Here is a 576,716-nt window from a genome sequence, read left to right as displayed (position 1 = left end):
GATTTTAAGGAGCTGGGATCCTTTGGTCAAGCGGGATGTGTGAAGATAGAGGAACCTTCCCATAACCTGCTTAGGTGGTTGGAGATCTTCATCTTTTTTTGATCAAAGACCTGTATTTCTAGGTGAAGAGGAAATAATTCACCCCCTACATTTAATCGATGCTCAGCAACTTTCTGTGCTACCAGACTATTGAGAAATTTACTTTTTTCTCTTAAGTATGTGTCTCTCCATGACCATAAAGGGACACAGTGAGAAAGAGAGGGGGGCGCACAGCCCTGGAGTCAGCATGTCAGGTGCTAGCCTCCACTCTGTTGTTAAGTTAATCGGATGATTTTTCTGAGCAGTTTAACTTCCAGCATATTTTTATTGAATGAACAGCAATTTCTCTGGATTTCAGCTTCTTTATCTGTAGAAGAAGGGAATGAATAAGTGAGGTTCATCTCTGTGTACAGGAGATGTGGATAGCTTGGAGGTACCTAGGACTGGGGTAAGTGAAAAAAAAATTTTGTGTCTGTGAGTTCATGGAAGGGACACCGTACTGATTTCTGATATTACAGCAACTCTACTCAGAACAGGTGTGAATATTGGACTTCTAAATAAGATTTTCTTTGATTAAGGATTTGGCTGATGAAATAAAGAATCTGGAGACCACTGTACTCTGTGAATTTTAGGTGTTTTCCCAGTTCTAAGATTCTGTGGTTCTGGTTATTATGATGGCAATCAAAGCTAACAATTGTTACATACAGGAATGTTCTTATTTAAATATATAATTCAAAATGTATTCTGTAGGCCACTGTGATGGTGTTTAACTTCTTCAAAGAGGAATTATACTCATCTTCTCATTTTTTAAAAATATCTCCAGTCTATAGGTGACTCTGACAAAAAAAAAAAAAAAAAAAAAAAAAAAAAAGACAGAATGTAAAGTGGTTGCCCAAGAGAGTAAGTTAGATCAGTGGCAACATTAGGAACTACCTATAACAATCTCTGGTCAAGTTTTGATTCTGCTAACTTAAATGGAAATTTAAAAATGAGCATGAGTCCAATCTGTCATTGCCCTAAGGGTTGAAGAAGTTTTCTAACACTTCTAGAACTCGGAGAAAGAAAAACTGTTAGGTCTTCTAGTCCAGCTCTACCACCAAAGCAGGAAGCCCAGTAGACATAATAGTTGCTCGCATGCATGCTACTTTAAGGTCAACCACAAAACCTTCTGGCTTAACAATGTAAGGATAGCCAAATGATTCGAGGGAAGACTTTATTATAACTATTCTATTTACAAGGAAGAAAACTCAATAAAACCTGGCTACCTGGAACCAAAGTAACAGCTCCATTTTGTCAAATCTCTCAAGGATTTATCAGTGAAGTTACTTGACACATTGTAGTTGGTGACTGGTCACACTCAAATTTTCAACAAGTCTTTCATAGACAAGTTAAGAGGCATGCTCATACAGTCACATATTTCATCTGTTTCTAAAGACCACAGCAAGGGATGGAAAGGGATGCAAAGGTAGGGTATGTTGAATAGTGTCAAAGAAGTACTTACCTAGATCTCTTCCTAAGTGTTCCCTCTGATGGTTTTAGGACATTCTCAGAGGTATCTCAGGTGTGCCAGCCATAAATTTTCCTCACTACTTGTTGTAGTGATATTTTATTGTGCTTATTTTCCTCTCTGGTTCTTTCAGTGATGTGCATTGTTACTTTCCACCCTAATGTCTGGTGATTCTGCCTCCCCGTGCCAGGCAACTATAACATCCTTTTTTGCTTCTTTAGTTCAAACATTGTTAGTACAGCTCTCTACTTTGGCTACCATGAATATTCTGTAGTCTAAAAGAGGGTTCATTCATCTAGCCATTAGTTAATCTCTATTCTGTGTTAAAGCTACACCCCAGTGATGTTCTGGCCTCTCAATATCTTCCAGAGAATCTAAAATATTAGTATTTTTTTTACTACCACTGTATTCAAAATTACCGTAGATATGAATCCATGGAGTCAAGACCATCTGTGAAATTACCTCTTTGACTCTAAAATTTACCTTAAACCATTCTTAATGGGCTTCGACTTTCTTTTCCTTTTCTTTTTTTAAGGCTCTTCAGTTTCTCTTGAGATTAAGCCTGTTCAAGCTGCCCTACAGAAGTGGCCTAAGTGCAAGGCAAATATCCCATTTAGCTTCTCAAGCTGAGACTCCCCGCTTCATATAGAGTGTCTGCGTAGTCTCACAAGATTTTCACTGTAAATTTCCACATAACCCCACAAAATAGTTTGTTCCCATCTGTAATAACTCCGGGTTGTTTATAGAGGCAGAATAGTCTGCAGAGTTACTCATATTTAGAAGTACTGAAAGAATAGTTGTAGAAATAGGTACATGGCTGATGTTCCCCAAGGAAAGAACTTAAGATACAACTCTTGCCCAGTTTAATCTTGGTGCCAACATACCCAGAGACTGTGTCTTTGAAATATCCCTGCCCAAGTAGTTAAAATAAATTAAGAGGTCTGCCTATTCCAGGAATGGCCCCTGAAATGACAATTTTTTCTTCATGTCCAGTGATTATGTTTTCAAAAAGGTGCTTTTAAAAACCACCTTTTTGCTAACGAAATGCATAATCTGTCCAAAAACAAGGCTGTGGCTTTAGCAGGTTGTTCTACTCGGCTTTCCAGCTGAAGGTAAACAGGATGCTTTGCTTCATTTTCCCTATTTTTCTTCATTTACAGTCATGCCATACTGTCTCCTCCCTCATAGCCCAAGGCAAATTCAGATGGAGCCACATCAATGTGGTAACACCAAGAAAAAACCATTTCTCCTCCTTGAGTTCAGCACACAGAAATCCAAAAGGAGAAAGAGTTAAAAAAAAAAAAAAAAGAAGCATACTTTCATGTGCTGGACCTTTACTTGTGGAATAATATAGAGGCAATGCTGAGAGCCGATTCTAGGGAAGTTAAACATAGAACTTAGGTTACAGAAAAATTCCAGTGTGGAAAATCCAGAACAAAGCATAGATGAAGTCTGAGTGCCGTTGGAATGTTGGTAGTTAATACTCATAAGAAAGAACAATTAGCACAATCAGGAGATTTCTGTTATAAAATTAAGTAATTTCTGACTTGATTATGAGCATTGTGTCCTAATACCTTCACTGTGCCTATTTCTTTGGTATTGTATGCTTCTGGAAATGCATACTGATGGGATCCCAATGCTTTGCTAAGGCAAGATCTATGATTATTATCTTGTCTTTAACATCTTAAAAATAAGTGCATCAGCAGAAGCTTAATTTAATATTTTCCTTAGTTACCTACATCCCTTAGTCAAATAATATTTTGCTTTGTTTTTAAGCTTTTCACATACATATACACTGGTAGGAGAATGGGTCATTGCTTCATTGATGTTTTCATACCCTAAAAATATTTTTAAAGTATCATTTGTTATTTACTCTAATATTTAATATAAATCATGGAATTAACAAGGTAATAGGCCAATGCATGCAATTGTCTCTAGTTCTCATACTGTAATGGCTTTGTTATTTTATTATGCTCTCCAGCTGTAACTCATATTATGCAACTTCAGTTTTCCATAGGCAGGAATTAAGCCATCCAAGTAGATGTCATCTTGGAGTTATACATTCTTGGGGCTGACCACTGTTGGGATATGACCAGTATAATGGCCATCAATAAAGGCCATCAATCAACTTGCCTGCCTTTTTCACTCGAACAAATGTCTACAGACTTGTCTGTAATATCTTAAGAGAAAAAAAATGATTTTTGAATGAAGCTGCTCACAAAAATTCAAGAGGATTTAAAAGTTTTAAATCCCTGTTTGTTTCCTTGGGGAGAATATTCAATGAAACATCATAGAGAAGTTGCATAGATAACGGAGCTGTGGACAAATACAACCATATCCAAAAGCATGTGGAGGCACAGACCTTATACAATGGCCACATTTCAGATGTCATTAAGAACATTTGTCATCAGCAGTAATCATTTCACTTGCAAAGTTTATTGCCTTGGGGGTTGCTCAGTGTGCATTAAGCTCTGGGTGAAAATTGAGTAAGCAAGTGATTTGAACCCATTCAAATGAAAAAGAAAAAGAAAAAAAGCAAAGCACCTTGCTTATTTCAATGAGGGATCAAACTCTAGGCTTTAAGACCAAGTTCTTATCTTAACCTTTCTACACAATGCTCCTATGTGGTCTACTAAATCCAAAAAAAGTGTCCAATTTCTCACAGTGCTTTAGGCATCCAGGTCTGGGTAGATTAACTTTCCATTCATGAAATGTTTCATTCAGGTGTTCAGGAATAGTGCAGGAAAAAGAAATGAAAACTTAATATGTATTTGCATCGAGTCCTTTTACCATCAATAACCTGGACTTCCTGGAAAATTAGAAAGGCAAACTATAATATTGTTTATATTCTTTACAAAAATATGTTCTCCTTAATATTTAGCAGCCCTGTTCACGTAGGTATGAATGTATACCTTCTGTCCCCTCTACCAAAACCAGACTGAAACCTACCTATCATGTTCAGGTACACAACAGTAGGTTTAACTTAAATATTATCTCCGTTTTAGTTGTATCTTTTTAGTTGTGAGTAAAAAGAGCTGGCCCTTCAGTTACCACCTGCAGGGGCCCACTTTCTCTTGCAGTATTTTACGTTATTTCTTAGTCAGGTGACCTTCTTGTGATGTATGTTTTCTGGTACACTTTCTTTCACGTTTAATATTATGATCCATCCCCAAATTCATGTTGCCTGAATAAGTGAATATTTTAAATATTTTTGCTCTTGCTATTGATATTTTTTACACTAGGGGAAAACCAAAACTCTCAGTGTTGAGAAAAAGGATGACTTCATTACTGTTATTTGCATTGCTAGTTATTATAATTAGTATTAGTATTATTTTTCATATTGGGGCCAACAAGTTCTATTGAAACTTTACTGTGTGTAAGATTTGAGGGGAGACTTCTACATGCATATGAAAAAAATAGAAAATACAAGGATACCCTTGGAGAAAGGTGAAGTTTTAAAAATCTGATGGTATTTGAATAGATGTCATATAAAATGGCTCTATCCACAATGCATGTAGGCTGAACTACACCCCTCATTACATCATTCCAGTTACATCAATTTAGTTGATCCCACCAGTGCTTGGTTAGGTTTTTGCAAAACTTTGTTTCAGAGTGCTAATGTATTATTTAATTGCACATCCGCCCGTGAAAGTGCCCGGGAAAACGGGTTTGCTATCAGGACATCTTGGAGCTGCAGAGGAGTGCCATCCCAAGAGTGCTGATTACCCACTCTTGAGGCAGTAACCTAATCCTAATCTCAATACCAGTATCATGCTGTCTAGAGTAGGATGTCAAATCTGTGTACACAGATTTCACGTCACCGGTACATGCCCAGCCCCTAGAATAGAGCTTAGTATATACAGTCAAAATAGTTACAGGCTCTTTTAAGATGAAAACGAGAGCTCTTACTAATTGGGAACTATTACATCAGAAGAAAAAACAATGGACCATTTATTTATTTTAATGTTTATTTGTTTTTGAGAGAGAGAGAGAGAAGGTGGGGGAGGGGCAGAGAGAGAGAGAGAGGGAGACACAGAATCCAAAGCAGGCTCCAGGCTCTGAGCTTTCAGCACAGAGCCCAATGGGGGGCTCGAACTCACGAACTGTGAGTGAGATCATGACCTGAGCCAAAGTTGGACGCTTACCCGACTTAGCCACCCAGGTGCCCCTGGGCCATTTATTTACAAGAAAAGAGCTTATTTTACACTGAAGATATTTCATATCCACCTGAGGGAATGTGGGAGCTGGAAGCATGAAACAGTTCCCACCCCTCTGCCTATAAGGATGGCTGTAATTAGTTCTTTCACATTCTGTTGCTTCGGTTAGAAAACAACCTTTGGCTAAATTATCATTCATTTCTTCATAATCCCCTATTTAATTTTGTTCGCTAAAAACAAAACAAAACCATTGAGCGTTACACTCATAAAAAGACTTTTAAAAGTGTTCAGTTAAAAGGATTCAGTCCAAAAACGGGATAGAAGCATGGTCATAATCTCTCACTTTGAATTAAATTCCACTGAAATATTGACAGTCACTTTCTCTGAGAGTCAGATACGGGATTATCCTGTAAGTAACTCTTCTGTTGCTTACAGCCCTCTGGCCTCCAGCTTTTCCTGTCTCAGCCTGAATGTAAGAGGTACATTGTTGCTGCATCGGATCCCCGAGATCAATCTGGATAGGGCAGCTGACCTCCCCAGCTCCATCACAAAGCCCTGGCAAACGACCTTGTATTTCTGGAGTGGTGGTGGCATAGTCCGTGCCCTTTATCTCTGTTAAGAGCAGTGTAAGCTTTAGGCTTGAGGTTTTGAATTGCCTGTGAAAAGGGCACTGAAAATGTAAACAGAAGCAGCTGCTGCAGGAGCCTCGTTTGTCCAGGAAGCATTTAATTTGCTTACACTGGCCTATTGGCGGCCCAACCTGCGGAAAGTGGATATTCTCCTTTAGAATGTCACGGTGCAGACTGGCTGACAGTTTTTTGTCAGTCAATCCAGTCATCTAAATCACTTCTTTGTATCTGAACCTGGGAAAAAATAGCAGTAAGGGAACTACCGAGGATGTGGTTATCATGAGATAATCAACCCCCTGGGGAGATCAGACACACCTGTGCTATTCTGTCTTAGGCCCCGGAGAGTGATTAAGGCAGAAAAACTGCTCCCTGTTTCCTTCACCCCTATCACACTTTGATACAGCATGAACCACCAGCCTATAAATACATCCCCTGATAAAATCGGCTCACCTTGCACCCATGACTGTCGTCCACAAGGAGAAGTGGCAAAATAGCACAGGAAGCTATAGACTGTTGCTGTTTTATTTCCCTGGCAAGGAGTCACAGATAAAAATCGATTGCAAGAGCGTTGTCTGGCGAGAATGCAGGCCGTGCCCAGGTCCGCTGGGATTTACCCTGTAAACCATACCTGCTCCACCTGGGGCAGGCCACCTTGGGGAGAGCTGTTGGAGACCAAATCCTCTCCATCAGTGGGTTAGTGCAAGTGAAATCACTCTGTGTAACAGGAAAGACAAGAGCGCTCTTTATTTCCTTTGGGTCCAAACCTGTTTTGCCTATGAGCCTTCGGTCACGAACAACTTTTTTGCCAGGTGAAATGGAGTGTTTACAGGCATGGAAAAAAAATTTAAAAAGAAGACGAAATTTTTTATTTCCCTTCTCCACACTAAATGCGTTTCATTACAGCAGACTTCTCAGGCTATATGCCAGAAATCTCACGTATGAGGGAAAACTAGTTAAAATAAAACAAAACCAATCCCACCCATTTTGATTTCAATGTGGAAAAAACTCTTTCCATGTGGGTCAGTTATAAAATAAAAGTTCAGAGCCTCACCAACGGAACCTGATGTGTGCAGAGCATTTGGGGATCCACACTCATTCCCTTCTTCCTATGGAGAAGGTGGCTAGCATTCTATACCGCTGCTCTGTCACCAGCCAGAGTGATTTTGCCACCGCCGGGGGCTATACATTATGTGCAGTGACTGTTCTAAGGAGTGATGCTTAAATCTGAAATACGTTTCCACAAATTCACAAACCAGCCAATGCAATAGAAGAGTACAGGGAAATATGTACCCTTTCACGAATTGTGGGATTCCTTGATTTTGTTTTTAATCGTTTTGATGCCCAGTCTGGCTGGAGATGGGGGTCTGAAATGCAAATAAGTTGCAGGTGGATTTCTTAAAATGCAAACATCATCTGGGACGGGTGAGATGGTCTTAGAAAGTGGTTCCTGAGTTAAATCTGGGGATAGGTGTTAAATCAAAGGACATAGGGGGCAGAGGGTTAAGAGTGGGATAAAACAAATTGGTCTTTTGGTGAATGAGTGTTTTCCCCTCACAATGGTATGTGAGTGCTGTCATTTCTCCATATCACCTCCAGCAATTGGTATTACCATCTTTTCTTTATTTTTGCCAGTCTGACAAGTGTGAAAAGATAGCCTGCTGTTTTTCATTTTTCTAGTTACTGGTGTATGTAAGCCTTCTCTTGTGTATGTTGGTCATTCAGATATCTCCTTTTGTGACTTACTTATTACAATAATTTGCTCATTTTCTATTGAGATTTTTTACTTAAAATTTTTCAATATGTATGTGTGAATTGTTCTAGTAACCTTCATCAATGACTGCCTCATCCTCACTAATTTATAATCGTTAATTTGTGATACAAGTTTTATCACGTACACAGATCAATCCTGAGCTCCGCACACAGTTCCTTTGATTGGTTTGTCCATTTCTGTGTAAGTTCTTTTATTTGTAAAGTCCTCACATAGTATGCAATTTTTGTTGTTGTTGTTATAGCACATCTAAGAGAGCCTGTGAGTGTCTAATGGTGAAAAATCTCCTTCCAGCATGTTTTTACATATTTTTCTCCAGGAGCTTTAAGGATTTCTAAAGTGCTCAGTTTTGCTTGTTTACCTGATTACTTGTGTGTTTTTGGAGACGTCTTCCCACACATTTAGGGAGGGTGCAGTTGAATATCACACATGTAAGATTTTAGGTTCTTGGGCACAAATTACTTTTCCCTGTCAAGGGTCCCTTGCTGCTTCTCAGGGCCACGTAGGAGTTTGAACTTTCAGCGTTTCATTGATAGGTGGCTTTCTGAGGAGGAGAATTCTAGCTTCATCCACTCTAGCTTGATCTTGAGCAGATCAAGATCACTTTTCTTGCTTCTTCTGGGGCTTTGGAATTCTAGCTCCTAGTATTTAGGCTACTTCATCAGTTTGGACATAATGTTCTGCCTTCCTGTCTTATTTTTTTTAATTTATATTTGTTGTGCCAGAGTATTACCACTCCACTCACAAATCTTATTCTTTAAAGTACAGCTATATAGTGTATGTTAGTATTGAATGTTTCATCTGTAGTTCTGTGTGTTCACCTCAAAAGAACTCCTCTTGAGTTTTGTGATTTTTGATAACCAGTTCAGTTTTATGGGTAAATTTTGGTATTTTCATGTGTTCCACTTTTTCTTGAGTCAATTTTGATAATCTATGCTTTTTTCTTTAAAAGTGTCCATTTAATCTAAAATTTTCAATATTCCCAGAAAATGGCCTTGGTATGCTTTCAAATGTTTTTTTTTTTTATTCTCAATTTGTAGTTTTATTCATATTTTCATAGCTGATTGTATGTATTTTTGCTTTCTCTCCATTTCTCCCTAAACAATCTAGTTTCTAATGATTTGTTCAAAAAATAAATTTTCTTGTTTCCTATTATGTAGGACTTTAAATTCAAACTGAAACGTTGAGGCCATTTAAAATAATACCCTGCAGGGGCGCCTGGGTGGCTCAGCCGGTTAAGTGTCTTAACCAACTTAGCTCAGGTCATGATCTCACAGTCCATGAGTTCGAGCCCCACGTTGGGCTCTGTGCTGACAGCTCAGAGCCTGGAGCCTGCTACAGACTCTTGTTTCTCCCTCTCTCTCTGCCCCTCCCCTGCTTGCTGTCTCTCTCTCTCTCTCTCAACAATAAACATTAAAAAAATTAAAAAATAAATTAAAAAATAAAAAAAATAAAATAAAATAATACCCTGCAGAGGTTAAGTATTACAAGCTATTTTTATTATTATAGTCATTTCTCTTTTATATTTCTAAATTTGCTCATGACTGTTTTTATTTTTGGAGTTTCTTCTTTTTGATTTCATTCATATTTCTTTTGTTATCTATTTTCTTCTTGAGTTGAATGCTAGTTTTCATTTTATCAGTTTTACTATTTATGTATGTAAATTTTTTCCTTAATATTTAATTGGATCTCACAAAGGCTAACGTATGGTATTCATTTCATTACTACATAGATTTTCTACAGTCTTGGATTTTATTTTCAATTTTAGTTAACAAGTTTTTTTTTATAAATTTTTATTTCCTTACTTGGTTTTTTTCTGCTTTAATTTTGTTACCCCATCTTTTATTTTGATGAGGAAATGATTTCTGTCCCACTGTCCTGGTTCTGCCTCCTTGGAATTTACTAAGGTTTTATGGCAGCTTCTTTGGCTGTCAGTTGTGAATATCATGTGGACCCTTGTAATGGCTTCTTCTCTCTTTCCTGAATCTAGCATTAAACACACACACACACACACACACACACACACACACACTCACTCTATTAGATCACCTTATTTATATTTTTCTAGAGTTTTAAATCTTCATATTTATTTTTTTATCCATGTACTTGTCATGAGTAAGAGAGATAAGTTGCAATCTACTACTATCAGGATTCTGTGTACTTTTAGTATTTCCGGTAGCTTTTGTCTTAAGAAATTTGTCAGTATGTTGTTTGGGGGCACAGTGACGCATACCTATTAGATGTTCTTTGTGGATTGAGAGTTTTCATGTCACCATGTAGTCATTTCAATGCCTTTCTTCTGAATCCACCCGTGTTTATATTAAGATTAGAATCTTTATTTCCTTTGATCACTCATTTGCTTATTATTCCTCGCTCCACATTTGTATTTTTAGCCCCCTCCCTCCAGCCATCCCCATCCTCCCTCTGTCAAATCCCTTTGTTTTGGTGTCACCTTTAGGTGATTAGACTTAGAGTCTGCACTGAGCTCTACAGTATAGAGTTGTAATCTTATCTGGGAGGGGCTTTTATTTTCTTTTCGGCCTTCACATTTTTATAGAATTTACATCTGCTGATAAAGTCTAAGAGTATAAGCCATGATCTAAGTTATGCTTTCCATATGTATCGCTGCTGCTGGGTTTTGTCCCACTTTTAAAATATGATTTGGCTTTTCCTAACTCTGTTGTGTGTTGTGAGGCTCCTTCTCATTATTCCAAAGTCTCACTAGCTACTTTTTCATTCCAGTGGACTCTGCCATCAGAACTTACATACTCCTTTCAACTCCCTCTTCTAGACAATATTGATGGAGCAACCGAAATTCTGTGTTTGCCCTTCTTTCACTTTACCTACTTGTGCATCCTCTGTGTTGTTATCAGAATTGAGCCAATTAAATTATTATTTGGGGAGGGGGAGAGAAAGAGAGAGAGAGAGAGAGCGGGCTCCATGCCCAGTGTGGAGCCCGACCCAGGGCTCGATCCCACGACTATGAGATCATGACCTGAGCCAAAATGGAGTCGGACGCTTAACCGACACAGCCACCCAGGTGTCCCCTTGATTAAATTATTTTTTGTAGTTCCTTTGGTGCTTCCATTCATCCTTGTAAATATAATTTGACATTATTATTTGTTTTATATGCTTTATATTATATCTTTTAAACTCCAGGTATAAAAAAAATCAGCATATGAAAGTATCTCATAACTTCTCTCTGTTCCTCTTCCAAATTTTGATTTTACTTAACATGTTGTCTTGATCATACACACACACACACACACACACACACACACACATCATTATAACACATATGTCATACTATGTATATACACTACGCAGGCAAACCTTGTTTTCTTACACTTGGTTTTATTGTGCTTCACAGATATTGCCTCTTTTACAAACTGAAGGTTTGTGGCAACCCTGTGTTGAGCAGCATTTGCTCACTTTGTGCCTCTGTGTCACATTTTTGTAATTCTTGCAATATTTCAAACTTTTTCATTATTATTATATTTGTTATGGTGATCTGTGATCAGTGATTATGACTTGCTGAAAACTCAGATCATGGTTAGCATTTTTTCACAGTAAAATATTTTTGAATTAAGGTATACACAGTTTTCTTAGACATAATGCTATTGTACACTTAGGAGACTAACAGCATAAACATAACTTTAATTTGCACTGGGAAACCAAAAGTTTCATTTGGTTCACTTAATTGAGATATTTGCTTTATTGCAGTGGTCTGGAACTCAAACTGCAATATCTCCAAGGTATGTTTATACACACACACACACACACACAATATATACGTATATACACACACACATATATATAATACCATGTAATACTCTGTGTATGATACCATATCTATCTATCTAGATATAGATAGATATAGATTGATCAGTAAGTAGATATGTATAACATTTATATTATGTATTATACTACATTCTGTTCTTTAACTCTACCCCCATTCTATACCTTAAAAATATTTATTTATTTATTTTGAGGGAGAGAGAGAGAGTGCTTATGTATGTGTGAGCAGGGAGGGGCAGAGAGAGAGGGAGAGAGAGAATTCCAAGCAGGCTCCACACTGTCAGTGCAGAGCCTGACACGGGGCTTGAACTCATGCACCATAAGATCATGACCTGAGCTGAAATCAAGTCACCTAACCAATTGAACCACCCAGGTACCCCATCTACACCCATTCTAAACTCATTGTTGTTGCAGCCTTAGACCTATGGTTACATGGCTAACACTTTTCCAGAATTTTTCCCCATTGTTGAGTCTTCATCCAGCCATTTCTTCAAAGAAGGATTCTAAGGAAACACTTTCCCTGAGTTCTTTCACATACAACAGCATTTGCCCATTTCTTTTATATCAAGCAGCAGTTTTCACATAGATACATGCCTGTCTTTACACAGAGAGACAATCCTGGTTACTCTTTTATTATAATATATTATTTTTGTATGTTGTGAATTGTCCATGGCTCACTTACTGCTGGACGCATATTGGAGGTGATGGGAAAGAGAGAGGGCAGTGTTACCTTGTAGATGTAATCCTCACTCATGGACAATAACGTTCCTAATGACCCTGTGCACTCATGTGTGTGTGCGTGTGTGTGTGTGGGGGGGGAGACAGAGAGAGAGAGGGAGAAGGCCATCTTCAGGGCTGCTCACAACTTCAAGTCTCTCTCCCATATCCTGCCTTGTTTAGTGACTGTTTCCTGCATTTATGGGTATAGATCCGGATGTTTCCCTGTTCATTCTAACCTTCCCCCTCCACCCCATTATTCTGTTTTGCTAAACAGAGCCAAGAAGTTCGCATTGCCAATCCAACTACTCAGTTTTAATTGTTCTGAACAACAGATAAGGGTTATTCCTTCCAGGGTGCCCACCTACTTTGGAGAACCGTGTCCTCCTGCCTTTGTCAGAGATAACGTAGGTGCAGGTGCGCTCTGAGCCTTCCCAGCTCCCTATTTGATGATCAGCGCACTTGGCAGCACTTGAACTTTTATTGTGGCTCCAGGTTACAGATGCCTCTTTGTTTGCTTGAGGAGGATGTCTGCATTCATTTCTTTCTCCCTTGTTTTGGGGTGATTTCCAAGAAGTAAAAAAAAGCATACTTGTCTCCACCCTGAGATCTTAAAACTGGAATTTCATTCCACTGGTTTTGATTTGTATTATTTTAATTATTCAGGTTCAAGTATTTTGCAATTTGTGTTGTATTTTTCTTTCATGTATTCATGATTTATATAAAACTTTAATTTTTAGGTTCTAAACAAGTAGGTTTGGGGACTCCTTTTAAAATCATTTCTACTTTTACTTCTGCATAGTTAAAGGAAATGATTTTAAGTAATGTTTTACATTTGTTGATAATCTTTTTGGCCCAGAGACATTTTTCTTTTTCTTTGTTTTCTGTAAATGTGGGCTTGAAAGTGACAAATCTTTTTAAAACTTGGGTTTGGAGAATCATATCTGTCAGGCTTGTTAAGTATACCTTTTCAAATCTTGTGATTATTACTAATTTTTGACAATCAGTCCTTCTTTTTAGAAAAATGTTTTAAAATGTTTTGAATATAATGATAGATTTGTCATTTTCTTTTTGTTAGTTTGTCCATTATTGCTTTATATATTTCAAGGCTTATTGTTAGGTTTATACTAATTCCTATTATTGTAGCTTTTTGTAATAGTTATTATTACAGTTATTAATGATTAAAAACAGTTTTCTTATCCTATGCACGCTGCCCATGTTAAAATCTATTATTCTAAATTCATGTTGCTGTACAAGCTTTCCATTGCCTACTATATAATTTCCATCTATTGTTTTATTTTTATTTTTTTAATTTTTATTTACTTATTTATTAACATTTTTCATTGATTTTTGAGAGTGAGAGAGACAGAGCACGAGCAGGGGAGTGGCAGAGAGAGAGGCACAGAATCCAAAGCAGGCTCCAGGCTCCGAGCTGTCATCATGGAGCCCAATGCAGGGCTGGAATCCACAAATTGCAAGATGGTGACCTGAGCCGAAGTCGGACGCCTAACGGACTGAGCCACTCAGGCGCCCCATATTGTTTTATTTTTAATATTTATTTTGAGAGACAGAGGGGGGGGGGGAGAATGTGCACATGTGAGTGGGGGAGGGGCAGAGACAGAGAGGGACAGAGAGAATCTCAAGCAGGCTCCACGCTGTCAGCACAGAGCCTGGCACGGGGCTCGATCTCATGAACTGTGAGATCATGACCTGAGCCGAAAATCAGAGTTGGATGCTTAACCAACTGAGCCACCCTTGCACCCCTACTTTCCATCTGTTGTTTAAAACATTTTTGTATCATTGTGTGAATTTTTTCCCTACGTGACATATTTAGAAGATTTATAAATGTCCAATCTGAAATTTTTATATTTTTAATGGGCAAACTTAATCTATTCAGATTTATTGTGATTACTGATGTTATAGATTGTTTTCTAGTCTCTTATTTTGTATTTCTATTTATTTTTTTTATTCCTTTCCTGGTTTTGTAGACTACATGTTTACAAACTATTTTTGCTCCATTACTGTTTTAAAAGTTATGTGTTGTCTTCTCTTTATTCTTTGAAGAGTGCCCTTGAATTTTAGCATGCATATGTAACTTTGTTTATTTTTGGGGGGGAGAGAGATAGGGTGGGGGGGCAGAGAGAGAAGGGGACAGAGGATCTGAAGTGAGCTCTGTGTTGACAGCAGAGATCCCTGTGAGGGGCTTGAGTCCATAAACCACAATATAATGACCTGAGCCAAAGTCAGACGCTTAACCAACTGAGCCATCCAGGTGCCTTTATTCATATGTAATTTTATATTTTTCCAACAAAGCTTATAGTTATTAATTCTATATCCTTATCACTAACAAGGACATTAGATAACTCTTCTAGGACTCCAGGCTTTATGCAGCAAACCCAGTTCCTAATTTGTTGGGATTATATTTATATTATATAATGCTGGAATCAATTCTATTTCTCTTGGTACTAAAATTTGAGTTCCTAAGTTCTTTAACTCCAGTGCATATTATTGTTTTAAACTTCTCATTTCTGAAACTTAAGGATTTACCCTTCTGTTATTTTGTTTTGCTTTTGCTATATTTTATAAAGCATTTCTGCATGTATAATGTGTATCTTTAGGCTGTTTTCTTCATATTCTTCTCCTCATTCCCTTTCCTTGCATGTCCTGAAAATAATTAACAGCCTACTCTGTGGGCATGAAAAATCCCTGATTTGTAGTACTTGCCCATTTCCATGGTGTAAATATTCCTACTGCAGTCAATGTCAAGGTACCAATGCCACATCAGCGTACTCTCAAAATTCCTCAACAGTTTAACTATCAACTCTGGCAAGGGCAAGTAACAGTGAGCTAGCTCCAGTACACCATTGTTAAATTACTATGCCATGAAAGTTTGAAAAATTCTGCCTTTTTCTTCAGTGGAACTATCATCCGACTCATCAGTGTGCATTTGTATATGCATCCTCATGGTTCAGAGCCAGTGGACCACACGCTGGAAATCATATTCTTTGATGTTAGTAAGAAGGAAGGTTGGAAGAGGTCATAGTTATCTCTAATGAGTAGCAGTATTTTGGTGGTTATGGCCTGGCATTTTGATTACTCTTTTAAACCTCTTTCACACAAAAACCCAGTTTTACTATGCCACAAAACCCCAATTTTTATTAACCCCAATTAATAAAACCAACCTCTCCTGAGTTGTTTGTTGGAGACTGAATATTTGTATCTCCCCCCCGCCAAATTCATATGTTGAAAACCAATCCCCAGTGCGATGGTATTTGAAGTGGGGACTTGGGGAGATGACTAGGTCATCAGGGCGGATCCCCATGAATAGGAGTAGTGCCTTTATAAAAGAAACCACAAAGAGCCCCACACTCCTTCTGCCATGCAAGGACACAGCATGCAGAAGGATGTCTGTAAACCAGAAAGTCGGCTCGCACCAAACATCAACTCTGTAGGGACCTTGTCCTAGGACTTGTCAGCCTCAAAAACCATGAGAAACAAATTTTGATTGTTTATAGGCTACCTAGTCTGGGAAGTTTGTGATAGCAGCTCAAACACACAAAGACATAGCTTAAGCCAAAAACATTAAACATCATCCTTGAGTCCTCTGCAGCTCTTATTAACAATAATCCTAAAACTTATTATCCAAGTATTCTGCTTCTTTCCATTTCCATTAAAATCACTCTAACCAAAGCCACCATTAATGTTTATCTGTATCTGTACCATCCTGTATTGTGACTGCTTGCCATCTGAAACAATTGAGCATTGGAATATGGCTGGTCTAAGCTGGATGTTGTAAGTATAAAACGCACATTGGCTTTTAAAGGCTTAGTACCCAAGGAAGAATGTAAAATATCCCATTAATACTTTCACATACCGATTACATGTTGAAATGATAAAATTTTGGAAAGTTTGAGTTAAATTAAATATGTGAATAAAATATTTCCTTTTTTTTTCCTTTAATGTGGCAATAAGTACATTATATATGTGGCTTGCATCACATTTCTATTGACCTAAAAGAACTGGCCTAAGCCTTTGCAATAGCTTCCTAAATAGTTCCTTGGTATCCACTTTTGCCCCCTCCCACCACCACACTTATCTAGTCCCTAGGCTATATGTGGTCTTATAAAATTGTGAATCAGATTGTTTCACTCCCTGACCCACTATCTTCCCGTTTCAGCTGAAATAAAATTGAATCCCCCCTCATGGCCTGCCGGTTCATATAAGATCTAACCTCAGACTAGGCTTCCAAACATGACTAGCCTTGTGGTAAGTTGCTCCTTCTGGTCTGTTCTCAGTTCTTATCAGTATCATCTCTGCCTCAAGCCTTTGCATTTACAGATCTCTCTACCAAGAAATAGCCTTCCCGCAGAGCTTTGAATGACTCATTCTTCCTTATCACCCAACTCAAATGCTTTCTCTTTGCTTTTTTCTATAAAGGTCTTCCATAACCACCAAATATAGAGCGGCCTATATTTAAGTTAGTGATATGGAGTTATATGACTTTAACTTGCCTTGTCACCTTCAAGGGAGGTTTAATTAGGTAAAAAATTATTTTTATATATTATTTTCTAGTAGAAATTAAGTCCCATGAGAATAAGGATCACGTAACTCACTTCTCGTACATATATGCCCTCAACAAAGATTCGTTGAATGGATGATAGAATGGAAGTAGACAGTCTTGGGTTCAAATGTGAACTCTACCATTTATTCAATAAAATTGAGAAACATTCTTTATTCTATTTGAGCCTTTTTCTATTTCTCATTAATATGAGGTAAATGTCAAGCAAGGTGCTAGGCCCCTAGTTTGTGCATATGATGTTGTAGGTATAACTAGAATTATTATTTCTATTACTATTATTAATGTTATGCCAATTCAAGGGTGGAAGAACTGTCACAGAGACAAATGCATGCAACTTATGTGTTGTCATCTTTCAGGAAAAGTTACTTAGCACGTACTTCAAGAGAAGCGATTTGTGTTTTTCTCTTTTCGTGGAAATTTCATTTGCTGAGTTTACTGAAATTGTGTCACTATTATTTGGAGATACAGTCAAAGACTCTTAAAGTATTCTTGACCTAAAAATTTACGTTAGATTTTTACTAAAAATATGAATACCTAAGGTATCAGTCTTATAAAACACAGACACACACACACACACACACACACACACACACACACACCCTTCAAAGCTTCAGTTAGGAAAACTATAAACAAGATTGACCTAATGTGGCTAATCAAAGCACAAAGCATATTATCTGTTCTGAAAAATTCAGCAGTAAAGAAGCTCTTAAACAATATTTAATCCAAAATCATTTCAATGTTATTTGATCTGTAGATTCTTTTCTGTACTTTTTACCGATCTTCTTACCTTGGGTCTAAGTTGTCAGGGATATCTTTTGGGAAGTGAAGATTTGAAGTAGTTCCCAAGATTCTGTGAATTGCAAATAAAAAAAAAAGTGAAAAAGAAGTAGGCTGAACTTTGTGCAGTCCAACTTGGACTTGGCTGATCATAACCCATATTCAGTGCTACCTAAGACTAAAATAAAACCAAAACAAACAACAATTAAAATCCCTGACTTGTGGAATGCACCAAAACTTTAGCTTATCAAGTGTTTGAGGGAAGGATTTTTGCTGAAGAGCAAATCCCAAGTGATGGCCTGAATCTAAAACATAAGAGTAAGGTTGGATATAAGATCAGAACCAGAGTATCAGATCCAAGACCACGTAGTGCTGGAGATGAAAGCAAAAGGTAGCAGCCAAGGCTTTTGCTTCCAATAGCGCTGGAATATCAGACTTCCGTTTGCTGGTGGCAGAGTAAATCAGCCTGAATTTAACATACAGGCTCAGGGCGAACTCATCATTGCAGACACGTATTTCTCCCTAACATCCAGATGAAATCAATCTTGACTTCATTGAAACCTGTTCTTATTCACAACACCTCCACAGATTACAAAATGCACATTTAAAAAAAAATCTGTTATGATGCCTGTATAATGTCATCTCTTAGTTTTTGCTTCTCTCAACTGAAATGAAGACAACACTTTAAATTTTACTCCAAAGAAGTAATACACTTGGATGGTTCAAACTACCATCCAAGGAACATGTTCTTGTATATTTGAAATTTTTCAAGCATGAAAATTTGGTATTTCCCAGCTGCTCATCTCTAATTTGTGATTGTTAATTATCTTCTAACTTGCTTGGGAATTTTTAAATATTAACTTTCTATTCATGAAAGAACTGAAAGCATCTTATTCTTTCCAAATTTTCTGTCTTGTGCTGCTTGCCTGGACTGAAAAATACAAATACTTCAAGAAAAAAATTTATTTTGAAATCATTAAATTTCTGACCCAATTTTACAGAAATTATGGGCTCAGTAATGTAAGTGCAACACTAAGGAATCTCCCAGATTCGATGTGCTGTGTGTCTTGCTCATCAATTACAATTGAAGAGAAATTTACCTAGAGTATTCCTGCTGAAAAGATGGCCCCAACCCAGTTTTCAAGGTGGACTCTGATGTTAGATTTTTTTTAACTGATTGTTTTTACTGTGATATCCCTTTCTTTCTTTTTCTTTTTCTTTCTTTCTTTCCCTTTCTTTCTTTCTTTCTTTCTTTCTTTCTTTCTTTCTTTCTTTCTTTCTTTCTTCCAGTTTACTTCATTTATTTTGACAGAGCGTGAGCATGAGCACGGCAGAGAGAGAGGGAAAGAGAATCTCAAGCAGGCAGATCCTGAAATGGGGCTCGATCTCACAGACCATGAGATCATTACCTGAGCTAAAATCGAGAGTTGTCGGACACCTAACCAACTGAGCCACCCAGGCAATCTCCCACCATCCACTGTTTCTACATTCTTTAAGCCTGAAGGTTTCCCAGCGTTCCTGGAGGACTGAATGGCTTGGATGAAGGAAAAGAAAAGTTGATACCTGAAAATTTGAAGACAGTGGTCAAGAAAATACTATTGTCTCATAGAGTGAGAAATGATGCCTATACCCTGTAACTAAATATTCCTTAGACCCACATACTTGGCTCTTTGTAAAAAGTCTGTTGGAGTCTGGAAACATACAGGAAAAGGAAGAGAATATAGAATAATTTGGGATGTTGGCTTTTTAAATGAACCCCTAGAATGTCTTTTCCAAGACAGAACAAAATAAACCCAAATTGTCATTTTGATGACATACCCCAAATGACCATTCAAAAGAGCTTTTAGTGCTTCTGTTCAACTACCTTCCAAAAGACAGATGCAAGATAGCTACCCTTGCCGACAGCCTCAAATCCAAAGGAAATTGAAAGCACAAAAAAAAATCTGCATCATCTATTTTACTATTGTAGACCTGTGACGTAAGAATCCTCCTAGATTAAATTTGCTAAGTGAACATTCTAAGCTAACCTTGTACATATATAACGTGTACAGCTCACTTTTATGAAACAGATGACATATAAAGAAAATACACACACACACACACACACACACACACACACAGAGACAGAGAGAGAGAGAGAGGGAGAGAAGGGGAGAGAGAAAGGAGAGAGGGAGAGAGACACCTGGGTGGCTCAGTTGGTTGAGCATCCAACTTCAGCTCAGGTCATGATCCTGCAGTTCTTGAGTTTGAGCCCCACATCGGGTTTGCTGCTGTCAGCATAGACCCTGTTTTGGATCCTCTGTCCCTCACTTTCTCTGCCCCTCCCCTGCCTATGTGTGCTCTCTCTCTTTCAAAAAGTAAGTAAAACATTAAAAAAAAAGAGAAGTAAGTAAAACATTTATGTATCGTTTATAGGTAAAGACAAAATGAGTACTTATTACCCATCATGCAATTTAATAAATAAAACATTACCTTAAAAGACCCAGAAGCCCCATGTGTGACCTTACCAGATTGTATCCTTTTCTATGAGAGACAGAATAACGACCCCACAAAGACATCCATGTTCTTAATTTCTGCAGCCTATGAATATGTTACCTTACATGGCAAAATGGACTTTGCAGATGTGATTAAGTTAAGGACTTGGAGATGGGGAGATTATGGATTCTCCAACTGGGCTCAATGTCATTACAGGGTCCTTGTAAGAGGTAGATAAGAAGGCTAGGAATTAGAGTCAGAAAAAGGATGTGATAATGGCACCAAAGGTTTGAAGGATCCAAGGGATGCAGGTGGCCTCTAGAAGTTAGAAGAGGAAGAGGCAGAGCACACGGATGACACATTCATTTAGCTGAAGTGTCTGACTTCAGCTCAAGTCATGATCTCGTGGATTATGAGTTTGAGCCCCCCATCGGGCTCTGCACTGACAGTGTGAAGCCTGCTTGGGATTCTCTCTCTCTCCCTGTCACACTGTGCCCTCCCCCACATGTGTGTATGTGCACACAAAAACATTCTGTCTCTCTCTCTCTCCCTCCCTCTCTCTAAAATAAATAAACTTTAAAAAGAAAAGAAGAGGGGTGCCTGGGTGGCTCAGTTGGTTAAGTGTCCAACTTTGGCTCAGGTCATGATCTTGCAGTCCGTAGGTTCAAGCCCTGCATTGGGCTATGTGTTGACAGCTCAGAGCCTAGAGCCTGCTTTGGATTCTGTGTCTCCCTCCCTCTCTGTCTGCCCCTCCCCTGCTCATGCACTGTCTCTCTCAAAAATAAATAAAGATTAAAAAAAATTTTTTTTAAAGAAAAGAAGAGGAAGAGGCTTCTCCCCTGAAGCCTCCAGAAAGAACACGGCTCTCCAACATCTTGATTTTATTCTTTTGACTTCTACAACTGTGCAAGAACAAAGTTTTCTTGTGTTAAGTTACTATGTTTATGGTAATTTGTTATAGCAGCTATCAAAAACTAATACACCCTCCCTCCCCTGGAAGTCACCACTGTCCTGACTTTTGTGATAATCACTCATTTGCTTGCTTATTTATGTAATTTTACAGCTGTACCTTCTGCATGTGTCTTAAAAAAATTGTTTTAATGTTTATTCAGTTTTGAGCATCAGATGGAGACATAGCATGAGTAGGGGAGGGGCAGAGAGAGAGGGAGACACAGAATCTGAAGCAGGCTCCAGGCTCTGAGCTGTCAGCACAGAGATCGATGTGGGTCTTGAACCCACAAACCATGAGATCATGACCTGAGCTGAAGTCGGATGTTTAACTGACTGAGCCACCCAGGTGCCTCTGCGTGTGTCTTTAAACAATATGCTGATAAACTTGTAAACCTGAGTAGCAAGCACAATCTTAGCTATGTAAGGACAGGGCATGATTTCTCTAAGCTATATGAGAAGTCCGCAGAGAAAATAAACTGAGCAGTAGCTCTGGTTTCATTTCCCTGAGAGTTTACAAAGTCTCCTTCTGGGGAAATCAGCAGGCAAGTTCATGAGTAAGACTCGAGTAACCCAAGACTCACCAATCTGGTGCACCTGGTGTGGCTATGGTACCAAGTATCTAAATATCTAAATACGAAGATAAGAATGTCAGTCCCTCTCTGAAGGTTTGTTTTTTCCTGTATAACCTCTCACCTTATCTTGCTTTGTTTATACTTTGGGTCTTCTGTCCTGTATTAGAGGTTTTTTCCCAGGCATCTGTTGATTCTTGGCTGTCTGCTTTGTGAAGGGTAGTGGAGACTAAAACCTCAGTAGAATCACACTGATGAGATTACTGGTAGTGTTGCTGAGAAATGATCTAGGTGGGCACTGGTTTAGGATCCCTTGATGTCTGTATCCTAAGAGAACACTGGCTAGATCCCCAAGAGAACATTCTTCCCATTTCCTATCTGAGCGTTAAAGGTCAGGCTGCTGGTATGTTTAGAGCTGAACAGGAGAAGAAGGCTGGAAAGGTACCTCCTTTCAAAACTCAGCATGTAGGCTATATAATTCCCCTGTTTGCATTCATTACAGCAAACAAGGATCCACATTCTCATCCTTGCCTGGCATTCCCCAATACACAAACCCTCTCGTTCATACCAGCCACAGGATAAATCTATAAATTCTTGAAAGTGGAGGGGAAAAACAGTTGCCCACAATGTTAGAATGAGCATTAAGGATCTGAGTGCTTCTCAGGCCTTCTGATGTTAGCCATCCTCCTTCTCCCCCAGTTTGCAGAGGCACCAAGTACCACTTTCAGAGCTTTTCAAAAATTCTGATAAAATGTATCTTTCCTATTCCAAATTTGGGATTTAACTTTCTTGGGTCAGTTAAGTCAGTCACCACTGGCCCATCCCCTTACCAGCTTTCAATATTGTGTTGAATCATTGTCCCCCTTCAATTTTCTTTGTCTTTGAGGTGTACATCTTATTTTTTTAAATTGCTTTATTGTAATTTTTAGTGAGATATTTGAGAGAAAAGAAAATCAATGGGTCTGTTGACTCTACCATGTACGTATATATGTATGTATGGGCAGGTGTGTGTGTGTGTGTGTGTGTGTGATGGAATTGATTGTCGATATTTGGTTTCTCTTGACAAATAGAAAAAACTGAAAAATAGGCTCATGACAACAGTTAGTTGTATCTGGTTGGCAACTGCCTTTTTAAAAGAGAGCTTGTACTCTTCAGCTGAACACTACCTCCACCATTTCTTATTGTCTGACACTTGTTTCATTCATTTCTAGTACTTGATTGGCCTCTGTAGCCCTGGTAGTCAAAGAAAATAAATTATAGCAGCTGATGGCAGGGACAATAACTGTCTTGGTGTTGGTGAGAAAAGTGGTCTTGGTGACTGTGAATAAAGCAAACTGTTATATGTCTAGATAGAAAATATTTGAGGGGCCATTGGAGATGATTCATTAAAAATTTATGAAATCGAAGCAGCCTTACTGTTTCTCTTTACTCTCTCCAGGAGTATCAGGCCTTCTACATAAATCCTATAGATTAAAAGCGAAGTGTCAGCAATAATCATAATGAATTACACAAACAAGCAGCGGTACTTAACTCTTGTGTCATGAGGCTATCTGAGTGTAATTAATTTTTTTTAATTTCTCACTTTGTAGTCTTACAATTTATACCCCTCATGATACCACATGCTGCCTTATATTAAAACATACGTGTCAGGGCGCCTAGGTGGCTCAGTTGCTTGTACATCCGACTCTTGGTTTAGGCTCAGGTCATGACCCCAAGGTTGTGGGATCGAACCCCACGTTGGGCTCTGTGCTAAGTGAGGACCCTGCTTGGGATTGTCTGTCTGTCTGTCTCTCCCTTTCCCTCTCCCTCTCCCTCTCCCTCTCCCTCTGCCTGTCTCCCCACTCATGTGTGCTCTCTCACTCTCTGAAATAAATTAAAAAACAAAAACAAAACAAAAAAACAACAAAGAAACCACATATATGTGTCGTATTTCCCCTAGGAGGGTATCAGTTCAACATTTTTTTGTTGGTTGATATGCCCCCAGGGCATAGAACATAGGAGGTACCAAAATGTTTGTTGAATGAATGAATGCATATATAATTCTTTTTTTTTTTTTTTAATGAATGTGATTAATACTCTAGGCTGGAGTTTCCTAAAATACTTCTTTGGAAGATTAGTTCTATGAAATGTTAATATTTTTTACCCGAGAATGGTTCTGAAGATCATTACAAATTTGAAAAATGTTGGGTTGAGCAAAGCTAATTGGGTTACTTTACTAGAGGACTTTTCAAGCCTTCCTTAATTTCTTCATTTACCAACAATATTATTTTTTATTTTATTTTATTTTTTTTTTAATTTTTTTTCAACGTTTTTTATTTATTTTTGGGACAGAGAGAGACAGAGCATGAACGGGGGAGGGGCAGAGAGAGAGGGAGACACAGAATCGGAAACAGGCTCCAGGCTCCGAGCCGTCAGCCCAGAGCCCGACGCGGGGCTCGAGCTCACGGACCGCGAGATCGTGACCTGGCTGAAGTCGGACGCTTAACCGACTGCGCCACCCAGGCGCCCCTACCAACAATATTTTTATATGTCCATCATTTGCTTTTTCCTATGCTCTGTGCTTTCATGATTCACAGTATCCATACTGATACTGCTATTGAGGACCTTAAAATCTAGCGATATGCAAACAGGAGGGAGAATCAATGAACTGTTTCCCTTCTAATTTATTTGAATAATAAATCCCTTTCTGAGGAGCATCTTGTGGTACTAGTGTTTCAAGGAACACCCTTTTGGAAACCCAGCTTTTGCCATAAAAATAACTATTTTAATTCAGAAACTAGTTGGGAATTTTTATGTGCAATTAGTTCCAGGCCCCGTAGTAAATGGGGACTAATAGATTATAAATAGTTCCAGCTAGGGTACTCCAAACCCAATCAAACTTTCCCAATTCCATTTAAGAACAAGTGGTGGAAAAACCAGCTCCCACTGGAGATATAAATCAAATCCGAGGGGAACTAATGATTTCACTCACCATTCAACTTTTCAAGCCAGTCTCAGAAGGTGAAAAGCATTGTAATCAATACAGAATATTGCACAATCAGCAACTAGATGCTTCATGGTGTCAAACAGGAAGTGGACATTTTTGAAAGTCATTCGTGATGCTGTTGAAGATGTTGCTGTGCCTTCCCAGTGAGTGGTGTTTTATGGCAAGACCCATCATGACAGATGTTTTTCACATACCAACCCATTTGAATTGCCCAATCTCAAATACCTCAAACTCACAGAGTATATTTTGGAGAAAGGCCAAATTCTATTAATTAACTTTTATCTCTCTCTTGCTCGTTTTCTCTCTCACACACACACTGCCCTTTAAGGAAAAAAAAAAGCAATAAAGTTTCAGTAAACCTCAGGAATCTAATGTTTATTTTAATTAGCAATAAGCTTTTGAACACATGCGGTATACTGTATTGCCATACTGGACTCCATCCCTGCAAGATAAATGCTAAAATTGTCATCTCTGATTTTTATTATTCTTATAATCTATTTGTATTTTTATTTTTTTCAAATTGCAGTCTCCATTTGAGGTTACACTATAGATATAAGGACACTTTAGGGGTTATGGGCCCTATTTGTAGTGGGACATAAAGATTCCTAATTAAATGGAGTTATATTACTACATTTGTTTTTGATTATGACCTCAAAATATATCAGTAAAGCTTTAGAGAGCTCTACTAAGACTTTAATGATTCCTAATATAGTGAAGGAGTGAGGGAATGCACAAAGTAGGAAACACGTAGCCCTTGCCCTAGAAGGATTTACATTTTAATTTAAATAAGACAGAGCAAACAAGCAGATGAATAATTAACCACAGTAAGTCACATTTGTAATTTAGCATGGAGGGGGGAAGGGAAATACAGAACTGGGTTGATTTGTTTTAATTACTTATGTTTGTATATTCAGTGTTAGAAGTAGAAATGAATCATTATTTTAAACGGCAACCATAGAGTTAAGAATTAAAGCAACCCAATAGTTTTTGCAGGACTTATGAAGAATAATAGTAATGGCGTTAAGAAATAATGAGCATTTGCTAAGTGCCTACTGTGTGTCAAAGTTATATTCACCTTCCACTAATGGTCCAAAAGGTAGCTGTCTTTACTGCCACTTTATTAACGGGCAAAATAAGACTCTATGGTATTTAGGCGAGTTGCTCAATATTGAATTCAGTATAGAACGTGGATTGAAGCTCAGTCTAACCTCAGAGGCTTGGCTCTTTCTACCATGCCAGTTCCCTCCTAGGATGAGGCTGTGTTCAAATCTTTGCCTGTCCAGTTTAATGGCAGGTTACTGAAACCCCAGACCCCAGCTGCAGGGTTTTATGCTGGTAGAACAAGGATGGCCTGGTTGCTGTCTCTAAGTTAGAAACTATATCTGAAAATCGTTAGCGAGGTGCTAACCCTGGCGTGGAGACCAAACCTTCTTTGGCATGAAGAGGAAGCCTTAGAAAAAAATCTAAACATTCGATCGTAGTTAGAAATAACACCCCATCTCTAAGGAGACTGCTGCCAGCCTCTACCCCAGAGCCAGGGTCCAGGTGCCAAGAAGCCAGCGCCTGATCATGACAATGTTATTTTCCTGCATAGCTGCGCGGGCCTGACAGTATCATCCTGTCACGTGAGCAGTCACCGGCGCTGACTTGTCTGAGAATCAGTTGCTGAGGCTGCTAACCGGCCTGGGCAGGTTGATCCAGGGAGGTGGATGCAGAAGCAATTAAAACACACATACACTCACGTGCATGTGCCCCATTGCACACACAAGCACACACACCACACCACTACCACCAGCCCACTCAAACACCTGTAACTTCATTTGCAATTAATAAATTAATTAAAATGTTCTCATGGGAAAATGCCTTAGTGAAACCATGGGTTTACTGTAATGAAACCCAGCATCAAGAGCTGTACTATAATAATACTGATCATACCAGGAAGTGAGGTTATTGGTTGGTCTTTGACTTACAGAGAGGGGAATGATACGTTTAACTGCTCTATTTTCCCCCTCCCTCTTTGCGCTATTTGGTTGACTAATGTCTGCTGAGGATATGGCCTAAACTTAATTAAAGGAAAGGGAAGGAGAAAGAGTCCAATAGCAAAAGCTATATTAATTACAACAGACCCTGTGTTATGGCTATTTTCCCCTTACAATTAAAGTTGAAGCCAATGTGCACGGTAAAAGGCACAGGATTGAAGGAATTTAAAAAAAAGAAGAAAGTGATAAGTATTGGGAATGTTAAATGATGTACATAATTATGTATTTTTAACTTAAAAATTATCTGCACAAACCGTCATGATGGGGTCGGAGAGTAGAAAGTGGGTATGTATTTCTCTTCGCCTTTCATTGGATTAACTGATAATGTTGTTACGTGCATATGATTGTGTTCATTGTGATGTACACGATTATCAGTCTTGACACAATTTAAGTCCACTTTTTCCTGTCTCCCTGTTGCTACCAGATATAGTTATTTTATAACTACATCATTAGTTCATGTCTTATTGGTTTGTTCATTCACTCATAAATAGTCAAGTTCCTCTCATTCGCCCATAGTCTTTCTCCTCAAGGAGTTACAACCTCAGGCAGGGCTTCTCTGCGCTATTGACAGCTTAAGCTGGATCGGTTTTTGTTTCGGAGGGTGGGGGCTGCCCTGTGCTTTGCAGAATGTGTCATAGCCTCCCTGGCTTCTCCCCACTAAATGTCAGTAGCTCCTCCCCCACATTGACATATTCAGCAATATGGCTCGAGAGGTCAAATGTCCCGTGAGGAGGCAGGATCACCCCTAGTTAGAACTACTCGTCTTAGGGGCTTGCTATCTCTTTATAAATCCTTGAAGGTTCACATCTGTTCCTAGCCTACTGTTCTCTAGACATAAAACCCTGCCTCTATCCATAGGAAAGCAGATGAGCCCTCTAAGCCTTTGCTCCATCATTTCATGTATCATTAGTCCCTTACTGAGATGATTGGCCATTGTTCCTTACAGTGGCTGAGGCACAAATTTGAGACCTGTGATACCGGGCTACATTTAGGAAATCTTAAGCTTCTCATGTCAAGATGACAGTTTGGAGATAGATAATGAAAGAAGTTAAGGGTCCAAAGGCAGGATGGGAGAGTAGAAAGACCATAAAACTTAAGCTTCAATTGTAACCTGTCCACTTAGCTAGTGGTATATAGGTAAGCCCTGTAAGTTTTCGTTTTCTGTGGTACAGAATGAGGACAATCTTGCCAGTGATGTAGGACAGTTGTGAGTGAGAATTATCGAACACAATGGCATGATAGGAAAAGGAGTGCTCAACTAAAGCACTCCCATCTCAATTAATGTGAGATTAAGCAAAGACCCCGAATTTTGTTGGTTTGAAAATTATGTGGATGTTTTTTGAGTGTTCTCACCTAGATGTTTTTGCCATTTATAAAATGTGGGATGCACCTTCCTCATGTAGGTTTTCATTGGAGACTCAAGTTCTATCTCTGGAAAAGGTGAATGATAGTATCTTGTTGATCAGGGGCAGTGAATCAGAGCTGACTTGCCCAGCATTTCTCAATCGAGCAGGTGCCTGGTGGAGCCATGGCGTCAGGAAGCAGTTCCCTAGGCTGTCTGTGGCCTCAGGTCTCCTGACTGTGCCGTCTAACTAGAATGAAACCTTCACAAGATTCAGAGTCTGAGTATTTGGTGCTTTTACTCTGCTGGAAATAGATTCAGCTGCAACTCTTTTGTGACCCAACACTTCTCTTCCTCTTAAGGAGTCCAAAATGCCTCAAGTCAGACTTGAGACATTATCAACCAAAATATCCTCCATGTATCTCTGAAATACGGTCTTTCTGAAATCATAAATGACTTTTGTGGAAGTGTTGAAATTATGTGAGCAAATAACTGAAAAGTTGGAATCTCACAGCATGCAAAGATACTTATAATGAAGAATAAAAGAACTGTCCTTGGGTCTCAAACTACAATTCTGCCCTCTTACAGAAACAACAATGAATGCTTCGTTGGAAAATAGGGGATTTGCCCCCCATGATAAGAACCTCTAAATTTAATAGTTGCCCCCTGAACATAGTTAACATTTTGTGTTGTAGTATTTTTAGGTTTAGAAATAGTTTGTCTCCATGCACTTAATTTCTTGTACACATTTCCCATTGATTCCCTTTCTTCCTTACTTCAATGCAACTTATTTTTACTCTTTCTTCCTTACTTCAATGTAACTCATTTTTACTGTAGTCTCTGCACCACGAAATGAAGATGAGAGTATAGGAGCCAGAAGTGTACAAATAAAAAAGTGAACAGTATTTCTCACCAGCTCCTGGGAACAAGAATTTAAATGCTTTGGAAACATTATCTCATTTACAGTTGATCCTTGAACAACACGGGTTTAAACTGTGCACGTCCACTTTATATGCAGACTTTTTTTTTTCCTAAATACAGTATAGCACTGCAAGTGTATGTGCTCTTCCTTATGATTTTCTTAATAACATATTTTTCTCTAGTTATCTTTATTGTAAGAACACAACATGTAATACATACGACACGAAACGTGTTAACTGTTGATGTCATCGGTAAGGCTTCTGGTCAACAGTAGGCTGTTAGTAGTTAAGTTTTTGGGGAGTCAAAATTCATATGGGGATTTTCGCTCATGCCAAGGATTGGTGCCCCTGGCCCCCTGCATTGTTCAAGGGTCAACTGCAAAAATTTTAATAATAACCTGAGAAGGGAAAATTATTATCCCTATTTTTTTAAGAGGAAACTGAGGTTCAAGGAAATGAACTTACCAAAAGGAGCAGACACTTGAATGATAGAGCTGGCATTCGAAGGTAAAAGATATAACTCATACACTTTGTATTCTACCATATTACCTACTAGATGTGTCTCCAATACATCCTGTCTGTCTCTTTTTCAAGTAGGTCCCCATCAGACTAGAAACTGAGCCACCCATGTGGGGTTTCCAGCTCACCTCCTGGCCTTGTGTCAGTGAACCCTCTCAGATTTCGGAGACCAGGCATTCAGAATCAGGGCTGCTTTCCACGCTCACTTCAAGTTTTATTCTTAATGTAGACAGGACTTGGGAATAATTTGACTTTTCCCTTTATTTCTCCAGCAAGCTGGGCAACATCTATACTGGAAGCAGCAGCCAATGAGAATTTACATTGCTCAGGGCTTACTGAAGAGCAGACCTGTGTAGACTGTCTCTTTTCCAAACTCACAGAAAACCTAGGAGATTGGGGTATCCTCATTATGCAAAGGAGGAAGCTGAAGACTAGACAGGAGACCAGAAGATTTAAGTCACTTGCCCAAGGTCCTACAGCAGAGCTGAGAGTCCAATCCAAACTGATCCCTGACAGCTCGCGTGCACCAGGTGGCTATAAACTACCCAGAGAATTGACTCGAGAGGTGCTGACCAGGATGGGCTGCAGATGTATTATTTCCTTCAGTCTGCCCAGCTCTGGATTTAATTTGCAGTAAGATGGAGCGCTGGGGCCAAGAAAACACCTGAGCTCAGCACCCTTGTTGTTTACTCAAGTACGTGTGCTCAGGGCAGTCTTTTGCTGGAGGCAGGTCTCTTCTGCCCAGATAAGAGAATGGTTACAGGAAAAAAAAAAAAAAAAAGAAAAAGAAAAAAAGAGCTGCCAGTTCTCAAGGAGAGCCCAAACTTTGGCTGTTGCGTCCCTTGATGTTTATGTGAATTTCGAGCACCAGGTTTTAATTTGACACTATCTTTGGGAAATCTAATTAGCAAGTCATAGGGTTTCCGTCTGCTGATCCTCTCAGATAGCAGTTGTGTATACCGTAAACACAACAAGAAGACAGCAGCAAAAGGAGCCTCAGGAGGGTACAGGCAAGTCCTGGGGCAAGTGTGCTGACTCAATCCGGATGAGTCAGGGATGCTGGTAGAGGACTCACAGGCCCGAGCTCCCTTCCGCTCTCTGGTCGGGAGGCCCAAGGCGCTGGAGAACCCGTGCAAGGGAGAAAACAATCCATGTTTGCAGATGATTAGTATAGCTGAGCTGGATTGTCCTGTTTATTAAAGATCTTGAGGGGCTGACGTAGAAGTAAGCGAGTATTCTGTCTGTAGTGAGTGTGAACTTAAGTGTTCATACTCAGCAGTTAGCTTGTGATTGTTTTGAATATGGCGTCAACAAGAAATACATTTCTTTAAATGCATCACTTTAGGATAACATTGCAGGCTTGGAGTCAGATAAGCCCAGGTATGGAACATAGCTGCACCACCTAGATATGTAAATGACTTAACATCCATGAATTGCAAAGTTTCCTCAAAGAAGTGGGGTTGAGAAGGATCTTCCTCCCTGAAGGATTCCAACTGTAAGCACATCATTTAGCACATAGGATTCACCGACTGTCACTACTGTCATTTCTTTTTTTTTTCTTTTTTTTTTTTTCAACGTTTATTTATTTTTGGGACAGAGAGAGACAGAGCATGAATGGGGGAGAGGCAGAGAGAGAGGGAGACACAGAATCGGAAACAGGCTCCAGGCTCTGAGCCATCAGCCCAGAGCCCGACGCGGGGCTCGAACTCACGGACCGGGAGATCGTGACCTGGCTGAAGTCAGACGCTTAACCGACTGCGCCACCCAGGCGCCCCACTACTGTCATTTCTTAAATGGACAGCTGAGCCACTGCTAATTGTAAAATTGGCAGCTATTGTTTGTTTTATGTCTATTCTGTATCAGACAAGTGATACACATTAGTTTTATTTTTCACAAAAATCCTGTGGATGTGGTTGAAGAAATGGTCATATTTGTGTCTTCTTTTTTTCTTTCCAGCAAGCTCTCTGGGAACATTTTAAATTCTAAGGTCCTAAGGGGAAATGCAGGATATAAGAGGGAATCTCATAAATATGCCTTGAATGTCAGACAGTTTTATTGAAAAAAACATCAGTCAAAAAAACAACAAAAACAAAAACAAAAAAACAGCAGACTTACCTTAAATTTCAATCTTAATTTTTTTTTAACGTTTATTTATTTTTGAGAGACAGAGGGGGGCAGAATGCTAGCAAGGGAGGGGCAGAGGAGGAGGGGCAGAGAGAGAGGGAGACAAGAATCCAAAGCAGACTCCAGGCTCTGAGCTGTCAGCACAGAGCCCGACGTGGGGCTTGAACCCACGAATCCCGAGATCATGACCTGGGCCAAAGTCGGATGCTTAACCGACTGAGCCACCCCAGTGCTCCACCTTAAGTTTCAGTCTTTACAAAGCCTCTCCTTTTATGGGATACTCTATTAGTTATTTATATTAAAATGCAGTTAGTACTTTGTAAAGACATATTAACTTGTAAGTAAATCAATCAATATTTGTTTTAATGCCTACAGGATTACTTGAGAGAATAAGGGGAAAAAATTTAAAATTATGTCCATGTAAATTAGGCCTTTCTGGATCACTTTAAAAACTGAGGCTGATATGATACTCACAAACATATACCAACAGTCCAAACTGAACCAAAACATATTCATGTGTGATCCAAATGGGGACATATGGCTTGTGCTATAACTTCCAGTAACAACATTATTCACGAATGCATAAAGGATGGGGTCACAAATACTTAGAGGTAAAAATCCTGTGCTTTGCCAAAAAAAAAAAATGTGATGTCTGAAAAAGTTTTTTTTAAAGAAAAATCGTATTGTTGAAGGTTTTGAAAGAAAATGATTTTGTGAAATGAGTGGAAAGTGAATTATTTCCAAATTAATCTCATTTAATATAATATGGGGTTATAAATGTTACTAATTAATAACTTAAAAGAAGTAATTTTTCAGGGCACCTGGGTGGCTCCATCGGTAAAGTGTCCACCTTTGGTTCAGGGCATGATCTTGCAGTAGGTGAGTGAGAGCCCTGCGTCGGGCTCTGTGCTGACAGCTCAGAGCCTGGAGCCTGCTTCAGATTTTGTGTCTCCCTCTGTCTCTGCCCCTCCCCTGTTCATGCTCTGTCTCTCTCTCTCTCTCTCCCTCTCTTAAGTTTTAAAAAAAAAAAAAAATTTTAAGAAAAGAAGTTATCTTTCTCCTTAGAAGTAGATTTTTTTCAGTAGACCAAAAAAAAAAAAAAAAAAAAGAAAAAGAAAACCCCTTTCTTTTTAAGACTATTAACATATTTTGGAAGATGCATGGTATCGAATAGTATTTGCTGAAAGCAGGCTACTATGCTCGCTGTACTTATGAATATAAACATTAATCAGATACCAATGCTAACTTCAAGGAACCTACAGAAGGGTAGGAAAGATACGGCATATTTTAAAAATAGCTATTATATCTGATAGGAAGTGACAAAGCCAAAGGAGAAGTTATAAGTGAACTATTTTAGGAATTCCCTGAGATTTCAAAATAAACCACAAGTATGAGGTCTAATAGGTTTCTTTCTGTGTGTTTATTTTTTGTCTTTTGTCTGTTTCTTTGGCTGTTTGAGGTTTGAGGTTTAGTGAAGAGAGTAAGTAGGGGGGACTTGAAACCTACCCATGTCACATTGACTATGTCAAATGTCCATTGAAGTGGATTCAGGTTTAAAATGCACAGCTGTAACCATCCCAAATCCCCAAATCAAGTTATGATGGCCAATTTTATATCTGTTATCATTTCAAGGGTGTCAAATTCTTCTGACATACCTTCTTCATTATTTTCAAATAATGCTTAAAAAATTATTATGTAAAAGAAATGTGGATGTCAATCTTTAAACCTGGAGAGAGAGGTGATTCTGGAAGGGTAGAATATTGAGGTCAATAAGAAAGTTATTCTACATCTTTTTGCATTCAGAAATATACTCAGGTCATCTCCATACATCTATTTCATATTTTAGCATCATAAGGAGTAGTGGACAAGTAATAGATTCTAGCCCCGGCCTCAGAATAAGTCTCTCCTCCTCTGCAGCTTTGTAAAGGCCACTGGCCCATCTCAACATCCTCAGAGAATCGGAAATTTCCATTTAATAATGCTTCTACTTCCTCTTTTGGTCCATTATGGTGATAAACTTTTGTTTCCCTGAAACTGAGTTAGGTGTTATCATTATTTATTTATTTTTTTAGTAAATCTTGCATGTTCATTTAAACCTTCAGAAACATGACAGAATATGCATATGGACAGCCATGTTTGAAGCATATTATCTAAGGAACCACCAGAAAGGGGAGGGGGCAACTGAGTTAGAATTAAGCGTCTAAAGCTTTATGAAAGATCATAAAAACTATCACCTGTGGCTCTAGGTAAGGGAATTAATAATGAAATAATTAAATCTTACTTGGAAAACAACACAGAGGCAATTAACACCAGTAGGTAAGTCCTTTATACTTTTTATTGTAGTAATGAGGACTCTGCATAAGGGAAAAAAAAAAATCCAATGAATACATGAGCTGGTACATTGGAGGTTCAAGTCTATGCAATGCAGGAAAAAGTCAGTTTATTACTTAATGTCCAGATCCAAATAACTGGTTTGAATTTTTTCACTACCAGCCTACTAGTTGTCGTCACAGAGGCACTGTCTGGACTTCTAATGGCTACATCAAACTTCTTTGCTCTTCCACCTACAGCTAACCTCAGATAGAATTTCATTCCTCCCTTGGCTGTGAACTCTCATGATGAATCAGGCTATAATGTATCTGCGATTGTCTTTTGTTGTTGTTGTTTAAGCATTATAATTTTCATTGGATGCAGAGATGTATTTTCTTTTCTCCCAAGCAAATGTATGACATCTGGCCATTTTCCCCCTGTTGAAAAGGCATTCTGCCATGGCTGGGCCATGATCGCACAGTTGTTAAACAGCAGGGATTATCAGGCAGGACAGTATTAAGTGGTATTTAACAGCAAGACCAAAGTTCTCTGTCAAATGCCTGACTTAGGACTCCTTGACTGTTAGCATCGAAGCCCCGAGACCTTTTGCACGGAACCATTTTTCATTCTGACAACAAACTACTGCGGCTATCCAGGGTTGCTTTGCTGGAGCTGACAGCCAAGTATTTCTGTGGCAGAAATATTGCCACAGAGTAGGGGATCAGGGGTAGAGGGGAGACATTTTTATCTCTTTTCACTCCAAGTGCAATGGCATTCCAAGCAGTAGGTGTCCCAAGTCAATGACTGGTTAATCTATTCAGTATGATCCCTTGTCTAGTCATAACAATAGGGGGGTAGAGGGCAGGGGAGTGTGGGATATTGGCCTCACAATGTGATTGTCTAAAGTGCACATTACCTTCTCCATCTTTTCCAGGCACATTCTCATTGACGTCGGCCAGGGAGGGTGACCACTGAGACTGTCAATTTAAGTGCCATTCTCTAAAAGGTTTTTTATTGGGGGGGAAGGGGGAGAGGGAGAGGTGTTTGACAGGTCCCTAAAGTTCAAGCCCAGCCATTTTATGACCACAGTAAGACATCAGTTATGGAGCTTATGATATGATGGGTGCAAAGGCAGGAAATAAAAGAAAGAACTTAATGAAAGTTTAATCTTCTGGGGAATTTGTGCCCCTCAGAGGCATAAATTGAGTGACCTGAAACTAAATTTCCCTGTCAAAGGCTGGCATCGAGTTCACGCACATTTTACAGCTATTCTAGAAAGGAATATATATTTTTTAAAATAACTATTTCTATTCTTAAGTGAGTACCTGCCATTGCTGATGGAGGCTGGGAAGTGCTCACAGTAGATTTATTAGAGAGGTTATTGCTTCTCTGTACAGCGTGCATTATAGAAGAGTTATATGGGTGTAGTTCCCTGAACAGTTGTCTGATCCCAATTTTAGCTCTACATGGCAGGTATTTGATTGGCTGAGAAGTTGGAACAAAAAATTCTTTGGGAACTGCAGTCACATCGGGCTGCCCCTCTCTGGGTCTGGGACGCCAGTCCATATCAAAACTATGTGTAACACTGGTTCCTAGATGAGATGTGGCTCACGATCCCTGTTACATATGAGGCATTATACAGGCTGGAGTTCGTGTGGCCAATCCTAGACTGACTTTCCAGGTCTCCAGGAATGAAAAGGGGAATTTTGGTCAGAGGAGTAAGCAGAGAAAGTGCCAATGAGGTGAAGAAGCGTTATGTTGGACCAAAAGATGCCCCTTAAAAGAGGCCACGGTTACCATCTCATTTTCCTGGTGGTAGCCGCACTTGATGGGTGAAACCTATGCTCATGTAAGTCAGGAAGTCCTGGTAGGTTCAGTCTTTATAGCGTGTGTCCCACCCAGCCCAACACATTGGGTCCTTGATCAGAAAGGACATTAGGAAACCATACACTTTGTGGGGAGACCTCTTCCAATTGATTAGTTCACTTGAGTAACAAGTCATGAGAAAACTTTCTTCATGCTCACGCTCTGTCTTGGTCGGCATAGTAAGCATTCTGTCTGTCTGGAATATACTACCTATTTGTAGGAAGGATATTAATATTCTATGATACAGTTGAACACAATCTGATGTATACATTAAAAATAAAAACATCAACTTTTAATTGTTGGAAGAGTGGCAGTAATAGTTGCTTTCAGACTGAGTACAAATGATTCAATCTCCAAAGGAGAGGACATTGTGTATTCAGGTCTTTTTTCATCTGTGAGGGATTAGTTATATTGTAATGAAAGAGAAAGTAAAGGAAACATCTAACAGTATCGTTTTTTAAAAGCTCAATTTGGAACCCAGTATAAAGGTAATAACACACATACACACACACACACACACACGCACACACACACACACACGTGTGGCATCAGTGTAATTATTTATGATTACAAAATAGTCTGATTGGAGCTTTTAAGTCTTTCTATGAGTCAGTTTATCAGTAGAAGGAAGAGTGTAGACTCTGGAGTCAGGTCTTTGTTTTACTGTTTATAAGCAACTTTATTAAATTATTAATTATTAAATGAGATCATGCCTTTCAGGGGTAGTGGCATCTAGTAACTATTAAATAAATGTAAGCTCTTATCATCATCAATAGTGATAGCAAAGGTAGCAACAGTTATTTGAACATGAAAATTGAAGGAGTTGCAAACAGAAAAAAATGACAGTAACGAATATCTACAATTAATTTTGTTTCTACAGCACACTAAATGTTTTCTTAAATTGCAAAACTTCTAGCCTATTGTGAAATTGAGCAAGTATCTTCAGTTATTTTCATTTGCTAATTTAATTAAAAATGATTTCATCTTCCAAGTATTTGAAAGCCTGTGATTTATAGCTTCCAAACTGGATTTTCAGCCTTCCTAACACTCCAGTGTGTTTGTAGAGATGCACTGAATGCTCATTTTGGCCACGTGTCACATGGTCTAGCACCATAACCAACATTTGGTCAAAATCAATATAGAGGCTAACGATCACTGCCACAAAAAGTGACTTCTGGGATATGAACATACATATGACATTTTATTAAAAATTCCCATTAATTTCCTATTTTATTATTAAAAATTATAATTGTCAAATGTATGTGTATGATACTTAGGGACAATGATATCTTGGGATTGTCAGTTCCTAGGTCTTTCAAAAATATTTTTACACACATTTGCAATTACAAGTGCATTCTGATTTTCAACTGATACATTTAAAATGTTGGTAATAACTTTTTTTTAATAACCCAGAAGATAATACAAGTCTTCAGTATCATGTTTTCTTGAAGGAGCTTTGTTCTTAGGATTTATGACTTCTATAAATATCAATAATTCTTTCTCTTCAACTACTGAAAATAGTTGGTAGTCTATAAATTATGTCAACATTTTTTGTTTACTTAACAAGTTAACCACTAAGGATTCAAAACTATACAGAATTGTGTCCTTAAATTATTCTTGTGAATTCTGTGATTTTAAAGTTTGAGTAAGTAATTAAAGCAAAATGTGTTGGATACCTCTTTTCTCTCTAAAATTTTCTTCCTTTTTCATGTTCTTTGTATTCTTAACTGTATCTGGATGAAGAAGATTTATTATCAATATTGAATGTGCCTTGTTATTTGTTTTGCTTTCTTTATTTTTGTTTTTGTTTTGGATTTTAGTTTCTCCTTGCATTAAATTTTTAAGGGGAAAAGTTGACTTTTTAAAGTTTTTTTCTCACAAGATTTCAAGAAATTCCAACTGGTGACTTTTCTACAAAAAAGTTTATGGACTAAACTTAGTTAATTCACTGTAGGTTAATTGCGTATTAAAGGATATTTTGTTAGGAATGCTAACATAAGATAGAATTCCTTCACCTTGTATTATTATTTAATTTTGATAACATTTGATAACACCGTAAGAAAATAATGTTGCTTTATTACATTTTCTAGTTAATGCTTCTACTTAATATTTGTATTTAATAACAATTTATTATTTATATATTTGTAAATTATTTTCTCAACTAGTAAAAAGTGTTAATTGCTTTTGGGCATTATATTAATAACTATCACAGTCATTAATCAATATATCACTTTATCATAATAATAAATACACATTATACTTAAGGTGGCTAATTGAGGGGTGTCTGCATGGCTAGGTCGGTTAAGTGTCCGACTTTGGCCCAAGTCATGATCTCATGATTCGTGAGTTTGAGCCCCAAGTCGGGCTCTGTGCTGACAGCTCGGAGCCTGGAGCCTGCTTCAGATTCTGTCTCTCTCTCTCTGCCCCTCACCTGCTTGTGCTGTCTCTGTCTCTCAAAAATAAATAAACGTTGAAAAAAATTTTAAAAATGAAGGTGACTAATTGATTTCCCACCTATAGAATACTTAAAGAGATTTTACTTCAATTGAAATCTAGGATGTATTCTCCAGTTTAGTGATTCTCAAACTGAAGTGATTCCCTCCCACTACCCGCCCCCCCCCCCCCCCCCCCCGAAACGAGGCAATGTTTGGAGACATTTTTTATTGTTCCTACCAGGGAGGGGCCTGGAAACCGAATTCTCCAGTCTCCAGTTAACCTTACTGTAACAGGATACTTCATCAGTTAGCCCAGTACTTCTCAACTGGTGGTGGTACCTCCTCCCACCCCAATCTCCAGAAATGTTTTAAAATGTGTAAATAACCTTGGTTGTTGAGATAACAAGAGAAGGGGAATATGGCCTAAGGTGGAAAGGGGTCAGGGATGTCATTTGTCTTGTAACCTATGACATAGTCACACATAGTGAAGTGTGGTCCTCGCCAGAACAGCAATAATCTGTTAATAGAGAAACACTAGTCTCATCACCAGATCAAGAGATCTGAGACTGCCACTTACACATCCCTGGTCCAGTCAGCTGTGGATCTATACAGGATGATGCTAGTCTTTCGTTTGCATTTGTGCTTAGGGCTCCCTTGTGCTCAGGGACAATGGTTGGAGCAATTCTCCATGGAAGGATCTGTGGATATGTAAGACATCTTAGCATAACATAGCATACTGACAGAGATAGTATTTAAGTCCAGACTTCATGAATGAAGCTTTCACAAAATTTTAGGCACCTGCCGTATTAGACGTCATATCAAGGTTTATATATATATATCTGTTTTCTTGTTTGTAGTTTACTATATAGAACTACAGTATCAACAATGCATCATTTAAACCAGTACTTGAAGGGTGCTTAACTAACAAGTGAATCACTTATTTTGCAACACAGACCTTAAGAGCTGTTAGTGTGTGAAAGGCACTAATTATGACTGTTCCTTCCCCAAGTAGCTTTTAAAAAGCTTCAACTGTTTAACCCATATCAACATTAGGGTAGCTTATGTTACAAACAACTTTTCCTGGGTGACATTAATCCTAATTTCCAAGGGTATACATCAGTACTGCCTTTACTTGAAGAGAGAATAAGAATCTGTTGAATCTAGGGGGTCCTGTGACCCATCACTTAACGGAGAATTGTCCAACCAGACTAAAGATGAGGTGAACCTTGGTACTAAACTATTGTCTCATCTCTCTTGAGAGAATCTTCATGCAAAATAGTTCACATGTGAGTACCTAAAGGAAAGAGGTGCCGTACCACAGAACTTATGCGAGCAGATTGGATGGAAATGCATAAGTCTGCTTGCTAACATTCAAAGGTTTGGATGTCTAGAAGAATTTAGTCTGATTATTTGCCAAGTAACATACCACCTGATCATGGGACTGTGGAGGAAGTGACGTGGAAGCCCCTCCAGCTCTCTTAGATATCAACCGATTCCTGGGACGCCTGGGTGGCTCAGTCAGTTGAATGTCAGACTTGGGTTCAGGTCATGATCTTGCCGTTCTCAAGTTCGGGCCCCACATTGAGCTTGCTGCTGTCAGCACAAAGCCCACTTTGGATCCTCTGTCCCCCTCTCTCTGCCCCTGCCCCGCTTGTGTGCGTGCACGCGCGCTCTCTCTCTTTCAAAAATAAACATTAAAAAAAAAAAAATCAACTGATTCGTACCACAAAGACCCTATCTAAAGTGCTTTACATTGGTATGAGTTTCTAGTACTCAGTAGAGGCAAGCTTTGGCAGTCATAGTTTTCTATATATTTCATTTATTTGGTAACGTTCTTTACGGCGCCTACAAACGTGCCAGGCATTGTGCTTGCTCTTCTCCGTCTACTATCTAATTCAGTCCTACAAACAATAGAGAGACCTGAACAGCATTTACACTTTGTACAGATGAGAAAACACATTAAGAAAGTAGAAGTAGTTTGTCTAAGTCACAGGCTGACTGACAGAGGTATCATTTAAGTGTAGATTTCATGAATTAAAAAAACAAAAAACAAAAAACAAAACCCACCTTTAATTTCTCAAAAGAAAAAAAGTGCTTACAAACTAATAGAACTCAAAGTCCAACACAATGCCTTATATGTGATTTGCATGTAATAGTTGGCTAATACATGCTTTAATACAATTTATCTTCTAAACTTATGTACAGAAGGACTTGAGCACCTAGGTGGCTGTCGTGAATCAGGGCAGTTTTGCTGTATAGGTAATTTTGTGGTTGGAAATCTTCATCATGGGGATAATCCTCAGAACTAGGGGTTTATAAACTGAAATTTGAGGCACCAGTGTCCTAAGAGCACCTAGAGAAGGGCAAAGAGAGGCCATCAGGGCAAGATTTTGTGACCACTGGCCACCTCACTATAGCTTCAACGTGAGTATTTTTCTTTAGCTTCTGAAAAATACCAATGTATAAAACTACTCTATTTGGGAAAGGAAATTCCCAGCTTTAAAACAAATCGGAAGACATTCAGTTAGATGACTGATAATTTTACTTTAGGTGTATACAGTTTGGTGCTGCATAAAAATTAACTGTCACAGGGGCACCTGGGTGGCTCAGTTGGTTAAGCTGAGGTTACTATCTCAGCTCAGGTTACGATCTCACGGTTTGTGAGTTCGAGTTCTGCGCTGGTGGTCCGGAGCCTGCTTGGAATTCCCTCTCCCTCCCTCTCTGCCCCTACCCCCCCACTCATGCTCTCTCTCTCTCTCTCTCTCAAAATAAATAAATAAACTTAAAAAAATGAAAAATAACTTACTGTCACAAAGAAATTCATCTATTTTGAGTGAGTTCAAGATAGAACTATCATAGAACAGTAACCTTAATTTATTTCACAGATAAAATTAATTTATTACATGCACACACACACTCACATCTTCACTCAAGATGTCTTCAGAGCACCTGTTGGAATAAAAATGTATACAAGCTTGACAGGCCTCAGAGGGAGAGAGAAAAGATGATGAAATAAAACTCTCAGGAGCCGAAGGAGAGACTTAAAAGTAGTGCTAGAGATTGGCCAGAATGTCAACTTATCCAGGAAGTGATTAGCACAGATATTATCATTTTCTTGGGGAAAGCTATACATCTGGCCAGCCCAAACTCCATAAATCACCAATGTAACCGGAGTTGGGGATTCCATTAGCGCTTGATTTCAAGGAGGTTAGCATTTTAAAAAAACGTCGCTAAAATACTTCTTGAAAAACAATCCTCTCTGAAGTGCATGTGTGTGTGTGTGTGTGTGTGTGTGTGTGTGTGTGTGTGCGCACATGGAGTCAAGCATTAAGAAAATGAACGCTGCCGCAATCCTGTGACAGCACATGTGGCAGAAAGATCACCAGAGTTAGTGGCTTTTGTTGCTAATGGCAGAGCACTTGGTTTTACCTGCGACAAGACTCTTTGACAGTTCTTTTGAACTAACTTCCACTGTTCCTCCCTCTGTCAGAAAAAGTCAGACTTGAAACCTTGCATACCATGCGGTGTGGAGGGAATCCCTAAATTAGAGAAATATGGGTGTTTTTTCCACCTCCCTTCCCCCAGGCAAGGTGCTTTATCCAGTACACAAAAAGACTTGACATTTCCTGTCTGTTCCACCCTTGTTGATATGTGTGCCCAAAATCTGCAGAGGTTTTCAGACTTTTAATTTGTTTAACAGCCTGATGCTAAAATTAAAAAAAGTATTTGGATATATTCTAACTGGCTAAAATGGAATCTATCTCTTATTTCCTCTTTCAGAAGAAGCTTAATATATTGCAGGAGGCAATTTATAATATGGGCTATTTTTAGTAATTTGTCAGCTATTGAAATGAGTTCCGTTTGGCTTGGTTTGACTCTATAAAAATAAGTTGTAATAGTGTCTGTAGAATCAAAATGGGGCCCTGTTCTTAAAATGCCCTTGGCATATACAGGTTTTTTTCGGGTCCCCAGGTTCTGTATGAAGCCGACAGAGAGTGAAGGATAGCAGGAAGCAGCAAAGAAAGGAGTTTGAACAGGGGATAGAGAAAGGGAGAGGCATCAAAAATCAAATAAGGAATGCGTAGAACCTCCTTAGGATTTTCTAATATATTAAAAATTGTTATTCTGTTGTGAAAATTCTTTGCATTAATGTTTGCTAATTGGCCTTTTGAAGAGGTTCATTCTCTGATTTTGGGAAGTCCAATGGTAATTTTAGAAGTGTTATGTGTTGAAATTCAGAGAAGTAGACTTAGTGAAGAGAGAGAAAGCAAGAGGCTGGTATGTGAATTTGGATGGAAGTTATTTTGAATTTCCAGAATATGTTTTTTTGGGTTATACCTGGTTTGTTTCTGTTAATTCATAAATAGTTCATAAGATTGAGAATGGTGTTCCATTTGTTTGTGATTTCAAAGCTTCAGAACCCACACTTGAAAATGAGAGAATTGTGACTCTATGGTTTACACTAAATAATTCCAATTCTTTAGCTACTTACGAGGTTGCATTTGATACTTTGATTTCATGTGTAGTAGTAATTTGTCAGCTATTGAAATTCATATGTATACCAACATAAAAATGTCAAATGGAATCTTGGGATATTTACATACACAGATATGAACCACAGATGAGAAGGATTTCCAAGGGTGTGGATCTCTTGTAGAACTGGTTTTAATGAGGTGCAGATAGAATTCTTGAGATTATATTTCATTCTGTTGCATTACTGTTAAGGAAATTTGCTATTATTACCATTTTTATAGTCTCCAAACACCAAATTTTTGAATAAAAATGCAGTGATCACGGCTCATTATTGTATTTAGTTTACCTGAGTACCTCATCTTGCACACTCATATTAAGGGCCTTGTATACAATTATAAGGCATGTGGACATGATTTCTCCACACTTATTAGTACCCATTACAGAAACTGAGAACTCTATTGGGCGTGTAGTTTTCTCTTTCTAAAAAAGAAAAGCACTACATAGGATCTGGGTGAACTTAAATTCACTGCGGGTTTGCTTTGACCTCTGGTTTATCTAGAGCTATAACTCTGTACCCTTCTGTATGCAGCCCAAATATTAGAGTGGCCCAATTTGGGATTTTGTTCAAAATGTAGCCTAGCAGTTAAGAGCACATGTGCCAAAGCCCAAAGATACGAACTTCAAACTTGGTTCTACATGTTAGAGCTGTGGACTTGCCAAGATCTTTGAGTGAATGGACATTTTTAGAGATTATTATTTTTCATATTATACTTTATATTGTATAACTTGTATAAGTTAAAAGTTTTATTTTAGTAGTGTTTCTATTTTTAAAAGACCCTAAAATAGTTAGATACCAAAATCTTAATTTTAGGATGTGTCTATGTGGAAAAAGTGAATAAATGAATACGTACCTACTTAATCAATCTCCATTACTGATCTAGAAAATTCAGATTTAAACTCTCAAATAGCCATTTTTCCTTAGCTTTTGGAATTTGAGAGGAGGTGAATTATCAGTCAATGAAAACAGTTACTTATTGAGTATCCATTACAATTACCATGGTCTTTTACATACTGTGAGAGATAAATATGATAATCAAAGCATAGTAAACGCTTCACTCTGTCAAGAGGAATCACTTAGTGAATATAATGGAAGCAAACAAGAGTGCTTCCACAACTTACTCACCAAGTAAGAGTGGCCACAACTTACTCACCAAGATCTTTCCTCAAACTGGGTGAAGAGAGATGCTTTTTAGATCAGAAGCCTTGTGCACCACCACCAGACCTACATACTTGGTGTCCTAGGTTGGTTCAATCCAGAAGTAGAGGCCACCCTGTTAGCTCAAGAATGGAGTTTTCAAGCTCTCAGCACAAAGAAAATCAAGAATAAACTGTGACTGACTAGTTGGATCAGTACGAACACAGCTGCATCGTGATCTCCATGATCATCTGTTTGGGAGAAAACAGTCAGCATCAGGGCTTTTCCCCATTCATGCTACATCAAAACCCATTCATAAAACTGTCACTGTGAGATAGCAAATGCTCTGTAAGTGGCCTGATGATCCAGATATTGGGCATCTGAAGACAAGTAAGACCACTTGTTTCCTGAACCCTGAATATACTCGCATTTTGCATGCATTATTCTACAAATGGTCAAAATGTGCACGGATTCATCCATACCTCCAGGCAGGTAATACATACCTACAAAATATATTACTTTCCAACTCCCTTAAGAACCGTTCATCATTGATACTTAGTGAGCACCTTCCTTAAGGAAAACCTCAATGTGTCATGGGGACATTTATAGCTTGGCCAGTGTTTGATTGAAAAAATCTGCTTTTTGTCTGTTTCTTGAGTGATCCAGAATCATTTTCAGATAAGACTATCCATATCCAGGCTATAAACCATCTGTAGCACAGCTAGCTTTTAAAAATGACATGCAGTCATACTCCCCAGCTATTACCAAAGCGTCCTAAACATTTTCTCAACATCTCAGACTTTTTTCCCTCTACTAGGCAGCTGCGTGTTTGGAAAGTTCCCAGCATCAGTTGTGCCAGAGTTAAAAATCACCTAACACCCACATAAGGATTTTTTTTTCCTTCTTTATGAATTTGGCTTTAAATCTTTACCTTGATTTAGTGAGAAAATAAAATTGGGGCAATAGTCAATGTCTCATTTGTATATATTTGTATGAATTCCGTAACCTGGAGGATATCTCCAATCCAAGGAAATGTAACCATTAACCCACAGCTAAACAGTTTCCAAAGAAGTCTTTTCAAGGAATAGCTTTTAAATGCCCAAGGAGCTCAATCTAACGGCAGAGATATTTGAAATATACACAAACATACAAGGCTTTTAGATAAACACATTTTCAGGGAGCTTTTGATGAAAGTGATAAGTTACATTCTCTACAACTACACACACTGTATTTTATTACCCTTCAGTAGACACTTTATCAGCTATAAATGTTGGGTGGTTTAGGCTAGGAATCAACCCTGAGGGAAACAGTGGGAGGACTCTGGGACTCACAGTTCTATAGATCAACATAAACCTGAGACTCAATTTTATTTTCATTTATTAAAAAGGTCTGTGGTCCGCTTCTGCAATTTCAAATCCATTAGCTTCCTGCCCCCTTTAAGAAAAAAAAGAAGGTAACTGCAGATTTTATGGACTGATTGCTGATGGCTATGCTACTGCTCTATTGGTTTTGAGTGGAGAGTCCATTATAGATACATTATCCATAAACCATGTTTCCAGTGGAACCTGTAGCTTCCAATCTGACCGGGGAATGAGTGGAGTTGGCTTGGTCAAAGAGAGGCTGGGGAAAGGGTCAGGCCTCTTGGAAGCTAACACAGGGTAGGCACCGGTGTAAGTTACAAACGTTCTTCCTACTTCCACATAATTATGTCTCAAATGTGCAGTGGTTGGATTTCGTTAACCAGCCACCAGATGAACTTGGAAATCATATCGACAGTAGATTAGAGTGGGAGTTTTCAACCTTTTTCCCTGCCATGTATGTTCAAACAATATATTTGTCTGTCTTTGAAACTCCCTGCTTCTTGGTGCTCGTATTCAGCAGCTGACTATGCCCATATGGTTTTTCCTAGTCTCAGGTATACTGTGTTTAAACCTTTTTCAACAAAGATGCAAAAACATTTTTAATGGCAATAAAACAAATGAAAATATGGTTTTCTATTTCCCTCCGTAACCCTAAATCTTTGATTTCCAAAAAGAAAACAAAAGTTAAATATGTCTTCTATGTGTTTGATTTTCCTTATTCCAATAACTTTTCTATCTATGAAAGGAACAGAAGAATAATTAGAACAATACAATTGGCATTCATATAACACGAGACTTCTTTGGCAACAAGTCTCATTGATCTTTGAATTCTATACCCTGCAGACTTTATGCTTGGCACACAGTAAATGACCAATGAATTTGTCAAACTGAGGTCATTTTTTTTAAGTGTAATTAATTGCATGAAACTAATATATTCATTCTTAAAATGGAAGGATATTTCTTTTCCATGATTAATGTAAAGGCAGTGTTGCTTAGGCAAAGACAATGAAGAATTTAATTCCTTTTTTCTGGGGACTTTAATTTCTGTGGTCCTTTTCAGTCCACTACCTACAGGTATTTCCCGCAATAGCCTGAAGTTTCTAATTGGATTTCCCAGTGTGCATCCAAGATGTAGAGGGGTCTTATATACCTCTTCCAAAATATTTGGGTTTTATCTAAATGGTGCAGTCAGAAGGCCTGCTCTGATTTTTTTGCTGTTCCTTCTTTCTTTCTTTTTTCTTTCTTTCTTTCTTTCTTTCTTTCTTTCTTTCTTTCTTTCTTTCTTTCTTTCTTTCTTTCTTTCTTTCTTTCCTTCCTTCCTTCCTTCCTTCCTTCCTTCCTTCCTTCCTTCCTTCCTTCCTTCCTTCCTTCCTTCTTTCTATGTTTATTCATTTTTGAGAAACAGAGCACGAGCAGGGGAGGGACAGAGAAAGAGGGAGACACAGAATCCAAAGCAGGCTTCAGGCTCTGAGCTGTCAGCACAGAGCCCAGTGCAGGGCTCAAACTCATGAACTGTGAGATTAGGACCTGAGCCGAAGTCGGACGCCTAACCAACTGAGCCACCCAGGTGCTCCTACTCTATTTCTTGGAGCCTTTTGATTCACAGAAAAATTGAGAATAAGGTACAGAGATTTCTCACATGGTATCTGTCCCTACATATGAATGGCCTCCCCCATTATCAACCTCTCAGAGTGTCCCAAAGTGGTATATCTGTTACATTGATGAACCTATCTTGACCCATCATAATCATCCAAAGTCATAGTTCACCTAGGATTCACTCTTAGTGTTGTACTTTCCATAGGTTTGGGCAAGTGTGTAAATAACATGTATCCATCATTATAGTATCATAGAGTATTTTACTACACTAAAAATCCTCTATGCCCTGTTTATTCCTACCCTGACTTAATAGCACATTGCATCCATTCATCCATTAATCCTGCCCACCAATCTGTCATTTCTGACATTTATTTTAATGTTTTTGCTTTCTTGCAAATACAATCTAGGCTAAAGTCTCTTCGTCTGTTAATTGAGCTTCTGTGACAAACATTTAACTTTCCTCCCCTGCTTTCCTAATCTTTCTTTTGCTTTTGAGGTTTTACTAGGTATATGACAAATTGTATAAAATGTTTAAATCAGACATTAACTTTAAAACTCTATGGTGTCAGCATTAGAATCATAATCATCAGCTAGGAGTCACGGCTGTTCATTTGTTTAGAGCTTAAAAGACTGTGAATATGGAGCTCATCCCCCTCCGCACCTCGTTCCATCCTTTTGGAAGTCCTGCCTTGGTGGGACATTTTACTGTTTAGGACCTGTCTTCACAGAACTGTCCATCATCAGCCACAGTTGCCCCACCAGGAGCACAGGGTGCCAGTTGGCAGGTCCGCTAACAGAAGCTGTTAACAAAGATCTGCTGACCCTGTGCTCTTTGAAGATGGTTAAATTCCATCCTTTGATGCCCTTTGCCCTTTGACAGGAAGATCTCAGCCCCTCGTCTCAAACCACTGGGCTGGAACAGACAACCCAATGACAGTGGAACCACTGCGTCTTGGCAGGAAATATGTTCTGAACTCACAATTTAAAAATTCTAAGAATTCATAAAAGCATCATTCTCTCCACCCATGCCACATTCCCAGAATGCACTCTGCTCCCTGCTCCTCTTTCGACTTGTCTAAAGAAGTTCCAGATATGGCTTTTCCAGCCATGGACTAGAACAAACTGGGAAAGGTTCAAACAGGTGAGAGTAGCTGTGAGGAGTACTTTTTATTCAGCACCCACAACTCTAATGTAGTAAGTAGGATTAAGAAAAACTGTAGAGAATTTTCAAAATGGGAGGCCCCAGAACCATTATTGTCTGTCGTCACGTTAGCCCTCAATAAGACCACAAAACCAGACAGTAAAAACTGGGAGCCTGTGGTTCTCTCCTAACCAAGGGAGACGAGAAAACAGAGAGGGAGCGGCTATGTTTTCTTTTTACTTTTTTAGGGAACTCCTCATGAAGTCAGCCTTTCCCTGCTCAGCCCTGGTCTGACCACTGCACAGCGGTTGTTCTGTCTTTTCTAGGTACTGTGTGCTTTGTCACGGACACCATATGCTTACTGTGGTTAAACCTTCTTTGCCAGTCCCCTCCCACCCTCCTAGAAGAAGAGTCATTTCTGGGAGGAGAGAGAGAGAGAGAGAGAGTCCTTTCTGTTGCCAGTGCCTATGCTGACCCCATTTAAGCACACATTGTGTGTGACTCCTACATATAAAGTCTCAGTTTCCAAGACTGTGATTAGCATCACCCATCCTCATTATACTTTTATTTTAAGGGAGCACTTCTTGTGAAAATAAAATGGCAAAGAAGATTCTTACGTTATCACCATCGTTGGAAATAGCTTTTGCACAAACGCAGAATCTGAAGTTTAAAGCAGCAGTGCCTTAAAGCAGTGGTGGAGTGTCTTTAGCCCAGAGGCCAGGCTGCACTGAGTGAACGGAAGCAAAGCAGATCCAAACAGGCAAAGAATTACAGAGGTAGGCATGGCCTTAGACACTCTCTTCTAGCCACGTCACTTACACATAAAGGAACTGTGTCTCAGTGAGGTGCACTGACTTGCTGATGAATAGCAGCACAGCAGGCACAACTGGGCCTCTTGATTCCCGTCTGTCAAGAGCTTCTTCTAATACACAACCTCAGTAATTCTCAGCAAATTGTCTTGAAGGGGGATGAGCGACGCCCTGGATCGTTGACATAGACGTTACCGATTTTCTCAGTAGCATCAAATTCCCAGTGATGTTTTCCTTAACTTACTATAAAAATTAGTCTGATTACGCACAGATCAGTCTCACTCAAGTGAGAGAGAGCCCAGATGCATGTCCAGCGGTAGCAGAACAGCAATTTGGAGATGGGGATATCGCTGTATACGATCCACAGGGTGGATAATCTCTCTGCTTTCATTTGGAGTATGGTTTTATCAATTTTTCAGTTCCCTCCTCTTGTGGGTTGATTGGTTTTCACTGAGGAAACACGAACATTTTTTAGAAACGAAAAAAAAAAAAAAAAACCACCCCACAAAGTGTAGATTAAAAGGCAGATGAGGAGCAAATGAGAGGAATAGATCTAGGCACCCCAGCTCAGCCTCCTTCGTGGTTCCCTGGCAATGCTGCTGCCATCCTCATTGCTTAGCACATAATTAGCCTTGATATTGGAAGCCCACGTTTGTAGATCTCACTTACCACATTTCCTGTATATTACTAAACATTTCAAACCGAGACAGAGAGAAAGCAGGAGAAAGTGATTTCCACTGGCAAAAAAGGCTCACATTTCTTCTGTCTTGTAAAACAAAAGAGGAAAAATAATGGTAAATTACTCACATGGTGACTTCTTTTCTTAAACCTTCCCCCACTCCTTCCTCATCCTATTTTAAATAAAACCTGATGATGCAAAAGACCATTTGCCTTCTGACTGTGCAGTCCATCAGCTTGCAATGGAAATGTTTTCTTATTTTTATTTTATTTTTTTTTAAATGACTACATATTAAAAGTGAGCCAGTCTTTGCCAGCTTTGGATAAAAGGCTATTTATTTTCAACCAATTTGATAGCTGCAGTTTTCAGTAATTGAATTTTCTGTGGTCAGAAAAGCAGTAATCTTAGAAACCAAATAAATATTTTTTAATAAAATGGAACACTGAGAAACCCTATAATAATGTCAAAAATGTAGCCACTTATGGATGGATAAATATTTTAAGAAATTTACATTTCACCCAAAGCTTTATGCAGCTAGCTTCCCTGGAGATTTTGAAGAGCGTAACATTTTGCTCTGGGAACGGAACAATGTGGTGCTCAGATGAAATATACATGCCCGATAGAAACCTTGTTGGTTGTTAATGTCCCAAAAGCTGGTAGCTTTGTCAGTGCCTCTAGCAAACAGTCTACACCAGGGTTTCTCTGTCTTGGTACTGCAGATATTTGGGACCAGATGATTCTTTGTTGTGAGGGGCTACTCTGTTCGCTGTAGGATGCTTAGCAGCTTCTCTGACCGTTACCCACTAGTTATTAGCACCCATCCACCCTGTGGTGACAGCTAAAAATGGGTCCAGACATTGCCAGCTATCTCCTGGTCTGAGGTGCAAAATCAGCAGCAGGTTGTAAATACGATACATATTTTGGTGGATCTCATGTGTGTGGAATGTTGGTTCCTTTCACTAGTTTATCATTTAATGACTTGTATTATTCCAAGTGTGAACAAAAGTCCTTCACAAGATCTCTGGAGACCTATGCAGTAGAAAGCATTTAAATAGATGACAAGCTTGAGTTGAGAGAGGAAGTATAGTTCAGAGAGTTTTATGTTTTGATGTAATATTACTTTTCTTGGAAGCATTCAGGTTCTTATCTTGGCTCCACCATCACTCTGTGACAGACTTTAGGCAGTTACTGATTAGACAATTACCTTTATTGTGTTTCTTTTTTTTCCACAATACTATAGAGACGGTATACTAGGTAATGTTCAAATTTCTCACTACCTGTATTATATTGTGTTGAATGACTAGTGAGATTCAATGTTTATGTATAAACTGAATTATTTCTTAGAATTTTTGTTTCAAAAATATAAAACTTAGGATATTTTGGCGTCAATTTTTTTTAATGTTTATTTATTCTGAGAGAGACAGAGAACGTGGGGGGAGGGGAGGGGCAGAGAGCAAGGGTGAGAGAATCCCAAGCAGGCTCCGTGCTGTCAGTGCAGAGCCTGATGCAAGGTTTGATCTCACAAAGTGTGAGATCATGACCTGAGATGAAATCAAGAGTCAGATGCTTGGGGCGCCTGGGTGGCTCAGTCGGTTATTAAGTCTGACTTCGGCTCAGGTCATGATCTCGTGGTTCGTGAGTTCAAGCCTGGCATCGGGCTTTGAGCTGACAACTCGGAGCCTGGAGCCTGCTTTGGATTCTGTCTCCCACTCTCTCTGCCCCTCCCCTGCTCATGCTCTGTCTCTCTCTGTCTCAAAAATAAATAAATATTAAAAAAAAAAAAAGACAAAAAGAGTCAGATGCTTAACCAACTGAACCACCCAGGCGCCCCAGCATCAAATTTTTTATCTCCCGGTTTCTACTCAGGATTTTTCCTAACTCACTAAAAGTAGACTTTGTGTCATATGTCCTTTTAAAAATTGGACTAGAAGAAGAAAAGCAGATCGTTAAGTTGAGATTGGAATGGAAGGTCAAAGAGAAGTTGGTGACACACAATTTTTTTCTCTTGTCTGCTAAATAAGAATGGGCAGAATGTAGTAAATGTTGTAAGAATACATTCATTGGGCTTCGTGTTGTGATTGAAATTTCACATGAACACAAGTCAAAGACCAAGATATTAAATTAGTAGCCTTGGTTCACGAAGAAAGCAAAAAATTCCTCCAGAAATACATCACAAGACTAAGAGGCACCATAAAAACCACTAGATAGACCCCTTTCTGATGATGTGAAGGCAGCCCATAGCAATTCTCAACTACTTTCTGAGGCAGTAGGAATGATGCTAATAAGATGATAATATCAGGATTAAAAGCAAATGAAAAAGCCTAGCACAAGCCAATGAGTGGATTATATTGCAGTTACCGATATTTCCAATTACATTTAGCCATGTTCTTGTCCATTACTACACATTTGGCTAGATCCGTAAGCCAACAGTGGCAATGGCTCACCTTGGTGAGTGTGTTTTTAATCTTTAATGGAATATAACATGCAGTATTAATTTAAAATTCAGTGAACACATAAGCACGGCATAGACTTAATTTCAAGGTCAGAATTTTAAATGTATAGATTTTTCCCTAACCGTTGCTTCCTTGGTGTTTTTTGGAACTTTCCTGGGGGCAGTGGGCACAGTTTTGAAATAATTCCTAATGTATACATTTGTTGAGAGGAAGGGAAAGGAACAGTCACATTTCGATGAGTGGATCCAGATCCGTCTGTTGGCCTGGAAATTTTTTTTTTTTTTATCCTTCTGCATATGCATATGTTTTCCCTGATTTGATCCATTATTCAGTTAGATTAGTCCCGGTTTAATAATAACGGCCTCCCTCTAGCCTATCCCTTTAATGTTAGTGAAAACGAAAACCCAGGTGGTTTTCAACATGACACTAGGTGGAAATCAGTTATGAAATTACCTGTTTATTAATGATGTGTCAGGAGACTGACATGCTAACGGCGGGCACCGGCTGGAGTCGTGCTAATGTAGAAATAACAAGACCATATTATGTGCAATATGTATTCTATAGAACTATAACTTTCATTCCCTGGGGACACCGCTGAAATCCAGATGTTTTATCTCAAGATTTTAATCCCAGAGAGTGAAGATTTTAAAGTGAAATCAAGCACCCTCGAAGTCACTGTTTGGCCACACTTCCTCGCTGGGGGACCCATGCGAGCAAACATTTAGTACCAGATGTGCAAAGGATTAGTGTCATATCAGTTAATTAGCCAGACAGGGGAAAAAGTCATTTTGCAATTGCAAAAGTGGGTTTAGAGCATAGCTTTAAAATGCATGTTGAAGACTGGTCTATTGATTAGTGTCAATGACATTTTCAAGGTTTGGTAGGTATGGAGCAAAATAAGAGCTGATCTAAATTGGGGAGAAACAAGTAATTTTATTTAAAATAAGGAATTTTTACAGGAAGGTTTTACATTTTTATCATAAAGAGATCTGGCCACAACACTATAAAAGAGTATACTGTATAGATTCATACAGGCTCCTTTTTTTTTTTTTTTTAAAGCAGGCAAAAATGTGCTATAAAGTTGATATTAGTACCAGGTAAAATAAACCAACGACCCTCACTACTTGGGTGGGGAGAGGATTTTCTTTTTCTTTTTCCCTTAGAGTGTTTTAGAAAGTAACTCACACAACAGATGGAGTGGAGAAATAGCAATGATCTGACGATTCTGTATTACCCACTATGTATCAAGCAAGTGAATAATTTGTACAAAAATACACCCTTGAACACGATATATCCCGGTAGCTGCATTTGTACCTTCGAGCACGTTACACTGCATTTTTCTAACACCCTGTTTTAATACGAGTCTGTTATCTCCCAGAGTCCTCTCTCATCCTAGAGGCCAGTCCAAGTGGAGTATATGTAACAGCCAGCAACTTTGGGTCTGAATGTGGAAAGTAACCTGAAGCCACAAATGTCTTTAAGTCAAATAACTTCTGGATGCTAAGTGTCCACGCTCTAATACAAAATGGCAAGAGAATTAAGAACACATCAGTGTGCTTTTACAAAAGAGAGGAAAAATATTACCTTTTTTACTCCTTTGGACTTCAAATTGCATTTTGGCAATTTCCCTGCACTTAGGAAACCTTCCTCATTGCACAAAATAGTGGCGCTGAATGCTTAACTGGTGGGAGGGTCTGACGGGATGGAGGAGATTTGGCCAGGGTAGATAATCTGTCTGTGTAATTAGTGAAGCACATTGGCTTTTGTGCTAGGAAAATCAGGCAGTGGAATCACCCATTGCTGATCCCCTGGAATTTAATTTCTAAAGAGGTAATGAGGTGGTGAAGGAAGCTTCAGATTTCAGCACGGGTATCACCTTCTCTGTCTTTCCCTACCTCTTTATGTGCTGATATCCTACTTCTGTGCTTTCCTGAGATTTTTTTTTACCCCTCCATCCTTATCATATTATACTATTTAGCTATTCGCCCCTCTAGACGGCTCTTTGGATCTTGATTTCTTATGGTTCTACCGTTGAGCCAAGTTCCAGGCCCTTAAATCAATGTTGAGTATGTATTAAACACTGAGCAGTTTACAGTCGTTTGTCATTTGCATTTCATTTTCTTGTGCGTTTTCTTATTTGATGTTTTCAGCAACTTTGGAGGTAGGCATAATGAATGTCAATAACCCCTACTTTACAGAGAGTCAAATAATGAAACTTGCTTAATACCACAAATAAATAGGAAGAACAGGAGGATTGGAACTAAAACCCTTCAGTTCAGCCCTGTGTTCTTTCCACTGTACTAAACTGATACACTGCTTTGTGAGCAGGAAACACAATACCTCAGCTACCAGAGACAGTAGGAAATGTCAACTGGTTAGGTGCCACAATGAAAACAAAACCATAATCTTGGAATTTAAAAGCCTAGTTTTTGAAAAGAAAGGGCATCTCTTTGTAAACAAATGTTTTGATTATTAAAGCCAGCTTCTCATCTCAGAAATACTTTTTCAATTTAGGCCCAATTTAATGAGAACCCCAGGATTGATAAGCCTTCAAAAAAGAAAAAAAAAATCAAGTTTCAAAGGAGCAGTAGGGATTTGGAATATTTGTTGGAGCCTAAGGGATGTATAAAATCTACATGGTTATTTACATAAATTTCTTATAATTTCTATCACAAATATACTCTTGCTGTTTTCCCAAATCTTTATTTAATAATGATTATAATAAAATTAAGTTTATCTTCGCTGCCTTGCTCTTTGGTGCCAAGTAGCCAAAGTCAGCAATCCCCCCCCCCTTTTTTTCCTTTTCAATAAAAGTCCCAGAATAGAAATAACATGTGACTGTGTGAGCTTATATTCAGGGTGGTTCAAAAGCACCAAGTCCCAAATGGAAATAAAACGTGGATAATTATGAGCAGACTTGAGTTATTCTTTTAGTTAAGGTAAGCAATGGCGTCTTCTGGTGTCCCCTAATTTACAGGGATTTGAAATCCCACAAGAGTTAGGGATTATCCCAGGGTGCTATCTTCTTTCATAGTTCGTTTCAAGGAGAGATTTGTTCCCCCTAGAAATGCCAGATTTAGAAATTCAAAGGCTAGAAGAGCTTATAGGAGTAATTTTGTCCAAGGAGTGCTTTGTGACAGTTTCATGCCTGGGATCGGTGAGAGGAGGGCCCTAGGCAAACACCATAAAATGAGGGAATTTAGCATCCAGTGTCCTATAATGAAATAAAACTTCCTGGATATAGTACCTGCTTTTATTAGCTAAAGAATTTGCTGTATTCGTGGAATGCATGTTCACTTGTATTTTCTCTATCATAGATGCCCAGGTAGAACATGATTCAATTAACCTGATAAAACTAAAAACAAAACTGAAAACAACAGCAGCAGAAGTTCCTAATTTTTCCACTCTATTCTCCCCAATGCAATCCATCTCTAAGTTCTTTTGGCTATATGTATATGAATATACACACACACACACACACACACACGAATATATTCAGTTGTGTGTGTGTGTGTGTGTGTGTGTGTGTGTGTGTGTGTGTGTACACATAAACGAAGTCCAGGCCTCTTCCTCTTGGATTTGAACTTGAGTCCATGTGCACACTGTGTACTGTCAGTAGTGAGAAAGAGGTCTCAACTCCGTTTCTGATCTAGTCACTAAATGCTAGAGGATGAGATTCATTAATTAGCTTAGACAAATCAGGGCCTATCCCTGAAATGAGACTAAGACTGAGTCCATCCAAATCAGATGGACTGAGTGTTCGAGGATGTAATGGGACTGTTTTTCTCAAGAAATAGTGGGATAAGGTAAGTGGATGCTGAACTTCGACAGGAAACCTGTCTGCTCTTATCATTTGCCCTAGTCTATTTTGGATTACCACTGGTGGTTTATATTCTTTCCTCTCTTTTGAGACCATAAGCTTTCTCTGGTTAGGATCCAGCCTATTCGTATTTGGATCCTATAACAGCTGTCCCAGAAGCTCTAGCATTTTCGTGAAGTATGTGTCCAGTTGAGTCATAAATGCTGGGAAGGGATGGTCCAAGCACGTGAGCCCTAGCTCATCTGGGCTTCTGTCTAAAGTACCTGTGCATCTGGGCTTTTTGACTTGAGCTTGGGAAGGAGTATCTTACTGTGTTTTTCTAGTATGATTCTCGGTATGTCTTTGCACCTTGCATTTCTCAGAGCCAAGACTGCCTGAGCAAGAAACTTTTAAGCGTGGCTACATCAGCAAAAGTCACATCGAGGCGGCAGCTTCCTGCTGAGTAAGGTGGGGGAGAAATGGCAGAGTAGGAATCCCTGCTAACCAGCCCTTCGGTGTCCAGGGAAGACGGTGTTGACACCATGACAGCCTATCAAAAACATCCAGAGTCCAGCCAGAAGCTCTTTGATTTGGGTTCGGAAGACTCAAACACAGCTGGTTGGGATTTCCTTGTCGGTGTTTTATCCATCCCAGTTGCTATTAGAAACAGTTTGCAATTCATTTGAGGATTCTTTACATATGCCCTGAAGTATATGCGGCATTTAATTGAAAAACCACCAAATAAAGACTTCCGGGCCATGTAAAGGGGCCGCCTTTGGTGCCAACACTGAACCGTATGCCTCCGTGGCTTTGCCGCAAGTGGATTTGGAGACACGGACATTCCCGTTAGTGAAAAGTTCTCTTTGCCACCATTTCAGAAGACGTGCTTTGGGCCTCTGCTGGCCCCACTTGGAGTTGTAGGGGCAGAGAGCTTCCACTCCAGTATTGTCTCCAATAAGCCACCAGTTTAGGAGACAAACTCACTTCTAGCATCAGGAAGAGCAGGAGTTGAGGGCAGAAGAGTCTCTTCCCCCTGTTTAAAAGAAATAGCTGAAGAACGAAAGGAAGAATGGAAAGAAGGAGAAAGGGTGTGAGGGAGGAAGGAAGCAAGAAAATGTCTTTGATTCCTGAAAATGTGTTCACATTTATCAAGTCACATGATGGGAAGGGGTGTCCCCAAATGTATTTAAAAGGTGATTTCAATGTTTGACTCTTTATTTCAACACTTGTCTTAGAAGCCTCTCTAACTCCCCTTCCATGTACACTTCCACAAAAAATTTTTAGAAAGAAAAATCTTCCTTTCAAAAGCAGATGTCTTCACCGCTCCTGGATGGATGATCCCAAAGGGCACTCTTGACCGTGTTGGTCTGTGGGAACACTTCTGTAAGCTGGGACAGATTATAAACAGAGGTAGTGAATACATGTAAGATGACAAAGGACAGTCCCCTGTCTCTCCCCAAATGTAGGTAGGGCTTGCTTTTATGGACAAAAACTGTCTGTATCATGGTAAGGAGAGGGGGTGGGGGTGGGGGAAGAGGCTGGAAAAAAACTAGCAAAGGGAAAAAAAAATTGGAGAGCCAGCCTGGCACCAAAAATATAATTTAGTGTGCAGGTATTTGATTTGATAGAAAACCTGCATTGATTTTAAAAAAATAGGTTCTTGACAAGGTCGTAATTCATTGAGAGAGGCCAAGCCCGCGGCTTAAGTTTGACATCCCCCTCCAACCTAAACCATAACTGGTTTTAGGTGATCCCCTGTGAGGGTAGCGTGTTGCAGCTGGCAAAAAAATAAACACTCCTGAGCCCTGTGCTAACAGATTTTTTTTTCTTTTTTTCTTTTTTCTGTTCTTTTCTTTTTTTTCCTTTTTTTTTTTTTTTTTTTTTTTTTTTTTGATTTATGCCATGAGCTAAGGAAAACAGTTACATATTTTTGAGTCCTGGTTTTATTTGGCCTTTGCAAGCCTGCAGGATTGGTGTCCTGCTGAGGGAGAGGGACCCTGCAGAAACTGTAGCAGGCAGGAACAGAGCAGGCTGCTGGAAAAGGTGGGAAAGGCAAGGGACAAGGACAGGCAGGAGGGTGGGGTATGAAGGGAGGGACGCAGTCGCTACAACTTTTGATTCTCCAGGCATCTCCTCCAGCAGGATCCCCTCCCTTTTCTTTCTCCTTCAAGGCCATTCAAATCTCAGCTCAGAAGGCAGATTCTTTCAGGGTTTAATACTTGCAAAGGATTAGCTGTCCGTATTTTCCCAAGCAGCATCAATATTTTTGTAGAGTCTGACAAACAAACAAACAAACAAACAAATAAAACTGGGCCCTAGTGGAGAGCTTCCCTAGTTACTTTTCTTGGGGAGTGTCTTGGTAGCCCAGACGCGTCTAGACGAACTGTGCCAAGGAAAGGCAATGTCTTGCTGTCTTCTGGCTGATACATGACATGCTTGGCCCTCATTTTGCAGAGAATGAGCTTGTAGGGAGTTTAGAAGCTCAGCAATGTTATGTTGCTCAAGGTCACCCAACTCCTGGGTGACAGTCAGGTCCAGGGCTTGGATCCTGGTTGTCTAATCCAGTGGGCTTCATACTCTACCACATGCCCCGCCCTCATTTAAAGAATTAAATGCAATTAATTAAATGCAATGAGGCATTTGGGGTTGGAGCCTTGGATTGGATCCTGGGACAGCAAGAGGACATGAATGGAAGAACTGGTGAAATCCAAATAAAGACTTAAGATTAATTAATAGTACTGTACCAATGTTAGTTTCTTGGTTTGGGCAAATTTCATAGCAATGTAATATAATAATAACTAAGGAATCTGGGTAAAATCGCTTGGCACTGTATCTTCAGCTTTTCTATAAATCTAGAATTACTCCAGTGTAAAACCTGTCTGAAAGAAACAATTACAGAAAAACAAAGGTGTTCTGCTACTTTAATTCGAGTTTGTGAGTAGAATGCCTCCCCAAGATGCATTCCACTCAGGTCACCCAGCATGCCACTTATTCCAGCAGCTGAAATGGTCTTGCTTCTCCCAGGTATAAACTGGGAGGTAAAACTGGGGATTTTGACGGCGCTGCAGGGTTTTTCAGTGGGCTGATGGGTAGATGTGCTGCTTGCTTTATGAGCTCCAGCAGGGTCATCTTTAGAGAAGAAGATTTGTGTTGTAACTAAGTTCACATTTACAGATGGGGAAGTTGGGGACTTGCGTGCATCTCTTTATTTCTTGCAGACGTAGAGGATTAGCAGTTATTAGCCTTGAGTGAATCCTATCTTAACCCCGATGTTTGTGGAAAAAAACATAAATAAGTTATTTCCCCAGGAGCGGACAGCCCAGCTTTTGAGAGTCGGCCATAGTCATGGCTTACCACTCAGGCACTTGCCAGAACCTCTAAATTACTTACGTTATTACATCACCCCACTTTGTGTAGGTACTTGTCGCGTGGCATAAATACACCCTCTCTAGCCCGCTTCTTTAATCTGTTCTATCCACAGTATCTATCACTAAAAAAAAAAAAAAAAAAATGGCTTCATGATGACAAATTATTCCATATTAACGTGCAGAATTATTTGAATCACATTCAGTCTCCATGACAATATGAAAATATAAATGTCTGGTGCACAGAAACAAACAAAAACGTGTCACAGTGGTATAAAAAAATGAAATTAATTCACTACTTAAACCAGTTTTTTTTTTTTACCGCTTTGTTATCGTAAGTGCATGATGCAACTGTACTGCCTTTTAAAATACACACACAGACAGAAAAATGGGTATTTTTTTCCATCCTATTTGTCTCCTTCTCAGACACAACCACTGATTCACCAGTCGCTGGACAGGCAGCAGCAGCAGCGGCAGCAAAGCGAACTTGAGTATAATAAAATTCTGGTGTAACAGTGTGTTGAATGTTTACTTTGGCTCCGCTGCCCTCTCAAATCCCCCTTTTCAACTAATATTTTAAAATGTGGAAAGACATTAAAATGGAGATAAATTCAAGGCTCTCTCTGAAAGCGAGCGTCTCTTGTGCCGAGTATTCCGAGTTTTGCCCTCTTTGCTGCATTCAAATTCCCTTCATTCTGATAATTATTATGACATGAAAATTCAAGTCACTGCCTGTCTTTTGGCAACTAGCAATTTTACTCCAAAATAAAGGAGAAAATGGGGTCAGCTAGGTTTTTACAACTACTCCTGTTTCATCACTGACATTTATAAGTGGTCCTAAGGAAAACATGGAGTTCATTGGACTTTACCATTGCTGCTTCACAGGAGTGGAATAATGAAGAGGTCTGGAGTCCAGCAATGATGTGAATGAAGTCCCAGACTGCTTGTTACTACTTGTATTACTGGAGCAAATCACACAGCCTTCCTCATTCTCCGTTTCTTGATGCGTAAAATGGGGATAGTAGGGGCACTGATTCAGTAGTAGAAATGAATTGGATAATGCATAAAAGCACCCAGCTTAGAGGCCAACAGACAGCATGAGCTCAAGTGAGTTCATCATGATGGTTGTTAATATCATTATGATTGGTGACTCCTTATTTTTTTAAAAGCCATATGGACTGCATGCCAGTTGAAGTTGCTGTCCAGTAGATAATAAAATCAAGTGCCTACTCTCATGGAGTTTATATTCTAGAGGTGAAGGTGGACCAGTAAGCAAACAAGTAAATATATAATTTTTCAGGTAGTAGGCACGATAAAGAAAATAAGCAAGGGCAAGGGACTCCAGGGTAAAGTGTGCTATTTTGGGTAGGGTGGCCAGGGAAGACCTCTCTGAGGAGGTGACCGTTGAGTAGAAACCTGACTGAAGGGATGGACATTGAGCAAGGTGGACTCTAGAGTGGATTAGACCAAGCAGAGGGAGCAGTGTATATCAAAGCCCTCTGGGGAGTGCTGTTGGCACGTTTGTGGAATATCAGAGGATGCCCTCTCCCCGAAACACCCCTCCACACCTGGGGCTGGGAAAGCAGAAAGAGAAAAAGTCAAAGAGGGAGGAGCAAGCTGACCTGGTGAGGTCTAGCAAAGACTTTGACCATATTGTGAGTTGGATGGAAAGAAGTCATCTGAGGGTTTGAGCACTGCAGTGATACATCCTGTTGCATTTTCAAAGTTTAAATCTGTGCAGAGGATAGACGAGTGGGGAGAAAGAGGGAGAAGAATCTTTGACATTAGTCTAGGAGACATGATCTTGACTCTGTCTAGGGGTCGGTGGAGGAGTTGGTGAGAAGTGATTTTTTTTTTTTTAATGTAGACACAACAGGTTTTGTTTGTGAACTGGGTGCTGAGACTTCTGCCTATCTGCATTATTTCTATTCCCATATCCAACTTCAGTCAAGGAAGATTTTCAGATGTCACAAGATAATCTTACATTTTCCTATAACTCCCGACAGTAAAAAGCACAGGTTATGTCCCTTCTGGAGTGTGGGCCTTATGAATAGTGGGGAGAAAGATGTTACACATCCGTGAATGCCAAGTTTGGGTGCCTCCTTTGCCTTGTAGTAACACAGTGACCTTGGTGAATTAGATGAGGGTAGTAGTGGATGCCATCTAAACAAATAGCACTTTGTCTTCACCAGGCACTCTTCCAAGTCTTTTTTCTTGTATTAACTTTTACTAGATTTCATTTTGAGTCTCACAACACGAGGTAAGTCCTAAATAAGTTATCCCCATATTACAGATATAGAAACGGAGGTACAGGGAGGTTACATGATGGGCCCAGTGTCTCACAGTTAAACAGCCGAAGAGCTGTGATTTGTATGTGACTGTCTCTAGCCTTCACAGTCATAGTGATTTGCTTTACTGCCCCTCACCCCACATAATTCCCTTCAAAGAGTATAATGAACACTCATGCACACAAATGAAAAATTGCACAGTATGCTAAATACCAGGAAGCAAAGAGTGTGGAGGCCTAGGAAATGCAAGGGCAGGGAAGAGCATGAAGAACGTACATAACCAGACCAGATAGTGCCGTTCCAGGGAGCTGAACTCAGATCTGATACATCAGGAGATTCCAGCTACTCCCAGAGTGGAGGAATGAATGCATATGACAGGCGTTGACTCACAAAGAATGTGTGGCGTGTTTGGAAAACCAGAAAGACAACAGTGTGGCTGGGCCAAGTGAGCCATGAGAGATGTGCAGGTAAAGAGTCAGAAAATAAGTGGGGAAGATTAGGCAAGAGGCTGTGTGTGGGATAATAGACATCTTTATTGTCCAGAGGGGGGCACTTTCAAGAGTGAGGACACCTGTCAGGACACTCCTTCACCAGCTGGCACTGCCTCAGGGGAACTAGGACGTGTGCCCACTTTACTTGAACTGTAGTGGAAAGTCACGACTGGGTTTCCTATTTTCAAGAAGTTATCCTGTATATACCCAACAGGAATTCATGTATTTGTACACCAAAAGATGTGTACCAGAACGTACACAGCAGCACTATTCATAATAGTCCCAATCTGAAGGCTCCCAAAATGCTTTGGAGAGTAGAGTGGTTGCACACTTTCTTGCGCATTCTTGCAATGGATTACTCTACAGCAGTGAGAGCAAACAAATGATACCTGTCATAATATGGATGAATCTCAAAACTACAATATGCAAGCAAAAAAAGTCAGTCACAAAAGATACTTTCTGTATAATACCATGTTTGCAATATATAAATGCACAAAATCTTCCATGGTAATTCATGTCAGAAAAATGAGTATTTTTAGGGAAGGCCATCACTGGAGTCATGTTACTATACTAACATTTTTTTTAATGTTTATTTATTTTTGAGAGAGAGACAGAGGGAAAGGGAGAGACAGAGAGAGAGGGAGACAGAGGATCTAAAGCAGGCTCCGTGTTGATAGCAGAGAGCCTGATGTGGGGCTCAAACTCACTAACTTTTGATCTGGATGTTAGTTACATGGGAGGGTTTAGTTTGTGAAAATTCTGAGTTGTTCACTTATGATATATGCACTGTTTTCTATTTTACTTAAAATAGGCAAGCTTCCTACTATGCAGAGAATAAGGTGAAAGAGATCAAGGTCCCAGGGTTTACTAATTTATTGTGACTTCTTTCCAAGATGTATACTTGATATCCAGTAACCTTGCTTTGCAAACACAATTCGTTCTGGAAACACGCTTGTAATCCAAAGCGCTTGTATAGCAAGGCAAATTTCCCATGAGACATAATGGAACCTCAGATGATTTGTTCCACAACCCAAAAATATTCACATAAAAAATGATTACAATACTGTAATATAATACAAAATAATAAAGAAAATACAAAATATAAACAAAAGTAAATTAACCTGCACTTACCTTTGAAAACCTTCCTGGCTGGTGTGAAGGAGACCAGAGAGAGGAGGGTTATTGTGTAGGACAATTTTCACTAACACTGACAGAATCACTGCTGTCTATCGGCTCAGTGGAATCTTTTTCTTTTCGTGCATCTTTAAAAAGGAGCCTATCCAATGACCTAGAATGAAGCAAAGCCTTCCTAAGCTCACTCTTGTATGGAAAAACAAAGGACTGTCCATAGGCGCTTTGAAGTGACAAAAATACACTAGTGCCAGCTGTGGGCATGCGTCCAGCATTCTGAAAAATCACGGATTTCTGCCAAACACCGAGGCCTGAGACCGAGCATTTGAGCATGGGAGACAATCCCCCACAATCCGCCAGAGAGAGAGACAGAGGGAGGGAATGAAAGAGAAGAACCATTGGCTCATTTGTGATCATGTGACATTTAGCATCATGTACCACTCATATGATAAGACAATGTTCCTTTATCAAGTTAAAATTTATTAGAAATGTTTGCTAGCCTTGGGGCACCTGGGTGGGTCAGTCAGTTGAGCATCCAACTTCGGCTCAGGTCATGATCTCACAGTCGGTGAGTTCGAGCCCCGCGTTGGGCTCTGTGCTGACAGCTCGGAGCCTGGAGCCTGCTTCGGATTCCGTGTCTCCCTCTCTCTCTGCCCCACCGCTGCTTGTGCTCTCTCTCCCTTAAAAGGTAAACATTAAAAAAAAATTTTTTTTAAAGAAAAAAAGAAATGTTTGCCTGTCTTGCAGAATACTCACGGAACAAGTTACTCCCAATCCAAGGTTTTACTGTGTAACAAACATTGTTGTGCTATGGCCTGGCATCACAACCTTGCGTACTATCGATATTTGTTCCAGATAATTCTTTGTTTGTGATAGTGATGGGGGAGGAGGGCTGTCCTGGCATGGTAGGGTGTTTCGTAGGATGGCTGGCCTCGCACTAGATGCCAGTAGCAGCTGCCACGTCTGGTCCTGACAATCAAGCATGTTTCCTAACATTGCCAGATGTCCCCTGGGCATAAAAATCTCCCTCAGTTGAGAACCTCTGGACCATGGTGATAATAAACTCTGGCATTTATTGAGTGCTTTCTCTTCGTTTATTCTACCAATATCCCTAAGGAAGGTACTATCATTTTTTTTTCCTGTTTTCCAGGAGAGGAAACTGAGATACAGTTATTTCAGGCATATTTAGCAAAACACTGCAAGTAGGTAATAGGTGACAGAGCCATGATTTACACCCAGATGCTCCAGATTCATAGTGCATGTTCTTAGCCACCATTTTCATCTGCTTCTTGACTCTTTGTCTAACACATGATCAATGCTGCATAGGTTGTGCTCAGATCGAGAGGGATATGGCAGGACCTTATGATTTCCGTAGTGATAATGTCTTCAAAACTTTCCATTCTTCAAAGTTACAAAAGTAAGGATTCATATTTTTAAAAAGTACTATGAGACTCAAGCTTAATAACCAAGTAATAGTGTGACTCACGAGTTACACCTTAATAAAACTTCAAGAGCTCACAGAGACCAATGTGATTATGGGACAAATTATTCCATTTATTTAAACACAGGGGAAATATACTTATATTTTACAATTGCCTTGAGTTATATATAAAACTAGCTTCTGGCCCTTTAATTACAGACAAAGGTAGAACCACTATGAGACGCTCATGAATGAAGAAGTGCCATCCACATCTGAAAAGGCATTTCTTCAGGCTCCAGATTCAATGGAAAGCTCTCTCTTTGAAGCCCGTTCCCTCCCCACTTTGAGGTTCGTTCGGAAGTAGTTTCCTCTGTTGCCAAATCAGTATGATTGGGAGTGCAAGAGAACCAAATATCAAAAAGCTTGATTTAAATGAAGAGTATAAATAGAATGACCAAGAACTAATATTGCTGGATTCTAACATTATTTGCCAACTCACATCCCCTAGGGAAATTTGGTTATATATTCCATGTGCCATGCCTCAGTGGTCCTCCTGGTGACCCCCAACTAAAGCAGGCTGCCACTCTGCCTGTTCTGAAGCTCCCTTCCTGTGAGTTGGTCTTCTCTACAGATGGATTGTGTTTTAAAGTTGAAAAGTTGGTTGATCAGAATTGCAATGCATCCTCCAATGGAAATGTTACTACACATGCCATCTGGATTCCCAGGCTAGGCATCCAAAGCCTCCAAAAAAGAAAAAGACAGAGAAGGAGAGAAGTAAACATGCCATGAACTATTTTCATAACTTGTTCTAGTAAGCATGCACGTGTGCTTGCTTGTATATATACACGTATATAGGCGTGCATAGGTATATGTGCATACACACACATATAACTTCTCATTGAGACTAGATCCAACACTTCAAGATTTTTGAAAGCTGGTAAGTACAGAAAAATTACATTTTAAAGGTTTTTTTTTTTAAATTGTTTATTTTGAGCGAGCGTGAGAGTGCGAGTGGGAGAAGGGCTGAGAGAGGGAAGGAGAGAATCCCAAGCAGGCCCTGAACTGCCAGGATGGAGCCTGATGTGGGGCTTGGTCCCACGAACTGTGGACACATGACCTGAGCTGAAATCAAGAGCTGGATGCTTAATCGACCGAGCCACCCAGGCACTCCATTAAAGGGTTTATGTAGTTTTTAATGGTAGTAGCATTTTTGTTCTTTAATGTTTTTTCTAGCTTTAGAAGTCTAAATTCATCACTGAGGAAATACACACCTTTGTTTTTAGGAAAGATGCCTTAAGGACTCCTTTGAATATGCCAGGGTAAAACAATAGTTTCACTCTGAAGGAAAGATTGGAAACAGCATTGAGTTAAACTCTTCTCATACTCACATAAAGTTTATCTTTCTTGGAGTTGAACTTGAAATTCTGCCAAGCGTTTCATTTTAGGAACTTGTGTATCTTTCCATGAGATTCAAGGAAATTGGAAGAGGTGATCAGGGTCAGCACTTTGGTTGTGGACCAAGACACAGGGAGAGAAGCTGTCCAAGTGTGGACCTCAGACAAGCATCTTCAACATCACCTGAGAACTTGTTAGAGTGCAGAATCTCCGGTCTCACTCCAGAATCAGCATTTTATAAGATGGCCACAGATATGTATATACAGTAGAGTTCAGGAAGAACTGGCACAAAGGATACTTGATAGGGTATGGACTCACCTATGAAGTCCAGCAACAGCAACATGTCTAGAATTAATTTTTAAGATTTTTTGGTTTTACTTGATTTGTAAATTTTCTGTGTCCTGTTACTTTTTTAGTCTTCAGCTCCATGGGGGGCTAAGGGGAGGGCCTTGTCTTTGCTTGGAAAAATGTGCCTCTGGTGAACATTGCTCGTTCCTATATTGAATCCATTTTCACTTCCTAACAATTCCCGGATTTATCTTTGTTCACTCCTCCTCAACCTAGCACATTTTGGGTGAAACTAAGCCTACCCTCGCCCAAGAGGTGGGACCTAGTTGGTTCAGCCTATCAGACTATATTATTCCTTGGCCCTAGCCATTGGTTCAGGGTTGGGCATTGTCTTAGTCCAGGCTTTTATAACAGAATTTGGGTGGCTTATGAACAACAGAAATTTGTTTCTCACAGGTCTGGAGCCTGGAAGTCCAGGGTCAGGGCTTTGGCACATTCATTGTCTGGTGAGAGCCTGCTTCCTGGTTCACTAGTGGTTGTCTTCTTGCTGTGTTTTCACATGGTAGCTGCAGAGGGAGGGAACTTTCCAGGGTCTCTTTCATAAGGGCACTAACCCCATTCATGAAGGCTCCACCCTCATGAACTAATCCCCTCACAAATGTCCAACCTCCAAAGACCATCCCAGTGGGGATTAGGTTTCAACATTAGAATTTTGGGGGGGTTCAAAAATGTTCATTCTAGAGCAGACATGTAACTTAAGCCAACCAGTCAGGATGAGTCTCGGTACTGTTCTTTGGAATGCTGGGTCAGGCACACTTTTTCTTTTTAACAGGAATGAGGAAACATGTGGCATTATTGCCACTGGCAGAATTCCATGATCATGGGGTCATAGGGAGTGGGAATGGAAGAGAGAGTTAGAGATAGGATGAAGCTAACACCCTGGAGACAGAGGCAGACAGTAGAAGAAAATATGTACTTGATGACATTTTCAAACTGAGCGTTCATTAATCCTGAAGCCCTCCCTAAAGATGGACTTCCTGTATGGAAGCCGATAAATCCCCCTTATTGTGGATGCCAGGTTGAGAAGAGATTTCTCTGACCTGCGGCATGTGGAGCCTTCAGAGATACAATTTTGCAGAGGGAGTGGCATTAACGTGATTGAAGCTGGGCTTGAAATGCTAAACAGTGACCTAAAAAGTGCAAACTAGCTGCCTGACTCCAGGGGGGTGACTGACTGATTTGTGCAACGTGTAAGCATTTCTTAAAGAGAGTATCACGAACATTTGAGAGGGAAATTTAGTAAAAGACAACTTCCTGTGTTTCAGCAGAAAGAAACTCCAGAATTTTTTTTTTTTTTTTTTTTTTAAATCACTAAAAGGATGTGCGATCCTTGAAACATGGAGATATCTGGAAGTTAGGTCACATAATATGTGTGTTACCTTGATTATGGAGTACTTGGCACATGTAGGGGAATGACTCAGACTTAAATTCATCTCATCCCCCAAATCCCCATACCCCATTACAGCCTTAGCAGTGCTGGAAAGAGAAGTGTTAGTGAGATTAGCTACAGTCCCTGCTGTACAGTTGATCCCAAGGCAGTAACTGATACTCGTCATCTCTTTTCCTCCATTACCTCTTCTAGGCTTCTTTCCGTGCCTTCAGCATTTCTGCCAGCCTGGGTGGCTTGCCTAGGGGGGGTGACACAGATTCAACATACTTTTGTTGTCGTTGTTGTTTTTGATACTTAACCATGTGTAGTTAAAACTGGACATGAGAGTAGTAAGACATGTCCCAGTGGCCAGCCTCTTCCTCCCCGACCCTATTTTGTAGTAATGGTTTTACCTCGTCATGATAATGACTCTCTGTGCTTGCACTTACTGTCATGAAGATTCCAAAATTATATGTGGCGGCTTTAGCTTTAATTCTAGTGGAATTTCCCCTGCTGACAGCATACCTTGTGAAACCAAGGATATCTAGATCGTAGAGCCTAAATTTGTAGGGACAGGAAGCACACATTTCTCCACATGGGTCACCAAATGTGTGAATGGGACCATTCCTACTTCTTCCTTTGACTGCCAAGCTCACGTGTTCTACCTACTGGGAGCACAGCACCATATGTGAGACATTGGTTTGAGATGTATACTGCATCATGAAAGATGGTACTCCATCTTCATAGGGTGTCAACTTAAAGCTGGTGCCTGGGCTGAGTCTTTAAGAGGCCATACTCTTTCAATCCAGTACATTCTGGATGGTGTGGTGTGTAGTAGGACCAGAGGATCTGTGGCCACTGCCGCACCTTATGTGCTGTAAAGCATGTTCCTGTGTCCAATATAATGTCATGTGGGATCCCATGCTAATAGGTGAGACACTCTTATGAGACCTGGACAGTGATGATGGCTAAGCTACTATGTGCAAAAAAAAAAAAAAATGCAAACTCATATCCAGAGTATGAGTCAAGCCAAGCCATGATGAAATATTGCCATTTCTAACTTGCAGCCAAATGACTGGCTGATATACTGGAGGAACTGGACTCTAGAAGGAAGAATGGGCCACAGCCTTGGTTCCTATTGCTAGCCGGTCAACCACCCACCAGCTCCCTTGATGGGAGGCCACCCTTGCTTTGAGTCTGTGCATTAGCTCCATCTCAGCCATTATACTCTGTACACAAGCCCATTGCTCAAGCACTGAGATGTCCAAGGATGTCAGAGTCTGGCTGACGTCAACTGGCCTATATCATTCTATCAACTTAGTTGTCCCTTCTGCAGTGGGCATTGGTCTTTGCTAAACATAAATGTGAGATACAGAGATGTTCACTCTGCGTTCATTCCCGTTGGGTCATGTACATGCCTCTTCCCCAGCACTCTTGTCCCCAGTCTTCCAGTATTCCCAGGTCCCTAGCCAATTAGCCAAGCCATGTACCACTGCACAAGAGACCATGTGTATTCTTATTCCAGACCATTTTTTCTCTTCACACAAAGTGGATAACCAGGTGTACCGTCCAAAATTTTGCCCACTAGAAGGTCTTTCTCTTGACTGCTTCCCTTTGGGGCCACGTGTGAGTGGGGCTGTAGTCCATTTTTTTATTGACCCCTACTTACTTAGCTAATCCTTCTGTTGTTGTTTGTGTCTGTTATTTCATTCACAGAGATTTGACTTTTTGTGAGCTTGGTGATAGTGAATGTGAGTGAGCTCATTGGTAGATCTTAACCTGTGTGGTATCTAAAGACCTAAATTGGATATTTTTCCTCCAAGGAAGACTTGCTTTGCTGTTATCCAGGAGTCTTTGCTAAATTGCAGTGTCTCAGCTGATCACCAGAGTTCTAGATTCATCTTTCTTCCTTCTGTAGCTGGCTCCAGCTCCATGTTTCAAGGGCAGCGCTACCCTTAGCATTTGCCCTCAGAGTTACTTCCCTCTCTCTTTCTATTCTAGATCTAGTCCATACTTTTGGTGTGGCCACCAATGTCTCTAGAGTGAGCCTTCTCTAAAGTCTAGTTATTTTGCAGTGGGGCAATCCCTTAAAGAACCCCACTTGGCATAGTGGCAGAAGAAAGAGTTAATTTCAACTTCCAGAGCATAATTTTTAAAAATTTAATATTTATGTATTTTTGAGAGAGAGTGAGATACAGTGCAAGCAGGGGAGGGGCAGAGAGAGAGGAGAGGGAGACACAGAATTTGAAGCAGTCTCCAGGCTCTCAGCTGTTAGCACGGAGCCTGATGTGAGGCTCAAACTCACGAGCCATGAGATCATGACATGAGCTGAAGTCAGACGCTTAACCAACTGAGCCACCCAGGTGCCTCCAAAGAATCATTTTGATTGCCATTGAAATAAGGGAGATTTCTTAATGAACAGAAATTCCGGGAAGTTTAACATTGAAGGCATTGACTGATTTCTCTACTGTGATGTAATAATAGTTCACACTGTATGGGTTGTATACGTTTTCTCATTGAATCCTCACCAGACTCTTACAAGGTAGTTCCATGAAGGCCCCTGATTCTAGATGATGAAGTGAAGACACAGAGAAGTTATATAGCTGGCTGAACTAGAAAATGGTGAACCTGGGAATACTCAGCTATTCTTACTTCAAAGCCCAGGCTAACCCACCATGCTCCATTAGCTTCTGCAGTGTTAAGGTATGAAAAAAATGCATTGCAACAGACAACAAAGCCCAATAGTCTTGACTGAAGTTGATATTATTATATGCTATGAATTTAAGCAGCCTGATGTTTGAACTGCTCTAGAAAGTTCCCTCTGACCATTCCTTCATTGCTCCTAACACTTCCCCAAGAGCCTATTTTAGTATTTGAATTCTGAGTTCATTGTCAACAACAGACATACTATTAATGTTAAGGGCACTTAACTCTGTCCACTTTCTTTTATCTTGTATTTTTACTACAACCTATTTTAGAAACAGTACGACTTTCCTTTTAATCTGCATTTCAAATTTTAAAGATAGCTACAAGGAAAGAAACAATAAAAAGCATGAGATGAAGAAAACAATCCATTTCACCAGGAAATATGTTAAATGTGGGTAGTGAAAAACTCAGATAATGATGATGTGAGTGCCTGTTCAAAAGAATAATTTTGAACATGACATTCAATCCAGAGAAATGGCACATACAACTCTGTTGCTTTGTTCTGAAATAATCCAGAAAACAGTGCTGGGAAATGCTCTAATCTCTCCTTACTGGGTCGGTATATCAGTTTTAATTGACGCCTTGTGCCAAAAAACGTCTTTGGCAATGTTTTACTCTAACTCTATGCCAAGAAACCGCTCCTTGATGGATAACAATAAAAGGAGGTCGTTTACAATATAAAGTTCAATATGAAAGGAAAGTTAATAGGAAATAAAATACATGTAGTATATTTGGCTGAAGGTGCAGAGTGTCAAGCTACAGGAAATCTTCTGTAGTGATTTTATAATGTCTGTGGTCTGAAGTACAATTGCTCATGGAGTGTCTACTCAAGGCACAGCCTTCCACCTTCAGTCACAAGCGGACACATGTGTTTGCCTTTCTTCTGTAGGATGCTTTTGATTCCTTGACTGGTATTTATATTCTACACTGTGAGCTTTCAACATGGTTTCATAAAACCAGTGGACAGCTGGGGGCCAGGTGGTTAGAACGACACAAATAGTTGTGTGACGACCGCGAATTAGCGACAGGAAGAAAACGAAACATCGACACAAGTCACCAGACTTAGACGGATGGCAAATAGAGCAGTTTATACCAAGAACAAACAAACAAAAAAACCTTCCCTAGAAACCTTTGTAATTTAAAGTGCCACTGCTGGCTTCATTAAGGTCAGTTTATATTTGAGTTAGAAACCTGTTGCAATGTCCAAAATGATACCAAAAAAAAACAATACTTAAACAAAATAAAACAAAAGAACAATACAACTGAGAAATCACAGGAGGAATAATTTTAAACATTCCCTTTAAATTTTATGAACTTAGAGGACCCAAAAGACATAGACCTAAAAAATGAAATGATGGTAGTTACGGAACAGTGCTCACGTTTTCCATGCTGAATAGTACCAATATGTGCACGTACTTTCACACACTCTGTCTCACACTTAGTCACATGAGAATGGAATAAGGTACATATACGGAGGAGAACTCTATCTCAGCTACTTACCTTTATGTTCTAGCAATCAAAGGTGGGGTACAAACAACTTGGAAGGAGGATTTCATACTTGGCTTGTGGTCCTTAAAGCAAAAGTGTTCTTAAATTTTTGTACAGACAATTGGCCGTAGAGGTAGTAGGGCTTCTTTTTTTTTTTTTTTTCCTTCCCCATCTTCTTCTCTTTCTTCTTCAAGAAACCGTAACAAGCATGACTGAACAAAGAATCAACTTCAAAGTCTTGCTGTTTGGTAGGAAGTGCTTTCGAACAAAAATCATAAGCTTTTGTCAATGAGACCTTTGTGAGGAATGATGAACGCCTCTCCCCCACCTCTTGTCAAAGTCATTAAAACGAAAGGTTTGTCTACCATACAAAAGAATACCTCAGTCAGAGGAAGAGTCCTGCCCTAACAGACCTTCCCTTTGCCCCAAGCATGGTCCTGGCACTGAGTTGAGTAGTGATTTTGTAATATATCACAAATAAGGAAACATGGGGCTGTACTTTTTTCCCCCTCTTCTTCCTTTCTCTCTTTTATTTATTTATTCACTTTAATCTGTACCATCCTGCCCTATCTTTGGGGGAATTTCTAAGGCAAGATATTGTTAAGGCACACATGACAGTTGGAAAATCAAAATAGGTTTACATAAGGCAGCTGCATTTGTCCAGGCTAGTCCACTGTTTCTTTAGCTATATTTCATGGGAGTGGAGAAGAAATCTGTTTTCTGGAATTGGGAAAAAGCGTCTCTCATCCCTCTTCCCACCTTTCAGATCCCAGTTTGAATACTCCCCTGCACAAATCAGATTGGTCAGAAGAGGACCAGACTAGTAGCAGAAACATTCTATTTTGTGGTAGACGGTAATGCTATTTTTGTTACTTCCAAAGTCAGCCACTTTAGAGCTATATTTGAAGGTTCGAAGAAATAGTCCAGACCAGAAAGGTTTGGCATCAATCTCTTCACGAAAAGTATAGAAGGATAAGTGTAAGGAATTTTGGTTAAGTAGCTGTCATTTTAACTAAAATCGTAACTTGATAAACATCTGTAGTGAGGACAATGAATTAATTTGAACCTGCAGCCCACCTAATTATCATTTCTGTTTTACTTGTCCTCATGATATTTCATCCCCAATCCATTTTCCTTCCATTAAGGGTCATTTTGAATCCACTGATGGAAACGAGGTTCTGCATTTCACCCTTGACTTGTCAAAACAAAGGAAATGATGTTTGGCAATTATTAGTCATTTTTTTAAACCTAGATTTTCAGCAATATATTTTGCAAACAGTGAGCATAGAGCACAATTCCTATTGTGTGTGTGTGTGTGTGTGTGTGTGTGTGTGTGTGTGTGTGTGTGCGCTGTGGGATAAAGACAGTTTCTAAATGTAGGAAGTGGGGAAGGGTGATCTATGCTGAAGTGGGTGCAGCCACTTATGTTTGGAGTAACTGAAAGGTGAGAAGGAAACTTACAAGGTGTGATTTGACAATTGGCCCACCTTGGTGGGCTGAACTCTTATGAATGAGAGACCATCCCTTCCCCCCTCACACCCACTCGGCTTTAGGCAAGCATGGAGATAGGAATTAGACACCTGTAATAATAGAGGACCACAGTGAACCCTTTATGGAAGAATCAGTCCCAGCACAGACAATTCCGTCTAAGTTACAGGCTTTTAATTTTCCAAATTATAATGATGTTGCCATCAAAAGAGACTTTCTTAAAGAACAAGTCATTACTTTGTTTTCTGTCATTTCACATCGGGCTTGTTGCTATCAGGCTCTACTGAGAACATTTCATCAAATGGGAATTAAAAAAAGGAAATTGTAGAAATTAAGAAACTGAGCAGTAGCACTTTGATTCACCATGTAATACTAACACCTAACTACCATCTTGTATACAAATGGAATCCAAAACCTATGCATTTACTTTGCTTTGAAAGAGAAGCAACAACACAGGAGCTCTTAACAAAAGTCTTCCGTCTCGTTGATACTCCCAGAGACAGTCTTGTAAAATATCTAGTGCTGCTTAGAGCGGCCTCGAAATGTCTTCATTTTAGGAAGTGAAAGGTGTACTACCATATACCATTGACTGGAAGAGGATGTCGTCCAGTGATATGAGTTCATCTTCCGCCAGTTGAAAGGATTAAAATGTTTCAGATTCTTAATTCTATTATTAGACCACATGTAGCCCAAGGACTAGGAGATTTATGATGCCTGGTTTTCTTAATCTCCTATGTTTAGTAAAATACTTAAAAATGCCAAGGCATTTAATCATTGTATATTGACTTAAGCCTCAGAGTGTTCTTCTAAGAGGGCTTTGGTTCAAAAAGTCTACCTTAAGCACAAGTCTAGACTGAGTAACGTGTTTGGCTGAGAAAATCAAGTTCACGGTGTCAATCCTTACCTCTGACATTCAAAAGCTTCCTTCTTATCTCCACCTAAAACTTTTCCAAATTTTACTGAGCAAGCAGTACATGCATGCAGGAAGCATGTTTAATCTATCTTTCTGTATTTATCTCTCTTTGAAATATATCTCAACCCCACCAGAGTCTCTTAATCTGGTATTTTATTGTTAAATGTCATTTAATAATGCAGCATGAATGCTTCGAAAATGTTTTAAAAAAATAAAGCGAACTGTTGCCTGCTGCAAGAGACTGTCATTAGTTTTTGTAGATTACTTGTTCACAGGGATTTTTTTTTTTAACAGGAGTGGAAATATTGATGTTTGCACATTCTGGCAATATGTTCAGCATCAATGACAACACAGCAAAATGGCAATGATATGTGGCATTGAAAATGTATGCTATAAAAAGTGTAGCTTTTAGAGTTTGCCTTCCCAGGGTTTGAAGGTTGCTAAGATCTGTAAGCCCTCTGCGAAGTTCCTCAACCTGAGTCTCAGTTACTCTTTCCTAAACCCTTTGTTGCTGTAAAAATCAGATGGTGCAGTAGATGTGAATCCCTCAGCTCAACTTTTGACTCAAAGTAGGCACTTAATACCTCTAAATCATTCTTTCTCTAAATTACTAGAGACATTGCATTGCCCTTTTGTTGGCTAACAAGGCTAACAAGGCTTTTGTTGGCTAAAGGCTAACCTCATGATTCTTGATACCTATGATTTCATGTTAGTAATAAAGCACCAAGCAAATACTTCACTTTCTCCTGAATCTACCCAAAAGAATTGAAATCAGGATCTTGTAAAGATATCCACACTCCCATATTCATTGCAGTACTGTTCACAGTAGCCAAAATGTAGAAACAACTTAAATGCCCATCAGTAGAAGAATGGATAAAGAAATGTAGTATATACATGCAATGGAATATTATTCAGTCTTTAAAAAAAAAAAGAAGGAAAGCCTATAATATGTGACAACATAGATGAAACCTGGACATTATACTCAGTGAAATCAGCCAGTCACAGAGAGGCAAACCCTGCATGATTCCACTTACAGCAAACAATAGGTGGTGGTCGCCAGGGGGAGAGGAAATGACTTGCTAATCTGCAGGTGTAAAAAAATTCAGTTATGCAAGATAAGTAAATTCTAGAGGTCGGCTGTGCCACGCTGTGCCTGTAGATAGTGATACTGTGCTTTACACTTACAGTCTGTTAAAAGGTGGATCTCGTGGTAGGTATTCTTACCACAATTTAAAAACAGAAAGGGAAATTTAGTATGTGCTCTGATAGGGAAAAATAACAATTATTTTTTTAAAACAAATAAAAGCTGTGTACTTAGCCCTAAGTGCAAACTTAAAAAAAATAAAAGTTTAAAAGTCTTTATTTCTTTAGTTTCATATTCATAAGAGATTAGGCGTTCCTTAATAAAATTCTCTTATTTTATACATGAAGAAATAGATGTCCAGAGATGCTGGAGGTAAGTGATTTAATAATAAGAAGAGGGTCTTTCCTCTCTGCCACCCAGCCAGAAAGATCAGCAGGAAAAGGAAAGACATTTGCATAGCAGGAGATCAAATTCAACCTTCCCTACATAGGAAGGGCAGTTGGACTGACCAAAGATCAGATATGTTTTCAGTCTGTTTTGGCACCTGTCCATTCTGAAATCTGTACAACTGAACACATAATGGGCTTTGCATAGCTGGCCCCTGTTCTTGTTAATTTTTTCATCTGTAAGCAAACAAAGTATATGAGACCTGGTATAAACCAAAAAGACTTTTAAGCAGGGTCCTAGATTCAAACCTGAGTTCCAATCCAGCCTATTATTTTCAGAGGTAGACAGAGTAATGTTTCCTTTGCTCCATTTCCATGTTTACTAGGATACAACATTGTTACACTTGATTGCATCAGAAAATATGGGAAGAGTGCTAGAAATTGACCTTACCACATGATCTCAGAAGGCTCTGCTCTGTCGCCAGGGAGTTGACCAGCACAAACAAGCTCCAGTAAAGAATGGGCTGCCACTAACAACTGCAGAAAACTGAACCCGTTTCCAAATTGAGATGGGAAGGTTTTGATTATGTTTCAATGAATGTATACATGAATATATATGAGTACATCAACTGCAACATCATATCCCCCCCCTTTTTTTGTATTCCCCTGGAAAGTATTGGTTTCATAAATGCTTGGTAGAAGCAGAAGCATCTCTCACTTCACTCAGTACCTTTGAGACATTTGGCAGGGAAGTGGGATTTGTCTTGGCACCCTCCTTCCTCTCTTGGTGCCTCTCCTTCCCTTTTCCCGTTTCATTCCTCACCCCATCAGGTTTTAATCTTGCTCTCATTTTTCAAGTACTTCCCTTTAGGTGTTTGTGATAATGGCTTAAAGCATTCTGACTCCCAGAAGCTTAAGTAAAGGAGTTTTAACATTTTACTCTGGAGCTTAGAAACCTGGAAAGCCTTCAGAAAGATTATTTGATGACCCTGGGACCGAGACGTGGGGAGGAGATCTTTGAATAGGCATCCCAGGAAGGTTCTGGATGTCCACAGATGGTCCAGAGGTGTGGTCTGCCCATTCATAAGTGTGATCTCGGGTTCATATGATGGCATCTAAAATATCTGGGGGCACCGTGAATGAGAGCTCCCCCTAAAGGAAAGGAGAAGACACTAAGAAGGCAGAAAAGAGCTGAAAGAGGAGAGTAGAAGGTTGAGGTAGCCTTGTTTAGAAAACAAAACTAAACTCCATGCTGTCTTTTCACTGTTCTTCCTCCCTTAACCTACCTACCTTCCTTCCTTCCTTCCTTCCTTCCTTCCTTCCTTCCCTTCCTTCCCTCCCTTCCATTCCCTTCCCTTCCCCTCTTCCCTTCCTTTCTTCCTTCCCCTCCCCTTCCCTCCCCTTCCTTTCCTTTCCCTTCCCCTCTTCCCTCCCCTTCCTTTCCTTTCCCTTCCATGCTCTTCCTCCTACACACCATAAACTTGACCCCTTTTCTCTATTGTAAGCACTTGGTGCAATTTTGAAGGAAACTTTCCCAGTTACAAATGAGGCCCACTTGAAGTAGATCACGATGCAAATGAAGTAAGTAAATGCTGACTGACCCTTTGTGTCTGTGCTTTAATGGCTTGTAATTAGATACAAGCTTGTTACCAGTTGACAAGCAGACCTCTGTGGAAGTTGCCATTCATCCTGTCTTGTCAGTTAAAATTTAATCTTACTTAGTCAAAATTATTATCTGACCACCTACTAAATGCCAGGCCCTATTCCAGGTGCTGGAGATAGAGCAGCACAGTTGCTGGAGAAGTTCTTCGTCCCCATGAGAATGGCAGTCATAAGCAATAGTGACAGTGATGAGAGACGTGCTGGTAGTTTACTAGAGAGAGACTGGGTAGCTACTAAAATTCTGAGTGTTCAGGGGAAGTCTACTTGAGATGATGTTTTAGCAGTGACATGAATGTCCAGAAGAAGTCACCAATGTAAAAGATTATAGGAAGAGCTGGTTCAGTCCTCCTAAAAGAGCAAATCGCTTGATGTGTTTGAGACACAGCCTGAAGGCCAATGTGTTGCAGTTTAGTGGGCTAAGGAGAGATTGTTGCAAAATGAGAGGTGGATGCAGCTCTGCAAGGCTTTGCAAGAGAAGAAGTACCTTTGATTTTAATTCTTGAAGGAAGTGCTTGTAGAGCTTTGGGAAGAGGAGTAATCCAATCTGGTTTATGTCTTGAATGCCACTCTGACTGTGTTGAGTACAAGTTCACTTGCAGGAGAGCAAGAGAGAAGGAAAGATTGCATTTCAGAGACTATTTCAGAATTCCAGATAAGAGCTGATGGAGGCTTTGGCTGAGGGTATGGTAGTGAAGATGGAGAGAAAATGAATAGATTTTTGTCTTTTGAAGGTAGAAGCTGAATTGCATGGGGAGTATGGAAAAGACGTAAATCGATAATTCCTGTATATTTGCTTTCAGCAATAGGGTGGGTGGTGGTGTAGTTTATTCTAATAGGGAAAAAAGTCTGTAAGAGGATAGAGTTTAAGGGAAAATACCAATAGTTTGATTGATACACATTAAACTTTAGATACCTGTTGGGCATCAGTGGAGAAATCAAGAAGGCAGCTGGAATCCTGAATAGAAGTTAGGACTGGAGCTACTGTGGGAATCAATGTCACTTACACTAGATTTAAACTCAAAGAAGCAGATGATTCAACTCCCTGGAAAGTGTAGAGATAGAATGGAGAATTATTCTCAGAGTTAGGGGTCTGCCAGAAGAGAAAGAAGCAATGCAGGAGACTCTAAGGTGGTCTGTAGGGTGAGATTAAAACAGAGAATGTGATGGGGCGCCTGGGTGGCTCAGTCGGTTGAGCGTCCGACTTCGGCTCAGGTCACGATCTCACGGTCCGTGAGTTCGAGCCCCGCGTCGGGCTCTGGGCTGTTGGCTCAGAGCCTGGTGCCTGCTTCCGATTCTGTGTCTCCCTCTCTCTCTGCCCCTCCCCCGTTCATGCTCTGTCTCTCTCTGTCTCAAAAATAAATAAAAAATGTTAAAAAACAAAAACAAAAAAACAGAGAATGTGATATTCAGGAAGCCAAGCAAAAAAAGCATTTCAAACAGAAGAGTAGTCCTTGAATGCAACCGAGGTATTCAGTGAAATAAGAAAAAATAGAAATGATCATTAGATTTGGTCACATGAAAGTCATTCAGGATCTTGAAGAGAGTAGTTTCAGTGGAATAATGGGAAGTGAGTGGAGGTAAAGAGAAGAAGGATCCTAAGTCAGTTCGTAATCATAGTTTGAAATAATAATTACATAATCAAGAATTTAGTTTTTATGACCATTGGCCTTAAGGTCACTTTCTTGTTGGCAATCCGTGATCTTTGGGATCCATAGCAAATGAAGCTTGTAGTCTGAAGTGATGCAGAATCAAAGTAGTATTTCCATCCTTGAAAATTGTGGATGTTAAGAGCTACTGTGAACTCTGCAAATATAATTTCCCACCTGAAGTAATAGAGCATTTTCCTTCCCTTTCTCTACCCATCCCTCCTTCAAATTAAATCTCAGGCACACTTCATCCTCCTGGCTTCCCAGATCTTGCCTTTTCTGCAAATTGGTTTGTGGCAACCCTGCAGGGAACAACCCTGCAGGTTTGTTCCAACCCTGTTGGAAAATGCATTTTTCCAACAGCATTTGCCCACTTTGTGTCTCTGTGTCACACTTTGGTAAAATATTTCAAACTTCTTTTTATTGTTGTATTTGTTATGGTGATCTGGGATCAGTGATTACAACTCGCTAAAAACTCAGATGATGGCTAGCATTTTTTAGCAACAATGTATTTTTTAGTTAAGGTACATATATTTTTTTTAGATATAATTCTGCTGCACAATTGCTAGGCTGCAGTATAGTGTAAACATAACATTAATATGCACCAGGAAGCCAAAAAAATTCACTTGACTCGCTTTATCATGATACTCACTTTATTGCAGTGGTCTGGAACCCAACCTGCAATACCTTGAGTTATGCCTATAATGATCTTTAGAAAAAAATTCAGTCTGTTTAGGAACAAAATTCACTCTGCAGTCACTCTGCAGAACTTTAAGTTCTGACGAAATATAGAAAAGAAAGGACAGGACTCTAGATAGAATATCTTGTATTTTAATAAGCTACATGTGTAAGTGGAAACATTTTATGACTTGGCAGTCAGAGGGACAAATATGTTAAAGGGATAGATGTATGAATGCTGGCAATCAGGATCTCAAAGAAATAAAACAAAAGGCAATGATAGAGAGGAGAGAGAAATTTGGGTTTGTTTTAATCCAGTTTTCCTCTTAAAAACGATTAGCCATAAACAGCAATGGAAGTGGTTTTCATGTTCCTTGAATCCTGAAATTTCTAAACCTTCTGAGGGAGACACCAGAGACCACAAGAATACCTCCATCTCTGGTGTTAGTTGTATTATGGAACAGGATGGTTGGATTTCAATTGATAATTACATGCCTCTTGTATTAACTGTCCATTCTAATTGTTGTTTTAAACTTGAGTTTCTTGCTACAAAAACATGGGAACATGTAACATTATGGCTTCAATCAGGAATGATGGTTCTTAAATAATTTTTATTATATATTTTTAAATATTTTGTAACTATTTGGGAGTATAATTTTCCTTAAAATTCCCAAAGCTATGTAACCCAGTAGTTTGCCGATGAAACATTTTGTGAAATAATTTGTTTCCACCCTCATCCTTTTTTAACCATCCATCCGGTCTGGAAAATGGAGCATTTTAATGATAGAGTTAATGGTACAGTGATGCCCATTGGTTTCTTCCAATATCAGATAGAAAGCCCTAGAAATCTATGGAGCTTTGTTATATCTTGCACTTAAACATTGCTTTTCATAGAAAGTGCTAATGAGAAATAGAAGTCACTTTAAGAATGGAACATGACCTGAATCATCAAAAGGAACTCTTTGGGTGTCCCTAGTTCTCCAGAAACGAGATTATCTTCTTTACCTTTTAATTATCTCAATTTTTCTTTCTTTTTTATTGCTACAAGTCACTTGATTCATTAACAATTCATGAAGGCTTTTACATTTTCTGTAAATAGTAGTTTCAGAAAAGTACTTTCTAACAGAGGAGACATTACTCATTTTCTCAGGGGAAAAATAACCACTCATTAAACCATGACATCAAATCTAGACTATCAGTGGGATTATTAAAAGCCATATGATGCTTCTTGATGACTCTTATTTCTATTATTACTGCAATTATTTTTTATTCACAACTGAACTATAATAGCAAAATATGTTTGGAATTCTCCATGACAGAAAAAAAAAAAAAAAGATAAAATAACATCTTGGTAACAACAGTTTTAATAGTTTGGGCAGTGTAGGGGCGCCTGGGTGGCTCAGTCAGTTGGGCGTCTGACTTCGGCTCAGGTCATGATCTCACGATTCGTGAGTTTGAGCCCCACGTTGGGCTCTGTGCTGACGGCTCAAAGCCTGGAGCCTGCTTCCGATTCTTTGTCTCCCTCTCTGTCTGCCCCTCCCCTGCTCACACTCTGTCTCTCTCGCTCTCAAAAATAAATAAACATTAAAAAAAAAAAAGTAGTTTGGGAAGTATATTAGAGCTTACTTTCATGAGTTAAACAGGCAGGACATACTAACAAGCCTATGTTAACCTGAAAAATAAAATGGCCAGTTACTTTATTAGCAAAATGGATTGGACTTTGGGACAAGCGAACTATGGCAAAACCATAGGCAAGTCTAACAAAGGAGAGGAACATTATTTTACAGAGAAGAAGAGGAAGTTGGGAGGGGTTGTTTTGAAGAAAAGTCCATTAAAGGAAAGCAAGAGTTCAGAGTGATGACGGTTTCTCATTGGCTGAGATTGCCGGGATGATCCATTTCTTGTACAAAATGCGAGATACACCTTTTCCTGTTGAGGATTCTTCTGTTGGGCTCTGTATTTGACCATTTTTCCTGTGTTTGATGTCACATGGTAGGCTCCCCTGTCTAGCCTTCGGACTCCACTTTGGTGAGGTTTTTTCATTTATTAATTTTCACACCTAATGACTCCTGTCAGACGAGGGCCGTATTCCCAAATGTACGTTGTATTGAGATGCCAAAAAGAGGCTTTTGTTATCTTTCTGAATTTGGATTATTAGGAAGGTCCTGGTAAAATGTGGGACAATGTCCTTATAAGTAAGTGTTTCATCCTAAGGACATCAGTGATCCAAAGGAAAGATAGAGCTTTTTAAGACCACTATGGTGGAAGTCTCCTAAATACTTCCGTTTGTAACATTTAATGTTGGCCTCATCAAAGGATTATCTGAATTTCCTTCTGCTAGGAGCATTCACCTTCTTTTTATACTGAAATTAGTGCTTGAAGTTTCGTATGTGTTTGGTAGTAGGATATATTCACAACAAAGGAAAAACGAAATCTTACACTTACGGAATGTGAGAAAACAGTCATCCTTGTGAGGCTTGTACTGTCACGTCATTTATCTGACAGGATATTAGACAGCTACATGTCCTCAAATGCTTCCCCGACTCCTTGCGCCTACGCTCAGCCTTTAAACACCATTGGGCTTGTGGGGTTACAGCTTACCTCCAAACACCCCCCATCTGCGTTCAGTTGATACCGTTCAAAATATCCTTTTCCTCCCTGCTCTAAGCCCTGCGGGATAGAGCTCTGTCCTGAATGGCTGCCTCGCGCTGACTCCTCATTTCTCCCAGATGCTATTTTCGGTATACATACTTCCAGAAAGTGCCTCAGGGTTCTTGGTTCTGTCCAGAAAGCTACTTCCTAGAACCAAGATCCTCCCTATCACAAAACTAAATATAAGTAATGCTGTTAGTTAGAGGGCAGATATACATGCAGACAATCACTAATCAAGTACAGAGCTCCTGGTCACAGGACTAGGGTGCAGCTTGGGGAGCTTTCTTTAACACTACCCTCTGGCAGCTACCATGTATCAATTAGACTTGGTATGTGGGAGGAAACACCGTTTCCATCCAGGTTTAAAGACCATTACTACTCTGCCCCACCCCCAGATGGCAAGACCTAAAGGACACCTAAGATTGCAGCTTCCATGATTTTCAACTGCAAGCAACTCCTGTAGGGAACAAGCCATCAATAGCCTGCCATTCCTGGACCTTCGGATGCCAAAGTTACTTTGCTTTCCATACTGTCATACCCCTGAGGGCTTTTGTAGAAGTTATGCAGAAGTCCCTTCTGGCACATATTACTTTGGTGGCTAATTGGTCACCACTTAAATATTTCCAGAAATCTAATTCAATTTCCTTTTTGGGTACTCGGATTCCTAGCCGGGTACCTAATTGTATCATGAGGGTCAGGCAGAGGTATGGCTTGGTCATCACTCCGGTCCCCAGAGACCACCTGGACCTGGGAATGGGATAAAATGTTACTCCCAAGCTCTACTCTGCTGTTGGGCACCGTTGCTAAATGTAAGAGCTAAACTCTTCTGCATTGGCTCCTACCCTCCCGCACCAGCTGAGCAAGCTGGAGATAGCAGAAACCGATATTCTTATGCACGGAATATTGCTGTATCAATCCTATGAGGTGCCAGCATCCAGGCTACAACTGAAATAAGTAATATTTTGGAGTCTGATGTGAGGACATGCTACATGTGTCCCTTACAAGCTTTTCAATGATACTGTAGCCTGTTGGAATAGTTTTGAACCTTGATGTCATTATTTATTATTTATGAATTCTTTATACACTAGAGGAAGGTGAAGTATCATGATTGACGACGTAACCTCTGGAGCCAAAGATCCCGAGCTCTTAGCCCAGATCCGCGTTTACTAGCTGTGTTACTTTGGGCAAGTTACTTAACCTCTCTATGCCTTAGTTTCCTCTTCAATTATTATCGCAATAGGGTTTTGTGACTAGTAAATGCAGTATCAATGCAAACTAATTAGTAAATGCAAATATTGATGCAAAAAAAGTGCAAAGAGCATAGGTAAGTGCTAAATGCATGGAAGAATTGATTGCACTAATTAGCTATGTATCCCACAATTTAACTCATTTAAAATTTAATAAATGTGCCTTCTCTGAAAGTTGTTTATTATTTTTGTCAAGAGAAAAAAAAAGGATGACAGATGTCCCATGGGACAGAATTTGCAGGATTCTGTTTTGGTAGACGCTCCTTAGGTATTGCAAGTCATTCCAGATATAAATTTACCTGATAACATTATTCCGTACAAAGGTCTCCACCTTATTAACTCTTATGACAGGAACAACTACCAAATATTTTGTTGGCTGAAATGACTATGTCTATTTCACTTGATCTACCTTTTTATTTCATAAAAACGTAAATGAAATTTCTTCATGCAGTTTATTTTTTAGGACTCCTGTGAACTTCCAGTGCTGACCACACGTTTTCTGTCTCTAAACCATTTCACAGTGTATTCTAGAACTTTTCAAAGGGGAGGCATTCTGATTCTACTAGTATACCTTTATTCAAAATTGTCCGTTGTCTCTCTTTGAAGTCAAGGCAAATTTTGTTTATGTCTCTTGTTTTTCATTATTCCAAAGATTTCTGACAGTTGCCTTAAGATCATTTCTTTATATATTATAGTTTATCTTGTTCCAGATACTCTAGAAATCATTTATGCAAAGGGTTATTTAACTTCTGTTTTCTAACTTGAATATAGCTTCCAATAGGGGGCAAAATTGCCTCCATTTGAGAACCACTGGTATACGTTATTTTTGTATGCATATAGAAAATTTCTGGAAAAATACAGAAGACACTAAATGAGTGCTTCTCTGGATAAAGAATAACTTTCATACTACCTGAAGATTTTACTCCATTTATGTATAATTTTAATGCAACCGTAACCGTATGTGTAATATACATTCTCAGGTCATTCTGGTCTTTAAATACCTTTCACAGTGTTGTAAATTTTTCTAGTTGTCCTTGATTATATATCTCACTTCTCCTACTTTTTAATAATCCCTTTTTCTTTTTAACCTTGCAAGAGGACACTCAAGTCTGCCGCATTGATTTCTTTGGTTTTCACGTCACCCACCATTATCCGGATTAGTGACTTCATGATAAGGGTTTCTTTCTTTGTCTGGAACTCTCTGAGACTCTCTTTCTCTGTGCGTGTGTGTGTCTTTCCAGTTATTCCTCATTACTAGGTCTTAAATCTGGGATTATACCTATATATTCGCAAAGCTTTTGAAACGGACTTTTCTGAAGTTTGCATTACTTATTCAGGCAGGCACTGCTTCTAGCAGCTCTAGACCCTGTGAGGCTTAACCAAAATGCCATTTCACTGGCACAGGGGAGCTTCCAGCTGGCGACAGTCAGAAAATAGCAGTTTCTACTTAGAACAGAGCCTGGCAGCTGGGGAATCCCAGAGTAGCAATCCTCATTTCTAAAAATGGTTCTGATATTCCATTTAAAACATACAGTATATTTTTTTTATTTAGAAAATATTTATTTAGCTGTCAGAAACACTTCAGCTAATCACTACTCTTTGAAAAGGCTGGAATCTGGTTACGCCCTCAGACATCATCAGAGCTCTGGGCTTTCATAAGAGGAGTATAAGGAACTATAGTCGAAGAACCCTTGATAGTTTCCCCATGTGGAATTTTCTTGTCACCTACTGTATACACAACACAAATATCTCAATCCTTTGCATCTTCTAAGATTCTATTCCTGCCTTGTCTGTACTCCCTTATCTTGCATGGTAAACAGAGACACGCCTTCAATAAGGGGAAGTAGAGAAGATCAAGGGGAGTCAGTGACTCAGTTTAATCTCCTTATGTACCCAGACTGTGAGATTTCAGCACTACAGAGTCAGACATCTCTTAATGGAGGAAATTAGAAAGCCCTGATAAGATAAGTAGGGGGAGGTGGTAACTGATTAGCTGTAAGGGCCTTAGGAACAGACTGACCATGAGAAAAATCAATGGACTTTTTTAAATTTTTTTCTGTTTCTAACGCAAGTGGCATCCAAGAGGGTTCAGAATCAAAGCTAAATCAATAGTCTAGGAAGAGAAATCTAGGTTAAGGGGTCCATAATTGACTAAGCGGGGTCAAACCTATGACCTAGCTAATCTTTCTTTCTGTTCCTCTCTGCTTTCCTATTTCCTCTCCCAGGTATTGACTTCATTTTAGAAATTACATCTTCCAGAATATCTGTATTGAGCGGTTCTACCTGGAATTAGTATGCATACACACACATATGGTAACATACAGAAATAGACATTGCTCTTTATATTATCATATGCACATACGCATACACATCTGTTTTCTCATCACTTTGGCTCTTGTGTCCTTAGAGTTTCTCATTCACATGTATGTTCTGAGCATCGAATCCTGTTTCTTTTCTGCTCTTCCTCATTCAGTGTTCCTTAACCTGTTCTCTTCACTCTCCCCTACAAGTTTCTGTTCTGCCACTTTGTGTGGCCACATATGCTTACTTCTCATGCCACAGTCACTGCAGGATTCTGCAAACGTGACATATGCTTCCAACATGTGATGACCTCCTGAACTTTCTGAATAACCTTTGGCAAATAATAATAAAGATGAAAATCTTAGCGATGTGCAGTCACTAAATCCTACGGGACAAATCAGTCAGTGCCCCTGTCCATGAGCCTCTTCAATGTATCCCCTCAAAGTCATCACCTACCTCACATAGGAAGATTTCTGCAAACCTTATACCTAGATTGGAATAAAAAGGAGCAGTTTGCTCATTTTTATGTGATAGCATGGACATAGAATGTAAATTTGGCTTTCATGGACATGAAGAATTCTAAGATTTAGGTCTATGAAGGACTTACTTTATAGCTCATCTAATCTAATAAATCTAATCCTGTCATTTAAGGTCAGTTGGATTATCACTTTGCACGTGGGCATGAATTTTCTGAATAATGTTGTCATTATTATTTTGTAATTCCCGGGGGGTAGGGGGTGGGGAGTGAATTTGCCTATCTCAGCAGAGAAATTTATATTATTTTCATTTGTCATTGCTGAGGATTTGTGAACATATCATAGGCCAGCCTAGGTAAAAGCTTCTGAAGAAAGGGCTCTTTGACAGTTGCAAAAGTTGTTTTCTGTGAGACTCCATTATGCTCAGGCTGAGCTGGTTTTAAACTGGTTGATATGAAGAGTTGCCATCTAGATCCCTGCTGAATTCAGTATTCTCAGAGTAAGACTGGTCTGCATGGAAAATGGTTTTTTACTTCTTTTAGGTTTCAGAGAAATACTAAGTGAGTTGACGGAGGCTGTTGGTAATGAAATGAGTAACCCACATAGTTTATCTAGTTTATTTTGCCTGTATTGGCTACTTTGAAGTATTATATAACTTTTTGGTAATCTGGAAAAGTGATACAAAGAGAAAAGTTGGCTCGCCAACGTTAATATTTGTTCAAAACAGTGAGTCATATAAACTGGGATTTCCTCTTTGGGCCGCTTATTACTGGCATATTGTCTGAGTCTCAGTATAACTTGATGCAATAATCCTGGTTTAGAATGTGGAAGAATGCTTTGTCCAGGTTAATAGGAGATGATCTCTATTTGTCCCATATACCTATTGGAGAGTTAGTTTATTTTGGTTGCATTTAGAGAAATAGGTAATCTCATCAGTGATTACCTGGTCAGGGTAGTTGTTTGGCTTTTTCATCCCTCTTCATGACATGTGTCCACATCCTGGCACACCCGCGGTTCTTCTAAGAAACAGTTATTTGTCTGCCTTTCCCATGACCATCTAAATCAGGAGGAAGTTCAGAAGGTGACCTTCAATTAGAAAAGTCTTAGGTGCTAACAGATTTGAACCTAGAATAATCTACCATGTAAGAAAGCAAAAACTTAATAATTTTCTTTCCTATAGGCAAAACATGTATCTGTTTCTTTGGGCTTAATCTTTCATGATTTCTAAGGGTTTCTTCAGGTTCTAGAGATTACAATGTGCTATGTTATAATGCTACCTACTTAAACTACTTATAACTCTTCATAACTGACCTCAACTCAGGTCCAGGCTTTGCAACTTACTGATGTATCCATTTGGGCAACTCTCTTCATTTGCAAATTGAGGCATTAAAAAAAATATAAAAAACTGTATCATATGAGAATCGCATGTGACCTTACAGGTAAGGCACCTAAAGTAGAGGATCTGACACAGAGAAGATAAGCCACACCCATTTGTAATTACTACTGTGTAGTTAAAAGTCAGTGTGCCACTGTGGAAAACAGTATGGCAGCTCCTCAAAAAGAAATTACCATATGATCTGGCAATTCCTAGATAAATACCAAATAGAATTGGTAACAGAGACTCAGACAGATATTTGTACACCCACATTCATGGTCGCTTTGCTCACAAGAGCCAAAAAGTGGAAATGACCCAAATGTCCATCAGCAGATGAGTAGATAAACAAAATGTGGTATATACATACAGTGTAGCATTATTCAGCCTTACAGCGGAATGCAATTCTGACCTGTGCTACAGCATGAATGAACCTTGAAGACATTATGCTAAGCGAAATAAGCCAGGCATAAAAGGACAAATATGTGATTCCACTTACACGAGGTACCCAGGGTCAAATTCATAGAAACAGAAATTAGAATGGTGGTTAGCAGGAGCTGGAGGGAAGGAAAACGGGGAGTTAGTGGTTAATGTACACAGACTTTCTGTTGGGGAAGATGAAAAAGTCCCGGAGATGAATGGTGGACATGATGGCACAACAGTGTGAATGTGCTGAATGCCACGGACCCGTCCACTTAAAACCGGATACGTAGTACATTTTATGTGATATATATCTTCTCACAATGAAAATAAAATTTTCTAAATTGTCAAAGTGTTAATCATTTGTAACTAAAAAAGCTTACTCTTCTAACGTAAGGGAGGTCCTTATCTATCTCATGCTCTTCATCGTGATTTTGATGATGACATTTGTGACTATCCGTTCCTTTTGATTTCTTCTTTGTAGAACTGTAGAAATGAAATGTTGGTGCAGGGAGCGGGGAGAGACAGTGTATGAAGAAAACCGATGAAAGGTCATTCACTAATGGGAGAATGGTGGAGAAGTCATAATCAGATAATGTAATTTAGGGAGAAGTCTTTGAAAGAGTGATATTTTAGCAGACCTAAAAGAAATGAAGGTTCCTATTTGCAAACATCTAAAGGAAGGAAATTCCAGAGTCAAGCAAGGAACAGCAAAGGGAAAAGTCCTTGAGAAAAGAGTAAGCTTTATATGTTCTAACAACAGAGAAAAAGACCAGTGTGTCTGGAATAGTTAGCAAGGAGGAAATGGGTGGGGAGGAGTTGCCAGTGTATAACAGAGGCCAGACTGGGTAGAACCTTGAAGGCTACGAGATAGATCTTACTTGGATTTTATTCTAAATGCAATGGAAGGAATTTAGATCTTATTCTAAATACAGTGGAGGACATCAGAGGGAATTACAGAAGAGAGATAGTATCTGATTTATATATTTAGTAGACCACATCACTGTTTTTTTGGACTAGTGTGACTGGTAACGAAGTCAAATGCCTTTATATGTTATTCCCACTGTCTCTTAAAATGCATTCAGTAAGAATTACCTTGCCGTGGTCCTGGATGAAAATTCTGGTAGACTTGCAACATTTCTGTTCACTCTTTCATTATACACTATTCTGTAATGGCGTGAAATTGCAAACAGAGTTTCAACTTCAGGAGAATGTCCAGCCTTGTGTAACAATCCAAATCCTGAATTTGATTTAGTGTTTATCTCTTTCTTCTCTCCCAGTCAGGCTGCCACTCTATGGGAAACGTACCTGCATTGGCAAAAGGGTATGACTGACTTCTCTCCTAGCCCACCACAGGCTTCCACTCAGCTGTTGCAGGTGAATGAGACTGGGCTGGGTGGCTTGGTGTTCCCTGGGCTCAAAACATTAAAATAGAAACGTCCTCTCATGTGCTACTGTGGTGGGCCCATGTTTCCTTATTTCCTTTGACCCAGTATTTAAATCTCTCTTCCTCTTGACCACTAAATGTTCTTGCTAGGCCCCTGAACATCCACAAGTACATATCCAAGCCCTTCCTGATGAAAGATTCTTGTTCTCCAGCTCTCCAGGCAGCTCTATTGGACGGGAGGCCAAGACATCCCTCTACCCAGCGTCTTCCTAAATCTCCTTTCTGTTTGATTCTTTCTTGTTCAGAAGGGCTGAGAGAGCTTCAAGGTCATTAGAAAAAGTTATTGAGGATTTATTTTGAAGCACCACATGTGAGGATTTGCCTGAGACTTACTTTGGTATCTGACATTGGTGTTTCAGGAAAACTGGGGCAAAGAAAGTCCATTTCTTATATCCTATCACATGACTGCAGCCGCTGTGTGAAGAATGCTCGGCATTGGAATAAGAGAGGAAGGAATGAGAATAGTAGCAGTCCAGGTGAGACACAGTGGCCGCTTGGAAGAAAGTTGTTGATGAGCAAAGGGTTTAGGATGTTTGGAGCTGCAAGAACTTATGATTGATTTGGCTGTTGGGGGGTAGTGAGAAATGAAGGTAGACTTTGAACTTTAGGCCCAAGCCAGTGAACAGAAAGAACTGCTATTCTCTGAGAAGCATGAAACTGCAGAATATTGCATCCAGGGGGGAGGGGGGGGGCGGGGGAGGGGGTGAAAAAGGAGTATTTATGAATGAATTATTCTGTTCTGTGTATTTTCAGCTTTAGAGTTGGATTTATGAGTCTGGAGTTCAAGGAGGGTTCAGGACTGGAGCTATATATTTTGAACTCACCAACAGATAGAAGACTTTAAATCCGTGGGATTGGATGAGATTACTTAGGAAAAAAAGCATATGCAGTGAAGAGTAGCTTTTCTATAGCTGAGCCCTTGGACACAGAATGAGAAGGTGTGTTGGGTGGAATGAATGGAGTTGTAGCAAAGTGTGGTTTGTGGAAGCTGCCCAGAGTCTAGTAAGAAGGAGCCAGATGATTGGTTTCTGAATTTGGCAAGAAATTATTGGTGATCTTGAAAAGAGTAGTTAGTTTCATTGGAGTAGTAGAAGCAAAAATATGATGGGGGTGGCCTGAAGAGGTTAAGAAAAAGGGAGGGAGAGAGGGAAGGGGGTGAAGGTAGGGGGAGGAAGATGAGGGACTGGGGAGGAGGAGGGACCAGGAGAGATCACAGTGTGCCCTGAGTACGTTGTAAGTTTTATATGTTCTTTATCCCTATTTTTATCAATAGTTCTGATAAAAATATTAGATAAAAAAAAGTAAAAAAGAAGTAACTCTGTGATCTGATAGAGTCTTTGCTTCTGGGTGATAAAAATGGAGTCCCACTGCATCATTAATACTTTTGGCATTCTTAGTGAAAACCAACAAACATTATGGAGAAGGAAACTTGGCAAAATGATAACAAGTCTTTGCTGAAGCAGGACTTCTTTTGTTTGTTTTAATTTTTTTTTAATGTTTATTCTTGAGACAAAGAGAGAGACAGAGACAGCATGAGTGGGGGAGGGGCAGAGAGAGAAAGAGAAAGAGAGAGAGAGGGAGACACAGAATCTGAGGCAGGCTCCAAGCTCTGAACTGTCAGCACAGAGCCTGACGCAGGGCTCAAAGTCACGAATTACAAGATCATGACCTGAGCTGAAGTTGGACGGTTAACCCACTGAACCACCCAGGCGCCCCTGTTTGTTTGATTTTAAATAATAATCAGTAGTGCTACACACCTTAAATTAAAATAGTGAAAATCCAAAACACTTACAGCACCCAATGCTGATGAGGATGTGGAAAAATGACAGCTCTCATTCACTGCTGGTGGGAATGCAAAATGGTACAGCTACTTGGGAAGACAGTTGGTGGTTTCTTACAAAACTAAACATAGTCTTACCATATGGCCCAGCAATTGTACTGTGATATTTACCCAAATGAGTTGAAAACATATGTGCATACAAAAACCTGCACATGGATACTTATAGCAGCCTTATGTGTAATTTCCAAAACTGGGAAGCAAGCAAGATATCCTTCAGTAGACGAATGCATAAGTAAGCTGTGGAACATCCAGACAATGGAATATTATTCAGTGTTAAAAATAAATGAGCTATCAAGTCATGAAAAGACATTGTGGAAATATAAGTACATATCACCAAGTGAAAGAAGCCAGCCTGAAAAGACTACATACTCTATAATTCTAACTATATAGCTTTTTGGAAAAGGTGAAACTATGGAGACAGTAAGACAGTAAGATTGATGGTTGCCAGGGGTTAGTGGGAGGGAGGGATGAGTAGTCAGGGCACAGAGGATCTTCAGTGCAGTGAGACTATTCTATACGATATTATAATGGTGGACACATATCATGAAACATGTGTCAAAACCCATAGAATGTACAAGACCAAGAGCGAACCCTAATGTAAACTATGGGGTTTGGGTGACAGTGATGTGTCAGTGTAGGTTTACTGATCATAACAAATGTATCAGTGTCATATGGGATGTTTATAGTGAAGGAGGGTATATGTTAGAGGCAGAGGGAGTATATGGAAACTTTATACTTTCCTTTCAATTTTGTTATGGACCTAAAACTGATTTAAAAAAAAAAAAAACAACATTCTTAGGGCGCCTGGGTGTCTTAGTTGATCAAGGGTCTGGGTCTTGGTTTCAGTTCAGGTCATCTCATGGCTTCGTAGGTTTGAGCCCTGCATCAGGCTCTGCACTGAGAACCTGCTTGGGATTCTCTTTCTCTCTCTCTCTCTCTCTCTCTCTCTCTCTCTCTCTCTCTCTCTCTCTTTCTGTCTCTGCCCCTTCCCCACTTGTGCTGTCTCTGTCTCTCTCAAAATAAATAAACTTAAAAAAAAATTATTTCTATTAAAAATACTTAGTAGTATTTAAATAACAAGTGGTTTTAGCAGAGATTCAGATTCCTGAAATTTATTCCATTCATGTTGGTATTGCCAACTTTTACAGGTGAAAGGGCCATGCACAGTTCCAACAATTTCATTAGAATGATTCATTTCTTTTTACTTAAATTTAGTGATTTGAACATACATCAAACCCTAGTGCGGAAAACCTTTTCCTTTTTAACCAACTTTCTCAATCATACAACACTGACACATAATCAGAATTGTCACAATTGATTACTTAGAGATGTAGTATTTGCAGTCATTAGAAATGATGATGTAGAATCTTTTGAAATATGGAAAGTAACATTAAATGAAAACATACAGAAAATAAAGGAATGATTGTTACCATAAAGATGCACAAAACGGGACAATAGTTTGCAAGAAAAAAAAAATAGAAATCAACATTAGTCATTTTTTTCCCTGTGTTCCAAAACAATTAACCGTGTTATATAGACATTTTTTATAGCAGATTTTTTTTTCCTCCAATAGAGTGACCTATTCTGTTGCACTTAGTTGATTTTGTTTTCATTGGAAAGTATTTATAGTTCTTCTCGGGTTAAAAAGGAGCCCATTGCTCTGAAAAACTTGAAAAATCTGTAAGTTTCCTCTGTGCACTTGACACTTATTCCTCTCTTGGCATAGTTGCTGTTTCTCCTAGCATCTACTCTAACACAACTGGTTCCCAATTGATGCTGCTTATTTCTACAGAACAGAAAAACCGCGATGTAAATTTTGTAAGCATTGCATCCAAGTGTTAGAACCCACTGCCTGGTGCGTTTCTCTCTGGAAACGAGTTTATATCCACATTGCTTTGGGGAAAACCATTTCTGAAGGGAGAAAGAAAAGGATAATGCAGATGAAATTTTAAGTCCGTATTGTGTCATTCACACCTCTCTAGTACCTGTCCTATCCTCCTCTCAGAATTATGTGTTTTGTTTCCTTCATCTTCCCTGCTCCAGCTTTGCTGATATGCATTGCTGTCCTCAAACAGGTCTTATTTCTTCTCCTCATTTCTTCCAGCCGCCTAGAAGACAACCCCGCCAGCCATTGTGTTGACTAACACTTATTCAGTCTTCAGGCAAAAACCAAACTCTTAAATAAGCTTTCCCAGACTCCACGGCAGTCAATGAATTAATCACGTTTAATGTCTGTTTTAAGATTGAAGCTCTTAAGTCTGCTGGCTGGCATTGTGCTATTTTGTGTAGCACCACATTCCAAGTGCCCTGCGTGATGCCTGGTCCATAGTAGGTGCTCAAAAATGTATAGGGTCTGTTCATTATCACTTCCCATTACTTATGCACAGGATTTTTGTAGCTGCAGTCCATCACACATGCATGAAAATGAGTTTTCTTAACATTTGCTGTTTGAAATCAAGATGTAAGCTTACACTTTACCGAAGTTCCTCTTTTGAAAAGTTGTTTTCCAGCTAGAATTTTCTTCATGAATTGTCCATGGCTGAATCTAATAAAAGTAATTTATCTATTTTGGAGTTCCAGCTTATAAAAGTTTCTGGAGTCCGACAGATTTTAGCTATTTCTTGAATAGTACAGATGTCTTGCTTAAAAAAAAAAAATTACAACACCATATGTTCTCTGTTCCCATGAGTAGGTTTCAGGGAAGTTTTAATAGTTAAAGTAGGTTTTTTCTTTCTTTTGAAACCTAGCATGTGGATTTAGTGCTTATTAAAGTGAGAGACTGAGTGTAGTGGTTTGATTTAGGATTAGAAACGGGAGCTGGACTAAAAGCTTAGTTCTATCGCTGTGCCAAGAACCCTCCCCCGAACAACTCTCGCCCTCACTGCACGTTGTGGACAGACCTTTGCATGCATCGTTTCCATCTTTTACTATTTGCTCACTTAGGCACAGAGAAGCTCGCATCATCAGCTCTGTTCAAGAAGGCCATGTTCAAATGCTGTGCCAAGAAGGGCCTATTTAACAGATGGAGATGTTTACTATTTGAGTCTTTCATTCCCTCTTTCCATGACACAAACCTTCTGAAACTACCAAGTGCAAGCCTTTAATTTTTAAAAATTCACACCGTGTGGCAGAGTATACCCACCCATTAAACACATAAACCAAGTAGCCACAGTCTTGTTGTGCAAACAAACCTATGTGTGAAGTCTGACACTGCCTGGCCACTCCGTGTAGTTAAGACAACACCCCCCTCCCCCGCCCTCAGCCTCCACCCCCCCCAAAATGACCAAAATCAGTCTCTGTTAAGGAAAATATTGCACTCGTTGTTTTTCATGACATCAGCAGTTATTAGCTGGGGATAATACGGTTTTCCACAATTTAAAAAAATATATTCCGAGGGAATACAAAAAATAGTATTGACATCTGATCTCCTAGTACTGTTGGGCAAAACTACCCAAGGATGCAGTACTCAAACAAGATGTAGGTTAGGCCAGCTCTGCAGCTACAGTGAGGACCTGGTCTGTGGGATCCTCATTCTCCATTCCCTGGCTTGATAAATTAAGGAGGGGTAAAGGTTCCAGAAAGAACTCAGCACCAGAATCGTGTGGTACTTCATTGCAAACCAGGGGATGGCAAACTTTGTGCTCGAGGGCCAAATCTGGCCCACCACCTGTATTTTACTTACTTCTTACTTCTTTTATTATTTTTTTTCTTTGGTGGGGGGAGGAGAGAGAGAGAGAGAATGAGAATGAGATTGGGAATCTTAAGCAGGCTCCGTGCCCAGTGCGGAGCCCCATCTGGGACTCTATCCCAGGACTGTGAGATCATGACCTGAACCGAAATCAAGAGTTAGATGCTCAGCTGACTAAGCCACCCAGGTGCGCCCAAAACCTGTATTTATAAATAAAGTTTTATTAGAACATTACCACACTCATTTATTTATGAATTTTCTATGGCTGGTTTTGCACAATGATGGCAGAGATGAGTAGTTGTGACAAAGACTATATGGCCCTCAGAGCTGAAAACATTTTTTATCTGGACCTTTATAGAGAAAGTTTATTGACCCCTATTCTAAACCAAGAATGGCAGTCTTTCAAACTGTGGTCTCAAGTTGTTAAATTCTAGTTTCCTTGTTACAAGGGTAAAAACAAAAACCCAAACACCAAACCAAACAAACCAACTAAAAAAAAAAAGTGGTATGAGGTAAAGTGGGGTTGGGGAAGGCTTTCAAAGTGTTTTATGTATGTATGTATGTGTGTATGTATTTATTTATTTATTTTTAAGGAATTTAATTTATTTGAGAGAGAGAGCAGGGGTAAGGAAGAGAGAGAATGAGAGAGAAAATCCTAAGCTGGCTTTGCACTGTCAACACGAACCTGATGTGGGGCTTGAACCCACAAACTGTGAGATCATGACCTGAGCTGAAATCAAGAGTCAGATGCTCAACCGACTGAGCCACCCAGGCATCCCTCAAAATGCTTTAAAGTAAGAAGCATAGGTATGGAGATAGTGGTAATCAATCCAGGTGATACCAAAAATTGTCCCACAGATCATTCCTGGATTTTTGGGATCAACAAAGAGGCTAGGGTAGTTAGTATATAGGGTATGAATTACGAGAAAAGTAAATAAATAGGTCAGTGGGCCAAGACAGCTTCTGCCCACCCATCCTCTTGACCCCTCGTTTAGTCTTGGACTATGCCTGTTCACCAACCAATTGGGTTCATTCAGGATTCATTTCTATTACCTGGTAACAAGTTGGGGCCAGTTCTCTTCAAAGTTATTTTAGTTGCCTGCTAGAAGTTTCATAGGCATTTTAACTTTAGAACTTCACCACTTAGGGATTTCCTAGGATTTTACATAAGAGTCTAGGAGTCCTTTCTGGCTATGTATGTATGTATGTATCCATGAAATATTTTTTAGTAGTCTATTTTTGCTATTTTAATATATTTAAATATCTAACACCTTTCAAATTCCCCTGTGTAATTTGTGTTTCTTAAAAAATCTATATGGTTTCATAGGAAAATCTTCCTAGATACTAGAGACACTTGCTTTTTTTAGTAACCCAAAAAGATACTGAACAATGTTTTCAATATTTTTAAATGGATGGGTCAAGGTCTTATTGTTCAGTATGAACAACGAATGATAAAAGATAGTGAAAATGAGTCTGCCACTTGGTGATTATAGGCAAATTGTTTAGCCTTCATTAGTCTCAGTTTTCCCATAAGTAAAATGGCTATACCAATAGTACCTAACTTGGCATTGGTATAGCAAATAAGCGAATAATGCAAGTAACTTGTGCTTGAAGCAGAGTAAGCTAGCTACTTTTATTATAATTATCAGGTGGCTTTGACAACTCTGTACAGTTCAGCCATATGACAAGAAAAGAACGTCAGGATATTTGCCACGTAATTGTGCGTCAGTCTAAATGGAACATTTCCCACCAAAAGTGAAAATAGCCCAGTCTGGCATTTCTCTGGGTTGAGAAGGAAAAAAACAATCATTTGTCAAAGACGCTGTTTTATGAGGATTTAACTGAGCACAAATTGAATTTGTGGCTTGGTCAAGGAGAGAAATATTTGCAAAACATCTCAAAGATGACAGTGATATATCCACATTGCCATTGGTTGCAGTTTAAAATTGATAACATTATGCTTCCACATATTTCTGAGAAAATGGTAATATTTAAGAGACAATAAGCCCAATTTTCCTAATACATTCATTTCTCTTTCTGAATGTTCAGAGCATTTTAACTCCTTTACGCTCTTTTACGGTGCCATGTGGGGAATTCTTTCTCTACAAAATTATAAGGCACACATCAGCAAAACTCTGTTGTTTTTTTTTTTGTTGTCATTGTTATTTTGTTTTTTTCCTGCTTCAGGTTTGAAGCCTAAGCGACCCTCTCAAATGCTTTATTCCAATGTTATATCAAGTTCGGTTTTAAGTAAAGGGGTTTTCCTTGTCAAAAGCAACATATCCAGTAAGTTGCAAAAATTAAAATGGACATATTCTTTCTTTGGTTTATTTAATAAATTATGTTGATATGAGAAAAATATGTACTTTTTAAAAAATAAAATTTGTTGCTTCATTATTAGTGAAATGCATACGACTTGGGCCTAAATTGAACAAAGTTTCATAATCATCTTAGTCAAGTTCAAATGAAGGTTGCTCATAGGAATGACACCTAAGGTGGATCTTAATTTACTGGAACTGGTTTCCGCAGTCCTTTTATTCTCATGATATTTAATGTATGGTTACTTCAGTGATTGGACAACATAATATTTTGAAATAATCCATCAGTGCACCAGGATATAATTGAAATGCATAAGGTGCTTCCTAGAAAAAAACAAAAGATGTTTTGTGTGGACCACATCTGAATACATTTCAATTTTGATATTAATCCAACTAGATGCAACAGCAGTGCTAATAGCTATGAAACACTTGAAGACTATTATGTTTTTTTGCTTTTTTTTAAAGCATAAAATAAATCTTTAACATTTAAATATACAATTGATGTTGGCTGTGATTGTGATCATTCTGTCTCATCTTAAAGGAGAAAGCAAACTAACAATGAACTCTAACAAAAAAAAAAGGAAAGAATCCCACTTATAATAGCATCAAAAAGAATGAAATAATTAGGAATAAATTTAATGTAGGAGATGAAAGGTCTATACACTGAAAATTATAACACATTGATGAAAGAAATTGAAGAAGATACAAATAAATAGGAAGATAGCACATGTTCATGGATTGGAAAAATTAATATGTTAAAATACCCTTACTATTTTAAATGACCTATAGATTGAATGACCTATAGATTGTAATCCCTGTCACAATTCCAATGGCACTATCACAGAACTAGAAAAAAAAATCCTAAAATTTAGATGGAACCATGAGAGACCCCAGATAACTAAAGCAGTCTTGAGTATGAAATGCAAAGCTAGACAGATCATAGTTTCTGATTTCACACTATATTACAAAGCTATAGTAAAACAGATTGGTATTGGCATGAACATAGAACAGACACATAGATCACTGATACAGAATAGTGAGTCCAGAAATAAACTCACACATACAGGGTCAACTAATTTTTTTTTTTTTTTTTTGGTCAACTAATTTATGACAGAGGTGTCAAGAATACATTATAGGAATGGATGTTCTATTCAATAAATGGTATTGGTAAAACTAGATATCTACATGCAAAAGAATGAAATCGGATGCCTATCTTATACCACACACAAAAATCAACTCAGAATGGATTGAAGACTTCAGTTTAAGACCTGAAACCCTACAATTCCTATAAGAAAACATGGAGGGTAAGCTCCTTTGGTCTTGGCAATGAGTTTGGATCTGTCAGCAAAAACAAAGGCAACAAAAGTGAAAATAACCAGATAGGACTACATCATACTAAAAAGTTTCCACACAGCAAATAAAATACTCAACAAAATGATGAAAGACAATCTATGAAATGAGAGAAAATATTTGCAAACCATATAGCCAATAAGGAGTAAATACCCAAAATATATAAGGTAGACTTAGAACTCAACAGTGAAAAACACAAATAACCATATTTAAAAATGGAAAAGAACCTAAACAGAAATTTTTCCAAAGAATACAAACAAGTTGGGGCACCCGGGTGGCTCAGTCGGTGAAGCATCCGACTCTTGGTTTTGGCTCAGGTCATGATCTCACGGTTTGTGGGATCAAGCCCTCTGTTGGGCTCTATGCTGGCAGCACAGAGCCTGCTTGGGATTCTCTCTCTTTCCCACTCTTTCTGCTCACCCTCCACTCACACTGTTTCTGTCTCTCTCAAAATAAATAAATAAATAAACTTTAAAAAAAAAGAATACAAACAAATTGCCAGTAAGTATATTGAAAGGTTCCAATATTACTAATCGTCAGGGAAATGCAAATCAAAACCATAATGAGATATTACCTCATACTTGTTAGGATGTCTATTATCGAAAAGACAAGAGATAACATATGTTGGTGAGGATGTGGAGAAAAGGGAAGTATGACTTATGCCCTAAAAGGACACCTTATTTGGAAAAATGGGAAATCGTTAAGAAGTACCACAAAGATTTTTTGGAACTGTAAAAGGAATATAGACAAGTAAGTCTCTCAAGAGTCCGGGGGATGAAAGTCATTGCAAATGGCAGGAAAAATTCATAAAGAAGCAATATTTATTAAAAATAAGATACCCGATTTGTGGCAAAGAAATACAAGCTAAGCGCCACCCCATGGAGAGGAAGAACCAAGGCAAAGCCAAATCGAAGGTGGGAGTAAAGTATGTGTTGGCACAAGTGAAACCCAGTCCACAATGAAGGAGGAGAAAATTAACAGAGCTCCTTCAAGTTTCATGGGAAACAGGAAGTCAAGTTAAGATTCAAGAGTCATAAGACAAATAAGATTTATTAGATAGAATATGTGGTGGTGACCACAGTCAGTTTGTGGATGGGCAACTGGAAAAAGAAAGATCAAGTAGGAATGTATTGCAAAAACAAAAAAAGTAACAGTGTTTTTGACTCAATGGGAACAAAAAGGAATGGCAGTCATAAACATTTTTGAAATACAGAAAAGACAGGCTAGATAGTCATTATTTCATATCGATTTATGATTGATAGATTTCTTCCTCATTTTGTGAGATAGGAACCTGATAGATGAGGAAAGTTGAATCTCAGAAAGTCATGTGTTTGCCCAACAATACACATAGCTGAAGCTGAGGAATATGCCTCATGACTCCAAATCTGGGAGACTGGTTTTTTTTGTACCCAGAGTTGTAAAAACAAAGAGCTCTAGGATTCAGCCTGACAGTATAAATGGCTGAGGTAGATAAAGTAAAAGGGGGGAAAAATGATGTGAACATTATGACGAATGACAACTGACTTTGACCTTACTTAGATTAAAATAGAGAGTAGTGGAGACTGTGAGCAATGCTTTTTCTCATTTTTTTCAATGTTTATTCATTTAAGAGAGAGACAGACACAGAGACAGAGCATGAGCAAGGGGAGGAGCAGAGAGAGAAGGAGACACAATCTGAAGCAGGCTCCAGGTTCCGTGCTGTCAGCACAGAGCCTGACTTGGGGCTTGAACTCATGGGAGAAATGCTTTTTCTTAAAGGGAAGTCACCAGCGTGGTTCAAAAGGAGAAAATGTGAACCTTCAGTTACCAAAACCAAAATGTAGGAGCCAATCTTACCCTACAGCCAAATCCTGAACAATTTACCTTCAACCTATCTGAAGAATTTGGTTGCTTCTTCACAATGCCTGCATTGCCTCCAAGTCACCATCGTCTCTCATTTAAAATATGCCTTCCCAGCTGTTCTCTAAAAGCTCACTCTTGATTATTTACATTTTCCAGACTTTATTTTGCATTTTTCCAAAAGACACTTTTACAAAAGTAAAAATGCCAGCCATAGTTTGAAGGAAACGCTTTCATGATATGAATTTGAAAAAGAACTTATAATCAGAATTTTTAAAAATTCCTACAATAACTCAATGATAATAAAAGATAAACAAACCAGTTTAAAATATGGCCAAAAGATTTGAATAGACACTTCACACTGAGGCTACCCAATGACCAAAAGGCTCATTAGGGAAATGCGAATTAAAACCACACTGAGATACCACCATCAAAATGGTGATTCATAGCTTGGGGAAAACATTTGTGATTCATGTATATCATCTACTTGTGTGTAATAAATTGTGATAAATTCAGCAGCTTAAAACAAAATAATCTCATGATTTCTGTGCATCAGGAGTTTGGGCTTGGCTCAGCTGAGTGTTTTAGAATCTCTCACGATGCAGCAATCAAGATTTCAGCCACAGCAGAATGTCATCTGAAGGCTGGACATGAAAGGGATTTTCTTCCAAACTCACATGGTGATTGGCAGAATTGAGTTCTTCCAGGGAAGTTGGATTAAGGGCCCTGACCTCCCTTAGTTCCTTGAGTGTGGACCTCTCCAGCGTGGCAGCTCGCTTCATCAAAAGTATGCAAGCCAACAAGACAATAAAGAGTCTACTAGCAAGATGTAAAATACCGTCTTATGTAACCTAAACTCAGTAGTGACATATCATTTTTGCCTCCTACTAATTAGACACAAGCCACAAGTCCTACCTACCAGCACCCAAGAGAAGGGGATTACATAAAAGTGTGAATGCAGAGAAATGGAGATCATTGGCAACTGCCTTAGGTGCTACCTATCGTGTGTGACAAAGAACGTGTAGCATATTAATGAACTTCTATAAGTCAGTAATAAATATATGTATGACTTAGTTAAAATAGGGGGAAAAGACCTAAGTAGGCACTTCTCAAAAGAAGATATCTGATAGCCAACATGTATATGAAAAGGTGCATTACATCATTAGTCATCTGAAAATTCAAACTAAAACCACAGATTCTGCTGCACACCCACCAGAATGGCTAAATTTAAGCAGCTGACAGTACTCACTATTGTCAAGGAGGGAGAGTGACCGAGATTCTCCTTGTTACTCGTGGGAGTGTAAACCACATTGAAAAACACATTGGTAATATCTAATAAAGTTAAACATATACCTACCCATGACACCACAGTTTCACTCCTAGATATTTCTTCTCTCAGAGAAATTAATACATGTGTCCACACACACACACACACACACACCCACAAAGTACTTTCTTCATAATAGCTCCAAACTAGAAAATACCAAAGTCTATCAACAGAATAATTCAATAAGAAGAGTAGTATATTTATATGAATCACTACACAGCAGATTTTAAGGACAAGCTAATGACATGAATGAATTTCATGAATTCATGAAATAACATGAATGAATAACACATTAACATGAATGAATTTCAAAAACACTTATCAAAGGAAGTCAGAAATAAACAAAAATTCATAGTGAAGTATTCTATTTTTATGAAATTCAAAAAGAGGCTAAATTAGTCTATGATGATAGAAGTTAGCAAAATTGTCATTTCTAGGAGGGGTGGAGAGAGATGTTTTTGATTCAGAAGGAGCATGTGGAAATGTTCTGGGTATGATGGACATGTTTTATATATTCATCTGGGGGGCGGATGTACAGATGTACATTTGTGGAAATAGTCACTTAAAATGTGTGCATCTTCCTGCATGCTCATTTTAGCTTAATGAATTCGAGTGAGGAAGACATAAAAACACTTTGATGTGCATTCAGATCACTTGGAAATCTTGTTAAAATTCAAAGCCTGACATAGGCTTGAGATTCTACGTTACCAGCCAACTCCAGGTACCCTTGCTGCAGAAGCAGCCAACGCAGGCTTCTCTTGAGACTCCTTCTTTACTATGTCCAGACTCTTAAGAGTCTAGAGACTCACTAATTCAATTTTCCTGCAGAGTGAATGTCTTATCTCCTACTGGGCATTTGCCTATATTTGGTGGTTTGAATCAGAATTCAGTAGGCCAATAACCTAGTGTTTCTGAGGAACTGAGAGAACAGCCCCCCCACCCCACTACCACCACCACTCCCAGCCAAACCAGAGGATATTGAGGGGATCAGAATAAAACCTGGTCTTGGCGAAAGCCCTCGGGTAGATGATCTTTGACTATCCCATAGGGCCAAAGGCACACTGCTTAAGTGAAACAGACTTAACAGAGACTGGGTCTGGTAAGTGAGGAAATCATAATCTGTGGCTCATACCGTTCTGTGTCATGAACCCGGACCTGAACTTTTCCAGACAGTCACACCTATATATTTTTTAAACCTAGGAATCTATTTCAGGGCCACAGAAGATCAGCTTGGGTGCCGGTAGCATTTACAGCTTATACTGTGGACTATGATGAAGAGTACGTTAGACACCTGATAAATGATAGCTGTATTGTTAGTTTGGCCGTATTAAACATCGAAAATGCGACTAGTCCATACTCGGAAAGTCGATTACTCAGATCTTTCTTTGAACAGCGAAAACTCTGATCTTTGATGGCTTTTTTCTTACCTTAATACTTTTGGCCTCCTTTATGAATAAGCCACTTTTCCCATATCTGAAGATTCTCCTGGGTAATGTTACTGCTCCTTAATATAAACTAACAAAATGTGTTCATTTAACAAAATAATCTATTGTGCTTAAATTTAAACAAAATATATTTACTAAGCAAGTTGAGAGATAATAAAATCTGAGCAAAGGATGTTCACTAGATAATTTAAGATTATTAATTGAAGCAGTTTGCTGCAATAAAATGTATGAAGACTTGGATCAGACTTGCCAGCTATAAAATTTAGGCAAATCACCTGTCTATAAAATGGAGATGATACCTATCTCACAATATTTTTAAGGAAGGTGATATTTGTAAAGGATGAATTGTAATGCAAAGCATGATGTAGATGTTTAATAAGTTTTAATTCCCTTCTCCCCACCCATCCCAGATTTGATCCAGAACACTAATCTCTAGCCATCTCCAGTCCCTGGTATAAGTCCCCTATGAAAAGTACTACACAAAGCATTTAATCAACTTACAATTCTATGAGAAACTAGGTATCACTAAATATTATATATTTGCAAGCTGTCTTTTCCCACTGATAATCTCAGGAATTGGTTTAAGCATAAAGCAGTCAGTGAACACCGAGTGTGTCTAACTATGATCTTCATTATTTTTGTGTCTTCACTTCTTTTACAAATAATTATTAAAAGTAAGATAAATTTTCTTTTAGAAAACTAAACAAACCACACTTAGTAATGAGAAGATGACAGTCTTACTCTTGGGGGAATTTGTTTAAAAAGAAATGATTAAATTGCCCCTTTCTGGTCATATTTGCTTCTTTCCAGTGTCCTGTCCTCCACTCCGCCATTCTGCACGGGGAATGTTAAAACCAGACTGGAGGGAGGATAGAATCAACCTGCCCCACCCCCCCCCCCCCCCGAAACCACCCTCAATGTATACGGGGACTAAAAGTAAGATAAAACAAAAACTCCAGGATTAAACTGCAAGTAGTCACTCAGCAATTATAAGAGATTTTCACAGCCTGAAGAGAGAAGATATAGTGGCCGGAGCAACCAATGGGTGATGGAGAGGGACCAAGGGAGAGGAGAATTATCATCCTTAGAGAGGCGGTCAAATGAAGAGGGGGCTAAACTTAGGGACTAAGATGTCTGACAGTGCAATTGCTACTTGTTCAGATGTGTCATTACTTTTTCAAAATAGTATGTTTTTTCTTGACTACAAGTGTATTACAGGTTTTGTTGCAAAATTTAAGACAATGCAATTCCAAAAATTTTACATACTTTGTGTTCTTATATTTTGTATCAGTCAGGGTCCTGCCAGAAACAGAAGACACACCCAAATTAGAAAAAGAAAATTGGGGATTACTTACAAAGGAACTAATTACAGTTGACCCCATATAGTCAAAAATCCACATATAACTTTTGAGTCCCCCCAAATTTAACTGCTAATAGCCTAGCATTGATTGGAAGCCTTACCGATAACATAAACAGTCAATTAACACATATTTTATATGGTATATATATTATACACTGTATTACTTCAATAAAGTAAGCTAGAAAAAAGAAAATCTTACTAAGGGAATCATAAGAAAGAGAAAATACATTTACAAAACTGTACTGTATTTGCTGGAAAAAATTCTCATATAAATGGACCAGCGCGGTTCAAACCCATGTTGTTTAAGGGTCAGCTATACAAAAGTGTGGCTGAATGTAAGAGACCCACAAGACAAGAATCCAGAGCTAGCAGTGGAAGGGCTGTTACTAGAAAAGATTAAGGAAATATTCCCAGAAGTCAGGAGGAGAGGGAGTGATACAGAAAAAGATGCTTTGTGAGGAGCATTAAGCCCTGTGACTTTCAGGAACACAGCCAGCTTAATATGCTCTCTCACAGGGAGAGAATCAGGATTATGAATTCCTTGGGCTTCTTCCTGTTTGTTGTTGTTGTTGTTGTCCAGTCTTTTGTGTGGCTTCTCCGTTAACTAAACCTACTAGTAAGTCAGAGAAAATGGGAACCCTTTAATATCACCTCGTGAGTTTGGGAAGTCCCCAGTAACTGAGGGTAGTCTCAGATTCAGTAATCGGTAGAATGGCGCGTTGAACTCAACAAAGCTAGTATATTCATTTTGGTTTATTACAGTGAAAGGAAAGATCAAAATCTGTAAAGGGAAGAGCTGCATAAGGCAGGATCCAGGAGGAACCAGGCATAAGCTTCCTGTTGTCCTCATCCAGTGGAGTCATTTGGACAATATTTATTTCTCCCAGCAACAATGTGTGACAATACACACAGAATGTTGCCAACCGTGGAAGCTCACCCAAGCTTGGTGTCCAGAGTTTTATTGAGGGTTGGTCACTTCGACAAAGTATGACTGACCTTAGTCTCCAGCCCCTGCTGAGGGTGAGCTGACACCATGTGGCCCAAGGTGCAAACCATAAATCACATGGTTACCAGAGACTACCAGAATGGCCCAACACCCCCAGGTAAACAAAGTCACCCTTTTTTAGACAAGGGCTTAGAGTTTATCTCCCAAGATCTGGAGGCAAAGGGATAACCATGTGTGTATGTATGAGTGTGTGTGTGTGTGTGTGTGTGTGTGTGTGTGTGTGTGTGTACGTGCAAAGTATATTATTTACTACATAGACCCATGTAGCTTAGTGGGACTGGCTATATAATTTGTGGGACCCAGTGCCAGATGAGAACGGGGGAGGTGCACCTGTTCAAAAATTATTACACATTTCAAATTGGTGACTGAGGAGCATTAAACCAAACATGGGGCACTTCTGGACATGAGAATGTGGACAACTGTGTAGGCCATATGCTAATGAAGTTAGCCTTGCAGGTCAGCTCAGTTTATTTGCTAATTGGGCAAACTTGCCCTCATTCATATGGCACCAGGTGCTGAGGGGATTCCAGAGATTGAAAAAACCAACCCCTGCTCCTGAGGCATTTACAGCCTATTAGGGTAGATAGCTACATCCACAAATAAGTGTAATACAAGCTAATAGTCTATGTACCTTCAGGAAGAAATAGGAAAATGCTATTGAATTTAGAAAGATTTAACAATCTTCCAGCTGGGATTATTAACATGGTTAATAATGGATCTTGCAAGGATCCAAGAGATAATGTTTATGAAAGCAGGTGGAAATATATATATTTTCACTTGGCAATATATATATCCGTTTGGTAAACAGCCACCTGAGTCTATAGAATCCTTTTGGCTGCCATCTGTCCTATTATTAGAAACAAAGTAAGACACTAAAAGGAATGTGCTGTTTTGCTTCCAGAGGGCAAATCAGCTAATCAAATGGGAAACATACCCGTTCCAGGAACAAGAGGAATATGGCATGAGACTGTGTCTATCTGATGGCTCTTACCTATAAATTCAGTCCCAGGATTAAACAAACATAAGCAAGAAAACGAACAAACAAAATGAGGGGTGTTTTCTGCTACAATGACTGTGTGTGTATGTATTTGACTGAATGTATTACTTCAAAGAGTTGTTTGGGCCTTTCTGCCACCTTTGTCATTGCGTACAACCAGAACCTACGGGATAACACAGAATGACAGGTTGAAAAGAAACAAAAGATTTCAACAGGTAAAATCCATTGGCGCATTTCTGTTCATGTAGGGAAAATGAAAAGCTCCAGTGTATGTGAACATTGGTTGTAATGGAGCCGGTCTCATTTCAGATGGCATGTCCTCAAGAAAGTTTGATTCCCCAGGAATCTCTTAAGAGTAACTCAGTCATATATACCTTTCCTGACAAATTCTTGGAAGATAATAGTCAAATATAAAGATGTTGGAGGAGGCCTTTGAGATAACATATCCCCATCCCCACCCCCTACCAGAGACATGACCTTAGGCGATGGGGGGCCCCAAACTCCCCAGGACCCCCCATCCTTGAAATAATGTAGGAGAATAGACCCCCACAACACCCACAGCTGGGGCCGTTTCCTAGGATGCAGCCCTGAGACAGACTCTGGAGTGACTGAACCCTGTCAGGCCTCTATATAAACATTTAAGATTCTTGCAGTGGGTGCAGGGCTCTTCTTATCTTGTGGCACCCAGGATGAGCCTTGGAAGTAAGTTCCCTTGCTTCTTAAACCTGTCACCTGCCCATCTGGAATGGTCTGCCTCTGTCTTCTGTATCTTTGCCTTTCGTGTAAGGGGCAGATTCAGATTTCACCCAGGGAAGTCACGAGGCTGAAAGCCAATAAAGGAAAACCCACAGCTAGAGAGAACAGATATATGTCTCAAGACATCGCCAAGTTGAATGGTTGTTGATAAATAGTGACTGGAGATTAATAATTAAACTTTTTAATAGCAAATAGATGGGTCCCACAAGAAGGCTGAATTACTCCTTAGGAGGCAATTCTACATGCCACTGAACGTGGGAAAGAAAACCCCACAACTAATCCAATCTGTCAACCTCTGGGTTGTCCTTTCATTTAATCCATATTACTTTTATAACGCTTGCTTTTCTCCACCTACAGGTTAATGAAGTTACTGTTGTCTCCAGGATTAAGAAAACATGCTTCCTCTAATAAATCAAAGATCATCAGGTAAAACAACATTTAGGATTTCCTTAAAGTATGAAAAAAAAGGCACTTACCTGGAGAGTGGGGCATTTCGACAAAGACAATTTGGAATTCTTGAATTTAGATGTTGTTGCGTTGTACTTGAGAAGATAAGGAAACAAATCACAAGAGACTCTTAACAAAGAGAACCAACTGAGGATTGATGGAGGGAGGTGGTGGGAGATGGGCTACATGGATGGTGGGTGCTAAGGAGGGCACTTGTGATGAGCACTGGGTGTTGTATATAAGTCATGAATCATCGAATTCTACTCCTGAAACCAATATTGCACTGTACATTAACCAACTCAAATTTAAATTTAAAATTTTAGTATCAAATTTTAAACAGTTAACCCCTTATAGTGGCCTGGCAAGGGACCCGTGATAGCAGTACAATATTAACCTGTTTACAACAATTTTATTTAGAAAGGAAGAAAAAAAAAAAAAAGGACATCAAAAGCTCCATAATCTCAGTTTTTTTTTGAGAGGCAACAACTATAATGGAGCCATTTGATATTTATGTTTATATTTTATTTTGTGACTGGACTGGAATGCAGTATGTGAGATACTTTATATTAATAGGTTTTGCAAGGATTTATGTTAGTAGGATTGTGTGTTTGTTGTTTTGCTTGTGCTTTTTTTTTTCTTTTCTTGCTTTTATGGATGTTAGCATGCTTATGGGGCTCTGTGGGTACATGTGTGCTTTTAAAATACTCTTTTCAGGGTGCCTGGGTGGCTCAGTTAGTTAAGTATCTGACTTCGGCTTGGGTCATGATCTCTCAGTTCATTGAGTTCAAGCCCCACGTTGGGCTCTATGCAGACAGTTCAGAGCCTGGAGCCTGCTTTGGATTCTGTGTCTCCCTCTTTCTCTGCCCTCCCCGACTTGTGCTCAGTCTCTGTCTCTGTCTCTGTCTCTCTCTCAAAAATAAATAAACATTAAATTTTTTTTTAAATTATTGAAAAATAAAAAAATAAAAAGGTCTTTTAAAGAGATTTGGAAAATGATAGAAAATGGCAGGGAGAAAAGGTGAAAATAGTTTTGGTCTTTACCAGGAATAACAGCTACAATTAAAAAAAAAAGTGACATTTGAATTTTACCTACCTGAAGAAGATATTTTAATCCTTAAACAACATTTACCCCACACACTCATACATATTAAAAATAAAGATTAAAAAATAGATCTCCATCTAAAAAAAACAGGCCTCTAATTTAACCAATGCAAAGCATTTTAATGTTTCATTATGTGTATCCAAATTAGTGGTAGATGAATTCTGGAAAAGCTGCAAACATATTAAACTTTTATAAATTGCTAATACATTATAGTTTTATAAATTAAACCATATTTATTTTGCCAAAGCAAACTCAGTTTTTAGCATGACATATATGCATATATATATATAATTTATACTTTAAACATACATATTTATAAAACAATTTTAATTTCTTTTTCAGAATTCAATTTCAGTTGAATAAACACTCAATTTTGTTTTCTCAGATACTTCTTAAAAAAGGATCTACCTGCATTTTTCTATGAATAAGTTACAAATTCCCAAATTCAGTATGATGCTTGCTGGCATGGTGTACCTAATTTTATAAAATGATACACACTTCTTAAATTGGGTACTTCCCTGATTTTAACCAAATGATGGATTTCTCTCCATTTATTAAATGTAGCTAGTGTTCCCCAAAATGGAAAGTGTGACCTCAGAGTTTAGAGGTTAAAACAAACATGGCATAATTTGGCTTATTTGATTTCTTTTCTCTTCCTTGAAGTTCTTACTATGCAATGCTGTGCCTCCTCCTTACAGTGGTAGATCAGTTGCATTAATGGTTGAACTGCAGTGTCCTTAATTCTGATCTGGGGCTGGCCACGGGAGTTGCTTTGGCCAAAGAAATTATTGGAGTCATGACAAGGCAAGCAGGGACTTGAAATGATGCTTGCATATCTCCACTTGTGTTCTTGCACATCCTGCATTGACATGAGAATTTTTCCAAGTGAGAGGAGGAGAGACATATGGAACATAGCCAACTTGCCCCAGCTGTGGCCATCCTAGATCAGCCAACAGTCAGCTCAGCCCAAAACTATGAAAGCCCAGTCAGGATCAGCAGAGGCACCTAGCCAACCACACCAGACTAGTGAGCAATAAACACTTATTATTGCATCCCACTGAGGTTTTGTGATTGTTTATGATGGAGCATTATTATGGCAATAGACCCATCCGTTGCTGATACGCTCACCCAAGGCACTGTTTCAAGAAACTGATTGTATTTGCAACCTAGGCAGCTTGCTCAATACCTGCTATCTTTGAGTGATCTGAGACTTTGGAGAAGATAGCTTTACCTCTCAGAGCCCTGATTTCTTCATCTATGAAATAAAATGACCAAACAACATCAGCTTCATGGTCACTTCTGCGTCTCTGTTCTTTGATTGATAATCTGATTTTCAAGGTGATGGATTCTTTTAAATGTACCTTTAGAAGCCTTTTGCAAAACTAAGTTTATAGTTCTATGTGGCTGAAACAGTCCTGAGCTACTGGGGGGTGATTTTGTTTCTTTCCACTAACACTTACCTACAGAGAACTCTTCCCCCCACCCAATACCCAGTATCTCCCCCCCGCCTCATAGCAGAGGCAGCATTAGTGGTGGTTAACCTTGCTACCCCCAAAGCCAAAAAAGCCTTCTTCACAGCCCAGCCCTACAATTTAGGGTTGTGCAAATGTGGGGAGTCATGTTGGGTCTCACTGTCTTCATTAGGTAATGCTAGTACTTACCTCGGTGGTTTGCTTTAAAAAAGTGAATGAGCTCATCCGTTTAATTTAATGCAAATATTAAGAATCCAGAATGGTGCCTGGCACACCTAATATTATTACACTTTGGCTATTGGAATAATGATCCTTCCATTTCTTGTGCCTCAAAGATTTTGGTTAAAAACTAAAATAGTGTCTGAGTAGAAGCAAGTGGGTATTTTTCATAGGACAGCATTTAGAAGAGCATGACCATGCTCAGTGGCCTGTTTCATCAGGAATGGTGCTGTGAGGCACACACAAATGTGCATACTAGCATTACCCATGTTGGGAGCAACCATGACAGAACCAGTGTCCGAAAGAACCAAATCAGGTCCGAAAGAACCAAATCAAGTGTCAAATCTTGCCCGCGTCAAGGAGGCAGTCTGATGTAAACCGAAAGAACAGGGGAAATCAGAAGTCGGGAAAAATCTAGATTTCATTTCTATTGTTCCTAGTTACATATTTATTTCTAGTTTGTTATATGTTTCTGGTTACATCTCTTACCGATTTGCCGTGGACTCTGATGTGACTTTGGATAAGGCATTTCACCTCTTTGAGCCTCGATGGCGTCTTCTGTAGAAATAGAAATTGCTGAGCTTTGGGAAAACATCCCGTGGAGATACTGATCATATACTCCAAACTGCTAGCCCTGTGCCTCTCAGATTCGTGTCCTGGGAATCATTAGGGTGCAGGTAAAGATACAGCCTCCGTCAGGGAGTCCTCATGGCGTGTCTGCAGATTAGAGGTGGAGAATCTGCGTGTTCACCGAGGTTCCTGGGACGCATTTTGTTGCTTCCTTTCTCTGCTAATTGGGAATCTGAATGACATCTGCCATTCTTTGTATGCCAGGGCCTCACGTGTATCCAGAGGGGCTGACGTGTGAGGAGGTACTTTGTGTGTAGTCAAACTCCAGAAACTTTCATTCTCCTTCTTGTTAAGGAAACAATGCTTCCAAACTCCCTGATCCTACTGCACTTTGGTCCTGTTGAATCTTGATTCTCTACATCTCAGCAAGAGGACTTTGAGATGTTTCTAAGGGAGGAGTTATCAACTGAGGGATGTGTGCTCATGTTGCTGGGGGGCGGGGAGGTTTGAGGGGGGCTCAAATGAAAACGAGACAAAAGGCGGCAGGCACCCCGAAAGAGCCTTTTTTTGCCCCTGGGGCTGTGCTTGGCCTCCTCCACAGACACCATCTCTTTGGATGCTCACAGCCCACGTGTTCTCTAAGAACAGCCTCGTGTTGGTGTTTGCCTCTAATCCACTTCCCGAGACCTCGGCGCATTGTAGTTCCCGCTGGGAAATGGGGAAAGTGGACCGAACAACAAATTACTGCTTTCGGGCCTGCGACCCTTCATCTAAGATTGCCAGCAGCCAGTGTTCACCCCGGTGAAAACCAGGCCTTTTCGACTGAGGGATGAAACAATGAAAATAACTCCATAAAAATGGCAGCTCAGGCCCTTCGTGGCTTAATTGCCATTGACAAGGCAGATCTGGAATTGGAGGGACTTGGGTGAGGATGCTTCCTTTGCTTCTCTCTCTCTCCCTCTCTCTCTCTCTCTCTCTCTCTCTGATGCTTCCTTTGCTCCTCTCTCTCTGTCTCTCTCTGTCTCTCTCTCTTTCTGGCCTTTCCCCATCAGCTTTCTTGTTCTCTTGGAGTCTGATCTTCATCTTCAACTTGACTGCTCTCATGGCATCACGCTCTCTGTTTTGGGCTCTCCTCTTCCCTTTCCTTTTTAGCATCTGGCCTGAGAGTCCCTGGGCCTGCCTCACGCTCCGCTCGGTCTCCCGGACCCCCTCCCTTTCACTCCACATCCCCCCTCACTCTCGGAGCTCCCCACCGATTTTACGAGTCCCCTGGAAGGTCTGCAGTTTATTGAAAGGTGAGGGAGGGCAAGTCTACCCTTGGGTTGGGGAGGGGGTGGCGGTTTCCTCCGTGGGGTTCCCCAGGCATGGTAGAAGGGGCAGACAGCTTTCTGGCTCCCTTCTGTCGAATCCCAATCAGAAAGCCCTATGCTGCTGTGGGTGTCTAAAAGCCACCTTTGGGCAAAAAGGATAATAAAAACGTTCAGTCAGACGCTCAAGGCAGCGTTCCAAACAGCTAGCTGCCAATTCTCCAGTTAAGAGAGGCCTGGCTCCCGGCCGCTCAGATTAACCCCTTTCCCTCCAGCTCTCCATAGAGATATTGCTGCTATGATGCTTAGGACAGAGAAGAAGAGACACAGAGAGACAGAGGGGGAGACACACGCACAGAGAGAGAGACAGAGAGAGAGAGAGAGAGAGAGAGGATATTGCAATGAAAGAGAACTTCGGGAAGAATCCGGATTTCAGTGTTGCAAAGTTTTATTCCATTTGGACAGCCTGCGCTTCAATAAATAAGATGTTGTGAAGAGAGGGTGGTCAATGTGTTTGAAAGAAAAACACTGAAGGGTGCGACTCAGCTTTCCCTGGCTTTTTAACAGCCATGAACGGCTTGATATTTTTGGCTTGGATATGTATGTGAATGTGTGTGTGTGAGAGAGTATTTTTTTCTTTTTAAAAATATGAGGTATTAGGCTCTCTCCCAAAGCACATTCAAGGGAGGCTGCCTGTAAGCCACACTCCTCTATTAGGGCAATGTGTCTTGCAAAAAAGGAAAGTAAAAAAAAAAAAAAAAAAAAAAAAAAAGAGGAAGGAAGGAGACTCCCTCCCTTATGACACACTCACCTACATCCTGATGGCATTAGCTCCTTATTGTTCCCTGTCTAGCTCACTTTCTAGGTCTCTCTATATAGGGTGCTTATGTTCAGAATGCTCACGTCTCGGCCAGTAGCTTCATTCCATTGCAAAAACCTCAAACATGGTACAGTTAATGGACCCAGGTCAAAAGAGAAGGAACATGAGGCTGGAAGACAGACTCAGAACCCACATCATGCTCAATTTGCTTTGTCATCTGCCTAATGGCCCGAGTTTGAATCTTCGCTGTGCCTGACACTGGCTCAACTCTTCGTTTTACATTTCCTCACTGGTTAAATGAGAATTCCAATAGAATCTGTTCAATAGAGTCGTGGCAAAGACTAAATGAAATAATAACTTGCTAAACTCTTCAAAAGTACTCGATGCAAATTCGTGCTGAAAAATATCTGCTCTCGTTGGTAAATATTACTTGTTACTAATCATTATTATCATCACAATTACTACCGTCAGTGTTTCTGAGGCTCTTCAGGGGCTGGTTGCTAGAGAACGGAGTAACGATTTCACACCAAGACCATATCGCATTGTTGTTTTCCATCTTGGAAAGGCCACATCTAAGCCCAATCACCCAGAATCCCTATAGTATTTTGCCAGATTCCCTAGATGTCAGTGTTCAGAGAAGGAACTGGGCAGCCTTTAACACATTTTCTGCTTTCAGTGAATTAATATTCAGTCTGGTTATGGAGGAAGCCCTCAACTGAGATTTTGACGCAATTTTAATGAAATCTGTGCTTAAGATAAACTTAGCTAATTAGTACCCGTCTTGGCTGCAGTAGCTAAATTTTGGCTGTCGAAGGAACTGTATATTTGCACAAATAGGAGTCTTGATGAGCCTCCCACAGAAGAACACAAGAAAATTAATAATTTGAGTTGAAGATATGGTAGTAATAAGAGGGATCTGTCTTTATTAAATTCAGTTATTCTAACATATTAACGGAAAGTCAGCAGAACGACCTAGGCAGCAATATCTTAACCAGGTTTGTCTAAAGAATACAAATATTAAAGATTTGCCTCCTATCTCATCCTTCGGTAATATGAATTTTAATGGAAATCTAATATATGATAATTCTTCTCTTATCCTTCACTGGCCCAGGACCCTCAGGCCATAATTGAACTAACCAAGACCAGCATTTTGTTTCTCTGCTTGCTTCCAAGGCAGTGTCCTTGGTTTCTCTTAACTCTACGCTGTCTTCTCAGTTCAGCTGTTTTACAAGCAAAATCGTGATTCGATACAGACATCTCCACTCAGAAGTTGCTCTTCCTGAGTTTCCATGTGTACACGCACAGGACTTTGTAGTACCCATAGCGCCTTATCTGAGCAAATGATCGATTGTAAGAGTGGGAGTACCTAACACCAATTTGAAAATAAAAAAAGATGTTTGCTGCAGAGGCTTCCAGTTTCATATTCTTGCCAGCCTCTCTGGGAGCAGAATATTTTACTGAAAATGCAGTTGTTTCTCCTAAAGACTGCATTCTCTGGCTGGAAGCTAGGGTATTCTATATGATGAGGGCTCCACCAATGAGATGTAAGCATTTTTTCCCCCTTCAAATGCAATGAGTGTATCCTGCTTCTCTGTGTTCTCCTTGATGTCTGGAATATGGGTACAATGGCTGGGTCTCCAACACACATCTTTTTTTTTTTAACTTTTTTTTTTTTAACATTTATTTATTTTTGAGACAGAGAGAAACAGAGCATGAACAGGGGAGGAGCAGAGAAAGAGGGAGACACAGAATCTGAAACAGGCTCCAGGCTCTGAGCTGTCAGCACAGAGCCCAACACGGGGCTCGAACTCACGGACCGTGAGATCATGACCTGAGCCGAAGTCAGACGCTTAACCGACCAAGCCACCCAGGCGCCCCTCAACACACATCTTAAGAGTTCAGTGCATTCTGAGCACGTGTGTTCCTGTGATCTATGACTGTATAATAAACTTGTTCAAACTTAGTAATGTGAAATGACAGCTATTTTATAATGCTTGAGGATTTTGGGGCTCAGGAATTTAGACAGAGCACAATGGGGATGGCTTGTTTCAGCTCTGTGAGACCTCACGGTGTCTGGGAGCTCAGCTGTGAAGGCTCAAATGACCGAGCACTGGGGTGATCTGCAGGCTTCTTTAATCAAGTGTCCAGTGCACCGGGGTGATTTCAAGGTGAGGCTCATGTGGGACAGTCAACCAGAACGCGCACTCACAGCCATTCTGAGTGCTCAAGCTTCTCACAGTGTGGGAGTTGGATTCCGAGAGCAGATGTTCCAAAACAAAATCAAACAAACAAAGAAACGCACAGGCAAAGGTGCATGGTCTTTGCTGACCTAACTTTAGAAGTTTTGCAGCATCCGGTCTGCTCCATTTTCCTGCTTACAAGATGCCTCTGATTAAAGGAGGGAGGAAACTTTTCCCTACTTCTTTATCAGAGATTAATTAGCAAGGTCATATTGCGTAAGCATGTGTGGTAATTGGATCACCACATTGTGACTGTCGTTGGAAATTTCAATCTGCCACCAGGATTGAACAAAATGATAGGAATGTGGCTCTCCAATAGCTTTATGGTCACCACAACTGCTAATTCCCATTTATTTCTTGTTTTTTGTTTTTGTTTTTGTTTTTGTTTTGGTGTGTGTGTGTGAGAGAGAGATATTTACCTTGCTTCAAATATTGCTATTTTGATTTTACGTATCATGTAGTCAAATCAAATATTAACTGATCCAGCGATCTGTGACCTCAGATTTTACCACATCAGTAGCTCAGCCAGGTACAAGATTGGTTTAAACATCTACTGCTGCTAAGTCAGCAGGAAAAACTCAACATCAAATCCATTGCAGTCATTAGACTGATAGCATTCTCTTTTGCTTCATTTATTCAACTTCTTTTTTATTTCTGCTATTTATCTTAGTGGAGAGCAGTTACCTCTGTGCTGAAATGGCCTGGTGGTATTTCCCATCCAGTGGTGTTGCTGATGGTGTACCAGCACGTTCTGATCCCATTTTTGGAGCTGGAACAATCTAAACTTGTATAGAAAAAGCCTTCATGGGTTTTTGTTGGCATAGGAGAAGTCTAATTACACACATTCGAATACACAAGAGAGAAATGGAAGGTTTTTCCCCATTGACTTGGAAAAGTTGGTGGTTTTGACCTGCAGTACTTGAATGAGAGATCCAGGCTAATTATGGGATTGCATGTTTAAAACAGTTATTTCTTTACAGGATACTCACAGCACATTTGTATGTTTAATTTTCTTTTGGATCTGTGATTTTCGATGACTTTCTACACAGAACTCTTTCAATTCAAGAAGGCACATTAGATTTATTTACCAGGAATAGCCTCATTAATTTTTTGCCTATGTTCTGGACCCATATTTTATTGCTTACTTTGTTTTATCTGTTTTATTCCCTGCTCATAAAGATATTCCAGGTCTATATTTGAATCACTTCTACTGCTTTATCTTCCTTATGGATTCCATGAGGTCTGGCATCTGCTTTGTTTCATTAACTGAGGTTTTTCTAGTATTTTGCATAGTAAGGGTGGATAAAAGACACTTGCTACAAAAGAATGAGCAACTAGGTCTTGTTATTATTTTTATATCTCTTCTTCTTTAAACGTACTGTTGTGGTAGATATCTAGTCCACTCTTGCTAAAGCACGATTACGTAAATTATCTCATTGTTTCCACAAAGGGGCAAATATCATTGACATACTCTACCTATGGAGATCCAGGCTGATTCTGGTATCTTTGTCATTGATTATGAGAGCTAAGTAGGAAACTCCTTCTAACTGTAATTATGTGCCTGGTGCAGCTCTAGGACAAAAAGTAACCAGTTCACAGGAGTGGCAGAGGTAGGGCAAGGCATCATAATTGGAGCTTTGGAACATCAAAAGCTGTAGGCTTATAGGGTATCAGCAAAAGTGAGGCACATATCTCTGTTTGGCAAGGCCTAGCCCTAAGTATGTGATGGTTCAAAGACACCAGCTGAATACAGCAGGTTTTTCCAATGAGGAAATAAATAGAAAGTATGGAAGAAAGATCACCAAGAAAACTAACATGCAACTCAGTGTAACTCCTGTGCAATTTGGGTTCTCTTCATTACTGCTGTATCAGACGCTTCTCATACACCCCTGAGCAGCTTAAAATGAATATTCGTGGAAACCTCAAGAGGTCAAAAGCAGGAGGTGATTGCTAGTGCTGTAAGATTGCCTTTGTTCATGGCGACAGTTTTCAAATCAAAAATTCTCTTTAGAAGCCATCCCCATATCCAAATCCAAGACTGGATACCCCAGGAATTTAAATGGTTTAAAAATATAATTGCACATATATTTGGCAATTTATGTTTAAAAAAAAAAACAGCTACTATGAGCAAGGAAATCTCATTCTACTGAAAACTTACTAATTGCTCGATGGTGTAATAATATGATTACATTTTTATTTACAGATCCAGGCTTATGCAGATAGATTACAGATAGCCCCAACCATAATGTCTTTGTGTTAATTAGGTAACATGTATTTTTTAATATACAACAAACATGAACCTAATTTCAAGTGAAGATATCTATCTATATCTACCCATATTTATATAGACAGGTATGTATAATATATATATATATATATATATATATATATATATATATATATTAAAGTTTATTCATTTATTTTGAGAGAGAGAAAGAGGAGGGAAGGGATAGAGAGAGAGAATCCCAAGCAGGCTCTACACTGCCAGTGCAGAGCCCGATGCGGGGCTTGAACTCACAAACTGCAAGATCATGACTTGAGCTGAAATAAAGAGTTGACAGCCTAACCAACTGAGCCACCCAAGCATCCCATCTATATAGACAGGTAAATGTATTTATATAGATAGATGTGGAGATATACACACACACACACACACACACACACACACACACATATACATATATATATCTAGATATCTAAATATATCTATATCTATCTATATATAGATAGAGAGGTAGACAGACAGACAGACAGATAGTTCAGCACAAAGTGCAGTCAGTGCCCGCGTCTATGGAGAATTGTCTCCCAACACATGCCAGTAACATTCTTGTTAATAAGTAGATAGTTTATCATTCTGCAAAGTGATTCGTTCAGCATGCAGATAAGCATCCAAAAGAGTGCCCTAAGAAATGCTATAGTTCTTTGAAGCTCTTGTATACATTTTAGCAAAAAAAGTTGCTCTACTTCCAAAGATAGCACTTTTCTGGGAGAAGAGGCAGGTTTTATTATTTCCATTGATTATTTAGTTAAGAATTTACTTCTCCCATTTCTTTCTCTCTATAAAATAATGGAGCGAGAGCTGCAACTCTAACACATTGGACCATAAAAAACTTGGCAGACAAAAGCGTAGGATAACGAGGAGCTGGGTTTCGGAATAAGACAAAACTGGGTTTAAATTAAAACTCAGATTCTTACTGGATGCCGGTTAACGAAAGCTTGCTAAACCTCAAGTTCGCCATCCTTAATATAAAGGTGACATAGCCTAGTTAAAGGATTATGTGAATAGGGTATGGAAAATGTTTATCCCTGGGGCGCCTGGGTGGCTCAGTCGGTTAGGCGTCCGACTTCAGCTCAGGTCATGATCTCACGGTCCGTGAGTTTGAGCCCCAAGTCGGGCCCTGTGCTGACAGCTCAGAGCCTGGAGCCTGTTTCGGATTCTGTGTCTCCCTCTCTCTCTGCCCCTCCCCCACTCATGCTCTGTCTCTCTCACTCTCAAAAATGAATAAATGTTAAAAAAAAATTTTAAAAAAGAAAAAAAAAATGAAAGTGTTTACTGGGGAGCCTGGGTGGCTCAGTGCATCAAGTGTCTGACTTCGACTCCGGTCATGATCTCACAGTTCGTGAGTTCGAGCCCCACATCAGGCTCTTTGCTGTCCGTAGAGAGCCCATTTCGGATCCTCTGTCCCCCTCTCTTTCTGCCCCTCCCCTATTCGCACTTTCTCGCTCTCTCTCTGTCTCTCTCTCCCTCTCAAAAATAAACATTACAAAAAAAACATGTTTATCAAAATGTGTAACATCTAGTGCTCAGCAGATGATGGAATAAAGGAAACTGCACAAAAAATTTAATTTCTTCACAGAGCCGATGGGAGGTGCTCTCATGAACCTCATCAAAGGTTGCATAATGTGGACAAGGAAACAGAGTCATGAAGAGGTTAAAAGGATTGTCTGATGTTGAGTTGGAGTACAACTTTTTGCCAGTGCCTGGGTCTGCTTAGACCACACATACACCTTATTTGGTTTGTCCCTGATAAATGATTTTTATAACAAGGGCTGTTGTGTGGCTCCAAGTCCATACCCAGTAGTATCCACACCAATGTGGGGGAGCAGCTCAGAAAAACCAGTGGGGAACCTGTGAGCACGAGCCAGCACAACAGGATGCTAAATCAATCAAAGAGTTAATGGTAGTCAGTTCTAATTAACCAGATTTTAAAGACTTTTTCTTCAAAAAAAAAATGTTCAAAGTGTGACAGCTTCAAGTTGGCAATTAAAAGCTGTTGAGTTGTAGGTACCTGAAGGTAAGCTCTATTTTCACTTGTCTCAAAAACTACAAAAAAAAAAAAAAAAAAAGAATCCATTTTTTTCCCAAACAGTTCCTATTTTCTTTTCTCTGCTTTTACTCTGAGCTGCCAGTGTATATGCTTTTGAATGGAACGTGTTTGTTTTATTTCAAGTAATGCCGCAGTTGATTGAGACTGTGGGCAGCCACACTCCATCCCTAGCAAGTTTTATCCTATTCCCTACATTAATATTTTTGTAGTTATGGGTGTGTATTTTTTTCCTTACGTGCATATCATGGTGTTAGTGACGGAAGAGGGGGAGGAGTGTGTGTGTGTGTGTGTGCGCGCGCGTGCGTGCGCGTGCGGGTACACTGTAACTGTCCACTTTCTGCTAGTTGAGACTTTAGCTATGTAGGGCAGGAGGATTTTGGCACACTTTCTTTTAAAGAAAACACAGCGTGATCTAAGGAGTGCCTACCTCTTACAAGGCCTCGATTGTGTGAAAATGCCAAAAGAGAAACAAATACAGGTTAATTGCGTCGGATGCTTGGTGACTAGTTCACAAATCTTTTATTTGTTTGAAGAAGTCCTGCCATAGCACTAAATTTTGTGTGCGTTCAGGGAGATTCAGACGCAACTTACAGTAGGACCTAGAAGCCAGTGTAATTACCCGGGCTCCTGTCACACTAACAAACTAATAGAGGCTTTAAATAAAATCAGGGAAGACCAGAGATTTGGGAAACTTGAAGAATGAGACTAAATGTTGACTCCTGTTAAGTTTTCTTTCTCCATGTGTTCGAGAGGGCAGAGGCCCCATGGAAAATGGATTATATATTTCAAATTAAAAAAAAAAACCCACATCTTTTAAATCTCTGGTTAGGAGAATCCTGGTGTTCTGGAATCAGTGTGCTACTCTTCTATTTTATTCCAGTTATGTGGGAGTTGCAAAGATATCTTTCCTGATAAGAGAAATCTCCTAGTGTCATGGCCCTGTCCACCTCCAGATAACCATAGGCATTTTGTGATATTGTCTGTAATCCAAGAAACCACATAAAAATCTAAGAAAAGTTAAAAGCTCTGAATAGCTATTGAAAAGAGTCTTTTGATGATGGAAAGAATTGACTTGGTGGGCATATTCCTTTAGGAAGGACAAGGTACATTCTCATCTGATAAAATTGGCCTCTTGTCTTTGGGATATCCTTAAAAGTTTTAGGGTGCCACATACAGGACTATGTAGTGGTCTACCCATGGTTCTTGATCTGTATGTAGACTGTAAGGAAGGCCTTCACGAAATTGTGGTGCAGCACAGGTCAAGGCTGGGTAAAAGATTGACTCTGTGAATGGGTGCATTTCTTGCAGTCGATCCAAACACTAACTTTGGATTGCTCTTCAGACTTGTGCTGTCCGTGTCACTAGTAACCAAATTTAGTTGCTAATCCCAAATATGAGTAATTTGTTCTGCATAGAATATAACGAGTCTATTTAGAATGAGATGCATTAAACCACTCGTGGTAACATAACTGAGATTGTGACTATACTTCTGTCTTTCTGCAATTTCCTTTTTATTTTTTTTAAATGTTTGTTTTTGAGAGAGAGAGTGTGAGCAGAGGAGGGGTGAGGGTGGGGGGTGTGCAGGGAAGAAGACAGAGGATCCGAAGTGGACTCTGCACTGCAGCAGCGAGCCCCACATGGAGCTTGAACTCACGAACTGTGAGATCATGACCTGAGCTGAAGTTGGATGCTCCACCAACTAAGCCCCCCAGGCTCCCCTCAATTTCCAGTTTAGTAATAGAGTAATTTATCCAGTCACCTATTCATTCAATAATGTGCAAGCATTCTGTGTGTTCCACGCAATATGCTGTGTATTGGGAATAAAATTAAGGCTAGGTTAGAGTCCTTTTTCCTGAAAAAGTCGGTGGTTAATAGGAGACTCTCAGATATAAATAAATAGCACAATGCAAAAAATGATATAAATGAGTCCATGTTCAATATATGGTATAAATCCAGAGAACTATTTCACTCAACCATGGTGGAGATGGGAAATCTCACAATGGGTATGGCACTGGGTTGGATTTTGAGTTACAAGTAAGAGTTTGCCAGAGGAAGAATGCAGGGAAATATATGGAAAAGACGTACAAAGTAGGCACACTTCAGTGAAATAGGCGCTCTCTTCATTGTAAAATGCTCTGAACAGAATCACACAGATTAGATTTAAATAACTACTATTGTGTAGCTATAATTTGAGGCAGCTATTTCCTTTTTGGCGGCCCCTTCTTCTGGAACAGCGTATTCTTGAAGATTACATATTTCTGGGTCTTTTTTTTTTTTTTTTTTTTTTTTTGCCCTGAAGAATTGTGTGGCTGTGCTTTATTTGATTTTGTGTCCCTCATACCCACCATTGTGTACATAGTTATAGTAGCTGCTAAGAAAAAATCGGTTCAATGAAGACATAAAAGAATAAAGATTATGGACCTCAAAGATTCTAGGTAGTAGGAGGGGCTTAGGAACAGCAAACTGGTTGGAGCTATGGCTGAGAAGTTGTCTTCAAGCTTTTTGCTTAGCGAGTGTGCTAGTTACATAGATTGTGGCTTTGGGGAATTGGAAGCCGTAGGGAGCTAAGGCCCTTTTCCAGCCACACTTTGGCCTTGCCCCTAGAATGAGCAAAAGACTGAGTTAATAAATAGACGCACGTTAGTTCGTATCTTTGAAATACAGCGTCTAGAACCAGCCTTTCTCAAAGTGTAAGAGAACTGCAAACTACTGGAACGATTTTCATCAATGCCCCATAAATAAGTGGAAATCTAATTGTAAAATGGCGGATTGTAAATGCTGTCCTTAACCGTTCGTTGTAAAAGTATCTGAAGTTCTTTGCTTAATCCCTCACTCAGTGACTGTGCGTGAGACAAATCAAATGTTCTTGTCACTGAACAGGGCAGAGAGAGGCTGAGCCATCTAGCCAAATTAACCAATCTGCAGTGTACTTGGAGTCTCAATTTTTGCCAAAGTTGTAAGTGAAAATATCCAGGATAAAAGCCATATATAGAAAAGAAGTTTTTCCTCCACATTTCGTGTAATACCGTAGATCACCAAAGCAAAAAGAATTTTAAAATCTAATTTGCTTTACACAAGGGATTGGGAAGCCTGGCAGGATTTTGGGTTCTTCGAGTATCTTGAGTTATTTCTCAAATATTTTGGGTTCAATAAAATCCGAAATGCATTTTGCCCTGAGCACTTTCCCCCTTAATTTTGAAACCCATGTGTAATCTAAAGGAAATGTAATCCATATGTTTCTGATTCATTTACACTTAACTCATCAAAATATTTTTCTAGGAGCTATTTGATGTTGAAGAAGCATTTCGAGACTTTTTAATAAGCTTTTTAAAACCTCCCCCTCCCCACTCCCTTAAAACAGAAGGCCATGTTTTGCCAAGGAGAAATAAGCCCCAATACCAAAATATTTGGGTTCAGTTCCAAACTCTGAACCACAGAATTTAAGATACGTTCTCAACTTATCCAGTTTGTTCTTGTATCCCATTTTCTGGGGCCAGTTCAGCATGTAAAATTCAGTAGAGTTGCCTAAGATGAAACGGTACTCCTCTGACTTTACCACAGGATCAAGAGGAAGGATTAAAACTGTGAGCTCACAAGGTTGTGATGTTAATACAAAAAAATTAAAGATGACCTCATATGGACCACGGCTTCAGTTCCAGGGAGGGATGAAGAGTTGAGGGAAGTAAACGGTTTCAGTTAGAATCACAGTCAAGATCACCTGACTGCCATATTTTGTCTTGCTTTGGAAGCTTGGCCCCGAGAAGTGAAAGTACTCAGTGACTTTTTCCAACTTTCTCCAGTATAAACTAAAATTTCCAAATGAACTTATCTTTGCCACAAATTGGCTCATCCCCCAAATCCCCCACCGCCATTCTTAGTTGCGATGCTTGGATGGTCAGAGCTTCCTGTTCCATGCCCACCACAGTTCTGGCCCAAGATGCTCTCTGCCTTACTGCCTTATTGACACTTGCTGGTCTCAACACAAACTATGACCTCAAGATAATCAACGCTTTGTACCGTTCCTTAAGCAGACGTTGACTTTGCTGTATTTGTCCATACCATACTGGTTGTCTTTAATGCCACTGTGTTCATTTATGGAAGCTTTCTCTGGTCACTGGGCAGAAGTGTTGCTTCCTCTAACCATATCCTTTTATATCACAGTTTCTCAACTGTGGCAATATCTTAACTACTGACATTTATGATGAGATCATTCTTTTTTTTTTGTTTGTTTTTTAATCTGGGCACCTTAGCTATTACTGTGCATTTTTCAGTTTAGCATCCCTGCCCTCCACCCACTAGATGTCAACAGCACCCCCTTGGTCATGGCATTGGAAGATGTCTCCCGATTTGCCAAGCGTCCCAGGGACAATGAACATGGTTGATGATTGTTGGTACCACTCCCATGGGCAATCATAGATTACTTTACTCATATACGTATAGATTGCTATATATCCTAAGCTTCCTAAAGGCAGAGGATCCTGCTCCACTTTGTACCCAGAATAGTGCATTCTTTGGTGATTTGTATACTTTTGATTCTGTATATTCACTAAGTATCTGTTGAATTAAAGTGCCAGGGGAAAAATAACATAACTTAATTGCATTTTCTAACACTTCCAGACCCAATAGTAACGAAATGCTGCTGGAAATATCTAGGGTGTGCCCTTTCTGCTCTCTAATCCCGGTCTTTGCAGACTCATTATCTTAAACCATTTCAGGCCTTGTAATAACCACTATCTGGCCTTCTTTTGTTCCCTGTCTCTTCTGCTCTAAGGGAAAGAAAAATATAAAATATATTTCCCTGTCCTCTGGGAAGTTAAAATCTAAATTTGGAAAGAGCTATGCCCATGTGTAACTGAAAGTGTAAGAGTAAGATAGATGATATCAGCAGAGTTGATGGATTTATCAAAATAAAATGCAAGTTGGCTGGTTAAATTTTAATTTCAGGTTAAAAAACCCCTGTTTTTATTGATATAAGTATGTGCCATGCAATAATGTAGGACAAATTTATGCTAAAATTATTCGTTATTTATCTGAAATTCAAATTTAACTGAGTATTGGGGTGCCTAGGTGGCCTCAGAGAATTTTGATTTCAGCTCAGGTTATGATCTCACAGTTGTGAGTTAGAGCCCCACATTGGGCTCTGCACTGGGTGTAGAGCCTGCTTAAGATTCTCTCCATCGCTCTCTGCCCCTCCCCTAGCACATGCACACATGCTTTCATGCTTTCTCTCTCTCTCAAAATAAATAAATAGATATTTTTCTTTTAAATTAGCTACCTTGGTTTTTTTTGGGGAGAGAGAGAACAGGGGAGGGGCAGAAGTGGGGAGAGAGAGAGAGAGAGAGAGAGAGAGAGAGAGAGAGAGAGAGAGAATCCCAAGTAGGCTCCACGCTTAGGATGCAGCCCAGTGCAGGGCTTGATCTCATGACACTGAGATCGTGACCTGAGCCTAAATCAAGAGTCAGACACTTAACCGACTGAACTACCCAGGCACCCCAACTGAGTATTGAGCCCTAACTATCAGTGTGGAAATTCCAAGAAGGACAGAAATAAGGACATTATAATAGAGGGACAGGAAAAGCTATGGTTTGCTTGTAGAAATTAGAGATAGGTCAGATTTTAGAGAAGGGTGTCTATTAGGAAATAACATAAATATGATGGTGAAAGAAGGGAATAAAGGTGCTTGAAAGCCATGTGGATAAACTTATATTTGAAGGAGAAAAACTTAGGTGTCCACTGAAAAGTGCCTTTTCTCACCTCTTTATTCGCCCATTGTTTCTCTTGTGCTCTTTTCTCCATATGAACTGCTTTCCCACAGCCCCTAGACACCTTGTCCACATCTGTATGTAATATATTAGCAGCTGTTCATTACCTGTCTGTTTTCCTCTTTTGATGATTAGCTCTCTGTCATTGCTGTTACTACCTTCTACCTTGTCCACTATTAAATTTCCTGACCTTAGAAACTGAAAGGAATAATCTGTTTACCCGCTTCAAAGTTCGTTTCCAGTGTATAATCCATCGGTAAAGCCTGAACTTCTAAGCCTGATCCTGAAGATGCTGATCAGTCAATTTCCTCTGGTTTAACCAACTTATTCTGCGAATGACCTCCAACATACCTTTTCTTCAATAATCAAGCATGTCTTCATACTCTCTGCCCACTCTCCTATTTCCTTGCTCCACATTTTCTCCACATTAGAAATTGCTTTCTTTCCCTCTCCATTAGGCCCTGATCCATACTTCCTTCAGAAATCAGTTCCAGCTTCACAAACCAAGAACTCTGGTGACGATCAAGGCTGCACCAGTGCTCTGAATTCTCATAGCAACTCTATTCAGTTTGAAGTAATACACCAACCATTTGCTTATATTCTGTCTTAACATTTCTTCCTTGCTTCATGGGCATAATTTTTATCTTTCTAACTAAACTATAATATTCTCAACCGCAAAGAGAACTCACAAAAATATTTTCATATCTCCCATGGTGCCTTCCATGCTTCTGGGCATACAGCAAATGATCATGAAGTACTTTTTTGGGCTTAATTGAATTAACATTCAGAGAAAACAATTTTACAAAATAGTATATAATTCGTATCAAATGTTTGAAAGTTTCTTACGGAAATTTGGAGGAAAACCTGTTTCAAAGATTAACCCTTCTTACTTAGAGAGTTCCTAAAAGTCAAAGCATGAAAAATTTCTGAATATTTTTATAGGATATGGTATTTAAAGGTCATGGTTTGATTACCTTTAGCCTAAGCAACTAAAATGATAATCACAATTAATTACTGTCCTGAGCACCAACTAAAATTTTGGACATTGTGTTCAAGCAGTTTAAAATGTATAGTCTCATTTAATCTATACGTATGATACATATTATAAATCCCCCTTTTTATTCTAAATACGAGAAGTTAGGATAAAGACGGTTGAATAAGTTAGACAAAGGCACACAGGAGAGAAGTGACTGCACGGAGATTAAAACTTAGGCTGGTCTGATTCCAAAACCTGCACTCTTTACCGCCATGCCCGTTTCTCTTTCCTAGCGCAGAGGAACAGGGGAAGGCAGACAGCACCTCCAACTCCCATGTATAATTTTCTGGAAGGCCAGTGGGGGAATCATGAAGACATGCCTAGCTCCAGAGTTTTCCCATAAGAACTTCTCATCAGTACCTTTCTATAAATCCAGCCTTGACATCTTTCATCTCCTACTGTTTTTCAAAAACGTTTTGATGTGAGACAAATTGATTCCCTTTATTTTCTCCTTGTCCTCACTGCTTGTGTTGTTTTTCCAGCTTTCTTTTCTCTTGCCTACACTATCACAATACCTTACTAACTGTTCTGGTCACCCTCAATCTCTCCCTATTCAGTACATCAGTATATTCTATTCAAGAATTATCACAGAGGTGCCTGGGTGGCTCAGTCGGTTAAGCATCCGACTCTTGATTTTGGCTCAGGTCATGATCTCATGGTTCCTGGGATTGAGTCCCATGTCAGGCTCTGTGCTGACAGTGTGGAACATGCTTGAGATTCTTTCTCTCTCTCCCTCTCTCTCTCTCTGCCTCTCCCCCATTCATTCTCTAAATAAATAAATAAATAAATAAACTGAAAAAAAAAGAATGATCACATAAACAATAATTTTCAGCATGGCATTCTATTGTTAAACAGACAAAAAACAAACTTAATGACATCCAATGAAAACTGGCCCAAAACCGAGATCTAATATCAGATTTCTCTGGGGTTTTGCGTATGCCATCTGTTGTTGGGGTGTGTTTTGGGGGCACATGGCTCTTGTTTGATTATGTTCTTATTTAGTTTCCCAGGGAATTAAGTACATTGCCTGCACATAGTAGATACTCAATAATCGTGTGCCAAGTAGACAAGAACCAGGTTGAAAATCTAGGATTTTGAGATTGGTGACTAACCTGCAGCTCTTCAGATTACTGAAGATAAAAATCCATGGTCCAATTAGGAAAGAAATTATTCATCAAGATCATTCTTAATTTTCTGATTGTTTTGAAAGGAATCTATTTGAGAATCTGGATGATTCTTAGAGCGTTAAGACAATTTGATGATTCTTCAGAAAACCTGGTAAAAATGACAAATCAGTCCTTAACTATCACATAACTGTCTTCATCTGCCCTCACTGTCTACTTATGATCTCCCCTCAGTTATAATAACCATCTCTGAATGATGGGGAAAAAATAACCCTGAAAAAGAAAATCACTGAACTTTTGGAAATACCCAGTTTTTAATGAAATTTGAAGGAGAAAATGTCGATTAAGGGCTTGGTGATTTCACAAAAGAAAGATAATTGTACTGACATGTTTACTCGTGCAGGAAATAAGGATATTCGATGGTAGAATACAATGCTCCCGTGATTGTAAGCATCAGCATTTGGTATTCCATTTAGCCCTAAAATAAAATTCAAATTTCACAACACTTCATTTGAGCAGAATATTAATCCCCTGAGACTAGAAAGGAGAGCCAGTGTGAGCAAAGCTTTACAGGGTGGATCAAGTTAAAAACACACATACACCTATGCTTGCACATGTGGATGGAAACAGCTTTGAATGGTTACAGAAGTCCCCAACTCTGTGCCTGAAAGTTTATCTGTATTTTGGCCACTGATCCACCTGCTCAGAATGGAGCAGGGCACATTGTGATGAATAATTATTTAATCAAATACTTGCTCCATGCCTCCGACACCACTCCTTTAAGAATTGAGCTGGAAAAAAGACCAGCAAATATGTAAATTGGAACTGATTAGGGGATTAAGTTTCACTAAAAAAAAAAAAAAAAAAAAAAAAAAAAAAATTAAAAATTGGAATAAAAACAGCCTGCAAATCCCTCTAAGCCAAGCCCTGTCTCTGAATTACAACACCAGCGCCTGTCGGCTGTGATAATTTCACTTCATTAAGTTCCAGATATAAATAGAGAGCCTTTTTTTCCATTCACCACTTTAAATAAGCATGGGACTGAAAACACAGGGGTTATTGATCCACTCAGCTGTTTGTTATTGGGGCTTTGGTCTTGCTTCATTGTTGCATTAGAAACTTTCAAACACCTATATCGTGGAGCCAGGGACAATTCACCTCTGTAGAAACCATTTTAAAGCTATTGTTTCCACTGCCAAAAAATATTAAAAGAATAAAATTAATCAAGCATGCTACATACTGAAATGCAAAACAGACGTATATGTACATTATATGTAAAGAATGCAGAGAAATTAATAAGCAAAACTTCATTAAATACCAGTGCTTTGGGCACTAATACCAGATTGCTTTATACAGTAAGGTAATATAAAACACGATATTTTTACTGGATGTTTAAAGGTTCATATTTTTCCCAAGTCAGAGGCTTCCATATATAGATTTTTCAGATAATGTATAATCCAGTTCCTTCAAATTAACTATATTTTTTGTCACTCAAAACTTTTGAAAAATAAGACATATTACATAAAATTCTACTAATTCTAATCTTAGAAATAAAGTCCATGACAAAAAGAAAACTGTTGAATTAAGAGAACAATAAAAAGCTTACTTTTTATAGTTTAAGGCCAGGATCAGCAAATTTTTTCTGTAAAACAGGCAAAATCTGAGATATTATGTTAATACTTCTATAACCATTTAAAGTGTAACCCTTTAAGAATGTAAAAGCTATTCTTAGCTTGTAGGCCCTCCAAAAACAGGTGTTGCACTGGATTCCTCCAGAGGGCCACAGTTTGCCCACCCTTGGCTTAAGATCTACAAAATAGTGATGCTTTACCATTTCATATACTGTTTGTCATTTTTATTTTGGTTCATATCTGGCCACTGACAAATACAGACATTTAATGGATTTTAGTTTTTATAATTAAAAAACTTTTTTTTAATGTTTATTTTTGAGAGACAGAGACAGAGAGAGAGAGAGAGAGAGAGAGAGACAGACTGTGAATGGGGGAGGGAAAAAAAGAGAGGGAGACCCAGAATCCGAAGCAGGTTCCAGGTTGTCAGCACAGAGCCTGACGTGGGGCTCGAACCCATGAGCTGTGGGATCATGACCTGAGCCGAAGTCAGATGCTTAACCGACTGAGCCACCCAGGTGCCCTAATGGGTTTTACTTTTAAGCTTTTATCTCCAAAAACTCACATTCAAAAATATTTTAAGTCTGGGGGGAAATGACTTTACAAGGTCTTTACTTAATTTCAATGAGCATTTGCCCATATAATAAAACACCTTGGCACCTCTTGGTACCAACCAACATGATGGGCTGGGGGCACTGGCACCAACCTAAGAGTGAATAGCTGAACAGGCTGTGGGTCAGCACCAAAGAGGAGAGTCTGAGCTGTGGGTGGGGGGGGGGGGGATGTATGGAGAATGCTCAGGGTCTGGTAGGGCTTGGGCTTCACATAGATCATTTAGTTCTATAAGTTTTCTTTCTTTCTTTCTTTCTTTCTTTCTTTCTTTCTTTCTTTCTTTCTTTCTTTCTTTCTTTCTTCCTTCCTTCCTTCCTTCCTTCCTTCCTTCCTTCCTTCCTTCCTTCCTTCCTTCCTTTCTTTCTTTCTTTCTTTCTTTCTTCCTTTTTTTTTTACTTCATTAGCATTGGTTTAGAAACCAGTTTCAAGAGGCCAACACCCAAGGGCAAGGTGATTCAGGAAACTGTTTGGGAGATCTGTGACTTATTTGGTTTTGGTTTATATTGGTCCAGTGGTTTTTATTTCTCAACAACTGTGTGAGCTTAATAGAAACCAATCATTACTCTGACTTTAGGTCATATTCCTATTATGGATGCCTGACTAGTTGAGAGGGGGAGACAACTCTTGAGCAGACTTTTATCCTTGTTAGGTCTCAACTTCCTTAGATGAAAGACAGTGTCAGCTTTGTTCGAAATTACCCGCGTTCAAGGGATCAAGGAAAAAAGGTCCCATCAAGATCTGAAAACATATATCACATAAGGCAACTGTGGAATATGTACTTTAAAAGTCTAAAAGAAGAATGGTCCTACCAAAGGAAGCTGGGAAGTTTGGAGCAAAACTTCCCACTTCTGAACCGGGGACTCCCAGAGAGCTATCACATTAATGGCAGGGCCTTTGAGAATTTGTATGTGTTCAACGCACTGTTTGTAAATTGGGTGAATTATACACATATGCCTTGTCTTTTTTAAGGTATGTGTATGCTTGTTGTTGTGATTGTTAGGATACAATCTATGTCAAAATCATTATCTAATTATGAGAATAATAGCTAATATGTGATGAGTGTTTACTCTCCACCGGACACTGTTGAAAATATTTTATAGATACTCTGCCATTTAATCACAGTATCCCCAGGAGATCAATACCATTATCATCATTCCCAGTGAAAAGAGAAGAAATTGAGATATAGAAAAGTTACATCATCTGAACATCACACTGTCAGTAAGTGATGGTGGCAAGATTGGAACCCTGACGCTGTAGCTCCTTCTCTTAACCCCTAGTCCTCAAATCCGTGTGCCATCTCTCCAACTAGGAGAGAATCTATACCTATTGTCATGTGGAGATCTGGGGAAGTTTTGCTGTTACAATGAGGCCCCCAAATATCCATGGTTTAGGGATAAAGCTCAGTAAAGGAGAACAGGGAATGGGATATACATCAATGTTTGCATCGAATTTTTCCGAAAGGAGAGTGCTGTTCATGGACGGGAGAATGCTGGTCTTTTCGATACGGTTAGGTACATTGCAGAAGGAGAGCACAAAAGCTTTGGCTTACTTGGCTGTAAGAAATTCCATCCAGATATTTAAATGGTCTGTAAATAGGTTGCCATATGCCTTGCCTGTGGCACCAGAACCTGTTGAGGTCTCTTCTCAGTGAATACTTACTTCCACACTATAATGATATAGTACTCATATACACATAAAGGATCACACACAATTTTCTTATTGCTCTATGTATATCTCTTATGTTTTTGAACCTACTTTCCGGAGTGGTTTCAGCTCAGGTCATGATCTCACGGTTCGTGAGTTCAAGTCCTGCCTCGGCCTCTGAGCTGACAGTGCAGAGCCAGCTTTGAATTCTCTCTCTCTCTGTCACTGTCTCTCTCTGTCTCTGTCTCTCTCTGCCCCTCCCACACACACTCTGTCTCAAAATAAATAAATAAACTTTAAAAAAAGTGAAATTAATTTTAGTAATATATTTTATTTTGTTCAATATATCTGAAACATCATTTCAACATGTAATTAATATAAAAATTAATGAGATTTTTCTTTTTTGTGTGCTAAGTCTTCAAAATATAGTGTGAATTTTACTCTTGAATCTCAATTTAGATGCTAAATTTCTGTGGGAACATTTGATCTGTATTTATGTTCCATAAAGCATGCTGTTGAAAAACCTATCCACATACCCCAGCTGTTGTAAACATAACTGCTTTCCAATAACTGAATCAAGTATTAGACATTAAATAAAAAATAATTTGAATTGTATAAGTTTTAAAATTCAGTTCATTCATCACAGTGGATATATTTGAATTTTAACCTCTCACTACGCATCTGATCATTTATAAAGCTTATTGAGCATAATTTAGGTTAGTAAGTAGTAAGGAAGAAAACAGCTGACGTGTGTTAAGCCCTTCCTCTACCAGATACTATTCAAAATGTTTTCACTTTAATGACTGTTAGTATTATCATTTTACAGATAAGAAGAATGAGGCACAAGAGGGGTTAGATAGTTTCCCATGGCTGTGTAACTAAGATGTAAGAGAGTCCTTCTGGAGCTTGTCCTCTTAGAAACTCTATGTATAGTACAATATCACACCATATACAGTAACCCCGGAACTGCTAATTTACTGTGTCTCGAGTCAGGCTCTGAGGTCTACATTTTCTAAAAGATCCATTGTAATTGTGATGTGCACTGATGATCTGTGTGACATCATTGTTGGCTTTCTTCAAAAGCCAGCAGTGGAGGGGCACCTGGTTGGCTCAGTCAGTTGAGCGTCAGACTCTTGATTTCAGCTCAGGCAGGATCCTAGAGTCGTGGATTTGAGCCCTGCATTGGGCTTAGTGCTGGGCATGGAACCTGCTTAAGATTCACTGTCTCTCCTTCTGCCCTTCTAACTCGCTCATATTCTCTCTCTCTAAAATTAAGTTAAATTAAAAATGAAAAAAACAACAACTAGAGAATAAATATTGATTTAATTTAAATAAGCCATCCTTCCAAAACCTTTGTTGAGAATTCAAACATGATCATTGAAACAGAAGTCCTTTGTACCTCCCTGTATCTTTGGTGAAGTAATACTCCATACTCCATGTCTGGTCCTCATTGTTGCATTTGATGCAGTTTTCTAATAATTCTTAAAGGGACTAACTAAATCTTGAAGCAGCTATAATCAGTAATTTCATACTTTTAAAAGTAGAGTGCTTCCTGGATATTTTGCAAATACCATCTAGAGGGCAATTGAGTTATGTGATTAACGGGTGGGATAGAGAAAAAAACAACAACAAGAAATACAATGTTAAATACCACTCCCTTTAACCTCTCTAGGGCTACAATAATGCATTGCAAAGTCTTCTGTTTTAAGAATTTCTCAATGTGCTGGCCTTGAGAAATTCTGCTAGGTTTACTTGAAACTGAGATCTGTGAATTAGGAACACAACTTTCATTTATTCGGCAACAATTGGAAAGTGTGCACGTTTCCATGGAGACAAGTAAGCCATTTCCTTTCCCACATTATGAGCACAGGCCCTTCTACCAAGCCTGATTTCCGTCCTGTCACCCAAAGGTTTGGTGAGATTGGGGAGTTTGATCCTAGGGTCTGGCATGGCTCCAGGCAGAACAATAAAAAAAGACATAAATCATGGGGAAAACAAGTTGACACGGTGGGAGGTGTGAAGGTGGAGAGTTGAAATATGGCTGCCACCGCACATCTGTGGAATACAGAACATTGAAAGAGCGCATCTTAATGAAAATGTGTGTATAACCTCTGGTATCCACAGTGCGGATGTTAACGTGTGTAATGCTACTAAAGAATCATAGCCCAGTGACATTCCTCCAGTTTCGTAGATAACTCCTGATCCTTAGTTTTACTATTTCAAGATGTTATTTTACTTAGTTACTCATTGACTGCTTAATCCACTCTTTTCACAACCATTTATAGAGCACATGCTAAGTATAGGCAATCATTTTAGCTTATGGGGAAGGGTAGGGAGTATGAGGGAGATCCAGAATTGTTTCAGACGTGAACCCTGCTGTGAAAGAGAGGTCCAGAAAGAATCACATCATGAGATAGATACTCAGAAATGCCAGAAGACTTCCAAAGAAGTACTCTAAAAATGGATATCTGCTCATACTTTGTTTTGACACTGAATACAAGTAAAGGACAAAGTTAGGAACATTTGACCTGTATTTACTCCATCCACAAAAAAAAAAAAAAAAGATTGCATTGTAAAACTAATTGATGTCTAAAGTAGAATTTCCAGGAATAGGACTCTAGAATGTCAAAAAGGTTTATTGGACCAGTGAATTAACTGGCATTGAGATCATTGACACTCATTGGCATCAACACAGAATCTGGAATGCCAAGTCTGTATTCTGCATACAATGTATGGACAAATTGTCAAGCACCTGCTCAAAGTTAACATAAGGAGACTGTGCCAACTCAAGGGGAGGAAAGTGGAAAATGGCCTAGGTTTCGCAGGTAAAGATACATACTTTCAAGATAAACATGGCGTATTCCTTTTGAATTATTTAGACTTTAAATAATCAACTACTAATTTTTAGGTGACCATCTCATTTCATACAGAACCTCCTTCCAGTTTTCCAGTTAAGACCTAGGCTTGGATTCCACCAAAAACATTAAAATCCAAGAAGAAATATAAAGCAGAAGCAAAGTGTCCTGGGGCGCCTGGGAGGCTCAGTTGGTTAAACGTCTGACTTTGGTATTGGTCATGATCTCATGGCTCGTGAGTTTAAGCCCCATGTCAGGTTCTCTGCTGTCAGCACAAAGCCCACTTCATATCTTCTGTCCCCCTCTCTCTCTGCCCTTCCCCCATTTGCACGCTCTTTCTCAAAATAAATAAATAAACAAACTTAAAAGATATTTTTTTTAAAAAGTGTCCTTTTTCTTTCCCCTTTCTTTCTTTCCCTTCCTTTAAATAAATGATAGATGTGAATTAACCTGCAAATGATAAAAAAAAAATCCCATTATGTTCCTAAGCGACTCATTAGATATTCTAAATTTCTGTTAACACAACTTCAAAGTTATTGAGAAAAGACAGATTTTTATCTTCACCATCTCTCATAATCTCACCTAAATCAGGCTCACTTCCCAGGGTTAGTACAGAAAAACGTACAGGCCACTGAGATTGCGGGCAGGGACCATGAGATTTTCAGAGCTGCTTCGGGAACCTTTGGAAAGAGTTTCCAACTGCAGTATGATTCCTTTATTGAGAGCTCTTTGCTTATCTTTATAGCCCACTCATTTTATAATTAGTCATTTATAATGTGTCAGAGATTGAGACTGAGACTAGGGCTTATGTGCAGGTACTTCACTTTGGGAAGTGATCCAAAGAAACCCAAGCGGGAGACAGGAAGAGTGAAAAGGGAAGGAGAGAGAGCTGATCTCCGGTGTGTACAACTGGAACTTGATCTCTTGGGGGAACCTCTGAGCCGCTGTGCAGAACGGCATTGGAACTAGAGAGGCAGAAGGGGGCGTATCTATTGGCTGTATCTCCCATTTGTTAAGAGGAGACATATGGTGTGTTTACTTGTACATTTTGGTTTGCACATGAGTCACACTGACTGAGCAATTTGCTCAGGCACCCCGCAGTGCACAGAAGAGAAGCCCGAGGAAGAAACGGAGACTGTCCTATGTGGCTACCACGACACCTGAGAATAGCTGAGGGGACTAAGGCTGAGTGAACGAGGTAGTTCGCAACCAATATCTCTCCCTGTCAACGTAGGTTTATCCAGGGCAGGGACCAAGTCTCACTCGCCTGTGTATATCTCTCATGATCTTTGTCCAATGCCTTGCACTCAGGAAGTGTTGAAAGTGCATTTGTTCCACTGAGTGGAGTGGAGACTCTCAGAAGCTGCCGTGTTTGTTCCTCAGTGCCTTTAGTTATGCATGCATATTATTTGAATACACTTGACCTCATTTATTCATTTATTCATCCGTTTGAAATGTACTGAATCGATGAGAAGAGAACTGTTCTACTAAACATGTAGAGCATGAAACAAAAAAAAATCAGTAAAGGTCCCTGTTGTCACAATTACATTAGAGAGAAATATATATACTTTAGAAAAAGTCTTAGTAGAACTAATTAGATAAACTGGTATGTGCTAATGAGAAGAAGATGTCTGACAGGGCATTAACGGGAGATTTTGCCCGTCAAGTACTATTAAAGCTGAACCCTGGGAGCTCATTAGGTATTGACTGGGTAGTGATTCGGTCTCAGCTTCTTATTCTATATAAAATCATAGACAGCTTCCTCCTGCCCGTTTTATGGGACAAAATTTAAGCTTGGTTTCTAGAAAAGAAACACAAGTCCTCAGAAGCTTACATGAATACATTTTGCTGCCACTGGATATGTTTCGGTAGATTTTCCAGAGTGTGACAGGATTTACTGGTGAAATATTAAATTAGGTTTCTCTTTTTTTGTTGCAGCCGACTTGAAAGAATAAGAAAGTAATATTTTTTCTTTTTTTTCTCTCGAAAGAGCTGAATACTTAGCCTTTGTGTTCCTGTTCGAATATCCTGACTTGCTTGTGGAGATTTTAACAGCTTTTTTGTTTGCAAAAAGAGAAGTTAGCAGGCATCTAAAGCAATCTTTAGACCTAGGATTCTGTTTGGAGTCTAGGACTTCTGAGCTTGACCGACTGGTTTCATGACTGAGAAGGCATGAGGTCAGTGTTGGAGGTGACTTGGCCCAAGTAGTTGACCCCAAGTGGGAAAAGGGACAGATGGCAGATTTTGCAAGTGGCGAAAACATATATATTCTATTCCTGCGTTCTTTCTGGGGGAGCGTGTTGGGAGTGGTGATCGTTCTGATGGAATTGTCCATGAATGCTGGAGTCATTGAAGACCAAGAACCATGGACTTGGGATTTTCCTTCTCCAAGATTCCCATGATGGACCCCAAACTATTGGTTCTTTCCCATAGTTTTCTGTTCTGCATATGACTCCGAGGCCCTTGAAAGGTCCTTCTGTGGTGATTGGTACCATTTACTTTTCATCCATTCAAGAAGAACATAAAAGAGATATAATTTGTTGTGGAAAATCAATCACAAAAGTTATCTCTGGTACTTGAGGGCTCTAGAGAAAATCCAGTTTCTATATTAGATTTGAGCCATGGGGTCCATTTTCATTCTGGCTCTGTTTATCAAAGTGGTATTTTTCTTCATCATTTTATCAAGGTGCTGATTATGAACCATTTGTCCTCCTAAAGTGACAGAGACCACACGTACCTGATCACCCTGATTGCTCCAAGAATCAGAGCATAGCTGCTACCTCCTCTGAACATCTGTGTGTTACTTCTTTGTAGTATCGTCCCTTCTGAACTTTTTCTTAGGATCATTGTCACTATTTTATTGTCATTGACTCTAGTATGGTGCCGTGCCTGTGGCACCATTCACCTAGCTGTTTATCAAGTGTACAATAAATCAATTGATGGAACTGATTGACATTCGTAAATGGAAACAGGTTTAAATATCTTTTGGCAAAAAAAAAAAAAAAAGAAAGAAAAAGGAAAAAGGAAAAAACCCACTTCTCCTAAGCAACAACTCAGCTTACTTATTTTCCTTCTCCCCTCCTCCTACAGAATAGATCCACAGAAAATTAAAGTGTGTTTAATCCTTAAAAGTGGATATATATCATTTATTTCTAGAAAGAAACAGAAGAAAAGATGAAAGGAGAAGAAAGAAAAAAAATGAAGGAAATGGTAGTCTGAATAGGGCGAGGGAAGGAAGCATCTGGGAGCCAGCTCTTTCTCTCCCAAATGGAGTAATGACAACAGCAGCAATTATAATGTGTTACCTTTATTGAGTGCTTTTTGTGCCAGGAATTTGTACTATTAACTCACTCAGTCATAACAGCAACTCTTGGAGGTATGTAATATTATTACCCCCGTTTGACAGATGAAGAAACTGAGCCACGTAGAGTTGGGTAGCTTGTCCATGGCTGTGCCGCTAGGAAGATTTAATACCGGGGTATGTGAACCAGGCAGTAAGGCACTATATACAACCCAAGCTGGCAGGCCGCACTGTGCTGCCTCTCTGTGAGGCTGTCTCTCACCAGATGCTTAGTTTGTACCCATGCCATTTTACTTAATCATCGTAACAATGTCGTGAGGTGGTTTTGTGAATTACCATTCCAGTGACAAGGACAGTGAGTCTCAGAAAAAGCATGCCAATTACCTGTGATTCTCTAGCTTCTAAAAAGCAGGTTAGAATTCAAACTCAGATGGTCTTAAGTCCAAAGCCCCTGTTCTTTCCCTGTGCCAAATGCCTCCTTTTGGAAAGTGTAACAGAAGGCTTTCCACTGTCTCTAACTTCATGGGAACAGCTGAAGATCCCCATTGCACCACCTAAACTCACAGCCTTTTACCTCAAAATGAGGTAGTCATTTTAATTTGGGGGAATTTTACTATTGGTTGCCTTCCGGTTCCAGATATCTGAGAAGCACCCTATTTACCTCTGTCTCATTGTCTGGAACCCCACATCTCCATCTGCAAGTACCTGAAGTCCCTGCCGTCTTTCAGTTTATTTCCGTTATGAGGGGTTAAAATGAATCACTGTTAACTTTTATATGTAATCATTCATATTATGGTTATGCACTAAAAAAATTAAAATCTTCCTTTAGATTAATATTGATTCAGAAGATAAGACTCATGAAGAAGATACTAAGTTTAGACAAAATATTTTTTTAATGTAAACTATTACACACATAAGTATACATCCACACATTTACATATTACCATTGTACTTTAAAAGTTCTCCTTAAAAACAAATGTGATAAATGGTTTAGTTATTATTTCAGTTTGGAAATAGGCAGCTACAGAAATAACATTTTAATATATTCCAGATTAGACTGCATGCTATATTTGTAATAAAGACTTGTTTCCAACATTACTTGGCAGATCACTCATATGAACAATTATCCAAATAGCTATTAGGATATGATTGCGCTCATTTCCAGGCAAAGCAGGGTTGCCAGAACTAAGCCTGGCTGCTGGTTAGATTTTGGTTTGACTTTTGGAGAAAGCCACAAGAATTTGTCAGTCATCTTGGCTGTAAGGGAGTCTCCCTGTCTTGAGGCTAGTCTCCTTCCTACTTGAAAATAAGGGCAAATGTGTTCCTCTTTTGTTTTATTTTTACAGTTTTACATGATCTAGAAAAAAAAAAAGAAGGAAAGGAGAGAGAGGTAGGGAGGAAAAGAGTGAAGGGGTGATGTTGCACAGGAAAGTAAAATGAAACACTAAGAACATGAAGGAGTCTGTGGTGTAAAATCCTGGAGAAGCATGGGTATAATGGTCATACATCCATAACCATGCATACATCATTTTGTGGATATGCTCCATGGTTATATCTCTGCAGAGAGATTCATACTTAGTGTAATTTCAAGAAGTGGATGCCAAAAAAAATGGTGTTTATAGAAATAGAAAATCAAGCTTTTTCCTGTTGCACATTCATTATGCTTCTGCATAGTTTGGCACCTGGGGATCCTGCTGGTTAATCTGGTCCAACATTCTAACCTAAGAACAGTGACTCCCTTAGACTAGGTGAAGAAAAGCTCCCTTTGTGCTCAGTCTATGGCTGGTGGAAAGATTATTTAGAAAGCCCGTGTGCTTCATGGGAGTGGGGTGATCCCTCCCACAGCTCATGATGATGGAGGTTTACGACAGGTCTCAGATTCCACTCATCAACCACCAAAACCACTGTCCCTTCCACAGCTGGAAAGGTCTCTATTCTTCTTCAGATTGTGGGGTGGGGAAGGGCTGAAAGGGCAAAGCCAATTCCTTTTTTTTTCAACCTAAAGTTATGGAATGGAGTCCATCTTGTTGAAGACTTCTCCAGTGTACTTTGCCAGTTTCGGGCTGGAAAGACAAGTTATCTGAGATAATTATCTTTAATGGAAAGAAAATACCATGAACTCAGAAAGATATTTTTTTCTTATCTACTGTAATGGAATGAGACCATTTTACTTTGCATAGAATCTAAGGGTCTCCAATAGTCATCTAGTTGAGATCTTTGTCTAGTGATTTTTATCACAACTAAACTATGTAAAATGGTTGATGATCAACAGTGGATTTTGAGTTCTATTAGGAGTGATTTCTACTAAGGTGTACCTGTCCTAACACTGGAATTCAGAGCGTTAGCAGAAGCAAGTCAAAGGGTCATTTTTATAGCTATCCTACACCATTCTTGGTGCAACTTTACAATTATTTTCATCAAATATTGATTGTACTTTTACAATGTGGAAGAGCATTAAGTTCTTATAATGATCTCTTTTAATGTTTGCAATGACACTTTTGGGGAAGTTTGATTATTAATGTCCATCTTATAGATGTGGAAACAAGGTATCAGAGAAGTTCAGTAGCTCATTCAAGTGTGAAAGGAACTCATGAATGATCTGGAATGCAGACTCAGGTATTCTGACACTTAGTTCATGGCTATGTGGGTCCCCTGTCCTAAGGAGGTATATGATAACCTATATTTTGAAGAAAAAATTAGTATACATTATCTCACAAAAACATCAAAATAGTTCTTCTTAGCATATGTAAGGAAGCAAAACCATCACCGAAAGGATACTCTGCCTATAAAACTCAAGGACGAATTCCTTTTTTCTACCTTGGCAGCTATAGACTTCTTCCCTTATGACCAGCCTAAAGGACCAAATGAGAAGATTCTAGATTGGTTTAAAAAATAATAAGAGTTGCAACAGACATTGGCTCTTTTCTGTAGAGACAGTTAAGGGCAGAGGTTTTCTGTATTGATTCTCTGACAGAAGGGGATGAGAGAAAGAAAGGATGAGGTGAAAGATTAACTTCAAGGACAAAACATACATGATATGTGTACCCTGGTGGAGAGAAAGGGAGAGTCTTTCTCTGTTTCCTCCTTGTCCGTGCTTCCCAAACACTATTATATTTTCAACATTTCTATTTACTTAGAAAAAAAAATTACTAAAATATGTGTAAATAAAAAATATTGGATCAACAGTAATATAAATATTAACACAGATTGTTCCTTTTTTTAATGTTTATTTTTTAGAGAGAGAGAGCGCGCGCGCACACACACACACACACACACACACACACACACGCACAAGTGGGGGAGGGGCAGAGAGAGAGGGAGACACAGAATCTGAAGCAGACTCCAGGCTCTGAGCTGTCAGCACAGAGCCCAACCCAGGGCTTGAACTCATGAACTGTGAGATCATAACTTGAGCTGAAGTCAGATGCCCAAACGACTGAGCCACCCAGACACCCAACACAGATTGTTCTTGAAAGATTATCTTAAAGAGAAAGAAAGAAAGAAAGAAAGAAAGAAAGAAAGAAAGAAAGAAAGAAAGAAAGAAAGAAAAAGAAACGAGGGGAGGAAGGAAGGAAGGAAGAAGGAAAAAAACATTAGCAACTACTGAGCAGTAGTTGCAATAAAGTGTTCTTAAAATAGAAGTCACCTTCTGGGCTGGTAGGACTCTATTGGAAAGTATTGGGCATTTCTGTTTAAATTCATAAGAAATCTTGATTCTCTGTTTTGGCCAAGAGTGATACATGATATTAAGGATGAAAAGAGGTTGAAGGATAAGGCATGATTGATTCCTAAATCCTAACTGTTTTATGAGATCACCCTAAATGTACCCCAAAATAGGACATCACATTTTCTGGAATCTTTTTTTTTTTTCCTGCCAGTAATTCCAACTTTGTCCTGGCATTATCTAAATTTGTATTGTCAGTTAGAGGGAAGGCATGGGGTTCTGCCTGCCACAGGCTTTATTCCTGATTGACTTTTAAAACATATCACAATCATAGGAAGCTCATGTGACCCCCAAGGTCAAGGATATATTTAACTATAAAGAGAACTCACCCTCCTGTTTTATATAAATGCTTATTAAAATCTGCAATCACCTGGGATATAATGATACTCTGCATGCACTTTCTTTTTCATAACTACTGCTGAAATTAAACTTGGAAAAGAGGAGGAAAAGATTGATATTGTTGGTCGTTGGGGTTTGCATTTGACATTCCTCAAATAATGGGATGTAATATGGTTATGCAGAAAACAGATTGATTTTTCACAATTTTCCCACAGAGGTAATGGAGAACAGACTGGAGGAAATTCCAAGGTTTCATTGGGGGAACTATTTGCAACACAACTGAAGAAGAAAACAAACTCAAACCATCCTTTTATGCAATTTTGCCTTCAATATTTTTAAGTAGGAAATTTGCTAACCAATTTGTTTTCATTCCTGTGAGTTTCAGGAATTTGGGAATATTTTCAGTTTTGCAGAAAGATTTCAGAAAGTCTACCAATTGGGTGAATCACAGGTGATATCAGTTAAAATAATGGTGATAGTAATGGAATTGCATAGTATTTTCTTTTAAGGATTTAAGTCATATGTTTTAGAATCTCCTTCTTTTTTTGCCCCCAACTCCTTTCTTCTCTGTCTCCCTACATCCCAGCAGAAGCTAAAAGATAATATCAATGCATTACTGATATTGAAACAAAGCCAGAGATGTTGGGGCACATGCCCAACGTCACATAGTTGGTAGTGGCAATGCTGGAATCTCTCCCATTCCAACTTACACAGACTTTTATTAATGCTACAGAAAGGAATGCGCCCATGAATTTCATTTCCTATTTCTTTGCAGGAAGCCAGTCAACTCAGTTGGTTAGTGCACGGTGCTAATGAGGCCAAGGTCACTGGCTTGGCCCCCTGAACAGTATCTTGAGCTTTGCATTTACAGAATTTCCTTCTCTTTCTAACCCTGGACCATAGACCTGTATAGAACAAAACTTTTCCTCAATTTCCTGTGTGATCCAAATATAGATGCTTCATAGAAAACTTGTCTTCATCGCCGAGAAAGCAATTCAGAAGTGTTTATTCTAAATTCCATGTATCCAGAGAACAATGTCATTAGAACGATCAGCCAAAATTAATGAGACTGCATCTTTGGTTTTATTAATAAACCTCTCCCTCTCTCCCTCTCTCTCTTTCTCTCTCTCCCTCCCACCCTCTTTCACACTGGGCATGTCTTATTCCGAGTACAGGGAGACAGTTGTTTCTTGTTGCCTCAATCTCTAGGTTCCAGAAGAACAACTCAAGGATGCCTCAACAAGAAGGTAGCTGTGAACATAAGTGTGTTCAAGAGTAGTGATGGACTGTGCACAATTTCCAGTCTTAGACCTGGTGTTCCTCACTGGAGGCCCTGTGAAGACTGAATACCTAGGCTTCATAAAAAAAAAAAAAAAACAGACAACATAAGTCCCTGGGGTATGGGGGCATGTTGCCCGGCGCTCTTTTTCAAACTATGAGTTTCATCTTTGATATACTTATCCCGTCTCAACACTCTTTACTTCCAGTCACTTCCTCTTTTCCCAGAGCATGGAAAGTTGTCACATTGTTTATGGCCTGAAGAGAATTCCAGACATTTTCCTCATGTCCAGTGTTTCCAGTCTGTTGCCCTGTGCTCTGGCCTGGAAATATAGCTGGGAGAGGATGGGGCAGCAAAATGACACTTAAAATTTTTATTTATTTTTGAGAGAGAGAGAGACAGAGACAGAGACAGAGACAGAGCATGAGTGGGGGAGGGCAGAGAGAAAGGGAGACACAGAATCTGAAGCAGGCTCCAGGCTCTGAGCTGTCAGCACAGAGCCCGACGCGGGGCTCGAACTCACGAACCGTGAGATCATGACCTGAGCCGAAGTTGGCTGCTTAACCAACTGAGCCACCCAGGCGCCCCAAAATGACACTTTTATAACAAGTCTGCGATGAACTGTCAGTAGAGAAAGTAGTATAAATATAGGCCATGAAGCATCAAGGAAGGAAGTGAGAGCGTGATGCTTTAGGTCATGCAGACAAGTTAGAAGGTGACCTCTTCTTTTACCTGCTCACTCTTACATCCACTAATGATGTAGATCCCACTTCAGACTTCTCTGGTTATAATCTTCAGCTTCTAGTTTGGACATGGCCTTCTCCTTCTTGGCAAAACCTTTTTGGATCACATTCTCACAAAGCTGCACACAGCCAGATTTCATGTTAGAGGACAGTCTTGTCAACTGATTAAAGTATAGGCCTAGTCACTGTGTTTCCTTTCCAGGCCTTGCTGTTTTATGTTGAGACTTCTAGAGAAAACAAAGGACTTCTCTTAAAGAGACAAGTCATGAAGGGATGGAAATTCAGTCCTTGAAAGAGCATGGCTTCGAGAAAATACATGGGGCAGGGGGGCGGGGTGGGGGAGTCCCTCCTTTTTGGCCTTTAAAATCACACCATGTAGAGTTGAGATCTATCTCCCACTATTATTCATAAAGTGAATTCTGTCCACAAACACGTTTGATCTTTTAATGTGGACTTCAACACATTGTTTGAGGGCTTTGAGGGAAAAGTAACTGTTGGCTCTGAGCTCGCAAGATGAAACCTCCTTATACCACTGGAAGATGATGTCTGAGGGGGCACTAGACCCAGATCCCCTTTTCTGCTTGGAAAACTTACCCAATATCTTATTCCCAGAGCAAACACAATTTCTATGGTTTTTCTATTGCTTTGCTGGCAAGTCAGCCGAGTGGAGTACATTATTTCATAGTAAAATAAACCTTCAGGGTTTTTTCTGTTCCACGGGAAATTACTCAGTGTGTACTACAGACGTGTAACCCTCACATTTCCACAAGATTTGCTTCCCTTTATAATTGTGGATCCTGCTGTGTTTAAGAATGATCAAAAGTTACAGAAGCCTGGTTTTCATTTCTCTTTTTTCGTTACTTCCTAATCTCCAATTTCATTTACTTCCCTTCTCCCTTTCCCGTCCGACCAACGTCCACTAACAGCAGTGACTTAAAATTTTATCCGCGTAGACGCACCATGAGTGGGTTCAGTGGATGAGATCTTCACTCTATTTTATCGGGATTGTCTTTTCCGTAAGAAATATGACTGAGAGCTCATTCAGCTGTGGAAATGCACATGGTTTTTTGTTGTTGTTGTTGTTGTTGTTTTTATCCATCAGGCACACCATCTGCCTTTTTTGGCATTTTCTCATTTTGAGAGCCATGTTGCCATTGTAAGTGACCAGCACCGTAAAGAATCAACTATAGCAAATCTCTGCTTTTGTGCTTCACGGTCCCATAGAAAGAGGAGGAAAAAAAAAAGACATGAGAGTTCCTTAAACACTATCTTGGGTATTTCTTATAGGTGCTCCATAAATATTAGTTGTTTTTCTATTATTATGGTGATTGAGAGAACATGGTTCTGTTTTAGATGCTTGATCAGGATTTCTCCGTTAGCAAAACGGCTTTATGTTTAAGAACCTAGATATGTAATGTAATTGAATTCCCATTTTAAAAGTATGTGATAGTGACAAAAAGAGCGGGTTGATGAGTTGTTAAAAAAATTCAAACAAGGAAAAGCAAGAGTGATGAGTTACTAATACCCAGGTGTCCACTTAGCTTAGGCAATGAGAGCCACACACTAATGGAAGCAAGTCCTTGGGTCAGCCTTCCCATGGTGGAATTAAATTTAATCTATTCCACTGTCACAGTAAATGAACATTGCCCTGAGAGCCCATGTCGCTAATGCCTGTTATTAATCACAAGTAGTGAGCAAGAAAGTTTAGTTAAATGCTACCAACCATTCCCTACTATGCAAAACAAAACAAAACAAAATTCCAAGTACATAGCCTAACAATGACTGTAGAGCATCACCATTATATACAACATATAGCATGTTGTCAAACAGATTTCAGAATTTAAATATGTAGTATGTGCAATTTCAGATTTCATTAATATTTCATTAGAAACCTGAGGAAGAGTGGTTCAAAAGCAGTATCTTCCATTTATGACTTAAGAACTTAATTCCATTGATTCAAGGGTATGAAATCTCCTTCCTGTATGCCAAGCATAGGTGCTTAATTAACAGTAGAGAGAGATACATATACCAGCATGGCATTTACAGAGCATGTCGCACTTTGTAATAACTTTACTAGGACATTCGAGGAAGTTTAACTATATCAATTGTCTACCATGGTAGGTGAACTTTTTCTTTCTTATAAATAAAAGAACCATTCCCCCACTTCCCCCACCAAATGCTATCTTATTTGGACTTGTAATACATAAAAGAGATAAAAATAGAATCTCTCAGGTTAAAGTGAATGGCAGGTCTAGGGCAACCTAAAGCCTCCTAACCTCCCATCCACTAATGATTCCTTGATGGGAATGGCAAGGGCAGAAATGTATTGATGCCAGTTACCATTATTGTGGAATCAGGAAGAGCCCATTACCTCTGGGTCTGTCCTGCACTGGCTCTCTGTATTGTACTTACAGCTACTAGTTCTTATGCTTAAGGACAGAAAAATAAAATCACCTAATATATGCACCCAAATATGCTTAGAGTAGCTAAGAAACGTAGATCTTCAGATCCACATGAGGGCCAGGAAAGCAAACTCAGCTGAAGGTCCCATCCCAGCCCTTTTTGTTCACTGCATGTATCCTCCTAAATGACTAAATCTTCCTTGTTGCCCTCTGTCGGAGAGGATGATATTAATACCTATAGGGATTTGGTGAAGTCGAAAGAGGTAACATATATGAAGAGAACTTAGCATAGTATCAAGCATAAATTAAGTACTCCATAAAAGTAGTGTTCTAATAAATAAGGAATTTGAATGGAGGCGCTCCCGGGTGGCTCAGTTGGTTAAGCGTCTGACTTTAGATTTTGGCTCAGGTCATGACCTCACAGTTCATGAGACTGAGCCCCGTGTCAGGCTCTGTGCTGACAGCGTGGAACCTGCTTGGGATTCTCTCTCTCCTCTCTATCTTCCCCTCCCCCTTCCCTCTCTCAAAATAAATAAGTAAACATTTAAAAAAAAAAAGAATTTGGAATAGTATGAATACGATAATCATGATCTGAGAGTATAACAACAACTCTACACAACTAAGCTAGGACTTATTCACTGATGGTATAGTCTGTCTCTTAACTTAAGGCAATATTATTCCCTTGGACAAGGAATCAAAAATATTAAATGCCAAAATAAAAGACTGTGAAGCTTATCACTGTCTGGCAAGTTTCCATAGAGCAGCTAAAGAAGACATGAGTGGGTAATGCATTATCTGGCTTGTTAAGTGTGAAATATTTACTATTTTAATGTATTTAGTTCTTCCATTGGTCTGGTGATTGTGCAAATTAAATAGCATTGCCACTATTTGTAACTTGTGTCCACCAGTTGAATATAGGTAAGTCTTTCATTAAAATGTGAGAGAGAACAGATGAAGAGCTGATAACAGTATCTCTTATTGGCTTCAGAAGCTGAGTTTTGGCAGTGAATAGAGGAAAGAAAGAATTATATAAGATCAGCTTTCAGAACGTTCAATTAAATTTAAATAATATATTGTAAAGCTCAACATGGTTCTTGGCACAGACTAAACACTTGACAAATAGACATCATCATCTTTACTATCAATAAAATCTCTACTACCATCATCATTCAGATGCTCTCCTCCTGACTTAAATGAAGGTTTCATCCCAACAATTCAGGGATTTCAACCTTTGTCTATTAAAAAAAATGGAATCTACTTACATGGTGTATATACACATAGACCATTTTAATGACTAATGTGATTGAAGTCTTTTTTTTTAAATAAAATAAACATTGTATGAGACAGGTGACAATTTTATGTTTTATGTTTTATGGACTTCATTGGATTATAGTATCTTCCTGAATTTCTGCACTATATACTTTAGTCATGAATAGACAGGCTGGGGTGGCTTGCCTAAGACGGGATTGGAGAGATGTGAGAAAATTAGGAATGGAATCTAGGGTTGTCAGGCTGAGGTATAGTTTACCTTCTGGCCCTACCTGTCTCTGATACTTGGGGGAGATTTCTGAAGTCAAGATAATGGCTTAGTGATGATCTGAAGAGATGGATGGATAGATGGATGGATGGACAGATGGATGGATGGATAGATGGGTGGATGGATAGAAAGATAGATAGATAGATAGATAGATAGATAGATAGATAGATAGATAGATAGATAGATAATATATAGATATACCTTTAATAGCCATTTTATCTTTGTAGCAACAGCTAATGCATGATACTAGTAATTGACAAGACCAGCAGGCTAATGAAGCAGTGCTCTCTTAGCATACCACACCTCAAAATGCTGTCGCTACATTTTGCAATCTAATTGACAAGCAAAATAGCTCAGAGACTGAAGATCGAGAGAAGAGCATGCCATTTTCCTTATTATGGCACTCTATATAAAACTTAGTGTGATAAGCTTTTAAACGAAAAGAGGAGTGATGTTAATGGTTATCTGTATTCACTGTGCACTGAAGCTTTTTAAAAGACTGGGTGAGATTTCTTGGCTTGAGGTTACTGTCATTTCTCCAAGTCCAAGCTTTATTTCCAGAGGCTCGTGGTTTGGAATCCCAGTCTGGAGTTGGCATTCCAATTCGCCCTCGGCCTGCCACAGCTAGATTGAATTTGCTGTTTCTGGACTCAAGTGCTGAACAAGATCCTGGTGCCTCAGGTAGGGGATGTTTGACCATAGAGGAAGAAATCTCTGTCTGCAGTCTCCTCTGCTCATAGAATGGAATCACCCATTAGTATGTGGTGGAACCACAACGCGGGCATTGAACTCCTGTATGTAATATATTAATGCACCAGTGTTTAATTTCTTCTGTGGAAAAATAAAGGATATTTTCTCCCATAGGTTTGTCCAAATATAGTATAAAAAGTATTAGCAGTAAGGTCATAGAATCAGCCCTCCCACAGCCCTGGCACCTTGGGAGTTTATATTGTTCATGGTTTCTGGTAGATTTTTGAAATATCCTCTTAGCTTTTGTCAATTTTACATAAATTAGTATATTATAATCATAAATATAAATCAAGAACAGCATCATAATCTTTAAAAGGGTAACCATTCAAAATGTGACTCTTGTGGGACAGCCATTTTTAAAAAATCTGATCTAGGTGGATTATAAAATAAGCCAAGGAAGAAATACTAACATATCACTTTAACTTCCATGAATGATGAATTCTTCCCAAAACTATTCGCAAAATTACAATTTGAAGTCTCGAGTTTTCTCCTCTCCCTACTCTCTGCCACAACAGTGACCTTTCCTCCCTTTTGCCCAATCGAAATCAATGAAACTCTAAAATGTTTCCCGTCTCAAACCTTCCTAACGTGTAGTTGCTGGAAATTGCCCCACTAGCATTTTACAATGTTCAATCTCTTAAAAATTTTTTAAAAAAATATTTATTTGTTTTTGAGAAAGAGAGAGAGAGAGAGAGAGAGAGAGAGAGAATGAGTGGGGGAGGGGCAGGTAGAGGGGAGGGAACAGAGGATCTAAAGAGGGCTGTATGCTGACAGGAGCGAGCCCGACACCAGGTTCGAACCCATGAACTGTGGGATCATGACCTGAGCCAAAGTCAGAAACTCAACTGACGGAGCCACTCAGGAGCCCAATGTTCAATCTTTTTAGTTTGACTTGATCCAAGATAAAAATTCAGTTCTGCTTCTCCCCATGGCCTTTGCTTCCCCAAAGAAACTACATATAAAGCTGCTGTGTTTATTCTGGAGTGTGTATTTCAGACACAGGATCAGGTTTTTGAGGGTGTAGAGGTGAGGAGAAGAAGGGGCATGATGGAGTGAGGGAATCTAGAAGAGAGAACAAAGAGACACACATCCTGCTTTTGCTTATGTGGTCATTTTGGGCTCAGGGAATTAAAAGGGTTGAGGTTTTTCTCTCTAATTGATGATCACTTCCTATGTATGTCCCCAGACAATCCTAAAAATTATTGATCCCTTCGATCTTATCCTTAACTAAATAAGGATAATGCTATATATGAAGACAGTTCATTTGTTCAACATGCTAAACCTTTGTTTTTACTACAACTGTCTAGGAATGATTAGATAGTGGCCACTTAATTAGGCACAATTATGGAAGTCATTCTCTAAAGTAAAAAGTAAAATAATCTTTATTTTCTCTTAAAAAGGATTTGGCCATTGATTGAGAAGGAAGAGGAGAAATTATTCATTTGGAAAAAAGGGTTTAATAGTTGATCCAAATAAACACATTATAATTAGTTTCCCCTTCAGTGTTCAATGAGTACTAGGGAAGTAAGTGGGATCCTTTGTCGTATACTCATGTAACATGAATATAGTGCTGGAAAAATTTTCTATTAACTCATTACTGAAGGCAATTACAATAGAGTTGGCTTCACTCTACAGAAGTTTAAGCCATATACATTGTAGGGGAATAATCTATCCCAAGTTTCATTTACTTCTGTGGTGCACATGACTCTCCATTCTCTCTCTACATCAGAGATTCTACCCCGCCCAAAGTTGTCGTTTAGGATCATGTGCCATCACTGCATGGAAGAATCCTCAATTACAGACTCTTGCTCTGACTTCTCTTGAATTGCAAGCCCACATTTGCAACTGCACTGTAGACTTTCCTGTTGGAATGTCCTTCTTTCAGTTCAAACTAATCCTCAAACACTATTGGTAATCCATTCTCTAAAATAGGTCCCCCACTGCAGATTTTTGGTGCCAGCATTCTGCCAACATGGACTCATCTATCATTTTCAATTCGATCACCACATTTATTCACTTTAAAACGTCTATTATTACCTTCTTCCAAATAAGTGCTGTACTTGAATTTGTCTCTGCAGTATAGCATCAAAACAAAGTTTACTTTTTATTAGTTCTTGCCTTGAATGATTTCCCATGCTAACTGCTTTTCTGTCTACTGTTTGGGCTGTTTGGTTAGCAATTTGTCACATATCACCTTTTATAACGTCATCTGAACGTGAAAAGATAGAATTATGCCATCTTAAAATATGATTTTATTTCTTCGATTTAATTTATTGGCTTCAAGAAATCCCATAAAGCTGAAGCCCCAATGTAATTCAAAATGCACCCTTCCATGTTGATTTCTGTTGCTAACTTTCAGTGTTGATGATTGAACTAAATGAGGTTCTATGTTTCTGTGTTGATCCTCATGCTCATTGACATCTTCAGATGAAACTTAAGAACAAATGGACTGCTGAGAAAAAATCATATTGAGCAATCTAACAAACAGGGGAGAGGGATTCCACAAAGTCTAATAAAATATGGGGGGTGGGGGAAGATATGCTTAGTATTGACGCATGAATTCCTCTTTTTTCTTCAAGTGTTTTTTTTTTAGAAAAAAGGAGACACCTGGTATCTTTTTTTAAAAAATATAATTTATTGTCAAATTGGTTTCCATACTATCTACCCAAGGCTCATCCCAACAAGTGCCCTCCTTCAGTGCTCATCACCCACTTTCCCCTCTCCCCCATCCCCCATCAACCCTCAGTTTGTTCTCAGTCTTTAAGAGTCTCTTGTGGTCTGCCTCCCTCCCTCTCTGTAACTTTTTTCCCCCTTCCCGTTCCCCATGGTCTTTTGTCAAGTTTCTCAAGATCCCCATATGAGTGAAAACATATGATATCTGTCTTTCTCTGACTGACTTATTTCACTTAGCATAATACCCTCCAGTGCCATCCACATTGCTGCAAATGGCCAGATTTCATTTTTTCTCATTGCCAGGTAGTGTTCCATTGCATATATAAATCACGTCTTCTTTATCCATTCGAGGAGACACCTGGTATCTAATCGTATGTTGATGTGTCTTTTATTTTTTCACTAAAGTACTAGACACAAATATTGTTTTAATAGCATCTTTAACAAAGGTAGAAATATTGAATGTCCCAGCAGAAGGCATAGTTAAATACTGCAAGATTTTCTCCAGAAAGTAAGACTTCTAGCACTGGGAATCATCGCTACGTGAGGCTTATCTACAGAAAAACAGAGCCAGTGGTTTTGGTTATTTTGATACACATGTTCTCCCCCACCTACAGGACTTGTTGAAGACTCATAATTCCCACCTTACTCTACAATTATGTTGTGCAGACTTTTCTAAAACAGGCAGTACTGTCATTAACATGTGCTCTGTGCTTTGGTCCTGCTGAAAATAGCAAAATGGCTGTGGGCAATCTTAGTGACCACGTGCCGAGGCCACTTGCAGAAAATTCCCGTTCTAGGTGGTCTTGCTGGCAAACACACTCTCATGAAACGCAAGTATAGTTTTGAGTTCCGTGTGTTATTCAGGCAAGGGACACCTGTCTCCTATAGGCTCTTTAATGAGTAACCTAAAAGTGTGAGATGCCATGTGCTGGAAACTGATAATATGGGCTGTGATATTCTGCAGTGACGCTTGGGCTGTCAGCAGAACTATAAAACTGATGTTCTTTCCACTTCCTTCCCCCCTGTCTCTACTTTATATGGATGATGCATGCGTGGAGTTATTGAACTCGTTAGCCAAATGCCTGCCTTGCTGTATTCTAAACAACCTTTCCTTTTAAGATGTGCATTTAATGATCATTTCTTTAGGGTTGGGAGTCTAATGGAGAGCGAAAAAGCCCAAACCCAGAACATGCCCAATTGTATGACACATCTCAATTTCAGAAATGTTAAAATAGAAAAACAATGTACCAAAGCATTTAAGAAAATTAGATAATGTGATAGCAACCTTCATTTTAAATTGTTCATGGACAAAAGAATTCTGTTGCAGGTCAACAGGATGTTTGCAGTTTTGTTAATTAAAAAGGAATAAGGTATGATGGCGTTTGAGAATGTTTTGCCTTATGCAGTGCTTGGCACTGTAATGTAGAAATTTGCAGAATTTGAACGTGATCGGACATTATAGTCAACATAGGTCTTGGAATGAGTTAGCCATTCCAAGAGCATTCTGTAGCACCAGGATATAGACTGACAAATTCCACATGTGCTTGACACATAGTAGGTAGTTAATAAATACTGCCTGACACGTGGGCTCAAATTTGGTTTTGGGCTTATGGGTCTATATGGATTATTGTCATTGACCCTTTGGGAGCCTTATACATGTATTGTTTTAGTTGGTTTTATTTGAACTAATTTGTGCTTTGGAATGTATTTTGGAATGATGATTTGTCTGATTCTGCTCTTCAGCTAATTAAAACTACTAGAAATCATTCTGATTCTTATAGTGCACAAAATGAAAGACAATATACTGTGTAGGTTATTTTATTAATGAGAACACACGTAAGGCATGACAGCCCAATTGTTTGTAAGATGTCAAAGTTTACCTACAAATTACAAAGTTACGTAGAGTCTGATATAATAATTCTATTCGGATTAATAACAGAGCTCAGTGCAGTAACTTTAGGATTGTTTTTCACCTGGAAATGATCTATACTGATACCTGGGCCCCGTCCAGGATTTTAATTTTGTCTGTGTTGGGGCCAGGCATCAAAACATTTTCTAGAATATATTTCTATTGACTGTATTGGCAAACAAGAGTGAGAACAATTACTCAAAACAGTCGGCTTAAAAAGAACTTCAAAACTAGATTGCTTTCCTTTTTTCACCTGACAGGATTTTTTCAGCACTCTTGACAGGACTGTCTGTTTTTCCAGTGAGCCCATCTCTTGGGACAACAGAAGACACTGGTAAAAGTTGACTTGTGCACATCTCATAGATACTTCTGTGAAGACTGAATGGGATCTGCTTTACTCCAGGCTAATGAATTTCTTAGAAGAAAACTTGAGTTAAATGTTTACAAGTCATTTCAATTTATCCCTTCTTTTCCATAAAACATCAAAGTTCCCCAAAAGTTGTTTGATGCTGAGGATGAAGTGTATCTTATGCTAACATGCATCTCGTGTGTGTATATATATATACATGATACATATGAATGTGTGATATATATGTGAGAATATGAGATACACACATACCTGTTTTCCCATGTAGCTATATTTATGTTTTTTTTTTTAAACCTAATTCCCTGGGCTTATTTTCTAGTTGTATTTGATTTCAGTTTCCTGTATTTCATAATAATAAATTTACCGCTTTTCACTTGAGACCTAAAACTGTTCCTACTCATGCTAATGAAACATTTGTGGCACTACCTGATTTCTCTTGTCTCTCTTGTAGAGCTGTTAGAGCCTATGATTTAATTTTCAAATCAGCAATAACAGAATCCTTGAAAATTTAGCATTAATTGTGATAAATATTCACATCAATTTTTTTGTTGTTGCTGTTCTTTTTTCCCTTCACCAAACTGATGGGCACGCTGACAGCTTAAAATAAATCCCTATGAGATAAAGAAACTCTTTAACAGAAGGCCAGGAAGAAGCAGAACACATCTCTACTATCTCTTCCAGTTGCTTGATAACTTAAAATCAAACCTTACTCTGTTTTTCAGAATCTCACCTCATAATCCAAGTGGCCTGGTTAAGGCATGCCGATGCCTGTGTTCACTGAGGAACCCACACTTCTATGTAGTTATGTGATTCTCTCACCTTTGTGCTATAAAATAGCACTTAATATTCCTTCATACCATCCCCACAATGCTTTTGGAGTTTGATAAATGGTACCACTTAGAGATTTGTCTTTCTTGTTTTTCTGGTCTCGTAACCTTAACCGTCTTGGGTCTCTAAACTAATTCTTCTAGGATGTTTCTCTTCAGGTTTATGATAGCCGTAAGAAGATGTCAGATTTTTATATCCCTTTGCCTCCTTGAGTTGTTTCTGTTCCTCTGAAAGGCTCCAATTTGCTGCCTTCACCATGCGTGGATGCCCATGGGGAAAAATCGTGTGTCTTCATTATGCCCCACTGGATTCTGTCTTGGATCCCGTCTCTTATCCTTTGCACCACACTGACTCGCCTGTCCTGCACAAGCTCTCAGGTCTCCGTATTAAGACAGTACCATTGGTGGCACCGACAGTTTTCTCTTCCCTGTGAGCATGGGTGAAATCAAGCTTTGAGACCGACAGCTCTTCTCACTGCTTGTGGTTCAACTTGAAACCACAAGGTCCAGAGGCACATGGTTTAGATTGAGTGTCTTTCTCCAGCTAACACGAACCATTTGTTCAAGCAACTCTGGTATCTCTTTGAGAATAAGAGACCTGCCTCAGTGCTCCCCAGACAGTCAAATAAATTCTCTTGGCTTCAAGACAAATTCAGAAAATTCTGCCCAACAATGGCATGCAGTTCAGTTTTTTCGTTTATTTTTGCAACTTGTGAAGGAATGGCCAATAGACTCCTTGAAAAAAAAATTAAAAAATGCCAATCAAAGAAGTGGCAAATTAAAGAAGTGTTTATTATGGAAAGTTCCCATATTACATTTAGGGAAAATGGAAATAAAATGATATGTCAAACAGGAAATAGAATTAGACGCCTGCCGGGAGGCAGAATACCTGCCACTGATATTTTCCCCCTGCTTTTAATTCTCCAATTTAGCCGCATTAGGAATAAATGCTGCTCATGGATCTTGGGGAGCAAAGGGGGACTTGTCTGAGAAAAGATTATGCTGTGTTCGTTCTGGGATGTGCTACATCAATCCCGAGTAAATCTTGTCTGCATTGTCCAAGCCTGAGCTCTCATAAGTCTAAGGTCAACGATTACTGCAATTTTTCCGTGAAATTTGGAGTAGCAGAAAAAGAGGTCGTGTAATTGTCATAATGAAATGCACAAATTTATTTCTAAGATACTTTATATCTTTTTTTCCCTATTACAGTTTTAAAGGTTAAAATTTTGGTTTATTACCTTTTAGTTAAACCTTTCTCTGGTCATTTGATGCTGTTTCACTCTTAGTATAAAATAAACAATAAATAAAAATAGCATAGGAAAGGGCGCCTGGGTGGCTCTGTCGGTTGAGCGTCTGTCTTCAGCTCAGGTTGTGATCTCATGGTTCGTGGGGTCAAGCCCTGCACAGGGCTCTGTGCTGACAGCTCAGAGCCGGGAGCCTGCTTCGGATTCTGTGTTTCTCTCTCTGTCTGCCCCTCCCCCTCTCGTGCTGTCTCTGTCTCTCAAAAATAAACATTAAAAAAAATTTTTTTAATCACATAGGAAATTCCTGGGGAAAGAATCAATAATGGTGACCAAATGTTTGTATCCAGATGGAGGAATTTGGCATCCTTAGTGAAAGGAACACTTGCTCCACTGAAATACCAATCCAACCACCTAGGTTTCCACCTCAACCATCCTTCCATGTAGTTATAGTACACTATTTTCTCATTTGTTGTTTAATTCAATGCAGTGAGAATCTCCAGAACCTTCTCCCCGCTGTCTCTGTGAGAGGCCCCAGTGGGGGACACAGAGACAGACTCGATTCTTCAGTTGCTTACTGGTGTGCATACAAAAGCAATGAATCTTGTTGGAAGATTCCAGTTAACCCTTTCAATTAGAAGCATGACAGAAAACCTGAAACACTTTGCCTTCCTGGAAGAGGGGCATTGGAGCTGGGACCACAGTGTAAAATATCTGGTGAGAGAGTACAGGCGGATTTAAAAGAAAACACTGGCGTGCCTGGGTGGCTCAGTTGGTTAAGCATCTGACTCTTAACTTCAGCTCTGGTTGGTGGGACTGGGCCCCGTATCAGGCTCTGCACTGACATTGTGGAGCCTGCTTGGGATTCTCTCTCGCGCCCGCTCACTCTGCCTCTCCCTCCCCCCCCCCACAAACAAATAAACATTCTTAAAAAAGAAAACATATTAAAAATGAAGGGTTTGTGACTTTTCTAAGAATAAAAGGGGGCGGGCCTCAAATCCATGAGCAGTGAGATCATGACCTGAGCTAAAGTCGGACGTTTAACCGACTGAGCCACCCATGCGCCCCCAGCTATAAGGATATCTTAATAACAATTTTATATCTATCTACCTACGTATTATCTCTATCTCTGTATGTCTCTTCCTATCGATCTCTCTCTACGTTTACTAACAGGAAGTATTGTAATGACTTCACATGCAGCATACCGTTGAATCTAATCTTCCACCGCAGCCCTACGTTCGTCCTTTTCCCATTTCACTGAGAGGAATTTAAGACCTTGCACTGTTAAATACAACGTTCAAAGTCGTGCATTAAGTCGTGGGAAAGCCAGGAGTTGCCTCCAGGCAGACTGACGTCCTGATAACACTGCCCGTGCTGTTTTCATTATGTCTCTGTGAACCAACATGTAGCACTATGACTGCAAGCTCTGGAACTCCAAAGGAGGAGATGTGGAGAGAGAGCGAGGGAGGTATCTGAATCCCAGAAGAAAAGCTCCTTGGCCTTTTGAGACGAGCTACGTTTTGTGAGGTGTAACTGCTGTTGGACAAATTTTCATTACTTCTGTGGGAACAGTAGTGCATCCATTTTCCATTTTCTTCATGATGTACATTCTGTGTGATGTGGATCCATGGTGGCAAGTTGGAGCTTCCAGTTTAGTGAGTCAAACCGGTTTTGTGACTAGGCTGGTAAATCCATCCAATGGTAAGCCTTGAAGATATATAGAGGCTTGCCATGAAGAAAACATTCTTCTATTGGTTGATCTTTGAATAGTGGTATTTCTTAAATATATCCTTTTGACAAAGGGCACAATATGCTAAACTGGTTTATGTGTAAAAAACAAAACTAAACAAACAAAAGGAAAGAAATCTTTCTGCTCTACGTCTCTATCTCCTAGTTAGGCATAAGTGACCGTAAAAATCCCTGAAGGTGTGAAACCACAATATATTTCCCTGTTCTATCATTAAAAGCTATTCGCAACATAAATGGGAATCAGAAGGAGAGGGCTGTGTGGAGGGAGAACAGCTTTAAGATTATATATAAGGAACTATTTCCCAGCAAGGATTGGTTCTGGGAATTTTGGTTCCTTGTTCTTTAACTGTTATGGGAATCTTGAAGAGACTTCTAATGTTACAACCTCTTAAATTTCTGTATAGTACTGTATCATTTATATTAGCAAAATTGAGTTCATAACATAAGAGACTGATGTCACAAAGTTAATGAAGTGAGTCTGAGACATTGGGAGATGAATATACTGTAGGTACAGTATCAGGAAAACTAACTTGGCAACCTCAGAACTGAATGGAAGTACAGATTTAGCTTTTATGTCTGTTGTTTGAGCCCGTTGGCCAGGCATCAAGACCAGAGTTGGGCTGAGCTGTTCACCAGAGTTTCCAAAGTGTACTTACCGAGTCAGTCTGCTGTTAACGTAAAATCTTCAAGAGTACAGGCTTGGGCTCACAGAAGACTTTTAGACAATGCAGTGAGTGGAGATGGTAAGGCTCTGGGGATGATTTTGATGAGAAAAAAAAGAAGAGGCAGATGGAGACACATCTAATTGGGAATAATTTTATGTGTATGGAGTGTGGATAGGACACGGGACATGGGGTGTGTTTATGTACACAGCAAAGTTTGGAAAAAGCAAAGCTTGTTGAGTTCAAAGCTCTGTTTATTTTTGACACAGCTGCTTTGCAGTCAGTCATCAATCTACTGTTTTGCTTAATTTTGGTGGAATTTTTAAAAAAGGGATTTAAAACACGAGCAGAGTCATTAAAGTGTTGGAATAGTAATGAATCTGAATTAACGGAAACATGTTTACTCCTTTCAGCAATAACATATAAAATCTGTGATACAGACAGATACTGATAAATAGGTCACAAGACGGGAAAACAGTCATTTCACTAGCTGATACACCTAGGTTATAAATATGAGGGCACTTTAGAATATAATTTAAGCCTGCGTAAAACAAGAATTTGAAGACCCAATAAGGAATACTTAAAGAATTAAGCATTTATTTTATTAGTTACTGATTTGACACTAGATTTCTCTTGCATAGGTGCATTTAGATAATAAAATAAACTTGATATTTTAGCTCATGGGATTATATATAGCCTCACAGATGCCACGAGACTCAGCGGGTTGGGATTTATGTTTAGAATAGAATGGTGTACGTAGTCCACATTGAAACAAACTACTGGAGGGGCGCCTGGGTGGCTCAGTCGGTTGGGCGTCTGACTTCAGCTCAGGTCATGCTCTCTCGGTCTGTGAGATCGAGCGTCGCATCGGGCTCTGTGCTGACAGCTCAGAGCCTGGAGCCTGCTTCAGATTCTGTGCCTCCTTCTCCCTCTGCTCCTCTCCTGCTCACGCTCTGTCTCTATCTCTGTCTCTCTGAAAAATAAATAAACATTTAAAAATACATAAATAAACCACTGGAGACGAAAGCGGAAACATTGCTGGGTGAGATGTGCGAAGCTCTCCGGAAATCCATAGGGTGGGGATGCTTGCAGAACACTCGAAGGAGGTCGAGAGCAAGGAAAGCGCACTTGTGGTCAATGCGAGAGGGGAATCCGAGGGGTAATTTCTAACAGCTAACGTGATACCTCACACTGCATGCGTGCTCCTGTGTGTCAGCATCGCTCTAGTTAATTCATTTAAGCCTCTCCAGTACCATAGGGGCAAGTACGATTTCTATCTCTGTTTGAGAGATGAGCTGGCTAAGGCACAGAGAGGTTAAGTACTCAGCAAAGGAGCAGACGTCAGATCTGAAATCAAGACACACTGTGTTACAGATGGAAGATTTCAAGTGCCCAACATCTGGAAAATGTCTAGTTTTGCTGAAACCAGAACATCTGATATCGTCTCGATTTGCCTTGTAGATTATATTTTGCTTAAAGTGAAGGAATCGTGGGTAGGGGCTGTTGTACTTGATTTGTATCAATAAAAGACAGAAAAGCTCATGGGTGATGGGAGCATCATGGGAACCTGAGGGAGAAAAAAGGAAACAAAAACGTGTCACCCGGAGCCTAGATAGATGATGGAGAGAGGTAAAACTGGGCCTAATCAGAGAAGACCCTTAGATTTGAAGAATATGGATTACATACAAATATTAAAGTACATGGACATTCCCATGAACATTTCTTCAAAGCGCTTCAGCTCAGAACGGAATCTGGCAAGTTCTTACAGAAGAATATGCACCCTTCAGAAGAAAAGCAAAGAGTAAGAATAAGCATAAGAAATTCCCTCTTACAGCTGGAGTCTCTAATAATGGCAAACATGGAATACTATGGCCAGGGAAGTAAACATAATTTGTAGGACATATAAACAAAAATGCAACAACATTTCTTAGGAGATGTTTATCGGTTTTACCTAAAAGTGTAAAATCTACACTGTGTTAGTAGGATGCATTCCCACTAACCCAGGTAGATAAAGGTACTTTAAAGGGATTTATTAACTGGGAACTTGGCCAATGAACATTTTAGAATGGCAACTCTGTAAGTTTAACTATACACTTATTTAGTTCTCTCCGTGAAGGTGACCATGCTATTTAAACTGCATGGCAGAGCAAACAATGGTCTCTCTTCTGGTTTAGCTCTGGACTTTTCTTCTCTGTTTCTTTTTCTCATATCCTTTCCTTCTTTTCTCCTTTACCATTACCACTGGAACATCTTCTTGATTCAAGGCCTGTGTTACAATTGTAAAATGTTCCTAATTCTTTGCTTTTACACTTTCTCACATTTTCCTTTTTAAATATTCTGTATTTATCAATAGTTTCCCAAGGCCAGCTGCTTGATGCATTACCTGGGAAACGTCTGCATGACGTTGTAAGTCTTTATTTCTCTATCTGGAGCATTCTATCTTATGTTCTCTGTGTTCAGTATTTCATTTACTATGGTGATGCCCCAGAATTAAATTCCCTTTTGTTTAGAAGAATTATTTGCTTGGAGAACATACAGAAAACACACCACCCAGGAAGTAGCTCCATGACTGTTTCCATGTTAACACCACTGAGCCCCTACCTAGCTCTACCAATACATACATTTTTGGAACAAGACAACTTTTCACTTCTCTATTAGCATATTTGCTTTGTTTAGAAGAATACTTACTATTGCCTGTTGCTGATGATGAGGGAATGAAATGATACCGTCTCAAGCTTTACTGATGGGCTGCCAGTCGAGGGGAAAAAATGTTTGGAAAGCCATGTGGCAACTTTTGCCAAGACTCTAAAAGTATCCATCTCCCTTGACCCTTCCATTTCGCTTCTGGGAACCTATCCTGAGGAAATAATACTAAATACAGAAAAGCTTTATGTAAATACTACCACTATTTAACAAAGCACACTCTTGGAGAGGGAAAACATGAGAAGCACTCAATAATGAGAGAATGGTTAAATAAAAAACAAAATATTATTGTGCCATTACTATTGTCCATAAATAATTTGTATTCACACAAAATAAAATTCTGTATAAAATTTTGGAGAATATGTAGTTGACTCTTGAACAACGCAGGGGTGGGGATGCCAACTACTGGCACAATTGAAAATCCACGTGTAACTTTTGACTCCCCCAAAGCTTAACTACTAGTTGCTTATTGTTGACTGGAAGCCTTAGCAATAACGGAAACAATTGACACATATTTTATATTTATATGTATTATATATGTCTTATAATAAAGTAAGCTAGAGAAAAATGTTACTGAAAATCATAAGAAGAGAATACATTTACATATAAGTGGACCCACACAGTTCAAATCTGTGTTGTTCAAGGGCCAGCTGTATGGATACAGTATGATCAGTAAATATGTAAAATGCCCGCTTAGAGAAGGACTATAGTGTAATACTCCATTAATTTATTTGGTTACCTTAGAGTGATGGGATCAGCGGCAATTTCTTTTTCTGTTTTTCAAGTTCATTGACATGTGAACAGCAAGCATGTTCTATTTAAATGGGGACAAACGAAAAGCAAGTTCAATGTTTTAAAAAGTTTCTCTAAGTCAGTCTTTTAAGGTTAACTCTCAAAATGATTTTGTTTGTTTGTTTGTTTTTGTTATTGTTGCAGGAGATGGTGTCCAGGGGAAGTGAACGGACTAAAATATTTTTGAACTGGGGTGATTGGGGAGCAGTAGCTCAGTGAGGCAGCTTTATAAAGACTGAGTTGACCTCCAGGACATTGGGGAGAGATGACCTTGAACACCTCAGACAACATTAAACTCCAGGTTACAGCTGACTGGAATCCTGAGGTTTTATTGGCCATGAGCCAGTCTGCAGCTCACTGTAGCCACCCTAGTATTTTATAACATTGTAAAGACTGTATTGTTTCAAACATTTCAAAATTTTACACACAACCTGGCAGTCATCCAAAGCCATTTCCAATGGGCCAAAACTATCAGCAGCCACCCACCTCCTTGGCCATGGCTGCCTGATTAATGATGTTCCACCAATGGGGTCCTCCATTAGGATCATCTAGGCTGGGAGACCCCGGGACAAATATGATCTTTGAGAACTGTAAATTGTCTATACACTTTGCAGCTGATTTTTTTTTTTTTAAATGGAGATGGAACATTAGAAAGCAGAGGTCTGGTGTGGTGTAGCTTGGATTGGCTAAATGCAGCAGGCTTTAATTCAATAAGAAAGCGAAGGATGCTCTTTGTCACAGACACTGTTCTTACTTCAGGATATTTGTTATGGCTTGTAACTTCTCTAAACTACTCAAGTTTCCCCTGCTCAGCCCTCCCCTTTTTTTCCATTGCTCCCTTATTCTGACTTAAAGTTTATTTACCCCATGGGCTTAGAAATGAAGTTTTAAAAAAGCAAATGTAATATTAAATATTCTCCATTGATGCTTTTCCTTTTGAAATGAATAATTTACACATGATTAAGTGTATTCACGTCCTTCACATCATGGCCTAAATCGCTTACGATGTGCCGGTCCTGAGTATTTTATGTATGAGAACTCACTTAATCTTTGCAACCACCCTATGAAGTAGTTAGTGTTGTCTCCATCTTACAGATGAAAACATGAATGCATAGAAAAGCGAAGAATCTTACCCAAAGTCATTCATATGGTTTATTTTTTTTCTTAATTTTGTCCTTACCGTTTATTTATTTTTGAGAGAAAGAGACAGAGTGTGAGCAGGAGAGGGAGACAGAAACTGAAGCAGGCTCCAGGCTCTGAGCTGTTAGCACAGAGCCCAACGTGGGGCTTGAACTTACGAGCGGTGAGATCATGACCTGAGCTGAAGACGCTTAACCAACTGAACCTCCCAGGTGCCCCCATTCATATGGTTTATAATCAGTGGAGCTAGAAAATGAGCCAGACCGAGTATCTCTGATTAACTACCTTTTCACTTAAGATGGTTTTCAGTCTCACATTTTCTAACAACCATCATCACGATATTACAAGTGTTATGTTGAATATGTGCGAAATATTTCTTTACTGTTTCACTAAAATGGGAGGTAGAAATTGTTCTGAGAGAGAGAGAGAGGGAGAGAGAGATTTTCCCAAGCTTGTAGTTCCGATAGATACTGTCTTTAGATACGGAGAGCAGTTTTCTATTCTCTAGCAGAACAATAATTTTGTTCCCCGGTTTGTTCTTCTAACCCCGGAAAATATTATATCTTCTTTGTTTCTCAAATTGTTTTTGGTCTAAGTGATACAGTAACTATCAGAAACACATTTATCACTATCATTAATTCCAGGCAACTTTGTTTCACTTCTAAGGATGTTATTTATTAGGCCGACCTTGTAAAAGCGAAGAGACAGTACAGTCAGAAAAGAGGCTGACTCATTCCCATCCTATAATTGCGCACTGTCTATCTGGAAAGCGGGAAATGGAAATCAGTAAGATTTTACTAATGGCCACTGAGACATTCCAATCATTTCAGTCAACAGCTCTCATTCAATTATATAAACCTCGACTGTGCATTTTTTAGAACCAAATTACAGTATATGAGAAAACAAGAGCCGCAGCCTTCACAAAGTAGTCTATCAAACACCATAAAAGGCCCCCTATGAGCCCTTGAGTCCATCTTGCTTCCCTGGTTGACAAGATTCATCAGAAAATTCATCTTTTGGTTTGGCTTTGCTTTGGTTTCCCTGAAACAGTGTATTTAAAAGGATTGTTCCAACAGAGGGTTGCTAGCCGGGTGTTGGGTGGGGGATGGGCTAAATGAGCGATGGGCATTAAGGAGGGCACTTGGTGAGATGAGCCCTGTGTGTTTTATGTAAGAGATGAATCACCGGATTCTGTTCTTAAAATCATTATCACACTACACGTTAACTAACTTGGATGTAAATATTTAAAAATAAAAATAAAAATAAAAGGATTGTTCATTTAGTACATTCTGCTGAATGATGATGTTGATAGGATTGGGCATTCATGGTCTTGTTAATAAGAACCTGGAGGACATTGCATTGAGATAAGCCAGTCAGAGATAAATGCTGTATGATTATATGAGGTCTCTACGATAGCAAAACTCATAGAAGCAGCAAATAAAATGGGGATTGGGAAGGAGTGGGAAATGGGGAGTTGCTATTCAAAGGATATAAAATTTCTTTTTTTTTTAAATATGAAATTTATTGTCAAATTGGTTTCCATACAACACCCAGTGCTCATCCCAACAGGTGCCCTCCTCAATACCCATCACCCACCCTCCCCTCCCTCCCACCCCCCATCAACCCTCAGTTTGTTCTCAGTTTTTAAGAGTCTCTTATGTTTTTGGCTCTCTCCCTCTCTAACTTTTTTTTTTTTCCTTCCCCTCCCTCCTGGTTTTCTGTTAAGTGTCTCAGGATCCACATAAGAGAAGATATGGTATCCACATATGGTATTTGTCTGTCTCTGACTTATTTCAGTCAGCATAATACCCTCCAGTTCCATCCACGTTGCTGCAAATGGCCATACTTCATTCTTTTTCATTGCCAGGTAGTATTCCATTGTGTATATAAACCACAACTTCTTTATCCATTCATCAGTTGATGGACGTTTAGGCTCTTTCCATAATTTGGCTATTGTTGAAAAGTACTGCTATAAACATTGGGGTACAAGTGCCCCTATGCATCAGCACTCCTGCATCCCTTGGGTAAATTCCTAGCAGTGCTACTACTGGGTCATAGGGTAGATCTATTTTTAATTTCAATTACACAAGATGAGTTGATTCTAGAAATCTGATGTGCAACGTGCCTACACTTAGCAATATTGTATCGTACACTTAAAAATGTGTTAAAGATGTAGATCTTATCACAGTTAGGAAGAAGAAGAAAGGCAACATGTGGACTTGCCTCTACATAATATCATGGAGGACAGGACCTTGTCCTAAGGGTGTTACGTTATCTACCTTCTCTGAATGCACAGCTTCCACACACGAAAGAAGTGGGCCACACAACGGAAAGAATGAATGTTTAGATAGCATTGAGGTATGGCTTTACTCTGTCCACCACTTACCAGTCGTTTGGGGTCAGAAGGGTTAAGTGATACGCAAAACCTCACTTTCCTCACTTGTAAAATGGTTACAATAAATGTGTGCATTGTAAGATTTTCATGAGGGTTAGAAATAATATTTCAGATCGTGCGATAGATTGTCTAGAAAATAGCAGACCTTCAGTGAAGTGTAGTGAGTACTATTTTATGTGTGTTAATTTCCTTTGTCATCAGCCCCATGATGATGAGGAAAGAGTAGCGTCTCAGCAGGCACCAGGTGTCATAAATAAATGCAGCATGAGTATGACATTTTAGTAGTGAGAATGCTGTGTTAATAGGAAAATTAATAAAAGTAGGCATAGGAATATCATACATTATCTAGCACCATTCCTGGGAAAAGATCAGGTTTCACACGGATGAAGGAAACCGTGGTATAGTTTATGAAAAAATGCTTGTATTATTGAAGTCCTTTTAGGAAGTATTTTCTCTTCTCTGTGTTTTCCCAGTATACTCTTATCCAAGTAAACCGTGTCTCTGGTGGAGCTGAAACGTAGATTAAAGCTAAGACCTCATTACTGAAGAGTCAAAGGCTTATACTTACTGAAATATGATATTGTCTTTAAGACACCTGAGTGTGGACGGGATTAATCCCAACATCCTTCAAATGTTGGTATGGTGTGTGCTTTATAGCAATTGGCCAGAATTAATGTTTAAGGCACCGACGTAAGATAGTAACTCTAAACCTCTATGACAACCCCTCATATTGTTTCAGGGCCTTCCATTACAAGCTAGTTAGGAAAGCAAGCTTCTATTTAGGTGGCTAGTGTGATTTGTAACTTGTTTTTCCATGGTGATTGTTGTGTCAGGTTTAAACCTTACTGCTCTGAGATTTCTGTGCTGTAAGCCTACATGCATCTTGATGGGTTTGCCTGTGCTAAATCAGGGGTCACCACTCACCACACGAAAATCTTTTTGTTATCGATGGAGCTTGAACAAGAAACTTACCCACTTGGTTGGATAAAGAACACTTGGAACCTTTGCTTATTACAGCAGTCTCAAAAACATCAGGGTAGGAGTTAAGCCCACAATTTTGTTTTAAACTAAGTGCTCCTAAAAAGCGTGAGACTAATAGCACCGACTAAAGCCAGTTAATTTTCTGGCAAGCAATATGTGAGTTTCCCCTCATTGCTAAGCCAGTAAAATTCAGCATTACTGTGGCAATTTTCCTACTGTTCCAGTTCTTGGCCTGTGTCTACACAGCACCGAAATAGCTAGATGAAAAGTGAAAACTTCACTTGGTCGTTAGGATGCTGCCAAATATTAGAACATGGTGTATTATAAGTCATCAAGACGTTTCATTAGATTTTTCCCTCTTCACCACATATTTTGGCAGTGTCGATGCCAGTGTAAACTTTATCCACAGGGACATTTCATGGATTCATGATACTCAGCATGGAACAAAGGAAGGGACACTAGGTATCTTTTCAAAGAGACAGCTCCACCCAAATCTGTGCTTTTTCTATTTCTCTTATTTTGTTTTTCTAAATTAAAATCATCTTTTTTTCAGTATCTGCCAAAATCACATATCCTGGGTTTTTAAATACTGTCTCACCCTTTCCCTAAGCATCCTCCGAGATGATTATAATTCCATTTAAGATAGTCAGCTTTCCTGCTTTGGATTCTGTGTCTCCCTCTCTCTCTGCCCCTCCCCCGCTCACGCTCTGTCTCTCTCTGCCTCTCAAAAATAAAGAAATGTAATGAAAAAAATTTTAAAAAAGAGATAGCTTTCAAAAGACAGAGTATATCCCTCTACAAGAACAAACAGCTATTGAATATTTACTACATTTGAAGCACTGTGCTAGATGGTTTGGCATATAAAGAAATGAGGTATAGTTCCTGCTTTCTAGAGATAAATTCCATTGGATAAAATGTTTGTTTGCTATCTATTTATTTATTTATTTATTTTTAATTTTTTTTTCTTTTAACATTCATTTATTTTCAAGAGACAGAGGCAGACAGAGCATGAGCAGGGGAGGGTCAGAGAGAGAGGGAGACACAGAATCCGAAGCAGGCTCTAGGCTCCGAGCTGTCAGCACACAGCCCTACACGGGGCTCGAACCCACTGACTGTGAGATCATGACCCGAGCCGAAGTCAGACGCTCAACCGACTGAGCCACCCAGGTGCCCCAAGAATATGTTTATTTAGATGAATGACAGATACAGTTTGAAATATAATAATATTTGATAAAATAATAAACAAGAATTGCAACTGATAGCCAAGCAGACATCACGGGGTGTGGCAGAGATTGCAAAGGCTTTGCTAAGGATGTGAAGATTGGGTTGGATATTATAAAAAGCAGGGGACTTTGGCAAGTAGACAACAGGGACCTTGCAGCCAAGGGGAAGAGTAAGGTGTCAAGGTAGTGGAGGGACCACTTCATCCCAGTTTGCTTGGGACGTTCTCAGTTTTAGAGCTGAAAGTTCTGTGTTCCAGAAAACTCTTCGGTCGTGGACAGACAAGGATAGCTAGTCACCCTACTGGGCAACGATGAACATGATAAGGCCAGGAAACAATGAACAAGTAATTGGAGGATTCATTTAAGGTGGAAATGGAAGAAGAAAAGGGGTTTGTACCACATGGCAAGGACCTTGCGTCACCTATTGGGGCATTGGAAATGTAATCTGTGTTCAGTATGGGAAATCATGAATCCTTTCTTTAAATGGTCTGATGTCAACAAAGAATTATTTTTGAGAGATCAGTCAGACCATAGTATGTAGATGTACTTAATGAATTCATTTACTATCTGTATTTGTCGAGCAAATACAGTGTGCTACTGTGTGCTGTGTGTTGTTCTAGACATGAGGGATGCCACAGCTTTTGTTCTCGTGGTGCTTACATTTTGGCGGTGAGAACAAGACAAAATCATACTTATATAATGATATGTCAGTGTTCTTAATAAATGAAATAGGACAAATGGACAGAGAGTGATAGGAAGCAGGGTGCTACTTTAGTCTGAGTACTCAGAAATGATCTCTTTGATCAGATTGCATTTGAGCAGGGGCCTAAAGGAAATGAAGGAAAAGGTCATGGGGATAATCAGGAGAAAAGAATCCCAGATAGAAGGAAAGTACATGCAAAGGTCCTGAGGTAGGAATGTGCTAATATGTTTGAAGGGCACAAAGGAGAGCCCTGTGTCAGGAGCAGAACAGGTGGGATAAGAGGGGTAGGGGGTTAGTACACTGGGTACCTGTGGTGACCAGCTCTTGCAGGGCCTATAGGCTTTGAGGAGTTAGTTGCTTTTCATTGAGTCTGGGGCACAGAGAGCAGATTGGAGGCTGTCTCAATATTTTGCACATGGTAGAGGAGAACTGGAAAATAGGACAGGATGGATACCTAAGAATGTCAGTACTATAATTTTGCAAGAAGGAATTAATTTATCAACAGTGAAAAAACACTGTGCTTCAAATTAGAACACGTATTACCCACTCTTCTGGTTCATCCTACTCCACCGTAAAAGGCCATTCATATCCATATGTGGGGGGAAATCATATTTTTTACAATGAGGAAGCCAATAATTGTTGCCTATTTTATTAATATCTAAGGAAAACCCTTCCATTTTTGTACCAGATATCGTACAAAAATCCAAGAACAATTAAATTCTTACGTTTAAAAGAATAAACTGAAAATCCTGAATTTACTTCGAATTATTAAGCACCTTTTGTTTAATATTTCAGAGGGAAAGAAAGCCACGTTATCAGGCACATTTTGTGTATTTGATTTTTATCTGGAAAGATTTTTAATTAGAGCATTAAAATTGGGGGAAGGAAAGAGGAAACTCCTGTCCCGTGTTGCTTGGGTATGTTAAAATTTAAAGACCACATAATATTTACTACTCATTTTCATATTGTGAGTTTCCTAGTTCACTTAAAAAAATACACCAGATGTTATATTGCTTAATCCTCCCAAATACATTTTTATGTATGACAGTAATTCTGCTTGATTGGTGCTTTTTCATTATTATCCTTCTCTCCCTCATTTTTGGAACAAGTTTATTTATTCAACTGCAGAATCACATGCTAATACAATTTTAGGATTGCCAGTTTAAATCTCCGCAACTCAAGAAAGTGAAACACAGGGTTTTCATAACAGCATTGATTTCCCAACATTTTTTATGCCTTCTAATAAAGTGTACGTTAGAATGCGAGCCAGCAGTCCAAGAAATGTATATAATCAATGTTGGACAAGTTAATGTTATGAAAAAGGTCTTAACCTTCATATTTTCTGATTTGTTTTCTGTTTGTCTGCTTTTAATTAAATTTTTATTTTGCAATAATTACAGATTCATATACAGTTGTAAGAAATAATAAAGGGAGAGCCTGTGTACCTTTCCCCAGTTTCCCACAAAGGTAACAGCTTGTAAACTATAGAGCAATGGCTCAATGAGAATATTGACATTGATATAGTCAAGATACAGAACACTTCTGTAAACCCAAGGATCCCTCGTGTTGCCCTTTATAGCCGGACCCGTTTCCTTCCATTCCCACACCCTCCTTAACTTCTGGCAACCGCTAATCTGTTCTCCGTTTCTGTAATTTCATTTCAACAATGTTACAGAAATGTTATAAAAATACGGTATATAGCCTTTGGGATTGTTGGTTCGGTTTTGTTTTGTTTTTCATCCAGCATAATTCTTTGGAGATTCATCCAAAGTGTTGCATGTCTACATAGTTGGTTCGTCTTTACTGTTGGAGTAGCAATCCATGTTACAGATGCATAAATTTGTTTAACCATTCATCTGTTGAGGGACATCTGGGTTGTTTCCAGTTTGAGGCTATTATGAAAAATTCACTTATGGATATTTGTGTAAAATGGGTTCTCATTTATCTAGGACAAATGCCCAGGAGCACAATAGTGGGGTCGTGTGGTCGTTACAAGTTTAGTTCTGTAAGAAACTGGCAAACTCTCTTCCAGGGCGGCCGTCCCATTCATTTTGTGTTCTTCGTGGCTGAGGATTGCTGTTGTTCCACGTCCTCACCAGCATTTGGTGTTGTCCAAGTTTTACTATTATTATTATCATAGCCACTTTAATAGGTGTAGGGTGGCATTTTATTATTGTTTCAATTTGCAAAGCCCAAATGACATAGGACGTTCAATGTTTTCATGTGCTCGCTTTCCATCTGTATGTCTTCTTCCGCTAAGTGTCTCTCTTTCTCTCCCAGAGGATCTGTGCCATGAATGTTACATCTTTTTCTGCAGTCCTGCAGCTTCCCAAAACTCTTTCCCATTTTTCTTTTTTTTTTTTTTGGTCTATTTTATCCTTGTTTTTAGGGCTGGGTCATCTCTATTGTTTTATCTTCAAGTTTGCTAATTCTTTCCTCTGCCTCCTCCATGCTGCTCTTGGGCCAATCCACTGAGTTTCAAAATTTGGGTTATTAAATTTTCATTATAAAATTTTTATTTCGCTTTTTGTTGTATCTTCTATCTCTTGGCTGAGACTTTCATTTTTCTTCTATTTATTTTAGGCGTCTTATTATTGCTCATGGAAGCATTGATGATGATGATAGCTGCTTTAACATTTTGTCAGATAATTCTGGCACCTGTGTCATTCCAGTGTTGTTGTCTATTGGCCTTTTCTCCCCATCACTTTGAAATCCTCTTGATTCTTCCTATGATGAATGACTTTTTTATTGAAATTTGAACATTTTAGAAACGATGTTATGAGAATCTGGATCTTATTTCTATCTTCTGTTTTAGATGACTTGTTTTTTGACACTGTGTAGTAGGGGAAGCGGGGGTCATCCACTTTGCTCCTGCCATGTGAGGGGAGGGGTCTAAGCTTCCTGATCAGCCTTTGCTTGTGGGGCTGGAGTTAGGGTCACAATATTTTCGGTGTTTTTTGGCTAGAGTAGTGTAGTTATTGCCTAAGAGTGTTCTTTCTTGCTAGGTCGTCCCTTTCTTGGTCCTTTGGCTGCAGAGAGTGGGCTTTAATTGGGATTTCTTGTGTCTGTATTCACTGGTGTTTCTAGATTTCTGGGTTCTTCAGCCCCAAATCTGGGATATGTGAGGTACGCCATCACCACCGCCCCTTGCAAGGAAGCTCACTTTTTTGATGTTGCTTGGTTTCCAAGGCCCAGGGCCAGTTAGCCTTTTCTTTCGACCTTTCAGGGTCTGTTATGTTTGTCCGATGTGTAACATCCAGGGGATTTTCACTTGTCCGTAGCAGGAAGACTAGGAAGAGTACATTTATGCCATCTCTGGAGGGAAACCTCTTGTATCCCTTTTGATTCGATGCCAAATGAGCAAAAATATTGAGCCCTATTTGAGATCAAAACAACCATTTCTCGCTCCACGGTTTCAAATGGTGCTTTGTGAAACTCTACAGTTCTGACGCTTGCCCCAGATTTAGGTCCCACAGGTACACATGTGTGGTGGACCTCTCTCCCTGGATGATCCACTGCCACCAGAAAGCTAGCGCACTTCGATATAATGCAAACATTCTAAAGCAGACTTGTTTCCCTTCTATCCTCGGGTTCCTCAATTTCCCCTCCTGGCGCTGCAGTTTCTGTTCTCAGAACCCTCCTCCTGCCACACACAGCCACGTTCACAATCTCAGCGCCGTTCTCGCTGGTGCCTCACCCTCATTGTCCCAGTCCGCGCTGTCACCAAATCTGCTGTTCCTCGTTTACATTTTTCTTCATGCTTATGTGTCGCTTTTGGTGTCTAATTCCATCACATCAGCCCAGATCCTTAACTTAACTGTGGGAATATTTTCCTCCCTGCTCCCTCCACGTTTCTTCCATGCGCCATCACAGTCCTGCTCCGATTCATCCTATAACATGTCCCATCCTTCCTGACCCAAATGATCATTTAGTTCCCCACCTCTGCGCCTTGGCTTATGCAGTGTAAACCCTACCCCTCTGAGCTACAAATATCCAAGAGTTCTGCTGTTTTGGGAAACAGACCAAGGAATCTCTTTTATTTTATTTTTGTTTTTTATTTTTTTTAATTTTATGTTTATTCATTTTTGAAAGACGGAGAGAGACAGAGAACAAGCAGGGGTGGGGCGGAGGGAGAGGGGGACACAGAATCGGAAGCAGGCCCCAGGCGCTGAGCTGTCCGCACAGAGCCCGAGGCGGGGCTCGAACTCACGGACCGCGAGATCATGACCTGAGCCGAAGTCGGACGCTCAACCGACTGAGCCACCCAGGCGCCCCAAGAAAAGTCTTTTAAAAAGTCCTGGCTGATCCTACCAGCCATGGGTAACCACTCTACCTCGGACCACACATCCACTTTGTCAGTAACTTCCTATTGTTTTGTATTATATATGGCATCTCCTCGAGGACAGAAACATCTTATTTATCCTCATTTTCTTCCTATAATTCCTCCCCAAGCATCTTATATAGTAGTTATTAAAGTTGTTGAATGAATAAAGAAAGAAAAAAAAATAATTCACAAAGCTTGTCTTGACATTTTCTTCTTGTCTTCCTTTCCTGTCACTTTGTCTTTTTAGTCTCCTCAAAGTGACAATATTCAGTCCAAATGACTTACAAACCTATTAAACTTCATAAGAGGACACTGCCAAATGAATAAAGGGCCCTTGAGTTTAAATATCTTCTAATAGTAATGAGAAAGCCAATAGATAAAATGCCTCTTCTTTCACAGGTGAGAAGGGGCAACTCTGTTTCTGTTTGTGAAAGGTATAAATGAAGTGCAGGGCCTAAGATGCTATAATTGATGACAAAGAACATCATCATCCAACTCGGTGGCTTCCAAGTTGTCTCTAGGCAACCACAATACAGCCACGTTAATAGATAAATCCAAATATGTAATTTTAGAAGAGCACATAACCTCTAAAGAGAGTTGCAGACAAGGTTTTTGCTCAATAGTGACTCATCTCAGTAGTTGACTTTTTTTTCCTGGATTCAGCCAAGGAACTCTGAGTAAGTTGGCTTTGCCACGTCCCAAAGAAGCCCAGGGTGACTCTCACTCAGCCTTTGCTGTGAACAGAGACTATCAGGTCACCTAAGAAACAGCAACTTGTGGGCTCCTGCTTTATGCAATGATGACCTTGGCTTGCACAACCCAAATAGAATGTGCCCCAACTCATGAAGTCAAGGCAATGTGGTAAACAGAGCCTGTGCCAGCAGGACATCATTTCAACATCCCCTGGCATATAAAACATGTTTGGGCAGGGGCACACACATCATAAGCTGTATTTTGGTGCGGACAATCTGGGAAGTCAGTGGCGACTATGTAATAAATCCATTAGCTTCATAGAGACAGCCTCTGATGTTACGTCAAGTCAGCCACTTGTTAAACTTTTGAAAAGTCGCTGAAAATGAGTGTCTTTGAAATGTGAACGATGGTCAAAACGGTATGGAAGCAGAACAGATAGCCAGTTGTTGGATGAAAGTGTTAAATAACGCATTTTTACGATGTTATTATGGTAACGATGGTTGGTTTCAAATACAGACTATTGTTTTGTACCAGTTGACATCAGTCGGGTACAGCCTGAGTATCTTGGGGTTTTAAGAGGAAAGGTGAGTTTCTTCTCTTAAACATCTCCACAGAATTTATTTGTATCGAACACGCTCCAGGGCAGCCTGCAGTAATAAAGTAAATGGACATAACCTAAAGTGGGGTCCACGTATAAAGCCTCGACACTTCAATAAAATGAGCATAGAGCCTACCGTTTTACAAAAGTTGTTTGCCGTTGTAATAATTCAGTACCCGCTTTTTGTTGAAAGCCGTTTAGTTACTATTGAATGCTTCAAGTCTAGGTACAAATGAAGGATCGCTGAGGCCTTTGGGCTTAGTACTTTACAAGGCAGAGCAAAACAAAAGCAAACAAAACAAAACAACTTAATAAATGCTTGTTTAGATGGATTTACTTTGACATCGTGCTAGGCTCCCAGGGAAACCAGGTGTTTGCACATTGTACTTTCTTAGTTTGCAAAGCTGAGTTGTACCTGGGTCTTTCTGATGCTTGAAAAGATTAGATGTAAGCTCGAGGTACCTACTCCGAATATTTCATTGAAGAACATTATATTTAGGGGACAGTTACAGTTAAAAAAATCAACCAATAAAATATTGCAGACTTCAAATATCATTGTTTTGAAAAAGGTTGAGAGATGGGAAATTAAGGGCAGGTAAAGATAGAGTAATAGCTTTACAGAATCGCTGATCATTTTTTCCCCTGGCTCTGGCAGGAGACATCTCTAGACGGTCATCACTGTGGTTTGTACATTCTCCTGCACCTAATAGCTATTTTGACCAAAAAAATAAAATAAATAAAATAAAATAAAAATTAAATGTGGATTATGGATTCTAAGCTGTTCATATAGTTACATGCAAGAAATATGAACTTGGAAGCTTAGTCTGTGCACATTGGTTCTTATTCTACTTCTGATTCTCAGCTTTCTGTCTTTGGGGCAGCTTTTTAAAGATGATATTACATCTCTAGGGCCTAATTCATGCAAACATTAGCTTGTGATGGATAAAACAAATGTGAGATCTTGTAATAAATAAATAGCACCATTTCATATGAACCAGAACACTGAGAGACTTGAATATAAAATACAATATGCTCAGAAATATGGGGACCATAACTGCGGAAAGGAAAGATGTGCCACAGTGAGTTCAGAAATGTGATTTAGCAAATGATCCAGACCAAAAAACATTTTAAAAAGAGGGCTCTACTGGCTGAAGCAATTTCTAATAGGTGATTTGCATTTCCAAAGAGCTCACATGAATTTGAGGGGCCCCACACTGGACCATACAAAGTAAATCTCCTGATTTGAGTGAGAATATTTTTATTATATTTGACAAACAGATACATTCACATTTTAATATACAGAGGTAGTCATTGGTATCTATATACTATTGTAGTCTTTAATGGTATTCCATTTCAGAATAAGTAGAAATGTTGAGATTATGAGATTTTGAAACACTAACACTAATGTTCACTAAATGAAATTGAAACTTCATTTATCCACAGTATTAAGAGAGAATGAAAAGAAAATTATAAGCTTTCTAAATAGCTGAAGTGTATCTCTTGTTGAATTTTATGTTGAATTTGAATTATATTTGATTGAAACCTGAAAATATATCAAATCCTTTCCTATCTTCTTTTTAAAACAATTTTTAATGTTTATTTTTGAGAGAGAGAGAGACAGAGTGTGAGTGGGGGAGGGGCAGAGAGAGAGAGAGAGAGAGAGAGAGAGAGAGAGAGGGAGACACAGAATCTGAAGCAGGCTCTAGGCTCTGAGCTGTCAGCACAGAGCCTGATGCGGGGCTTAAACCCTCGAACAATGAGATCATGACTTGAGCCGAAGTCGGACGCTTAACCAACTGAGCCACCCAGGAGCCCCAATCCTTTTCCATCTTTTTAAGGAGGATGCTTTGGATTACACATGTGTGCCTTTATGAAGTTAAGCATCTTTATGATATTCAGGCCAGTGAGGAAAGGAAGAACATGGACTTATATGATATCACAGTACAGCATATTAGTTTCATGTGGGCTTATTCTTGTTAGTTTAGCCATTAAAAAAAAAAAAAACTACATTGTGTATAATTGATGTTAATACCATCACAAAAATTCTGTGTCACTTATAGTGCCTATCTTACTGATGAGGTGAAATACAAATACATAGAAGCATGCATTGGACTTGGTATATGCTCAATAAATATTAGCCAATATATGTTGATACTTTTTATAGATAGGGTTCTCTCAGAAACATCCTCAAAGGGAGGTTAGCGTGCAGCATGTTTTTATGAAGCGCCCTTGAGGTCAACACCTGTGCATTAGAGGGTAAGAAAGTAGGGATGGGCAGAGGGAAAAATCCAGTGACAACCCAACCCCCAGATCAGCTCTGGCTAAGTTTACAGGGAGCTCTGGAACTGGAATAACCCTTCAGAACTTGCTCCAGTTGGGCCTGGGTGGCCAGGCTCCTTACACATTCATCAGTCACTGGTAGTGGGTCACTTGGGAAGAGCATGAGGCAGTCTCTACAGGGGATCAGTGTTAGGGCCAAGACTAGGATGAGGTGGGTAAAGCAGTCTCTTCAGTGTAAAATTTAAGGGGCATCCAAAACCCAGTGACCAGAGCAACCAATATTCTAATGCAATATTTTTTCAAATCCGATTTCATGCAGAAAATCCACGGTGAACAAAATATCAAAATTTAAATAAAGACAAGCTGTTATTTGTTTGTTTGTTTGATGGCCCTGTGATGGAAATAGTTGTTTTCAATCAGACAGTGGTGCTCAGGCCAGCAAAGGTATTAAGTCTTCACTGGCTGGGCAGATTTATGACAATTGACAGTGTGGTGTGATAGGGCAGTACAAGTTCCTATTTATAGTCATGCTTTTTTTGTTTTTGTTTTTGTTTGGTTTTGATTAGAAGGCTTCTGTTAGATTTTCCATTTGCTTCAAAATGTGGGGGATATTTTGATACATGTATATAGGGGCATACATTTTGCCTTTTCTTCAGCATCCAATATGGCTGCCAAGCCTTGCTGAGCCTCCAAGGCTATCTGCCAGAGCATTCCCATATTCTGAGACAACAAGTTCTCCATTGAAATGGGATCTGGAAAGCCTATCAAAGTATCCTCCACAACTATCCATATTGTTGAACGATCAAAAATGTCATCCAATGATGAAGTTTTGATTAATAGTAAATAATGAATATACTCAACTCCAGATTTTAACCTTCACCTCAGGTTTAAAAAAAAGCCTCATTTCTCACTTGTCAGTATTCCTTGCTAATATGTAATACATTAGGTATGGCTGGACGTTAGCTTTAAGTTACAAATGATTTGGGTTCTATCCTCTTTTTTTTTAAATAAAAAAAAACATCTGACTGCATACTAACCACTCAATGTTTTCCCAGAATTTTAATTTCCTTCTCTGTGAAAATGGGGATGCCAGATTAGGTAATTTTTCACGTTTACCCAACTTTCGATTTTAAATATCTGTTTATTTACCTTTGTGAGGATGCTCAAAAGTCATCCCTGAAGAACAGAAATTAGTTCATGTTGCCGTGAACCTAGCAAATTCTCCAGTGCTGCACCTCATAAAACTGTTTGCCCCTCCCCCCAAATGTCTCCAGCTCATCAGGAAGTGTGAATTACTGCTGTTTCCTTTAGTGTTCTCGCTATGTGGTCATCAGGGTATCAGCCACTATTAATTGGTAGTTAATTGTGCTGCATCCTAATGCTCTTCCCCACCCAGTCTTCCTTATTTTCTTCCAAACCGTTTGAGATCAGATAATCAGCTTGGTATAATTGCCTCTTTAGTGTTTACTGAAGAGGTGAGAGATTGAGGTGGGGGTGAGGGAGTGGTCAATGAATTCTGATACAGCAGTTTATGATACCCTGCCCCAAATTGAGAGCGGAGCTGCAGATTAAAGCTTCGGAGAAGGGAAATTAGGTGGTAAACAAAACCTGCTAATACTTTGTGAATGTTTTATTTTGTCTGCGTATTTTCCCCCAAAGGGCTCTTTGTCAAGGAACATCTATTATCATACATTTGGAGAAAAACTGGTGTAATGTGAAAATAAGTAACGTGTGAGGGAAGGACTTGGCTCTGTATATAAGTAGGCATGGAATTCATCTTTGCTCTCTACTTATTGGATTTGCTTAGGATCGTGATGGCCAGAGCCATAGGATTCAGCCATTGATTTTATTTATAGGAAGCTAAAAAGTGAAAACCAAGTAAGTAACAACTAGTGATTCAGGACTCTTGTATCACTGTGTTACCTATGCTTCACAGAATTGAATGATTATCAGCAAGAATTGCTGCTTTTCATTTCATCTGTCTCACAATGTCAATATATAACCATGAGTATGTTGATTCCCTCTGTTCCAATTCCCTAATCTAAAAAGGAAAAAGGGTTCATTTCATAAGTGGTTTTCAGGAGGAAGTAAATTTTCAAAGCGCAAAGAGTGATTGATTAACAGTGTTGAGTTTGTTTGTGGGAGAGCTTGTCTGACTTGTTACCCTGGCTGTCTGAGTAGAATGCTTCCTAGAGAAAAGGACAAGAAACACACACACACACACACACACACACACACACACACACACACACACCAGGCACCACAGAAATGTCAACCAACCAAACGCCATTTGGGAGCCTGCTGTTGTGACTTCATAGCCACTGTATTCTGTTATGTGACTGTTCAGAGCTTGATGTACACAATGTGGTTTGTAATCTTTGACAGTTTCACCTTTTCTTTGAATACACGTGTCGCATTTGTGCTTCAGAAAAGCACCTTATAGAAGAGGTAAGGCAGTAAGTCTAATTGATAAAAATTTTTCTGCTTTATAAAATTCATTTTTTAGTGGAGAACCTTGCCAAAATTAAATATATATTTATCTTTATATAAGTTGAGTACTTGTTTCATAAGCTAAAGGACCTGAGTAGACATATACAGATGGGGTTATGCTTCAATATGAATTTTTTTCTGTGAATGGATACTTTTAAGCTGTGTGGTTTTATAAAGCTGAAGCCTACACTAAAAATACCCTACTATATTAATAAGAGCCTATTGACTATACTTAGGAATGCCCTAATGTCAAAATAGTTCACCAAAATGCCACAGTGTGTTGCAAGAGAAAATAATAATTAGCACTCAATGAACCACATAACTTCTACATTTAACTGCTACAACCTATATATACACACACACACACACACACACACACACACACACACACAAATATATATGTTATTTAACATCAGGCTGTCTTTTAAAAACTTATTTATTAATTTATTTGTTTGTTTTATTGTTTATTGGGAGCATAAAATCAGAATTTGAAGTGAGATACATTATTTGCATTGGTAAGCTGTACAGTAGAAATAATTAAGTGAGCAGTAAGATTTGTGTATGTAAATTACTTTACCTTAAGGGCTTTCAATAAAAATTAACATAAGATCATGTAACTCAATTTATTAAAAATGGCATGATAATTAATTCGGGTTCCTGTCACATTAAGTGAAAATAAACAAATTTACCTAATTAATACAGGCTAACCACTACTCATTCTATTTTTTCTTATTATTCCTTGGAGTACTCTATTAATTGAAGTAAATGTTAGTAATTTGAAAGCATCATTCAAATCTTGTTCTATACATTTATTTATTTATTTATTTATTTATTTATTTATTTTTAAATGCAATATAATTTATTTGACAATTTTTAAAGTAATTTGTATTTTAATTTTCCTCAGATTATTAATTAAATTTATATTTTCTTCTTTTTAATTGTTCTTTCATTTTTGTAATTATGTATCAGAAAATTTTTTCTTTTTTTAATGAAATTTTTTATATTAAATATAATTTATTGTCAAATTGGTTTCCATACAACACCCAGTGCTCATCCCAACAGGTGCCCTCCTCAATGCCCATCACTCACTTTCCCCTCTCCCCGCCCCAATCAACCCTCAGTTTGTTCTCAGTATTTAGGAGTCTCTTATGGTTGCCATAAGAGTTAATGTTAATGTCCATCAACTGACGAATGGATAAAGAAGATGTGGTTTATATATACGATGGAATACTACTTGGCAATGAGAAAGAATGAAGTCTGGCCATTTACTGCAACGTGGATGGAACTGGAGGGTATTATAAGTCATGCAGAGAAAGACAGATACCATATGTTTTCAGTCATATGTGGATCCTGAGAAACTTAACAGAGAACCATGGGGGAGAGGAAGGGGGAACAATGTATTTATTTTATACTTAATTTTGAATTGGTCTAGCCTCCCCACCTCCCAGAATAAATCTCTTGAACAGAATTGCTTTGCTTACTTGCTTCTTTATCATTTGGGCAATGATCCCAACACAACACTTGTCCTTGTAACAACTAAATCCCATCTCATTCCGTTAGCATCCCAGACATGTGTAGAGTCCTGCGTGCATGGTTTTAAGATCCATGAAAAGGATGGAAACCTAGTCTGAGTGTGCCTGCCTTTTCCTGGCAGGGCCCTGGCTGAATCTCATCCAATCTGAGTGATTTGAGGAAAGTTTTGCCACAGAACTGATTACGCTGATGTGGGAAGAGTTTAGGGAAACCCTCAAGGAAAAGTGCCGTTCTCTGGAGCTAAATGGAACAAGAGTAAGAAGTCATTTCTGGAACCAGGGGAGAGACCAGTGTTCTGGAGCGATTCTGGGGATAAAAGCAATGACTATCTGAGATTCCCAGCAAGGAGGGAACCAGGGGGATAAATATTTTCACCTCACATTCTTCTTTCTTTCCAGTCTCTTTCCAGGGCCTCCATTGGTTGAACCCAAATGGAAGTCAAAGGGCAAAAGGGATCCTTGTTGTAATCCTTGTGGGTTGGCCTCTCAAGACACTAAGCAGGGTGGGGCCAGATGCAGAATGTTAAGTGAAGAGGCAAACACAGTTATCCAGCACACAAGAATATACTTCTCTGGGGTGACCTATTAATTGAAGTAAATTTGACTCATTGGGAAGCATTGTTCAAATCTTGTTCATCTGCATGTAATTTATACATAATTTTGAATCATCCCCGCCCCTCCAAAAACACTGAAGTGTGCTAGTGTCATCCAGAGATGGGCTAAAACTCTTAGGAGAATACAGAATTTAATCCCTTTGAACCCAGTGTTCACGGAATCACTTAGTATAGCTAGTACAAATGTTGGTAACAACTTACATGGGAGGAAAAATACTCTGGTGGAGGCTTGGTAACCCTGTGAAGAATTTTTAAGGTTTTCAGTAAATGTCCTTAATATCAAATTTGATTCTACCACCTAAGAAACACATCCTCTTTATGAAGTACTTCTACATGGTAGAAAATAGGTTCTGCACTACAACTTAGCAAAAGTCCTGCCTCCACCTTCTCTTACCCAGATGTCCGTAAGTCACTTTACCTCTGAGACCGAAGTTCCTTTTTCTGAAAGAATTATCCCAGACATTGCCTTTTTCCTTAGGGACTTTGCAGGGAGCAGATGAGACAGTACATAAGATAGCAAACTATATGCTAGATAGTCTATAAACCTTCATCAAAGTTGGTAGATCAGTCATTCTTCCCTGCAAAGTACAAAGAAAAAAAATACCTTTCTTCTTCAAACCGTGAGGGGAAGGATTGCTGTCCTCAGTCTTTTTCTTTGACTTTTTTTTTTCTTTAGTGAAAGACCCATATATAAGTTAAAAATGAGTGAGGTGAAGACAGGCCTCCTGCGGTTACACATTTTCCAAAGTCTCAATTGTAAAATATGATAATAAGTTATTAATCAATCTTTGTTTGTTTTAGTAGGGTAGCTATTCTCTGTGGAATTTGTTCAGATCGTATAGGGAAAACCCTTCAGAATCTCCCATATGAAGGTTGCACATTCAAATAATAGCCAGCGCTTGTGGAGTTTCCTTCTTGGCCAGCTAAAAATTCCCCCTGGCTTGGGAGAGCATGAAGTCTTTAGTGAGGATGTCAACAGTGATTTATTATAAGCTGAGTTAATTCTCCCTCAATTTAAAGGCCTCACATGCGACATAATCACTTTTTTCCCCCCCACAGAGGGAGCTGCTTATTCCACGATTCCCAAGACAGCTTCATCCAGACACTGGCCATGGTGAGATTTCAACTGTTTTCTTTGGACATTTTTGTTGTGGGGGATGGGGCATGGAGTATAATTAGTCAAGTATGGTTCTCACCCAAGAAAGCTTCCATGTGAAAAAAGCAAGACACGTGTGTGTGTGTGTGTGTGTGTGTGTGTGTGTGTGAGCGCGCACACATGTGTGTGCCTGTGTGTTCTGTGAATATATTAATATAACTCCATGTGTGTCTTTATGAAGCTTAGGAGAGCTTCTTGGTAGCAGAGCAAGGAGAAGTCATAAACCCAGCCTTGGGTAATGTACTAGTTAGACTTTTACTGTATTGGGTTGGTTGTGCTTTTTTTCTTTCTGGGCTCAAAAACTGAAGGGAGGTAAAGGGAGCCTGGAGAAGGTTAAGAGATGAGCCCAGATAACTTCAAAGTTGAAAAATAAGACCTAATAGCAATATTTAGGTAGTAGCAATCATGGAGAGAAGTGAGCTAATTGGACATTGTGACTCTATCTTTAATGACATGCACTTCTTATATGCCAGTAATCTAGCCTTCTCCAGTTTTTCTGGAGACACTAAGTAAAAGTGGAAAGTTTAAGCCATGGTTTAATTGTTGGTAGTGGGGTAATGAGTGTTCATAAACTGCTGTTAATAATGTGATCCTTACACTCTGAATGCTCTGGACTACTAAAATCCATAATAAGGCAGAAGTGGTGATACTCCTTCTCCTCTGATTTTATGCTCATAGACTTTCTATTCATATTTTGTAGTCACCAGAACTTTTCTGCTTAGAGCAAAGTTGGTTTTGTTACAAATATTAGAAAATTGCTCATTATACTTAGTCTAAAAAGGAAATGTATTGGAAAAACCCAAAGACAGGATATATCAGAACTGGAAGAGGCCTTGCACAGAGTAGACGTTGCCTCTCTGTGCCCAGATGCTTTCTGTGCAGGACATCCTCTGTGTAGGCCCTCCAGATCTACTCTTTACCCTTCTCCACTCAGCAACCTGCTCTGGCAGGATGGCCTGTACGGATGCTATCACTGGTTTTCTTGCCCTCGGGTTCTGGTTGGATGCAGTCAGTGGGGAACCTTGGTATAAGATTAGAGATGAGAAGAGTGAAATTGAAGTGTTTGGCACCCTCCGGGAGGTTTACCTCAATTGATTACATCTATTAATCAAAGGACGTATCTTCTTGGAATGAGCAGATCCAATATGAGGAGCTACTAAAATCTCTCATTTCCAGTTCTGTGACTTCTCTCCCTCCCCGACTCTTTAGGTCAGGGTATTATTAAACCACGTTAATCAAATCTCCTCAAATTATCTATAATTGAGTGTGGCATCTGTTTCCTTCCTAGACCCTGACTAATATAATCTCTTCATCTTTGTATGTATCTCCTTAAGTCTCTTCTACCTCTGTGCTCACTCCTCGTTCTCTTTCTCTCTCCACACACGGGAAAGAGTATCTTCCTAACTCCTTTATATCTTCTCAGTTCGTATGCCAACAAAACTCAACCCAAATAGCAGTAATTAGTGGGTTTTAGTATATCCCATTCTCTTTTCTAAACTCTTTCAATATATTTTTACATTTAATCCCGACAACAGCCCATAGGTTCTAATATCATGCAGTTTTATAGATGAGGACATTGAGGCACAGAGAAATTGAATAACTTCCTGAAGTCACATAATTCAAGATAGAAGCTGAATCTAACCTAGGCAGACACATTTCAGAATATATGTTTTAACATACATTTTTGGTAGTTTGGTGCTTGGTCTGGACTACCTTGGGTTGCATGTCCAATACTCACTCACTATAATGAGGTGGAGGTGAGGGGACAAGATACCATAATGTGCTTCTAATGAGTTGGACCTTTGGGAGAAAACTCTCTGAATATGGTACAAGGTAGGGCAGTTTTTGTAATCCTTTGAAAAAGTTGCCAGAGTTGTTTACAAAATACTGAAACTATTTTAAATATTTTTGCCAGTTGTATGCTACTGTTCTTGCATTCCCTGACTCCCCTAGACTTCACTTAGAACAGACTCAAATAAGAGCCTACTTTATTTAGAATAAAACAAAAATAATAAAACATTATCTGCCTTCTCTTTAGTAGAGATTTGGTTAATTTCTTCAAACTATATACTATATTCCCCCCAATGACATTAGCACTGGGGATTTTTATCAGATTCTTCATGAGAAACATGCGGGCTACTGGTGCAACTGTTCTACCATTGACTGATGCTTTCTGTTACGTGGAACAGAAAAATAAGAACAACATTAAAATTGTTTGCCACCTTTCACCCTTCTATGGCCAGTTTACACTTTTATACCCAGATTTTCTATATTGGCCAAGGTATAAGATGTTATTTTTGATCCAAGCTTTTAAAATCTCAAAGAGATTATTGTCATTCCACTGTGAGAAACAGAATGCAATAAAGGGCTCTGAGTCCCCAAAAAGTATAATCTGAAATAACCTACTAGAGAGTATATCCTAAGCTTGTTTGTAAATTTGTACCTTTGTAGTTTTAGGTAGCTTTAAGATACTACTGTAGAAGAGATAAAGAAAGGCATGCTAATCTGAAAAGATGCCATCATCTTACAGTTTATTCCAAGAGCTGCTTTAGGCAGCAATGGAAGCTAAAAAAATTGCTATAAGGAAGACAAACTCAAAACCATGCCTTTTTTGAAACAAAATACATATGCACCAAAAATAAATGATCCATTTTTAACTTGATTACCATTTTTATATATAATTAACCTGATTATATATATAATTAACTACTTTTATATTTCTCTCCTGAGGTGCTAGCACCATGAATTTTAGAGAACGTGTTTTATTTATCATTATGTTTTCAGCACCTAGTATGGTGCCTCACACATAGTAGATGACAATACTGTTTGCTGAATGGATAAATGAAGTGTAAATGCCAATACAGATATAATGCTAATTCTCATATGTGCGTGTTTTTAACCATTTCCTGCCTCAGTGATGATGTAATATACTATGAAAGTTATATATAAGAATGTGAGGATAGTTTATTAATTTACCCAGGTTAAGTAAAATCTGGGGTCTTGTAAAGACTGGCGTGATATTTGGTTAGGGATTTTTGGCATTGGAAATATAAAATTCTTGTTTGGGATCAGACCTAGAAGACATGGGTGATGCATGATTACACCATTATCAACAAAGTGAAATTTTCTAAAGATTATGAAACTATGCAGACTTATTCTCTCATCTCCTATGAGAAGATGCTTATACGAACTTATAACCAGATGAAACTGACTTATAACCAGATGAAACTGACAGGTACTACAATAGTTGTACCTAGTGAGGCTTATATTAAGCTTTTAGCCACCAGCAATTAACTGAAGATACAAGAAGACATGAGAGAAAAAACTGGTGGTGTGAGGGGTTACTGTGCATATAAAATGCAGATCTTCTGTACTCTGGGACCTTGTCTGGATAGTGGCCCATGCCAAGTTCTTTTAGTAAGAGGGCCACATGGTAGTTGAGTGAAATTTGATGTTTTGCTTAGTTGTCTCAGACATGTTTACTTTAGTATAGGGTTATGAAAAGGTTGAATCAATAAACACTTTCTTTTCAGTCAGCAGACTTGCCATGGACATCAGTAGTCATGCTTAAAATGAAACCGGTTTTTCCTCCATGAATGGAGGGATTCCTTGTTTTGTTTTTTGTTTTGTGTGTGTGTGTGTGTGTGTGTGTGTGTGTGTGTGTGTGTGTGTGTGCGTTTGGAGAAAATGAGATCCTGTAGATACTGAGCACTAATAATTAGGTGTCTGACCAGAGACTTCAATACTTTTCATTTTATTCTGAGCAGGAATTTGAGTAATGGTAAATGACAACTCAAACGGTAAGATTGTGTTTGAATCTTTGTGGGCATTTTGAATAAGAAATAGTAAGTAAATCATGTAATTATTTTATGACTGCCATCCTATACTATTTGGATTAAAATACATCTTGATGACCTTTACAATCTTGTCACAAACCAGGTCACAAGTGGATTTCAGATCTTTCTTTCTAGTTTTGTCTTAATCTTTCCATACAGTATTCCTTTATAAAAGAGTAAATTTAATTATCCAATATAGCATTGTCTTGTCATATGTCTCTAGTAAAGTTAATGTGGAAAAAAAATACACAAACTAGTTATTAGGAAACAGAAGATGAAAAGAATGGAATTTTGGGGGGAGGACTTCAACTATCACACAATGAAGAAAAACAGCCAAATGAAGTATAATTTCAAGCCCTTCACTTTTCAGTTTTCCAAAATTTACCTTATTGATTATACTGGAAGACTAAAAAATTCATGCGTGCAACCTTAATTCCGGAAGTCATAACACATGACAAGCTTAGAATATTCTTGTCTTCCGTTGGCGTGGATGTCTGCTGTAATGCATATGCACAACAAAGACACTCAATAGGGAAGTTGAAAACAATACAATTTTTTGGTGTTTGCAGTTTGTTTTTAAAAGTACTTTATTTCCTATTATACCTTTGACATCCAGTCACCATTATCAGCACTGAGAGTTCAGTTTTCTGCAGACAAAAGCTTTTAGACATCTCCTTGGACCTGGTCCAGCTTGACTATAATAGGGTGTTTATCTTATTTCTTCTCCTGTTTTGCTTGTTGAGTACCCACAACATACAGGTGCACATTAAGTGCTAGAGATTTTGCCTTGTTCTTGAAATGGAAAGAACTAATGAGGAAGTACTTAATGAATTGGAAAAGGCCCAAAGGCAGGTGGGGAAGCTGAGCCATGACACTGAGATTATCATTGCCAGTGAGACCAAACTAGGTAAATTGATCTCTTCTAGGCTCTAGAGTCAGATAAGAAAGGCAGTGAAGGTACATGAGCCCAGGTATCCAGACCAGGTAAGACCTGGAGACAGCTGATTCTGGATGTGTTGAGGAACAGGCCAACAAAATGCTCTAGCAACCTGGGATGATATCATCAAAATAAGTAGAAAACGGTCCCATAATTTCATGTTTGAAGCAGTATATTAAATGCGGTAGAAGTGGTTAAAAATATACATACTTGCAAATTATTCTTTGTAAACAAATGGGATTGCATGATGATTTTATTGTTATCTTTATATTTATTTTTACTTTTTCCTTTTAATTTTTTTAGTATTGGTGACAGATTTGTAATGAACAGTCAGGGTTTTAGCCTGGCCTTTATTTCCATCCTTCCGGCTCTGTTTTCCCCACATCTCCTAATGAATAAAGGCTGCATTTTTTGAGGGCCTTGGAAGATGAAGATAAGCTGCCTGAGGAGCTATGTGAGAAAATAATCATGGGTAGATGGAAAGATGAATGCAGAAAGATGATTCTGACAGCTTGACGGAGAAAATTGGAAATGCTCTATCTAGAGTTGAATTTTATCATAGAGGTCAAATACATTATGGTACAGCTAAGTGGGGCAACATTCTGAAGCTGAGATACCCGGGGGGGGCACCCAGCAGGCTCAATAGGGAGAATATGTAATTCATGATCTCACAGTCATGAGTTCAAGCCCCACATCGGGCGTAGAGCTTACTTTAAAAAATAGATGAAAACAGAAAATAAAATTCCTCACTATAAAACAATAAAAATAAAACAATGAGGTGGAGCAACATATATTGATACGGGGATCACTCACAACATATTTTAATTTCGTGTGGGTTTGTGTGTTTTTGAAAAAATGTAAACCAAAATGTTGGTAGTACCTAATGCTCTGGGTGGCAGGATTGGGAATGACTGCAGATATAGCCATCCATTCTCCCAATCCAAACCCTCCTATCAGATAATGGAGTCTGTGTCTCCACCCACAGACTCTGGATTGGCCATGTGAATTGCTTTGCCAACAGACCTCTGGTGTACGAGATAAAATTAAAGGCCTAGAAAGGGCTTGTATGTTGGACTTGCCTTCTTGCTTCTCCTGGGAGCCCCACTCCTGCCACCATGAGAACAAGGCCAGACAAACTGGTTGGATAATGAAGCCCTGAAGAGGGCCTCCTGGAGAGTCCCCAGAAGAGGAGACCCTTAGCTTGCTGGCAATGGAAGAGCCTCCCAGGTGAGTCCAGCCCAAGTTGTTGACCCAAAGCAAAATAAGCTAAATAAGTGATTGTTACTTTAAGTCATAAAGTTTTGGGATGGTCTGTTATGCAGCAAGAACTAATGGATACCCTGTGTGCTTGTGTGTGTGCGTGTGCGTGTGCACGCACGCACGCACATGGATGTACAAAGTTGTGTTTCTGGAAGGACATAAACCAAATTGTTAGTAGTGTTTTTCTTTTATTTCTGGAGGTGGAGTTATGGATGAATTTTCCTCTTGTTTGCCTTTCTTTTCTAAAAGAATCATGTTTATCCATGTGATTAAAAACAGACAACTGAAGAAAAAAAGGAAAGGAAAAGCCTAAAATTAACACAATACAGTCTCTTTGTCTAAAGAAAGGACTGACTGCTGGGCATGGTGGTTTTCTGTGTCTATTTTTCTAAATCAGTTTTTCTTGATAGTCCTATTAACCCATCAGCTATACGTGCCCCTGGATGTCATTGTTAAAAGCATAGGGACGCTGACGCTACAAATGCTGGCGGGAGTGGGAAATACAGGAACTTCCACTCATTGTTGGCGGGAGTGGGAAATGGCACATCCATGTTGGAAGATAGTTTGGTGGTTTCTTTTTTTTTTTTTTTTTAAATGTTTTTATTTATTTTTGAGACAGAAACAGAGCATGAGCAGGGGAGGGGCAGAGAGAGAGGGAGACACAGAATCTGAAACGGGCTCCAGGCTCTGAGCTGTCAGCACAGAGCCCGACGTGGGGCTCAAACTCACGAACCGTGAGATCATGACCTGAGCCGAAGTCAGATGCTCAACTGACTGAGCCACCCAGGTGCCCCTAGTTTGGTGGTTTCTTGTAAAACTGAACATACCGTTACCATACGATCCTGCAAATTGTGCTCTTTGGTAATTACTCAGAGAGGATCAAAACCTATGTCCGCACAAAAAAACCTGTGCACAGATGTCTAAGGCAGTTTTACTCATAATTTCCAGCATTTGAAAGCAACCACGATGTCCTTCAGTATGTAAGTGGATAAACTGTGGTCTATCCAGACAATGGAATATTAGTTATATTGCTAAAAAGAAATGAGCTAGGAAGTCATGAAGAGACATGATTTAAACGCATGTTGCTAAGTGAAAAAAAAAAAGTCAATCTGAAAAGCCTGCAGACCGTCTGAGTCCAACTATATGACATTCTGGAAAAGGCAAAACTATGGAGATGGTAAAAATATCAGTTGCTGTGAAGGCTTGTGGACAGGGGTGGGAATAAATAGGCAGAGCACAGAGGATTTTTAGGGCAGTGAAAATACTCTGTATGGTACCATATGATGGGTACCTGTCACTAAACTTTTGTCCAAACCCATAGAATGTACAAGACTAAGTATGGATTTTGAGTGACAATGACATGTCAATGCAGGCTCATCATTTGTAACGTGTGCCACTCTGGTGGGGAATGTTGACAGTGAGGCTGTGTATATGTGGACACAGGGAGCATATGTGAAATCTCTGTGCCCTCCCCACAGTTTTGCAGTGAGCCTTCAATAGCTCTAAAAGATAAAATCTGGGGGCACCTGGGTGGCTCAGTTGGTTAAGCATCCAACAGTTGGTTTCAGCTCAGGTCGTGATCTCGCGGTTTTGTGGGTTCAAGCCCTGCATCTGCCAGTGCAGAGCCTGCTTGGGATTCTCTGTCTCCCTCTCTCTCTACACCACCTCCACTCACACTGTCTCCTCCAGATAAATACCTAAACTTAAAAAAAAAAATGAAAGACAAAATCTTAAAAATAAAAAAATGTACCCTCCCCCCAAAAGCATAGGAAAAGTAAATACAGAGTATAAATCCATACCATTTAACTTTGTCCCTATGTCTGGGTTTCTTTGCCTTCTTTACGTTGCTGAAACTATTGGAAAAGTAAAGGGCCTAACACACATGACATTTTCAAAGTGTCTGTGTTCTTCTTTCTCATACTTTAGTCTTATCAAACATTTATATAGATTCAAAACAAAATGGAGAAGATGTGAAAATGGAAAACACTTTGAAGCTTGATAGACTTGTTAGCAGAACGGTAACACAGGTGACCGAGGAAGATGATGGCACGCCAGGCGTAGGGTGAGTGATGAAGGAAATTTTCAGAAGCAGGAAGACGTTTGCCAGATAGAAGCCGGGTAGACTTCATATGCACCGAGCCTTGAAAAGGGATGTAAAGCTTATTACGTTTGTCACATTTTTTAAGGATGAGTGAGAATAAAGAAACCACAGTTCAAACTCCAAGCAGCCTATCAGTGAACCACAAAGATCTTCTGAGAGAATAAGTTCACTTTTATACTTTGTACAATTGGATTGCATTTTAGAAATTCCCAGAAGTTTTACCATCTCCTACTTCCCACCAACTTTCTTTTTATTTCGAATGTCCATTGCCTGCTTTACAGGCTCGATTATCGATGATCGGCTCGTTGACGGAATATTCCATTCACAGGTAATTTTGAACAAATTTCTTTCCTTTTGTCTGAGTCTCATCTTTGTAATATCTGCAAGGCCTAATCTTTCAATACGTATAAAATATCTGGACTGTTTTCTTTTAGGGTTTAGAAATGCACACTTACCACATGTAAGAGGCTGCGACATTTGTAAAGAAGTTAAAAGGTTGAATCTAACAGAGACCATCCAGTTATTATTGTATGAATGGAAAAGCAGGGAAAGTCTAGCCGGTGGAATTGGTTTTTCAACAACTGTATGTCTTACAGTTCCCTCTTCTTCTTTTGGTTGTTGGGACAGCGTTTGGGGCTTGGGGAGTAGGTGCATTGTGCCAGCTGCCGCATGCCGTTCTGTTGGGAACATCTTGAAAACTTCATTGCATGGATCTGTTATGTCAGAGTGTTTGTTTTTTCAAACAATTTGACATTTTGAGCCGTCAGCAGCCTGGAAAGTTCGCCTTCCAGATGGAGTTCCTCTGAGCGCCAATTTCCATGTGGTCCATTTCTGACCCCTTCTCAAACTGTGGGCCAAATCAGAATACCTCTCTGACCACAGTGGCTGTCTTTGCAATGCAGTCTCCTATCAGGCTTTCTCCTGGAGAATGCCAAATCTGGTTTTCCGCAGACTCACCTAGCCAGGCTAGTGATGTCCGAAAACTCAGCCCAGAGTAACGTGTAACTTATTTTCTTCCTGGTACCGGATCTCTTTCTTTCTTGCTCTCTTTCTCTTGTTCTCTTTCTTCTTCTCTCCCACCTTCCTTTCCTCCCTCCCTCTCTTCCTTCCTTCCTTCTGAAGATTAATTAACATATAATACTGTGTCAGTTTGATGTGTATAGCATAGTCATTTGATATTTATATACATTATAAAATGGTCACCACTATAAGTCTAGTTACCATCCGTCACCATACAAAGTTGTTACAGTATTACCGACTATATTCTCTGTGCTCTAAGTTAGATCCCCATGTATTATTGATTTTTCAGCTGGAAGATTATACCTCTTAATCCCCTTTTTCCTAATTTGTACCTCCTCCCATCCCTCTTCCTTTTGGCAACCATCGGTTTGTTCTCTGTATCTGTGAGACTGTTTCTGTTGTGTTTTGTTTGTTCATCGACTTTGTTTTTAGCTTGTGAACCAGGTTTCTTGCAGGATCTTGCTTCTTAGACTGATGCATCACCTTTAGTTCCTTGTTTACTTTTTGGAACACAGAAAACACTAACTTAGGATAAGAACCATCTTCCATTGTGTACATATGATGTTTCTAGCGTCAGCTACTTTGGTTGCTGTTTTGTGATGATTTTGAAAGGCATTATGTTATGCCTTTCAAATATGTGATGATTATGAAAGGCATTCTTATACTGATTGGAACAATTTTATTTAGAACTAGGGAAAAGATAACGTAGTTTTTCTCAGATGAAGATGGGGACAGAATGGTACGTGCAGAAAATGTAGAGAGAAGAAAAGTAGATGATTGTATGCTTAGAGCCGGGGTGAGAACAGTCATTTACTGTAAGTAAGCATGACTGCTTACTGGAGTGAGAGAGTTTCTAAAACAGGGTTATGGTGATGGTTTCACAGCATAGTAAATTTGGTAAAAATCATTGAATTTTATACTTTAAATGGATAGATTTTAAGGTATATGCAATATACCTCAATACAATTGTTTAATAAAGGAAAGGGTGACATCAGCATAATAAGATCATTTTAGTGATTCTCTCTATAAAGTCTTTCTTGGACTTTAATATGTACTTGATACTAATATGTACTTGATACTAACCAAAATGGTTACTGTTAACTTCCATGGAAGTCAACTCATTTCCATGAGAAATAAAGAAAATTATTCATTCACACAGACATCAAACCCTCCACTCCCCCCCGCCCCACCCACCCATACACCTAACTTCTCTATCTGATTCCTGGCCCTAGGGTCACAGAATACCCATTAAGACATTTTCCCCTTAGCCCTTCAAGTTTTTCTCAGCTGTCATTTTTACTATCTGCTTTCCTATCATACAGGATAGCTCTATAAGGTCTATCATTGACATCAAAAGCCTAACATTCCTTTATTTGGGGATAAATCATATCTCTGAGTATTACATGCTAATTTTGCTAGGCTCACTCTCCATTTTACCAACGCACCTCCAAAAGATTCCCATGCCTTCAAATTCCACAGATACAAAACTGAATTCTCTCCAGTTTCCTTACACCAACTTTTATTAATATATTTTTTCTCCAGTCTTGGAACCTCAGAATTATCTTTGACCTCTTCCTTGATCTCGGCACATAGGAAGTTCCACAAACCATTAGGCTTGCTCTTATATTTATGCCTGTCTTTTCACTGCCTCTTCAACAGTCTTTAAACATCGAATACATACCAGTGAGAGACAAACCCAACACTTAGCTCATCTCTTTGCTTTATCACCTTGTTCCGTGAGATCCCGATTCCCTTGTCAGATTAATGCTCCCAAATGTTAGATTTGTCATTTTTCTTCTTCCTGGAAATTTTAACTATTTAGTATTGCACTCAGTCTACATCTACAGAAATTTTTTAAATCTAAAAATTTAAAGGCTGAAAAACACACTTGATAGGGTATATCTGTGTGCACACACATATACATGTGTGTTGGAAGTAGGGCAATATACAATATCTCATCTTTTCCCACAAATTGATGATACACTATAGTGAGATAAAAGGGGCTGAGAAGTATCATAGCAGAAACGTTTTTTTAAGTTTATTTATTTTAGGAGAGAGAGAGAGAGAGAGAGAGCAGGGGAGAGACAGAGAGAAAGGGAGAGAGAGAGAATCCCAAGCAGGCTCTGCTCTGAGCCTGACGTGGGACTTCATCTCACCACCTTGAGATCGTGACCTGAGCTGAAATCAAGAGTCAGACGCTTTACCAACTGAGCCACCCAGGCGCCCCAGGAAAAAAAAAAAAACATTTTTAATTTGGAATAGTGCAGAGTTTGTTAAAGTGCTTTGAACATGGACTGTTTTAATAACATCTGTAGTATCATCCTGTGAGGACTATTGGGCAAAATAGTAGACTGAGGAATACTATCTAAATATGAAACTCAGTAGAAGAGATCAAGGATTGATTTGACTTCTCTGTATCTCAAAGTAGAAGAATTTGGATACACCTTATTCTCACTTGTCCATGTGCCTGGTAAGTTTAAATCTTTTCCTCTTGTTTAGTCTGGTTATATCTTTTTGAGAGTTTTACTTTTCTTCTTATCTTTTGTGTTCTTGAACTGATACAAGACTCATCCCATAGGAGGTGGCTATGGTGATGGAGTTCACTGGGATCCAGTGCACATCCAATAAGGATCTATTACTTAAATCACTGAAATCCAAATCTGCAGTGACTACAAGAGTGTGGTAATACACATTGGAGGAAGTGATTCTTCACCAGAGATCCACTCGCTTTTTCCGGACTGGCCACAGATGCTTAAATTTTCTTGGTGACCGCTCTGTGCCCAGGATATATTATGAAGTTAGCATCAGTAGGGCACATAGGTACAGCCAAGGGCAGGCATTGGCCAGATCTTTGATGGAATAAAATGGTGTCTAACACTAAAAGCAAGTCGTCATTCCTACTTAATCTTTCTAGGAAAACAGTGTCACACAAAAACATTTGAATCTATAATTGGCATCTTTAAAGATGCTTGCCATCTGGACCTCACTCAGTTTAATTAGTCATTGCAGGGTGGTGGTTCTCTTGTAAAAATCTTGCACTCCATTAACCTTGACTTTTCACACATTGACATTTCAAGCCCCTTCTTTGCTTTCATATGGTGGAGTGGACACGTTTCCATTTAATAGGAGTCCACCTCGGGGTTCATGAGCCAGACGCTTGTTATTTGGCAAGGCCACTGAGCCCAAGTCTATAAATTGTGGCAGCCAGGAAAGGTTGCAGGCAGCTAAAAATGGCAAGAGAGCAGGAGTCATGGGGCTCACTCCACCCTTCCTCTAGAGATTTCCAAACAGCATGGTGAGCAAGGATTGCGAAGGGTAGCTGAGGGAAATAACACGTAGAGATGAACCTGAGCAAAACTTAAGAATGGGTTCATGCACTAAGGCGGCTTTATTCAGCCATGGACAGCTACACAGACTGATTATTTAGCAATTTCTGCCACAAAACATTTTAGACAACTCGCCATTTATTTCTTTACCATTTAAGTGAAATATTGTCAAACTTGGGCATCAGAAAACAAGGTCTCTTGTATTTCAGGGCAGTCCATGACATTCAATACTGTCCTTTCTTACCACTTTTTCCTTTCTTACCACTTTCAATTCCCTTTCATTACTGTTTATTTTCTGAGGGTAGGTTTCAAGAATGGGAGTGCCCATGTTTGGTCAACAGAATATCTGTTTTACATAATTTTTTTTTAAGTTTGAAGCTGTGCAGCAGAAATGGCCATTAGACACGGTAGGAACGAAGTCAAAGTAGTTAGAGAAAGCTACAAAGTCTTGCCTCTTGTGGCCCAAGAAGTGTCCATTTTCTGTAGGCTGTCAGGGTTCTCTTGGGTCTTATTTGAAACAGGAAATGTTTTACCTTGCTCCTGAGCTATATTTCTAACATTATTCTGTGTTTTGAATTTTACATTTATCATTATGCCTAACTATTAAAGTAAGTTGTATCTTCACCTAGGGCATTTAATCATCTCTTTCAGTTGTTCCATAATTATTGTATCCATTTAACAAACATTTACCATGTGCCAAACTTCTGATAATACCAAAGATCAGGAAATTTAAGTTCTAAATATCTATTCACTAGATACTATATACAGAACACAGTCAAAATAGAGAATTGGGGATTAGCAATAACAGCTTAGAAATTAAGTCCACTAAAATATGGAAATGATACCCTTAAGCAGCACTCCAGTGTGCATGCCAAAATAAATCAGTATCTCTAGAAGCGCAGATGTTATGCTGGGCATGGATGGAGCTCTAGCAATAGTGTATTGATTAACTAGTTGATTAATTAGCTCTGGCTGTGGTAGTCAATTGCCATAGCCTAAAATTAAAAAAAAAAAAGCCAGTTGCCTTTTCCAGTAGTCTCCCTGTATTCTTGTAATCTAGAGGCTCATTACTGTATCATGCTAATACAATATGATCTATAAGTATATGCTGGTGAAATAGAAATTTCTTGGAGGGTATTCAGTCTTTATTTGTGTGTGTGTGTGTGTGTGTGTGTGTGTGTGTGTGTGTGTGTGTGATTTTTGAAATCACATTTTCTTTTTCTAGAGTAACATGCCAGATAAGGATACTTTGTGGAAATGATGGCCAAGCCTGAGTACATTTTTTAAGTTTACCTATTTATTCTTGAGAGGGAGACAGAAGTGGGGGGGGAGCAAGGAGCAGAGAGAGGAAGAGAGAGAATTCCAAGCAGGCTCTGCACTGTCAGCATGGAACCGAATGCGAGGGTCGAACTCACACACCGTGAGATCGTGACCTGAGCTGAAACCTAGAGTCGGACACTTAACTGACTGAGCCACCCAGGCACCCCAAAGCCCGAGTGTCTTTTGAGGTACAGTCATCAAGGGAGGATCATCAAGCAGCCAAGGGAGAGCATGTGAGCATTGACTGGCTCGGAGTATGGACTATAGTAAGGTTGCAGTCAAACCCCAAGATGGTATTAGGAGGTATTGACACCAAAACTCCTTCGTAATTTTATACAGAGTCTGTGTGTTTTGATGGGGGTGGTATATGGAGGCCCTTTACTTTCTACTAGTTATCTATTATCATAATAATACTATATCGCAAACCACATTAAAAATAGATGGCTTATGACAATAAGCTTCTTAGAAGTCATGAGACCAGGAGTTAGTTGCTCATTGAGGCTGGGTTCAGCTGGCTGGTTTTTTTGGTCTCCAGTGGGGATGTGGCATTTTGATAGCTGTTAGCTGGGAATAGGATAGCAAGGGGGCCTGTGTATCTCATTCTGTAGCAGGCTAGCCCAGGCATGTTGTTATGGCAGAGGTCAAGAGAAAGAAAGTAGAAATGCATGTGATCTTTGTGCCGGGGCTTGGAACTGGTGCATCATCACTCTGTGGCATCCTGCTGACTGAAACACATCACAGATTCAAAGGATGAGGAAAGAGACCCATCTATGTAGAAAACGGAACTTCAAAGTCATATGGCAAAGAGTGTGGGGACAGCAAGGCATGAAGAATCTGGGCTATTTTTTTAATGTTTATTTATTTTTGAGAGAGAGAGAGAGAGAGACAGAGAGCGAGTGGGGGAGGGGCAGAGAGAGAGGGAGACACAGAATCTGAAGCAGGCTCCAGGCTCTGAGCTGTCGGCACAGAGCCCAAAGCAGGGGCCTGAACCCACGAACAGCGAGATCCTGACCTGAGCCGAAGTCGGACACCCAACCGACTGAGCCACCCAGGTGCCCTGAATCTGGGCTATTAATACAGTTATTCTAGATACATTTATTCCTTAGAAGAAACATTTTTAATCAGAGAATTTTAACCTTTTCAGGCTTTATTAGATGTCAAGCTGCATATACGTGACAAAAATACAGAATTAGAACATGGAAGTTATGAGAGCGATATCTGTAGAGTTGACTTCTAATTCTGCCCACAGGAAAGAGGAACAATGCCTTTTCTCCAGTCAAAATGACAAATTTTGTGCAATGTATATTAAAATATCCATCAGTTTTGGAGATTTCAAAGCATTCCATGGTATCATTTCTAAGAAGCATTGGGAATTTATGATATATTGTAACCAGGTTCTATCAGGGGTCCCTGTAACCTGGCTGTTCTTACTCTGTCTCCAGTTTCCCTTAATGTTCATGTTGTTTTCCTTAAAACTAAGTCCTCGTGGTGCAAGTGGAGAAATGAGAAACCAATCAATGGGAAACTGGGCTAGTTTCTTCCAAACTGTTAGCAGTGAAATGTTTCTGGTGATACAGCTACAATTTAGAAACCTGAAATGATGCATAGGCTAACTATATTCTGAGTCTGTCTTACTAAACCCACTGCTCCAGCTGTAGAAATAGACTTGAGGGGCACCTGGGTGGCTCAGTCAGTTAAGTGTCCGCCAGTTGATCTTGGCTCAGGTCATGATCTTGTGGTTTGTGAGTTCAAGCCCCACATCGGGCTCCATGCTGACAGTGCACAGCCTGCCCGAGATTCCGTCTCTCTCCCTTTCTCTGCCCCTCCCAACTCTCTCTCTCTCTCTCTCTCTCTCTCTCTCTCAAAATAAATAAATAAACACTAAAAAAGAAATTGACTTGAAATATGGATTCTGTTGATCATAAACAAATGAACCATCATCAGAGAACTTGCCTCACTTTTAATGTTTTTAGGAAAGGGTGAAATTTTCCTCAGAGTAACTTACAAACCAGTTTTTATTAAATGTATTGAAAAACAGTGAGAAAAAGATACATTACCTGCACAAGTAGGTAACCAAGTATACCTGTCTGCTGAGACCTGAGGGGTTTTCTGAAGCATGGGCTGTCAGCGCTCAAATGTGGAATGTCTCAGGCAAACTGTGACAAGTTGGTCACCCTATTCACAAACATGCCTTTTGGATGGATAGTTGATAATCTGGCAATATTTCCTATGGGTCAAACAAATTTGGTTAAACTGAATTTTAAAGTATTCTATGTCTGTAAGACAGACATAGTTTTATCTCATTTTTGTATGGAGAATTCTAAGTCACTCTACTTTACTTTGCTGTTCAAAGCTGAAACTGAAAGAAGTGAGGTAGAACTTATCTCACTTATGTGAATATTGGCTAAAGGAATAAAAATAAATACTTTTGTATAATATAAATACCAGAAATGAGATGTCATTATTTTTAATGGTTATTAAAAAAACCCTAATTTATCTATTGCTTTTTGACTCTGCCAAACAAAGGAGCAATTTGATGATTTCTAAGATCCTTCCAGCTAGAATGTTCTAGAACTCTGTAATAAAATGTATTATTCTCCATTAGGAGAGAAATTACTTCAGGATGCAGACCGACTTGTAAAGAGTTAAATAGTACTGCGAAATGCTGCCATTTTAACAGAACATTTTAAACCAACGAAGTATAGTAACTACTGTTATTGTTTATTTTCTTTCTAGTCTAGAGAAATTTTTTTTTTCTTTTTAATCTGCCAGAAGGGACCTTTAGGATTTGAGCCTTAACATTGTTCTTAAGACTTGAATTTATTTTTTAATTAGAGTTAAAATAAAAATAAATGTTCACTTTCTAGAGCTATGCAAGTTTGCAAAGGAAAAAAAAAAAAAGAAACTTCCTCATCTGAAAAGATTTAATGGTAATCTATGCTGTAAAAGAGCATTTTGAAAAATATAAAACAAAGAGCTTTCAAAGTGGTCAAAGACTAATGTAAAGTGATATATTTCAGACCGGAGAGATGGTGTAACTTACTCCTGTCACTGCTGCCTGTTTATTGTGTTTGTCTGGTTGGCCCGGCAACCAGCTCATGCCATTTCACTCATTTTATAACGTTCCTGTAAATGTTAGGTAGGTCTGGATTTATTATACACTGTCAACACCTAAAATGGAACCCACTGCTTAACGTAGTTTATTTGGCTGGATGCCTCTGCCTCCTTAAAAAAAAAAAAAAAAAAAATTGTGTGTGTGTGTGTGTGTGTGTGTGTGTGTGTGTGTGTGGTGTGTCAAAGGAAAAAAAAAAATCCTGTAGTGCTTCCAAAAGAAATGTAGCCCAGGCATAATTGAAGTTGGGTGGCATGGGCTATGTCAAAGGAGCATTTGAGCTCAGGAGCTGTCGTGTTGTTGGGTGGGGACATCTGACTCACAATATTTGTGACTTGGGTTTAGAAGGACATAGGACCAAGAGTCATGTTTATTGCTGAATTTATCATCCCCAATGAAACCAGATGGCCAATCACTGTCGTCCAGAAAGGTCTGTGAGCCGTCAAAGGATGAATCATAAGCCTATTAGAAGTTGGACAGATTTCTTTCCTTCTTAGTAACATGCTCGTTTCACCCGTCTGCTCTATGACAAAGCAGATTTGATGGAGGCCCAAAAGATACAATCCTGGAGAGGTTACGTGTTCGGATAATCTTAATCAAGCTTATATGTACTTTTGAGATAGTGGAGCATGAAGGTGAAACATTCGAGGAGCCAAAGTGGTTTAGAAATATGAAAGGGAAATGTGATAGTCTGGCCACAACCAATGGCGGCAGGCTCAGCCCAACAGTAATGAAAATCACAGACAGGTACCTCTGCTGCCTTGCTCTGGGTCCGCCACGCATTGAATCTGTGTCCTATTCGTTCAGTTCCTTCAGGAAGGGGGGTTGGCTATGAGTGGGAGTAGACTTTTGTTAACAGCTCTGTGCAAAATCAGTGAACAGATCTTGAAATCCTAGATTCTTTTGTCTACCGGGGATCAATGAGTTCATCCGGTTCATTCCTCTATCAGGGTGCATTTTTCAAACAGGATGATTGGGTGCTGAATGCAAAAGTTTTAATAGAAAACTTTTATTTGTGGCTTTGCTTGAAGTCACATTCTTCCAGTCTCCCTCCTAGGTGTGCATCTAATCATTATTTTAAAAATGTGCAAATAGGGAAAAGATTCATGAGAAAAGTTACCAGAAGCAGCCTGGCAATTTGAGAACTAAAGTTATTCTAGGTAATTGTGTCTTTTTGTTAGTTAGATCATTGTTATAACCATAGCTCAATGTACTGTGTGCTTAAATTTTAAAGGAAAATTTTAAAACAGATAAAATCTATTGGTTAAATTGTATTTTACTTCCATCTCTCCATCCAACCTGAGTATTTTATGAGTTAACTCAGGAAGGAAAATTTTTCCTAGAAAAGGACATTTCTCCTTCTAATCTCCAGCCTCCAAACCTAATAAACATGTGGCATAAACTTTCTGAGGGAAAATGGGAACATTTGTTTTTAAAGCTCTAAACAGTATGTGTGCCCTTTGATGTAAAACAAATAGACTTCAGGGAATTATCTTAAAAGAAAAACTGTATATATATAATGTGTGTTTGTCATACTGGTGTGTGATATATACACATACATATGTATTTGTTATTACAGTGTGCCTGTAATGTACATGTTATATTACATGCATTATGCTTAGTCCATGTTATGGATATGTTCTCAAGTGTTAGGAAAAGTTTTATTTAGGTGATACAAATGGACAAAATTTGCATGCGCACACATGCATATGGCGTGCTTGTTTTTTTGTACTGAGTAGGTATTCTAAATTTAAGTAAGACAAAACATTTTAACTTTGGTATTTCTCTGTAGACAAAACCAAAATCATGCAGTGTCACCATTATGTAGCCACTGTGGCAGGGTAACTGATTACAGAGTTTACTTGATGCCTCAAAGCAGACTTGGCCAGTGTCATTGCAACTGCAGTAATTGGTCTGTGGATGCCTCAGACTGATATGACTAATTTATAACTCCATGTAACCCATCTCACTAGCATTCTGAATATGGACTTCCTAGGTCCATCTGTGACAAAGAGGCCATTGGTGGTGGTGGAGGAGGTCTTCTGGCTAATCTACAGGATTATATGGCATTTGTAAAGGGAAAACCTTTATTAGTTAAATAGCACTTTTCATGACAAAATCTCAAAATAAAAACTAATTTGGGGGGGTTGGTCATTGTGTGTGTGTGTGTGTGTGTGTGTGTGTGTGTGTTGTGTTTTACTTTTATTTTTGCCATGAAATAACTCATTGTTTGAATTTATCCTTGCTGGCTCCAGAGGAAAGATGAGATTTGAATTTTGATCCCACCAGTGAGCTGGAGGCACAACGGAATGGCAGCCTAGAACAAGCAGTATAAGAAAAGCACCATTTATGGGGTGAGTCCATTCTTCACGAATCTAACGTTTCAACTTTATTATTCAATGAAATACACATACATGTCTACTGGGTTTTCTGTTAGTCCAGTTTTTCTATTCTTTGGCTTATATGCTGTATTTTAATTTTTTTATGTGTCATTGTTCTTCACCCCTGCCCTATTTTCATCATTTTTCTTGTCTAGGCTCAAATTATTATTATTTAGATGACTCCAAAACCACTTCACCAGTTAAAACAATGCCACACTAGATTTTAATTGTAACCAACAAATCCTTGCAAATTAACTTTAGAGACTATATTATTGAATGTTCTCAATTAAGGATATGGCTTTATTTGAATCCTTGCTTAATTTTCCATAATTTTTCATAGTTCTTAGTATATAGATATATTTTCAAGCTGGCTATTTCTAGTATATATAGAAAAATTATTGGTATCTGTGTATTTTGGGGGAAAAAACTTCCTGTACTTCTATTATGATTTCTAATATTTATTCACTTCATTCTCATGCTTTCCAGGGATAGAATACTTCATCTACAAAGAGTGGCATGTAGTCTCATTTTTTGTTTGGTTGTCAGTTTATTGCATTGAGTAGAACTTCTAGAATAATTGATGTAATGATGGCTGTCCCTGTCTCTTTTCTGACTATAATAGGAATTATTCCATTTATGTTTTAAGTATTTTGTCGCCCATTGATTTCTATCATTTCCCATTTTATTATTACATGTCAGTTTTTAAATGATTCATTATCTTAGACATGTATGGGGAGATTTCTCTTTTGACATATTCATGTGATGTTTTATATAAATAGAATTTCTAGTATTCGTCTATATTAAATTTGGGATATACCCTGATTGGTCATGGTCATTGGTCCATTACATGAAAATGTTAGTCTTTGGCTGTTGTTTGCACAACATCTCAGTGCCCCAGAACATTAGCTCATAGTAGGCACTCAATCAGCATTTGTTGAACGAATGGATACAAATAAATTTCCAGGAAATATAAGTTCTTGGGTGGATAAAATAGCATCTCTTATAAAAAGATAAATCTTCTTAATAATTCCCACATAAGTTATATTTCAGTCACATAAATTTCCATTATAAAATTCAAATGCTTTATTTTGCTCTAGCCATTTTGAAGTCCTGTTTGTTTCTCTTAAATGTCTGGCCCACTCTTACCTGTGGTTTCTGTACCACTGTTCCATTTTCCTGGAATGCTCCACTTGTAGGCACCCACACGGTTAACCCACTTCCTTCATAGCTGTATACACATTATCTTTTCAAGGAAGTCAACCCTGATTTTTCCTCAACCCTAAATAATCCTATCACTTTGAAAATGTTCTCCATGTGATTTGCCTTTTATTCACCGCTCTGGCCATCCTGTTTACAGCATATACTAGGTGTTTTGTATCCTTCTAAAAACTATGGGCAACAGACTTCATTGAATTATCTAGAAAGTGCAAAAATCTAAAATCGAGCAACTTACAACTCCCTCCCCTCAGAGGTACAGATGGATTTTTTTAAATAAGTTCTTGTAAGGACAGTATTACAAATCTTGGTCCAAGCCATGTCAGCTGGTAAAACCTGATTGCTATCTGCTCAGAAGGCTCATTGAAAATGCCACTTTATCCACTTTAAGAAAGAAATCTTGTCACATCCTGTCTTCTTGTCCATTCCATTTTGGCTCTTGGTAGCTTCTTCTGTAAACATGATAAAGAAATGTTGGCAATTCTGCATTAATGACCACCTACATAATGAGATCAAATCTTAATTCTTGGTGACAAACAGAGTAAATATATGGGTAGTTTGTTTAGGCTCTATTTTGAAATGACTTAGTAGCCTGTGAAAACAAAGTTTAACAGGCTCATAAAAGTATGCTGTCTACATAACTAATGTGGACTTTGTTTTTATGTTGCCTATTACAGACTATAAACAGTAACAGTGGAGTCTATCTTTTATTCCATAGAGCTGTAAAATGTCCTGGCTGTGACAACATATATACTAAACACACTTTGTAAAGATGGTTGCATTTATTTTATATGTAAATGAAAACAATAAACTGTTAAAAACACAAAATGCAGATAAACACATTACACTTGAAATGTACTTAAAATTACATAAAATACAAAGGAGTTGTATTTTAATGTCTACATTGTCATTAGAGAGGAAAACTTTCCTGCAGCAAACTTTGCATGTTTAAAATTGTTCCTTAATCAGCCTCTTATGGAATTTCTGACAGCAGAGGCAGGACCCTGTCAGTGGACTCATGACTGCCCCTTTTAATTATCTCACAATTTGCTCACTGGTTTTGGGTAATTGCAACAATTTGCTTGCAGAAACCTGTGAGGAATCAGATGTTAATTGACTTTGTCTTGCTTAATCAGCCCCTCAAGAAACAGGCTTCATTTTCCTGACTGTTTCTTAAGCTGTGTGCTGGCATCCTGTGATAGAGTGGAAAGAAAACATACAGACAGTTGCCTTGGTATTGGCTGGCCAAATCTGATTATGAGTCCAACTCTGAATGGAGAGTTTCCAGGAATTAGCAGAGGGGCCTAGAGAAAATACTCAGAAATGTGAAGTGACACTAAAAAGTGTTTCTATAACTTATATACAGCATAGTAAAAAGGTAATACACATTTAAAATCAGGGTTCAAAACTTTGATTCCACTGCTATGATCTGGAACAATTTAGATATAATATACAGCTCAATTTATTAGAGTGACCCATTTGTTTGGCTGTTTGGGATCTTTCCCGGTGTCACAATGCAGCATCTTTGATTTACCTTCTCACCTGACAATAACTTCCCAATTTCTACTTATCTTTTTGCCCTGCTCTTCTCAAAGCCTTATAATAACGATAACTGAAGAGCGTCTACATTATCTAGAATCTAGTAGATACCCCCCAAAAATATATAGCCCTACAATTAATACCCTATTTTTTCTGTACCCTTGATTTTATGAACCCAGGAAGTTAGTGAGCAACAGGGAGGGGTGAAGAGTTGGGAAAAATATCAAGTAGTGAAAAGAATACTATTTTTTTCCCATCCATAGATCATTTTCCATGTCAGCCACTTTCCTTTGTATCATTTACTTCATATAATTTTTAGGTCTTTAGGTGTTTCTCGTATGAAATAGTTACTATTTAATCTTTCCCATGTAAGTCCTAGTTTGGCCACTTAATGATGCACATCTCTGGGAAGCTGCCTTAGTCTGTGCCTCAAGTCTTTTTAATCAGTGTTGTGTGATGAAGTAAGTTTATAGATTTCAAAATGTTGAGCCACCTTTGCATTCCTGATTTGAATCTAGTTTGATCATCATGGAATCTCTCTTATTACAATGTAGAATTTAGTTTGATGATATTTTCTTTGGAATTTTTATCTCCAAATTTATGAATAAATGATCATTTCCTTTTTTTTCCTCTCCTTCTACCCCCCCCCCCCACTGCCTTTTTTTTGCATGGTTTTAATACCAAAATTATACTGGCCTCAAAGAATGAGTTGAGACATAGGCTTTCCATTCTCTAGAGATTTAAATATGATTGGAACAATCTTATCCTTACAATTTTGGAAAAACTCTCATAAAAGGCTGCTGCCCTGGTGTGTGTGTGTGCGTGTGTGTGTGTGTGTGTGTGTGTGTGTGAGAGAGAGAGAGAGAGAGAGACAGAGAGAGAGAGAGACAGAGAGAGAGAATATTTTAAATGTACGCATTATATTTTTTAGAGCTTTCAGGATATTCTCTTTGTGTACTAAAATCTACAAAATTATCTGCTTATCTAAATCTCAAATTTATTGGTAGAAAGTAGTTCATTATGTCCTTTCTTTAAAGTCTCTTATGTGTTTATTTCTGCACCTAATTATTATTACTTTTGATCGTCAAAGTTTATTTAACACTCTTTCAAAAAAATAAATTTAGTTTTGTTGATACCTTTATTGAATCTTTATTTTTTATTATGCTGATTTATGCTCATAACTTTACTATCTCTTTCCTTCTACATTTTAAGAATTACTCTATAATTCATTTTCCAACTTGTAAGGATGGATGATGCTTAATTCATTAATTTTCAGCCTTTCTTTTTTCTAAAACTGTAAATCTTCCATGTAGCTCCATTTTTCTACATGCCACAATCGTTGATATGTAGTGTCTTCATTTCCATTCAATAATTATATTTCAATTCTCCATTATGTTTTCCTAGAATTACATTTTTTATTACCAAATGTAAATAGATTTGTACTGTTTTTCTTGACTTTTAACATAATTGTGTTATTTACTAAAAACATGTTCTATATGTTACCTGAAATTTATTGAGTCCTGAATTATGGCCTCGTAGCACACATTCAGTTTTCCTAAAGTTTTATTTTATATTCAAGAGGAAGTTGTATTCTCCACCAGTAGATGCATAATTTCATGTATGCCCATTAAATGAAGTTTGTTAGTTCTGTTGGTAAATTTTACATAGGTTTATCGTTTTTTTTGTTTACAACTTATCATTGAGATAGGTATGTTGAAACCTCACACTATGATTATGAATTTGCTAATTTCTTTTTGCAGTTCTATCCATTTTTGGTTTATGTATTCTGGAGCTAAGTTAGTAGATGAATACAAGATTAATCTTTTTATCTTATTGATGAACTCAGCTCTTTATTACTTATCATATAATTAACCTATTCCTGATAATGCTTTTGTCTTAATGTATTCTTTGTATGATATTGAGATTCAGCTACCTTTTGTTGATTATACCCTGAGTATATCTTTTACAGTCCCTTTATTTAAATTTTTAAAAATGTGTGTTTTTATGTTATAGAAGAATGTCTTACGAGCTGTTGAGGGATCAAGGTTGGCATATTCTGAATAAATATTTATAAGCTGGGACTTTTTAGATATAATTTGATTATCTCTGTCTTTTAAATAGCAAGTTTAGGGGCTCCTGGGTGGCGCAGTTGGTTAAGCGTCTGACTTCAGCCAGGTCACGATCTCGCGGTCCGTGAGTTCGAGCCCCGCATCAGGCTCTGGGCTGATGGCTCAGGGCCTGGAGCCTGTTTCCGATTCTGTGTCTCCCTCTCTCTCTGCCCCTCCCCCGTTCATGCTCTGTCTCTCTCTGTCCCAAAAATAAATAAAAAAACGTTGAAAAAAAAATTTTAAAAAAATAAATAGCAAGTTTAGTTCAAGTTTATAATTTCCACTTATCCCTCTCCCTTTCTTCTTTTAATCTCCTTCCTTGTATTCTTCAGGATTGGTGGTGGTTTTCGAATTGCTGTATTTTATTTTTCTTATTTTTCCAACATTAAAAAAAAGTTCACTTGGATTTGAATTTATCCATCTCTACTCTTTTAGAGATTAGTCTGAAAATTATATCATGAATATTGAATGAAGCCCAAAGTTTAACATATTAAATTTTCAAACTAGATTTAGAATTAATCTTAGGGGCACCTGGGTGGCTCAGTCGGTTGAGTGTCCAACTTCAGTTCAGGTCATGATCTTGCAGTTCATGGGTTCGAGCCCCACGTTGGGCTGTGTGCTGACAGCTTGGAGCCTGGAGCCTGCTTCTGATTCTGTGTCTCCCTCTCTCTCTTCCCCTCCCCTGCTCACGCTCTGTCTCTCTCTCTCTCTCTCTCTCTCTCTTAAAAATAAACTTTTAAATAAAAGTTTTTTAAAAGACTTAATATTACTACTATTTTAGTGATCACTCCTGAAATTTTATCATGCATATTTGGTTATTCAAGTACAAAGCTTAGCAATATCTTAAACCCTATTTTTAGTTCTTTTGCTCCCCCCAAAATATACGATCCTCTTAAAGACCTGATATCCTCTAATTTATATGCTATTAATTTCCTGTAGGTTATTAGTGTTCTTTAAAAATAACTTATTGTTTTAAGTAGGAACATTAATATTATTGCTTTAAACCAGATAATATTTGTCTAGATTTAATAAATTTTCACCACTTTTTCTTACTGTTTGCTTTTATATCTTGAATTTTCTCCATATTTTCTTCTTCCTTGAAGTATATTTTTTAGTTCAGTCTATTAGTGGGAATTTTGGTTTTTTTACCTGCCAGTGTTGTGATTTTATTTTGTTTTTTAAAACTGGATTAGCTTAGTGTACTATTTTTGTTTGATAGTTATTTTTCTCAAGCACTCTGAAGATTCCCTTGATCTCTCATTTCTATAGTTACTTTTAAGAAATCTGTTATCAATGTAATTCTTATTCTTTTATTAGTGAGACGTCTTTTCCCTCTGCCTTTTGTGACATAGATTTATAAATTAAAATTTGATTAACTTAGGAATCTCATTTATAATTAAGTGTATATTGTAGTTTTCTTCTTCATTTGGTACTTTTCTTTTTCATTATGCCACTATGTGTGAACACATACGCACAAAGTCTCAAAACTTAAATCATGTGACAAAAACCTCTATTACATGCCTTATTTGATTTTATGTAACTAGATATTTAATATATATTTAGTATAGTATATATGTATTATACATAGGGACACATACTTATATGTATCTTAAATACGGCATACTTATTTAAACTAGTAAATAGTGGAAATCATAAATAGCTCTTAAATATCTGGTGCTATGTGGGTGTACTTATTCGGGAATTTCTGTAGTTTAATATTATGCCCAGAAGAATTTTTAAAAAATCATCACCCTCATGTAATGCTGTATGAACAGGCCATTAAAACACTCTTGATCTACAGCCAAGTTTTGCACTACAGAATTGAGATATTCTGAATAAGTATTTGTGAGTTGGGTTCTTAACTAAATCAAACCTTACCGTGTTGTCTGGGTTTGCACGACATTGTCTGCTGTTTACATAGTATAGTAACCAGTTGTGGAGTCGACAAGCGAAAGGGAGCATGGATGCTTTGGAGGGAGTTCAGAGAAACAGAATGATGATTAAAGACTAGAGAATCAAACCTTTGAGAAAAGATAAAAGGGACTGGGTTTCTATAGTCTGAAGAGTAAGTAACTGAAGAGTTATTTAAGAATAGTTTTCAACTTGAATGAGGAACTTTTAATAGGTAATGGTGGCTGAGGGTCCTCTGTCTCATGAAGCACGGCCAGATGTTACAGGTTTTGAGTCCAGTATGAGGATATAGGTCACCTAGAGTTCATTATTGAATGATAATTATTTAATGTTTTGGTTAAATCAGAGCTGGCTCAGAGACCATCTTTCTGTAGCTTTACATGAGCACTACCCATGATTTCCAAACAGAATGAACTAGGTTTCCACAGTACTTATAATTATATATATAATAGTATATTATCCCTATTATAGCAATATCTCCAATTCTGCGAATACTCCATTGAGCATCTTAGTGGGGTACTTACATAACCTACTTCCTATCATCAGTGCCTGGCAACTAGAAAGGACTAAATGGATTTCTGCTACATTGAGTTGAATGGATTGGGAATTATTCTATAACATTTATAATTACTGTGTCCCACCTATCGCAGGAGACCTATCTAACCTTTGGAGCCAGAACATACAAAATCTTCATAAAAGAGGTGGCCATTGAATTGGTTCTTGAAGGATAAAAATGATTTTTTTTTTAACTTGACCAGTAAAAGTTAACGAAGATGGGATAAGTCTGATCAGAGAGTATAGACTGAGATATCATGTTGGTGTGCATTGATGGTCAGTGCAATAAAAGCCTAGACCAAATGGAGCATGATTATGAAGAAACATGTCAATTTTTAGGAGTTGGAATATTATGATACTCACTAATGTTTCCCAAGGTGTGTGATTTAAAATATTCAGTCTGAGAGAGCTTCATGCTTTTTATATGAAAAAAAAAGTTTCCATTTTTCTCAACTAAACTTGAGAAATGGGAATGTTAAATAGAATGAACCAGGTTTTTCCATTGGTAGATTTCTTCAAGTCACTGCGATGCAGAGAAGCACTGTGAATTTCCTAAAGAGGTTACCGTAGGCAGTCTTTCCCAAATGTAATTAATCACATGCCCCTTTTGTTGCTGAACAGGTCAGCAGCTTGTGCAACACAGATAAACACAAGGCAGAGACACTGAAGATGAATAACATGATCAAAGTGATATTTAAAGAAGATTAATCTAGTGGTGGCACACAGGGCCAGTTGGATGGAAAAAGGGTCCAATTACAAGAGTACTGTAATTGAACAGGCATGAAATAATAGGGGTTTGAATTAAGGTCTTGCAATGGGACAAGCAACATAGGCTTGGATGGGAAAGAGACATGAAAGAATTGAATAAATTTGGTAAGTGACTGGGGTAAGGGGTAAGAAGCCAAAAGAATGAAAACTAACTCCAAAATTTCAAGCCTGGGTGGCTGGAAGAATGGTGGCACCATTGACAGAAAGAGGGAAGCCAGCCAGCAAATACATTTAGTTCTGTGTGTGAGGTGATAGCAGGGAATTAACTACAACATTTCACAGACTCTCATGGCCATAAAAGATCTCACAGGGCTTCGGGCTCATGTTCCTGTAGGCTTGTAAGCCTACAGCTTACCTATCTCAAACCATCATGGACCTTTTCACAATATTCTGGGAAGAAAGGAATCACAAATCTTGCCCTGGGTAAGATTTTGCCATGTCCTCCAAACTAACATTGTTTTCTTTAATTAGTCAAGGACTTCTGTTTGCTACCTACAGTAATCTCTATCTTATTCAGAATGGGGAATCAGTTGTTGCTTTTCACATACAAACTTGTAATTGAAATTGAAGGAACTTATGACTTTTTAGTCTTCTCCCTTTTTCTGGAGTCATGGAATTTCTCAAACCTTTTATAAGTTGGCATTTATAGTTACAGTGATTTAAAACTTAGTCACATGTAGATCACAAGCGTTGTATAATACATAAATACATTAATAAATGGAAATCTGTTGGAAAAGAACGCTGTTAAAATGAGCTTTCTTGGCTTGGGAAACTCATGCTCTTTATAGTTTTACAAAAATATCATCTCATTTCTTTGTCAATGGTGATCTAGAGTCTAAAGATTCCTGGATTATGCTCTTCATAAGGTATAGTAATCACACACATTTAATATACCTTATAATGCAATCTTCCGGCTCACATGCAATAAGAATGCCTGCAAAAATGATTATACAGTCGATTCATTTTAAAAAATAGTCTACGTGCTATTGAGCATTAGCCACGTAAAATAATAATATTAAGAATAAATAAATAGTTGAGTAAAGGTTTTATGTGTACCTGTAAGATTTACTGTTTTATGGGATGACCTTGAATAATACGTGTACCAGATTGACTGGAACGTTTATGAAACTAAGTTGATATTGACCACTTCTTCTGTATCACCAAAGATACCATGTAAAGGAAACACAAAAGATAGAACATAGTTTTCAGACTACTTAGTCACATATAAGACTTTCAAATAAATCATCATTATAATGGGCACATATAATTGGGAGCAATCTGAAGAAATCGCCATGGTCTTTTTATGAATAAGGGAAGAGGCTTCTTAATAGTTGGCATAATTTTAGGAATAGGATTTTTATATCCATACTGCATTAATAAATAAACAAAACAAGTAATGACTATGTTCTTCCAAACATTCTTTCCTACCCTGCCGTCTCGTCACCCCCATCCACATAGTCTGGCCTCCACACTTCATCACAGCCACCTCAGACCTATACTTTAGGGCACATCTTGTACTTCAATTCTCTCCTGATTCTCCCTTCCTCTGTACTGAGGATTAAAGAGAGTCTTGTCAGATGCAGTTGGAATATTGGCATCGCCAATTGTGATATTGTATATTGTATGATATTGTATGAGCCTTAGGAGCCCAACCAAGCATCATACTTCAACTCTCTACCTTTTCTCTACAATGAGTAGCCTACTTGTTCAACTAGACTTTTAACCTGGTGTATCTGATTTTTACTACGTTCCACTTTTGGCGTGAGGCCAAAGTCTGAAACCCCATCGAGTCATGTGAGGCTCTGAACCCTTGCCTGATGCCCACCAGCCTCTTCTTCCTCCAGGTGAATTTGTCTCCTCTGTCCCTTTCAGGAACTCATATGGATTGTCTTGGTTTAACATTTGCATATACCTGATTCAAAATAGTCCTTTCAAGCTCTTGCTTTGGTGAAGCTTACTGTACTCACTCAGACGGACCACGTTCTTTAATTCAACTAACCTCTGTTATTGAGGATCGCTGTGAGCCCAGTTCAGAAAGTTGCCAAGTTCAGAATCAAGTTCATTGGGCCTGAGTGTGTATTTCATGGCTCTTTCTCGATCCAAAGAAGAGGGACTATGTGAGGGCCAGTTTACATTGTAATCCTCGAAAGTCGTACTTCCGTAAAAGAAGTGATGAACACTGGTGGCAAAGAAGATACTAGGGGTGGGGAATCCTTAAACTCTCGCTCTCTTCCACGTTAAGATTTAAGATTCTGGTCCCAGGAACTTGATTTTCCAAATGGACATTCTTTTACTTTCCCAATATCATGCAAATGCACTCTGAAGAGTGGCAGGGGAGTGAGCAAAACCAGAATAAGGACACTTCAAAGGTCTGTGGAGGTGAATGATAGAGAAACTGAAAGCTGCAGAGTGCACATGATTACCAAGGGAGTGTTTGGCATTTTGCCATTCTGGAGGCAGAGTGAGAAATGGACCCAGCAGATCAGCCCTTCGAAGTCTAGGTGGGCCACCTTAGCTCCGGGTTCAGATGACAGAGCAGCCCCTTTGAAAGTTGACTAGAAGAAAACCATGCCCTCTTTTCATTGTGGAAAGATTTTTAGCTAATAGTTCTCAACAGTATAAAAATCACCATGCTCATGGACACACACACACACACACACACACACACACACACACGGAAATATTTTGTGAATCAAGGCATGATGTTGCCCCTAAATCCTTTCTGATTAAACCAATCCAGTAACACAGAAAATGCTACTAAATTAAACTCAACTGAAGAGCAAAACCCAGTAAAAACTCTGGTGCATCAGCTTGTTCCCTGTCACTGCCCTCTCTCATCATTGTTCTCCCTATGTCTGTATCTTCAATAAGAGTCTTTCATTCTTTACATAAAAAGGGGGTGGGGAGAGGGGTGTTAGGACAAAGTCAGTTTGTTGGCAGGAACCATCAAGACTTCTGCAGTCTCAAGGCCAGTCTTTGCATAATCTCGTTCCTGGCCTCAGAAGCATGTAAAAGCACAGAAACTTCCAATAGGGTCAGTCCAGGTGGATAAAGAAGTCCCACTCCCAAGGATTAACAGAGAGGGTGGCAGAAAGGGCAGAGGCGAGATGAGGAATGCCAGGCGTGGATGGGGTTATGTTTTAAGATTTGGGGATGTGTAAACAAAGACTCTGCTGCTCCTGGTTCCTCTTCCTCTTTTCCTCCTTCTTTCCATTGCTTTGGGTTTGGAGGAGCAATAGAACAGTTTAGTGATGCTGATGCTGTAGTCCTGCAAGGTAATGCTCAGAAAATATTATCTTCTTACAAAGTTTTCCAGGAGGAAAAAAATAAAGATCACCTTACAGGCAAAGATAAACCTGAAATCTGTGGTTAATTTTTTTCACTGAAGATTCAGCTTAATTAATCTTGTAAAACTTTATTTAAATTTTCCAGTGGCAAGGGTGATTTTCAGTTTTAACTTTGATGCATGGGTAAACTGTAGATGGTAATATATTACAGGAAGCTAGTATAGAGAACTTTTTTTTTTTCAAATTAAATTCTGTGTCTCCATTAGTTCACATTATTATTTATGACATGGCTTATCTTTAATGTATTTTATCACTATTTATCGCTGTTCAGCCTTGGCTACTAACAATTTCACGGTAAATTGTCTGTCTCCCTCTACTTACTGTATCTCAAGACAATCCGTAAGTCAACCCTGACCTCAACTAAACAAAATAAAACAAAGACCATTAGGGATTCAGAAAAAATTTTGGCAACAACAACAACAACACTGAGGTGAAAAACTTCTTGCATGAACAGGCCTGCAGTTGAGACTTTCATATACTCTTAGTAAACATTTGAGTGTTTCCTCTAAATTATCTTCCTGAAAGATTCATAATGAAATCTGATGGGCCTATATTGAACCTCAGTCTATATGTTTTAACTCCAGGATTGAAGCAATAGGAAGGAAGGGGTTTCTAAATCACATAAAGGATTTTTTTGTGTGTGTGCAAAATTTAAAACACTTTTTCTTTTTCTTTTTCTTTTTCTTTTTTATCTGTTCTTCCAATTGGAACCTCTCTGTTGTAGTTTTAGTGATTTTTATATTATTATTATTATTATTATTATTATTATTTTATTAATGTCTGAGAAACTGCTTGGTAGACCTGTGACAGAGACTTGCTTTTAGTACATATGTGCCCTGGTGGTCTTGTTTTGGTATTCATAAATATTACAGCCAGACTTTTAATAGACATTCTAAACGAAAATAGAACTCAACTGGCTAACATTTAATTTTCTGTGTAAAATAAAAGAAGTAGCAAGAGACTAAAACATTGGCTGGGGCTGGCGTTCATTTGGGGAGCTCCCATAGGCTATATATCACCCTGTGTGGCTTTCATTTTCTTGGTGCAAATTGATTTAATGTGCAACATTATTAGATTAATGATGTCCCCTTGGAAGAAATGATCTTGCCAAAGAGATTTTGCTTAACTCTGCTCCTCTGCTCCACTCTGACCTCTGTGGTGCTTTGTGATCATGCAGAGAGAATGGGGTAAGATTTGGGGCTATCACCAGCTCTGTTCTTAGTAAGGAAGCATATCTTTATCTACTTTTGCCCACAGAGATGAAAATTTTCAAGGGCCATGCCTCATGAGTACAAGTGAGGATTCATCTCTCTAGACTGGGTTTTATTTCTATATATTCTATAATAATACAGTTGAAAGTCTTGCCCACTTTTGCATTAGATAACCTGCACAATCAATTCCTCTTAAAATGTAGGCCTAGGAAACCATATGTTCAGTTAAATGCTTATTTGTGATTTGATAACAGGTACCTCCATATAACCTACTACTCTCCATTTTCTTTGAGAGAAAGTAACCCAGAGGCAAACTCCATTTTTGTTTCTTGGAACCATTTTACAGTGTGGTGCCTAAAGTGCAGTCTCAGGGGCCAGGCTGCGTGGATTAAGTCTAGCTTCTCCACTAACTAGCTGAGTGACCTTAGACAAGTTTCAGCCTCTCTGTGCTTCAGCTTCCTTGTGTGTAAAAAAGAAGTAATATGATTACCTACTTTCTTGGGTGTTATGAGGATAGTATTAAATAAGTTAACAACATATGCACAATACTTAAAAAGATCACCCAACATGTTGTAAGGTTAGTATTATTATAGAATTTATTGCATTAATTTTCATGATCTCTCCTGTTTTTGAATGCACTATTTAAATGTATGTTTTTAAATGTTCATTCTTATTTTTGAGAGACAGAGAGAGAGAGAGAGAGAGAGAGAGAGAGAGAGAGAGAAAATGAGCAGGGGAGGGGCAGAGAGAGAGGGAGACACAGAATCCAAAGCAGGCTCCCGGCTCTGAGCTATCCGCACAGAGCTGGACACAGACTTTGAACCATGAACTGCCAGATCATGACCTGAGCCCAAGTCAGACGCTTAACCAATGGAGCCACCCAGGTGCCCCTAAATGAATATATTTTTAATAAGGAATTTCTTTTTTTTTTTAAGTTTATGTATTTTTGAGATGGGGGAGGGTCAGAGAGAGAGGAAGAGATTTGATCCCAAGCAGGCTCTGTGCTGTCAGCGGAGACCCTAACCTGGGGCTCAAACTCAGGAACCAAACTGTGAGATCATGACCTGAGCCAATATCAGGAGTTGGATGCTTAGCTGCTGAGCCACCCAGGCACCCCTATTTAAATATATTTTGATTTTGTAGGCTGCTTTAACCTCATCTTAAATGCAGACTGTCTGAATTATTTTAACAAATAATACATATTAATCTATTCTAACCATAAAATGACAATGCATAATTACTAGGTAACATTTGGAATTACGGAAAATTGTAAAGAGGAAATTAAATAAAAATCAACTATAATTCTACTGAATGAAATAGCTTTTGAATTTTTATATATTTATTTCAGCCTCTTAAATATTTTACCATGGGGTTTAAATTATATATTCTGATTTTTTTAATTTGAAATATATGTGAACTTTTTTAAAAGTTTATTTATTTATTTTGAGAGAGAGAGCTTGTAGGAGGGGCAGAGAAAGAAGGAGAGAAAGAGAATCCCAAGCAGGCTCTGCACTGTCAGCACGGAGCCCAATATGGGGCACAAACCCATGAACTGTGAGATCATCAAAGAGCCAAAATCAAGAGCCGGGTGCTCAACCGATTGAGCCACGCAGGCACCCCCTAAAGTCATTAAATATTCTTAGAAACATGATTTTTAAGGACTGCATGAACTACACCATTAATATATCCAACAAGTGAGTATTCAGTATAAGTGAATTAAAAAAAAAAAAAACAAAGTTGCCACTTCCAGGAAGAGAATGATGAGGCGTTGTCTACTTGTGAGCTGAGTCAAATGAACACTTTTTAATATTGGACTTCGCTTCTCCTATTGCCCTTAGAAGTTATGAAAGCAAAAAGATGTATTCTCAACTTCACCAAACTCTCCAGATCATTAGATTCTCACACTTACGGTCACATAAAATTTTCTCCACTCCCGATAGAGTTTTATATTGGGCAAACCTTGCTCATAATGACAGATACTTGAATGTCAAAATACAGCACAATGCCAAGTAGCTTAAGACTCTGGCTTTCTCTCTGCCAGTTATGGTTTCTAGGAAGAAGGTGTTTGCTCATCACTATGGCTGACCATTCCTCTATTCTTTTAAAACAAAATTTTTTTAATGTTTATTTAGTTTTGAGAGAGAGAGAGAGAGAGAGAGAGAGTGGGGGGGAGGGGCAGAGAGAGAGAGGGAGACACAGAATCTGAAACAGTCTCCAAGCTCTGTGCTGTCAGCACAGATCCCAACATGGGGCTTGAACTCTGGAACAGCGCGATCATGACCTAGGCTGAAGTCGGACGCTTAACCAACTGAGCCACCCAGGTGCCCCATCCTTTATTCTTCAAAACATAGACAGGATTTTGAATTGTACCTTGGTTGTCCAGGTTACCCAGTCGTCTTTTTAAAGCCCTTTTGGCAGGAGGGACAAGAAAATACCCTTTTTAGATACTTCTGGCTTTTTAGTTCTCATCCTTACTAGATACATACAGATTGATGAATACATTTTCTAGACTCCAAATGTCAACGTGTATTTTTAGTATTGTGCTATACGTGGAAGATACTGATAAAAAGTGTAGCCCTGGCATGCTTACTAAAGTAACAGTGATAGAAAAATCCCATGTGATTAGGGCTCTGATAGGGCTGGATGCAATAGGGAAAGGATACATTTCTTAAGGAAGATGCCGTAACGTTTCAAGAGTTGTCAGACAGCTTCAAAGACACTGGTAATGCTTAGGTTGTTTTTTGAAGGGTGTTGTATCAGGTAGAGTATGCAATGTGGTAACCAAAGCCTTCAACCTTTGTGGCTCAACATAGTAAAAGGTTATTTATCACTCCTACTAAGTCTAACATGAATGTTCTTCATCAGGTGCCCTCCAAACTCTTCTCCAAGTGATAAGCCAGGAAGCCCCAATCCCTCCATTATGTGATATGCTATTTCCTAGGAAGGTGAAAGTTTCCAGGGGCCTTCTGTATCTAACTGGCAAATGGGCTAGTAGAGAGAGTATGGAGGGTCATAAGAGGGCCAGTCTTGAAAGTGGCATTCTTACTGATGCATGCACCGTATTGGCTAGCACTCAGTCACAAGGAGGTGTGTCTTAGCTGTGGGCCCAGGCGACGAAGGGAGTGTTGTGTTGTACGTTTAGCAGAGTCTCTGCCAGACAGGTGGAGTTTTCTACACAAACAATAGACAATGCGGGTTATTGTAAATGGAATTGTACATTTAAAATTTCTCAATTTGGGGCGCCTGGGTGGCTCAGTCGGTTAAGTGTCCAACTTCGGCTCTGGTCATGATCTCACGGTGCGTGAGTTCGAGCCCCACGTCAGGCTCTGTGCTGACAGCTCAGGGCCTGGAGCCTGCTTCGGATTCTGTGTCTCCCTCCCCTCAGCTCCTCCCCTGCTCACACTCTGTCTCTCTCTCAAAAGAAATAAAGATTTAAAAAAAAATTTTTTTTTAATTTCTCAATTTGAAGAGCAAGACCTTAGGATCAAGAAATAAAGGAGATGGGGGTATTTCTATAGTGAACTGATCTATATGTGACATTTCTATGTGTTGCGTTTGGTTTCTTTCTTTACATATTTATCTGTTAGGAATTCAAATATATGTATGTATTTGTTTGTTTTGTTTTGTTTTTTATTCTTCTTCCTGGAAAAGTTTAAATCACTTCTTCAGTACCACACATGCTGGTACATTTTCTATCTGACCTCAAATTTGGGAGTTCTCCAAAATTTATACCGAAAGTCTTCTAGGCCTAGGGCTCAATGGAATACAAAATCGGTCTTACTTAAGAAAATAATTAATCAGCTTATTGATGAAGTTAGTCTAGGAGAGCGTTTAGTCTCTAAAGAAAATGAAGGAGGGGTGCCTGGGTGGTTCAGTAGGTTGAGTGTCCAGCTCTTGGTTTTGGCTCAGGTCATGATCTCATGGTTCGTGAGTTCAAGCCCCTGCTTGGGATTCTCTCTCTCTCTCCCTCTCTCTCCCTCTCTCTCTGCCCTTCCCGTTCTCACGCTCTCTCTCAAAATAAATAAATAAACCTAAAAAAAATGAAGGAAAAAACACAAAAATAATGTTGCATATGTAAATAATTTCTGGTAGTATAAGGATGAATTAAAATCTGTCTGCCCATCAGAGAGCTTTTATTTTAGATGATTCTTCTTTATTCCAAACTTAAGTATGTTAAATGAAGAGTCCAGAATAACATTAAGTTTTACAATTATTAACAGCTTGCACATGAAGCCTATATCTTACTTTAGAATGTAATTGCTCCTCGCAGATAATTGCAGAAGGGATAAAGTGTAGACACACACACACACACACACACACACACACACACACACACACACATTTCTCTTTGCCCTGGATGGTAGAGCATATGATTCATGATCTAAGAAACAAGCAAAAAAAATCTAGCTGTCTGTTTTCTGGCCTCTTGGGTTAAAATCAAGGTCTCTAGCATTGCTTTCATGAAGGGTGGTGTTATGTTTTTTGAGGGGAGGCATGGGAAGAGGTGGTGGATGGTTAATATTTCAAAAAGGTAGCAATTACCTGATAACAGAAAGCAGCGTGGACTGTGTCTTGTTACCGCTCATTTCGGAGGTGCCAAACCTGCACGGACATCATCGCCATTACGGCTTCAGTTGGCTGAGGTCACCTTGGTTCACGTGTTTTATACATTGGTACCCTTCTCCTTATTACTTGCCAAACAAACCTTTTTATTTTTGCACACGTTTATGTTGATCTTGTGGTTTCTGAAATTGGATTCTGGCTCCTGGAGGCCTGAGTTTCCACAGCAACTGGAGGCCTTATCTGCTACTGGTTCTTGGCAGGCAGACAACCAGGTCTTTGAGTTTACTTTGGGTTTTTTTGCTTTTTTTTTTTTAACTTTTTCTTCTTCTCTCCTATTTTTCCTACACCCTGTCATTTAAGCATTACATAATTAATTGCGTACATCCTGTGCCACATGCAATCGCCATGGCTTTGAAGTCCCAGTAGATCATTTTATAGAGCAGTGGGTGCCATTTTAAAAGAGAAAAAATAATGAAGACCTGGCGCCAGGGTATGGCTGTGTAGATTTTAGCGTGTCCTTCTCCAGGTATGATAAAGAAACCTGGGCACCTTCTGTTTGTTTTTCCGCATTTCCTTTCCAAACTGGCCTTTTCGATATATAGGAAAGACCTCAGAACGGAGTTTGTTATTTTTCTCTCTGAAGCTAATTCCTTTTCCAAAACCAGCATGAACTGCCTCATTTGGTGCTGAAGCGAGGTCTGCTTTTTTTTTTTTTTCCTTGCAAATTGGAAAGAAAAGAATTCTGATTTAGCATCATGTCATTTGGAGGCTGCTACTGGTCCAGCCAGAGCGGAAAAAACAACAGACAAACAAGAAAAAAAAATACCGACCCCCTTATTTAGACGCTATTAAAGTTTAGCAACAATAAATGATCTCATCACCTTCTTAATGTTTTTTTAAAAAATACATGTAATCATTTGCTTCAGTGAAAAGAACAAATTTATTGGGATAAGCTTTCAGAATCTCTATGAAAAGGATACACTCACTTTGGAAAGCAGAAATGTGTGGGTTTAGAGAAAAAAGAATAGATTCAAGTGTTTTAGAAGTTTAATTAGCGTTCGTTTTTGTTGATAGAGAGCAAATAAATATACGACTATATAGATATATGTATGCATGTATACATATACTATATCTATGTATGTATATATATAGTTTATATAGTTGGCAATTTTGTTCTCTTCTTAGGGAAAACACACCCAAATAACAATCGCTAGAAAAATAAATGGAATCCCATTAGTTGGCAAAGTAAAATGTTGGTGGATTTTTTGGTAGCAGTGGTATGAATTTCAATATAGCCAGAATCTAATCTTTGGTACCTCTGTCTACATCTTTCTTTTACATCTTCTTTTTCCCTTTTTCATGTTTGAACGTTTTCACTCTCTTGTGTGGTGTGCCCTGTATGCTCACATCCCCCGATGAGGGCAATTCCATAGGTAAAATCACTCCATTTCCTGAAGTTTTCCAAACATTTACCTCATCCAAACTTATGTACCTCGTGTCCCATTGCCTCAGGGAATTTTTTCTTCCCGCTGGAGCAAATGTAAGGAGCAAATTTTCACTTATTAGTGTTTAGCCTTGCATCTTAGGATTTAAGCTGCAGCTCAAACCTTTTTAGAAAAGACCTTTATGGTCAACTTACCTAAGCATCACACCCTCCATCCGCCCCTCCAACCCCATCTATTCTTGTAATCTCTTTTATTGTATCATTTCATGTATTCATTTATATAATTATGTAATGATAATTGTTTAATTGGGTAGCTGGTGTATTCTCCATTATTTAGTCTAAAAAATGGAGAATAATTCATTGATTAATTTGTTCCAGAAATGTTCACTGAGCCTCAACACTGTATCAGGCAATGTGAATGGTCCTGGGGAATATGATGATAACTGAAATGGCCATAACCTCTTGCCATCAAACTGTATGTTGTCTAGAGACAGAAAAGTATGCAAGAGTAAAAGTGAGTCAAAGAATTATAGAGGCAATGTGACATGGTTTAGTAACTGCTAGGGCATGATGTTTGCAAGATGTTGTGGGCCACTGGAGTCTTTGAGGACCACAAAAAATGTAAAGGAGAATATGATATTTAAGCAGAAACAGGAAATACAAATAATAGTTACCCAGGTAAAATTTGAGGAATGAGTTTTAGGTAAAGGCAAGAGCGTTCCTAAAGCCCCTAAACCCAAATGTAAGGGAGAGTAGGATATCCTGGCAACACTTCAATTGGTTCTTAATGGGTTCTGAATGGCCAGAAAACAATGTGCAGGTAAGAGTGGCAATACCTGAGGCCATGAGCCAGGTAATGAAGGTCCTTTTAGCTATGCTACAGTAACCCACTGAAATTGATTAAGAAAGGGAAAGCATGATTGGATTTTTATCTTAGAGACTAATCCACAAAGGATCACTTAAAAGAAGAGAATGCTAACAGCATGGAAAGTAGTAAGGGGTATAGGAAAATAATCCAAGAGAGCCAAAAATGAGAGTTAGAATCAACTAGCAAAGTGGCTATGGGGAAGGGAAGTGTATAAATGTAAGAACGACTTAGGAGGTATCATGGTTCTCATTAGATGAGAGAACAGGGAATATTATGGTTTAGAGTTCTAGATGGATGGTGTCTACTCTATTTACATTAAGGGATTCTTTCAAGAATCATATTAGATAATGCATACTAAAACTATTATTTTTAGTTGAATACAACACTAAAATGTAAGAAAAAAAACACTAAAATGTAAGAAAAAAAGGTGTAGAACTGTTTATACAGCGAGAGTGCCATTTTGTTATTGAGAGAGAATATCCTGACAGTTAAGAGCAAATGTGATGTTTGAATAGGCCTTTTTTGAGTTTTATTTATTTATTTTTATCTATTATTGAAGTACAGTTGACATACAATGTTATATTAGCTTCAAATGTAGAACATATTGATTTGACAATGCTCCACATTACTCAGTGATTACCATGATAAATGTAACCATTCTCTGTAACCATACAACATTATTATCGTATTAATGACTGTATCTTCTATGCTGTACTTTTCATCCCCTTGACTTGTTATAACCAGAAGTTTGCACATCCTAATCCCCTTCACCTATTTCGGCTTTTGCCCCACCTACCTCCCCTCCGGCAACCACCAGTTTGTTCTCTGTATTTAAGAGTATGTTTGCTGTTTTGTTTGTTTGTTTGTTCATTTGTTTTGACTTTTAGATTCCACATATAAGAGAAGTCACATGGTATATTTCTTTTTCTGTCTGACTTCACTTAACATAATACCTTTTAGGTCCATCCATATTGTCACAAATGGCAAGATCTCATTCTTTTTTATGACTGAGAAATATTCCATTGAATAAGTGTACCACATCTTCTTTATCTGTTCATCTATAGGCAAACATTTGCGTTGCTTCCATATCTTGGCTATTGTAAATAATGCTACGAGAAACGAGTGGTGCATATATATCTTTTCAAATTAGTGTTTTTATTTTCTTTAGGTAAGTACCCAGTAGTGGAATTACTGGATCATATGGTATTTCTATTTTTAATTTTTTGAGGAAACGCCATACTGTTTTCCACAGTGGACATTCCCACCAACAGTGCACAAATGTTTCCTTTTCTCCACATCCTCACCAACATTTGTTATTTCTTGTTTTTTTCATAGTAGCCATTCTGACTGGTGTGAGGTAATATCTCTCCTTGTAGTCTTGATTTGCATTTCCCTGATGATTAGTGATATTGAGCGTCTTTTCATGTGTCTATTGGCTCCTTTGGAAACATGTTGAATAGGGCATTTTGATAAGAAGACATGTACACATGCTCTTTCTCAATCAACTATAGATATTTGTTTCCTGTGTAATGTGCAAAACAGTTAACTGCATTTTAATCATGAGCCTTATTTTGTCTGCAGAAAAGCGATCAAGGACGGTATAAAGTTTTAGCATCAGATTATACCATAACTGATAACAGGCTCATAAGAAGGAAGACATGGCTTTAAATTTTGGCAACCAAATAATTTACTAGCCAAAGTGGACGCTTTGAAAGTGAGAAGGCATGCTATTAGTAGTAATACCAGGACAATAAGCACAGACCCATTGGGATATATGATCATCTCAGTGAGGATTCTTCATGGTGTATAAAATGAGTTGGGTCACATTACATGTGTAATGATTAATTTTATGTACCCAGATATTTGGTTAAACATTATTTCTAGGTGTGTCTGTAAGGGTGTTTCTGGATGAGATTGACATTTGAATCTATAAACTGAGTAGAGCAGACTGTTCTCCCCATTGTGGGTGGACCTCATCCAATCCATTAAGGCTTGAATAGAATAAAAATTCTCTCTCTCTGCTTGGCTGACTTTAAGCTGGCACATTAATCTTCATCTGCCTTTGGACTTGACTGGAACTGGAACTTAGACCATCAACACACCTACTTCCCAGTTCTTTGGTCTCAAACAGGAACCACTGACTGTCTGAATTTCTGAATTTCTCAGCCTCTGTATTCATGTGAGCCAATTCCTTATAGTAAATCTCTTTCTATCCATGTTATTGGTTCTGTTTCTGTGAAGAACCTTAATACACATCCTACCTGGTACATAGTAAGTATCCAACAAATGTTAGGTGAATCAAAATAGCTGTCACAAAATATCTGCCACTCTCGTGGATACAATCCTAAGAGTGGAATTACTGGGCCACAGAGTAGGTGTATATTGAATTTCTTAGAACTGATAAGTTTTCTAAAATAATTGTGCCATTTTAAATCCCCAACAGCACTACATGAGAGTTTCAATTTCCCCGTATTCTTGCCACACTTGGTTTTGTCAGTCTTTAAATTTAGCGATTCTGATGGATGTATAGCAATACTTTATACTGTTTTAACTTGTATTTCTCTGGTGTTGATCAGTCTTAGACAGCCACTGGTTCTTGCAGTAGCTTCTGTGTTAAAAATCACTGGCTTTGGACTTAGATTGGGATAGACTCTCTGCCCTTCACTTTCTCATCCCTAGGTCAGAAACAGTGTCTATCTCATAACTTTTGTGTTAGACTTAAATTAATCTAGTGAATGTAAAATGGGAAAGATCCAACAAATACTAGCTTTCATTGTTACTAAGCCAGGAACCAAGGATAAAACATATTTAAGCAGTAGGAATACCAACATACAGGAACACTGTGTAGACCATTTCTGGGGAAGATGTTCATGACTTGCACTTGCTCTTTATTTCCAGAAATAGCAAATAAGAGCATGAGCCCTGAAGAAGTCAGCCAGTCTACCCTGGATTGCTTTACAAGATCACTACTTCCCACTTGTTTAAACTTGACTTAACTTCCGTTTCTTTCTATATAAAACTTGGGACATGGTAGAATCTAGTCCATGGGGTTGTGAGAATTAAATGGGGTAATCCATATAAAGCACGTAGAAAAGAGCTCATCTTTCCATAATTGTAGTGAACTTTTATTGCATGCCAAGAGTTAGGGATCCATTGTTGGAACAAGATGGACTTTATACAGCTGAGTAATTCTTGATCCTCTCTGCCTCTCACTCCCCCATCCAAACCCAGGAACTTGCCCATCTCCACTGCTTCCTCCTTGATTCCAACTACCGTTTTATCTCACTGGATGAGCAGAATAGCCTGAAACTTTGGCTTCTTCCACTCTTGGACCCCTACAGCTCAGCGCCCTACTTGGATCTTTCCAATGGCTTTCTGTTACACTTGGTCAAAAACCCAAATCCCTTTCTTTGGTCCAAAAGGACCTCCAGGACATGAACCTTGATTCTCTTTTCAATTCCATCTTACTTTACTCTCCCTTTTTAACTACGTTCTACCCACATTGGCCTTCTTTTTGTTTCTTAAGCACGTTAAACTCATTCTAGACTCAGGGCCCCACACGCTTTCTATTTCCTCCGTCTGGAACTTCCTTTTCTGAAATCCTCACTGGGCTGACCCTTTTGCATCAATCATATCTTAGAAGAAATCTCACTTTCTCAGGGAGACCTTCCCCAAATACCTGATAGAAGGTAGTTCTTCTCAGTCGTTTCCTTCTCCTTTATACATACCTCATCCTCAATCTCTCTAAATCCCATTACCCTATTTTACTTTCCTCAATACTTGTCATTATCTGAAATGATCATGTTTGTTTGTTTACTAGTTTGTTGCCTTTCTCCACTTATTAGAAGGCAAATCCCTTAGGGTATATGACCTTTTCTCATATACTCACTGCTGTAACTTCAGCAATTAACATAGTGTCTAACTCAGACACACTAGATAAATAAAACATTTATTTGTTCATGTATTATATACATTAAATAATAAATAAATATATATAAAATAAAATATATAATACCTCTGATGCAGAACTATCTAAAAGCCTTAGCTACTTAACAAGGCACAGTCAATCATTTTAGCTGAATGAATCAGCTAATGGAAATCAAGGGCTAGGAAATTACGGTCCCAGTTTTGAGGTGTTTAGTGCAAAGATTCCCTAAGAATGATGACAGTGGGTTGATCTCGTACTTATGAGTAAGAAGCATCAATGCCGACCATCTCTATCTTGTATAACAGATGTTCTTGTTAGGTGTTCCTCAGAATTAAATTCTGTCTTGTTTGTTCATCCTAAACTTGAGAAGAATGAGCAAAGTTCCAATTGATGGCACATTTCTTACCTAGGAAATATTTCCAGTCTGTGCACTTTTATTAAAGACTGGCTACTGGCAGAAAGACGAGCCAAGTTTTGGAGCCTGGATGTGGGCACAGAACCACAGATAGCTTCTCTGTATTGGAACTCTACATTTGTTTGCTCTGTTCAGTGGCAACCAATGTATAATGAGAGAGAGGAAAAAATCCTGTATTATTTATTAAGCATGCACCTAAGACCATGCTACTTTTTTATCTTAATTTTTCTTTTCCTTCTGATAACCCTAAATGGTAGACTGTATTAGCCTCTTTACATTGATGCTGAGAGATTCAATTATTTACCCAAGATGACAACTACAAGGCAGAAGAGATTTTTTTTCCTAAAAAAATTATTGACTAGAGTATATAACCTCAGGTTTCAAAATTCAAAAACATACAATATCTATATAGTGTTAAATCCTCTGTTCTTGCCACCATACTGACTACCTTTTCATCAAAGGCCCAAATGACACAGAAAGAAGAGAACAGATCATGGCCCAAGATAGGTTAGTTATGCTGCTTCCTTAATGTTGATAAAAGCCATCCATATCAAGCCCTAAGTACATGTAAATCACTTACATCTACCAGATGCATCAGGGTGTGTGTGTGTGTGTGTGTGTGTGTGTGTGTGTGTGTGTAAATACTTGTACATTTATGGACCTCCAACCACTAAGTAAGATCAGTAGTACAAGATATATCAGTAGAATTCAGTTTTATTAACTATGGCATATGGATGTTTAGCACGTGGCCATATGTTTCTCACAAAATGTAACTTCTAATCTGAGCACATCACTGCAATTATTTCTTCCCAGCAACAGTCCATATCCTATTTCTTTCTCTGAGGGTCTGCTTTTAGTTCTATTTCCACCTAAGTTTCACTTGTCTCTAGCAACACCTCTTTTTTTTTTTAACAAAACTTGGAAATATGGGGTGTTATGCTGAGGCTGAAATATTCCATATTTTTCTTCCATGAAACCCTGATTGGCAACAGTCAGCGATTGTCTCTCTTTTCCAGAACTAGGCTTGAGCCAGGATCAAAATATTCATGAATAATTCACAAATAATTAAATTCTTCAGGTTTTGTTCTTGTTCACAGGAGCAAAGTAATTTTGGTCTCCTTATGGATTAGATTATCTGTAAAGGTCATGATTTAAGCAGTTTCTTTTTCAGATGTGATTCCTTTGAATGTGTGGCCCGATAGGACTCGAAGCAGCACAGGGTCTGTGTTTTCTCTGTAAATAAAAGCCTACAAAATTTCAACAAGTCAGCCCTTGTATGCCACATGGAGAGATTGATGACAAACCACATTATTTTCCCCCTTAATACAACAGCTCACGATCACAAATGCACTTTCTCAGAACACTGATTTACTTTACATACACAGTGTACGAGATGTCAGATAAGTCAGTTACCTCTAAAGATCCCAACCTTCACACAGGAAAGCTATCAGTGTAAATTAGTACTGTTTTTTTTTTAATATCCAAAATAAGGATTACATTTTCAAAATAGAAAATTCACTGTTTTACCATTTTGCTTTAGTAAAAGCAAAAATAACACGTGGCCAACTGTCTACCGAAATATATGCCATCACACACGCAAACATTTGTATTGTTCCTCTTCAAAATCACACAGTGAGAAAAAGGCGAGGACAGAGTTTAAAAGATAGGTGTCGCTATACAGATAGTTACATTCAAAAGAATACTTCAAAAATTCAGAAATCTCAAATCTTTCAGATTTTAATGGGATTTTAATTTGTGTTGTCAGACAGAAACAGCGGCCAGTGATGTGCTCTGTCCTGGTGACCACCACTGTGTTTATAAAAATGGCATATTTTCTTATCAGGTCATTAGACCTTTACCCAGCCTGCATATTCACAGACTCAACCAATACTTTTACTGACTGACAAACGTTTACACTGCTGTCTCGAATTTCTTTATCTTTTATGTTCTACATTTCTAAAAGTAAACAAATGATTAGTCTTGGAAAGTTAGTGAGCCAGGGTTCTGATGCTATATCTCTAAGAGTTACCTTTGGAGTAAATTTTGGCTTCAGGGTACTTCCTGCCCAAAACGTATTCCTCACCGTCCTGCCAAGTTTCCAAAATTTCCACCCTTTCGCATTGTCCTTTTTTAGTTAAGGCAGTGTCACCAAAAGTTGATGAGGCAACAGAGCCACTCTGCTAATGTGCTAGCTTGGATTCTTTTGTCTGATTAGTTAAGTCAGAGGAAAGAAGAACCTGCATTAATGTAAAAAAATAATGTAGGAGAAGGACATTCTGATCGGGGAAAACCAGTTCTGCAATTGGAAAAAGTCTGAAGAACCCAATTAATGGGACCAGGAGATAGATAGATAGATAGATAGATAGATAGATAGATAGATAGAGATAGAGATAGATACAGGTGATGTAGATGTATTCGTAGATGTAGATTTGTAGCTGAGGATGTGTGTGTTGGGAGCAGGGGTGGTGCTGAGAAGTTGGCAGATATTAACAACTTTAGCAGTTTCCTCCCAGGAAAGACTCTGAAAGGGATATAGAAAAATTTTAAATACATTTACATACTTGGCCCTTCTGCCTAATCTATTAGGTAGACAGAGTTAGACCTCTGTTATAAACAAACAGATCACAAAATTTTTGTTATTCCAGGTTATAACCATTGCGATTGGGTTAGAAATATATTTATAAGAATTTAATTCTTTTTTTTATTTATTTATTTTTTATTTTACTTATTTTGAGAGAGAGACAGCATGAGCAGGGGAGGGGCAGACAGAGGGAGAGAGAAAGAATCTCAAGCAGGCTCTGCACTCTGAGTGCAGAGCCTGATGTGGGGCTCAAACTCACGAACTGTGAGATCATGACCTGAGCCTAAACCAAGAGTTGGACGCTTAACTGACTGAGCCACTCAGGCATCCCTATAAAAGTTTAATTCTAAGTGGGTATTTTACAGAACGCCTTCTCCTATGATATATTTTTTTAATTAATTTCAAACTTATAGAATTTCTTGCTTCATATTTTCTTAAAATGTACCTACTCTTTGAATGTGTTGAGGAAAATGCTAACTATTCCACAGAAAACTAAAAACAAAATTAATGTCCAAGAAAATATGTTTTCCACAAATCCAATCTTTTCCTATAGGCCTGTGGGTTACTAGTGGTAAAAAGGTTGTACATTTTGGACCTCTATGCCTGATTTGAATCTTAAATTCACCATTTACTAGCAGTGTTATATTGGGCAAGTGATGTTAGCTCCACGTGCCTCGGGGTTTTTTTTACATGTAAGAGGGAATAATGATAATTCCTGTTTCATAGGAACCACTTACAAATAACTCAGTAAACATTTGAAAATTGCTCACCATGGTTCCTGCCACATAGCGAGTGCTATTTAGGTGTTTCTTAAATAAGTTACATCATCTTCTAGGTCCCAAGTACTAGAAACTGAAAACCTGATAATTATTTCTAGACTCTTCTTTCTAAATTATCTTCCATGTCGCTCTCATAGTTACCTTCTCCTTCCCAGTCACTTCTGTTGCCTTAGTTCAGACCCCGTCATTTCTTAAAACCATCTTCTAATAGATCTCTCTGTCTCAAATCTTCAATAATCACATATACCAACCTTTAATAATCCTTTCTGTAGTGTCATCTTTATACAAGACATATTTAACTAACTCTCTTCCAATCATGAATACTTTTTCATTGATTGACTTCCCCTTACCTTCCCCATTTGTCACTCCTTCTGTTCCTTCAAATAAGACTTCGGGGCTGAAGGAGATCCTCTCTCCCTGTGGTCACGACCCTTACAACAAAAACTTCTGCCATCTTAAATGTACTGGACTTGTTGGGGCGCCTGGGTGGCGCAGTCGGTTAAGCGTCCGACTTCAGCCAGGTCACGATCTTGCGGTCCGTGGGTTCGAGCCCCACGTCAGGCTCTGGGCTGATGGCTCGGAGCCTGGAGCCTGTTTCCGATTCTGTGTCTCCCTCTCTCTCTGCCCCTCCCCCGTTCATGCTCTGTCTCTCTCTGTCCCAAAAATGAATAAAAAACGTTGAAAAAAAAATAAAAAAAAAATGTACTGGACTTGCGTTCCTGTTTTCTCACTCTTGGGATGAGTGGGGGCTGCACTGATCCGCCAGCTGATGATAAGGATCACTACATGTACAGAGGCACTCTCAACCTGCAGGCCACATTCATTCTCATTCACTCCATGTACTAAACATCCTAGGGTCTTATATTAGGGTGCTCCAGAGAAGCAAAACTGAAAGATACAGAAAAGAGATTTATTATGAATGTTTGTCTCATGTGATTAGGGAGGCCATGATTTGCTGTCTGCAAACTCAACACTCAGAAAAACCAATGGTGTAATTCCTGTCCCAGTGGGAAGACCTGAGAACGAAGAGAGCTGATGATGTAAGTCCCAGTCCAAGGAAAATCAATGTCCCAGCTCAAGCAGGCAGACAAGTAGGAAATGAATCCTCCCTTCCTCTGCGTTTTGTTCTATTTAGGCCCAGATGGATTGGATGACGTCCACTGATGCTGGGAAGGGCCATCCACACTAGTGATCCCACCGATTCAGTTGCCAGTCTCATCCAGAAACACCCTCACAGGCACACCGGAAATAATGTTAAATCTGGGCACCTGGTGGTGCGGGCAAGTTGACACATAAAATTAGCTACCCCAGGTCTTTGGAGGGAGTTTCACTCTTCTCTAATTGCTCTACTCGTGCATAAATGAGGTTAATTCATGGGGAAACATGTAGACAACTTATGTTGGCTTCCGGTTTAGGCTCATTTCTGCAATCCAACATTGGTGGTGATATAGTTGATATTTGGACTTCTATTTGACCTCTCAATCTATTTGTCAGTCTGTTTAGAATCCATGAGGAAGTGGTGAGTGGTATGAATAATTGGCCTTCCTCGGAAAACCAATATTAATGATATATCCCAACTAATTTATGAGGATATTTGTTTCCCAAAGAAGTTACAGCAGGAGATCTTGCTTACTATGTAGGGCCGATTACATTCCTTTGGTCCAAAATTTCTCATTCAACCTTAGCACTGTTGACATTTTGGGCTGGGTGACTTTTGTAGTGTAAGGCTGTCGTGTATATTGTAAGATGTTCAGAACAATCCTTGGCATCTACTCACTAGATGCTGGTAGCACTCCTCTAGATGATGATCAAAAATGTCTCTAGACATTGCCAAATGCCCCCTTTGGGGGGCGGGCAGTATTGCACTGGTAAAGTACCCTTGCTTTAGTCTAAGTACCTATGGAGGTTCAAGAGAAAATGAAAATTAGCAGAGAATATGTGGTAAAGGCAGAAACGTGGTAACATTCGGGATCTCTTAGGTGACATTCAGAGATCTCTCAGGATCTCTTCAAAATGTAGAATCATTTTGATGTCTGCAGGCTGCAAGAGAGTAGCTGGGATTTTACCTGAAGTAACTGGGAACATTTTCCCTTTCCGGGTTAGAAAAAGAACAACACGTGGCCCATCATTCCTGGAGATTGTCTCATAATTTAAAAAGGAACTATGGAAATGTGTGCATTCATGGCCTTTAACTCAGTCTCTTAATAATGCCTTCTATAAACTGGATGATCCCACATTCATCCATCACTGAGTGACTTGGCAAATTTATATAAATCTCATCTATGAAATGGGTTTGGTAATAGTCACAGACATCAAATGACTTTCGTGAGATTACAAACCATAACGTAGGCAGAGACCTCAGCTAAATACTTGGCACATCTGAAGTGTTCAATAGCTATTACTCTCGTTACTATTGTGTGAACAGCTACCCAAAATACGTGGGTCCAGAAGAGCTAACAATGATGAATGGATGGCAAGCCCTGATAAGTATAATTGTAACATCTAACATCTAGTAGCTGCATGAAATTTGACTAAAAGAAATATATAGCCTTTATTCCTAAAACAAGTAATTTCCACAGAAAGGCATTACACACTGCCAGTATCTTCATCTTGCTTTTACTGGGAAGGCTCGCGCACGCACACACACACACACACACACACACACACACACGCTTTGTTGAAACTTGAGTGTATAACTGTTCTGTCTAAATCAGTGATTCTCAACCAGGCCTGATTTTGCTCCCCCTGCTCATGGGACATCTGCCAGTGTGTGACAACATTTCTGGTTTGGGGAGAATGCTACTATATCTAGTGGGTGGAGACCAGGGATTACACTAGGCATTTTTGAACTAGCAGGCTATCCCCCATAGCAAAGAATGATCAGACCCAAAATGTAGAGTAAGAAATCCTGCTCTGTTAATGTGAGTTTCCCAGACACCAATAAATAGTCTCTAGGAAGTTGTATTATGACCTCATCACCTGCCATCCCAATGCTTTTCACTGTCACTTAGGTTTTATTCAGGATGTACTGTGGCTGTCAAGTTAGCAGCTAGATGTGCATCGTGTGCAGCTGTTTATGACCTTCAGGAGCAGTTTTTTTTAATACTTTCTCAAGATTATTTTGTCTTCTTTTTTTGATAATTTAAGGACCGGGTTAACATTGTGTAAGCCTCAAGTCTGTTCCAGTCCAAAAATTGATATTTGGGTTTTTTCCCCCTGAAATTGTTCTGTGACATATTCTCAAACACTTAAGCCCATTATTGTAAACTAGTATTGCAAGCTTTTATTTTTATTTTTTAAAATTTATTTATTTATTTTGAGAGAGAGAGAGAGAGAGAAAGAAAGTGGGGGAGGCAGAGAGAGAAGGAGATAGAATCCCAAGCAGGCTCCGCCCTGAGCAGATACCGACAGATGGCGGGGCTCAAACTCACAAATGGTGGGATCATGACCTGAGCTGAAATCAAGGGTCAGACATTTAACGGACCTGAGCCACCCAAGCACCCCAAGTATTATAGCAAACTTCTGAAAGAAAAATAATTGAACATCTTTCAAAAGCCAAACCCCTCTATCACTTGCTATGCTTTAAGCTGGGATCCCTCCTGTGGACTGTCTCGACACTGTGGAAGAACCCTAGAGGAACCGTGATGAGACAGTTGCCACTAAGACGTCCTGGGGATTCCTGACAGGAGTCAAAGGAAGGGAAGGCCTGTGTTGTGTTTCTTCATCCCCCCCACCGCACCCCCCCTGAAAAGCAGGGAGACTAAAAAGCAATAAAGCAAATGGCGTTTCCTACAGGTAGCCTTAAATCATTCAACACAGAAGTCTTCAGGGAGCTACCCGGTTCCTCTTTCCTTCCCAGAATGAGCTTTCTGGCTAAATGCTCCTTATCCAGCCCTGAGTGTCTTCACCTGGCCCTCCAAGGGCTTTTATCCAGACGGGTCCTAGTATAACAGCATCCTTGCTTCTTCAGAAATGGGTCTTGACCCATGCATCACATTCAAAGACTTTTTCAATTGCTCCCCAGCGGGAAGAACGGAGCGCTCTGTTTTGCTTGTGATAATGTGCTAATCTCCAAGACCCAACATAAATTCTCTTGCATTGTCATTTGTCAACGTAGCAATATGGAGCCAGGGGGAAAAAAAAAGAAGGGGAAGGCAGTTGGGGGGAGTAGAGTAATGACAGAAAGAAAACTTGGCCTTCATTTTTTGTTCCTTCGTGCAGAACTTTCCCTTCCCTTCTTAATCTGTAAAACATCTGACAGAAAGGGCACTGCAAGCACAAATAAATAAATAATTCTCCGTGATGCTCCCCTCTGGTTTTTTGTTGGGTCAACATTTTAGACAGACAGCTAAATATAAGCAGGAATGAAGATAATTTACACAGAAGTCCCCAGTTTGATGCTGGAAGCTTTGTGGACCTGTCTTCTGCACATTTTCACAACCTGCTCCAACAATATCAGGTGGAGAGTTTGGTGATTGTGGGAGTAAAGCCTTTTAAGGTTGTCCTGGCTTTGCTGCAGGAAAAAAAAATGAGACAATAGCAGTAAACAAGGTGCTGTTTTCTCCCATTGGTGATAACTTGGAGAAAATGAATAAACATGACATTTTTGTTAATTGCTGTTTTAGGAGCTTTACGGAGGCCTAATTTACATACCACAAAATTCACTCATTTTAAGTGTACAATTCAGTGATATTTAGTAAATTCACCAAGTTGTGGAAGCATCACTACCATCTAAGGTTAGAACATTTCCACCATCTGCATGCGATTCCTGGTGCCCGTTGACAGTCACCACCCTTTCCTAAGACAAATCCCAGGACACCTCTGATCTTTTTTCTGTGTCTATAGATTTGCATGTTTGGCATATTTCATAGAAATGGAATTATACACTGTGTAGTCTTTTGTGTCTGACTGCTTTCACTGAGCCCAATGATTTTGAGGCTCATCTATGTTGTACAGGTCAGTATTCTATGCCTTTTTTTTTCTAACGAATAGTATTGCACTAAAATACCACATTGTGCTTATCCATTCACCAATGTATGGGCATTTGGGATAAAATTGATTTCGAAAATATCAGCAATGACGCTGTGCCAACATGGTATTAAATTAGAGAGCTTGTGCAAAGAACATGTTTCACAGCTGAGGCAAAAAGTATTCACTGTAGAGGCCAGAAAACTCTCAACCCGGTTCTTTGTCTATGGGTGGAGGCTTCTCTGAATATGCACTTCCAAGATACTGAAAGTACGTGTTATAGTCCAGTGCACAGTAAAAAAGTAAGGAAGTCGCTGGACTTAGCTCGAAACAAACTTTTACTGAAATGACTGTCTGTTCGGTAAATTTCACATGCCCCGTTTTTCTCACTGCCTGCTCAACACTATTCTGAGAGTCCTAGGAGTGCTAAATGAATAGAAGAGATGGAGTTTGAAGCTCCTAATCAAGTTGGAAACCAACCAAATAGAATTTAGGAAGTTCTGTGCTTAAGGCGTCATCCTTAGCATACTGAAGCCAAGTTCGTTCAGTACGTGAGGGATAAAACTAGACGGAAAGTTTGTCGTTATTCCGGCAACAAATATTGTGATAAAAACCACTTACCTAGGTTCCCAAGACAGAACTCCCAATAGGATAAAAGCGATTAATGTAAGTATGGACATTTGTATTATTAATTTTGTTTTTGATCGTAAAAATAAATTGTTTTTGTTATTGTGGCCAACCTGTGCCAAGTTTTCTGCTTGGTGATTTATATGCATTTTTGTATTTCTCATCAAATTATCCTGATTTTATTGATGAGAAGACTAAGTAAGGTTCAGAAGGGAGGTATAAAGTCATTTGCCTAATGTGATATGATTAGTAAGAGTTGGACTAAAAACTCAAAAGACTAAAACTGGCTGCCCAAGACATACCCACATATGTGTGTGCATGCACACACACACACACACACACACACACATTTAGTTTACAGCAAAAAAAAAAAAAAATTAGAATGGATCAAAGGGAAACATTTTCTTTTTTTTAACGTTTATTCATTTTTGAGAGAGGACCAGCAAGGTAGGGGCAAAAAGGGGGACAGAGGATCTGAAGAGGGCTTCTTGCTGACGGCAGTGAGCCTGATGCGGGGCTTGAACTCACAAACCACGAGGTCATGACCTGAGCTGAAGTAGGAAGCACAAACAGCTGAACTATGCAGGCACCCCCAAAGGGAGACGTTTCTAACATTGAGAAACATGCAGCACTGAAACATAGTTTGCCTTCGAAACTTGTGGAACCCACGAATTAATTAATGGACCATATTGGTATGGTATCTTTTAATTGGATTGGTGAGTATGTGACTACAGAAAGCTGCTTCTGGAAAGATGATTCTGTGTTTCTCTTCTTACATTCATAGAACCAAGGGGACAGCTATTGACTTGTTTTTTTGTTTTTTGTTTTTGTTTTTCTTTTTAAAAACAGAGAGAGAGAGAGAGTGAGCAAGTTGGGGAGAGGAAGCAGAGGGAGAGAGAGAATCCCAAGCCGGCTGCATGCTCAGTTCAGAACCCAACATAGGGCTCGATCCCATGACCCTGGGATCATGACTTGAGCCAAAATTAAGAGTCAGGTGCTCGACCTACTGAGTCACCCAGGCACCCCAAATCCTTTTCCATTCTTACTTAATGGAAGTCCTTGAATGTCAAAGTGGCATCAGGTGTTTGATTCCAAAGGCAAGGAATCAAACCCAATTGGATTGTAGTCTGAAGAGGCAAGGATAGAAGTTTCCCTGCTATCATCAGCCTTCCAGTCAGTTCTGATTCAGGTCTCTCATGCTCCTCTTAGCACATCCATCAATTACCTTTTGAGGAAACAGTGAGAACTCGAGCCTTGATATCCAGGAGTTGTGAGTGCAAAGACAGATTTGCCAGGATTCTCTGTTACTGCCTGATGCGGAGTTTTCTAAAGGGTGGAAAAGTGAAAAGAAATCTCTTCTATCTCCCACTCTCTACCATTTATCAGGTTCTAGTCATAACTTCTCTCTCTCTCTCTCTCTCTCTCTCTCTCTTCCTCTTCCCTTCCCTCTCCCAATCTTTGTTTCTGTGTCTTAGTTTTAAAAGAAATGTTGTTTTTTTTAAATGACCGCTAAAATAAAATTACAGACCTGAACACTGGTGTTCTGTCTCTATCTTCAGGCTCCTTGCCACAGAGTAAATGATTTATTTATTAGGACAGAAAAAAAATGGGAAGTGACATTTTTTACAGACATTGTCAACAAGATTACTTGACCTTTGAGATAAGCCAAGGTATAAAAAGGAAGGATTCTTTCTAAGGCTTTTCTTCTCAAGTGCCTGACACTAGGTGTAGCTAATTGTCAGCAGCATTTTGAAACTCTAAACCCATTCCGTGAACCTTTAGTTAGAAGCAGACCTTGGCCGAAAATGACTCAAGCAAACTTTCCTTCTTCCCTCCCCCTTCTTCCCTCCCCTGTTTTTGGTTGTAAAACATCCATCCATTGTATGACATCCAAGATTTCACATGGAAACACCCCATGGCTTGTTTTTCATTGCAGGTTAAAATCAACTTTAATTTTGTTATTTTTTCCCCCTAAGATGTCGCCCATCCTATTAAAATGATTAGGCTTTTCTTTTGAAGAGTTACCTGAGGTAAAAACCTAATTGGCACGTTGGCCACTGAAAAATGATGCCAAAGGCAGGAGTGGTACCAGCCGATACATAGCAAGCCGTCTTAGCAGGGGCTCGATTTCACGCCACGATTTCAGATACCATGTGCTCAGCTCTGATGATAAAGCATCTGTGGTTGTTAAGCATTGGAAAATAGAACTGTGTTTCCTCAATGGAGAGGAACTGACCAACGTTAAATATCACACAGCAGCCATAGAACGAATGACAAAATGTAACAAAGGTTCCTCCTCGGGAGACGTTTAATACTGGGTTTGGCTCAGTTCAAAGTTTTCTACAGCCTTCTGTTCATTATTGGAAGCTCCGGTTTTGCCAACATGAGCGGCAAAACCTTCCATTTAATGGCTTAAATGAAATTATGTTTTACAAACTGGGTTTTCGTTGTGATAATATGATGCATTCAACAGAGCTTAACGAGAAGACAGAGGAACATGTTTAAATATTCAAGTTTCCTTAGCAAAACAAAATGGTACTTTATATTCGGTGGTATAACATAACTGAATCGACCAGTGACAAAAAGATTGTCTTTTAACCAGACTGGGCATAAATTTCTGTGGTATTAAAAATACCTTTTTTCCCCCTTTTTTTAAGAAAAAAAAACCTTCAATACTGGTGAGAATGGAAAGAGTTAATAGAAACCAAATTAATAGAAGGTATGTCTTTTTACTCATCCACCCTACAGAAAGCTCCACATCAGGCAGTAACAGAGAGAATCCTGGCAAATCTCTCTTTGCGCTTGCAACTTCTGTGTATAAAGGCTCGAGTTCTTAATGTTTCTTCAAGAGGTAACTGACATACGTACTAGCAGAAGCATGAGGCACCTGAATCAGAAGTGACTCCAAGACTCATGATAGCGAGGTAGTTTCTAGCCTTGCCTCTTCAGCCTACAATCCAATCGGCTTTGATTCCTTGCCTTGAGACTCAAACACCTGATGCCACTTTGACATTCAAGGACTTCCATTACATGAGAATGGAAAAGGATTCAGTGGCTCATACATTGGCTCTATGAATTCAAGAAAGAAAGAGGGAGAGACAGAGGGAAAAAGTAGACAGAGGAAAGGAGGAAGGAAGAGAATGAATGAAATAGGGGAAAAGAAAGCAACACCAATACTGTTTCCAGATGCACATATTTTTCCCCCCTCTTTTATGTTGCTTGTTAAGTGAGCTAGGAGGAAAAACCTGAGAAATTATTATCTTTTCCTTCATGTAGAATATAGAATACAGTATCTTTTGTCAAATGACCAGTTTGTAAAATGCAGAAGAAAAGAATGCAGAGTCAAAATAGAGCATTTGTTGAAATTGTTTCACAACCAGTAAGTGAAGATTTGAGCTCCTTTAACATCCAGACAACCCAACTTCTGGAAGATGAAAGACTGTAGGTTTTGATCCACTTACACTACAAGGGGAATTACTCTTTGTGATTTCTTTCTTACCTTTTATTTGTTCATTCATGATAGAATTAACATGTCTGAACAGTTCTCACTAAGAATAATACTTGGTGGGAGCGCCTTCGGTGGCTCAGTGGTCAAGCATCCGATTTCGGCTCAGGTCATGATCTCATGGTTCGTGGGTTCAAGCCCCGCATAGGGCTTTGTTCTGACAGCTCAGAGCCTGGAGCCTCCGTCGGATTCTGTGTCTCCCTCTGTCTCTGCCCCTCCCCTGCTCATGCTCTCTCTCAGTCTCTCAAAAATAGAAATAAAACGTTAAAAAAAAGAATAATATTTGGTGGAAAGGAAAAAAGATTTGCCTGTTCTCATTATGTCTCCCATAAACTACTCATGGAGGGAAGCTTCTGCTACATTTGTTTCATGGCTCATAAACTTGGCAATAGAGCTGATAGTCTATGCTTGCACACAGGCCTTCACATTTTATCACCCAGAATCTTACACATGTGCTTTTTGGGAATCTTTCCTCTGGTTCTCATTTTGACTCTTTTCCTAAGTGAGCTTGAACTTTAACGTCCTTAACCTCTGTCCCCGTGGTATAAAAACCACATTCCTAATAGGGATTCTCCAGATTGACCCTCTACATTTGCATCATTGCTGTAGAGCATGTGCTTTGCTCTTCACCTACGAATTGTATTCACTTTGTTGTGAAGTATGGAAAAAATTCTGTTTTTTTAAAAATATTAGTTGATATCTGCAGTAAACCCTAGAGAAGCCTTCTAATTCAGAGTGCTGAAACAATTGTGAATCCTCTATGGATATCCTTTCCTTGGTTTGGTCTTTCTTGCTATGATTAGCATGGAGACCTTTGCTTTAGGGGTCCATCTGTTCTTGCTGCTTATTCCCCATGAAGTCAAGCCTAATGAAGGATGGCTCTCCGAAGGTTCATAAGTTTGATGTGCATGGCCATTCAGAGTCTGAATATCCATCAGAATTTCTCTGGCTTGGAAATCAGGTCAGAAATGCCATGAGACCATGTTCTCATGGGAGATTTCTCTGAATCAGGTGCTCGCTCTCTCTCTCTCTCTCTCTCCCCCTCCCTCCCTCCCCCCCAGACCAGCTTTAAATAAATTGCCAAAGGAGCTCCCTTATTTCCCTTTTCATCATTTGACTGGAGCTATCATTCTACGATGACCACTGTTTAAAAATTTAACTTGATAATTAAATGTGTTGGAAGTCACTGAATACTGTCAGATACTGACCTTGAATATCATTTCATGTCAGTTTTTTTTCTTTTCTTTCCTTTTTACTCAATTGTTAATTACACAAGTCGTACGAAAAAAGATAATGGAAATAGGGACACATCACCTCCAAGCTGAGCATACTGGGACTCTGACTTATGTATATCGTAAATTCAAGACAACCAGCCAACATTTACATTTACAGGAAAACTCAAATTACCATATTTCCAAAATAAATTATGTCCCTAAGCTTCATCTATGCTTGAATTGCAATTACTGGCATGTTTATATGGGTTATGCACTAAGGTGGTTCTTGCTGTCAAATGGCCAAATCTAAATAATCTGCAAAAATCCTCTGCCAAAATTTAGAAATCTCCTTTGGGCCTTCTCTTTACTATTGCAGTTTCAAGAAATATATTATGATCCTTAAATGTATACAAATTTACATATATCACTTGATAAGTATAGTTGGTATGCCTTTTATGCTGCTTTGCTAGATATAAAAGTTGATATTATAAATAAAAATTAAACAATTTTTAAAACATATACACTATGAATAATATGGAAAAGGCAGATTTGAAGTAAAATATTTTATCATGCTACTTTATTTAATTTTACTTAGTCTAGGAGCAGTAGAAATCTACACTTTACTATTGACTATAGTAGAAAAATGACATAACTTGGGGGAAAATTATTGAGAAATCATACATGCTATTATGTTGATATCAGTAAAATTTAAAATTAAAACTGTGATAGAAAAAGTATTGGTTTTACTGTTTTTCGGAGATAGAAATACAATAAATTAAGATGCTTATTTAGAAATCATATACACTATTAAATTATGCTGATGTAAGTAAAATTTAAATTTAAAAATGTGATATGTGATGGGGCGCCTGGGTGGCTCAGTCAGTCAAGCATTCGACTTCAGCTCAGGTCATGATGTCACGGTTTGTGAGTTCAAGCCCCGTGTCGGGCTCTGTGTTGACAGCTCAGAGCCTGGAGCCTGCTTTGGATTCTGTATCTCTTTCTCTCTCTCTCCCTCTCTCTCTCTTTCTGTCTCAAAAATAAATATTAAATAAAAAATTTAACAAAAAATCCCTTCTCTTGACTGCCCCCTTTGTCTTGCTACTCACACCAAATATTACCACGGCAGCACGATTTTCAGGTTAGCTCATCTTCACGTATTAAGATAAAGATCTGTCCTTTTGCCCTGGAATTATGCTTTGTTTGGAAGGGTGAGTGCACTAAGTCTTAGGATAGCCTCTTTCTTCGAGCCTGAGTTAAAGAAGGGACGTAAGTATTTGGGAAATTGCCCTTAGGATGTCCTCGTCTGGTTCCAGACAAAAGCACATATTCTGTTTATTTTCTTAAGAGTCATTTGCTTCAACAAATTATATAAATGTACTGAATTACATGTTTGCAGAGTAAATTAAATAATAATAATACTCAAATTCCAAGATAAGATGCTAATTGCAGCTTCCAAAATAGACTTTAAAATAATTATTTTCCCTATGTAATAATTGTTATCAAATTATCTGATGTGGACTCTACCTCACGTAAAAGGAAAAGTAAAACTTAGGTATGTCTAAGCAAATTAAAAAAAAAAAAAGATCACATCCAAATAGCCCCTTTAAGTTTATAACACAGGAGTATTTTCATTCTGATGGTTGAACGAATGGAAACTCAAATGATGTTTTTGTGAACTCTGGTTTTATTTTTACATCATCTCTAAGAAAACTCTTAACTCTCTTTAAAGTCTTTTATGTAATATTTTGCACTTACAACATTAAAATTTAGTGAACACTAATGGTACAAAATAAGAAAACCATAAGGATCTGAATTTCAGATAAAAACACTGAATTGAAATAAGATATTTCTATAAAAGATAGGTACAGGGACTTAATATATGCATTTTGGTTTTGAAATAATATATCTTAAGCAAGTTATTGGTTCAAGACCATCGGTATTCCTTTAAATACAATGGTATTCCTTCTATTTGCCTTAAAAGATGCAGCTCAGAGTTCCAACGTTGTAATCTCTCGTCAATTAAATGGCTTAATTTAAGGAAAAGTTTCCTTCAAAATTAGTAAATTTATAAAATGTATTCGTCTATGTGCTATTTACTTATAACCATTTAGAGTTACAACTGAAATCTAAAAGATCATTTTTTTTTTATAATTCACTGCTTGATCAACTCATTTCATTCTACGTTGTAAGTAAAGATATATTTTGTTGACTATGAAATAATTCTCTACTATGCCATCTCGCATATTTTTTTTTCCATTTTATAGACAGGTTTCATTTTTAATACTGCCAGCATTTGGTTGTCTGGCAATCCACAGACAAAATGACTAAGTATCAAATTACCTTTTGTCCTGCATTAAACCAACAAGCTCATTACATGTGAGAGATAAGTGAGCAGCTATACCGTCTATAGGAAGGAAGAAGCATGGACATACTTTCAACATCTTGACAGTATCCTGATGAACTGGGAATGGGCCCTAGGAAAAGAGTGAAGACAGAAAAATGGTTCCCCTTGGAAGAGGTTAAGAATTTCTCTAAAAACAAAATGAGTGAGCAAATCAAGAGAACCACAGCTCTGCTACTGTTTAAAAGACTTTTTAGATAACAATGTAAACATGTCAGGGAAAGAACCATTTATTTCCTCTATTATCCTACTGGGTAAAAGTTGCAGCTTGGTGCAGTGAACAGAAGTCTTTTCAGAGATCTTGGTTTTTCCTTGCATTTAATGTCTCTCAATCTATTAAAGACATTTAGTATATTTCTTTCAGAGAATAAGGTGAATCAAGAAGTACTTTGTGAAATGCTTCCCACTAATGACTTAGAAAATTACAACTCAAAAAATGGGCTGTCTTCTTCCCTAGGAGTAATGTTTTTGAAATGATACAAACAAGAGGATGGGAGAAGGTGTTCATGTTACCTGTTGGAAAGAAGGAGGAAGGGGTCTTTGGCTACCAGGTTCAGCTTATGATTTTATTGGAACTGAGAAGGGATGGTGTATCTAAAGCAAGGATGTTATGTTAGTTAATGAATACTCCCTGAATCTGGGAACTAGGGGACATTAACTAGAGTATACTTGAACCACTAACAAGTTGAAGGACTTCAGATAAGTTATAACCTGTTTAAGCATTATTAACAACATATTAAAAATGATCTTTTCCCGAGATAAGTAATATAAAATAACAAAGGGAGCCATATTTTGAAGAGTTAAAATATCTATAAGCCATTGAATATCTATGTGAAGAACAGTACACATTTCTAGAATTCTAAAATACTAATCCATATATATGGAGATATGTATATGTGTGTGTGTGTGTGTGTGTGTGTGTGTGTGTGTGTGTGTGTATATATATATATATATATTTACTTCTCTCATCTTTATAATGTAGAGACAAAGCTTTTTCCAAGTTGGGTTAATTTCACTACCGTGTAATGCAAGACACTGAAAGTCATACTATAAATACATGGCATATTGCACAGTAAACTTTACTTTCATTTTAAACTGCAGAATATTAAAATAAAATCCATATATTTATCAGATTCATAAGCCCCAGGATTTCAATATATTTATTGGCATAATGATCAAAATGAGAAAAAAAATGTTGTAATCCATTTATCCCTCTGGTCCTATCTAGCCCACCCAATGATTATAGCAGATGTGAATTAAATATAGATACATTTGCAATCAGACAGAAAGACAACATTGACCATATCTGAACATGGAGCTGCCAGCTTCGTAAATGTTAATGCCATAATAGTCTGGATTATGCAGTCACCGTTGCTATAATAACATTCGTCTGCTGTCAGCGCTCCTATGTTAAAACAAATTAGCCAGATGATTAATGAATATCAAAAACAGCATGTGGATTCTCTGTGCTGAAGGCTTACCCAGTGTGAAATCCACTGGCCTCCAAGTTAGTGAGATAGTTTCTGGATCAAATAATGTTCCTATGGACTTCACAAGCCTATAGAAAAATGTTTCTGACCCCTGGATTGCGTTTGGTTGCCAGGTAGAGTACGCCCTTCACTACATAACAGAGAGAAAACAGAGGTGAGGGTATGTTTATGTTCCTGTTATTTGTTTTTAGGACAAAACAGAGGAGGCTACTTCGTCAAAACATGCGCAGATTCAATCCAGAGTAATAAGTTTGAGGAGCAAATAACTGTAATCATATAGGCAAATTCTCAAATAAAGTATATTATATGCTTTCGTAAGAGCTAAAGATTACAGATGTTTCCTTCCCTCACTTCCACTTGCCAAAAGGCAAAGCTGCTTTAGTTTTCTTCTTTGCATTCAATACACATTCAGAGGTGTAATATAAAAATGCAAATAAATTTAGCCTTTAAATAGGCACCATAAGACTGTAAGATTTACATTTATTAAAATAAAAAAATGTACACACATATATATAACATATATTGATTCCATGTAACAATATGTGTAATTTTGTTTTATATTTATAAAACTTTGTATATATAAACGTATATAACTGCTTATAGTTACATGAGTTTTCATACGTGCATGCAAAATGTTATTTTATACATTTGTATATGGACATATACACACACAATTTGGAAGGTGTTATCTATTATCACAGGATATAAAAGAATGTGTAAAGATATTCTCGCTCAATAATTCTACTCCTTTAATCTGATTCTCAAGGAAGTATTTAACAGGTAATAAAATGCCACATTAAGATTTTCTTAATTGAAATTCTGTGTTAGTCAAGAGCTTTTTCTCTCCCCTCATTTATTTATATATTCAATTACTTATATTAGTCTGGACTCATTGACATCTATTGCATGGGTTATAATGGGCTATTTCTATTTATTTTATTGCTCGAATTATTCCAGTTGCCTCCTGTGTTCTTTGACATGCTGGCAGTGTTCTCTTAACATTCCCCTGCTTTCTGGCACAACAGTCTTGTTTGAGACTCAACCTATACGTCCCCTGCCCCAGCATCATCCCGCAGGCATCTTGGTTCATTTTACTTGGAAATGATACTTTAAAATCATGATCAGGACCTTAGTGTGCCCATTCCTACTGAGCATAATTGCTTTGAGGCCGTCTCAGTGGACAGAGCTAGGAAATATGTGTGTGTGCATGCATAGTTGTCTAGTGTCTGTATTTTTTAACTGTATTTTAAAAGTGAGTTCATGGACCTGTGATTCCAGTCCAACACCACAAAGCTCATTCTAGCCTTTACAGCTTCCTTTGCTTGCAACTCCCGTCTTCAGCAGTGGGAAGGCTGGCTCGTTTCCACGGTGTATTTACTTACTTTTTCAATCCTAGAGTACACACAAGGTGGCTTTAGTGTTGCTAGCCTATTTCCTACCTGGAGGACACTATTTGTCTAGACTTCTTTTGTCTCTAAGTTTACAGGACAAGAGTATTTGGTCAGATACTTTTTCCCCAAGTTAGTTCTTTTCTTCCTCCCATCTCCTTCAGTTTGGTTATGTTTTTCACTAGCAATACAGTTAGGTTCATTTGTTGCTGTTTATATTCCGTTTGGGGGTCTTTCCCAAAAATCTGGTTGATTTGATTTGTTGATTTGTGGTGTGTGTATATCCAAAAAAAAAAAAAAAAAGGATGTTCAGAGAAACATCACTCCTTCATCGTCTCCAGTACCTTCTTCCCCGTCCCCAGTCATTCCACCCTGATTGCACCCACCTTTTTTATGTGACCAGTATCATTAGTCTCTGGCTTATTCTTCTTGTATTTCTTTTTGTCAGATGAGAAGATACATATTCATATACTTATATCCCCTTCTTCCTTTTATGAAAATACTATAGAAAATTTTATTCGTTTTATTTTCCACTTAACAACATATCCTACAAATCATTATGTCTTAGTTCATCAAGATCTCTCTTACTCTTTTTTTATAGTTGCATGGTATTCCACTGTGGGAATGTTCCATGACTGATTTAATCACTTTTTAAAATATAATCATTTAGTTTGTTTCCAATGTTTTGCAGTTATAAGCAGTGATGCATGAATGATTTTATGCATGTGTATTTATTTTTGTATTATTGAATTTATATGTTCAAGACAAATTCCTAGAGGTGGGATTCCTGCATCATAAAACCAGTGTATGGGTCATATTGCCTGGCATTGCTGAATTTCCCCCTGGAAAGTTTGGGTAAAATTCCATAATTGCTATCAGTGTCTGAGGGTGCTTATTTTTCTTCATCTTTACTAACAGAATTTGTGTCATTTTTCACAAATCTGATGGTAAGAAATGATATCTCAGTGGGTTTTATCCAAAGTGCATTTCACAAATAATTGAAGATTTTAAGCAACTTTTCACATGTTCTGAGCCACTTTAAAAACTTCTGTGTGTGTGTGTGTGTGTGCGCGCGTGTGTGTGCACGCACGTGTGCACACCACAGATTTTAATAATAGTAGTAATATTGGTCTCCAAATTTACTGGTTGATTTTCATATAAATGTCTCTATTGTTCTTGACCTCTTAGTTTTGACAAGGATGTTCTTTATCATGTATAAGAAACATCTTATATTTCTGATTCTATACATTTTCTTTAAAAATAAGGAATAGGGGGGTGCCTGGGTGGCTCAGTTGGTTAAGTGTCTGACTTCGACTAAGGTCATGATCTCATGGTTTGTGAGTTCGAGCCCCGTGTTGGGCTCTGTGCTGACAGCTCAGAGCCTGGAACCCACTTTGGATTCTGTGTCTCCTTTTCTCTGTGCTCTTCCCCTGCTCCCTCTCTGTCTCTCTCTCTCCTTCAAAAATAAATAAACATTCAAAACAATTAAAAAAAAAATAAGGATGATATGTATCATCTTATAAATTTACTTTTGGACATAATGAAATGTATTATAGCCATAATTTCCTTTTAAATATCTGTAATTTTAATTGTGTTATATTCATTATCAGTTAAAAGTAGCAACTAACTTAGATTTGTTTTTTGTTTTCTTTTGTTTTGTTTTAATTAGACTTTTCATGGGAGAACTTGGCTGCGAGTTTACTATGATCAAAATAGTAACAATAAACATTCAATTTCCTTATTTTTAATTCCTTTTTCTAAGTTATAAAAAATAACTATACATTTGTGTTTGTGTGTAGATCAATACACATACACACATATTAGCCATATTTATACTCACTAACACTGCACGCTGTATTAAATCCATAATTCAGATATGTCAGTAACTGTACTATGTTAAGCCTTTCACATTGCTTGTTCCAAAGAATTATTTTATACTCAGTATTTTCACTCAACCAAACAGGAGTAGGTGATGAATAATTTCACTTTATTCTTAGGCTTTTGTAGATCTATTATAGAAACCTGGGAAATTTATAGATTAGGGAAACACATAGCTATTCTAATTCCTGCATTGGCTTTATTTTCAATTTTTCTTTGTTCTTTTTAAATCAGTGCATAATCATTGCAGGAAATGCAACCATTCACATGCCATCATAACAGTGCCTTCCTAGCTATTGTTCCTGGTAACAACTACCCACCCCCCACCCCGCCCAGTACAATTTGCTGGCAGTGACGTTTGGGCTGAAGTCTCAATGGTGTCACTAGTGAAAGCAAAGCAAAGACGTGTGTATTTTCTCTGCTAATGAAATACCCTAAATACTTAGACCCTTTTCATCACAATATGTCACCACTAAGAGACAGAAAATATGCGTATGTCCGGCTATTACTTTACATTTTTGATTTTATTGTATTTTACTTTTTGAACATCTACCTTTTACTGCTTCCTGGATCACATACCTGAACGGAATCAGAGTGAGATCCAACCACAAGTAACTGGCTTCTGTAATCAAAATACGTCTCTAGAGGTTTCATGTTTGTTTTTCTATCTGTACACATGTAGTCTATAGACTTGTGGTATTTTAAAAACGTATATGGGTGAAATACCCACCTCAAAAAATTTTTACAAAAATATCCCTTTATTCTACAGAATGTGTTGAGTTGTATACATAAGTCACTCTATTAACATAAATATTTTTGCCCTGTCCATGTGCACATATTGCAAATAAAGTGAAATGTATTTAAAGCAAATAAAAAATCATCAACAGTAGGCAACACCGTAGATCAGATGTGATGCTAGGATTCAGGTCTCATTGACTGAATGGCAGAAAGGAAGTTCCTCACTCTGAACTCTCTGACGGTCAGACCTTTACAGAGTGTTGGGCAATAAGAAAAATGCATTTTTAATGAAGACCAGCACATTTCCCCAGAGTATACTATGATGGTTTGAATGATAACGCCAACATGAGACAAAAGTCTGAAAATAGGATTTTTTTACTGTTACCTGAGGTTGCTACCTTGGGCACAGCACCTTATCTCTGTGTTTAAGATTTCTATCTTGCCAAAATAGAGAGTAGGATGAGACAAACTACATGGACTTTTCCAACATTAAAATTCTGTGATGCCGTAATTCACTTCCAGCCTAGACATACAGAATACTATACAAACTGCTTATCCAAGTGACTAATGACATAGTAAATGCTGATATAAATTGATTTATTGCCCTGGCTTTAGAAATACAATTAGTCCATCACAACATATTATATAATTAGATTTTTATAATTTAGCCTCCCTCCTTCCATTCTTTCTTCTTTTTTCTTTCTCTCTTTCTCTTGCTCCTTCTTTTTCTCTCTCTTTCTTTCATTCAGTCATACTATTTATTTATTATTTTTATTTGTACTATTCCCACATGGCACTCATTTTTCATCTCCCTTCTGTTTCTTTGCACCTAACTAGTCTCTACTAAATTCATAAAAATTTGTAACTGTTTGCTGCCTTTTGAGTGGTGAGTTCTTTTTGAGTAGAAACGATTTGCTCTTCATTATATACCCCTCAGTGACTTGTACATAGTCTATACTCATTCATTGTGTCAAAACACAATGGAAAATTCTCATATAATATCTATCTTGTGTTAAAATCTCATTAAATTATATCATTATCCCAATACTGAGTTGAGGAATCCATGTCTTGGAAAGATTAAGACACTTGATCTCAAGGTCATGCAGCCACAGAATGGTAGAGCCAGAATTTGACCCTTAAGCTTGGGTCCCCTACACCTCTGTGTAACCTTTAAAGATGCAGGATCCAACAGTCTTCTTTGTTTCATAACACACAGACTAAAAGTTACATTCTTTGGTGAAATTATCAGAATAATTCCAATTTAGGGACTCTCTCAACACACATACAAAACGGAAACAAATTCATTCAACAACTAGTCTTTCAGTCCATCCAGAAACACCATGTTATAGGTACAAGTTATCAAAAATTGCCTATGAAATGTGTTTTTATTGAATTTATTTTTTGTGTGTCCATCAAGTGCCAGCCAGTAAAACTATTTTCCAATGTAGCTTGCTTTTTGGTGTCGGGACAGTATGTTTTAATGAAGGGCGATTTGGAAACTTTTATTAAAACCAAGTGGTATGTATGAGACTGGAGATTGAAGAGAAGCAGGTTACAACATAAAGGTAGAAAGGGATCCCCATGCTCCGTCATTTATTTTCGTTTGTTTTAATCTTTGTTTATCATCACAAAGCCTAGAATAATAGTGCTCTGAGGGCCGGTGCTAGGGAAATAGAAGGAAATTGAAGTTCATTGTGTCAGTGGCACACATTGCCACCCTCGCCAGGAAAGGGAAGGGAATCTGAGAAACCCCAAGACAATTAAAATTTGATTTCCATATCCTAACTGACAATGTGCTACTCACCTGCTGTGGGATTTGAGCCCCTTACCGTATCACTGTTCCTACAGGAAGGGACTGGGCCAGATGTAAGCAATTTAATAATAAGTTTACATGAGTAACTACTTGGCAATCGATGGCCCTTGCCGTGTCATTTTGAATAATGGAAAAGCTTGCAGTGTAAAGTAAGGTAAATAGGAGAAATTGGATGCTCTAGACAGTAAAAAGGAGATTGGACTTTTCTTGGCATTTATTGGGTTAATTGTTGTTTTTTTTTTTTCCTCCTCCCTTAACTTACGCTGAGTAGTTATACAATATAAAAAGCTCTTTTTCATATCCCCTCAGTGTGTACCGGGACTCCACATATAGAACCCCCCTTCCCCCCCAAAAAAAATTCAGACAGTGCCAAAATCTACATTTTCATTTGGCGAACTAGTTAAATCTATTCATAATCTGGTGCCTGAATCAAATTTCAGAGCCGACTAGACTGCCTTGGCTCCTGGTTTTTGTTGCTCGACCTGTCTCCGACTGAATTTAGCTATGATGTTACATCTTTAGCTGTAGAAAATTTCTAATAAGGGTGGCCTGTTTTCCTTTGCCATTGAAGGGTTCATACACAAGATTCAGCATTTCCGAGCGGGGGCCCATTTGGAGCCACCATGGTGCATTTTTTGGAAAGAAACTCCTTGTTTTTTTTAAGCTATTTTTTATTTTCCTTCTTTCTCTAAATGTTCGCTTTCATGGCTCTAGCACTACATAAAACTCACGTATTCTCTAGTGAACAAATTGTGCAGAGAATGTTGTCAGGAGTCAAGAGAGAAGCCATGAAGATCTAAGGGATTAGTTGCAAAAACAGATGAGATTTTTCTATTTGCAATACAGAAAGAGCATTTATAGGGAGGTCAGGAGCAGTTTGGGGTGCCTAGATATCTGGTAGAAGGGTTATTTACTTCTTGAAGAATATCCTCCCTTTAGCTGAGAGAAGTAGAGAGAAAGGGAGAAGATTGGAAGGTCTATTGCCAGATCACAATGCAGCTGGAGACTTAGTGGAAGTGAGAAAACAATGATTAGATTGTTAAACATGAGGAAGTGACTGTGGATTTCAGTTTGCTATATGGACAGTCCGTGTATATTTTTGTTATCCTATCGGACTTATAAATCGAGTGGTAAATCATATGGTCACTCTGTACATTGTTCTTTTAAGGAGATCCATATGAGGTAACTATTGTAAAGCATTTTTATTGGGTCATAAGAAATATGGCCCTTCCCCCTTTTTTTTCGAAAAGCATTGGGAACTTTTGTTATTCCGTGAAAATATCACACAGCATGCCATACCATTATCTACTTAAATACTACCGTGGAATTTTGTTAACACCACGTTACGATAGTAATTAGAAATCAAGATGTGGACCAAGAGTTGGTAAGGTAGTAAATGTTTTGTGGTCTGTGGGCCACAGAATGTCTGTTGTAATTATGAACTCTGTCAAGATAGCTCTCGAAGCAGCCACAGACAATATGTAAACAGCTGTGGCCGTGTCACAAGAAAACTTTATTTACAAAAAAGACAACAAGCCACACAATTTGGTGGCCACACATAGATTGCTGAACTCGATTAAGAAGACTATTTAGTCATGAGAACATGTTGAAGACATAATAATCAATGAAAAAGAACGCCACAGTGGAATATGACAATATAGTTAATTTATTTATATGGAGAAAAGAACTAAACAACATACAGCAGTCTAATATGTTAAGAGGATGATGTCTGGGTTGTGAAATCAGTGATTTAGATAGTACTTATGTGTACTCCTATGATTTTCTTAAGTTTCTTGGGTGTTTTGCACTGAGCATATTTTACTCCAGTACTAAAGGAAAAGGAAAAAAAGAAAGGAAAGGAAAGTACCCCAGGTCATGATTTTAAGTGTGTGTTGACTTGTTTCTACACTATGTTGTTGTATGTCAATGCACAAGAGTCAAGCTGCCTGCGTTGGGTTCCAGGCTCCAGCATTGAGCAGCTGGGCATTTGGCCCAAGTTATTTAACTGCTTCTTGTCTTAGTTTCTTCTTCTCTCTATAGGAATAATCAGAAAACATTACCCCCATGAGGTGTTCGTGAAGATCAGGCTTTAGTTACAGGGGAAGGTTTGAGAACAAAATGTTGCACATATCCAATAAATAAAATTCTTTTTATGAGCTCTACAGGATAAAACTAATTCAACATCCCTTTCACGAAGGTTCTAGGGGTTCCCTGAGAAAATTTGGTAGACTTTGATTTTTCCCAATTCTTAACTTTTAAAGAAAGGCAAAATAAATATCGTTATTTGTTGATATTATTATTTCCAATTACCATAGTTTGCCTGCTGATAACATTAAAGGAAAAACAACCAACAAAAAAGCCACCTTTCTGTATTTTTTATATAATAACATAAGTCTTAAATGGCTAAAACTTGAAGATGTCCACAGTGTCTAAATATTACAGCTTCACCAAAATTTTAGGATTAGTACACTTTTTTCAGAATGCTTCCTACATGCTATTTCATAGCAAACTTCTAACCTTCTCAAGGCTCAGAGCCTATGTGAGACTTTCCAACTCTACCTCCGTGTATAAAGTGCCCTAGTATCTCACACTGTGCCCACGGAAGTTGGAAAAAGGCACAGTTTTCCCATGAAGTAGCCACAGGTACACATTAGAAAGGCTACTAAGAATTAAATCCAGCAGATTTTTTTCCTTGAAATTTCTCTACAAAAAACATCAGAGAAAATGCACCTCCACCTCCAAAAGTGGAAGTAATTGACATTTTCTGCTGTTATCCAGCCAATGAGAGTCTGACACAGAGCTCTGGGGGGAGGGAGATGTGAGGGAAGAGGGAACAGAGTGGAGGAGGGGGGAGAAATAGGCCCCCATTAACTGAGGTTGGTATCTCTGCCGTTGGGGGAAACCCCTTATAAAACAGTTTTTTTTTAACTTTTCTCTTTTATTTTTTAAAAAAGAAACAAATCATCCCCATTTTTTTTAATGTTTCCTTCCAATTTTTTTTTAATCATTGAGCTCTTTTTAGCCTTGTCTCCCCATTTCCCACATTTACTCTATTTGTTATGTTTTTCCTCTTCAAATGTAAGCGCATGGGTGTGTCTCTTTCAGTTAAGCCAAACCCTGAGGGCTACACTAAAGTCATAAAAAATTCTCCTGCCAATAAAATTTCAGCCAGTTCTCTATTAATTAAGTACCCTTTCTGCCCTTTCCCTGCTCAGCCACATTCTCGCTTTCCTTGCAATTGTCATTGTCTTCCTCTTTCACATTCTAGCTGAGTATCTTTTTTCCTTTTTTCAAAAAAATAATCATCACTATGATGAGCAAATGTCTGTTTCTTTCATCAGATGAGGAGGTAAGGGTTTATCTCTCTCTGGCTCATATTTGTTTCTCTTGTGCTCATTACCTGACACGTTGCACATTATAGGTGCTCAGTAAATGTTTATTAAATGGATTGTCTAAAAAATAACCTTCAAAAGCTCCTTTGTTCCGGCTTACTAGTGGTTAGAAAATATTAGTTAGGCCAGCTGTGTTGTGCAAGACATCACGAAATGACCATCAGTTACTATAGATATCTCAGTTAATTTGACTGTAAAGATTTTATGATGAAAAACAAATGAGCAAACAACAAGAAACACATCTTTAAAAAAAAAATGAAGCCCAATTGTGCTTTTTTTTTCTTAGCCACGTAGGGTGGCATCTTTCTAAATTTTTTTAAGTTTAATAAAAAGGATGTCAGGTCTGCTCGCCCCACAATGGAACCGTACAGATGGCTGATATCAGGGGGTTACATCATGTTCCCAGTTGTCCATTTACGACCCACAGACAGAAGTTTCAAAGAAACAATCTATATGTCATGAAAAGCAGGTACATTGTTTCCCAAGAATGTTCTTTTCCAAACTTCTGATTTCATCTGGATTTGAAGCAAATTCGACAGTGCTAATACAACACGCTACTAGGAAAGGGTAAGAAGAATGTACATCTATAGCCATCATTATTTGTCAGCAAATCGTCAGTTTTCTTCTTAGAAAATAAAACGGAGGGCAGTGGGCCAAGGAGTAACACCACATGTTACCATTGTCATGTCCTTTATGGCCTGGGTCCCACATCACCACTTGGTGAAGGATTACTTCATTTCCTTGACTCTTTTCTCTGTTGACCTAGCACCCTGCTCTCACCTTAGAGTTACCATCGTTCAAATGATTTGTAGCTATTTGTGTTGAAGCCTATCTGAGATGAAGTTCCATGTGGGCAGGGCACTCACTTTCATTTTCCAGCCAGCGTACTTAGAAAAAAGCACTAAATGGATCTTTTGTGAATAAGTTCAGCTGTGTAAATCATGTGCAAAATAAGATGTAGGCATATCGATCTCAGACAGCATCCGTTGAAACAGGTGCTACTTTCGCTTCCATTACAAGGAAGGCAGCAACACATACTGTGTTCAGCATGGTTCCCCATGCCCACGTGAACCTCGCTTAGATTTTAAGGTCTAGATGTGAGAGTGTGGGCCCCTCTGTCACATCCTCCCTACGACCCACGGACTCTGGGCCATGGCCAATGTGGTTACAGTGATGTCAAGAGCAGTCCTACCTGGCACTCGGGTCTTTTTCCCCAAAGGCCTGCTTACTTTTCTATCAAGAGGCAGGGGTCTAAATGCAGTCTTGGAAACGTGTGTCTACAGAGCCTCAACCCAACTTCTCCTTGTTGTTGATTCAGCTCCCAAAGACCCCGTGACTTTAGACATGATTTTTCCCACCTGATCCGTCTACCTCACTACTCCACCAACAGAGTTGTCTTTGCTTTTTGTCCTTGAGGTGTTGACACAACACAGCCGCAATCTAGAAGACAAGAAAGGTCCACAGTATGAACCCAGGTTTTACTAACTTAAGCACATTTAACCTGGAGAGAAAGCCAAGAGGCCGGGTTGGTTGGGGTCACTTATTCTGCCAAGTCTGGGTGGGTTTGCACTGGTTGAGCACTTAGTGCCAGCACTGATCATTATGTACTGGCACAGTAAATTAAGCTACCACACCTCTAATGAACGTAATTCCCTCGTGCTGACAGAGTTCCCATTTCCAGTGATTCACACTTTACATTTAGACACTTCTCCTATAGGTGTTTGCCAAAGGCCTCTACTGGCAACTAAGCACTGGATCAGTTAGAAATTAGATTGAGAACCATCAAAATTATCTTTACATGTCTCATGAGTCAGATTTGGACCTTAGCTATCCAGGATCAGAAGCACTTAGGGTGCCCTCCAAATCCTCTCCACCCTTCATGCTTCCGTCCCATTTTTTGAGATTCGGGACCCAGGCTTTTGGTCAGGGTATCAGATCTGGACAGCCCCAAGCAAGGTGGGGTATTTATTAACTGCCAAATACCATCATCAGAAGTGTAACTCTGCAGAAAGAATAAGAAACAGAGGGTGGTTACTTGAAAAAAGCAGCCTCACTACGGTCAAAAGGAGGTGCATTTGTTCTCAGTCCTTGTCCTAGAAAGGACAAAGGATTTTGGTTCTGGTGTTTGAGGGCTGGTGAGCATGGAGGAAATTATCTCAGCTTCTCATTTAGTTTAGGAAAGAAAGCTAGTGATGGGTAACATGACTCTATGTACACTAAGGGTTTTGAAAGCGGGACTTGATTTACTCCTTAAAATTTACCGAGAGTCAAACATCTATTAAATAATCAAACCGAGAGGCGCCTGGGTGGCTTGGTCAGTTAAGCCGCCGACTTCAGCTCAGGTCTCGATCTCACGGTTCATGAGTTTGAGCCCTACATCAGGCTCTCTGCCCTTCCCCCACTCATACTTTTTCAAAAATAAACTTTGAAAAAATTTTTAATTATTGAACAAAAAAACATAATAGAACTGGGAGTGAGGTCCACATTTGTCTGGTTCCGAACCCCAGGCCTTTACACACTACTGCAGGGATAGGTATACTTTACCGAAAAGTGCCAGATAGTAAGTATTTTAGGGTTTGCCGATAATAGTCTGTATTGCAAATAGAATCTCTATTGCAAATACGCAGTTCCGCTCTTACAGCTCATGGAAGTGCCATAGACAATATGTAAATAAATGAGTGTGGCTGTTCTAACAAAACTTGATTTGCAGATACAGATGGTAGGCTGGATATAGGTCATGGACCGTAGTTGGCTGAACCCTGTCCTACTCTATACTCTAAAACACATATTTTCAAAGAAGTTTCCTTTCAGGCTTTCAACAACTTCTGGAGGATGGATCCTAACTACATTTTATAAGGCTCTCGTTTTTCTCTCCTTTTCATCCATTCAACAAATATGTATTGATTACTAATTCAGGAATATTTATGAATTTCTGAATTTCTCCCTTACTCCTTCATTTGGGGCTCTTTCCTAATTATTTCACTCATCCTTTCTTTCTTTAGAATATCTCAGGAGTTTCTATTATTTGCCCAATACTCCCCAAATTTCATATTGTGAGAACACCTTTTTTTCCCCCCTTCTTTCTAGAAAACTCACTTTTAGGTCAAGACATTGGGTGACATTTTTTGATATAAAGTGCTCTCTCACCCTCTCTTAGGTTTCTGTTTGGGTTGCGTATAATCAGGACTTTGGGAAGCTGTAATGGATTTTCCAGGAGGCAACTCTGATGAAAATGTCAACTTTCTAAACAAAGACAGTTGTCAGAATGTTCTTTCAGAAATCCAGATTATTCACTATTTTCATCAGGTTGTTTCAGTTCTTCAATAGTAAGGGGGCATTGCCACCTGGTGGAAAAAATATTGAGGGGGTTAGATGATCACCTGGGGAAAACACGGATAAGCACATTGACGTAGACTGGAGAATTTTACCTTGGTAATGTCATTTCAGTGACTCGTGGTATGAACACTGACCTCCTTCCATGTTCCGAATTTAAAACAAATAAATGCAAGCAAAAACTGTTAACAATTGCATTTTAAGAGATCCAGGAGATCTTATTTCTTAAAAATAAATGACTTGAAATACCATATTATACCTAATTGTTAAAACTCCTCTGGACCCATTTCTTCACCATTTATAGAATTTTTCACTCTTTTTCTATAATTTTCAATTACTTCTTCTGCATGGGCTTTTTTGTTCCTATTTTCAATAAGCAGTGAGATATATATTTCCGTGTGTGTGTGTGTGTGTGTGTGTGTGTGTGTGAAGTCTCTTCTTAACTAATATGTCTTTGATCAGCTTTTTAGTTTATATCCTTCACCAGCCAGCCTCTACCAGCTGCGCCTGCCTTTTACCTACCTACCTATACATAGTCACGCACCCTGAAATCATCTTTCTACTTGCCATCATCTTCCTGAGTCTGCTCTCAGGAATGCTTAGCTTGACTTGCTCAGATGGCCATCCCCAGTCCTTATGCTCACCGACCTCTCTGTGACCTGAACTTTGTCCTTGAAATTCTTCCTTGGCTTCCAGCTGCGTGGTTTCCTAATTCCGCTGTTTCTGCCCTCCCTGTTGCTTCTGTCTTTGCATCCCATCACCAGTTTTCTTTGCCCCACTTCTCTGTGCGTCTGAAAGCCAAACATTTTATCTTCAGTCCTCTCCTCTTGATGGTCTCACTTTCTAGATTCATTCATTCATCCACAGGGCTTCAGCTGTCCTTCAGACCGCATGCATATCTGCTTGCGTGGGCCTGGACCCAAGCTGCACTCTCGTCTTCACTTCCTACTTTTTCAGAGAGGATCCTAAATTCAGCATCTCCTTACATCAGCTGAAATCCACTCTTGACAAAATTAAAAGGAACACATTTCCTATAATCATAAACACATTGCCCAATACCTCCATTTAAACGTAAGCACACTTTCCCTAATAGTCAGTACTGGAAATGTGAGAGCAATTCAGAAACATTCCCTTTCTCTTTTTGTTTTTATCCAGTCTCATCATGTGCCGATTTTGCTTCTTTTAAAATGTTTATCTTGAATGTAAACTTCATGGGAGAAAAGCCTTGCTCACCATTGTCTCCTAGCACCTAACACGGGACTTGGCATATCATACATACATGCTTAATAAGTATTTGTTGATAAATAAATGAAGAAAAAAACCTTCACAGACCTTTTTCTTTTCCATGTCTAGTGCCAGGATCTGTGTCATATCCTTTTTATTTATCCCAGGACAGCAGATGCTCTTTTATATTGCAGCTCTTTAATTTAACTATTGATCAGAGTATCCTCAGCGGCTCATTGAGTGGCAGTTTGCTCGGCCCTATTTCTAGCTGTTTGCATTCACTAGAACTGGACATCCAGAAGTTGGACGAGTGCAGTGCTTCACTCATGGCCCTGGGTTTTCTTTCTCTTCTGTCCTGTTTTATTATTGTAGAACTTCTATCTGAATGGTAACACATTCTACTGTAGCCGGAAACTCAAAATTCCTACAGAGTTGCCATCTTAGGATTTCATTCACAAATAAGATGCACTGCGGAGGAGAACTGGGAGATCAGGTCTCAGAGCCCCAGCTTTATTTCCTATATCCTTAGTCTATTAAATCATATCTGTATCATGTGCTTTCTGTAAGGTTCAAACGAGACAAATTTTAGAAGATTGACGTGTAAATGAAAATGCTCAGTTTCAATTAGATGGTTATTTTGACATTTTGTTTCTGCTGTAATTATAACAGTATTAACTACAAAATATTCCGTGGCCAAACGCTTACAAAATTATAAACTCAGTGAAATGCTTCTCTGAAACAGTATAGACTATAACCTGTTACCAAAACATTAATTAGTTTATGCATTCTTTATAAGTAATCACATATAGACCAATTATCTGTATTTGGAATTTTATTTGAAATTTGAAATTTTCTTTGAAAGAATAAATGTGCAGTTGAGCTTACAAAAAAGGAAGCTGATGGAGCAAATATAAGTTTGTCTATAAAACTCGTTTCTTACTTAAGAAGCAACTCATTGCTGACTTAGGAAAGGGACAGTGTGAAGTATCTTAGCAACAATATGGATGTCACATGTGAATTTCTCAGACTGTTAAGGAAGATTGCTGTATTTCCCTCCTTTTTTAATGTTTATTTATTTTGAGGGAGAGAGCGTGTGACCAGAGGAGGGGCAGAGAGAAAATCCTAAGCAGGCTCTGTGCCATCAGCGCAGCACCCTACACGGGACTCGATCCCACAGTGAGATCCTGACCTGAGCTGAAACCAAGAGTCCGCTGCTCAACCGACTGAGCCACCCAGGTGCCCCAAGATTGCTGTATTTCAACATTCATGGAGATCACATGGCTTTTTCACCTCTGTATTCCCAAAGTCTGGCAAATAGCAGAAGCTTGAAAACATTTATTAGTTAAAAAACCCAATCTTCCATTATGGGATCTTAATCGTATGAAAATGTTATTTTTGCTGTCTTGCTTTCTATCTGAGTCTTCTCCAGCGCTATTTATTCCTTATTCTTTCCATGATCAGGTGATCCCATTGCCAGGTAACACTTTATAGTTGCAAAGTGGAAAGTTAGCAATAATGAGCCTAAACTGGTCACACAGCCTTGCCTAGAGGCAATATATGTGTGTGTGTGTATGTGTATGTATATATACACACACACACATATGTATATATTTTATTATATAAATATATCATATATTATATATTACATAAATATATTTATATTTATTATACATTATTATATATTGTATAAATGTATATTATTATATACTATATAAATATATTTATATAAATATAAATTTATATATATATAAATATATTGTATAAATATATTTTGGGGGCGCCTGGGTGGCTCAGTCGGTTGGGCGTCCAACTTCGGCTCAGGTCATGATCTCGCGGTCCGTGAGTTCGAGCCCCGCGTCGGGCTCTGTGCTGACAGCTCGGAGCCTGGAGCCTGTTTCGGATTCTGTGTCTCCCTCTTTCTGACCCTCCCCCATTCAATCTCTGTCTCTCCCTGTCTCAAAAATAAATAAAACGTTAAAAAAAATGTAAATACATTTTTTTCCTGAAACTTCTAAGTGGATGGCTATTGCCATGTGGCCAAATTTTCCCCGAAGGGATATGTTGCAAGTAGCTAGAGTTGCAGCTAGAGAACAAAGTGGTGATCAAATATCTGTTGAGTGAGTAAAGAGGGAATGAATTGGTGAGGGAGGAGGAGTCATCTGTGTAAGTTCTGCCTTTCCTTTAAAAACTCGTGTCCCTCCCTGGCACATGGTTGAGCCTCTGATCCAGCTTTGAGCGTACAGATGACCACAGTGCTCCGGGGCAGGGGTTTGCCAACTTCTTCTTGAAAGGGTCACAGAGTAAATATTTCAGATTTGGTAGCCATGAGGTCACTGAAATACTCAACTCTGCTCTCACAGCATCAAAACAGACTTAGATAGCACGTACACAAACGGGTGTGGTCGTGTTCCAGTACAACTTCCTATACAAAAGCAGCAGGCTGGATTTGAGCTTGGAGTTGTGGTTTGTTGTGCCTGCACTAGAGGGTAGACAGGGTACAAGATGGGAAAAAGTGGAGAACTTCAAGGCTCTCTTGCAACTGAGCCACCCCATTAACCTGAACCACTCAACTCTGGGTGGTAATATGGCAGAGAAATAAATACCTATTCTTTCTTTATGTTTTTTAAGTGTTTATTTTATTTTTGAAAGTTATTGAGAGAGAGAGAGAGAGAGAGAGAGAGCAAGCAGGGGAGAGGCAAAGAGAGAGGGAGAGAGAATCCCAAGCAGGCTCCGTGCTTCCAGCACAGAGCCCGATGCAGGGCTCATTCTCTCAGACCGCGAGATCACGACCTGAACCAAAATCAAGAGTCTGATGCTTAACTGACTGAGCCACCCAGACACCTCTGTACCTTATTCTTTAAACCATTATACTTTGAGGTTTCTGTGATACGGCTATGGTAGTTAGCTAGTGTATACAGGCTATGATAAAAACAAAGTGCTAGTGGAATTTATTATTGTTGCTGCTGCTCTGTTGTTACAATTATCATCATCATCATTGTTTTAAGTGTATAATTATCCTGGGATAAATTGCCTATGTTTAAACACCAGAAGTAGCCAGTGGGGGATCAAAAAACAAAAACAAAAACACCACAGAACGTTTATAGTGTTTGGTAAACTCTCTTGACTCTATCATCGTAACATTCAAACGGATGGGGCATTTTAATTCCATGTTGTCAAATGAGGAAACAAAGTATGATATAGATTCAGTGTCTTGCCCTAGGTCACAAAACCAGAATGGAGTGAGATTAGGGTGTAAGGTCAGTTTTATCTGATTCCAAAGCCTCTGCTCACTGTGCCATGTATTGGGGTAGTTGCCATTTTGTTTGGATACATATATTTATTAATATATCCAGCCCTACGAAGATTAAAAGGAAAATGCGTATCCCAGATGTTCTTTATGTTAGCCAAACACAAAGTATCCATAATAATACATAAAACAGTCCTTTATTTGGGATCCTATCTTGCTATCATCTTGCTAAAGGATTCACACAAAGAGCTGAGGATCGGTGAGCGGCTGCTCTGTCCCTGCACTGTCCAATATGGTGGTCACTAGCCACATGTGGCCATTCAAATTACATGAAATTAACATAATAAAAAACTCCACTGCACCCCAAAATTGGCACTTCCTTAGTGGCGCTAGCCACATTGAAATAAGTTCGCTTGCTACATGAGTTTGGTTGCCGCTAATATGTGCAGTGCGGATTAGGGGATATTGACTCACCGCAGAAAGTTCTGCTGGATAGCGCTGCTCTCATCTCTTACACTAGATTTGACTTTTGTAGCTTCTATGCAAATTCAGGCTCTCACTGCTTACCTTTGGGGGTACCCAGATGGCTATTCCATTAGCAGCATCCAGAGGAAGCCGCCCTCACTTCCAGTTTCCTTTATGTAGTTCCCCCAAGGCCCCTTCCTTCTTTTTTGTCTTTTTTTTCTCTTTTTGCTCCCCACCCTCATGACCCTGCCACTTGCATGTTGGTTGTCATTCCTTCAGCACTGATTACTTCCCAGCAGGATGGAGCCAGGGTCTCGAATGGTGTAAAAGCCAAAAGAAGGAGAAGGGAGCCACGGCAGTGTGTGGAATCTGTCCTCAAAGTGTGGAATCTGCAGACAAACCACATTTTCACACTGTCCATATGAACAATCCCCTGAGTCATTGTGCTAAAAGAATGTTTGCATCTCTTTACTGTCCCTGCTAGAACCCAGAAGGAAGGGGGAGGGGCATGTGGAAACCCACCAGCTGCGTCCATTTTAAATAGTGTACGTTTGTGTATATGCTTTTCCTTGCGCATGGGTTTTCCTGCCCTGTAGACAGTGTGAAAGCCCCACCTAACAGCAAACACCATCCACCACGCTGGCCATCCTTCTGTTGTCTAAGAAGCTACAGTAGGGGAAGCCAAAAGTATGTCTTTGTGCAGTGCTTTTGCTGAGGTTGGGGTCACTTTTCTTAAGAGAACACAATTGCCAGGGTTTACAAAAGCGGAACCTCATGGGAAAATGGTTCAAACAGTCTGAGTAAGTGTGAAAGCCCTGGTGGGAACCATAATGATGGACTAAACTCAAGTGTGCATTTCTGTCTGCATCAGAATGATCAGAATGGTGTGAAGGACCAAAAGGCAACAGCATTTGCTTGGCTCACGTGGAAGATGTGGATCGCTGGGCTGTTCTCTTCAGTGATGTTTCATTAGGAAACTATGATGGGCCAACCTGGGATCAACCCCTACGTCCCTAGTACCTGCCTGTCGTCTTCAGGAATAGCCACTCCAAAGACAGAGCCCCATACAGAGATCAGCTTGTACTTAGTGGTCCTTGTCAATGAGTTTGTTAGCAGAACAATACATTGTTTTGAAAGTTAGTCCCATAATAGAAAACTTAGGAGTTTTTGAGTGTTCATCACAAAGAGAGGGATTTGGGGGAAACTGCTGCCTTTCGTGTATATCTAGTACTTGTCCAAGGGGTACTTGGTGATTTGGGTGTTAAATGAAATAATTGTTATTTGCCTTCCGGAGTGAGAATTTACTTTCTTTGACCCTCCTTTGGAGTTCTTCGTTTTAAGATAAGCTCAAATATTGACAGAACTGGGACTGAGATTAAAGAGCATATAAAATGCATTAGCGTTCTACCAAAGGAAGAAGAAAGAAAAACCAAGGGGCCTCTCCCACAGTAAATAAAAGCGACAGAGGTTCTTAAGAAAACACTGCTGAATTTCATTCGTGTGTATAATGAAACGGATTAAGTTTACAGTGGTCTGAAGAACAGGATGGATTCTTCACCTTGACACCCCCAGGAACAAACCACAGTATTACCAGAACTCCCTTTTTATTCATTTTGACCATTTTCTTTTCGGTGTGTATCATAATCTGATGCGTAATGAAAACCAGCTGTTGCCCCTCAGAGGAAAAGGCGAAAGAGTCCGCCAAGTCGTCTAAAACCTGGATAGGCAGGGAATCAGCAGCCCAGGATCTCACTTATTAAGTCCTTAAAGAAAGATGGAGTTTGATGGGAAGGAGGAGGGGGGAAAAGATTACTCCGTTGGTCATTCTACTTTTTATCAGATAATAAGTTATCCACGTACACTATATATTATCTAAGGCTCCTGATCTTTCTCAGTTGAGTACTGTATGCTCCATTAGCATTTTGAGATTTATCCCAGTCTGCCCAAAAGGAAAAAAAAAAAGTGCATCCTATTTATGATAGAAGCAGGATTCAGGATTCAAAATGATGACTAATTATTGACAGGGGTAAATAGAGAATTATCTGGTTCCCAGTTAATATAAATTAATATGTTTAATGTAAGGGTAGGACAGAGCAAAGGGGAGTTCCCATTTCCCCTCGTAAAATATTTACTATTCAGGTCCTCACCAGCTCTACCAGTCAAATATTTACTGTCAAAGTTCAGGAGCAAGGTGAGACATGTGGCCATTCACAGTGTAATGATCTGAGCTGGCCGGAGTGGAGTCGGATCCCCCCCCACACCCCCCACATTTTAGTCTTCATTTAACACTCTGGCTCTCTGTGTTCATGGAAACAAATCATTGAAGAGTTTTCTGCCAACCAAGTTACAAAACAGAAATTATATGTTTTATAAAGGCTCTTGACAGACCTAGGCATGTATTTTTGAGGTCTTTGAGATTCTCTGGTAAAAGTAATAACTAAATTGTCCATTTGGAAGTCTTCTTTTATTTGTTCACTTGATCACAGATTTTCCATCCGTTATCTTTCAAATCAATTTGGAATATAGCAGAGAAATTTATCTGTAAACATTGTTCATTTTTAGAATATCTTGACCATTCTCAGTATAAAGGTAACATTTACTGTAGAGTTGAAAGTACACCGTTCTCCATAGAGCACATGATATAATTTACTGTATGGACTCACATATGATTTTGAGGTTCCTTGTCGATTCCCTCTGATGGATGAGAGTAAGGAGAGGGAGGGAGAGGAGGGAATATTTAAGGTAGAGCAGGGGGACAGAAGAGCAGAAAGAGATCCTTCCCTGCCCCCATGTCTTTTCATCCATTTCATTTGGCCTCCATTTTGATATTAAATTCACATCTAATTTTTTCTTTCTATATCTGTCCAAAATAAGCAAATATGTGCTGTTTGTTGCAACAGTATTTACACGTCTGAAATGACTCAGCTTTCAACACTTCCTAAAGATTTGTGAGTAGGACTCCTGCCCTCTGTCTGGCTTCTAAGAGCAATACAGACCTGAGTCAACTTCCTAATAAAACTGACCAAAACACCTAACTAGAATTCATCTATTCCTCTGAGGAGTATAAACAAAGGCTGTTGGAAAGAATATATCAGTTCTGCTACTTCGGCTGGCTAAATGGGAGCTTTTCTCCTGGACATTTCTCTTCTGTTTTAATGTCTTCAACTGCAGCAATGTGCTAAACAGAGAAAATCCATTCTCAGGACTTTCTGGGATTTGGGTCAAATGTCCCTTGGTTGTCATTCTAATCTTAAAGTCCTTTAAACAAAAGAGCTTTGTCTCAAAACATGGATCAGTTATTTCCTAAATTAGGTGAATAGCTTACCTAAGCTAAGACAGGAAGCCACTTTATTAATGGAGTTCAGAACAAACCCACAACATTAAAACACTTGATATTGCACATAAATACAAAAGGGAAATAAATCTGGCTGAGAACAAGAAAAATGCCTAAGTCCAATCTCTCTTAAATTCCTTGAAGTTAGAGGAAAAAAGCACTTATGATGCCCCAAATTTTCATTCCATTTTCAACTTTTCTTTATTCGTTACATTATTTTCATTAAAAGCTGGTGTCTTAAACACTCTGTGCTGTATTTATTGTTTATTTCACGATAGCTCTTTGGAAGAACTGCTTTCAAAAACTCATCAGAAGACATGAATAAAATGCCATTATTGACATGAAAATAAGCCTTGCCAGGATTTTGTTTTTAGTTGCCTACATTTCTAACCCTTCCTTGTTTCAGGAACGTTGGAAAGGGTTGAAAAAAGTCAGTATTCTCTCGTCATTACCAGAGCAATTCTACACATTTCTCTCCATGTGTTTTCCCAGATTCACAGCTGCTTCAGACAGCATGGCCCCCAAAATAAAAAAATAATTAATTAATTAATTAATTAAAAAGAAAGAAAATGATTCAGTGGAGGGCAGTCTTGTGACCAATGGTAATTTCAACATGGTGCACACCAGTATCTTCCAAAGTGCGTTTATAGATCACCTCGCACCAGAATCTTTTTTCTTTTTTTTAAGAACTTACTTGTACACGCTTTACCTTATAATTCCTGAATCTTCCAGAGAATGAGACCAGGCATTCTGTACTTTGAACTAGCTCTCCAAATGACTGCTATGGATGCTAAATTTTGACAACCATTGGAATTGCATAAACGTACCAAAACACCATTTCAAGCAAAGGCTTAAGGCATAAAATGAGAGATGAATATATATGGCTGTTGCAAAACAAAGAAGAAACCATTGAACAACAGATACCATAATCAAAGTTAATGTGATCCATAGCCAATAAGAAATTAATATTCAGTATAGAGACCTACAAATCAATAAGTTAATGGCATATAATTCAGGAGAAAATTTAGGCAAAGTATTTGGAAAAAAAACTTCAAAACTGATAAGCTCAAATATTCAACAGATATGAAACGATATTCAGTTTAGCTGGCAATCAGGGAAGTGCAAATCAAAACAAAATTAAAATGCTATTTTACAAAACTGCAAGAATTCGGAAGTGTGATATTATCACTCATGATCAGAAAGCAGGAACTTTCAGAAACTACTGAAGCATAAATCGGTACTACCACTTCGGAAAGAATGTGGAAATGTCTAGCAGACCTAAAAATGTGCATGCCTATAACTCAGCAAGCCCATTTCTAGATATATAGTTTATAAAAACAATAAACACTCAGCCACATGCAAAAGGATATGTGCATGAGAATATTCATGATAATTCTGCTTATAATTGCTCAATCAGAAATGACCTAAAAGTCCATTAAAAGGTACAAGGCAAATGAAATATGGGATTTTTATATGACAGAATAATGTATGACACTTAAATGAGCAAGAGACATATATATCAGAATGAATAATTTTAAAAAACTAAATTGAGTGAAAAATTAAGTTACAGAAGGAAATGAACATTACTGTTTATATAAAACTGAAAGACAATAAATATGTGTGTGTACATGCACATACAGAGACATGATAAAAATGAGTGTATGTCCATAACTTTGCCAAGGATTATAAGATTATAAACCAAAATCAGTATAGCAGTTGCTTCTGGGGCATGAAAGACAATTGGGACACAGGAGGGAAAATTCAATTTTTAAATATCATCAATAATAAACTAGTACTAATGTTTTTTATTTGCTAAGTGCTTTATGTATATCACATTTAATCTCATAACAATCCCATAGGATAATGGTGCTAATATCCTCTTTTTTCAAATAAGGATTTTCAAATGTTTTATTTCTTGTATTTATACACACACACTTTTAGGGCAGTGAGACTGCTCTGTGTGATGTTATAATGGTGGCTACATGTCATTATGTTTTTGTGCATACCCATAGAATGTATAACATCAAGAACTATAATATAAGCTATGGACTTTGGGTGATTATGCTGTGTCAGTATAGGCTCATCCTTGTTTAAAAAAATAAAGTACCATTCTGGTGAGTGATGTTGATAATAGGCAAAGCATGGGTGGTAGTGAGGACCTATTTCTGTACCTCCCTCTCAATTTTGTCATAAACCTAAAATTGCTCTAAAAATGGCCTTAAGTTAACAAAACAAAACAAAACCTGAGGATCAGAAGTATAAGTGACTGAACAAAGATCAATGGATGAAGAATGAAACTGGCTTGTCTGAATCCGCAGCCTGTTTTTAGCCTCAACACGGGGAGCACTAACTAAAATGTAAAAATACAACCAGAAATTCAGTCAAGAGGACAAGCAGTGAGTCTCAGATGGACAAAGATGGATGTTAGGAAGAAAGAAAGAGAGGGAGAGAGGAAGAGAGATTAGATTGATTTTTCAATCCAAACCCCTTGTTTTTTCCATGAAAGAAGTAAGCTAATCCCTTTTTCAAAAAATACTGTAAACATGACTCTACACGTTACTGATTCATTAAAAGTCAAGCTCAGGAATAAATGTAGCCTTAGGTTCTCTCTTCCTGCATACTCTCAGAGCTCCATTTGCTTTTCCAGAAATTTGTTCCAACAGCTGAATGCTGAATTTTTTTCCAATTCCATTTTTCTCCTTTTAAAAATGTCATTCCTGTTCTTTCAATTTTGTAGCCCATTATTGGAATAGAAATTATTCCATAAATACATTAAGATTTCCTCCTTTAAATAATGTCTACTATTTGTGTATGCCTTGAGAACAAACAAAATGCTGTCTTCAAAATTCCTGTTTCCCAGCTCCCAGAGCTTACTTTAGACAGTCACTCATTCAACCCTCTTATCCTTTCCTCTTAGTTGTTCTCTGCTTTTGAATCTGATCACGGAATCCTATTATGGAAATTACTGACCACTTTGAATGTCTTAATCCCTAGGGGCTGGTCAACCCCTCCCCACATCCAACAGGAAGGAGAAATGAACAAAGAAAGAAATCTGAGAGCCCCTACTTTTCTTCGCCTCTCTTTGGAATACTACAGATGTATCACTTTGCAAGCAAAAACCCAGTGCTGCAGGCCCCTGTTAGCTTTGCCAGGGGAGTTAATTCAGGTGATCATGTACACCCACCACATAGTTTAGCCAGCAACAAGCCCAATCTGTATGATGCCGAAGGAATGGTGGGCTTTTTAGAGGCGTTGTTTTCTAAACACCTTTTGTTTTCAGTGTGAAGGAAAATAATTCAGATAAGTAAGTGCTCATTAGCTTTGCTAATTACCCTCCAAAGAATGGAAGAGGTTATTATAAGGAGACACGGCCGTACTGTTGCGCGTTCAAAACTCGGGTCGGTTGTGTGAAGTTTAACATATGGTCTAGAAGTAGCAGCAGATCACTGCTGAGGTGATGAGAGATGGTCCAGGTTCCCGTAGGAGACGAACACACATGCAGAATGAGGTTCACTGTGCAGCTTAAGCAGTGTCCATTCATGGAACTCATCAAGTCTGTGCGGTCCCTTGCTCTGCATGTATTTATATTAACCAGTATGCAGGATTGGCTACTCAATTAGGCTCCCTAGAAGATTGGATTTTTAAAAATGTTTGTATATTTTAGAGAGAAAGAGAGAGAGAGCAGGAGAAGGGCAAAGAGAGAAGGAGAGAGAGAATCCCAAGCAGGCTCCACACTCAGTGCAGAGCCTGATGCGAGGCTCGATCTTACCGTGAGATCTTGACTTGAGCTGAAATCAAGAGTCGGAGGCTTCGCCGACTGAGCCACCCTGGCACCCCAAGATTGGATCTATTTTAAGGATACACGTGAATCAGAACTGCACAGAGCCAGCTTGCATCTCTTCTGATGGTGTGGATGATCTCTCTTTATGCTGTCTCAATTCCTCTAGGTGTGGTCAGTTCTTGTGCTGGAGTTGTCTGCTGGACTTTCCTGAGGCCAGCTGCCTATTTCCCCTGGTGTGGGTGGTCTGGTACAAATTTAAAAAATAAAAGTCTCAACGCCACTTATATAAAACATAAAAATATAGAAAATAGTCGCCTGCTGATCTAAATGCTATGTGTGTCTGATCCTATTCTGTTTATTCACCTCTCCCAATTTTCCACTTCCACTGAACCTATTCATAATCATGATGGAAACTTCTAGTCATTTACCTTACCCTCCTCTCCCCAGTCCTTCTGACCCCCCTGAGCTTCATTTGGCTGTGTTCCCAGTTGTGAGCCAGTGACAGGCATTTTAAGCGTGCTATCACCAGAAGCCACTTTTATTCCATCCCTCACTTCCTTGATTCTCCTATTTCAACTTACTGACAAAAGAAAATCCATCCATTTACAACATCTTGCTGTATTTCACCTCTCCATCACAGAATCTCTTTCTTAAATCAGCTAGGCTTTTCTAGTTCTTTCTCTTGTTTGTTTGTTGGTGTTGCTCTTATTTTAAATATATATAGCCTTATTGTCTTTCAAAACTACATTTTTACCTGAGCTCATTCCTTCTTTTCCTATTGCCTCCAAATTACTTTCCATTCTATTACCTCCTGTTAGTTTCCATCTAACCTGTCTCTTCTGTTTTCTAGTTGGTCTCCAGACTTCTCCTACTCAATATACACACATGTTCTAATCTGACCAAATCCTGGAGGAAAAGCAACTAACTCCTTCTTCAATCTTGCTTCCTTCTCAGACTGTCATCTCTTGCATTTTTAATGTGTTTTATGATGTTCTACATTCAAATAAACCATTGCACGTCAGTCTTGCCAGTCGCGTCAGTGCTGCTCATTGATGAGTGAGGAAACTGTTGCTCCAAAATGTAAAATCATTTGCACAGGCACCAAAAGATAAGTGACAAAGCTCAGCTCCGGCTCCGTTCTTTTGACCCCACTGGCATTTGAGACCACTGGAAGTCCTCCTGCATTCTCTATGACATGATACTTTGGGGTTCATCTTCTATATTTCACTGCTGTAACCATTTCATTCCGCTAACTGCCTCCACCTGTGATTTACCTTTCTAAGTAGGTTTTTGCCGAGAGTTCGGTACCGGGATGTCCCTTGTCTTGCCTTCACACCCTCTTCCTGAGAAACATATCTATTCATGAGGCGAAAACTTTCCCGTGGCTCTCTACCAAATTACATTTGAACCGAGGCATTTCTACCAAGGTCCAGATTTCATATTTTAGCTTCCACCTAAACATCTCTATATGGATGGTTTCCAGACACCATAAACTCAATAGATAAATTAATGGTCTTTCCTACATGCAAACAAAGAAAATCAACAAAACCATACTACTCCCCTAGGTTTCTTTTTCTTGATTATCTGTGCTATTATTTACCATTTCTCTATCCAACTGGAAGTCCAAGTGGTTTATTAAACTTTTCTCTCAATGCCTTATCATCAAGGCTTATGATTTCTACTTCTGAAGTTTCCTTATAGCGTCTTATTTCCCGCTCACATGACCAGTGTCCCAGTGCAAATACACAGCCCTTCGCCCATGGATTATTCAGATCTTTACTGAAAGATGACTTCACCTCATCCTTTTCCTTCCCAGATGCATTCATTACATGACCTGGTCACGCCACCCCCTTGATTAAGGATCTTGGATGCAATCTATTATTTATATAAAAGATACCAAATTCCTTTCTTAACCTGTTATTCCAAGCCACTCACTATCCGACACCAACATAACTTTTCAACATCATGTCCCATTAGATCTGACTGTTGAGTGCAGTTTTGCCAAACTGGACAATTTGTAATGCTGAACAAGACATTCACTCTCTCACTTCTGTAACTATGGTGCTCCTACAGCTGGGGAAGCCTTCATCTCCACTTGCAAAATCCTCTCCACCCTGTAATACCCAGCTCAATAGGACATTCCCACGTTTGTTTTGTTCTGTCTTAAGTGTTGCTAAAAATTATCACAAAACTGAATACTGTTCAACCCTTCTCTCAACAGATGAAATACACACATACACACACACACACGCACATATGTATGCTGGGAATATCAGTGATCTCTCACAATAGATGAAATACACACACACACACACACACACACACACACAGTAAAACCTTGGATTGTCAGCAACTTGTTCTGCGAGCGTTCCACAAGACAAGCAAATATTTCTAATAAAATTTAGCTTGATAAACGAGCGATGTCTTGCAATATGAGCGGTACGTGATGACGAATGTCACATGATCACAACTGAGCCAATGGTTCTTGAAATTCACCTTGATATACAAGTGCTTGGATTACAAGCATGTTTCTGGAACACATTATGCTCACAAACCAAGGTTTTACCGTATGTATGTATGTATGTGGATAGAAATGACCAGAATTTCTATGTAGAGGATTAGGGCAGTTACTTACCCAAAAAAAATGTCTCCCCTTTGCCAGGCCTTATGAAACATGATTCCTCCACCTTCCTGCGGTGGGCTCATCATTGACCGATAGACTTCCTGATTCCACAGACCCCCTGATCAGGGCTTTCCTCTCTTTTATTCCAATCATCTTTCATTTCTAAGATGCTGATCTCACCTTTGTTCTCCTCTGCTGAGGTTTTACAGAACTGTAGAAATTATCAAAAACAGCAATGTCTTTATACAGCACTATCAAAAACTTGGCCCAGTGGACTGGGTTAAATAGTGTTTTCTCCTGAGATTCATGTCCCCTGGAACTTTAAAATGCGGCCTTACTTAAAAATAAGTTTTACAGATATAATTAGCTAAGATGAAGCCATCCTGGATTGGAGTAAGTCCTAAGTCCAGTTGCTGGTGTCTTTATAAGAAGGCCACGTGAAGACACAGAGACACACAGGGAAGTGTGCCATGTGAGGATATGGAGGCAGAAATGTGAGTGATTTGTCCATAAGCCAAGGGACACTAAGGATTGACACAGCACCAGGAGCTAGGAGAGAGGCATAGCATAGACTCTTCCTGCTGGCATGTCGACTGAGGATTTCTAGCCTCAAGGCTGTGAGGGAATCAGTTTTTGTTGTTATAAATCACCAGTTTGTGGTATTTTGTTACAACAGTTCTAGGAAACTAATGCATTCAGTCAACCCATGGGATCAGAAAACTGACATCGAGTTTAATCAGAACACATCTTCTGCACCTTCCTTTGGGTTCCTTTCTCTCCGCTGATATATCCCAGAAGGTCACAACCATACCCTTCTTTGTGACAGACTTGTTAAGGTTTTCCTCAGAGCCTGCCCCCCCACCCTGCCCTCTCCCTCCCCCACGATCTTTCTAGAGGACGCTTCTCTCCTCTATCGGCATGCCCCTTGAACTACTCCAGGAGGATATGTCTGTGAAGCTTCGGTGAGAGCCAATTCGGACATAAAAAGCCAACTCCTTTATCGTCTACTTTCTCCGGCCAATACAAATTTCTCTGCCTATTGTAACTTTACAGAGCCTTCTGTCTTTATTACATTTGTCACATTCTGCCTCAAGCGGAAGCTATGTGCACCAAAATTTTGCATTCCTCCCATAGCTGATTAAAACCCGTAAAGGCACCAGCTTTCATTCTGTTTGTATACAGCACAATGCCTTCAGTAATAAAGTCATTCAATACCATTTATTTCCAGCCCACAATATAGCAAGAACATTTCAAAGTACTTAGTTGGTGTTTGGTCAACATGCCTTGGGTGAAAAAGAATGATATCTGAAGCTTTCCTTTTTTTTTTTTTTTTTTTTAATTTTAACCTGTTGAAAAATGAGCCTAGACCTTTCTTTCCTTTAGCTTACCTACCCTTCTGGTTAAATTATTTGATATCAGACACCGTTGACATCCCTTCTTTTTCTTTGAAACAGGAAACAACTCCAAGAATACATTAATCTAAACCCACTACACTTCTAAATCTCAAAGAACAGAGAGCAAAGGAAGCTGGAGAGAGGCCAGAAGTGACCAACTTTATTCCCCCACTCTGTATTGTACACCCCCCCCCCCCCCACACACACACCCGGTCTAATCTTCCCTACCCTACTAGGTGGTTTAAGAATTTTATCCTTTCTTCAGACTGGGAAAGGAAGTAGGGGCTGGAACTAGGTGTATACAAGTTGTTGAAAAGGCTTTCCGTGGATTTTGAGGACTGAGCTAAGAGTATGATTTTTATAGAACAACCAGAGCCTCTAATTTGAGAATGAAGGTCCACACTCATTCTCTGGCCTAAGTCCTATCAGCAGAATCACTGAGGCCAAGACTAAGAAATAGATAACTAATCTCTTCACATGGGGAGGCTAGTAAGTAAATAATGCAAGCACCGAGTTCTGCCAAGAGGAAGAAACCTATAAGCCAGGCAACTGCTGAACACATTGCCAAAAAGGAGAGGCTTCCACATTAATCACTACAGCTTTCAAAAAAATAAATCAGGTTCAAGAGCAGTCATCCTCCTGCAGAATGTCAGTGGCAGGCAAATTGGCCTCCAAGCGCTGTGAAATTAGATCAGCCGTTCTGACGTTCTCATTTCCATCAGATTGCTTTGAGGACCTTGCACATTTATCAGATAACCGGACCAATCTCGGACACTCCTTCAGAACCCACAGATCTGTGATTTACTGCGTTCTCCCAGTGATTCTGACACACGCCCAAGGTGGAACCCCTTCTTTCTGGCTCACATACCTACTCCGGTTCCTAAATGTTGACCTTAGTCCAGTTTCTTAAATTGTGAATCCAAATCTCTCATCTCTAAAATGGAGATAATAAATAGTACCTTATCCTGGGTCTACTGTTAGTATTGGATAAAATAGTACAGGTGAAGAGCAAAGCAGCATGAGTGTCACACAGTAAGCACTTAGGAAATGTCTGTACTTATTATTACTCCTACGAAAGAGGCTCGCTGCCCCATGGATAGCTGCAGATACGAAATGCCCTTCAACACTTTAACCGGAAATTCTATATGATTCATGCTCATTGTAAATCTGGATTGCTGTATCAGCCATTTCCTGAAAGAGATAATTATGACGTGCTTGTTAATATTACTTTTATTTGTTGAAATACTCTTAGAGTGTTTGATCCTCAGGAAGTTATCATCACCAATGATTTTATGAGTGTACTGAGAGTAATTTTTAGGTTCCAAGCAAGAGAAAAGCAAATATGAATGCTTCTCTGCTGTTCTGAGATCAAAGAGCCTGAGTGACGTGATCACGTCCCTACAAAAAATGTCAAACGCCAACCTGCTGATAAGGCTGCTGCGGGTGCCTTACATCTGTGTGCCTCCCTCAATGCCTACCCTGGCTGTCTGTTGACAAGGAATATTTTGAAGTGTCTAAGAATTATTTTATGACTCTAATAATCATTGTTTCTTTAGTGACTCAGGTCTACACCTGTAACACTCAGGTTTTGGGGGGGGGGATTTTTTGGTTTGTTGTTTTTGTTTTTGTTTTTTAAATCAAGGAACCTTATTTTCCTTGGAGGATCCTAAATAAGAGAGTGAAATAATAAAAATGGAGAAACTTTGTAAAGAAGGCTGCTATTTGCACTATTGAGCTCCAAGCCCCCTCAGCTATTAAAGTAGATATACTCTGTCGAGTTCCCGGGAATGGGAAATCCCAGACTACGATAGGCACTTACTCAATGATCGAAGGGGATTCCGCACCGTCGTGCGTGCATACACACGCAGTGAACCCATACCCACCCACCCCTTTCTCTTCTGTGGTCTTCTATCAGTCTGTTGACTAGGATTTGCAAATGTGACCATGGAAAGCTCCAACATTTAGAAATAATTACTACATTTACTCGTAATTTCTAAATCACACCAGCTGCCATGGAGCATTCTGCTTCCTGTAAGGGCTTTAACAAAGCAACTTACTGCCATCCTTTGATAAGAGTCTGTTTTACAGGGCTTAGAATTTTGTCAGGCCTGAATATCTAAGATGGTTTTAAAAAATAGTTGAACTATGCTGTCTTCTTCCCTAAAAAAGTGTGCTGTGTTTTCTCGTGACTATGAATGTTTTATTTTTTTTTCTGTTTTATTTTTCTCTGCTATCACTTTGATTAAAATTAAAGTCCGAGGTAAACATATAGGAATCCAAAGTAAGAAGAGGCTTATTAAATGTGTTTTTGAATATCATGATGCCTGCCTCAAAAAACAATATTAAAATTTCACTGGCACACTTATGTTCAAGTGACTCACATAACTTTCCTTTTATTATTAATTACTTATTAGGAAAAAAATCATTGTCTCATCATGGGTAGGGGCATACGTTAACGTTTATTAATTTAAACAACTAATATATATTTAGATATATAATTTTGTTGGGAAAAATTCTAAAAGACTATATTAAAACATGAGATTTTCTCAAGGGAAAATTTAATAAAAAGTATTCATCACCCTATGCCTCTAGAAATCATCTAAAGTGATACTACCCAATAGATATATAATGCAACCCATATATGCAATTTTAAATATTCTGGTAGCCAAATTTTTTAAAGGTAAAAAGGAATAGACAAAATTAATTTAAATGCTTTATTTACCCAATATAATCAAAATACCATCATTAAAACATGTAATCAGTATTAAAAAATCACTAATGAACTACCTTACATTCTTATTTTTTTATTAGGTCTTTGAAATCTGGGGTGTGTTTTATACATACAGATTGTCTCACTTTTACTAGCCACATTTCAAGTGCTCAGTAGCCACACTTGGGTTAGTGGTTACTGTGCTGAGCAGTGGAGATCTAAAGAATTGTTTTTAAAAAGGAAGGAAAAATAAAGAAGCTAGAGAAAATCAGAATGATGGCAAAACTTAAATTACAGACAGAGAGGACATTTATCATTTAAGGCTTTATTTTTTATTAAATTTTTTATTGTTTATTTATTGTTGAGAAAGAGACAGAGTGTGTGTGGGGGAGGGGCAGAGAGAGAGGGAGACACAGAATGGGAAGCAGGCTCCAGGCTCTGAGCAGTCAGCACAGAGCCCGACGTGGGGCTCGAACTCACAGGCTTGAGATCATGACCTGAGCTGAAGTCAGATGCTTCACCAACTGAGCCATCCAGGCACCCCTTTTATGGCTTTATTTTTAAGTCTCAAAGAATAAGACACAGAAATGTATTCATTTGTGATTATTACGACACCAATCTATGAAATACAAATATGTTTAAATCAGGTAAAAGGCACATTTTCTGTAATTTAATATTAAAAAAAAAACTATTTCCCTTGTGACTACTAGCATGAGTTTGTAGATCTGAATGGAAAAACAATTAGGACAAAACAGCAAGTATTTCTTAAGTATGTACTTTAGGCTCCATACTTTGCTTATAGCCGTGAGACATGCAAGAATCTTAAATGTGTTTCCTATGCAGTAGGTGTGGTATAGCGGAAGGAGCCAGATAGGTCTGGATTTGAATTTTGGTCAAATACTATGCTGTCTGAACTTAATTGACTTGTGTAAAATAGATGTAATAATACCAGCCTCACAGACTATGGTGCTGTAGATGAGGCCAAGTACCCAGCGTGGTACTTGTCTCACAGTGATTCTTCCATGAGGCAGACTCCATTTTACCTCCTTGACTCTGTTTGATGATGAGTTATAGTCTACTTTGTGAAGGAAAGATGATGTGTCCAAAATAATCTTCAAGCAAGGCAACATAGCCTTTAATTTAAGGTCTACCTGTGTGAAGCACGATTTAAGAACGGTAGAAAGTTAGAGAACAAGAATTGGAGACTGCCTGAAGGAAATACGGTTTGAGCTTTCTTTGATCATTGTAAAGATTTGGAAATGGGGGAAGAAAATGACAGACAAGAAGATTCAGACAGTGTTACCCAAGTAATGTGTGTGGTGGAGTGACCAACTAAGCCAGTTTGCTTGGAACTTCAAGCATCTGTGGGATGCAGGATTTTCAAGGCTAAAACTGAGGCAGTCCTGGCCAAACTGGGATAGTTGGTTACTCTAGCACAGGATAAAGAGAAGTAACAAGTTCAGCTTGATGGTGATAAATGTTCATGTTGTGAGACTTCTAGAAAATGGAATTAAGTGGTTGGAGGGGGCAAGGTTTTGACAGGTCTTGAAAGACAAATGGGGGGTGTGAAAAACAACACTAGAGACTATTTGTGAACAGAACTAACAAATGTGAAAGAACACTGGCTGTTGAGTCAAGAGAATTGAATCTTAGTTCTGGTCTACCACCAACTCTGATCCTCCCACAACCTTCACCTCCCAGGGGCTCAGTTGTCTCACTTACAAATGAGAAGGCTGTAACAAATAACCTCTAGAGCCTTGTGTGGCTGGACTCTGTTGTGATTCTGTTAGAAATAAGAAATCATAGAAGGCTTTTGACCATACTGGTGGTCCAAGATGAGTCTGAAAGGTAGATATGCAGGTTAGCAGTTTTCTTTATCATCTTGGAAACATTTTCATACTCAAGTCTTCTAGAGACACAAATGGATAATGTGTATGTCCATTTCTTCTATTAAGAATGGGGTAAATCTGTAGAAAGTGAGTTTCTGAGTTATCTGGGGATAATGTCCAAAATCCCATTGAGTTGAGGTTACTTTTTCATCACTTTCAAAACATTAAAGTTGTGGGGCGCCTGGGTGGCGCAGTCGGTTAAGCGTCCGACTTCAGCTCAGGTCACGATCTCGCGGTCCGTGAGTTCGAGCCCCGCGTCGGGCTCTGGGCTGATGGCTCAGAGCCTGGAGCCTGTTTCTGACTCTGTGTCTCCCTCTCTCTCTGCCCCTCCCCCGTTCATGCTCTGTCTCTCTCTGTCTCAAAAATAAATAAACGTTAAAAAAAAATTAAAAAAAAAAACATTAAAGTTGTTAAGATACAATTGTTTCCAAGAATTCAGAAGGAAGATGACAGACTAGACTATACCCATGAACACCTTCCTGAGTACATACTTTCATGAGTTAACTATCTCACTAACAGAACCCCCAAGATAGAATTTTCAGTGTTGTTTTCAAAAGGTAGTTTTGACATCAGAAGCTAGGAAGAGAAAAGGAACGACCAAGGAAGGCAAAATGAGTATGAAAGCTAAAGGTACACTCTCTAAGACAAATAACTCTGGCTTTATCTTGTCTGAATTCATTTCCTTTTTTCTTTAAAGTCTATTTATTTATTTTGAGACAGAGAGGGACAGGCAGAGAGAGAGGTGGAGAGAGAATCCCAAGCAGGCTCCACACTGTCAGCAAAGAGCCCAACTTGGGGCTCGATCTCATGAACCATGAGATTATGACCTGAGCCCGAAATCAAGATTTGGACACTCAACCAACTGTGCCACCCAGGTGCCCCTATATTCACATCCTTTCTATTTATGGCTTAACTATGAGAGTGGTAGCTAGTATCTCCCAAGTACGAAGCTTATCTATTGGCTTCCTAGATCCTATTGGCAGAAACACGGCTCTAAATTTAGTGTTTATAACCAATAAACATTGAATGCTAGACATTAGCTTCTTGCCAGAATAAAAATATCACTATACATCTTCATGGAAGGAAGAAAAAAAAAGTCGTGTTTTGGAAATTCAGTCAGTGAGAGTGTCCATGCAAAAGAATGATGGATCATATTCTACCTGTTTAAGGGAAAAGGAGAAACACCTTAATTACACTAATGGCTTAAATTTTTTTTCGTGTAATTACAAGTCTAAAGTTTTTCTTTGCTGCTAATTTTGTATGAAACATATTCGTGCTAAATATTCCCTTACCATACACCTAGAGATGTTTATTGACACAAATGCAGGGTATTTGAATTTAGGGGGAGAGGGTCATTGAAGCCAGAACTCAAGGCCAACCCCTTCCAACAGTAATTTGTGGGTTTTCCTACATTTAGTGGTTACAAAGAAGCCTTAGACTCTGTTGGTCACGACCAATACTGCGCCATTATTTTATATGAAATTTCAGAAAAAAGAATCCTTACTCTCATAACCCAATAAATATTTTAACTCACTTTAGCTGAGTATAGGGCTGGTGGTACGGAAGGGGTGAGGAAATGTGGGTGGCGTCACATAAATGAGACCAAATTCCCACAGAAGGGACCTGCATGTCCAGTTTATCTGAGCCGTGAAAACAAACTTGTGTCTGGGTGTAAAATAAAGTAGTAATAAAATAAATTAGGCAGTGAGCCACATTTAGAATTGATGTCCTTTTTTAAAAAAAATCTCTTTTGTTAAAGTTTATTTTTTATTTTTGACAGAGAGAGAGAGAGAGAGAGAGAGAGAATGTGAGCGTGAGCTAGGGAGGGGCAGAGAGAGGGGGAGACAGAATCCGAAGCAGGCTCCAGGCTCCGAGCTGTCAGCACAGAGCCGGACGCGGGGCTCAAGCTCCCGAGCAGTCAGATCATGACCTGGGCCGATGTCGGACACTTAACCGACTGGGCCACCCGGGCGCCCCTCCTTTTTTGTTCTGTTACATGGAAACTTCTATGTAAAAATAAGTGTTTTTAAACAAAAACAAAATATCCACTTGTATGCACAATGTATAATTTATATAATGAAATTTACGTGAGTTTCCGCAAACAGAAACGTTTGTGCAGATGCTGTTCGTATTAAGAATCATAAAAAACACAAGGTAATACTGATCAAGAATAACAAAGATGGTAATAAGGATCAAGAATAAGAGGATGAGCTGGGAAATGTGGATTTCCAGGATTCTGAAAGTATAATTTGAAAGATAGCCTGGCAATTAGCTCTCTGACACATTATTTCCACTCTGACCACTAGCTGAATATGCTAAAATAAGGGAAGGTGTAAAAAAACAAATCTTAAAATGATGTTAGTGTTCTGATTAAAAAGAAACAAGGGGGGAAAGACCAAGAACATAAATCTGACTAGGCAAACAAACAACTCTTGCACATATGGGGGGAAGGAAAATACCATTTCATTGGGATGGTAGTTTGATGAAGGGCTTGATCTGATCATTACATTTAATATTCTCCTCCTAAAAATTCAGCCCTAGAGCAGTTAACAATGAATATGTGGGTGGAAAAGCAATAACACGTTTCATTTCAGATACAAGTTAAAATATCCATGATTTTAGGTGCTTTCTGTAGAATCCCAATGGAGAAAAAAGCTTTGGGAGTCTACAGCATGAAGATGACAGTGATTTATCAGAATTTTGTTTTGAGGTTGATATGATGAGTGTAACATTTTAGCCTCTTTTCAAGAAATTGGGTGTTTCATTCCATGACTCAGGCATCCAGAAGCTGCATGGCTAATTTTATGGATGAAATAAGCATATTTAGTTTCACTTATTTGCCTTCAATGTACAGAAATAATTTTATTTCCAAGGTTCTGTCAGTAACTCTTTCCCCTTAGCTAAGAAGTAAAAATAATATATTGTTGTAATTGGCATTCAGCTGTAGCTTTTTTTAGAGCTCATAATATTAATTTGATTTGACTAAAACACAAGACCTTCTTAACTGGAGATTCTGTTGGAATTGGGATAACAGAAAGATTAAAGAGTTAATAAACATTGGTATCTAAGATATACCAGGATGACAAATTCTAAAATGTTTTAAAATATTTACAAGTAGAAATATTAAAAACCTACTCCTTACCCTCAGCTGAATTTCTTACACATAACTGCAGAATGGAGAGAAATCATGCTGGAAAGAAAAAAGGAGGAAACAAGATGATGTATGTGGACAAGTGTAAAAGTCTTTATCAAACAGAAAAAGTATACCCTGACTATACATTAATAGTGTTTAGCAACATGCAAATGAGCCTGTAATTATGTATCTGTTTCTACATCTTCCTACTCCCTACCAATGTCACCATGTTAGAGCCTTTGTAGTCTTATACTGATGTGGGAAGTTCCATTTGACTTTCTAACGTTGAAAAGCCTTTGGGATGCCACTTCTGACCCAGTTAATACCCTTCCCTGCCCCCTTGTGGTTGCCAGTGTTAGAGACCAGGTTTGCCAGTATAGGTAAATGCCATTAGCACTTTATCATGGTGCTTTCTTTGTAGCTATCTTGGTTGCAGCCTTCCCCAAAATTTTGGCACAGTCACTCCTTAATATCTCGTCAGTGTTGCTAAGTAAGTGCTGACATATGTTTTAGCAACAGAGCAAGAAGAGTACAGAAACCCACTCGTGTCTGGAGTCTTGGTAAATGACAGGACCACCTGACCAATTACTTGGAAGAGAGAAAGTAGCGAAGCATGGCACTAAGCAACTGGTCTGCCATTAGTAAATAATGAAATTCTCTCTCTATTTTACACCATACATCAAAAGTAATGGCAGAAAGATTCACGATTCAAATGGAGATTTCTGTTTCTAGGATAAGCTAAGTTGTTGAGACCAAGTCTCTTGCTGAAAGCAGATATCAACTCAGTAGATCTTACTTTTTTAGCGTTTATTTATTTGTTTTGAAAGGTGGGGGAGGGGCATAGAGAGAGGGAGAGAGAAAATCCCAAGCAGTCTCCACACTCTGCCCACAGCCTGACGTAGGTCTCCATCTTGCGTTCCATGAGATCATGACCTGAACTGAAATCAAGAGTCGGACACTTGACTGACTGAGCTACCCAGTTGCCCCTCAACTCAATAGATTTTATACTAGTAATACTTGAAAGATGAGCAAATTCACAATTAAAGTGGGAGGTTATTGCTTATCTCTTCAGGTAATTGCCTTAATATTGGAAAGATTTCAATTCTTCAAAACTGATCTTTAGATTTAGTGCAATCCCAATAAAAATTCCATTTTCTTCCTTTGCTACACCTTCACAAGCACATTTTTAAATTTTTTTTAAGTTTATGTGTTTTGAGAGAGAGAGAGAGAGAGAGAGAGAGTCCGAGTGGGGGAGAGGCAGAGAGAGAGGGAGAGAGAGAGAGGGAGAATCTCAAGCAGGCTCACACTGTCAACACTGTCAACACAGAGCCCGACGTGGGGCTTGAACTCACGAAACTGTAAGATCATAACCTGAGCTGAAATCAAGAGTCAGACGCTAAACAGACTGAGCCACTCAGGTGCCTGGCAAGCACATTTTAGAATTTACATGAAATTGCAACAAATCATTAATAGTTAAGAACTCTTAATGAGGGACAGGTGGGCGAACTTTCTCCTCCTAATTTCAAACCTTATTTGAAAGCAATAGTAATTGAAGCGATGTGGAATTTGCACCGAGATAAACATAGATAAATGCAAAAGTATTTGAGAGCTCAGCACAGACGGTGGATACGCACACTTAACGTGTGACAGAAATGGCAGTGCACAACCAGACTGGAAAACACAGATTTAAAGACCCTTTGCATTTTAATGTATTAACATACATTATTCGTATTTGTTTTTTTATTTTTAATTCTAGACTTCCAGAAATGTTGAAATATCAGTACTTTCCCAAATAGCTTAGCCTTTACCCAGATCCTCCAAGTATTAACATTTGCACGCGCACACTCTCTGAGTAAATTATACATGAAGGGATAAGTACAGCATGACTCCATTCACAGAAAGTTCAAAGACAGATGAAAGTGAACTCTATCACTTAAAGGTACATACATAGGTAATAAACCATGAAGAAAATGGAAGTGATTTTAATATAAGTCTGGATGGCAGTTACCTCGGCAAGATAGTCAGAGAAGTGAACTGAGGCTCCTGAGATAAGGATGATGTCCTTTCTTTTTCTTTTTTTAATGTTTTCGAAATTTGTATTTTTAGAAAGAGAGAGAGCATGAGTGGGAGGGGTCAGAGGGAGAGAGAGGGTTTTAAGCAGGCTCCACATTGAGCGCAGAGCCTAATGCAGGGCCCAATCCCACGACCCTGGGATCATAACCTGATCTGAAATCAAGAGTCGGACACACCCAACTAAGCCACTCAGGTGCCCCATCCTTCCTTTCTTTATTTGAGGGAAGTCAATGTTATATTTATTTAAGTAGATGTAGTTCACATTATGACACATATGTTTTATTCATGTTTCCGTGTATAGTACATTTGACGATAAAATGAAAAAAAAAACATTTAGAACTTTAAACACTGTAACTGGTTTTCTCAATCCTTTAGTAACCTATGGTAAAATTGACTTTATCAATGATATCTTTTGTCAGTAAATATCACAGGTTTGATATTTTATCAAATATCAAATCACAGGTTGAGATCTTATCAAGGGAACCCTTCGGTCTCAAGTTTTTTTAGAGAATTATTTGCTGATAGTAGTGGAGAACCCATTTGCCATGCTATTTATCAAAGTTAAATAAACAGTTACTCATAGCTTGGCTAGACAGGTGTTTAAAAAATACAGAAGACAGGTTTTGGCCTGGAGAAATAATCTTAACAGATGAACATAATATCAGTGACTTAATGAGAAGCTAATTACAGGTTAAGACATAAGGAACACCTACTAAATCTTGACCAGGCCACTCACCAACCTACCAGTTCTGGACCCAAATCCTCTGCCCTCATGTGACTGTACGTGAATTACTTATGCTCCCATCCAGCTAGTCCAACAAGATAACTGTGCTGGCAGTTATCCCACGTGCTCTTGTATCATCCATTTTCTCTCTCAATGATATCATTTTTGTCATAATTCAAACATGCTGTTATTGCTTGTGTCTTAGCAAAGCAAACTCTTCCCCTCTATAGCAAAATTTCAGAAAACTGTTCATCGTGTTCAATTCGTATCTTTCTGTATTATTTTAAACTCGCTCCAACCAGGTTTTTGCCCCCACTCCTCCACTGAAACTTCTCTTGTTAAGATCTCTGGAGACTCCGTATTGCTAACATCCATGATCAATGATTAGTCCTCATTTCATGGGACCTGTCACCATGCATTTGACACGGTTGGTCACTCCCTCATCCTGGAAACACTTTCATTGCTTGGCTTCCATGACATCACTCTATGATGTTTTTGTTTTGTTTTGTTTTGTTTTTTTAACTTTCTTCACTGACTGTTCATTGTCAGCCTCCTTTGGTGCTTCTTCATTATTCCCGTCAACCTGGAAACACTGAATATGCCTCCCAGCCTCCACCCCCAAACCATGGGTTTCCTTCCCTTCCCTTCCCTTCCCTTCCCTTCCCTTCCCTTCCCTTCCCTTCCCTTCCCTTCCCTCCCCTCCCCTCCCCTCCCCTCCCCTCCCCTCCGCTCCCCTCCCCTCCCCTCCCCTCCCCCCTCCGCTCCCCTCCCCTCCCCTCCCCTCCCCCCCTCCCCTCCCCTCCCCTCCCCTTCCCTTCCCTTCCCTCTACCCGTACTCAATCCCCTGATGATTTCAGCTGGTAGTATGGTATAAATACCACCCGTGTACTAAGGATCCCCACATTTACATTTCTAGCCCAGGCTGTTGCACTTAACCCCAGACAACTACTCAACACCTCCATTTGGATGTCTAACAGACTGAACTACTGGAATTTTCCCAGAAGCTTCTTACCATCTTACTATCTCAGCCAAATCACAACTCCATCTTTCAAATGTCTTTATGTCATTCTAGATTCCTCCTTTTCTTTCACACCCCATGTCTAATCTGTCAGTTTGTATGGTTGGCATTATCTACTCTCTCTAATGTCTATGTAATATTTTCTTAAACTATTGCAGTAGATTCCAGATTGCTCTTCTAACTTCTGCTCATATTTCTCTAAAGTCTGGTCTTAATCCTGCAACCTGGAGGATGTTTCTAAAACTTAAAACAGATCATGCTCCTCCTCTGCTCAAAAACTTTTCAATGGCTTTTCAATTCAGAGTAAAAGATAAAGTCTTAAATAGCCTACCAAGCACTCTGTGATGGAGTCTCTGACCTCATCTCCCGAGTGCTCGCTCCAGGAGGGCCAGACATAGACCCCATTACTATTCCTGAGATGGGCATGCTTCCACATGAGGACATTTGAACTTCTGTCTCCCTGGCCTGGAATATTCTTCCCCCAGGTTTCCGGGTGGTTTGCTCTCTTGCCTCCTTTGCTTAAATGCTAACTTCTCAGTGAGGTAGTTTATGTAAAAATTGCAAGTCCCCAGGGCACCTGGGTGGTTCAGTTGGTTAAGCATCTCACTTCGGCTCAGGTCATGATCTCATGGCTCGGGAGTTTGAGCCCCACGTTGGGCTCTGTGCTGACAGCTCAGAACCTGGAGCCTGCTTAGGATTCTGTGTCTCCCTCTCTCCCTGCCCCTCCCCCACTTGCACTCTGTCTCTTTCTGTCCCTTGAAAATTAATAAACATAATTTTTTTTTCATTTCAAGTCCCCACTCCCAGAACCCCTCATCTCCCATACCTTACTCTATTTTGCCAGTGTATAATACACACTAGCATTTACTTAATTCATTTTTAGTTTTTCTACACTTAAAAAATGTATTTTTTTTGTTCCTTAAATTTTCCCTAGCTCCTAGAAGAACATTCTACATATAGCATATGCTCAATATATATTTGTTCAATAAATTAATTGTATTGCTTCATATAAGCTGTAAGTGTTTTAAGAGTTTAGAGAAGAAGGAGACAAGTATTAGCCAGAAAAGTTAGAGTTTTGAACATACACAGTTTCTGCTTGTATTTCATGTACCATATGTGGTTGAGATCAAGCAGAAAGAAAAACACCTATATTGGATGGAGGTATGGAAAATAGAGTGTAGAAAAGAGACCTTCTCCCTTCAGAATAAAAGTCATGGTTTCTAGATGGTCCCTCATCACCAGTTTGATATATAAAATAGGGTCTTTTATTCTTTTTCTCTCTCCCCTTTACTCTCTTGTTCTCACTCTCTCTCTCTTCCTTCCTTCCTTCCTTCCTTCCTTCCTTCCTTCCTTCTTCTAAGGTTCTAATCTCCCATCAAACATTTCTTGAAGAATTATTTTCCTTCCTTTGATCTATTTCCCATGACAAGTTGAAGACTATGAAACAGTTAGCTGTGACTGGGCCTTTCAATTGTCAACTCATACCTGGATTTTTTTCTACAATAATAGCATCTCACCATTTGGTTAAACACATGGTTCCCTGGAATAATAACATGCACTTTCTTTTTTGAAACTACATGCGGTGATTAAGTTTTGACCAATGGGATACAAGGGAAATTGTATGTGTAACTTCTAGGAGACATAATGATGTCTGGGAAATATCATTAAAGGATGGGAGCATGGCCTTCTTCCTTTTCCATCTCCATGCTATATGGAATTCAAACTGATGGCTGGGGCTTGAGAAGCATCTTGTATCACAAGCTGGTAGTCAGTTATGAAAGATGGCAGAACAACACAATAGAAAAGCCCAGAGTCCCCATAACTAAGAAGCTGCCAAACCAGCCCAGGCCTGTCCACCTGTACTTTAACGTGAGCCAGAAAGAACCTTCCATGTTGCTTAAGCCACTAATAATTTGTTTTTATGCCATTTACTGTCGAGTTTAATCCTAAAACACTATCAGTAGAAGTTCTCATCCTAAAGATGAAACTTCTTTTCTCAGATATCATATAAAAATATAAAACAACTGATAAGACATAACTATGTCAAGCAAGCCAAATGAGCACTGACCGTGGAGTCCGAGAAGAGTCCTAGAAGGTCTCTGCTGTGCCAGTCATTAACCCTTTAATTCGTAGATCTTGGAGAAGTGAGAGTGATGTGGCCAGTCTGTCTAGAACAGACGTGAGGATTTCAGGGAGCTTAGAGAAGGGACTCTATCAACGAATATGTGACTGGTTCAATACTATAGCAGCACAGTTGTAAAAAGTAAGGATTGTCTCAATGTCAACTCCTTCTGATGCAAGAGTGAAATGGGGATGCATCCCCTTTGATTTTTATCTAGATATAATTCTACTCCATGTAGAAGTAATTCTACTCCAGATTCAAGATTATAGGCAAAATTAATGAAAAAAACCCATTGCTGCAATAATCTCAGGTCAGTAAACATTATACAACCTAAGGCGTTTATTATCACTATTAAAGAAGCAAGCTCTATGGCCATCTGGATCTGGTTTTGTAGTGATGTGAGCTGCTGGGGTCCCAAGTATAGCTTGAGAGTGAAGCTAACACAATAGAAAGGAAGCCACTCAGTGCTGAAATTCTGGGTGCCAGTAACTTTCTGTGTCCTGAATTCAACCACCCCTGAAATCAGGAGCTAGCTATAAACTTTTTATTATTTCAAAATAATAATTTTCCTCTTTCCTCTTGAACTAATTTAGGTCAGTGTTCTGCCATCTTGTAACTAAGACTCCTGTCCGATCTAATGATCAGAAATGGCAATCTGCAGAAGCATCACAAAAGAGTATTCTCCATAAAGAACAGAATGAGCACAGACACACAAACATAGACATTTATTTTTGAAAAAGGAACTAATTTTGTATACAAGTGGTAGGGGTTTGAAGAGCAAATTGAATTAGAGAAAATTAAAGACAATTGGATAAATAAAAAGACCACGGGAATATTTCAATCAAGAATTGATGAGGAGGGTATGTATTAAATAAATGGAAAGAAGCAGATAACAGAGCCACCGTGGAGTCAAATGGATAATCGGGGAACAGGATGAATAATTCATCAAAGGTCATGGATTTTTTTTTTTTTTTATTTTAATTGGAGTTGGTGCTAACCCTGGTGATTCCAGGTCTCCGGGTCTCTGCTTTGCCATTCAACTACACCTTCCTATGAGGTGAAGGGATATCTGGCCAGAAAACAGGACAAGCTACCTAAATTTTAGGGCCCAGTGCAAAATGAAAATGTGAGCCTCTTGTTTAACAATTCTTATGAATTTCAAGACAGCAACAGCAGAACTGTAAGCCCTGTGGATGGCGTACGTTGCCCAGCCGTGAAGCCTGCCTTGTCCACAAATGGAATTTACAGTTTTCTTCAGTGAGTCTTCTACACACAGGTAAAGCTGTGATTTGGAAAGAAGCCTAAGGCTTTTTCACCGATGTGCTTTTTTTTTCCCCCCACTGGCTTCAGTGATAAAACCGTTCACATGCAGCTTCTTGAATGGCCCAAATCTTCCATTTTTATGTTGCCCTGGCATGTTCAAGATTTGAAATGTGGGTCTTTGTGAAGGTGATTTTTAAATAGATTTGAAATACGTATTCTTCTTATCTATGTGAGAAAGACAAAACTAATTTGATATTGTCATTTTTTTTAATGTAAAGCTTTTATTTAGCTAAACTTTTGAAATATTTTGGGAAGTTCTTTCTAGAGATTAAAACTATTTTGGGGGCACCTGGGTGGCTCAACTGATTGAGCGTCTGACTCTTGATTTTGGCTCAGGTCATGATCTCATGGTCGTGGGATCGAGCCCCACATCAGGCTCTGTGCTGATAGCATGGAGCCTGCTTGGGATTCTCTCTCTCCCTCGCTGTCTGCCTCCCCCCAACCCCTGCTGCCCATGCACTCTTGCTCAGAATAAATAAATAAATAAACATTAAAAAAATAAAACAAAAATATTTTCATTCGCATCAGACTTTTATACCTAGAATGAAAAAGGACCTTAGACACATTTTACAAAAATGTACCAAAGCCAGCTATCTTTCTATGTAATTCCATTTCTATGGAAATAATTTGAGAATTATTTGCCCTTTGTGAAAGGTTAAATTCCTGTTTTTCTGCTTATGCCCATTCAAAGTATTTATTGTGAGGGGTTGCAAATGGACAGTCTGGAACCAGAATGTCTAGGTTTAGATCAATAACTGTCACTTATATGTGACCTGTGTATTCTCCTTAACCTCAGTGATCCTGTCTTTGAAAAAGGAATGATAGCAGGAGCAACCTCATTAAGGCTTTGTGATGGTAATGTGAAGGAGTACATGTAGGACAGTTAAAATAGTGCATGAAACATTGTAAGCACTTAAAACATGCAACAGTTACTATCCCTTTATCCATTCAGCAAATACTGAGTCCAGACGATAACCTGCAAACTTGGTAAGTGATAGTGTTAACAGTTTGCAGGTGTAAACCAGACTGACATGGGCGCTACCCAAGTACAACGCGCAACAGATCGCGCAGGGAGAAAAAAATTAACAACCATGACACTGATGACTGGTTGGAAGTGAGGAGTACAACATGCCATGGAGCACTTAGCAGGGACACCAGAACTACTTGGGAAGGGTGAATTGCCTAAAAGAAGTGGGTTAGGAAACAGTTTCTAGAAAAATATGCTTCTAAATCAAAACCAGTAAGTACTCGTTGGCCAGATAAAAGACAGAGATAAAAATATTAAGGCAAAAAAGAGAAACGAGTGAGATAAAAGAGAGCATAGTGTCCTCAAAGTACTGAGAGTTGTTCGATAGTATATTGATAATCGTATGCAGTGGTAATATGATGAAATGCAGAGGGAATCAGGAGCCAAATCATTAAAGCATGCAAAGGGGTTTTGTTTTTATCCTAAAGACAATCTGCAGATGTACCTTGAGCCAGGAGTAGGCCACTAAATCAGTCTTTTGTAAGAGCATATTATACTTCCACATGGATAAGAAGGGGAAATGGAAAAGGAGAAATGAAAAATTTGATAGAATAATAGAAAATCCACTGAATAAGTAGAATACAGATAAAGACAAGGAAATGAGGAGGAAAAAGAAAGATGGCAGGTTGACCAGGGAGACCCAACATTGAAGAGGAGTTAGAGAATAGGGAATAAGAGACAAAAGTCATTAGCGCACCTAAGTTAGGCTCAGTTGGTTAAGCATCCAACTTTGGCTCAGGTCATGATCTCATGGTTCATGAGTTTGAGCCCCATGTAGAGCTGTCAGCACAGAGCCTGGAATCTGCTTCAGATTCTGTATCTTCCTCTCTCTTTGCCTCTCTCTCTCTGTCTCTCTGTCTCTCTCTCTCAAAAAAAGACAAAAGTCATCAAAAATGTGTAAAAGAACTTTATGCAGAATTAAAAAGCATGAGTTTCTAAATTAAAAGACATCACCTTGGGCTCAGTATTCTAATCAAGGTGCATTGTAAGAAAATTTTAGGTCACCAATAATAAAGAAAATATCCCAAAAGCTTTTAGGAAACAAACAAACAAACATAAAGCACAAGCAAAGAAAAATCATGAATGAAATTACTGGGAGGTAGAATACAGAAGAAATAGGTCTTTAGGATTCTGGGAAAAAATTCCAAAACTCTAATTATAATCCTGGCCAAACCATCAGGAGGTGTAATAGTAGAATCGAGATATTTTCAGGCCTGCCAACGCTCAAAAAAATTACCTGCCATACATCTTTTTCCAGGAAGCTCCTGGCGTCACACTCCAAGGCAGTAATCCATAAAAGAGGAATATGTAGGATTTATGAAATAGGGAAGAAACAAAGACAACTCCCAAGATGATGTGAAGAGAAGTCTTAGGAAGACAGCTGATATAGCAGACCTGAACAATATCTTTTGCAGTTTGAGGTAGCAGAAAGGAGATACCAAGAAATACACACACACACACACACACACACACACACACACACACACACACACACAAACCAATACACTATCTCATGTTGGAATCGAATGCTGGAGAAGTTTTACTGTTTTTCTTTGGAAATCTTTGAAGCCAAATAAGTAATGGTTATATAGAACAAAATGCAAAGAAAAACAAAACAGAAGCAACTATTAACCATCCGAAGAGCATAAAAATGTACATAAGAGTGAAATGTAATCTTACAGCGCTTGGTGGCTAAGCTATAAACAAAATATGCCCAGTCATAATAAGGTGTGCACTGAATATTAATTTAACCAGAAATATCTGGGAGCAGGATGGAGGCAGGAAAGTAGCCCACCCACGCCTGTGTGTGTTGAGGAATACATTCTGGGGCTATTTCTCCATCAGCCACAGAGGAAAGCAGAAATCTAATCGGTAATTTTTGTTTTAAATTAAATATAGTTAAGCATTTTCTCTAGAAATACGAAGGTTAATACTGTTAGAGACAGCTAGAGTGGCTTCGCCCGTTGAATTAAAAGATGAGAACAAGAGGAACAAAGGAACAGCTGTTTTTTATTATAGAGTCTTCCAGAACTATTCAGCTTTTTAAAACTTTTTATTATGAATTATAACTTATATGCAGAAAACCGTATAAAACATATTTGGACAGTTTAACAATATAATAAAGGAAACATCTGTGTAACCACCATCTAGGTCAAAAAATAGAATATCGCCCACCTCTGGAACCTCAACCCTTGCGCCCTGTCTGGGCAAAACCTCCTCCCGACCCCTAGGGGTAACACTATCCTGACTTTTGTGATACGTTATTTTGCATTTATTTATACTTTCATCGTGTATGCATATCCCTTGATGATGTAGTTTCCCCTTCCATGGTTTTGACTGAATTTTACAAGTAGGTAGATAGTTTATATAAATGAAATTTAAAATTTTACTTTATTATTTTTTTTTACTTTTTTTTAATGTTTATTTATTTTGGAGAGAGAGTGAGTGTGTGTGTGAGCGAGGGGGGGCAGAGAGAAAGAGACAGAAGATCCAAAGCAGGCTCTGTGCTGACAGCAGAAAGCCCGACGTGGGGCTAGAACTCACGAACTGTGACATCATGACCTGAGCCCAAGTCAGATGCTTAACGCCACCTAGGCGCCCCTGGAATTTAAAATTTAATGCAATATTTTGCCCATAGAAATACAAACATTGGTTTTATATACCCTCCACTGTAAAGAATTATGGAGTATACTGGCTTTCCCACACTGATACTTTCATAAGAAAAAGGTATTCTTACTCATTTCTCCCAGACGCTTGTAAATATACCTTTACTTTGGAACTGCAAGGAACGTCTACAGATCTGTACAAGGAGTACTTGTATTTCTATACCATTAAATGACCACCGTATGTTTTTAATATTGTGCACTAAAAGCTATATTAAAATGCAATTTAACAATAATCTCAATGAGCCATACATGATTAACAGCAAAGAAGATTCTAAGACCAGAAGGAAGAAGGACAAGGCCCTTAAAAAAAAAAAAAAAAGGAAAAAATTAACGTTTACACCCATACCACAAATCTGGTATTTTAAAAGAATGGTTTCCAACCAGGATGAGTATCAGAGTTGACTTTGAGGTTTTAAAACAATCCCAGTAAAAACCAGCCTCTTTGCTGGGAGACGATAAATTAGAATCTCAGGGATTGGGCCATGGCAACAAGCATTATTTTAACGAACAATGGGCATCCGTGATGGTATCTGCAAACTCCTCAGAGCATGTTGGTCCTAATACACTCATTCCTTATTGTGATACGCTATCCCAGAGCACAGCTGTCTTATTAGCGAAGAGCAGACACTCCCAACACCTCCCTTGACCCGTGTGGTCTTCTTTTCCCATCGTTTCCAGATTTGCCAAATGCCTCACCCGTGTAAGCTCAACAGCCCCCATTTCAGACTTGGAAGCTGCTCGCTTCATTTCCAACTCTGGCCCTAGGACCTGCCCTGGGCAGTCGTGGCATCGTATCATGAGGTGAACCACCTCGCGGCTGCCACTTCTCCACCTAGTCAAAATGTATTCATTGGAACTCATTCTGGGCTGTGGAACAAAATGTAACAGGACACAGTCCTGACATTAGGAGAGGCCAAAGAGGTAGAGACAGAGCCAGTTTGGCTGCGTCAAGGCTGAGTCCTCTCTCTGTTGCTAAGGAGGAGCTTCGTCTCGTGGTCAGAGTAAAAGCTGGGAGCCATGACTCATGGAGCCTTTTCCTGACTCTTCTCTGAGTCACTTTATGACCGTGGACAAGTCCCTCTACCTTTCTGGGTCTCATGGACACCCATCTGGTCCTTCCAGTTTCCCTGAGATTTCATGTATTTGTATTTTTAAAGTGTTACGACTCTTCGGGAGGGACATTGCAGAAGAAATATTGGTTCTGGAGCTCAAGGGCATTATACGAGTCAGGCTTTGCAAATAGAGGCGCTACGTCACTATTAACCTGTTTGTTTGCTAAGGATTTCTTTTCCTTTTTCCATCTTGAGCTCTATCTAGTTTACTTTGGCCTGTCAGTGCTGCTGATGGCTACTTGGTGACCTTTACTTAAAGCACAGTGTTGATCAAGTTGTACTTGCAATGAGCTCAGCAACCTATGTGACTTTCTCATTGTCTTTCAAATAAAAATCAAGGGGAGATTCAGGGCACCTGGGTGGCGCAGTCAGTTAAGCGTCCGACTTCAGCCAAGTCACGATCTCACGGTCCGTGAGTTCGAGCCCCGCGTCGGGCTCTGGGCTGATGGCTCAGAGCCTGGAGCCTGTTTCCGATTCTGTGTCTCCCTCTCTCTCTGCCCCTCCCCTGTTCATGCTCTGTCTCTCTCTGTCCCAAAAATAAATAAACGTTGAAAAAAAATTAAAAAAAAAATCAAGGGGAGATTCAAGTGCTTCCACAATTAGATTCCAGTCTGCCCTCCGTGTTTCAGGTCCTCCGTTTCCTTACACATAGTTTATGATATAGGTGAACTGGCCGCCTCCTGGTTTTCAAATAAGCACTACCCCCTGAGGGCAAAGACCTTGTTTTATTTGATTTCACAGTCTGGGATCAAACACAATGCCTCCTCCATTGTCATCGCTTAATAGATGTTGGGTGAATGAGTAAATGAATGAATAAGTGAATAAATGGATGGATTCTGTTTCCTCCACCCAAAATGCCTTTAAAATATAAACACTGTCCATGTTTTATGGCCCATCTCAAATGACATCCTCCACAAAGCCTTCCTTGACTCTCCCTGTGGGAAAGGGCTTTCCCTCCTGTACACCATTCTATCTGCTCTAATGACATAATTCCATGTATTGAATTTACTTATATATATCATAGCCCTCATATCAAAGTCCCCTGAAGGGCAAGGACAAAGCGTTTTCCCATTTCATATTTTTACTCAGTACTATTTTAAAAACTATTCTTTGAATTAAGTGTGCGTGTGTTTATGTGGTACGTGCACGTGTGTTAACACACATGCCTTGAAATAGTATGTGTCCCCCCTTTGTACAAATATTCTTCATCTCTCAGTGTCTCCTGTCATTTTGGTTCTCTGAGGTTTAGGCAGCAGCTTCCTCTTCTGTGAAATAGGGAAGTAGGACCAGAGGATCTGTTTGATCTAGGCATAAGATTTCAAGAGTCAAGTGTTTGAAAGTGAAGAAATGTAATTTAAATGTAGTATTACCAAAAACATAGTGAGCTTTAACATCTTATACTGCCTGGTATTTTTTGTTGTCTGAGAAGTCATTAAGAAAATGATGTTTTTTTCTCAGGTTTTCATCCTTGGCAATTACTGCTTGTTAACATTTAGTGCCAAAATCTCCCTAAGTTAAAAATAAAAATCACAGACCCCCAAAAGACCCTTGAGATTTTATATTCTGATCTCTTCAACTAACAGAGGAGAAAATTGAGATTCTGGGATAGAAATTGGGTTGCTCCAAGCAGCATAAAACTGACTATGAAATCCCAGTGAAGGATCTCATTCTCCTGGATAAGTAAGCAAAACAAACCACAAGATTCATCAGCTTCCTTCTTCCTGATGACGTACTCATGATCTTTTTTGTTTGTCTTCCTCCACTCCTGGTTTGTTTGTTTGTTTGCTTGTTTAATTTTGGGATTAAGAATTAGTATTTTGGTTTCAGCAGTGATCCTCTAGGTGTCTAAAGCATATGGTCTAAGTTTTCGTATTAGGTAGGTATCCATTAAGAAAAGCATTGTTAGATGGAGTTGAGGAGTACATCCCAGCTCCATCTGAACAACCGGGCGATAAATGAGAAAAGCAACAGTGTGAGTCTTGATGTTCTTGGAAAGCTTACCATATCTCAGGCCAGATTTGCATCCTTTGTAACTCCACAAGGGAATTCCCAGAAGGCATATATTTTCTCTCCTTGACAAATGTCTCATATTAAAGAGCAACAAAGGAAAATGGTTGAAACACCAAGGGTGTGATATTTTAAGAGATTGAACTGGGTCTTGGGCTCTTTTGAGCTGAATAGGTCACAGTTCTCCATTGGGAGAACATTTGTCGATCAATTTGTATCTCATTAGGGCTCCAAGGGCGCTTTAGCTGGGTCATCTATTTATTTGAGGTTTAGTGGTGAAAGAGATTGATTTTCTCCCCACTCGTATGCATTTTTTTTTAAGTTCCAGCTATCTTTTATTGTTCCCCATGGTAGATGATCCTCTTAAGAGAAGCTCAGTAGAGAAGGTAGAAGCCCCTGGAGTTGATGTATGCTTCCACTAATCATGTCTAGGGAAGATAAAGAGTCTTGTAGGCATTTCATAGGGGAGATTGAAGACAATCAAATGGCATGCTTGCTAACCCTCAAGGCTATGGCACTGGCAGAGATGTCCCTGTTTTTGTTTTTTGTTTTTTGTTTTGCATAATAAGGAGCATAAATATTCATACTCACTGCTGTAATATACTCTTATTTGAATTGCAGACACTACATCTAAAATACAACATTTTTTTTTACTCTGTTAAACTTAGTGGTACTTTATTTTTTTTTAAATATATGAAATTTATTGTCAAATTGGTTTCCATACAACACCCAGTGCTCATCCCAACAGGTGCCCTCCTCAATACCCACCCTCCCCTCCCTCCTACCCCCCATCAGCCCTCAGTTTGTTCTCAGTTTTTAAGAATCTCTTATGCTTTGGCTGTCTCCCACTCTAACCTCTTTTTTTTTCCTTCCCCTCCCCCATGGGTTCCTGTTAAGTTTCTTACGATCCACGTAAGAGTAAAACCATATAGTATCTGTCTTTCTCTGTATGGCTTATTTCACTTAGCATCACACTCTCCAGTTCCATCCACGTTGCTACAAAGGGCCATATTTCATTATTTCTCATTGTCACGTTGTATTCCATTGTGTATATAAACCACAATTTCTTTATCCATTCGTCAGTTGATGGACATTTAGGCTCTTTCCACAATTTGGCTATTGTTGCGAGTGCTGCTATAAACATTGGGGTACAAGTGCCCCTATGCATCAGTACTCCTGTATCCCTTGGGTAAATTCCTAGCAGTGCTATTGCTGGGTCACAGGGTAGGTCTATTTTTAATTTTTTGAGGAACCTCCACACTGTTTTCCAGAGCGGCTGCACCACTTTGCATTCCCACCAACAGTGCAAGAGGGTTCCCGTTTCCCCACATCCTCTCCAGCATCTATAGTCTCCTGATTGGTTCATTTTGGCCACTCTGACTGGCGTGAGGTGATATCTGAGTGTGGTTTTGATTTGTATTTCCCTGTAAAATACAACATTTTTAAGAAGTGCTTTCTACAGAGTCCTTCTGTCTACATTAGCAAGAACAGCGACACATTTCAGTTGATCTTATATTCTGTGTTCATTGCCACTTTCCTACAGGCGCTGCAAGGATGCTGCATCTGAACAAATACATGGGTTTTGAATGTAAATTCTAAAATTCTATGAAGCTGTTGAGAGTGCTAATACACATATTTAAAATTTGATACACAATAAATACCCATCTGACACTAGGGATTACAAATGAAGTACTTAAACCCTAAGATGGCCTTTGCCTCAAGATTTTTTTTTTTTAACTTCCAAGAGGACGTTAATCATTTGCTTCATTTATTCAGCATATATAATGAGGAAGTCCCACTACCTTCTTGGTAGGTTTTTCATTCAGCGTTTATTTCTCACCCCAATTCCACACCGACCTAGATAAGATAATCTAATTAAAACGAGGCTACTATTGACCTTTTTGTTTTAAATACTTCTTAGTGCAATAAACACCACTATCCCTGCTTCCGTACCCCCAGCTTCATCTCCCCTGCAAAAAAAATCTTACCAAAAGTGACTTGAATCAGCCCATATATGGCAAGCATTTATAACATATGGCGGATACAAGTCAAAGAATTTACTGCCATGAATTTGGATAATTCTTACAGTTTTACCATCTCATCCTATTACGAGCCCCTATCTACAGTTGATAAAAAGTGAGAGATGACAAGATAATTTGGTACAGAGAATAAGACATGGACAGGTCAACTAGGTAGCCAAGGTCAAAGAGATAACAAATAAGAGTTATCTTAATTGTTAGGATTTAAATCCTAACCCTAAGTGTGAGGGGGTGGGGTGGGGGGAAGAAAAGAAGGTATATGTGAGATACACACACACACACACACACACACACACATATACATGCAATGGAATATTACTCAGCCATAAAGAAGTACAAAATCTTGGCATTTGCGACGACCTGCATGGGGCTAGAGTATATGATGCTGAGTGAAATAAGCCAGTCAGAGAAACACAACTACCATAAGATTTAACTCATATGTGGAATTTAATAAGCAATACTAATGAGCAAAGGGATTAAAAAAAGAGAAAGAGGCAAAGCAAGAAACAGACTCTTAACTATACAGAACAAACAGATGGTTATCAGAGGGGAGGTGGGTGGAGGCTGGGTTAAATAGGTGATAGGGATTAAGGAGTGCACTTATGTGTTGAGCACCAGCTGTGTATGGAAGTGTTGAATCACTGTATCGTACACATGAAACTAACATTAGGCTGTATGATAACTGGAATAAAAGTAAAACCTTAAAATCCATCAATCAATCAACCAATCAATCCAGGCCCTTGGGCTTTACCATTCATGCTCCTGTAATGGAGAGTCAATTTCCTGTTGATAACAGAGTTCAAACACTTGGTTATCAGTTTCCAGGTATATTAGAGATATTAACCACTGCCTTCTTACAGGAAATTAACAGGTTATATTAGGAATAATAGGATATTACACTGCAGAGCCTAGCTCATAGGTATTTTTAAAATGTATGTTTGATAGCACTCTTCAGCACTTATTTGAAAGATGCTATATCAAGCTTAAAAAAGGCCTAATCATGGGGAAACTGCAAGTGAGAAAAAGAAAAGCCCAATATTAGTAACAAATATAAAATGGTACACATGCATGGTATAAAATGACAATATTCTCTAATAACTACACGTGTATTATTATTATCCTTTGCCACAAAACAATAATTTCTATGATATATCCTTCAATGACTGTAAGTCGAATTATTACTGTTTCCTTGAAAAAAGTTATGTCTATAATATATGCTTTCTAAGAATTTAAGCCATGCTACTTTTAGCAAAAGAGAAATTAAAAAAAAATAGTAGTTTGGACCAAATCCTATGATATCTTCTATACAGTGAAAGCTTCAAATATTTTACTACTTTAAATGATAATAAATCAACTCAGATTGAGACGAATATTTATTATATTTGGAATTAACAATAATAAAACCAAATATTGCCTTCTGTAATATTCAGAGTGGAATTTAATGGAAATAAAATGATCCTGTGAAGTTTGATTTTCTACTTAATACATTGTCATATTTTTGGAACCAAGGTCTCTCTGAGATTACATTACTTGAAAAGTTGAAATAACTGTGTTCAAGTGTAAATCAGACTATTTTTCCTGGAGCTAATATCACCACCATGGCCTAGTTTTACCTCTGCAGCCTTTTAAAAAATGCACTTAGGAACAGTCTGCTTGAATTAAAGAAAGAAGAGAGGAATTTCTTCTTTCTGCCTAAATTTGAAAACAAACTCACTTGCAATAAGAAAGAAGGGACTTCTGGACACTGGAAATTTCCTTCAAAACAGGGGAAAATTGTTTTTTACATCAACTGCATTCTTCAGTTTCAGAGTATAAAAAAAGAAAAGAAAAGAAAAAAATTAAATACACTAGAATTTTTACTAAATGAACTGTTCTGTATCTTCCACAAAATACCTTAAGAATTAAAGGATAAACCTGTTTATTTCCCATTTCAGTTTTTCATGGGAGCCTTTAAAAAACCAAACACATGGATCACCACTGCTGGAGGGAAGCCTCACCTCCCTCTGGTGTTCACCAGCCTCCACGTAACAGAAGACACTTCTTTTGTGACTTACTGAGACACCGCATTCTGCAAAATTGGGCCCAAAGACAAACCTCAGACTGTAGTCGCAGCTCGGCTCCTGCAACAACATACCTGGGCTATATTTGGAAATGTCTGTATAGACAAAACAACGTGCACTTGGAGGGGAGGGTGTATGGAGGGAGCACAGCAGGCATTATCTGGTTTCACTGTCTACAGTGATCATATTAACTGAATAATTGCCCATTATTTGCTTTGTAGCCTAGAGCCCAAGGCCAATGTATTTACTTTCAAAGTGAAATGAAGAACAGAGGGTAAGTCAGCTCCCCTGTGACTTTTCCCTCCTCCGTCCCCACTCCAACATTGGTTTTTAGCTTTCCCAATTGAGAAGCTATGCCTAGGCCCTAAATAGAATTTCTCGACTTCACTTGTGATATAATCATACGTGGCTCTGCACCCTCTAAGTAGAGCATTATAAAAGGCATGCAGCCAGGGTGTGTGTGCCTGTGTGTGTGTGTGTGTGTGTGTGTGTGTGTGTGTGTGTGTGAGCTTGCGTGGTAGGGCAGTGGTGGAACCAAGCAGCTTGGGATGGGAAACTCTAAGAGCATCAGTGCATGTTTGTTGTGCAACAGATTCTTTTAATGTGTTCAATGCCAGATAAATCCGTTAGGTTTTAGGTTTCATTTAAAATGATTTCTGAACCTTGCCTCAAATATTCCTCAAATGCATGCCTTTCTTTTCAACTCACTTCCAAAGTTCTAGAACAGGCCCCAACATCAGTAACGGTGAATATTGTAGGTGTCTTCTAACTGGTTTCCAATTTTCTCCATCCAGTCCATCTTCTATATTGCCTACGGAGTGTTCTCCTTGAATAAAACTGTGGCTGTGCCTTTCTCCTGCGTGGAAAACCTCCAAGGGCATCCTATTATGAGCAGGAAAAAAATCCAGTATTTTCTCGGTCCCAACCTCTTTTCACTTTGCTACCTTACCCGGTTCCTCTCTGGCTTACATTCTTTGTGAGCAATATCCAGTCACTTGTATACTGCCCAGATATGTGTCCTGATCTATTCCATTCTTCGTCATGCTCTGTATACCTTCTGCTTCACATCTCTGTAATTTTCGACCTCCCCTTTCTTAACCTGTCCATTAAAACTGCACTTGTTCATCAGTAAATTCAGGAAATATCTTCTGAAGTTGGAGCCGTCATTCGTCTGTGCTTCCACATGTTACTGTCCATCACTTATCAGAGCATCAAACGCATTGCAATAAAATGAGCAAATATATATCTCACATTATGTAGCCATCTTTTCAGAGGGGAGACATTTCTTATGACCTAACACTTCTATCCCCATGACCCCATAACTAGTATATCAAGGGCATTGGTTGAAAGTCTGTGAAAATTATCTATAGCACAGAGAGCCTCACTCGCCTGTTTACTCTTCCTGGGTACGCCTTCAGCTTAATGAACACTACATGTCAGATATCCATACAGGGACTACTTAAAGTTGACCTTTGCTTTAGGCTAAAAACAATATGTTTGAGAAAAAAACAATAACATGACTTCCACCCTTGAAGTTTTCATTTGGCTGCATTTTGTTTTTTCCAGGCTGTTTTGAATGACTGAATCAGCCACTAAATAAATGTGCATTTTTGTATAACAATTTTGAGTGACTTCAACAGATTCTACAGTTGGAAGGGACTTTATATGTTGGACTAAAAGAAGAATAAAAGCTAACACTCACAGCAGGAAGAACAATTATCAAATTCATGAGTCAGTTCAACTACAGTTGAAATACATGTCTCTTAAGACTGTCCTTTCCAGAAAGAAATTGTTATGATTCTGATTCTAATTGACTCTTGAAGGGTGATCATTTATTATTTTAAGTAAGACCTTATGCCTTGAAGGTAGTTTGAGACATAAAAATGCTGACTTAGTATAGTTCCCTGCTGTGAAAGGCAAAATATGTGAAATTCAAACGGGAGGTCACCATTTTATCCTAAGCACAATAACATGGATATAAGCAAATACGTAAAATCAACCTTGGCAGCATAATAATAAATAAGACCTTGTCAATGAATTGACTTGTGTTATCCAGTTGTTGACATGAACTTCAGTATAGTCTGTAACTGTAACACATATGTGCATCTTATCTGGCATTGCCGTAGTGTGGTTTAGTCAATAAATATGTGCTAAACATCTCCTTGGTAGCAGACTCACCACTAAGTGCTTAAGATGCAGATGTGAGAGATACAGGCTAGAACTTGGAAGATTTCACATTTTAGCAGAAAAGGCAAATGATTAATTCAGTCATTAAAATGCAGCATTACAAATGATCCATATGCAGAAGGTAGTGCGGGAAAAAAAAAAAACAGAGAGGGGATGTCAAACTCAGCAAGAGAATTGCAGGAAGGCCCTCTGGAGAAAATGCTGCTGCGTGGGGGAGTCAGCAAAATTGTAGAAATAAGTCAAGCTGAGAATATGGCAGGAGGTTCCAGGAAGAGGTGAAGCAGGCACAAAATTCTGAGAGGATCCTCAGAACATGGCACATTTCAGAAACTGTAAATAATTCAATACGGCTGGACTATTATATTGGATGCTTGGTAGGGGAGGATGAAGAAATGAGGTCATAGAAATAATATCGCAAAGGATGGACATTGGCTGTGTATGTTATGCCCACTCATCTTTGCATTGTCATATCTAGGGGACAACAGAAGGATTGCAAGTGAGAAAATAGCGGGATCACTGTCTATACTCACTGTCTATAACAGTAAAATGGAGTGGCTCTTAATCGGACCTACAGTAGAGTTGGGAGACAAATGCAGTATTCAGGGGAAGAAACATTGGAGGCCTGAAATAAAATACTGATGCAGAGAAGGAAGCAGGTGTGAGAGTCCCTTGGAAGGAGAAACCACAGACCTGATGGTGTATGGAGTCATGAGCAGGAGGAGATCGCCTCAGATTTTTGGCTCAGGAGACCCACTGGATGGCAATGCCACCTCCTTCAAGATCAGGGATCAAAGAAGAATTGGATTTGCAGAGAGAGGGGAAGTAAGAAGAGTTGACTTGGAGAAATTTTGAGTTTGGGTTACTTTGGGGGGCTTTCAGTCAGCAAAGCCGGTGGGGAGTCTATAAGTGTTCAGAGTAAAGCAAGAGCAAGGGCATGTAGGTGCTGTTTGAGTCATGGGTGCTGCAATCACTCCAGAGAAGCCTGTAGAATAAGACTGGAGCCTCCATCCAGTAGGGTGAAAAAGAACAAAAACTCAAAATTGCCCAATCCTGCAAAAGGTTCAAGTGCTGAAGGGAAGGAAAATGTCCATTGGATTTAATAAATAAGCCTTTATTGAACTGAAAAATGCAATTTTAACAAAGTTGTAGTGGATGAACCCAAGATGGAAGGGATTGAGCCATGAACTGGATGTGAGGAATTTATAATGGGGTTGAGGCTATTCTTTCAAGATGCACTGACGTGAGGGAAATGTGATTAAAAGTTCAACGCGTTTTGATGCTATTTGAAGATAGGCATGTCTGACAGAGGAAGGAGCCTACAGAGAGGAAGAGGATATACAGGCCAGGTGTTTGAGACATTTGGATGCGGAACAGAGAAAGAGAAGTTATAGTTGGAAAAGAGGAGAAATGTATTTTGATCCGAGGCAAAATGGAAGGTGGGAATCCCCGTATGTTGTCACGTAGAGGTGGATGGCAGTTTGAGGCTGTTCCCACCTGTCCTTTTCTCTTTCTTTTGTCAAGTAGGAAGAGGAATCATTTGCTGAGATACGAGCGGAAATAATGAGACAGGTGAATGGAAAGAAATGGTGGTTATTTGGGGGAACAATTTGCTGAGCCAAGTTGTCTATTGCACTGAGTCCTTAGACAAAGGCCACCTTCTCCTTTGGTCCATTTAATGGACAGTGGGGATAATGATGGAGGTGGAGGAAGTTACAATTTTTTATGCCAGTTTAAGTTAGGTAAGAAGTTCCTATAAACAAGATGTTAACCTCATTCTGATATTCTGATATCATTATTATTTTCTCGTATTTCAGTTTTACACACAAATCCATAGAATTGTTATGTAAGAACTGTCTTATACATGAGATCTACTTTTATGTTTCAAATTTTAGAAAACCTAGAATAGAAATTTACATACATTTATTAATTGTGTCTGAGCCGATGAATATATTGACGCTCAGACCTAAAGCCAATTCTCATTCTCATTTCATTTCTGGACAGATTTGTTTTGTTTTGAAGATTTTGCATAAACATATTCCAGTTCTAAGGTATACTAAATATACTGTTATAGATATAGATATAGATATAGATACACACACATACATATACATAAAATTTATTATAATCCATCTGACTTAAATCACGCTGAATGAAACTGTCATAAAAGATCACTCTGGGATTGGGTTCTTTCTTTCTTTCTTTCTTTCTTTCTTTCTTTCTTTCTATCTTTTTTGAAAGTGAGAGGAACTGTTCAGGGAGAGACAGACTGGAAGCAATACAGGGGCTTTGATTTTATAAATATGAGGTTGTGTGTAAATCCTAGTTTTATAAATTGACACACACTTAACCTGGAAAGGCATCTGATTACTTTAAAAGGACATTACTGTGAATACCTTTCTAGGTAGGTGATTATGTTTATCTGTGATTTAACTTTGTTTTTCAAACTGCGTATTGTTCATAGTGGGTCATAACTTCATGACAAACTGAAGGTTAATCGTGATTATTTATCCAATTATGTTTCAAGTGAAGGCAATCTGTCTGCATTAAACAGTGATCACAGAAGACTTAGCTATTCCTCCAATACAAGGCAAGGATGATGTGGAGACAGGCAGCTTGTTAATGCCAGGTATATGGCACACATAATAAGCTAGGGTGTCCGTTTTGGCCTTTCCCGTCTTTTTGCCTTTTGAACTCCTGACACAGCATTTATCGGGATATGAAGATTGAACTCAAATTCCAAACTATTCCTCGGTATTCTCCACACCTCCCCTAAGAGGGAACAAACACACTGAGACTCCTTTGGTGTCTCATTTTCTAGCAATACCTAGCAAATGTTTTAACTTGAGTGTAACATCAACTTTCTTCTCCATAAATTACTCTGAAAGTATGCATACACTTTGTTGGTCATTCACATCCAAGAAACACCTGCTCTGGAAGAATCAGGTTGAGCAAAGCTGCCAAACTCGGGACACAGGGACACAAGCGAATGGCTTCAGGGCCCTCACACTCTGCTTTTTCCATGCAAACCAGAGGAAGTGTGGCCTTGAAGAGGCAGAGTAAAAAAATCTAGAAGATCCAGGCATGGAGTTAACTGACCACGTACATTCACTAACACTTCCAGGAACAAAGAGTATAAGCCAGTGTTTTCAACAAGAAAATACTGAGAAATGGGGCACTTGGGTGGCTCAGTCCGTTAAACGTCTGACTCTTGATTTTGGCTCAGGTCACGAGCTCACAGTTCCTGGTGTCGAGCCTTTGTGCTGATAGCCCAGAGCCTGCCTGGGATAGCCTGTCTCCCCCTCTCTCTGCACATCTCTCTCTCTCTCTTTTTGTCTCCCTGTCTCTCTTTACCCCAAAATAAGTAAACATTAAAAAAAGAAAATGTTGAGAAATAAGAAATAAGAGAATTGGAGATGTATCAAAGGAAAATTATTCTTTCTGTATTCCACCACTGACTTATATGAAACCTGGCTTCAAATCATGCCTCTATATTTAAGTGATACTAGGTACGCGGCTTGCTTGTGTCCTATTTTCTTTATCATAAAAAGAGTAAATTGTATTAATTGACCTCTACTTATCTTTACTCTCTATGATTTAGATTATGTAAATCCTTAAATATAAATTCAAGTATATTTTTAATGTCAGTGAAAATATTTCTAGTGATATGTGTAAAAGCTATGCACTAAATACTACCTGTAATTTTTTTTTGTAATCATTTTACCTTAAGCAGGACTGAAGTAAAATTTTTTGTGACTGCTGATGGTCAATAATCCACAAGGAGAAAAGCTAACACCATAGGAAAGTAATAATAATAACACTTTAGATGGTGTTTTTGAAAAAACTCTTTTAGAAGTTTGTTTGAGAGAGAGACATCGTGAGTCAGGGGGGGAAGAGAGAGAGGACAGAGGATCCCAAGCAGGCCCTGCACTGCCAGCACAGAGCCCCTCGTGGGGGTTGAATTCCTGAAACTGTGAGGCCATGACCTGAACCAAAACCAAGAGTTGGATACTTAACTGACTAAGCCACCCAGTCACCCCTGAGTTGTTCTATAATCCATGGTCATTATCGCAACCATCACCATCTTCTTCATCAGTATAGTCAACCTGGTAGTGATACTCATTTTAGGTGGTATTTAAGCTTTTACTATCTTCTAGGAACTAGCCTTAGGATTTTTCCTTAGTGCTATCCTGATCCAGGTTCTTTCTGCCCTCCTCTGTGTCCTGCTTTATGCCCTAGAATTTTGACCTTTGTAGAAAGGTCACCCAAGTTCCTTTTGTTGGTTAGATTCTGTTGCCTTTGGCCAATGGCAGGCACCAAAAAAGGATACAATATGGAAGACAATGAAATCAGGAATTCCTTCTCCTGCTTCCTCCCCACATAGACATCAAATCTGGCAGGGACTATATGCCTTCATGACTAGTGACCCCCCCAGAGTGTCCCCTTTTCCACGCCCCCCCTGTTTTTACATCTTGGCTACCTCCGATAACACTGTTTTCTCTCTGGGTCCCTTGGGTGCTATGGCTTCTCACAGTTTTAAGTCTCTTCAGACTTTACTACTACTCCCTTATGTGCCCTTAGCCAACCTTTATCTCTATAAGTAATTTCTTCTTTGAGATATCTACATTTGAACCATCCATGAATTCCGATTTCCGGCAGGATCTTTATTATGTAATAATACAAAAATAGACATAGTACAAAATGTATAATAGTAAAAAGTATTAGATATAATATATAAGTGTATGTAATATTTGCTTTCATTTATTTATTTAACCCTTTAAAGAATGTGTTTTTAGGCCCAGCATTTTATAGTCAAGAAAATTGATACATAGAAATGCTAAATAATTTTCCCAAAGGCTGTATCTGATAAAGGCAGCAGGTGGTATTATAACCTAGATTTCTTTTCTTTTTCTGACTCCAAAATCTCTCAGTTCCCACCTACTTTCCTATGAAACAAAACAAAACAAAACAAAACAAACAAAAAACCAACTTCTGGTCAGCACTGTTAGTACTCATAATTTTTGACTGTTTCATAACTTGAGTTCTAAACCATCCTCATTAGCATATTAATCTCCAGGGAGAAAATCATGTTATGCAGCACTTTTCTAAGAACTTCCAGACTTTCTGGGCTCGGTAAACTAGGACTCTCACTAACTAGTTATTACGTTGCCTGTTATCAGTGGCAGTGGATTATTAGCTGTTAAAAAAATAATAATAGTAAAAGCTTGATAAACTTAATGTAGTCTTTACCCCAATCATCCAGCCAAGCAGGTCTAGCTATAAAGTCATCTTTTTTTTTTCTTTCTCTCTCTCAGCTGTTCCTTCTTGCTCAGTGCACATGGGTTTGGCATTTATTTTTCCTCTCAGTGGGAACACTCAGAGCTGTGGGTGGCCTCTCTTGAAACCTCTTGTTTAAAATGAAGTTGAGGAGGAAGCATGATGGTTTCTCAACAACAACAAAAAAAAAGAGAACATCTGTTCTCTTCTCTGGAGGATAAAAATACAGTGAGATTGGACCCAGGGAGAGTTCATTTGTCCCCTCTGCCTGCCCCCCCCCACCCCCCGTGACACACCAAGCCTATTTTTCTCCCCATCTAATGGCCCCAGTGCAGACAGGGAGGCAGATTCTCTATCTTAAATCATATGCTCTTCCTGCCAGATGGAGACACTTGGACATGGCATCATCAATTATTGGGCAGTAAGATTGTGTTTCTTTACTGTTTGGGATTTCCAAAGGAAATAAGCAACAGTTTTATTTAGTTATCTGCTTTTCCATCTATCCTCCCTTCTCAAAGAAAAAGGGGTCCCTCTTCTGCCCCACTTTATTCTTGCTGTGCTCTGTGGCATTTCTCTTCTGAGACACGTCTCTGGGATTTCTCCTCATCTCGAAACAATGGCACCCCCCCCACACACACCCAGCATTTCCTTCTTCTAACCATAAAAGCCATCTAAATGTCCCACTACAACATAAAAGGTGAAAGAAATAATGTCCACAGTGTCTCCCATCTGCTTCCGTCTCTCTTCACTTCCGCAGCCAAGTTTGTGCAGTGATTATTCACTTTCTGCATTGACTCAGCTGCCAGTCCATTCACTCCACATCCAGCCATCCAGCCTGATGTGGGGATTTCTATGGAAAAGCTGTGACAAAATTCTGGAGTGTGCCTTTTGCCAAAAAATCTAGTGGACGTTTTTCAGTTCAACTGTGACATGATTTATCTACTTGATTTGACACTCTTGACTCCTCCCTCCTTGAAAATACATCATCTCGTGACTTCTGTGACACTCCCACTTAACAGTCTTTTCTCAAAACTTCTCTCTGGTCATTCTTAGTCTTTTCCATGAACGACCCTTCCCCATTCATCTGTTCAATGAGAACGACTCTCCAGTGTGCCCTTGCACACGGTTGAGTTTCCTGCGCTACAAAGTTCTGTGCTCAACAACCTTCTAGGTGTTTGGGGAACACCACAAATGAAACACGGACAAAGCAAGTCTCAGCCTGTTTCCCGGAGCAAACGTATGTGGCTTCTCCAACCTCCCTTTCTCAATAAATTATACAACCCTGTTTTTAGCGACACAAAATAGAATACTGACAGTCACCCTGAACCATCCCTTTCCCTCATTCCCGTATCCAAATTACCCTTAGGTTGACCATGTCAACTGCTCTAGAATCCATCCCTTGGTTCATCTCAAGTGTTTCTACCTTAGTTGGGGTTGAAGCTTCTTCTGAATAAGTCAATGGACTTTGCCTTTCCTTCCTGGCTTCACCTTTAGGTCCCTCTACTCTAGTCCAAAATTCACATATGCCTTGGGCATAGGCTCAGAACTCCTTGGAATTAAGCTCATCTGAGTCATTTATTTTTTTTATTTTTTGCTTCAGCTCATGGGCAGCCCGGCTAATAACCTCGTGTGCTGAACTACCTGCAGATAACCCACGTGCATGTGGTCCCAACATCTTGGCTTCCACCTTGCTAGCAATTCTGTCTGGAGTGCCCTTCCTCTGCCTTCCTCTCCTCTTCATCCCATTTAGAACCTAATTATTTCTTACGGTAGAGAGTTACAGCCTGCTAGAGGCTTTTCCTGATTGGGTTATGTTCCTTTCTTTGAGCCTCTAGAATGCCTCGTATCTGTTCTCCTACAGCATGTACACATTCCAGAGCAACTTTCAATCGACTTATCTAGCTGCCCTACTGGTATGTTCATTCTTTTAGCTCTATGTCTATCAAATATTTTATCTGTAGTACCAAATTCAGACAGTGATTCCTAGTAGTCTCCAAATGTTGGCAGGGGAAATAAACTGTGGAGTGAATTATGTTATGGCTGGTTTGTCTAGTCATTTAGGAATAAGCTCTGGGAGGAATTTACAACTCAAGGTGAAGAGTATTTTCATCACTCACAGTGGGACCTCTGTGAGCTCTTCCCAGAAGGAGGAGGGTTTGGTGGGTTTCAAGAAAGAGATGTCTTCTGCTTTGCACCAGATGCTCAGAGAAATTGTAAAAAATAGTGGAGTATTTACAAACCCTCCCACAAAGTACAAGGGCTTTCATTTTACCCACCTAGGAAGCAGATTAACTCTCTTGTATCTCCTTTACAAGAGAATCCTTTTACTATAAAAACAAAACAAAACAAAACAAAAAAAGTTTGGTTCAGCCACTGAGAATATGTAGCAATAAAATGTAGTATCTCCTTAATCCTGTTGCTCAGAGGTCCAGACAATGAAAACTGCACAGCGAAATGTCAGAATGTGTGAAAACTTCAGCCAGGTTGAGCTGAGATTCCTCTTTCCTTTTGTTTTGAAAATAAATGTAATCATACAATGCATGTCTTTTTGTGACTGGCTGATTTCACTTGGCATACTGTTTTTCAACGGATACATGTATACATAGTATGTACCAGTTCTTCATCCCTTTATATTGCCAAATACTATTCCACAGCATGAATGCATTAGTTTTTACTTACCCATCCATCAGTTGATGGACATTTGGGTTGTTTCCACTCTTTGGCTATTATGTGTAGTTTTCTACTTTCTGGCTACTATGTATACAGCAGCTGTAAACATTTGTGTAAAAGGTTTTATGTTGCCATAAGTTTTCATTCCTCAGGTATATACCTAGAATTGGGATTGCTGAGTTCACACTATGTTTAAACTTAGTTTAAAGAGTGATGAACAATTTTACAGAGCGGTTTTGCCATTTTACGTTCTCTCCAGCAATGTGGAAGCAGTCTGATTTCTCTGCATCATCACTAACACTTGTTACTTTCTGCCATTTTCATTATGGCCATTCCAATGTGTATAAAATGTTATGTAAAATCATGGTTTTGATTTGCATTTCACTAATGGCTAGTGATACCAAGAATCTTTTCATATGGTTATTGACCATTTGTATGTCTTTGGAGAAACATCTATCCAGATCCTTGTAATGCTATCAAGCACCTTTTTGTGTGCTTACTGAACATTTATTTCTTTTCTTTTTACTTTACTTTTTCTTTTTTAGAGGAAAGTCTATTCAGATATCTTGCCTATTTTAAAACTGTGTATTTTTTTTTTTTTTGGTAAGAATTGTAAGGTTGTACGAATTCTTTATATATTCTTACATTTACCTTATCAAAAATATGGTTGGCATATATTTTCTCCCATTGTGTGGGTTATCTTTTAACTTCTTGGATGATCCTTTGAAACATACAAGTTTTATTTTTGATGAAGTGCAATTTTTTAATCTTTTTCTTTTGTCACTTGTGGTTTTGTTGTCCTATTGAAAAAAGCTGTATTTAACCCAAGTTCATGAAAATTGACTCCTGGACTTCTTCTAAGAGTTTTATAGTTTTGGCTCTTACATTTGGATTTATGATCCATTTCGAGTTCACATGTGTATGGTGTGAGGAAAACGTTCGTTTTCTTTCTTTTGCATATGGCTGGCTGTCCAGTTGTCCCAGCACTGTTTGTTAGGAAGACTATACCTTCCATATCGAATCATCTTGACAACTTTGTTAAAAATCACTGACCATAGGAGCACCTGGTGGCTCAGTCAGTTGCGCATCTGACTCTTGATTTCAGCTCAGGTCATAATCCCAGCATTGTGGGATTGAGCCCTGCGTTGGGCTCCACACTGAGCACAGAACCTGAATAAGATTCTCTCTCTCTCCCTCTGCCCCTCTCCCCCTGCTCTCTCTCTCTCTCTCTCTCTCTCTCTCTCTCTCTCTCTCAAAACAAAAAACAACATTGACTACAAATGTGGGAGTGTGTGACTGGACTTTCAGTCGTATCTACTCTTGTGCGGGCGTCACATTTTTCATTACTCTTTCTTGTAGTAAGTTTTTTCATCAGGAAAAGTAAGTCCTCCAGCTGTGATCTTTCTCTAGATTGCTTTGGCTACCTTGGGTCTCTTGAATTATTGCTCACATTTCCATGTGAACTTTAAGATCACCTTATCATTTTCTGCCCCCCCCACCAAAAGCTAGCTGCTGCAATTTTGATAAGGATTGCACTGAACTTGTAGATTGCTTTGGGGCATATTGTTGTTTTAACAAAATAAAAATAAGTCCTCTGATCCATAAATTGAGGATATCTTTTTATTTATTTAGATTTCCTTTAATCCCTTTCAGCAATATTTTACAGTTTTCAAAGCATAATTTGACACTTATTTTGCTACATTTATTCCTACAGATTGTATTCATTTTGGTGCTTTTGTAAATGGAAATTACTTAATTTCAGATTTTTCACAGCTAGTGTATAAAAATCAAATTGATTTTTGTGCATTCATGTATATGCCCTGCAAGTTTACTGAACTCTTTGATTAGTTTTAATATTTCCATGGACTCCTTAGGTATTGTGTACGCAAGCTCACGCCTCTGCAAGTAGAGATAGCTTTGCTTCTTCTTGTCCAATCTAGACTCTTTATTTAATTTTCTTGCCTAATTGTCCTGGATAAAATTTCCAGTACACTGTTGAATAGAAGCATTGAGACCATGTATCCTTGTCTCGTTCCTGATCTTAGATAGAAAGCTTTCATTTTTGTTTTGTTTTTTTTCACCATTAGGTATAATATTAGCTGTGGAATTTTTATAGATACTCTATTAGGTAGGGAAAACTTCCTTCTATTCTGAATTTGCAGGTGTTTTTGTGGGTTTTTTTTCCCATGAAAGAGTAATGGATTTGGTCAAATATTCTTTCTCAGTTTATTAAGATGACTATGTATTCTTTTTCCTTTATTCTGTTAATTTGATGTGTTTAATTGAAATCCTCATGTTGCACCAGCGTTGCATTCCTGAGTAAATCTGATACGTTCATGGTGTATAATCCTTTTTCTAGAGTACTAGATTCAGTTTCCTAATAATTTATTAAGAATGTTCATGTTTTGGGGCACCTGGGTGGCTCAGTTGGTTAAGCATCCAACTTCGGCTCAGGTCATGATCTCAGAGTTCATGGGTTGGAGCCCCATGTGGGGCTCTGTGCTGACAACTCAGCCTGGAGCCTGCTTCAGATTCTGTGTCTCCCTCTCTCTGCCCCTCCCCACTGGTACTCTGTCGCTCTCTCTTTCTCAAAAATAAACAAACATTAAACAAAATTTTTTTTTGAAGAGCAATACCACCCAGTGACCACCAGATCAATCCAGCAGAAGTGCACATCTAGAAGTAAGTGGCCCAGAGATAGTTCAGAATCCCGTCAAGACAGATAAAATGGGGAATTATGTACATTAACATATAGTGATCCAAATTGTTTCTTATTCCTAGAATTTCTATATTGAAGTCATTTTCTGTAACTCGAATTTTAAGAAAGGAGACTTCAAGAATGTGGAAAGATTAACATCTTGACTGTAAATCAAATTACCTGTGCTACGTGTTCGTAAAGGTTGGGATGAATACAATTCCAGCAGTGTTTCTCCACACCCTCAGATGATCTTAAGTTAAACACTGAACAGTTGTTAGCAGTAGCATATTTTTTTTACCCATGTTTACAAAATACTAAACTCAGATTGTCTGTATTAATTAATTCTCTATTTAGATTTTTACCATCTTCGAATTTTGATAAAAGCACTTAGATATTAAAATATCTTCAGGGGTGCCTGGGTGGCAGAGTCGGTTAAGCATTCGACTCTTGATCTCAGCTCGGGTCGTGATCTCACAGTTTGTGAGCTCAAGCCCCACATCGGGCTCTGTGCTGATGGTGCAGAGCCTGCTTGGGATTCTCTCTCTCCTTCTCCCTGCCCCTCCCCAGCTTGTGCTCTCTCTCTCTCTCTCTCGAAATAAATAAACTTTAAAACAATTTTTTTAAATATATCTTTAAAAACAGTTTTTAAAACTTTACTTCTAGAAATCTCCTTATTGAGGGGTGCCTGGATGGCTCAGTCGGTTGAGTGTCCGACTTCGGCTCAGGTCATGACCTCACGGTCAGTGAGTTCAAGCCCTGCGTTGGGCTCTGTGCTGACAGCTCAGAGCCTAGAGCCTGCTTTGGATTCTGTGTCTCCCTCTCTCTCTCTCTCTCTCTGCCCCTCCCCCGCTCACGCTCTGTTCTGTCTCTCAAAAATGAATAAACGGTAAAAAAAAATTTTTTAAGAAATCTCTTTATTGAAGCAAGATGTGTAGATATAATAGTTGCACAAGTTAATTCCAGATATTTTTTAATGTAACTTTCTATCTTAAATTAAATATAGTGGCTCCAGAGTGGCTCAGTCTGTTATGCATCTGACTCTTGGTTTTGGCTCAGGTCATGATCTCACAGCTCATGGATTTGAGCCTCATGTCAAGCTCCATGCTGACAGTGCAGAGCCTGCTTGTGATTCTCTCTCTGTCCCTCCCCTGTCTACTTCTGTGCATGCATGCTTTCTCTCTCTCTCCCTCCCTCCCTCTCCCTCTCAAAATAAATAAATAAACTTAAAATAATTAATTAAATGTATTTGAGGAAATCAAATGGATTTTACCCCAAATGTTCTTATAGACTCAAGAAGCCATCTTACTTTGCAGGTTTTACGTTTTGCTTAAAATTACAGAGTGCTTCTGTCGTCCTGATATCTCCATGTGGCTACTTAGAAAGTTGACTTTCTTGGCGTGATTCCTCTACTAACTACATTTGCATCTTTTCTCATGGATTCAATAATTAAAGTGAGATCACATTTTTTTTCAGAATATCAAAGAAAACTCTTGCAAGATTGGGAACCAAGTCCTGTTATCTCTTCATCATTAGTTACGAATTGTGCTCAATTCTGAACCCCGCATGTGAATTTTCAACATTGTGTAGTTATTTGGTCTTTGGGCATTAGAGAGACCTACGTTGAAGTCTTGTGTCTAGAGCTTATATTGGAAGAATAACTTCTATGAGCTATGAGATTCTTATCTATAAATTAAGGGTAAAATGTGCTTTCTGCAATATTGGTGTAAGTGTTTATTAGATAATAATGTAGTATCTGGCATTCATGGTTATTATTACTGTTTTCACTGTTAATATTAATGTCCACATGATTTTTTATGTTTGACTCTTAAGATCTTTTAAGACATGGTGGAAATAGCTAGAGATTATCATTGGACCCGAGGCAGGAGAAATAATGGACTCTAACGTAACGGTATCTAGGATTTCATTATTAATCATCTTTGATCAGGCATATGTAGCACCATTTGATTGATATTGGCAGTGAACAAATATATATTTAAATAGAGATGGGGTGCCTACATGGCTCAGTTGGTTAAGCAGACAACTCTTGATTTTGGCTCAGGTCATGATCTCACTGTTCGTGAGTTCAATCCCCGCATCTGGCTCTGCGCTCACAGTGCAGAACCTGCCTTCAGATCCCCTGTCTCCCTCTCTCTGACCCTCCCCCACTCAGGCACGTCTGTATGCATGCTCTCTCTCAAAAATAAATAAATGTTAAAAATTTTTAAATAGAGGTATTATTTTTCATCTAGAAAGATATGCAATGACTGAAATAGTACAGCCTACCCATTAAAAATTTATATATAGCCATCTCAAATTCTTTCCATATCTAGGAGAATGGTACCTCAATAAATGCACACCCAATGTACATCTACCTTCACCAGATACATTAATTATACAGTGAGCATTAGTCTCTTTTTTGCAGAGACTGTAGCTGAACTCTTAACCAGTTGTCAGGTATTTCTTGAACACCTGAAAATGAAATACTCTCTAGTTACCCTGCTGAATAAACAAGATAACTAAAAAGGAATCAAGGAGCCAGGCCTCTTTATTTTCCCGGGTGATGCAAACAACTCTTGCTATCAGCTACTTCTTTAATGTAACTTAATCCACAGTATAGACTTTCTATCTGTGAAAACACAAATGGAGATGGAAAACCAAAGGCTTGAAGAGTAGTTGTTTTTAGATACAGGAAAGAGTAAGATAGAAGCAAGAGATGATAGAGGGTTTTTTTTTTTTTTTCACTTAAAAATGAGCAATAGAAGACAGTTGAGGAGAAAAACTCTCGAGGTTGACCTTTCACATGTACACAGATTTCATGCCCCCCCAAAAAAGAGAGATTTTTTAAAAAATCAAGACATAATTGACACATAACATTATGTAAGTTTACAGTGTACCATGTGTTCATTTGAGACATCTATGTATTACAGTATGATTACCACTGTAGCATTAGCTAACATCTCTATCACCTTACATAATTATCATTTCTTTTTCTGGGTAAAAACGTTTAAGATCTCCTCTCTTAGAACTTTAAAGTCTATGATACAGTACTGTTGACTATAATCACAATGCCGTGCATTGGATCTCCAGAACTTACTCATCTTTTAACTGTGAGCTTGTACCCTTATACCAATATTTCCCCAATGCCCCCACGTAGCCCCCAGCCTCTGGTAACCACCATTTTAGTCTGTTTCTATGAGTTCAGCTTTTCTTAGATTCCGCATGTAAGTGATATCTTACAGTATTTGTCTTTCTCTGCCTGACTTATTTCACTTAACATCATGCCCTCAAGATCCATCCATGTTTTCACAAATGGCCAGATTTCCTTCTTTCTCATGGCTGAATAATATTCCATTATATATATTCTACATTATCTTTATCCATTCATCCATTGATGGATGAATAATAAGTGTTCTGAGACCATGATGACATACGTAGTCATGAATGGATTAGAGGTAATTTCCTTGGAAGATCTATGTTACAACCCATTCATTTGATAGACACCAATTGGGATTTGCTTAGTAGCGCTTAAGTGAATGCTGTATATAAATGATTTATTCTCCTAATGTTATCATGAAGAGGGAAAATTATCCCTATTTTACATATGATAAAACTGAATCTCACCCAAGTTAGGAAGTAGAGCAGTTTAGAATTCCTTAAACAATAGATGTTTGTTTTTATAAGCCACGCAACCTATGCTATTTTTGCTATAGTAACCCAAGCTAAGACAGTGCTCAACATCATTAGCCACTAGGGAATTGCAAATTAAAACCACTATAGGATATCATGACATGCCCATCTGCCTGCCTAAAATAAAAAGTCATACAGCATCAAATATTAGTGAGAATACTCAAATATTGCTGTGAGAATATAAAATGTGAACTCAGGGATGCATGGGTGGTTCAGTCAGTTGAACGTCCAACTTTGACTCATGTCACGATCTCACTATCTGTGACTTCAAGTCCCACATCGGGCTTGCTGCTGTCAGCACAGAGCCAGCTTCAGATCCTCTGTCCTCCTCTCTCTCTGCCCCTCCCCTGCTTATGCTCTCTCTCTCTCTCTCTCTCTCTCTCTCAAAAATAAACATTTAAAAATAAATACATAAATAAACAAACAAATAAATAAATAAAATGTGAAATCACTGTGATAGTTTCTCCTGAAATTATATATACGCCTACCTACTCTGTGACCCAGGAATTCTGCCTACAGGTGTTTAGCCACAAAAACAGAAGATACTTGTCTACCAAGAAACATGTACAAGAATATTCACAAGAATTTTATTTATAGTAGACAAAAACTGTCCAGATGCCCATGAAGAGGATGGTTAAACATATTGCAAGATAGTCTCATGATTAAATACTACCAAGCAACGAACAAGAATGGATGTCTGATACATGCAATAATATGCAGGAATCTCAGACATCATGCTAAGTAAAAAAAGGTAGATAGGGACGCCCGGGTGGCTCAGCCAGTTAGGCATCTGACTTCGGTTCAGGTCATGATCTCTCAGTTCGTGTGATCGAGCCCCACGTTGGGCTCTGTGCTGACAGCTCAGAGCCTGGAGCCTGCTTTGGATTCTGTGTCTCCCTGTCTCTCTCTGCCCCTCCCCTGCTTGTGCTCTGTCTCTCTCAAAGATAAATAAACATTAAAAAAATTAAAAATAAAAAAAGAAGGTAGATAAAATTAGTATATATAAACTGTAGGATTTCATTCATATGAAATTCTAGAACAAGCAGACGTAATCAAGAGGAATCAGAATGGTGATTTCTCCAAGATGGTGCTAAGTGAAGTTGGACGGTGGGGTATCTTGTTGTGGTGATGGTAATGGTGATATTCTATTTCCTTGATAGGGATGTGGGTCACATGGCATGGGTGTATATTTTTGTCAAAAATCTTTGAACTTAAAATCTGTGTAAATTATATCTCAGTAAAAATTTTTAAAAGAACCTACGTTAACTGAAAAACCACCCAGTACATTAGAGGGAGAGATTTTTATAAAGAACTTTAAATCAGTTCCATATATTTCTATCTATAAATCATTCACAAACATCTACTCTTTATGACTCATAAGAGTTTCCTTTCAACACATCTTACAAGTGATTAAAACACATCAGGGACATGGCAATTGAAAAGTAGTAAATCTTGATAATTCAAGCTTTAAAATCCCTCACTGTCTCTCTTCCTTTTATCTCCCCTCCCTTCTCCATTGACTCAAGGTCTGAAAAATCCAATTAACCGCCCTCAGCCACCCCTTGGAATATATAGATAAAATCATTGTTCGTACAGATAAAATGCAATCTCAACTCTGCCCAGGGTTTTCCTATGCTCGTGGCGGGGATTAAATTCTACACTGTACTCTAATGTTCCCAGCCACTCATCCTAGGCCAAAAAATTACTTCAGACTTTAACACCGTCTACTCAGGATGTGGAAGTTTCCACATTTACCAAATCACTTTCATGGAGATTTGCCGCACAGGTCAGGTACATAAAGTTCTCTGAATAACTGATCCCCAAATACTTACATAGTTCTAAAGGAGTAGCCACATTTGATTAAATACTTCCAGTGTACTGTGTTCTGAGTAAAGATGGCACATTAATTTAATCCTACTGGTATTCCCAACAAGGGCTGCTCTAGAGGAAAAACACACACACACAAAACAAATAACTACCAAATTCTGAGACCAAAGTTTATATAAATTGCTCTAAGTTATACATGTACTAAGGGGAAGTCCAATTTAAAGTTTACCATCCTCAGGGCACCTGGGTGGCTTAGCCAGTTGAGTGTCCAACTCTTGATTTCAGCTCAGGTCATGATCCCAAGGTCATGAGATCAAGCCCCACATCAGGCTCCGTGCTGAGCATGAAGCCTGCTTAAGATTCTCTCTCTCTCTTCCTCTGTCCCTGTCCCCAACTTGCACTCTCTCTCTCTCTCTCTCTCTCTCTCAAAAAAATAAATAAATAAAATTAACTGTCCTCAAATATAAATCCACCTACCATTCATATAGTTGCTATGTTAAACTGAATATATTGAAATAATAAAAAGATATTTATTGATTCCTTCCTTCTTTCATTCAATAAGGATTTGTTGAGCACTTACAGCAATGTTATGGGAGCGCTGTGCTAGGAGTTGAGACTTACAAACTAATAAGATGGGTTCCTTGCCTTCAAGGAGCATAAGTTGAAGGAGGGAGGTGGATGAAGGAAGAAGTAATATACTGTAATATAGGTAAGTAGAAGGTGAGACAAAAATAGAAGGAGCTTTGAAACCTGTAATATAATAATTTTCTTTTCTTTAAAATAGTTTGTTTTAATATTTACTTTATTTTTGAGAGAGAGAGAGCACAGGCAGGGGAGAGGCAAAGAGAGGAGGGTGACAGAGGATCTGAAGCGGCCTCTGCATTGTCAGGAGAGAGCCCAGTGTGGGGCTCGAACTCATGAACCATGAGATCATGAGCTGAGCTGAAGTCAGACACCTAACTGACTGAGCCACGTGGGAGCCCCAATATAATCATCTTCTTAAGGCAGGCTGAAAGGCTGTCAAGTCCCCCAAGCAGATCCCTCTTGCAAGACTTACCTGGGTCTTATAGGTGCAGATTACATTTACAGAGCAACTCACTTTACCTCCAGAACCCATTGAGCGGGTCTCAAGCCAGTGTGCTGGGTGTGGCCAGGTCCTGTTTGCAGAGAAAGATTCATCAGTATCCAGGAGATGAACATGAGCTTCCTCTAGAAAGATACTTTCCCTTCTCATTTTTCCAGAGTAAGTTTCCATGAGGTGGGTGTGTTTTGGTTTAGCAGGGAAGAACTCCACCGTGGTGTGTAATTTTCGTGGTTAGAGTATGACATAAAATGAAAACCATAAGTTCAAAGTGTCTGGCTGTTTACGGGAATCCCACCTCCAGAGAACTGGCATTGGAGTGTGAGATTACTCATCTGTATTAACATGTTGGGTAAACACTTTCTTGTTAAGTGTAACACGGGCTATACATTTCCTGACAAAATTGGTTCTCAAATTTAAACAGAATCTGTGACGTACGGCCTGTTTTTGCAGATATATTTAGAAAGAGACAAGCTGTTGCCGTGCACTCTTGTCAGATGTTGCCCTGGGTTTCTGGTCAAAACCACAGACCAGAGACTTGATAGCACGTTCTCAGTGAGAAGAGAGCTTACCAAGATCCCAGGTATCGTCCATAGCATCACTTCATCTGTGTCTTGCCAACATCAATCAGTTCAGTCCTCTCTGATTCAATTTGTTACTTTGTACTTTGGTTCTAAATACCAAGCCATGTGCTCCTCCGATTACAACTTATTTGTGAAGATCTTGTGTATCCTTGTCCGAGGTAAGAGAATCAGTGCCCAATGTAGACATAACTGTAAGAATAAATCTAGGAGGGAGAAGTCACACAAACAAAAACCCCAACCATATTACACTCAAGAGACAATGAGAAGAACTAAGAACCAAGAGGATTATCACATCTAACCACCTGCCTCATTCTGTGGCAATGGACACGGGAGCCAACATTTACTTAAATGTTTGTCTGCCACATTTCTCTAAGAGTTGAAGGTAAACTTGTGGTCTTCCACAAGTCCATTCCACCCATCCATTTATTTATACATTTTTTAATATTTTTATTTACTTTTGAGAGAGAGAGAAAGAGAGAGAGAGAGAGCATGAGCAACAGAGGGGCAGAGACAGAGACACAGAATCCGAAGTAGACTCTGAGCTCAGAGACCAACATGGGCCTCGAACTCATGAGCTGCGAGATCATGACCCGAGCCGAAGCCAGATGCCCAACCGACTGAACCAGCCAGGTGCCCCCGCATCCATTTATTTATGAACAGATGAATCTCTAAGGCACTAACTATGTTAGCTACTTTCAGCAATATAAAAATTATAAAATAAAAAAAATATCGTCCCTGGAGCAGAAATTTCTGATGAAATGGTAAACAAATGACAACTTCCTTCAAAATTAATAAGTACCTACCTACCCTTCTGTCTTAGTTCATTTGGGCTGCTATCACAAAAATGCCATAAACGGGATGGCATGTAGAAAACAGGAATTTATTTCTCCTGGTTCTGAAGACTGAAAGGCCAAGACAAGAGTGTCACCATGGTTGTGGTGAGAGCCTTTCTTCTGGTTCGGAGAGAGGACTTTTCACTGTGACCCCATATGGCAGAAGGGCAAAATAATTCTCTGGGTTTTCTTTTATAAGAACACTAACTTCAGTCGCAAGGGTCCTACCCCTGTGACCTATCCACCTACCAAAGGCCCCGCCCCTAGTACTATTATCCTGGGGGTTGAATTTTCAATACATGAATTTTGGGGGGACACAAACATTCAGATTGTAGTACTTCTCATCTTAAGACTGAGCAAACCAGAAGAAGCAAAAAGATGTTTTTCATCCCCTTAGACATGTTAATGATCTTGGGAAAGTTTGTAGATTTAATAGTACTGTTGGTATAATACAGTGAATCTATTTAAGTGACAACACTCATCTAAGAAGTGTGGATTTTATCAAGTGACAGGACTTTCGCTTCCATAAGTATAAAGAAGGGCAAATGCTTGATTATAGCAACGCTGTCTTCTTGCCAGGTTGGATATTGTTAAATGGAAAGACTTTTGCTTTGCTGAGTACCTTGGTGTGCTTGGATATGCAGGCTTTTGCATTCCTTGGGCTCGAAATCAAGTATGTGCCCAATCTCATATAGATCTGAAGGAGGAGAGGGGACCCAGACTTATACATGCAGATTTTCAGGAAAACCATGGGCGTATCTTGGACTCAAGACCAACGGTGGATCTGTGTTCCTCACAAAACGTTTTACCTCAAGATCTGGTATGGAGCTCTCCATTTAAACTGCAAGTTCAAGTTTATACTGCAAAGTAACTCCCTGAAACAAACAAACAGGAAACAGGACAAAATTTACTGCTATCACACACCTTGCCTCTGGGATATGTGGAGGAGAGCCTACTCAGGAAAGTCACCCTTTCGTGAAGAAGAGAATCTGAAGGGTGGTCCAGAGACAGAGAACACCACTGTGTCTTTGCTGGACCTCCTGATGTTGCCATAGCAGCCAGGAGTGTCTCTGGAGCACGAACTGATGCTTGTGACTCACGGGACCTGAGAAGTCCTCTGAGCCATGGGCTCATCACACACAGCCCTGTGCGGGGATGCAGGGAAGGGAGGGACAGTTGTTCACAGCCGCTCTTAGGTGGGGCCACCAGGTAGCAAATATGGCATAGAAGACTAACCATAGTTACCAGCTAGTCCTCCATAAATTCGTTACTTTGTGTACTCTCGAGGCAATTATTCATATTTGCCCAGAAACTTGGAAGCCAGAAATGACTAAAAAGGTGGCACTTGAATCCGCTATTTCAAAATCAATGAATCGGGTTATTCCAAAAGCATTGCATCAACTTCCCCTTCCTTCTTGTGTAATTCGGACGGCACTGGTAACGTTTTGGAGGAGGCAAAGCTCACCTCTTGTGTGCTCTACTTCCTGGTACTGAGACTCGCGTATCATTTCCCTTTAGCCTTATGGACATAATTCCAGATTTCTAGCTGTGTTTGCACTTCCTAGCAAAACTTACCAGACTTTTCCAAAGTCCTTGTTCCTTACTCTGACACTTTAACTCGGAATGTCCCATTTCTGCTTATTCTTGCAACCTTCTCTCTGCTGATGGATTACTGTCATATACCTTTAATTTGTGAAAGGATTTTTGCCAGTTTTGAATATTAATGTGTTCCCTTATTAAAATTTCTCAGGGAAAATATATCCTAACCACACTGCTGATTAGAAATTTAAAGACAAGACCTAGTGACATTTTTGGACAGAAAGGAGTTTCGGGATCAGGAAGGGAAGGGAGCCCTTAGATGATATTCAATAATGCAGAATCAGTGGACATTTGTTCCACTAAAAATTCACACCTCGCTCTCCTTTCTCTCTCTCTCTCTCTCCCTCCCTCCCCTCTCTGCCTTCTTCTCTTTCATAGTGAACCTGTAAAGTCAATTTATATACTTATACTTTTAAATCTAGAGAATACAATACTTCTGAATTATAGAATGTTTTACAATAAACTTTGCTGTTTGTATAATTTAACATAAATAATAACTTAAAAAATTAATGCTATGGGCAGAAGGAGTTTAAATAATAACAAATTTATCTGCGTAAATTAGCTTTTTCCAGGTTAGTTTATATAAGCACATAAGGCCAAGCAAATTTCCTTGCTGGTAGTACATTTATACACATGCACACAAAAATGCAGTCAATTTTGTTTTCCTGGAGACCCAGAAAATACATGACTGGTATTTTCTAATACCCGACTGGCTCCTAAAAATAAATTGATGATAGATGGGTGGATAGATAGATAGATTGATAGGTGAATCCTCCCGGACCACCCAGCTGGCCATTGTAGAATTTTAGCTCTTAGAAATATGACATAAATAAGAATCATGTAAATTGCCATTTCACCACATATGTGAACATCTCATTCTAGATCTGTTGTTGTTGTGATACTGGTCATAGGAAAGTCATAAATGAAAACTATACGGACACATTATCATGAATGGTGATCACTGTTTACTGTTATTCAAAAATCCAATTTCACTATAAGCATGTCTAATTTGCAGTCCTTTATATTTTGTGTTTCCCCTTTGCCATCAAAAGGAAGGATTGGATCATTTACTCTCCAAATTTGGTCTGGAAAATTATCCGGAAGAAAATATTTTTAAAACTCCAGGGATACCGGTTTATATCTATAATCATAGATATTTTCCCTGGGTTTGAAATGAACTAGTACAGATCTAGGTGTATGCATGAAAATCCAAAATTATTACCAGAAAAACCCATCATTTCTGTCTCCTACTGTGGCAACTGGCTAAAAGTAAACATTTGTTTACTCGGTAATTTATTTAAAATCCACTAAAAAAAGGAACTTGGGTTTTAGAGCAAGTTTTTGGTTTATTAAACAAACTCCCATCTGGCCACAAAGTTCTTTGTACCTGCTTAAGTACATTTCCAAAAAAGGTGAAAAATAAGCTTTGTGTTTTCCAGTCTACCCATTTCAAGTCTAGGGAAACCTGAATGCATCTGAAACTAAAATGTTAATTTTTTTACTTATGAGAAATTTTTAAATCTATGTTTTCGTAACAGATTCTACTGCATTAAGGTTTAGTCGTTGATACAGCTCTGAGACACTCTCTTGCGGTCTACACGAGGACCACAGATGACACTTTATCAATCTCTCTGCCAGCAAAATCTCACATCTATGCCTAAGAATACAGACTCTCAACCCCTGACCTCCATAGTGATCCTTAAACCAGCAAGAGAAAATGGTTTTGCCTTCATGCTAAACTCCTGAAAGGTGTATGGACTGATAGATTTGATTCTCCGTATCTTAGAGAGAAAGAGGTAGGTAGTGTGTGGGGGGAGGGAAGAAAAGAGACAGGGAGGAGAGGAAGAGAGAGCAAACTAGCCTCAATCCATCTGAATCATTTAAAAACACAATGAGTATCTCATGCATAGGAAAAGTGGTTTGCAAATCTACATGTACATGTCCGTACATATATATTTGGGCACATAAATAAAACTATATGTATAATTTGTTTCTCTTCGAAGAGATGGATTTGACTGCAGAAGCTTGGGCTGCTCTGAAGCCTTAAGACCCTCAAGGAAGAAAAGCCTTAGTTGGTGCTTTCTTTAGAACAGTGTGTCTCAAGCTTCAGGGTACATATGGATGAGTTGAAAATCTTAAATTGCACTGAGTTTGAAGCAAGACCTGAGACTTTGCATTTTTTAAAAACCTCCGGGAGACGTTACTCCTGCTTCAGCAAGTGCCCCTCGCTTTAAGCGGCAAGGCCCAAGGTGCCTCAGTACAGGGAATACAAACAGACTTCCTTTCCCCTCGGTGCAAACTTGTTACTTTTTTTTAAAAGTTTGTTTGTTTGTTTGTTTGTTTAGAACAGGGAAGGGGCAGAGAGAGGGAGAGACAGAATCCCAAGCAGGATCCTCACTGTCAGTGCAGAGCCTGACGTGGGGCTCCAACTCAGAAACCATGAGATCATGACCTGAGCTGAGATCAAGTGTCAGATGTTTGGGGCACCTGGGTGGCTCAGTAGGTTGAGTGTCCGGCTTCGACTCAGGTCATGATCTCGCGGATGGTAAGTTTGATCCCTGTGTTGGGCTTTGTGCTGACAGCTCGGAGCCTGGAGCCTGCTTTGGATGGTGTCTCCTCTCTCTGTCCCTCTTCTGCTCGCACTCTGTCTCTTTCTCTCTCCAAAATAAATAAACATTAAAAAATAAAAAAAAAAAGACTCAGATGCTTAACCGAATGAGCCACCCAGGTGCCCCCCATGGCAGGTTTATTCTTACTCAAGAAGCTCATAGTGCCTGTCTTTAGTAATGACTTTACCTTGACAACCGCTCAGCTCCTATAAATAGGATAGAGAAAGCCACACAGGTCAGCTCAGACTCCGTCCTCATGTTCTTCACGTTCTCTTGGAATCTGGCTTAGGAAGCAGTTGCAGAATCACGAATCATCAGTTTACCTGTGCACAAAAGGGTGGGTCTGTGCTTCTTATGGGCCTGGGCACAGAAAGACTCCTCAGTTAAACTCTCAGCTGAACACTGGCCACCTTAGTTACACATTTTCTCCACTGTAATTAAACTACATACTTACATAGACAACAAAATCTTCATGAAGCGGGCTAGCAGGCTTCCACCCTGGGTAAGCAGTCCTCGGCGGTAAGAGATTTCTCTGTGTGACATCAGCCGACACTTAAAACCGCATGTCAAAACTTTGGTTTCCGGTAAGTGAAAACCTTTGCCACAAGATAGATGGGCTTTTTGAGAAATCTCCATTATCAAATTTTGGAGAAGAAAACTGAAGAGGGCCCTCCCTCATTCAAAAGCTATGTCCTGGGGGCACCTGGGTGGCTCACTCAATTAAGCATCCGATTTGGGCTCAGGTCATGATCTCACACTTTGTGGGTTCAAGCCCCACATCGGGCTCTGTGCTGACAGCTCAGAGCCTGGACCCCACTTCTGATTCTGTGTCTCCCTCTCTCCACCCTTCCCCAACTCTCTCTCTCTCTCTCTCTCAAAAATATGTAAATATTAAAAAAATAAAATAAAAATCAAAAATTAAGAAAAAAAGCTATGCCCTGTCCCCTCTCACAGAGGTATACCAACGGTCCCTCAAATTTTCTGTGTGTCCTGCCCCCAGGCACAAATTTCTACTACGGATTTTCAAAGCCAGCTGGGTACACAGTATCACTAGCGATGTCTTCTCTATAAATGACCCAAGTTGTTAACCTCCTTGCATGTCTCCTCCCCATTTTGTTCTAATGTTCCCTTCAGGGCACAGCCCCTCCCCAGACTTCTCTAAATGAAGGTTTTCTGTCTTACTCCACGGAATACCAATATCCACCAGGGTGGAATTGAGTCAGTTTGCTGGTCAGCATTTTCTTCCCATGCTATCTGATGGCTACAAATGGCCTTTTGGGTAACTGTCTCTTGCTGGCCTGGCCCCATAGAAGTCTGAGGGAATTCTGTGGGAAGGTGGTGGAAGGAGCAGAAAGGCTGATTAAGCCATCACTTACATTGATTTAGTAGCCAGCAGCTTCAAGTGATGCTTTATCAACTCTTAAGTTCAAACCCTGGCTGGAAACTGAGTCATTCATCAAGAAGGATTAGAAAATGCAAAGGGTCCATAAATTTAACAGACTGATTCTTGTTATCTCCAGAGATTTTCCTGTCACTTAAAAATGATGTCTGGGGTACAATTTGCATCTAAAATGGCCTTGGAAAGAGGCAAAAGGCCAGTACTTCAAACTAATGAATCCTCAGGTTACAGAGAAATGCTCCCAGCCAAATAAAGCAAACCACATTCTGCCATATTCCGATTGGACCTAACCCGAATCAGCAGCAACCTTGCTAGTGGACGTTAGCTTCTTTCTTCCTGCAGAAATACTATTTCCACCTCCTACTTCCCACCCTGCAAAAGTAGAAGTAAAGGGAGCATATGGAAAACAAAAACGGGGTGGTATACCAAGAGAACTTGGGTTCCAATTTCAGCTAGGACACCAAATAGCTCCGTGATTGTAGACAGGTCACATTTTCTCTTTGGGCTTTCGTTTCCCCATTTACAAAGTTGAATATCCAAGGTCCTTTCTGTACTATTCCTGTACAAGGTCTTTTCTTACTGTTCCAAGGCTGTAACTGTCTATGATTTTATAAAAGAATAATGGCTAGTGATTTTTCTAATGAATTAAAATGTTCAGTCTCCCTTCCTATGGGGTAGAAAAATGAGTATTTGATGTTTTTAATCTCTTAAAATCTGTTCTTTAGAGTGCTTCGTGTCTTCCTCATTCCAACCACAGACAATTTGAAAATTATCCCTAGGGTGACGTCACGCCCTGTAGATCACCCATCTGATGCGTGTGTCTGTGTGTGTTATATACACTTTTCCAGATAAATTTCTCTAAGCCATACTTCTAAAAGAGAAAAGACATGCTCCACTCAGGTGAAAATATTATTTGGATAATATTGTTATAGGCTCATGTTAGAATGTGAGCCCCAAGTTATGCACTGGAATGAGTGTTTTTTTTTTCTTGGGGGATTGTGACGAAGGGTTCATTTAGAGATAAGAAATGTCGCTGCCTCAATGGAGTTTCAATATTTGAAAAGACAATTAGATCAAGTGTGGCATTTGCAATAGCCTGATATGATTGAAAGATACATTTTTTACATACTTTAAGAAATAGAAGGTTGCTTCTTGAAAGTAACATTTTGTAAGTTACAATATCTCTGTATTGGTCACAGTAAATTACTTTTCATTCAGGTTCATTCTCCTTAGGGAAACCTATGAAGACATCAAAGCCTATCATATAAAAACCCAAAGGACTACAGAAAATATACATGTAATAGAGATTCCCTTCTGAGGTCATTTCTATGGCACAATGTGTTATTAGGCATTTTCAGCTAACAAATAAGAGACACCCAGGATACAAGTATATGTGTTTTTAAAAAGTAAGAAAGAGTAAAAAAGCTCAGATATATTTTCTGCAACAAAATAGATATTTGGGACAAATTATTGTCTTAAACCCTCTGCATCCAGTAGCCATTCCCCCCCCCCCGCCCCCCCCCCCCCACCTCCACCCGCCCATTGTAAAAACCAACTTTCAATGCATGGCTTCTTAGAATCAGCACCTGTGGAAACTTACATGAAAAAGAACAGCTGACCCCTGAGTAATGTGGGGTTTAGGGGTGTGACCCCCTGTACTGTCGAAAAGCCAAGTGTAACTTTTGATTCCCCAAAAACTTAACTACAAATAGCCTACTGATAACTAGAAGCCTTACAGATAACAAAAGCAATCAATTAACACATACGTTGTACGTTATAGGTATTATACACTGTATTCTTACAATAAAGTAAGCTAGAGAGAAGAAAATACCATTAACAAAATCATAAGGAAGAAAAAATACATTTACAAGACCTGTACCGTGTTTTTAAAATCTGCATAAATGTGCACCTGCTCAGTTCCAACCAGTGTTGTTCAAAGGCCCTTTTTGTAATGTATGATCATTTCGCTTTTTCTCAAAGTCATCAATTTTGACCTTTTTTGCCTCACCTGAATCAAATATCTGCCCTTATCAACATTCCCAGTAGAAAGGTTTCTTTTCCCTTGTGACAGTTGTACATTATAAACTTACTGAATTACTGCCATCACCAATTTGCTTTTTCACTGCACACGCTTGCTCGTAGAGTGCTACAGCATTGTCTGCTAAAATTGAGTGATCGTTTCAACATGCAGTGTCAGCAAGCAACACTTCCCATGAGTGACCAGCCAGTGGTCAGTCTTGCCATGTTCTCCTGGGTTGAATTCTTGAGTGGTCCGGTCGTATCTCCCCTAGCAAGAGGGTCACAATAACAATTCTTGTCGACAAGCAGTGATTTCTTCACATTTTCTATTTTACGTAATATGTAATGCCTTCTAATTGTTTCAAATAAAGACCTGATATTGTCCAGTTCAATGAACTCAGCAAATTGGACATCCCAAAATTCTATATCTACCTGTAAGCATTGTGAGTATAAACCATCTTTGAATGCAAATAATTCTTGACTTAAGCCTGGAGGAAGTTTTTAGTGATCTAGCCTGAAGTCATCAGTCTAGAGAGAAGCTTGTCATTATAGAACTCAAGGCAGTGGTCTAATTCCTCTTATTATAGAACTGTCTTTGGTATAGAGTATGCTCAAAGATCAGAAAAAGTGAGTCTGAGAAAGTAGACTATGACATTAGGGCAAGAGTAGAGGAGACCCAAAGTTGTCTCCTCTGTTGGACCATTGTAATGTGCCTGAGACAGCATTTTCACTTTTACCAGAAAAAGGGATAATCCTAGTGGTGAAACTGAAGGCCAGATAAAATTAAAGTTGAGTTAAAATTTCACAGTGTTTTCTTAAATTTCAGAGTGTAAATAGCTATCTGGTCCATCTACCTTCCTGCTATTCTAGTATGTTGTTCCAAGATAAGAAACTCCAAGAGGTAACTAACTGTAGTGTGAGGATTGAAAATGTAAGATTTCTAAAGCTTTTTATGCCCCTTAGGTTATGCTAGTTCCTTTGGAAATAAAGGACTCCCAGGCCTATAAAATGTAAGCATCCCACATTTTAGAATCTCTGTTTTAAAAGAACAGATGCCCACAGCTCATCCCAGATTCCGAATTTTCTTCCCTCTTGACACTCTAAACTCAACACACTTAGTTGAAATTTTACATTATTTATATTTTCTGACTCACTTCAATTAGGGAACATGACTAAGTCCCTCTTCCATGGTTTCTTAGCACTGTGTGCAATTTTTCTATTATATCTATTTTTTTTTTATCACATTGCACTGTATTTGTTTTACGTCTGTGCTTTCAATGAGGACCATATAGACCAGATCAGGAATCTTTCCATAAATATTCATTTGTTTGTTTATTTGCCAATCACATGTTTAGGCCTTTGAATCTTAGGTCTAGGAAATAAAGGTAATCAAAATCTTATCAACAGAGTATAATAATAATTGTCAAATTATGGTCATTTGTTAACAGTTGAATGAGTAAAGAAAGGAAAACTGGGTAGATTCATTATTAGCTTGCACACACCATGAGGAGAGCTGTTAGCCCTAACATAGGCAATAGGAGTCCTGGGACATGGTAGATAATTATAAATATTTCTTAAATGATATCGAATCAATGAAGAATGAATTTATTAGGGGACTTTCGAGTCAAAAGCCATATTCTCGTTAAATAAGTTTTCTTTCTTCCTTTTGCTTCTCTTCCTCTTTTTTTTCTTTTCCATTAAATGTTTTGTCTAGATCATTTGCACTTTGCATCATACTCAGTAACAGCCTCATATTATCAACAAACACTCACAGAAGACTACCAGTTGGTTCAATTAGGGTTTTTCAAATCAAATGTATTTATGTCATTGTCCCTGTTCTACTTTGATATGAAAAGGAAGTGTCTGGTTACCATTGTAAATTCCATTGGGTATTTGATCACTAACACATAACACTGAACATTTTCTCTCTGACCATTTCTCTGCTCTAAAGCAGATCATTAAATTGCTCCCAGGCAGAAAGAACACGGACCAGAACAGCAGGGCACTTTTGTAATAAGACCTTGTAAATTGAAAGCCCTGGGTACCTTTCCCACTGTGAGAACCCATGGAGACTGGTTCCTTTTAACATTGCATTAATAGGCTCTTCAGACCCAGTTAATTAAAGACAGTATATCCAGGCAGACTCTCATAGGCATGGCAACTCTTAAAAACCGGTTCTTATCTTTAGATATTTTTCCTCTATTGAAGCTCACATTGGTCATCAAGATTTGGTTTACCCTAATCTTTTGAAACTCAGTCTCCGTCTTATGTATAGAGCCATGGACTTGAAATGGCCTGTATTAATCATTCAATCATGTGCTTGGATTTATACATGTTTTTCCCAACAAAGTCAGATGTAAGGACCATCTAGCTATGGTTAAGCAAGTCCATTTATTAAATCCCTGCTGGTTAAAGGAAAGGCTTATAATTGCAAATATCATGGCCATACAGTTACAAACTGGGGCCCTGCTGGGAAACGCAGGCCTTAATGTAGAGGTGTCATTAAAACCTCCAAGTCAGTTGAGGTAGTTAATCACTCAATTAGACTCTCATTATCATCTGCCCCGAATCAAAAAGGCTTCCCACAGTCAAGGAGGAGTTGCAACCAGTCACTTTGACAGGTGATCCCCTCCTCAAATACAATGGCTACAATAGGCCTTGGAGGAGATATCAGCAGGACGTGTTCTGTATCTAAGCTGGAGCAGAGGCCCTGGGAGCTTGGACAGCCCTAGCTGAGGAGATCAAAGGCAGGGAAACAGCTGATCCCAGACTGGCTGGTGTCAGACTGGTGTTTCCTCTGTCAAAGGCAGATGGAGAACCAACATATTGATTGCTGGCCTCAATATTCGGCCTGGAATAAAAGGCCTGGCCTGGGGGAATATTCAGGAGGAATGTCTGGCTTTGGAGGCCATGGCAGCACAGATATTAAGTGTCTGCTAGGCCTCCCTTCTGGAAAGGATTGCTTGAGAAAATCAAGGCGAATTTGTAATTTTTCCACCACACAGTGGCATGCTCTGTTCCATTTAAATGTTTCCTAAATGTGCAGCTGGTCTTCCTGGGTAACGCTGTTCACCCAGGACCCCAAAAACCAACTGAGGGTTCCATGGGCCAAGCAACATCATAGACTAATGTTTGACCTGTAACCAGCAACATTCCCAAGATATCTGTTGTCTAAGAAAAGAAGGAGGCTTGTATTGTCCTGATGTGACATGCTAACCTTTTCCCTAAAGAGTCAAATGCACCAAAGTTTATAATTTAATGCATAGAGAATGGAAAGTCTTCAAGCGAGACGCACAGGTGGATTCCTGGATATTTAGATAGAATTTGTCAAGTGGGACTTTATTCATTAGTAAGTCTAGTGAGTCCAGTAGAAAGATCACCAACTGATACTGTCTTTAAGACAATTTCTCTTAACAGCTGTCAGTCCTTGTTCATCCATTCAAAACGGGCTCTCTGCCTGTGCCTGATATCGAACTGTGTAGTCATTAAATCACATTACTTAATCATCAGTGAAGTTCATAATTTCACGTCTCAATAGGAGACCATGGAAATGTTTTTTCTGCTTTTTAGTGTGAGACTCTTTCCTTAGAATTTGAGACCATAATGGACTGTCTTGGTGAACAAGCTCAGTTGATTTTATTTTATCCTTTCCTTCTTTCTTTTTTTATTTTATTTTTAAAATCCTGCCCTTCTTTAAAATGCTGAGTTTTTTAGGGGCAGCTGGGTGGCTCAGTCACTTAAGCGTCAGACTCGATCTCCGGTCGGGTCATGATCTCGCGGCTCCTGAGTTGGAGCCTTGCGTTGGGCTCTGTGCTTCCAGGTGTGGAGCCTGCTTGGGATCCTCTCTCTCTGTCTCTCTCTCTCTCTCTCTCTCTCTCTCTCTCTACTCTCTCAAAATTAATAAATAAACACAAAATAAAATAAAATGCTGAGATTTTTTCAAGTGTTCCTTTGTGAATTTTTTTTTCAAGCTTAAAAAGTCTTTAAAAGTATCTATCAAGTCAAATATTCAAAGAGCTTCTTTTTCCTGTGTTTTGCAAAATAACTTGTTTATAGTTTTACTGGCAATAAGTTTGAGATACGTTAATCTGCTTTTAATAACCTTTTAATGCACAATATCTTTAGATTTATAGAAAAATTGTGAAGATAGCACCAACATCCCTTACATCCCACATACCATTTCCTCTCTTATTAACATCTTAGTATAGCATATTTATTAAATTAATGAACTAATGTTGATAGATTTATTATTAATTAAAGTCCACACCTGACAGACTTCCTCAGTTTCTACTAATGTCCTTTCTGTTCCAGGACTCCAACCAATATACTGTGTTACATTTAGCTGTCATGACTTCTTACACTCTTCTTGGTTGTGAGTTTCTCAGACTTCCTTTGTTTTTGATGGCCTCCGTAGTTTTGAGTACAGGTCAGCACTTTTTTTTTTTTTTTTTTAAATTTGAGAAAGAGAGAGAGAGAGAGAGAGAGAGAGAGAGAGAGAGAGAGAGAATCCCAAGCAGCCTGACACGGGGCTCTATCTCATCACCATGATATTATGTTCTGAGCCAAAATCAGGAGTGGGACGTTTAATGGACTGAGCCACCCAGGTGCCCAAGGATTGCAGGTCAACATTTTGTAGAATGCTCACCAACTGGTATTTCTCTAAAATACTGTCTTTCATTATTATACTGGAGTTACGGGTTTTTTGGAAGACGTCTGCAGAAGTCAAGTGCTATTTACATACCATCATATCAAGAGTACATTCATCAACATAACCCAGGACCACAGATACTAATCTTGATTACCTGGGTGAAGTAGGGTTTGTCAGGATTCACTACAGTCAAATTACTCTTCCCCCCCTTTCCGTGCCATGCTCTTTAGAAGGAAGTCAGTATGGATAGCTCACATAAGGAGTAGGAGCTATGCCTCGCTTCCTTAAGGGCAGATTATGTACACAAATTATTTTGAATTCTTCTGCATGGGAGATTTGACTATTCTGTCATTATTTATTAAATAACTTGTTTATATAGTAAGCACTTGTGGGCATTTCTTTTATACTTTGAGATATTACCCAACACTACTAACTAGTATGCAGAGCTGAAGAAGTCTTTTTAGCTTTTAATCTTACAGATGTAGCTCATTTCCAAAGTTGTTTAGATCAGTACTTTGTACCTCCTTCAGTAAGGTTGTTTCATGCACTTTTAATAACGTTGGGTTACATCCTGGAATCCCCTAGCCTCCTGAGTGATTCTGTGAAAGATCAGTCTTTGCTGGAAAGTTCTATGGGTTTTGGCAAATGCTTAGTGTGTCATGTATTTTTATTTTGCTTTGTTCAAAATAGTTTTCCTGCCCTAAGAAAAGTTCTCAGTGCCTCACCACCCAATTCCACCTCTTGACAAATACTGATCTATTATCTCTATAGTTTTGTCATTTCCAGAATGTCATGTAGATGGAAACATACAATGTATAGCCTTTATAGATTGGCTCCTTTTCACTTAGCAATATGCATTTAAAAATCACCTATGTCTTTATGTGGCTTGACAGCTCATTCCTTTTTTTTTTTTTTTTTTTTACTAAATAGTATTCTCTTTATGTTTAAAACACTGTATATATACTTATTGAAGGATTGCTTCTACTTTTTCTACAGTTATGAAGAAATCTGCTATTGGGGTGCCTGGGTGGCTCAGTCACTTTGGCGTCTGATTCTTGATTTCAAGTCAGGTCATGATCTCACGGTTCGAAAGTTTGATCCCTGCCCCAAGCTCTGTGCTAATGATGGGGAGCCTACTTGGAATTCTCTCTCCCTCCCTCCCTGCCCCTCCCTTGCTCTCTCTCTGTCTTTCTTTCTCTCTTTCAAAATAAATAAATAACTTAAAAAAAAAGAAATCTGCTGTAAACATGTGTGTGCTTGTTTTGGATAGCTGGGCACTTACAATCAGTTGGGTAATTACCTAAGAACATGATCTCAGGACTGTAGGTTAAGACCTGTTTAGCTTTGTAAGAAACTGCCAAATTGTCTTCCAAAATGGCTGCACAAGTTTGCATCCCAACCAGCAATCAACAATGAACGTTTCTGTTATTCTTCAACCTCACCAGCATTGGTATCATCAGTGTTTTGGATTTTAGCCCTTCTAACATGTGTGGCATGGTCTCTTGTTGTTATTTTATTATGCATTCCTCTAACGACAGGTGATGCTGAGTATATTTTCGTGTAGTTATTTGCCATCTTTATATCTCTGTGGTAAGGTGTCTATTCAGATCTTTGGCCTATTTTTTAATTGGGGTGTTTGTTTTCTTACTGTTGAGGTGATGAGTTCTTTATACATTTTAGATACACGTCCTTTATCAGATGTGTATTTTACAAATAAAAGCTTGTCTGTGGTTTATCTTTATTTTCTTAACTGGCTATTTCACAATGCAGAAGTTTTACATTTTAATGAAATCCAGGTTATTATTTTTTTCTCTTACAGATCAATCTGTTTTTATTGAATGCTAAGAACTGTAAAGAATGTGAATCCATGAAGGGATTTTCTCCCCCCATAAAGTTTAATTTTCGGTTAGGACAAAAAAGGCAGACCATACTCTGTAGACTCTGTTTCAGTGACATTTGAATAGATTCTTGTCAAGTTGATTTATTTAAAATGTATACAAATGCCATTTCAACAATTCTATAGAAATTATTTCCAGTCACTCACTCACTTTTAATTTATAGCTGTCCCTAGTCATTTGGCCTTCCCTCTTTATTCCCCAAGTGCCTTCTAAATTTTTTTTAATGTTTATTTATTTTTAAGACAGAGAGAGACAGAGCATGAGCAGAGGAGGGTAGAGAGAGAGAGGGAGACACAGAATCCTAAGGCAGGCTCCGGGTTCTGAGCTGTCAGCACAGAGCCTGATGCGGGGCTCGAACTCACGAGCTGTGAGATCATGACCTGAGCCGAAATTGGACGCTTAACCGACTGAGACCACCCAGCACCACCGCCCCTCCCCCCACCCCACCCAAGTGCCTTCTTTGAAAACATCTTCAGTAAGTTTTTTTTTTATTTCCTTCTCTACCCATCTATTCAAAACAAAAGGAAATAGAACAATATCTTGCAGGGTTGGAAGACCTAAATAACAGAAGCAAAGCACCTCGTGTATCCCGGAGAACCTAACAAGCCATTGTTAAATGGTGTTATCGTACATTATAGTGACAGGTAAATTATAAGGTGCCTGCACTGTAGCCATGTGTTCCTCTGGCCCTTGAAAGAAGGCAGGGGTCAATATAAGCCTGCTTGAAGAACCACTAGGATCAGACATTGAAGTATATGCATCATGACACAGAGTTTGAGCAAAGTTTCCTGCTCTGGACTGCTCGGTTTCTCTGCTGTCTCTTCTACTGATTTGACCAGGACAGTGAGCAAATTCAGCTTGCTGTGCCCCATCTTCCTCATCTGCGAAATGGGTGCCGACAGTGCTATCTCCCCGATAGGACTGTTAGAGGATTAAATTAGTTAATGCTCATAAACCCTCAGAAGAATGGCCGTCAGTGGATGAATGCTACATAACTATTTACTAGTGGTTTTTTTTATTAGCATGGCATTCCAAACGCATAAAGCACCTCCTTATAATCATCGTTTGCCAGTAGCTTGTGGCATCAGAATATATGAACCCTTTACCTTTAAAAGTCTTACGATCCTCCAATAGAGCTTGCTGCTAAAAACTATTTTTCTTCTCTACCACCAAGAGTAGAAATGCGTGGCAAGTGTGGTGGTCGTGGGAGTGCAGTGGGAACACGGGGCTTGTTTTGAGCCAGGACTCCCTGCTGGAGAGTACAGGAGAGGCCTGGATGGGGGTTGCTGTTGAGGCAGTGATGTATGACAAATATGACAAATGACTTGTTGCGGGAATGGATCATCAGAGCCTGGCTACGCTGGTGACATGTCACAGTCATACATCATCAGAGCAGTGCCCGGCAGGAGCAGCAGCCTGGAAAGCACCCTGCCCCATAAATTTTAATACAGCCAAATAAGAGGGCTGTAATTTTCTTTTCTTCTAAATTAAAGATTGACACTCGGGGAAGGAGGGACAGAGGAGTCTTTCATATGACCCAGTTGCTTTGCAAAGACCCCAGAGGCACTGAAGTCCTCTGCTGATACGCACTATCACTTTTGCTCCTCAGTGAATGAAAAAAAAAAAAGAAAAGAAAAGAAAAGAAAAATCCAGGCACCTTGGTTTAACTTAACCAGACTGCCCCAATCTCTGACCTGGGACAGTCTGCCCTGTGATGTAGGGATAGCCTGTATTAACCTATGGAAAATTGTCTGAGACGGTGGGTCACTTAGTCATTCTCTGTTTGGCTATAATCAACTGATGGGAGTTCATCAAAGTTTGCTGGAATTTGTGAAACATGTTTAGTACTTTGTGTCTCTCTGGGGCCACGGTGGCTAAATCCACTGAACAAATTTAATGAGTTCTTTTAAAAATCCAGGGCGCCTGGGTGGCTCAGTCAGTTGAGCGCCGACTCCGGCTCATGTCATGATCTCACAGTTCGTGGATTTGAGCCCCACGTCGGGCTCTGTGCTGACAGCTCGGAGCCTGGAGCCTGCTTCAGATTCTGCGTCTCCCTCTGTCTCTGTCCCTCCCCTGCTCATGCTCTGTCTCTTCCTCAGAAATAAATAAATATTAGGGGCGCCTGGGTGGCTCAGTCAATTAAGCATCTGACTTCGTCTCAGGTCATGATCTCACGGTTCATGGGTTTGAGCCCCTCATCAGGCTCTGTGCTGACAGCTCAGAGCCTGGAGCCTGCTTCAGATTGTGTGTCTGTCTCTGCCCCTCCCATGCTCGTGCTCTCTCTCTCTCTCTCTCTCTCTCTCTGTCTCTCTCAAAAATAAATAAACATTAAACAATTTTTAAAAAATCAAAATAACAGTTTCCTTTCTAGGTTTTGGCAAACAATGAACAAAACACTCTAAAAGCGTGTATTCTAGTTGGGTTTAAGAGCAGATACCAAAAATGAACACAAAATGAGTAAGACAGTTCCAACTTTTGAAAGTTACTATAAACAAGAATAGGAAAAAAAAACAGTAATGTGATAGAGATCGGGTGTTCGTTTTCGCCAAGGCAGTCAGCAAAGTCATCACTAAGGAGGTACCTTATGATTTGAGACCTCCGTGATGAGAAGCAAGCAGTTGAAGACATTTCAAGGAAATAAAGTGCTCTTTGCCAAGAATTAGCCAATGGAAGTCCCGAGACAGAGATAAGCATGTCAGATTTGAGACAGAAGGGTAGCCCTGTAGCATATGCAAAAAGGACACGGGAAGAATGGAGATGATAGAGATCAGATGGGTAGGCGAGTTTCAGGTCATATAGAGACTTGCAATCCATGCTGAGGAGTTTGGATAACCTGGTGGCAAACAGTTAGATGGTTTTATCAGGGGAAGGGTGTGAGAACAGTCACCATTTGGGGAAAAAAATCACTCTTGTTGCTACATGGAGGAAATAGTGAGATAGGAAACCTTGGGTGGGAGGGTGAGACTAGAGGTGGAGAGACCAGTCAGAAAGCTATCAGAATAATCCAGGCAAGAGATGATGTTGATCTAAGAATGCAATTTTAGCAGTAGGATGGTAAGAAGTGTTTGGATTCATAAAATATTTTGGAGGCTGAGCTGACATGACTTGCTCTTGGAGTAGATGTTTTGCATAAAGAGGAAAGCAGAACCAGGGCAAATTCTTAGTTTCTATTTCTAAATGACAGAGTGGTGGTGACATTGTTTACTAAAATGTCTAAAATTTTGGAATAAGTTTATGGAGGAAAATCAAGACTTTTGGGTTTTGGCCATGTTCTGTTGAGATGGCAATTTGGTATCCTAATGGAGTTCTCAAATAGGCAGTCAGACATATAATTCTTGAGCTCAGTAGACTGGTCTGGAGATGAAAATTGGAGACTCTTTAGGGTACATATAGTATTTTAAACCATGAGAACAAATGAAATCTCCAGAGAAATAGGTATAGCCGGAAAAGACAGGAAGGCTGAGCATGAAGATCTAGGGCATTCTAGTGTTTTGAGGTTCAGTAAGGGAGAAGGAACAAGTAAAAGAAAATAAGGAAGGGTGATAAGAAAAGAAACAGAAAATATAGCCATCCAGGAGTTGGCATTGGAAGAAAATTCTAGAGAACAAAATGTTTCAGGAAGGAGGGCTCAATCTACTGTGTCTGTTGATGCTAAAAGGTGGTTTAAAATGAGCCCCAGGAGTATCATCTTTCAAAAGTTATTAGTAACATTTGTGTGAGAAATATCTATGGAGTGATAGGGATGAAAGTCTGATTGGAATGATCTAAGGACAGAATGGTGGCTAAAGAATTAGGAACACACACTGTAGATAACTCGTTTTAATTTTTTTAACGTTCATTTATTTTTGTGTGAGAGAGAGAAGGGGGCAGAGAGAGAGGGAGACACAGAATCCAAAGCAAGCTCCAGGCTCTGAGCTGTCAACACAAAGCCCGATGCAGGGCTCGAACCCTCAGACCGCAAGATCATGTCAGATGCTTAACTGCCTGAGCCACCCAGGCACCCCAAGATAATTCTTTTGATGACTGTTGCTAGCAAAGGGAATGGAAACAGGGAACAGTAATTGAAGATGGGCACGAAGTCTAGGGAAGTCCTTTTAAAGATGGGTGACATAAAGGTACATTTGAGTATGAATGAGAAAGAGCTGTTAGAATGATAGAAGTAGGTGGTAGCAGAACAGAAGGAGGGAAATTCCAGGAGTAGAGTCCTCAGAGGGTAGAGGCGAATAGATCCAGAGTTCGCAAATGGCCTTAAATAGGAGCAGGGCAAGTTCACGTATTTTAAAGGAAGAAAAGTGACAGCTTACGGTGCATATGCGAGCAGATTGGGAGATGTGGTTGCAATCAGATAAGGATTTTTATTGGATCTATTTTCTTTAAGAAGTATGAATCAAGTCTTCAACTGAGAATGCAGAGTGAAGGTGTTGAAGATTTCAGGAAAAAGACAGTGGGGGAATGTCATCTTTAGCAGGTAAAAATGATTATTAAAATGCCAAAATAGTGTTAAAATGCTAAAATAATCTAGAAATTTGGGGGCTTATTTGTGATCATGAATTTCCCACCTGTCTTACTTCAAGGAGTGTTTCCATCCTCAAATCCAGGCATTGAGTATGTGGTTGATGGGTTAACTAGAGTTAGGTATTGCTGGGCATATTTAAGGGTGTATGCAAGGGATTGGTTCCAGACCAGGGGACATAAATTGGTCAGTTGAGCATCCAATCATGATCTCATGGCTCAGATCATGATCTCATGGTTTGTGAGTTCGAGCCCCACATTGGACTTACTACTGTCAGTGTAGAGCTCACTTTGGATCCTCTGTCCCCCTCTCTCTCTGCCCTTTCACCACTCACGCTCTCTCTCTCTCAAAAATAAAGGGAGAGAGAGAGATGAATACTAGTCTGTAAAGAGGTTTTGATGGATAATGAAAACATAGTCCTATAGATGGATTGAAATTATTGGTGGGTTAGTTATTTGGGAGAGCCAGTGTAAGTGAACTGGAGGGTTAGTAGTTGATAAATGATCATAGACAGCAATGTTTGAAATTAAGATTTTAGAATTGGTGTAGTTACCAGGGGTGACCCAGTCTTGGGTATGCCATATAAGTGAACGACCAACCATGTAAGTCAAATGAGTGAGGAAACACTGTGGTATCTAATGAGAAAATACTGGTAGGCCATTGGATGGTTCATCTATATTACCATCAGAGTTACTGGGAACGGTAATAGATGCAGAAGTGAAAGAAAGACAGTAATCTAGGTGTGAGAGATTCAGCTGGCAGGCTATTTTTCTAGTTTCAGTGTTCCCCCACACCCTAAGCCCAGGATGACCTCATAAGGGTATCTGTTCAGCCCCACATTTGAATAAAGGACCAGAAAATGGCTCAAAGGAAGAAAACAAGGACTGGGTGTCAGGTGTTGCCCCGTGTAGGGAATTACACCTGGATGAGTCCAAAGTGTGGGGATCCTGAAGCTCAGGGACCAGGGTAGGGGCCTCAGTTTTCTGGATCTCAGGGCAATGCTGATAGAATGTAAAGTGAAATTATGATATAGTGTTGCCAGTATTATTTCTTCTATGATTCATTTTTATAAAAATGGTACATGATTTATAATTTTTAAAATCCAATTACTTGAATGCTTGTGATTTTTTTTCTATGTAATTTTTTTTTTCCCCTTGAATGACTGAACTAAACATACCTGAGGAACAACTCTTTCTTGCTAAGGAATATCTGCATGTTTTTCCTTCAGAAGGAGGAAAATATATCTTCTTTGTTTAAGTTTATTTATTTTGAGGTGGGGGTGGGGAAGGGTACAGAGAGAGACAGAGAGAGACAGAGAGAACCCCAAGCAAGCTCCATGCTGTCAGTGCAAAGCCCAACGTGAGGCTCAAACCCATGAACCTGACATCATGACCTGAGCCGAAATCAAGAGCCAGACACTCAACCGGCACCCGGGTGCATCAAAAATATATTCTTAATATATGCCTTATACCCTATCCCTGAAAATTTCTTCTATTGTAAATATTACATTTTCCTAATTCATATTAATGCAAAAAATAAGTAACAATAGACTTCATGTTACTAAATAATTTATTTAAATGATAACCATAGAGCAGTGCTAAGATGAATGCTCTAAGAGCATGAAATGTGGGTGAGCCTATTGCTTGGTTTATAGGAATATTTCCCTTCCACATTATGTAGGAAACATTGATTTAAAATGAAGGAGAGACATGGGGTGCCTGGGTGGCTCAGTCGGTTGAGTGTCCAGCTTCGGTTCAGGTCACGATTTCGAGGTTCGTGGGTTTGAGCCCCGCACCAGGCTCTGTGCCTGGAGCCTGCTTTGGATGCTGTGTCTCCCTCGCTCTCTGCCCCTCCCCCACTCTCTCTCTCTCTCTCTCTCTCTCTCTCTCTCTCTCTCTCTCTCTCAAATAAATAAACATTAAAAAATGTTTTTAAATGAAGGAGAGACAGACAAAGATAAACATGTAGAGAGCTGTAGAGAGACAAAGATATACAGAGATCAGGATACCATCTCATTAGAAAAATACATCTAAAATTCTGTAAGAAATCCCTATGCTATGGATGCTATCCCAAACATCTCTTGGCTAATATGAAAAATGTAAATATATCCAGCTAACTGGTTGGAAAATGGTCTCCAGTGCCATGATTTTTTTTTTTTTTCCTGAGGCGGTACCTGTGTGGTTTCATTGAAGAGTTTCTTTAGCAGACGATGTTGGAAATTCAGGGAAAAGGCGCCAAGGGTTTCTTAGAAATGTATTTCATGGTACACTATCAAGGGACAGCATTTATTTTGGATATGCTTCCACAGGAGAATTGAGATGCTGTAGGGTAATTTGTCCCCCCCATACGATGTTAATGGTCCTAAATTAATTGTAAACCCCAAATTAGTATGCTCCCAGAAGTTAAGAGGAAATGCCTTCGTGTTTTCTTCTTCTTTTCAAAATTCTAGGGGACCCGGTGCTGAACAAACCTTACTCCCACCTATCAAAGGATCCAGTGTGTGTTAATTCTGTTACTCAACCAAACGCGTGCGCTTTTTTTCTTTCTCTTTCCATTCTTTATTAGATCTCTCCTAAATAAACGAATGAAAAGAAAACGAACTGGATTTTAAAATCTACAAAATAAATTAATCTGCAGATAGTGCTCTAGTATTCAGAGAACTGAGCTAGTATTGGAGGGGAAAGGGAAAAAGTCTACCCACCTTGATCCTGCTCGCAAGAAGAAAATGAAAATGTCAAAGTCCGCTCTGTTACGCGAGGTACTTGCTGTCTCAGAAAGGGCAGTGAGAACGTCTCGTTTTTGTTACTGTGCATTGCACTTTGGTCACCTTCATTCATGTTCCAAGGACAGTGATAGTCTTGAACCGGCCCATACTTGGCATTTCACCGTCACCTATCAGTTATCTGCACCAGTGGGTAAGATACAGAGGGAGATAAAAGATGCCGTGGTAAACTCTAGAGAATAATCTTCAAGTTGTTTCTATTTGGTCTTTGGAGGGTTTTGTTTTAATATACTAGCAGTGACGTGATATGTAGAAATTTTTAGTTCTTAAGATAATCTAGTGATTCATATAATGAAGTTTGACGAGGCGAAGTCACCTTTCTCATTTGCATTCGTGCTTAGCTCTTTTCTTCTTATTTTCACAGAAGGATTTAATTCTATCACTTCTGCGACTGATTCTTCCAAACCACCAACCTGAAGCAGAGCGGTCCTTTGCAAATCTTGCCCCTTCACACTTTCCCTAGGGCAAGAGAGACTTATTTTGGCTTTTGAAATTTCTTCTCCTTGGTAGCCTAACCGTACGTAAATATCCCGTTTGTTTCCACAAAGTGCATAATTAGTTGAACGAATGAAAATGTTAATATGAATGGAAAAGCAGAGTGCTCATGGATAATTTTTAATTCCAATAGTCCGTTCCCAGGTAATTGGGAATGCCTTCATAATTCTGAATTAAGGAATGGGTCATGTCCCTTGTATTAGTCTTCAAAATAAAACTCGTAGCAGTATTTACAAAGGCTAGGGAAAGTCCAGAAAAATAAGGTAAGAAACAGAGTAGTTTTCATGTAAGGAAAGACAGATGATTCAGTGTATTTAGTTTAGAGAGCAGGAGACTGGGAATCAGTAGTTGATTATTAATTTGAGAGTGGTATATGAACAAGTAGAGATAAGAACTGTTCTTTGTCTTTGGACAGTTATTAGATGCAGCCTGTTTGTTTGCACAGAGTATGATTATGAGTTATTTATCTTTATAACCCTAGGGTCTACCCCAGTGCAGTTCATCTCGAATAATTATTGGAGATTTGGACTAAACTAAACGAATTAATTATTCTGTGGGCTTTATGATGACTGCAGGCATACTCTCAAAACTTGGGCTTTGCCAGGGTGCCTCGGTGGCTCAGGTGGTTACGCATCTGAATCTTGATTTTGGCTCAGGTCACAATCGCTTGGTTTGTGGGATCAAGCCCCACATTGGGCTCTGTGCTGACAGTGCGGAGCCTGCTGGGGATTCTTGCTCGCTCTCTGTCTCTCTCTCTCTCTCTCTGTCTCTCTGCCCCTCCCCCATTCACCCTTTGTCTTTCTCTCTTTCTCTGTCTCTCAAAATGGATAAATAAACTAAAAAAAAAAAACAACTTGGGCTTTGCCAATGGACAGGAGAGCTGAGAAGAAGCTCGGATAAAACATTTATATTTAGCATGTCTATGCATTTTACACTTAATTCTAATAATAATTACCATTCGTTGAATATTTTATTCTACATTCAGCTTATTACACATTTCATCCCCCTGAATCCTTATCAATTAGAGAAAAAGGATAAGACAAAGGAAAACGTATACACATTCAGTATGTGAGGAAACTGAAGGTCAGAGAGGTGGAGAAATGCGGGCATCCTCACACAGCAGCATTTAAACCCACGTCTGTCAACCTCCAAAGGCTGGACGTTTTCCTTCATGTTGTAGCGTCACGTCTATACCAGGGCTTGTAATTACTTGACTAAAGATGCTTACACCTGTTCTGTATTCCACAAAGTTAATTTCAAATGGTCTTCGATAAGAAGCTTTGGTTTGGGTTATGTGCAGTAGCCAGAATTCCAACTCTGACAGTGTTATCACTGTGGATACTATTTTTTAATGTTCGACTGACACATTATGCCCATTTAATCTAAATGTGACAAAAATGGCGGTGCACAATGTATAACGAGTAAATACCAGTTTATCAACAGAGAAGAGTTCATGATTCTTTCCCAGAGCCGGAAGGAAGTTCCCCTCAACTCTGAGAATCCCAAATGTCAGTCCCACCTCAGACAAGGAGATATTCATGGATCGTTCCATATCTTGTGTCCAGGATTCTCCAGAATTTTTTTCCAAAAGACATTTCCTCATTTTTGTCACACGTTCCTCCTGCAACAAGAATATACTTTCTGTAGTGGTGTTTTACACCATGTTACTGTGAGCCCATTCGTGTCTGTGCGATGAGAATAAATATGGTTAAGCTATGTCTCGGCTTTAGAAATTAGAGAATGGGGACACAGTGAGGGTAACTGACTAGTCCTGATCCTTGAGGGACTGCTCTTCCCACAGATCAGGGAAGGACCAGCCACAATAAGACTGATGATAGATACATGTTTCTTTTCATATATTGATGCTTTATAACTTCTAGAACTTATTCCTGCCCATGTTGCTTAAAAAAATGCCACCGTCTTAAAAAGAAGCTTGTGTGGTTAAATGGGCAAAATATTTCTAGAGGACAGCGTTGGGGTATTCACAAAGGTCTTAGAGATATGCACTTGATTCTGTAATCCACATTTTAGATTCTATTTTTTTTCCAGAAAATAACAGGCTTGTTCAGAAAAGGTACAAATCATGCTAAACAAAATTTTGAAATATCAAAAAGTATAGCTGGCAAACTAAATAATAGTCATACTAAAATCCGTGTTATAGAAAAATATGTTTATAATATAAGGAAATGCTCGTAACATAAAATTGATTTAAAAAAAATATTTGGAGTGGTTAGAGCATTTAGTGACTCTCTTTGTGGAAACGACAATCAGGTTGGGCAACAGGAAGTCAGAACAAAGAGTTAGATGATTGTCTTAGATTTGGGAGCTTTGTTCTTATACCACTGCAGATATCCGATAATGTTCCAAAGCTTGGTAGCCATAATAAACCACACCTTCAGTACTTTGGTGCTTGCAGCCCTTACGATTGACCTGTTTTTCCTAATAAATTCCCAACATTCAGGACTGTGCCCGTGGGGTTCTCCTGTGGGCATCCCTTTCAGAGTCCACGTGCACCCTGATGTAGTTCAGATTCCCACTGGACTGCCTGTCCCCCGAAGACTGGATGCAGTCTTCTAGCTGCTGCCCCTAATAGTAAGTCTTTCCCGCATTAGGAACATCCATAAAGATAATAAATCCTGCTTGTGAAATGATCTCATCTCAGAGAAAGTGTTTTTTTTTCTTAATTATTTTAAGTTTATTTGTTTGTTTATTTATTTATTTATTTATTTATTTATTTAGAGAGAATGAGAATGAGTGGGGGAGGGGCAGAGAGAAAGGGAGAGAGAATCCCAAGCAGGCTCCGTGCTGTTAGCACAGAGCCGATGCGGGGCTTGAACTCATGAACCTTGAGATGATGACTTGAGAAAAAAAATCAACAGTCAGCCGCTTAACCAACTGAGCCACCCAGGCGCCCCAGAGGAAGCTTTTCTTCATATGAGTAGCGCTGTGTCCCATCATGAGGTCATACAGAGCCTTGTCGTTCCGGGACCGTGTCAGTACCGTTTCATATTCTCTATTCCACAGCTGCAAAGTGCAAAAATTATACAACAGTTTCATGTGAGCTGCGGTTATGAAAAAGCACAGGGTTCCAGAAGTCAGAGGATGGAGTCAGGAAAATCGTTTCTTTCTTTTTCTTTTTTACGTATGTTTGTGTTTGATTTTTTAAGTTCTTGGTTCTTGATTCGGCCGGAAAGTACAGTTTAGATTGTAACAATAAAAGCCCGGTAACGTCCCATTATGTTCACAGAAGTTGGTCCCTAGTGTTTTTGGGGCGGTGAAAAATCCACAACTATGCGACAACAGCCCATAAAGCAGCTCAAACAACAAAGTACTGCTGACTGATAGTTTTTCCTGTATTTACATGTCCTCGTAAGATGCAGAAGGAAAAATAAATCGATAAAAAGGTACCTTCTATGCCACCACATTTAGCCATCCCTAACCGTGCCCTCAGGCTTTTCCTGCCTTGAGAGAGTCCAGTAAATATAAGAAATAAATAGCAGAGGGAACCGCCTTCCCGAGCTACCCCTGCTACTCAGCTTACACCCTGCAGCAGGAGAATCGATTTCACTTTTATCATTATTTTAGCTGGCAATTGCTTGGACACTTATCCAGTTCTTCTTAAGAAGCTTAATTAAATTATTTATGATATTGACCTCCCACAACAGTGAACTCAAAATTTCCTTATGTGAGAATGGAACACTATTTTGTTTTGTGAAGGTGAGAGGAGGGAGGTAAGTTAACTGTAGAATCACACCCGCCTAGTCATGCATTTTCAGCGGCACTGGGGACACAAAGAAATTCAAATGAATAATATTGTTAAAGTTGATTTCTCTTGCTGAAGAGGTCGGCGGTAATTCACTTGTTATGTCAACATCAAAGGGAGAAGAGAAGGAGGGTTGTTCTCATTCCATATGGATGAAGTTCTTCCATTTCCCTAAGGTTTAAAAAGAAAACAGGGCTCATAGAAACCTGGGCCATCCCTACAACGATACCATGATGGCAAGTGACATGGGGGGACCATTTTGAAATGTTGTTTTGTTGTTTTTATAGCGTAGTGTTGACGGTAATTGAAAACTTTAGAAAAGATCTCTCATATTCTCTGTAGCAATTAACTGAATCAGGGCACGGTTATTTGGTTTGTGGGATCCACATAAATATGCTTCAGACTGGAATCAACCATGTGCTCCTGTCCAGTCCATCTGTATTGTTTGTTCTGTGAGTACATGAAAACAGAATACTTTCAGATGCATGCTGTGTTATATTCTATCCAGTGGCTGATATATTTTTCCTCCTGTTATATACTCAGGCTATCACAGTTTGCAGGCAAATACTGTGAGTGTCCAAAACTATAGAAACTTAACACATCTGCAAATGCTATTGGGGAAAAATAGTGTGCACCTAAAACATTAGCTTTGCAGTAATGGGAACAAATCAAATGAAACTATTTATCTACTTGAAGGCAATATTGAATGCTTACTTATTCCTGATCTTGTCTTCATTCTCCCCGGCACCATGCCTGTAACCATTCGAGGTCAAGGTTCCATCCATGAGATCTATAGGCATTTGCCTTTAGAACTCAACATTTTGATAAATAATAAGAGAAGGTGGCCTCATCAGTGATTCTAACTATGTCCCATGGCTGTTTTTATTTGTTTGTTTGTTTGGTTGGTTGTGTGGTTGCTTTTGCACAGCTGGTTTTATGAATAGTAGTTCTGGGTAGAATAAAGAGTTAAGTGTGCTAAATACGTAAAGGCGTATTTAAAGACAATGTGCACAGAATGTTTGCAAAGCTAATGATCTCGTCCATCCTTCTTTCTCATCCCTCTGTTATCTTCCTGAGAGTTCTGTTTGAGGGCCATATCTGCAGTCAGGGAACCTCATGAGATATTCATGCAAAGACTCGATCTTTCAATACACGGATTTTCAGGCTTGAAGAGGTAGGGGAAACACCACTGCCGTGTGCATTGCAATGTATATAGAACGTGTGTGCTGCAGTGCACCCACAATACATCATACAAGAACACTGCTGTAAATGATTAAATGTGAAAATAAAAGTGTGCCTGTATGCTTGTAGTGGCTTCCTTCTCCACTGGTCTCCCTGACTCCAGCTTCTTCCTGTTTCCAGCCTGTCCCACATTCTCCTGCCAGAATAAACTTCCTGGTGTAGTGGAGAACCCAACCTAAGCCTAGACTACGTCTGGGCATGTCGTTTACACTGATGGGCATTTATGACAAGACATGGATCTGTAGGTGGGCTCAGGGTGCCTTTAGGGAGAAACTCATCTTGCGGGAAATAGAGAATTAAAAAGCAAAGCTTGATCAAGTAATAAAACCTGTGTTGTCAGAGATGACAGATGATTCTGAGTTCAGCCAGGAGCCTGTGATTATTCTACTGGATTTAGAATCTTCATCCAGAGGAAAACTGTGGAGCTAAAGCTAGAAGATGGATTTTACTAAACATTCTGTATACCCTAAGAGCAAAATAATCGTTACTTGGCGTGCTGCAAACTGTGGGTAACACAAAGGCTCTCATTTCTCTGCAATCCCTGGTGGGCTTTTGGAACCAAAATGTGTTTCAGTGTGTGGGTGGTAACACCTGTAGAGCTGGGAGATCGGCAAGGCAGCCTTCCTCTAAAGAAGAGCTGTCGGAGGTAAGAAGGAGACATCGTGGGGCACCTGGGTGGCTCAGTCCGGTAAGCATTCGACTTCGGCTCAGGTCATGACCTCTTCTTGGTTTATGAGTTCGAGCCCTGCATTAGGCTCTGTGCTGACATCTCAGAGCCTGGAGCCTGCTTCAGATTCTCCCTCTCGCTCTGCCCCTCCCCTGCTTATGCTCCGTGTGTGTGTGTCTCTCTCTCAAAAATAAATAAACATTGCGGGGGGCAGGAAGAGACAGCCGTGCACTGTACTGGCACTCAGTGAGGCACGGGAGACTCACGGAAGCAGCCCTGGTCCTTCCTGTACGGCCAACACTACCCAGGGGATACCGAGTGGTGACTGACCTTGTTTATGACCATGTGTGAGATGCTCTCCAAGACTCTAAGGAGTATTTGAGGAAGCTTTAGATGGAGCTGAAGTATGGAGTAAGTGTGTGGAGGAAAAGAGATACGGGAATTTGCCCTTCAAAAATTACAAAATATTGGGGCACCTGGGTGGCTCAGTCAGTTAAGCATCTGACATCCGGTCAGGTCATGATCTTCCAGTTCGTGAGTTTGAGCCCCGTGTCGGGCTCAGTGCTGACAGCTCAGAGCCCAGACCTGCTTCGGATTCTGTGTCTCCCTCTCTCTCTGCCCCTCCTCCACTCTCACTCGCTCTCTCAAAACTTACATAAACATTAAAAAATGCTTTAATTACAAAATATTTAAATCTGTTGGAAAACTCAGAAAACGCTAACACCCAAGTACCTAGGACCCACATAAAAGAGTTGTGAACATCTTGCCGTATTTGCTTGAGATTCCAATTTTATGATTTTTCTGTTAAAAAAATAAAACATTGGGGCACCTGGGTGGCTCAGTCAGTTGAGTGTCTGGCTTCAGCTCAAATCTCAGGGTTTGTGGGTTTGAGCCCCACGTTGGTGTTTGTGCTGATAGCATGGAGCCTGCTTCAGATTCTCTGTCTCCCTCTCTCTCTGCCCCTACCCCGTTCGCAATCTCTCTCAAAAATAAATAAACATTAAGAAATTTAAAAGTTAAAAAAAAATAAAACATTATAGATATATCTATGTTCCCTTCTATTTCCCCACAGGGAACTGATACATGTGAATCCATAAAAAAAAACTTATTATTTTTTTTTTGCTTTTGAATGATAATAATAGATTATACACAACTTATAAAACTTTTTACATTCAGTTTAAAAGTAGTTGATCTACTTCTTTTGTTTAAAATAGCGTATAGTATGCCATTGGTTGAATGAACTGTGATTTATGCATCTGAAGCTCTGACATGTATGCTGTTGTTGATTGAGGCAAATTTTTATACACATGCTTATGGGATGCTTCTCATGTTCTCAATATCCTAGAAACTCCTACTGTTATATATGGAAGAGAGCCCAAACTACTCATGTGGGCTTTGGGCATTTGGGTTTGGCCACAAGAAAACGTTCAAACCTTTTTTTTTTTTTAAGTTTTTTTTTTTTTTATGTTTTTATTTATTTTTGAGACAGAGAGAGAGAGAGAGAGCATGAGCAGGGGAGGGGCAGAGAGAGAAGGAGACACAGAATCTGAAGCAGGCTCCAGGCTCTGAGCTGGCCGCACAGAGCCCGACACGGGGCTCGAACTCACGGACCGTGAGAACATGACCTGAGCTGAAGTCGGACGCTCAACCGACCGAGCCACCCGGGTACCCCGAACACCTTCAAATTTTATACGCTGCTCCTCTTCTCCCCTGTGTCCTGGGACCACCACAGGTCACTCCAGTGGTCATCCCACGAACCTCTCTCCTGCTGCCTTCCTAAAATCCTTCTTGCTGCCTGAGGCACTTACCTGTCCTCTCCACCCCAGACCAACACCACTCTCCGTTTGGAGAATGACCATTTAATTTTTGAAACCCAGACGTCCATACTTTTTGTCTGTTTGTGTTTCCAATTCCCAGCGGGATTCAGTCTTCCCTCGGAATCTTCCTGCTTTATCTCTATTACAGAATTGGTTTTACCCGGCCTTCTACTTCCGTTAGGACACATGAGTGCCTTCCCCGACTTTGATCTCTGGATCATCCTTGGATCCTCCCTATGAAATAAAAACAAACGCATAAACAAGTGAACAAAGTAAAAATAAATAAATGCTCGATTACATGTTGTGGAGAAGGTAGCACTGATCTCAAGGGAGTTTTAGGGCTCCTTAAAACCCAGAAGCCAGTCAAGACTGCATTCCCCGTGACGTCAGCAATCCTCCCCAAAATAAGGTTGTGAAAAATGACGAGCTAGGGGGCAGATGAACGTGGCCCAGTCAAACACACTAGGGGACATTGTTGACAGTAGGGGTCAGGGAGTAGGAGAAAACTCCTTTTCTGTTACCGATCTGGGTGCGTGCGAGCTGGTTCCAGCGCACATTCCTCCATCAAAGGGATTGATCGATTGATTCACAGGTTGTTCTAGGCAGAGCGGCCTGCCTGGGACTCAGACCTTTCGGGTGGGTGGGAGGGAAGTCCTGGATTGGGAGGCGCACAGACGCAGGCACTCATCCCTGGCTCGGCCCCAGATTACAGGAATCTCTGGTAAGAGCCGGAGCCTGCTACACCATTAGAGAGAAAATCACTCGGCTCCCCCAGTCTTTTGCGTCCAATTTATGTCCAATTTGCAGACTTTCAACATTGCAACCTCACAGTTCATAAAATCAAACTCAGCCTGGGTAAGTCTCCAGGTAATGGATTTAGAATCACGGGAGGTGTTACCTGCAGTCCATGATGGGTAACTTTCTTGTTAACTAAAGTCCCTTTAGCTAAATGAGTTCCAGGTTTAAGTCTCCCTTTCTTTTTTTTGGCAGGGATTTGGGGGATGGGGGCGGGGCGGGCATAGAACTTTATTAGGCTGCGCGTGGAGAGCTTTTCATTGCAAAGGCAACAGAAAAAAAAAAAAATTGGGATAAGCCAGTCTTTGTATAAACGGAACGTGGTGAAAGGAAGGCTGTGTATGGGGGCTAAGGGATCAACCCTCCGGCTCCACTCGGCTACGCAGGGGCTGGGGGAGACGGGCCGGGCGTTTCCGCAGGTAACTGGGGGAGGCAGAAACCGCAGCGGAGGGACTGGGGGTGGGGGGGGCGGGGCGCGCGCGCGCGCGCGGTCAGACACACAGCATCTCTCCTCGCCTCCTGCGTCCTTGCCCTGAGCACGAATTCACTCACCCTCCTCCGCCGGCCCTAGGGGGGTTCTCAGCAGCAGCCCGTGGTGGACAGCAGGTCAATCTAATATTCTGGGTGCGTGTCTGAGCGTGTCCGTGAATATGCGCGCCACGCGGGAAGGCAGGTGCGCGCTCACACTGCCCATTACGGATCCATTCCAGAAACCTACAGGGAAATCTCCCTTCGAAGATTAGTAGCCCTTTAAATGTCGGGCTCAGAAGTCGGGTTAATTGGATGTCTTATGTTTTTAAAACAAGTCTCTTTCTTTCTTTCTTTTTTTTTTTTTTAGTCACTCCACTTAAAAAGCTAATAAAATGCTATTTAATTTGGGCCTTCTGTTAGTCCTTAAACCAAGACTAGCCACTTCTATATTTTATTTCTTTGAAAAGTCGTTTCCCTTATAAAACTCGCATGGCTGCGTGCGTTTCATCCCTCGCCTTCGTCTTGATTTCCTGCTCTCTGTGCCTCCTCCTAACCCCTTCTCTCTTCCTGGTTTCTGCCTAGGCTAACGCGGTCTTTTCTGGCCTCTCAGAGTACCAGGATCTTTTCCAAAAAGAATGCAGACCACTGTATTCGAGAGAGAAAGAACATGTATTCGACTTCATTTAGTGGTCAGATAATGGACTTTCACTTAAACAAGGTCTATTCTTAGAACTTTCAGTTAAAGAGTCAAGTGAGTATATAATGAAATTGTCCCATTGTTACCTACATTTGTTAACAGAGCATAGATTCTCTTATCATGGAAGAATTGTAGACATGTGGGGCAGTATTGACACTTTATCTATTATTGAAAGATTAAGAAATAATAGACGGGCTGGCTGTTATGGTATCATAGTACCTTCCTTTACCAGAAGGCATCTTTGACATTTATTTATTGGCATCATTTATGTCTGTAGGAGATATGTAGTACTGGGCTGCCATTTCCTCCATTTATACATCTGTAAGATGGAGTGTGTGTGTTCTGTTTTTAATGTTTAGTTATTTATTTTTCAGAGGGAGAGAACAAGCACAAGCAGGGGAGGGGCAGAGAGAGGGGGAGACAGAGAATCCCAAGCAAGCCCCACACTGTCAGCACAGAGCCCAGCTGAGGGCTCGAATCTGTGAACTGTGAGCTCATGACCTGAGCCAAAATCAAGAGTCGGACGCTTAACCCACTGAGCCACCTAGGCACCCCCGTTTTTTTTTTTTTTAATCAGGTTAGTGGATTGTTGTAAATATAGGAATGATACATATATACCTCCTAACATCCCGTCACTAAATAGGTGCTCACTCTGTAGTGGGCAAACTTTTTTTTTTTTTTTTTTAAGTGGGGAGAAGTTCCTATGATACTGTTGCAATACTGTGTATCCCAACAAAGTTTAATGAGAGAGAAACAACCATTTTTTTTTTCTTTCAAAAACCAAACATAAACTCATTTAGCCTTCTTGATGTTGTAGAAACACTTACCACAACAGTTTGAGAAAGGGCTTCAAGGGATGCTAGAACACCATGCAAATGTGTAACCAGGATTCTGGTATCTCAACCTAATGAGTCAATGCAAATTAATCACCTGGGGAAACTATTCAATAGAACAACCACAGAATGACTTTGATGTATTGTTGGAATCTTCTCTTGCTGATATCACTTCTCTCTTTCATTTGGTCTGTCTTTGAGGGCAGATGTGCTCCTTCTTTAACGTGGGTGCTGTTCTTTCTTTCCCAGACTCATGGGAGGGAAGGTGGAGACTATCTATCAGTCTGTTGGCTCAATGCCTTGGGTCTTGTGCGAAACCAAGTTTTATTGAGAAGGAACGACCACCATGAAGTGCCTCGATTTGAATATCGCGATCTATGAATTTGAAGGGAAAAGAAAATGAAGGACTTACTGGAAATTTTAAGTTACCTCTTAGTCATGTGCCCTTTGGAAATTAAACTGCTCTCTCAGAACTTGGACTCCAGACCTGTCCTTTGGTTTGCATGAGGCATCTGGACAGAACTGTGAGCCAAAAGTGGTTAACCTGATCCCAAACACCTCTCCCCACCATATGCTCCTGAGTGTCTTAGAGTTTGCCTTTCCAGGCCAAGGACCAGAAAATGTCTACAAGATGAGGTTGGGACAATTATATGGTGGTGGCAGTATCTTATTTAAAAAAAAAAAGAAGAAGATGGGGGAACCCTTAGGTGTTTAGGGTTTGGCAAACAGATTTAGCAAAATAGTTTAGGTTTGGAAATGTGGGGACACTCTGTCCTTAAGACACTTGTCTTTCATTTCTGTTAACAGCATTAAATATGAGTTAAAAATTGTATTGCTTTTAATTCATCAAACCTCTATTTATTCAGAAAGTCATTACTAAGATAAACATTAGAAAGGTAGAAGCAAGATTATCAATAGCTGGGATTAATGTGATTGTCAAAAAAAGAAAGCAAGCAAACTAGCAAAAATAATTGTAAGTAACAAGTATAAGTTGTTGGTGGTTTGCTAGAAAAACAATACAGAAAGATCAATTGTTTTTGTAAAAACAAAAAAAAAAAGTAGCCTTGAACGAAATTTGGGGTTAGTCACTTCCTAGTCGGGGGAAAACACTCAATTTCTCTATGTCTATTTCTTTACCTGTAAAATAGAGCTAATAATAGTTCTCATCTCAAACAACTTTTGTAAGAATAACATAGCGAAAAGAATGCATTCAGCAAGTACCTCCCACTGAAGTGCCCAATAAACATAACATTTTAGTTTTAATTAGTTGGAAAATAAAATTAATATTATCTCATCCAAAATTGTCATTGAAATATACAAAAAAATTCTTAGAACAATTTTATGGAAAAAATTTAGGACCCATAATAAGTAAAATATTAGATTTCACTAAGGAGTATAAGGTTTACTTTCAGTAATGAAATAATATGCTATCTTTATAGATTGGGAGATTTAATATTATAGGGTTGCCAAGAGTATATACAATCCATTGTGAACATTTAGGGTATAGTATGTGTCAACCACTGTATAATTACTATGTATGTGTATATCCCAACTATTATTCATATCAGTTCAGTGAAGAAGGAATTATTCAGCTCAACTCATAAAAGAGGATACCGGGGCATAAAGAAGAAGAAAAAATACCAGTCCATACAGCTGGTAATTGGAGGGATGTGAAATTGGATAGAAGTAAATTTATTTCTAATTTGAAGAACGAATAGCACTTTGGAATTGCTAAAATAGTTCAAAATTAATCTGGAAAAGGTAAGTCCACTAGAGCAACCAAGGATAATTTTCAAAGAATTGCATATGTTCAATTATCTTACCAGGTATTAAAATATATTACAAAACCATGAAAGGACAGATTAATGGTACAGAATCAAGTCAAGAAACAGAATCAAGAATACATGATGTTTATCTTAACTTGGGTCTGCCTTAAAATCAGTCTAAGACAAACGCTTGCGTCCAGACAGCTTATTGCATATAGAGTGTCATCTCAAGGGATAAGAACTGGGAACTTGGAAGACTGGAACAAAGAAAGAGGCAAAGCCAATGTAGGGATGCATTATTTGGCTGATAACTTAAGTGGGCAACTGGGACTTGGTCCCACTGGGGACACTCTGAGGAGCCACGTACAGTATATCGTCATCACTGAAGAAGACAGAAGAGCAGTGCATTCATCCGGCCACCTGTCGCACACTGGTCAGGGCTGCCCTTGGTCAAGGGTACTATTATTCACTTGTACATCCAGATTTGTGCATGTGTCCTAGTGGCTGAGTGGTTTCACCAAGCATCCTGTGCAGAGGATGTCCTGAGACGAAGAAGGAGAGATTTCTGTTTTCAGAGGAGGCAAGTTGCCCTCAGATCTGAGTTCACTGCAGATGCAGCAACGGCTGGAGTATGAAATGGGTTGAAAAGATGGGTGAGGCCACAGAGGGATTTGATGCAGAGGAGTAGTTTATAGTAAAAGTGGTATTTCAAAAGCACTGGGGAAATAGCATTTTGACTCTAGAGTTGGGGAAAACGGGTTAAAATGTGAATGAAACTTAAGTTACATAAAGTTCCAGGTGAAGCAACCATTTAAATGGCAGAAAATAAAAATACTAAAGGCTTAGAAGAAAGTATGGGTGAGTAGTTTTGTTGTTATTGTTGATTGATTGCTTGTTTTAGTTTTTGTTTTGTAGCAATCTTGGTGGTGGAACACACTCTGTAGCCGTAATATTTAAGACTAAAAACCACGTAGGAAAATACTGTAACTAATTTTTAAAGTTTTGTAAAAGTTAATCCAAAATAGTTTTTGCTCTTCAAAAGTTGCTTTCTTTCTCCAACCAGTTTTATTAAATTAAACAAACATAATCTGAAGTTTGACTAGTTGGTTGCCAAGTTCTCATATCCACTCTCTACACTAATATACTGTATTTAATATTGTGTGTGCAGCACTTAGTAACTTAAGAGCCTGTGATCAAAGAGAGATCTAGACCACCCTTAAATGTATATCCAAAATCTAGACGATTCTTTTAAGATCAAAGTCAGATTTATAGTCCGAATCTGTTGGGGGGGGTGTAGATCTATAAATGAAATATCGGAGCAATTTAAGAATAAAGTATTCCCCTCTTAATTTCACTGCTATTTGAATTTTTTAAAAAATAGTCATTTGAGACACATCTGGTTTTGTTACAGTTGGAGAAATTATGATTTCATAGTGATGCCCCATGAAAAATAAATAAAAGTGGAGAATTTAGACAATTTGTCAAGTACTGATTATAACCACCACCCTCATGCATCCGTGCCTAATCATGTGCCATGAGAGAAGACTTTGGGTCTAGGTTATAGCCATATTTGATTATTCCTATACTTAGCTTTATAACTTGATATAATTTCGATATTCAGAAGTGCTTTGCTTAACGCAGGGTAGAGGAGGTGTCTATTAAACACTCCTGTGAATGACCCATTTTCAACATGCTCTCAACCAAACGATGAATTTGAATTTTTTTCTAATTCAGATTCAAATAATTTTTTCAACTTTTCTCTATTACAATCTCATTTTTACAATCAATGGAAAATGGGAAAAATCCTCCCAGAGACACCTTAAGTTGTGGGCCAAGATGTAAACAAGCAAAACAGCTTTAAACTGTGTCATTTATCAGAAGAATGCCACATATCAAGAATGCCACAGAGAAAGGGTCCTCGCCTTGGAAGCCTGACACTGAGGAACTCCTCCAAATAATATAGACATGGTGGCCCTTTAATTTCCTTAGTGTCTTTTTTCATTCACTTACTTTTTGTGACCACGTTTTTCTGAAATGAAGTTCACACTAAACGGGGCCAAATGTTTCCGTTTGTGTTTTGTCACGGACTTGCTTTTGATCTACTTTGAGGACTAGCGAACACATTTGATGAATTCCAAAGCAACTGGGAAATTAGGTGAGGAAAAACATTGGCCACAGATTGATTATCTAGTGCAGCATCGACTGAAAGATGCTCACTTTTTGAATTTTCCAGGTTGGGGGAATTAAGGAAACATGATGTTAGACAGAATTTGTGATGCTTTTCTCCATGGACCATGAAGGGGAATCTCTTTAGGAATTGATCGACAGCTCAGATTTGTACTGGCTTGTGCTGCTTTTTCCTTTCAGCTGGTCCCGTTCTTTATAATTTTTCCCTTTTTTAGTCTAATAATATGCACAAGCTTGAATGTGAAATGCTCTCATACTTTCCACTGAGCTTCAAAGAAGAAATCAGAATGAAGCTTGTTGTAAACTTTTATTTCCATTTTCTGCTTTATGTAACCTTATTTGAGTAGCTCCAGTAACATGTAACCACATTAACCGACACTTAATTTGGACTCAGTGACGAAGGAAAGCCAAAAATAGCTCAGAAACAAACAAATTTGGAAAGTGTATGTCTGCCACTACATCAGATGTTGTCAAGTCAAGATTTTTTTTGGCAGGAAAAAGAGTAAAGTGAAAATGATTGAAACTCATTGATAGACGCATTTGGGCAAGTGAGCTGAATTATTGTTTTTTCTTTCTGCTGTGGTAGTTGTTAAGTAACATCATGAAATAAAATGAAATGTGGTTCTTTGTTGAATCCAAAGTAGCTACATTATGACTAGTCACTTTTGTTTTCATGTGAAGTTAATTATATGTTCAATTTATTAACAGTCATACATACATACATAAATTAATTATACATAAATTAATACATAAATTATACATATGTACATTTATACATACATTTATACATTTATACATAAATTAATTAAATTATCACATTACACTCCGTATAATGTCTCAACATACTGTAAGCATTTGATAATAAAAGTGATGGTGGGTTAAATTCAATGTTCTTTAAGCTGTAAGCAACATCTGTGTTTTCTTTGCACCCATTTGCCAGTCAACAATTAAGTTGGCTGTGAGCCACTACAAAGGGTCTTTTATTTATTTTCTGTTTTGTAGCATATGAAATAATTTTATGTCAGTTGTTTTTTCTGATCCTAACAGTTGTCCATGGCATGTGATATTTCAAAGCATGTTAGCGATAGAGCTATGGATTGATTGTAGATCTTGTGACTCCAGATCCAGAGCATTTCTTGAATATCCAAAGACGGTATATGCTTAATGCCTTAATAAAATACACATTGTTGTCTTTTACCTATTTCAATGCATATAATTGACAACTATATTTATGTAAAATAATATCCTGGACTTTTAGCAAATTAATGAAGAACTGACATGTCTCCAGGACCTATTTATACTAGGATGTGTATTTCTGTTCTAATTATGTATTGTTATGCATAGTTTTTGGTAGGATAAACTTACTAAAAACTTAGTGGCTTAAAATAGTAACCATTTAATGCACTTGCCATCATTCTGCCATTTGGTCACTGCTTAGGTTGTGTGCTTCAATGGCATCAGTGGGGGTGGGGCTTGGGAGGGGTGGTTTAAGGCCACATTTCTAAGCAGGCTAACTCTCATGGCTGGAAGGTTGACGATGATTGTTTGCTGGAACTCAGATGTATGGGTTGGCCAGTAGCCTTGGTTCACACTTCTGTCTGGATTTGTTGGTTCGTCCCCCAAAGCCTCTCTGTGTGGTTAGCTTGGGTTTCCTTATAGGACTGAGTTCTCAGGGTAGTTGACTTCCAAAAGGGCCAGAGCAACAACTTCCTAAGCACTTGGGCTCAGAAGTGGCACAGTGTCACTTCTGCCATCTTCTGTTGGTTCATATGACTCATAGGGCCAACGCATATTCAAGGAGAGAGAACAACACGAGGAAGTGTGTTTCACCGGGAGCCATCAATGCATCACTCAGAAACTTGTAAATAAATGCTCATAGCTTTACTCACAGCAGCCTTGTTCTGGAAACCACCCAGATGTCCTTCAGTGGATGAATGGCCATGGTAAACCCATACTATTGAACCCTACTCAGCAATAAAAGGGAGTAAGTGCAAGAACTTGTATTAACCTTAAGGAAATAATTCTGAGCAAAAAAAGCTGATCTTGGAATACGTACCACACGATTCCATATATACAACATTTGGGAAATAACATGTTACAGAGATGAGGAACAGATTAGTTGCTGCCTGAGGTTAGTGATGGGGAGGGTAGGTGTGGCTCTAAATGGGTCATTGCAGTGAGCTTTGCTGTGATGCTATAACTGCGTATCCCGATTGTGGTGTTAGTGGTAAAATTGCACAGAGCTATATGTATATGCACATGTCTGATTAAGTCTAAAATACATTCTGTGGACTGTACCAATGTCAGTTTCTTAGCTGTGATGCTGAATCCTAGCTATGCAAGGTGTAGACATTAGTGGAGCTGGGTGGAAGGCACATAAGACTTCCCTGTACATTTCTTTGTGACTTCCTGCGAGCTTTAATTATTTTAAAATTGAAAGTAAAGAAGAAGATAACTTTTGGGTTTGAAAAGTGGTCGAGGAAGTTTGTGCAGCCAAAGGACTTTGGCTCAATCCTTGGCACACGTTTTATAATATGCCTAGGATTTTGTTCGTATTCAGGTACAGTGAAGCCAACAGATCAGGAGACAATTACCATTGTAAAGATAGTTTGTTACAGCTCCCAAGAGGAGGGAGCAGACACCATGGTACTTAAATTGTTGGGAACCAAGAATTTTCCACCCTCTCCAGGTCCTTCTAACTGGACTAAGAATACAGATTAACATGAGGCAGATTAACAGGAGAAAATCAAATTTAATAGCATACAAATGGAGAATCCACACAGACATGGAGATCCCGAAGACAGGCAAAATGAGATGTATATATAGGTCATCCTGAACTAAGGAGGAGGGGGTAAGGGTCTGGGACTTCCAAAGAAAGGGATGCAGGGTACAGGAAGACGATTAAAGAATGAATGTTTGGTACGCAAATGTTTGCTGGGCTACCTGGAACCATAGGGACAGAGAAAACTTTGATCGGTCTTTGCTAGGTTCCTCTCTGTCTACCCTACCTAGTTCACATCCTAATGTAGTGGTCTAAGGTAATAGTTGTCTATGGTGGTAGTTGTCTATGGTGATGGCTCTGTTCCTAGAGCAGGTCCTCTACTGAAATTCTTTTAGGCTGTGGAGGGGCACCTAAAGTGCTTTTCCTAATCTGCTGTGTTTTGATTGTTTTTTAACTCGAAATAATTTTCATGACCAAGTGGCCCATTTTGGGGCAGCCTGCCCTTGGCCCCTACAAGTCCACTCTGGAAAGACCAAGGTCATTCGGGAGGCAGGTGGAGTGTGGGAAAGCAGGGACCAGAGCCTTTGTTGTGGTTTTAGCAGGAAGAAAGGGGTGAGGCAGGGTAAACAGCTGAACAGGCTTAGGATTGGATAGTTTGAAAAATTTTTGGCAGGCTCTGGCCTATAGAGGTGGTCTCAAATTGTTCCAAACCTGGCCCTGGGGTGATTTAAAGCAGAAAGAATAATAGCTTCCTAAGTGAGAATTTGATAAAGGCGATTAAACTCTGAATTGGTTGGTTTGCATATCAACGAGTGCTCTCCCTGGTAAGTGTTTTGCTAGCTCCAGGAATTAGCTAACCCCGCAGGTCCAGTCTCTTTCCCTCTTGGGGTTTGTAAGGTTCCAAGACGTCAAAGCATCATAAAACGTAGAGGAAAAAAACCCAACATGATTAATAGAGTGTACCTCTTCTTAGCAGTTGTAACTCCAGAGTGTTATTTGACTGTTCGAGCCTCAATTTCCCCTTCTGTATAATTTGGATACTAATAATAAGGTCTGACTTATAAAGTTGCCATGAGGACAGACAAGAAAATAATCCACACAGAGCACTTAACAACGGTGCCTGGCATCTGTTAAGCACTCAATGAAATACGCTAATAATATGCAGCTTGGACTCTTGACAAAGCGCTATCAGGTACAATAGTGGGTGGATTTGGAGGTTTCAATAAATCTCCACTCTAATAATTTATGAAATGACTAATGTCATATACAGAATTTTGAAGCAAAAGTCTCTTATTCTATCCTGTTTCCATTTTATTGTTACTTCCACTAAATTCTAGGATAAACTCCAGAGGGGAATACACATTGGTAGCAAGGAAAATCTGAGTACTATCGTAGGCTGTGATGTGTTTGTAATACACTTATTACACATATAGAAACTGATCTAGAAATTATCTGCGTGAAGCACAATGAAAATAGGTATTCTGACTTGGAACATCAGCACCCCATGGTTTCTTCCGATCCATACTGTATTTCTAGGAATTGGTTGATTTTTCAGGGGCAATATACTCAGGTTGCACACAAGAACCCAGTTATATTCAAAGGCTGAGCTCATTTTCTTTGCATGAAGATAAATCATGTTTTGTCAGCTAAAGAAGGTTAGAAGTCAATTGGTAAATGGATGGCTTCACCACTGATCTGTGGAACTTCACGGGGGCATCCAGCTAACTATGACACCCCTCATCACTTCATAAATTAAAAACAATCCATAAATAACTTACTCTAAATTAGATGGGAGAGTGACATTTCAGGAGGCGTGGGGATGGGAAAGACGGGCATTTCCCTGCAAAAATGAAAGAGGCCCCTTGAAAGATCCCATAAGCATTGCTCAATTTTAGTGAACGTGACAAGCTGAACACAGGCCTGATAAAACCCCCAAAACTATATAAATTGTCTAAGAAAATTGAGATACAAGTGATCCACTTAAGTAAGAGTCTGAAGTCAGGTAACTTTACAACAGCACTATATTTTCTGCAATATGATATGCAATTAATTCTTCCTTAAATAAACAAACTGATTAAAATTTCATTATGCTGACATCTCACAATAAACCTGGATCCAGTGAACCCCTTTCTTTCTGCTTATTTAAGTCTTTATAATTAATTCTGGATTTAAGTCATTTGCTGGTCAATGTTACAGTCACCTTACTAACTAAGCAATTCTAAAGCTGTCGGAGCTCACAGGAGCCACTGAAGCAGTGGGTGATGGCTCACCGTTTTAATCCAATCCTCGGTTTGTGAAGTTTTTATTTTCCCGGGCTGCAGAATTTTCCTTTTAGCCAAGCAATTAAATGGTAATGTCTTCCCTTTATACGCAACAGTAACTCGATTGCAGCTGGACAGATGTGACAGCATAATTTTGTCCAATTCACAGCCTCCTAACCCTTTTCTACCTCTCACTATTTTTTTTTTCTTTCTGTTTCAGCCCCCGAAACTGTTTGGTCATCACTGGTACATTTAAACTATGAGGTTATACAAAGATCCTGAGAATTCTCCGCGACACTCGGTGACCCTCATTTGTGTTGTTAACTTCCTTCTCTCAGCAGGTGTTGGCTGGGCTCCATGAAGGCGTTTCAGGGCTACACATGGAAGGCACTCCTGGTGTATCTACGAGAATGCAGGAGATCCCTACCAAGCAGGTAGTCAAATTCCAAGCCTCACGCCCCACCTGCCCCTTGTGGTAAGTTGGTGTTTCCTTTCACCACATTTCAGCATGCAGAATTGTCACCGGCTTTTAAAATGTGCTTATATACATAAATGTTTCAAGAGTGGCCTTTGGAGGGTAGATCTGAAATGGTATCACCACAAAAAAAGAAAGGGTAGAGGCCAGGCGATGGAAGCGTCCGCTAACAACCGGGTTGTGATAATCTCGCAACATGTAAGTGAATCAGATAGATGCCTTCTGTGCCTTAAACTTACACAGTGTGATATGTGAATTGTATCTCAGTGAAGCTGGAAAAAAACACAAGAGCGGCCTTTCCTGGAAACAAAATGAAATCAAATAAATCATAAGCATGTAATTTGTACTTTTATCTCATACAGGTAGGGCATTATCATGAAGTCTTCTCTCACGGAAATTTCTTTCCCGGACTTCTCCCCAAATCCTCCCTGTCAACACAAGTTACATCCTGCTTTGAGGCCCAGATTAGTCTTCCAGGATTATGTCTCTCAGGGATGCTCCTTTTCTCTGAAGAATTTCATTGCCCCTGACGTTGATGTTTTATTTTCTAGTTAGAGATGTTTTTTGTGTGTGTGTATGACTATTCATTCCACAAGCATATCACTTAATCCTAAAACGAGCCCTTTTATGAAGGGCTTCCAGGGTGAGAGTCAGACATTTTGTTTTTCTTTTTTTCTTTTTTTCTTCCAATGAACGTAAATTACACAGGCTAGGAAGTCGTGATACAACCATAGGGAACTACTTTCTGTTCATTGTTTATTCTTATCTCACTTTGTTCTAAAAAGGTTTCAAGGTGGCTTCCAAGGCAGTGTATCTGAACCTGAATAATCAATTATTTTGTAATAAATGGCCTTGCATTGCACACTTACACGATGGCTTTATGTCGTTTTCATGCTGTTTAACCTCACGGCAGTTCTGTGCATTAAAAGGCTATATGTCACTGCTCTACAGGTTAGAGACAACCGGATCAGGCTCTGAAGTAGTGAGTTTCCTTTCCTTTACTGCCTCCCTAGCATGCTTCTCATCACTTAGGAACGGTAGCTTTCTTTTTCCCTGAGCCAGTACATTAACCGCTCGTCTCTGAGACAGTTTAGTAGACATACTGAATCAGATTACTGGGGAAAGCAAACAGACTGATACTGATGTCATGGTCACAGAAAGGTAGGTCACGTGTCTTATCAAATGCTAACCCACAAAATGCCCAATGGATTCCATTTTGAATCACCTATGGATTGAGGGGAGGTGATATTTGTAATGGGGAAAATAAATAGAAAACGAGATTCTGCATAGACTGTTCAGTTTGTTTAAATCTGAACTGATGCTCCTCTGTTCTCAGACTGTACTTGGGATTAAAGTAGGTTGATGATAACCAATCACTTCCGAGCCCCTTGAAATAGCCATAACGCAAAAATAGGTCCACCCAAAATGGGAACTCAGAAAGGATTTATTAAATAGCTTAACTTTGTTTGCATGGATAAATAAGCCTTTCTTTAAAAAAAAAAAAAAAAAAGATTTATTTATTTATTTATTTTTTTTTTTTTGAAACTTGGTTTCTAAGTGAGCCAGCTGCAGATGCCTTTGGGACTTTTGCAGCGTCATTATGAGAAACCGTCTGTCTAGCTTTCTTTCAAAATCTCCCAAGCTCTCTCCAGGTGTTGAGATTTAAGGATGTGCCATTCCTTACATGGGCTGCACAGGATGGACTCACCCGCACTGTCAGCACCTCATGCACATGCACGAGAGAAGGCTCTCTTTGTATACTTCCTCAAGGCACCTCAGTGTAGCTATCTCATTCTGTTTCAAATTAACATCAGTGCTCGTTTCCGCTGGTTATGCCCTGTAAAAGGAACTCTATATCCTTCAACTGTTCTCCGTTTGCAGGGCACCATGGGAAGCTGTTAAGATATGCAAATTGTGTTGTGTCAGTGTGCTCTCCTGGGTCATTTTTTCCCCCTTTCTTTTAGGAAATCTCAAAGCACATGTTAGAGTTTGGCTCTTAATACTGGAGGAAAAAAGAACAGTGACTGTGGGTTCTCCCTATGAATCTTCTCTTGGGGACAGAATTTCTAATAAGGTTGAGTCCTCCACTTTGGGAATATTGCAGGGACCAGTGAAATTACATGGTAAAATCACTAAAGCAGTCTTTAAATACACTGAGAAACGGTCGCTATCATTTATGTGTTTACCAATTATTTTTCCAGAAATCGAACTTTGCCAGAGAATGAATTTTTCAATCTGTAAGTAGTTTTAAGTGGCATGGTGAATAATCGAGTTTATCTCTGTGACCTAATAGTTAGGAATATAGTAAGGATGAGACTGGCCCAAGTTCAAATACTCACTTCCATTGACTGTGTGATATAAGTTGTTGAAAATCTCTTACGTTTCTGGCATCCTCATTTTTGTACATCAGAATGATAATACCTAGTTCATGGCCTAGCACAAGGTAATGTTCCTGTCACATGGTCATCGTTCACTCTAGGAAAGCTACCATTGTTATTGTTATTTACTTACTTAGGAGAAAATAAGTAGTTGGTTGACTATTGCTCATCCAGAGCATTATTTGAGAACTTTTAACGACACATTTCTCATCATGGATCCGATCAATTGCCCCTGAATTCACTCTCCCCACCTGTTATATATAATTGATAAATTATACAATAATAACTTTCTTATAGTAACTAAGCCAGCTCAATAATACTGTTTTTACCATGGTGGAAACAGAAAAACAAATGATGCAGATTTTAGCAAGTGGCTTATTATAAAGGTATTGTTCTAATTTAAATACCCCATAATAGGTCACTAGTGCAGTGTGACAGTGAATTTTCCACCATAGTCCCGTGTGTCCCCCCTCACCTCTTCTTACACATGACAATAGCCCCTAGCTCTTCCTCCTCACCCTTCTTGATAAAGTCCAAATTGTCCAAACAATGGCTGCTAATTCATAGAACAATTCCTCCTCCTCCTAGAGCCATCTTGCCCAACTATTCCAGAAAATAGTTGCTGAAAGGCACCACCTGCTGAACCCTACAGAAGATTCTGCCCTCCCTGCCCAATGAAGTAGAATGCTCCTTTGGAGTCGTCTCAGACCTGGCATTTTGAAATAAAGGCTCATTCATGGTGCCTTTGTTGATTTTCTTCCACATGTAGCTTATGTTTCCTTTTGTCTAAGTTTAAGAAATATTTTTCACAAATGGCAGAATATCTTGTTTTTCAAACCATCTGTCACTGCTTTGAAAATAATCATTTGAGAGAACAACGACAGATTATGATTACTAATAAGAAAGCAAATGATTTCACATGTCCACAAATCAGGGATGGAGTTCAGGATCCCTAAAATATGGCACCTTGGCATATTGAATATTTCAAGTTGAAGGTGTTCGAAAAAATGGCAGAGGCAGGAACATCACTCTGACTTCCTTGCCTGCTTGCTCTTCTATCCTGAAGCAGATCAATAAAACAGTCACGAGAGGGGTGCCCCTCTGTGGTCCCCAGGAAAGGACCATCCTTATCTCTGAGAACGAAGGGGTGTCAAGAAGAATCTTGACATACGGGGCTCGCTAAGTTTTCCCCAGTTCACTACCATTATCCTGTACTCCTTAACCTATCGTATTTCTCCAGAACTGTCCACTCATCACACCTAGCACTTAAAGTGCACGGTTTTCTGTTCCTTTGGGTCTTCATTTCCTTATGGAGGCTCCGGGTCACATCAAATGTGCATTAAATAAATGCCATATGCTTTCCTATGCTGTTCACCTGTCTTTGTCAGTTTAATTTTCACACCCAGCCAGGAACCAACCCTAAGAGGGTTGAGGAAAATATTTCCTCCTCTACATCAGCTTAGATGTAGACTCTGGGAGATGCCAGATTTAGAATTAATTTCTAGAAGTCCCTTACAACAAACTCTTCCAGTTGGTTAAATGTTTCCATTAAAAGTCAAGTAACCACTGGCACTCTTCACAGACATTATAAAAAGGTGTGATGTGGAAACAAAGTAAACAAAAATGACAGCTGCCCTAGGAGAGGCTCAGAGATCTTGTAAGTCAAAGATGCTATAGACCAGGGATCACCAGACTGAGATCCACATGCTGAATTCAGCTGGCCTCCTGTTTGTTTTTGCCTATGAGTTAAGAATGGTTTTCACATTTTCTAATGGTTGGGGAAAACATAAAAAGAATAACCATATTTTATGACCTGTAAATGTTATATGAAATTCAAAATTCAGTAACCATAAATAAAGCTGTATTGGAGTGCAGCCGCATCCATTTGTTTGCCCATAGTAGGTCTGCTTTTGCTCTGCAGGAACAGAGCTGAGTAGTTGGGAAAAAGACCACTGGCTCCCAATGCCAAACATCTTGACTACCTGGCCTTTTATGAAAAAAGCCGGCTGACGCCGAGTATAGACCATTGGAATTATAGATGGCCATTAGAGTCCAATTTTCAAAGCTCATTTTCATTTGTTTGTTTTGGTGACATAAGAAATTGCTTATATTACAGAGTTAAGGAAATAAAAGCACCATGGGAAATTATATACAGTGTAATATTGGTTATGTAAAATCAAAATGTGTAAATTACATAAAAAAATAAATATGCTTAGATGTTAACAGTACTTGACTTTAGATTGAAATTTACACATTCTGTCCCCTGCTTTTCTCTGTTCTTTTGGGATGTCTACAAACTAGAAAATCAGAAGAAAGTATTGAAAACAATTTTAAGTGGAACCAATTTGTATGACAATCTGTAAAATTGTTTCTACGCTTTGGTTCTGGTACATTAAACACGGGACATAGTTTATAACTATATTCTGCTAATTAAGGCTCCAAAGACCACATCTATATAACTTCATCTCCCAAAATCTACGTAACACATATTTTTTTTCCAAAATAACTGTTAAATTATTAAATATCCTTAATAAAAATCTGAGTACAATTCTAATATTTCTGTATCTTATGAGTACAGTAAACATTATGTTTCTGTTATTTTGCTAAACTGGGAAATGTATTGCTAATGAATCAGCTAAAAATTGTAAATTTTGAATGAAGAATGTAGTTGTTGGAGTTAAGGAATACGTTTTAAGTTTCAAATGATTTATTTGACTGTTTAGTTATGTATGGAGAAAATCCATTTATATAAATATTAATTTTGTGGTAAGAATTTTCCATTTTCAATTTTTTTTTAATGAAAGAGGATAAAAAAACCCCTCTAAAGTCAAGCTCTTTGCTATAACTCAAGCACACTTAGAAGGATATGGTTCCAACAGATGCTTACCTATTTGGAAATGAAATACAGAGATAGATGTACATGAAGATTGATAAAGATGTGCATATATGTGCATATATTCAAGGCCAGGTAACTCTACAGATTTATGCATGATTAATTTAAGTTAAAAGAATTGTACCTATTTTCTGATCATGATTTGCACTGTCAGTAATTTTGTAAATGGCTATCTGGAGAGGACGTTTGTTATTGGCGAGGCTGATGTATTAGGCCTTTTTGATCATTCTTCATTTACAAAGCATTTGTTTGCCCCCGTTTGCTTGTGGCAGATTGAAGCAAACAGAAACAGGCTTTCAAATCATTATAAAGCCAAGTAGTTTTGCAGCGAAATACGTGACAAACAGAACTTTAGAAAGCCGACTAAGAAGTTAGATGGGTCTAACAAAAGCTGGTCCTTCTTCCAAAATACAATCATCACTTCTTAATTATTCTGTCTTTTTTTTTCATCTTCTTTACAATTTCTATATTCCTTTTTGTGCTATTAAAGAACACAGTGGTATTGGGGGGGAAGAAAATAGGTCAAAAAATGAAACAGATTGTTGTCCCAATGTTCGCCGCAAGTAACTCAAATACCTAAACCTTATGAATGAAAGAGTATTCAGTTACATTAGGCCATGCACTTATGTTTAAGGGAGATCATTAGCTTGTAAAAACAGCTCATTAAAATGTTGATTTTGTTTTTCCTTCATCTTATTAGAACAGGCATGAAAATGCATGATATGTAACGATACTACACTCTTCTGTATACCGGGCACTCATTCTCTCTGAACTTTGAATCAAAACCCCAGAATTCTCAATTGAAGTCAGCACATGAGAAGGACCAGATCCATGCTTTGGATGGGAGCTCTTCAGGGGCAAGGAGTCAGGGGCAAGGAAGGACTCCTTGCATTCATCCAGAAGCCTCTAGCTAGAGTTACATTAACAATGCGAGCTAACACCTAGGCGGTGTGTACCACGTCCCAGACACTTCCCTAAGAACTGTCATTAATACCTTGTGGATGCCTCACAACAGCCAAATGCTACTAGGGATATAACCCCCATTTCACAGATGAAAACACAAGCCCAGCAAGGTTTGGTAAGTGTGCCCAAGGCACACAGCTGTCAAGTGAGAGAAGCAGAGTTCCAACCCAAATTCCAGCCCGGCTCCGGCATGGGGGCAGCTAACCCTGCATAGCGCGGCCTCTTGAGAATGTGGCTGTTGCTTCTTAAGTGTTGAAAGAGAGAAAAGAGCCATAAATGTGTGCTTCTACTTGTGGAAGGAAGCTCATGTGCTCAATAGATTTGCTCTTAAAAGCACCTGTTCCTAATAGTCCCCACCCATGTCTGCCTTACCCCAACCTCCACTTAGTGCCTTTCTCCCCATTGTTCTCTGGAAGCAACACCATAACATCCGCTAATTACTATTAATCCTAATTCATTAGTTTCCATTGGCTATCTAACCTTTTGAAAAATGTTCTATTTAAAGGATAAATTAAATGTCATCCCAGAGGAATCAATTACCAGTAGGAAAGGTTTTGGGGTGAGGGCTCAAGGTCCCTCTGTAGCACTACTCCTAAAATCAAGCCACCAAAAGACCATTCATACTTAATGTGACCCATTGCGCATGGGAAGCATAAGGGACAAGATACCAAGACCAGTAATAAGCTTAGGGACTCACAAAAGTGTTTTAAATTATTTTAAAACCAGAAAAAAAGTACTTCAAGGTCAAAAAGAAGCTTTATGTTTTCTTTTATTTTGATAACAAATGTAGTTGTAAAATACGATTTTACGTTCCTCGCTCTCCTTTCCCTCTCCCTCTCTCCTCCTCCCTCCTCGCTCACCCCTTCCTTCCTTTCTCTACTTCTTTATTTAATGAAAGAAGAGAGCTATGAAGGCAGAAATGCTTAGGGTCACTAAAGTCAGAATGTGGCTGGTTGGGGAGGAGAAAGCAACTCTTCACTTATATGCATTCATTTTCTCCTAACAAATTAATTGAATCTAAGAGAAAACACAAACAGCAACAACAACAAGAACAAAACCACAAAACAAACACCTTTTTGATCTTATGAATAGCTGAATCTAAGAATACAGTAATTTTTTTCTTATAAAATGATCTCTGTGGTTTCATAGAGAATGGATATAGCCTCTTCCTATGCTTTATTTCACAAGTAACTTGGAGATTGGGAGAGCTTATTTTTCTCTTTGTGCCTTGGTTATTCTACTCAATAGCTACAATGGGTTAGCCAGTAGCAACAGGAGTAACATTTTATTTGTGTGTTGCAAATTATAACTTTCTGATTTTGTTCAGGGGGAAATAATTTTGTTTCTGTGCATCCTGTCATGTGATTATTTTAAGTAACTTTCGTTGTTAAAATAAGAACCATTTTGATAACTTGTCACATATTAACAAGTTAATTAACAAAATGTAATTAACAAAATTAACAAAAATGTAATGCTAAAATAGTAACAACGCCCAAAGATTTAGCTACTAAGTTTTGAGGTGCTAAATCATTAGCCTTCTCAGAAGTCCTGTGCCATTAAGAGAATGGGCTTTGGGATGTTATAGACCAGGACTTCCAGATTTGTTCTGTCCAGTACAGTCACCACTAGTCACATATGGCTGCTGAAATTTAACTTAAATTAATCAAAATTAATGAACTTCCTCAGTCACACTAGCCACATTTCAAGTGCTCAGTACTCTCATATAGAATGTGGCCACCATATTGGAAATGGCAAATACAAAGCATTTCCATCATTATAGAAGGTTCTATTGGACTTGATTGGAGGTTGGCACATAAATAGTTTAGGCTTTGTAGGTAGGATATATGGTGTTTGTTGTAACTACTTAACTCTGTCATTGTGGTGGAAAAGCAACTGTAGACAGTATATAAACAAATGGGTGTGGCTTTTTCCCAATAAAAGTTTATTTAAAAAAATAGGCAGTGGGCTGGGTCTGGCTAAGATATGTAATTTGCCACCTCTGGACTAGATTATCCATGCAGGGCACTAAACACTGCATTGGACACAAAATAAGCATTCAATAAATAGTATTATTTTCTTGAGTTTTTTTTTAAAAAACAAGAAAAGTAACTAAAAGGCAGGAAATAACTAAAATGCCCAATAGTTTTTGTAAGTATAATTTGGTGTGTTCCAGAAACATAATAGCTATAATACTTAATGCTGTAAAAAAAAAAAAAAGGAAATAACAAAAATTGAAAAGTGTTTAGTGGGGGAAAAAAGATGCTTCTGGTTCTTCTTTATATTTTAAGAAAATTACATAGGTTCTAGGCCTATTTTTTTAAGAGGATAGAACCACACATATGCATGGTTACAAATCTCTGTGCAGTGACTTACGCAAATTTTAACTTCATTGTCTCTGCTTATCTGTGTTTTTAAACATTTTCTACACATAATCTTTCATTTTTATAATCAAAAGAGAGTATTAAACTAATAAAATAACTGGAGTCTTAATCTTCCTACAACACATTCCTAATATCGGTGAGGGAAATGCACTGAACGTACTTTGTTCTCACTGAAGCACACCATTGTCCCATTCTATTTAGTCTGTTTCAGTATACATATTTTATAAACACCGTTGGTATGAGACAAAACAATAATAGTGTGAAGGTGGCCAAGCATGTAAATCTTGAGTAATTTAGAGATATGGTTTAATGGACTGTTGGACCATTTATGTCTTCAAGATAATCATTTGGAATTTAAGAGAAAGTTTCATAGACAAAATCCCTCCTTTTGTCTTCTTGTTACCTAAATACAAAAACAGAATTTTAAAATATTTTCCATCTATGAACCATGTTGTATTTTTATCAGCAGTGTATATATGCGTATCATACAGGGGTGAGTGCTGTACAAAACCAATGAAACCAGCCAACTCCGTTTTCCCTGAGAATTTATAGCATAAGAAAATGTCTACAACAAGGTATTAGGAATAAAAATGGATTCATACAATACTTGGACTTGGGTTCTATTATAGACGAAACATACAAATGTCAAACTGAATTTTTAAATTTACACTCCAGTTTTGTTTTAAAAAAAAACAGACAAACACATTTTATACACACACACACACACACACGGATATATATATATATATATATATATATATATATATATATATATATACATCACATACACACACACAAAAGATAAACAAAACTTTTGAATGTGTATTAAGTAAATGCACAAATAGTGACTTTGAAATGTACCTGAAAGTTAAACAATTCTGTACAAATATTTGCTATATCAGGAAATAGAGTGTTATCATGATTTCTGGCAATAATTTTATTAGAAATCAAATACATTCTTTTGAAAAAATGTGTTTGGAGTGAAGGCAGACCAGGGAACTTTAAGAATGATTTAAAGATGCCTTCTACTGAAAATATTCTGTTTTATTAATGCTGGTAGCCTGATCCCTTTAGTTTGAGTTGTTACGAAATTGATCATAACTGGCAATTATGAAGTAGCTACCCATGCCTATATTTTTATCTTCTTGATGGGAAAACATTCTGTTATAGTGTAGATTAGCATACATAAGAAAGGGAAACCTGTTTCCCTTTTCAGTTGAGAAGACCTCATTTGGGGAATGGTATGATTTTCCATCTGAGGTGGTTATGCAGGCATTAGTCAAGGAGGCTTATAGGAAAGGACGAGATGTTAAGTTTTACCTCAAGATACATTTACAAGTCCTGTTTGGCAGTGTTTGCTCTGAGAACAAGCTATGCTATATATTTCAGAGAAATTGAAAGCATATGTTGACACCTAAAAAATCTTGAGAAATACCACTGGAGTTTGCAAGAAAACATATAAATATAATCAAATCGTTGTAGAATATGTCTACTTGGACCAACTATAATACTTCACTTGTTTTTGAAGGAGCTGTATTAGTGATCTTAATGCTATTAACTGTAATACACTGTGACCTAATTTAAACTGACTGATTGAGTTAATATTAAACTCTTCATCTAATATTTCCAAATTGAAATGAAAAGATTTAATAGTACCTGCTACAATTTTAGTAATAATTATGTTTCCTTGCTGATACTTGGCATATAGAGCCTTCCTGTCGAAAGACAGGGGTCTTGGAACAAGACTTAGGCCAAAATGAAGCCTCAGTAAGAAAACACGATTTGGGTCATATTTAGGCTGGCAGCTATTTGATGAGCTATGACCAGACATTCCAGTTTCTCCGGTACTCTGACCAGCCACTTCTACCCACAAAGACTGAAAATGATGCTCTGAAGGCATCGACTTCAATCTTAAATTTGAAGATGGACACCTGACATGAGTTCCTATCACCACAAAATCTTAATTTAAAGCCAGATACTGGTCAGTTCTTCCAGAAATATACCTATTTAGAGGTAACTACGGTTATAGAATATTGAGTGATCTTTGCCTATAGAAGATTCTTCACTTGAATAAAAGCATCAAGTGGCATTATTGCCATGATATGATTTTAGAATTCTATCCACCTGGGAAAGCATAGAAGAAAATCATGGTTATGATTTTTTTCTGCCTTAGTTTGAGTTGGAAATTCTGTGATGGGGACCTCAGGAAAGGAAAATCCTATGTCATGAGCTAGGATCTACCAGGAGCTTCCCACCTGCTGCTGTCACCTGGAAGTCTCATGATCTCCATTTGCTATGACAGGCACTGCTGAGTGCCCTTGAATATCTGCCTTTGTCTGTGCATCTTTTTTTGTTGTTCTTGTTAGTTTCGTGGATTTGATATTGAAAAGAAGACAATTTTGTTAATGCAGTTTTTCACACGTTTCTTCCACACACTTACTCTTTTCATCAGATTTTACTTCATGAGCAATATATTTCTACTTGCAAATTGGGTCCATCTTGCCAATTTTTTTTGGACTCTCTTTTAATTATGTATAACTTTCTAACTTCCTTCCTTCCTTCCTTCCTTCCTTCCTTCCTTCCTTCCTTCCTTTCACTGGTGGGGGTAGAGTATTTATGTGGAATAAATGATGCACATCTAACTCAATTATTTGGAAAGGGAGAAGCCCCTGCTTACCTTCCCCAACACAAACACATGGCACTACCATTACCACCAGCACTAGCCAAGGGGCAGAGAAATGGCTCCATGTTTCTCCGGTGAAAATTCACAAAGACTTTGCATTTCATGGAATGTTATATAATTCTTATTAATATTCTCAGAGGGAGCATAGTGTTCCCAACACACACACACACACACACACACACACACACACACACACACTCATTCTGCCACACTGAACTTTGACTAACAGTAACTACCTCCATGTATTGAGTACCTAGTATGTGCTAAAGAATTTGCTAGGTTTAAAATATATCTTATTTAAACCTAACTAAAATCTATGAAGTTAATCCTCTCTTTGTATATCAGGTAATGGAGACTTGGGAATTTACATAATTTGCTCACATCCCTATAACTACAAGATGAGAAAGATAAGTTTAAACACAGATTTATCTGATAAACGAAGCTGTACTTTGAACTGCAGTGTGAATTTGCCCACCTTTTACGTCTCCTCATGATCCACAATTGCCTTGAAACTTTACAAAGCTCTTTCACTATGGTAAACAAATAAAGTCAACAAAAACGCAGAATCATTTGAGATATAAAGGTGTGTTCACTTTATGTGTCAGCTTGACTGGATCAGAGGATCCCAGATCCAAAATGATTTCTAAGTGTCTCTGGAGGGTATTTACAAATAAGAATAGCCTTTGAATGGGAAGACTCAGTAAATCAGAGAGCCCTCCTTAAAGTGAGTCATGCTATCCAATTCATTGAGGCCTGAATACTGTAAAAGGTAACAGAAGGAAGAATGCATTCCTTTTCTCTTCCTGCCTGCCTTCTTTGGCTGGGACGTTAGTCTTTTGTGCTGAAACTGGGACTTAGGCCATCTGCTCCCTGGTTCTCAGGCCTTTGGTCTCAAGCTGGAACTATACCATTGGTTTTCCTGGAGATGCAGGTTGCAGACAGCGAATCATGGGACTTGTCAGCCTCCATAATCGTGCAAGCCAGTTCTTCATTACAGTAAGTTTGTGTGTATATATATATACATACGTATGTATATATATATACATATCCTGTTGGTTCTGTTTCTTCGAAGAACCCTGACTCATGCAGAGTGAGGATTTGCAAGAAAGGAAATAGACAAATACAGATTTTAAATTGCTTATTGTCAGGATCCTTTTGAACATCTCAAATCAGTGGATAGAATTGTAAAAAATATTTTGAGTATGTTTATGGACACTTTTTTGGGGGGGGAGATGGTCAGTAACTTTTATTATATTCTCTACGTGGTTCATGATAGCTATCTCTGTCTCTCATTCCTTTACCAAATAACAACATACCCACTCCGCTTATTTAAATGATGAGTAATTGGATCATTGTTAGATCATTTCTAAGAGAATGCTCCCTGGAGTCAGTAAGACATGCATTCAAAATCAGGATCCTCTTTCACACGCTGAACAACTGCAGATAGGTGCCCAATATTCGGATGCTCATTTTCCTAATCTACAAGATGGGACTAATAACAATGCCTGCCCCATAGACTTGTTGTTGTTTTAAAATGAGAAAATATATCCAGCTTCAGCAATCACACAACACAAAGGAATAAAATGCATCCAAATCAGCAAGGAGGAAGTCAAACTTTCACTCTTTGCAAACGACATGATACTCTGTATGGAAAACCCAGAAGATTCCACCAAAAAACTGCTAGAATTGATCCATAAATTCAGCAAAGTCGCAGGCTATAAAACCAATGTACAGAAATCGGTTGCATTCTTATAGGCCAATAATGAAGCAACAGAAAGAGAAATCACAGAATCATCATAAAACCCTTTGAACCTAAATAAGTCAATTTCGATGACAAAGAGTCCAAAACAAAAGAAACAAAAACAAAGAAAGGATTGGCTTGGATAACCTAACAATAACAACAGAATGGGCTAATAAGTAACAATTCAAAGCTTTATTTGTATACTTTTGTTTCTCTAGATGTATATATAGTTGTATAAATTGTATAATTATAAATGGATATATACATTTATACACACACACACACACACACACACACACACTCTATTTACATCTACTTATCTATCACCTCTTTCTTTGACCTAAACTGATGAATCTCTTAGCCACTTATTCATTGTCACTCCTACCTACTCCTGGGTTGGAATCCCAAACCAAACTTCTGACATTAGAAACATGAAAGAGGGGCACCTGTGTGGCTCAGTCGGTTAAGCGTCCAGCTTTGGCTCAGGTCATGATCTCCTGGTTTGTGAGTCCGAGCCCCGCGTCGGGCTCTGTGCGGACAGCTCAGCGCCTGGAGCCTGCTTCCGATTCTGTGTCTCCTTCTCTCTCTCTGCCCCTCTCTTGTTTGCACTCTGTCGCTGTCTCTCTCTCAAAAATGAATAAACATTAAAAAAAAAATGAAAACAGGAAGGAAAATTACAGAACTGAGGGCTGAGGCTGTTGATACTACAGCATCATTTTCTGGTTCAAATAAAAAAGGGAAGGAGTGAAAGTCACAAAAATGTGTTCCCTTCATGTTGGTGGTTAGCAATCCCATTCTCTTCTATCCCTCCCCACCTCAGCAGATAACCCATTTGAGCTCATGGTGCTTTTCCATTCCCATGTCATAAACTAGCCCACTGCCCAACTTTCCCCAAGGACATTAAGTAGTTTAGAATCAGACTCTGAGGTCGTAATTAATGTGTTCTAGAATCTTTAAGCTCTAGGCCCTGTTGTCATATGATTAGTTTTCTGAGTGGCAGTATCCATACTTAATAAAATGAGCTACTGTGTAGCCCCTTTGAAGAAGCTCATAAAACAGTGGGTTTAATTTGTCTGGGAAAATAGAGCCTAAAATATGGTGCAGGTCCCTGATGGAAAATGTGGTTCTGTTATGCGGTGTTCCCACCAAATATCTTGGAAAATGGGCAATGCTAACAAGTAGTAACCAGAAGTAGTGCCAGAAAGAAACAGTGGATGTTCTCTTGTAAAAACCCTGAAAGCAGCAAGCAACCCATAAACAGTGTGCAGACTGAGTCTGAAAATGGACCGTTTTATGTCCCCTAATGGAAGGATAGCTTATTTTTTCATGGATTTATAGCAACAATGTGATGTCCTCAAGTGATTTATGGCCAGAAGCATCAATATACAGTGGTGGGTGGAAACATCCTATTCTCACCAAGAAGCTGATCCCCACAGGAGGTGGTCTTTGCCCTAGGGTGGGGCCGATGTAGGAAAACCCAAGTTATTAGTGTTACTGGAAATGGGATGAGGGAGGTGAAGAATTACTGGAGTCTTAGGAGAGAATTTGGGGAATATAAAACTAATTTGTTTAGAATATAAAAATGATGATTGCAAATCAGATCATCAAATTCTTGTCTCAGCCAGTGACTGCTGTTTGATGCTCCTCAGGAAGATGGGAATGTTAATTACAAAATCCAGCCACACGGGTAGTGAATATCTTTAATGAGAAAAAGATACTGGCAATATGACGTGATAATAAAGAAGCATGATATTATTTTATTTTAATATTCACATACAATAAAATGTTCTCTGTTGGCATACAGTGCTACAAACTCTGTTGGCATATAGTGCTACAAAACTTAAGAAAAATTCAAAAACCTGGTAACTGTCACCAAAAACAATAAATACGATGCCTCCATGATGTCACAGAATTCCCTAAGGCTACTCTTTTGTGGTCAGTCTTTCTCTGTTCAACCCCTGGCAACCACCAATATCTTCTCTGTTTGGTTTGCTTATTCCAGGAAAACATTTAAATGCAATCACATAATGTGCAGCTTTTTAAGACTACATCATGTCTGCATCTGAGATTCATTCATGCCGTTGCACTTATCAATAATTCATTCTTTTTCATTACTGAGTAATATTCCATCATGTGGATGTACCTCAGTTTGTTAATCCCTTCAGGTGTCGAAGGACATTTGAATTGTTTCCAATTTTGGGTGATTTTAAGTAAAGCTGTTAAAACCATCCATGTACAGGTTTTTGAATGACCATAAATTTTTGCTTCTCTTGAAGAAATACTTAGAAGCAGGATTACTGATTCCTCTGGTATGTTTCACTTTATAAGAAACTGAAATGTTTCGCCATATCATTTGCATGCACACCAGAAATGCATAAGTATTCCAATTACTCTGTATCTTTATTGCACTTGGCAATGTTAGGTGTTTGTGTTTGTTTTTGTTTCTTGCCTTGTAATCAGTATGTAGTCATAGCTCTTTCTGGTTTAACTGAACTCATCCTTGAAATATTCTATGTAGATGGTATTAGCTCTGAAAAGAGAGTTTTATTTCTTCCTTTTTAATCTGTATTTCTTTTATTTTATTTTTTTTCTTGTGTTATTTCATCAGCTAGGATTTCCAGTATAGTGATGAGTAGGAGTAGAAAGCAAGTACATCCTTATCTTAGTTCCACTTTTAGGGAGAAAACATCCAGTTTTCACAATTGAGTACAATAATAGCTTATGTTCTTTCTCCCTGTGGATGCCCCTTTTCATGTTCAGAAAGTCCTTTTTCTGTCCCTAAGTTGCTGAGGGTTTTTATCATAAACGAATGTTTTAAGCCTTGTCAAATGCTTTTCCACATCTATTAAGATAATTAATTAACTTTTTTTTTTTTACTTTTATTCTGCTAATATGGTGAATTACACTGATTGATTTCTGAATGTTGGACCAGCTTTGCATTCCTGAGATAAATTTTATTTGGTAGGTTGAATTATACCTTTAATACACACTGAATTCAATTTGTGGTATTTCATTGAGATAATTTTGTCTGTGTTCTTAGGTATATTGGTTTATGGTCTTTCTGCCTTTTAATTTTTTATCTGGGTTTTGTATCAAGGTAATGCTGGTGGCAGAAAATGTGTTACAGAATGTATTCCCTCCCATCTCATTTACTGAAAGATATTAATGTGATATTTGTGTTATTTCTTCCTTAAATACTTGGAAGAATTTTCTAGTGAAACTATCTGGGCGAAAAGTTTTCTTTATTGGATAGTTTTTACCTATGGATTCAATTTATTTAATAGATATAGTATTATTTTAGTTTTTTCAGTCTGTTATTTAAAAAAAACAGGCTGAGTGGCTTCTAAAGACAAAATTAATTTCTCTCAATTCTGACCTTGGCTGGTAAATCCAAGGTCAAGGTGTCAGCATGGTGATGATCTGGTGAGAACCCTGTTCCTGGTTCACAACTGGAGCCTTCTTATTGTGTCCTCACATAGTTGGAGGTGCAAAGAATCCCTCTGGCACCCCTTTTATAAGAGTACTAATCCCATTAATGAGGGCCCCATCCTCATGATCTAATAAGTTCCCCAAACCTTACCTACCAATACCATTAATTTTGGCAGTAATATTCACCATGTGAATTTTGTGAAGACACAAACATTCAGATTGTAGCAGGTATTATTTAGGTAATCTATTTATTCTCCAATAAGTTTCAATAGTTTATGTCTTGAAAGTAATTTGTTATTTTATAAGACTTAAAGAGTCTGGATGGTGGGGCACAGTACAATTCACTTGGATAGATGAAAGGCAGATCTCTGTGTTACAGCCTCATATTAGAGAAGGCTGCTGGTCAGTGCCACGCAAAGACTTGCACCCAGGGCAGGTAGGGTGACAGCAAGCTGGAGCTATAAGGGTCAGCTTCTATGTGCCAAGTGGAGCAGGATCAGTTAGGTTTCCTGGGCTCTCTGTGGATGGGCTAATTTGAATAACTTCATGGGATATGGGGTGTACTTGTCACTAGTTGTTTGGTACCTGGTCCTGGGGTGATAAAGACAGGTGAACAGTAGTCAAGAGTGTGAGAACCTCATAAGGAAGTGATTGGAGTGTGGAATTGATCGACTCTTCAGGAAAGAGAATTGACCAGCGTCTGACCAAGGCCTCAAACTGGATCAAGACAGCATTTTATTTTAAAGTATATTATATTGGCCCATTGAATCAAAGCTGTTGAATTTGTAGACATAGTTGTCAGTATTCTTTTTTTATCCTTTTGGCATATTCTATAGATAAAAGTCTATGGTATTATCCCATCTTTGATTCTTAGTTTTAAAATTTGTGTCTCTCTTCTTCTATTTCCTGATCATTCTGGCTAGAGTTTTATTAATTCTAATGATTTTTTTTTAAATTCATCTTTCATTTCATTGATTTTTCTCAGTTATCTTTTCTGTTTTAAAATGGAAAAAAAACACCTCTCTTCTTTATTATTTCCCTCCTTCTGCTTGTTTGGTTCCAATTGGCTCTTCTTTTTTCTAGTTTCTTAAGATGGTAACTTAGCTTTTTTTTAAGTTTATTTATTTATTTTGAGAGAGAGCAGAGGAGGGGCAGAGAAAGAGGGAGAGAGAGAATCCCAAGCAGGCTCTGTGCTGCCAGTGCAAAGCCTGATGAGGGGCTCCATCTCACAGCCATGATGTCATGACCTGAGGCAAAATCAAGAGTTGGACACTTAAGTGACTGAGCCACCCAGACACCTGGTAACTTACCTTTTTTATTAAAACAAAGAAAAATATTTATGGATCCTCATTACTTTTTTAGTATAAAATTATATTATCTAGGTAATTTTGAAAAATATTTAGCTTCTATCCCATAAAGAGAGAGGCTGCAGTTAAACGATGTTTTATTTAACAGATACTTACACATGAGAGAATGATTGGGAAAACCCAAAACCCAGAAGCTAGGAGGGGATACCAAACCAACAATGGAATCACACATGCCATGAACGTGCCACGCATACAACCTGTGTTGCAGTGGCCTTATGGCCATCTGGAATCCCACAGCCCCATACGAGGTGGGAGATAGGGCTTTGGATCCACTGAACATAGTTGACTCTGAGACTCGTGTATTACCCAAAGGTCTGGGAGGGATTTAACCCCTATGAAATGGACACAGGCAAAAGTTCATACACCAGCACAAGTTGGGAAAGGAAATTTGCGGTCTGTCTGGGCCTGGGTAGGGAAAAACTCTCACGTGAGAAATTGAAATTATACTTGTTCATAAAATGAAGATGCTTGCTCTCAAAAGTATGGTCTATTAATACAAGATAAATTTTCTGAGTATCAGGTCATTAGGGAATTGTAAATTAAAACAAAAACACGATGCTGCCATTACACACCTCTTAGAATAGCCTAACCTCTAAAAAACACCAACAGCACCCAATGCTGCAGATCACAGAGCGACAGAAATGCCCATTCTCTGCTGCTGAGAATGACAATGATATGGCTGGCCACTTTGGAAGACAGTTCGGTGGTGTCTTATAAAACGAAACACACTCTTACCATATGATGCAGCAATCACACTCCTTGGTATTTACCCAAATGAGTTGAAAGCTTATGTCCACACAAAAGCCTGCACACACATATTTATAGCAGCTTTATTCATGATTGCCCTAAACTGGAAACAAACAAGTGGATGAATGCATAAACAAACCGGGGCACATCTATACAGTGGAACATTCCTTCTCAATAAAAAACAAATTCACTATTAAGCTATTTCGTGTTAAGCTTCAAAAATACACAGAGGAAACGTAAATTCATATTGCTAAGAGAAAGCAGCCTCTCTGCATAGGCCACATGATCTAGGATTCCAACTCCGTGACATCGTGACATGTTGGAAAAGGCAAAACTATGGGAAGAGTAAGATCAGCGGCTGTCGGGGATTGTGGGGGAGGAAGGAAGGGAATGAATAGGTGGGGCACAAGGAAAACAATTCTGTATGAAAATGTAATGGTGCATAACTATCATTCTGTATATAACTACTGTTATTGTTCCCTATATAACTACATAACTATGATATAACTGTCAAAATCCATAGAACTGTACAAAACAAAGAGTACAACTTGAGGCAAACTATGGATTGTAGTAAATGACAACGTACCAATATTAGTGCATTGGTTGTAACGGAAGTGCCGCATTAACGCAAAATTTTAAAAGAAAACTGCATGGTGGAGACGGGGGTGGGGTATATATGGAACTCTATATATGATCTGCTCAATTATTCTGTAAATGTGTACTAAAAACAAAGTCTATTAATTATTTTTAAAACTTAAGAGTAGGCAGTTCAGAATCAAAAAGAAAATGAGCACATTCAAAAGAATTAGGTGAATGTGATGGGCTTACATAGATAAAAGCCAAAAAAGAGAAAAAAAAGAGAAGCAAAACAAATATGGTACATAGAAAATACATGATTGTCTAAGTATCTGTGAGTATACGAACAAGCACATTACCTGCAAACAAAATACCCTCTTCCGTGAAAGCACTAATTTTAAAACTGGAATAATAAAATGTCCCAGCTATTGGAGAGATTTTCTGTAAATATCCTGTTATAGGAAGATAGAAAATAAAGATATGCAGAAAAATATAACTGGGAAATGACAACCAAAAGAAAGCTGATATGTCACTATCAATGTTGGAAAGTAGATTTTTGGGTAAAAAGAGAGTCAGGACTTAATGATAGAGGAGCCATTGACCAGGAACACAGAACTATATTAAATCAATATGTATCTAACAATATAGGCCCAAATGTATAAAGCGATCATTGACAAAAGACCAAGGAGAAATTTAATTTGCAATGACGCATGCCCTTCTATAGGAGTAACAAACCAGGGAAGAAGTAATGATAGAGTTCAACATTATAAATGGTTGGTTTAATTGCTTGTAGAACAAAACACAACGCATTTATAAAACACAAATTCTTTTCAAGAGCAAATGGAACATTTATACAAATTGACTATATACTATGTTATCAATATATCTGTATGTCAGTTTCCTTCAGATCAATTTTTTAATCGAAAAGCCCATACAATAGAAAGAGAATGACAGATTTAAAAATAGATTTTAGAAACGAGAAGATGCATTTTTAAGTAATGCATGGCTCAGATATGAAATTACATTGACATAAATACATTAGAGAAAGTTTAAGAAATTAACAAGTATTGGTCAAGATGTTGGTGAGATATTCTCCCATTGCTGATTGGGATGTAAAATGGTAGAGCGCTTTGTGCTTTGTGGAATAAATAGGCAAAATGTAATAAAGAAGAAGATACACATACCCCTAAGCCAACAAACCACATTTAGGTTCATACACAGAGAAAGTATTCATTTGTAAGAGGACACACATACAGGTAGTTTTGAAGCATTGTTTCTAATAGCAAAAAATAGAAAATAATGGAGCTTAGTTCATTAAGTAATGAACAGATAACCTATCGTGTACTTATAAAGTGGGAAAAAACATTAATTATCAAAATTAATGAATTACCTAGAACAAGTTTGCTTTTTTAGACTTTGCAGGCCAAGGTGTAAGTTGAGGATATTATACAGGTACTTCTATAGTACGAGAAAACACACACACGCACACATTTCCACAGGGTTTTTGTTGATGAAATTCAAAATACAGGAATAAAAATAAGGTATTTTATTTTATTTTAATTTATTTTGTAATACGCGTCTACTAATGAGAAGAATAGAGTTCCCTCTATGGGGATAAAATTTCATCTAATTGGAGTTCAAAATTAATGTTTCCTATCATCAAATTGATTGCAAATGTTCATTTGGGAAAAAAAAAAACTTTTTTAGTTTGAAGGCTACACAGAAACAGGTGTTGGATCAGATTTTGGCCCCTGGGCCATCATTTGCCAACTATTGAGCTAGATCAATATATCAGCATAATAGTGAGTGTAAACACATCTTGGTACCATTTATGCAAGCTATTTTTTTTAAATAAAAACATTACTATTATTATTTACGGACATGGATAAGTAATAGAAGTATTAAAAAAAACATGAACAGGAAGGGTATATACCAACCGTAGGACAGGGGTCGGAATGCAATGTTTCAGGTTAAGGTAATGAATCCAGCATTTCAATACGAGAATGCCTTTCTGGGCTCCAGATGCAGAATCCAAAATCTGCCTGCTGGACAGACCAACCCAGGTTGGCCACAGGAATTTGGAATGGGATGTATCCAAAACTAAATGAATCATTTCCCTCTCCCCCCACCTCTTCCACAGCTTCCTGCCAAATTATTCTCTTACTGACCCCATAGGGCATCTTCTCAGTCTTCCTCAATCTGCCCTTTTCTTCCCAACTTCAGATCCTTCTCATCACCATTCTGTCTCTGTCTTTTCCCTCTCTTTTTCTCCTCTATCACTATTACGAGAAAAGCCTCTTTTCTCCAGGAGAGAAAGCTTTTTGAAATCCAGATGGAATGGATCCTTGCATTCTCCCTCTTCAAGTTCTCCAACGCCTCATTGGATAAGAAAAAATTAAAAGTCTTTAGCAGGTCTTATGAGACTTTCTGATTGATTTTCTTAACCTTTAAATGTTAAATTCTTAACTTTTAAATCTTTTAATACTTAACTTTAACCACTCCCCTTGACCTTGCCCCCCAACACACACAACTTTCCACAATGGTGGAAACTCCTATGATGCCACTGATAGTTGGGATGCAACAGGACGTTATTCCAAGAGGAGGCGCGAGAGCCCTCAGCAGAAGGGAGGAAGGGAAAGGACAGAAGCAGGAAAACAATGTGTTTTGTTTTGCAGAACCAACAGTTGCAGCCAAAGAGATGCCCAACTAGGCATCTCTCCTGATGGCCCCTTGCTAGGTGGGTCTCACCCAAGAGCCCCATGTGTGAGCCAGTTTGAGCCAGATTGGAACTGAGGACCTACTCAGAAGCCCCCCTGAGCTGACCTGAAGTTACCCTTGTCTCATTATAATACTAAGATCTCCTATGGGTGGAGTTTTCTCTCATTTTTTTTTTTAACATGTGATGTATGCACTAGCATACTGACATACTAGGCATTCGCAACTGAACCAAAAGTACCGATGCCAGCGCCCTGCCCCCACCCCACCCCTTGATACACGGAATCAAAGCTTCCTGTACTAAACGCAGCAGGGAGGTAGTGCTTTGAGTGCTGTCTCCCTGGTAACAAGCAACAAAAAGTTCTTTGCTTTCAAGGCTTCTTTGGGTTGCATTCAATTTGATGCACCCCAAGTGGTGAACTCCTCGAGTTCAGTTACAGTACCCCTGCCAAGATTACATTTTAGGAGTGTTCCCCCCGTACATTTTTATTTATTTCAAATATAAGCACATTTGTGTATTTATTTACAAATTTACAGTATCAAATATGCTCAAAACAATTTTTTAGATATAAGAGGAATACAGTATAAGCCTTTTAGTATTAACAGCACACATAAAAATCTCGTTTCGTTCTCACTAACATGTAATACTAGCTAGACTGCAAATAATATATTTAATAAGAGCAAGGTGGTAGTGGCCACTGCCGCTTCTGACATGTTCTTTGCATCTGTGCATACGCTCTGCTTCCTCCCTGCTAATATGAAGGGCATTCAGTGCTTCTATCAAAGGGAAGCTCCTTCAATTTCCATCCTCCTCTCTCCTCAATCAGTTGTTTCTGTTCTTTCTGAATTGGTGTTTTCTTCCCCGTACTTCTGCTGAATCATCTCAAACAGCACACAAACATTCTGTAATGTCTTCTATCTCTAAAAACCAAAACCAAAGCATCCTAGGGCTCCAATAGCTCAATATCTCTGTTCCTTAAAGGGGAAAAGGTTTTGCCATCCCCAAACATTCCTCTTGGGCATAAGTTTTACCTTGAGCTCATTATTTTTAAGAAAGAACAGACACAAGAGAAGCTCTAAGAACCAAGTCGAAGTTACCCTTTTGTATGAGACATTTACATTTTTAAGGGAAATCACTATTTGTACAGGTGTCTCCCTCTGTACCTGGAAGAGAAGGGTATCTAAACTTCTAGAAACTTATCAGTGGAAAAGAAAAAGAGCTAAGTCAACACAACATCCTTACTGTTGTTTACTGTGCTTTTCCTGATAACCTCCCATATTCACACACCCTAACCTCGTTCTTTTGTCTTTAGCTAGAGATATTATTTAAGGTAGTGTCTTGGGCCATTTTTGGAAAATCACTCAGTTTCATCCATGTATACAAGAGATTTACATGTTATTAAACTTCTATTGGTGTTTATCCTGTTAATCTATCTTTTGTTACAAAAGGTCTCAGCCAAGAACCTAGAAGGGTAAAAGGAAACTTATTTTTCCTCCTCTGTATTGCTCTTAATAGCAAAGTTCTTCCAAAATGTGGCCTATACACCCCTTTTAGCACCTCCTTCATCTCGAGCACTGCCCCACTGAAATAGCTCTTTCCAGGTTCACCAGGGACCTTCACAGATATAAATCCATTGGCTAATTCTTAACCCTCCTGGTACTTGAGCACTCACAGCAGCCTCTGACATGGGTGGCTAGCCTTTCTCCTTGACACACTCTGTTTACCTGACCCTGGGGAAGCATGTGCTCTCTTCCTTCCAAGCTTACTTTCTGATCCTGTGTTTATTTTGCTATTTCATTCTGTTCTCTCAAAACGTCTATGACAGAGTATACCTTCCATCACCCAGTCAGGCATCGTACGCATGTAGTTGATCTCATGTATGCTCATGGCCTTCTGTCCAAATGCTGATGACTTACAAATTTCCATCTCAAGATTGGTCCTCTGTAGGATTCCAGATAGTTCTAGAAACACTGATGTGACACCTCTACCTCTGTGTCTATTAGGCATCTCAGATTTAACAGGTCCAGACCAAACTCCATATTCCTCCCTTTCATGGCTTCTCCTTCATTTATCACCGTGTCTGTAAATGTCAGCTGTAACCTTCCCTGTTCAGTCTTAAAGCCACAGGCACACCTTAACTTGTTTTTTTTATTTCACAAACCACATCCTATTCATCAATAAATCTTTTTGACTCTACCTTGGAAATGTCTTGTTTCTGAAATCTGAGCAATCCCCTCACTATAACTGCTGTCGTTCTGGTCCTTGCCATCATCACCCCCCACACACTTGGTATTATCACAGTACCCTTCTAAGGGTTGTCTCCTTGTCCCCACAGAGTCTGTTGGTCACACAGTACTCAGAGTCACTTACTGTCATAAGATAAATCAGACTATGTCTCTCCTGTGTTCAAAACGCTCCTTATAGATTCTTGAACATACCAAGAACATCCATTCTGTGCCCTGCTGTTTGTTTGGGGTGCTTTTCCCCATAGTATCTGCATGGATACTTTTTTCCCTCATGTCTCTGCTCCTTGGGCCTCTACTGCTACCATATCCATGGCATTCCTTATCCCACTTACTCTGCAAATCATCAACACCTAATAGATGTAAGCACTTAGATGTATATACTTTTTAAGTTATTTATCTGTTTACTATTTATCTACCACCACCAGAATACAACCTCTCTGGTTCGGGGATTAATCTGTTTTGTTGACTGTTGTGTCCTCAGAACCTAGAATGACAGACCAGTTGATTGAAAGAGCCTGGCAGATTATTCTTTTTTTTTCTTTTTGAAATGAATGCAGAACAAAGGAGTACATGACTGAATAGATTGGTTCTGATTAGCTTCTTATTGGTTTTGACTTGTAGTACGCCTATGATGGCTCATTTTATGTGTCAACTTGCCTGAACTGTGGTGCCCAGATGTTCAGTCAAACACCATTCTAGATGTCACTATGAAGAGTTTTTTGTTTTTTGTTTTTTTTTAAGATGTGGCTACCATTTAAATCAGTAACCTTTGAGTAATGTAGATTACCCCCCACAATGTGGGAAGACATCATCCAATCAGTTGAAGATGTTAAGACAAAACACTGAGGTACCCTGAAGAAGAAGGAATTCTGTGTCCAGGCTGCCTTCAGTCTTGACAGATGCAACATCAACATTTTTCTGGGTCTCCAGCCTGCAGGTATATCCTACAGATTTCAGGTTTACCAGCCTCCACAATTATGTGAGCCAAGTCCTTAAAATCTCTCTCTCTCTACATATATAGATGTATGTGTACACACATGTACGCATACACACACATGCACATACTCATATATATATATATATATATATATATATATATATACACACACACATACACATCCTATTGGTTTTATTTCTCTGGAGAACACTGATGAATACAATGCCTAATGAAAACCTTAATACCAGAGTAAAAGCAGCTACAGCTAAATTTTTTTTCTTTTGTTGATTCCCACCTTCATTAGAAATGTAACGATAGTACAGGTGATGGCATTTGGCCTTAACTTGTTCTATGTTCTTGGCAATGGTCTAAGATATTTACATGTGTTCCCTCAGCTAATGCCTTCTACAATCAATGAGGAGTATGCCACTATCTGATTTTGAATGAGGAAACAGAGGCCTAGAGATGTAAACTGTTCAAGTGTTCAAGTCACACAGTGAGTGAGTGACAAAAGTAGAGGAGGGATTCATAGCTAGTCTATCTGTGGCTTCTTTGTGAGGCCATGTGTCCATTTCATGAGTGTTGGCTTAGTTAAAAGCAGACTTTATAATCTATTGATCCATCTGTGTGAACATATCTAAATTGCATATTTTCATAGTGCCCTGATGAAAGAAAGAGGATGATGACTCTTTGCACCGTGGAACTCACACCCTTGCCTTAGGACATCTTTCGGACTGCACACGACACATGACCATCTGCTACACAGTCACACCCATCTATGTATTGTAACCATAAGTGACACGTGACATGGGAAGACACTCAGAGCTGTAATACTAAGTATTAGCAAACATTAACTTCTTCATTTGCAAACAAACGTAGGCGATGAATACAAGTTCTCTTTTCCTCCTGTACTCAGTGGACTATGCTGCTCACCACCAGGCCCCACTCTGGAGAGTCCAGCTGTGTCCTTGGGGTCCCCAAGTCCTCTGTCATCTCCACATGCTTCTGCACAAGACCTTCCCTCCATGATCTCCCCTTCCTCCTCAACAGTCTTAAGACTGCACAGGGGTTTGAAAAATAGAGCAAAATGTGAAAATTAAAACTCTACCTATGTGTGAGGGTTCGGTTCAACAGACCAATTCGTCACAGTTAACAACATGTGAAATGGTTTCACGCCTTAGAGCGACACTACTGTGGCCCTTTCCTGGATAAACAGTGGACGCAGAGTCCCAAGAACCTCCCCAGCAGTCACAGTCTACTGGGGAAGAAGGGTTTCTACATGTTGCAACACCTATTTTATTTTTTTCTATACTTCTCTTGCAAAAATACATAATCTTGCCAGCAGAATTGGAGACTGGGAATATGTCACTTTCCTCTAAAACTTTTTAGTTTATTGTGGGAAAATAATAGCCACACTGGGTTGTTTTTCACTATATAGTCCATCCCAGAGATAAAATAAATAAAATTAAATAATAAAATAAAATAAAATAAGTAAAATAAAATAAAATAATCCCTGGAAATAAAATAAAATACAAAATAAAATGAAAATCAGGTTGTGTTGTGAACATTTTAATACATTTACTTAAATTACTTTGCAGATCGTTTCAAAGATCATTCCCAAATATATAATACATATAAATCTAAAATCCATTAGTATATATTATATATAAATCCGTAGTCTATAAATACACACACACACACACACACACACACACACACACACACACACCTGTGTATAGAAAACTAACATGGTTTTTGGTAGTTTTAACTTTGTATTAGTGACTAGTTTTGATATTTTAAATGCTCAGACTAAAGCAAGTAGACACCAATAACACCCCCTACCCCATGCATTATGTATAAATACACTAATGGCTCTTAAAACTTAAAATACTAATGGAGATGTATTGTCTTCTTCACAGAGCTGAGCACTACAAAGCCAACGTGGACAAGAGGAGTATACGACAAAAGCTAAATATATTGCCAATGCTCAAACATTAAAATTAAAGCAGTCATATTTTTCTTTCTTACAACCACAACTCTGTTTGACACCTATTACCGTAACCATTTTTTAAAAATGCGTGACTGGACTGGGCTCACATTTCTCACACCTTTATCTACTTCATGGCAGGTGTGAAGGAAAGAGTAGAAGACAAGTATGTGGCTAAAACCAAACTCAATTTTGAATGTCAATTTTGAGAAGGGAAAAAAGTATAAAAATGAAGCTGATTCATTAAATTGAAACCACCTTTCCCCTTCCAATTAAAAACATCTCCTACCCTCAGCCTCTTTCAGAAGTTACCTGCTGTATTACATGGGCATAGGAGGCAGTTGCTAAGAATAAAGCAACAGTAGAGTAAAGCGCGAAAGCAAGAACATTGCCTACTGAATAGGAATTTTACTGCTTTGTTGCAAGAAAATAACTACAGGATACTCAAAGCAGATATCAAAAGGTTAATAGGCTTCCCCTTCTCCTACTTTTGAAGATCGACAGAATCTACCCATAACTCAACCACAGTTGACATTTGCACAACGTGGGTTTGAACAGTGCTGTCCACTTACAAGCAATTTTTTTACATATATAAATATAGTACAGGATTGTAAATGTATTTTCTCTACGATTTTCTTTTTTTTCTTATGATTTTCTTAATAACATTATTTTAGAAAGGGGGGGGGGAAGGGACAGGGAGACAGAGAGAGAGAGAGAGAGAGACAACCTTAAGCATCGAGCTTAAGTGAGCCCAACGCAGAACTCGATCCCATGACCCTGGGGTCGTGACCTGAGCCGAAATCAAGAGTTAGATACTCAATCAACTGAGCCACCCAGGCACCCCCTTAATAACATTTTCTCTTCTCTAGCTTACTTTATGTAAGAAGACGATATACAATATATATAACTTACAAAATATGTGTTAATTGATTGTTTATGTTATCAGTAAGGCTTCTGGTCAACAGTAGGCAATTAGTAGTTAAATTTTAGGGGGGTCAAAACTTATACATGGATTTTCAACTGTGTGGGGTGGGGAGAGGGTGTCAGCATCCTTAACACCTGCTTAGTTCAAGGTCAACTATATTCTCATTTTGTTTTCAGATTTCACAGAGTCAGTGCAAGTACATATAAGAGCATGATTCCTGTGAAACTGTGTGTTTAAGTTGCATAATTGAAGAAACAAACGCTTTCTTCCTTCAATAATTCTATATATTATATTTAAACTAAGTTACAAAGACATGAAATGCTGGAAAATATCCTAAGAGCCAGTATTACACAAATAATAATCATAAAATATATTCTTAAAATTTTGTTTGTGTTTAACATAAGGTATATATTACTGGAAGCTTATGGTGTGGGGTTTCTCACCTCCTGAAATTTACTCTAAAATTTGCTGATTTCCTTCTGAGCTAGGTCTTAAAATGATTTAATGGCTTCTTTTATGTCCAAGAATCACATACGTCATTCTTGAGTTATCACGAATCAGTGCATTTCTGTTACAAAGAGGCTTTAGGACACATCCTACTTGAGGGAGAAGCTTCCCTAAATGGTTCCAAAAGGACAGGTATGAAATTAACCAGTCATATGTGGTTTATGTGGTAAACGAGTCATATAAATATTTGAATGTTTTTAAACTTTAATAAACTCACAAGCATTTGAAATTATTCATTTAATTCAAAATGTTGATATGTTGAGACAATTAGCACTTTAATTGCATCCCCCTTATATATTTCAATCATTTTCCCACAGTGCCTAAAGCAAGGTACATATGCATGTTTCAGTCTGTCCCCATGAGAGTGCAGGGCTCATGAACAAGCTCTGAAGGGCTCAAAGCCTGAGGACAGCAAAAGAAAGGATTAAAATCACACTTGTGTGGGGAACAAGAGAGCCAGAATTATTTGGATAGGAGAAAGAGAAAAACCATTATTTAAAAAGTTATCCAAAGAGGAAAAATAAGCTAGTTTGTTGTTGTTTACAACTTTAAAAATAAGTAATGTCCTTATATGGTAACCATGTTAATGCTAGGCTTGTTAACCAGGGCAAATTGTGTGTGTACTTGTGTGTGTATGTGTGTGTGCGTGTGCGTGTGTGTGTGTGTGTAAAATTCAGTCTTTCATCTATCAGGCATATAATCTGCCTTCAAATAATGGATAGGGGCCAATTTACCATTGAAACTTTTCCTTATCCTCTTGGTCCAGAGAAGGTGTGACATGGAAGGTTCTGGAAAATTTCCTTTGACAGAAGTCTGAGTATAACATGTTCAGTGCTGGTCTGGCAATGTGGATTGAAATGCTCCTCATGGTATAGTTCCGGTGTTGGAATTTTAAGAGAGAGCCAACACCCTCGCTCAGAACCAAGAATAAGTGAAAATTATATAAAATTGTCACATTCTACTTTGCAATTTAACGTAAAAGCTTCTGAAACCTCGTAAAACTCTTGCATTTTTTCCTGTGCAGCAGCAGTTTACTTGTAGAAAGAGACCTTGCAATATGTTCTAATACATTCTGAAAACTGCAAATCTGGGTGAATAATTGAAACGGTGGCAAGGATGACTCAGGTGGTACAGCAGTGCCTCGTTGTCATTATTAAGGAAAACAGTACCTTGGCCTCTTAATTGTTTTGTATCTTTTACTTTGATTTCCTGAGAAATAGATGAATTGATACAGAAGCCAGCTAGCTGAATGCTTCAGGTTTTGCTTATTTCAGTCAGACCAAAGGAAATGCAAAAGATTACATGTTGAAAAGTAGCTGTTAGGTATTTGTCAGTTGGCTGATAGCAAGCTAGTGATAATAAGACGCCTTTAGAGGAATATAAACTTCAGTTTTGTGCCTGCTTGTAACCTGAAGAAATGTATGAAAAGGTAGCACACAGTATATACACCATTTGAACTTGGTAAAGGAGCTCTGGAGTGACTCCTTTGGTTTGTGGTTTCAGGATGCAGTGTACCCGACCACTGAATGTTTTTTGTGGGTGTTCAGGCCAGCAGAGGCTTATCTGCAGACTCACATCCCCCCCTCCCGTGGCTTTGGTGGCCCCATGATTCGAGTTAGAAACAGTCTCTCAAACAGTGACTCTCAGCCCGTTTCAACACGTGTCCCTTAGAGCAGCACGTTCAGTTGGTGCCAGCAAAGGGGCTTTCTTTTTTAACTTAAATTCAGTAAAGAAAAATCGTATGTCTCTCTAAACCTGATAACTCCCCTAGATTATTCTTGAAACTGTTCTGGAAGAGTAAAAATAAGTAGTCTTACCCTAAACAGCAAAGCCTCACTAATGCTCATCAATCGGTAAGGATTTGTCCAAATGAGACGTAATCCACATTTAATTTTGCAATCTTAACTTTTGCTTTCTCACTCACGAGAACTGATGACATGGTAAAGATAGCAAGAAAAGCATGTACCAAAGATAACAGTAAAACAAGAGTGAAAAGGGGAAAAGATGATTTATAGAATATTGCTGTAAACCTTAAATTCAAGTTTGGTTGTTTATTTCAAACCTTCCTTTGATATCATTCATTTATTCCAAATACTGATAGCTGAACCTAGCAGTCACGTTTTAATCATTAGAGTTCAAATTAATTCAATTTACTTTAGTTGATGTTTTCTATCGCTTTGCATTTAGAAAGAAGTCTTTTTAGAGGCTAACAGATTGCAGTGTGATTAAATTTTCAGAGCTCGCTGATTTAATGCATCCCTTTAAGTGCCATTTATTTAGTCTACCTATTGAACCCATTTGTATCGCTTCACTGTTTACCCTGAGAACTAGGAACTTCTCCTCCATTATCCTGACTTAGATCTGGAAGTAAAGAGCTGTGAGGTATATTTTCCGATGAAGTCTTACACCCCTAAAAGGATTTCCTGTTCCACAAATCTATAGCTCCACACCAACAGTCACTGAGATCCAGGTCTGATGACAATCACAAACAAGGTGGTGTTAGTAAAAACTGATACAGAAGAGAAGCTGATGTGTTCAACAAGAATCTGGTCTACTCCGCACCATGATAGCCACCTTCGTTTTTAAAAAAGTTCGTTTCAAATCCTTATGAATATAAGTAAAATGTAAATCCTGAATAAGCATGAAAACATATAGTATTTAACTTCTGCTCCCTTTCTTCTGTTGCCTCTTGGCCATTTCACTTCTCATTAGCACCTTAACAGGAAGGAAGGGTAAGAGAAGGAAACTCAACCAGACTTATTTCTGCTACTGCTATTGCAGCCTTAGAAGGAAAAGTGGAGGGCAGGATGCTGTACCAAGGTGAAAAGAATGTTCCAGAGCCTATAAAGAGGCAGTGTAATTTTGGATTCCTTTTTACCAATGTGTCTTCATAAATCAGAAACAGGTTACACTCAAATGAGCACATGTGACTTTGGTTCTGAGATAAATAGGAAGCTTTGTTGGTTTTTTTGTCAATAGTGGACAATCCATGGAAGATGTGATGTAGCATTTATTGAATGCCTATATAGAATTCCTAGATGTGTAATCACATTTGCATAAACCTCCCTATTTTATTACCATAATCCTCATGACCACTCTATGATAAGGGAAACACCACTGTATTCCAGTGTTTTCTTTCTCACTTACAAGCCCTAAAATTTAGAAGTTATCCCTGAGACCTCTCTCTCTCCCTTGTCCCTTCCCCACTATATTAAATCCAGAATCAAAACTTATTGGGTTTTACCGTCTAAATATCTGTCCCAGGTGTCTACTTCTCAAATTCCTCGTCCCGACCCTAGGCTAAAACTACAATCTCAATCACCAATAAACCTCCAAACTGTGTCCCACCATACATTCAGTAGACTTTCAAACCTTGAGGTTGGGACCACGTTTGCTTTTGCCCCCAGGATCTGGTATATGACCTGGCCTTCAGTAAGGGAAAGAAGGTAGCAGTAGCTATTGCTAATAAATTTTAAAATGTAAGTAGAGAAGACAATCATACTGTTAACACCTTAATTTCTTTACTTACTAACAACAACAACAACACCCATACCCCCCACAAACACTTATTTTTCTTATTTGGACTCTGGGATGTCACTAAGGACTGCAGTGGCTTACCAGTAAGCATTACTTCAGGTCGAATTAAAAGAAGTCCCCTCCATCTGATGAGCTTTGCACAAAACTAGTAAACTGACCTAAAATGAACTGCAGTGGGAATCTTTGGTTCCAGCGACAGGTTCCTAGGCTGTGTAATGGGTGATTAGCACTCGGCGTTTGGGATCCACCCGTCTTGGAATCTGATAACCACTTCTACTACGTACTGGTGTGCATTCTTAACCAAGTCATTTCAGCTCTCTGAGATTGGGTTATTCTTCTGTAAAGTTAGAAGAAAGACACATACCTTGCAAGGATTTTGTGAGGGTTGAAGACAGTATTTATGAAGTGTCAAGCACAGTGCCTAGCATGGAAAAGATGCCCCATAAATTTTAGTGTGAGTTCTCAAAGAACAATCTCTTTAAGCTATAAAATAATCTGTGCTGATCTTTCTGGCAAAAAAAAGAAAAGAAAGGAAGGGAAGGGAAGGGAAGGGAAGGGAAGAGAAAAGAAAAGAAAAGAAAAGAAAAGAAAAGAAAAGAAAAGAAAAGAAAAGAAAAGAAAAGAAAAGAAAAGAAAAGAAAAAGAAAGGTGCTGTGATTAACATTTTTAATGCTTCCAAAGGCCATTTGCAACTATTCAAGAATCTGCTTAGAGACAACCAAGAAATAGGCAGCACAGCTGTTATTAGCCCCATTTTTTAAAATAAAGAACTAGAGACCCAGATAGTTGTATGACTTGTACAAGGTCATAGAGTAAGTTAGTAATTAAACTTGGAAGAGGGCCTAGACGTTGGGATTTCTAATCTGTTTATATCCGCACTCCCCCACCCCCATAGTAAGAACTGAATTCATTTCAGAGAGCTTCAGATTGTGGGTGTGAATTGTTCAATGTACCAAGGCTTTTTGGAGCTGTCAATAATAAGAGTATTTTAAATGATGAGAACTATTCTATTTCACTACTGTTTAGTCCAGCTTTTCTGTTTGAGGCTGTGCTTGGTTCCACGTTTGCTTATTCGTTTATCCATTAAAAGTTGTAAAGTCAAGATTATATCAAGGCATGATGAAGAGATGGAAAGATAGTGTGCCCCATGTCAGAGACCCGGCTGCCTTCTGATCTAGCGAAGAATAAACATGCTACAGTGTCCAGCAGCCAAATGGGGGGAAAGACCACCATTAGACTTGCCCCTTCCCAAGGGCATCACATGATATTATCAACCCCCCAGAGATGGGAGGTGAGCCTAAGGGTGTGAAAAAATAATTTCCCTTATAACAAGCACCCAACCCTATAACCATAGAAGACCAAATGGAAAGACTCTCAAAACAAAACAAAGACAGAAAAGAAAAGAAAAAAAAAAAGCTAGATAGAAATGAGATCCAGAAAATATTTCTGGGTGGTAGCATGTTGAAGTCCAGATGGAAATTTAGCATTAATTTGGCTAACACTATTTTAGTCACAGCACATTTTCGACTATTTATTTTTGTACTAAACCTCTCTTAGTAAGGTGGGTATCGAATGGAAATTTTTTTTCTAAGGTGGCATTTCAAATAATAACAATAATAATAAAATCCTGGATCAGGAGCCGTTTTTCCATTAGATACATAAAGAAGCACAGCAAGGACCTTGAATGGGTCTATATTTTTTTGCTAATTTAATCTGTGCATATAAATGACATCTTTCCATTTCTTTTTAAAAGAAGGCTTGTTTTTCCATGTTTTTAAATGATTGGCTCCAACTTTGAGATGCTTGTTTCTTTAGTGTTGATACCCAGATATGAATTCACTCCTCCTAATTTATCCGGGGAAGAGGGGAGAGGAGCATGAGAGAGGAGAAGTTTATCCGTCTACGGTTCCGTATATAGAAAATTGATTTGCCAACCGTACCAAATGATAAAGCCCATCTTTGATATATTCCTGTCTCACTGCTTTCCAGGTCTTAAGGCATCTGATTCCAGGTCAGCTCCCCTCGGAGTATAATTCAGAACACAGTCCCTTCCCTTCGGAGATCCCATGCCACAGGGCTTGGGTATGTTGTTTTTGGCTAGGACAGACCTTATGAAAGAAATTATTCTGCCGCCTCACTGACAGAGTTGGGCATGGGGTACTGAGAAATGGAGCCTCTCCCAGTGGCCCTTTGCCTGGAATTTGTCCTAAAAGCATGAAACTGAGCAGGGTTTGTAGCAGACAGATGTGGATAATATATGCACCACCTTTCCATTCTGGTGTCTGTTTGCATGAGAATGAAGCACTGCAGGATTTTAAATGCAGTCTTAGGTGATGGTGAAGCTGTGAACTCTCCTGGAGACCCCAGTGGCAGCTTTGATTGGGGAGTTTATTGGGGTGAATTCCTGCCCCAACCAGATTCCCACCTCCCTCCCCTTTACCGCCCCCCCCCCCCAGCCAAATCAAAAAGAAACTCTCATGGTGCCATGTCTGCTGGGACAAAGTTTTCTGAGGATAATACCCTAAAGATTTTTAGTAGCCCATAAAGAGTGACTATGATATAAACAGAGACAGAAGTCAAACCCAGCAGCTGGCCAACACTTGCATGCCCTAAAACGTTACCTAAAAACTGGGGATACTTAACAGGCCATGGGCATTTATTCAAAACCCTCTGTCGTCCATGTATTTCTAAAATGAGGGAGAAATAACTGGGTCAGCATCTTAACCTAGAATTATTGAAGGGTCCAAGAGTTTGTTGCTTTGGTTCTGTTTTTGTTTGGGATGAGCTTCCAGGAGCAATTATAGTAAAACTATAATTGTGTCACGAGCCCCCTCTTGGGTCGTATGAGTTCTAGGTTGGCCCTTCACTGATTTTGAGCAAATTATTCTACTTCAGTGGAACAGCAGGTCCCTCGTATATAAAAAGAGAGGATGGATTTAAGTGACTTCTAGCTTACCTCTTCACTTTAAAACATTATAGCATCAGTGGTGAAGAGTTGGCCATCATAGTGAGCTGAATGTGAAAGTACAGAAAAGCAGCAATTTGTGCTTTTATTGCCTGACCGTGAGTGGTTTGGAATATATATACATTATTGATTATATTTTTAAATTTTTATTTAGTTTTTCTCCCTGGAATTTAAGCTGGAGGTGAAATCTGGGATTTGGGGTGACCTCCCACTACTGGTACCCTTCCTTCCTCTAAGCCAAGAACCGACCTTCTCACCTGGAGAACGTAGTATAAAGTTAGCCTCTGCTTAGAGCAGGAGTCAGCAAACGATGGCCCCCAGGAGAAATCTGGCCCAGACAACCCGTTTTATAGGATCAATGCATCCTCTACGTTCTTAAATAGTCAGAAAAAAAAATCCAAACAAGAAGAATATTTCAGAACGTGTGAAAATTACCTGAAAGCAGAAGTTCAGCATTCATAAATACATCTTATTTTATTGGAACACAGCAACGCCCATTCGCTTACTATTACCTGTGACTGCTTTCATGCTGCAAGGACAGAATTGAGTACTTGCATTGGAGTGGCTTTCAAAGCTCAAAATATTTACCATCTAGCTTATTACAGAAAAATATGCCGACCTTAGCTTACAGCAAGGGTAGGAATCGTCAGAGAAATATTCGTAAAGATGTGCAAAGGAGAAAGAAAAACCAAGAAGAAGCTAAAGAGGAAAACAATAATTACTGAATTTTGATTTCAGTAATGTTAAGAGTATCTTTTTAAGTATGATACTAACACTTCCAAAATATAGATTGTATATTATTTGACTTAGGCCAAAGATGTTGTGAAGAATTAATACATGTATGATATTCTCCATATTACTGAATACTGGTGAGACCCAAAAAGAGTCAATGACTCGTGCAGTCACCCAGCTGGGTTAGCCATGTGGCTAGGATTCAAATCTAGGTTCCTTAAGACTGGTAGACCTAACTTAACACTGCACACACCGAGGAAGGCTGATTGAAGAGGAAGGAGCATTCTGGGAAAGTGAAATCAAACCTTTTTGTTAAGACTGAATTGTAATTCTTCCTAATGAATACATTTAAGACCCCAGGTTGGGGTTGGCCATCTTACCTCAAGTGTTGGTTCTATTGCAGGTAGCACACACACACACGTAAATATGTGTAAAACATTTAGAAGATTTGCAATTATCAAAAAACATGAACACATAAACTATTTTTTAAGTTTTTATTATTTATTTATTTATTTATTTATTTATTTATTTATTTATTTTGAGAGAGAGAGAGAGCACACGCAGGGAGGGGCAGAGAGAGAGAGAGACACAGAACCCAGAGCAGGCTCCAGTCTCCGAGCTGTCAGCACAGAGCCCGACGCAGGGCTTGAACTCACGAACTGTGAGATCATGACCTGAGCTGAAGTCGGGGGCTCAACTGAAAAGCCACCCAAGCGTCCCGACACATAAACTATTTAGTTTAGACAACACTATTTCTGTTGCCTACATAACTCCTCAGTAAGTTTGTTAGAACTAATGTATTATTATGCATCATTACTACATATACTGTTATTATAGTTATATATTTAATTTATATATCAACATGTTAGGTATCGTTATACATATATAGATCAATATATGGCATATATGATGCCATATTATTACATGTGACAAAAAGTATAATAAAGTCTAGCTCTCAAGGGTTTTAACTTAGATAAAAATTGACCAAAGACCAAATTAAAAAAGTAATGAAATAACCTATATATCTAGTAAATTCCACTAATGCCCCAAACCATACTCCCTGATCCGTACATTTTGTGAAAAAAGTAGCCAACAAATACAGCCACTGTCTCCCCCACATCAGCAATCACCATCAAACCCAAATCCAGAGCAGCTGATACAATTTAGTGGCACAGGAAGAGACAAACATGTGTGAAAGCAAACCCTGAAAGCCCATTGGATTACACAGTGGAGACTTTTGTGATAAAGGGGACTTAGTTTTACAGCTTCGTTGGGCGGGGGTGGGGAGAAAAACGAAAGAAGAAAAATCACCCAGGGTCTCTTTGGTTAAGTTATTTTGCAGATTTATGGAAACGTGCACGTGGTGGAAAATGACTTCCAGAAGTCAGAATTTTAGCTAAGCCATACTGTGGCTGCCGGCTCTCATGTGCAAACATGGCCTCATGCTCCGAGGTAACGTGAGGTAACTGTTTACAGGCAGGGAACACTTGACAATGTTAATTGCAGGATGCCTCAGGCCCCGGGCTGGCATTAGGCTCCTGGATCCTCCACTCTGATTAGAAATTTGTGAAATATAACACATCTTGCCAGGTACATTCACATTTGGGTCAAGCCATTTCTACCAATAAAAAGAGCAGAGAAATATAACGGAAACACAAGCACACACATACACATATGCAAGCGTAAAGTAAGTCACAGTAGCCAATGCTGTGTCTATACAAGCTTACCCGATTAGCTATTTTAACTGATCACGACATTGAAAGTGATCGAGTTTGGTTACACTCGCTCCTGGCTCTTCATCAAATATGCTTTCCCTGTGGTTGGTGTTTGCTGTGGACCACAGAGCCTTGCTTACTGATAGCTGGGAACACTTTATTAAACACTAACGTGCTGATGAGTTTGAGCAGTTTAATTCCTTGGCTGCCTAACCTATAGCCCCAAAGTCAACAAACAGATATTAGTATCCAAGCTATGCCTACAAGAATCAAAAAAGCCCATGAATTTTATTTAATCCACTTCATCACTTTGATTGAATTCACAGGTGGTTTAGTGAGTCTGGGTAGAAATAGCCACAGATTTAATTCATAATAAAACAAAACAAATGTCAATTTGACCAAGCCAGTGGTGGAAACATGGCCATGCGTGTTGTTTGCCGTAAGGTTGCTCTAGAGGAAGATAACTTTGTACAATTTCATGATGCCCTTTTGGCTCTCTGTGATGCTGGGAATGATATCTTCTTCCAATGGAATTTCTTAGCATGTCATATAATGCTCTTTTGTGAGTCAGACGTTACCTGTGTATAAGTATTTTGTGTTCTTTTGCCTTCCCTATTAATTTATAATTCTCTTGAAGTAAGGGACTCTGATGCATTTTTGTAGCACACACAGCCAGATGTCATCCACAGACTGGTTACTCTAGAAATATGTAATAAAAATAAATTAAAAAAAATTAATGATTGAGAGGCAAAGTCTCTCTCACGGTTCTTTGGGCTCTTCTGTTGTTAATTCATTCCACACATGCTCATAATAGATATATCCTGTATTCCAGGCATGGTTCTTGTCACTGCAAGGATACAAATCTGAACAGGATATACTCCCAGCCCGCAAGTAATGCACGGGGGAGCATCGTGTGAGGACAAACATTTTAATACAATACAAAATATAGTCTATCTTATTAGAGAGGTCCAAACAAAAGCCTCTGATGGAATCCAAGGAAAGACTTCATTATTCTATTTATTAACTTACTCTTCATTTATTAAATGCATGTTCCTTTTAGTCAGGCACTGAGAAAACAGTATTATCAGTGATTGATAATGCTGCCTATCACCTATGTAGTTTGCAATGTGCTATGAGCTATTTTCAGTGTATCACATATATTAATTCAGTATGCCCTCACAAAAAAATCGATGAGGTAGGTATTACTACTGTCCCTATCGGCCAGATGAGAAAACTGAGGAACAGAGAAATTGAGTAACTTGTCTGCTCTGTGTAGGAACCGCAGAGACACTGATCGAATAGTTCCCTTTACTGTGAGAAAAACCCCAAAGTAAGATCCATGACTGTAGACAGCTGTACACGGACTAGTGTAGTATGAGCTTTACACAGATATTTTAGGCACTGTTTTGAAATCAGTTTATCTCAAATGTATCCTAAACTGGCCAGGACCTGCCAGGTCCCGGAAGTGAGTATGTAATTTAGGATTTGTAACTGTGACCATAATGATAGTGGAACCAGGTACAAAATACAAAAGCACTTATATAAGAAAATAATTCAATATAAGACGGATCATGCTGTTGCTATGCAAATCTGTATCATCTATAATTATAATTAAATATAACTTAGCATAATATCATCTACAATTACAAAGTAAAATTGGGGAATAAGCTCAATATTTAGGGATGCAAGGTAAATTCTGTGGCATAAGTAGATTTCTCAGGAAATTATCAACGTTTCATCTAAGACTTAAAATGTAATACCAGGAGCGCCTGGGTGGCTCAGTCGGTTGAGCGTCCGACTGCGACTCAGGTCACAATCTCATGACTTGTGAGTTTCAGTCCGGCGTCAGGCTCTGTGCTGACAGCTCAGAGCCTGGAGCTTGCTTTGGATTCTGTGTCTCCCTCTCTCTCTGCCCCTCCCCGCCCTCTCCCTCAAGAATAAATAAACATTAAAATTTTTTTAAATGTAATACCAAAGAAGGGTGATGTTTGCAAATAAATTTATTTAGCTTATGAGAAGAAGAATTTTCTTCCTTGATAGCTTTTTTAACATGGAATAACCTGAAGAACCACAATATACGCTTCCAAAAATCTCACAAAATTATATCTCTGCTATAAAATGGAGCAAGATAACCAAGTTGAATTAATTTTATTTGTAATATGTACTTTAAGCATGGCACATATTGCAAAAACTAGAAACTTGAGACTAATTCCTGTTGAGTATGTGTTTTGAATCCTGTGTAATAAATACATAAAGAAAATTTCCATGAGTTGTGAAAATCATTTTCTTCATTTCAACCAGGAGATTTGTTCTTTAAAATGATAATGTGGTGTTAAAAGTTTGATTGCAAAATAGCCTTGCTCTGGGGGCAGCTCCTGTGCTGCCTTGTGGTTTCTGCTGATATAAATTTGATATTTTACAAATGCAGAATATGAAATATATTCCTAACATGTGTTTCATACACTTATAATACACCCAAATGAAAAACAGCATAGGCTTGGAACATTTCTTGGCTGTGTGCTTAATGCCCTGTATCTGGAACATGTTAAATGTTATTATAGAAATAATTGAAACATTTCACACAGTTTCATGCAGTGAATTTTGCATGTTAAACTCGTACTCCTTCCTTTGGTTATAGAGGACTTTACATGCCTGATACAAAAACGTTTCCCTTAGAATCGGGAACATGGATATGGTGTTTTTGTTTGTGTTTTTGTTTTTTAGGAACCAACATTAGGTGAACTTTGGAAGCAATTCACAGTCAATTTTGCCAACAGCTGCCTATCACTGGATACACTCGTGAGAAGAGGTTTCTCTAAAAGTGAATTATTGAGAAAACATAGGCAAGACTTGTACTTTCACGATTTAAAATAACATATTTTATTCCACTTAATTTCATCTCTAGTGATTCCTCTTATTTCCTTGGTGAATTCCCTTTTTTTTATCCTGGTATCCCATCAGTATCTTTTCAATGATAAGCTCTAAATATATAATCATCCAAATATAACTCCTTTAATGCTGTATACTGAGTGTGGCCCATTTCTAGTAAGATTCCCTGTTTCCATTTACACAAATTGAAAGCTAGGGAGAATTAAGAAAGGAATCGCCCTGAGAGTTCATCTTTTCTTACTTTTTTTAACCCAAAGTTACATCAAGCACCTGAGTAGGTCGCTGGTAGCTTTAGAAAGACTTAGCAAGTCTAAAGTTACTCAATAGTCCTGTTAAATTAGTATTGGATAGTAATCTTTTAGTTCTGTGAACTGAATGTAACAGTTATTTATAAATCTATTTATAATTTATAAATCATTGGTCTAACCACAGACAACACTATTTACTTATTGACTATTTACTATCACGTAAAGTACATTCTGGGCCTATGTATATTTCATTCATAGTGCCCATTCTACTGCAGTGGTTCTCAAAGTGGGGTCCCTAGAATAGCACCAACACTGCACCTCTGGAACTTGTCAGAAATGCAAATTCACAGGCCCCACTCCAGACCTATAGAAACAGAAACAAGAGCCCGGGGAGCCTGTGCTTTAACAAGTCTTCCAGATGATTCCAAAGCATGATCAAGTTTAAGAATCATTGTTCTAGAAAGAGTCATACATTGTACTGTCTACTAAGATGGTGAGCCTCCATATTCCGCTAGAATCTTTGCCCTACTACAGGGTCTAGTGCAGGTTGTAGAAGAAATATGTACTTTAGAGTCAAATAGATCTTCCAGAAATGTATCATTTTTTTAGGTAATAGGTAACCAACCTTAAGTTTGTGGGCAAAATATTTGTCTTGCTTTCTCTCATTCTCCCCAATGCCCCATCTCTTCTCTACCAAAATATACTCACCATTACACACACACACACACACACAAACACACACAGAATCTCTAAAGACACCAAATAAATATAACTTTTTTTTTAATTTTATTTCAGCAAAGAAATTATTTAAGGCCATCACAATCAAATTGATTTGTGTGCGTGTATGGAAACGTATGGTTTAACTCATGGAAAAATTATTTGTTTGATTTTGAGAGATCTTGGAAAATAAAGCATTATGTAAGTTTACCTAAATTTGTTCATACCTCTATCTGACAGTTGTCAATGGCGGTAGAATGTAGCATTGTGTGTGGTTTAAAACAGGGGGTTCTAAATCTGAGTTTCACCCGTTAGTGTTGTGACTTACAGCAAGTAACATAAACTGCTTGACTTTCAGTTTTCTTGGTTATAAAGTGGAAGCAATAATATGATCTACACCATAGTATTGTTCGGAAAAAAATAAACATGATAGAGTACGCATACCAATGCATGTAGTACTTATTCAATAAATGTTAGGTATCGTTAAGCTGGATTTTCATTGCATGTCTTTCTTAAGGTCACATCCTCATCCTAACTTTATTTTCTTGATTCATGTGCTAAAACATTACCTGTGGAAACATACAGTGTAAAGTTTCCTTTCCACCGAATTTTCAATAAATTATGAGCTTTCAATGTAATGATATGCATTTACCTTAATGCCTTCCCTTAAAAAAAAACTCCCTTAACATTTATATTAATGAGTCTTTTCAGTAGTTATGAGTCTGGACTATGCTCTTCCAAAGAAGTTTCCTCATAAATTAGCATTAATTGATGTCCAGTTTTTGGAAAATGTTAGCACACGTTATTTATGGCACGTTCTGTTCGTGTGGCGCCTCTTAATGTGAAAAAAAAAAGTTTTCAAAAGAGGTTCAAATGCTGTTTCCTTTGCTTGCAAAATGGTGAAAGCCACGGCCTTTGCGTGTTTGGCAAACCCTCAGTAATATTTCTAGTTAAAGAGCTTGTAGGCGATCTGAAGTCAAGGGTAAATGTGTGATCACTCTTGGTACAGCAGCTTTTTCCACATTCGCTTTCAGCCTGCAGATCATGTGTGAGTAAGTCACAGAGGCATCTTCCTCAGACTTGAATAAAAATGCCTTCTATCTCAAATGAAGCAAAATTTCCATAATTGCCATCACCTCTACCAAGCTTATGAGAAAAACACATAGCACACAAATATTAAAACTAATTCATTGTATTATTCATTGCATATTTGTGTGTGCACACCTGTGCTGTTTGTACTTGTATAAGTATCTAAATAGACAAGTAATAAGAAAACCAAAAAACAAGATTCCACGGAAAAAAAATAAGGTTACAGTTTGGATACTTGGTCTTAAATCTATAGGGAAAATATGATGCAAGGTTGTAAGCAGAAATGTTCCTAAAAGTTGGGAAGTTTTTTCTTCATGTTAAACACCTTGAACTCATGTGTGCTGACAGTTCACACAGATGTGCTAGAGGTAATCCTTAGAGATACGTGAAATGGGTGCTTAGAAACTAACATGTAATAAATTCTCAATAAATTGTGCCTGTTGTTTTTATTTTTTCCATCTTCAATATTTGGTGATTTTTATTTTGTCCTTTTTTTCAATTCTACTGTGTATTTGCTGATTTGGGGGTAACAGAAGGCTGAAGCAGAGTAGACTCCCCCAATTAGAGACAAATCTGTTTTTCACTCTACGGAAATCTGGAATTAGTCATTTCCTTCGATACAATTGGTCATGTAAATATAAATCTATACTGGCTTTTATTTGGGAGAAATCAAAGTCAACTGATGGTATTTCCATAAAAATTTACATCAACCACAAAACATGGGATGCTATTTGCATCAAATATAAGCCCAAATGAATAAATAAGTCAAAAAATATCTTTTTAAGTTCCATTGTAAACCCAATTTTTGAGTAATAAGTATGTCTACAGATATAACCTTTCCTCTAAGGAATTTATACTTTTATTGAGGAGATGATATGTGCCCAGGGCAAACAAGAGAACTAGAAATATCATATAAGAGCCTCTGTAGTTTGGAGCGCTGGGGTGGCTCAGTCGGTTAAGCATCTGACTCTTGGTTTTGGCTCAGGTCATGATCTCACTGTGTGTGAGTTCAAGCCCTACATCGGGCTCTGTGCTGACAGCGTGGAGCCTGCTTGGGATTCTTTCTCTCCCTCTCTTTCTCTGCCTCTCCCCTGATTGCTCGCTCTCTCTCTCTCTCTCTCTCTCTCTCTCTCAAAATAAATAATTAAACTTAAAAAAATTAAAAAAGAGAGAGAGATGGCAATTTGCTGCCTGGTTGCATACAGGCAATTATAACTATAGAAATTCAGAGGATGTAAATATTATTTTCTGCATTCTTCAAATTCTTCACGATTTGCATCAGAAGAGGACTGGTCTCCAGAATATAAGACCTTTCCCAGAGGGGCATTTCACAGAAGATGGTCTCAAAGCCAAGGAGGAAAAGAAGTATTAACAGCAAAATCAAGTATACTTAAGGTGGAGAGAGAAGACAGGTTCTGAATTGAAAACAAAATGATTGATTAGAAGGAGATAGCCAGACCGGCAAAGTGTGGATGATAGAGAAGCAGCGAGAAGGACAATGTGAGAGAACAGATGGCCAGGGTGAGGAGCAGAAGTAAGTATAGGCTCATGCCTTAATTTTTCAGAGGCTTAACTAAACACGGCCTGCAGCACATCTGAGAGAATATGGGCAGGTTTTAGATATGGTATAAGGCGGCTGAGGGAAGTAAGTAAAAAGAACAGCTTAATTGGTGGAAAAATTACTGTTCATGCGTCAGAGTTTGTTAGCATCGAAGAATACTAGGGTAAAATAGAGACTTTGTAGGCATAAAGATTTAGATTGGTTCTGTCCTCTGCTCATATTTTCACTGGAAATGGGAAAGTCATGCAGTGTTCTTGCCCTTCTGTTTTCTCATCTGTAGGACGGGATGAATGACACAAACTTCGTAAAATTCTTCTGAAAGTTAGCAGTGATAATACATATTGTTACCAGGAGATCTAACACAAGCTATGTTCTTTTTTTCTTTTTTTTTTTTTTTTGAGAGAAAGAATACAGGTGTGTGTGAGTGGGGGAAGGGCAGAGGGAGAAGGAGAGAAAGAATCTCAAGCAGGCTCCGTGCTCAGCAAGGAGCCCGATATGGGGGGTTTGGTCTTGTGACCATGAGATCATGATTTGAGCTGAAATCAAGAGTCAGACTCAACCAACTGAGCCACCCAGGCGCCCCACAAGCTACGTTCTTAGTAAATAATATCTCTGGTTATTATTTAGCCCAATTTCCTATCCAGTGTTTCCGTAGTCCTGATAACAGGCACATCAGTTTTCACATTGTAATTCGTGACTGAAGAGTAATTGGAGTAGTCATAGTTGTTTTTGTTTTAAACTAGGAGACTTCATTCCACCTCTTAGAAAGTCTTCCACTAAATGAGGATATTCTCAGCCTACAACTTTTCTGCACTGGTTTCGGTTTAACCATGGATACCCAATAAACCTAATTTTTTTTTTTTTTTTTACATAATAACATGTCCATACTTGTTTATGCTATCAAGGCTTCACTAAGTCTTTGCTTCCGTAGGCTGAGCATCACCATCGTGTCATTACTCAAGGGAACTCAGTGGTTGCTCTCTCTCGGAGAATGTTTTCTACCTGAGGGAGGGAGTTTTTGAAGCAATCACGGGATGTTTTGACCAATACAGAACGGATATGAAGAGTTACCTCTCTTGTTCTTAGATAGTATCCTTCTAATAAAATAAAAAGTCACCAGCTTTTTTTTTTCAAGTTTATTTATTTATTTTGAGAGAAAGAAAAAACAACAGGAGTGGAGGAGGGGCAGAGAGACAGGGAGAGAGGGAGAACCCCAAGCAGGATCAGCACTGTCAGTGCAGAGCCCAGCACAGGGTTCAAACCCACGAACCGTGGAATCATGCATGACCTGAGCCGAAGTCAGACGCTCAGCTGACTGAGCCACCCAGGCACCCCAAGTCACCAGCTTTGGATAGCTACATTGCAGGATCAGTGACAGCAGATGGCCATCTTAAAACTTTTTCTAGGGGATAATCCATAAATCTACCCTTCTACTGACTGAGCCATTTGAGTTTTGCATTCATTCCACATACATACAGTGTGAAAAGGCACTTTTTCTTGAATTTATATAGATTTGAGGAACCTAAGAGAGTCCCTTTCACACCAGATTCTGAGAGTCCCAAATCCCTGACAGTTGATAAGTGAACTGAGTTGTTTTTTTTGTTCAGTTGGGTTTTCATTTGGCCCAACGTTGCAGATGTTATTTGCATCGTCTCAGCATCCTCCTGAAACTCAAAGAGGAAAGAACTCACTACTTAATAAGAGAATGTAGAGACAGCAGGGCTATTAAAATGTTGTTTATATACTTTTGCTCTTTTAATTTATTTTCTCCATGTTCCTGCCACTTTTTCATTCCAGTCTCTATTTTCTCTTTCACTTTCACGACTAGCCATGCAAAAGGAATTTAGTAATTTCAAATTTTAGTAAACTGCACTTCAACAGTAAACAAGCAGAAGTGACCACATCAGTGTCATGTTCCCAATAAATATTAGAGTCTGACGTAGATTGGGTTTTCTCCTGACTGCTCTGGGGACTATTGAAGTTCCAGTCATCAGTCTTTACTAGATTCTTTGACTTCTTCACTAGATGTTCTGCACTCAGTTCTGAGCATGGGATTGTATTCACTATGAAACGACATGGCTAAAGATTGAAGTAGAAATTTGTGACTGTAACCGGTCTAAAGAAAACAGAGAAATCTGTGCCAGTGAACTGGTTTCTTTACTCTCGAAAGTGGTGAAAAATGTTGATCGAACAAAATATACACACCCAGTTCCTCACAATTTGTTACCCCTTAAGCTTAGGGATAACTTTTCTGTTAAAAAAAAAAAAAAGATAATAGACAGCTATCGCTCTACCCTGAAGGGTTTCAGAAAAGTTTCAGAATAAAAAAGGCATTGATATGCTGATAATGGAATTTTTTTCCCCTGTAGCTGTGAGCCTTCTTTCAAAAGCCAAAAGCAAATCACAGAAGAAATAACAAATAGTTATATCACCAAGGAGAAGAGGCAGTGCGGTTAGAGGTGATTTTAGATTTCTAATCCAAGATGTATGTGATCCATTACAATTTTCAGGACCCACATTTCTGACCCTTCTCCTTTCAAAGGATCTATTTCCTAGGCTATTTAATATACCTATTGCCTGGAGTCAAGTTCAAGCCACAATGTCCAATTTAACAAAAACGGTAATGCAAAAAACAAACAAACAAACAAACAAAAAACCCACCAAACTGACATCTTCTAAGTGTTCACAGAAGACAGACTCCAACACAGTTTTGTTGAAATGTATGACTACTCATCCTCCCTAAATAGCTAACTTCTAAAACTTCTGACGGTAGTTTTCCTTGGATTTGATGATTTCAAAGAACAGAGCCACAGATCAGATGGAGCTCTGACAAGAAGTTAGGTAGGAAACACTCAAGTATGGGGTAAGGTAAAGAGGAGGCAGTACCTAGAACTCTCAATCATGAGCCATTTTCAAAATGGCGTCTTACTACTTTTAGGGAGACATAATAACAGGAATAAGAGGCTGGTAGCATTACCAAGTATGAGCACTAGCAGACAAGCTTAAATAGATAAAACGTAGTTGTAAATAAAAGAATATGTTAGTTACACATTGGTGACGTTGGTTTTAAGAATGCTGGAAAGGAGTCTCTTTTTAATTGTCTAAACTTTCAATTCCATAGCATAGTATATCAATTTTTAAGATGACACAAAACCCAATCCAATCCATTCTCACAATATTGAAATCCAGACAAGCGAAAAACAAAGTAACTTTTCAGCACATTTACATTTTTATTCAAAAAACACACGACATCACCATGAGAATGGTGCAATGAAGACATATATTTGATTGATAGATTGAGTAATGTGAATAAACCAGGTACTACGTGAAAGGCTAAGTAACAGCAAGAGAAGGAGGACTTAAGTGACCTTTGGGCCATGGACATGCAAAATGTAATTTAACATCTGATTCCTCCCAACCTTTTCTGGTGTATCTTTCCCACTCCAGCTATCGATCGCTTCCTAGGTGGACCTCCTTCTTGCAGCGTTTCTATCCACATTGGACAGTCCATTAATCAAGGCTGCTAAGGGAGGGGGTTAAATGCATGGGTTTTCCAAATCCTGGTACTGCCATGCACAACTGTGTGACCTTTAGGCAACTTATCTTCTCTCTGCATGTTTATGCATTGGGGATAAAATCATACTTTTCCTCTCATAGTTGTGTGAATCAAATGAGACAATGCATTGAAATGTTTAAAGCAATATATGACTGGGGCACCTGGGTGGCTTGGTCGGTTAAGCGTCCGACTTCGGCTCAGGTCATGATCTCACGGTCTGTGAGTTCGAGCCCCACGTCGGGCTCTGTGCTGACCACTCAGAGCCTGGAGCCTGTTTCGGATTCTGTGTCTCCCTCTCTCTCTGCCCCTCCCCTGTTCATGCTCTGTCTCTCTCTGTCTCAAAAATAAATAAACGTTTAAAAAAAAAAAGCAATATATGACTTATATGAAGTCCCAAAGGACTTAAAATTAGTGTTTGTCCTAAGACTAATAACCTCGAGCAAGTACCCTAATATTATTCGTATTGATCTAGTGTCCGCTATTTGCAAAGTACTGTGCCCTGCGTTATGTGCATTATGTGCATTATGAGGAATGCAGAATTACATACGGAAGTCTTCTGTAATTCAAAGCAGTTTCCAATTTAGTAGAGAAGAGAACATTTCTGAAAATGTCTGTAGAACGTAACTGTTGATCGAAACTGTCAGCCAAAGGTTCTTGCACCACATATGTATCATTTAAGGCAAGACAAGTTCAAGATCATGCAGTCCACTGGCCACCTCACTGGTGTTCACTGAGCACCTTCCATCTGCCAGGCACTGTGCTTGGTGGTCAAGATATAATGTAAACAAGACATGGTCTTCTTCTCAACCTACTCCTACTTAGGAAAGCAGACAGATCTATATGCAAATAAGTGTATCTTATTGACAGACAGGCGGGAATCAGGATATGTTCAAGGAAGGATGGAGCGAATTCTTCTCTGGGGGGAGGGGAGAGGATCAGGTTTCAAAGATGAAAAGGAGTGACCTGGTCCGGAGGAATGAGTGGAAGCAGCACCAGGCACACCAGGCAGGTGAGCCATGCAGAGGATACAAGTCTGAGTGCGGCGCATTTAATACCTGTCAGTACGCCTGCACGGCTGAAAGAAGGCGAGCGGATGCAGGAGACAAGTCTGTAAGCAGACGGCCATCTGAAATGATTATTTGTAACTCACCTTCCAAGTTGCTGCAGGTGTGAGAGGCTAACGATGAAAGACGGGTAGACGAATTACGTCTGTGTGTCCAGTAGTACCTAAGCCTCACCGTGACTCCGCACTCCCTGGGGTACCATCGTTTGGCTCCGCCTTCTCTGATCTTACTCAAATTGAGGCCTTCCTGCTTCCTCAAAAAACGTGTTGGAGATAGAAATTGTTATAAATAAAATTCTTCAAAACTACTGTCCTCTTCAGAGGAAGAGCTTTACGTGCTGTCCTTGTAAATAAACCACTTTATTTTTGGCAAGATTTTTAGAAAAGGTCTCCTTTAAAAAATACAAGTTTTCCTTCCTAGAGGCACAATACTCAGACATGAGGAAATATCAGTCAAGAAGACAAAATAAACATGTAATTCAGAAAAGCCTTGAGCCAACTGGAATATATTGAATACTGTGTGTGTATGTATGTGTGTGTGTGTGTGTGTGTGAGAGAGAGAGAGAGAGAGAGAGAAGGAGAGGGAGAGAGAGAGAGAAGGAAGGAAGGAAGGAAGGAAGGAAGGAAGGAAGGAAGGAAGCAGGGAAGGAGAGAGAGAGAGAAAATGTGCTTTAAGACTTTTGGTCTACGATGTGGATTCCTGAGAACGATAGCCTCATTCTCTCCCAGACTATAGCAAAACAGTGTTAGTCATCTGACAGCCCCTCAAGGGATTGAGGGTTGGCAAACGATTGTTGCTTTAGGTTTTGCTTTGTGGTCTGACTCAAATTAAATCTATGCACCATGCATGACTCTAGTTATAATAGAATCCACCATTAGCTCTGGTTCCACACATAGTCAATAGCATCAATATATTGCCCAGAATGGAAGGGCTGAGATGGGATGGAAGACTGAAAACATGGCAGGTCCTTGTCCTCATTCAGACAACTCCAAGTTCAACATAACCACTCCTGTTAAACTTTATCTCAGTCTTATCCTTAAGGTAACTATGTGCTTGAAAGACGTTTCAGGGACCTTTAGTGTAATGTAGGTAACAAAAAACTTTAAGATGTACAGAATAGGCCACTATCTACATCCACTAATCCCTTGAGAGGATTATTCATTTTCCTCAGAGAAAATAATCCATTTTGGGCACAGAAGGCACCTTGAACCTGAACAGATCATTCATGTTGGTCAGAAGAGGAAGGAAGAATGATGCCAGTGGAGGCCAGCACATCCCACGATTCGAGGATCATGAGTTACTGGAGTGGACAAACGACATGAGTTCTGTTTTGGGGAGAAGAACACTTTAACATGCAAATTGGAAACCGGGAGCAGCATAGCTTAGTGAAGAGAGAACAGACTTTAGAATCGATGAGAGGCAGGTTTACCTTTCACTTCTGCATGAGAGCGATCACTTCATCACAAAGGCATATGTTAAAGGTTAGGCAAAACTTATGTCAAGTGCCTGCTGGAACACCTGACACATGGTAGGCCCAAAGTGCCAGCCGTTCTTCACACAAATTATAAAAAATTACGACACATGATAAACTGAAATTCAACACATGTTTCCTTTTCAGTGGTGGAGAGTCAAGGACAGATGAATTATGGGGAGTGTAGGAATCAACGCAAAGCAGAGAGAATGATACTAATGTAGAAGGCAAGTTTCAAGAAGTCCCAAGAAACCAGCAAGGCCAAGGTCAGAGACGGTAGGTGAGCTGTAAAAAGACTGCCCTCCCTCCACTCCCCGGCCCTTTACAAGTCTGCAGTTATTTAAAAGAGCTTCACTGCTGCATGTAAAATGTCTTCCCTTCCAGTCTTCTTGCAATGGCAAGTGGGGTGACCTTGAGTGACCCCTTGACTATGTCAGGAAAGTACTGATGGTGCCTCTGACACAGAGTGTGCGGTACCTAAATTTCCAGGCTCCTAGCACGAGGTTGGCCATTCATTAGTTGTGTGGCTTGGAAAATGTGATGGCGATTGAATTTTTCAAGGCCTCACATTTTTAGCTGTCAGGTAAGGAGAATGAGCAACGTTATCCGAACCCTCATCGAGTCCTAAAAGAAGACGGCAGTGGTTTAAGGTTTGGGAAGGGAAATGGTGAAGCAGAAGAATGACAGGGATGGGGGTCTGTGTACATCAGACTTGACAATGTGGCTGCCAGTCAAGTCCAGCGTGCTGCTCACTCTTGTAGCAAAGTGCTATTTCCCACTCACCTGTGCACCCACGTATAATACTAGGTTAAGAAGCCCATCTTGTCATCTACAGTATGTGCACGTACGAGTATATATCATACATTATGTGGCCCAGAGTCCCAGCTGAATGTACAGAATGTGTTCAGTTGGCAGGAAAAAAAGAAAAAAAAGAAAAATATTCTGATTTGTTTTGTTTAAAAGATTTAGGCTTTTCTTTTATTTATTTATTTTAATTCAAGAGAAAACCAGCAAATTCAGCCAGACAGTAGCTGTGTCTTTTGGCTGTAGAAATAATCTAATAAAAGCATCGCCTTTCAAAAGGGAAGGTGGGGGGAGGAGGGGAAGAAAGAAAACCCATCTCAGACATCGGTAACGTCATTTCAGCCCCAAATATATTTCACTCCCAGTTTGTATTTTTTGGACTCGCTCAGCTTACAATGGTTTTTACCCCAGGTTCATGCCACCAGAGTTGGAATTCATAACACAAACATGGAGACCAGGCAGTGATTGACAGTCCTGACTCTGTTAATACCCCGTAGTAGGTCTTCTATCCCGGTCAGAAGTTAAGATTTATTTTGACAAGTTTTCTCCTGGTTTTGTAGACTCGAAGTTTTACAATGAGGGTTACCCCCAGACTATATATATGGCATAGATTATCTGAATCCATAGCAAAATGGTAGGCACCGCCCCCCCCTCCCCTGCATACCAGAACCCACAGACTGGAACTAGGTTTTTATTAAGTCATTACCCTCTTTAATGGATAGAATGTGAATCTTGGTTTTGGTATGGAACCAGTCAAGAAGTGATCATGAAAGTAATCTTCTCGATTAAGGAAGTCTCCTTGAGGGGAAAAAAAAAAAAACTTAAATTTTTTCTGTGGTCAGGGTCAATTCTTTACCTTCAAAAGAACATTTTGGCATCCTTTTCAAAAAGAGGGTTTAGAAAGCCTTTGGATTAAGGCCACTGAGATTTTTCAATAATGGTAAATGTGATGTTTCTCAAATTGATGATTGAAGAGGCTTCATTAGTAGTAAACCTAGATATTTACTTTATTTTTATTTTTTTTTCAAATTTTTATTTAAATTCTAATTAGTTAACTTACAGTGTAATATTGGCATCAGGAATAGAATTCAGTGATTCATCACTTAACATACAACGCCCAGTGCTCATTACAACAAGTGCCCTCCTGAATGCCCCTCACCCATCTAGCCCATCCGCTACCCACCTCCCTCCATCAACCCTCAGTTTGTTGTCTATCCTTAAGAGTCTCTCACGGTCTGTTCTCTCTCTCTTTTTCCCACTCCTATGTATTCATCTGTTTTATTTCTTAAATTCCACATATGAGTGAAATCATATGGTATTCGTCTTTTCCCTGACTGACTTATTTTGCTTAGCATAATACACTCTAGCTACCTCCATCCAAATCATTGCAAATGGCAATATTTCATTATTTTTGATGGTTGAGTAATATTCCATTATATATACACACCACATCTTCTTTATCCACTCATCATTCAATGGACATTTGGTCTCTCTCCATAGTATGGCTATTGTTGATATGCTGCTATAAACATCGGGGTGCATATACCCAATATCTGTATTTTTGTATCCTTTGGGTAAATACCTAGTAGTGCAATTGCTGAATTGTAGGGTAGTTCTATTTTTAGTTTTTTGAGGAACCTTCATACTATTTCCCAGAATTGCTGCACCAGTTTGCATTGCCACCAACAGGGTAAGATGGTTCCCCTTTCTCTGCATCCTCTCCAACACCTGTTGTTTCTTGTGTTATTAATTTTAGCCATTCTGACAGGTGTGAGGTGTATCTCATTGTGGTTTTGATTTGCATTTCCATAATGATGAATAATATTGAGCATCTTTTCATATGTCTGTTAGTCATAGGGATATCTTCTTTGGAAAAGTGTCTATTCATGTCTTCTGCCCATTTCTTAATTGGGTTATTTGTTTTTTGGATGTTGAGTTTGATAAGTTCTTTATAGATTTTGGCACTAACCCTTTATCAGACATATTGTTTGCAAATATCTTCTCCCATTCCGTAGATTGCCTTTTAGTTTTGTTGATTGTTTCCTTTGCCCTGCAGAAGCTTTTTATCTTGATGAAGTCCCAATAGTTCATTTTTGCTTTTGTTTCCCTTGCCTCTGTGATGTGTCTAGTAAAAACTTGCTATGGCCAAGGTCAAAGAAGTTGCTGCCTGTATTCTTCTCTAGGAGTTTGATGGTTTCCTTGTCTCACATTTAGGCCTTTCATCCATTTTGAATTTTTTTGTGGTGTATGGTGTAAGAAAGTATACCTGGATTTTTAGAACAGATTGTAATGTACAGCAGGATGAAGAAAAGGGACGATATCATGATTCTTACAATAAGATTATTCATTCCTTTCTCTTTAACATATGGATTCTAGTCTTTAGTAGTGTTCCCATTAAAAATACAGTCAAGTTCTGTGTGTGTGTGTGTGTGTGTGTGTGTGTGTATGTATATTTAACTTACAATGATTTTGCTGTCATTAGACAAAATAGTCAGTCTTTACTCTTTATGTCTTCTTAGAGCTGTGCAACAATCTGCTGTGACTGCTTGGAAGTATCTCAAATCTGTTGAGGGGAGAGCCAAATCTTGGTGAATTGAGTTCATTCTGCAATTGTTGGGTATTTGTCACAAAACAGACTGGCATGCTATATACTTCATGAGACCAAGGGTATGTCCTTTAAAAAAAAAAGGGAATTACAAAAGATCTAAATGTGTTTAAGCAAGGTAACCTTTATGGTTTCAACCAATCCTGAGATGCAGGATTCTAAAGACTCAGTAAAAGAGATTCAAGAACATTTCATAGTTTTTATCTGCATATCAGTAATTAGTATCAGTTTCTTCTTCATACAGAAGAAATCAAACAGAATCAAACTACTGATCACTCAACAATTCTTTAGAGTACTTTTATCAGCCATCTGTTTATGTGCAGTCTATCCTGTGTCAACTCCTGGGCCTATATCCACAAACACGTGGAATTTACAGTTTGTGCAGGGAGATCAAATATTGTTAGCAACAAGTAAGAACTATAGACTGTAGAAAGAACTGTAGATGACGTGAATAAAAGAATATAATAGGGAGCAAATGAGGAAGGCTAATTGGAGACAGAATAGTAAAAGAAGGCTTTTCTAGGGAGGGTAAAAATGAGCCAACTATGAGAAGGTCTCAGAGTCTAGCATCTAAAGAGAAGAAGCAGCAAGGATGATTTTCTGAGAATGAAAAGGTGGGGTCTATTTGAGCAAGAGAGCAGAGAGACTAAAACAGAGCTTTCTGGAAGGGCAGAGGTGGGAAAGGGCAGTCCAGCTTAGAGATATGGGATGGACCCAAGTCATTCAAAGCTTTTTAGGCTAGAGGGGTGCCTGGCTGCCCATTTGGTAGAACATGCAACTCTTGATCTCAGGGTCCTGAGTTTGAGCCCCACGTTGGGTGTGGAGCCTACAAAACTTTTTAGGCTGATGTAAGATTTTGAAAGAATATAACTTTAGTATCGTAAGAGGTCTTTGAAGATCTTTGAGGTAATGATATAATCTGATTCTCAGTTTGCTTTATTTATTTATTTATTTATTTATTTTTAATTTTTATGTATTTTTGAGAGAGAGAGAGCGAACAAGCGAGCGTGCAAGCCAGGGAGGGACAGAGAGAGAGGGAGACACAGAATCAGAAGCAGGCTCCAGGCTCTGAGCTGTCAGCACAGAGCCTGAGGGGGGCGGGGAGAGGGGGCTCAAACTCATGAACCTCAAGATCACCACCTGAGCCCAAGTCAGACTTAACTGACTGAGCCACCCAGGCACCCCATGATTCTCAGTTTTAAAAGTCACCCTGGATACAGTGTTTAGAACGCACCAGAGTCAGAGTGGAGAGTAAGGAGATTCGTAGGAGACCCTTATATCTATTCGTTTTTAAATGATGATGCTGGTAGTACAATTAAAAAAACAAAAGCAGATTTAGTACATATCAAAGGGATAGAATCAATAGACTTTTGATTAGATGTAAGGTTGAAATTATCAATTAAATTAATACTAGTTGGGTGCCCGGCTGGCTTGGTTGGTTGAGCATGGGACTCTTGATCTCAGGGTCAACAGTTCAAGTCCCATGTTGGCCGTAAAGCTTACTTAAAAAACAAAACCACAATTAATTAATACTAGTTGCTTAGTGTCATAATGCAAGAGAAATTTGATATTGGCTGGTGTAAAGTCCAATCAGCAGTCGAGAGGGGTAGGGCTGGATTTGAGGAGTGGCTCTGTCCCCAGCATTTCAACGAAACAAATTGAGTGCGACTCACCATTTTCAAGCCACAGCCTACAAAACTACCCTGGGCATCAACATACAGCTCTGAAACAGGGGAAGAGAACACAGAGAATGCATGCCCTTTTCTTACCGACTTTATCCCCAAAGTGACATACACTGTTTTTGCTCCCATTTGGTGGGAAAGAGTCAGTTGACTTTACCTAGATGCAAGGGCAGCTGAAAAATATAGTTCTTGGCTGCACAGTTGTTCCCACTAACAACTCTGCACTACATATTGGGGTCATGAGCCATTTCTGCCACAATGAGTGAAGAAATACCTATCATCATTTTCCAAGTTGTATGTATTTTTAAATTTTTTTATTTTAATATAAGTGAGACACTTCAACTTAAATTCAGTTATGCCTGTAAAATAAAGTTGTGTAATTTTCAAATCAGAGAAGCTGTTTGTGCTAAAGAAGCAAATTCTGAACACTTAGCTCCAAAAGTGCTCTAGAAACTGCTTCAAAACAATAATGCTCAATGCTGAGAACATCAAGCTGTGCTATCGTAAAGCTGTAATCCTTAAACAAGCTAATTTGCCCATTTATTACTGCAGTCGTTTTAAATTGGAATCTATTGCATAAGTCCTAAGCCGTCATACTTGTTCAAAGAGAAATTTCCCACCATTTTATTAGGAAAATTAGACTTCACCTCTCACCACCAGGATACAGGTATTTACCCAGGGTATTTCAATGCTCAGTATAATTTGTCCATTGTTCCCTCTATTCATTGTCCACTTAGATTACTTGAAAATAAACAGTGTAATTTCATCTGATTGTAACAAGCTAGCCACTGACGAACAAATTCTCCTTTGTTACTACATTCGTCATTCTATTTAAACACTGTTTCATGTGTGAGTAGCCAATAAGCATTAAAAATACTGTAGTCCTCAAAAGAATGAATGAAAGTTCGGTCCTTACATTACCAATCTAAATACAGACATGAAGCTTTTGATCATTTTTCTGTTGTCTCTAGCTAGAGGTTTCACCTATGCCAAGATTACTATATTAAGACACCCACTGCATGAAAATTTAAATACGCCTGGTAGGTTTTTTGTTTGTTTGGTTTTTTGTTTTTTGTTTGTTTGTTTTTAATTTCTTTTGTCAAACATAGATTTTCTTATCAGCTCCAAAAGCATCTGAATTGAGATAAATTACAATTCATTTCCTTAAAAGGAGTTTTGACCTCATTAAGTGTTGTTTTTCTTTAAAGCTATGCTGATACAGTCCTCTGGACTTTTAGACTAAGGAGAAGTTTAGGGTTTCTACTTTCCTCTTTGGAAAAAAACATACATAGTTAACTTTTTCTTTTTTTCTTCAAACCAAGGTATTGAAGGTGTATAATATTTTAAAAATACTCTTCTTAAAGCACATTAAAAAAAAAAGCCTTTATAATTAAATATGGTAATGCGTGCAAAGTACTTGGCACATTTATTGAGCTGTGTAGCATAAAGTAAATCTTTTATGATGGTAACAAGTATTTGTGCCATTAAGTATAATAACTGGACTTTATTATCTTCTTGGACTCTGAAGCTCCAGATGGAACATGTGCATAAGGGTGATCCCTTTCTCCTCCCCAAATCACTTTGAAATACTCTGTGGACTTAGCGAGGTAATAGTAAGACAATACTGCAATTAAGGACTGTGAATTTCTTGTTCACAAACGTTGTTGTTGGGGAAGATAACTAAGTGGAGAGGAACAGAAGCATATAACAATTTATCACTGTAAATTTCAGCTGTAGATTATCTTGTAGACTGGTTTCTTCTTACTTTCATACATATATATATATATGAAAAAATATATGTAGGAAATACATAATATATATATCATATTTACTGAGTCTAAGGAATGGGGAAAAATTCTCAGAAGTTTTCAGAGAAAAGCACATCAATTCATGACATTTTAAATATAAGCATTTCAAAAGGTTTTTTTTTTAATATGGTAAAATATGCATAACATGAAATTTGCCATCTTAACCATTTTGAAATGTACAGTTCAATGCCATTACATACATGAAAATTGTTGTGGTACTATCACTACAACCCACAGAACTCCTTTCATCTTGTAATACCAAAACTTTGTACGCGTTAAACAATAACTCCCCATCCCCCCCCCACTTCCTCCACCCCTGGCATTCACCATTCTACTTTCTGTCTCTATGAATTTGACTGCTCCAGGTACCCCTATAAGTAGAATAAAATAGCACTCATCCTTTTGTGACTGGTTTATTTTATTTAGCATAATGTCTTCAAGTTTTACTTATGTTATAGCTGGTGTCAGAATTTCCTTCCTTTGTCGTGCTGAATAATATTCCATTGACCACGTTTTGTTTATTAATTAATCCGTCAATGGACGCTTGAATTGTTTCTACCTTTTGGCTATTACAAATAACGCTACCATGAACGTGGATGTACAAACATCTAGCCAAGGCCCTGCTTTCCATTCTTTTGTGTATATCCCCAAAAGCTGACTTGCTGGATCATATGGTAATTCTATTTTTTAAATTCTGTTGAGGAACTGCCATACTGTTTCCCATAGTAGCTGCATCATTTTATGTTACCACCAATGGCACACAGGGTTCCAACTTCTCCACATCGTCTCCAGCATTAGCTATTTTCCATTTGATTGTAAAATAGCCATCCTACTAGATGCGCAGTGATATCTCGTGGTTTTGATTAGCATTTCACCAATGATTAGCAAGCTGAGTATCTTTGCTTTGCATGGGCTTTTTGATCCTTGGTATATCTTCTTTGGAGAAATGTCTATTCAAGCCCTTTTCCCATTTTTTTTATCAGATTGCTTGTTTATTTTTCTTATGGAGCTGTAGAAATTAATTTATATAATCTGGATATTAACCCCTTATAAGATAGTTGATTTGCAAATATTTTCTACTCATTCTATGGTTTGTCACTTAACTCCATTGATTGTGCCCTCTAACACATAAAAGTTTAAAATTTTGATGTAATCCAATTTACCTGTTTTGTCTTTTGTTGCCTCTGTTTTGGTGCTTTACGTAAGAAATCACTGCTAATCTTGGGATGCCTGAGTGGCTCAGTTGGTTGAGCTTCCGACTTGAGCTCAGGTCATTGTCTCATAACTTGTGAGTTTGAGCCTTGCATCGGGCTCTGTGCTGACAGCTCAGAGCCTGGAGCCTGCTTCAGATTCCGTGTCTCCCTCTCTCTCTCTCCCTCCCCTAGCTCGCACTTTCTCTCTCTCTCTCAAAAATAAATTAAAAAAAAAAATCACTGCTAATCTAATGTCATAAAGCTTTTCTAACATTTAGTCTACATTTGCCTTTAATTTATTTTGACTTAAGTTTTATATGTGATATAAGGTCAAATTTTTTAAATCGTTAATTTGCACTGGTATCTAAGATCAGTTAATTCACAAATGGATTGAATTTAAATATCATTTGATTTAATGCCTGAACTAACAAATTCTTTCTAAAATAGTCATAGAATATTTTTTCAACTAGGCTATCTCCTACTTTTCCTTCAAAATTCAGCTGAAATGTTATCTATTCTGGAAGCATTCCAGGACACCTCCCTCCTCAACATACACTTATCTTGAATGGATTTAAGTGACTCATTTCTGAGCTCTTCCTAAAGCACCCGCCATAATGTACTATACTTTGAATTCTCTTTGCCTTTCAATAATATGTTAATCCTTAACGCAGAAATTATATCTTAGTTTTCCTTGTATTCCCAAAATGTACTTGTCCAAAAAAATGTCTCCAGAAAGTAATTTTCCGGCATCCCTGCCTTATAAGATGGACCACTCACTTTTGGTTTAGTTAAATTACACCAACATATTTTTCTTCACTGCAGTTAACATATTGTTCCTAGTTTGGCTTTAGATCAAGTAAAGTTCATCTTTTATATGAGAGTCCTACAATTATTTTAACACAGCCATCGTGGCCTTCCCCAATGTGAAATCTTCTGTTCCAAAACAAACTTCTTCAGATCCTTTCTGACTCTTAATCACCTTCTTTATTCAGCTATGACTTTGTATGTTGAGAATCGGGGTTGGGAGTGATAAGTCATTTTCTCTGGAGCTTTTAATAGCAAAAATATAGGAGCCAACCTAAAATTCTTACAAAATCACACAAACTATTTGGAATCACAGTTTTAAACAATTACTTCTGAATCAGTGGATGGGAACCTATACCCAGAAGATATATGTGCAATTATTCTTAGTTTGAAACTGGATCCAATTCATATTTTGCAGTTTGCAAATCTCTTCCCTATTAATGTGTAGGGCAAATCCTGACACTGTATGTCTCAGGTCATTAGCATCTTCTGTAGGTGTACAAGCTACTTTAAAAGAGTGTACTTCACTTTTCCCAAGAAAGGAGTTCGTTTTCCTGATAGAAGTTGATAAGATTTTTGAAAACACAGATATGGAGTCTCCTAGCCTTCTCGATTGCCTAAGTAAAAGTGTATCATAATATCAGATTCTTGTTTTCCGTTTCTTTTGTTCTCATAGTCTCTTTGTGTTTTCTCTCTCCCTTTCTCTCCTTGATCCTTGAGCAATTCAGGTTTATGTATAAGTCCACTCATACACAGATTTTTACAGTTACAGCACTATAAATGTATTTTCTCTTCCTTATGATTTTCTTAATAACTCTTTATTTGAGCTTATTCTATTGTAAGCATGCAGAATATAAAATACATGTACAAAATAGGTGTTAATCTACTGTTTATGTTATCAGTGAGGCTTCCAGTCCACAGTGGGCTATTGGTTAAGTTTTGGGGGAGCCAAAAGTTATCCATGGATTTTGGACTGTGTGGGGGTTGGCACCCATAACCCCCACATTGCTCAAGCATCAACTGTACATATAGTCTCTGTGCTCTTTGCAAATAAGATGTAAAGTTAAAGAATTTCAATTGAACTAAATCTGGCGCTCATATTTCATCCACAGTTTTTATCCTACTGCTTTGGGAGTAAAAAATACCAATGAGTTCTGAGTTTGCAATGACAAATGTAGAATTCATCTCGAATTCATGTATGGGTGACATTTGCATGTTGATTTCTTTGCCGTCCTAATGGTTAAATTTCAAAGCACATCTTTCCTTTTATCTTCAGCTGAATGAGACATCAAAATAAGGGCCAGATAAAGGCGGAAGTCCTTTGTCTGAAACTTCCCAGGCCTGGCCAGCTGTGATGAAAACTGTCTGAAGTTTCACAGGCTTCTTGTCTGGCCTCAAGCTGGTGTTTGCCTCTTTTATTTTGGAGATTTTAAAGGAATATTGCATTCTAGCATACAATGTCATAAGGGACCACGGAAGTCCTTTTCCTGGTGGTGTCTGAAAATATGTTAGATTAAATCATTTATTAGGTAATAAACCACTGATCACACAAGAGATATATGCTGTCTTTTATTTTAATCATGTTAATTTCTAAGGTCAACATAGTATTTGGTTGTATCACAATCTGAGCCCCGGTGAGATTGTCCCTATTACTGATAAATCTAACCTTTTAAAGATGTTTAATTTTCTGATATCCCAAGGTAGATGATGAGATCAAGGGTTTTGCTTTAGCTTGTTTATTTTTAAATATTATATCTATTAGTGGAATCATCAACAAACAAGATAATGTCTGATGATAGAGAAGAAGAGTAAATAGACGGATTATATCAAATTACATTGAGTCAATTTTGAATACGAACTAATGGTGATTTGATCTAAGCAGCAAGTAAATTTAGACAACTCGAGCCTGCTTTGGATTCTGTGTCTCCCTCTCTCTCTGTCCCCCCCTTCCCCACTTATGCGCTCTCTCTCTCTCTGTCACTCTCTCAAAACTAAATAAACATTAAATTTTTTTTAAATCAGGCAATTATGTCAGAGAATAGTATTGATATAATTAAGACTATAAAGCATATTCCATTAGTCCTTCCTTACTTCATGTAAATACATCCCTAATATGGGATAGAGCATACATATGCCCAGGAATAAAACTATCCTGTGGCTGTCTGAGCGTGCAGCATTATTTATAGTGTTTAACCTTGTCTCAGAAAAAAAACTAGTTATTTTTTCAGAATATTTTTTTCTCTAGTGTAAGGGCAAGTGCATATAACACATCATAAAATATCTTGATAAATGTCAAAATATACTAAATTATCAAAAATTTGATAATTACACAAATAGGGTCCTGAGCTATTTTGGGATCCAGCTCCTTGAAGTGCCATTGATTGAATTGGGTTGACTCACTTCCTCGTACCTTCCTATGTTTTTTTCATGCCTGAAGGCCCGATCTACTTAGCCTGACCTCAAGGCCTGGCATTCTGTCTCGGATCCAAGTTCCTGCTCCTTCAAGCCTGCGTCTTGTCCTGCACATCATACACCTGTCAACCCAGACTATTCACTCTTCCCAGAACCTCCTCTGTGCTTTTTCACCTCTGTGCCTTTGTTCAGGATGTCCCTACAGCTGGAATGCTCATCAGCACCACCTTAGTTCCGTGAGTCCCGTTCAATGGCCTGATTCTTCATGATGTTTCCCATAAGCCCTCTTTTCTTTTCTTCATGTTATTCTAGACTTGTTTGTGATTCTTCCATAGCAATGGTTTTATGCTGCCTTTCAGCTGGATCTTCTTGATGAGATGATAAATATCTTGACCCTAAAGACTGTGTGTTTTCAATAGAGAAATCTGCAATATACCTAACCCGATGCCTTATAAATGTCAGAGAACATCACGTGACTATCATGACTTGAGTCCAAAGATCATGCCAAATATCGTACATTTTTGTGATGGCAGCAACCAGTTCGTAGGTACCCATTTTTATTTCGGTTATCTGATGCAGCGTAACTGACCATTTCAAAACTGACTGGCTTGAAACAACATTTATTGTTTTTTGTGACTCTGCTTTGCAACATGCGGAGTCCTTCTGCTAATCGTTCCATCATGAGGTGGCTGCAGTCACCTCATGGTCAGGCTAAGGCTAGAGGTTCTAGGTGGCATCACTCACAGATTTGGCTACTTTGACTGGCTGCAGGCTGGGCTTCCTCGGTTTTCCTCCAGTTGAGTTCTCATCATCCATCAGACTTGACTTAGCCTCTTCACCTTATGGTGGTTTCAGAGTTCCAAGACAGAAAGGGCCAAAGTTGCACACTCTGTGAAGACCTGGGCTTCAGAATTCACACAACTTTACTTCTGCCGTGTTGTGACAGGCAGAACAGCTCACAAAGCAAATTAAGGAGATGGTCAAATAAACTCCACTTCTTGACACAATGGGCTACGATGTTCTCAAATTAACCTCTTATTCCTGAATCCCTTCCACCGTTTTTTTTTTAAGTTTATTTATTTATTTTGAGAGACAGGCAGAGAAAGGAAGGAGAGGGAGGATCTCAAGCAGGCTCCACACTGGCAGCATAGAGCCCAAGGTGGGGCTTGACCCCACAAACCGTGAGATCATGACCTGAATTGAAGGCAGATGCTTAACCAAATGAGCCACCCAGGTGCCCTCCTTCCACCTTTTCACCCTGACTCCCTTTGCCCAACTTTGTAAGAGTTACTGTTCTGTTGCTCCTAGAGTTTCTCTTGGTTGCTCATCCAATGCTGCAGTCACCACCAAGCCTTTGCTCCTTGCCCTTTATGCTTAGTTCCTTTACACATACATTATCTCTAGTCAATAACTCTATAATGCATAAATTATAATTAAACTCAATTGAGAATCTTTAGGGAGCCAGGGTGTAAATCTGGGCATGTCTATACCCAAAGTCTGTGTTCTCTCCACTTCCTCTAAGGGTTTCTACAGAAGGAAGAGGGTGGGGAGAGGATTTGGTCAAAAAATAAACACCTACTAAGCACCTGCAAGCACGAGGCAGAGGGAGTACAGAGCTTTAGTAGAACGTCCAGTTTGGCTCCAACCTTCCTACTCATTCCTTGCCTTCTCTTGGCCCCTCCGTATGTCAAAAATACAAACCCTTCCCTATAGTATGCCACATAGCTGTCAGTGAATGTTTTATGTCTCAACTTTAAGGCAGAAAACTCAGAGTTTAATATCTGTTTATTACTTTTTTCCTCGTTATCTTTTTCTTTTACTTAATTTTATTTCCCTGGCCATTTAACTTATTTAAGATTGATATTTTTATTTAGGATTGATGGCTGTGACAACATGTAAGTAATATAGTTCAGTCTCTTGAGCCTTTGTTTTGCCATTGTTGTTGTTGTTGTTCTTGCTGTTATTTGTTTGTTTTGAATCAGTGTAATAATGTGGTTGGATCATCTCCTGAGATGCTTTCAGAATCTAGGCTGTTACTTCCCAGACCGGCATCAGCAGATCTCTTTCTATGAGTGGAGATGGGGAAAGGAACAGATGATCTATGCAAAGGGCCAGTGACAAATTAGTGCACATGCGTAGCAAAAGACAAAAGAAGGGGGATAAACTGTCAAGGGGGTATTTTTCTTTTCCTTTATCCCTCCTCCCCTTTTTAGTAAAGAAATGAAAAGATCATTTATGCATCTTTGGTCTCTTTGGGTCTCAGTCTCTTTGGGTCTCAGCATCTCAGTCTCTTTGGGTCTGCCATTATGTTCACTTGGGTTCAGGAAAGTCACACATACCATTTTTCTAAAAGACACAGAAGACAGGGGCGCCTGGGTGGCTCAGTCACTTAAGCGACCGACTTCAGCTCAGGTCATGATCTCAAGGTTGGTGGGTTTGAGCCCTACGTCGGGCTCTCTGCTGACAGCTCAGAGCCTGGAGCCTGCTTCGGATTCTGTGTCTCCCCCTCTCTCTACCCCTCCCCTGCTCACGCTCTGTGTCTCTCTGTCTCTCAATAATAAATAAAAACATTAAAAAAAATTTTTTTTAAAGGCACAGAAGAGAAACTATTGTAAAATGACAACCTTGCAGGAAACCCACCTTGGACTCAAAATTTAAGATGAAGCAAAGTGGAGACGCATGCAGTTTTCCAGCGGATTCTGATTTGAATGTGAAGCATCTTCAAAACTGCATTTTTTCCAAAGGTTAATTTGAGCACATGAAAAAGAAGAAGAGGAATGTTTCCCCAAATCCCTTTGTTTAACACCTTTTACTACTGTAGAAAATACTCATGCGAAAAGTAGGAAATACCATGAATTCCGTCTCCATCCAGTAGCTCCTGCTGTGGAGTCTTAACTCTACTTCATGGGAAGAACACTCCAGAACACCTGGAGAAACACAGTAGGGTCTGCACCCCAGGAACCACAGGAAGGTGGTAGAGATGAAAGTCCATTATTTTGCAGTTTTCTTTGCATACTAGAGGCTGATTTTTCTCAGTAAGTTTGTCCATCCCTCCATTTTACTCTTCATGTGTAAACATACTCAACATCATAAAAATCGAAGAGGAAAAGACTAATTTTAAATTTTCTCCGGAAAGCCTGTATTTTTATTGCCTTTCATAAAAAACAACTAGATAAAGGAGAGCTACCTGATAATAAAAACCAGAGAAGCTAAAGCCCTTTGTACCTTACAGTATTTCTACATCATTGTTGCTAAAGATTGGTTTTGTCCTCTTTCAATAAATAAAAGTATTCTATCCTATGAAAATCGCCATTCCATCGTTTTGAAAACCCTGGAAATATTTATAAATGAGGACATGTCTTGAAGAATGGGCAGGCTACTTTCACAGGCATGCAAAATGGAAACATATTTCATAATGGAAAAAAAGGAAACAAGGATATAAACATCTCGTGGGCCCCAAGGAGGGGACATGTAGCATAAATAGTTTTCCCTGTTTCTCTCTCTCTGAGGACTTACCGTGTTTTTTTCCCCTGCTTCATTTTGTGTATTGATCTTATTTTTGTCCTCAGGATGGCCTCCTCTCAGATGCTGATTAGAGCCTTTGAAAGTCAATTTTTAAATTCTCATAAAAGAGAATCTCATGGGTCTAACTTGGGCCAGATTTCTACTCTGGGTCCAAAGTACTTATGGATGCCTGATGCCTCTTCAAAAGAGCATGTGGAGGCAGATGGTCAGAAGGAGAGTTTGGGGCATATTTTCCTCTAAAGGAAGCATAAAATAGCAGGGAGATAATTGGTCGACAGCATAATTGGCATTTCTGGTACGTCATGATCTTTGTGTTTTCCCAGGTATGTGTATAGAGTCCATCGTGTATAGCTACAGCTAAGCAATCAACTAATCCAAAGCAAATAGCCCAAACAGAAAAAATAACATATTTCTCACGTGTGCATGAATCAGCTGGGCAGTTTGGCTATTCTGGACCAAGCTTGGCTGATCTCACCTGGGCTCATTCGTGTGACTGCTATCAGCCGGCAAGTTGACTGGGAGCTTCCTAGCTTTCTAGGATGACCTCAACCCTCTCCTCCCCGTGTAGCCCCTCATCCTGCAGCAGAGTACCTGAGCTTATGCTCAGGGCAGACTGAAGGGTCTAACAAGGAGAGAAAAGGCACACAAAATCTCTCGGGGTCTAGTCTCAGAACTGGCATGATACTGCTTCTGAGCATTTTATTGGCAAAAGCATGTTTCGAGGCCAACCCCATATCTGGGCTGAGGAAATAGTCTCTACCTCTTGGAAGAACTTCAAAGTTACATTGCAAAGGCAGGGGTTAGAGGAGGCCATGAATTGGTGTCACCAATGCAGCCATCTGTCACATTTGCATCCTTTTTTATCTTATCCACTTATCATTTAACCCAACCCACTATCTCTTTTTTTCCTTTCTATTCCTTTTTCAGAAAGGCCATGTCTTTTTGGACCCTCTTTAGGAAGTTAAACATTTTCTAGTTCTCTAGTTCTCTTTCTATGATCATGGTTCCTTTAATGGATTGTTTTCAGACACATAGGCTTCCTAAAATCTTCATCCTATAGTATTCATACTTAGGCTTTATTTTTTTTAAGTAAATTTTTTTACATTTGTTTAAAATCATGGTTAAGACCAGAGACTTGATAGCTAGACTGCCTGGGTTTAAGTCATAGCTTCACTACTTACTACCATATAGCTGGCAAATTGCTTCAATGTAAACTGCCTTTGCCTCAGTCTCCTCATCAGAGAAATGGGGATAATGGTACCTACCTCATAGAGTTTTATTAGGATTAGTGATTAAATATTTCTAAGTGAGATGAATAGTCCCTGGTCACATGGTAACTTTCTGGTAAGTGTTATTAGCATTACTTTTAGTTTCACGTAAGATTTTTAAAATTTTTTTAAATTTTTTATTTTTTTAATATGAAATTTATTGTCAAATTGGTTTCCATACAACACCCAGTGCTCATCCCAATAGGTTGAGCCCTTCTCCCACTCCTCCTCAATGCCCTTCACCCACTTTCCCCTCCCTCCCACCCCCGTCAACCCTCAGTTTATTCTCAGTTTTTGAGAGTCTCTTCCCTCTCTTCCCTTCCCTCCTTCCCTCTCTGTAACTTTTTTCCCCCTTCCCCTCCCCTACAGTCTTCTGTTAAGTTTCTAAGGATCCACATAAGAGTGAAAACATATGGTATCTGTCTTTCTCTGTATGACTTATTTCACTTAGCATAACACTCTCCAGTTCCATCCACGTTGCTACCAAAGGCCATATTTCATTCTTTCTCATTGCCAAGTAGTACTCCATTGTATATATAAACCACAACTTCTTTATCCACTCATCAGTTGATGGACATTTAGGCTCTTTCCATAATTTGGCTATTGTTGAAAGTGCTGCTATAAACATTGAGGTACAAGTGTCCCTATGCAGTCAGCACTCCTTTATCCCTTGGGTAAATTCCTAGCAGTGTTAAAATTTTTTTTAATGTTTACTTATTTTTGAGAGAGGAGAGACAGGGTGCGAGTTGGGGAGGGGCAGAGAGAGAGGAAGACAGAATCTGCAGCAGGCTCCACGCTCTGAGCTGTCAGCACAGAGCCTGATGCGGGGCTCGAACTCATGAGCAGAGAGATCATGACCTGAGCCAAAGTCAAATGCTTAACCGACTGATCCACCCAGGTGCCCCTATCATTACTTTTTCAATCATTAAATGAACAAGAATGTGTCCAAACTCAGCATTTTAATTGAATGGATTGACCCTTTGCTTGTCATTTGTTTGCTGAGCCAAAGTTAATCTCAGATCTATAGCTGAAGAACTGAATGATGTGCAGAACTCCTCCCATCTCTGTGAACAATTACAATTCACCTTGGGCTGTGCCTTCTCCTAAGCTTGATTTGTGGGTCTACACTGCCAAGGGTTTTAACATTTTGCTGCTGGCTCATGCTTCCCTTGCTTCTCTCTCTCTTACTATGCAGGTGATTTTGGAGTTTCTGTTTCTGGGAGAACATACAAGATAAGTGCGCTAAAGAGGGAGGGAAGAGAGAAAAGCATCAGCTACAATGACTTTGGTCAGTGTAGACCCTGTTTCTTTGCCTGAGCCTGGTTGGGGTTGTGTGGATCAGGTTTGCTTTCTCTCCAGCGTCTCTTATTCTGTCAAGATTGGTCTGTTTCTTGAGATGACACACACACAGGGCATCAATTGGTTAATACACTCAACTCTGTCTGGCTTCCAATTATTGAAAATTCCTTCCAGATTCAAGCCTTAGGTTGTCTGTCAATCTTAGTTTATAAGGTCATAAATTTGCATCTTTTCTGTCTTTACATAGTTCTTTCAGTGGGAGTTTGGGAAAAGCTTTGTACAGGACTTCTAGACAGAGGCCATTTTTAAACCAGAAACTTTGTTCACCTAATTGCCAAGTTTATTTGGCTCTTGTTTTCATTCAACCTAAAAATTTCGATGTGAACATTATCCAAGAATAACTCCTCCTTAAGTAAATATGGTATGTTATTGAATAAGAAGCACATCGAATTTTAAACTAAGAGTTCTAAGATTTTCAGAAAACAGGTTACCCTCTCATGGAGACTTTTTTTTTGGCAGTTGGGGGGGAGTAAGTGACTTGTGACCCCCAAATGGAAACAAACTCTAAGATGTCAACGGTGATAGTTGGGTATTATTTTTGTTTAAAAAGTTTGAATATCGTAGATATAAGACTCTTATAACACAAGGAATATTATTTAATATTTACATTTCTCTGGATTATGTTTTTTTCTTTTTTCTTTCTTTTTTTTTGTGGAGGTAGAGTTTGAGTCCATAAGAGATGGAAAGATATTATTTCTTCCTGGCTGAAAAGTAAAATTCTAAAATAGGTATTTTGAACTTGTGCAGTTTTTACTTCCTCAATCTGTCACTAATCAGGGAATCCTGTGTGTGTGTGTGAGTGTGTGTGTGTGTGTGTGTGTGTGTGTGTGTGGCTGGCTGTTATTTATGAAGGAGTTATATTTTATGAAATTTTAATTTTGCAGAATGTCATTTGACATGTTTCTTCAGACTGCTATTTATGCTGACCCTGCATTTATCAACCTACCCATGAAGGGACAATAGAAAAAAACTCATTGTTATTCTCTGACTTATTTTACTTAACGTAATACACTCTAGCTCCATCTACATCATTGCAGGTGATAGGTTTTAAGGAGGTCACTTGTTATGGTGAGGGCTGGGTGTTGTATGTAAGTGATGGATCACTGAATTCTCCTGAAACCAGTATTGCAGTGTATGTTAACTAGCTAGAGTTTAAATAAACATTCGAGAGGCCGCTGGGTGGCTCAGTCGGTTGAGCGTCTGACTTCGGCTTAGATCATGATCTCATGGTTTGTGGGTTTAAGCCCCACGTCGGGCTCTGTGCAGAGCCAACTTCAGATTCTCTGTCTTCCTCCCTCCTCCACTCATGCTCTGTCTCTGTCTGTCTGTCTGTTTCTCTCAAAAAAATGGATAAACATTTAAAAATTTAAATAAGCATTTGAAAAAAAAATTGTAAAACGTGTTCATAAGTTGTTTAAAAGAAAGCTAACCCCCAGATAATTCCAACATGTTCCTCTAAATAAGTGATAGAGTATGGATTCCTGCCTATTGAGCAGGCTACTGGGTGGTCCTGGTTCCCAGTATTTCCCCAGTTGCAAACTAATACGCTTGAGAAAACAGATGTATTGAGAGGTATGTATTTGTTAAATCGGACTCTTAGAAATGTGGCCATTTGCAGGTAAGCAAACAAATGATAATGAATTGATGAGTCCAAATTCAGTAAGTTTTTTAGATATGTTTGAAAACTCAACCACATATAAAGTTGACTAAAACAGCACTGTCATCAAAACAAAAACATAACAACCACTATTGTAATTTGACCCATTGAAAAACAAACTCCAACTTTTTAATGACTTGGTGCAGTGCTATAAAGAACTCCTTCATTATACATATTGTGACATATGCAGGTTTATAGAACTCCATATCTGAAACTGAATTAGATGGGATCTACCAGATTTATTTCTGAATGGGTATAATTGTGAATGTTTACTGGCAATAAAAGTGATTGAGGGGCACCTGTGTGGCTCAGTGGTTGAGTGTCCTGCTCTTGGTTTTGGCTCAGGTCATGATCTCATGGTTCGTGGGTTCGAGCCCTGCATAGATGCTTTGCACTGACAGTACGGAGCCTACTTGGGATTCTCTTTTTCCCTGTCTCTCTGTCCCTTCCATATGAGCTCTCTCTCTCTCTATTTCTCTCTCTCCTTTTCAGTCTCTCTCCAAGTAAATAAATAAACTTTTTAAAAAAGTGAAACAGTTTTGGAGTTTTGAAAAAATCCATTAATGCATTCTCCATTTCATTAATAGTTTCTGTGTAAGTACTATGCTCACCACACAAAACATCTTCACCAGATCCCTGTTAGGTAGGTTATTACACTAATCTGCTTTCTCCCTTATACAAAAAAACAAAATTGTTGATCGCATCCTTCTGTACCTTCACACCTTCTATTCTCACTTGGAATTGTACTTATCTGTCTCTTTGGTAATAATCATATTTAAAATTTGTCTTCTATATGAGCTTTTACTCTCATTTATTACCTTGACTGTACTGCTACATTAATTTTTATTTTTTGATGTTATTCTGGGAATTCTCCTAATTTCCCTGAGACAAGCACAGCTTTCACAGTGTTTTTAGATAGTACTTCAGTATGCAAACTTTTTTTGACACAATGGTCATATTTTCTAAACCATTAAAAAATAAAGCATATTTAGGCAACCATAAGTGTATTTCTCGGAACAATAGAGGAGGAGATCTGAAATTGGAATGTGTTGGGAAATCTATACTGTGTACTCACCATAATTACAGGGTTTGATCAAAGAGAACAAACTGGTTGACTGACCAACAGGCTTGTAACCTATCATACTGTTTGCATTAGTTTCTGCTTGGAATCTGCTGATGGAGGCTATAGTTCCTGGAAGAAATAATGTTTAATGTGGACTCAGTGTTAGAGCAAAAACTAATTTTTTATAAATAATTTTCAAGCCTCAGAAGGACCTCCGAATCTTGCTCTTTTTTTTTTCTTCAATTCATCAAATCAAATAGTTATCACATCTGCCATGTTCTATGTAATTTCCCAAGTAGGAGATTTGGTGATGGATGAAACAGACATCATTCTTTCCCTTAAAGAAGGCACTAACTTATCCTGCATCATGAGAAGTGTCTTACTGAAAAAATGAATCAAAATAATCTCTGAATTCCATATTTATCATGAAATTATAAGTCTGAGAATGCATTTTTAAAAGATGATTTTGGGAAAGTGAGAGAGGTAAATTATAGAAGACAATAATTGGGATCTAACAACTTACATCAGAAATGATACATATGTTAAAGAGTAGCTATTGGGGGCGCCTGGGTGGCTCAGTCGGTTGAGCGTCCGACTTCAGCCAGGTCACGATCTCGCGGTCCGGGAGTTCGAGCCCCGCGTCAGGCTCTGGGCTGATGGCTCGGAGCCTGGAGCCTGTTTCCGATTCTGTGTCTCCCTCTCTCTCTCTGCCCCTCCCCCGTTCATGCTCTGTCTCTCTCTGTCCCAAAAATAAATAAACGTTGAAAAAAAAAAATTTTAACTACTTTCTTATAAAAAAAAAAAAAAAGAGTAGCTATTGTTCCGACATGTAAAATTGTGTCAGAAATTTCAAAATAATACTAATAGCATGCTTAGGATTATATAAAACCCACGGATGTGCGGGCGATCTGGCTGCGACATCTGTCACCTCATTGACCGCCAGGGTTGATTCGGCTGATCTGGCTGGCTAGGCAGGTGTCCCCTTCCTCCCTCACCGCTCCACCGACGCTGCGTGCTCGGTCGAAGAGGACGACCTTCCCCGATAGAGGAGGGCCGTTCTTCGTTCTTCGGTCAAGGGTATACGAGTAGCTGCGCTCCCCTGCTAGAACCTCCAAACAAGCTCTCGAGAATTATATAAAACCCAGGAAAATGCTGTTATCAAATTCTTCTGGGATAAGAGACTAGGTCAGCATTGGTCGTTCCTTCGTCTGTCTTCTCTAGCAATAGAAATCACTCTCCATTCTGTTGCAATTTGTAAGGATGAGTTGAAACCACATAAACTGATGAAGTACACAGCTAGTGTTCTCTGCTGTTTCTCTTTTTCTCTCCTTTAGATTTTCTCATTAGGCCCCAAACAAGTGGTTTGCCACTAATGCTTTCCTTTGATTCATTGTTATTGAAATAGAGGTATTCGAGCCAATATTTCTTAAATGATATCATACTTTTATTACCCCTGCTCTTTTTTTCCACGTAACTCTAGAAACCATGAGTTTACATAATGGAAGAGCTGAACGCCATCCCTTTGGAAAAAGTTATTCCAAGGTCTTGGCTCCACCAACTGCTGCCTACATACAGGATTTCTGACCACCATACACATGAAGAGATTAGAACGTTAACATATTTAATCAAAGACATGTACTTTTCAACCTAAAATACTCCGTGCAAGTCAACCTATAGACGGTAACATTTTTACACGCCCACACATACATACATACTGCAAAAACCTGCTGTGGCTCCTATCGTAGGGTCTCAGCATCTGTCATTTATACAAATACAATTAAATCTTCAACTCATGGGGGAGGGGTGTCGTCAGGGTGGTCACTGGCTGTATGAAGCTATGCTTCTTTAAGGTACAGAATAACAAAATAGAAGTAATGCATAATAGGACAATGGGACAATGATTTTGTCTCGTTCTGGTCCGACAAATAAAATGGTTTCTCTTAGATGATAGTGGAGAAAAAAATCTAACTCTGATGTGGACCATAATATTTTAGATGTGTTGTTCTGCATAAAAACAATACTAGTTAGATAAATTAGCATCATGATTTCATTTGAGTCTGTTTTCATTTGTGTTTGTGGAATGGGGATGACTCCATCTGATATTTTTGTGGTGGGGGGAAATTAGCTTTTTCTCCTCATGCCTCTTTTATAGGCTTGGGGAGGAGGACATTTCACTTCTCTAAGCACCAAATTTCAAGAGAGTCGAGCAAAGTATACACCATAAAATATGCAATGACTTAATTGATTAGTGAAGTGGTCTTTTCTATTCTTTTGCCAAAATAAGCTCGGAATAATAAATCTTATGTAACATAATGCATCAACAGTTCTATTCCATAATAACAAACCCAAACCTTTGTAACTTAGAATGATGGTGTGAGAGAGTATTTGTCTCTTACATTTTATGATCAATCTTTTCATCTTTCTTAGAGCTGATGCTGCAGGGTGCACAGTTAAGTGGAAAGTACAGAGTTTCCATGGATCTCATTGAAGCTAATGAGTTTAATATACTTTCTGTCAAGCTTGAATCAAGTTGTTAATTAGGAGGCAAATTGGCCAATTTAATATCCCCCTTCTTTTTTTCTTTCTGTTTTGTGCTCTCTAGAATATAAATAATCATGGATTAGGCAAAAGGTCAAGAAGAAAAATAAGGAAAGGGGGCTTGGAAATTTCCTAGATTATAATCGAAGATGTTGAATGAGCAAAAACTAAATTATCTTCTTAATTTTGCCGTGAATATCAAATTTCCCATAAAGACAAGACCTCTTACCCAAGAAATAACAAAATCAAAGATAAAAATCAGTAGAGTTTAGCTCTAATTTCCCAGAAATTAATTTTCATTATTTTTCATCTTTCATACAGTTACTTTCATTTTAGGTTAAATGTATTTTTTTTTTGTAATTTCCCACTTAATCTATTCCAAATAGTTACAATGTGTAGGTCTGGGTAGCTGATTGCCTTTCTTGATTCCCTTTCAGATTTTCAAACCGTGTTTATAATTGATCACATATTTTTTTGCTGTCACTTGTTTGTTCTACCTCTTTGCTTTTAATGCCTCCTCCTTAGATGTCTCAGCCAAGAGCAGCATCATGTTGACAACAACTTAACTGTCATGAATGCAAGCTGGTTTTGCAAGCCATTAGTGCCCTTCACCAGTCAAGTGTTGGACCACTAGAAATGAAGAAGCAGAACTTTGGTTTACATATGTTGACATGAACAACTCAGTTGTACCCGTTATGAGAGTAACTGCTTAGCTCATGATGACTGACTAGGTCATCCAACAAGAAACAGCAATGGGCCCTCCATGGGAGCAGGGTAGCAAGGTGCTGACAGCTTAATGAATGGCTTGTCTGTTATGACAGTGGGACACCTTGCAATGCCAAGTGCAAATATTTGAAAGAATATGCAATGCAGGAAACATATATATGTTCTATATATAGGACATTTAGATTGCCTGTATCACTAACACATGGGCAGAGTTTGAGAAATCTTATTTTATAATGTGCAACATCACCCATGTCAGATACACTTTGAGATCTAGGGATAAATGGAGCATGACACTCAGAGCAAAATGGGAATTCTACTGTATGTACTTAGGGACTGGGGCCCTTAGGGGTGGCCGAGCTCAACATAGAATAGTGCCCATAGTTTTTATATCTCTAACTCTGATCTCATTTATAATTTCATTGTAGACATATCCAGGCACCATGTCAGATGAAATGGGTAAGGAGATAATTTTGAGAGATGCCTTTAGATAAAATTAAAGAGAGAGGCATGGCCGAGGAGCCAGTTGATCAGAATAATATGAGGCTCACTTCCTCTGTCTGATTAAGAGATTGCCTACATCAATGTTGAAGAGCAATAAAAATCTCTGAGCTTGTAAAGAATGATACTATTTTTATTTTTTAAGTTTTATTTATTTTTTTGAATTTTTTTCTTTTTTTAAAATTTATTTTGAAAAAGGGAGAAAGCATGGAGGGGAGAGGCAGAGAGAGAGAGAGAGAGAGAGAGAGAGAGAGAATCCCAAGCAGGCTCCACATTGTCTGTGTTGTCAGCACAGAGCCCGACATTGGGCTCTGTCCCACAAACCATGAGATCATGACTTGAGCAGAAATCAACAGTGTGATGCTCAATTGACTGAGCCACCTAGGCGCCCCTGGTATGTTTATTTTTTTTCCTGATATTATTTTTAGGTGGACTCCTTTTAGAGTTATAACTCAGGTAATTTTTAATTAAATCAGCATAGGTAGATGACTGACTGATAGGTCTTCAAATAGATCCTGAGACACTTATCCACTCTTGCACTGGCTCTTGTAAATGCATTTGTTAACCATGACAAATAATCATGGAGACGAGCAATTAGACACCCCAACTATGGAGATTAATGGCCACTGAGAATCTGATAGGTTGAAAGTGGCTGTGTGGTAGACTAGACCATGTGATATCTTCTATTAAAGAAGTGAAGAGGAGGGTGGAGAGCACGGAAGCACCTGACACCTGTAGATATCAATGCTGTTGAAAGGGCATTAATGCAGGGCGCCTGGGTGGCGCAGTCGGTTAAGCGTCTGACTTCAGCCAGGTCACGATCTCGCGGTCCGGGAGTTCGAGCCCTGCGTCAGGCTCTGGACTGATGGCTCAGAGCCTGGAGCCTGTTTCCGATTCTGTGTCTCCCTCTCTCCCTGCCCCTCCCCCCGTTCATGCTCTGTCTCTCTCTGTCCCAAAAATAAATAAACGTTGAAAAAAAAAATTTTTTTTTAAAAAAGAAAGGGCATTAATGCTAACTCATTAGCCAGATTAAACCCTAGACAAATCTCCTTCTTGGCTCATCATTACGTGCATTCCCATTCATTATTCATCAGTTTTACTGACAAATGGCTCAGTACCAGGTGCTTTGCTGCCTGTTCTAGTTAATGGCATCCTGCCTCCAGAAATGTACTGGATCAAAGCCCTAAAATCAAATCTACAGACTGCTGTCCTTAGCTCTCCATTCATTCTCTGGCAACTCTCCCAGCAACATTGGCTTCTCGGAGCCTTGCTAAGACGGCATTTCTTCCTAGCCACAAAACAATTCTGTAGGAATAAAGGGCCCAAGCCAACAGGAACTCACATGAAACTGGCAAAATATAGGTCCCTTCAGCTATTGGATCTGCCTTGTCTATGTAACAAGGTCCCAACATCTGGTTTAAACTACTTGGCTGAGGCAACAGAATAATATCTGGCTTTCCAATCATTAGAATGCCATCATTTGGCCTAATGAATCGATCCAATTAGATAAGGGATCTCTATGCTATTGAGCCATGGCTGTTACAGCTTTGCTGCAAAATCATATGTCCCTATAGTGCAGGCTAAGTGGTCTGCTAACTGTTTATTTTTCTTCATCAGTTTTACAATATTTTTCAATATATGACTTATCTATTTATAAAATTGAATATATAATGAAGCATATAAAGATTGTGTGTGCTTCTGTGCTTTCTCACTGTCTGTGATCCTCCTTTTCCCATGGAATCAGCTCTACATGGCACTACTGAAGCGCTCCCCCCCGGAGCCATTCTAGATGCTTCACTTCTCTATCAGGTGGGTTCACCTGCTTGTTTTCCCTCAACATTGCCAGTTATTTATAACTATTACCCCTCAAATGCACCCTTTATTTCTACTTTGTCTGCTTTCACTACAGGCCTGGTCTTCGTAATCAGCGAGTTATGAACACTATATACAGTAGCTTCATTTAAACAGGCTTCAAAACCCTACTTGGAGTAAAACATGGGAGAAATCTTTCCTTTTGCAATTAAGGCAGATGAGGACTTAAACCCTATGAATGTAAACTCTGTGACAGGTGAGTGGGATGATGGCTCTCTCTTGATGGCCCTTCCCTTGACGGAAGTTTGTTGGCTCTCAAAACATGGCAGCAGCTTGCTGCTAGAAACAGAGGTGAAAAGTGGAAGCGTGTTAGAGACACCCAGAAACAGATTCCTCCCGCACCCTCTCCTCAGCCGGTGTCCTCACCTAGTTACTGGCTTCCCTTTCGAAACTCTTGAAAGACTTGTTAAATGTTTCAACCTGAAAGGGGAAAAAAAAAAAAAAAATATATATATATATATATATATATATATATATATATATATATATGAGCAAGGTCAAATGAAAATGGCAGTCAATGCATTTTGTAACACGTATGACAGGAAAGAAGCTAATTTTCTTAATATAAAAAACTTAATCAAGGCATCTGGGTGGCTCAGTCAGTTAAGCTTCCGACTTCGGCTCAGGTCATGTTCTCACAGCTCCTGACTTCGAGCCCCGCGTCGAGCTCTGTGCTGACAGCTCAGAGCCTGGAGCCTGCTTCTGCTTCTGTGTCTCCCTGTCTCTCTGCCCCTCTCCCACTCATGCTCTGTCTCTCTCTCTCAAAAATAAATAAACGTTAAAAAAAAAAAAACAAACACAGTGAGGAAGGTCCGTTTGTATTGATATAGACCAACTTCAAAGATATAGTAAAAATTCAGAGTGAAAGAGAATATGTATAAAATTCCAGCTGTGTGAAAAAGGAAGGTTATACACATGTTGGCAGATATCCATATTATTGTAGATTTTTATGTAAAAACTTTGTAGTAGTGATTGTATCTGAGGTAGGGAAATAGGAGACTCAAGTCATTGGCACAGAAAACGTGGTTTTCACTGAATACTTATTTGTGCTCTTCAGGTTTTTCACTTTTGCATAAATTAGTCTTTTAAAATTTTTAAAAAATACGTTATCTATATATTTATTTATATGTGATATATTTTGTATAACATATGCTCATTATATATAAGTATACCTAACATATCACATATAATAAAATATATACTACCTATAGTATATATCCATCTAGGGATTAGGAAGGAAAGAATCTGATCCTAAAAAAGGTACAACAAGACGGTGATGACTAATACTGGCTAATTTTCTACTCCCTTACTTCCAGTCAGCTGGAAATTTTCATTAAAAACAAAATAGCCTCTAATAGATAAACTTTATCTCTGATAGATAAAATAGATAAAAATTTAAGCCAGAGAAGATGACTTGTTTCCTTGGTGGGAACAGAATTTCTGTGCTTGATATATTCTGCCTCATCTCTGAAAACCCTGAAGTATGCAGATAAGTGATGCTTTGATTCTTTGTTTTTGTTTTTTGTCGTCGATTTTGATGAGTTTCTTCCCTCCAGCTCTTTTTCTATTCAGAAGGAAGATGTGTCCACTGATCTACTTCTGTTTTATTAGTTTCATGTTTTGATTCAGTGAGCATTATAATATTGCTTCATTATACAAAGGGGTCAGATAGAATTGCAAAAAGGAAGGGGCCACCCTTCATAAATAATACTGTCATTTCATGATGGCTGCATTCACCGAATGGCTAGCATGAGTCAGTTCAGCTAGTGGCCCCTAGCACATGGATGCTTAATTAGTATAAAACCATACTTTTCAGGGTTTACTTTTCCAACCTTAGAGCCTAAAGTACTATCCCAGAAAGCAATTAGTTCTCCCCCCCGCCCTTTCTCTCTCAGTTGTACCAAATGCACATGACAATTAGAATCTCCAAAGTGTCTGGATATTCAGCCAAATGACTTTCATGACTCTTGCAAGTTGTGGACCCGATGTGCCCTGCCTTCATTTATCTCATTCCTCCTTCATTCATTTCCTTATTCTGATAAGTATAATGCCTTCCATCAGGCTCCTTTTTACCTTACCCACCCAATCCACCATAATTCAACTTCTAACCATTGAACTGCACACTTTAGGGCCCCCATTCCATCAATCGCAATTGACCTACATTTTCAAGCTTTTGAGGAAAGAGTTCTCCACCTTTATGTAACCAAAGTAAACCAAAGCCTGGCAGGATGGCTTCTTCCTTAGGCTTTTCATCTTTCAGCCTGGGAAGTACTGTGGCAAATGTCTTAGTCCTCACTACCCACTTCAGTACTTCTTCAGGTCATCATTTCTGCCATCAGCCCTCTCTTTCATCCTCCATAACTACTCCCATAAACCTTCACTCTTTTTCTCAAGCCAGCTCTACTCCACATTCTAACTTGATATCTTGCCCTTTGCTCATTAACTTCTTCAACTTCCTGCCCCCTACCCAAACAACGAATTGCATCTGTGCCCCTTCTTTTCTATCTTGGAAGGCCTGGAATCCCTTCTACAAACAAGACTTGTGCAGACACCTTTTCTTTCCATTCCATTTCCTTCTGAGTTCAAGATGACCTCAGGAACATCAGGTCCCATTACGAGAGTGGCTCATTCCCAATTTCTCCTCTTCTGTGGCCCTTTGCTTCTGTTAGCTTAAACAAATAAACAAGCAAACCAAACCAAACCAACAACAATAAAACACATGGGGGATAAAAAACCCCCAAACTTCTTTAACTCTTTGGTCTCCAGTGATTTGAGCCAGAAATCAAGCATTCTCATCATTGCCTCTGCTTGCTTATGCATACCATCGGCTCATTATCCATTTCTATAAAGCAGTGTTTCTCAAAGTTTACAGTGCTAATGGGGATTCTGCTCGGAAGCGGATTCTGATTGTGCAGGTCTGAGGTATGGCCAGAGTGTCTGCATTTCTAAGAAACTGCTGGCACTGCTACTGATGCTCTCCAGACCCCCATGGTGTGGAAGACTAAAGATGCTTTCAAAATACTTGGTGAGATTTCAAGAGCAAATTTCAAAAGAATATACATGATTATTTTCCATAGCTTTTATCCAATTGCTTGGAGAGAACATTCTAATCCTAACTCTGACAATGTCATCACCATTGTTTCATTGATCTAGGTGCTGAATTAGGTTTATTTACCTACGTTATGTCATTGGTCTTTATAATACTCAGAATATATACTAGGAAAACTGGAGTTTAAAGAGGTTAAATGACTTATTCGTGGGCCAAGTTGACAAAAAAAGAAAAAAATGGTTAGAATCATCATTGGTGGAAATAATTAATATTCTAAATATTTATTAATATCCTAAAATATTTTGAATGTATACCCCAGTTTCCCTTATAGTTACCACCTTACTTTCTTTTTCTCCCCTATTTTATCTCTCTTCGCTAACAAGACTGGGTGTTAGAAAGTAACTTTTGTTTTTAGAGAAAAAAAAAATACTTTCCATGTCTCCACAGAATGAGAACACAGGGAATGAAGCACTTAACTTGGCAATGCTCTCATAAATAACAATAAAGTTTGGTTGTAAGGTCAGATTGATTAGGTTTAAAACATGGCTTTGCCTCCTAATTTGTGACCAAATTATGTAACTTCTCTGTGCCTCAATTTTCTTGAAAAGGCAGGAAAATAATAAAATTTTCATTATAGGTTGTGACAAAGACAAAATTGAAATAAGACCTCTTATGAAATAAACTAGCACCTGGCAAGTGATTAATGCATCTCAGTAGTTACTACGCATATTATTATTACTGTTATTATTACTATTATTATTATGGATTTTAAAAAATTTCCTCCTGAGATAATGGCTGGGATTATGGTACTGAGACTGAAAGATATAATTTAGCCAAATGATCTATCATTTTGGTTTGCTAGTTCTGTCCACAGACTGAGTCTGCAGAACTCCCCTGGTACTTGAAATTCTGCAGACCAATTTCTCCCCCATCTCTAATCCTCTCCAAGAAGATAGAGAAGTTAATGAATTAGCTTGATCTATCTCCTTAAGCTTTACTGTCATCAGCAAATTGCCCTAAAGAATATTATAAATGGACTTTACAAATTAGAAAGCATGACCTTAAATTACTTCCTTCCTCCCTCTATTCTCTCATTTCAAAAAGTTGCACATCTACTACCAATCAACTTAGCTCTGTCAGACAAAATTTAATCAGGCATTTCTTATACAGAATCGTGTACAAAAACTCTTCAGTAGGATTTGTAGTTTTGTTTGTTAAGATTATCCAATGACTTCACTGTAACAATTATTTAGAGAAAAAAAAGAACTTGATCATCGTACCATTGAGAATTATTATAGGATTAGAGTCACTGATACTTTGAATCTTTGTGATTCTTGTTGATTTTGATGGGGTTTTGGGGTGATGGTGGGGTTCATGGGGTCCAGAGCCAATGGTCAAGAAAGAATTCTTGAAGACATCTTTGGTTCAAAAAGGTGATTTTATTAAAGCATGGGGACAGGATCCATGGGCAGGAAGAGCTGCACTGGGGTTGTGCAGAGTGACTGCTTATATACTGTGGGGTTTGGGGGGAAGTAAAGTCAAGAGAAAGTTTCTTAAAGGGATTTCCATGTGCTAAAGAGGATTTACAGATTACTGGAGGCCTAACTATTGTCAAGCTAAGGTTGTTTCCCTGTGCCTCGCCCCCCCCCCCCCAAAGCATTAAGATAGCAGGGAGTTCCTGATTAAGCTATTGATAAGATATTTGTAAACTGATGGAGATTATCAGTTGAACCATTGTTTACTGTCCTTTCCTTTGTTCTTGGGCAGCCAGGAGTGCCTGAGGAACATCACACATATCCCACCTTGATAGTGGGGGTGGGGGTGGGGTAGTTATGCTAGCTTGTACTTGGCCCTTAGCTTACCTTATGGTCCCTCATCAATTTCATTTGGTAAATTGCCTGAATTTAGTATATGTGCTGCCGAAGCGAGCACAAAATTGCCTGAATTTATATAATTGACAGACTAACATTCTTCTACCTAACTGTACAAAGAGGATTTATATATGTCCAAGAGGCATCTTTAATACTTACATAGATAAAAAAAAAATTAGTAATGCCTCTGTTATCAAAGCAAAAAGGTGATTTCTTTATACTGACACAGTAAATAAGTACATTTTTTTTAAACAAATGATAAATCTGTAAAGCTGGGATTGACCTGGAAGATAACGAAATAAAAAACTAATTTTTTTTTCATTCAGTGAGCTTTAGAAAGTTAAGTGTCAGGGCACCTGGGTGGCTCAGTCAGTTGAGCATCCGACTTCAGCTCAGGTCATGATCTCACAGTTTGTGAGTTTGAGCCACACATGAGGGCTCACTGCCTTTGTTGCAGAGCCCATTTCAGAACCTCTGTACCTCTCTCTCTCTGCCCCTCCCCCACTCATGTTCTCTCTCTCTCTCTCTCTCTCTCTTTCTCAAAAATAAGTAAAACATTAAAAAGAAAGAAAGAAAGAAAGAAAGAAAGCAAGCAAGCAAGCAGGAAAGTTAGGTGTCTTGCCCGCTGTCGTGGAGAGGCAGTTAAGACAGAAATATAAGATCAATTTCTCTTTTTACTGTATGAACAACACTTCTGAATGCATGCTAATGTTTAATTTGACTTCATTTTAGCTATCATCTACAACTGGGGATAAAATTGACCTAGCAAAAGAATGCATCATTACCAGATGTTATTTAATTTTAATAAAAATGTGGTTTGTATTATTGTTTGTTTTGCCAGGGTGTGTTTTGTTTACAGCTTTCTTAGTTCACTTGGTCACTCCCTATGTGAATATCTGCTCAGGAAACACAGCTTTTGCTACTCTGGCATGGCCTATGTCTGCCCTCTGGTTCAGATTTCAAATGCATCTGCCTATGTAAGTTTCCTCTGCATGAACATGGTTAGGAGTGGAGGCTAAATCTGGTTAAAGATGGAAAAACGATCACATGCATTTATTGTACTGCCCTCCAGATGCCTCAGTATAATAATTTCAGGGAATAAAGGAGAGAAACGCAAATCTCACAAGAATGAAGAGAAAGTATTGAGACAAAACAAGTTAGAATTATAGGGCATCAAAAAGTCAGATAGAGTCCTGATAACTAACTTCACAATGTCAAAAAAAGCTGAATTCTAATTTGATACTGGAACAAGCCCTAAAGTTACCTTGTGTATGTGGCAGAACTTCCCCCCGGTCTGGAATCAGCAGGAAAAGGCATTCTTGAGATGAGGGTAAAGGAAGAAGAATTGGTCAATGGTTTGAAAAAGAAGATAGGGACAACCAGATCCTCTTGTCATTCTGACAGCCTGGAGGTCATCCCTGTGGTTGAATATAGCAGGTGCATTCTCATAAACCAGCTGGGATCTGGCCTGGGAGACGTCAGTTGATGAAGATTTCGTGTGGAAAACAGACGTTGATTACAAGTTTACATTGTGAATTTATAGGTTCCCAGCTTTCTTCTTTTTTATTTTTTTTAGAGTTTATTTATTTATTTTGAGACAGAGAGAATATCCCATGGTTCGTGAGTTCAAGCCCTCCATTGGGCTCTACGCTGACAGTGCGGAGCCTGCTTAAGATTCTCTCTCTTGCTCTCTCTCTCTCTCTGCCCCTGTCCTGCTCGCTGTCCCTCTCAAAATAAATAAAATAAAACTTTAAACTACAGACAGACAGACATAGAACAAACTCATGGTTGCCACAGGGGAGGGGATGGAGGGATGGGCAAAATGGGTGAAGGGGAGCTGGAGATACAGGTTTCCAGTTATGGACTGAATAAGTCATGGGAGTAAGAGGCACAGAATAGGGAATATAGTCAAAGATGCTGTAATAGTGTTGTATGGTGACAGATGGTGGATACACTTGTGGTGAACACAGCATAAAGCATAGAGTTGTCGAACCGTGTTGTAGAGCTGAAACTAATGTAACAATGTGTGTCAACTGTATTCAAATTTTTAAAAACTAAAATAAGAATAATAAATAATCAAATAAAATAGGTTGACTTTGGCAAAGAATTTTCCAAAACTCACAAAAGTTTTCAAACCAAATACCCAAGAAACTTGGTGAACTTCTAGAATGCGAAACAAAATAAAAGTACCTAGGTACATTACTATAAAATGGATTGAAAAAATGTCTTAGAAGAAACAACAGTAGGGATGCCTGGCTGGCTGAGTCAATGGAGTGTGCCAATCTTGATCTCAGCGTTGTGAGTTTGAGCCCCATGTTGGGTGTAGAGATTACTTTAAAAATACAATCTTTAGGGGCACCTGGGTGGCTCAGTTGGTGGAGCACGCGACTCTTGGTCTCAGGGTTGTGAGTTCAAGCCCCAGGTTGGGTGTGGAGATTACTTTAAAATAAAATCTTAAATATTTGTTCTAAAAGGTCATTTTAAATAAAGGAGAAACTTGTTAGGAAAAGTAAATCTGATGTAATGTAATAAAATGTGAAAATCTGAAAAAAATGGAGTAGTACCAAAGGTTTAGAAGTAGCCACTTTTATGAAGCTGGACACTTAATTCTTGTCAAAAACTGCATATTTTACCCATTATGCTAAATCAGGTTTATAGTATCACATGTGGTTGTGAATCCCACTGTGTAACTCCTGCCTTCTTATTTACATACTGAGTATAAAGAACCAACCAAGTGTTTTGACCTTGTGCATCTAAAACAACTGGGTTATTTGGGAGAACTTGAACTTGTTTCCCATGGGTAGAATTAACCAGGTAATTGCCTCCTGATCACAACACATGTCAAGTCTAAATCTGGCCTCAGTCTTTACGTAGCCTTTCCTGGTGGTTTCTTTCCAGCCTATCACTCACTACCTGGACTGTCTTAAGACATTTAAATGTTCTCCATTCTTTAAAATCTCTACTCACCACACCCAGCAGAAGCCATGTAATGGCAGTCCAAGGAGAGACCTGGAAGAAGGGAGGAAGTAAGACAGCTATACTTTTGGACTCCAGAGTTAATTCAGGGGACCAGCTGCTGGAATCACTTCTTATTTTATTCCGGTGGCTTTTCTGGTGGAAGAGACACTGGTTTGGTCTCCTCCAGTAGAAGGTGAACATCTGGAGTTGATCTTTCTCAGTATTTAGGAAAGAACTGTCAGCAATTCACAACCACTCGTAACCGTTTTATGGAAGATGAGCACTGCCTGGACAGCCAGGACTAAAACTCCTCATACCAACCTGACAATGGGCTGTTCCTCCCTAATGAGAACTTGTCGATTGCTTGATGCACTGGCCTGGCTTTTGATGCAGTTTATGTGGTTTCTGCCTCGCAAATCAAAAGCTGGAGGTCATTCCCTGCTTGCAGTACATGAAAGAACAGCTGGTTTTGCAAGAGAAAACCCAACAGCTATATACCTCTACTCACTGCTGTTCGTGTTCTCATCAAAACTCACCTTTGCTATGATGATATAGATATCATCTACCAAAGATCTACCAGAAATCATCTCTTGCTCCCCAGGAGAGAAGAACCGCACTGTATCTGGGCATCCTCAGCCACCAGCTTGTCTAATCTTCACACACCACCATCCTGACCTTGTGGGGCAAGGACTATCAACAGTGCTGGGCACTGGTAAAGCCAGCATCCCCTCTCCAGCTGATAACGAGGAGACGCATGAATTGGCCTTTTCAACCAACCTCATGGTGTCCAGCCAGAGTTTATCTTCAGTTTTAAGGAAGGAAAAGCTGAAGTTGGCTAAAAGCTTTTCTTTATTCTCTCTTCCCTTGATATCCTATAAGTCACCGGGGGAGCTGAATATTGCAAAATCCTGTCATGGAACGGCAGGCTGATAAACTGAAAAACAAAAACAGATGTGGAGCAGAGAAAGCTTCTGGACATTTGTTTCTTGCTTTGGACTGGTTCACATACGAAGACTCTTTAACCCTACTCCTACTCAGAAAAATCTAATATTTCCTCTGCCTCTGACTATCACAATCCTTGGATAATTCACATCTTTGGATACTCACCTCTCCCACATCGAAGTCAAAATAAAGTAATGGGAAAATGCAAAATAAAAATAATACGTGACATTTATTGCATGTGTATGTGCCAGACACTCTACAGGCAATGTTTCGTTTAAACACAGAGGGGGCAGAGAGCTCATACCCTGGAGCCCGACGACCCAGAGTCAATTCCTGTTGTAGTTCTTAATAGCTGAGTGGCCTGGAGCAAGTTATTCAACTGTTTGTTGTCTCAATTTTGTCACCAGTGTAAGGGGAATAACAATACATGTATCTCCCTCTTTAAGAGTTAACACTTGCACAGTGCATAGAACAGTGTTTGGCACACCGTAAAACCTCAATACGTGTAAACTATTAACCTTATTATAATGCAATGAAATAAGTAGTCGTATCAATCCTCAGTGAGATTAAGCCACATGTGAAATATGCAGAATGGAGATCAATCAAAGCCCTTGCCTGTTGGACTCTACACCCAAAGTAGTGAATCCGAATGCCACACAGTACAACCTTCAAGGCAAAACCACCCCCCACCAACCTAGGAACATCACAGTGATTTTTACATATGTGTGGGAAACAAATAGAATTCAGGCTCCAATCTCACCGATTTGGATGTGAATTCTGCAGATTTCTTCAGCTTCTACTTGCTTCATGAAGGTACAATTGGTATTATCATTCTAGGATCCAAGAGATAGAAAAGACATAAGTTTTTCCAAGGGACTGATCTCTACCCTAAGAATGAAAAAAACAAACAAACAAAAAAAAAAAACAAAAGCAAAACACGACAACAACAAAAACCTTTAGCTCATCCTGTGGACAGACTAATTAGAGAAGGTAGATATATATCTTCATCCTGTTTCGCCTGATATTTATCACCTGGGAATCAATTGACTTCAAGTGACAGAAGATACTATGAATGAAGGATAATTCATTCATAATGAATAAAGTATAAAGTACTTATTATGTGACAATGACAAGAATCCCCAGGAGAGGGTGTTTCCAGGTTAGGGTATTCGGTAACTCAAGGATGTTAATTCAGTATTTCAAGGATTTCCATTCTGCCACTTAACCGCCGTTAGCATATTCCCTTTTATTCCCAGTCTTGTCCTCACATGGTGGTGTGATGGCTGTAGCTTCAGCCTGGTTTGTAACTGGGCCCATGACCTAAGCCAGCTTAGACACGTGACTCATTTCTGACCACTGGCATATAAAAGTGACATATGCCACTTTCCAAAGCCGCCTTTATTTTTACCTTTCTCCATTCTTTTTACACCCATTAGGGATGACAGAAAGGAGATCTGGAAATAGCCTGGATTCAACATCAAAGGATCTACTGTATCCACACCAAATTGTCTAGTATTACATAAAAGAAAACGACACTGTTCTCTGACTTAAGCAACTGCTACTTTGATTCTCTTCTGCTTGTGTTCCAATCAATATCCTAATGGTAGTGTCCCTGCTACGTTCCCCAATAACCTACACTCAACACTGCAGCTGGAATGATGGCTTAAGTTTAAATCAATTTCACTGTCCAATGGCTGCCATTGTTTTCACTGCACTGAGGCATTACATAGTCCCCTCTTACTTCTGATCTATATGATACCCCTCTGCTCTATACAAATTGTATTCCAGACATCCTGACCTTCTTTTTGTTCCCAAGTGGAAAAACAAAACAAAGTACCACCAACAGAAATGTCAACCTCACTCTAGGCCCTTATTATGCTTCCTATTCTTTTTCTCTTTCCTTTCTTCCCAAGGACCAACCTCAGCTACCATCTCCTGAACGAGATATTTCTTGAGCATCCTTTCTAAATGACACTTCATCACCACTCAATAGCACTGCTTTATTTGCTCATAGTTCTTAACAGCATCTCAAATTTTCTGTTCTAATCATTTGGTTACGTACTGGTGTGCTATGCCTTCTACCATTAAAATGTAAGCTCTTGGAAAACCAAGACCTCATATACCTAGACATATCAGTTCTGTAAAAGCACAGCACTATGTAATTTGTATCAACCACTTTTCACTTAGTTTTCTGGATCCATTTTCATGCCACTCCATAAGCATTCAGATTGCTTGAGGGTACCTGTTAGCTGGAGCCTTATTCCGTAAATAATTTTGTGTTCCTCCTCTCCATGTGATGAACATTTCCAATAGACCCCACACTTAAGTGCCTCTAGTAATCAGATACTAAGAGAATTCTTAAATAAAATCATAAAGAAACTTAGAAGGATTAGGCAAAAAGCAGCTAATTGGCAGAATCAACATCCAAAATGATGTGTAATTTGGTTGAAAATAACCAGGATCTACGGCATGACGCCGGGAAAGATTGCGGAAGTGCTTGGCTTCTGGCTTAATTTGCAATCCAACCGAAGGAAGATTGTTAAAATCCTCGTAAGTTGGATGGACCCTTTCAAATAAGTGCATTGAGAATCTTAAGGTACAACAATTTCAAGTCAAAGTGGGAGAACTTTTCTGTGTGTTTCCGGTTATCTTCAAAAATGAGTAACAGCTCTGCCCCTAGCACACTGGTCTGGCTAGAGAACAGAAACACTCCCAGCCCTTGTGTGAGGGCAAAACAAAGCTCAGAAAGTGACGAGGGAAAACCATCCTTGTCTTTTTCTGCATAATGACAATCCATTGGTTGCACTGATTTTCAAAAATTGATGATTTTATGATTAAAATAAATCTAAAGTAACACATCTTTAAATGCTCTCTTTCTTTATTCATTCATGTGACAACTGTCTTCTGTTTGCATGCTGTGAGATTGGCCACACAGAACTAAAGCTTCAGTATTTGGATGATGAACAAAGGGATGTCCAACATAGAATGAGACGGTCTTCCTTGGAAATTCTACGTACCTGCACTGAGTCACAGAATTCTATAGAATTTCTCTGCCAGCTTTCCAATGTTTCAAGCCTGTTTTCACTCTATTATTTTTCTCTAAGCAGACTTAACCTTAGAAACCAAATAATGACATCCTTCCTAGAAGAAAAAAAAGTTTCCTCAAATTACTTGAGCGGACTTCCGTTGATGTTTTATTTTCAATAAACCTTGAGGCAAATAGCCACTTTTGAACCTTGCACTTTGGCCCCTGAGTTTCACAACCTGGTGAAAGATCAATACCAGAGTCAAAAGTGTCAGCAAAAATGAAAATGATATGCACAAATTGTTATTTATACAAGTCCCCTGATTTTGTTTACTGAGCTTAATATAAACTTTGTCTTTTGATTAAAAGCAAATGTTCAAGTTCTCTGTAGGGACCTGCTGTTCTAGATGATTATATCTTAAAAAAAAAAAATAAACCTGTAAAGGGCAAGAATTAACTGAAAAAGGCAGATCCCTCGCAGGAATTCCTTTGGTATTATATAGCAGAAGATAATGACTATGCCATGTTGGCATGTGGGCCAGAAAAAGAAAGAGAAGATCACAAAAGACACACTCCTTTACTTATGAAGGTCTTCTGAAATACATATCCTTCAAAACAATTGGTATAATATACCAAAAATAATAAAAGTTGTCCTTTTGAATTAGCTTTTCTCCTTCTTGAAATTTACCAAAATGAAGCGATCAAAGAAGCACACCAATATTGTCTTTACTGATTACGGCACTTTATTCTTTATAGAAATAACAAAATTAAGAGTAAAAAATTAATAACCAGGTGATAAAGAAGTGGTTCTATTCATTTATTATAAAAAATAAATCTACTTGTTATACTATATAGACTAATTCAATGAGAAAATTAATGTCTTCGTGTATATAAAAAAGCAAGATACTAATACTACCCATACAGTGTGATTCACCATTTGTAAAATCTACCAATTATATAGACATTGATGTATACAAATTAATTGGCCTATTTCTCTGGTATTGGATCTACAGATAATTTTCATTTTCCTTATTATGTGTTTTTATTTTTAAGTTTTTTCCAAAGAATATATATTGCTTTTATAACTAAGCAGTAGTTGTGAAAATGAATGTTATGCTGTTTAAAGTACTATCTAGACACAAAAAGAAAACCTATTGAGTTTATCAAGACCCTGTACTTTTCGTAGAGCCTAAAGAAGCATATGGCAATGAATTCTAAACTCACTTGTTTCTTGTTCCTTTTGGGGGGTTCCCACTACCAAGAGAGTAAATCTCAACTCTTCAGTCCAAACTATTAATAAACACCTGTGACAAATTCAGTCCTGGCTCTACACATTGCTAAGAATTTCAGTAGTCTATAATTCTTGTCCTCAAGGAGTTTATAATCTCAGGAAAACAGACTTACTACTGAAGTATTTACAGAATAATTAATGGACAATTTGTGTGGTCCTTACCAATTGTGCGGCCAGTTTCCTGAGTTTACTCCTCTTCTCATGTGATGTTAAAGCTTAAGAGAGTGGCAGGGATCTTGTGAATTAATTAACAAGAACAAATACAGTAAAGCCCCAGTTGAATTGTTTACATTGTATTCAGTGCAGCTCATACTAAATCATTTAAAACATGGAAGTGAAACGTGCATCTTCTATTTGATTTTAGTTGTTAGGAAATTAAAATTAAAATACCAGATTGTATCACTTAGCACAAGCTTAGGTATTCCAGTGAAGACGAAATATTAGATCAAAAAAGGATTCAATCTCAAAGTAGACACAATTTAAGCATAACCCGCTGTCAAATGTTTGGTGATTTATTTGTATCCATCACAGGAATGTTAAGCCCTGGTGAAAGAATGTCTTTTATAAGTAACTCTTCTGAATCATGCCTTTGGTCCCATTGGTTATAACTTCACACAAGTTCTAACTTAAAAACAAAACAACACACACACACACACACACACACACACACACACACACACAAATGCATAATGAAAAAAAATGGAGACAAAATAAAAATTGGTGGGAAAAAAAGCTCAGTATCTGTAAGTAATTAAATATCACATTGGTTCCTTGGAATTGAGCAGGCAAGATCATGTTTCACTCCATTAATTTGTTCTTTTTACTGCCCACCATAGGAAACAAAGAATGGAAATCAGTCCCCAGATTTCCATCTTAAACTCAGAGCATCCTTACTAGTAAGATCGTCTTCTGTTTTTACCAACTTTTCGATCGAAGATTGCAACCTCTCTGATAATGATGTCAAGAAGAAATGTTTCAAAATAAAACCACAGTAAAATTTAACTTGCACCTGGAATAGAAACAACTGTGGGTTGACCAGTTGTATGGCTGTGTAAAACACAAAATGATTGCCCAATGACCATTCCAGAATAAGATATCCCACATGTTACTCTGAATAGGATTTCAAAGGGAATCATAGTACATCTATTCAGCAACCTGTCATAAGTAGATGAGTACCTTCATTTGCTTAGTTGTCGTATTTTACTTTCAGTTTACATAAATGTGGGAAAATCTTACTGTCCCAATAACTTAATAGTTTCATATTTTTATTTTTCTACGTGAAAAGGAATAAGTATAATTACAAACATGCACTGAAAGCAATAACATTTATTTCACTTGACCTTGAATTTACCTCTGCTTAAACAGAAGTCCCTTCCGATACGAAGCAGTAAGTCAGAAATGTACAGCTGAAAATTCGTTTCATTTGTTTTAAATGGAATGGCCAACTGGATATTCCTCAGAGTGACATTAATGGGTCACAAGCATTAGGTGGCTGTGCTGTCCAGAGAAAAGCTTCCAGCTTCCTTGGTGAATGCCTCGCTTTTATAAACCAGAACCCAGTGCTTCTTTCCTTGCAGCAACCGGCCAAAACATCTGCCATAGTCTAATAAAAAGATTTCCATATTTTGTTTTATTCCACTTATCATCTGACCAATGGCAGAATGAACTGTAGAGTAAGGGAAAAAATGGAGTGCTAGGGATAAACCATATGCAGATGAGCTCAGAGAGAAGGCCATGTAGTGTATATACTGCAAAGTACCTGTGAATACTTAATTTTTTAGCATTGCTTTGCCTTTTACTAGTAAGAAAGTTGCTTGTAAAATAAACCACACACACTGTCGGAACTCACAATTGGAACATTTAAATGATTATTTGCTTCTCTTTCTACCAGCTTGTAAAACATTATTTTCTTATTCTTCCTTAAATAGCCTGTGCTAATTACATACCATGACCCCTGCCCTCCAAGTGCCTTCATTTATGGCAGCACATTCCTTTCCAGGGCAACACATTGGCCAGGTTTATAGGATGCGGCTACCAGGCCTTCCACCCCTGACTCCTGCTTCCCTAGGTCATAAGTCTAACTCACCACATACAACTCAGCGAAAAATTTCATTTCTTCATGAGAAGTACATAACTCAGCTGACTCCCAAGGAATGAATGCAAAAGTGATAGCAAGATCACCCTTTGGAATATCAAGCATGTCAATTCAGAAACATTTTTGTGATTTGTTTCACCCCCAAGAAAGAGAGAAAATCAACATTGTAACCTAGGACTGTGCAGCTGATTTACCAATGTGGAGCCATTTCTAGAGGGATGATGTAAACAATGCTTGAATTGACTTCCTTAGCAGACTGCAGGTTGGAAGTTTAGAAACCGCTTTGAATTGTCAGTCAAGTATGATGTGAAACTGGCAACGAGGTGAGAAGATGTGAGTTAGACCCCCGTGTGTATCTAAAGGCATCCAAATAAAATGTTTCTCAGATGAGGGTGTGCTTATCTTTCCTTTTCATGTCTAATGCAAGTTTGGAACTCTTCTAGTTGTTATGCATTTGGCCAAGTATTGAATTTAGCACCCCTCGATTTAGAGTAAGATCAATTGAGACAAATAGACCTAACAAAGAGAGATTATTATTAAAACAATCTCATACTTGAATTATTTGGGAAAAACTCAACATGTCTGTGCAGAGGGGCATCTAATTTAAACCAGTATTTCTATCACTCAAATTCTGAAAAATTTATCTGAGTTATTTGTTTATTTCAGATTAAGCTCTTTAAGGAAGTTGAACTATTCAGATAATCACTTGAAGCCCTTAATACATTTTCAGAAAGTGCCTGTGTCTATAACATAAGCATACATGATAATGTAGTCAATTGCTCAATGAATAACGTTGGTACTTTTCATGCAATTATGACTGAGAAAGAAACATACAACTAAGCTGGAGAGTGTTTGGCATCCTGTTGTGTTGATATATGCAAATATATAAAACCACGTATTGTTCATCATTGTAATAATGTCTCTATCACAGCTAATACCTCCACTAAGAAAACAAGGATGTGAGAATTTAAACTTAAATTTAATTAATGAAGCTGTTTTGTACAAGAAATAATACAATTCATATAAAAGTATTTTCATTTAAGTATGTTAAAATCCAGATTTACACAAATTATAAATAAGTACTAGGTAATAATTCATTTATTACCTGGTACTATGATTAATATCATCAGGTATTATTATTATTATATTCTTATTCTGTTTAATATCATTACCAGGTAATAGGATCTCTGGGTAATTTCATTAAATAGTAAATGTCTAATATACATTTAAATAATATATTTGTGTAAGTATTTAAGTGTATATAACAATGGAATATTACACAGCCTGAAAAAGGATGAGATTGAGCCATTTGCAACAACATGGATAGACCTGGAGTGTGTTAGGTTAATTGGAATAAGTTAGCCTGAAAAGACAAATGCCATATGATTTCACTCATATGTGGAATCTAAAACAAAAAGCAAAACAAATGAATAAACAAACAAAAAGCAGAATCAGACCCATTAACACAGAGAACAAACTCATGGTTGCCAGAGGGGAAAGGGTGGGATTATGGGCAAAATGGGTGAAGGGAGTGGGAGGTACAGGCTTCCACCTATGGAATGAATAAGTCACAGGAACCAAGGGCACAGCGCAGGGAATATACTCAACGCTTTTAACAATGACATTGTTTGGGGACATACGGTGGCTATAATTGTGAGCACAGCATAAGGTACAGAGAAGTTGAATTTCTTGGTTGTACACCTGAAACTAATGTAACATTGTGTGTGTCAACTATATTCAAATAAAGAATTTAAATATATATATACACACACACACACACACACACACACACATGCACATACGTATGTGTGTGTATATTCTTATATACAACTCAACACAATTTGATTTAGAAATAAATTTTCCACGAGGGGCATCGTGTACATGTTAAATGTCTTCCTTATGGTACTTGACTCAGCCTTCAAAGCTTTTTTCACAGGAGTATTGTTACATGTGATGACTTCCTTATATAGACAGAGACCTCTTTGCTCGTCATCTCCCTGATTACGGTAAGGAGGACAAGCGTTAACATCCTGGGATGCCGTTCTTAGGATGACTTGGAGTCCTTCTCCACCCATGTGCGGGTACTGTGGGCTCTCAGAAAAGAGACCATTTACTTGCCCTGTTGTCAGCGCATCTGGAAGCCTTGTCAAAACAATATAATTTTACTTTGTAACTTTTTGACATTGGTATTTATTGCACCTGTCTTTGGGCATGATTTATGACCTGTCTGGTGACTATTTCTCCTCAAGTTGGAGTTTACAATACGGGATAAGTGAACCATTTAAAGGTCTGTGTATGCTTCAACATGGCAAATGGACATTTTTCACGCATCCCTCACCTTCTCTCCTTCCCTCTCTCAACTTCATTATCACCACCTAAACAGCCACTGTGATACACCATTCACTCAGTTCTTCAGAGAAAGAAAGAGAAAGATTATGTAAGACTACATTTTCCACAATCTCTTTCGCAGGGGAATTATGTGTGGATAAATTCTAATGAGTGGCAAGAAAATTCACCATAGGGGAGGCATCCAATGGAAAACATGTGCTTGTTGTCAGGAGGGCCCAGTGACCTTTTGTCTTTGTAATGGTATCCTGGCTGGGACTCATCAGTGTTCCTACCTATCACCAGAAAACACACTTCCCATTGGCAAAATTGCACATATTTTAAAGGCAGCCATTCTAATTAAATTGCTTAACTAGGCCGCAATCAAGAAACCTTTTCTTCCTTGACTATCCCCTCCGGGTCTTGGGATTAATTTACAATTGTTTAGCCATTCTCCTTAATCTCATAAAGTACGCACTCTAGATGTGTTTTTGTGTTCCATGTTTTCATGATAAAACGTCTGTAAACCCTTCAATTTTTACTCTCTCAAGGTCCATACGAACATGATTTATTTGGGGGAAATTCTATAATTACTAAGAAAATCTAACATTTTTCAAAAAGAGTTAGAAATATGTAAATAGAATCTGTTTCCTTGTCTGTTTCCTCGGAACTGCAAACTCTTTCTCTTCATAGAACCTCATGGAAAACTGCATTATCTTAAAGTAACATTAAAAGGGATGCATGCCATTGTACAGGTGTAAAATTTTTGCACTTAAAAATTAAAGAAAAAATTAAAACTTAAAACCCTTTATATGATCATTTAAAGGGTTTTCTCTTTATACATATACAGTGTTCATATACAATGTTTGTGTCTAATTTTAAATTAGTAATGCTTTTTTACACTTCTGAGATGGACCTAAAAACTCACAATTGTTTATTGTGCCATTATATTACTTCAGTGATACTTGGCATCAGTTTCTACAAGTTACCCTTACTTTAATCAGATAGCTAACATACACTTTAAAATATCTAGTCTAGGGGCTCCTGGGTGGCTCAGTCAGTTAAGCATCTGACTCTTGGTTTTGACTCAGGTCATGATCCCATGGTTTGTGGGTTCATGCCCCATGTTGGGCTCCCGGTGCAGAGCCTATTTGGGGTTCTCTCTCTCTCCCTCTGTCTCTCTGCCCCCCCCCCCCCGCCGCTTGCGCTCTCCAGATAAATAAATAATTTGAAAAACATTAAAAATAGCCTATATTTTTAAATATACTTCAAATATTCATTACAGAAGCTACTCAATCATAAATAAGGTGAACTTCATTCACTCAAATAATTCGATCTGACAATTGAAAACTCTGTGTTAAGTAGATGATTGATAAAATTTTTTATACACCAGTAATTCAAACAAAAATGACACCTTTAAAAAAGGCATTAATATTTCCTTTCTTTGCTAACTCCTTACAGCTGCAGCTTTTTTTATTTTTATGTAGGCAATAGTTCCTGCAGCAAAGAACCCTGTATGTCTGAGCTCCTCACATTTCTGTATTGCTCATCCCTCCAACAGTGTCCCAAGTATTTTAACATTTTAACCCAGAAACGATAATCTAACCCTTGAATCTATTGTGTTGTACTCCTTTGACTACTCTCAAACTTGTCCATATCATTGATTTGTCATTTCTATTCTTGCGGGACCCAAAAAGGATAAATCTGTCAGATCGGAGTGTAGATGGACAATTATGTTCTGGTTCGTGCATCCAACACTTACATATAAATCAAACCTTGTAGTTCATAGATTGTTCATCTATCTTACAGTGTCATTCAGTGTCTGGCCCAGATTTTCCTCTGGACAGCTAAACAAAGACTACTCCTTACCATCTTCTTTTGGTGCAATTATGTTTTACTCCTATAACACTTCTGCAACCATCTTCCTTTTTAGAAGACCGGGGCCTGTGCTTTTTGACAACTGGAAATGACACGGGGACACTTTTGTGAACTATAATACTTACGTCATTGGGGTTGGAGTGTATTACTAGTTGTTCAACTGTCAGCCCTTGCCATTTCTTGTCAGTCCCCCTTCAATCCAGAAAAAATGAGAAGTCCCTCTCTACTCAGTGATACAATTTCCTTCTTGAACCTACTCATCCTTAACAAATTGGAGTCTGCCAATGGGTTGCCAAGCCAGTGACATCAGAACTGGCAGGACATTAAATCGAGATTAGAAATGGCCCCATGACATCATCCTCTTGTTCCTATCGAACAGATGGTTTCTGTATATTGTGCAATTTTAGATCATTATTCATGGTTTGGGTCAGTATAATTCAGGAAGCCAAAAAACTGCCAAGAAAAATTGACCTGGAACCAGTTCAAAGACTCAAAATTATTTTATTGATTAGACGCCTGAGTTTGCATTTTCCAGAAGGACATCATGAATCATCAATACATGATAACACCTGAGTCATTTTAGTGTTCGTGATGTTTAGAACTTCAAAACAAGATAATCTTTGAAGGGTTAACCTTAAAGAAGCGTGATAATAAGATATCTAAGGAACTTTGTTGGGTACAACTGAACTGGGGCCAGAAACTATTGACTGAGGCAAGTGGTTTGTTTGAACTGGATGGTTATTTATTTTCACCTTATACTTGTTGACTTCATATCCTCCCCTAAGCTCAGCTCAGAGACAGTGAAGAGGTATGTTTTAAACAAGCCAGACAGGAAGCTCTTTTGAAAGGCCTTGTTCAGGCATTACACCAAAGCAAGAAGATAAAGCACAGATTTATCCTCTGGCTGAGGACTTGGAGAATAAAATCATGTTCAAAACAAAACAAAACCTAAATGTGTTCGGAGTAAGCTTTATAAGAGACCACAAACTCATATATTCTTTCTCTAAGAATCTGGAAGGAATTTCAGTAAAAATGTGCTTTATTTAGAATAAGCATTAGATATTTTTGGAAGATATATCCTATTATATTATCACTGCCACAGAGCACATCTCTTGCATGGATCATTGCAACTTTGTTCCTAAAAAAATCAGTGCTAGGGGCACCTGGGTGGCTCAGTCGGTTGAGTGTCTGACTTTGGCCCAGGTCATGATCTCGTGGTTTGTGGGTTTGAGCCCTGCATCGGACTCTGCTGATAGCTTGCTCTGAGCCTGGAGCCTGCTTCGGATTCTGTGTCTCGTTCTCTCTCTGCCCCTCTGCCACTCATGCTCTGTCTCTCTCTGTCTCTCAAAAATAAATGAATGTAAAAAAAAAGAAATCAGCACTATGCCAAACTTCTATCGATCTGAGCTGCCATCAAATACACTTCCTGCCGTCTCAGTGTTGTTCCAGTCTCTGATTATGTTCCTATCTTACTTAAAATAATTAAGACCCTTATTACCACCCGCTTATCTGAGGATAAATTTTACATTAAGAAAATAAGATCTTTGACTCTTTCTGTGTGGGCTATTTCTTCCAATTTCCCTCAAAACTGATCTTAGGGATAAATCACCTGGTCTTTAAGAAGGTGTTAAATTCTCATGATTCTGTTTACTTTATATTCATTCATTTATTTGCAGCTAGTATAGCTTAACCATCACACTGCAAAATTTTGAGTCTCTTGACTCTCTTCTCTCTTGATGTTCTTTTTTTAAAATTTCATTTCTAGGTCCTGTTGGATAGAAATGCTGGTGGTCATAGGAATCCCTGAAAGTAAGAACACAATTTCTTACAGAAATGTTGAAAATGTATTGTATACACTCATAGATGATAATCAGCAATGTCCAATTTTTACTGCAACATGACACAGCACCTTGTATAACTATAATGTACTCCAACCATAATATGCTGGAAACCTTCCTTTTGTCAAAGAAACGGCCAGTTTAATCAATTGTATAGTTCCTCACCCAGGCACCTGCTCCCCACCCCCATGCCCAATGATGTAAGCAATAACAGCATTACATTGAATTAACCTAAGTTCCACATGAACTAAGTCTGAAAAAGAAGCGAAATTGTTAAATGGTAGTGGTGACTGGGGCAGGGGAATGTAGGAATTCTAGGAGCTTCTTTAGGAGCTCTTCTTCCAGAGGCTGCCATAGCTCTGAGGGGGAATTGAGCAGATGCTTATGAATGAATTTTCTTTTTTTCCCCCTTTTTTCTTTTTTCTTTTTCTTTTTACAGCTGAAAGGACGCCGTGGGGGCTTGTCTAATCTCTCAGCTCTGTCTCTCTCAATACCACAGCTATTGGAGTTATCACTAGAAACTATACCAAGATATTTTTTCCCCCTGGGATATTCTGTTTGTCTCTTTGGAGTATAGAGGTCTTATGTACTCGTACGTGTCCTTCCCAAACCTTTAAAACACTTTGGATTGTATTTAGGTGGATATAAGAATGTTGTTCTTTTGGCGGGATTCTGTAGGAACTGGGACCTTGCTCTAGCTATCTGCTCTGTGACTACAGATGATCCCTGACGTCTACTGATTCGCCTTTACAATGATGCAGAAACATACACACGCAGTAGAATTTGGAATTTGCAATTTGGATCTGTTCTGGTGCTTGCTTCGGCAGCACATATACTAACATTGGAACGATACAGAGAAGATTTAGCACGTTCCCCACCCCCGCCCCCGCATGGATCTGATTCTAGGGTCTGGTGAAATGCAGCACAATCCCGTCTCCTGAGGGCCTGACACCCCCAGTCAGCCCAGTGATCAGGGCGATTGACAGCCAGCACACCAACAACCATTCTGTTTGTCACTTCTAGTCCAGTGCTCAATAAATTACATGAGATCCTCAGCTCAACATTTTGTTGTGAAATAGGCTTTGTGTTCGATGATTTTGCCCAACTGTAGGCTACTGTAAGTGTTCTGAACATGTTTAAGGTAAGCGAGGCTATGGTGTTCGGTAAGTTAGATGTATGCAGTGCATTTCTGACTCACGATATTTTCAGCTTACAATGGGTTTATCGGGACATGGCCCCATTGTGAGTGAAGGTGTGCATTTAAAAACTCACGCAACTTATTATTTCCTTATTTTCCACTCACGTGACATGCCCCTTTCAGTCTTCAAAACGTAGGGGGTACTGCATAGACACAGATCTTTCTTCCTTGTTTCGATAGAAGGCAAATCACGCAGAACGTTGTACTTGCACGGGAGAAATGAAACATATCCTTTAGTTGATAACATGTTTTGACATACAAACAGGTGAGAAAAGAGAGAGAAACACACTAAAGGAATGTTTCTGTGAATGACTTCCTCAGGATGCCTCCGAAGAGCTGCTCTAAAGATATACAGTTCTAGGTTTGAGGGAAGGTAGACATGTTTACATGCCATGTCCCCCCACCAAGTACTAACTGATAAGCTGTCTTAGATCCTGCTTGCTGTGGAACTTCACGTTTTGAGGCATAAGAAAGAAAAGGTTAAATAGAGGAGTGTTTTATGTTACACCTCCCCTTGATCATTGAATAAATAAATATACACTGTAATACTTTCCTTCCAGGAGCCAAAGAAAGGCCCTTATATTTTGGAAAAGCCTTGGTAACAGTCATGTGTCTGTGGAGATTGAAGTCGTTCTCTGAATGGTCAAAGTAGATAAACATTTCAGTATAGGAGGAATCTTCTCAACAAAGTTTATGTTCTATCTTATTATCTAATCCGTGCTGAACATCCAAAGAGATCTGGAAAAAAAAAAAAAGAAAAAACCCAGAACCCAAACCAAACACCACCAAAACTCACTTCTCTTCCTTCATCACGACCAACTGCAGCCAAAACATGTCTGCAGTGAGGAAAATATCTGCAGCCTCCAGGAGCTTTGATATAATCAAGGCCAGTGAGATGTGCCAGACCCTTTCCCTTTTTCCCAGATGGTGGAGTTTGCTACTTTCACATTTGGCTTTTAATGGACAAGCGAGGAAGCCTGCCAGGAAAGCAGGCGAACAAGCTAAGAAAACAAACAAACAAAAGCAATCACGCCCTAGACGCGGAGGCCAATGACAGGTATGATTGATCAGGTGTCCAGCTGGAAGCTGTCACCACCAAGTTGAGAGAAACAGGCAGAGCTTGGCGTGTTTCACGGGCCAAAGATTATCTTGGGGTATTAGGTAGGCAGCATTCTTCAGCAAACAAAGAAATTGAAAGGATGGAGTTTGCTTTGCTGGAGCCACTCGCCCAACCGAGCTGTTTACCACATGACTCTCCTTATATAAGGGATACTTGAAACTAGTCTATTTCCTCTTGGAAACTTGTTGGAGAAAAACACACTGCACACCGCTGTATTCTTCTTTTGTCTGTATGTGCCTATTCAAACCGAGTACTTTCTTGTGTTACATGCACGTTTTGACGCACAATAACTTTAGCAGTATACCGTCCATCAGGAGGCATACTTGAATCCAAAGACTTAATGTTCTAGTTATGGCACCATTTCCTTGTTACTTGAATGAGGAAAATAGAAACCCCATCAACTCTACAGTATTGTCTTTAGAACCAGCTGCAATAAAACCATATTCGCTTGATGTTGACATGCCATGGATTATAATAAGGCTTGTACAAAGCTTTTGAATAAACAACACCTTTTAGCATATTAAAAGTAAGCACATCGATTTTAAGATGCATCCAATTAGCTGAGAAATATTAAAATGTAAATAGGAGGTACACATTGCAATCAAGGAACTAGGATGTATATGAAAACATTTTATAAGCCGCAAAGTGCTAGAAACATGGATGGTATTACTAACAATTAGGTCATAATGAGAACACGTTAATAATATGGAATTATTAATACCCTGGTTGTTATAAAGGCAGTAACTTTGAATAACATAAACTCTTCACATATTCAAATTGAACTTGAATTCACAATTACTAAAAAAGAAAATAATGGAAAATAAACCCCTGACAAGTTTGATTTCATCTGAACATAAGAAAGCATCAGTGTAACAAATATCTCCTAAAAATTTCAATCTCATTTCATTTTCACCAACACACACACATTTTATGAACAAATTACAGAACTTAAGCTATCATATTCATTCCTTGCTTTTGGCAAGCACACAGTTTCTATTTACGAGTGCAGTATTTGTTTTCAAATACTCAGTATCAAAAAGAAGATAATTCGATGATGTATGATTGACAGCGATACTGGTTATTATCTTGACAGAATTGTATGGTTTTTATTTTTAACTGTAGATTAAGCAAATTGTCTCTCCAAATTTGTATGAATTAAGATTCACACAAATGGTGTAAATTCTTTAACAAACTTTATAAGGCGTTGTCAAAGTTTTTATATTGTTAGCCATTTTTCCAGGAATCGAAAAATGACATTTACATTGGACAACTGTTTGTTTTAACTGCTACTTCATAGTTTTAAAAATAAAAAGTCTTTCTTATCAGTAGTTTGAGAATCAGCACAGGCTTTCTGTAATATTTAGCACACTCTAGCAAGTAGACAGCATGGGTTTGGAGGAGGAAACCCTAGATAAGTATTTCCTTAACTATCTCTCCAAGGCACGAAGCATACTTTAAAAAAAATGCTTGTTTTATCTTAAACTTTGTCTCTGTCATTTTATGGGATATAAGGAAATTATTGGAAGTGAAAGATGAAGAAACAGATCATCAATATCTTTTCTGTGTGACCAAATTCTGATCTCTTGCCAAAATATTTTGGTAAAACGCTGGTAAATGGGAGGCCATGGGTATATAAGAAAACTATTTCCATAGATCAGTGGTTTCCAAACTTGGCCCCTCCCCAGAATCACCTGAGACAGATGAAATACATCCAGAGTTTCTGGTCTACTTTGGGAGATTCTGAGTAGTGGGTCTGGGAGGGTCCCAGGAAAATGTGTTTTTAAAGTTTCTCAGGTGATTCTAATTAGAGCTGGAGACTGCCGCCATACAATTCAAATGAACTTTCCGGACTCATTAATAATGTAACAATATGGAAAAATGTTATTTCTTTAGCAGGAGATTTTTTTTTTTTTTTACTCTTTTATGTTGCAAGAATATTTGATAAACTGCTTGGCAAGGGTGGAGTAAATGCTCAGGGGAAGTGTTTAAGGAACAAAAGATGGTCCTTGGCTACATTCCAAACTTTCCTCTGCCAAATGTGGTACATAAAGTAAGGGTATGAGATGAATTATTTTGTAGAAAAAAGAATTTAAAAAATTTGTTTTTCAACATTTATTTGGTTTTGAGAGAGAGAGAGAGAGAGAGAGAGAGCGGGCCAGGGGCAGAGAAAGAGGGGAATACAGAATCCGAAGCAGGCTCCAGGCTCTGAGTTATCAGCACAGAGGCTAATGCGGGGCTCGAACTCATGAACCATGAGATCACGACGTGAGCCGAAACTGGATGCTTAGACTGAGCCACCCAGGTGCCCCAGAAAGGAGAGCTTTTAAAAAGGGAAGAAAATAAAGGTAAAAGCAAAGCATTCTTAGTTGAGCACCTGGTGCCTAAATATTTACTAAACTTAGTAAATATTGTTATTACTATTACTATAACTGTTGTTATTACTATTACTATATCTGTTGTTATTACTATTATTACCTCTAATATAGTATGTGGATAACCTAAGTCTGCAATATATTAGGGTCTAAAAATCTAGTTTGGAAGTCATCATTGGCATTTACATTAATTAAAACTATACTCTTCAAGAGGATCAAATGTAATGACTAGCAAAACCCGGTGACCATTGACCATACACATGTGAGGCAAAGAGAATTAAAGGGAAGCATTTCCTCTAGGTAATTTGTCAGCACAGTGGACCGTCTCTCTCAATTTAAAGCTGAATCACAACTACCCAACATACCCCCAAACAATAATGAATCTTTGGAAATGACAGAAAATGTTTTGCAAGGAATGATTTCATACTTGAGCGTCTTCGGGAAACTAGAGTTAATGGTAGTTTAATAATGATTACTTGAATGTCAAACGACAGACCAACGGACTCTCTTTAATATTGCTAATTTCCTTTCTCCCCTTCCCCCGACCCTTGAGTGGAAGGTACTTTATTTTTAACTGTTAACTTTTTTTTTAATCTTTATTTATTTTTGAGAGACAGAGTGCAAGAGGGGAAGGAACAGAGGGAGAGGGAGACACAGACTCCAAAGCCGGCTCCAGGTTCTGAGCTGTCAGCACAGAGCCCAGAGTGGGCCTCGAACCCATAACCTGTGAGATCATGACCTGAGCCAAAGTCTGAGGCTTACCCGACTGAGCCACCCAGGTGGCCCTATTTTTAACCATTTAATTATATTTGGAAAATAAGTCCTATACACTGTTTTTAAACCTTCAATTCATAAACTACTAACCAGATTTTAGGTTCTAAGAACTATAGTTTATTGAAAATATATAATCCTCGGGGCGCCTGGGTGGCTCAGTCGGTTAAGCGTGCAACTTCAGCTCAGGTCATGACCTCACTGTTCGTGAGTTCGAGCCCAGAGTCAGACCCTGTGCTGACAGCTCGGAGCCTGGAGCCTGCTTCGGATTCTGTGTCTCCCTCTCTCTCTGCCCCTCCCCCGCTCATGCTCTGTCTCTCTCACTTGCAAAAATGAGTAAATGTTAAAAAAATAATAATACAAAGGACAATTTAAAAAAAAGAAAACATAGAATCCTCATAGAGCGAGGAATAATAAAGATTTTCACTTTTACGGACCGTTAACCAGGGAAGGAGGATGCCACCAAAATGGGTCATGCTTGCGACTCTCCTCATTCCCATGCTTCAGATTCCTGGAAATATGGTTATGGTGTCATACACTGCGTAAGTGAACAGGGCCCTTGTTGTTAAGACAAAGCAGGGAGCAAAAACATTGTCAAAATAGTGTTTTCCAAGGTGTATTTATTTTTATTTTTAATGGAACAAAATTATTCCCAGCTGTGCAATGTTCTCACTATGCCCATTACTTTTTAATGAATCTTACAATAAGATGATTAATTCTATACATTCAGGGGCTTTTGGTGAATGTTGTCGATTAAGCAATTATGTTAATCCACTTCTGCTTATTTTTTTGGAAGCCCAATGATGAAGGTCATTTTTTCGCCCTTTGGAATAATCTCTCCAGAATTATTAGGTATGTGTGAAAGGAGTTTTACACACATTTCCAAGGACTGCACTTGTTATGATTAACCAATTTTAATCTGCAAACCACAATCAACCTATTTTATTCCAACTGATAAAGTTCATGACGTCACTTGGTTTCATTTTTCGGCCGGGGCATTGACATCATTCGTTGGCATCAAAACATTATCATAATATTTTGTTCTGGAATAAATGAAATAAAACACAAGAGGAAACGAGCAACTATTTGACTTAGCAGAGCATGTGCAGTTCTTGTTTCCAATATTGTGAAGGGCTTTATAGAAAACAATACAAATGAAGATTCCAGAGTGTGTAGTGGAAAATGTTAGAAGGAGTACAGGTAGAGTGAGGACATCCGTTTGAGTGTTGTTTGGGTGCCTGTGTGGGTTTAGAGAACAATCGACGTGTTTTGTATGGAGGAAACAGTATAGACTTTCCTCAAAAAATTAAAAATAGAAATGCCATATGACCCAGTAATTCCACTTCTGAGTATTTAGCTGAAGAAAACAAAAACATTCAAAAAGACATAAGCACCCTTACATTTATTGCAACATTTTTTTTTTTTACAACAGCCAAGATACAGAAGCAACCTAGCTGTCCATGGATAGGAGAATGGATAAATGTGTGGTGTGTGTGTATGTGTGTGTGTGTGTGTGTGTGTGTGTGTGTTGCAACAACATGGAGGGAGCTAGAAGATATAATGCAAAGTGAAATAAGTCGGGCAGAAGAAGACAAATAGCACATGATTTCACTTATATGTACAGTCTAAAAAACAAAACAAACAAAACCGAAATTGGCTTGTAAATAAGGAGAACAAACTGGTGGTGGCCAGATGGGGTAAGAGTACGGGCAAAATAGGTGAAGGGGATTAAGAGGTACATGCTTCCAGTTACTTATAAAATCAATAAGTCATAAGGGATGAAAAGTACAACACAGAGAATATAATCGATAATATAATAACTTTGTATGGTGACAGATGGTAACTGTACCTATCATGGTGAACACTCATAATGCGTAGAATTTTTGAATCATTATATGTACATCTGAAACTAATACTTTAATTTTAAAAAGATGTTCTGATAGGATATCTTGATAAGATACACAAAAAGAAAGGTCTCTGCTTTAAGTGGCGAGTCACTGGACCACTTGGGTGATAAAAAATTATTTAATAATGGATATAAATAGCTTCAACATTCCTGGAGAGGCCCAGATGATGGCATTTGCAAAGACAGAGAAGTGTAGAGTAACAGATTGAAGACAGGTGATTGGATTATTTGATGTTTGTTTGTTTGTTTGTTTATGCTTATGGAACTGTAATGCTATATTTGTAGGCAATAATAGCATGCTTGTATATGGGAAGGAAAAGGAAGCTATTTTTTTTTATTTTTTTTAAGGTTTATTAATTTTTGAGAGAGAGAGAGAGCAAGTGAGAGACACAGAGAGAGGAAGACACAGAATCCAAAGCAGGGTCCATCCAGGCTCTGAGCTGTCAGCACAGAGCCTGATGCGAGGCTCGAACTCAGTAACCATTAGATCATGACTTGAGCCAAAATCCCACACTGAACTGACTGAACTACCCAGGTGCCCCAAAAGGAAGCTAATTTTAACTTGAAATTTAGTAGACTAAACATGGTGATACAACTGAGTTCCAGCCATAAGCCTTCCATACCTTTGGCTGATTTTATGAATAATAGACACTAAATATATATGAACTTTTTTTTTTTTTACACACCCTTGTGTAGCCAAACCCAAAGCAAAATAACCAACCATTCAAATCTGCACGATGTTGCCTCATTGTCTAGATCACAGACGGGTGTGTCTGTGTGTAATGATGTGCGTGTGGGTGTGATATGAATAAATCCACAATATATATTTGACTTCCTAAAGGATTTTTTAATTTCACATTTAAATCTCGTTTGTTTTGCACTTGAATTTTTTAATACTGTCTCCTTAAAGTGAACATTTATGTTCTCTAATTTGAAAACAATAAAATATTTTTTTTTAATTTTTTTTAACGTTTATTTATTTTTGAGACAGAGAGAGACAGAGGATGAACAGGGGAGGGTCAGAGAGAGAGGGAGACACAGAACCCGAAACAGGCTCCAGGCTCTGAGCTGTCAGCACAGAGCTTAACCGGCTGAGCCACCCAGGCGCCCCGAAAACAATAAAAATATTAATGTAATACACAAGGTAGTCAGTTACAGAGATGCCAAGGAAGTATACTGTCATCCGGGGCTGGCTGACATTAAATCACCACATACTTGGATGTGTAAGGCCTCTTGTATAGCAGATGCTCTCTCGTGGGTGTTAACATGATCTATAAAATGTTTAAACTTTTGCTCTCCAATTGGTCTTCCCATATGCCTTTCCCCCCAGATTTTCTTGTCCCCAAGTGTATTCATTTCCTAGGGCTACTGTAACAAATTACCACAAACCGGGTGGACTAAAACTACAGAAATTTATTCTCACACAGTTCTAGAGGCTGAAAGTCTGAAAACAAGGTGTTGGTAGAATTGGCTTCTTTGGAAGGCTTGTGCAGGAGGAACTGTTCCAGGACTGTCCTGTTCCAGGACTATCTCCTGGCTTCTGGTGGCTGCTGTCAGTGCTTGGTGTTCCTTGGCTTGTAGGTGCATCATCCCAATCTCTGCCTCTGTTGTCTGGTGGGTTCTTCTCTCTATGTCTCTGTGTCATCTCATAAGCTTATTCTCTCTATGTGTCCTCTCCTCTTCATTATGAGGATTCTTGGTCATTGGAAAAGGACCCACCCTAATCCAGTATGACTTCATCTTAACTAATTATATCTGCAAAGACCCTATTTCCAAATAAAGTCACATCTGAGGGTCTGGGCAGACACGAATTTAGAGGGGATCGAGTACATGAATTATTTACTTCTCCTTCCAGACTCGTGATTAACTGGCTATGCCATTCGCCACTGGCTATGTGTTAGGTAACTTTTTTTCCCTTGCAAAGTAGATGACCAAGTTCATTGCTTGAAGTCCTACCCCTGTGTTTCCTCTCATCACTGCCTTTCAGGGCCATTCTTTAGTAGATCTGTGGTGCAGCCACTATCTATTTTTGTCTTATGCCCTCATCCTGGGCTGACATATTGGTGAACTAAGTGCAGCCTTTGCCCATCTGGTCCAATGAACTTTCTGTTCCTTGCACATCTGCTGCAATCAATATGATGCCATTGTGTGGATCAATCCAATATTCTAAAGGAAGTCCAGAGAATGCAGTTGTCTTCAAACTGTGCTGTAAAACAGGTTAAGAGAGTTAACATAGCTGTGAAGCAATACTGGAGGTATTTACTTTTGCCCATTCCATGTGAATTTGAACTATTTCAGACCTTTCTGTCTAATAAGGAAGAAAGAGAACACATTTACCAAATGAAAGGCTGCAGCATGTACCTGAGTCCATTTTAATCTGCTCAGGCATAGATATTATAAAGGAACAGCTCTTACAACTGGAGTTGTTATTTGGTTGAGTGATGGTATTTCACTGCCATCCTAAAAGACTGCCTGTTTTTAGCTCTCTTTGGGTCGTTAAGGATAGTGCCAATATCTTTCTTGTTCCTCCTTGAGATGCAGAATTGTTTTGGACTTACCATCTTGGCCAAGCTTCCCACTTGGCTTCCCCCACAGTAATAAATCTTATTACACATGCCAAAATACCAATGTAGATAATTTGTCAAATACCAAGTATGCCCATTTAATTATACCTATGGGAGCTGTGGCTTGGTGCTGGGTAGGACCATGGATATTTTGGACTCACTGTGAGGTGAAACGTCTGGGAAAATTCCACGAGGGGCCATGATGAAGCTTCAGGTTACTGGGTATCAATGTCATCTTAGATCTTTTGTCCCAAAATTTTTGAAATCCTTGAAATGTCTGATAATATAATTGGCTTGGTATGGTAGTGTCCCTCGTGAGGGCCCTCGTGAGGGCCCTTCTTCTGTCTGTGGCTCTTGGACCCGAAAAATGACTCAAGTCCAAAAATTGGGTAAAATATTTCATTACTATGGATGAGTTCAGTTGCCTGATCATCCATCCATCCATCCATCCATCCTTTATTTTTTATTGCCAAGTATGAACAATACCTTTTTTGGTTTGCCATCTTCATATTCTTATTGGAGATAGTGATTTCCGTCTGCACAACCCTCTGTAGAACAAGGCCCCCTACGTATCACTTTTACGTTTCACTCATAATAATTGCACCCATCTTGCCTTTGGTGATTTAACAAACTCGCACCTATATTATTTTAACATTTGACCAGTCCCATGGCCAACAACAGCCAGATTCTGTAACAATATCTCCTTTTTTCAGAGGATAGCCTCCTCTCTACAAAGGATGGTCACCACTAAGTTTCTCAAATAATGTTGGTGCTCCTATGTCTATGGAAAGAAAACTCAGTGTGCTTCCTTGACTCTCATACTACTACTCATTTCGGACACCACATGCCTGGGTTTTTCACACATCAAGCAATTCTTTAACACCAATCCGGCGTGCTACAATTCCATTTAATTCTGACTCTTATCTCCTTGGAGTTAGTGTTAGATCTCACAAATTAGGACTCTACAGGACTTCCCAACTACCCACTTCAGATTACTGTCAGAATTGGGATTGTTTTTACCTGCTATTAATTTCTGTTTTCTCCACATTTATATGGTTGTGCACCAAAGACTTTTAGGGAAGGATCCCCTTAGTAAGTCAATATTGGTTGATGATCTGCTTCTCCACTTTTGTTTCATTGTTGCTAACCAGACTTTGTAAATGTAGGATTTAACTCCATAATGATTATTTTTATTTAATTCACTGGGAGTAATATTTTAGCCCTTTGTCTGTATTCTTAGGAAGGAAAGGTGAATGCCTAGGAGAATTAGATAGAGAATAGTATTCCCTTCCTGAACACAATTCAAAGGGCTTGCTGAATCACCAAAGTAATATTAGAACCTGTGAAAGCCCCACTGGACATCAGAAGGTGTTGAAGGGATAGGAAAGAAGTAATGGATTTGAAAGCTTTCTTCCCATCTGGTGATTCCCCCAATGACCAACCTAAAAGGACCAAGAAGAGAGAAGGCTCAAGTAATATTATGAGAGTAGTGTTTTCCACCTATGTTCAGGAAACCATTGAGACAAAAGGCATACAGCAGCAGCCACATGTCTAGGAGGCTTTTAAAAACATGCTACTTCCTCTGTTGTTTCCTTATAATATTAATGCCCATTTCTCCATTTGTTTTTGTAAGGAAATAATTAAAGACGCAGATTAAAAAAATATATTGACCTGTCACTTTTTAAAACGTATTTTAAAACTCTCTTCTGATGAAATTATGTCAATTCTCTGTACCTTTCATGAGGCAAAAAAATATCAGTCTGGACAATAAAGAGGAGATTGGTTCACACCCTCATGGAGGGAGATATTGAAGAAAGCTTTTGCCACCTTAATGCATTATTCGAAGATTTTTATATCCTGTGGTTATGAGGTTCAAGATCACTCCAAGCCAAACTACTCTTTCCTAGACCGGTCTGGAGCTATTTAAAGAAAAATTAAAAAATTAAAAAGTGAATTTCATACTTTAAGTTTCTTATCTATGATTAGTTTTTGTTTGTTTGTTTTGTTTTTGTTTTTTTCCCCCTCTCTTCTATTAACTGTTAACTTTTGTTGACTGGTAACACAGTCAATTCTGAAAATCTTCAAAAGTAGTATAATTTGCATCATATATTATTTATCAGGATCTCTCACTCTTTCTGTGACTTAGCAAACCTCTACAAATATGTATTTCTTGATTAGAAACTATTATAGAATATAGTTATATAGGAAAGTGTCTCTCCTCAAGAATGTCACCACAGTTGAGATAAAAATCCTATTAAAGTTCGGAGGTCATTGAGAATATCACTATTATATACAACACCCATTCATGCAGTTTTAGATAGGAAACATAGAAGTGTACAGATGTAATTCAGAGATTTTATATTAAATTGAAAAAAAATAAAGTTTCACTCTTATTAGATGGAACTTCTTTCCATCTAACTGCAAATCTCAAACAATAGTGAAAACTTTAAGTTTCCTATGACAGAGGGGATTTCTTTTTTTTTTTTTTTTTTTGGTTGCTTTACATCTCAAAAAAAACCTAACTTTTAGGACTAGAATATATATTGATCTGTTGTTTTAGGAAATATTAATAGAATAAATTTCCTCTAGTCTTTTTGTATGTTTATTTTTGTTTTCTGATGAGAAATACGGAGTTTTTCAAATGGTGGCTCTCTTACATGTAATTCTTCCTTTCATTTTTTCCTGATCTGGCTGCTGTCACAATTTTTTCTTGTTTGTAGTTTTAGGGGTTTTTAGTTGTAGATGTGTCTGAGAGTGGATTTTTTTCTTTTCTTTTTTTTCTTTTCTCTTTTTTTCTTTTTCTCTTTCTTTCTTTCTTTTTTTGTTCATCTTACTTGGTATTCACTGAGCCTTGATTCTGAAAATTTATATATTTTACCAAATTTGCAAAGTTTTCAGCTATTATTTCCTCAGCTGTTTTTCTGTACCACCCTCTTTTGTCTTTCTTTCTGGAACTCTGATGGCATGGATATTAGACTTTGGGAATTGTCTTGTAGGTACCCAAAACTCTCTGTTCATTTGTTTTTTCAATATTGTTTTTCAGAATGAGTAATTTCAATTCATCTATTTTCACTGACTCCACCATCATCCCCATTTTGCTATCGATTTTTCAAACAAATTTCGTTATTCTTTTAAAAAGTAAGAATTTTAGTTTTAGGTTCTAAATGTTTCATTTGGTTCTTTTTCATATCTCCTGTTTCTCTACTGAGGCTATCTTTCATTCATTTCCAGAGCATTTTATCTTACTTTCTGGAGCCTAATTATCATAGTGACTTTAAATTATTTGTCTGATAGGGGAGGCTGGGTGACTCTTTTGGTCGAGTGTCTGACTTTGGCTCAGGTCATGATCTTACAACTCGTGAGCTAGAGCCTTGCGTCAGTGTCTGTGCTCACAGCTCAGAGCCCGGAGCCTGGTTCAGATTTGGTGTCTCCCTTTCTCTGTGCCCCTCCCCTGCTCATGCTGTGTCTCTCTCTCTCTCTTTCTCTCTCTCAAAAGTAAATAAACATTAAAAAAATGTTTTTTAATTAAATTATTTGTCAGATAATTTCAACATTAGTTTTATCTACTTATTCCCCTCCAAGTTGTTGAGGTTTTCTTGATTCTTCATAATCATACTCAAGTAATTGTGGGTTGTATCCTTAAAAGAATTAATATTACTGCATGAGATTCTGGATTTTTTAAAAATCCTATGGATTTGGCAATCATCTCTGTTAGGCTTTAACACAAGTAATAACCTATCTTTCAATATCCATTCAGTTTGAAAAATCTATATAGTTCTTTCCTGATATTTTCTATGCATGTCCAAACCAGGAGGAAGTCTCTTTTCTGGGATTGTCCTAGGTCCCTAAGACTTTGTCAATGTTATTTATTTATTTATTTATTTATTTATTTATTTATGTATTTATGTTTGAGAGAGAGAGAGAGACAGACAGAGAGAGAAAGAGAGCAAGAATCCCAAGCAGGCTCCACACTGTCAGTGCAGAGTCCGATGTGGGACTCAAACTCATGAACTGTGAGATCATGACCTGAACTGAAATCAAAAGTCGGACACTTAACCAACTGAGCCACCTAGGCACCCCTGTTAATGCTTTTTAATTTCTCTTTCTCTCTCTCTCTCTCTCTCTCTCTCTCTCTCTTCATATTAGATCATATATACTTGTTTATCTTTAGGTTCATGGTCTCTTTACTTTGTCATCTTTATTGTGCCATTGAACCCACACAGTGAATATTTTACTTTATTTTATTTCACCTATAGAACCAAATAGCTCAGATGCCTTAAAATACGACAACCAGAGAGTGGAAAATAAACAGTACACAATTTTAAACACCCACATCTTCACTGACATTGGGGAGTCCAAATGTCTGAGTATGTCAGGATGTCCCATTGAAAACAAAAGAAAACGGGCTAAGATGCGATCCCCTCCCACCCAAAAAGAGGTATAATGGTGGGTCATTTTGTGGGGAGGGCGGGTGCACAATACTGAAGTGTGCTCCTGCAATCTACTTACCTAATCAATCCCCAGACACTATCTTTCATCGGCTTGCTGGGATCACTTGGCACCTAGACAGGAGGCAGAGATCACACAAGTTACTTAAACCAAGGAAACAAAGTGCTGAAAATGGACACTGGAAGTACTCACACTTCAGTGCCCGGGGAATGAGCTCCCCGGGGGTGGCTGCTCCACGGGTCCCAATGCCTCTGACCTCAGATCCCTGAGCTGGCAGCCCTGGGAACTAGACCCCTGGGGAGGAGGCGCTGGATGGCTAAGGACAAGGAAGCACAGAGGCCGGTCTGTAAGCGCCAGGAAGCAGGACTGGGTTCAGCAGCTGCAAACGGGATAAAGTGCCGCTTTCAAGCAGGGTAAAGCAGCAAAGCCAGAAAGATGGCAGGAAGCTCCTAGGACCGAGCAAGGTGCTCTTTCACCCTCCGGTCTCCCAGTTCACCTTGACTGTCCTTGCCAACAGGGTGCTGGCAAAGCAGGGACGCGGATGGCAGAGTCCTGGCCCCACGTCATGCATCAATCAGAGAAGAGCAGATCTGAGCTGAAAGACAACCGTTTCACAAATGCCACATTCCCTAATGACTGTTCAGTGGCTTCTTAGGTGTGAATACTCCTCTTTGTTTAGGAATATTGTGTGTACCCCGCCTGAGATATAATTTTCGAATGAATACACTTTCAGTAAATAAAGACAGACAATACATCAAGAGAAAAAAACAACGTGGCTGACTTGGGCTGTTTTAATGCTATTTACTTCTCAGCGTATTCAGTTGTTGAATTCAGTGTAAAGGTATGGTTGGAATTTAATTTTGAGCTGCGTGCAATTACAGCAGGTGATTAATTTCTATTTAAGGACATGCTGTCTGTCCTGTGGCATCATGTCTTGCCTGGCATGGTACTACGTGCCACACGCAGATACAAGCAAGGACGTAATGTCCTGAACATGAATGTTAAGGTGAAGTTGCCACAAACTGAATGCTTGTGTCCCCATGAAATTCATATGTTGAAACTAATCCCCAGTGTGATGCTATTTGGGGGTGGGGCCTTTGGAAGTTGATTAGGTCACAAATCTCATGACTGAGATGGGTGCCGTTATGAAAGGGATTCCAGAGAAATCACTTCCACCATATGAGGACACAAGGAAATCAAGATTGTGAGCCAGGAAGCAGGCCCTTGCCAGACACAGAATCCATTAGCACCTTGATTTTGGAACTTCCAGTCTCCAGAATGGTGGGAAATAGACTTCTGATGTTTATAAGACACACAGTTTATGATAGCAGCCCAAACAGCCTAGCATAGAAGGCTTGCCTACTCATGAGCTAAAGGATGCTTTGTTTTACTCCAGGATCAACAAATAACCATCAAGAAAAAAAATGTGACCTAGTTCTGGACCTTACTCAGAGAGCACCTGTTAGTACAAGTCCATCTCATTGTTAAGACACATAAGAAAAAAGAGGCTGTAACTGCTTTTATTTATCCATTCATTTTCCTAATCACCAACTTGGTTAATTGTCAGCCACAAATCTTCAAACTTGGCCATTGAAATGTGATGGGGTTTTATCATCCAATGGCATCTCTTTCGTTTCATTTTGAAATGATTGTCCTTTTCTTTGTGTGTATTCTTCTCTAAGTATAGCAAGCCCTGTTTTCGAGAGTCTAAAATGCCAAAAATTTCCTTAAAACCCTGGAGGTAGTCAAATATATATCTAAATGAGTCATGGTTATTACTTTTTTTTTAATTTTATATATATTTTTTATGTTAGAAAGAGAGAGGGAGCATGTGCACGTGAGTGGGGGCATGGGAGGGGCAGAGGGAGAGAGAGAATCCCACAAAAGCTCCACACTCAACACAGAGCCTGATGCAGGGCTCGATTTCACGAACCATGAGATCATGTCCTGAGCTGAAATCAAGAGTCCGATGCTCAACTGACTGAGCTGCCCAGGCGCCCTCATTTTCTTCATTTTAATTATGAGATTAAGAAAGACTCCTGATCATTTATGACTTGTTTACTTTTGGTCTTTCCTCATGAGAACTTTAGCCCCATGAATACGACAACGTTGCTTATAGTTTTTCACTAACGTAGCCCCGCAAAATAAACTTGGACTCATGGGAGGACTCAGAACCTATTTTCTGAGTGAAATGTACTATAACATACTACGGTGGAAAGCATATATCTTTGCTCAGCAAAGGTATTTGTTAGGCAAAAATCCTTGCTGATTCTTTTTCTCCCTGGACTTCTCTGGAAGGACGTTGTTCCCAATGGGCTGTAACTGACAGCAATGTACCTTATTTTTACTTCTAGCTTCTGTTCTGTGTTGGGGCCAAGAATGAGATGTGGGCAAGCAGAGAATGGAGTGGAGTTTTGGTGGGATCTTTTCCAGGTTGTTTCTTTGCAGGTGAAGAGTTACCTATTGCAGAAATCCCTTGAGGTGGCCACTGTGGGTGTGGTCCTCTCTCCTAGCTTAGCATCTGAAACATGCCTTCTCGATTTTTCTACCCCATTGGCTTCATCTTTGTGTATCTGAAAGGGGATTTAGGCCTCTATGTTGAAGCTATTCCCCTAAAACTCATCTGGCAGATGAGCACTAGGGATTCAATTGTTGTTCGCAAAATTCAAGTGAACCGAATTCTACAATTCTTACTTAAAACCTATCCCAGACCTTTCCAGTAGCACATACTTGTTGAATGTTTTTTGGAGGAAGTTTTTCATAATATTCTATGTAACATAAAGACATCAAACTAATTTTTAGCACTTTATCTTGATCCGTAAGTTCTTTAAGGATTAAGCATCAGAAAAAACTGGAGTGATAATTAAATCACTAATTCTACTTTTTAAAATCTGTAGATATTTTTAAAGTTTATTTATTTATATTTTTGAGAGAGAGGGAGAGAGCAGGGGCGGCACAGAGAGGGAGGGAGAGAGAGAATATCAAGCAGGCTCCGAACTTTCAAGACAGAGCTTGACGTGGAGTTTGAACTCACGAGCCGTGAGATCATGACCTAAGCTAAAATCAAGAATTGGATGCTTAACTGACTGAGCCACCCAGGCACCCTTAAAGTCTGTAGATTTTTTAAAAAGCTGATTTATTTGTTCATATTTTAAATGGTGGGAGTGGGGTATGAATCCTTCCAGTAAATAATAACTGTTCTTTTCTTTTTCTTCCTCTTCTACTCTCAAATCTGAAACAAATTAACAACTACTCATTGTTTGGAAAGGATTTATTTATCAGCATTTCAGCTATATATACAATAATCTATATATTCTTATGGAACAGTAGATAGTATATTTATTCATGTGATATATGCACCTGAATTAGTATTAATAACACTTCTCTGTGAAAATGGAAGCATAGTCTGTATTAAAGCGTAAGGATATAACTGCACACACACACACACACACACACACACAGACCTATTATTACTAAGATCAAGTTAGTTCTTAAGTAAGTCTATATTTAACTTTTCCAGCAGGCCTCCACTATAATAAAATTGTCAAGCCATTTTTCCTTAACAATTACTGACTCCAGCTATAAATCCCTAAACTGGTCAATAACCTATAACCCAGCACCTCTCGAAATGGAATGTGGGATATTTATGTTCCCCCTGAGAACAGCTTGTATATAAAGCCCCGAACAGCAGTGTGCACCGACCAGGACCACCTTTCTTCAGCAATAACACAGGCACAATGGTACAGGCTTCTTCCCTTCTGTCCTCCCCTCCCCCATCTGTAATGTCGGAGACCACTTTTCTTTGGAAGGCTTGAATCACGCCCAACTTAACATATTAGGTGCTAGCTTAGCACACACAGCACTAAACCACACCACAGCTCATTAACCTTTAGACTATAAAAAAGAAAAAAAAACTTGCAAAAATGTCAGCTTAACTTTCCATTTCAATAACAGGGTCTAGGGTTAACAAAGAAGAAAAATACAAAACCTCGGATTGTGTGGTCATTATTAAGAATCGTTCATTTCATAATTATTTGTTTAAAGTCGTAAAGCAAAACATACCAAGAAAATTAGCTTCCAATTGTATATTTTATTTCAAATTCATTTTGTCACGTTTTTCAAAAATAGATTAGACTGACCTATATAGCGTGTGAAGTAATTCTTTTACAACACACTGAAACCTTTTCCCAAATAAATTAAGTGCTCATAAGACCTTTATCCGTTATACTTTCACAGAATTTCACAAATGTTTATTAAGCACGTATTATGTCTTAGAAGCAGCTCAGGAACATTGGCGATACGGCAGAGAGTAAAATAGATTCAGGATGTAGTTCCCATGAAGATTGTGTGTATTCCAGTATTTTCCATCATTCTCTGCCCTACCCTCATACATGCACATGTCTTTTCTTCCAGGATAAAGGTGTATTTCACAGTGGCCAAAATTCTAGAATGAGTGGTACCCATTTTGCCGTGTTTGACATATGACTCTTCTAAAATGATATCGAAGTTTTGTATATTACAAGTTAAAGTACTTATATTGCCCAAGAAACACAGGGATAAGCAGTTAAGATTCGAGCATCCGAACACTTCTTACTCGTTCTCTCATGTTCCATCACAGACCGGAGGAGATAGGTCTTCCAGTGTCTTCTAGCGGAATGAGTTCCATGGTTCCAGCCTGCAGTATCTTGAAGCACTTAGCTAAGGGGAAAAGGATTTAACCTCCAGAACAGAAGGTTTCCTGGTGGTTCCAACATGCCAGGTTCTTTGAGATACATGGAAATGTAAAAAGCTATCAGAGAATAATGGTATATCACACTGACTTAGACTGTGTGTGTGTGTGTGTGACATTATATATATTTGCAGAGAGAGAGTGCTTAGTATATATCAGGCACTGCATTAGTTATTCCCTTTACAAAGAAAAGACAACAGGTGCCTTGAGTAATTCCTAGTCCGTTGAGGAAGTGGTAAGTAGAGAGATAGGGTTCTCTATATATTGCCATGACAGACATAGACACATGGTACGTAAGGGAAGACTTTCAAGAAAATAGGGTGCCTGGTGGAATCTTTTTAAAAGATTCCGTTTGCCATTTTTTTCTCCTGACCATCTACCACGTGTCAGACCCCAGGCTACACGTTGTGACTTCAGTGATGAACAAGATAGGCGCGATCTCTGTCTAAAGCCTAAAACTTAGTGAGGAAGTGAGATACTATCAGTTACAGAAAATTATATATATAGTTCCCCGTGCTGAGGGCAGGGTCTCACCAAGTGAAGCATGGGCCGGGGGCATCCTGGCAGTGGGACAGTTTGAACAAAGCACTGGAAAGGGATAGATTTGGCCAGGTTGGCCAGATTGCATACAACTACTTTGATGTTGATGTTTAAATGCAAGGCAAGGAATGCAGAGATTTCTTACATTCTTGAGACTATTCTGTTACACAGGCAAAAAGAACCAGACTGGGGGTCAGAAGATCTGAGCTCTGGTTCCAGAGAAAGGATCTTGGGAAAGTCAGTGCAGCCTTAGTGGTTTAGGCATGAAAGGATGATATTCAAAGAAATTCATGTGCTTTTTTAAAAATTTATTTATTTTGAGAGAGAGCAAGCACGTGAGAGAGAGCACACACAAGCAGGGCAGGATCAGAGAGAAGGAGAGACAGAATCCCAAGCAGGCTCTGTACCATCGGTGCAGAGCCCCGTGGAGGGCTCAGACTCAACAGACTGTGAGATCATGACCTGAGCTGAGATCAAGAGTTGCATGTTTGACTGTGCCGCCCAGGCAGCAGGGGATTTATGCTTTTTAAATCAGGAAGGCACACACAGGGCTCCAAGACTATCCCGTGTCCTGCGGTCCTGCCTCTGCTAGAGCTTTTTCACGTCACCTGATGTGATGACAAGACAGGCACTCTGAGGAGCTGCTCAGGTATTTAATCGTGTGCAACCTGCTCACACCCAGGAGTCTGGACATTTAGAGAAAGACCTGAGCTTAGGAATCCCATCCCAAGTTCCTGCTCTGCTCTTCCTGGGGCAGCTTTAAAAATGACCACTTAGAGTTGGACCCGTGCAAAGTTGGTGACCTCTGCCCCAACAACCCTGTAAGTAACAGGTGCTGCCGCCCTCCTCTTGGTCTACTGCTCACCCGTGACCTGGCGTGGAGGACCCTGGCTCATTGCCGCCCCCGTCCCCGATTTCAAGGATCTGTAAGTGACAAATCTTCACTTCATTGTATGGGTGTATCGAAACTGTTCCTTCAATCAAAATGACCCTGTGGTTTTCACTTCCCCACGCTGAGAACTTCTGCCCACACGTGAGTGGGAATAATCTGAATACTTTTTTTTTTACACTTTTTAATGTTTATTTATTTTTGAGAGAGAGAGAAAGAGACAGAACATAAGTGGGGGAGGGACAGGGAGAGGGGGAAGGAGACACAGAGTCCAGCAGGCTCCAGGCTCTGAGCTGTCAGCCCAGAGAGCCCGATGCGAGGCTCGAACTCACAGACGGCAAGATCATGACCTGAGCCAAAGTCAGACGCTTAACCAAGTGAGCCACCCAGGCGCCCCTAAATATTCTTAATTTGATACATCAGCCATGTCCCTCGTCCCAACACTCCTGCTGCCACAAAAATGATGAAAATAGTATTCATCGCCAACTTCAGATGGTTGCAAACATAAATGAGACAATGTGAAAATATATTCAAATACTTGTCAGTGACACATTTGTCAGGAAATGATAGAGCAAAAGATCAACATTCCTACCGAGAAATTTAAATCTGGTTTGCAGAGAAAGATAAAAAAAGATTAACTCCAAAACACTCCAAAGCACATCCATTTTGTTGTGTCCTTGGCCACTTAAAGTCTGTTAGCATAAAGGTGTATTTAGAGTTTTCTTCAGGATAAAGAAAAGAGCATGTCCTTGAGAAAATTTATTACTCTTTAGGGATTTTTTTTTTGTAATTGAGAGGCAGAAAAATAAGACTTGTATATATAAAATATTTTTGGAAGGAAGGATGAAATAGCATAATTGTACCAGTTCTCCTGATAAGATGCGTATTACATGCAATCTTATTTGAAGCTCAGTGGGATTTTTCTTATAACTCCATACATCTTTATTAACTTGCATGTGGGAAAATAAGTTATGTAAAATATCAAAGTTGATTCTAAGATGATAGATGATAAATTTATATTCATATACCTCAGAAATAAAAAAAAAATGCCCATTTGCCAAATATTTATTAACGGCTTTTCTCTGCTTTCAGTTTGTCTTTGAAATAAATATGTGCAATAGGGGACTATTTTGTTTTAAAAATAACTTAAACTTTAGTAAGTAAATATTAAAATCGAGGCACTTTGGGGCGCCTGGGTGGCTCAGTCGGTTAAGCATCTGACTTCGGCTCAGGTCATGATCTCACGGTCCGTGAGTTCGAGCCCCGCGTCGGGCTCTGTGCTGACAGCTCAGAGCCTGGAGCCTGTTTCGGATTCTGTGTGTGTGTCTCTCTCTCTCTGACCCTCCCCTGTTCATGCTCTGTCTCTCTCTGTCTCAAAAATAAATAAACGTTAAAAAAAATTTTTTTTAATAAAAATAAAAAAATAAAACTGAGTGGCTCAGTCGGTTAAGCGTCCAACTTCAGCTCAGGTCATGATGTCACGGTTCGCGAGTTCAAGTTCCACGTTGGGCTCTCAGCTCTCTGTTCTCAGTGCAGAGCCTGCTTTGGATGTTCTGTCTCCCTCTCTTTTTGCCCTTCCCCCACTTGTTCTCTCTCTCTCTCTCTCTCTCTCTCTCTCCCTCTCTCCTCTCTCCTCTCTCTCTCTGTCAAAAATAAGCATTTAAAAAATAAAATATTAAAATCCTGGGGGGGAAATCAAACAAGAGATTGAGAAAAATGATATTTGTAGCAAATTCTGTCTCCCTATTTTAAATAATGGTAAATGGCGTTAATAATGATGTGACACTCTATCCTCATTAAAGTGGCAAATTACAAAAGTACATTCCAACCAGGCAAGGTTACATTCATATGTTATGCTCCTGTACTATTCTGAGAGGGTAAACTGGTATGGCCTTTTGCAAAGTCATTTGCCAGTAGGCAGTAAGGATAATAATAATGATCACTGCTTTGAACACTCCAGGAGTGCTTCCTGGTGAAATAATCTAAAAGGGAAAAAAAAGTTATACACACGAAAGCACTGATTACAACATTCCTTGGAAAGAAATGAGAATCTAGTTTGTAAAGGCAGGGTGAGTCAAAGGTGAGGTGATGGACAGGGCAGTGCTTTTACTCGGTGAATTTTTATGTGAGTGCTAATGGAATCATAATTAAAGACTTTAGCCACGTGGAAATGCACGCATAATTTAAGTGGGAAAGCAGAATGAAACTACGTGCACTATGAATTAAGCAATACTATACACGTGCCTGCAGCTCTGGGTGTGTGTGCACCTGTTGTCCTCTCTCTCACACACGCACTCACACACCATTCTACATACACACCGTGATGGAAGCAACATTGCACATACTCACATGCTATGTATTCTGACATTTACATGAGGACAAGACATAATACATTTTGAAATACAGCAATTATATTGGGGTTGCTTGTTCAATTTCTACTTTCTTCTTTTAAAAAAATCTTTTTTTTTTTTTTTTTGTATTCCACATACTTGCATGTTGCTTGGAAACACGTTCGCATCCCTGGCTCAAATGCACAGGCCCTGGTAATTTTAAGGATTCATGATGATCCGCCTGATACTTTCGATAATACTACCTGCATTTAATTGGCTTGGGAGTGAGTTATGGCCCAGTCCTGGCCAAAAAAAGAAACAAAAGGTTTCTGGGTTTTAGGGGGTGTTTTAGGGGAGTTCTGTGATAGGACTTCTTAATTTCAAAATGACACCTACAGAGAGGACCTGTGTATTGGTGACACTACCAAGCCAGAGTAGGTGGCTCTAAGAAAAAAAACCCTCAAAAGACTGTGACACATACACCCAATGTTCATAGCAGGTGTATCAACAATAGCCAAATTATGGGAAAAGCCCAAATGTCTATCGACTGATGTATGGATAAAGAAGATGGATAAAGAACCATAAGAGACTCTTAAATACAGAGAACAAACTGAGGGTTGCTGTAGGGAGATGGTAGGGGGATGGGTTAAATGGCTATGGGCATTAAGGAAGGCACTTTTCGGGATGCACACTGGGTATCATATGTAAGAGATGAATCACTGGGTTCTACTCCTGAAGCCAAGGCTACATAGTATGTTAGCTAACTTGAATTTAAGTTAAAAAAAAATACCACTGCATTTCTTTCCCATGGCATGTCTTATGTTTGCATCCTATTGCCCAGAATATGATCACTTACATCTTCAGTTGCAAAGAAGGAAGGAAATGAGGTTGCTAGGTGGGAGCCTATCACCTTTCTTACTATGGAAGAAGAGGATGTGTCTACCAGGGTAACACCAGGAGGTGCCTCCATAATCTCCTTTAAGTCCTAGAAGCTGTCATATCAGTTGTAATGCTTACGGTGGTTGGGATTACCTAGCAACTCTCCTATGCTTGAAGGAACTAATTTTAGGATGAAGCCAGAAACCCGAAGACCGAGCAGTTAAAGAATGTAGGTCCTTGGTGACATTGCTGGGCTTCCAATGCCTGGCATACCTGGTGATTGACTTATTCATTTTCATTTTAGTCATATAAGATGTTTCATATATATATACATACATACATATATATATATGTGAATACATGTATATACATATATACACATATATACACATATATGTATATGTGTTTTTTCTTTTTTCATATATATATACATATATACATATATATGTATATATATGTATACATATATTTTTTCTTTTTTAGAGAGAGAGTGTGAGCAGGGTAGGGGCAGAGGGAGAGAGAGAGAGAGAGAGAGAGAGAGAGAGAGAGAAAGAGAGCATCTCAAGCAAGATCTATGTTCATCACGGAGTCCTACCTGGGGCTTGATCTCACGACCCTGGGATTATGACCCAAGCTGAAATCAAGAGTCTGACGCTAAGCCCACTGAGCCACCCAAACATCCTGTGATGTTTCCTATTTTTTAAAAGTCAGGTAGAGTTGGAGTATCTTAGCTGATTGCAACATACTTTTTCTACAATCAAGTGATGTAACTTTACAAAATTTGTCTTCAATGTTGCCTAAAGTTCTTTGTACCACATAGTAGATCATTTGTTTAATTGTTCACCTTATTCTGAGTGTATAACTACAGTGCTTTTATAGCTCACTTACTTGAATTAACAATTAATTGATTTCCTCTTCTTTTTTTTTTTTTGGCTATTGAACTCCAAAAAGAAAAAAAAGATGGCGGTTTCATCTATAAACTCTCACTACAAAGCAAGCAGCTAGGGGGAAAACACTTACTTTTTTGTTGTTTTTTATGTTTAAAATTAAAATATGAAATTATTTTCATATTTTCATAAATGAAAAGATTTTCATTTTTAGGGAAAGTTAAAGAACAGAAGATATAATGCATTTGGATAGAATACCACTAAAAGGTTGTACCCACTGCCCCAAGGAAAATTTCCCTCCGTGGAGAAATGTGTAACTCTAGGTCTGAGCAGTAAATGCATAAGGTAAGCTTTAAAAAAAAAACAAACCTCAAAAACCCTTGTCTTAACAGATATCAAGGATACTATCCAAAAGTACTGGGTTTTTTTTTTGAAAATAGGACTCAGAAGTCAAATTGAGGCCCCTGCAAACGTAGGTGGGACACTTTGAGTTCTCATAGCACCATAACTGCACGTAATAGAAACATTTCAGATATGTTTATATCCTGAGTTTACAATGATACTAAATATATAAGTCATGTTTAGGAAAAAAATAGAGAAATAAAAACGGGCAAATAAGGAGAAAATCTCAAATATTTGTCCTGACGTTTCTATAAGAACAGCACTTGGGGTAATGGTTGACAACTCTTTATACAGAAGTAAGCCAGCTAACTAAAACAATGAAACTAGGGAATCCCATCCATCAGTTGTGCTGTACTCAAGAACTTGGAGATCTATATTAGTTAAACTTGAGGTCTATATTGCTTTCAGTTGCAAGAAACAGAACATACACTGGCTTTCTGAAGCAAAGAGGGATCAAGTAGGTCAGGGGCTGACACAATTGATGTGAACAGGCTGGGAAAACGTATCAGACGGAGGCTACTACAGGACCACCAAGAAGCAGGAAGCCATACAATTATCTTATAGGGGAGATACCTTGGCCAAGATGCTGTGGCCCCAGGACACTGCCCCTGCTACTTCTGCATATGAATTGTAACCTTTTCTTCATCTTGGTCTTACTTGCTCAAGATCCAAATCCTGGACAAGAGTGTCTGATTGATTAAGCCTTGAGGTCACGTTGCCCATATGTTGCTCCTGGGGGGTGAGGGGTAAAGCAGAGGGAGGCTCTGGTCCCTCCTGACTCTGTAGAATGGGGAAGGAAATTCCTTATACCAGTATCAAAACATTAATGTGTGTATACTGTGCAACTTAGTAATGGAATGTCTATATATGTTTATATTGGTAATATATAATATTGATATGTTATATATTTATAAATGAAAAGGCAATACATGATGCAATAGAAGACAACAAGAGAAATAGGAGGAACTGTACACAAACTATGGGCAAAGTCTCTCATGTGCCTCATCATTTAATCCTTACATCTCTTAACTCTTCGTGGAAGACACTACTAATGCCTTCCAGATAGCTTCATAATGCAGGGGAATAAGGGAGGTTAATAAACCAAAATTAGTAGGTCCAGTGTTTAAGCTAACTCTTTATGAACACAAAATTCAGCTACTATAAGAATCCAGGATGAAGAAATCATAAGCAATCAATAGGTGAGCTAAACAGATGGGATTTGCTTTAGACCTTGAGTGTGGGGTAAATTTTGACTTCTGTGAGGGAAAGAGAATCCCAGAGAGAGGGAAGCAAGACTAGAGAAAGCAGTGCAGTTTGGCAATAATGGGGAAAGACTGGACAGGCAGTTAAGGTCAAGTAAATGAAATTTTGGAATGCTTTGAAGGTCAGTCTAGGAAAGGAATTTAGTCTTTAGTCTTGGGAGCCATGATTTTTTTTTTAACCAAAAAGAGTAGTATTGCCACAAGTGCACTTCAGAGACATTAATTTGATGAAATGTCATTAAATTATTAGATGATATGTGCTATTCTTATCAACAGAATGTGGTCATGCTTTCCATTCGTTATTCAAGGACACAAAACAGCGTCCTTCATTATTTTTTGCATTAGAATAGTCTTTGGATAAAATTATTCCTGTAGATGATTTTAATACATATAGCCATGTTTAAATTTGTATTAAGGTAAAAATGTGGCATATGTAGCAAAATTAGCTTGTTTTCAACAGCTACTATTTTATTTAAATTAAAATGGATGCTTGAACACATAGAAATCTCCAAAGGTGCTCTGTGTTTGATGTGCATCCCAGTATTCATCTGGAGAATAAAAAACAAAACGGAGGCAGAACAAATGACTTGAACAACAATATCAAATATGATTTGTGTCAAAGCTAATACGAATCAAAATTAGCTCTCCTGACTCTGAATCCAACTTTGCCTCGCACATTCCACCACATAACTGCCGTCTTCTCTCCTGGGCTGTTCTGGAACAAAAACAGTCTCATAGAAAATTTGTGCAGGTAGCCGAGCATTCTGTGTGTCGGAAACATTTACAATTTTTAAAAAAGTCCTTCAGATGTATTTATTTATCTGGCACTTTTGTAAAAATTGACAAGGCCACCATCTTGAACACATCAAAATTGATTTGCCTCCAAAAGCCATATCTTGAAACCTGACTTCTAGGGTGTGATATGATCAACAGATCAGCAGTTGACCATTTTAGATATGTAATTGTAAGGAGGGAGAGATGGAAAAAAAAATCATAAGAAATGACCTGATTTTTATCTTCCTATAGAGAAAGAGAAAAGGAAGATTTATTTTTGAACCACCAGTTTCTTTAAAAAATAAACCTCGGGGCGCCTGGGTGGCTCAGTCGGTTGAGCGGCCGACTTCGGCTCAGGTCATGATCTCGCGGTCCTTGAGGGCTGTGGGTTCGAGCCCCGCGTCGGGCTCTGTGCTGACAGCTCAGAGCCTGGAGCCTGTTTCAGATTCTGTGTCTCCCTCTCTCTGACCCTCCCCCATTCATGCTCTGTCTCTCTCTGTCTCAAAAATAAATAAATGTTAAAAAAATAAAAAATAAACCTCAAAATGAGTGTTAAGAGAGCACGTTAATAGAAATTATTGGCGAGATTGGTCATCATTACTATGATATACTATGCATACTCCACTTTTATTTTTCTTTAAAAACAAAGGAGAAATCTAATCATGCTTATTTTTCTTTACTTAGCTAAATGCATTGCATAGCTTTTTGAAAGGGTTAAATAATTTCCTTCTCTTCTGCACCTTTTTTTTTCTTTTTGTGTGTGAGGTTCCCCACTAACCATAGCTGTGTCCAAAAGGAAATTAAAATGAAATACATCAGGCATGCTGGGACTTCACACTTCAGAGACTTACAAAGCAATATGGCCTGGTTAAATTGATTGTCACTTTAACTGCCCACGGCTACTCTTCAGGAAGGGGGCTTACGGTTTTACTGTTCTTAACGGGACCATATCCCTTTTCCAATGGCTTAATTTAGGTTGTGCTGAAATTCCTATTAAAATCAGAGTCATTAATATTTCATTAAAAATACCCATGATGTCAGAAGCGGCCATTCCAGGCTGCCAAGTTACAAAGAAAACTACCCTTTCCCCCTAGGGTTGTGCTAACATCCTGATATCCAAACCTACATTTACATTTTTCCATCAACCTGAACAAAAAACAAAATTGAGAGTAGGGATATATCAAGTGACTGCCATCGTCTGGTGCCTTCTATGTTTTGATGTCTTCAGCTGGTGAGATCATAAAACCTGACTTCAAGGATGTAAAATTATCAACAGATCAGCAGGCTGACCATGCAGATATCTGTTTTGCACCAAAAAGTAGAGCGTTCGACAAACGGATATTCGGTCTCCCTGCGTTGAGTGTCCCGACAAGATTTTATTTTAACAAAAGTGCTATAGCCAGGGCCATTCTGTAATCACAGAGCTGCCAAGGGAATGCATGTATAAAATTTCAATCGTAACTAAAACTCATTGTCATGTGCTCAGTCATTTAGAGAAAACGTCTTGTTACAGAGGCTGGTTTGAAGCTTTGATTTTTTAGTGTTTGCTTGCAGAGAGAAAATGATTGCCAAGTAGTCAGAGGAAATGTAATGGATCTCTCACTCTGACTGAATGAGATTAATCTGAGTATTTCCTGCATATGACACATTCCTCTAGCATTCCAATGTAGCTTCTTCTCCATCTTTTTGGTTGCAAATACCATAGATCTATCCTCGGAGCACTCACGTGTGCTTTTTCTCCTTGTTTTTAAACTTCATATAACTTTCAGAATTCAGAAAGTGAAACATCTGTCTGACTCTGCATATCAATACAAAAAGGAGCTCATTTAACTTATCAAAACCTATTGTATGCTTTGTTGTGATAATTTTGTTTATATTTACCGGGATGACAGGTCCATACAATATATTCTTTTATGTTCAATAACGATCTTCATATTAATATTAAAATTTGAGAATGTGTCTTTTTTTTTTTGTCCTTTTTTCCCACAGTTGTAATATACTACTCTTTTTTGTAACTTTACTCTTTTGGGGGCTTATTTTATTTTATTTTGTAAGTGTTTATTTTTTTTGAGAGGGGAAGAGGGGCAGAGAGAGAGAGAGAGAGAGAGAATCCCAAGCAGGCTCCACACTGTCATCACAGAGCCCAATGCAGACTCGAACTCATGAACCATGAGATCATGACCTGAGCGGAAATTGAGTTGGACACTTAACCAACTGAGCCACCTAGGCGCCCATGGGGGACTATTTCATTAAGAAATATTCTTTTAAATGCAAACTACTGTTGGATTATCTGTTTTAGAAAAATTTCCCCATGTGTTGGGCTGCAAATGGAGTTTCTTTCTCTTTAGCTCTTTCACAGGTGGGACCAAAAAGGTAAATGTAAGTTCTGTGACAGTGTGGAAGGAAAGTAACTTTTATGTGTAGCTTCTGAAAGGGAAAAAAGAAAAAAAGAGAAAGAAATCCTTTGGCTTCCATGTGCTCATTTCAAGACATCCTGATCACAGATTTGAGGTGCTGCATCCCAAATTCGGGATTTCCAATGTTTATGTAAACTGAGCTGACACACACATAGTAAGATGGTATAATTATTATTCCTCCTGCTGGTCACTGTTGTCACTTTCTTTTTTATTTAATGTTCATTTTTATTTTCGAGAGAGAGAGAGAGAGCAGGGAAGGGGCAGAGAGAGAGGGGGACAGAGGATCTGAAGCGGGCTCCGTGCTGACAGCAGAGAACCCCACACGGGGCTTGAACTCACAAACCGCCAGATCATGAGCTAAGCCGAAGTCTGATGCTCAGCCAACTGAGCCACCCAAGTGCCCCCCTACTGTCACTCTCTATTTGTCATTCTTTGTATGAATTTATTTAAAAGAAAAAAAAACACCTTTTTTTTTCTATGCAGTTCAAAAATCAACAAACCATTTTTTTTTTTCAAGAAACAAACCAAAACTCTTAGTCTGGCCCTTGACTTCTACATATTTCATTTTTTCAACATAACTTTCTCTATAAAATTTGGTACAAGCAATTTCCTGTTCTACAACACACTCCCCCCACTGCCTTCAATGATCTCAAATGTATCACATTTCTGCCATACCATCCTGTAACTGCTGTCAGAACACTGGGGTGTCCCTAGCTTGTCTGCCACCAAATCCTTAGCATTTGTCATGGTACTGAGCACACACTAAGTCCTCATTACACTTTGTGGCTCTCAATACACCTAGTATAAGAGATGCAGAAAATGAAAGGCATGAGTGGCTTCCCATACTAAGAAATGGACATATCTGTATCAGGTGTCTTCCCAGGTAAAGGTGACAGAGTAGTGAGAAGTTTGCTACAAGCAGAAATGCACAAAGTGAATCGGCACCTGGGGTGACTCTACAGAACTGAAGCCATGACAGATAAAAGAAGGAATCGAAAGAAGGATTGAGCTTTGAATTCATATGAAATATAAACAAATCACCTCTTTTCCCCAGGTCCCCTTTCATTGTCTTAATTAAGTCTGATTTGTAACTTCATCATCCTCTTGAAATTCCTTTTACACAGGTCAAGTACAGTTGGTAGGAGGCAAAATTATATATCGCCACTTCAAACTAGAGCACCCTGTTACCTGAGCAGAAGCTGTTCGTTCTCTTAACTATGGAATGTTGCCCAAATTTCTCAGTTCACCCTCCTACTACCCCTGTAATCTGTCGTGCGGTTCCAACACGACCCCCTCATTTCATTCTCGCAGACTATGTAAGAAATTAAAAATCTCAAATGCTGGAGCGCCTGGGTGGCTCAGTCGGTTAAGCGTCCAACTCACGATTTCGGCTCCGGTTATGAGCTCACGAGCTCATGAGCTCACGGTTCGTGAGCTTGAGCCCTGAGTTGGGCTCTGTGCTGACGGTGCAGAGACTGCTCGGGATCCTCTATTTCTCTCTCTCTGCCCTTCCCCTGCTTGTGCTCTTTCTTTCTCTCTCAAAAATAAATAAATAAACCTAAAAAAACATTTTTAAACCTCGAATGCTTCCAAATATTCCATAAGGTCAACCTAAATTTGAAATTTGATTCAGAAATTTTCCACCGTACATAGAGAATGAACTGTACACGTTCCCATATTCTGAAATACCAACCCAGAGAAGATAATTTCTAAAACTTAAAAGTTGGATTTTGCCCATATGTATCTGAGTGAAGGTGGGTCAAATCTTATAGTAGAACTTTCACGTTATTTAAGTAATACATGATGATTCCAGAAAAAAATTGTTAATACTAATAAATCAAAAATCAAATCATCTGAAATAATTAGAAATTCCACTACCTGGAGACAACTGCTGCTAATATTAGTGTAGAGACTTCTTTAGCTTTTGGGGTGTGTGTGTGTGTGTGTGTGTGTGCGCGTGCGTGTGCGTGTGCACTGATGTACTTGTTTTCTGTTTCTGTTTTTAAAGTCTTTTCTTAAAGCAATGAGAACAAACTATAAATACTGCTTTGAAATAAGCAGTTAAAAATTTTTGACTATATGGCACTACTGTCCTTCAAACCAAAATTTAAACATAAACACCCAAATACAAAAAGATAGTAATAGTTAAGAAGCATTCTGTTGTATGAAGTTAACTACAATTTTATTTAATCAATCTACTTTTGTTACATATGGTGTTGCTTCTAAAGTCTTAACAGAAAACAATAAAACTTTGATAATCTATTTTGAGCTTTGTTTTTGTCCATATGTCAATTACCCGTTGACTATAAGTTTTTAAAAGGACTGCTGGATTAAATGATATCTATGTTTGATTTTTAAATTTCCATAAGCACTCTTAAATTGGCCTTCTGAATAATCTGAGCAACTATGACATATTTTCCCGATAATGCCTTCATAATTCAAATATAGACCGAAAGAGAAATTGTTCACGCTGTTATTTACTGTTTACTTCTTTTTATCATTTTTAAATTTATTTCCAAATTGCTAAAGACTTGGACTTTTAGAAGATAGGGAGTCATTTTTGACATTTCCAAAATTTATGCTGAAATAATCTAGCTTTTACCCAAGTGAATAGAAGTTACATATTTATCATTTGTAAACTATGAACATTACCAAAAGGTCTATTTGTAGACTCTATTCTCTTTTATTGATCTCTTTCCCCAGAATCCGTAGCAAAGCATTTGACTCAACGTAGTGTTGTAATATATTTAATAGTCTGAAATTTCCTTTTAGTTATTTTGGTGTTTGTTCTTGCTTCTGAAAATAAAGTGAGTCACATGGGTAGATGAATGTGTAAATAACATCTGTATGGAGGACATATGAATGATACATCCATTGAAACTTGAAAAAATACCACTTTTATCAGATTAGTATCCTTCAATCATCTGTACCAATGAGACTGTTGGGATAGGGTTTTTTTTTTTTATTATATGAAATTTGGGATAGGTATTTTTATTTCAGGAAACTGAGGTTTAGAAAAGTTATGATTGCCTGTGAGCATAAAATTAGTAGAAAGGAGAAACAAGTTTTAAACTCAGATCTTACTAAGTTAAATATCACTGGCTACCATGTCTTAAATGTGTCTCTAACACAGGAAAGATCAACTTCTGGATACACATATCCAGAAAAAGAAAACATTCTGGTTAAGTCTCATTTAGAAAAAAATGGAATAAAGAATGTCTTTGCAAAAACAAAGTGATAATATTGGCCAACTGAATTCTGAAGGAAAAGGGGAAAAAAAAGAAGAAAAAGAAGCTAGCCCACATATTTTTCTGGTCCAAGCAATGACTCAAAAGTAGACATGATGGCTATTTGCAACTATTTGAATTATGTAAACACTGGAGGAATAGAAAAAAATATGTTAAAATAGAGGAGATTAATGGGAATACAAAATAAAACTTAAAAATGTGGTCTGAATAGAAGTGGGAGGGGTGGATATGCTGATGATATGTTTCTTTGGTTTGTCTATTTTATAAATAAAAATTAGAACTCCAGTTTCATAGTTTTTAGACTTATTTGAACAAATGGATATAAGGGATTATCTGAACCTGTGAAATTGATGAACCAGCCAGCCAAATATCTTTTTATTTCTAAAATGGCAGGGCAATGGTCCATAAAGGGTCTAATTTGGGGGTGTTTTTCCACTTAAGGAAAAGGGGAAATGCTCCTAAGTGTGCAAAGGACAGTATACCAATAAACCCTCCATTTGATCTCAGGGCCAAAGACAAGTAGATAAATTTAGATTCGAATAGGGTAGGATTAGCATAAGACAGGATTGAATTGGAGCAAAGATACCAGGTCTAGACTCCTCTGCCTAATTTCTGGCAGTCAGTCCATTTTCATTGTACCTTAGCCAGGGTCTCTAATGAGTAGAACATCTGCTTAACTATATTTTGTATTGTCACAAAATCAAAGGGGGGAGGGGTATGGTGGAGGCAGGATCACATTCAATGATTTTCCAGCTTAGATACAACTCTCATTAGATTTGCTAATAAGGAAGGGAGAAAAAAGATTTTCAAAAGCACAAAATACATAACACAGTTAAAAATATAGTTTAGCTGAAATGATTTAGAACACATAGAAATTATACTAAATACAGAATCTTTAATTTTTTTATTTCGGTTTTACCGAGGTCCAGTTGACATATAAAATTGTAAGCCATTTAAAATGTGCATGATGGTGATTGATATACATATACATTGTAAAAGGATGCCCCTCATCTACTTAATTAACATATCCACCATCTCACATATTTATCTTTGTGTGTGTTTGTGTGCGCGCATGCATGTGGGGTGAGAACATTTCAGTTCTATTCTCTTAGCAAATTCAATTCTACAATACAGTGTAATCAACTATAGTCGCCATGTTTTATGTTAGGTCCTCAGACCTTATTCATCTTATAGCTGAAAATGTGTACCCTTTTACCAACCTCTCCCTATTTTCTCCTGCCCCCTGGCAACCACTTTCTATTCTCAGTTTCTGTGAGTTTTACTTTTCCTCTTTTTTTTTTTTTTTCTGACATAGAATCTTCATTTTAACACTTTCAGAGTAAAATCTTGTTTTCATCAGGGACGTGTATTTCACAAGTACATTGTTGTGTTCTAACAACTCATAAGTAACAATATAGTTGAGTTCAGGAGTAGATAAACATTCTGTAGGGCCAAATGTTATTTTAGGATTCGCAGGACAGAAAATCTCTATCACACTGATTCAACTTTGCTGTTATAAGGCAAAAGCAGCCATGGACAACGTGGGGGGGAAAATGGGTATGGTTGTGTTCTGATAAAACTTTATTCACAAAACAATCCAGGCCAGTTTCATCCACAGAGGATAGCTTGTCAACTATCCTGGTTTAGAGATTACCTTTATAATGTATTATGTAAAGATTGGGAATCCATTAACCTTTGGGAGGAAAGGAGGGAAAAAAAACTAATATTCATTACATAGTGACAAAGGCAAGTACTCAAATTTCACAATTTCAAGTTGAGATCAAAGAACTTGAGTGACATACACATGGCAAAGGGGCTAGTGGATATTTGAAGGGCTCTAACATGATTTGTCAAACTCCAACATCTATTCCTTTGTAAGTTCATCCTGCCACTGTCTTCAGGTAATTCCCCCAGATCTAATAAACAGATCAGGAACTAACTAAGCATACTTATTTAAAAAGTTTTGTTTAAGAAACAATCAGGACTCAGAACTGTTTGCAGAATTCAGTTCAAATGGGCTAATTTTTAAGTGAAAATTTTCATTCATACAAAAAAAGACACATAAATCTTTTTTCTCTCCTAAAAGTGTTTGCCAGTTTATTGCTTACTGTTTATTTTTGTTTATGGTATTTTTTAAAATGCCAAATTTTTAGTCTTTGTATATTCAAAAACTTTTATCATTTCTACTATGATTTCTTTTCCTTCCTTTGCTTTTGTATGGAAAGACTTCCCTCTCCAAGATCAGATAAATATGCACTAATAGTTTATCCTAAATCTTTAAAAAATTAACATTCTTTTATCAACTTGAAATTTATTTTGATATGTAATATGAAATGAGGTTCAAAGTTTTTTTTTTTTTTCTCATAAGTAAGGTACTAATTGTGACTTGAATAAACTCTCCTTCTCAAAAGGCTTTGAAAGCCGTCCTTATCCAAAACTAAAGTTTTGTATACACTGTAATCTTTTTGGGAAACTCATTTTGCACTTTATTAATAAATATGCCTTTTTCCATAGCATCAATCTTTGACTTGCTATGGCTGTGTATTAACCATCCCTCTCTCAAAGCTTCACTAACTTGTTTCACCTGTTTACTTTTCAAACTGTGTTTTAGATTTGATTTGAATTATTTTCTCTTTTGTAATCCTTTTAACCTAGATACAGATCAAATGCTTCCAACATAACATCAAGTTGAAGTATGAGTGCTAAGATTTATATGCTTAGTCAGCCGAAGGGAAAACAAAAGAAAGAAGACAAGTGTACAGGGTGTGTGGGAGCCACAACCAGGCTCGTTGCCTTGAACTGTATTCAGTGTCCTGCACTGAGGTCCACACGTCTGACCCTATTCCCTGTCCAATCCCATGGGGATGTGCCCTCAGCCTTCTTGCCTCAGAGGTTAGGAAGCTTAGGGAATGAGCTGGGTCACTTGGAATAGCTGAGCAATTTTTTTTTTTCTCTTTTTCTTACAGTTTTTGTTTCCTGCTAAAGAATTAGAGCTAGGAGATTATACTCTGGTCTCCCTGAGGTTACCATCTTGCCAGAGGGTAATGCGGTTAGGGTGGGGAGGTTAATGTTGACCGATCTTCCAGCTTTTGTGAATGTGCTTTTATGTAGTTGATGGCTTTCCACAAGCAAAGAGAAGCTCAAAGGAGAACATTATTCTATTCTTTTTTTATTTAAGTTTATTTATTTTGAGAGACAGAAGAGGGGGAGGGGAATCCCAAGCAGGTTCTGCGCTATTAGCTCAGAACTCAAACTCACAAACTGTGAGATCATGATCTGAGCTGAAATCAAGAGTTGGACACTTAACCGACTGAGCCACCCAGGCACCCCTATTTTTCTATTCTTTTTCCAAATGGCTGCACATGCTTCCACTAATTTAGAGGGATAACAATAAAATTTAAAAAAAAAATCATCCATAGCTCACTACTTCGCTCTCTTCTGCTCCTTCTTAAGTGGGACATCTTTCAATTTGGTCCAGTGGGTTCTACATGTTTATGTAGAGTAAAAAAAATAGTAAAAACTGATTTTTGCATTTATGTTTAGCTAAAGGCCCTTAGTTTATTTCATCATTAACTGTACCTTCTTTGCTCTTTTACCTCATAAATCTTACTTTATTATTTTTGGAGAAGAGATTTTATAAATCCAAATTTCCATGCTGCCTCATTTCTTGCAAGTTTCTGGATTGTATTTTTGATTTATGAAAGTTTTTATCTTTTAATAGAGGAGTTTTAACTCATTTATATTTATTGTCATCACTAAATAATTTTGTTAGTTGGATATCAAGTATTATTATTTTCATTCTTATGGTTTTGTTTGTTTTTTTACTTTTTCAGCATAGGTATTTACCTCAAATTTTGAACAAGTAACTTTTTTTAACCCTGGAAATGCTCACCTTTTATTTTTTGGAAAAAAAAAAACACCACACTTGAACTTAATATTTTCTCTTTACTAATATCAGCGATAAAATTGTATTTGTTGACACCTCCCTGTTTAAGATGAGCATATTCAGCATGTGTAGCAAATTAGCATATTTTTATTTCCTTTCATAAATCCCGCTCCCTCACTTTGGGGGATATATTCTGGGTATTTAGAACGTGTTTATGATCATTATTTTTTATTATGTGTCTGTTATCTTAATTAGTTGCCTTTTTAAAAATAATCATGCTTTTAATACTTGATTTCTCATACTAGTTTAAATGGTTTTGGTGCTTTCTACTAATGTTATTTTAGAATCTGTCCACTTGTGAGGGCTTTTTTTTTTTTTTTTATTCAGTTAGCTAAAATGCCTTCAATGAATGCTTTTAGGGGAAGCACATGAGTATGTCTATCTCTATCTTCATGTTTGAATCATGCCTTATGATTAAAATATCTGGTCATGGAAATCATTAGTAATAATCTATTTCCTTGAAATCTTCCATTGTGTTCTTGTGTGTAACGCTGGCGAGGCATCCTTTGCTGGTAACAAATTTTATTTTATTTATATTGTTTACTTGACATTCTAAATTCCCTCTTTACGTTTTGAAGGTGGGTGGCATCTATCGGTCTATTGCAATTGACTTTTCTTGGCCTAAAGTTCACCTATACAGTCCTCAGATCTAGCTCTTTCACTCAAGGAGTTTGTCTTATTCTGTTTTGATTGTTATTTGTGCTCCTCATTCCCCAGTGCCTTCTTCTGAGAATCTCGTCAGCCCTGATTCTGTATCTCCTTGTCAACTTTCAGTAACTTTTACTTCATGCATCCCCTTTAAGCCATTCTTACTGGATTTTCTGCTGGGCAGCCAAACTCAATACGAGCAGATATAATAGACAGGCGTTTTCATTACCACTTCAGCAATTCCAAGTGTGGACATGTTAGCATTTCTAGCAGTGCCATTTTATCTCTGGGAGCTCGGGGAAGCTGCCTTGCTGGGGACAGCTATCAGTAAGCCTTGTTGTGTTGTGCCCGCCTCCCCTCCCCGGACACAATATGTCCATGCCTGATACCCTTTCTGGTGCTGCTGTCCGAAATATCATTGACAGGCTCTGCCTGATCAAGAAGAAACCTCACTGTCCCCTGGACTTTCTGCCTGCTGTATCTCTTTCACAGATTCCTGCAACTGCTTCTGGTCCAGGACACAAAAGGAAACCCATTCGAAGCATTCAGTATCAATCCCAAGTCGTATCTTGACCGCAAGTCTCAGACTCATTCTTCCTGACTTGTGTATGATCGCAGGATTTTTACCAATATTTCTTCAATTCAATTTCTCCTAAACTTCTGGATCAGAAGGAAGAGCCAGTATGTTCCTTTAATCTCATCATAACTTTATAAAAGAAATTGGAAGACCTTTTTAACATATGGATAGATTTGATCTCTTGCCATAAATCAGGGCTTTCTCATATATAAGAATATAATAGCAATATATATATATATTTTTTTCCTTTGGATGTTTCGATCTAGGTTTTAAACCTGACATTCTTTAGATACTTGTGCTCAAATTACTGACCTACTAAAAAACATTGACCTTTAATCGTAATGAGCAATCATTGTTTTTCGATTAGTAATGTGTCTCAGATTTTTTTATGTGTTGTAAATAAGTGTGTGTTTTTAAAAAGGCCTGCCTACTGCATCTTCATTTTTAACTTTTTTTTTAATCTTAATTTTGATTTTACATCCTCTGGTGCCTGGCTCAGACCTTCCCTGCAGACTCAAAGACTGCAATGGTTCAGTGCTATTGCCTGCTGCAAACTCACAGCTCTGTTTCTCCTGGGCATTGCCCTCAGTGGAAGGAGGGTGCTGGATGCTTCCCTCAGGGGTGGTCTGTATATATACAACGACTGGCCTAATGAAGGGTCTGACATCATGCCTCCATTTGGGGCATCTTTGAAGGGTAGTTACAGATCAAGTGCTGGCCTGAGTGAGTGGTGCTATAAATGCATCAGTCTTTGAAGACTGAATGTGCAATTTCCTCATTAATAATTTAAAGGTTTTTGACTCCATGTTAAAATGATAAATTCTAAACCTATTGGGTTCGGTTAAATATATTATTAAAATTAATGTCACCCAGTTTTCATCTTTTTTTTTTTTTTTCCATTGGCTGCTAAACAATTTAAAGTCACACATGCAGCTTTCATCTGTGGCTCACTTTTTTAAAATTTATTTTTTTAATGTTTATTTATTTTTGAGAGAGAGAGAGAGAGAGAGAGACAAAGCATGAGTGGGGGAGGGGCAGAGAGAGAGAGGGAGACACAGAATCCTAAGCAGGCTCCAGGCTCTGAGCTGTCAGCACAGAGCCTGACATGGGGATCAAACCCACCAACCATGAGATCATGACCTGAGCCGAAGTAAGATGCTTCGGCACCACCGAGGCGCCACCCAGGTGCCTCTGTGGCTCACTTTTTATTTCCGTAAGACCAGTACTGTGTCAGAGAACTAGAGAAGCAGTTGGTGAGTCTAGGACAGAATGAAGGCAAGAGAAAAATGTGAGAAAGCAGGACAGAGGGCTAATGATGTTCTAGAACAAGAAGGATCCTGTAGGCTATTGTAAAGAAGTTAGCTGCTATTCTGATATACAGAACACAAACCATTGCAAAGTCTGGGGCAGAGAATATTTATTCTGATATAATTTTTTTAAAGGTTGCTATGTTTAGCCTGGACAGCAATGAAGCAAGGGCAAGGGCAGGAAAATTAGTTGAGAGGGTATTATATGAATGAAGTCAAGAGGGGCGCCTGGGTGGCTCAGTCTGTTAAATGTCCGACTTCAGCTCAGGTCATGATGTCACCGTTCATGAATTCAAGCCCCGCATCGGGTTCCATGGTGACAGCTCAGCCTGGAGCCTGCTTTGGATTTTGTGTCTCCTTCTCTCTCTTCCCCTCCTCCACTCACACTCTGTCGCTGTCAAAAATAAATAGACAGTAAAAAATAATTTTTTTTAATTAAGTCAAGAGATAGATGTGACTTAGGCCAGGGCACTATAGAGAATTTCTTCCAGAAAGCAGACCAAATAAACAAAAAAGATGAAAAGTAGAAGAGAAAAGATAATAAAAATAGGGAACTCTAGAAAGAAAGGGGATAAAATAAATAGTGATAATAATGATAATAATAATAATAAACAATTTTCCAAACCTGAGAATGAATCTTCAGTTTGAAAAGTCACTAATTAAAACAGTAATCGGCAGCAAACATATTGCTGTGAAATTCAAACATAAAAGAATAAAATAGATATACTAAAAGCTTACAGGAAAAATAAACCAGATCACATACTAAGAGTGTGAAATTTGACTTTTCAACAAAAACTTTGCATACTACTAGACTATTTATTGCTAGTAGTATCTCAAGTGGAGAAGTAAAGAAAGGATGAGGGGTTCGCATGAGGAGTAGAGAGCCTTAGTCCAGGCTAGGGAGATGGGTGCAAAGCTGTGGGAGTGGGGAGGGAATGTGTCCTAGGTGCAGGTGTTGGGGGCAAGGGATGTAATTAATAGAGTGCTGGGATCTTTGTTTGAATACCAGGGGTAAAATTAGTGACAGTGGTCAAAAGAGCTGTCAATGTCTTTTGGGACACTGAGAAACAGAGACAGGTACAAAGAGATTTAAGCGGTTTTAAAACTGTTAAGTATAGGAAATGTAAAGTCTTAGGTAAGCAGTGAATTATATCTATAACATGATGTAAACACTGATAACAGATTAAACCCCCCAAATTGTGATAAATCATATTGACGTCATGGGAGAAGGGTGTGCAACAAAGCCAAACCCTTATTTACTGTTACAGGAATTTGATGATGTTTAAGACTGATGAATATGTACTAATGCCAATTTACATATAAGCATATGCAATTATTTACTGGTTGTATTAGATGGATGATAGGTAGATAGAGTAGACAGATAGATAAATAAGGTAAATACCAAAAGCAATAGAAAATATTTGTCTCTTGGAAAGCAGAATTAGGTGTTCAGAAGGACTGTTTTGGGGAAGTACTGATTTTTTATAAGCATGTGGTACCATTGTTAACGTTATCTGATGGATTAAATTCTTGTTTTCAGTTCCTCACTGCTTTCGAATAACTACAGCTGTGTTATAACTGCAGAGCCTCCCAGTGTGGACAGAGACACTTTCTTCACCCTCTGCTTTGGGGCTTAGACATATGACCGTGTGACTTGCTTTTGCCAATGGGATGGCCGCAAACATCAAACATACACAGAGGCTTAAACACACTTTTGGGATTTGGTTTTTGCATGCCTGAGGTCCACCAGGAGTAGAACAGGAAGGAAACCTGTGGAGTCAACATGAACACGACTCAAAACACGAAGCCAAGCCCAGCTGCTCCTAGTCAAGTCCTGCGGACCCACAGCCAACCCATGAGCAAGGAAATGAGTGGTATTTGTTGTAAGCCACTGAAGAAATGCCATTAGTGATATAAGTCACTTCGAGCTTTGAGGTTGATTAATCAAAAGTTAATTGATACTCAACATTTATACTATGTACCCTCCATGTAAATTCATAAAAAAAAAAATAAACTAATTTAGAATAAGAGTGATAACAAAGAACTGAGTGGGAAATTTAGAATTTTGTACACTGGAATTGCCCAGACTCTGCTGAAGTCATCATATCTCTACCTGCTTATTCCATGATGACAACCCCAAAATCTACTTTACTATTCCCAGAAGAGCACAAATGACTTAGCGTAAGCTGTCTGTTGGATCCCTGTCATCTAAAAGCCAGGACTTATACACAAGACAGTATCTTTTGCTTGAATCAGTTGTCTCCTTTTCAGAAAGCTGCTCTAAACTTCTGACCCTTTGTCAATGCTTAACCTTGAAGGCTTTCTCAATTCTTTCACTGGTGTGTGCCTCAGTTTCCCTGTTCCGAGAGTATCGCTATCAGCTTCCATCCTGTGTTCCCTTATTCTACTGTTAAAGGAGAGTTGATGTGGTTAGTTTTGAGCAGCATGAGATCACGAGTTGAAGAGGTCAGGGAAAGATTCATGGGCACAAATCATAAAGGGATTGAGTGGGTTTTGAAGAAAAGATAAGCTTTGGATGCATAAAGGAGAATACACAGGGGTCTCCTTTCTAGCTTGTGAAATAGAAAATCACTTTTAAGACCCCCAAAGGGAAATCAATGGCTTCCTCCCCCATGGAGAAACTTTCCTGTCTTAACGGGAACAACATAAATAACACTTCTATTATAAGAAAGGATCGGACTCTTATTAAGACCCATAAATCAACAGTTATTTTATTTTCACAAAGCAACCCCCAAATGTAATTTTAAAGTGAAAGCATATTTTAAAGGGCATGTGGGTATATATAATTTATATTTCTCTATATAAATATGGTACTGAGATATCTACTTACATTTGAATAATTATTAGGACAATACCCTGTTTTGCCATGTAAATGGCAAAGAGAGAAAGTGTCTGCTTCTAGAGAAGGGGGATTTAAAGACTCAGCCTTACAAGTGTCTACTACGTTATGATATTTCCTTTTGATTATCCGTAATTTTTTGGCGTGTGTACTATAGGTATTCACACTTTCCAAGAGTTAACTCTGTCTGTAGAATACTCCTGGGAAAGGGAGCATTTCTGCTTATTTCTGCTTAAAATTTTACTCAAGATTTTAATGCATTATCTTTACAAAATAAAAACGCCCATTCGTTTACCATTTAAAACAGATTAAGAAACATATTTATTAACTATAGCAACAAAAAGTCTTCAATTAAAGTGTGTGAAAACAGCTGGACCAATAAAGTGTGTGAAAATGGGACCAACCCGACATTTAACTAGGTAGCTTGGCTGCTTTTTCGTCCTTCTTTATTTCATATTCTTGTTCGTCACTCACCTAGAAATTTCTAATTATGAGGAATGCCTTCATTTAAGAATACTTAAAAATTCACCTCAAAATGATTACACTGTTGTCTTTATATGTTCAAATAACCTAGGAGCTATACTTGATTTTTTTCCCATTCTCTGCATCATTCCAGAAAGTTACCAGAATGACGATATCTTCTCAGATGAAAATACCACATCTGTTCAGGGAAGGAAAAGCAGAAACACTGCTAAGCTAGTTATTGGACATAACAGAGACAAAAATAAATATAAAAACTATTCGATTAAAGAATTTATTTGTTGTCTATTGATGTTCACATGGTTTAGGAGAACCCAAGTGCCTATGTTAAATATATCTTCAAAAGACAAAATCCTAGACCGCTTTAAACACAAATGGATGCAGCATAAGTATACGTCTCATAACTGTGGAGTCAAATACTTAATTACCAGTCTAATTGCTGTCGACTAACATAATGGCAGTAGGGATCACACAGTGCTGAAGGATTTAGAACATATTTTACTTTACTAATACTGTGGGGTGTCATAAAACAACATCCCTATAAATCAATTTCTTTAGAAAGAAAGGCTACATTTTACGTGGGCATTTTTAAGTCTCTGAACGCAAACTGTTAGGGAAAAGTGCATCCATTTATATCTATCCTTACACATATCCCCGCAGAAAATGTGCCGTGTCTCCAGAATCAATCCCAGCAAATAGAGTTTATATTCATATTCTGCCTGTCTGATCTTGTGTGGCAGAGTAAATAGAAGGGGAAAGCTGAGGCTCCAAAGCTAATTAGTTTCTAGAAAATTGCCTATTCTCTCTTTCTCTGAGCCTCCTTAAAGGAGTGAATCTCCCAGGGATCCTGCGAGCAATTATGACATTAAGAGTATTCTGCTTGTCAGGACCACCTGGGTGACTCAATCAGTTAAGCGTCCGACTTCGGCTCAGGTCATGATCTCACGGTTTGTTGGTTCGAGCCCCACGTCTGGCTCTGTGCTGACAGTCCGGGGCCTGGAGCCTGCTTCGGATTCTGTGTCTCCCTCTCTCTCTGCCCCTCCCCTGCTTGTGCTCTGTCTCTCTCTGTCTCTCAAAAATAAATAAAATTTAAAAAAAAAAGTATTCTACTTGTCAAATTGGAGCCAAGTCCAAGGACTAGTCCTTGATGCCTGTTTCTGATTGAAGTAATGGAGAGAAAGCCCTGTCATCTAAATGCACGGCCAGCCCCTCCCCACCTTGTATATGTATTGTTTGAGCTGTAGCATAGACGGCCCTGATAAATGAACTACATCTAGTCTTATACATAGTTTGCAAATACCAATTTTCATAGGGGTTATTCTAGGGTGTGGTGTGAGAGATGGGGGGTGGGAAGCTGTAGGAAACTGATCTCAGTTGAGACTCAAAAGCATAAAAGTCTGTCTATTGAGTTAGAATTGCCCAAAACAAGGTCAAATTTCAGAAAAGGACAAATTGAATTTGTAGTTTAAAACATTCAAAAATTATCTCACTCTTCTCTTCTCTCTCTCTCTCTACATATATATATATATATAATATAATTTTTGAATGTTTATAAACATACAAACTATATATGTATATATATACAAATTGCACATGAAAATAAATAGAAGAGAGACTATACCTCACTTGATGAGACCAGTAGTTATCTTAATACTCAAGTCAAACAAAAAGACTGTAAGAAAATAACAGATCAATATATGATACAGACAAAATTGTGTCACCCCAAATTCATACTGAAGCACTAACCCCATCCCCATATGATGGTATTTGGAGATGGGGCTTTTGAGAGATAATTAGGTTTAGAGTCATTAGGTTATGAGGGTTGGGCCCAGGTCCAATAGGATTGATTTCCTTATAAAAAAAGGAGAGATGCCAGAATTCTCTCTCACCTAGCATATGCACAAAGAAATGGTTATTGTTTTTAGCCACTAAGATTAGGAGTCATTTGCTACTCAAAAAAAGATAACTGAATAAAGTAAGATTATCATGTTGTAAAGCTTCAAATGCAAGCAGCCTCCAGGTAAGAGGCTATACTCAACCCCAACCTCTGTGTCTGATACCACTCTTGTCCTAACACTTTGGCAATCAGGTGCTCCAAAGCCACACCACTGCATCCTAATAATTTTATTTTTGTGTACAGCCTTTCTCCTCTTAAAATTTTTTTTAAGTTGATTTACTTATTTTGAGAGATGGAGACAGCATGAGTAGGGGAGAGGCAGAGGGGTGGGGGGAGAGAGAGAGAGAGAGAGAGAGAGAGAGTCCCATGCAGGCTCTGCACCATCAGTGCACAGCCGGATGTGGGGCTCGAACTCACAAAACTGTGAGATCATGACCTGAGCCAAAACTGAGAGTCGGATTCTTAACCGACTGAGTCACCTAGGCGCCCCGCCTTTCTCCTCTTATATTTATAAAATCAACTATTAGAATGTCCTTACACCAACTCCAGTGCCCCCAAGATACTATATTAATATCATTAAGAATGATCCCCTCTGAGTAAGTCTCATTATCTTCTGAAATAACTCAAGAAGGTCCATGTACATCATTCTCCATAGGCCGAATTCTTAAATCCCGTAAGTCATTTGCATCTTAGCTCAGAGGCTAGATGCACCCTATTTGGCTCAGAGCGCATTGATTCCAAGGTATTGCAGTGTCCAAACTGAGTTATTTATTAAGCTTGATGACACCTCTAAATTCTGTCTTGTGTGTCCACAGGATGCAGAAACATTCTTGCAAATGGGATTCTTAGGAAAGCCTGGAATTTCCTAGAGTAAGTATGCAGATTCAACTCAATAAATTGTATTAGGTAAGCCATATGGATTCGCACACAGAAGAACTTTCCGTAGCTCAATATTATACCCCTAAGCCCTAGTCTGCCATCTCACAAACATGTAAACAGGTATAAGAAGAAACATGAGAAAGTATGAAATGTGAACTGAATGAAAGTCTATCTTGTCCCAAAACCCACAGGAAAATTACTTCATTATTTATTTACTCCTAGTTTTTGTTTTGTTTTGTTTCCAAAAGATATTTGAAGCTGCTGAAGGTGAGGGTTAACGTAATGAAGGCCATCTTTTGTCATAATTGTTTGGCAGGCTATAATAAATCAAGTATGTTCATAATAGGTTTGTTTTTAGTTTACCCTAAAATAATAGCCATCAGACTGGTGATATTTAATTCATTAAACGAAAGAATGTCAAGGATGAATGGCAACAGTAGATATGTAACTATGAAATGCATAAAGGCGGAGGTAGAAACAAAATTATAATATAACCAAGGCATGTGAAAAAAATTAGCCTCCGGGCGGCATTCTTAGTCCTTCCTTTGTCACATATCCATACTCATGGCTCAACGTCACAGAAGCAGTCTGAAAAGTCTTCAGCTGCCTCTCATTTATTCCATATCAACATTTCTAGGGATGTGGGTAGGTCTTATTTAAGACGTGTCAAACGGAGACTGTGTTCGCAAAACAAAAATGAAGTAAATCTTGACAGCAGAACTTGCAATATTTATTGGCAAATATCCTTAACACTTCAGCAAAGTATCTTTGGGTAGAAACTAATTTTTATTAGTGTGGACACTTCCAGACACGTAAAATGATTGTATTAGTGATTCCATATACTCTGGGTCTTAACAAAAATGGTGTGTGTGGGGGGGGGTGGGCGGTGAGGGGAGTGGGGAAGATACCTAAGGCTTGTTTTGTCTTCAAGCACTGAGGACATATTTTACTTACTGAATTTTCATAGTTGTACATTCCTTTATAAACAACTTGACACCTCCAGAGAAAGAATTAGCAAACCTGAGGATAGGTAAATAGAAATTAATCAAACAGAAATACAAAATGAGAAGAGCGAAAAGCTCTGTAGATCATTCAAGACCTGTGGGACATATCAGATGGCCTAATGTGTACAATTAAAGATTCAGAAGAGAGAGAAGAAGACAGCACTTGAAGAGATAACCACCAAGAATTATTAAAAATTATGAATTAAAAGCCCGAGATTATCAAATTGGATACAAATGTAAGATCCAACTCTACATTGTCCGTGAGAAATCCACAGTAAGTATAAATCGTGGATTGCCTAAAGTAAAAGGAATCATACCGTAACGAAAATAAGGCTAGAATGACTAATCATATCACATAAATTAGATTTCATAAAAGGAATAGTACCAGAAACAAGGAGGGAACATTACTACATGATAAAAATGTTAATTCATCAAGGACATAATTTAAATGTGTCTTCATCTCAAAACAGGGTTTCAAAATACATGACCCAAAACCTGATAGAATAGGAGAAAGAGACAGATCCACAATTATAGTTGGAAACACTAGCATCCCTCTCTTGGGATTTAATTATAAATTAGTCAGATGACCTATCGAGACCTAGAAGACCTGAACAGCACCATCATCCAACTTGACCTAATTGACATCCAGAGACCATTTCACCCAATACACAGAATACACATTCAAGTGCACATGGAGAATTCACCATGACAGGCCATATTTTTGGCCCTTAAACAAACTCAGTGATTTAAAAGCGTTGAAATCATGCAAAGCATGGTTTCTGTCCACAACACAATTAAACTAAAAATCAACAACAGAAAGCTATCTGGGAAATCCCAAATGTTTGGAAATGAAATAATATGCATCTAAAGAACGGATGGGTCACAGATGAAAAGAAATCCAAAAGCCAGTGCATTTTTAATTGAATGAAAATGACCATATGGAATTTCTGGGATGTAGCTGAGACAGTGTTTAATCTGCCCAGTGGTTCACAAGCTGAATCTGACATTGCCTTGGCTCAGCCACACTGCATGTCCTTCCCTTTGTGTTCTTTGATTTCTCTGCCACCATTTGGGATATCTGTGGCAATTGCTTGGAAATTCTTAACGACGAGAGAATGTGAAAGTGCTTCAAAGAAGCCAGGACTCCATAGAGAAACTAATGAATTTCAGAGGCAATAACTATCAGATTCCGGCCCTCAGGAAATAATAGCAAACTGTAGACATTTCTTCAGAGGGTCCTCGAGCAAGATTGATACACAATGGCAAATTATTGCCATCTGGAAATGCGGGATCAATAACATGCTTTACAATTGGTTATTTCCCCTCCTTTTCTATCACATTACTCCCTTGTTTCCACTCCCATTGATTGGAATCGATTGCCAAAATGAACCTACAGGCAAGCCATCTCCAAGGCTGTTTCTTGGAAGAATTCAGGACAAGAAGATAATACAAATGTTTTCCTTTTGCTAACCCTTTCATATTTGGCTGTTCTTTTCTGTTACAAATAATATTGATAATATTGTGGCGGGCATCATTATATACATATCCTTGCCACATACGTGTATACGGGTGGACTTCTGGACTAGTACATTGGGTGAAAGGGTTCACACATTTTAAATTGTAGTAAGTAGTGCAAAGTTACTTTTAATGGTTGCGGTTATGTTTTTACAAAGTTCTGGGAGTTGCTTACTATTCAGTGTAAATGTCCTTTCTTTCTAATACCACAGTAGATCTGTTTGGCTGCAGAAACTAAATTCACTAGGTTATACTCCATTGTTAGCATACTATTAGAAATATGTTCACGAGTACAAAGGTTGTACATAAAGAAATACTATTTCTATAGAGGTATAGCTCCAAATATTCTTTTAGGAATCTCTCCAAAACAGAGTGGGCCAGTCAGTGGAGGTTCACAGTCCAGGTAATTGGGCAAAACATTTATGAATTTTTAGTTTCCCAATATTTGGATAATTGAAATGCTCATTCAATAATTATGAACACAGCGAGCGATACAGAAAACAACAAAATGGTCTTGGAATTATGTACTTTCTTATGAGGTAGTCTCATAGTTAATCATACCATTTTTTAATTTTATTTATATGGGAACTTGGTAATACAGTAGTAGTATTTTCACAATCATACTTGATGGGTGGGTAATTCTCTAAGAAAAATAAAGGCCATAAATAATGAAATTTATGAAGTCTCAATTGCCCCAAACTTTTCTATTGCAGAAAAGTAGTTAAAATCTTAGTTGCTGACTTTCCCCCGGGATAAAATTTTTACTGGAAAGGTGGTTGGACTATGGAAACATTTACCAGCTGCAGGTATAATACTGTGTCTGTTGTCAGACTCACAATTTCATTGGTTTATTTCTGGAGGATTATTTAGATGGCTGTGGTCTTATATCCAGGCCCCAAGGAAAGAAAAAAAAAAAGGAAAGAAAGAAAAAGGAGCCTAAGAGGTGTACCTTCTCACTACAGAATAGTGATTTGTTATGCATTTGTCTGAGTTAAATATAGCAGTCCATCATCTTGCACAGTCCTATATTATATTCTGCTCACTAAAAAAAGAAACACTTGTTTGGATAGTTGAAGTAGTCTCAATAAAAACCGCAGCTCCCTTCTCCACCCCGACATTTATTTAAGGTAGATTTGCAGTGTTTATGATATACATTTCACCAATTAATCAATAAGAATGGAAATTTGTTTGACTCATTAATGCCACCATCTCAGATTTGCTGTTATTTTAATGACGGTGATTTTGAATGTGACATTGCTACTAGAGTAGCAATTATTTGCAAGGGGAGGTGGCTGACTGCTCACCCACCCCCAGTGGGTTACTAATCAATTGGTGGGCTGAGCGCAAGAATTAATTAGGGATTACAAAAACCCTCCTTCATTATATTAAATGGCTCATTGAAAACAAATAACCTCATCTGCATTAACTGTGAGTTCACAGATTAAAGAAATTGAATTGAATTCATTACAAGTGATTTTCAGTTCCCAAGCTGAGACCAATATAATGTTCAAAGGCAGTCTACATCTGAAGGAAAGCCTAGGACTTCAAGTCATTGTGCTATTTCTAATTGCTGCAGACATTTCTAGATCCCACGGTCTATTATGGTTTGATTGAAACTAACACATTTTTAGTCATTTGCAACTGCAGTGTGTATATTGATGAAAGTAGAGAGAATCAGGTCTTGATATATGTTTAATTGTAAAATACTTGGTGATTTGAATTTTGTGTAGCAGAATCCAAAAGCCTTATTTGAGGTCTGCAGTAAGACTTCCCTGTGAGGTTATGTTTTATTCCTGCACATGCATATTTTTGATGCTTTTCAGGAGAAAAAAAATGTATTATGAACCAATTTGTCAGATATTGTGAATTTTATTGGTTTCACAAATTAAACACGGCACAGAATGCCTTCATGTCTAACACTATCTCTGTAATATTGATAGGAAAAAAAAGGTTCCTTTCCTTCGTGTATTCTGTTTTATGGAAGATCCAAGAAAGCATTCAGGGGGCCCCTCCCTTCTGTATTATTTTTAAATAAATGGTTACACTTTTTGTTATTAGTAAAACAGACCGTCATCTCCATTATAGGAAATACAAATAGCGTGATGAGTTAAACTTAATTGAAGACTCTACCATTCAGAGACCACAGCTATATATAAGGCTAGGTGTATATGCACAACTGTGAATTTGTCTTTTGCAAAATTTCGTGTCTATTTAAAAATTGATTTCACGTTATGTAAAAATGTACATATTGGCTTGTTTCCTTTAATTTCATATCAGGAGTATGTTGTCGTTACTTAGACATTTTCAGAAAATGATTTACTCATTAACTTAATTTTGAAATCCTCCCTTCCATGCCCTTCTCCCTTTTAATATCTTGCAGCCAAATGAGCATGTTAAGAGAATAGATTTTGGTGTTACTCAGACGTGAGCCAACATTTATTAACTCTATGACCATCTTCAAGTTCTAAATCTTTGTTAAGTCTTCTAGCCTCACTTTTACACTTGTAGATTGGGGATGTCTCCCTCCTTCAGATGCCGCTGTGAGGAGTACTTGCAGTGTCGGAGGTAAGCATTAAACATCGTATCTGAAATACAGTAATAGCTCAATAAAATTAGCTGTTATTATTTGTGTACCATGATTTTCAACAGATGTCGTCCACATCATTTCTAAGGTCTCCGCATTTGATAACAAACTCCAATGTCAAAGAAAATATGATTTTTTTTCTTTCTTACAGGTAAGTAAATCAGCAGGGGAGGAGCATCCCACGATTAGACTGCATTGACACGCATGTACTTGAATGTTTATGCCTTTGAAGAATCACCCTGCAGACATTTGCCTTGAATGAAGTTTCATTTGGCTTTCGGCCAGCATGCCTTTGCTGGACTCCAGTTACTGCCCTGGATCTGTCCACCTTTCCCTGTCTGATTACATTCACTACTGAGAGTTGTCTCTGTCCATGGCAAGGTTAATCCCTCTCTGTAGAGACAGAAGTTCATGCCATACATTTTAAATGAAGACTGTTTAAAGACCTAGATCCTAAATATGTTTATTTACCGTCTCTTCAAATAAAGTATAGATGTTCTATTCTATAACTAACACACTGGACTCTGTGCTTTCTTTTTTTTTTTTTTAATGTTTATTTATATTTGAGAGACAGGGTGAGCGGGGGAAGGGCAGAGAGCAAGGAGGAGACAAATTTTGAAACAGGCTCCAGGCTCTGAGCTGTCAGCACAGAGCCTGACGCAGTGCTCGAACTCATAAACTGTGAGATCATGACCTGAGCCAAAGTTGGACAGTCAACCGACTGAGCCACCCAGGCGCCCCTTGACTCTGTGCTATCTCCAAAGAAGTGATGGAGAAAATTCTTTCACAACTAATGAAATGGCCCCAAACATTATATTTATATTATTACCTTTATGTGATTTTAGAGCACTGGTGTCATCAATGATGGAGGTAAGTATTTAAAAATATTCAGTCATTTTTTGGCTTTGTCATTTTTCTACATGGAAATAATCATGAATGTGCACAGAGACTGGCCTGCCAGAATGCTGAACATAAAATTGTTTATGAAATTAAAAAAAATTAAAAGCAACCTACATCTCCAATAACATTAGAGAAATTGTGTAATAATTTATGATTTTTGTGGAACTTAGTAAATGAATAATGCTATCAGAAAAGATTCCACGAGGGAGTAATAAAATAGGAGTTGCAAAACAGGCTGTGCGTTGTGGTCTGATTTTGTAAAAATAAAAATGAATATGTATATAAATCCAAGAGACTGTCATTTTCTTTGTTTTGTTTTCTTTTTAATCTGTATTTTTAATGTTATGTTTAATCATAATGTGTAACTTTTGTAAAACTAAAACAGAAGTGTTTTTTTCTCTTTGAATACATTGGATTGGAAATTCAACTTAATCTTGCCAAATAAGCTTGGCTGTCTTCATTAGCACATTGCATGGACCCTGTCATCGTCAAAGATAAATATTTACATAACTCTTGTGGTCTGTCTCTCCATCTTCTGCAATGTGACAGGCATAATAGGAGTTCAATATTCTTTAGGTATGTGGATAAAGGATAATATAGGTCATTATTGAAAACTTTCTCCCTTTGTATGGTAAGCAGAATAATGCCTCCCCCTGGCCCCAGAACATATGACTATATTACCTTACGTGGCAAAATGGATTTCACACATGGCATGTGATTAAGAATGTTGGAATGGGGAGGCTCTCCTGGATTATCTGGGTGGGTACAGTGCAATCACAGGAATCCTTGGAAGTGTAGGAGGGAGGCAGGAGAGTCAGAGTCAAGGAAGGAGATGTGATGATACAGCCGTGGTCAGAATGCCTGAAGGAGGCCATAAACCAAGGCATGTAGGTGGCCTCCAGAAGCCTTAGAAAAGGCAAGGAAATGGATTCTCCCATGGAAGCTCCAGAAAGATTGCAGCCTTCCCAACCTCTTGATTTTAGGAATTTTACCCTCCAGAAATGTAAGAGAATATATTTGTGTTATTGTCAGCCACTAAGTTTATGGTTCTTTGTTATAGCAGCAACAGGAAACTCATACTCTTTGGAAGACAGAATTTACTTCTGAATTGCTTGGCAATTCCAGGGTAAAACCAGGTCAGACATTCAGAAAGTCCTGTCTGACTTCATTCTTTTTCACTCTCCAAGAATGCCTTCAGATAGCTCCCAAAAGTAAGCATTCATCATTGTAGTCATTAAAAAGAAAGAAAGAAAAAAAAAGGACAGTTTCAATTATCAAATGGTATAGCAAAGAAGCCATGAATGCCCACATTTGCAAACCAAAGCAAAGGAGATGCTGGGCTTCTAGAAGGAATGTAAGTCCCCATAGCAGCAGTAGCTTTCAGCCAAGGATTCCCCATGTTTTAGGCAGCTGTGTTCCAGCAGTTAAAAGCACCTACCACGAGAGCAGGTGAAAATGTGGTTATAAGCTGTGTGCTGACAGTTTTTCCTACTTTATGAAGAGAGCAGAGCCACTCATATACATCTGCTGGTACTGGATGATTTTTGCTTTGTACATTGCTGCAATAGAGCTGGGCAAAGTTCTGAATGCACCACAATAATATAAGGATGCATGTTTTTCTCTTGAGTCACATAATTGTTCTCTTTAATAACATAGTTCTAATCACAAAACTAATACCTATTCAATGAAGAAATCTTGGAAAATGCTAAAGCATGCAGCAAAAACAAATTGCCGGTAATGCTGCTAACATTTTAGCTTCTCTGTCTCTGTCTCCCTCCTTTCTTTCTTTTCCTATTTATGCATACACTTACACAAACAAATACAAAAAGAAAATGATCTCTGCCATGGTATCATACGTGTTACATACTATTTTTAGTTCTATTGTTATTCAGTCATTACTATTATCTGCCAGGTCTCTGGTTCTCCAATGTTGGCATGTATCACAACCAGTTGGAAACCTTGTTAGAACACACATAACTGGACCCCAAACTCAGAGTTTCATATTTAGTGAGTCTGGGCAGGACCCCTAGAATTTGCGTTCTAACAGGCTTTCAGGTGGTGTGGATATGGCTGATTGCAGCCCATCTTTTGAGAATCACCACTCTTTATAGAAGAATATTAGCTGACATTGGAATGTACTTTATATTTCTGTATCTCTTCTATTTCCAATTAATATTTGAATGTGTACCATGCCTGTTCAGTACACATGGAGGTTTACTAGAGTATACACAGTGTTCATTAGGTCTGCAAGAATGGATGTCGTTCAGAAAATTTAAGAACAAAAATTTTTGCTTCAACTCTATGGATATTTCTGGTATTCAAGACATAATAAATAACTTACATAATTGGGCTCAAAGTCCCAACTAAGTTTGCATGTATAAACTGAAATCTTACACATGATGGTAATTGTTTTCCAAGGAACCCCATTTGAACACAATTTTCTAATGATACGTGGTCTTCAGGTAGTTCTGGAAGTGTTTTTTTTTTATTGCACTTTTTTTTTAATGGATTAACTTTTTTAATTGAACTTTTTTTTTTTTTTAATGGATTAACTGAACGGGCTGGCTGGAAGCCTTGGAATGTAGGAAACCCAAGCTGTTCTGGTTGCACAATCCAAATGTAAACAGCCTTCCTTGTCATTTGTTGGCATAGTGTTTGGGACACTGAGTTATTTCACTTTATTGAAATTTCTCTCATGAAAAATGCATGGAACAGCCTTTGCTTCTGCCAAACCCTCATGTATTTACCTCACTGGGTGCAGTGAAGATTTGTGTGTAAACATATGGAAAGCCCTTGTACTGTCTGAGTCAAGCATAGAACAAGAATTATTCTTACTGCCCATAGGAAAAAGTGTAACATAGATAAACTTTGCACTGGCATCCACTTTCGCCCTAAACTCTTTCCAGAACATTCCTGCTTACCTGTGCTTTTGCCCCGGGTGACAAGGAACCCTCTTGTTGGCTTAAACCTGGACTGGAGAGATGGAGATTTTATGGTCCTGGGTACAGCGACCTGGTCCCTAAACCCAAAATGTAGAACAAGGTAATGAGAAGAAACTGGTCTTCTCTGAGATGCGAATTTGTTGATAGAATGTGTCTGAAAAGCCATAAATGTTAAGCCAACTTTGGTGAGCTATTTGAAAATTAATCACCTTGCCTGAAGAAAAAACATGATGTGAAATTAAAACTCGACCATGAGACCCATAGCATTAGAGAATTGCTCTACTGGCGTGTAATACTTTTGAAATTTTGCAGCTAAAACTAGTTGGTTATAGTGAAAATGTGACATGTGCAAGCTATGACTCTAGGGTTTTAACACAAAGGAAAACACAAAATAACAACTAAAGTGACATATATATGCATATATATGTATGTATTTTTTTTTTAATTTTACTTAACACATACCTCAAACTAACCAAATTAGCTGTGCAATCTGACTCCCTGTCCATCCCATGCTGTCTGTCGTCAATTAACATCGACCAGGCTCAAGTACGTTTATTCTGTGGCTTCTTGAAACACACAACTGAAAAGTGATACACCGCAAATGCTGAGCGCGCCCGCTCTGGATTCAGACAGACGTGGGTCCAGACTGGAGCAGATGCTGGAGTGTTCCCTGCCTACCGCCCACCCCCGCCCCCGGGGCAGCCGAATGGCTTACATGTGCGCCAGACACCGTTGCCTCGCTCTCAGGAGCCAGCATCCGCGTCTCCGGGCCAAAGGACTGTCCTCACGCTCTGTGAGTCTTTTACAAAGTGTGGTGCCCTGGGAGCAGCGGCTCCGCTTGGGAAACACGTGAAAAATAATACAAATGCTTGAGTCCCACCCCACACCTACTGAATGAGAAACTGCATTTGAACAAACCTTCCAGGTGTCTCTGAGGCTGCTGACACGGGAGAGCCGCTTGACCACAGACCCCCACTTACTTTGTGGACAAGGAGAGCCTCCTCCTTAGGATTTCATGGACCTTCTGGTCCTCCTCACAACTCTCTCTCCCTCTTTTTTTTTTATAATTTTTTTTCCAGTGTTTATTTATTTTTGAGAGAGGAAGAGAGACAAAGCACGAGTGGGGAAGGGGCCGAGAGAGAGGGAGACACAGAATCCGAAGCGGGCTCCAGGCTCCGAGCTGTCGGCAGAGAGCCTCATGTGGGGCTCGAACTCACAAGAACAGTGAGATCATGACCTGAGCTGAAGTCGGACGCTTAACCAACTGGGCCACCCAGGCTCCCCTTTTTTAAATAATCTTGAATTTTATGTATTTACTTACTCACTTATACTCATTTATTTATTAAGTCTCTTTGTGGGACTTTGCTGAATATCTGACTTCTCCATCTCCCTTCCTTAATTTCCTCCTCATATTCCCTGGGGAATACTCCTTAAAAGGCAAACATTATGCATTATACAAACATTATACAGTAGTATAGTGTTATATATTAATCATACCTCAATTAAAAACATACTTTTGTGTGAATCCTTTGCTTTTGGGGATTCTAACTAAAGACACTTACATATTATCAGGTGATATCCCCTTCAAGTTCCTCCATCTTTGGGGGCCTGGGTGGCTCCATTGGTTGAGTGTCTAACTCTTGATTTTGGCTCAGGTCATACCCCAGGGTCGTGGGATTGAGTCCTGCATCAGGCTCCACGCTGGGTGTTGAGTTTGGGATTCTCTCTTTCCCTTTCTCTCTCTGCCCCTCTCCCATGCCTCACACATGCTCTCTCTCTCTCTCTCTCTCAAAATAAATAAATAAATACAAATAATTTCATTATAACAATAAATTTTTTCTTGTGTGCAGAAATAAAACCACCACCGAATCCTAGTATATACCACAGAAACTGGCCTGGCACTCAAGCGAGGCCACGCCATTCTGTTAAACTTAACCAATATCACAGAATCCCAAACTGAGACAAGGTTGCCCTGAGACCATGACAGACAAAACAAGGCCCCACCACACCTCATTATTTTGCTTTAGCACAGATTTTTAAAAACTCACAGGGCCACCGGCAAAACACCACCCTCTCCTGGCTAAAATGGTAGAGTGATGCCTCACCAACTAGAGCTTTGTTTTTGTTCTTGTCTCTTCTTGATAAGTAGATTTATTGAGATAGTCATGGAGTTGTCCTGCCTTCTAGAACTATCTAACTCAGCACTAAGTTTTGTTTTCTTAGCCCTTCTCTGAATCACCCAAATAAATCCTATAACAGATTCTTTCTGACACCCTTTTCCTGAAACACCCCTGTGGTTTCCATGCTTTGTCTTCTCCCTTTCCCTAATAAACACAACTTATGTAATTACCACTGTATTTCTGACTGTCTTTGTCCGAAGGGCATTGGCATTGCTAAGGAGATGGAAGGAGGCAGTGTCTTAACCCAGCAGTCTAGTCATAGAGGATTCATAACAAGACACAAGGGAATTGATAGTGCTTTTAGATTGTTTTGTCTTGTTTTCAATTGTTTGATTTGTTTGTTTGCTATGACCCTAGTCATATGCTTATTGCTCAAGCTCTTTCTCCCAGAGCATCTACAGATCTTATGATCACCACTAGTTGCTGTAATAACAGACTTTTTCAATGATACACAGTGCTGTTAATAGTATACTTAAGGGGGTGCCTGGGTGGCTCAGTCAGTTGAGCGTCCTGCTTTGGCTCAGGTCATGATCAAGCAGTTTGTGAGTTCAAGCCCCGCGTTGGGCTCTGTGCTGATGGCTCAGAGCCTGGAGCCTGCTTCAGGTTCTGTGCATGTGTCCCTTTCTCTCTGCCCCTCCCCCACTCACACTCTGTCTCTTTCTCTCTCCTTCAAAAATACATAAACATTCAAAAAAATTTTAAGAAATAGTATACTTAGGATGTTATGAAGGCAACAGGGTCTCCCCACTCCTCTCTAGTGAAAAAAATATTTTAAAGTATATAATACGACACCAATTTCTAGGATATTACAATCAACATGACGTGACAAGAATCTGCGTGATAGATAATCCCTAATACAAAAAAGTATTTTCTTGTTTCAAAATGAGCGAGGCCGACAAGTCCTTCAGGGAGTCACAGAAGGAGGAGAGAGAAGGATTGAGGAGGTTTATGGTCACAAACCTAGCCTGCTGATACTGAAGCCTTACTGATGACTATATTGTTATGTAACCGGAACTGGGGAGACCATTGACATCCGTGCCAACACCGCTCTCACCACCTCCACCATCTTTACCTCCAGCGCCAAATCCTGCCTTTCATCCTCAGCTCCACCACCCATTCCATCACCACCACCCCCACCACCCTCATTTCCACCGTCATCTCTAATCACCATGGCAACAACTCCATCATGACCACCTCCATCACCACCATTTACCAGCAGAGAACAGCTTTGGTCCCCAACTCACGTGCACCTCCAAATAGCTCCTAAAATAATTTCATAGTTTGCAAGTTACTATTCAATTGAGAAGGAACCTATATTCAAGCATCAACAGTTACCTTTATTTTATGGTTTACCTGTCAGGGAAATAGAGTAAAAGAAATACTTGGGAGTTCATACTTCCAGAACTCATAGTGTTTCACTTCTGAAAATCATGATGATTGTAGAAATGTTGACCCTAACTAGATGACTTAGATCATCCCACATACCCTAGCTCGGTTGTACATTAACTAGAAGAGCTAGGCGTGCAGAATGGGGATTTCATCTGTCCCTGCAATAAAAATCAACCTATTGATCCATAATGTTGCCTTACCCATTTGTATGTCATTCTCATTTAAGTTTGAATTAAAATGATTGCATCTAGTATATGTGGAAAAATGATAATATGTAGATAAATGCAAACACGATCGTGCTGACCATGTCATCTAAGCCTTTTTATCCACAACATTGAGTACAGTTACACTGAGCTGCTTCTTGCCCAACTGTCCTGGTAACCAAATGTGAGCATTTCTAATATTGTTGGCAGGGCTAATGGTGCAGTTGGTGGTCATGGAAATAAATGATGTTAACTGGATGGGTCTGGGATTATGCCCACGGTCTTATTCTCATAAACACAATGCGCTAACCAACTGTTGCTCTGTCAAAGCCAACTGTGGAGTAAAGCCTTCTCCAAATTTCCTTTGCCCACCACGACAGACTTGGCTGGAGACCTGCTTTTACGCTTGGTTAAATTGGTGAAGGCCAAGTTGGTTAAGTTGGCCAAGTCAGTGTCTCACCACTGACCTTACCATTATGGCTTTACCCTGCCCATGGCGGTCATCCCCAGTAAAAATATTCAGAGACTCTTTTGTCATTTTCACGCTGTTGGTCTACCTCTTATGAGGTAGTGTCTCCAAGGTCAGAATTAAACACATATTAACTGAAAAGTACATCAGGTGGAATCCACATTGTGAAATCATCATCTGGGTTAATAAATGTCTTCTGAAAGATTAATTATGCTTTCTTTTGAGGCAAAGCAGAAACAGACACTTTGTCACTGTCACTGGTCTTTATACTATTTTAAAAAGTATAAATGACTGTCCTGGCTTTTTAAATTATTGAACTCTTAATATAAACACATCAAAAGTTATATATGTAAATAAATACATACACACACATATTTTTCCCTCCACCTCATTCACAACTTATAGAATTCCAACCACACTGACTACCAATCTTTGGTAAAAAAATAGGTTACTATGAACACAAATATTTGGTATGTTAAATGTGAGTTGAAATTAGAGTCACTTTTAATGGCTCTATACCCAGGAAGAAGCTTATACTTATAAGAAAATAACCTTCAAAAAATGTCTATGACTCTCCAAGGGAAATGGGATCATTTGCCCATAAATACACACATATCATCCCTATTTAAAAATAAATACCCTAAATATTGCCTGCCACAACTCAAATCCTATCATTAGCAAGCAATTCTTGTAAAGAGGCATTTCATTAAATTAATACATGTGAGAAGGCAATTAAGCATGTACTATATTTTAGGGAAGAAAAAAATACATAAATAAATGCGTGGGAAGGGATGTTTTGCATCAAATGTTGTATATTCCAAGATTTTCTCCAAGGTGAAAATAACTTTTACCACTTGGCTGATGAAAAACTGGACCTAAGTAAATATGGCTAGACCCGGAACAGTTGTGTTCGACACATGGGTGGCAAAACCAGAAACAAAACTAAACAAAACAAATAGTGGCTACTTAAGTTTTAAAGACAAGTGGTGTATTGACTAAGTCAGGAAAATGATTTAAAACAAAATGAAAATATAAATAATAATTAAACATAATTATGTAAGGAAATAGGTAATTTACTATAAATAGAAGGTTTACCATTTTGAAAAAAAATAAAAACATTATCAGGTATCAATGAACTCTTTATCTAAATTTCCTTTAGAAAGCATTTGTCAACCACATTGACTTTTTATTGTACCTTTTGCCTTGTTTTATGCTTGTCACTTGATGGTCACTTTTAATATGACATTTCAAGTTCTTTTCTAGTAAACGCTTTTTGGTGATATATCTTTGATAATTTACTTCCCTAAGTAAATTGCTTTTTTTTTCATATGACCCATTAGCTAGACAGTGGACCTCCTCATCTAATTTTCTTATTTTTCCTCTGTTATTGCTGATCAGTTTTAATTTTTGTTCTACTATCTGACAGTTGCCTCAAATTATCTTCCCATCCAACTGTTTATTTTTTAAAAAGTGTAGCTCCCATCTTTTCAGCTGCAAAGACTCTTTGTTTTCCCCTATTTCTTACTCCCTGTTCTTGTGTACAGAATCAGTATTTTATATTCTCTTATCGATTTTAAGCTTATAAGTTACATTTTCAAAGTTTTACTCTAACCTCCTTGAGTTTTTCTTTTTCCAGTTTTTTTTTCTTTTTTGTTTTTATTTTAATTCAGGTTAGTTTACATACAGTGTAATATTAGTTTCAAGTGTATAATATAGTGATTCATCATTTCCATACAACACCTGGTGCTCATCACAAGTGCATTTCTTTTTTTTTTTATTTTTTAAATGTTTTTTAAATTTATTTTTGAGACAGAGAAAGACAGAGCATGAGCGCGGGAGGGGCAGAGAGATGGGGAGGCACAGAATCTGAAGCAGGCTCCAGGCTCTGAGCTGTCAGCACAGAGCCTGGCGTGGGGCTCGAACTCACGGAGTGTGAGATCATGACCTGAGCTGAAGTCGGACACTCAACCAACTGAGGCACCCAGGTGCCCTTTCACACAAGTGCATTTCTTAATCCCCATCACCTATTTAATCTCTCTCCTCATCCCCTCCCCTCTTCAGTTATTATTTTTTAATCCCTCTGTTTCAGTTGTTCAGACTTTCCTCCATCGTCCGTTGAAAAGTGACTTCCCATTTATGTTTAAGGATGATGCATTGAAAAGCTGATCGGAAGTTCAATGTTTGTGACAGGGACTCATCAACTAACTGGTGGGTTTTATTTTGCGGTAAATGGTAGGGTTCTGTTGTTTTGTTGGATGATTCCAAACAATAGAGCCTTTATGTAATTCTCTCTCTTTTGTGTGTGTGTGTGTGTGTGTGTGTGTGTGTTTCCTGGAAAGACTCAAACAGCCACTTATCTGTGTTTGCAAATAGATAGCCCTGGATAATACATGCTTGAGTAGAGAGTCAGAAGGGGGCTGGTAGTTTTTTGAGTTGATGCATGGATTTTCATCTCACACTGCTGTTTTCAGATCAGTACCCCTCCCTAACCATGTACGAAGGCTGTTCCCACAGTCTGGAGCTTTCTGGTTTGCTTTCTCCACAGAACAAATTTTCTTTCTCTCATTTGGGTAGCCTCTATGATATTGGGATCGTTTCTTATACATACTTGCCCTTAATCTTCTGTTTTTACTCCCTTGTCCTACTGTCACTTTGATTTCTTGTGACTCCAATCGCTGAATCTTTTTGAAGTTTTATGGCATGAAATGGGTTGTTCTTCATTGGCATCTCCTCCTGGAAACATCCACATTCTTCTTACTTTCTTTGTCAGCCTCCTGGTGAATATACTCCTCATCTCTTTTTCATTGCAGATGTATGCATTAGTTATCTAGGGCTGTGTAACAAAGTACCCTAAGCTCAGCTGTTGAAAGCAACACACATTTATTATACCTCACAGGTTCTGAGGATGGGTGTGGCTTAGTTGGGTAGTATTAGCTTAGGGTCTCTCATGAGACTCTGATCAAGCTTTCTTCTAGGGCTGCCATCATCTAAAGGCTCAAATGGGGCTGAAACTTCCATTCCAAAATCACTCATATGGCTGGTGGCAGACCTCTGTTTCTCACTGATTGTTGACCAGAAGGTTCAGATTCTCCCCGTGTGGATATGGATCTCTCCATTGGGCTCTTCACAATATAATAGTGTGTTTCCCATGCAGTGAGAGATGAGAGAGGGAAAGAGAAAGAGGGAAAGAGAGAAACAGATAGATATGGAAGCCTTGTTCTCTCATAAACTAATGTCAGAAGTAACACTTCTACCCTATGATGTTGGTCAAACAGACCGACCTTGATACAAATGGGGACTACACAGGATGTAAATACCAGGAGGCAGGGATCATCATAAACTCTATAGGGTGGCCTGCACAGTTTATGTCTTTTTTATTCATTTGCTTTTATTTGTGGAGTTTTTAGAAGAACACATGTATGTGTTCAAGCCATCATATGTAATCAGAAATATGCTCTAGTTTTTAAAAGCAGGATCTGTTGAGGGAGACAAGGGGCTTAGGTCATCAGTGGGGGGCAATTGCCACACTGGATGGTTCTTAGATTTGGGACCATCTCCACAATGGAAAAAAAAACCCAAAACTTGAAATACCAAGCAGTCAGAAATATAACCAAATGTATTCCATGCCAATTAAATTACTCATAGAAATTTGACAGTTAGATCCACATACTACCTGCTATTCTAAAACCCTGACTAATGCAGATGAAATTCTACCTGCAATTTCTGTTAAAGGAATGCTGAGCATTTCAACTGAATTTTCTGGGACTAGCTGTTTTCTGCATTTTTTACTTTTTATGTTGTTAAGAAGAAAGCTTTGGCCAGAGGCAACGTTCTGGAATGAGAACATGATATACAGATGCTTTTTTCAATGGTATGAAGAGAATATGTTCTTAATAATGCAAAAATTGCAAATTGATTGGTTAAGTCAGCCTTTTTTAAGGTTGGGACTAAGGATAACAGGAGGTATAGTATTTGATGAAGCCCATTTGCAACCATTTCGTTTTAGCAGTGCAATGGGTGACTAATGTAATAAATGCCAAATAGACACATGGATTTTATATAATCTTACCATTGTGACAAATGTTATGCTACCCAACTATCATTTCTTGCGCCTTTAGTTTCTATGCAACACATTTCCATTGATTTTCAAGAACTCAAATCACATTCAATGTGTACCTCTAGCTGGCAAAGTACCTACAATAGTGTTTTACAGTGTTTATTTTATGCTGCAAATGGAAGAATACATTTATAGAAAAATTACCAAATTGACATCATTTTTAGCGAAACTGATTTATATGGTTATCATCTGGAAATTTGTATTATTTGAAATATTGACATGCATCACTGCACGATTCTCCCAGGGTCTTCTAAAGCCAAAAACACAGATGTAATTGTATTGGGTATATTTCCACCAACAAGTTTATTATATACTACTCTTCTTTTTTTTTTTTTTTAAGATAACCAAACATGGTTATCTTTTCTTGCTTTTTTTAAAAAATTCATTTTTGAGAGAGAGAGAGAAAGAGAGAGAGAGAGCGTGCACAAGCAGGGGAGGGGCAGAGAGACAGGGGGACAGAGAATCCAAAGTGGGTTCCATGCTGACAGCATAGAGCCTGATGCGGGGCTTGAACTCATGAACCATGAGGTCATGGCCTGAGCCGAAGTCAGACGCTTAACCGACTGAACCACCCAGGCATCCCAATACTACTGTTCTTAATACAAGTTTATTATTATATTACCGTTCTTAATAAATTAGCAATCAATTCACTAGTTATACATTATATAAATACATATATACATAATTTAAGCACACATGGATGTAATGTTAATATAAATGTAGACATATGTAAACTAGATATGGTCACAGACTTATCTAAGTATAGAGGAGATATCTTGATTGATAACTAATACAGGGGTGCCTGAATGGCTCAGTCGCTTGAGCGAGTGACTCTTGATTTCAGCTCAGGTCATGATCTCACGGTTCATGAGATCGAGCCCAACGTCAGGCCCCATGCTTGACGGTACAGGGCCTGCTTGGCATTCTCGGATTCTTGCTCTCAGTCTCTCTTTCTTTCTCTCTCTCTCTCTGTACCCATCTCCCGAGCTTACTCACTCTCTCTCTCTTTCAAAATAAATAAATAAACTAAAAAAAAAAAAAAAGCACACACACACAAGAAACCTAATGCATTTGTTCCCGATAATTCTTAATGGTTCTCAGTTGCTCATGATTCACTAATATGATGGCTTTAGTAGCTTTAAAAAAAAGAAAAATATGCCTGGAATAAAAATCTTTCTCAGCTTAATTTTTAAAATACAGTTTTAGTAGTGTCCATAAGGTAAAAAGGCTGTTGACTTGTATGGATCTTGACCGAGCAAAACACCTTTTAGTTATTCTATATATTCTATACACTTTGAGAGCAAAAGCTAGTGTTGTTCTTACAGTAAAAAAAAAAAAAAAAAAAGTATGATATCACATCCTGGAAAAACTCTAATCATGTGTTGAAGAAGATCTAAAACAAGATGGTTGGTGTCTATGCAGTGATGCTCTGAAAAGTGTCCTGTCACCCTCAATCTCCTTGGGTTAAAACCCAGATTGAAATTCTATAGTTGAAAATAGATAAAACCACGGTCTTGCATTCTAAGAAATTTCTGAAGGGACCTTTCACCCTGGACAGAAGTTTGTCATCTGGCCGGAGTGGAATGGTGAGCACTTAACTTGGGTGGATGTGGTCAAGGGAATCTCATAGCTAAAATGCCTACATGTCAAAGAGTCACAGACATGTCTGAGAATGCCAACAGACAAAGGGAGTGTGAGGCCAGGACAAGGACGACCCTGTAAACATGGTGTCCACCTGAGGTTATATGTAACCTGGAACATTAGCAGCAGGTCCCGGCCAATGACAAAGGAATCATGATGCTTGAGTGGGCAACAGCTGTCAATGGCTTAATTTCTGTGAGATTCAACTTGCTCATTGGTAATGTGGATCTGATAATAAGTACTTGGTAGGGTTGAGAAAAAAAATTGCATAAATATACATAAATTACATGACGTTTAAGTGACTCATATGAGGGTTGACATGCGGGAAAGTGCCCAATAATTGTAAGTTGCTCCTTTATCATTCCTGCATGCATGTAAAACTCAAAAACATGATTACAGTGTTATACCACTGCCTTTTGTAGCCCTTCACTTTTCAGTAGACTTACTAGAAATTGAGATGCGGAGCTCAGTGGAAGCCTTCAAAATGTGCTCTATTCTCCACCATCCTACACAGAACAGACCCACCAACACACTGAACACAGTTTCCATTGTTAACTAACTTCTCGTAAAAGCTTACCAGCAATATTTCTTCTGCTTATTTATTTATTTATTTTACATCTAATCCTTAGTGATAAATTGTTAAAAGCAAGTTAGTTTTGTGTGTGTGTGTGTGTGTGTGTGTGTATTTAACTTGTTTTGAAAGAGAGCACGTGCAAGAGCAGGAGAGGAGCAGAAGGAGAGAGAGAGAATCCCAAGCAGGCTCCACGCTCAGCATGGAGTCTGACGCATGGCTGGATCCCACGACCCTGGGACCATGACCTGAGCCACATTCAAGAGTCAGACTCTCAACTGACTGAGCTACCCAGGTGCCCAGTTTTTTGTATATTTGTAAATCTGCAGTAACATATCATCAAGGGGTTGCCTCTTTTAGGCAGAGCCTCACGGGAAGAGAAGATACTCAAAGGACTGGGTGAAGAAGTATTAAAGAAACTTCCATGGCTAGATCATAGGGCACTTGTATTTTTATTTTTTTTTTTTGAGGAATCACCATATCGTTTTCCATAACAGCTGTACCAATTTACATTCCTACCAATTCCTAGTACGCAAGGCTTACCTTTCCTCCACACCCTTGGCAACACGGCTATAAGATCCAGCTGCTCCACTTTTCAGTGTATACACAAAGGAAATGCCATCGGTTTCTCAAAGAGATATCTGTATTCCCACATTCACTGCAGCATTACTCATAATAGCTAAGATATGGAAAAAAACCTAATGGATAAAAAATGTGGTATATATGCACAATGGAATATTATCCAACCTTTAAAAAGAAGGAAATCCTGCCATACGCAACAATATGGATGACACTGGAGGATGCTCTGTTAAGTGAAATAAGCCAAACACAAATACTGTATGATCTCACTTGCATGAGGCACCTTTGAACATCAAAGTCTCAGCAGCACAGAGTAGAGCAGTGGGCTGTCAGGCAGTGGGAGGTGAAGGAAATGGAGAGACCCTGGTCAAAGGGTGCAAACTTTCAGTTATAAGATGCTATGGCCTAGGGCTCTGATGTATAATAGTATGGTGACCATAGTTTTGAGATTTTTTTTAAGATTTTTTAAAATGGTTATGTATTTTTGAGAGACAAAGACACACAGAGTGTGAGTGGGGGAGGGGCAGGGAGCGAGAAGGAGACACTGAATCCGAAGCAGGCTCCAGGCTCTGAGCCGTCAGCACAGAGCCCAATGTAGGGCTTGAACTCATGAACTGGGAGATCATAACCTGAGCTGAAGTCAGGAGCTTAACTGACTGAGCCACTCAAGCTCTCCTGGTGACCATAGTTAGTAAGACTATATACTCCCTATACTTGAAATTTGCTAAAAGAGTAGATCTTAAAGGGTCTCACCATTAAAAAAAAAAAAGGTGACAATGTGAGATACAATGTGTTTATCAAATAGATTGTGTGACCATTTCCACAATGTATACTTACATCAAATCGTCATGTTGTACATCGAAATATGTACAATTTGAATTTGTCAATTATACCTTAAGGAAAAAGAAGTATCTATTCACGGAGGTGTGGGTAGAGTGAGAGGAGTAATCAAGGAATGGTGAAATGCTCATTGACGAGCGAGCAGCTCTATGCAGCCATTACCATCCCTCAGCTTGGGCAGGCTTTACCTGCACCATGAGAGTTGTAGCCATAGCAAAAGGGACACCCCTTAGGAGTGTGTCCGTAGATAAAGGGACATATGCATTGACAATAGTGCAGCTAACTGGAAAGACCCAGAGAAATAAACATCTGTGTGTGTGTGTCTCTGCCCTCTCTCCTGCCAGTGTTTCCCATTGACTGAACCCAACAGGAAGCTAAAGATCCAAGGAGCCCGGGTAAAGCAATAATGCAAGAGGTATCCAATGCAGAAGGAAGGAAAGGACAGTGGATGGAATCTAGTCACAGAGAGAACAACCAGCACAGTAACCAGGTTGTGGGTGGGGAAATTCTCTCCCTATTTTAAGAGTCAGAGCATCTGAGACATAGAATAGCCCATTCACAAATCCAAAAATAGACGATTCATCTAATAATTTCTAGGACGTGGCTATATCCACTCTCACTGGGATGTGCTGCTTGGCATTTTGCTCTGTGGCCTTTTAATGGATGGGTGTATCTCAGAAGATTTGTATAAATGCCTTTGGTCTTGGTGGTCAATGAAACATTTAACTGAAGACTCACAAAACTCATCATATTTGTTTCTGGAAAATGGACATATTTTAAAATTGTGCTCATTCACACCAAGAATTGAAAACTTTTGTTAGGTTTTCAAGTGTATCTTCAAAGACACAAAAATGTTGACAGAATCTCTTTTTTTATTACCCTACCTCCCCTAAAAACTATTTAATTAGTACTTAAGAATGAATGGAAGAATCATACTTAAACACAAGCATTGATGGGAATGCAAGCTGGTGCAGCCACTCTGGAAAACAGTATGGAGGTTCCTCAAAAAACTAAAAATAGAACTACCCTACGACCCAGCAATTGCACTACTAGGTATTTATCCAAGGGATACAGGTGTGCTGTTTTGAAGGGACACATGCACCCCCATGTTTATAGCAGCACCATCAACAAGAGCCAAAGTATGGAAAGAGCCCAAATGTCCATCGAGGGATGAATGGATAAAAAAGATGTAGTATGTATATACAATGGAGTATTACTCGGCAATCAAAAAGAATGAAATCTTGCCATTTGCAACTATGGAACTGGAGGGTATTATGCTAAGTGAAATTAGTCAGAGAAAGACAAAAATCATATGACTTCACTCATATGAGGACTTTAAGACACAAAACAGATGAACATGGAGGAAGGGAGGCAAGACTAATGTAAAGACAGGGAGGGGGACAATGCATTGAGACTCTTAAATATGGAGAACCAACTGGAGGGGTTGTGGGAGGGGGCATGGGCTAAATGGGGAAGGGGCACTAAGGAATCTACTCCTGAAATCATTGTTGCACTAGATGCTAACTAATTTGGATGTAAACTTTAAAAAATTAAAAATAAAATTAAAAAAAAACACAAGCATTGATCAGAATTTATATTCTTATTCACTTTCGTACTTCTATAGACTTATACGGGATCATTTTAATATTATAGAAAGATAAGTGAATTCAATTTCCTGTTAGTAAAACTTGGTTTAAAAAATATAGACTACTCTGATTTCGTGCGTCTTACTGAGACAATCTGAAGGTAACTTATTTTTCTGCTGGTTGCTGTGAGTGACACAATGTACCAATATCTTCCAGTACAGTCTTCTTGTTTAAAAAAAAAAAATCAACCTTGGGGTAGCCAAGTTACATAAAGTTGGTGCTTACATAGTGGAAAGCGAATGTAGGGGGGTATGTCGACCCATTATTTTTACAAATATGATGCAGGGTTTCTTGTACACCTATTAGAGACTGGTTTAGGACCTTTTTAATAGACGAAGCCATGTTATATCAAATATTTATTTATTGTCTATACTTTGAGGAATGTGATTTGAGACATAAAAAGTTTTATTGTATGTGGTAACAAAACTGGTTATGTAATTAGATACCAATATAATTTTATCGTTCTCCAAGAATTTTTCTGAGCTGTGTAGTATTAAGACTTTGATCTACCTGCTGGTATTGAGGAGTAAGAGTCTACGGGATTCTGGATTGTTCTTTTCACTTTGATTTCAATGTTTTGTAGACTGTCTTAGTCTCCACAGCTAGAGACAAAGCATCCCAAATCCTCATATTTTTTAACCTTTCTGTGTCACATTTCTAGTGAGCAGTGATGCCTGCACGAGCCACTTGTATGTGTCTACTAGTGACTTTAGTCTCATGCTTTCAATAAATTTAACATCTTTCGTGTGTGTGTGAAATAGCTAACTCAACACGGATCCTAGGCGAAAATATACCTTATATATGACAGTTTTGAAAAATATTTGAATTCCACAGAGATTTGTTTAAAACCCTACAAAAATAATTACCTCTTATTAAAAACACTGGAGGAGTTCGGCTTTTGGGCAGAGATGAAGCGAGGGGCCGAAATTCTGTAATAGGGTAAGGATTCAATAAAATGTTATCTCAAACTAACAGGCTCTGGCAACTTTTCTTTTCTTTCTGCAAAAATTCTGTCTGTGGCATTGCTGCCATTAGGCCAAATAGATGTCCTCTGCAATAATGGTCACGATAGTACAATGACAGATGGCACACCACTGGGACCCAGAGCACTGTCTGGAAAGGAGCGTGAAATTTCAACTCAGTCTCCCTTTGTCAGCTAAGGCCTCAGTGGTCTTGATTTTTCTCCTGCTCCTCCTCCTGTTTTTTTTTTTTGTTTTGTTTTTTGTTTTTTTTTAGCATATGCCGCAATTGTCTAGGTCAGGAGGTGGCAAACTTCTGGATACTGCCAGACAGTAAATTATTTTTGGCTCTGCAGCCGGTCTGTTGCAACTACTCAGCTCTGCTGTTGCACAGTGAAAGCAGCCATGGACAGTTGCTAAATGAATGAGCCTAGCTGTTTGCCAATAAAACTTTATTTACAAAAACAGGCCACCAGGCGATCTGGCCTGAAGCCTGCCATTGTCAATTCCTGGTACAAAGTCATTCTTATCTAAAGTATGGAGAGGGGTGCCTAGGTGGCTCAGTCCGTTGAGTGTCTGACTCTTGATTTTGGCTCAGGTCATGATCTCACAGTTTGTGAGTTCAAGCCCTGCATCAGGCTCCGTGCTGTCAGCGTGGAGCCTGCTTGGGATTCCCTCTCTCTCTCTCTCTCTCTCTCTCTCTCTCTTTTGAAGGAGATTTTAAAACCTCTTTTAATTTTCTTTGAAAACTAAAATAATTGGATTGTGACTACATATAAGCACCTAAGCTCCTGGAAAGAAACCTAAAAATGCTCTTCATGTACCATCTGCACAGTGGGAGAAAGTGCAGAAGGCTTTCTGGGTGGATTCATTCTTGTTATTGCTGAGCTTTGCAGCCATCTTACACATTAGAAACCCCCACTAGTAGTTTCTGGGTGGCTTGCATAGGCTCAGTTATCAGTATTTTTGGATCCAGTCCCAAATCCCAAACGTGTTTCCATCACAGCAAAATCCAAAGACATTCTAATTCGGGAAATAGGGTTTTATATTTGGCCTTCATGGAGAGGAATGGTAAGAGTTTGCAACAATGCAAGTTTTTTTTTTTTTTTTTGTGGTTTTAATGTGAGAAATAATTAACTACCGTGCTAGCTTTACTCTTTTCTGAGGTGTCTATTTTTCACACATTGCAAATGAGAATGGAAATCCTGGCTCAGCCAACAACAAATTTTACTGTCTTGTGCTATTTGCCTATTGTCTCTGAAACTTAGTGTTCTGATCTAGCACGTGAGGATAATAAGCTATTTTTACAAAGTATAAGTGAACTCTATATGTAACGTGCCTAGAAAAGTTATGTGCATTCAGCATGCTAAATAAATAACTGCTGCTATGTTCAGTAGGCTCAAGAAAAATTGACATGTCACCGGGCGACTTTAGCATATGACAGCAACGTCTTTTGTCATTAGACAATTTAAAGGAAGAAATTTGTGGCATCGTGCCCCTAAAGAATCTAATTAATTAGAACTCCGATCACTCTCAGTCTGGAGCAAAATTCGAGACACAAATTAGGTGTCAGACTTTCAACTTCCGGTATTTAGGTGGTTCATGATGGTTCTCTGTTGATGGCGACGTTGTAATACTGGGAAAGGTGTGACACGCTTTGCTGTCTGTGGCTGACATGTCAGTTAAGTCACAAAGTCACCCGAAAGTAAAGCTTTGCATATGGAGGCAAAGTGTTGTCACCGTAAACAGTTATTTACTTCTACGTAGGCTCATGGGCTTGTTCCAAAACTCCTCCTTGCCACCACCCTCGGAAATACATAGAGCAGGTGACCGCGGTGTATGTCTCAGCAGCGTGTGGGAATCATTACTTACTGTCTTCCCCGGAGTGGACGAGGGACACGGACAGTTTGGATGAAAGCCTGTGCACTGGGCTGTCTGGGCCGCGAAGTGTCCCATTCACAATTTGGACAAGGAATTTCCTCAAGGGTTACTGGTTGTTTTGTCCTAACGCATTGCAGTTCACCTTTTCTGGCATTTATGTTTTGTAGGTAATTTCGAGCTGGAGAGTCTTGAAACCATTTGACTTGTGGAAAAAAATTGCTCGGAGCACTATGAAAATATCATTGAGACCATGTGGTTGTTAAACTCTTTTGCACTGGACTCTGGTTCCCAATTATTTCCAGCTGTGTCTAGCCAGTAAGCGTACCTTCGCAGTCTGACTTTTTTTCCTTTTTTTAAAATAGTTGTGAAGTGCCATTACTCGTTTATTTGTTCAAGTGAACGTCGAGCGTCGGGGAGAGGCGGATTCAGTTTTAGGTAGAATTATTGCCACCCTTTCCCCTGGAACTTCACGCGTCTCTGTTTTTTCCTAATTTTATATTTCTGACAAGAGGTGGAAGTGAAAACAGAGTGAAGTCTCATTAATTCTTACTCCATTCACTTATTCTTTGAAAATCTGGGTGGGGATAAGCTTTCACTCATACTACCTATGGGAGGGGGCGGGGGGGAAGGATGCATTCTACAAGTGAAAATTCGCAGCTAAATAAGTATACTAACCTCCTGTTAAGATCATCATTTATTTTCTCAAGTCATTGACGGCATCAATTTGCCAATGAGTCATATGCATGGTTTCCTTACCCGACCCACTTATAACATCGTTAATCAGTGATTTGTGTTGCTTGCCATTCTATCTATTTTCCTTAAGTGTTCTGAAGCTGAGACGTCTAGTGGTGCGGCGCTTTATACCATTTCCCCCTCCCTCCTGGCATTGACCGAACATCCCCTCACTCGTTCAAATTCTGATAAAGGTAACCTTCTTCAGTCCGTGAACGAAATGTCTAAGTATCAAGAATACAGCATGGTTACCTATTCCCAGGGCTGACGTTGAAAGTAGTTAATGACTGGGAGAGCATGGGCAACAACCAATCAGAAACAGATGCCCTGTCCAATCAAAACGAGCCCCAGCCATAACCACCAGCACGCCCCAACAGGTGCTTACCAGCTGCCAGTCAGCTTTGCTTATTCCCAGGGAGGTCCGCAGCTGCTTTCAGACCAAGGAGATTAGCAAGGGACAGAGAATACGAGTAATCACGGACCTTCTCTGTGACTTGATTTTGTCAACTGTCTTTATACCTCACTTAGTCCTATTCTAACTCACCATGGCATTCCCATAAAGCCAAGACCTTTCTCTTAACTTCCTAATCCTAAGAAGAATTTGAGTCATAATTTGATGCTCAGTAATATTTCTCAGGGAAAAAGATTCTCCCCATTCCCAACTGAGAAAGGTTCAGATATTTAGAGACAAGGTGTGAGGAGCTTCAGATGTCTTAGCTTCACCCGGAATTAGGTCCTCCGTGTGACTTCATCGCGTTGTTCAAAGTTGGTTCCAAAAGTCACACAAACATATAAAAACGAAGGTTTAAAAATTTCAAAGAGAACCATGGATCATCCTAAAATGATCTCTGCTCCTGGTCCAGTAGTGAAAATAGTGGAGGTCTCTCCACATTAAGAAATTCCCCACATTAAGGATGTGAGTATATGCATGCATGGTATTTATTTTTATACACATATGAATGAAGCGTACACATAATTCTGTATGTTATTTCTCTAAATTTAGTTTCAGTTCTGACAGAAAATTCTATATGGTGCAGAAAATAACATTCATCCCTGATGATAAATTTAGTAACCAAAAGTTGGCAGAGTATTAATAGATGTTAGAGGTCATTGCTCTCTTGCAACCACTAAAAACATGTTCTCTGTTATAAACATTTGAACAAGGTTTAAATTTGGTAGATTATTTATAAAATGAGAGCTTTACAGGCATTCCTCTCTGACATCCTTGGAGAATGATCATCTTTTCCATCTTCTGTATTCTAAGAGATATATAATGTGCTATAAGCATGTCTCTTCGATGCCACATATGCTGGGGATAAGCATAAGCAAATCTCCTTTCTGGTCAGGCATCCTTCAAGCCCACGCATTCCACAAAGCAGAGTGAAGTGACCCATTTATTCATTCTTTTGCTTATTCATTCCACAACATTTTATGGAGTCTCCTCTGTGCCACAGGATCCTGACACTATTTTGATAAATACAACCTCACCCTTGTCTTCTAGAAGCATATACTCTAGAGGCAAAGGCAAAACACATGTAGATAAAAATTAATATACACGGAAAATGCAATGCTATGATTGCAATAAGGGTAAGATGCTATTCAAGTACAAAGAAAGAGAAGCTGAGTGTTTTAGGGTGGGCGTCTGCTGAGGGCTCCTGAGGCAATGAAAATAGCAAAGCCATTGGGTGACTGTCGTGTCACTCAAGTTGACACAATATAGTTTTTTAATGTTTATTTATTTATTTTGAGAGAGAGGAAGAGTGGGACGGGAGCAGAGGGAGAGAGAGAATCCCACTCAGGCGCCACACTGAGCGTGGACCCCAACACAGAGCTAGATCTCACAACCACGAGATCATGACCTGAGCTGAAATCAAGAGTCTGACACCTAACCGATTGAGCCCCCCAGGCACCCCGACATAATATAATTTAATTTTGTTATGCTTTAAAACGAAAACAAAGCTTCTCTGGAGGAGTTATGTATGTGAAGAATAGGATTTAATTTACAAAAACAAATTTGCTTAAGGTCCAGGGATACATTATTTCCTTACATTGAATGTCATCATCAGTCAGTTAGGTGGGACCAGCCCCAATGTGTCCAGTCCACAGAGCATGTCCATGGCTTACATGCCCTGCTATACCCCCTTTCGGTTCCTTTCTCCTTCCTAACCCGTCAAATCCTCCCCATCTTCAACTTCCATTTTAGTCTTAGAGGTAAACAGGCAAGTTCAATCTATGTAGTTATTTCCCTCTACGTTTCGTTTACATGAAAATAGTTTCCAGCGAAAGCTTATCGTTGATCATGTCAATATTTTTCTAAGAATCTGATGCCATGGGAATGCATTTCCAATCCCGGGACTCCAGGTGCTAACTGCCCAGCTTTTGAGGAAAGAAGTAAGAGAATAAATTGTTATGATAGCTTACATGTGATGAGTGTATGTGTTTACGCGCACATACAAGTAAACTACTCTGATATGTAATACGTATATAAGGCAAATAGCAATCCATATATATGACCGACTTAATAGAAGGTTGCTGTTTTAATTATTACAACCCTCAGACCTTAACGTCATGCAGAATGACTTGAAAGCAATTATTTTTCACCTAGAAAAAGTCCGTTTCTTCCACGTTCCTTCAGAGCTCCCAACTGTTTAAAAGAAAAATTAAACACAGCAAAAATTTCTGTCAAATATTCCAGAGGGGCCTCCAATTCTTTTCTCCTCTGGTTATGCTGCACAATTTCAGTGAGCACTTTTTAGAAAATGGGCAGAGAGGAAACTTTGAACTCCGTGGAAGACAGACACAAAATGTCTCAAGCACTCTAATTGTTTTTCTGGGAAATTTAGTAATTATAGAGAAGTTCTGTTTATTTTAATGGCTTCTTATCACCACATGCAACTCAGTTAATGACCACATTTTCTCAAGGGACCTCCATGACATCATCGAGTAGCCTCGAGCTTCCTGATACTTTAAAATACTGTCACAGCCAATTTTCAGCATTGCAGAGGATTGTGGGATTCCTGGAAAGGCTCACAAAGCAACCTTACACATGTACATATACATGTATGTGCGTGTTCACAGCTGTACAATGTATAGTATTTAAAAATAAAACATACAAAATGCAGAAATAAAACATTTATTTATAATTCATGAAGGTTGGGAATTTTTAAAATTTGTCTTAAGTTTATTTATTTACTTTTGTGAGAGAGAGAGAGAGAGAGAGAGTGAGCACAGGTGAGGAAGGGACAGAGAGAGAGAGAATCAAAGCAGGCTCCAGGCTCCGAGCTGTCAGTGCAGAGCCCCACATGGGGCTCGAACTCACAAACCGTGAGATCATGACCTGAGCCGAGGTCAGTCGCTTAACCCACTGAGCCACCCAGGCACCCTGCAGACTGTTTTAAATCATTGCTATATCTGGAGACTCTGAGGGTTGGCTGCTTCTCCAGAGAAACCTGGTCTGAATGAGGAACTTGCACACAGAAATCATACCAGCCACATACTATGTCCTGTGCCTGGCAAAAGTTCGGCATGCATCAGTGAACACATGAATGAATGCCTGATCGAGTAAGTATTGATTTATGAGATGATGGAGGGCATGGGGGGGATATAAAATTTTATCGGGATCTCAGGAGCTGCCCTGCTTGAGGCCTTCTCTAAATAATGGTTTATCATATTTCTCTGGAGGTGGTTCCATTTTTACCAATTTTTTCTGCCGTTCAAAGCTTTATCCCAAGAGACTGATATCTTCCCCCGATGGACTTTTAGCCCTGGGACCCATGGATTGGCGAGATTGGAAGGTTTGGGGAATGGAGAAACATTTTATTGCATTTAAGTCATGTAACACATTTGGCCTTTTATTTCCCAACTTTGAAAGAATAACCTTGGATTCTCTTTAGGTAGATGACAATTACTCCGTGTAAAACACATCAATTCCCTCCACCCCGGGGATCTCAGTTTCCCCCTGGCTCTTCATTGGCTTTTACCTTGGTACGTGCCTGCCAACGTGTACTTCCCATAAAAGGAGATAAGGAGCCCATCCAGAGGCAGCCTGGGCTGGGTGTTGGGCTGAGAGGTCGGTGCAGGTTGTGGCTTTGGAACCTTGACCCCCGGCACAATGTATAGCACAGTGTTGGTGATTTTCTCATTTCCCCTGAAAGCACTGGTCCGCTTGCGACGGGAATATCAAGTGTTACCACGGGTTGCTGCAGCTGTGAGCCATTATTTCCAGTGGCAGTGGAAATCCATTGAGAGATCTCCTGGGAGATTGTGCAAAATGGTGTGGTAGGTTTAATATTAACCCTTGCCACCGCTGTAGCTAAGACTTCCGGCAAAGACCAAATTTTACTGGTCAGCTGCTGCCAAGTTTTAGAAAAAACAGACTTCATCACATGCAAGTTCGATTTTGAGATGGAAAACAAGTACCCTCTAATGCAACACTAGCCCCTTGGAAGCCTTTTGTCTCCATTTGACAGTTTCACACCCCACAATGTCTGTTTCAGAGAGGTCTAGAAAGCTTTCTAGAAGAGGAAAGCAAGCCTCTGATGAGGAATACGGCACAACTCGGAGGAATCCAATGCCTTTTTCTTTTAATAGTTCAATATGTGCCTTAAAATAAAAACACTTTATTACCTTACCAGGCACACTTAATTTTTATTTCTACAGCTTTTTTTTTTCCTGCCCTTAATCTGAAATGTCTCTATTATTTTTGTGTCATTTATTGTTTAGGGAAATTTGCATCCTGGACCCTCTGTTTGCAGTTTTCTCTTGGAGGCGAACATTTTAAAATGAATAATAAAGTCCTGAAAACCATGCAAATAGGACCAATGCAAGAATTGGTCTACTCAGGCTGTCCACGAGGCTAGATCATTTCAGGCGTGGGATGCTGTCACTGTAATTCTATGAATTTGTCTGCCAGTTCAGCAGAGGCCACTTAGTTCCATTTGAAATAATTTCTACAATTAATTAGTAGACATAATCACATGATCTGAAAAGTGGGTTTAGAGCAGGGCTTCTCAGCTTTGGCACTGTGACACTGGGGCCAGGAGAATTCTGTTACGAAGGGCTGTCTTGTTGATTGCAGGATGCTTTAGAGCATCCTTAGCCTCTCTCTACCCACTAGATGCCAGAGTGTCCCTTCCCCCCCAGGTGTGACAATCACAATTCCCACAATTCCCACAATTCCCAACGTTCCTTTGGGAGCAAAACCACCTCTGTTTGAGAACCACTGGTTTAGAAGAAACGGGCAGAAAGAACGAACATAACACATTTCTTTGAACTGTACACAACATCCTCATAGCGTAGGATATTTTATCCTGGGGATTGAAATCGCCGTTTGCACATCCTTAATTGTTCTGATTCCTACACTGTCTTTACTCTCTATCCATTCTCCCTTTGGTGGACTTCAAAGAAAAACATCCTGAGCTCTTTTCCTTACCTATTGACTGTTGAAATCTTCAGGTGGTTCCCAGCTTGGCTTTTCATTTTCACTTAGAATTAAAGCCTTCAACACTGTAACTTAGCTCCCAGCTGTGGGCTAACTCTATCTCAGACCCGGGGTCTCTCGCGCGCTGCTATCCAGGGAAGCACCAGGTGGGGGCAGATGGAAAGCACAGGCTACCCAGGAGTCCCCAGAAAGTCGCCACCCTGTTCTTCAGCAACAGAAGCAGAAAGCAGAAAGAGGCCATTACATCAGCTGGTATACCCCACGATCAGCAGTGGGAGATCTGGTCCCTGTCGCTGGCAACCAGCAAAGCATTTCCACACATTGACGAATTCTCATTTTTGAGAAAGCTCATCTCTGTGCCAGTCTGCCCTGTGTCTTTAAACGGAGATTGCCCTTCAAGCCAGTTACCCCTACCAGCAAGCACTGGAACATTGCTTCTACCCAGTTTTAGATTTAGATTGCTCTGGGAATACAGTTCCTCAGAACTGCTTTCTGTAAGATCCTGTATTCCCACAAGAACATAACATTGTTAAACAGCAATTTCAGCTGAAAGTTAACAAGGTTTTAAGGTAGTTAAAAAACTGTGAAAGCCTGACTCCCAGTGTGAAATACAAAGCCTGTGAAATTCAAATATGCAGGAACGCTTTCATTTGCTCAGAGTATGATTAAGGCTGAAAATGTTTCTTTGTGGTTGTTGTTTTTAATCTATAGGCCAGAGTGTAAAGAAATGCAGGATTCTTCAAGTTGCTATTTCTTTTTTCTTTTTCTAAGGAGGAGCTGAAAATAGTTCAATGTATATATAGTTGGGTGTTTTTATTTGTATACACTCTGTCTGTATTCTCTCTCTTTAACTCTTTATTTCTCTATGTATTTATACATATATATTATACTTTTATATTAAGTATGTTTTATGCAGTCACACATATGAAAAGACCTCGGCAGGTTCAAGGAACATATTATTTTTTTAAAGGAATATATCATTACACTGTGATGGAATGAAGTTTCAAGTTTGCACCAAAACACAGGATTCAGGCAACTACCACCTGAAATGAATTCTGTATTCATTCTGAATATGGTGTCAAGTACTCAGTTATTTTTTGGTCATGCAAAAGTTTTTATATCGATGTGATAAAATGAATCAGCATACAGCTGTTTACGGAAAGTGGGAGAGGGTGGAAAGCAGCCCTTTCCACCACCAAGACTTTCTCTTATCGTGAACTTCCCCTAGCTCTGCAGGGTTTTTAGGTACAGTGAATGTAGCATTCACATTTATTAGAAGCATGATTTTGAATGATACAATGAAATACCTAATTTATCGTTTGAGTTTTATACAGTCACAGAAAAAGTTTTTAGGAATACTTCCAGGCAATGAATATTGATAAAAATGGTATTTATTCTATCTTTTATTAACAAAAAGGATCAAGATAGTTTTATTATACACAAAAGTATTCATCTGTAGCAGACAGTTATATAAAGGGAGAGATACAAACTCTACTTTTCTTCATGTTATTAAAATATAGTCATTCCAATATCTCATCCCTAAAACCACACAAATTTTTCCTTATCTTTTATGAGTTCTTTACTGCAGTCATTGCTTACTTAGAAATGTAACGAATCTAATTGAAAAGATATAGAACTTTCAAATAAAAAACTTCGAATTGGGTTCATAGACTTTATTTTGTCTTTGGAATCAATTTACTAGAGTGTCAGATAAATCATTGATCTACAAGGAAAGGTAAATAAAGTAAGACCACGTGATGTAATAGTAAGTAGTCATTTAACATCACATTGTAATAACCTAAAGATCTGGAAAAGTCTTCAAGGCATGTTCAGTACAGTGAAAAAGTAACAAAATTCTATAGCTGGTATAATCCAATGTGAGTAAATATATTTGTATATATGATAGCTCTTTGTGTAGATACACATATATGTGTGTGTATAGATACACATAAATATGTGAAATATATATTGATATATGTGAAAATACACATCAAAACATGTGAAATATGTATATATTTTATGTGCACACATATGAAAAAATGGGAAGGGAAAACATTATCTCTTGGTAGCATATCCCTGAGGAGTAGAAGTATGGGCAATTTTAACTTGATTTTATATTGGTATCTATATTTTATAAATGCTCTGCAATTATTATCTATTATTGTATAATCAGAAAATAAGCAGATATTTTAAATAAAATGCTATCATCTTAAAAATTATGCATAAAAAATCCAATGTATTTATAACAGAATGAAAATCTGGAAAAATCTAGATTTGAGATGTTAATTCTAGAACAAATTGAAACGTGAAAGTAATACGTATTTCTACCTCTAAGTATGTGTGCTTTGAAGAGTGTAAAGTAAAAAGTCAACGTGAAAACAAAAAGGACAGAAGAAAAGTGGCCTGACAAACAAAAAAATAAAGAGAAAGTATTAAGTTACTTTTAAAATCAGATGCTTTGGTGTATGCTGTTTTTCAAAGAGGTTAATTTAGATTAATTTTTAATAGGTGTCCAAATCATGACAAAAACGGTTTCATTTTCAACTGTCATGGATGTATTTTATTCAAAGATCAATGAATTTAAAGTATATGCAAAATCAGACATGTAAAATTATCATTTCTATTTCTATTTACTTGAGGTAAAATATTTAATTTTTTATATTCACTTTATTGGAAAAAATCCTTGGAGCTCTTTTGTTTTTTTTTAAATTGTTTGAACTATTACATAAACGCATACAAACTGTCCTTACGACAGTATTTTAAAAGCAGTCCAATGATGTTTCTTTGAATTACAGAGATAATGAACATAAATAGTTTCATTTGAAAGGCTTTTGTTTGTTAACTAGCTTTTTGTTTGTGATTTTTATAGGATTAATGTTTGGGGGTTAGGTCACAGACACCGTAGGAATATTGGTCTTACTAGATTCTGATTTTTTTTTTTAATCATTAATGAATCCAAAAAGTAGAGGTGGAAGAGAGGTAGGGCCACATATGGTGTCAATACACTTTAATTAAGTGCAATAATTCCCCTTTTCCTGAGGTAGCTGTGGTAAAACAGATTTCTCTTCAGAGATTTACATTCTGGGGATCTATTTTTCAGACCAGCAATCAAATTTATCTGTGGAATTTTGCTGCCCTCTGTCGGATTAGTGTGGAACTCCAGATGACTTCCCACCCTGAAGATCAGAAATTTGGGGTTCGGTTTCTTCGTTTTGGGTATTTTCAGCTCTTAATGTAAACCTTCCAAGGATAACATAGTTTCAAGGATCATGAGGCTGAAGAAAGGCTGCCTAACTTCCTATCAGGCAAACTTCATTTCAGAAATATATTTTTATATCTCAAAAATAAGCTTGGACTTGTACGTGTAGGTAAATAAAACTTATAAAATTTACAAAAGCTTTTGCTTGCTAAGACAGAATGAAAGATTTTAAAAATGTCTTTGAAGTATGATAATATCATTTTTTTCTCTCTGAGGAACCAAGTAGAAAATATGATAATTTAGGAAAGCTGATTATAATAGGACAGTATTATTATATTTTAATTTCTTTAAGCTCACCGTCCCAGAGATGAGATTCTTCGAAAAATTAAAACTCATTAAAGTCTGCAATTCATTTTCTGAGTGGCTTTCACTGAATTAAGTTTTCCAACATTGACCCTTGTTTCGGTGAAGAACTTTCGAGAGGGATGGATGCCTTTGATCTGTGGAGCAGACGGTGGTCTGCATGCTTCTAGCACAAATCCACCACAAATATACAATAAGAAGTGACCTGGAAAAGTCACCTCATGGAGGATAAAATAAGTGACCAGAGGTGGACTCTGAAGTCTCAATGCTATCTGGCTGGAGGCATTGTTACTGATTGGATGTCAGTTTTTAATTCTTTGGATAGTGCTTTCCAGCTAGAATTTGAAAATCTCTCCTCCCCGCTCAACATCTGGTTTAGCAATTCCTTGAGAGACAAAACAGCCCTTTCTCTCTCATCCCATCTATTAAAATGTACCTAGGTCCTGAGACAGGAACGAATGACCATGTCAGAACTGAAGAGTTCTCCTCCAGCATTCTGCTAGAAATAAGTCCTAATGCCCTAAAACCAAAATATTACAGTAGGACAATCTTCGACAGTGCAATTGATGGTAAATTAGCTTGGTTTCCTGCTTGATCCCATGAAGTCATTTGTTACATCAAAACACATGAAATATTATCATCAGTTCAATTTATCTCCTTATTTAAAGAACAAAATGATAATTTACGTCCCTGTATTTGATCCCTTAGTGGCTGTTAATATTTTAATTGATAATAAACTATTTTAAACAGTTTTTTTAATAAAGTGGTTCTAAGTGGTACATAACACATTAAACATGCAGGAAGACCTGAACTTGGTTTGCACTCATAATGCTTCAATGTTACGACACAGGGCTGCCCATTTATGAGGACCCTTGTACTTTAACTGTAAAGAATTCTTCAAAAGCTTAATTATTATACGCCTCTTGTATCAGTGCAAAATTTCCTAAAATAATCAAAGCTCTTTTAATGATATGAAATCTCAGTCCGAAGGACAAATTTTACATCTATTTGTTTGTTCGTTTGTTTTTTGTTCCCCTCACTTAACTGAAATACAACAGGACTTACTGAGAAGAGCAAAAATATATTTATGTCTGTAAGTTGATATCTGCCATATGATCAATGTTAACTCATGCTTCTTTCATTTACCAAGACTAATGTGCTTACAGCTAGACATAATTGACGTATGTAAGTATCATCGTTGTTAGAGAAAAGAGATACTGATGTATTCAGTTTTTTTTTGAAGACTAGTAAGTTGTGAATTACAGGGTAGATTAGTCTGTCTCCACTACCATGTGCCATTTACATAATATGGATAATGGCATCAAATGTGGATGGAGACATTGTCAATAGTCTAAGTTGTGAATATTTGTAACCCTGTGTGCAATTTTAAATAAAGTATTTATTATTATAGGGATTAATCATTACTCTAAAGGTGATCAAGTCATTTTGAATACAAAAGTGTCATTGTTGAAAATTGTGTGAGATCAGAATTCATGAATATTCTAAATTTTTTTTTATGCAGACCCTGAAATTTATCTAAATCGTCTTTGTTTAAAATCAAACTTGCTGCCATCTGTAGTTAAAGCATCGTATTTGGTGACTGTTGTGAAACAGAGTAGGAAAAACACATTCATAAGAGGTTTCTAAGATCTCTTACACTTGTTACAGAGAGAAGGAAAATCATATAAGTCATTTCTTTAATCCAGAGACTGTCTTGCTAAATTGCCGTATCAAGGGGGTATTCTCTATACAAAACATAGTTTTCTCTTACAACTGTACAGTCAGGATTTACTGGGCCAGGATGAAGCAGAGGTGTCTACATTTCTAACTTTTCACCACCTTTTAGGACTATGCTTCATGCAACAATTAATTCATGAAAACTTTTGGTCAATCTTGAAGTCAGACAGCTAGATCCGAATGTTAAGTGTTTTGCCTCTGTCTGCACATTCCCAGTCTTCTGTTCTAGAGAAAGGCTGTCCAGACATTCTCCTTGTTGGGACTGCCATCCTATGTACTGAAGGCACTTCATAATAACTCATCCACCAGAGCGCTTTCTCATTCCTTTGAGGAGTCACCGGATAGAGAGATATAGAGTGCCACCAATTCTTGCAGAAACTGGAAACTTCCACTGGCGGGAAGTCTGTGCTGTCTCTAGAGCTGATCTGAGCCATTTTCTATCTTACCTCTTTGTTCTTCTTAGTCTCACGAACACAAAATTCCTGATATAATAACTACAGTATGGCCACCTGGGTCCATGTTGTTTCCCATTTAAATGTTAATCAAAATAGACAATGAGAAAGTAATACTAAGATTCTTCTTCCTTTATTTCAGTCAAGACAGATTCGGAGTTTTCTGAAGGAACTCTACGAAACAAATTTCTGAGTTTACTGTGTTCCAGACATCATATCTGGCCTTTTAGAGACATCATTTCTTATGAGCTTGTCGACAGTTCTAGAAGTCATTAGCTTTACTTCTATCTCACACATGAAGAAACTGAGGTTCACAGAGAGGAAGAGAGCTGTAAGAAATCCTACAGCAATGCTCAGACATAGACTTTTCCAGTGCAACTTTCTCACGGCATTGTCTTCTTCCTTTTTCCCCACTTTCCTACCAAAATCTCTTCTCCCCTTTGCATCAAAAAAACCTAAATGAATTATTTTGTTAGGCAAAATGTTAGAGCTTCATTTATTTTTTTAAGTTCATTTATTTAATTGGAAGAGAGAGAGAGAGAGAGAGTGGGGGAGGGGCAGAGAGAGAGGGAGAGAGAGAGAATCCCAAGCAGACTCCCCACCATCAGCACAGAGCCCAACACAGGTCCTGAAAGCACGAACCAAGAGATCATGACCTGAGCCAAATTCACAGGCTTAGCAACCGAGCCCCTGAGGCACCCCCAAATTTTAGACCTTTAACTGTTACAAGTGGAATTCCCAGAAAGAATTTTTGTCTAGCCAGGTTAAATATGGTGCCTTCCAACTTCATGCCTTCCGTCATATACTGACACTCAGTGTCTCTGGATTATAAGCACTTATCTTGAGTCTTGATGTCTTTCCTGCCTTGTGACTGATCTGCTCTTCAGTTTCAAAAGACCTTACATGTCACCATATTCAACCATATAGCACTGGCATCCTTAGGAATCTTAACATTATCCTGAATCATTTCTGGATATTGCACATAAATGAGGTATGTTTACTATTCCATTTGGTGCAAGCCACAATTAACCACTAGTAAATTCATGACTCTTTATGCTAGCTTTTAGGACAACTCTGGATGGAGTGGGGCTGTGGACCCAGCAATCTGATGAAAGGCTCTTCTTAAACCTGTTGGTGTGGAAACAATGTTTCCGATTTCTGTTTCTGAGACATCATCTTTTGTTCTTTTACGCTACCTGGTAAATTTCTGCTTGTTGTCAGAGAGATAATACTAATTTTCAGCTCAACTGAAGAATAGCCATGAATTGAGTTTACTAAATAATCAGGTGCCTTTGCTCCAAACCCAAGTACTTTCCTCAGTTCTTTCATACCTTCTCCTGAGGCAGGGATGAAGGATGAGGCTTGGGCACAGGTCCCTGATATATACCCTCATGACGCATACTATTTAAATAATTAAATATGCATAACATGCAATTGTAATTACCCACAGGAGCAGAATATTATTCCACAAACTTTAAAGTAATTTTAAAATTGGTTGCTTTTGCGGCTCCTGGCTGGTTCAGTCGGTTAAGCATCTGACTTCGGCTCAGGACATGATCTCACAGTTCCTGAGTTCAAGCCCTGCATCGGGCTCTGGGCTGACAGCTTAGAGCCTGCTTCGGATCCTGTGTCTCCCTCTCTCTCTCTACCCCTCTCCTGCTCACATGCTCTCTCTCTCTTTCTCTCTCTCTCTCTCTCAAAAATAAATAAACATTTTTTTTAAAAAAAATTGGTTGGTGTTGGAAGGGGCAGGCGACTATGTTTCCAGGGGCTGATTTCAAACAGCAAATTTACTCCAGTTTTTGAGAGCTGGGTATAGTTACTTCTAATATTTTCTGCTCCATCTTTTAACATGGGCTACATTAAAGACTATTTGAAACACTTTTAACTTAAAAAATTATTATAAAATCTTTTTACTTGGTGATATCTAAAAGTGCTTATAATTCAATAATGCATTGTGCGATTATAAAGCCTTGACTACTTAGGAATCATTCACTCTGAGAATCATACAAGCGGTTCAAAGCTACCTTTTCTAAGACACTGTAGCCCCATCTTATTGTCCTATTGCTTATAAACACTATGAATCCATATAAGGAAAAGATACAATTAAAAAAAATATTAAAACATGCACTATTCAGGTTCATAATTGAAGCATATGTGTACTGCTAATAAATTGTTCAGGGAAATATATCTTATGCCTAGTATTACTGAATCCAAAACCAGTAGACAAATTCCCTTGCTGAAAGACTCTACCCTTTGCCTAGGAGATTTCTTATTTATTTATATCTTTGGTCATAAATAGAACAAGGAAAGGAGCAAGAAGATAAGAGAAGAATAATGTATCAATCCTTACAAATAGGAGAAGTTATTACTTCCGAAAAAAGCTCTCTGAGCTCAGTAGCAGCATATTTGTGGACAAGACATAATCAGTCAATTACATTAAATACAAAAAACATTGAGATCCTTTTATGAACTCTCAGAAATTAGGAAGACAGTCAGCAGGCACAACATGCTTAATAAAAGGGAGCTGTTTATTTCTTCATGATCACTAAGCATGCGTTAGTATTTATTTACAAGAGAGATTTAAAAAAAAGGGGGGGGGAGGGAATCTCATTTTCTAAATGGTTTCCATGGATTTATCTTGTTTGTTTTATATTTTCTTGGCACATGGATGAAATTATCTGAGGGTAGAGAAAACGAAGATGTAACAATCCAGTATTCCTCTTCAGTGAAGGGTATTTAAGATTCAGAAACCATCTAAGTTTAATTTCTTCCTCATTAGAACCAGGAGAGCAGAGAGAAGGGGCAAAGGGGCTGATTTAGGATCGTTGCAGCTCATTCTTAAACATCGTGGTATTTTTCTTGAAACAGAAGGTAGTAATCAATGAGAAGTTTTTCAATGTGGTTCAGCTCATATAATACTTTCCTGGTGTTAGTCTAACCACTATTGCTTTGCACCTTTTTTTTTTTTAAACCTTAGTAGACTCTTTAAGGTCACATCTGTTAGGGCACATAATGGTTTTTAATCACACTTTTCTAAATGACTAGAACACAAGTATGCGAGGGGAGCAGCACTTAAACCGAAGCCTGATCCCTGTTGTAGGATATTTGGGTGGTGATTTTCTGGAGGATTGAATGCAGAATGGCAGAGACCCCTGCTGAACCCACGCCCGTTGATATACAGCTGAACAATCAAATGCAGGCAAACTCCCACTCTGAATAAGTCTCCTTTCCCAAAGGAGGATCACGGAGAACATACTTTCAATTTTGGGGAAGCAATGAAGGCTAGAATAATACATTATCTTTACAGACCCTTGTCTTCAGTTGCAAACACCTCTAATGCACCTTAAATCCACATCGGATCAGTTTCAACCAAATTATAATAAGTATTCACAGTACGGTGCTTTTTTTTTTTTCCCCCTAAATTTGAATTAGGTGCTAAAAACAAATTTTTCTTCTTTTTCAACCTACACTTAAGCAGATCATTGATGATGTGCTACTGACTTTTGCTGTGTAACTTCGAACAAAATCATATACTATATTATATATTGTATACTATGGATACACTTAATATCTAAATATAGCACAAACATTCTCAGTGGTCACTTAGATTTTAGAGACATAGACAAAAAGAACTGACACTTATTTAAAAAACCATTTCATTCAATAAATTAACACTGTTCCAGGCAGTGAGGAAACAGCAGTGGCACGGAATAAGAACCCTATTCTCATGGAGCCCCCAAATCCATATGTATTTCATTGGACCAGAAAATAAAAACCAACTAGGTAATTTTGGATGGTGGTAAACATGATAAGGCAAATAACACTAAGTGATGTAGCAGGGAAAGACAGAAGGAAGTTGCTTATTTTACCTTTAGGTAAGATATTTTGAAGACCCTTTCACACTGGGACTCAGATGACAGGAATACAATTTTGAGAAGATTTGAGGGCAAAAGTAAGAACAAAAACTTGAAGGCAGAAATGGGCATGCTAAAGAAGCAATACAAAAAAGCCATTGGGAGCTGGACCATAACGAGTAAGAGAAAGGGTATTAATTGGTGAACTGTAATAACTGTGCAAAAGGCCTTGAAGGCCAGAGTGAGTTTTTCTCATGGGCCACTAACATGGTTGAATAGGGCTCTACTTATTATTCGACACACTGGGTTGTAATAATACTTTCTCTTCTAACCAAAGACAACCTGAGGTCCCTACAACCAAATCCATTCTTAGTTGATAGTATATTACATATCTAAACAATCCAGACCACAATATTTCAAAGAGGCATGTGAATCTCCTAATGATGTAATGTACTGCTTAGTGACAGTAGTAATCTTGAAAAGTCATGCTACTTATTTATTAATTCAATAAAGATTTAAATCACAGCAACAGTGTGCTACCACTGAGAGTACAGGAATGAAGAAAATATTTTCAGTCCTTAAAGAGTTTATAATAAGTATGTGTTATTTTCACCATGTAAAGTTGAGGTCAAAAGGATATAAAACTTGGTTTGATCTTTTTATTTCCTCATTCTAAAAATGAGGCCTTTGAATTACTGACTGGACAAATGACCACAGTTATAGAACATGTGACATTTGAAGCTCTGTGAAGAAAACACTGGTTTCCCATCTGTATGTGTCTATGGCAATTACACCAAGAGTATCAACAAGCCAACCTGGCCATGCCAAGGAGAGAACGTCTCAATTACTATAGTCATAAACTCAAATTTAAATCTTGAAAGATTGTCCCAATGGTTGGGTGCTGATTCAATGCGATGATTAGTTATGTATGACCTATCATGTGAAAGGCAGGTAGTATTCAGGGCAGAAGTTATTCTAAGATAAACGATAGTCTCAAGAAATTTACAAGGGGGGAAAGACAAGTTAGCCATTAGAAGGTAGTGTTATAGGGGTGCCTGGGGGGACCCAGTGGGTTAAGCGTCCGACTTCAACTCCGGTCACTATCTCATGGTTTGTGGGTTCAGGCCCCGCGTCAGGCTCTGTGCAGACAGCTCAGAGCCTGAAGCCTGCTTCGGATTCTGTGTCGCCCTGTCTCTCTGCCCTTCCCCCACTCGCCCTCCAGCTCTCAAAAATAAATAAATGTTAAAAAAATTAAAAGAAAAAAAGAAGACAGTGTTAGAAGTATTCTTAGTAAGATAAGAGCATATGGGGCTCAAGTGAGAAGAGCAAGGAAAAGGAATGTCTAATGGCTGGCAAGAAGTGGAAAGAAAGCTGGGGCTTCCCTGGAGGTAACTGGATTGAGCCTTAAACAAGAGAACTGTGAGTCAGACCAGCAGCCTTGGTGAGACTGGAGAGAACATGGGTAGCAGAAGAAAATCACAGAAGAAAATCACAGGCAGAGGGAGCATCAAGAGTAGTCATAAAGATGAGATTGTCGAGCATGTAAGGGGATGTATGTAAATATAGTATGAGTTTAGAGCTTTCCATTTTTTTTTTACCTATGAAAGAAACAAATAGGACCGTATTCTCTTTAATCCAATGTACATATTCAAAATTAATCGTTTTTCAGGATTATGTATTTTTCCACTTGTGCCAATATGTATTGGCTACAGCAAGATTCTCTTTCCATTATTTATTTCGGTGTCCATTTGCACTTCCAGCAGATGTTAAGCAGGAGAAATAAAGGAAATGAAACTTAGATCCATTTTTCTGATTCTTAGTTAATAGATTGACCTGGTGGGGATTTTGATCATTAGTTTAAATTTCACTATAAAGTAACGTAATAGGTATTCTAATTCCCTAAAAGACTAAAGGTCCTAAACAATCCTTTGAAAATTTCTCTAAAGAGTAGTTCTGTCCTCGAGAAATAATAAGTTACGTAATGAGAAAATTCAATGACTCATATGAATTAGCCACCAAAGAACTTATTTTTGAAGGCTTAACATTTTGCTGGTTGTGCGAACATTAGTAAAGTCTCATCCCTAGTTTTAACATTTCTTGTCTTAAAGGCAAATACCTACTAGTTTGGGGGCCACAATAATTCAACTGATCTGAAATATGTACAGTAATTCTGATTATCGTATTTAAATCGACTGCAAAATTCCTTCTTTTGAGGGTAATCCTCAGTAGTTAGCAGATACTGGACCACCTATACAACGGGAACTTTGAAATAATTTTTTTCTTAACTCTGAAGGTAAAAATCACTAATAAACAAAAGAGGTAGATCCAAACCATCAGCCAGGAAGTGGTTCTGTTTCTCAGGAGATATGCAGTCCGTTTGATTGAGCTTGTGCATGTGCCTGTGCACATTCAAAATAATCCTGCATTTCACCTACCACATGGAAATATCTGCAAACATCTACTTTTTTTAAATCTAAAAAGGAAGAAATGGAACCTATTTGTTTAAAAATCCGAATTTGGCTTTAGGATGAAGCCATGTAATTTGTGTAAAGAACACAGGAAAAAAAAAGAGTGCTTCTTAAACAGGAAATCAAAGGTAGGTCCATTTGAATGGCGCTGCTTAAGGGGAAGACAAGTGATAGATTATTGTCTGGTAGCTGGATTTATTTCCAAAATCTTATGGGTACCTTTTCAACTGATAGATACCCTTTAAATAACCTTTCATTTTTCCATGTTAAAATCTCTATTATAACAGGGAAAATTGAGGAAGACACTTATTAGAAAGAAGCAGCAACACATGTGGTCTTATTTTTACAGCCATTCGGTGTGTTGGTATAAAGTAATGCATTTGAGTCAAACATCATCTGTGTGAGTAGTTAAAGTGAAAACCGATCTGACTTTGCACTGTGGCCCAACTGGCTGTCCAATTAGCAAAATGATTAGCCGGGCTAATATCAACAGACCCATTCCTGTGTCAATGTGACAGTTATATCACCACACAGATTTCAGCCTTTCCCTAGGGTCTCCAACCGTGATCCATATATCCTTTAAAGAAGCACCATTCATTGGATTTCTATCGGAGACACGAGTGTTTTTTCTATGACTCGAAAATACTTCAACGTTTTTTCCCCCCAAAGTTGGAAGGTTTTGCTTTAAAAATATATAATGAATTCAGTCACTTCCAAATTATCCTGAAAGAGTTTATAATAGAAGAGTTGGTTATATAACAAATGAGTTTGAACATGAAGTATGTCTCTGACTTGTAGCTACACTGAATTAGAATAGTTTAAATATAAACCATTTAAGTACTGTTATTTGAATATGCACCTTCACTTAAAACTCTTAAATCCTGTAAATGTATTTTATTTATTTATTTATTTATTTATTTATTTATTTAAAATTTATTTTTGAGACAGAGAGAGACAGAGCATGAACAGGGGAGGGGCAGAGAGAGAGGGAGACACAGAATCGGAAGCAGGCTCCAGGCTCTGAGCCATCAGCCCAGAGCCCGACGCCGGGCTCGAACTCACGGACCGCAATATCATGACCTGAGCTGAAGTCGGATGCTTAACTGACTGAGCCACCCAGGAGCCCCACTGTAAATGTATTTTAAAATAAATACTTGCAAATCATTTCCATAAATACTTGCAAATCATTTCCGTATTGATGTGATTGCCAAATGTGAATTTCTTCACAAGGGTATTCTCTTCATTGTCTGTTTTCCACACAATTGATTGGCTCAGAGACACAAAGTTAGATAAAAACCCTCCTTTATTTTGATCTTGTGATTTCACAAAAGAAAGTAGAATTAAAATCTTTGTGGGAGAAAAAAAAAGATCCCTGAACCTTATTAATATATAGCAGAAATTCTTAACCTGGATCTTTGAATAAGTTCAAGGAATTACATAAGTCTCCCCAAAAGTTCATGCCCCATTGTGGTATGTGTGTGTATGTATGTATGTGTGTGTGTGTGTGTGTGTGTGTGTGTGCATGTACATACGTCTGTGTGTGCATGTGTGTTTACATGTGTATTTTGGGGGCTTGAGACATTACAGCCTTCCTCAGGTTCTCAAAACGATCTGAGGCTCACAGAAGTTTACACAATTGCTCTGGAAGGCTTATTAGACAAAAATCAAATCTCAAAGGCATGAATCCTGGGCATCATCCATTCGGTCTTGCAGATCCTCTCTCCTCTTCCTCGCAGTGCCCTTGTGCCAGGGTAGCTGGCCTGTAGGGATTGCATTAGTTGGCTCCCTTTTGGATTTGTGTTAAAATTAGCCTATCGAGAGCCATGACAAGTTATTAAAAAGAGAGAGTAGGGTGTATGTAGGTAGAGGTCTAGCCATCCTCTGGCTTCCTCTGGAGTTTAACACATGCTGGCTGTAGCCTTCCACCAAGGGTCACAGATCCTACCCGGTGCCCTGTTGTCACAGACTCTCTCTCACCCTACCCCTTTAGGTCTAGGAATGTCAACAAAACCATTACTAGCCCTGGGATACTATTCTTATTTTGACTTTCCTACTCCATGTCCAACCATTGTAAATACTTACAACCAGTGTGCCATGTCTGTCTTTCCATAATTGTAACTGATAAATAGGTGATAATTATAATTATAACTTCCCTTTCCCTGCCTTTTTTTGTTTTTTGTTTTGTAAAATGGATGGAGTGGGTAAGGAGAAAAAAGCAACGTGATAGGCAAGAAAGGATTATCATGTTGGAATAACAGATGGTGGTTACCTGAGGTGACCTGTGGAGGTAGGTATCAATGGGTAGAACTTACTCTCCAAGTAGAGGGGAAAAAATGTATAGGTTACTTTTCTCATGGTACAGGACATAAATGAAATGACATTAATAAAGCAGAAATGATTCTTACCTCCAAATAACCCAACAAAGAATTTGCGTGTCCTACAAAATGGTGTTGATTTCACATATTTTTACAATAATGATATTGAGACCTTGAATAATAATTATGAATGGGAAAATGTACATTACAAAGGATCCATCCGGCTGTCTAACTCTAATCAAGTCTGGCCAATTATGAGGCAACTTAATATTATATGGGTCTTAATTGGATGCAATAAGAGATTTACTCAAAAACATCTGTTTCCATAGAGTACTTAATCATTACATAAGCCTGCTTCCAAGTATATCATCTATATGAGGGAATACCTCTATATGAGAGAATATTTAAAAACCAGAAAAATGAAGGGAAAAAATAAGTATATCCTTTAAGCATACGATACTAAATAGCATACTATCTAGAGATAAACACTTTTAATTCTATACTTATATATCTACACATATACATGTATATCTCAGACACCCATAAAAATATGTGAATGCATAAATTTAGAAAACATATGAGTATTCTCCAACACACAAATTAATCGCCATTCTAACTCTTGTTAAATCTATGGTGTATATGGGCCGCATTTGATATTTAGTGGATTCCATGTAAAGAGTACAAAACTCATTGGGGTATTTCAAACTCACATTTCAATATAGAACCTGCTCTTAAAATATTCTTATATATATATATATTTTTAAACGTTTATTTATTTTTGAGACAGAGAGAGACAGAGCATGAACGGGGGAGGGCAGAGAGAGAGGGAGACACAGAATCGGAAGCAGGCTCCAGGCTCTGAGCCATCAGCCCAGAGCCCGACGCGGGGCTCGAACTCACGGACTGCGAGATCGTGACCTGAGCTGAAGTCGGACACTTAACCCACTGAGCCACCCAGGCGCCCCCTCTTTTTTATATTTTTAAGGAATCTCTTTATTAAGAATCTTTATTGAGTTACATTGGCAAAGTTGTTATTCTGGATGTCAGGGTTGTGAGATATATACAGATGAAAATGACTACGTTTCAACCCATATATTCTTTTTTTTATTTTATTTTATTTTTAAGTCGTCTTTTCACCCACTGTGGGGCTTGAACTCAACCCCTAGATCAAGAGTGCAGTGTTCTGCTAACTAAGCCAGTCAGGTGCCCCCAACCTATATATTCTTGCATTGGTTCTTCATTAAGCTTGATAAATTAAATAGACTATCTTTTTTTTTGGAGGGGAGAGCTTAAAAGAACACACATTTACTATCTCAAAGTTCTGAGTCAGGAGTCCAATAAGGATCTCACTAGAGTAAAATCAAGACGTCTACAGGACTGACTGCCTTCCTTCTGTGGAGTTTAAGAAACAAAATAATATCTTTCATAAAGATTTCTGCAAAGTGATATATAAAATGTCTTCTAAGAAGAGCTTAAATAATAAGGATTTGGATATGTGAAGCACTTACTTTGAAAAATTGGCCTTGTTCAATGGGAATTTATTATTATGGATCATTCAAGCCTATTTTCAGTGTCAATATAAAGGAAATAGTTTACCATTTTTCTTCCTAAAGGTTTCTTAAGATGGAGATATATTCAACCACTTTTGGTATCTGCATAGTATCTATATCCGTTAGCTTTTATTTATAGAATTGCTTTTATATCCTTGCTTCCTATTTATTTATTTTACTGAATGAACATCCCACAAGATAGATACTGAGAAGTGTTTTTGCCCTTTGAGTTGATACATTACTTTTGCATGTTACATTAAGAAATATTGAGAGTGCATCTTTATAGCATTTTCTCCCTGCCTTAAGCTTGAATGTTCTGTTCTACAGAATTTGCTGTCAAATATATTTAAACTCAAACTAAGTAAATAAGGTCCCTTCTTGTGAAGCAGTAGAAAGGATAGGACTTGAAGAGTTGTGATCTGGGTTAATGAAAACTATTCTGGTACAAATTCTGTTTGCATCATTATCAGGTGCTGGGTGGTCAGTAGCTGGTTTTCTATGAACGATCTGTGTGCAAATACATGAGCTCATATAAAGTTAGATATCCTATTAGATGCATGTCAGTCCTTTTAAAATAACATTTCCCCCTAAAGTAGTTTACATTTGGGCTAGGTCAGCAAAGATGATTCCATATGCCTTAATTTGCTAAGACAGGAATCAAACTGTACTCTAAGACAATACATAACATAGAAATTGTCTGTAATTCATAGCCTGGGTATTATTTAGAAAGTAGCACTATATATTTCATTGTTAGATAACAAAAATCTATATTGCTTCAAATGTAATTTGAGTTCTCCCCCAACCCCCACTCCACCAAGTGACATTGACTGAAATCTCTCTCCATGAAGAGAATTAGGCCGTTGCTTCTAGTTCAAATGCATACCCCTTCATTTCCTCTAATTTTATACAATGTAAATAAATACTCTGTGGTATTCAGAGGCTACTGGAAAACTCTGAATGCCTATCATGTGTTCTAAATAAGGCCCTCTTGAATAAAGAATTACCTTTGAGCTAAGGAAAGTAATAGTTGCTAAGCAGAAAGGTCAACAAGACCAAGTGGGCTTTTTCCTGTATTTGTCTGTGAGAATAAACACATGGAGGAAAATGTCCTTCTATAAAAGAATTCAAACAAAGCAAAAGTCTCCAGAAAATAGATTGCCATGGAAAGTTTATTTAAACTTAAGACTCCCGCGTGGAATTAGCCATGTTAGGCTGCGTTGAAGTGAATGAATAATTCCATTCCAATATGGTCTACTTTCCTTTAATTTCTGTGAGTAATGTTTGGAATATTTGTGCCCAGTAGAATATGAGACATTTCACCATCAGCAAATTGAGCACAAGAAATATGACCCTGAAGAAATGGACCCACAACTTCGGTGCTGGTCAGACACGTACAAACGCCAATCAGTACAGAAGGTTGATAATATCTGGGTTTTAAAAATAACCACAACGCCGGGCGCCTGGGTGGCTCAGTCGGTTGAGTGCCTGACTTCGGCTCAGGTCATGGTCTCGCCGTCTGTGAGTTCGAGCCCCGCGTTGGGCTCTGTGTTGACAGCTCAGAGCCTGCAGCCTGCTTTGGATTCTGTGTCTCCCTCTCTCTCTGCCTCTCCCCTGCTCATTCCCTCTCTCTCTCTCTTTCTCTCTCTCTCTCTCTCTGTCAAAAAGAAATAAAACATTAAAAAAAATAAATAAAAATAACCACAACAACTAGATTTCAAATGCATAGCGTTCATTAGAATCTTGTGAATTCTGCAACTGAAATTCTTATTTCAACATTTGTTTCTGTTGGGAAACATTTTACACAATTTTCAGAATATTTCACAGGCACGTGATAAATAAAATGGAATAGTTGGATTATTAATTAGATTGGGAATATCTAGATTTTTACCTTCAGAAGAGAATTGCCAATTTCCTTTCTGAAAGAACAAACTTAACCTTCCTTCCATTGATCCATTCTAAACGATCTGTGTTACTCCTTTGCTCCTAATGTATGATATGGTCCTTTGTGAGTTTTGACCAACATTATGTAAAGCCATGCAGGGCTTTCTGGGTAAATTTTCTCAAACATTAAAACCAAAAGGTAATGTATTTGTAGAATCTGTATTGATTTTCATGTTTTTAAAAGAGCTGAATTTTTAAAAACTGATATACAGACACTGTATCTAATGAGAAACATGGAAAAGGAAGGCAATTAAATTTCTCCCCTTCTCTTTTTCCAGTCTGCTCTTTTTCTTAAAGACTGGGAATCTGGACAAGCTAGAAAATAGGGTAACCATCACTCAATTCTGTGGCCATCAGGGATTTGCTGGAAAATAGGGGTGATGAAGAAATAGCAACACTCTAAAAGGTATAGCCGCCACAATTAAAAAGGAAGAGAGACCTATCCTAACAGGTAGTAAAACAGATTATTAAGCTATATTAATTTTAAATGGGTGATACTCAAGCAAAAATATATGAACTGATCAATCATGTAGAAGAGATACCTCATAAATCATTCATGTGGATATTTGAATTTAGTTATTTTTTAGAGGTGGAATAACAAAACCTGTAGTGAAAGAAAGGATTAGCCAGAATTATATGGGGTTTGGGGTATTTTGAACAATAACCAGTCAGAGCATCACCAGGTACCATACATCAAAATAAATTCTGCATTGATTCCATGATTAAATATACAAAAGAACAACAACAACAACAACCAAAAAAAAAAAAAAAACCCTTAAAGAAAATATAGCTAAAAAAAAAAAAAGAAAAAAAATATAGCTAAATATTTATTTGATCTCGGGATGAGGGAAGTTTTTGTCAGCATTAACACAAAGGAAAAGATATCACAGTGAAGATATTTGCACATATGAAAGTTTAAGGGCAGATGGTAAAACTATCTTAATTAAAACAGAAAGTCAAACGATAAACACTAGGGAAATATATGCAGTCTATAAAGCTTGCTAATAAGTAAATACGGGAAAATTACACCCCCCAGTGGAATGAATAATCGAATAAGACATAAATAGGTATTCATAGATGAAAATTCCCAGTTGAGAAAAAAAAAAGTACAAGGCACTAATGCCTAATACACAATGCATTTCATATCAATGAAATTAACAAATATTGAAAATAATTTACATGAAAAGTGCATTCTCATACTTTTGGCAATATAAATAATAGCGTTCGATAAATTTATCATTTCTCAGTTTGATTGGGAGGTCATAGCCCTAATCTCTCCAGTGAGAATAAAACATTGAAATAATGTTGGTAACAAAGATATGGCCCAAGAGTATTTGCCATTTATCTAAACTAGACAGGATCCCTCTGTAGCTGGTTGGAACCATAACAGTAATAGTCTTTTCTAAATCCTGTTCTGTCCTAGAGCACGGGCTATGCACGGGCTATGCATATATATATATATATATATATATATATATATATATATATGAATATTACTCAGCCATCAAAAAGAATGGAATCTTGCCATTTATAACAACGTGGATAGAGCTAGAGAGTATTATGCTAAGCAAAATAAGTAAGTCAGAGAAAGACAAATACCATATGATTTCACTCAAGTGTGGAATTTAAGAAACAAAACAAATGAACACAGGGAGGGAAAAAAAAGAGGCAAACCAAGAAACAGATTCTTCACTGTGGGGAACAAACTGATGATTACCAGAGTGCAAGTAGGAGGGGTGATGGGTTGGTTAAATAGGTGACGGGCATTAAGGATTGCACTGGTTGTGATGAGCACCGGGTATTGTATGTAACTGATGAGTCACTAAATGCTACTCCTGAAACTAACATTACACTGGATGTTAATTAACTGGAATTTAAATAAAAACTTAAGAAGGAAACAAATAACAGTAGAACTCAAAACTGAGTATGTACTACACTAATCATAAGACTGAAGAATAAATAAATGCAATAATAAAAGTGTAGTTAAGATGCCAAAGTATTCTAAATTTTTTTTTAATGTTTTTATTTATTTTTGAGACAGAGACAGACAGAGCATGAGCAGGGGAGGAGCAGAGAGAGAGAGGGAGACACAGAATCTGAAGCAGGCTCCAGGCTCTGAGCTGTCAGCACAGAGCCCAAGCCAAAGTCGGACACTCAACTGACTGAGCCACCCAGGCACCCCAAGATGCCAAAGTACTCTAGAGGAGAGGGTAAAACAAAATGAGACACACAGGGATTGTCATGAAACCATGTATATGCCAGCGCTGTCTTTCTTCTGAACCATAACTGTTACCCAGACATACATAAAGGGGGCAGGTTGTTGAGGGGCGTGGGGAGGGGTGGAAATTATTCTTAACCCAGACAGAGAGAAGAGTAAGTTGTGAAGACAAGTAGGTATTAAATGGACACGTTGTCTCTAAGAAACTACAGTCTGATGTTGTGAGATCATGGTGTGCAGAGGTACAGGAAAGGCAAATAGTAGATGATAAAATTGGAAATCATCAAAGCCATTGTCCATAAAGCTAAGATCTTAGATCAAACTTTATCATTCATGGGCTAGGAGGATCTATTAAGTTTTCAGCTGAGAATTGACATGTTTACATCTGACTTGTTTAAAGATAACAGTGGTGCTGGGGCGCCTGGGTGGCTCAGTCGGTTGAGTGTCGGACTTCGGCTCAGGTCACCATCTCACCGTCTGTGGGTTCCAGCCCCGCGTCGGGCTCTGCGCTGGCAGCTCGGAGCCTGGAGCCTGCTTCCGATTCTGTGTCTCCCTCTGTCTCTGCCCCTCCCCTGCTCATGCTCTGTCTCTCTCTGTCTCTCAAAAATAAATAAGTGTAAAAAAAATAAAGATAATAGTGGTGGAAGGGTAGGTGACGTTTTCTTCAGGGGTGCTAGCAGAGGCGAGGGGGCCCGTTAAGAGGCATCGGTATGTAGGAGTTATCCCCACATCCTGAACAAAGAATGCAAATAAGGTGAAGAAGGTGGTCATCTTGAGAGGAGTATAAGAGATGTGCTTATGAAACTTACTGATCCTTCATTTACACCCATCATGCATTTTAGGACTTACATATCCCTCAAATGTGATTTTATACTACAAAGAATCCAAGAATTTTGCCACATCCTTAAGGCATTAAAATTGTTCCAGAACTATTCTTATTGAATGGAAAAGCCAGTATCATAGAATCATTTTTTTAAAGTGAAAATGACATCAGCTATTATATAAAGCATATTAATTTGCAGCTCGTGTGTTTTACCTTGATGTGCATCTTTTTGGCACATTTACACGTTTTTGGATCTAAACGTAAAGCATTTAAGACATCGTTTATCATGGCTGTGTCCTTGAAGAGGTTTTTGCCCTGCTTATTCAGGTAGCTATAAATCTACCGTGTGGATTATTCCTCTGTTTCTACCTTAAGGGTTTTGTCTATTAGTGTAGAACCGGGCTCAGTGTTAATTATCTTAAATCCTCTCTTAATTGTTTTCATTGTGTTGGATACTGGTGAGATTCCCATTAGCTTGAGGTATTTAAGGTTTACTGATGTTCCACGTTGAAAATAAGAGTCTTCGATAAGTTTATCCTTTCTCGGTTTGATTGGGAGGTCGTAGCCCTTATGTCTCCAGTGAGAATAAAACTTTGAAATAATGCTGGTAACAGAGATATGGCCCAAGAGCATTTGCCATTTATCTAAACTAGACAGGATCTCTGTGTAGCTGGTTGGAGTCATAACAGTAACAGCCTTTTGAAAATCCTGTTTCTGTCCTAGAGTATGGGCTATGCAGAACTCTATCAATTGAAATAGAAAAGAGGTTTAACTTAAGCCGGTTGCTTTTATGATAAGAAAAGAGAATCAGTGCTCCAGAATGTTGCGCACAAGTCACTCGCAGTGATCTGCATGGTAATTGGATGTGCATTGAAAGATATTTATATTTAGTTTTGATAAAATACACAGTTGTCTGAACATTTCCAGAACTAGAAACCAAATAGGACGTATGCCTTCCTTTGGAGAGCTCATTTATGCGTTTCTGAATTTGAACTTTCCCTTGTACTCATGGAACATTAAGAACTGTGGTTAACTCAAGATGAAAATTTGGAGCGGCTACCGCTTGGATAAAATGATTTTCTTGTGTTTTCATACAATCGTTTAATGAGCTGTATCCCATGAGATCATATTGGAGACCCACAACAGCTAAACCAAAAGAGCCACTTGAGGCCTGTGCTTTTATCAAGAACATTGTATTTTTTTTTTAAAGCTCTGTTTGCTCCGTTCACTTCCACCCCTGCACCCCACCCCAACTGGTGAGGGTAACATATTTGCTCCATGTATAAAACCAGAAATGGAAAGTTGTTTTGGTTTTCCTTAATAAAATCTTCACAAATTTGATTTTTAACGTATAGGAGAGAGTTTTCCATTAAGCTCTTTTTCCATTGAAGGAAGGCAGCAAAGTTGGCTACGTGGAAATCTGTAATTGAAAACAAAGCTTCTCTGGTTTCCTCACTTGCTCATATACATGTTATGCTTCTTGATTATTGCATTTTTAAAACTTTTCTCGAGTTGCACTTGGTATAACGTGATACAATTAGGAGACTTGGCGTGGGGGTGAAATGCAGGCTCAGTTCCCTAAAAGTGGAGGTAGAGACACGTAAATATGACGCTAGGTGCCTGCTAAATTCTGGAATTCTAGGAGTCTTGGGCTTGGGACTGAAATGTCACATCTTTAATGATTTTTTTTTTCTATTGTTGCCTGTTTTCCTTCATCTACATGGGCAGATTTTGAAGAGGCATGTCTGAGATTTAGGAGAAATCATTGGATTTGGGTTCAAGAATTATATGCCACAGCCAGCTGTTGTTACCACCTTATACCATAAACTTTGGGTTCCTTTCATATATTATTTCATTTAATCACCGGCTGGTATCCTCTGTGGCACTTAATATTTGCCTGCAGTTTACAAGTAAGAAAGTCAAGGTTGAGACAAGTTGAGTAATATGCTTCAGACCTCAGAACCTGTCGGCCGACGTGCTGATCAAGTGAGGTGGGACTTCAGGCTCTTTGTTGCTTACATCCAGGAGGGGAGCTCCTGCTGGCCCTGCCCCACTCCGCACATTTGGTGGCTTTTTTTTTTTTAATTTCCCTGAGCCCCCTATTCGTTGTATGCAAACTGGCAACAAGAATCTTTCTTTCCCAGGGTATTCTGCATATTGAATGATTTGACAATTGTGAAAATACTGCTATGGACTGGATGTTTGTGCCCCACCCTGCCAAAGTTTATACGTGAAACGTAATCCCAATGTGATGACATTTGGAGGTGGGGCCTCTGGGAGGTGGTTAGATCCTGAAGGCAGAGGGATTCATGCCCTAGAAGAGACCCCAGGGACACTCCTTGTTTCTTCGGCCATGGGATGTTACAGTGAGACCACCATCAATGAGGAAGCTCTCATCAGACGCTGTTCCTGTCTGCACCGTGATCTTGTACTTGCCAGCCTCCTGCACTGTGAGAATACATGTTTCCTGTTTATAAGATGCCCGGTTTATAGTATGTTTGTTACGGCAGCCTGAGAAGATTAAGACAAGTATGTAACGGAATATTTTATAACACATGTAGGAAGTTAATACGTGTTTGTTTAATTTAATTTTTTTAAATGTTTATTTATTTTTGAGAGAGACAGAGACAGAATGCGAGTGGGTTGGGGCAAAGAGAGAGGGAGACACAGAATTGGAAGCAGGCTTCAGGCTCCGAGCTGTCAGCACAGAACCCGACGTGGGGGCTTGAACCCACGAGCTGGGAGATCATGACCTGAGCCGAAGTCAGAAGCTCAACCGACTGAGCCACCCAGGTGCCCCAATGTTTGTTTAATTTAAAGAAATATGCAACGTATTTATGACTTGAAAAGACTAAAACTTGCTGAAGGGAAACAATGATTTTTACCGAAGATCCTAGACAATTAATGGTAGGACAATAAGTACAGGTACAGTTGGACCAGAAAATCTGGGAAATAAGAGGAATGTGTACTTTCTTTCCTTTGGGCCCAAGAAAGTATTGATGTACCCTGCAGAGACAGGAAAAGAAAAAAAGAGGTCAACTGTTTTTCACAATAATGGTTGATTTACTGGATTCGAAGGTGTCTTTCAACATACAAAATGAATAGTGTCAGCCTTTAAAATGTATTAGCAGCCCAGGAATTCGACAACTCAACACTATTTCATTCTGAAGAACAAAATTAGAAATTCCCATTAATATATTCTTTGTGGACGGGAGAATATATAAGGATACACACAGTAGAGTTTCATAATGAATTTACGATGTTTTTCTTTGCCGTACATTTTGGCCCTCTTTGAAAGCCACAAATGTGAACATGGTTATAATAGAGCTTAGAAGAAGATGAAACAGAGGAACAGGAGGAGGAGAGGAAGAAAAATGATATGTGCAAAATACTATACCGTTGTAGAAGTAGATCATTTTAATGGCCAAATGAGGGAAATGAAGTTCCATAATAAACTACTATACAAAACATCTAAATGCAAGTTAAAGAACTGAAAAACCTCCAAAAATAACTATGGAAATTGGTATTCACATAGCAAGAATGAGGTTTTGTTAGGAATATTTTTTTTTAATGTTTATTTATTTTTGAAGCAGAGAGACAGAGAGTGAGTGGGGAGGGAGAGAGAGAGGGGGAGACACGGAATCTAAGGCAGGCTTCTGCTCACAGCACGGAGCCTGACGCGGGGCTCAAACTCACAAACCATGAGGTCATGACCTGAGCCCAAGTTGGATGCCCAACCAACTGAGCCACCCAGGCGCCACAGGAATAAATTTTGTATCACAATACTGGCGGAAGGAGGGTTCTGTGTATGTAGATACATATGTGAACATGTATGAGTATATATAAAAATTGGGTATATATTAATTCTCATTCATTTTTTTAAAATTTTTTTCAACGTTTTTTATTTATTTTTGGGACAGAGAGAGACAGAGCATGAACGGGGGAGGGGCAGAGAGAGAGGGAGACACAGAATCGGAAACAGGCTCCAGGCTCCGAGCCATCAGCCCAGAGCCTGACGCGGGGCTCGAACTCACCGACCGTGAGATCGTGACCTGGCTGAAGTCAGACGCTTAACCGACTGCGCCACCCAGGCGCCCCTCTCATTCATTTTTTATGTTAGAAAGGAACATTTTTCTAAAGAATTATATTAATGACCTAAGCTATTACTTTTATTTGCTTTTTTGACTTGAGAAGGTACTTGGGTTTCTTTTGTATTCTAAACTTAATATTGGAATCATTATCTCTTTATGCTCTTGGTAGCAGGGGATATCAGTAGATTGCTCATTTTCCTGACATTATTTGGGTTTAAAATATATTACATTACCTTTTTTTTAAAGATTTAAAATAGGGCCCCCCTGGGTGGTTCAGTCGGTTGAGCACCCGACTCTTGAATTGGGTTCAGGTGATGATCCCAGGGTCATGGGATTGAGCTCTGTGTCAGGCTCTGCACTGGGCATTGAATCTGCTTCAGATTCTCTCCCCCCACCCCTCTTTCCTGCGTGCATGCACACTCTTTCTCTGAAATAAAAAAAAAATTGAAATAAATACCTGTGTTATTTCAGTCCAAAAGTTGAAGTATCATGTGTAAACATAGGTTACTTCCTGATATCTTTTGACATATAGACAGCGAAATCTCTTCCCTTCCCCCCAGAACTACCTTTTAGTCCAATTTTATGAAGCAAATCATTAATTGCTGTTTTAAATTGTTTGGTGGAAATTGAGTCCCTGCTAGGGGAGCATGAGTTTAGTCACACCAACCTGCCATGGGCGATATGACAGCCATAGACTGAGCCAAGCTAAGTGGTCATAATTGGGCATCTAGCTTAGCTAGAGTGTTAAGAAGGATTCTACACACTTCAGCAACTCGCGAAATTCACCCCAGCCAAGTGGAGACGTGGAGGAAGAGGCCAGCTCTCGTCAGGCAGAGAGGATGGACCCGTACTCAGGCTGCCACACTGTCTGGTTTCTTCCTGCATCTGTGTTGTAGATGATTCTCTGTCTACAAATGTGAATTCTTGCACTAGGGTGCTAGACGGCTCCACGTAAGCTTTTGGTCCAATAGGTGCAGTTGCCATGCAATTATAAATTTTAAAATTATCTTACACACAGAGGCAGATTTAAGTTTTGTCAAGCCTGAAGTTCACACACTTTTGGGGACTCTTAAAATAACATAATAAAAAATTGCAAGTATAACTTGATGTGAATATTAATGTGTACTTAGAATGAGGGAAACTACAATTACAAATTTTTTAAGGTTCGTGAATAATACAAAGACATACAGAGAGTAACATAAATATACTTCTATAACACTTTCACATACATTTTTGGCTACCCACTCTTTGATAGCCTGTTCATAACACATCAAGCTTTTCTTTGAGTATTTTCTGCACCGAGAAGAAAAAGGTATTTCAGTCATCCCTCTAGTGTGGTTGGTTGGTTGTTCTGATAAGTTACAAACGTTTCTTTAAGTGTTACAACTTTTTGGTGACATCCTGTAATTTTTAGGAATTTTGTCAAATTAGGGAAGTCAGCTTTCTTTCACGTGAGGGCCATGAGGTGTGGAAGAATTTTCCACATATTAGCTTCCGTGGAAATAAGAAATTTCTCTTCTGTGAACATCCTTCTCCCATTGCTGGGCACCGTAGGACACACAACATATCGTCATAGGACCTTGGCTCTTCATTTCTTTGTCACTACCCCTGATGAGTTGGTACAGTCAGTAGTAGATACATTCTTGGAGGACTTTCAGACCCTGGCACCTAGAAACTTGTAAATATACATGAAAGTGAGTATGCACTACGCAAAAATTTCCAGCACCCTAAAATTACATGCATATGCACCTCAGATCTTCCTTCCCTTTAGCCAGAACCCCACAATGATCTTGGTCACTCCAATGTTGCCCATCGTGGGACAGCATCTGTAATGACGGGGACATTGGAATAGAGAGAGATCATTGTCAGAAGCAAGTGCAGTTCAAATAACTTACTTCTGAAAATTTTATAAGTGCATATGGCTGCGCAAAGCCCCCTATAAATAAGACCAAAACCCAAGCTTTACTTTTAGCTTCAGGGTGGACCACCCATGGCAGACCAACAGCGTTGAACAGCAACAATTGGAAGATGAGTGAGAAAGGGTAATGGGATAAGGCTGGAGAAATATTCAGGGATAATAGACTCATGGTGCCGCCTGTGCTGTTGTAGGCAATGAAAATTTTATTCTGAGGGTGTTGGGTAACAGCTGAAAGGTATTACTTTGAGAGATGAGATGATGCTAATGGACAGATTCTGGACCCATTTACCAGTGGTCCTCTTTTCCTTTTTATTGTTGTATAAAATGTGATTTTTTTAAAAGAAAAGTTCACTTTCTAGTTTACGTATTCTCATTCATTAACCCTAATTTAAAACTACGGTTGGTTTTAAAAGTCTGACTTAAACTGTAGGGGTTCCATCAATCTGCTACCATATCTTCCTATAAAATGTGTTTTCAAGTTCTGGGGGTGGATACTTTTTACAGAAATTAGCAGCAAAAGGAGCTTTGGGTTGCATGAATAAGCAAATAAACCTTCATTCACATTGGGTGATGTTTAAGAAATGCCGCTGCCATTGCAGACTCACTAATTTTTGCAGGGGGGTCATAATAATTTAGACCTCAAGAGACAGGAGGAGAGAAAGTGGCTTGTGTATCATCTGGAGACATCTTTCTTGTTGTGTAAAACTGTCCACAAAAGGGCTCCTGGGTGTCTCGGTTAAGCGTCTGACTCTTGATTTCAGCTCAGGTCATGATCTCACGGTTTGTGAGTTTGAGCCCCGTGTTGGACTCTGCACTGACAGTGTGGAGCCTCCTTGGGATTCTCTGTATCCCTCTCTCTCTCTCTGGCCCTCTCCCGCTCACTCTCTATCTCTCTCAAATAAACATTAAAAGAAAACTGACCAGGAAAAAGAAACATTAATTTTCTTGTATTCCACATTCAAAGAGCTTTTGTTACCATTGTGTGTCTTTAATAAACGTTTTATTATTATTTTTTTTTTTTTTGAGAGAGAGAGACAGAGAGCAAGTGGGGGAGGAGCAGAGGGAGAGACAGGGAGACAGAGAATCCTAAGGAGGCTCCACACTGTCAGTGCAGAGACCAACATGGGGCTCAAACTCACAAACCGTGAGATCATGACCTGAGTCGAAGTCAAGAGTCAGACGCTCAACTGACTGAGTCACCCAGGTGCCCCAATAAATGTTTTTGTTTGAAATAATTTTAGATTTACAGAATATTTTCAAGGACAGTACAGAATTCCAGTATATCCTTCAACTGTTTCAGATTCTCCCAATGGTATAGTCCCATATTGCTATCGCATATTTACCAATACTAAGAAACCAATACTGGTATGCTGCTTGTATTCACTAAGCCCCAGACTTTATCTAAATTTCATTCCTGCTTCCATAAATACCTTTTTTTTTTCTGTTCCAGGATCCAATTCACAGTATCACATGTATTTGGGTTGCTCCCTCTCCCTAGTTTCCTTTGATGCTTGCTCAGTCTTTCTTTGTTTTCCATGACTCTGATGTTTCTGAGGAGTGCTGATAATGATTTCATAGACTGTCCAAAGACTTGGTCTTGAACTGGATTGAAAACTAAGGAATGAGAAAATAGCTACTGATCTATACCTTCACCTACTGGAGACACTTATGCAAAATGAATACAATGGATTCAAGCCTGGATGACAGTGCTCAGACCAATTTAGGACCCTCTTGAAGGAGAGTTATTTGTTGGCAATGTTAAATGTCCCCCTACACTTGGGTGATTTGGGATGACATTTGTAGCCCGAACTCCACGTAGCTTGATAACGGTTTATGTAAATTTCTACATCTGAATTCCGTATTTGAGTTTCTTATATAATTTGTTTCTAAACTATAAATGCTTGAGCCTTTTCCAGTGGTGTAGATTTTTTTCCATTGTCTTGACCCCGGAAGTGCTCGACGCTAACACAAAAGCGTAATGACCACAGGAGAAAATTGAAAGTATATGATTTGAAGTCACATTGCTTGCACAACTTCAGAAGTCTATGCTTGCCAAGAAAAGAATTTGAAGCATTGCACTTCCATTCCTAAAGAGAAGGGAAGCCAATACCTATAAGATATGTCTTTATTTACTCAAACATAAATCAAATGCTCCAGGAACTTGTGCAAGTAAATCGGATTCCATTTGTATGTTTTTCCTGACACATAAATCTGGCTGCATGCAGAATGGCATGAATAATGCAGGAACTGAGGTCCCAGAGTGAATAATCTTTCATTGAAAACCTGAGACTGATGGCTTACCTTACAGAAATGGATCTGGCATCATGGAGATAAATGCCAGAAAACGCAGAAGCAATTTGTGTGTATCTATTTTTCTCCTATTGGATTTTAATGCTCATGAAAGTGGTGTTATTATTACCATTTTATGCTGGGCACACTACTCACAACAATCTAGAGGGAAGGGTATTATTATTATTGTCCTACTAAGATAAAGAAGATGGGGGCACCTAGGTGGCTCAGTTGGTTAAGCATCCTACTCTTGATTTTGGGTCAGGTCATGATCTTATAGTTTGTGGGTTCAAGCCCCACATCAGGCTCTGTGCTGTCAGTGCAGAGCCTGATTGGGATTCTCAATCTCTTTCAATCTCCCTCTATTCCTCCTCCACTTGTGCTTTCTCTCTTTCTCTCAAAATGAATAAATAAACTAAAAAAGATAAAAGAAAGAAGATGAAGAGATTTTCATTACTTATCCTAGATCATACTTTTGGCCAAGTGCAGAATCAGATCTAGAGGGTCTGACTCCCGAGCCATAAGCATTACCAAACACTGTTCCTATCTCAAACTGAAGATAGTCTTTGATTGTTTATGGTGGCCAGAGGAAATAATCTGACAGAAGGAAAAAAGAATAAAGAAAGGAAAACGAGTTACCACAAAACCTTGACTATGAAAAAAACCTATCATGTACTCAGGCTACAAAGCCTAGTTAAAGTACACCATGGGGTTGGGCGACTGGGTGGCTCAGTTGGTTAAGTGTCCATCCAACTTCGGCTCACGTCATGATCTCACAGTTCATGGATTCGAGCACCACGCCAGGCTCTGTGCTGACAGCTCAGAGCCTGGAGCCTGATACAGATTCTGTGTCTCCCTGTCTCTCTCTGTCCCTCCCCCACTTGTGCTCTTTCTCTCTCAAAAATAAATAAACATTCTAAAAAATTAAAAAAAAAAGTACGCCATAGGGCTGTTATCCCAGAAGCATGAGGAGCAAATCTACATAGACCAATATTCAGATCCCATTTATCACCTGTTTGAACAGTTCAGTGAAGGGGGAGACTTGAAACCATAACTGAAGTTATGAAAGCCTTCATTCATTTATTAAAAATCTATCCACTGGTTAGCTCAGAAGCAGGCAAATAGTAGGTTCTCAATAGGTTGTGTTGAAGACAAGCATTCCTACATATGGCCAAAAATGGTCTGGGGCCATTAGATATGTGTATTGTGCTCCAAATGATGGAAATTGATTATTCCCAAACCTTCCTCTGTTCTGAAACTTAGTGCACCTTCAGAAAGAAATAGTTTAACTTAAGTTTTAATTGACAAGATTCATATTCTATCAGAGAGCCAAATGATAATTTGAAATAAAGATTAGGGTGACTCATAGATAAATATGTTATTATTATTATTATTTGCGAACAAGTCTGTGAAATTTACACTTGCACATATATTTTGTGTTCTGACAATACCATAAATTAGACATGAATAAAAAAGTTCCTAAAATCAGGGAACTCATTTTTCTCTGAAGAATTATCATATATTGGGGCACCTGGGTGGCTCAGTCAGGTGATCATCTGATTCTTGATTTCAGCTCAGGTCGTGATGTCACAGTTCGTAAGATTGAGCGCTGGGTTGGGCTCTGCACTGATAGCACAGAGCCTGCTTAGGATTTTCTCTCTCCCCTTCTCTCTCTGCCCCTCCCTCACTCTTGCACATACTCTCTCTCTCTCTCTCTCTCAAAATAAATAAATAAATAAATAAATAAATAAATAAATAAATATTTAAAACAAATAATTGTCATTTACTTGGATAATAGGGGGAAGAAAAGTAATGGGAATTATCTAGAAAACTAGGCAGAAGCCAAGTAACTGAGACGAGATAGAAAAGGGATATATATCAAGTGATCACTTAGCCTTCTTTCCTGAAAATGAGAGATGTTTCTAAAAAAAAAAAAAAATCTATGTCTTGGATAAAAGTGAACAATAGAGATTAATCTGGAAAGTTAAATAGGATTTCTTACCATACAATCTAAGCAGAGCACCAGGAACAGTTAGGAACAGTTGGGTGACAGAATTAATCCTTCAGAATGGTACTGAGAGTCTGAGACTGGCCGGTTTTGGGGGGGGCGTAGAGGAGGGCAAGGAGAGCGGGCTCATATAAGACACAGCTGAATATAATGTGACGTAAGACTTAAGCATTTTAGTACTATGTTAGTTACTGGGAGAAACATATATGCAAAATGTGATACATATGCACACATAATGGAATATAATTCATCCCTGAAAAATAAAGCAATCTTGTCATTTGTGACAACATGAATGGGCCTTGAAGGCATTATGTTAAAGTAAAATAAGTCAGAGGAGAAAAGTCATTTGCTCTCACTTATAGGTGGAATCTAAAAAATAAAATAAAATAAATGTGGCATTTGTCTTTTCATTTCTATTTCTATGCATGTATGATAGTCTACATCATATATTGATGGAATAATATATAAATATATGCACATAAATTATGAATAAATAAATAATAATCAGGGATATATGGGTATGACAGCAAAGATTGGTGACAGTAATTTCTACTACCATGGTGGCCTCTGAAGGGCCTGATGCAATTTGTCTTTCCCCTTCCATTGATTCAATATCCCATAGGAACTAAGTTTTTAAAGCACAAATCCATGTTGTTTGAAGCATTCCCTGTGCTGATGTAGAACCTTCCTTTATTAGAGTGCCCTCACTTCTGACCACTCATCATACATCCTGCCACCTTTGCTAAACTTATTTTCCACATCTGGAGTGATTGCATCGTCTATCCTAGATAACCAAATCCTACCCGTGCTCAAAGCACAACTCCAAGGCCACTTTCTCTCCCAGGTGAAGATTAAATGTACCTGTACTTTCTCATCCTATAGCGATCAACTTCTATAGTAAATATCCAAGGTTTCTCGCTTTATACTTTTTTAAAGTTTATTTATTTATTTTGAGAGAGTGAGAGAGCACACAATTGGGGGAGGGGCAGAGAGAGAGGGAGACAGAATCCCAAGCAGGCTCTGCCCCGTCAATGTAAAGCCCTATGTGGGGCTCAAACTCACGAACCCTGAGATCATGATCTGAGCTGAAATCAAGAGTTTAATGATTAACCAACTGGGCCACCTCGGTGCCCCTCGCTTTATAATTTTTGGATAACTTAAATAGGATTCTTTTGTATTTGTCTTCCATTTCCAGACCAGCGATTAGAAAATATGTTTAAATGCATGGCTGAATAAGTAAATTTTTTCCATTCAACATTTTATAATTTAATACATACATTGTATGTAAAAACCAATCCAGATTTTATTCTTTTAAGAATATACATCATCTTGGGGCGCCTGGGTGGCTCAGTCGGTTGAGCGACCGACTTTGGCTCAGGGCATGATCTCACGGTTTGTGAGTTCAAGCCCCGCGTCAGGCTCTGTGCTGACAGCTCAGAGCCTGGAGCTTGCTTCTGATTCCGTGTCTCCCTCTCTCTCTGCCCCTCCCCTACTCATGTTCTATCTCTCTCTGTCTCAGAAATAAATAAACATTTAAAAAAATAAAAAAAGAGAATCTACATCATCTAGGTATCTATGAATGAAAACACGTTTCAAAAACATGGCGGCTGGCCAATGCACATGGATCAAACAGTTAACCAGGTAAATTTGTGGGAATCATGTTTCTACAAATGGTAGGTAGGCTGAAAATAAGACCTAAAAGTTGAAAAAACTTCAAGTTTTTCATTTTGAAGCTGGTCTCCCACAACTTCCTTTTGAAGGTTCTATCTAATCATCAGAAAAAAATAGGAGTATCATTTTGTAAAATGTGGTATTGACTGTATTATACAGAAGATCTGGGGTGCGTAGGACGACCCATATGTGTTGCTATAAAATTGCTTTGGCATTATTTCAAGGACTTTAAAAATGACCGCTTGTCATTGTGTCTCTACAGATTCTTTTGCTTCCTCAGAATCTTTGTGATCATGCCAACCAGACCGTTATTTGCAGTGCTCTTTGCGAGACACTACGGAATAAATGTGTAATAAATAAGTGCAAAACTGTGTGGGAAACGTGGAGGTATTCTTTGGTGGCAACCTCTTTGAGTAGAAATGCACAGAGATAACCTATTTTAATATTTCAACATCTGGTTGGTTATCTCTGTAAACCAAGATAAGTTAGCACAGCAAGGGACTAAAATGAGTGTGCTAAAACCACCACGGGATGATGTCACGCTAGAAAGCAAATTCTCTTTATAGAGTTTAAAAGGTAATTAAAAGGTTATTTTCTGAGGCTTTAGTAACATTTCATCTAATGTGAAGCCAATGTTCTCCAGGTCATGGGCAGGCCAGCCTAGAATGAAGTCACCGAAAAGAAAATGAAGATGGAGGTGAAGATTAAGTTAATTAGGATTTCTTAAGATAATATTGAATTTAATGAAGGATTTTAAGGCTGTAAGATTATTTCCTCACATCACAAGCTACATCAAACATACACATTTTCAGATTCGGCCCAGGCACTGTTGGCCAACAGAATCTTAGAGAATTCACAACATCTAAGAGACAGAATTAATACCAGTTATAATAAGAGTCTACAGAATATTAGCAGCATGCAAATGGATTTGATTAATAATGAAATGTGGGGTGGTATTTCTGTAAGTATACAATCCACTGATTTTTGGAAAGTCTCTGGTCTTGATTTCATTTTGCTGGGAGATTGTGATTTGGGGCTGAACTGCACTTGATAAGAAACTGATACTCGAGGCATAGAAGAAAAGAAGTGTGCGTCTCGGTGTGTGGGCGTGTGAAAACCTTGAGGAAGAAAAATACGGATTAGGGAAACCAATCTCTGAAACAATATAGGCCACAATGCACATAAAAGTAGGATTTATTTATAACTTTGAAAGATTGAGAAAGGAAAAGTGAACCTTTCGGAATCTGGTAGGTTACTGGCTGAGATCTGGGGATTTTCGTGTAGGCAGTAATAACTATTTTGAAATGCAATGTTACATTTTTATTTTTTTTAAAGATAAACTTTTTAAAAAAGTTTCTGTATTTTTGAGAGAGAGAGAGAGAGAGAGGGAGTAGGGGAGGGGAGGGGAGGGGCAGAGAGAGAGGGAGACACAGAATCCGAAGCAGGCTCCAGGCTCTGAGCTGTAGGCACAGAGCCCCATGCTGGGCTCGAACTCACGAACCATAAGATCATGGCCTAAGCCAAAGTTGGCACTTAACTGAGTCTCCCAGGCGCCCCGCAGTGTTACATTTTTAAAGGGCATTTGTGGGGTGGGGGGGAGCGCAGTGATATTTCTAGCAAGGAAGAAACTAGTATTTCCACGTGAAGTATCCCTGTAAACCTTTTAGAGGTTATTATTGTTGCATTTGCACACCTGGTACAACTGAGGCCCGGGGCAGGCTGTCTGCCTGTTATCGAGCTCTATCTACATGGCAGAAACAGAATTCACATCGCATGTGATCAAACTCCCAGATCATACACCGGACTGTGTGCCATTTCAGATTGTAGTACCCTTGGATGGCGGCCTTTTTACTCTGCCCTGAGCTTGTTGCTGTTGTAGGCCGAGCCGATGACGAGCATGGTAGTGCGTAACACCCTTAGGTAGAGCTGTAGCCTTACCTCTCCCCTCTCCCTGCACACCATGCTCTCTCCTTCTCGGTCCCGTCCCGTAGCCTGGGAGGCTTGCACCCCAGGGATGAATCCCCTGCATTTCCTAACCTTCTGCCTTCTGATTTGGTTGGCCGGTAAGAGAATAGGGAGAGAAATACCCGAGCATTTCTTCCCTACTCCAGCTACACATCAGCACCTGTGTTTCCCTAAACACTGCTTGTTGACGGGCTCGTCTCGCTCGCCCTCCCATTATTTTCAATGGATCCTGCTGGACCCTTTTACCTTATCCTCTCTGAGGTGCAGAAGTGGTAAACCAGTCCAATGTCCCTAGTTTTGGAAATCTCAGCATCACCAAATGGTTCGTTTATGCCTGCCCTCACTTCTGTAAATAACTCCTTCATTAAATTCCCCTCAAAGTCTCTGAGTGCACCTGCTCATTCCGTTTGGAACCTGGATGATAGAAGAACTATCAAAGATTAAAAATCTCTGTAAATACAGTCCCTTATATGTGGTCTCTTGTTGTAGTCCTTGATTACAGTAGCGCAAAAAGACTCCAATACTTATTAACTGAATTTTCATAGACCTGTAGATCAGCTGAATGGTTCTTCGAGTTTGGGCTAGGCTGCCCGATGCTGGTCTAGGATGCCCTCACTAGCACTCAGATGCTCAGCTCCAGACCAGGTGAAAGGCTGAGGTGACCAAGTCACATGTCTCTCAGGTTCCAGCAGGATGGGGCCAAGACTCCGTCCCATGGGGGTGGTCACAGTGGTCCCAGATCTGAACACTTTTCACAGCTCAGGTACATCAAGTGTGTCATTGTTCCTTTGCTTTGCCTAAATCCAGAGTCATTGTGAGAGGGACCAAGCCAGTGGTGCAGACAAGGGAGAATCGTTCTTTTGGCCACCCTTGCAAACAGTCTGCCACAGACATCCAGACACGCAATCCCTGCCGATTTTATTTTATTTCATTTTATTTTTTTAATGTTTTATTTTATTTTTGAGACAGAGAGAGACAGAGCATGAATGGGAGAAGGCCAGAGAGAGAGGGAGACACAGAATCTGAAGCAGGCTCCACGCTCTGAGCTGTCAGCCCAGAGCCCAATGCGGGGCTCGAACTCACGGGCAGTGAGATCATGACCTGGGCCGAAGTCGGAAGCTCAACCGACTGAGCCACCCAGACGCCCCAATCCCTGCCTATTTTAAAAACCATGCCCTTTGCAATTCTCTGCCAGGTTTTGACTCTTGGTGGTGTCTCCTGGTGTGAGTCCGTGAAAATTCCCTCCTGTATTCATTATACTCTGTGAGTTCTCAGTAAAAAGGCAAGGCATTTATTCATTCATTCATTCATTCATTCTTAACTCTAATTAATAGCATATTTCACCATTGTAGAAATATTAGATTTTGGAATCTGAAACCTTTTCACTACAGGAAAGGATGTTGTTTTTCTTTCCTTCTTTTTTGACAGGAAATAGTCTAAACTATCAAGAATGTTCTATGAGGAGAAATTCTCAGCACTACAAATTCGTAGCAAGTTTAGGAAACTTGCAATCAGTGTCTGTAGTCCTCTAAGAGGCCTGAGCAGAGTTAACATTTAATAAACCTAAAAAGAAGTATTCTTCCTAAAACTGTGTGGTTCCGAATGCCTAGATTGGGGACCGGGAGAACAAAATGTCTCCAGGACGAAAACCCTCTATACTTTGTTTCACTTCCAAGTGGTGACAAACATCTTAAAAACAAGGATCTTTCAAAGAAATCTGACAACACAGAAAGTATTTGGTTTCAAATATAAAGCACAAATCTTACACATTCTCAGTGGTTCCCTGAACAAGGAGAGTACGGAAAATGCCCAAGATGGTTTTTCAAGGCATTTCCTTCAAGAGCAGAATTTCAAAGACTTGAAAGGTTTTTGTCCTTGTTTTGTTTTATTTTTAAACTACTAGCTCAGATATCATTGATGGCAGGTATTTTTTTCTTCAAGTTACCTTAAGGTGTATTGAGGCTGTGTTATGTTAGCATCACTGGCTATGTTTACAGACACACCGCATGTTAAGAAGATTATTCGGTGCACACACACGTGCACACCCACAGAGTCTTCGATCTAAAGATAGCTAGATGAGTTGTGGACATTTCTTATCCTTCAGAAACGTTTTGATTCTTCAGCCCATTTTGTACTCAACGTTAGGATTTCTAAGTGATGTCACTGAACAACCAAGGCTGCTGTCTGAAAGAAGAATAATTATAAATTCATGGATTATAATTATTAACATGTATAATAATTTAACAAAAAATAGTTTCTTCTTATGGATTGTAAGTGGATGGTTTAATCTTTTCTTTTTAAGATTATTTCTTTATTTTGACAGAGAGAGAGAGAGAGAGAGAGAGAGAGGGAATCCCAAGCAGGCTCTGTACCTTCAGCATGGAGTCTGATGCAGGGCTCGAACTCGCTGACCATGAGATCATGACATGAGATCATGACCTGAGCTGAAAACAAGAGTCAACCGCTTAACCGACACAGCCACCCAGGAGCCCTGGATGGTTTAACCTTGAGTTTTCCATTCTTTGAGAAGCATTAACCTTGTGACATTAATTGGTGACAAATGCCTGAGTGTGAATACTGGCTCCATCATTTCGAGTAGAGTAGCTTTAGGGGAAATCTCTTTGTCTGAGTTTCTATTTCCTAATCTGTGCAACAGGAATACCTAAGCAATAATAATTTCCCCTTGTTTTTCAAGTTGGCATTCTGAATACTAGAGCTAAGTTAGTTTGTTTTATTTAAATATTAAAAGGGACTAAATTTTTATTGGTGTATTCACATGTAATTTTACACATGAAAATGTGTGAGAAAATTGGATGGAGATCAAGTGGGACCACTGCAGACATCAGAAACTTTTAGTTGGATAGAAATCCAGGACAAGGGGATTCGACCTCAGTTTTTTATAGTGAAATCATAAAATCGATACATCAATTGCTAGATAGACGGCTTTAGTCTTGAATTTAATTCTATAAACCAATTAATTGCCAATCAAAGGAGTTTTAACTAATCAGTGTATAAATCAGATGTTCGGCTGTAGGCATTCACACAAGGTAAGTATGGAGTTTGCAGATGAATTCACCATATGCATCACCCGCTTCTCTCCATTTCTGCTGCACAGTGCCATGTCGTCTTCCCACGATGTTTCCAACCACCTCGTAACTTGTCTTTGTTTCGTGGTTGCACCAAGTAAGCCAATCTTAGATTTTCCACAAACGCAGGTAGACTCATTTGGGTTTTTAGACCTAAACCAGGTCTAAGCCATTGCCAGTTAAAAATCCTTCAATGTCGTTGTATTGCTCTTAGAATAAAGAAAGCAACAACAACAACAAATCACCAGGTCCCTGTGTGGTCTGAGCCATACTAGCCTCTTAACCTCCACACTATGGTGAGGCTTAGACCCTCAGCATCAGCAGTTGAGCCCCAGCTCTGCCAGTTTCTAGCTGGGAGTAGATCCTGTGTAAGGTCATTAACTTCTCTGACCCTGGATATCCTCAACGAGGAAACTGAGTTATTGATAGTGTCTACCTCACAGGAATCTTTGAAGAAGTAAATGAAGTGGCGTCTTTTTTTTAAAGTTTGTTTGTTTATTTAGTTAGTTTGAGAGAGAGAGAGAGAGATGCACAGCATGGGTGGGGGAAGGGTAGAGAGAGACGGAGAGAGAGAAACAGAGAGGGAGAGAATCCCAAGCAGGCTCCACACTGTCAGCATGATGCAGGGCTCGAACTCCCAATCCGTGAGATCATGACCTGAGCTGAAGTCAAGAGTCCAGTGCATCACTGACTGAGCCACCCAGGCGCCCCTGGAGTGGCATATTTAAAATGTGTAAACCAAATGCTTATGTTCCGTAAATACGATCACCACTCCCTAAGTGCTCCCTTTCTCTCTGTCCTCTGGTCCCAGGACCTTTGTTCAGCTTCTCGTTTTATTGATGACACATGCCCTCCACGCACACGAACGATGAGTGCTGTTCCCTGTCGGTGATGCTCTACCCTCACCTTTGAACTCTGATTCCATCCACAGCATCCAGATCCCACATTTCTTCCCCACAGAAGCTTCTATACCTGACATCGCCTACCTGCACTCCCTCTCCTTCACCAAAACAGCACGTTTACAGTCATGCGTGCAGTTTGTATTATCATCTGACTGATGTCTGCTTCCCCTGATAGACTGTGAGCTTCTTGAGAGGAGGAATTAAATGTTATTGGTTGTCTTTGTATCTCCAGGAGCCAGCACTGGGCTCAAACATATTTGTTGAATGAATGAATAAAGGAATTAATTCAATGAAGTCAAATAAATACAATAATGAGTGAATATGATTACATGGCCTTTAACTTAGCCCTAAGTTCCAATGAATTCAAGCTGAGTGAAAAGATATGTAAATTCTATTTGTCTGCTCCTGTCCTTCACATGATGGTGTTGATGATAATCATACCTTATATTTAAGCATGCCTGACACATGATAAAGACTAAATGTGTTTTGCATGTATTAAGTCATTATTTTATATTAGATAATACCCCCTAATTAACCTCAGCATTCTTGATTACTGTATATCGCTGAGCAATGGTCTATAATCCTTCTCAAACTAAACTTAGCAAACTAAACTTAGTGTACTATTCAATTATTTTAAACATATTAACTTGTCTAGAAATCTTGGGAAAAATCATAAGTTTCAGGTAAGGAGTCACATTTCTGGGGCAGAGAACATGAATTTATTTTGGTCACAGAAAAAAATACACAGTCAACTCAGTGGGTGTTCTCTATAGATAAGCCAGTAATAAGTGCCTTATTGAATTTGCTATAGTTTTCTCGACCTTTGAGGATTTAATTGGTATTCTTTACTAAAATTCCTCCATTCAAGTGATTTTAAATAGGTAAACAGACATTGGAGATTTTTAAAAAATGCCTGTCTATACCTCTGTTAATATTTCAAATATGTATAAGAACATTAATATTTAAAATATATATACGCATATACGAAAAAACCTCTACACTGCAGGTATCATCTTCACTTAAAAAATACAACTGAGGTAAGGGGTGCCTGGGTAGCTTAGTCGGTTAATCATCTGACTTCAGCTCAGGTCATGATCTGGAAGTTTGTGAGTTCGAGCCCTGCATCAGGTTCTGTGCTGACAGCTCAGAGCCTGGATCCTGCTTCAGATTCTGTGTCTCTCTCTCTCTCTCTCTGCCTCTCTCCTGTTCATGCTCTCTCTCTCAAAAATAAACATTAAAAATTTTAAAAAAATACAACTGAGGTAAAAAAAAATGTGCTCAAAACCAAAGTTTCTCAATGACATAGTTGGTGGGCAATTGGTCAATGTCTTCAATCTGTAAGTCCAGAGATATTGCTCTTTTATCTCAAATAAGGAGAAACTTAGGAAATGAAGAAAGAGAGATAAATGAGGAGAAGAAAATTATAATCCTTTTTACTGGGATTTCTAGCATTTCTATGTAGTCTTTTTATTTTTGGAGGTGGCACTCAGATTCTATAGATAGTGTTTTTGATTCAGTATAGTGCATGTACCTTGATTGGAAAATAATCTTATCAGCATGGGATGTTTTACAATCCAGTCAAAGAAATTAGAATTGTTCTTCAGTCTCTAGGGTTTTCAAGGATCCTTGGGGGACAAGGAGAAAAAGTGAAGCAAAAATGAGGACAATAACCTGAATGATATCTTGGCAGTCATCTGTTTGTTGTTAAGCAGAAGCATTTCTATTTAAAAAAATATTTATTTATGTATTTGAGAGTGAGAAAAAGAGAGAGGCAGAGACAGAGGGAGAGAGAGAATCCCAACCAGGTCCCATGCCATCAGCACAGAACCTGATGCAGAGCTTCAACCCACAAACTGGGAGATCATGACCTGAACCAAAATCAGGAGTCGGACACTTAACTGACTGAGCCACCCAGGTGCCCCAAGCAGAAACACTTCTAAATGTCAAATACCTCAGCCAGATGATTGATGATTTAGGAGAATTAGGTGGATCTGCAATTAGATATTTTCCTTCCTCATAGTTGTTTCATTGGAAAGCTCAGGATATATATAGCATATATATAAATACAGTATATATAGTATATAAGTATATATGTCTATATTTGTATATAAGTATGTATGAATATACATGTGGGTATTTATATACATATATACATATATTCCCAAGCCAACAAGTTCGATAAGATCTCACAGATTCTGTAAGCTCAATTTTAAAAATATTTCTTGAATCATGCCATTTATAATCGTCTCCTGAATTTCTGTAAGGAACATACCATGATTATATTTCATGCATATGATATAAAACATGAAAACTTAAAAGCGTGTCAGAAAACTGCTTTGTTGAAGTAAAATGTTAGTTATAATAAGTTTAATTGAAAATAATTAAACCTAAGCCATAATTTAACTTGCATTTACCTTATGGGCAATGAGGATCCATTTTTGTCCTCAGGTCATTGGAGGTGAAGAACTTTAGGATGTTTTCAACACATCCCAGGATTTTTCCATCTCTACCTTGTTATTTTAGGCCAGGTTATTGTTGTGAGGTCTGTTCTCTGTGTTGTGGGATATTTAGCAATGTTCCTGGATTCTACCTGCTAGATGCCAGGGGCACCTTCTGTCTCTTCCCCGTTGTGATAACAAAACCGTCTCCAGATATTGCCTAATATCTCCCGAAAAGTTAAACACCTCTCAGTGGAGAACTGACCATTGCTGTATCCATTTCTCCTGTGACAATCTGCAACAGACATTTAGGTGTGAGAAATAATAAAATACGTCATCATAATAAAATACATCAAATACTAAAATACGTACATCATAAATGCATAAACCAATTAGTGCATATTCACTATCTGGCAGGGGCTTTTCAGACAGTTATTACGTTATTCAGTAATTAGACTATTTCTACTCCATTTTACAAGAGGATAAATAAAGCATCTGCAAGGTTCGATAACAGCCAACTGATGTTTGAGTTGAGTTTTTCCTGACTCTGAAAACCATGGTCTCCAGCTAACTATATTAACCGGAAGAATAAGGATTGTCGAGGTATGAACGCATCTGGTTATTTTCCTTTACTCCTTTCAAGTCTGTTAATTTAGATTAAATGGTGCCCTCTCTGCTGAATTCTTGATGAGGAGTCAAAATGCCATTCAATGGCCATTTCTCCTCCTTACCAGCTCTGTGAGCAGAGACAATTCAGTTAGACTATATTACTTGCAGTCTCATTGATCTTGAAAGGGCTGGGTCAGGCCATTATTCATTGCATAAAATGAAAGCTCACGGTGAGACCTTGATAGATAAGTAAATATACATTTTGATGGCCCAAGGGTATAATTTAGTTTGTGGAGAATAAAAGACATAAACAAACTCCCCACAAATGCAAACAACATCCTAATCCAAACTAGATATGGGTGGGAGACTTAATAGTGATCACCAAATTGTCCTTAAGAAGCTACCCTTAATTTTGCAAAAATATTTGCAATATACATTTTGGGCCAGCTGGTTATTATCTGCATTTTTCAAAAACTAATAAATTATAACCACAGGAATATTTTAAACATCTATGATAACAACTTAGTGGTTCAGGAAATAAAACTTTATAATTAAAAATCCCAAAGAAAGTAGTTTTTTTTCTAATTAAAAAAACTTATTGGAATGAGCAATATATTTTTTCCTAACTATCTGCAATCTATCTACAAAACCGAAAAAATATAAGAAATATAAATAAATGATAGGTCTTTGTTTTCCAATTTTTGTTTCATACTTACTTTCCCTTTATTAAATAGTAATCATGCTACTAAGCTATAGAATGGCATAAGGGCAAGGAGAGGCTAACATAGTATCATTTAATGTGCTACTTAAATTGGTTTGTGCAGAGACAATCTACACCATCTTCATTATTCATATAACTTGGAAAATGTGTATTCAATCAGAATTACCTGAGTTAAGACCTGTATTCCCAACTTACTATATAGTGTTGAAATGGACCAAAGTATTACCAAAAAAATCCCCCCCCTCCCATGATAAATCTGGTTCCCCCACCCATTTAATGTTTTTTCCTGCGAATTTGTTATTGACTGAGCACAGGTGAA

The 576,716-nt window shown here is 38.8% G+C and overlaps 3 long non-coding RNA genes across 3 annotated transcripts; 2 read left to right on the top strand and 1 right to left on the bottom strand.

Annotated features, from left to right (window-relative positions):
• Positions 1-200,914: 200,914 nt before the first annotated feature.
• On the top strand, positions 200,915-500,440 carry LOC128313364 (uncharacterized). The gene is made up of 3 exons (XR_008293954.1): positions 200,915-201,271; positions 359,611-359,747; positions 497,609-500,440. It is a non-coding gene; the product is annotated as an uncharacterized LOC128313364 (long non-coding RNA).
• Positions 500,441-501,742: 1,302 nt separating this feature from the next.
• LOC113596054 (uncharacterized) lies at positions 501,743-507,782 on the top strand. The gene is made up of 3 exons (XR_003416739.2): positions 501,743-502,175; positions 507,084-507,268; positions 507,439-507,782. It is a non-coding gene; the product is annotated as an uncharacterized LOC113596054 (long non-coding RNA).
• Positions 507,783-562,011: 54,229 nt separating this feature from the next.
• On the bottom strand, positions 562,012-563,600 carry LOC128313426 (uncharacterized). The gene is made up of 3 exons (XR_008294124.1): positions 563,529-563,600; positions 563,471-563,494; positions 562,012-562,322 (listed from the first exon to the last, which is right to left on the bottom strand). It is a non-coding gene; the product is annotated as an uncharacterized LOC128313426 (long non-coding RNA).
• Positions 563,601-576,716: the final 13,116 nt, after the last annotated feature.

The sequence above is a fragment of the Acinonyx jubatus genome, chromosome E1, assembly GCF_027475565.1.
Source record: "Acinonyx jubatus isolate Ajub_Pintada_27869175 chromosome E1, VMU_Ajub_asm_v1.0, whole genome shotgun sequence".
Classification (NCBI taxonomy): Eukaryota; Metazoa; Chordata; class Mammalia; order Carnivora; family Felidae; genus Acinonyx; species Acinonyx jubatus.
The sequence above is the reverse complement of the archived record's forward strand: the minus strand, read 5'-3'. Positions and strand labels throughout refer to the sequence as shown.